The 534,331-nt window shown below is 41.5% G+C and overlaps 25 protein-coding genes, 1 long non-coding RNA gene and 2 other non-coding genes across 63 annotated transcripts; 14 read left to right on the plus strand and 14 right to left on the minus strand.

The window, feature by feature from the left end:
- The first annotated feature begins 2,698 nt into the window (after nucleotides 1–2,698).
- abr (ABR activator of RhoGEF and GTPase) lies at nucleotides 2,699–131,421 on the plus strand. 4 transcript variants are annotated; one of them, XM_071460687.1, is made up of 23 exons: nucleotides 2,699–3,767; nucleotides 51,833–52,014; nucleotides 61,115–61,213; nucleotides 65,109–65,294; nucleotides 70,828–70,935; nucleotides 72,221–72,281; nucleotides 76,974–77,026; nucleotides 78,028–78,168; nucleotides 79,154–79,275; nucleotides 81,521–81,689; nucleotides 84,078–84,197; nucleotides 84,502–84,577; nucleotides 84,735–84,839; nucleotides 87,929–88,003; nucleotides 93,517–93,614; nucleotides 93,725–93,856; nucleotides 125,536–125,595; nucleotides 126,059–126,168; nucleotides 126,400–126,539; nucleotides 127,839–127,973; nucleotides 128,121–128,226; nucleotides 128,400–128,553; nucleotides 129,807–131,421. In XM_071460687.1, the coding sequence occupies exons 1-23, from the start codon at nucleotides 2,960–2,962 to the stop codon at nucleotides 129,894–129,896; spliced, it is 3,330 nt and encodes a 1,109-aa protein (XP_071316788.1). In that variant the 5' UTR covers nucleotides 2,699–2,959; the 3' UTR covers nucleotides 129,897–131,421. The 4 variants fall into 4 exon arrangements, with proteins under 4 accessions (XP_071316788.1, XP_071316789.1, XP_071316790.1 ...); XM_071460688.1 differs by lacking the exon at nucleotides 2,699–3,767 and adding an exon at nucleotides 24,806–25,178; XM_071460689.1 differs by lacking the exons at nucleotides 2,699–3,767; nucleotides 51,833–52,014 and adding an exon at nucleotides 56,169–56,426.
- On the plus strand, nucleotides 121,430–121,502 carry trnav-aac (transfer RNA valine (anticodon AAC)). Its single transcript has one exon. It is a non-coding gene; the product is annotated as a tRNA-Val (tRNA).
- trnav-aac (transfer RNA valine (anticodon AAC)) lies at nucleotides 124,620–124,692 on the plus strand. Its single transcript has one exon. It is a non-coding gene; the product is annotated as a tRNA-Val (tRNA).
- Nucleotides 131,422–132,716: 1,295 nt separating the features above from the next.
- timm22 (translocase of inner mitochondrial membrane 22 homolog (yeast)) lies at nucleotides 132,717–136,935 on the minus strand. Its single transcript, XM_071460704.1, has 5 exons — nucleotides 136,796–136,935; nucleotides 135,892–136,223; nucleotides 135,181–135,377; nucleotides 133,936–134,008; nucleotides 132,717–133,855 (listed from the first exon to the last, which is right to left on the minus strand). Exons 2-5 carry the CDS (start codon nucleotides 136,148–136,150, stop codon nucleotides 133,779–133,781), a joined length of 606 nt encoding a protein of 201 aa, XP_071316805.1. The 5' UTR covers nucleotides 136,151–136,223; nucleotides 136,796–136,935; the 3' UTR covers nucleotides 132,717–133,778.
- Nucleotides 136,936–136,989: 54 nt separating this feature from the next.
- Nucleotides 136,990–210,681, plus strand: specc1 (sperm antigen with calponin homology and coiled-coil domains 1). 7 transcript variants are annotated; one of them, XM_071460691.1, is made up of 15 exons: nucleotides 136,990–137,129; nucleotides 152,136–152,320; nucleotides 152,460–152,595; nucleotides 174,856–176,417; nucleotides 178,944–179,151; nucleotides 179,510–179,583; nucleotides 181,040–181,215; nucleotides 185,313–185,476; nucleotides 186,908–187,008; nucleotides 187,117–187,192; nucleotides 187,951–188,095; nucleotides 190,233–190,335; nucleotides 203,699–203,815; nucleotides 206,468–206,527; nucleotides 209,232–210,681. In XM_071460691.1, the coding sequence occupies exons 2-15, from the start codon at nucleotides 152,159–152,161 to the stop codon at nucleotides 209,319–209,321; spliced, it is 3,174 nt and encodes a 1,057-aa protein (XP_071316792.1). In that variant the 5' UTR covers nucleotides 136,990–137,129; nucleotides 152,136–152,158; the 3' UTR covers nucleotides 209,322–210,681. The 7 variants fall into 7 exon arrangements, with proteins under 7 accessions (XP_071316792.1, XP_071316795.1, XP_071316797.1 ...); XM_071460694.1 differs by having other exon boundaries at nucleotides 186,917–187,008; XM_071460693.1 differs by lacking the exon at nucleotides 136,990–137,129 and adding an exon at nucleotides 147,492–147,816.
- Nucleotides 210,682–210,817: 136 nt separating this feature from the next.
- Nucleotides 210,818–223,914, plus strand: adora2b (adenosine A2b receptor). The gene is made up of 3 exons (XM_071460699.1): nucleotides 210,818–211,320; nucleotides 211,425–211,930; nucleotides 220,784–223,914. Exons 2-3 carry the CDS (start codon nucleotides 211,611–211,613, stop codon nucleotides 221,511–221,513), a joined length of 1,050 nt encoding a protein of 349 aa, XP_071316800.1. The 5' UTR covers nucleotides 210,818–211,320; nucleotides 211,425–211,610; the 3' UTR covers nucleotides 221,514–223,914.
- Nucleotides 223,901–237,454, minus strand: zswim7 (zinc finger, SWIM-type containing 7). Its single transcript, XM_071460705.1, has 5 exons — nucleotides 237,297–237,454; nucleotides 235,380–235,401; nucleotides 234,143–234,245; nucleotides 226,712–226,816; nucleotides 223,901–224,424 (listed from the first exon to the last, which is right to left on the minus strand). Exons 1-5 carry the CDS (start codon nucleotides 237,370–237,372, stop codon nucleotides 224,314–224,316), a joined length of 417 nt encoding a protein of 138 aa, XP_071316806.1. The 5' UTR covers nucleotides 237,373–237,454; the 3' UTR covers nucleotides 223,901–224,313.
- A 1,242-nt stretch (nucleotides 237,455–238,696) lies between these two features.
- Nucleotides 238,697–292,289, minus strand: ncor1 (nuclear receptor corepressor 1). Of its 8 annotated transcripts, none has more exons than XM_071460680.1 (46): nucleotides 292,137–292,289; nucleotides 288,829–289,018; nucleotides 283,586–283,680; nucleotides 283,183–283,351; nucleotides 282,612–282,794; nucleotides 281,093–281,206; nucleotides 279,170–279,226; nucleotides 278,978–279,030; nucleotides 278,178–278,244; nucleotides 275,152–275,324; nucleotides 273,594–273,684; nucleotides 273,164–273,342; nucleotides 272,946–273,000; nucleotides 272,377–272,478; nucleotides 264,118–264,248; nucleotides 263,122–263,411; nucleotides 260,724–260,789; nucleotides 258,095–258,231; nucleotides 257,900–257,993; nucleotides 255,676–256,123; nucleotides 255,437–255,560; nucleotides 254,900–255,077; nucleotides 254,059–254,226; nucleotides 251,404–251,570; nucleotides 250,564–250,678; nucleotides 249,197–249,282; nucleotides 248,881–249,049; nucleotides 248,658–248,783; nucleotides 248,485–248,568; nucleotides 248,139–248,389; nucleotides 247,594–247,900; nucleotides 247,097–247,324; nucleotides 246,667–246,867; nucleotides 246,102–246,251; nucleotides 245,207–245,416; nucleotides 244,742–244,877; nucleotides 244,042–244,523; nucleotides 243,719–243,829; nucleotides 243,205–243,341; nucleotides 242,862–243,079; nucleotides 242,631–242,774; nucleotides 242,075–242,220; nucleotides 241,795–241,848; nucleotides 241,503–241,706; nucleotides 241,228–241,404; nucleotides 238,697–241,119 (listed from the first exon to the last, which is right to left on the minus strand). In XM_071460680.1, the coding sequence occupies exons 2-46, from the start codon at nucleotides 288,937–288,939 to the stop codon at nucleotides 240,896–240,898; spliced, it is 7,212 nt and encodes a 2,403-aa protein (XP_071316781.1). In that variant the 5' UTR covers nucleotides 288,940–289,018; nucleotides 292,137–292,289; the 3' UTR covers nucleotides 238,697–240,895. The 8 variants fall into 8 exon arrangements, with proteins under 8 accessions (XP_071316781.1, XP_071316782.1, XP_071316786.1 ...); XM_071460681.1 differs by having other exon boundaries at nucleotides 246,102–246,191; nucleotides 283,144–283,351; XM_071460685.1 differs by having other exon boundaries at nucleotides 244,258–244,523; nucleotides 283,144–283,351.
- Nucleotides 292,041–305,122, plus strand: pigl (phosphatidylinositol glycan anchor biosynthesis, class L). Of its 3 annotated transcripts, none has more exons than XM_071460703.1 (7): nucleotides 292,041–292,171; nucleotides 294,202–294,301; nucleotides 300,471–300,561; nucleotides 301,700–301,767; nucleotides 302,808–302,839; nucleotides 304,205–304,338; nucleotides 304,618–305,122. In XM_071460703.1, exons 1-7 carry the CDS (start codon nucleotides 292,159–292,161, stop codon nucleotides 304,744–304,746), a joined length of 567 nt encoding a protein of 188 aa, XP_071316804.1. In that variant the 5' UTR covers nucleotides 292,041–292,158; the 3' UTR covers nucleotides 304,747–305,122. The 3 variants fall into 3 exon arrangements, with proteins under 3 accessions (XP_071316804.1, XP_071316802.1, XP_071316801.1); XM_071460700.1 differs by lacking the exon at nucleotides 292,041–292,171 and adding an exon at nucleotides 292,669–293,158; XM_071460701.1 differs by lacking the exons at nucleotides 292,041–292,171; nucleotides 300,471–300,561; nucleotides 301,700–301,767 and adding an exon at nucleotides 292,663–293,158.
- cenpv (centromere protein V) lies at nucleotides 304,944–308,207 on the minus strand. The gene is made up of 5 exons (XM_071461611.1): nucleotides 307,621–308,207; nucleotides 306,142–306,234; nucleotides 305,836–305,905; nucleotides 305,619–305,750; nucleotides 304,944–305,417 (listed from the first exon to the last, which is right to left on the minus strand). The coding sequence occupies exons 1-5, from the start codon at nucleotides 307,665–307,667 to the stop codon at nucleotides 305,118–305,120; spliced, it is 642 nt and encodes a 213-aa protein (XP_071317712.1). The 5' UTR covers nucleotides 307,668–308,207; the 3' UTR covers nucleotides 304,944–305,117.
- A 595-nt stretch (nucleotides 308,208–308,802) lies between these two features.
- On the plus strand, nucleotides 308,803–316,303 carry ubb (ubiquitin B). The gene is made up of 4 exons (XM_071461612.1): nucleotides 308,803–308,955; nucleotides 309,620–311,455; nucleotides 314,705–314,797; nucleotides 315,540–316,303. Exons 2-4 carry the CDS (start codon nucleotides 309,628–309,630, stop codon nucleotides 316,235–316,237), a joined length of 2,619 nt encoding a protein of 872 aa, XP_071317713.1. The 5' UTR covers nucleotides 308,803–308,955; nucleotides 309,620–309,627; the 3' UTR covers nucleotides 316,238–316,303.
- A 3,720-nt stretch (nucleotides 316,304–320,023) lies between these two features.
- p2rx5 (purinergic receptor P2X, ligand-gated ion channel, 5) lies at nucleotides 320,024–327,546 on the plus strand. Of its 4 annotated transcripts, XM_071460617.1 has the most exons (13): nucleotides 320,035–320,484; nucleotides 321,340–321,490; nucleotides 321,770–321,841; nucleotides 321,987–322,062; nucleotides 322,302–322,386; nucleotides 322,566–322,646; nucleotides 323,524–323,665; nucleotides 326,023–326,159; nucleotides 326,265–326,358; nucleotides 326,445–326,510; nucleotides 326,704–326,792; nucleotides 326,904–327,130; nucleotides 327,228–327,546. In XM_071460617.1, the coding sequence occupies exons 1-13, from the start codon at nucleotides 320,354–320,356 to the stop codon at nucleotides 327,299–327,301; spliced, it is 1,425 nt and encodes a 474-aa protein (XP_071316718.1). In that variant the 5' UTR covers nucleotides 320,035–320,353; the 3' UTR covers nucleotides 327,302–327,546. The 4 variants fall into 4 exon arrangements, with proteins under 4 accessions (XP_071316716.1, XP_071316715.1, XP_071316717.1 ...); XM_071460615.1 differs by having other exon boundaries at nucleotides 320,024–320,472; nucleotides 326,023–326,358; XM_071460614.1 differs by having other exon boundaries at nucleotides 320,027–320,484; nucleotides 326,023–326,358.
- Nucleotides 327,547–329,140: 1,594 nt separating this feature from the next.
- Nucleotides 329,141–331,915, minus strand: emc6 (ER membrane protein complex subunit 6). Of its 3 annotated transcripts, none has more exons than XM_071460621.1 (2): nucleotides 331,779–331,915; nucleotides 329,141–329,894 (listed from the first exon to the last, which is right to left on the minus strand). In XM_071460621.1, the coding sequence occupies exon 2, from the start codon at nucleotides 329,858–329,860 to the stop codon at nucleotides 329,528–329,530; it is 333 nt and encodes a 110-aa protein (XP_071316722.1). In that variant the 5' UTR covers nucleotides 329,861–329,894; nucleotides 331,779–331,915; the 3' UTR covers nucleotides 329,141–329,527. The 3 variants fall into 3 exon arrangements, with proteins under 3 accessions (XP_071316722.1, XP_071316721.1, XP_071316720.1); XM_071460620.1 differs by lacking the exon at nucleotides 331,779–331,915 and adding an exon at nucleotides 330,800–331,010 and having other exon boundaries at nucleotides 329,141–329,891; XM_071460619.1 differs by lacking the exon at nucleotides 331,779–331,915 and adding an exon at nucleotides 330,800–331,008.
- On the plus strand, nucleotides 331,505–339,184 carry shpk (sedoheptulokinase). The gene is made up of 7 exons (XM_071460618.1): nucleotides 331,505–331,694; nucleotides 331,786–331,927; nucleotides 333,328–333,502; nucleotides 333,606–333,758; nucleotides 333,941–334,116; nucleotides 334,344–334,544; nucleotides 336,264–339,184. Exons 1-7 carry the CDS (start codon nucleotides 331,557–331,559, stop codon nucleotides 336,656–336,658), a joined length of 1,380 nt encoding a protein of 459 aa, XP_071316719.1. The 5' UTR covers nucleotides 331,505–331,556; the 3' UTR covers nucleotides 336,659–339,184.
- Nucleotides 339,185–339,510: 326 nt separating this feature from the next.
- Nucleotides 339,511–351,387, plus strand: trpv1 (transient receptor potential cation channel, subfamily V, member 1). 2 transcript variants are annotated; one of them, XM_071460282.1, is made up of 17 exons: nucleotides 339,511–339,680; nucleotides 340,051–340,192; nucleotides 341,974–342,183; nucleotides 342,337–342,494; nucleotides 342,589–342,741; nucleotides 342,931–343,068; nucleotides 344,337–344,635; nucleotides 344,974–345,150; nucleotides 345,227–345,382; nucleotides 345,465–345,560; nucleotides 345,669–345,739; nucleotides 347,047–347,212; nucleotides 347,303–347,369; nucleotides 347,634–347,962; nucleotides 348,047–348,168; nucleotides 349,757–349,878; nucleotides 349,994–351,387. In XM_071460282.1, the coding sequence occupies exons 3-17, from the start codon at nucleotides 341,996–341,998 to the stop codon at nucleotides 350,086–350,088; spliced, it is 2,337 nt and encodes a 778-aa protein (XP_071316383.1). In that variant the 5' UTR covers nucleotides 339,511–339,680; nucleotides 340,051–340,192; nucleotides 341,974–341,995; the 3' UTR covers nucleotides 350,089–351,387. The 2 variants fall into 2 exon arrangements, with proteins under 2 accessions (XP_071316383.1, XP_071316384.1); XM_071460283.1 differs by lacking the exon at nucleotides 340,051–340,192.
- On the minus strand, nucleotides 350,997–384,711 carry fam222ba (family with sequence similarity 222 member Ba). 6 transcript variants are annotated; one of them, XM_071460290.1, is made up of 5 exons: nucleotides 384,541–384,711; nucleotides 383,822–383,878; nucleotides 360,446–360,573; nucleotides 353,226–354,927; nucleotides 350,997–352,704 (listed from the first exon to the last, which is right to left on the minus strand). In XM_071460290.1, the coding sequence occupies exons 3-5, from the start codon at nucleotides 360,525–360,527 to the stop codon at nucleotides 352,668–352,670; spliced, it is 1,821 nt and encodes a 606-aa protein (XP_071316391.1). In that variant the 5' UTR covers nucleotides 360,528–360,573; nucleotides 383,822–383,878; nucleotides 384,541–384,711; the 3' UTR covers nucleotides 350,997–352,667. The 6 variants fall into 6 exon arrangements, with proteins under 6 accessions (XP_071316391.1, XP_071316388.1, XP_071316389.1 ...); XM_071460287.1 differs by lacking the exons at nucleotides 383,822–383,878; nucleotides 384,541–384,711 and adding exons at nucleotides 378,325–378,436; nucleotides 379,581–379,752; XM_071460288.1 differs by lacking the exons at nucleotides 383,822–383,878; nucleotides 384,541–384,711 and adding exons at nucleotides 378,325–378,436; nucleotides 379,592–379,751.
- On the plus strand, nucleotides 384,444–393,862 carry eral1 (Era-like 12S mitochondrial rRNA chaperone 1). Of its 2 annotated transcripts, none has more exons than XM_071460291.1 (11): nucleotides 384,444–384,690; nucleotides 386,545–386,703; nucleotides 386,878–387,005; nucleotides 387,112–387,189; nucleotides 387,282–387,328; nucleotides 387,428–387,489; nucleotides 387,599–387,711; nucleotides 388,326–388,631; nucleotides 389,024–389,173; nucleotides 389,686–389,766; nucleotides 391,745–393,862. In XM_071460291.1, the coding sequence occupies exons 1-11, from the start codon at nucleotides 384,603–384,605 to the stop codon at nucleotides 391,865–391,867; spliced, it is 1,335 nt and encodes a 444-aa protein (XP_071316392.1). In that variant the 5' UTR covers nucleotides 384,444–384,602; the 3' UTR covers nucleotides 391,868–393,862. The 2 variants fall into 2 exon arrangements, with proteins under 2 accessions (XP_071316392.1, XP_071316393.1); XM_071460292.1 differs by having other exon boundaries at nucleotides 384,462–385,009.
- On the minus strand, nucleotides 393,336–394,013 carry LOC139607443 (uncharacterized). Its single transcript, XR_011684858.1, has 2 exons — nucleotides 393,891–394,013; nucleotides 393,336–393,713 (listed from the first exon to the last, which is right to left on the minus strand). It is a non-coding gene; the product is annotated as an uncharacterized lncRNA (long non-coding RNA).
- A 4,229-nt stretch (nucleotides 394,014–398,242) lies between these two features.
- On the minus strand, nucleotides 398,243–417,674 carry LOC139607464 (flotillin-2a). 2 transcript variants are annotated; one of them, XM_071460340.1, is made up of 11 exons: nucleotides 417,482–417,674; nucleotides 414,133–414,214; nucleotides 410,266–410,356; nucleotides 406,494–406,617; nucleotides 405,456–405,574; nucleotides 405,212–405,325; nucleotides 404,943–405,062; nucleotides 404,651–404,865; nucleotides 403,743–403,926; nucleotides 402,810–402,959; nucleotides 398,243–401,643 (listed from the first exon to the last, which is right to left on the minus strand). In XM_071460340.1, exons 1-11 carry the CDS (start codon nucleotides 417,528–417,530, stop codon nucleotides 401,593–401,595), a joined length of 1,299 nt encoding a protein of 432 aa, XP_071316441.1. In that variant the 5' UTR covers nucleotides 417,531–417,674; the 3' UTR covers nucleotides 398,243–401,592. The 2 variants fall into 2 exon arrangements, with proteins under 2 accessions (XP_071316441.1, XP_071316442.1); XM_071460341.1 differs by lacking the exon at nucleotides 410,266–410,356 and adding an exon at nucleotides 410,869–410,959 and having other exon boundaries at nucleotides 417,482–417,667.
- Nucleotides 416,192–427,950, plus strand: LOC139607462 (sodium- and chloride-dependent GABA transporter ine). The gene is made up of 14 exons (XM_071460335.1): nucleotides 416,192–416,321; nucleotides 420,071–420,256; nucleotides 420,656–420,790; nucleotides 420,878–421,082; nucleotides 423,648–423,780; nucleotides 423,862–423,996; nucleotides 424,146–424,249; nucleotides 424,394–424,518; nucleotides 425,378–425,490; nucleotides 425,586–425,726; nucleotides 425,837–425,936; nucleotides 426,553–426,653; nucleotides 426,740–426,907; nucleotides 427,016–427,950. Exons 2-14 carry the CDS (start codon nucleotides 420,082–420,084, stop codon nucleotides 427,166–427,168), a joined length of 1,788 nt encoding a protein of 595 aa, XP_071316436.1. The 5' UTR covers nucleotides 416,192–416,321; nucleotides 420,071–420,081; the 3' UTR covers nucleotides 427,169–427,950.
- A 72-nt stretch (nucleotides 427,951–428,022) lies between these two features.
- Nucleotides 428,023–446,085, minus strand: dhrs11a (dehydrogenase/reductase 11a). 2 transcript variants are annotated; one of them, XM_071460343.1, is made up of 7 exons: nucleotides 445,732–446,085; nucleotides 430,836–431,045; nucleotides 429,939–430,033; nucleotides 429,463–429,592; nucleotides 429,208–429,300; nucleotides 429,058–429,123; nucleotides 428,023–428,969 (listed from the first exon to the last, which is right to left on the minus strand). In XM_071460343.1, exons 1-7 carry the CDS (start codon nucleotides 445,861–445,863, stop codon nucleotides 428,928–428,930), a joined length of 768 nt encoding a protein of 255 aa, XP_071316444.1. In that variant the 5' UTR covers nucleotides 445,864–446,085; the 3' UTR covers nucleotides 428,023–428,927. The 2 variants fall into 2 exon arrangements, with proteins under 2 accessions (XP_071316444.1, XP_071316443.1); XM_071460342.1 differs by lacking the exon at nucleotides 445,732–446,085 and adding an exon at nucleotides 432,758–432,904 and having other exon boundaries at nucleotides 428,784–428,969.
- A 920-nt stretch (nucleotides 446,086–447,005) lies between these two features.
- Nucleotides 447,006–453,973, minus strand: ggnbp2 (gametogenetin binding protein 2). 2 transcript variants are annotated; one of them, XM_071460332.1, is made up of 14 exons: nucleotides 453,857–453,973; nucleotides 452,908–453,026; nucleotides 452,297–452,377; nucleotides 451,960–452,213; nucleotides 451,399–451,497; nucleotides 449,837–449,950; nucleotides 449,551–449,760; nucleotides 449,241–449,415; nucleotides 448,945–449,133; nucleotides 448,702–448,834; nucleotides 448,450–448,575; nucleotides 448,187–448,335; nucleotides 447,892–448,104; nucleotides 447,006–447,775 (listed from the first exon to the last, which is right to left on the minus strand). In XM_071460332.1, exons 2-14 carry the CDS (start codon nucleotides 452,998–453,000, stop codon nucleotides 447,572–447,574), a joined length of 2,040 nt encoding a protein of 679 aa, XP_071316433.1. In that variant the 5' UTR covers nucleotides 453,001–453,026; nucleotides 453,857–453,973; the 3' UTR covers nucleotides 447,006–447,571. The 2 variants fall into 2 exon arrangements, with proteins under 2 accessions (XP_071316433.1, XP_071316434.1); XM_071460333.1 differs by having other exon boundaries at nucleotides 447,482–447,775; nucleotides 451,444–451,497.
- A 598-nt stretch (nucleotides 453,974–454,571) lies between these two features.
- On the minus strand, nucleotides 454,572–457,660 carry pigw (phosphatidylinositol glycan anchor biosynthesis, class W). 3 transcript variants are annotated; one of them, XM_071460339.1, is made up of 2 exons: nucleotides 457,308–457,660; nucleotides 454,572–456,222 (listed from the first exon to the last, which is right to left on the minus strand). In XM_071460339.1, the coding sequence occupies exons 1-2, from the start codon at nucleotides 457,386–457,388 to the stop codon at nucleotides 454,726–454,728; spliced, it is 1,578 nt and encodes a 525-aa protein (XP_071316440.1). In that variant the 5' UTR covers nucleotides 457,389–457,660; the 3' UTR covers nucleotides 454,572–454,725. The 3 variants fall into 3 exon arrangements, with proteins under 3 accessions (XP_071316440.1, XP_071316437.1, XP_071316439.1); XM_071460336.1 differs by lacking the exon at nucleotides 457,308–457,660 and adding an exon at nucleotides 456,459–456,598; XM_071460338.1 differs by lacking the exon at nucleotides 457,308–457,660 and adding an exon at nucleotides 456,371–456,429.
- On the plus strand, nucleotides 456,981–468,788 carry LOC139607458 (unconventional myosin-XIX). The gene is made up of 24 exons (XM_071460331.1): nucleotides 456,981–457,209; nucleotides 458,874–459,021; nucleotides 459,939–460,087; nucleotides 460,510–460,623; nucleotides 461,770–461,902; nucleotides 461,987–462,056; nucleotides 462,183–462,285; nucleotides 462,385–462,481; nucleotides 462,594–462,670; nucleotides 462,774–462,864; nucleotides 463,130–463,295; nucleotides 463,489–463,562; nucleotides 463,657–463,778; nucleotides 463,972–464,085; nucleotides 464,383–464,559; nucleotides 464,643–464,780; nucleotides 464,860–464,967; nucleotides 465,082–465,152; nucleotides 465,231–465,310; nucleotides 465,929–466,089; nucleotides 466,235–466,364; nucleotides 466,694–466,779; nucleotides 466,876–467,199; nucleotides 467,301–468,788. Exons 1-24 carry the CDS (start codon nucleotides 457,162–457,164, stop codon nucleotides 467,412–467,414), a joined length of 2,895 nt encoding a protein of 964 aa, XP_071316432.1. The 5' UTR covers nucleotides 456,981–457,161; the 3' UTR covers nucleotides 467,415–468,788.
- Nucleotides 468,789–468,878: 90 nt separating this feature from the next.
- On the minus strand, nucleotides 468,879–472,547 carry znhit3 (zinc finger, HIT-type containing 3). Its single transcript, XM_071460345.1, has 5 exons — nucleotides 472,369–472,547; nucleotides 471,648–471,679; nucleotides 471,476–471,541; nucleotides 471,095–471,172; nucleotides 468,879–470,906 (listed from the first exon to the last, which is right to left on the minus strand). Exons 1-5 carry the CDS (start codon nucleotides 472,434–472,436, stop codon nucleotides 470,704–470,706), a joined length of 447 nt encoding a protein of 148 aa, XP_071316446.1. The 5' UTR covers nucleotides 472,437–472,547; the 3' UTR covers nucleotides 468,879–470,703.
- Nucleotides 472,548–475,235: 2,688 nt separating this feature from the next.
- Nucleotides 475,236–481,867, plus strand: vkorc1l1 (vitamin K epoxide reductase complex, subunit 1-like 1). Its single transcript, XM_071460344.1, has 3 exons — nucleotides 475,236–475,497; nucleotides 478,418–478,527; nucleotides 480,891–481,867. The coding sequence occupies exons 1-3, from the start codon at nucleotides 475,274–475,276 to the stop codon at nucleotides 481,115–481,117; spliced, it is 561 nt and encodes a 186-aa protein (XP_071316445.1). The 5' UTR covers nucleotides 475,236–475,273; the 3' UTR covers nucleotides 481,118–481,867.
- A 4,656-nt stretch (nucleotides 481,868–486,523) lies between these two features.
- Nucleotides 486,524–498,084, minus strand: gusb (glucuronidase, beta). The gene is made up of 12 exons (XM_071460334.1): nucleotides 497,802–498,084; nucleotides 496,821–497,006; nucleotides 496,434–496,615; nucleotides 495,071–495,213; nucleotides 494,729–494,916; nucleotides 493,166–493,318; nucleotides 492,824–493,002; nucleotides 490,885–491,031; nucleotides 490,246–490,330; nucleotides 489,180–489,356; nucleotides 488,938–489,073; nucleotides 486,524–487,806 (listed from the first exon to the last, which is right to left on the minus strand). The coding sequence occupies exons 1-12, from the start codon at nucleotides 498,015–498,017 to the stop codon at nucleotides 487,655–487,657; spliced, it is 1,944 nt and encodes a 647-aa protein (XP_071316435.1). The 5' UTR covers nucleotides 498,018–498,084; the 3' UTR covers nucleotides 486,524–487,654.
- Nucleotides 498,085–524,397: 26,313 nt separating this feature from the next.
- Nucleotides 524,398–532,905, minus strand: ca4a (carbonic anhydrase IV a). Its single transcript, XM_071461346.1, has 8 exons — nucleotides 532,768–532,905; nucleotides 528,925–528,969; nucleotides 527,786–527,950; nucleotides 527,550–527,695; nucleotides 526,718–526,810; nucleotides 526,550–526,616; nucleotides 526,292–526,455; nucleotides 524,398–526,177 (listed from the first exon to the last, which is right to left on the minus strand). Exons 1-8 carry the CDS (start codon nucleotides 532,829–532,831, stop codon nucleotides 525,998–526,000), a joined length of 924 nt encoding a protein of 307 aa, XP_071317447.1. The 5' UTR covers nucleotides 532,832–532,905; the 3' UTR covers nucleotides 524,398–525,997.
- Nucleotides 532,906–534,331: the final 1,426 nt, after the last annotated feature.

The raw sequence follows: 534,331 nt of genomic DNA on the forward strand, positions 1-534,331 counted from the left end.
GGCTGAGAGATGTGGCAGAACGTTTAAGAATATGTTCAAGTGTGGTGTATGAGATTTCACAAAACACAACAGCATACACATTCAACAGAACACTGTATGTCATTGTATTTGTGCATTTGTTTGCCTTATTGTGCACCTTTGAATAATGAAATATACACATTTGGATCAAAACAGTGGTGTATCTGATCCCTGATGAATGAAAGCACTTTGGCAATGAGCTGTAAAGAATTCTGTGTGTTATCTGTGCACAGTAAAAATTTCCCCAGTTATGTCATCAGCACTGAACTAAAAGTCATCAAAACCTGATATGAAACAATCTTATCAGTGAAGTATGAGAGGTGTGACTGTCTTAGCTGGGCTCAGCTGAGACCTCTGCATTCCACAAGCTGACTGTATTGAACACTTGTAATCCATATATTTCCCGCTATTTCATGCCCAGCTCGTGAGTAGTAATTTAGTTTCATGACTACCGGCTGGTCATAGCCCCATCTCGTCTATTCATTACAGTAACCCAATCAGGGCTCTCAGACCTACAGCGAGTGCTGATCAATGATCCCCTCTGGCCACTGGAAGCTTTTAGGAGAATGATCTTTCAGTTCTGGGCAGGGATCCAAACAGGCACTCGAAAATACCAAGCATCCATCTCTGCTTCCACCCTCCCATCTCTCTCTGTAGTGTCTCTTGTAGCATCTCTTTTGCTGTGTAGCATTACAACTCTGTTTTACTGGAAGACTACTGCTTGACTGCTTACCAAGTTCTTACCTGGACACAGCTGCATGGATCCTGCTGAGATTAAGGTGATCAGGTTTCAGGTTTACTCCTTTGTGTGAGACGGACATGCCAGAGAGGATGTTCTTTAATATGAAAATCAAAAGTTTTAAAATGTAGAGTGGCAAGAAAAGGTAGAGTAGAGAAACCACTGGAATTACCTGGTTTTCTGCACTGATTGGTCATAAACACACCCATTAAACATTCATTTCTGGTGGAAAAAGTAAGTGGACTCTTGGATTTAATAACTGGTCAAACCTTCTTTGGCACCACTTACCTCAAACAAGCTTTTCCAGTAGCTGCTGATTAGACCTGAACAATGTTCAAGAGGGATTTCGAACCATTCTTCCTTGTAGAGCTCCTTCAGCTCAGGCACATTCTTAGGATATCTGGTGTGAACGTTTCTCTTCAGATCATTCCATAGCATATCTACTGGGTTAAGGACCCAAATCTTTTTCTGCAGTGATAAACAAGGAAGAGAATGAGGATATGTTTTTTATTGTAAGTTGTGACATGTGCCTGTATACAAGATGCATGCACAGGATGACTGTACATGCACTTGCGTGGTGCCAGAAAAGTGTTTCCTCTGAGGCCTGATCATGTGGCCTGATACACACACACACATTCAGAACCCTTATGTCAAACCACTGAAACCAGTATCTAGAAGGAAGGAGACACGGCCTGTGCTCTCCTCTTACGGTAATGAAGATTGGCAATCCAAGCTGGTATCTTTGAGAAATGCCTGAACATAGTTTTAAAATGATGTTATAACATAATAAAAGAGACCTGAGACACATGGATCTGTGTAAACAAGAGACAGTCAAAACAAGAGACTCCAGAGCTCAGTTTTTCATTGTCTTTCTGTAGCACTCAGAGCAAGTCTTTTCCCCTTCACTGGATATCATGATATGCATCAAATATGTCCTGCTGAGACTAAAAATGTTCTGTGCCATTGTGCAATGGGCCACAATGAAAACCTCGAGCAATATGTTACAAAAATAAAACTGACTCTGTTTTTAATGGTCAGGATCAACTGTCTTTGTTCAGGACATCAAATGATGTTTCTTTGATTTATGGCTCTACCCTAAATAAGCAGATAGTTTGTTGAGACAGATGCCTTCCAATAAGAGTGTACTTTATCAAGGCACTCAAGAACACAAGACACAAAAGCAAATGCAGTTTGCTGCAGAGTTAACAGTGAACATAACACTAAGTTATGACTGTTAAATACACATTTTACAATCCGTCTGAACTTTTCAGCCTCTTGGTATTAGAATAATTTAAAATAAAATACTCATCTATTTTGAGCCAAAAATACAAATTTCTACTGTGAAAAGACAAATGTTTGTATTTTAGATAACAACTCACAATTTCACACGACATTTACACGAATAAGACATTTTTTAAGAATGTGAATCACAGTGACTTTTTACGAAGCTGATGCTTTTGATAATGAACAAAACGACCCGATGAACCGTCTTATCAACCGTGTCCATCTCACTAGTAGTTGATGCATTCAGGGGCTGTCGGAGTTTTCTAAATTAAGCATTGTAGCGAGTACATTTGCATTTAATCAGACGCTTTTAATTTTTACTTACTAGTGAGGGGATACTCTGTGGTACTCGTCATATGTTACATATTTTATCACCAGATAGAGGTAGTATGGAGAATTAATGGTTAAAAAACAAATTGGTCATACAAGGTTACTATCATATAGTCTAAAATAATTTTTGGCGGTGTTTTTTTTTCTTACATGTGTATTTTAATAAAACTTACACAACACATTTTACACCCTGATAATGTGCTTAATTTGTAAATGTTAAAGCTGGAGCAATATGATTTTTTTTTTTTTTCAGCCGACGCCAAACGCACCTGCTTTAAAATGTGGTACTGAGGTGTGCCGCATTTGTCCGGGCAGCACCTGAACGCATCACGCCTCGGTACAGGAAGTCTCGAAACTTTTCAGCGTACTGGTAAAGTTGGGGTCTGCATCACGCCTGACATTTGTATGTGTGGGCGGCTGAAGATGGTCAGAAAGTGGTCTCGCTAATATCAGCAGCCTGTTGGTATATTTTTTCTCAGTCGGGAAACTAGCTGTCGGTGAAGACCCAGAGCAGTTGGCTCCCACCTTCCCCTCTGACTGTTGCATTGCGAGGCTGCGGCTGGCAGAAAGCCCGGTGTGAACATCGAAATGTGGGAACAGGAGGAATTTGCAAAACACTGGAGGAATGAATTTCCCGACGGAGAGGTGCCTCAGATGGACCTGAACTCTGTAGAGGACATCGAGTCGGAGCTGGAGACGTGTAAATCCAACCTGAAGAGGCTTCAGAAGGCTCTGGCGGAGGAGAAATTCAAGGTGATCTACCTGCAGACCACCATGTCTCGCCAGAAACGGAACGACCCGGATAGGTTTGAGGGAAAGGATGAAAACTTTAACGCTGACACATTTGGCCTTTCTAACACGGGGAATATTAGAAAGCCTCCGCGGCGGGACGATGGGGGCGACAGGGACAGGAACAGGGGGTCTGACGCTGCAGGCGTCAGGCTCCATGCGGCAGGTAACACACCGGGGGTTATGAGCTCTTTCGGCCGGGAACGGAGCAGATTCAGCGGCAGGACAGGTAAGCCCGTCCCCATCCCTGTCCCGCCTCAGAAGCCCAGCTTCCAGAGAGGGAACACGGCCTCGACCGCCGTCTCTCAGCCGAATGACAACGAGGAGAGCAGCGACCGAGAATACGAGGATGCGGAGCTGAATGAAAATTTCGTCAGGAATAACTTGTTGGCACCAAAGACCAGCGACAGGGACAGCCAGAGGACCTACCGGGACGCCCGGCGGCCTTTCCGTCACAGCAGGGATTTTGACTCCGGTGATGACGGCAGGCTGTCCCCGTCCTTCCCGCAAATCCCCCGCAGAGGCTCACGCACCTCCGGATGCAGCACCCCTGACAGGAGGAGTGATGGGTACCTGAGCTCCGACCATGATGACTCCTCTTCTGCAGGTAATGCCACCGTCACTGTCACTGCTGATGGAATGAGAAATATAAATACGAAGACACAACATTATTACTCACATAAAATGAGATGTCACGGGAGAACACGACACCACAGTGAAATAAAAGACAGTCCTGATTCCTGACAGTGGAGAGGTCAGAAAGGCCTTGGGCGAGGGTCTGAGGTGAAGCCAGTGCGTTTTAAATGTGGCATCAGAGCACTTGTCATGTTTTCATTGATTGTTCTGTATCAGCCAGTGCAAGCATTGCATGTGGCTTTGATCACCTCAGTTTGCACTGGTTGCCCACTGGTCAATATTTTAGCACAGCCTCAATCACTGTCCTGCAGTCCTTGGTCACTTGCAGCTGGTCAACAGTGTTTTGAGATGTATTTATTTCTGGCTCCTGTTTCCTCCTTGCCTGACTGACCAGATCCTCCATTTGTAGCGGACATCGCGAAACAAAAGAGACCCTGACTACGTTTGTCTCCAAACCAAAGCAGACCCAAAGTAAACTAACTGCTCCATGTGGTGTTGTAGATAGGAGATGTGACTTATGGGAACTAAAACACCTATAACCCCAAAGTATGCTGTAACATCAGAGTGTTCAGGTAGAGGCCAAACAGGAAAAGTAAGCAACTGCAGAACAGATAAAGAAGTCATTTCCTGTGTAAACCCCTGCTACAGTGTCAGATTGGGTTATTTGAGTAGATGGATTTGTGGTTTTCCTCAGACTGGGCGTAGTTTTGGTGCAGTATGAAAACAGAGAACCAATTGCATCAGTGTGTATTTTCCTTGTGCAAAGTAGTCACGTTTACATTTAGTTGTCTACCTAGTAGCTAAGCCTATAGGGACTGCAGTCTGAACTATGGAAATAGATGTCAGCAGTGTAGATTGAGGACAAAAATGAAGAGGACTGTAGTGGTGTTAGACAAAGGAACTGCAAAGCACTTGAGGGTCAGACGTAATGGAAGTGAAACAGCATCCACGCAAAGTGAAAATCCAGTGTTTTGATACACACTGTCTGACCTGCATTAGCCACTTTGCAGTGTGGCTCAACTTGCATCTTTGTCAAACATGTTTTAAATTATAAGATGAAGTCTTTTATCCCCCTCTTACCTGACATCGAGTAGGTCCCATGCTTCGAGTTCTTAGATGATACCACTCCCATGTCTGCACAGTCAATATGAAGCTGGCACTATTAGTAAGTTAGCTTAACTTGGCACGAAGAGTGGAAGCATGTAGAAACGGTTAGCTTGACTCTGGCTGACAGCAGAAGACAGTATAGTTTGTTGTGGTTTTCAGGGCGTTACGTGTCAGACTGTTTCTTGTCAAATTGTCTAGTCGAGACTCAGAGGTCGTCATGTAAGCAGTCAGACTCCCGGGAGTTACTGCTCCTGGCTGAGCTAAGATAAGCTAACCTCCTCCTGCCTCTAGCTTCATATTTACCATACACGTATGAAAGTGGTGTCAATCCTCTGATCTAACTCCTGGCAGGAAGGAGAGTTAACATATTCCCCCCAATTATGAACTATTCCGTTAAAGTGTCAGTTCATTAGGAATCCTCACATCAACAGTGAGTAAAACTCAACAGTGATTTGTTAGTAGCAGTTGTTCTGTAAGATAAAGGGTTGGTTCCCTGGTTTACTAAAAAGCCCTGGAGAGAAGAGGTCTTTGGGTTAAAGTAATAACATGGAGGCTAGTGCAGGAAGCAGGAGTCACATTCACTTCCTCAAGAAAGTGTGGTAATATTAACAGAGACCGTCTGCATGTCATGAGTCAGGAGTGAATGACTAACTTGAACATGAGAATAGATTGAGGAAGGCTTTCTGAGCAGACAGAACGTTTCTGTGCCACATCCTCGTGCCCATGTCTGCTCTGTCCTTTAATACAGCATGTGAGGATTATGGGAAGCTTAGTGCTCATTGTTAGCTCATAGTTTCATTTTTTAAATGCTTTTTAAAAAGTGATTTGCTGGATGTTGACTGGTTTGAAATATATGAAAGTAACAAAGCAGTATGAGCAGCGACCTGGCATCAGGACAATGAAGACTGACACTAAGGCTTTTTCTTCATGTAAAGATGACTGAGGAAGGCACTTAAATTTACGCACACACCTTTTTTTAAATGCAGTCATTTATCACAGAGACATGAACATGTGGGAAATGGCTCTCGAGGAAAGTCATTGCACATGCCTTAATGTTAGAGGATTTTATGTCTCAAGAGCTCATATTATATCTTAAATACAAAACTGGATGAACCCAGAAAAGAAAGAAAACCCCTCTTGTGTTTTCTAATCATGGCACGTTGCTTGCTCTTCCATTGTAATGGTTTAGGGGACGTACTGTATGTTCCCATAATTCTGTGGATCAGTAAGGATAAACACTTACTGTAAATCCCACAGTCTGTTCCAGCTATAATAACCAACAGGATATTGATGTTTTGCTGTGACAGCGGGGATAATCAGTGGAAAGACTTGATTATAGTTAAACACAATGGAGGGTGTGTGGAGCTGGACCTAGGGACCTAGAGGCATATTTGGGGCCTCTGTCCGTGCACATAGACACCAGCAGTGGGCTCATGCCAGGGGTCTTGCTCATGTTGATGCCTTTGTGTTTCGTGGGGATCGGGTCATGTGAGTCTGAAGCCATGGGTTGTGCCTCTCTGTATGGTTCCTGATTCACCTCTGATTCACAGCAGTGCTGGGTTAAACCTGGACTGTTATTACAAGATGACTGCAACAAGCTTTGTGTTGTCTTTTAATGATTTTGTTGATTCAAAAATCCCACTGAGCAAGTGTGAAAATTAAATAGTTTTCCTTGGTGTTTGTTTTGCATTTGTGCAGTGCTGTCATGCAGGCATGCAGCAGATAACTACCAGGTGTGACAGACAGACCAGCTTCAGCTGAGCTGAGCTATTTAAAGCATTTCAGCTGAGAAATATCAGTTTTTTTTTGTGTTTATGTTTGTTTTTAGCTCATCAGAAGCTTTATTCTTCATAGAAAACCCTGTTTTCCTATAGAAAACCCTGTTTTCCTATGAAGGACAACAATAATAATAATGTGAGCTGTTTTATAACTGCAGCTCACATTAAAGATGATTGACTCTTTCTTGAACAGGTGATAAAGTTTCAGCTGACAACATAACTGCGATAATTTACTTGAGGTTCTCAGGGGAAATAAATTAAGAGCTGTGCACTCGTAAGTTGTTTTGCTAACAGGATAGCGCAGCTGAGAGTGCTGATTAATGTACCTCTGACCTGCAACACACTTCTTTGTTATGCATCTGGTAGCTCACCAAGTAGACACATGAGAAGAAAACTTCCTGCACAAAAGTGAACACAGTTCACCTACATTCAGATCAGAATCAGAATCAGAATCAGAATCAGTTTTATTGCCAAGTATGTTTTCACATACAAGGAATTTTTTCTGGTGATTGGTGCAATTGATCAGCAACAGTGGGGCTCTCTAGCCTTGTTGATGAGGCTAATAGCAGATGGGAAGAAGCTATTTTTGTGGCGAGAGGTTTTGGTCCTGAAGGACCGCAGCCTCCTGCCAGAGGGGAGTGTCTCAAAGAGTTTGTGTCCAGGGTGGGAGGAGTCAGCTACAATCTTCCCTGCACGCCTCAGAGTCCTTGAGGTGTACAGGTCCTGGAGGGACGGAAGATTGCAGCCAATCACCTTCTCAGCAGAGTGGATGATACGCTGCAGTCTGTTATTGTCCCTCTCCGTGGCAGCAGCGTACCAGATGGTGATGGAGGAGGTGAGGATGGACTCAATGATGGAGGTGTAGAAGTTCACCATCATAGTCCTTGGCAGGTTGAACTTCTTCAATTGCCTCAGGAAATACATCCTCTGCTGAGCTTTTTTGATGAGGGAGCTGATGTTTAGCTCCCATTTGAGATCCTGTGTGATGGTGGTTCCCAAGAAGCGAAAATGCTCCACGGTAGCCACGGGGGAGTCACACAGGGTGATGGGGGTGGGTGGGGCTGGGCTCTTCCTGAAGTCCACTGTCATTTCCACTGTCTTCAGAGCGTTTAGCTCTAGGTTGTTCTGCCTGCACCAGGTCACCAGACGCTCAGTCTCCCACCTGTAGGCAGACTCATCGCCATCAGAGATGAGTCCAATGAGAGTGGTGTCGTCTGCAAACTTCAGGAGCTTGACAGACTGATGGCTGGAGGTGCAGGTGTTGGTGTACAGGGAGAAGAGCAGAGGAGAAAGAACGCAGCCTTGCGGGGATCCAGTGCTGATGGTCTGGGAGTCAGACACGTGCTTTCCTAGCTTCACGTGCTGCCTCCTGTCAGACAGGAAGTCGGTGATCCACCTGCAGGTGGAGTCAGGCACGCTCAGCTGGGAGAGCTTGTCCTGCAGCAGAGCCGGGATGATGGTGTTGAAGGCAGAGCTGAAGTCCACAAACAGGATCCTGGCATAGGTCCCTGAGGAGTCCAGGTGCTGGAGGATGAAGTGGAGAGCCATGTTGACGGCGTCGTCTACGGACCTGTTGGCTCTGTAGGCGAACTGCAGGGGGTCCAGGAGTGGGTCAGTGATGGATTTGAGGTGGGACAGGACAAGACGCTCAAATGATTTCATGACCACAGAGGTCAGGGCAATGGGTCTGTAGTCATTTAGTCCTGTGGGCCTTGGTTTTTTGGGGACAGGGATGATGGTGGAGGATTTGAAGCAGGCTGGCACGTGGCAGGTCTCCAGTGAGGTGTTGAAGATGTCTGTGAACACTGGAGACAGCTGATCAGCACAGTGCTTCAGGGATGATGGAGAGACAGAGTCAGGACCGGCTGCTTTGCGGGGGTTCTGCTTCTTAAAAAGCCTGTTGACATCTCTCTCCAGGATAGAGAGAGACGTTCCTTTGGTAGAGGAGGAGGAGGGGGGTTCTGATGTGGCTCTGATGTGGAGGTTAGTGTCAGGCTTGTCCCACTGTCTTTCAAAGCGGCAGTAGAACTCATTCAGATCGTTGGCCAGACGGAAGTCGTTAATGGAGTGGGGGGGTTTAGGTTTGTAGTTAGTGATCTGTCTGAGCCCTTTCCAGACAGAAGCAGAGTCATTGGCTGAGAACTGGAGCTGAAGTTTCTCAGAGTACAGTCGTTTAGCTTCTCTCACCGCTTTGCTAAACCTGTACTTGGACTCTTTAAACTTGTCCCTGTCCCCACTCCTGAAAGTGGTGATGTAAGATGATGAAAGTGAAAGTGATGTGTAGCCATTTAATCACAATTTGAGTACTTAAATCTGAATACTGTATAACTGACACAAGTGAAGCCAGGTATGTTGATTATTTTTAAAAAACCTTGTAGGCAACATCTTAAGATGAGTCACCACATAAATAATAACACAAATAAGAGATATTTTGTGGTCAGAAGTATTTTGGTTCAGGGCTGTGGAGGTGTCATTTTGGAATTAAAGTCTTTGGAGTGAAGCTCCTGTCAAAACATACAATTAGGGAGCAACATGTTCAACGTTAACGCAGCAGTGCATGGGTTGTATTTGAATAGGCTCATTAAACCCAAAGGGAACACGCACAGATTGTTGTGATGATGAAATACAACATGGCACTGACTGTCAAGAAGAAGAGAAAAATTTGTGTTCTCATGACTTTTAACTTGCTTCAAAATGAGATCACCACTCTCCACCTCCTTTTCACAGAAATGATCTTGTAAGACGAGGAGAACTTTTCTGACAGATTTCCACAGATGAACTGCTGATGTAATGTAATGAATAAAACTGTGTCAGCAGACAGGATTGGCAACATATGCAGTATCATCCTGCTAATGGGCTCAGTTTGTATGTCTCAGTATACTGTAGACATAATGAAAAAAAGAACATGCTGGTTATTTTTAATGAGGATTATAAGGAGGCTGGTGTGGATAACCAGTCATGTGAAAGAAGCAGTTTTGTTAACACGCGCCCGGAGAGAAAAGCTGGTGAAGGAACCAGTTTCTGTCACTCTACGAGAGGGTGATTGTTGATTATGACACACATATTTTTCTTTTCCCCTGGGTTGTCTCTTCCCCCAGATAAGCAGGGCTTGTCCAGGCCCGTGCCGAATAGCATGTGCAGCAAGGGAACTATGTGCCTGTCATATTGTTTCCATTTTAACACTCAGCAGTGTAAACGGCAGCTTAGACTCTTTGTTTTGTTTGTGCTTTTCTCAAAAAACCAGTGAATTATAGTGTTGTGGCTCCAAGGCCTCAGTATATATGCTGTACTCCTCTTTTGTATGTATTTTTACTGGACAGTTCACAGCTCAGTTACCACACCGCCTCACTGTGAAAAGAAGGCTTGACTCTGCGGCAGACAGTCCTCTGAGAATGTGCAAAAATCCCCAGAAATTAGGGTAAATCTTCTGTTATTTCCAAGGCAACACTGCTCCTGTGGTCTGTCAGCTCGTTTGCCTCCTGATGGTAGCACAAAAAGATAAAGGAGAGGTAAAAAGGTTAAATGATTAATCAATTAGTTGACATACAGGCAATTAATCAGCAACTATTTTGATAATTGATCAGTTGTTTCAGTCACTTTTCAAGCAAAATGCCAAATATTTGATCATCCCAGCTTGTCAAAGGTGATGATATTTTTGTAATGTATAATAGTGACTTGAATATCATTAGAGTATTTGACTGGAGGTTGTAAAAAAAAATCTGTGTCTGAAGATTGTGATGGGCAATTTTTCAATATGTTTTGCTTACCTATTTGTAGGTTTTAACCAATGTTAGCATTTACAGCTGTTGACTTACCAGTCTTGCTGAAAGCTTCAGCCAAGAGTTTATAATAGGCTGTCTGAGCAGCACTACTTCTTCAGGGCAGCCTGGGAGCTACAGTGACTCGGTATCGGAAAGTGACGAGACCTGTTGACCGGGCTGGGACTAACTGGTTAGCATGCTAACTTCAATAGAAGAAGTAATTGAAATAGAGTCAAAACAGGAGCGTTATTTGATACTGAGCGTTTCTTCTAGACTGGTAAGTAAACAGATGTTAATGCTAACACTGGCTGTGTAGCAGTAGCAAAACTCAATAGTTCATTTAATTGATAATGAAAAAAATTATTGGTTGCAGACCTAGTATTGTTTTTCTCTAGCTTTCTATGTGTCTATGTTCTACTTTATTGCCACTTTGGAAAGCTTCGATTTTATACTGTGATTATGCACCCGCCTATCGATTCTACTTCATGTTCTCCACAAATGGAATTCTGTTCCTTTTATGTCCTAGTAACTAGAAAATAATGTTTGAATTTTTAAAATCGCTTCCTAACTAGTGTGGAGCAGTTGTGAGATCAATGGGACAACTTTTTTACATTCTTCAAATCTTAAATCTCTTCAAAGTCAAGGCTATCAAAGGCAGTGAAAACTAAAATAGTACTAATGGTCTGATTTGTCCCTGTGTTACCTTGGTGATGAGAAGTGTCGCTGTGGTTGCTCAGGGAGGCAGGCAGGATGTCTGTGATGAGGAGGTGTGGGTTTAGCAGCATCGCTTGTTTATAAGATGAATGCAGGCGTTTATATTTGTATATGTGCAGAGGCCTTGACCTTGGTTCTAATTCAGAGGTGCTAAGTGCAGGATCAGGCCTTGCAGTGCAAATACATATGCATCTAGCAGTATGTGCACAGGCACGAAAAACAGAAATCAAGGTCAAGTGCTGCTTCTCAGAGTTTGCTACATGTTGCTTATACAGTGCATTCAGAAAGTATTTGCATCACTTCAGTTTTTTTCACATGTTGTTTTGTTACAGTCTTCTGCTAAAATTAAAAATATATATATATTATTATTATTTTCCTCATCAGTCTACACTCAGTAGCCCATCATGATAAAGTGAAAACAGTTTTTTACATGTTTTGCAAATTTATTGAAAAGGAGGAACTGAAATATCACATGTCATACATTATCAGACACTTTCCTATGATGCGTGAAATTTAGCTCAGGTGCCTCCTATTTCTCTTGATCATCTTTGAGATGTTTCTGCAACTTGACTGGAATCTATCTGTGGTAAATTCAATTGATTGGAAATGATTTGGAAAGGCAGACACCTGTCTATACACAAGGTCTCACAGCTGACAATGCATATCAGAGCAAAAACCAAGCCATGAGGTCAAAAGAAGCACCTGCAGAGCTCTCTCAGAGCCCTCCATGACTCTCAAATTGAAGAAGTTTGGAACAACCAGGACTCTTCCTAATGCTGGCTGCCCAAACAAACTGACCAATCAGGGAGAAGGGCCTTGGTAAGAGAGGTGACCAAGAACCTAATGGTCATACAGGCTGAGCTCCAAAGGTCCTGTATGGAGATGGGAGAAACTTCCAGAAGAAGTGTTTAGTGTAAGACTGCAACATAACAAAATGGAGTCCTCTTTCTCTGAATCACTTGTGACTATTTGTCATAGAAATCTACAGTAATAAACCTGATTTGACCTGGTGACTTTAACAGAAGTGTGTTTCTTGTAACTGACTTTTTTTTCATCATAGCACATAACAGGTTTTCCCTCAGGACAATCCTAGGTTTATATGACACACAGTGTAGTTACTCTTACCTCACAGAAACTGTGATGCACTGTCCTCCTGTAGTCTGCTGACGTCAACAGCCACAATCATGCACTTCTGAAACTGATGAGTAAGTGTTTGAGGTGGCGTTTGTCAAATAATACAAAGATTAAAATGTGACTTAAAGGAAGTATTTGGTTTTAGTCAGGTGGAACTCAGGACATTTCTTAATAAAATAGTTTTTAAAAAGCTGGCTTCATTACAGTACAGTTAGTCTGATCCTGACAACAATATGAACTCAACATTATAAAAGCCACGCTTTGTTAACTGTACCTCATTTCCCACCATCTTACTGTCTGTGGGACATTGGCACACTGCCCTTTGTACGTGTGTGTTTATCCATTCCTAGAATCAACAAAGGCGTGGACGTCCCAGGGGTTCATGATTAGGGACATAGCTATGCTGGGAAGGTTCTCACATCAAGAGGAGCTGGGAAAGGCACCAGGTGACTAGAAGTGATGGTCATCTAAACAAAGCTGTACATGCCATCCACTAACAACAGCCCCTGCTACTGTTCCTCTCCTCCTTGAGACAGGGCCAAGCTGGATTACTCCTCACTCACCCTCTGTTGCCCAGAGTCAGCCCATTGTATAAAGAAAAGCTAGACAAACAAACTGAGAGAGCCGTCTCACTTACTGGGTTTCCTTACAGATTTTGGCTTGGAGCTAGGATCTTAGACAGGGGAGCACGGAAACACAGGAAATGCAAACTCCTTCCTTCATGTGAAAGTCTCTTTCAGTTCAAATCAAGTTGAGATAAGCTGCTGCGAGGTATAGGGGCTTCTGAGAGTGGTGGTTTTCCTGTCAGTTAACTGATTCAAACAGCCTCGCTAAATGAACAAACCTCCCTACAAGTGTTTCAGTCAATAAATTCACTCATTGTTGCCGATTGTAGCTTCACAGAAATGAAGGAAAATCACAGTAACTACCAGGGTAGTGTGGAAAGAATATGGAAAATACAGGTAACATTTAGCAAAAATAACTCCTCCAAACTGAGAGTATAGAGGAAGAGACTCGCTTCATCCTCCTCCCTCTGTATGGTTTCCAGTATTTCCCCTCAGGGCGCTATGATTCTGAGCAGAGCTCTCAGGATTTTGGTTGCTAAGAGTCTGGCTGATATTTATTGGTTATATAATGTAATATTTGTTGGTATTTCACAGCCCCACTTATTGTAAGTCTCTCTGAAACGCAGTCTGAGCTACACGTTTATTATGAAAACTATTTGAGCTGAGCTGAATTCAAAGCAAGGCCAAGTCATTTATGTTTTTCTATAAGCCATTTATTAATGATGTAGCCATAGGTGCAGCTTGTGTGCAGACATACACATACAACTCAACTCCTCATTATTGACAGTTAGAAAAACTTCCTCTCAGTCTGAAATCACAGAAAACACCAAGCCACTTCTGATTGGCTGACTGCTATGGCTGCCATGGAGATGACCACTGTGGGGTGTGTGGTAAGGGGATGGGGTTTGTGTGTGTGTGTGTATATGCATTGTATATGGGCACACCGTCAGTGGGTATGCATGGCCATGTATCTACTCACTGAGGTTGTTGGTTTCAACTTTTAAAGATTGTCACAAGTTATTAAAACTCATGTCATTATTATGACAGGTTATTAATCATTCATTTAAATTCAGTATCATTTTTATTCCAAACATTTTTATTTGAAAATGCCCTTTTAAAAAGTCAGTTTTCATTTCATATTAACTATAAGTTTGTTTGTGTCAAGTTTTGTTTTATGTCACTTTACCCTTTGACACATTTTATTTCATGTCACTTCACATGACAGTGGTGTTGTCATCGCCCTCTCAGCTTTCAGCCAATCACGTTTCCTACCTGTTAAGCCGGCTAGCTCAACAACTGCTACCAGATTTATCCTGTTAGCTAAAGTAACAGTTAAAAGCTGCGTCTAAACAACTTTGTAGTTTCAGCATTAGCTTAACAAGGCTGCTTATGCTACCTACCTAGCTGGCTAACCTGCTAGAATAGAATACAATAGAATACAATAATAGAATAACTTTATTGTCATTGCACAAAAGGTACAACAACGAGCTTTGCCTGCTCTGTAGCGCCTCCCAGACGGTAACAGAGAGAGCAGGTGATGACGGGTGGGTCACCCTAGGCAGGGTTGGGAGCTGGGTTTGTTGCTCTTTTTGCTCTTCACAAAAGTAAATTAGCTAAATATGTTTACTTCCAAAGTAACTCTGAATTAACCAGCAAAAGTTAGCTCCTGCCAGTAACACTGTCTTTTCACTGTATTGCTGAGTCATAAACCAAGCTCACAGCCCCACCTAGCTAGTTCACTGATTAGGTAGGTAGCATTTGCTAAATAAATTAAAGGACATATGAGTTTGCGTCTCAAGTATTTACAACAGTAGCTAGATAGTTTATTCAGAATTACTTACATTTTTGAGCTAACAGGCTAATTTTGGTTGTACTTGTAGGCAGGGTCATGTTTGACCACCAACACCACTGTCATTAAAAAAAAACAACAAAAAGTGACGCTATGAAATAAGGAGTGACGTAAACATGTTACTGGCAAAATCCCAGTATGAAATAAAAACAGATTTATGAAATAAAAATAAGAAAGGGCTTTTGAAGTAACACCTTATTGACTGTTGCTCTGTGACCTGGTAAAGTAAAAAGTCAAATATATTAGACTTTCTGAAATGCAAATTAAGACACTGCTGTTATCAAATTATTTTACCAATGTTCAGTCATGCCGTAACTCATTCAATTTCTGTTCTAGTATGAGCCCAAAACCTAATTCAGCTCATTAACATGGCGTGAGAGCTGTGTCATGAAATGGTAATGAATGCAATCAGGGACAGTACTGTGGTAAACTTAGCATAGCTTGTTGTTTTACCCTGCAGAGAGGAGCAAATTTAAATGGCTATCAGGTGTTATCAAGAACATTTTGCACATGGCCAGTTTCCTGCTTGATATGCAATTTAAGTTTTAGTCAAGTTTAGTTGGTAATATGTACCTTTTTTATTTATTTATTTTTTTACTGGTGATCACATGTTGCAGCAGGAAGCTGAATGCAGTAGTTGGCCAGTGAGAGGCAGATTACAATGGTCAACAGCTGCTGACTCAGACTGGTTAAGAGGGAGATTGTAATCTGGACATATGTTGTTTTTCTGTTTAATACATCTTCTTTGTTGAGCTGTTTCATAAGATTTCATGAGTGTAAGGAGGATGAAGTTGACATTTGACATCCACAAGTTCCTAATATGTAGAGAGCTTATTGCTCGCTTCCAAAAAGGAAGCAGCGTCAACCAAACTTTGATGTTTATTTGTTTATGTATTTACCAGTTGTATAAGTAGCTCAGAGCATAAAGCACAAGCAGGTCCATTACACACCACCAAAAATCTCAAACCACGTAGGATGACAAGTTGTGATCACACTCTTGGTCCCGTTTTGTCCCTGAATGTCGGCTTTGCCTTCTCCCTGCTGGTGTGTGAGGTTCTCATGGCGACAGTGTTGCCCTGTCAGATGGCAGCCATGTTAAGACCAAGGGAAAAACATTTTCATGGACTGTCTTGGACCATCACCTCTACCTCAGACTTTTAGCTTTCATATCTGTCATGGCAGGAGATGCTCTCATGACCTGACTTCCTCTTCCCCCCAACACACACGTGTTCTTTCTCTGCACTACAGGACATCATTTCTTGCCAGTCTTTGTCACGCCCTCCCTTCTGTGCCGTTCTTGAGATAGCTATTTCTGTTGGCGGCTCCACACTGGGGAATTAATGAAAAATAGGCCTTCACTGAAGCACAACGGTTGTATCTCCGTACAACCTTATGTTGAGATGAAAACACCTGTACTAATAACATGAAAGCATTTTCAGTTCTCTGTCATGGTGTGGCCTGGTTTTTATCCTCAGGATATCCTTTCCTACACTCATCACTTTCACTTCCTCTTATTGCTAGGTGGAAATAGAAGCAGATGGACAAATAAACAGATAGGTGAATGGGAAGTTTTACATATATATTTACAACATATGGGAAGTTGTTTTCAGGAGCTCTAGTTATGCCTCAACATAGAAATATTGTAATGGTTCACTCTTTACTAGACAGTCAGGAAGGCTTAAGTCAGTGTGGGAGAGAAAGGAAAGAAGTGTTTCTGATCACAGGAGCTCCTGATGTGGGTGTTGAGTGTCATTCTGTCTGATACAAGCATCAGCTGCACTAAGCCTTCAGGTCTGCGGTTAAATGTATAGGCATAGTATTATACTTAGAATGAGATCAGTTGTGTCTGTCTTGCACAGAGTTCAAGCTGCTCAGTATTTAATGATTCCTCATAGGATCAGACACTGTTTAGTTCATTGGTAATAACATAATCGTTTTCTAGCCCTAAGTTATTGGCAAGTGAAATGAGAGTACAGCAAACTCGCTGGATTTGGTTTGAAGCCACACCAAGTGTGCAACTTTCACTATGATTTCAATATATTAGAAGAGAGTAGTAGTGATGTAGTTCTGGTGGCTTTTACGTTTGTTTTCCTCCTTGTTTCACATCAGACTCATATGAGTCACCTGTTGGTTTGTACTACTACTTAGTTGCGGTGGGGAAGGTGGTATCATGTGAAAAAGTTGACCTCAGTGCATATCCTCTGTAGGGACCAGGAACCAAAGCATGAAATGTTCAAATGAGAATTTATGACGTCAATGCTAAAAACCATAATTTCAAGGTGTATTTTAGTATGCACCCACAAACTGTGAAGAACATGTTTGACAAGTGACTGTGAGGTGGACTTTAACAGGGCTCTCAGTTTCAGAGTCAGTCCATACATTTATTAACAAGCTGAAAACAGACTGATCTGGGTGAATGGAGAGATCTTCTGCTCACGGCTCTACAGTGCAGCTTTCCCTCTCTGTTTTTCAGTGAGTGTCCGTCTCATGTGTCGGTGAGTGTGTGTGCGGCGTTCTTTCCCGATGAAACAGTTAACCTGACACGGGAGGTGTGGTAACTGGCCAACCAATCCCTCTGCTGCTCCAGCATCAAGCAACATTTAATCAGCAGCTGAGCCTTTTGTTTCCACCATTAATCAGAATAGGAATTCAGTTGAAACTTTGATGTCTTGAATTTCCTTTTTGACTTTGATGATGTGAGCATCGCTTTGACAGGAGATGAGGAATTGATCAGATCTATTGATGACTCTTCGGACCTCCAGAGAGTGCTGCTGGTTTGTCTTTCCTTTTCTTTACCGCTGAGTCACATATTGAAGATCCAGAGTTTCCCAAAGGTAAACAGGTGAATGGTCCTGCATGCTGCATGTGATGTAATGCTAGTGAGAGCTCACTGTAACTGGAGGGGATTGTGGGATACTGAGGAGACTGACACAGCACCCTCATGTGGACATCTGTAACAATGGCAGATTTGTGTTAAGCCTTGAGTATTTATTTGTGTTTTTAGGATTTGGAAATGATTTAAGTTTTGGCAATAATATAAATCTGTAAGGTGCAGTTGAACTTTCATTACATTTGTGTGTCGTATTAAAGAGGCACTCCACCAATTTTCCACATGAAGTTTATTCATCATGAGGAGTGCTGCTCACTCAGCCTGGGACAGATGTTGTGTAATGTCCCCTGTGGCTCTGGAAGAGCTTTTTTTAATAACCCTGATGATGGTGTAGAATCAGAATCGGTTTATTATTCACTACCATAAAACACAATTCAGCATACATGGAAGCGAAATACTGTTCTCCACCGTTCAGAGTTCAGGTCTCATTTAAAAGAACATTAACAAGAACATTAGCAAGAGCAAAAACATTACGAGAGAGCAGCGTTAAAAAACTTTTAGAGTAAAAAGTTTGACCCATACACATATCTCAGTCTCTGTTTTTAACGCTCTTCTCTTACTCACTTGTTTTGAGATTAATGTAAATTTGTGGGTTTGTGTTGACAACCGAACTAGTTGAGGATGCTTCCTACCAGTGACAACAGCTCAACCATTAATGGGCTGTTCATAGACTAACGGGTAGGTTTGTTGAAGGAAGTAGCTGAGTTAGTGTCAGTCACTTCTCATGCAGAAAAATTCTTGCATTTTCTTTCAGATATTAATTATAGAGTTTGAGATGTTGGCTTGATGGTAAACTAAAGTCATCATGATCCATGGTTTTGTTGTTTCTCTAGAGGTAAGTTAAGGATATCTCAGCGTGTGTTGGCAGAGATGAAACACTAGAGTGCAGTGGTTCTTTATTTAGACATCATCAGGCCCTTCACTGTACTGCCCATCCACTTTGTTAATGGTTTGTGTGTGTATATGTCATTGTAACACTTAGCCTGATGCTGGCTTTGCAATTTATAAGGTAGGCACTTGATGAAATCAGTCAGACACTGTGGATGCATTTAGCAACACACACACATGTGTGCAGACAGGAGCAGTCTCATCTCCGCTCTGGGTATGTTTCAAAATGCCAGACAAGCTCCCAGTGTGTGTATCATAGGGAAAAATAAAGCTTTTCTGTGCAAGAAACAAACACCAATGATGAGCAAACAGCACAAATAACACATGAGATGTTTTGTGTGTGTGTGTGTGTGTGTGTGTGTGTGTGTGTGTGTGTGTGTGTGTGTGTGTGTGTGTGTGTGTGTGTGTGTGTGTGTGTGTGTGTGTGTGTGCAAGTCAAGAGGGAGGACAGTTTTCCTTATCTGGTGTCTGTCCAATAACAACATGATTCAGATGATTTCCACATTGACCTCAATAGATCAAAGTGAATTCAGCTGGCATGGGATGAATACTCGCTCTGTCTATGGCTCCCTCGTTCTCTCTCTCTCTCTCTCTCTCTCTCTCGCTCTCTCTCTCGCTCTCTCTCTCGCTCTCTCTCTCTCTCTCTCTCTCTCTCTCTCTCTCTCTCTCTCTCTCTCTCTCTCACACGCTTTCCTCGATCTCTTTGTCCCCCTTCTTCTGTCTTTCTCCTTGACACAAACAGGGTAGGGATTACATTTAAGGGAGTTCCATCTTATCATAAATCAGAAGCTGGTTTAATATAGAAGCAGCCGACACACACACAGATATGTCACAGTGGTTGGCTACACAGCTAGACTGGGTCGATCCACATAATTGGATGGTGAAGGAGTTTGGGGGTGGGGGTGGGGGTCCAGGGCAAATGAGGTGAGAGGGGATCTTCCCTGCCAGAGCACATGCTGTGATGCACAGACACAGACAGGTATGAATCACATCAAAAAGCGTGATGAGAGGTTAATGGTCAAGGGAAGTGTTAGAAGAACAATGAAGGTCATATCAAGAGTTGTCTTGTTATAATAACGCTCACATGCACATATAACTAGAGGGGAAGGACTGGGAAACAGTGGGGATAACTGTTGGATGAATGACTCTCTTAATGTATCACACACTTTTTCACACATAAAATGTGGAGAAAAAAATACAATGCTTCTGACAAACACAGATGAGAGGTTGTTGAGATGAAAAAAAAAACAACAAAACCCAAGGGGCTTTTCACACCATTTCACTTAAAAAAGCAGAAAATAACAAACAATAAAAAAAGAAAATTTAAAAAACGCCCCAGATTTTTTTGAGGCATTCCCATTTAACAAGCAGACATTCATCACTGGTGCACTCAGGGCTTTTTAATAATGCATAGTCATTGCTTGTCCCTGCTGCCATCTGCACCAACCCCCAAAACAAAGCAACGTGTTGGAAAAACACACAGCGAGAGAATCCTGTCATCCATCTCCGAGGAGTGTGTTCGCACTGTGACGAGCTCCTCACACAGGTGACAGCTCTGATGCCACAGTCATGATGCAGAGGTAGACAGTGTTTGTTTTTCCACTGACACTAGGTATCACCTCATTGACACCGAGATCAATATATGGGAGTTTAAAAAGAATAGTGACAGCCATTTATCGGCTGATGTTTTTTTGTTTTCTTTTATTACATATAGACGCAACATAAACAAACAGCATTTATATCTGGTAGATTTGTGTGTTATAGGTGGATACCAATCGACCCAGCAGTGTAAAACTCAGCTGGTCAATTGTGCTGCAGTTTCTATTTATTTATAAACATATACAACGATATCATATATCTGCAACAGTCTAGTATTGGCACTTATATCGGCCTGGCTGATTTATCAGTCTAACTCCAACATTAGGAAATAAATGGTGATGTTGGAATCGATCCTCTACACCAGCTATAGACTGAACTATTGCTGTGTAGAACTGTGTTTTCATTTTAATATCCATCTTTAATAATAAGACAATACTGGCAATATTGAAATAGTTTAGTGGGGTTAAAAAATAAACTACCAATGCCGTGCTGCTTAATTACACCAAGTGTACGATAAGAGATTTTCATATTCACTGGTTATTTTCCATTTTCTGGAAGTCAGATTTTATATGTGACTCTGTTATTTCTAACTTCAAAACTGAAGGTGAAAAGGATCCACTTTACGTTACTTTACTTTATTTATTACTCTATTCCAGACACATAGGTCCATATCACTTAAATTCAGGGTTTTCACTGTCACAACAGCAGCAGATGTTTAATTTTTCTGTCTGTTTATGACCACCTCTGTCCACTCTCTTTGCCAGGAGTGATTTCAGTTCGCCTAAATAATTTGTACATTTGTGGATTCTGTTTTCGCTCCAGTGCTTCATTGGGCTTTTTTGAAGCCACTCATATGGAAACACAGCTGTCTACTTCCTGTGTGGGCAGCCCCGCTCACTCTCTACGTACAAACAGACACTCAAACCAGTAGCACTGGAAAACATTTTGAAGTGTGGGTGTGGGCTGTCATGCAGGTGTGGGCTGTTAGAGGGGGCAAATCAGGCTTTTAACATTTCCAGTTTACTTCATTCTCATCTACCAGTTAGTGTCCCACTGCTCAGCTGAGGCGGGGAGCGGGGCAGAGGGGGGCAGGGTGGCACTGCGCACACACACACACACATCAAGTTGGGTGGTGACTGGAAAATTAGTACTATCATCAGACCACCCCCACTCATCCACCAGGCCTCTGTGGATGGGGTCAGAGTGTTGGGGAGGTTGGTGGGGTAAGGTGGGGCAGGGGTATCTGGGTAGAACAGGGAGGATGGAGGGGGAGGAGAGTGGTGGGTGGCAGTTTGATTGGCTGGTGGGATTGTATTCTGCCTAATTACACACACACACACACACACACACACACACACACACACACACACACACACACACACACATATACACACACTGGTCTGCCTGACCGCCCACTCTCCCTCTGGAGTATATGACAGGAAAGCTTTAACTTCTATCTGTTGCTAAAACAGAAACTGGGACAAGATCCATAACGTTTTTACCCACTTTTAGTTTTAATCTGAAGCTGAGGTATTTTTTAATGTAGAGAGTGAAGCCTCTTTACGCCCTCAGAGCATGGCTTATTACAGTTTTTCAATAGACACACTGGTGTGAATAATCCCATTTCCTGTGCGAGTAGGTGGTGCAGAAGACCTCTAACTCAGATTTGACTTTGTGAAGCCTGAACATGCCTTTGAGCATCATGCAGTACAGTGATCGGCTGCTGTCCTTTGTTCACATGGTGTGAGCTCAGTGGCATGACATGCATGATCAAAGGCAAGAATTGATTTTCCAGCTTTTTTGTGTTGTAGTCCATATTTATTGCTTTGCTGACAAACGACATGTTGCCTTTCTGTCTTTCATATTAGTTACACACACACACACACACAAGTCTTTGCAAATGTCCACGACAGCAGAGACTATATGAGTAGCTTTTCAACTTGACCTGCTCCGAAGGTGATCCGACACAGCGCACCTTCTTACCTGGGGAAAACCAATTCCACATATGGAGACATTTAAAATCATGTTTGCCTGAAGTCCAGATCTTAACCAGTCACACAATCCACCTGCTCGGCCTTTATGACAACACACACACACACACACACACATTCATATACACGGCTGTTGCTGAATGTTGACCTTTATGGAGAATGAACCATTAATGGTGTGTTGTTGAGCTTTGTTGTTGTACAACAAAGAGCCAGACTGCTTCCCTCAACATCTGCAACCAGACTGATACTTCAACTGCTCTTATAGTACCAACTGTGCTAGCTGTGTGTCTGTGTGTGTCTGTCTGTGTGTGTGTGTGTGTGTGTGTGTGTGTGTGTGTGTGTCAGTGTCAGAATGTTGTAGAAACAGTTAGTAATGGCCCCTTTTACTACACAGCTTGACTATTAATATTTGATAAATGTAGGTTTGTGATGCTCCAGGTTTATATATATATATATATATAAAATATAGTGTGTGTGTCCGTGTATTTGAGCATGGCACACGTGTGTTTTCTTTGTTAGGTTCTGCCCCTTGAATGATGAGGCCTTGAGGAGGAGGGGGTTGGCAGGTTTGCTCTCAAAACCATAAAGAAACATACATGCACACACAGAATTGCACACATTAGTGGAATTGTGTGTGTGTGTGTGTGTGAGTGTGTGAGTGAGAGAGAGAGAGAGAGAGGGAGAGAGAGAGAGAGAGAGAGAGAGAACCAACCTATTGTCCCAGATTTAAAACAAAGGATGTGTAAGGCTGTACAGTACATAAATCTATTTTTGATGAATTGCCACTCACCAGCCCTGTGTTCCTCTCCCCCTGCTTGGCTTTCCCTTTACATGAACCTGTATGTGTGTGTGTGTGTGTGTGTGTGTGAGTTAGTTTGTGTGATTGTCATACCAATGTGATTTTCCTCTTTCATAATGACACATTTATATTCATTAATAACCCTGATAAAGATTATCTTATGAGGGCTTACATTAAATGCCTTGACACACACACACACACACACACACACACACACACAGATATGACCTCTGGCTAGACGAGCTCTCTCAGTGCCCTGACGTTTCCTCCAGCTGGCACATAAGGGCTCCGCAGCCAGACAAAGAGCGGTGCTCGGGGCCTGGTGCTCTGCCTGGGGAGGGGGGAGCGGTGGTGGGGTTCCCCCTGTCAGCCTTTGTGTCCTAATTGAAGTTTTTCTGCCTCTCAACCCTCCCATCTTTCCTCCCCCATGCTGGTTAGAGGAGGATGAAGGGGGGGGGGGGGGGGGGGGGGGGGGAGTGGACCTGACAGGGGTGCAAGGGGAGGGTTTCATATCAGGCTTTGTTGCCGCTGGCGTGATGCTCGCCTCTGATTGTGCTCCTGTGCAGCACATGCGTTGGTAAACACAGAAGTAGCTGGGTCTGATGAAGGGGACGGGCGCTGTGCTGTGCCGTCAGCTCTGTTTCTGGGAACAGGACGCAACAGGAGAGCTAATGTGCCCATTAAAACCTGCCCATTAAACAGGGCGATAATTTGAAAATCAATAAAGCAGACTGGGAAATTCTTAACTGCATGATGGTAAAATGTTGATGTTTGCTTTCTGACTTGAAGTTTTACAGCAATCCAGTTTCTGTATTAATGCAAGTAGGTGAGAAGATATGCAGAGAAAGAGAACGACCGTGTGTTGATGATGTGATAAAAATATCTCATCTCACTTTTACAGCTTTACAGTTTTTGTAGCAAACATAATCACAAGCTGCAAAGAAAAATCAACTCACTTTTACCAGTACATCATTTACAGTTTCATCCTGGGCCTGCCTGCTTTCCAGAGTTGCTTCATATACACTCATGCTCATGTTTGTGTGTCGTGTTGTTCATAAATGTGTGTCTGTGTAGATGAGGGGCGCAGAGCAAGTTGCCACGGGAACAGAAAACTGGAGTAGCTTAAAACGTGACATCTGAACCAGTCTGTCTTTGTCACTGAAAGACTGACTCTGTTCACACAAAGCAGCTCGGTGTCGTGTGTGGCAGTGATCTGGAGCTGATGATGTGCATCAGAGTTCCTCCAAAAAAAAATCCAAGACTCCAATCAGAAGACGGAAAAAAATCTTTAAGTACGCTTCCCTTTCCACTTGGACCCAAAGGTGCATTCAAGTCAGTTTAAAAGAATCTGTAAAATTGTGCTCCTAGTTGCCTTTTATTGATTGTTCTGTCTTTATTTGAATAGTTTTAAAAACTCAGATACCTGTACATGTATCTTAACCGGAGATCGTTTATGGTTTTTTTGTAGCATGTGACAGTTGTCTCTGTCTCACAGGAGACAGTTTATTTGCATTTATTGCTGCAGTACAGCAAAGTTTTTATGTTGCTGTCTTGGTCTGTTTCTCTTGAATAGAATATTTTAATGTCAGTGAGGTTTTCACCAGGTTGAATAACTGTAAAATGAAAGAAAAGAAAGGCAGTGAGTCAAGATAAAGATGGAGAATATCAGTCAGGTCTTTTAAAGTGTGTGCACGCTGTAAAATGAAACAGAATCTGCCAGTTAATTCACATTTGACACGAGCCCCACACAGTCATTATACACTGCCTCAGAGAGGGAGGGAGAGAGAGAGAGAGAGAGAGAGAGAGAGAGAGAGGCTGATGAGCTATTTGCGCAGAATCGAGAGAGAGAGAGAGAGAGAGAGGGGTGGTAGATGTGAGTGAGCGAGCAAGCCAAAGAGAGAGAGGGAGTGTTTCTCCCTTCCCCTAGCAACGGTCGGCGGTGGTCGTCTCTAGCCTGTTGTTTTCTCTCTCCCTGTCATACACACACACGCACAGACACACACACACACACAGCACTCAGTCACATACTCCTTCCTCGGCTCTTTTGCTCGCTCGTCTGCCTGTTGGACCCCCGGGGTGTCTTTTGACATTTTTTCCAAATGATTCTTTTCGCTTGTTCCTGAGAGATGAATGCTGTTGTTCGAGGATAAGGAAAAGGAAAGAAGCAACGTGAGCAGCAGCAACAGAAAGGGACTGAAGTAATAAGAAAGAAGCAGAGTGAGTGAAACAGGGAGAGAAAAGGAGGATGGAGCCCCTCAGTGCTCGTGGCCTGCCCCGGCTCTCCTGGATCGACACCCTCTACAGCAGTACGTATCCTTCCATCCCTTCATCCCATCTATTTACTCCTCTCCTCGAATCGCTTCCCATTTATCGTCACGCTCGTCTTTTACCTCTAGCCATTTTTACCCAGCACCCCCCTCCCTCTCCATCTCATGGGCTGCCTGTTCGCGTTACAACCAGGGCGCCATGCACACAGAGAGCACTTTCAATTTTCTCAGGACTTCCAATTACAGTGCATCACTGTGGCTGTCCATAACAAGATGGTTAACCCCCCCCCCCTTTCCTTGTCTTGCCTCTGTTCCCTGGTAGTGGTAAGAACTCGTGTCTGGCTTTTTGCTGACTACTGAGCACTGAAGCCCGGGGAAAGCCTGGAGATATATGGTGTGGGAGAGAGTGAGTCATGCTCACAACCTAGAGGAAGAACTTTATGTTCCATCCCATCAAGGACACAAGCTGTCTGATGTTGAATTTTGAATTGTCTCTACATTGTGGACTTCATGCTGCGATGTAGATCTGTTTTCAGATCAGCTGTTAGCAGCAGGTTAGACACTGCTTTTCCTTCTAAATGAGCTAAACCTTGATGTCTTTTCTTTTTAACTGTATGCAAGTGCAACTTTTTCTATAAAAGTCATATTTTAATGAGGATGATTTGCACACACACAACGAACAGTGGGTTTTATGTTGTATTTCTGAGCAGTGAGAGTGAACCAATTTGCAGTGAATGCACACATCCATGAGGCGCAGCTGCGATTCCCTGTTTGTGTGCTGCTGAGGTGCTGTGTGTGTGTGTGTGTGTGTGTGTGTGTGTGTTGTGAGTTTTGGGCACATGAGACAGCCTTTTGGGATTTGCTCTGCTGTGTCACCATTGTTACCATGCTTTAATCTGCAGAGAGGGGGTGAATAGAGGAGGAAGAGGGAGACGGGGTGGTGGTGTGTTTGAGATTTTCGCAATAAAGAAACACACAGTACAAACATGTTGTCGAGTGCATTTGGAGGGCAGCTGTTTATTTGGTTAATTACAAAAAATGATGCAGAGTATATGATTTTGTAAACTGTTTAACGTTGTTATGTACCATTCATCATTTTGCTGAATGAAGAATGAGAATAGTAATTACAAGGTAAACGTACAGTTCGTGTGGTTTTGCTGTGACAATATTCAGGATACGCTTTCTACACTTGAACTACATATATTTTTCATGGTGGTGATCAGCTGTCTAGTTTCTTGAAAGCTTTTAAAAGCCTGATTTGACGATACCTGAAATACACCTACCGATACCACTCTCATGCCTTCATGGTATATGAAGCCAGAACCAGCAGAGAATTAGCTTAGCTTAGCATAAAGATTGGAAGCAGGAGAAACAGCTTGTCTGCCTCTGTCCAAAGATCAAAAAAGACGAAATGCCTCCCACAACATCTCAAGTTGCTAGTTAACATGACTTTCCACTCACTTGAATGGGACAGTGGTCTCAGACTTTTGGACCCCACTGAATCTGATTTGTTTCAGCTGCATGTAAACCAAAGCATAAACACACACATTATGACTCTTTTTCAGCTCAGCACAGTTACTTCCTGGCTAGCTGTGTCGTCCTGCTTCTACTCGCAAGACTCAAAGGACAAAGATAACCTGCAACAAAGGGGGTAAAGAAGCAAAATGTTAGTGACACTCTTCAGAGCTGAGGGAGAAACACAGGACATAGCTCCAAACTTGTCACCTTTCAGCTAAACGGTCTGTGCTCCAAGACAGGATCCTGCTTGACCTCATGTTTGTAAGGAAAGTGTTTTAACAGTTGCTGTAACTTGAAATGTGGCTGTTTAAGTCAACTTCGGTAACGTAACCTTGTCCAAAGCCAGCTTTGTTTGGCAGCACCTTTAATTCTTTTACCTCCATCTAGTTTTGACAAATTGTGATTTAACAATTAAAATTTTCCAACATAAAAACTTGTAGCAAGCTAACTGACATCCAAAATATGTATATCCATATATGTATATAATCTGAATTCAGAAAATCAGATTTCAGAAACTGCAGTTAAGGATCTGTTGAAAATAAGCTAGCTCTCATTTTCTGTATTATTATTACAGAATTTCTTCTCTAAATGTTGAATTTGTCTCTTTCCCAACCACAATGTCACAACACCAAAGACGATGTCTGACAATGAAGAGGGGACACCTCAATGCCATTATAATTGTTAGACAACAAACATAATTTTCACTGATATGTTCCTGCTGAAATGTGTCCATTGTACAATATCTTTGGATAAATATTCAAACCCACAGTCAGCCGGCTGTTAGATAACATTAAAATAGCCAACAGTGGTCAGCACACAGTAGATCAGCATGTTAGCATTAGTGCTAGCTTTGCTACCCCTTAGTCATATGACCTTCACCCTGCAGTTTCGTAGCAGTCCACCAAGTCTCCCCGTCCGGACGTTATGCTAGGTGAAGCTAAGCTAACTGGCTCTATCTTCATATTGAATACACAAATATTAGAGCAAGGCTGATCTGATCTCTCAGCCACAAAATGAATTAGGTTATCACCTTAGATGTTGAACTGTTTACAGAGTTATAGTTTGTCTTCTTTGTGTGAGCAATGTTATATACATTATAGTGGCCTTTAATCAAAATCCATCATTTACTAGGAACTGTGAACGCATCACAGCACTGGATTATGTCAGTACTGAATTCTCAGTGCATGCATTAGTCCACTTTTAAAAAATGGATCAGGTCAATGTAACTGTATAATAATGAAGTTTTATCATCAGGGGCTCTATACTTAGTCTGTGTACTATTTTAATGTGGCTATTTTGGTTCTGGCATTGCTGTGAACAGAAACTGAATATATCATAACTTAGCACCTAATCTGCTTTAACACATTTGAAATTCTGCGAGAGGCTGGATGTGTTCAATAGCAGACGGACGATTAACATTACAACAGAATGAATTCAGACTTTACTGTGAGCTCTGTGAGAGAAAAGGGCACAATTCTTTTATGCGCCTGTCATTTCATCATCCCTTTGCTTTGCCACTATCCTTTATCTTTATCCTACTCCTACACTTTTGTGTGCCTGTGCATGTATTGTATAAGTAAATCTGTACATCTAGCTCTGCTGAAATCTCCCCCTTTGCCACTCAGGGGAATATAAATGTACCACCACTTTTGTGAGCTTTTCGAGGGCTTGCGTTAAGTACGCCTCTATAGCACCACTACACTGACCCTGAAACAGCCGGTTCATTGGTTCACAGGCCGACAGACGGACTTCAGGACACAACAGACCTAACTGTGGAAGATGACTCATACCTTGTTGTTAATGGTGTGTGACGCCCCAGTCCCACCCTTCCATCAGCAGTACATCTTCATTGGTTAAGTAGTGGATTACCAAACATGAGGCTCTAATTGCATTCTGTCTCTTCAGCCACTGAAACTGTCTTAATGGCTCAATGTTAAGCAGTGACCACACATCCTTAACTTGCTGAGTGAAGTGGGAGTGGGAGTGGATGCTTAAGGCCACAGGCACATTGTTCCCCCAAGAGTCTTTCTGTTTGGCTTCAGTGTTTGGTCTTCTGCATTCCTGTTCAACTGCATCTGCTCATAGCTCTGCAGTTGTTGTACAGGCCACAAAATTCACATTTAGGCAAGTGCATGCGCACTGCAAAAATGATTCAACAAATAAAATAAAAGCTGCATGTGCAGGTGCACAGCTGTACACACTCCCATCATTGTAAGTACACAAAAACACTCTCAAACAAAATCACCGTCCCAGCCCTCTCATCAGTCATCCTCGGCCCCATTTGTCTGGTCAGCAGCATAAGTGGTAGACTCCCTGACGGCTATTATTGTATGAGTGTGTGTGCCAGTTAGAAATACATTTACCTCAACCAAACCCTCTTATTTTCCCTCTCATCTTTGCTCTTCCATCTCTTTTTTGGCTTAATCTCAGTGGTTCATTGTCTCGAGTGTGTTTTTCTCTCTCTCACACACACAGAGTTAATCAGTTTTGTCATAATCTGCAGCAGGATAAAAGGTTTTTTGTTCGCCCATGATCTGATTTTAGAAGCATTTTGGTGGTGCCACTGTTTCCATTTATTGTCTTTAATTAGTTCATCGGTTAGCTCTGTGTTGTGTTACTGTATCGGTTGTTTTATTTCTTTGTTGCTTCAGTGCCTTGTGTACTTTGAAAATTGTTGCTTTATACATTTGTGTCTTTTACTGATGAAAGTTTTTATTTGTTTTTTCTAGTTTGCCCCAAATTTAGGCCGATATGTTATATAGATAGGTAAAAAGAAGAAATATAATGTTAGGCTATACTCACATCAGCTGGGTAAAAAACAGTGCATTTGGATACATGCTATTAGCAGCCTTAATTAATATTGATTTGGTCTCACTCAAATTGTCCATTTGAGTAGCACATTTATTCCACTATTCTGCATCACAGGGCACTTTAAACTTGCAATAGTTATTTTCTCATTATGTTTTTATTTGAATCTATATACAACAGACAGCAGAATCTGCACTGGTCCATAAAGAAAAAAACACATGAAGCTTAGTGCACTTCTACCCTGGTTTGCACAGGGCAAAAATCACTGAATCACGAACAGGGACATTTTAGTTCCTCTTATTTTAAATTTCACAGGAAATTTAAGAGTCGGAGTGGACGTTTTCCTTCAATCCCATAATTGCTGCACTGCGCTGTTATTGCCACGGCCACAGTCTGATTGGGAAACTGACACTAACTTCAGACCCTGGCAGCCTGTGCTGTAACCTTCAGAGAATTAGCCAGAGTCCTCTATGGCTTGCTTCAGTGCCACGTGATCCTAAAGCAACATCAAAGGAAAGCTAGATTATGTAAGAGCCAGAAAATGAGAATTTTGGCATGGCAGAGCAGAGGTGTCACATGCACATGCAGAGACTTGTGCATGCACGTATGTCAAAATGATTTTTCCTAATCCGAGTCACAGTGAGGATGACTCAAATTTATGTGCATCTCTGAGGGAACGTTAAACAAAATCTATCCCCCTCATTCTGTATATCCTGTCAGTGAGGAACAGAAAGAGTTGAGGGCACTGGAGTCCAGACAGGCAAGCTAAAATACCACAGTGTGAGTCAGGCCGGGCTGTTTCCAAGTCTGTAAATGGTTAATATGTGCTGAATAATCCTTTCCCTCCACTGCCAGCATCTGCAGATAGTCATATGGAATAACATGTTTCTGCTGAGAATTAATCTGCTGTCCGTCCTGTTGCCATCCAGCCAGTACATTTTGATCCTAAACTGTAGAGAAATATGAATGTAGTGATGATGACATCACTCAGGTTTCTAAAAGGACATTTTGAAGCCGGTTCCCTTGAAGATTGGACACAAGTTAGCAAGTCTGAGGTAAGGTACCTGTGAGTCAGGGCCTCCAAACAAACAGCACAGATCTCCTAAATCACCACTGACACTATTAAAAGTCAGTTTGAGGTGTGTATTAACTGGCTTTAGCACTCATCCATGGCTGATACTGTTAAAGTAGAGATTTTGGAGAGATATTTAAGTGTGACAGCTAAGATTTTAGACTCCATAATACAGTAATATGATTATGTAGCACTTGTATTCAGAGCAAAATGCAATTATCTAAGCAGAGTTGGTGTGACCTCGGTATGATGAACACACTGGCTGATGTGTCAGTGAACCTGCGACCTTCTGGGTATTAGATGAGCTCTGTTAACCTTTTAAGCTCCTCTAATGCTTCACTACAAAGCTATGGAAACAGATACTAACAGTTTGCGGGTTCTGCTTCCACATTTCACCACAGAGTGGTGGGTTTCCCAGGCTGTCAACCCCTTGGTCTGGTTCCCCTCTGCAGCACATAAACTGTAATGGATGAAGCACACTTCGCTGCTGGCCGGCTGCTCCTGGCTGACTTCGACCCAGTCCCAGTTCTGTCTTCAAGTGTTTAATGTTAGTAGTTAGTTGGCTGTCACACGGCCTGCTTCAGCAAACAGGGGCACAGCAAAGTGGTTCTGGATAGCTTCCCAGCAGAGTGTCGTAGGGGAGTTTAATACAACTCAGTATGTCTCATTTATCACACCTCACAAAATCTATTTTGACCAAACCACCTACCCCCCTCCATCTTCCTCTGTCTTTCTCTGTCTCACTGTGAATAAGCAATGACTCTATCTCTCAGTGCCAACAGAAACAAAAGTGTGATCTAATAGTGTTTCCAAACACGCTGATTGTGGCTTGACCACAGACAGGAACACAACATTAAACAGGGTCCAGCAAAAAGGTCCAGTAAAAAAACCCTGGTTGATTGTAAAAAGGTAATTCTTTGTAATCCTGTTTTGCTTTACTTTAGGAGATCAGGGTCATTGAGCAAATATTTTTGAAGTATAGTAAGTGGTAGGAGTCACTAGTGCAGGTACAAGGACAACAACCTTTGCTTGCAGACAGTCATTTGTGTTGCGGAACCGGAGGTACCATTACCGGCAATCAAATCCTGGATCTCTACGGACGGGAGATTATAAATGCCTGATTTATAACTCATAATTAACCAGTTAATTGGTGTTAGCACTACTGCTGGTGCCTCATCACAGCACAGTCACTATGAAATAGCCACTAAATGTGGCCAGCGTGGACAAGGTTTTGCTTTTTAGGAATACAATAGTGTGTTGTGTAATCTGTGCTGCATGTCAAGTCTTGAATCATTGTCTTCCCACTGTACAAGCTCCTCCATTATCCTGATCAATAGATGAAGCTGTTTCCTCCCTCCCCTGTGCCGTAGCTATAGAAACAGACGTTTAAATCTGTCCTCACTCACATACTGAGAGGGAGAAAGAATCTGAGTCAGCCTAAAGCACTGTTGTTATGTAATGCCGTCATCTTCCATGCCATGCTTCTCCGCTTTGTGTTCAAGCATCTTCCTCCCATTGGGCCTGTTAAGGGGTTCATGCTTATGTAATGGGCTTCATGTTCATTTCTCCAAAACAGTCAGGAAACACTTGCATGATGCTGCTGAACCAAATTCGTCATTGTCTGACATAAAAACTGGAAGAAATGATGGGAAAGTAAACAGTAGCCAGCCTGAACCTGGACCCCCTCTTTATTAACAGAAACTACTGCACCATAGATATTATTTAAGGAGCATCTCAGGATCCACTTGAGATAGTAGTAAACTGGAGGTAAAGACACACCTGTTGCATCGTGTGGCTACAGGAGAGAAGAGCATTAGCCTGTAGTTGTCCAGGTGAACGTCTGGTGTCTGTCGAGGTCAGTTCTCCACCTAAAGCAAGTGAAAACTTCCCCACGATGTGCACATTACAACAGATGTGGCTCTAACTGAACTGAATTGTTCTGCTATTTCTCATGTGTCACTGGTGCAATTGTATTCACTGTGGAAACTGTCATTCAGAGTTACAGTATCAGTGCAGCTGTAGTGAAGAGGCAGCCACGTTCAAATGTGGACATGTTTAATCTCTCTTCGTTCCAAGTGAGTGAGTCCATCTGAAGGGAGCGAAGGAGAGATTTGGCAGAAAGTCATAACACTAACTTAGCCGCTCACTCGTCAACATCCCTGCTGGGGTTCCTCTGAACCGAGGCTGCTTGGGTTCATTCAATGACAACCTTGTGAATAATAGATGAAGCGTTTGGCTCAGCTGAGTGTGTTGTTGTGGTTCTGTCACACACAGCAAACAAGCTAGATCTCGTATGTTACTCACATTGATTGATTTAGCGAGAATATCCAAATAATGATTTTCTTACCAATGTAGTAATTGCATTTTATAATACATTTATTTTCATTTTATCATCACCTGACAAAATGCTAGTAAACGATCTAGGACAACATAAAAAGCTCCCTCAATAATATGTATCTGTCAACCTATAAATGATCCCGCTGACAGCTCTGCCCTTTAGCTGCTTGAGCTAATGTTAGCTTCTAAACGTAGCTTAAAGCCAGAGCTATATTATCAGTCATAAATCTCATAAGAATTTAATTACCACAATAATGTTTATTATAGGACATTGTGGTGACACTAGGCTTAGAAAAGCTGTGCTCAGCTTAAACATCCTTATATTTCTGAAGGAAAAACAACCTAGCAAGCTTAAACCCCTCTTATAGATTGTTGATAATCGAGCTTCTGCAGTGTGAACATTTTAAATAGCAATTTTAATATAAAAACAAATAGTAGTCAAATCCCAGGGAACCTTTCACCATGGTAATGGGTTTAAATAATGCTTTTTAAACAGTTGGAAATAACACCTCATATAGCATCATCAGCTAGATTCAGATCTGCTGCCATCTTCACGTGGGTGAACCTCTGAAAATCCTTTGTTGTGCTTGATGTTAGAGGGTGTGTCATGTGTCTGAGTGTGTTTGTGTTCTGAGTCTGAGTCTGTGGGGACCTTCGCCATGTCCTGAGGGGCTGGAGCTGTGTGTGTGTGTGTGTGTGTGTGTGTGTGTGTGTGTGTGTGTGTGTGTGTGTGTGTGTGTGTGTGTGTGTGTGTGTGTGTGTGTGTGTGTGTGTGTGTGTGTGTATGTTACTATGGACAGCAGTCATCCTGTAGGGCTATGGTAACCACCAACCTCTTCTTCTTCTGCCACCCATGCCCCCCTTCCGCTCAGCCAATCAGCACAGAGTAACACCACCATCCCGACCAATGCTGCGGCTGGCGTGTTTACATGCTCCCGGAAGGCAGGGCCCATGATTAAGCATTCAGGTTAGTCGAGCGGAAGAAGAGAGAGAGAGGAGGGGAAAAAAGAGGGGAGGAGAGGGGGAGACAGGAAAAGGAGATGAGGCCATTATGAGTTGAGAGGGCTGATGGATGCACTCGAGCAACGACCAGTCACCCAGACACACTCAGGTGAACAAACACACATGGGTCATATATCACCTCAGCTTTCCTTAAATGGGCTCACAACACATTCCTGACTCATGGATATAAATCTGATCTTGTAAATGTGTGGTTCATATTTACAGCCTGTGTTAGAAACTATCAAACCCACTATCAGTTAGCCTGCAGATTGCCATCTCCCACTCCTTTTGTGTGTGTGTGTGTGTGTGTGTGTTTGTGTGTGTGTGTTTGTTTGTTTAGGTCTGTTTGTGTGTGCATCATTAAAGATTAAGGCCCCCAGTAAGGGCTGCCCTTCTGTTCTCAGTAGGTCGTCTTTCTGCTGGGGTCAAAATGGGACGTTCAGCCTGGTTGTTCCTTCAGCATTATAGACCCTCAGTGGGAGAAATAAACAGGTGAAATGGAAACATCCAGGCAGGTGGACGGGTTAATAAATCTTTTGAGTTGTGTGTCATGGGAGCTGTTGGGATTACAATGTGTAGAGAGGAGAATTTTTGGATATTAAGGAAAACAGAGTATATTTTCGGGGGATGCTTAAATGAGCTTTTAGCCCTTCAGAATAATGGATTAGTGGAAAACACAGTGATAACAGAGATGCATGTTTTTTCTTTCTTCCTCTGTAAAAGCAAGGGAGGTTTGAATCACATTTGGGAAGTTTATTAATTCATGTTTGTCCCTCATCTGACTGTTTTTTTTTTTTTATACTCTCTGTAATATGAATATGATGTTGGTACCATTGCAGCCTGTGATTACTGTGGCACAGCCATTCTTTAAAATCACTGTCTACTTTTTACTCACCACTCACTGTGACCTTTTGTAGATGGACCAAACTCAAAATCAGTGGAGGTCTCTTTCTACTCTTTGTGTGTGTGTGTGTGTCTGTCTGTCTGTTTGTGTGTGTGTGTCTGTCTGTTTGTGTGTGTGCAGTGCTAACACACTCATGCCAGATGGCCTTGTGGCTGTGAGTGCTCCCTGTGTGTGTCAGGCATCATCCTGCATCCCCTCTTTCTCTCTTATCTCCCCTGTCAGTCTTCCCAGTGTCTCGTTCAATACAAATCTCTTAAAATAAACTTGAGGAACAAACGCTGTGGGCAGCCTCATTGTCTGTGAAATCTGCACATAATTTTTGCATCCTTGCACTTCTCTGCATAAACAGAATAACAGGATGGTTGGTGACACGTGAGACACCTTGTGGTTTTTACAACTTGGCAGATAACAGCGGGAACAGTTGGCTAGTGCTTGGTGAGTATGAGAAGAGAACAGCAAAGCATCACTGCACAACGCGGGGAGAGTCAAATCTGCAGAAAAGCCTGCTCCCTAATAGATTCACAATTTTTCCCGAGAAGTCCCGTTTAGTTGTAGTTCCCTCATGCAGGTGTTTCTCTTTAAACCTGCATCACTTCTCCAGGGGCAGGAGAGCTGACTCAGTGTGGGAGTGTTTCCAGCTCCTTTTTTTCTCACTGGTAAATGTTTTTGAATCCCACTGTCAGAATTCAGCATTGATTGGTTGTGTGTGCAGTTATTCTGTTATTGTATTCAAAGGGGTTTCATTTGACAAGCTGGCACTAACACAACTAAAGTGTTGTGTTTAAACCAGCTGTCTCTGGTGTTAAAAGTAGCAACTGGCTGCAGGGGCTTGTTGTGGTGCAAACGTGAAATAGTTTTCACACCAGTGAGATAGATGTGATAGATAAATAGATTCAACAGAGTGCTGACTTATTTCCAGAATAGCTTTTTTAGCAGCTCTTTGACAAAAGACACTAACAGCACAGTGTCCAGAACAGTTTGGGACTTATGTTCTTCATGAAGAAATGAAACTATCCACCTACTCTGCTCAAAGAAATGATCAAATGCGCTTGTAAGTAGTTACATCCAGCAGAAAGCTGTATGTATTCTCACTTGGTGTTCACACCCACACACTGCCAGTTAGTTCTCCATCTCTGTTTCTGGCCCAGTTAGTTTCCGGATTTCAGATTTCTTCTTTGTCACTAACTTGCTCATTGATTTTTGTCCTGTAGGAGAGAGTCTGTCCTTTTGATATCAGCCTCTCATTTGAAGTTACATTAATGATGTTACTGTGATGTGAAACATTTATATGACCTGACTAAGCTGCTCAACACTGCTCAGGGCATCTTCCTCTATCACACACCTAGAGTGTATCAAACTCATTGCCTCTACCCTGCATCATATTCTCCTAATTGGGCTGTGGAGTGTAATAGATAGACACCACAACCACTGCCAGGGTTGCCCCGAGGGCAATCGTCAGCCGCTTGCATTTTAATAGCTTCACTCAATGTGGCTCTTTTGTTTCACTGCATGGTTTGATACACTTTGTATTAGCACATGCCCACAAACAAGTGATGAGGGTGCTGCTGCACACTGAGGCATAGATGCCCACACAGTAGAGCTGCTGTACGGTGTGTTGTTGTGCTGAACGTGGGTGTGTGTTGGCAGCGAGTGGCCCTACAGTACATGTGGAGGATTGATACCCTCGTACCTGCTTACAAACACAGGGAGGGAGGGCAAGGTGGGAAGTGGGAGTGGGCTGTAAAATACAGTGGATTAGTAAGGGTTGTGTGGATGTTTGTATCTCTTTGTGTGCGTGCATTAGCGTGTCTGCGCTTGAATCTAACCTCTAGTGTTTGTGTGTGTGTGTGCAGACAGACACGGCTTCGGGCCCCATGTATGACAGTGGTCGTCCTAATCTATGGAAGCAGTGGGTTGCATCCAACCAGTCTGAGCCTTGGGGATTTAAGCCAGCTAATTACAATGTATAGTGCCTGGCTGCCATGGTAACGTTGGTTGGTTGGTTTTGGGGGCTACAGGGATGGGGGTAACAGCAATTCATGTACGTGGGTTTGCAGCTGAGGGGGTCCTTATCTGTCGCTGCCTACAAGCATATGGCAGGTGAAGATATGCAGCTGTGGTGAAATTGTCATTCATCTGAGGTGGAAGGGGACAATATTGCCTCTTATTGGACTCTTGTGTGGCAGGGAAGTGCTCTGCATGTGTGTGCACAGGTTGTGGAGTGGATAATGGGCGCACATCTTCATTAGCATCATCTCAGTACATTTGTAGGGGAATGCAGACGCAGCGTAAAACAGTAAAAGTCTCATCCGTCTGCCTTTGTCAGATACTTCCCTCTGCTTTGATTCTGGATTGGCAGCTCTCCTGTCATCTTCCACTGAAGCTCTAGAGCCATCTCTCCTTTCTTTCTTTGTCTCTCTCTCTTTCTCTCTCCAGTAGCTAATGTGTGGGAGTCCTGCAGCTTGCTGACCTTTAAAAGTGTGCCGTTTCCAGAGCACAGTGGTTAGCATTATCTGTGGACCCAACCCATTATCATCTTGAACAGGCTGGATGAGGGGAGGGGGGAACAAAGACCCTGGCTTAAGTGGATGACTCGCAGGCTTTCAGACCGCAGCTACTCCCAGCTTTTGACTAAGTTAGCATCATTTAGCATTAGTGTGACATCACGGCAGAAGAAAGCAGTGGAGGTTATTTCCTATTTGTTTTAAACAGAAGGTGCATTCACTGAAATGTAACTGCAATTTAGGGTCTGAATCATCATAAATGCTGCTCCTCTGACTTTTTTACAGGTTGACACATCATCTATGGATCATATCTGTATAACAGAATGGGATTAATCTCAGTAAAAGGAATATTTCATATTTAAACAGTGAATTAATACCTTTGGAAGTAAATGAATATTAGTGAGAGGTAAAAATGTCCTGTCTCTCCAGTAAAATTGGATTACACTTTGCTCCGAGATGTGATCTGATTTCTTTAAATAAAATTATAGGGTGAACCCACACGAGGCATTGCGATCACCCAGATGGTTTATTAGTTGTCAGGGTGTATTAAACCTGACCATGAATCATTCACACCTCTCCAAGCAACAGCCTCATCTCGTAGACTCAGTGAGCTGTTTATTGCTCTTGCTACCTGCCACATCCTGCATTCATGTGAAATTCATGTTGTTATTTTTAGAGCATTAAGCTCTGAAAGCTTTCAGCTTGTACACAGCAGTGCTTACATGGTCTTTGCTGTATGTACCGTGTAGATAGTTTGATCAAGCAGCTTGTAGTTGATGGCCGGCTGCAGCTGGAGAGGTCCAGGGCTGGTGTTTTGTTTAGACGGGTTTGTGGGACCATGAGGTTTCTGGGAGAGTTTCCTCCAGTGTGTGCTGCTGTTATTCTTTTTCTCTTCATGTAGCAGAACCTCTCATTATATGCCCCTTTACAGCTATTTCATTCTCTCAAAAAGAAAGAAACAAAACAGCAAGGCTTGTTTGCAATGGCGATGTTTTATGAAATAAAATCTACGTGGGAATTCAGTTTATTTTCCTTTTGATAACCCTTTATATAGCTGCAACAAACAGTACATGAATCACTTAATAGTCAGATTTAGTCATTTTTTTTAAGCAAAGGTGCAAAAAATATGGTGTTTCCAGCTTCTCAAATCTGGTGCTTTTCCTTCTCATACACGATAGTAAAGTGAATGTCAAGAACAAGAAGACACTGAAGAGGTAGTCTATTCAAAATGTGAGATTTTCTGACTGCAGTCTCCTGTATTTCCTCCACTGTGCTGCAGTGAGCCCGACAAGCTACTTTAAAAGCTGATATTTTATTAAAATAGACTCGGCTTATACACATGTTCTTGAATACAACCCTCGACTCTTCCTTGTGTAAGACGACAACTGTGCAGCAAACATCTGTTAACACAATGCTTCACCATCCCTGAAGCTTCCCTGTCAAACACAATCCTCCCAGTTTACTGCTGAGAAAACAGGTGAGATTGGAATCTGTCATTGTGCAGGGAGACTTCACTCTCCGAACATCTGCTGAGCGTGTTTTACTTGTTTCGAGTATAATTGTGTGTGTGCATATGGAAGATGGTGGGCGCGTCTCTATATCGATCTCCACCAAAGCTGGATTGATCACAGCTGAGACTGCGAAGCAGCACGCAGCAGAGCACACAGTCTGTCGCTCCACATCTGGCTCTGTGGCCAGCAGCTGTCTGCTGTCAGCCAACAGGTTTGTCTTTGGGTTTGTGGACAACAGTAACTGTGTGAAGACAAAGACCTGCGAGCACCTGAATGTTCTTGGTCCACAGAAAAAAAGGAGCCCATTAAAAGCTAATGAAGCAGCAAATCAGGTGCAGTAATTTCAGAGGTGTCTTTTCTATCTTTGTAGCTTAAGAGCAGCTTAAAACTGTTGCAGTTTTCACATTTAACATTTTAAAACCTCATATATGTTTATATGTTCACTAAAGCTCGTGTGTTCATTTTACTGCTTTTTTATTTGAAGCATTTGCATAATGTGGAATGAAATTGGTTTCCAGTGATGCTATACTGCTGCTGGTTCTGTCCTCAGAGTCTCATGTCATGTTGCTGCTGTTGAAAAACGTTATGTTGATGAAGGGAACGCAGGCCCAGGCTGTAAAGATGGACCTTCATAAAGGCTTTTAATTTCCCCAGTGTCACCACCTCCTGATTGACGACAGCACAGCACAAGAGGGTGTAAAAGCTTACATGTACACCGTCAATACACACACACACACAATGACCACACATCTGTCAAGCTGCTGATGTACTGTCACGCCGTCATGGCTCCACAGGGGCGGGAAGACTGGTAGCAGAGCAGGAGGGTACAGGAGGCAGTATTCCGTCTTTTCGTTTTGCCTCCTCTCTGTCTTTTATCTGGTCTTCAGAGATTTGGATCTGTTATGGTTGAACTCCCTCACATCTTCTGAGAGTGGCACCGAAGACGCAGAGGAATATCTTTGAAACCACCTAGCACACACACACACAAACACACACGAACACACACGAACACACACAAACACAGTGTATATATACAGTAAAGATGGTACAGACAACATGCATTTTCTCCTGTTGTGTATGTGTGGGTGTGGGTGTGGGTGTGGGTGCGCTCAGTCTCTGCAGCCATGCTCCTTATACAGAGGCAGTTTGCAGGGCTGCTTCTCTGTGCCCACACAGTGCTTGCTGGCTGCAGGGCATGATGTAATCTCTCTCCTAAGAAAAATTGCTGAGCAAGGCAGCACAGCTCCATGATTGAATTCTCACACTGCAGAGGCAACTTCCTCTGACTTCATTAGATGCAACTTTACGCAGCCGGTCCAACCTCCTAGAGACGGACAAGAGAGAGAGAGGTGGAGGATGACCGTGTAGATCTGATGCTGTCTGTGCATCTTCTTTCATTTTTGCTTCTTGCTCACAGACACTTTCTCTTGTATGTACTGGTGCAGATAAAGCATCAAGTGTGGCCTGTGTTACAGCAAAGATCAGCATGGAAACAGTTTATAACAATCTGGTTTCAAGTCAGCTTATCTAATCACCAGATTACTGATTGTTAACACCACTGTGTTTCTTGAACTCTTTCACTGCTCGATGTGTGTCTCTCCTTAAGCATATGACTATATATTTAGCGTCCGTGTATTGAAAATGTTCTGGGGTTTTTTGTTTTGTTTTGTTTTTTTGAGGGAAATCTTGTCACAAAATCACCAAGTTTATTAAAAGTAAGAAATCTGATGTTTTTGGGACATTCAGCTCACATTTGTGATTTTTTCACACTGGACAAATGTAATAGACATATTTGTAATTTTATAGAGCAAGCGATTAGTGAAAGAAATAACTGGCAGATTCATTGATAATGAAACAATGTGATTAGCTGCTGCCCTAAACATTTCTACTATTACAACAGTGGAAAGAATAATAATAATAATAAAAAAAAACATTAACAGAGGATGTAAATGTTTGTGTTAGTGCTGACTCACCTGTCAAGAAGTCAATACATTGTGTTGTAGCATCACATCCACACACTGCTGCAGCTTTGCGCACACCCACAAAGAAGACGCTGCTGTCGCTGCCTCTACATTATGTATTCCAGTTGATTCAGAGGTGAAATGAGTTATCTCAGCGTGCAGGTACAGTAGCTGTGCAGCTGCATTTGCATACAAACATACCCTCAGTGTTTCATTTTCCAAATAGCGGAAAGGTTAGCAGTTGATGTAAATAAATTATCTTCTTTTTTTCTCACAGATGCTTTTGTGTATGTGTGTAATTTTTTTTTTTTTTGTCAGCTGTGTGTCCCTGCTGCTCTATTTGTGTGTTTGTGTGATGGATGCCGCTGTCGTTCCCGAGCAGCCCAGCGGACATGTTGGCTGTGTGATGTATGCCTTAGCAGGTTTCTGTAGTCCCACTCACCCCACACATCACTGCCCACGCCGCTTACCTCCCCTCGGACACAGGCGCACACAGCTGCAGCCCACTCTCAAAAAGAAAGATTAAAAAAAGGGTTGCAGAAGCAGCCATTTTCGTGGATTTTTGTGAACCTTCAGCTGAAGGCTCGGTGTGGTTAAACAGCTGGACACTGGCCCGCCCACTGTAGCGGCTCTGAGCAGGGGTCTGTCCGTGTCACTCACTCACTCACTTTTTTAGTTCTGTTTTTTTTTTTTTTTTTTTTATTCTTGCTGTACAGCTGTCTTCCTGGTGAGTGACCAAAAGGTTCTGTGTCATAAATAGGTAAACACTCTCTAAACGTCATCTTCCCGGCCTTGTGCCGTAACGATTTTACCATTTAACACACGTACTAGAGAAACCTCCTTAGTTAACTGCATTAGAGGCAGACAAGTGATGAAGACTGTAAAACACTGGCTGAGGGTGTTTGCCTCTAATAAAAGATGAGCAGCTGTGGTCACATGACAGAGGAAAAAAATAAAGAGCTGAGCTGAACATGAGCCATAATACAGATCTGGTCTGTTGACGATGATGGATTCCTTCATTTGTGCCAGGTTCACAGTCAGTGTCTGCGTAGCTAGAAGAGAGGCTGGGTAGCAGGTTGCGTCACCTCCCTGTGCAGCCCTGAGCTTCTTTATGATTCAGGCTCTTCACTTTTAAAAGTTTCTCTTGTCCTCAGTCCTGCCAGGAACACCAGCTGCCGCCACACAACCAAAAAGCTTATTGGCAAGCAGGATGCTTTTGCATCATCATGGCCAGTTGTCATGGCAGCCTTTGTCCTTACCATGGAAACGAGGTTAACAGAGAGAGTGATGTGAGCTGACGCTGGGCTGGCTGGGTGACGGTGCGGTGGGGTACCAGGGACAGCAGAACTATCTGCTCACACCACACACACACACCACAGCAGTGGTTCTCTGCAGAACCTCTGGACCAGCTGTCAGTGGTGGAAATCACATCAGAGGGTGCTTGTGTACTGATGAAACGCACTGCATTATGGGTTACTTAGTTGAATTATGGTGTCTAAACACCAGGCTGCCATTCAGCCCCTCACCTCTGACTCCCTTAATGGGTCACATAGGAGGTTTTGCATGTTTCATCCCTTTAACGACACATTATGTGACATTTTAGATTTGCTGTGTCCCAGGAAGACACTTGAGTTTGTGCCAGTACATAAAATCAAACTGCAGATACTTGAACACTGAACTTGGCACTAGATGAAAAATGAAGGCATGACCAGTTATTCCATAACCTCTGAGGGGAGCACGAACACCTGAACCAAATTTCATGGCAAACCATCCAGCAGTATTTGATTCTGAACCAAAGCAGGAGACAGACTGATAGAGCCACATCACTGCAAATCAAACCTGGACAACAAACAGATATAAGCAAACAGTGAAAAGCACAGGTGTCCCAGTGAGACATGACAGTGTGACAGTGAGCCAGCATGCATGTGTCATATGGACATAAATGGCATCAGAGATTCAGGACCAATCTTTTATTTCAAAAGCAGTAAAGAGTGAAAAGTAAAGCTCAGCCACTTGTGTTATTGCTCTGTGCTCTGATGAGAACATTGGCAGGGTTTTGGCATCTTTACTACTTTTCTGATTAGTTTCACTGCATTTACTTGGATCCCATCTTAATAAATTTCCTTCCACCCTGTGTGGAACTGGCTGCTCCGAAACTGCTGGGTCAGTTTTCTTCGCTCAGGGCAGATTTAAACACTTTTGCAAACACAGTCACACAGACTTGCACCGTCGCTCAAGTGAGCATTTCTACAGTTGCAGATATGAGTGCTGTATGTGTGTGTGTGTGTGTGTGTGTGTGTGTGTGTGTGTGTGTGTGTGTGTGTTTGTGTGTGTGTGTGTGTGTGTGTGTGTGTGTGTGTGTGTATTTACTTCGTTTGAATTCGTTTTCTGGTGCAAGCCGTTCCTCATTAACTGGAGCCTCATTGAGCTAACCCCATCAACACACACTGGAGCTTGTGAGTAATTGTGTGGAGCATGTATCTGTGGTGTAAGTGACACGGGGAGAGTGTCTCTGTTCTCTCATGGGCTGCACTAATTTCCCTAAGCACCATGTGGAGCGCAGAGGAGGTCCGGAGAGAGACAAGGGGGAGAGACAAGGGGGGAGAGAGAGAGAGAGAGAGTGCAACATAAAGCACATGAAATACACAGACTGGTGCGTTTGATGTTCAGAGTAGTTGTAGGAAAATTCAACCCTCAAACACTTATAATCTTGGTGATGTCAGTTTTGTTGTTTGTTGGTGTATTTTTTTTATCCTGTGAGTAACTGTCCATATGGAGATGATGTAATGACACAAATTTCATAACGTGGCCTTTTCAGTATTTCAGTCTTAAGACACTGAAGCAGAAATGTCAGGTTTTGAGTCAGTCCCTCAGAATTGAAAAGCAGCTCTTCTGTATTCACAGTGACAATGTTACACACATGTTTTTAATACAGATGGAAACCCCCTGCACTGCCTGTTCTCCACTGCCAGGAGCCTCACTGGACCAATATGCAATGCAGTCAGTAAGACGTGTTTTGACTAAAGAGTGGACTGACAATCAGACGTACCACAGATGCACCAAAAAGGCATATTTTTTTTAATCTGTAAAACAAGGTTGGATGGTATTTTTTCAGTCGCACAAAACAAACCTATTTTGCGCAAAGCATTTATGTAGAAATTTGACTTCAAATATGATCACGTCTTCATCCAAGTTACAGTAATGAACAAAAACATGTATTTTAACTAATGACACACAGCTCGTTGTATTGTTCTTATCTATATCGAAAATATCGTTCAAACTGCTCATGTGAACCTTGCCTTGCAAAAAGAGATGGGAGAAGACTTACGGTCAAGAGAAGCTACTATTCTTAGAAGTGGGCCTTCAGCTAAGACGACTTCAAAGGCACAGCGCAGCCGCTCAGTGAGGTAAAGAAGAAGCCCGGGGTAAAAGTTAAAGGCTTAAAGGAATCAGTGGAGCTGGTTAACATCTCTGTTCATGAATTTGCCTCATGCAAATCATGGTGCAGGACGCCGTGTTCTTTACCCCTACTCTGCAAATAAACAAACATCCCTGCTCACCTGAAGTTCGCCAAACAGCACCATGACGCCCAACAACACTACTGAGAAAATGTTTTGTTGACTTTGTGTGGTAGGAACATGCAGCTCCATGTTTGGTAGAAAAAGGGCCACGGCATACCAACATGACAGCATCATCCCCACGGTGAAGCACATCTGTGGGAAGAATGGTCCAAATTCCTCCTGAACATTGTGCAGCTCGTTTGAGGTTATGGCTGCCAAAGGAGGTTCGACCAGTTATTAAATCCAGCGTCTTACTTACTTATTCATTGGCACTGTGCCTGTTTAATGGGTACACACAGGCAGTACCTCCAATAACTACAATCCACACCCTCCACATTACATCTCCATTTTAATCAAAGCTTTTACTCCTTTAAAGCTCTACGCAGGCCATCGCTGCCTCTGTCAGCATGAACGGTGTAGATGTGGTTTTATCTTCCTCATAGTCTGTTGTCTCCACTGGTGGTGTGTTTTTACACTCTCTCGGTTCAGCTAATGGTACACTAATGACCATCAGCTCTTTTTAGTTACCCTAGGAGAATGTGTTTTCATGGGAGGCTCTTAGCTATTCCTGAATCCGAGCAGTGACTCATGTTTTGGTACAAAACAGGTCGACTCTGTGTTCATTTGTCAGACGCTGAACCATGACGATGACCTTTGAGTGCAAACTTATAAAATAATAATTTTCTCTATGAGTTCCGTTGACCTCTGTGGCTGCTACAGAGATGATAGAGTCACATTTTCACATTAGAGATTGAAACTGATATTGTGAAGTTGGCGACTGCAGACGTGTAGCGTCAGAGCTGCTTACGTAGAGATAGAATAGGTAGATGGGTAGGTAGATAGACATATTCAAATAGGCACTTTTAATAGTTTATCCCAGTTAAACTAGCAGCTTACTGTGTTAGTTTGTAACCTCAACATGATTTGAATATTTAATATATATCCAAATATAATATACTACACTAATCCACAGCTGGCGTCACTGCAGCAACCAGTGGGTTTCAGCAGTTGACTTTCCTTTATGTTGTTCGATAAGGAGAATCTTTTTTGCCAAGTGTGTCTTTATATACACCGACGCAGTACACACACACACACAGACAGACACACACACACACACACACACACACACACATCCAGAGCTATTTCCCATTGGTCCAGGGAATTGAACAGGCAACCCTGGGGTCTCAAGCCGCTGCTCTAACCTCTGGGACATGGCTGTGCCCAAAGCAGCAGAGGTTGGTTCCTCATATTACAAAACACAGTGATCCTAAAACCGTGCACACACATCCACATGAGCGACTTTAATGGCTGCATTACCCTAAACCCATAACAGGACAGTCTTTATTGGGTGGCTGGGAAGTGACAGAAAAACATATTGATGCCTCACTACATTTTATAGCTTCCATACAGTAATTGCTCTTTGTGTGTGTGTGTGTGTGTGTGTGTGTGTGTGTGTGTGTGTGTGTGTGTTTGTAGCTTCCTCTTAGGCAGTGGGTGTTCTTGAATACAACATTGTTGCCTTCATTTGAATGAGTCCTATCTGACAGTGGAAGTATTCAACGCTGAACAGCTCCAAACTGGCTCTCTTATTTTCATATCAGTTCGTGTTGTTGGATCTGAGTCGAAGAAATGAGACCACTGGGACTTTAGTTGTGTCATTATGTTTGCCCGACGGCTTCAGTGGCATGCGTGATTGCCAGTGAAGGTGTTTTGGTCACACAACACTTACGCACAGCAACACACTCATGGCTTTTTTCTTTGAGGCTGCGTGTGTCATCCGCTCTCTCCTCTCCAGTAATGGTAAGTCAGGCCACCCTGCGTTTGACTGTGTAGGTTATCTGGTCTGTGGGGGTGTGTGTGTGTGAGCACCTTGACAACCTTATATAGGTTTCCTTGACTGTGATTTGCCAGACCTAGACTCTATTGATTTATCAATAGGCTCTTCCTCCTCTACATGTCAATCCTTCCACTTGACGCTGTCTCCTGTTTAATCGTGATGTCATGTTGAGCTTGTCTCCATTTGAACCCTGTGAAATATATGTGTGTGTGTGTGTGTATGTTTGCAGACTGCTCTATTGAGCAGTAATAACAGGATAGGGCTAATGAATCCTCTCCACTAAAATAAACAAAAAAAAACAACCTCCCTCTCGGTGGTCCGACAGTGCAGCATTGATTTCCCTGCTTGTCAGGCACAGGGACTGTCAGGGTGCATTAGCTGACCGAGGCAGCCTGCACTTCAGCCTGTCAGTGTTGAGAGAAACATGTGCACGTGCAGACTTCTGTGTCAGTGGCTCATGTGCATGTGAGCATTGTGACAACGCAGCTGTGTGATGTTTGATATTTGTGATGTCAGAGTTTCTGCTTCATAGTTTTAATGGGCCTGTCTTACTGAACCAGAAATCTGAGAATATTTTCATTTCTGGTGAGCTTCAACTATTCAACTTCTTTCTAGATTATTGGTCGCTGTGTGTAAAAACAAGTGTAGAACAAGACCCTATTCAGGCGATCAGGTTTTCTCTACATCTGTGACTCACTAAAGGGTGATGGAATAAATCTTAGGGCTCATTTTACCTTTTCAGGTCTCTAAAACTTATTCAAATAAACCAATCTTAGAGGGAGCAGTCTGTTTCTGGCTGAACTGGTCACAGCCCTCATACATATGCAACATGTGTGGAGGAGTCCCATGGTAGAAATAGCTTTGTTCTAAGGGGCCAGGAGCTCAAAAACCTGGCAGCTGCTGCTCCAGTGCAACTCAATAAAACATTCAAAACATGCTCTCAACCACACTCCTGTCAGCTTCAACAGCTGGTCTGACTTCTTTTACACTTTGGTCACAAGTCTGGACACATGTGCCACTAACACTCACACAGTTTTGTCACGCTTTGTCTCAGCTGGTGGTTACAAAGCTGAGTGACTGACATATAGAAACTCTGCAGACTGAGTTTCTAAATGCAGAACTGAAATCTCCTTTGATCTCAACAGTAAAAACATTTGTGATCGTAATGCAATTCTTCTGAGTCTTATTACAGCAGTAACTCAGTGGAGGGGTGTAAGGTAGAGCTGGACCCACCTTTGACTCAGTGGACCTGCACAAGTCGTCAGTGTTAAGTAAAGACACCATGAAGGAACAACTGAAAGACAAAATTTCATGTACAGTGCCTGCTGTAGTGAAGATAACAGATGTGCAGTAAAATGACTGTGTTTCTTTTAATTATGGAGATAATACTACTACATACACTGCAGACAGTGTGGTGTTTGTATTGGTGCCATAATTAGGTTCATATTTGTAGTTTCAAGTTGATATCTTGAGAACTATTGGATGGATTTTCCCTGAAACTGACTTTGATGATCTGTAAACTTTTCATTTATCACCATGGTCCAGTTAAAAATTTCTGTTTGTTCAAATACTTTGGTTTATACTCACAAAAATGTTGTTCCCATCAGCCTCAGCTGTACTGAGTTGAGTGCTAATTGGCAGATGTTAGCTTGCTAACATGCTTGAATAGGATTGTGAACATGCTTAGCATTGTACTGTACATGCAGAATATCAACTTGCTAGCATTTATATTGTGTGAGCCTGTTAGGAATGTGTTGGGAACCACTGTACTTGGCAGCAGACTCTTAGTGTTGTTGAGTGAATCACAAATATCATGTTGTCTTTGTTCCTTTTGAAATGATCCACGTCTTTTGTGTCATTAAATTTGACAAAAGTAATTTTGTCAAGTGCTTTGTATTTAAAAAAAAAAAAAAAAAAATTGATTCTCTCTTCAGTTGATTCTCACAATCATCCTCTGTTTAGCCTCACAGCCTTACTTTTGATAGATAGCTGCCTTTTCATTTCACACTGTGGATCTTCTTCTTCTTCTTCTTCTTCTTCTTCTTCTTCTTCTTCTTCTTCTTCTTCTTCTTCTTCTTCTTCTTCTGGGATTTAAACAATAAGCTTGGTGACATGAATTATTTAATTTCCTCCTTTTCAGTATACCCCCATCCTCTTTTATATCTGACGGTTTCTACAGTAAATGCATGTGTTTGATTTCTACAGTAGTGCTCTGCTGTGTGCCTCCATACTGTGAACACGCTGTGAGTGCTACCACACCGACTTCCTGGTCTGAGAATCTGATTGGTGTTCGAGTACAAACTGTACATACCCCATGCAAGACCCTGTGCTGCCCTTATCCACATTTACAGAAGTTCCCTATGCAGAGGGCATATTGTACAATTACACATTCATCAGTGAATAAATCAATGAACGCGCTGAGCCCGGTTGTTATTGATGCTCCTCATGTGCACTTAATAAAATGGATGCTACCATGAATGACTGTGAACTCTGTCCTTTATAGCTCAGGGGCAGTCAGAGAAAAGTGACCTAATGTAAATTCCCCTCTGTGACAACATCTATCAATACAGAAGTGAGTCTCAGCCACATTTGTAGGTGGATGAAAGCTGAACTGTAGTCATGACTGCAAACATGTAACTTTGGTCTTTTAGTTTAAAACTGAACTTCTAAAAGGTGAATTAGCATAAATGTTTTATTCTTTCAAAGTAGATGTCATTGTTTACTTCAAAGTAATCAATGTAAATCTCTGTTTTCACCAGATACTGTCAATGTTGGTGAAATTCAGTCCAGGTAGTAGATGTAATTTTGATTGAGTGGGGTATTTATGTGTAGTTTGATTGAACTATAATGAGCATGTGCGTCAGTTGTTAAACATATACAATATTTCTGTCTCCTTGATCTCCTCTGCTCTGTGACTGTGTTGGGTTGTGGTCTGCTCTCGTGGCCTCGCAGCAGCAGCAGCAGCAGCAGCAGCAGCCAACCAGACGAAAGAGACATTTCCACATTCACCCTTTCTTTTGTATCCGCTTCTCTCCCTGTATCCTCTGTCTTGCATTAATATGGTTAATCAGACGTAATGAGGATAAATGATGCCCACTCACTCTCTAAACTGCACTCACGGAGATTCATTCAAACACAGAATGGCTGTAATGACACACATTAACAGTTTAACACACACAAATACACAGTCGACATTAAACCAGCAAATGCACGAGCGCTCATGCATCTGTAAGTAAGCAAAGAAGCACAAAGAGCCAAAGAGCTTTGTCTTCACTGCTCTTACTCTGTTCTCCATGATGGACTGGCTCTCCACTCAGCAAAGTGGAGACTGTATTTCTGAATGGTTTCTGCTGCCTATTGATGTTTCTGCGAATAGAGATGAATCATGGCCGACATCTTTGTAACAGGGGGAAAAGACCTTGGTGCTTGTCTAGACATGAGCATTTTGTTGAGTGCAACGTACTAAGGCTTTCTCTGCAGTCCAACTGGTTTTTATACCTAGTTATCCCATTCAGGGTCATGGAGGGCTGGCACCTCTCCCAGCATGCATTGGGTGAGAACCAGTCTATCACAGGGCTCTCTCTCTCTCTCATGCTTACACAACTCATATGTAACTGTAGCAGACTGGGACAGATGAGCCTGTGAGGAGGCCAGAAGGTGGAAGAGTCAGACTGGGAACAGAGGAGAGAGAGAGAGGTGAAGGGAAAGAGAACAAACAAAGACACACACACACACACACACACACACACACACACACACACACACACACACACACACACACACACACACACACACACACACACACACTTTTACACTAATAGAGCAGATCTTCTCTATGGCATGATCACAGCACAGCCTTACCTCACCCCCTCTTCACCTTAATGTCTCCACGCACGTCATCTCGCAGCGCTCCAGCTCACGCTCAGTGTTTTTTCGTGCATGCTTCACTAAGTCAGCTGAGGCCCAAATGCACCATTTGTCAGCTATTTGCCCATCAGCTACAAATAAACCATATGGTAGCTCTGACTCTCCATGGTCCACATACTCACATGCAACAAACAGATGGTGGATTTTTTTTTTTTTTTTTTTGATTGACAGGTGGGTGGTGCAGTGACTGTGGGTTATGGAGCATGTTGGTAGGTGACAGACGGTGTGTGTGTGTGTATGTGTGTGTGTGTGTGTGTGTGTGTGTGGGCCACTCCAGGCACCCATCAACATTAGCTTGATGGTGTGTGTCATCCCAGTGGGGATTGACCTCAGCTTTTATTTTCTGCTTTATTTCTCCGTTGAGGCTTGTTAGATTTGTCCGGTACTCTTGCACACGTGCACGCTCTCGAGCACGTGCTTGCACACAGTTGTTGCGTAAAGTGGTGTTGTGTGCTCAGTGCAGGTTATGTGCAGGCAGATAATCACACCAACGCACCTCCCACATGATTCTCTTGTCAAACATTTGGTTCTGCTTTTACACCAGCCCACTGCTATATGACTTTGTAATAGTTAACAGATAATTACACAAGGTTTTGTGTGTGCACTTCTCCTATTCCAAATTCATAAAATGAATACAGTACAGCACAGTGTCAGATACATAAACAGGATTTGTTTCCCATCAGGGTCAAAACATAACATCCAAGAAATTCAGTTTCCTTTATTTAACCAGGTGAGGTCCCACTGAGATTGCAAATTTAATTTTCAGTTAAGACCTGGCCAAGTGTAAGAAAACATCTTTGTTTTCAGTGTTTGCACTTTTTACTTCCTTAAATAAAATCCTCCCTTTCCATTCTTTTATGTGTTATCTCCAGCCCTGACTGTCCATCGAATACACACCTCTCTAATAAGACAACAGATAAAAAAGATCTCAACGTCATATTTATTTATGTCTTACACTGGGCTCTATGCATTTGTGTTGTTCCACTGTTTTCTTCACCAGTGTCCTTTTGAAGTTGAGTGGTTTCAGAGTCAGCGTTGTTCCTTTTCCACTGGAGCTGTCATTGCTGCTCAGAGCCGAGCGCCAATGTTGTTACACAACACGAATTTCAACCTCAATACCGACACTAAGCCTAATTTATAAAAGTTCAACACTGTGATAACACAAAAACAAAATTAAACTTAAATGAAGCAAGTTCCATGAGGAGTTTGCTGCTGCGTAGCATCCTCAGCACAGAGGGTGACGGGGTGTCTTTAGCCCTGAGGTCAGTTCAGCCAGACTGCTTCATGCTGTTCATGGTTTCAGCTTGGTGGTGCCATTGAGCTTAACGGCAGCATCTAAAGTCCGCAGTTCAGTGGCAGTCTGGGATTTTGTGTAGTCCCATCTTTAGTTGTCTTTTAAGTGTTCAAACCCCCACATGCCCTCTGCTTGAATAAATTGTCCACAGAAATTTCAGCTTTCATTTCCTGTTTTTGTCACAGATGTGGCACCTTAAATCATCAGAACATTTAAAATGCATACAACATGCTTGTTACCTTCTTGATTCAATTGGAATAATTTTAGTCTCTGCACAGCTCACACAATAAGTGGTGGGTAACAGGAGAATTCAGTGCTGGAAAGTGGCATTGAGGAAATAGTGGCTTCTTCTCACTGAGTGGTGGTTGTGAGTCACTGCAGCCCAGCGTTGTTCTGTGGTGAAATGCTAACCAGCATCTATCACTCACTCTCTCTCTCTCTCTCTCTCTGTCCTCCAGATTTTAACTACAATACAGATGGCTATGAGGGGGACGGAGCGGAGGACGGCAAGTCTCAGGATGGCTCGGAGACACTGCCCTATATTGACGAATCTCCCACCATGTCGCCCCAGCTGTGTGCACCCCAAGGGCCCGATGGGGAAACGGTCTCCCCCACACCACCAGAGGGCCTGCTGCCTGGGGTAAGAACACACACACACACAGGCACACACATGTGTGTAGGTACAAATCAGTGGCAGTCCTCGACGTATCAACTTCTACACACCACTTCATATTATCTGACAATGGAATAATGTGGCAGATGTGAGAGAGAGGGGACGTGAGACATAAATCATAGGCTGGATGTTCCCGTTTGGGCTTACACGCTACATGACTGATCAGTGCTCACAGGTGCTGCACGCCTCCAGGCTTGTTTCTTCAAGAGTATGTAAAGATCCCGAAAAGTCTGAAGGAATATCCTGGTACATCAACCAGGACCTTTTTTCACCATTCCTTCAGTTGTTAGATCGATTCCCCACATCACAGGGAACTATTGATTTAAGTTCATTATATTACTGTAGTAAAATCAACTTGAAATTATTCAACCCACCTCTTTGACTATTTGGTCATCTAATTCATTGGTTTATGTTCTGGACAATGAAACATTATCTTTGCGTGGTGATGCAGTTGTGAGCCACGACTTTTGAAGACTCTTCCTGATGATGCATTCAAATGTAGCCAGAAAGTCATGTATTCGGGAGATGATAAAATACCTTTTATCTGGACCTTTTTTCTAAAGTCTAACATTTCACATTATGAACGCCCTGACATCCTGTTAGGAGTATGGTACAGTTCAATCTGATCTATCGTCAGTTAGTGTTTCTCCTTGTTAATAGCAGCAGGAGCTTCACTCCAGGCTCCGTCTTCCTGATGACCCTGTGATGACAGTCTCTTAGTTTTTCTGGGCTGCTGATTGTTTCTTCCTGAAGTTAGCCGCCGGATCTTGACCCGGTGTAATTGTTAACGATTAGCCACAACAGCTGGACTGCCTGCAGTGCACTGCAGGTGTTGCATTCATTGCAGCAGGAAATGACCACTGACCCACATGGGGTTTGACGCCACCAGCACCAATCTGCCAGCCTGTGTGTGAATGGAGGATATGATTGAGAACTGTGTTTATGCACAGGGTTGTAATTTTTTTCAACTTTGCCTCCGTCTTTGGTGCTGAGTGGTCAGTGGTGGTCGGTGTTAACTGCTCCGCTGCATTCTGGCTGTATTTTCAGTTTACAGTTTACCTACAGTTACATAGCTGAAATACTGTGAAGAGGAAGTGCAGAACAATTTGCTCCTGTGTTTAGTCAAAATAATCAGCTGCTGCTGGAAATATAAAAGACGCACTGTTTTCTGTGTATTTTACCAGGAAATATTTACAGGCATTTAGAACAGCTGATGCGAAAGTTGTCATGACATGGATTTATGTTGTCAGTCTGTTCATTTCTGATGGAGATCACCAACGTTTACTCCTGGTATAAAAAATGTTTTCATCTGCGTATTTCAGCATCTGTGGTCCTGTCATGTACTCACCCCGTCCTTCGTATCAGTGGGTCAGAGGTCAGCAGCGCTCTTTTCATGCCTCGCAGCTGTGTGTGTATGTGTTTGTATGACTGTGAATGTGTATCCGGTGTGACTACTTGTGTGTCTGATGTTGTGAGTGGGTGCTTCAGCATCCTGGGGACACTCAGCGGGAGTCATGTTGACCCTGACCTGAACCGACCCTCGCCCACACACACTCACACACACACACACACACACACACACACACACACACACAAAGAGACACACACAAAGAGACACACACAAAGAGACACACAGAGAAAAAGTGGCTGGCACTTGCACTTGGCACATCACAGCAGCTTCGATGTGCAGCATAAGAAAGTGTGAATGAAAACTGCAGCAGTCCTGAGTGGGTGGCTCAGAGTTTTGTTATGGGATTTACATCTTCATATAGAGAATTTTTCTAGAAATTCTCACTTTTGTAGGAGTGACTCACATCACCCTCTTCATCCTGAAATTCACACTCTTATGTTGTCACCCTCCAGTTTCATCCCCTGTGCCTGTTGTCTCTGCCATTGGCTCCTTTTTTATCTCTTTTCCAAGCCATCCCACTGTCATTGTATGATGTATCACTGTGTTGTAAGTACAGTGTGACCTTGGCCATTGACCTAATTGCAATAGTGGTAATTTATGAATTATTAAGCTTATTGTTCTGCTTCAGTCATTGTGAGTCTGCCTGTGCAGGATCAGCTCATGTAAATGAAAATGTGTCTCCATCTAGTGGCGCGTTTAGGGAAGAACAGACCAGAGAGGAGATTTTCACATGTTGAAAACTATTTGAAAGGATTAGTTGAAGACCTGTTGCCTGGCTGCATCTTTTTTCTCACCACCACAAGGAAATGCAGTGAGAGCACTCAATCACTTTCAAGTGCAGTAAATCTGGGATCCTTCGGTTGCTCTTAAACTACCAATTAAAGACATCATTCACAACTACAACAAAAACTAAATTAAAGTATATTGACTATCCTCAATCAGCTGAAAATATTAATGGTTAAAATGCCAACTGGTTTTGACCTCAGAGGGTTTTCATTCACGTCCTAAACATTTTAACCTTTCCACCTTCACCTTCAAGGCCATGGTTGCATGCATGATGTGAAGCATAATGTACCACTAGATTGTCTAGATTTATAGTTGTGATGCTGCATTCTGTATAAATCCAACCACTCTGTTCTTTACATGTCTCCTGACCACGACACTTAAGAAGCAAATTGAGTCAGACGCGTTCGTAGTGCCCACTGTTTTGATGCTGGAAGAGACTGTTTGTGGAGAATTAATGTCAAACGCTGCTGCCTCATGGACTCTAAAGGTCTTTCCACTGAAGTTGCCCTCTCCTCGCCGCTTGTTAAGTCGCCCTTTCTTTCCGCTGAGTTTACACAGACCCTTCATTTACTGGCACGAGAGTGCCAACGCTGACACCTCCACGCCAAGATACATGTATTCAGCATGAGTGCACATGTAAAAGCTTGTATCCCTCCCTTGTTGTTCTACTTAAGCTTTCTTTTCCCTTTTCCCCTCCTTTAAGAGGTTTTCCTTATTTGAATTGAGGACGTTGTTTGAGGCAAATTCTTGATTTTTGGGTATATAAATAAAAGTGGCTTGACTTGACTTTTGTTTACTTTCTACTCTTTATTGTCTTTTTTCCTTTTTCCATTCTGTCTTTGTTTAGGTCTGACTTTTCCTTTGTCCTCTACTTATTTGATCTTTTCTCTACCCACATTAATGACTAATACTGGTAGTGACCCAGAAATACATAAAGCCACAAGCAAAATTTATTTTCCCAGACACTCTTCCAAGTCCGTGGCCTGTAAAATAAGTTTGACCTACATAATGTAGCCAAGATGGTTAGTAACCTGAAGGAGTAGCCTTGACTTAGCAGGATTCGTCTCCCAAACCTCAAAAAGGAGGTTTGGGAGACGAAGAACAGAAGAAGAACAGAAGAACTAAAGTCTTCAACCAGAGTGTCAAAGAGAGAGATTTGTTTGAGGGCTTGTAGAGCAGTTCTGGGTGTCACTTCCTGTGATTTGATATTTGTCAGGGGCAGGGTGAAAGGTTGTGGTGAGTGAATTGGATTCATTCATAAACACAGGCTGCTAAGTCTCATACATTAAATCATCACATCGTGACTCGGACTTATCGTTCACATTTTCTGTTTCATTTCATTTCATTTCAAGCATCCAGAGTCACTGACTTTCCCAACAGCTGCTATTGATGCACACAAACGCTGCTTTATATTTTAACCCCATGTTCTGCCTGCGTGAAACTGCTGTAGCCCAGTGAACTATGTGACCTGTAATTAGAATCAGCCGCAGCAGCAGCAGCACATTAGCTGGTCTCAGCTCAACATCCAAGGCTCTCAGCAGATCAATAAAGAGACAATGGCCAGAGAGGAGGAGAGAGAGATGAACTGTGTAACAGTCAGAGATGTGAAAAAGAGAGAAACTGTGTGTTGTTGCGATGAGGAAGTGGCTTTTGCTTGAAGAAAAAGGGAAGAAAGAAATAAAGAGAATCTAGCAGACCGACTCTTCCAGTGAAGCTCGGAAAGCAACAGCCAATGAAGCCATTAAGGAAGTGGCTGGATAGCGTTTGTTGTGAGGGGAGGGGCGACTGTAGAGGGAGGGCAGACCTCGGTGGAACAGTGGCACATATACACACATGCATACACACACACACACAGACACTCACCAGGAAGCCCAGCAGAGGAAGGGGGTGGGGTTATGTAGGCGGGGTCCTCTCTCTTTCTCTCTCTCGGTGTCCAGACGACTTGCTCTGAAGGGAAAACACTGATGTGTCCAGGCAGGCCCTGAAGAAGGGAATCACGGGCAGAAAGAGGAGAGGAGGAGGCGAAAGAAGGAAAGAAAAAGAAAGAAAGGGGAGAATCATGGAGGAGGAAGAGGAGGAGGTGCTGTGCTACTTGGACAGGGTGCTGGAGGAGGAGGAGGAGGTGTTTGATTATGGAGATGGGGAGCTGGAGCCCATCACTCCGATACATAGGCAGTTCAAGGTGAGACAGCGGCTGGACAGCTGGATGCAGGGAAAATACACACACACACACACACACACACACACACACACACAGATATACACGTGTACGCTTTAACTATTCTAACACAGTGACCCGGATTGTAAGCTTGAGTAAATACAACAAAGTGGAAAGTGTTATTGGTATGATGTGGCATCATGTGCTGCTACGTGTGCCTAGGAGCCATCTGTGCTGCAAGTGTGTGTGTGTGTGTGTGTGTGTGTGTGTGTGTGTGTACAAGTGTGTGTAACAGCCATTGGGTGTCTGAGCGTGGCCTGATGAGGCGGCTACTCTGGAGCACATGTCTCCTCACTCTGCTACCTTTTAAAGACGACCACTACTTTCCGTTTCTCCTGGCGACATCTGCATATTAAGAAGCTTCTGTGTGTTTGCGTTTGTGTGTGTTTGTGTTTGTGTGTATGTGTGTGTGTGTGTGTGTGTGCGTGTGTGTGTGTGCGTGCACTCTCCTCCCAGTAGATGATTTGACAGAGAGCAGGGCTGCCTGCGCCATTCCTGGTCACTCTTGATATCAGCTCCGTTATCACTCAGAATAAGAGCAGAGGGCACAAAAGAAGAGCGCGCAGTGTGTTTCTGTATGAAAAGCGTAACTTAGGAGCAGGTTGGAAAAACCCTTTCACCGATGGTGTGTTTCTTGTCCTGCTCTCTCACCACACAGTAGCTCTTTGTACACCAAAGGAAAAATACTCCTGCTGCTGGAAAAAATAGTTTTTCCCTTCCTGTCCTGTCTTTTTTTTTTTTTTTCATCCTGCTGTTACATATTTGTCACTGAAGGAGAAAGCTTAACACGTCACCAACAAACACACAGACGCTTTTAGCTGGCATCTTATCTTGGACCATAAATGCCTAAGAAGCCTTGAACGAAGTTCATCTGGCATGCCAGTTCATTAAAAACACAGTGACAAAAAAAAAAAGTCTGAAGATGTGGCCATGCATCTGGTTTGTGTTGCTTAAAATAAGTGGTGAACACTGCAGCAGTACTTGCATATCAAAGAGTTTCGAGTAAATGACTCATTTCTAGTTGCTAGTGCTGTTCAAAATGATCTTTCATTTTCTTTAAGGAATGCCAGCTTTTCAACAGGTTGAGACAGGTTCCATATATTTTGGAGCTGCCCAGCCCCAGCGGTCATACTGGCAGGAGGTGATATGGGTGTTACATAACATCTTTGGTGATGGAGTTCACTGCTTTTTCACTTCAGTTTATTCGGGCAGTATAGGAGCTAATTTCTCGTGGCCTGTCAAATATTTATTTAGGATATTGAAAGCTGTAGCACGAAAATGGTGACAGACTGAACCTCCAGCAAAGACGGACTGGATAGTGTTGTGACAAATGACCATTTCACTAAATCTACCCGTTGATAAATTTTTGCAATACTGGGAAAAATGTTTGTGACCTCAGGAGATGATTACTAATCTGTTACTGTATGAACCGACTTGTATTTCCATCAGTAGAACGTGTGTATGGATGCACAGATGAGCAACCATTTGTTCCACTAAAAAAAACCTACTCAAAAAAAGAATAGATAAATGACATGAGTTACAGAAATAAATCCTGGTTCTCCTTCTGCTTTGCTATAAAATGTCACTGTTACTTGACGGGGATCACAGGATTTTAATATGTAGCTGATTTTATACTGAATAGGATATTTGCATTCATAAAAATAGATGTGGGAAAAACTATAATAGTTTCTGCTAAATCTCTTATAACTTACTCCCATTAGTCCTGAAATTTCAAGTCTATATATTGTGCAGATACCTTGCTGGGTTCTACAGTATGCTTCCAGTCTTGAGGGATAACAACAGTATCAGAAGTTGGATGTTAGTCATGACTGGGTTAAAACAATGAGGTCATGGCTCCTTCCGTGTCTTATCAGGCGTAGCTGGAGTGCTGCTATCATTGTGAGGATCTGGCTGTGTTAATAATTAATCTTCCTTTCTGCTCCTATGGTTGTTCTTTAGCCTCCCTTAAAGTGCATATGTTACACTTCAGTGTTACTTGGACTGCAGCTCTCAGGTTTGCTGTTTGGCTGTGAATGTGTGTCTCTTCAGTAGCAGGCAAAGAGTGAAAGTCTGCCTTGGTCTGGTTTGATCAACACATTGGTCAACACATTTTTTTAATGGGTCTTGTTTGGATTACAGTATGTTTACATTACTGTAGCTTTTCGCCATTTCCAGTGCGGCGTCACTCATGATGTTTAATATATTGTTGTTTTCTATACACTCGCTGAGCACTTCATTAGGAACGCCACACTAATACTGGGCAGAGCCTCCCTTCGCTCTCAAAACAGCCTCAGTTCTTCATGGCTGCAGTCAACAAGATATTGGAAACATTTTTTTGAGATTCTGCTCCACGTTGTCACGACTCCATCACATCACTCCATCATCTGCACATTCACGCTGCCAATCTCTGTCTCCACCACATCCCAAAGGTGATCTACTGGATTCAGATCTGGTGACTGGGGGAGGCCACTCAAGTTCACTGAACTCACGGTCATGTTGATGAAACCAGTTTAAGACGACTTTTAACATGGTTAACATTATCCTGGAAGTAGCCATTAGAAGATGCTGAACTGTGGCCATAAAGGGATGCACATGTTCAGCAGCAGTGTCAGATAGGCTGGAGGTCTCAAACCATGATTGGTTGGTATTAAGGGTCAAGATTGAGTCGTGAAAACATCCCTCACACCATTACACCACCTCCAGAACTGTTGGTACAAGGCAGGTTTGGTCCATAGATTCATGATGTTGGCAACATATTCTGACCCTACCATCTGCTGCCTCAAGTCTGAGTCCACTGCAGCCTCAGGTCTGTGACCTCGGCAGACAGCAGTGGAACCTGATGTGGTCTTCTGCTTTGTATCTCGTCTGCCTGAAGTGTTGTTCATTCTGAGAAGCTTTTCTGCTCACCACAGTTGTAATGAGTGGTTATCTGAGTTACCATAGCCTGTCTGTCAACATGTGCCTCTGACCTCTCTCATCAACAGTGTTTCAGTTTGCGGAGCTGTTGCTCACTGGATGTTTTTTTTGGCACCATTCTGAGTCAACTCAAGAGATTGTTCCGTGTGAAAAGCCCAGGAGATCAGCAGTTTCAGAAACACTCAAACCAGCCTGTCTGGCACCAACAATTATGCCACAGTCAAACTCACTGAGATCACATTTTCTCTCTGATGTTTGATGTGAACATTAACTGAAGCTCCTGACTTACAGCTGTTCCTAATAAAGTGCTTGTGAGTGTATATAAGCAGCATTATCATCCTTACACCTTCACACAATCTATCTTATTCAAGGTTTTCTGTCTAGACGAGATGACAAAGATGACACCAAACATCTGGGTCATTTCTGAGTGTGTGCGCTGGTCTGTCAGCACAGTTCATGTTCATACATAAACAAACAACAAACATTAACAACATTTGAAGACACGAGTATGAAACGTAAACAACTGAAGTTCATAACATCCAATGATTTGCTCTCTATTCATTTTCTTAACTGAATAACAGTTGAACCACATGTTGAAATTATTTACCAGCGAATCCCAAAGTTTGACTCCACTCACTAACACACACATCTGCTTTAATGTAGTACGTCTAAACTGTGGTTTAGTATGAAACTGGCTTCTCTGATCATTGTCAGCAGATCTTAACACAAACAACTTGTGTAAATTATCCAGCAGTAATCTGTCTCTGGCTTCAAACACATCGAACAAAGTTTTGAATTCAACCAAATCCTTCACTCTTATTGGCCTTGACTTGATAAAGTCTGTTGGTATGCTCTCTTGAATCAGCTCATTTATAATTTGTGTCGCTCTTCTCTGTAGTGAATATACTTGATTTATATTGGCTGTATTTGTGAGAGCCCAACGTTTGAAGTGCTTTATAACACTGTTGTCTTTATCAAAGGTACATGAGGTTTATAGTCCATGATTACACAGACAGGAGGTGAATGTGTGACATGTAGATGAGGATAAAATTCCCAAAGGTGTGAATGAAAGTCAGTCTAGCTTGTCTGTCTCATGTGTTTGACTGCTTCCTTCCCAGTGCATGCTGGGATAATCTTCAACCTGCTTCATTAGAGATAAGCCGGAAGATTGAATATCATATCATATCAATAATGTAGAATATCAATAGCACGACTGTTAAACATTTCACCGCAGTTTACCTTCTCCAGCTCACTATTTACAGTCTTTCTCACCTTTATTCTTACAAAGTTTCTTTTTACTCAGACTAATGTTTTCCTCAGTACAGGCATCAAAGTACTTGTTTTACACCCGCTTGTTTCTCAAACATGATTAGGGTGGTGGTTTTCCTGATATTGAAGTCAGAATAAAAATAAATAACTGCCTGAGAGCATTTGGTGTAAGACTTGCCACAGAGGAAACAAGCCATTTAGATGTCTTTAGATGAGCGAAGACTCCCAACGCACACAGCTGCTGCTTATTCCTACACACTCTGGATGTGTGTCTATTAATATCATGTTTACCTGATGTGGTAACTGCAGTGGGATCATGCAGGAAGTGAGCTTGAGTCATGGTACTGTCGTGTGGCGTTGGTTAGAAATATAATCAGGGCACAAATACGTCAGAAAAGCATCAGAAGGTGTGTGAGATGTATAACTGTGTATGTAGTGATTACATTCAAGTCTGTTTTATCTTGCAGGGAGACATCGAGAAAGGTCTGGAAATGAAGAAACTGGTGCTGTCTGGTTTCTTGGCCAGCGAGGAGATCTACATTAACCAGCTGGAGGCCCTGCTACTGGTGAGAAACATGAACGCATGAACACACACGCACTGCAAAAAAAAATTTCTTCTGCACTAGATGGTGTGTGTAAAAAGAAGACATTTCACTTTCTCTTAAATGTTTTGACATTGTTGGACTAATTTACTTGCTTTTTGGAACAACATGTCAGGGCTCATCTTGCAGTATACATGTTGCATTGCTGCTGCTGCTGTGTGAGTTGGTGCAAGCCCATTTGAACTGCTAGGACACTATTTGTGGTTAATGGTCATGCTGAAAGCAGGACCACAGTCACTGTAGTTTCCTGAAACTCTAACTGAACATGCTTCCCCATGCTCAGCCCCTATGTCATATCCTGCCACTGTCAGCCACATGCTGCACTTTGACCAACATGTAGTCAGTGTGATATCAAATGCATCATTAAACAACACTGAAAATTTGTTTAGCCACACTACAGCAACACAAAAAGTAGTTGTTAGTAGCCAGACAAAGGAGAAAATAAACAAAAGACTGCAACAATACTTACAGAAATCTGGTCTGTCTTTCAGTTCCCTCTCTTTTAGTCCAAGCTGACGACATTTTACAATTTAACCAATAAAGACTTTGTTCCTGTCCCTCCCCACTTCCTCAGTCATTGAGAGAATGTCTAAAACACATGGTGTGATCTCACTTAGTGTTTTTAATTTGTCACACATAAACTAAATATATGTGTAGAATATAGAATAAACTAACTACAGAATAACCTAAAACCTGGCATATATATACAGTACATCCAGAAAGTATTCACAGTGCTTCACTTTTTCCACATTTTGATATGTCACAGCCTTATTCCAAAATGGATTTAATTCATATTTTACACACAATACCCCATAATGACAAAGTGAAAAAGGTTTGCTTGAAACCTTCGCAAATTTATTAAAAATAAAAAACAAAAATATAACATGTACATAAGTATTCAGAGCCTTTGATCAATACTTACAAGCTTGGCACACCTATTTTTGGGCAGTTTCTCTGCATTCCTCTCAAGCTCCATCAGGTTGGATGGGGAGCGTCGGTGCGCAGCCATTTTCAGATCTCTCCAGAGATGTTCAATGGGGTTCAAGTCTGGGCTCTGGCTGGGCCGCTCAAGGACATTCACAGAGTTCTCCCAAAGCCACTCCTTTGTTATCTTGGCTATGTGCTTAGGGTCGTTGTCCTGTTTGAAGATGAACCTTCGCCCCAGTCCGAGGTCCAGAGCGCTCTGGAGCAGGTTATAGTCAAGGATGTTTCTGTACATTGCTGCATTCATCTTTCCCTCGACCCTGACTAGTCTCGCAGTTCCTGCTGCCGAAAAACATCCCCACAGCATGATGCTGCCACCACCATGCTTCACTGTAGGGATGGTATTGGCCAGGTGATGAGCGGTGTCTGGTTTCCCCCAGACATGACGCTTGGCATTCAGGCCAAAGAGTTCAATCTTTGTTTCATCAGACCAGAGAATTTTGTTTCTCATGGTCTGAGAGTCCTTCAGGTGCCTTTTGGCGAACTCCAGGTGGGCTGTCATGTGCCTTTTACTGAGGAGTGGCTTCCGTCCGGCCACTCTACCATACAGGCCTGATTGGAGGAGTGCTGCAGACATGGTTGTCCTCCTGGAAGGTTCTCCTCTCTCCACAGAGCAACGCTGGAGCACTGTCAGAGTGACCATTGGGTTCTTGGTCACCTCCATAACTAAGGCCCTTCCGCCCCGATCGCTCAGATTGGCCGGGCGGCCAGCTCTAGGAAGAGTCCTGGTGGCTCCAAACTTCTTCCATTTATGGATGATGGAGGCCACTGTGCTCATTGGGACCTTCAATGCTGCAGTAATCTTTTTGTACCCTTCCCCCAGATCTGTGCCTCGATACAATCCTGATACAATTTGTCTTTCTGTTTTTTTATTTTTAATATATTTGCAAAAATTTCAAGCAAACTTTTTTCACTTTGTCATTATGGGGTATTGTGTGTAGAATATTGAGGTAAAAAATGAATTTTGTCCATTTTGGAATAAGGCTGTGAGTGAAGCGCTGTGAATACTTTTCGGATTCTACCAAATTGAAGGCAACTGCAGGATTAGCAAACAAGAGTCACAAGTAGCTTGTGTGTGTTTTGGTAACCCTAAATATCATCTCTCATTGTCTCAAAGTTTATTGTGGTGAATTTGACAAACTCTAGACAGACTGATAATATCCAACAATCTGAAGCTGTTTAATCTGGGATCTGTTGGTATAACAGCAAACTGCAGTCTAATATTGGCTAAATACAGTCTAATATTAGCTACACACAGTCTAATATTAACTACACACAGTCTGATATTAGCTAAATACAGTCTGATATTAGCTAGGTACAGTCTGATATTAGCTAAATACAGTCTAATATTAACTACACACAGTCTAATATTAGCTAAATACAGTCTAATATTAACTACACACAGTCTGATATTAGCTAAATACAGTCTGATATTAGCTAGGTACAGTCTGAATTATCTACACATAGTGATATTAGCACAGTCTGATACAGTCTGATATTATCTAAATACAGTCTGAAAAACAACAGGCAAGTCTGTTGTATGTAGCTTGTTGGCTAGACACTCCTAACTAACCACTTGACTGTGCTTCAGAGAGACACAGTTTGTAACTCTGCGGTTACAAACCTTAAATTGAACCCTGCTCACCTGCTAAAGGACTAATACAACTGGTTTAGCCCTTTCCTTTCCTTTCCTTTCCTTTCCTTTCCTTTCCTTTCCTTTCCTTTCCTTTCCTTTCCTTTCCTTTCCTTTCCTTTCCTTTCCTTCCCTTCCCTTCGCTTCCATTTCCTTTCCTGCGTTGAGCTGAGAAAGAGCCATGTCCTTAACATGCAGAAGTATGGCATAGAAAGATTAATGTAGATGGAAATTTATGAGGGTTACCAGTCTGCAAATCCATTCATCTGTTTAACACATTTGTCAACCCTGATGAGGGCTTTTCAGCTGGCTGCTCTGCCATCACATACAGACCATGGTGGGCGCGTCATCTGTGTCTCTGCAGTCAGTGTTGGTGCTTTTAAATGAGCCAGCCTGTCTGATTAGCCGTCATACAACCCCCTGCAATCAGTGGGAGACTGACTCATCATCATCCCTCGAGATCTTTTGTGCCCATGACGTGAAAGCCTTTATGTTTTCACTGTAATTCAGCCCCCCCCACCACCACCACCACCACCACCACCACCACGCCCACTCCATGCATATCTATGATTAACTGATCTGGCAGAGGTGGCTTTCAATCTGACTGGTCAGACACAGTATAGCAGAGAAGAGGGTCACCCAGTTGCAGAGCAGAGAGGCAAACACTGCACGCTTATCACTGTGTGACACATCGCCAGTTCATAAACTTTTATTAGTCAGGCACTGACCCAATTAGGCCACTGACTGGCCAGTTAACTTCCCCAGATTGTACTCACAGCCTGTTCATGAGATTAGTGTTTAAAATAACATGACATAGTAAAATGCTATATGAACGTTTATTATTGAGAAACAGTGGTTGTGTTGTGTGAAGAAACATTAACTTGGTTTAGGTGTAAGGGGTGGTGTTTAGCTCAGTTGGTAGAGCACCCGCCCCATGTGTTGAGGCTATAGTCCTCACTGCAGGCGGCCCCGGCTCGAATCCCGTGCCGGGTGGCCCTCTCCTGTATGTCATTCCCCCTCTCTCTGCCTCCCATTTCCTGTCTCTCTCAACTGCCCTATCCAATAAAGGCATGAAAATGCCAAAAAAAAAAAACCAAAAAAAAACAACAACTTTCCAGTTCTTGATACGTTCATTTAACCTTTGAAAAAGAGATCTGAGGTTGGTCCTTGGCTGTCCCCTCATTAGCTGAGTTGTTTTCATGACTCTGTCCATTCTCTCTCTATCTATCTCCAATTTCCCAGCCCATGCGTCCTCTGAAAGCCACAGCCACAACCTCTCAGCCTGTGCTGACCATCCAGCAGATAGAGACCATCTTCTACAAAATCCAGGACATCTTTGAGATCCACAAGGAGTTCTACGACGCTCTCTTACCCAACATCCAGCAGTGGGACGAGAAGGTCACAGTGGGACATTTGTTCCAGAAGCTGGTAAGTCTGATGTAGGCCCAGAAATCACAGCGTGTTTGTCTTTTTTCACCTCTCCATCATTTACAGGGGGTACATAGACTATTAAATACGGAATTGTCCTCTTGCTATTTGTACTCACTGAGTCATTGTTCTAAATTAGACTGTGTGTGAGCAAGTGAGCGACTGTGTGTGTGTGTGTGTGTGTGTGTGTGTGTGTGTTCCTGGAAAAAGCTGATTTTTGGGTCACTTGCCAAGGTCAGGATTAGGGCTTGGGTTCGGCAGGTCATTGTTAGAGTTAGGTTTAGTCTCCAGGAAATGAATGCAAGTCTGTGTAATTTCCCCAGAAGTTATCTATGACAACATCTGAGTGTGTGAGTGTTTGTGCCACTGTCTGTGTGCATTAGCAGAAATGTTGCACTGTCACATTTGCACTGAATTTTTTGTACCTTAAATAGACTGTCAGTGTACAATGTAACAGAATCATTGTTATGTGAGTGCTGTGTCTGTGTGTAGACGTCTTAACGTTACTCCTCCCTCTATGTTAGATCATTACATCAGTTCTGCAGAGGATAAAGTAATCTGAGCAGGGCTTCTTAGCACGCAATATCCTCTAATAGCATGTGCATAAACTGTACGTATGTTTGTTTCACATACTGTAGACAAGCTGATGCAACATGCTGTAACAGAGACTTTTAATTGAGATGTAGGAATCTGGACCCCTGGTAGGAAAAATAAATCCAAATAGAAATTTAATTTACAAGGTTATTTAGTGTGTAAAAAAAATTAGTTATTTTCAGTGCCAATTTGAATTTCACCTGGTTTTGCGAGCAGCAGTGTGGCTGGTGTGATTGAGGTAAATAAACCCTGGCACACTGTGTTCTGTTAGTTCGCCCTGAGTACGTCCCACTGTGGGCAAGCACTTACAGAATATTCTGGTTCATAATTTCCCTGGACTGGAAACTAGACAGAAAAGCAAACACTCTCTATTTAGTGAACTGCTCCAGCTCCACCTGACAGTAACAACACTTTGCTCTATAAGTTGGGAGCCTCAGAATACCACAGATGGTACACAGAGAACAAAACCATCATTATTTATTATGCTGAGCAGTACTCTGTGTAGGCTGTTGACAAGGCTGTACATTTTCATAGTGTATTCAAATTCTCTCTTCTTTCAAGTGACTACTACTTTGACTTTTATTGCTTCATTTTTATGAAGATTTTTAAAAGATAGTGGTCACTTAACTAACATCATTCTGCAGCAGTGTGTATACTGTAGCTCAAAGACACTGTACAGCTGTAGTGTTAAATAATAGTATTATCAAAAGACCCATAGAAAGAATAGCCATGAATAATGGAGGACGTGTTGTGGAAAAAAATTATAACACGATAGTGATGTGTGCATTTAAAAAAATCTGCCGTTAAACTCTGTCAGCAACCAGATAATGTGAACAACTGAATTAGTGAATTAGTATTTCCCACATTTAGTTCACACCGTGTTTTTGGATCTGAGGAGACGTGATTTATTCTTGTGAATGAGCCATTAATGAATCAGATGTCCCATTATGAGACATCCTGTGACATTCTGCCAAACCGTGAGCTCTCTGTTGTTTTTACTGGAGGACAAGAGTAAGTGTCACACTAGCTCAGACAAATAAACACCTCGACTTTGGCATCTAGTTAGAGAGTAGTTATTGTCTGAAGTTGTAAAACATCTCTGGCTCTGTTAGCCAGGGATTCAGTGTTTGTGTCTGTGGGCTGGCAGGCTTTATTTAGAACCAGAAATGTGTTGACAATGTGACTGATTTTAGATAAAGATGTTTGAACATCACAACTCTACTAGTATAACTGAGGGAGACTCAGGCCATCATTATGAGGAACCGGGTGAGAATGTCGAGCTTATTCTGATGAAACTGAGTTTGTTGACATCTTTCACTTTTGGTTTTCAACATCTCAGACTCAGACTCGGTTTCAGTTGTTTTTCTGACTTATAAAAATATGTCAGCCAGGATTGTTATTAGCAGTAACCTGCTCTTACACAGAGAGTGCAACTTCTAGTTTATTCAGTGGGCATTTACTAGGACCTCAAAATATCTATTTAAATTTTGGCACAATAACCACTGCATGTACAGGCCACTGTGCATGAAGACAGGTACACTGAGAATGAAGATGGTCGACAGTGACAAACATTGGGTGAGCATTATTTTGTAAGGCCAGCATTCATGTTAAGAGGCCCACAGTGGGTATCAGGATTTAATAAAACATTTTCATAACAAAAGACCCTTCTAAACATTCAGAGGGAAATGTGTCAGCAACTCAGGGAGACTGATTAGCAGTATGCTCATGAGCTTATGTTTAGTAGCAGAGAAAATGAGCAGAGCCTTCATGTAGAAATATGACTCTTCTAGTAGTTTAAGTACTTCCTCTCGGGCCCCTCCTCCTCTGTGGGGACCCCAGGAGTTACACCACCAAATGACACCTATTAGTGTAGTCATCCACTCCCATCTGTGCTGCATATAAGTGCGTACATGAGCATGTCATGTAGCAGCTAAACATTTAGTCAGTGACAGTGTGAGAGTACAGATGGCAGTGTAATTAGCCGCTCTGCTCCCTACTGCTCCTCGTCAGCGGCATGGAGGCCGCTGGAGCAGCACAGTGGGACAGAGCTACAAAAGCGGGCAGACACAGGATGAAAGCCAAGCACAGTTCCAACTTTTCTCACCTTTTTCAGTCAAGAGAAGGGCTCAGCTGCAGCCTGTGACTGCCAGCACTGCACCAAATTATCCAAGTCCCTGGAGGCATAAAGTGGGAGGGGCATAATCTTCATGGAGGATTCGGGATAAATAAAAGCAATTTTCAAACATGCCTCCATCTTTTCACGCTCATTGTAACTGTAATTGATGTATTATTTTATTGTGGGCAAGTGGATCTTGTATCTTTTTATTCATGCTAGTGATGTGGCTCTGTGATGGCAGGGTCGGTCAGTTGGTCCACCGGTCTGGTCCAGACTCAAGAACTGCTGGTTGGATTGGATGGTCCCAAGAGGAAAAGCTGACTGACGGTGGTGATCCCCTGACCGTTTCTCTAGCAAGATGAAGCTGACATGTTTGGCTTTTAGTGAAATATCTCAACAACGTGTGGATGGATCAGCCTGAAATATGATAAGATGTTCATGTTCCCCTCAGGGTGAACTGTAATAACTGGTGATTTCATCTAACGCTGTTAATTTGGATTTGTCTCATACACTGGTTTATGACCAAATACCTGCAAAACTGATGACATACCCATCAGCCTCAGTTTTAAGCATTTGGCATTTTTTAGCATTTGCTGCAGTTGCTGTGCCTAAATGCAGCCTCACAGAAATGTCTGTCGACTCTTAGAGTTGTTCGTTCTTGTCCTCATGACTCAGAGAACTGCTGTTTAGGTTTGTTTCTAGATTATTGTATTTTATTCACGGTGATATCATGAAGAAGATATATCACAATGATGGCAATTAAATTCAGCCCATTTTGCTTGAAGATTATCTCACTTTGAGATTTATATTTAAATGATGCTGTTGTGTGCTGAGACACTAGTCATGTGCATGGCTGAGTTTGAGTGTTAAAGTGAGGTGAAGTAGTTTTTTTTTTTTTTTTTTTCAGTCATCACACATAATACAACAATATAGACAGTAAAAACACAAAGTCAACACTACATGTATGAAAGTGATAGTTATTTGACGTGGGGTTGTGAGGTAGGCTGCCAGTTAGGAGAGGCAGCAAAGAGCACCAGCACACTAGCGGAGCCATGTGTTTTAAAAGACGCCCACCAAAACAATCCACTATCCATTTAAATGCCGGCTTCACTTAGAATAATTTCCCGTCAAAACAAAGTGACCTTTAGCTCTTTCTGATTCACTCAGCTGACCTGCAGCTGCAGCATAATACAGCGCGCTCCGTAGGTGTACTTGTGTGTAGGAATACGATAATTCAGCAGTCGAGAAAAATGTAGTACCAAAGGAAAGGGCTGTTTTGACATTTGATATTCTAATATTCAAAGGGGAAACGGTGTATTTCAGCAAGAAGAGGAAAGCTGGAGACAACAGAGGAAGATACGAATGTCGATGTATTGTTTTGATTGAATGCTGGGTTTTTTCCCTGCAAGCTGGCAGTCAAACATGTAACATATAGATATTACTACTCGCTAAATATTCATTTTACTGATGTTAAACTACTTATGCATTAGAGTCTGAATGTTTCATTGCTATGTTTGTCTTTTTTTCTTCGGCTGAATTAACCATAAAAACAGCTTGATAAGAGCAGATCATCTGTTCTCTAAAATATCAAGTGTCGTATGTTACACTCAGAGCTGTATGCAAATGAGACTGTGACTACAGCCTTCTGCTGTTCGACATGTCAGACAGGTATAGAAAGCTAGCTAGAAAGTGTCTGTTTCTAGTCTTACGCTCCAGTGCAGAGCCCGCTCTCTCTTTCTGTTTGTTGTTTTCCCACCCACCACTTTGACCTGAGATCTTGTTGTTTGAAGTGTAGGCACTATGTTCGTAGGCAAGTCCTGCGTCTCCGTGACGCTGGATGGAGCTTGAGAGGTTTCATGCCGGTCACAGTTTGTCCAAGCAACATGACGGACTGATGAAATACCACAATCACGTCATTCTGCTTGGTTTGTACTTTCCAACAAAGCTGCCAAGTCAACAACGTTTATCTTTGGAAATTCAGTGATTACACGTAGTGGTTTCTCTCTTCCATCCAAGGTTTTGGTTTGAAATAATGAAATCAGCAGTTACGATGAGGTCATGTAAAGATGCTTGACGCTTGTTTGTCTGGCTTCTTGTCCAATTAAGGACATTTTGTGGCCAAACGTTTGTGTCAGAGTTGTGCAAAGATGACTATATAGTAAGGTAACTGTTGGTTATTTGTTTTATTTTCTGTCGGCTGTTCTTAGTAAAAACATATTGATCTATGACATCCTTTAAATGTCATGTGAGGCTGGATGATTCCCTCACAGCTCCTCTCTTGAGGCCGGCTCAGAGAGGAACTGGATGGAGAGGAAATGAAAATACTGTTGGAGGAGGGGGATTTAAGAACAAAAGTAACAAGTCTTACTCATTCACTCTATTCAGCTGATTCTAATTTCTTTGCTTTAATAGGATGCATTCAGCTCTTCAGCCCAGCCATTCAGGCATAGCTGTAGCAGGATGCATATTCATGCACTGCTGGTCTGCAGCTTGTGTTACAATGCACATACAGTGCTGCAGAGAGGGGCTGTTAATGAAAGGGAAGAGAAAAGAGAAAGTGACTCTGTTTCAATCAGGGGGACTGCACAGAGCCACCAGTGCAGTGGCATCATGGGAACGAGATTAGCTTTTGCTCACTTACAATGCTGTGCTGCCTGTGTAACTGTGTAACCGTGGGGGGGTTACACAGCTGAATACATGTTGTACTCACTCGATCCATCAAACAGTTCAGATCAAATATAAAAGAAGTAACCATAGTCCCTCATCTGCTTGTTTCTTCTGCATATTAATGTCTCTTATTCTGTCTCTTTTCCTGTGACCCAGGCCAGCCAGTTGGGTGTGTACAAGGCCTTTGTGGACAACTACAAGGTGGCGCTAGAGACGGCAGAGAAATGCAGCCAAGCCAACAGCCAGTTCCAGAAGATATCTGAGGTAAGTTCATCCTCCAAAGGTGATATGAGGTTTAGTGATGCTTTTTGTAATATGAGGATTTGGTGTCATTTTGAAATCAGGTTTTAGTCACTAGCATAATCACCACAAACAAACGCATCAGTTACTGAAGAGTTCGGTCGTGTGTCATTTCTGCGCTGTTTGTTTTAAATAGTTTTCCATTGGGTTACATTTTGTTGCTCTCTGTCACAAATGTTTGCTGAGGAAGGCAAACGAGAAAAACAATCAGTTACTATATCTCAGTTTACTCCCCTAGTTCCCCTACATAATAGTGAATTCATTAGACAGTCCCTCGACTGGTCTCAAGTGTCACGTTAATCCTTTTCACTAAAGAGGAGAAGAAAACAAATGCACATGGAACGGCAGTAAATAGATCCTCTTTTCGACAGGAAGGTACTGGTTATGGGAAATGTCTGACATTTTGAGGAACGCTACTTTAAAACACAATTAACAGATCAATTTTATCAATGATAAAACATGCCGAGCACATTTAAATTATTAGAAGAGCAGTGGAATTCACATGAGAAGATTTGGATTATTATGACTCTACTAACAACACAGAGTTACAGCATGGTGGATATATTTAGTATTAGGAGCTGGTGTAGAGGAGGGCTGCTCTGGGGTTTTAAAATCCTCCTTTAGCTTTGAAGGTGTTTGTAGATTTCATTAACAAAAGAAACATGCAGAAGCAAAAGATTTATTGTAGTGATAAAAATCACAATTAGTTTGTAAATATGACCTTCATTTCCTGTTACATTTTTACCCACTGTGTTCTGCCCCCAGCACCGTAGACCTGTCACAAACCACTAGCATGAAAAATTACATTAATATAAACTTGTAATATATTTGTCAATAGATTACGCTTTTGTCTTTTCTGTCATTGTGGTCATTTTTAAAAAGAACATCGGGTCCTAACACTGGTTCCAGTACAGTGTACAGCAGAGTTAGTGCTAAAACCTTAAGTGGTTTTTATCGAAACCTAAACCTTAACTTTAATAACTGATGTAATGTCACTGTCAGGCTGTGAAAGTGTGTTGGTGGTTTAAAACCTAATTTTCTGAAGTTTGCATTGTCTAACCTCCTTCAGCTGTCTCAGTCTGCTGCAGTTACCCAATGCTTTAATGCTTTTTCATTAGTTCTGCCAGCTTCGGCCAGGCAAGTACAGAGCTGTGTGTGTGTGTGTGTGTGTGTGTGTGTGTGTGTGAGGAGGAGCGAGAGCGTGGTTGTGTGTGTTAATGAATCAAATATCATACCACTCTTCTTTCAGAACCTGAAAGTAAAAGGACCTAAAGACTCCAAAGATTGTACCACAACTATTTCAATGGAGGGTAAGTTTGTGTTTATATGTGTCTATGTGTGCACATGCTTACGTGTGTGTGTGTGTGTGTGTGTGTGTGTGTGTGTGTGTGTGTGTGTGTGTGTGTGTGTGTGTGTGTGTGTGTGTGTGTGTGTGTGTGTGTGTGTGTGTGTGTGTGTGTGTGTGTACATGTTCATCTGTCGAGGCTGTCTTGGTGCTTTAAGACTCCAGTCCTGCCCCTTCTACTTGTGTATGCAGTGGTGGGCTTTGGGAGGCAAACCAGCGCATACACACACACACACACACTTTTGCTCTCTCTCTCTCTCTCTCTCTCTCTCTCTCTCTTTCTCTCTCTCTCTGTCCGTCTCTCTGCCTGAGAAAGGAGGCAGTGAGCGGGAGAACAGAGAGAGGAGAGGAGAAGAGGGATATGGAGGTGCTTCTGGTCCTCAGACTGTGTTGTAACTGCACATACGGTAACGACTGCATGATAAAAGCCGCTGACGTTTGCTTGGGCCACTTGATTGTTGTTGGTTTAATGCGTTTGCTGTGAAGTTCGGACAATTATTAATAAGCTGTCAGATATTGATTTGGGGTCCTGGCATATATAACTGATATTTGGAGCTTTATCCACTGGTGCTGTCTGCTTGCTGCTGATTTCTGAGCTTAAATAGAATTGCCTGTTTGCCTTTACATTGTACATTGTGCTGTCCATAACCCACGTAATCGCAGTGATAAAATTAGTTTCTTTTGAAGCGTCAGAGCTTATGTGTGGTTACTGAGTGATGATCCTCTGGAATATGTTGCTCACCAGGACTCACAGACTCCAGCAGTTTGTATCTTTTATTGTGCAGAATATACAGCAGGACAGCATCTTCTGTCTGTGTGCGTTTGTTCAAAAACAAACCACGTTCAGTCTCCACAGGGGCTGCTAGCCCCAGGCTGCTCCTCATAGAGAATACTTATCACCTGAGGATCGGAGCAAGTCTGATCAGTGTGTGATTGTATTAGGGAGCTTGTACATGCCGGCACTCTGCTGGCATCTTACTCAACTAAACCAGAGGGTAGCCCTAGTGCTGCATGGGACAGAAGGAAATTGTGGGCTGTCCAAATTGTGCAATGATAAGCAAACATGATGAGCAAATGGTGCGGCTTTGTCAGGCTGAGAGAGCCTGTGTGAGCGTTCAAGTGTGTGTCAATTTTCAGCAGCATGTACCTGTGAAGTGTCTGTTAATTTATGCATCGTAAATGAGGAAGACAACACATCGTGGTTTTTTTTTTTTGAGCTCATTCTTCTCCCATTCTTTACTCCTGAGACTACACCATATCATCCCAGAAGGCTATATGATTTGTTTGCTTCACCATGGTAGTTAAGTAGCATGAAGTTAGTTTCATAATCCCTCAACTACCAGCACCCAGGGCAGTTTCTTTGATTACTGTTTGCATTGCAGTGCCTTAATTACCTGACGAGGCAGTCGAGGGATTTCTCTACCTCAGCTCTGAAACTACCTCTTCCTCTTTCTATTTGCCCCATATTTCTTTTATCATGCTTTCTACTTTTCTTTAAACCTGCCTTTCTTCCCTGTGCTCATCCCTCCATCCTTCTTGCCTTCCACCGGATTTAACTGGATCACAGCCAAATGAGCTGATGTGTGCTTGTGTATTTTTTTTTATTTAAATAAATCAATTTGTCAGGGTTGTTTACATATAATAAAGCCTGCCTGTTTCATCTGCCTGACACCTTGTAATGAACGGATTCAAATAGCAACACAAGTACTAAATCAAACAAGCATCTGACATCCTGTTTTACATGTAAATTGGGACTTGCTCCACACCGCAGCCATTTGCTCTCTTTTCCTTAATCCTTATATGCCCTGTCCCTATCTGTCACTCTGCCTTCTTTATTATCCGTCTCCTATCGGTCTCGGTCTGCCCTCCTCGTCCTCCTTCACGGCTCCTGCCTGGCATCGGGAGCTGACTGCCTTGCCAGATAGTGAGCATGGAAAGCTGGCAGTCCCTGTGTCCTAGCTGTAGACGCGAAGCAGTCTGTGTGTTGTGCTCGTTCAAAGACTTTGCCCACATGGGCTATCCCCTCATTAGCAAAGATGAACTATCTGTCCGTCAGCCAAGACATTGAGGCGACCTTGAGAACTGGACCAATCAAAGGCACCTCGCTGTGACTGGTTATCGACTTCCAATAATCCTCCTCTGTCTTCTCAGTCTCCCTTCTTCTGACTTTGACTGAACTTTGCTCCCTGTTGTTGATATTGTCTTTGTTTGTAAAATGTCATAAATAACGTGTAGCTGGAAAATCACCATCCATTCATCCTGCATTGGTACAGCACACACATTTTCATGCACATTAATCAGGATATGATGTTTCCCTGGAACATTAAGTATTCCGATTATTCATATCTCTGCATAGATAATTATAATGCGATGTATAAAAGAAAAATGGGGAGAGAAAAAGAAAAAAGTGAAGTTTCTGATGCCTGAGCTGAAAACAGTGAAGAATGAATTGTGTTAGCTTATTCAGGTGTAAAAAGATGTTTGTAATCCAATGATAAGGTGGATTGCCATGAAATTTTGTACAGACATTCACCGCCCTCAGAGGATGAAGACTATGAATGTTCATGAATGAATTTTAGCTGCTAGCATGGCTAAAAAAAGTATTTCAGACATACATCACAATATAAGGCATAAATAATCAATACAGCTGATGTACTGCCTTCTGCGAACTGCTAACATACTCACAGCTGAAGTACTTAGATATACTTTGCTGACATCTTATACTTGTTTTGTACCCAAAGTCGCCTAAACTTTGCTAAAGTACCTGTACCTGAGGTGAATACAAAGATGCACACACATAATGAGATGGTGTGCACTGCCCCTGCAGGTCCTGTAGTAAATCCTCCAGGAGGTAGCGGTATTAGTTCACTGAGCCAGGACCATTGATGGAGGCCGCATTATTAATGACCAGAGGGTGGAGAAACTTCAAAGTGCATGAGCAAGGCCTTCTCCAAGATTCTCTTTGGTCTCACAGTCGCTGAGCATGTATGTATATGTATGTATGAGCATATGAGGGTTCGTATAGAGTGTGTATGGTTTGATATGACAAGCTCTATTAGTGCATCTGAACATGCTCCGTGTAGGTTTTGCTCTTGCTCTTTTATTTCTTAGACTTGCTGGAGAAGAAAGGAGAATTAACACTTAAAAGTTAGGGAACAGAGGGAGAGAAGAAGAGAGAGATAATACAACACTACTGACTCACAACTGAGGGGAGCAGCGTTTAATGGTTTAAACAGACAAGTGTAACATTCAAGGGGAAGTGTGGTTGTGTTTCCACCTCACTGTGTCTGGGACGACCTGTGCTGCATACAGAAGGCACATCACTTGTCTCTGTTTCAGCTGGCAAGCCTCTCCGCCCTTCTGTTTGAAACTCAGTTGCTTTAAGGCTGCAATTTTAACTATAATAAATGGAGATTGGCTTGATCACCGCGTGGAACATCGTCAGCTGGTTTCTAAATCTGTATGTCCTTGTGAGTCAGGTTTGGGTTTATCACATACTCTTACTTTATTTCTTTTTGAGTATATGTGCAGGGTGACATTATTATAGTTGTTTTTTTGTTTTTGTTTTTTTTACAGTGCTTTGCGACAATAGTAGCATTATTATTTTGAGACCTTGAGGCGTTTTTGGCATTTCATTACACAACTGCTGCTTTCAACGAAGGAAATCCTGAATAAAAGTCCTCTCCTTCAACCCCCCATCTTGTCTTTACCTCTGTATGTGTTCGCTTCTTATTTGTTTCTCCCTGGGGGTTCTGTCGTCCTGCCTGACGTCTCTCTTCCCTCTGTCATTTTTTTTTCCTACTTTCCTCCCATCTTTCCCTCTGTCCTATCTGTGGGAGTTTCTCACCTAGAGCTGCCATGTATGTCAGACCTGCTGCTGTTCACACTACCTCAGCAGCAAAGGCGTCTCAGGGGAAGTGTGGTGGTGCAGATTTAAACTGTGACTTAGAGACAGGAATTGTTGGTGTGTGGCCATGTGTCTGTCTTATTGCACTTTTTATAAATACATGCATAAATTTGTGCTGTGTATGTTGGTATTGACGTATGACTCCCTTAAAGTGTAGTGTCCAGGCAGGCTGTAGTTTACCTAGTAGCAGCCTAAAGATGCAGTGAAAGCAAACTGTTTAGGAACCAATAGGAGGCTGAAGCATCAACCCTGGAGATGGAGATGGGACTGCATGTTAAGCAGCCTGCCTACAGACCTGTGTGTGTGTGTGTGTGTGTGTGTGTGTGTGTGTGTGTGTGTGTGTGTGTCTGTCTCCATCCCTTCACTGTGCAGCAACAAACTGCTGCATTCTCCCACCTCCAGTCTAAAGAACATTACACAAACAGTCAGATTTTTTAAAATAACAGTAACGTGATCCTCTGTTGATCCCCACATGGAAACTTGCACACTTGCACAGGGAGGTCAAAGGTCGGGGTCAGCTATATGTCTTGCTAAAGAACAGTTCAGCAGTGTAGATACATGCCAACCTAAGAATCATCATCAGTCTGACTATCAGTGCTGTGTTTAACTCAGTGCGAGCTGAGTGGGAGTTTTTGTCCTTGTCTGAGCAGTGAAGCTGTGACCTCCTCTGTGTGAATGTGTGTGTCTGTGTGTGTATTGACGTGTGTGTGGGCAATGCTGACTCAGAGCCCTCCTCTTCTCTCCCCGCAGCTCTCCTTTACAAGCCGATTGACCGTGTCACCAGAAGCACCCTGGTCCTTCATGTGAGTACACAACTTGCTCTTACGCAGCTTTAAAGGATCAGTTCACCCAAATAACCAAAAACCATCTCAGTGAGAAAATATGGATTCTTTTGGTAGTTTGGTGAACCAACTCTTTAAATGCCTCTAACACACACACAGTCTAATGAGAATAAACAGACTGCACAAAATAGATATAGCCATTTTGAAAGACACTGCATTGTTCTCATCCACTCTTGAGTGTAAAATTTAAACTCTCATGCATCTCCAATCTTGGTTAGCACTTCCGCACAGCAACCAAGTGCTGAAAATTCAAAGCCTGCTTTTTGTTATTTCTTGCAGTGTCTTCCAGTTTAAATAAGCCTACCTCTTTGCATGACTAATAATAACGTGGAAACTGCCAATCAAGCGAGCAGGGATGCCTAGGTTAGGTTACAGCAGTGAATTGCATGAATAAAGCTGTCAGAACAACAACTTGTTCAGTGCATCCAAGGCTAGTGTGTGTGCTTCTACAAAGGTCATGTTCCTGTCACTCATGTAAACTAAGAGGCGCCAAAAAATAAATAAAAAATGGTGATGTTCAATTTGAAAGGAAGACAGAAGCTCAAGCCTCTCTAGTCGGCTGTCCTATTCATCACCCTGCTTCACTGACGAAAGCAGCTTCTACAAAAGCAAGGAAATGAGATTCTCAGAGATTACTGCAGTGCTCAAGGAAGCTGTGTACGTAGAGTGCAGTTATGTTTTGATTACGAACATGAAATGAAATCAGAATTTCTGCTTATTTTTTGGAGTGCCTGCAATTAGGAATGTAAGAATGTCTTTCTGATGAGATGCAATATAAGGTCAAAATTACCTTAATGCACAATCAAAAGCACAATTTACTAGTTGTTAAAGGCCTTTTTACATCATTGCACCAACAATTATTTATGTGCTTTTACAGGGCAATAAAGTTTATGTATCGTAACACAGACCATAACTGTGTGTCTATTCTGTATAACCTCACATTTTTTGTGCACATGTTTCAGGACTTGCTGAAACATACTCCCAAGGACCACCCGGACTTCCCCCTCCTGCAAGACGCCCTGCGGATATCTCAGAACTTCCTCTCCTCCATCAACGAGGAGATTGACCCTCGCAGGACTGCTGTCACTACGCCCAAGGGAGAGGTGTGTGGGATTATTTGTGTGTGATTACAGTGATCAGTGTTGAATCACATCTTCTCCAAGTATGAATGAGGTTATGGCTCATAAATGACCTTTTCATTGCCCAGGATACTTATTGAGGGCCCACACACTGTAATGACTATAAGAGCAGTAATTTGTATTGTTGTCCTTTCCCAGTACTCTCCAGTTTTTCCTTTTAAGCTGACACAGTAAAAACCACAGCCTAATGAATGCATAATTCACTTTGAAGTCAGGGGCTGTGTCGCTGGGTGCAAGCAGAGTTTGACCCTGAATGGAGGAAAAAAACTCCAACAAGGAAAAGGCAGCCAGTGTTAATACTCTGTGTCCTCCTTTTGACCAAGGTCTGTTCAAATCAGTCCGACTGTCATTTCTTTCTTTACTGCTCCAGAAATACAACATATTGTCTTGTGTTTCAAGTAACTTTTACGATTCTGCATAAAACCCTTTCAGAATTAAGAGAAAACAAATCATGCAAGTTAAATATGTGTAAATATGAGTTAAAGCACAAGGTTTTGCTTGTTGAAATCATTCCTCCTCTTCATACCGCCGCCTCTTTGGGTCCAGTTATCTACTCACATGGCTTCATTTCACTGCTACGCGGACAACACCCAACTATACCTGTCGTACCCACCGGATGACCCCACAGTCTCCGTGTAGATCTCTGCTTGTCTCTTAGACAACATGCCCAGATGGATGAAAGAATGCCACCTACAACGAAACCTCTCTTAGTAATCAATCCCTCTGTCACAATCTCCCGGTCGTGCTGCTTTGCACTATACAACATAAGAAAAATCAGACCTTGCTTGCCTCATAATGAACCCAGCTCTTGATTTAAAAATGCATTGATCTCCCTGAAAAAAGGCAGTTTCTCTCACTCTTTTTTTTTCAATTGTTGCCACTTTTTCAAGTTTATCAGCATTGTGTTTGTTGGTGCCACAGCAAGACTTGACATCAGATGTTCTCTTAGGCTCGTCAGCTGGTGAAGGATGGCTTCCTGGTGGAGGTGTCGGAAAGCTCCAGGAAGCTACGGCACGTCTTCCTCTTCACTGATCTTCTGCTCTGTGCCAAGATGAAGAAGACGTCTGTGGGGTGAGTCCACTGTACTGTTTCCTCTCCATCCAGAGTATCAAAACAATGTATTTACCACAGAGGCAACGAACACATCCCTTTAAATATCCACTCTTTTAGGATTATCCTCTCCATCTTTTTATCCGTATGTCGTTCATTTTCCATATCGACCCCTGACAGTGAAACAGAAAAAAATGACACTGGCACAAAAGATCTAGTCTCTCTTTCTGTTCCTGCCTGTGCTCTCTGAAGCCTCTGTAACAAAGTTAAAGAAAAGCAGTCATTCTGCCTCTGGTATTTTATAGAGTGGAAGAGAGTCGCAGATATTCATGGTGAAAAGGGGGAGGGTGACTGTGTTCTTCAGAAAGATGTGTAAGTACAGGCAGAGGGTGTGTCTCAGGAAACGGTCTCTTTGAAATAGAGAGGAAGTACAAAGAGATGACACAAAAAGAGGGTGACTGTGTTTTTGTGTTTGTGTGTGATGTCACTTTTAAAAGCTTGACACATATCCATAGATTAGCTGTCACATTTAAAGGATTGCGTGTCGCTGGACTGCACAGCACCGGCTGTTGGCCTCATTGGATCTTATTTTGGTTGACATTCAACATTTGTGTGTGTCATTTGCAGCTGCCCCTGACTTGGCGCAGCACATAGTGTTGCCTGTAGTGTTATCTCAGCGAGCCGCTTACCGGCTACACACACACACACACACACATACATACACAGACACACAGTTAAAGCAAACCAAACATCCAGAACCTCTATCACCCTGAGTTAAATCATTGAGGATCCCATAATGGCCCCATTGAATACCATGATTATCTCTGTTCTGTCATTTTGGGATTTGCCAGATGTTCATCATCCTCAATATTTTCTGATTATCTTAACATATATTCCACCCTTGCTATTGGTGCTAAAGGGCTATAAGATTGGATATGATGATGAGTTCCTTTTCAGCTCATTCAAGGCTCCAACTTAGCTTCAGCCTTTTGTTTGTGTATCTGCTGTTCCTAAAAGTGTGTGACTGGAATGTAAATAAATGGGTTGTCTGTAAAACAAAGAGATTTCAAAAGAGGCCAGAGAGCTGTAAGACACAAAGGGTTTGATAATCAGATGCCCATAACCAGCAGAGGGAGACGTGGAAGGAGCCTTTGAGGAGAGTCAAAGGAATGCACCTGTCTATTAGTCTCACCCTTGATAAAAGACAATGTAGTTTAATTAAAACATGTTTTCCCACACAGCAGAAGACAAGACAGTTCACTTACAGTTAAATCCAGAGTACTTTTGTTGTGTCATTTTGCATCTATGTTCCGCTAATTGGTTGGAAAATGTTCCCTTTTCTGTCTAAAACCATGTATGAACATCAGAAATGTGCAATAATCTATTTTAAATTGTTGATAGTAAAAGTAGCAATACCACAATATAAAAATACTCACTTATAAGTACAAGTAAATGTACTTAAGTAAAAGTAAAAGTATAAAACTAAAAGTATCAAAAGTACTCAATCAGCGGAAAGGGCCCTGTCAGTGTTTCAGCATTATATATCATGTCACTGGATTATTATTTCAGATGCGTTAATGTGTAAGCAGCATAATATATATATATATATATATATATATATATATATATATATATATATATATATATATATATATATATATAAATAAAACAATTCATCATATTTTATTGACTGTTGCCATGTTTTGTTTGTAAAATCCCAACCTGCAAAGTAACTAGCTGCAGCTCAAAATTGTACTCAAGTACTGTACTTGAGTAAATGTACTTAGTTACATGAGATCACTGGTGGTAGTAAGACGTGCTTCCTGTATGGATCCATCTCATTTGAAGCTCCTCAGAGTGGCGGTATGATAAGGGTATAACATTGTTAATGAGATGACTCTGTAGCACGCAGGAACACAAATGAAAGCCTCATTAGTGACAATGAAAATCAATCAGTCCTGGTGGAAGTAGCGCTCCGCTGAGCGTGCACCAGTTTGATTTCATTGAGTTATAGCTCCGTGATTACATGAACAGGCTGAAAATGAATTATTAATTAAACATGTTTCACATCAAATTAGATCTGAGGTCAAACAAGCTCACTTTTGAATAGAAAAGAAATACATGTATGAGTTTGACCCTCAATAGAGCAATTAGTGTAAATTTTAAGGTTGTCTGGGTGTTGTGTGTAAAATTTATTGTATAATTCTTTCACTAATTTAGTTACTTCCTTTATCCTTCCATCCTTCTCCTTTTTCCCCATCTGCAGTCGTCACCAGCAATATGAGTGCAAGTGGTACATCCCTCTGGCGGACTTGACTTTCCAGACCCTGGAGGACTGCGACTCTTGCCCCAGCATCCAAGTCCTGCCTGAGCATGAGCTTGAGGAGATGAAAATCAAGATCTCGGTCTTAAAGAGTGAGATACAGAAAGAGAAGGTAATCTTTTGATTCCTAAATCTTACTACTGGCATGTAGAGTAAAATCCTATGTATTTCCATGGCTTAAAGTGGTTTACTCAGAAAGTGTGGGTTTAACACTGTGACAGGACTGAAACCACTTTTAATCTGTATTAATGCAGAAAAAGAGCCAGTGTAGGACTTAGGGGCCATTCAGGAGGACTCACTGGTCTTGGTAGAGAATATATGGTTAGAAAAATTATGCCAAAAAAAGTATCAGATTGTGGTTAAGGACTGATTGTCGTACAGACTTTCATGGAAAACTCCCCCACGTCAGTGATTCCTTACTGGAACCACTGCACCTTCCTTTTAACTCAGCTGTTGACGTCCACACCTTTGTTTGTCTTGACAGAGTCAAAGTAAGCTCTAATGAGCCCTGCAGGGGAGCACATAAAAACATAAAAACACAGACAAAACTCAATCCAGACATGTTTAATATAGATTCTCAGGTTGGGGAAAAACATGAAACCTTACCTTTGATTAAATAAGAGTAACAAAATGTTTCCCTCCTTATCTCAAATAGTTAAAGTCACTGTGATTTGCACCAGTGGTCAAAGTGCTGATGCTTACTCCTAAAAATGTTTCCCATCACGTCAGCCTCTCTCATCTGTTTCTGTCAGTGCTGAAACACTTGGTTGTTGACATGGGTTGGAAAAAAAAATACCCAAAAAAGCAATGTTTTAAGTCTCCAGCAGTTACAAATATATACCACAGTTCACCCCCGCACCTCTGGCTGAGACACACCGTACCCTTCAGGAGAAGAGAGTTCCTGTTATTCCCCTCTGGCAGCGTTAAGCTCGCCCACTCGAAGCACAGTGAGTGACCATGGCTGGTATTTAGAGTCAGAGGCGGCCAGAGCAGTGAGAGATTCAGCTGATTGTATCCAGGCTCTGACTCATGGCTTCCTGGTGAGGGCTGGGAGGATGTGTGTATTTGTTTTCTTTCAATACTCGCACAGAACTAAGATCCTTGAATTATATATAGAGCCTTGCTGCACACCACACGGTTTCAGGGCCTTATCCTCAGTCTTTCCTGGAAAATAAGCTGATTAGATGCTGATAAGAACTTGACAACAGCAGTAATGATTGATGATTTAGTTGTAATTTTAGCTGAAAGTCATTGAGTTCAAATTTTGATTGGTCATTGTAAAATAACGAGCTAAGTTTTATCTCAGAATATACTTACTATATGTTTAATATTTGTAATGTCTGTCTTAATAAAAACTGTTTCTGTTGGAGAACAGCTTCAAGTTTGATTTCTTTTAACTGAAGCTTTTGTCGAACAGAAAGCACAAATATGGATCCACAAACATTTAATTCACGGTGCAGTCACACCTCAGTCTCCTTTTGATGTTGAGATTATTAAGAGTGGAGAGAAAGTAACATGCACACAGATATCAATTAAAATAAAACCAAGAGTTGCACAAAAGCAATTGTGTTGTTAAGTATTCTAATGTAAAGGCTATGAATTCTAATAATAACTCTAAATTCACATTTCTATGATATTTTGCTGTAAGAAAAGCTTTCATGAATTATAATACAAATGTTATTAAAAGGCTGAAATTACCTGCACATATTATAATTTCATAATTTAATATTCATTGTTAACTAGAGTTACCAGAGACCAAAGTGAAGTTTTTTTTTTTTGTCTTTTTTTTTTTTTACCAATGGTCAAATAACTGTCATTTAATCTGCAATGATATGTAAAAGAGTAAAATGGGTGGAAAAATGCATATTTTATGTTGATGGGACAACATTGGTGCAATATGAAACCATTCTAAAAGATTTTGTCACTTATTAATCTTTGTTTTACTTCTGTCGGTGAGATAACCATGCTCTAACTTTTGAACTACAGTTTCTATTGGGGGATGTAAATAGAAAATGTAACGTTGCCATGGAGTCAGTGAGTTAGCTGTGGCCACAACTTAACCGCTGTTCTTTTTTTTAAAAACTTTCATTTGTTTAAATTGTGGGAAATAATCACCATTAAAATTATGCTAAATTTGCTATCAGCAGTTCCTCTTTCTGTTTGGAAAGTACCCGTGGATAGACAGACAAGTATCAGTGGTTTACTTTGACACTGAAGAAAACTTGATGATGATGATTTTATAGCAGATCTATGAATGTGTATTTGGGTTAATGATGACAATGTAAGTCACATTGAATCTGTGAAATCTGAAATGATCATGTTTTAACTGATCCACCACATGCAGCATCTGCCTCACGTCTCTTGCTCTGTGCCTCCCTTTCAACTCTCCCTCACAGTTTGAAAACTGCTTCTCTCCATCACTCTTGTGATTGATTTAATATTATTTTCAGCACTTAATAATATTTTATGTGTCTGTTTTCTTGTCTCTGTGCATGTGTAGAAAGCACCGAAGGGTCAGAGCCGCGTGGAGCGTCTGAGGAAGAAGATGAATGAACAGGAGTCGTGGCTGCTCACGCACTCCCCCACCATCCCCTTCCGCATCCACAACAAACATGGAAAGGTAAATGTCCGTCCCATTCTGTCGCAGTGTTCATGCAGCTGAAGCACTCAAGTCTTACCACTAGAGGGGGGCATGTCCCTTTCAAAAGACTCCATTGTGATAGAAGTAACATGTATATTAGATTTGGCTTCCCAAAATGAAAGTCTCATGACAGTGTGAGATAATTTCACACCACAGATCTTCTAGTGGTTTTTAGATACATTTACACTTTGTAACTTCTGTACTTTCTTTTCTTCTTTTAGTGCAGAGGAGACATCATGTCCTTGATATGTTTGTTAACAGTGTTTTTTTCCTGTGTATCTAGAGCTACCTGTTTCTCCTCTCCTCTGACTACGAGAGGTCAGAGTGGAGGGAAAGCATCCAGAAACTCCAGAAGAAAGGTAACACCAGCCTCTGATAGAATTGTCCCACTGACTGTTTCTGTCTTGAGCAAACATTGTGTACTTCACCATGAAGTGGTTTAAAACCACTTTTTATCCACTGCACCACAGGAGTGAAAGTGTGTCCATGGCTGTGTGGTTGCTGTGTGTTTTTCAGATCTCCAGGCATGTGTATTAAGTTCTGTCGAGCTCCAGGTCCTGACCAGCTCCTGTTTCAAACTGCGGACCGTCCACAACATTCCTGTCACCAGTAACAAAGACGGTAAGACACACAATATATTTTTCACTCTCTTATGTTTGGATCTGTCTATTTGTCTCACTTTCTCCTTTTTTTTTTCCCTGAATCATAAACGCACACAGTCTCCCTTTGCTCCGTCCTCTCCTCTCTGCTTTGAGTTTAAATTCACACACAAGCATCTATTACATTGTCAGCACAAAAAAAAGCCACATAATGAGAGAGGGGGGCCGTGCAGGAATGAATCTAGGTTACAATATGTTTCTCATCTAGCTCGTAGCAGTCAATGCCAGGCAGTGTGTTGGTGGTGGCCTGCGCTGGGCTCTCGGCTCCTATATGTTTGTTTTTGCTCCAAATCTCCACATTGGCTCTCAGAGGCTGGTGGTGACATTAAAGCCATCTGGTCGACCCACTCTGATCTCCTCGAATGGCACAAGGGTCTCTGCTTTCACATGCCCACACAATACACACTCAAGACCACAGAGAGGTGTCAAGACAGTATATTATACAGAAAAAAGATCCATGTTTTCTTCATGTACAGTGGTATCTCTATGAAGATGATGTATTATTTTGACATCTGATACCTTTAAAGTGGTGATCATAGGGATTCCTGGTTTTTATTTTAACTTTCTGGTGAACTCTGGGGGAAACATGAGGAAACTGCTGCAGTGTTTTCACACTGAACTTCCTAGAAGTCAGTTCAGTCTAGTTGAACAGTGAAGCCAGTATCATGATTTATTTTTGAAGTCAGAGGGAGAGATTTTTTTTCTTTTTTTCAATTGTTAAAAGAAAAAGAAATTAGACTATAAACAAAATATCTACATGATATCTAAGAACATTCATGCCCCAGAGTGCAAACTTGTCTATGAGAGGAACCCAGGAGGCCTCTCCTCTTAGCAGCACATCGCCCATGTCTCCTCTTCTCCTAAAGATTTCAACCTTCTTAGCCCATTAATCTTCTTCTCAGACCAAATAAATATAAAAAACAATGTCAGAGGATTTGCCTTTACTTAATTATTCTATTTTTGAGGTCACATTTTTCCAATGAAGATGACAGGTGATCGTACAGATGATAAAAATAGATGTCCCTCTTTTTGGTATAAACATGAAGGAGATAGAAGAGATAGATTTTCACTTGTTGGGATCAAATGCATTTTTAAGCTCTAATCCAAATAACTAATTTGCCAGTGACTGAAATGTTTATTTTCTGCTCAGATCATTTTGAATGTTTAATTTAGTAAACAACAACAGATTTGTTTTTATCCAACTAAGACCTGATCTGAATTTCCTTGACATTTTTTTTTACAGAAAAATCTATGTGATTCAGTTTATATCCTCTCACCATAAATCACCATGTCCATCACTCAGAAATGTATGAGCTCCCTCTTAAAGTAGTGTGGTTTATAATGTTGTATTGCTTTGGCAGACTCCAGGAGGTTTTTACATCCAAGTTAACGTGATTGAACTTTCACCTCTCTACTCTGTAACAGGTTTGTGGATATTTTCCTTAGTTTTTTAGTTCCAGGGAGGTGATATCCCTGTGTGTTAACACAGAGCTCAGAGTCCCACGTCTTGTCTTAGACTTTTTACACACTCCTCATTATAAATCAAACATAAACATGTACGCATACACACACACACCTCAGTGACATGAGGAACAGGGAGCACAATAAGGGTTGAAATGGAGACCAGCTGGCAAAGGAATGTTTCTCATAACGAAGAGGATGGATGATAAGCAGAAACCCTGGAATATTCACAGTTTCATATGAATCCTTTCGTTGAATCTTTATGAATCGTCACAGATGAGTCAATGGTTTCCTCTGAGTTTCCTCAGTTTATTGTTCAAGTTAGATTAAAATTGAAAGAACAGATTTCAGTTTCGCTCTAAAAACAGCACATAGGCCACCTTGACGCTGAGCCTTTGAACCGTCCCCCAGTGAAACTCCCCTATCGCTTACGTACAACACACACACACACACACACAGGGTTTACCCCAGGCACTGCGACCCCTCCTCTCGGCCTCCGACAGTGGAGCTCTAAACAGTCCTGGAGCCCTCCATCGTAGTTTATTTACCTGGAAACAGTTGGGCTTCACAGGCCTTAAGCAAAGCAAGAGTGTTTCCCCCTCATGTGTCCGTCGGCAGGACAGGGGGGTACATCAGGCCACCCAAAAACCATCCACCCACGAACCTCCTCTCTGCAGCCAGCTCAGTTGTTATGGCAGAGGCCTGTGCTTGTTGATGGGAGGTCTGATACTGATCTGACGAAAAGGTTGTAATAACAGTTGATTTTCACTCACATCCTCAAATAAGACCTTTTCTCCAGCCGTGTTTCATGTGCCCTGTATTCAAGTCTATTTGCTGACCTCACTTGAATTTTAACACATCTTTTCTTAAGCTTAAAGCAGTAACTGGGTGTTGGAGGGTGAGAGCAGTTATTGTAGTGGAGGTTGACAATGATAAGTTTACCCACAGTTTGGACCACCCAAACACAGAGGAGTGAAACGCACACATACTTCCCACTGAGCAATTTTATGTTGATTAGCCTTTTTAAAGACTTCCAAATGGTTCTTGACCTTGACCTTGATTAGACCACAGGGTTTGAAAGTGAAAGTTAAGGCAGCGTCTCGACAATCGGCCTCATGCAAGAACATTTTTGTAATCTTATTCGAAATCAGTTTGTTTTTTCTGAAGCTTTTTCTTGTTCTTGTCCTACAGTAAACTGCTCAGTTCAGCCATGTGAATCCCACCTGTTCTTTTGTGAATACATTTTCTAAGTAAATCATTAGAAAATTAGTGATTGCAAATTCTCTTAGGTCACTGGTTCATGCAACTTAAAAACAAATCTGTTTATTTTAGCAGTTCAGGGGTCCGATGTCTTAAAGGAGTGATTGACATTTCTTCCTGCTTCTGTCTGTGAATCTCTGAACTGCACAATGTTGATGTGGAGATTCAGACAGGATACAGCAGGGTCTAATATGTCATAAGTTTCCATGCTTGTTTCTCTCTGCACTGTTTTATGTACACAAACTCCACTTCTGAATGACTGATAAATACAGCACGTCACCATATTTACACCAGTAATTCCACTAACTGCTCTGTGGGCTTGTTTTCCAGATGAGGAGACTCCTGGCCTGTACGGCTTTCTGCATGTGATCGTCCACTCTGCCAAAGGCTTCAAGGAGTCCGCCAGTAAGTCGGCCAGAAACAGCATTTTGTGCACACACCCTGGCTCAGCATCCCATCACACATAGCTGCTCTGCATATACATGTCTGCCAGCAAAACACATGATCCAGTCAATCACTGCAGCCTGCACATACAGTTTCCATCGTGCCTCGGCCAATAGAGCGATGGCCAGATGGATGGATGGATGGAGGAATAGAGCAAGATGGAGGATAGGAGAGGGGGAGAAAGAGGCAGTCTCAGAGAAGTCGTTGGAGCCACAGTGGGATTCCTGTGGTTGTTTTCTTCTGCAAACATCACAAATGATACAAAAACACTCGGGCCACAAAAAAAGGACAGAGAAAGAACATCACAGCAGCCTCTGAAACAACTGCTGTCCATAATGTCTCTAATAATACCCATCCTACACACAGGTTCTTCTGTATAACAATGTGTGTGTTCATTATCAGCCGAGTGTGATGTTGGCAGGACCGCGCAGAGGCTGTTTCAGGCATGTCAATAGTGGACAGCTGGTTCTCCGGTACACTTTGTGCCCTGTTACACAAGCACCAGTTCAAATATCAAATGTCTGGAAAAGATACAGCGAGGGAGAAATATGATTTCCACAGTTACCATGACAGCCTTCTAAAATTTCCTGGGTAATGGATTGGAAAGCTCTCTCCTCTGAAAGCCTGTTTGATCCTCGATGGAGCGCAGAGAGCTGAGGGGTTTAAAAATGAAGAAAGTGCATGTTTTTGTGTGTGTGTGTAGAGGGAAGTTGGGTAGTTTCACTGATACAGTTTGATGCCAGTTTATCCAGTACAGAGCCAAGGTGGGGCATGCAAGTGACGTATCAGAGGGAGCGTGGGCTAGATGACGTGTAGCTGTTGTTAGTGATCACAGTTGTGGTAGTAGTGGTGGTGATGATGATGATGGCGATTGCAGAATCAAATGAACACAATGCATTAATCAGGGTTGTAGTGCAGAGTGAAACCATGGGAAAGACAAAGATAAAAAACAAACATTTTTCAGTCAGTTTCTTTATTCAGGAGTCGGGTATTGATGTGGGAGCATATTCACTGAATGTCTGTACCCAATTTACCATTATTGTTGTTAATCGCCAATTAAACATCTAATGTAGGTGAGATGAAGTGGTTCAGGTGTGACAGCCGTCGCCACGGTGTGATCAGACACAGAGGAGACAGAACTTCCTCTACCAGTTCAGGAGTGGCTCAGTTTGTGTGTTTTTTCTCAGTCTACACACACACACACACACACACACACACACACACACACACACACAGGTAATCCAGAGGAATGAACTGCTTATTTAAACTGGTAACTCAGCCCACCTCTAGTCTCCCATGTTTTTCACCTCGCAGGTTTTCTCCACTTGTTTTCTGCAGCACTGACCAGGTCATATACACGTGCACATCACGAGATCACACAAGCCCACTCTCACCTCAGCCGTCTCTTAGATATCTGATGTTTAGTGTGAAAAGTTTACTGACACTATAATATTATTGGCCTTGATGCACATGTCAGATCCTCAGTGTCCTACAAATTTTATTTGTAAGTGCTCTGAAGGTTAAAGGTATGTCACGTCTTAATATCCCCTTAAAGCTTCTGAAACTAGACCAGCACTCATTTTTCTCACATGCAGATGTTTAGAAAACAGCTCAGAGATCATAGAGATGATGAGAGACATTGTGTTCAAATCTGAAATCACACTTTTTATGTAGTTGTGTTGTGATGTTGTTGTGTCATTCAGCCTCTGTGTGTTAGAGGTTCGATGTGGTTTCACTTGCAGCGTCGACGTCCCCTTCACTGTCTCTGCTCAAGACATTTCTCATTGTGCTGATTTCCCCTGCAAGCCACCCGTTCTGTACAAGGATGCTGAAGCAATTTGCTGCAGTTTTGCATAATTGCGTGTATGTGTGCGTGCGTGTGCGTGCTTTCTGTTGTTGCATATGGTAATTATTATCATATCAAAATGGAAATGTGTAATGACTAGAAATAGCCGTCTTTATTCAGTGGTTCAGATTGTTCAGCAGATATATAATTATCAACAATAGACTCTTTTTTGTTCCTTCTTTGATTGAAAAATCACATAAGCATGTACGAGAGGATCTTATTGGAGCTGTGTTATTTATGTCCCAACGATTTCCCCCCAGTGGGAAAGGGCTTTAAATTCAGCCCAGGGCATAAGTAGTCAAACTGGGTCATAGAGGAAGAAGCCTGGAGAGGAGCATCTCTCCAGAACTCTGTTAAAAACATCAGTGGAAAACATGACCTAGTAGAGAGGTGCGAAACTTGCCACTTTATTTGTGGTCTATATATCTATATCTCTATATCTATCTATCTATCTATCTATCTATCTATCTATCTATCTATCTATCTATCTATCTATCTATCTATCTATCTATCTATCTATCTATCTATCTATCTATCTATCTATCTATCTATCTATCTATCTATCTATATGTGTGTGTGTGTGTGTGTGAGTGACTCACCCTCTGTATGTATTCAACAACTGCTGCAACTCGATGCTGTAAAAGTGCAGTTGCTACATATGAACAGTGAGTACAGATCCAAACTGAACTGTGACAGTTGTTCAGACTGGGAGAAATCACACAGGCATGTTAAGTGAGACCAGCTGCAGTCGTCTGTGTCAGTGACATGAGCGCGTCCAACAACACCTAAAGACATTTAGACTCAATCATATTTGCTGTATATAAAACTAATAATGCAGTCACAGTGCAGTTACTAGAGGACAAAAGAAAGTTATGTAATAGCTTTTCTCTTGTAACTCAAACCAACTGTGCTTTTTATTCTTGATTGAGAACAAGTGTTTTTTTTCCCACTCACCACTGTTCCTATAAGAATGAAAAATAAAACACTACTGGAAGTGTTTTCTCCTTTCCCTGGATTCTATGAATCCAACAATTCAGTGATGCCTTTTCAATCCTTATTTTGTTCCCTTAGGGGAATATTTTTATTTCCTCATAAGGCCTTAAAGCAAAACACAAACACACACACACACACAACACACACACACACACACATATACACACACACACAGGGACTTGTGGCTGTAGACACTGATTAGTTTAACTAATTATCACTTGTCTCTTAATTCTGTGAACCCCCAGTTTGACCCGGCATTCAACACAGCCCCGAGCAAAGATTAGCCTCCTGTATAAGACATACACACACATTACAAGGCCTGCAGTCCTCAGCTAACTGAGATGGAAAAGGATGGTATCCATTAACCCATGGATTTAGGGGTCAGAGACCCCATGCTGACCAATTTATCCCCCTCATACTCTGAGCCTGATGGTGACCTGCCAGGAAAATGAAAACCCATGGAGTTCAGCCTCTTTTAGTCTGTCCTACTTACCGAAGCCCTCCTGGATCCACTGCGAGGACACAAAAAGACCTCTCTAAATATGCTCTCTGGCCTTGTTTGAGTTTTAGGTCTGGGCACATAAACCCATTTCATGGAGAGGAAATCAACTTCCAGAGAAATCTAGAAGCTGCCCAGGACTGTGAATACACACTCTTCTACTCATGGCGAGATGAAATTAAAAGAGGTTTAAACTTAACTAAACTAAACTAAACAATAGTGTTTAAAACAAATACCCTCTCTACTTTTTTAAAGAAATTAACACAACCCACAGCTGAATTGCAACTGTGTGCTTCAGAATAAACCAGTTGGATCAGTTTTCCTCTCACTCTGACAGGTAGTTTGTGTATTTTTTAGGATGTCAGATGTCAAACCAGAGGTGCCTACAATGAGCTGCCATGCTTCCGTATGTAGCGGAAGCATACTATAACTGCTTCATTTAATAAATATCCCCCAGATGGTCACACTGAATTCCCCTGCACTGAACTTCCCTCATACCACCGCTGCTAATCTCTTCCTCATTGGGAGTAATTATGCCAGAGCCGTTCAGGATGCTGAGAAAACAAACAAAGAAGGAATGAAACCAGATGGAATGAGATTCCATTATACTGTACAGTCCTGTTAGTGATAGTTGCTCCGGTCAGTCATTTCTCACCCAGGTTGTATGGTTGGTATCTTTCCATAACGTTAACCAGGCTCAGGTCAGGCTGTCTTCTCCGAGTGTGTTTTTATATGTGTATGAGATTGAACCAACTCCCCTGGTTCCCTCACCCAATCACTGTGACTCTCCTGGTGGAAGGTCGAGCCATGCATCCATCCATCATGCTGTCAGATGGAGGTGCACCCGAGGGACCAGGCCCAGGCTGCAGGACGTACTATAGACACTTTACAGACAGCCAGTAGCGTGGTCTGCAGGAACAGCTACAGCAGCATTTAAAGAAACACATTAACAGACTTAATTGCTCCGTGTATAAGCTGATCCCGGGGGAGGGACGGCGTTGGTATGAGGATGTAAAGAGTGGAGGGGGGCACAGACAGGAGATGGATGTCAGCTCACAAACGACAACCTATTGACATTTTAAGGAGGTATTTCACTTTGATGGAGCATAACCTTTTTCTGTCTACGACCACACATTTATTACAAATCTGACATCAGAATTAGTCACTTAGTCACTCACAGTCTGTGTGAAAACTGTTTAAAAAACACGTCCAGGTGTGGATGGTGCTTTTAAATAAGGAATCTGTTTAGCTTCGTGTCTTATTTCAGTTATGTTGACTGCAGCTGAACTTTGATGGAGATATGCAAATGTATAAAAAGTGACCTCAGTGAAATATTGCATTTAATACTGTAAGTATTGATCCAGTTTCTTCAGATGCTGCAGTACCTTCATCCAATGAGATGCGCCCTTCTCTGGATCGTGGATTTATAAGAGCTGAAATGACTGATTGATTAATCAATTAGTCAATAGACAGAAAATTTTGATAATTGATTAATTGTGAAGTAAAGGAAGTAAAAAGTAACTGAGATTCACTGGTTTCAGCTAAGATGTGAATATTTTCTGGTTAAACAGAATATGTTTGGTTCATGGGTTAGTTGGACATTTCTTGGTATTTGTTGACTTTTTATAGACAAATGATCAATTGATTAACTGAGAAAATAATCAGTAGATTATTAAATAATGAAAATAACTGTTAATTGCAGCCCTGTGTGTGTATTATATTGTAAAACATGACTTCAGTGTAGAGAGCCCCACTGATAAATAATATTGGCCGGTAATTAGACTGACCTTTAATGAAAAGACATTATCTCCAGTTAGTGATGTTATTACCCACTAAAAGTCTGTTTCAATGGCTCCGTTAAACCATTAAACTATGAGCTATTTCATGGCTGTACTTCCACAACAAGGTGATAAAGATGTGATCAACAGAGACTTGTAATTTGACTCCCTGGTGATTATAGTGTCTCATAAAGCCACACAGATGTGTTGTGGAACAGTGACAAAGCAGCCAATAAACCTGGATGCTAATTCAATGATTTCCAGTCGTCTTTAGCCTTCGGTTTTCACTCTGCAGCTCATTAAGGTTATTTTATGACCATATCTGATGGATGTGTCTACCTCCTGTGTTTCCTTTCAGATCTATACTGCACCCTTGAAGTGGACTCATTTGGATACTTTGTCAGCAAGGCCAAGACCCGAGTCTTCAGGGACACCACAGAGCCACAGTGGAACGAAGTCAGTCACCAAAACAAAAACAAACAAAACCCCTTTTTCTGTACATCGCTGCGTTTTTGTGGCTCTGCTAAAGCAAACATTTTCTTCTCCTTTTCTGTGTCCTTTAACAGGAGTTTGAAATTGAGCTGGAGGGCTCCCAGCACCTGCGCATCCTGTGCTACGAGAAGTGTTACGACAAAAGCATGCTTAACAAGGACGACAACGAGATTGTGGACAAGATCATGGGCAAAGGGCAAGTCCAGGTAGGAGGACAGCTGCTGACAGGCCTCGGCAAAAATGAACCATACACAAAGAGAGACGTCTTTGTCCTCTTGGGGAGATTTCCCGACATGTGACTCATTTTAATTTGCTGTCTAGCCTCTGCACACAGTAGATTGGTTTTGTTATGGTGGCCTCTAATGACGTTGGTTGGATTAATAGTCTGAAACGGTTTATTAAAAGGGGGTTTCCCCTGTTTGTTGTGAGAAATGTCCCTATAAAAATCCCTCTCAGAGCCTTGTTAACTAGAAGCTGCCTACACAGTGGAATCTGTGGTTTCAATGCTGCATTGCTGTACAGAGCAGCCTACAGAGGAGTCATATTTCCAATTTTCCAGAACTCCTTAGGTTTGGTCAAGTGAAGCTTGACTCCTGTCATTTTCCTGCAATTCAGTCAAATTGCTGCTGCCGCACTAAACATTTCCTCTCCTGCTGCCCTGTAATCAATTGAGCTTCACTTTATGCATTCGAGTCCGCTCTGAGGGTTTTAGTTGTTCTCATCGTCAATTAAAGTCCTTGTGTTTCTCTCAAGTGACGTTTGTGTCGGTGCCAGAGGCGAGCTTGTAGCAGGTTATTTTTTAACCTACTTCTAAGACTTTTTAGCTGAAATAAATCAGATAAAACGTTTCACAATGTGTTTGTTGCTTGCTGCACATAGCTGGTAAAAGCAGCATCAGTGACAAGTTGCAGTGGGAATACAAATCTCCTAACAGAGAGAGAAAGTGGGGCAAACATGAATCACTCACATACCGTTGCATTTTAAAGGACAGGATGCATCTTAGAAATCTTGTGATCTGGAGTGGATATGTTGTTCCTCCTCAGACCTAAGTTCCTCTTGTGTGTCTTTCACACAGTCTTTGAATGGGAAAAAAAAACACCCTCAACATGTCTGTTGTAGCATTTCCTGTTTGTCACCACCACTTTCCACGCTTTTCTTATTCAGTTTGGTGATTTGTGTCCTTGAATGTTTCCCTCTGAGGAGCACATGGGAATGCATCTTAATGTGGCAGTGGTTTGTCTCTTGTCAGGAGCTTGGATGTTTGCCTTTTATTTATGCAGGTGGTGCTCAGTTGGCCCAGAGAACAGATTTTATAACTAGTTTTACCTCTGATTTTTCAGATGAATAATTTAATTAAATTCCCTTTTTGTTAACGCAGAAGGTTCAGTAGTTAATCAGTGGTTCAACACTGTATCTTATATGACAGTGAAACCCACCCTCTGGTATGACTGCCAGTCAAAGAGACAAATGCTGCTGTGGCTGCTGCTGCGGCTGCTGCTGCTGGGAACATCCATTCCCAGCCAACAACAGCCAAAAAAACAAATAAATACGCCACATGTTCGCTGGCTCGCCGTGAGAGGGGGGAAAATAGAGAGGGGGTTTGAAATGGAGAGGGAGAGAGAGAGAGAGAGAGAGAGAGAGAGAGAGAGAATGGCATGTTCTGTCCCAAACTCTGAGAGGGTGGGAATGTTGTGTGAGTGTGCGTTATATACAGGGATGTCGGGATTAAGAAGTGGATGATTTTGATAGTGAAACTTTCTCTCACCACAGAAGTTAAAGGCTCACTCCTGTGATCGTAGAGTTGGTTTATTGTCACTAAGACATGATGAAATCCTGAGTGAGACTTCATCACATTAACAGATATCTCATGTCATGTGGTCATGGCTGCCTGGCTGTCAGAGGGGCATCAGTCTACTCTACCCTCCAGAATACATATGTACAGAGACTTTCACTTGGACTCAAGCTGTTTGCTTTGCTGAGTTTAGAAGGAGCCCTCAGTGTTTTGCTTTCCCCTCTGGAGACCCTCTCATTTATTTAACAAGCTTGTGGAATACTGACTGACCATACATGGGCATATTGAGCCTAGAGGTTTCTTTTTTTTGCCCACTGCTGTTACTTCACTTTGTGACTGATGAGAAAGATGATCGCCTCTGTCATCGGAAGATGTTGTGATTCAGACCAGAGATTCTACTGTGACAGTGACAGAGGATTTTTGATACATTCTTTTCTGTAAATGGTTCACGTTTGTGGGCAGGAGGTATATTGTTAGTGATGTCCACCAGTGTGCACGTGCATGCACACCCACAAATACAGCGAAGGAAAAGCATGAGGGAAGGGCAACAGTAACACTCATGTTAGCTTGACTGAGTTGCTTGTCCACGGGGGAAATACAGCCATTTATTTCTAGCACTTCACCCCGCTCACACCCCCTGAGCAGATAACCTCTGATCTCTGAGGTCACTTTGCTAATCCTCCGATAAAGGACAGCATTGTCGGGGTTACACTCCCCCTGTCCCTCAAACTGGCAACACAAATGGATTCTTAAGTGTCTCTAAGCAGGCGTTTTGGAAAATTGATCAGTATCAGCTGAGGCTGCCTTTAGTGTTAAATTCTTTGGCATGTTGTCACTGATATTTTTGTCCTTCACCCACTCATTGTCCTCTGGCTAAACAAACCTTTGTTCAGATGTTGTGACCCCAATTACTGTCAGAGGCTCAGAGATTATTTTTGCTTTCAGTCCTCATAACTAAGTTTTAAAAGCTCCAGTTAGATGTTGTTCAATCACAAACTCTTCAGGATCAGACCGTCATAATGCCGCAGAGATTTTTCACTGCCAACAAGATTGTGTTCAGTCCTGTTACAAAGAGACAGTCCAGACGTCTTGAACTGGTTACTAGAGGAGAGTGCAAACAATCTCCAGCCTCATGCATTGTGCAAGTTTCCCCAAGTGACCCTTATGTGTTGGCCATAGCTTGCGATACTTGTCTTCAGAGGAGTGATTATGTAACTGTTTAGATTAACAGCCCCAGTGCTTTGTGTAGCAGAAACGCATCATATCACCCAACGTCAGCAATGCTTTCATGTGGTAACCCAGCCCTCATGCACCCCATCCCAGCCTCCCCTGGGCTCACCTCTCAGAGCTTTTATTTCTTGTCCTATCAGGGGAAGAGTCTTTTATACACCCACCAGCAGTTGAGTCCGTCTCTGTCGGCTGTTGCACTGTGGAGGACTGGTTTAAAAGAGGAAGTGGGATCCCTTTGTGGATAACATTAATCTCAAAGCTCTACACTGACAGGTTTTCAAAGTGTAACGTGACAGCAGCAGGTGCATGTTGGTGTTTTAAAAGCAGATGGAAGTTAGTCATTGTATTTTGTCCTGTGTATTAATACAGTCAACAGTTGGAGCAGCAGCAGCTGTGGCGCACGGCTCATGGAGCCATAAAGGTACTTTCAAACCCTTTGTGCTGCAATGAGCCTTATCAAAGAGTCACACCTCAGTCAGATCTGAACACACAGACATGATACACATGTACCATTTACATCCACATGTTCCCAACAGGACTCGCCTGACTTCACATTTTTCTTCACAGTTTTCTTGTGTACCAAACTGACCCAGTGACAGCTGTCTGTACACTCACTGGTACTTTGCAAACAGGGACTGCTAAAAGATAATTGAGCTTTGTTTTAATGGTCCCAATTTGCCAAAATGTAAGCAGGCACAGGCTAAATAAATGGGCTCAATTTGTAGCCCACAGACACTAAAAAAACACTATACTACACATTGACATCCACCAAACCCCCCAAATTATTGGAACCAGACCAGCACAATGCTGGCGTCCACGTTGTTGAGTCTGTCACTTAAGACATCGTGGCCAACCCCATGTGGTGCTGTACTGAATGTACTGCTAGACAGCGTTGCGTATCTCAAGTCTGTGAGTCTACATGTTGTGTGCAGTGTCCTGTCCTGTACGTAGCTCACTGCTGCAGCCGCGTGTGATGCTCCTGTTATTCATTCAGTCACGTAGCATCAGCTGCCCCTTTACCCCCCATCATCCCTGAGACTCTCTCACCTCCCTCTGCATGATGCTGAGGGTTGTTTTTATTGGTGTGTAATCTGGGGTGAGCACATGTCAAACCCCCCCCCCCCAATTCTGACAGTGTTATCATGCCTTAATAAGCAGTAACCTGATAGTTTTGAACGGTTTCATGGAGATAATGGGAGCCAGAGAAGTCGAGCACAAGGAACAAAAGGAAAAAGGGCCGATGAAGCTGTTTGTTCCTGGCAGCTCTTAGCTCCTTCTCCGAAGCCAAGGAGCTGAACAGGGGTGCACGCATTAGCCTGCGTTAAAACTACTGGTGCAGAGGGGTTGTAAAGTCTGAAGCGAGTATCTTATGTGCACTCTCGTTCCCACTTAAAAGCCAAAGCTGTTCCCTCTACATGAAGCATTAGATGCAAAGTTTGACATTTACATGCTATGTGAAGGGTTTATGGTCAAAGTGCCGTTGTTTGCGCTGAGAGCAGACCGGCCATCTGCAGAATTAGCAGTGAAGTTTGTGGACCAGTGGCTCCCAGCCAGTGCAAAAAAGGGTCTGATCTAATCTTTGAGCGGTGGATAAAATAGCATGCCAACATCAGGCTGTCATGAGAGTGAAATAAAGCCTGGTGAGTGTGTTTAGAAATATGCACACAATGTACAAATAGTGAAGAAAATGTTACCAGAAAACCATTGAAAGTAGCAGGCAGGGACAATAACACAGGAAATAGGCACAAAATTAAAATTCTTTATTTATTTTAGTCATCATAAGAAAACAATTTCTAGACTGTGCTGCAGTGTAGCGTATAATTTACACTGAGCGGAACAAAATCAGTTTTTTCTCTGGTTTGTTTTCAATGGGAACTGCCTGAGACTCCTAACATTTTTTTCCAGGATGTAATTTCTGTTAAAAATCCTGCCTGTGGGTCCTGCAGCGTGGTGGTATGTCATGTAGTATTTGTTTAGAACATGGTGCTGAGTGGTTTTAATAAGGGTGTGTGTGTGTGTGTGTGTGTGTCCACGCTTGTGAAGGAGGAAGTGAAAGTATTAATGTAAATTAGTGTCGAATAGATGGCATCATCTATTTTCTTTCTGTCTGCTGTCATTTAGGGCTGTGATCTGTCATGTTTCCATCGTAAACACCCCCTGCAGCCATACACACACACACACACACACACACACACACACACACACACACACAGCTGTCAGCAACACTAACAGATGGGACTCTGCTGTGTGTGTTCAGGCCCAGGGAGACAAACTACAGAATCACCCATACACACACAGTGGGTGATGTCCTAATGCATTGTAAATGATATCAATAACTTCAGCCTGCTACATTACCTGGTGTTTATTAAGGCTGTGCTTCCTTTGTCTGGCTAGGTGTGTGTGTTGGGGTGGGGGTTGCAGAAGGACAGAGAGTGTGTATATTCATTCAGGAACATTCACTGCTCTTTTACTCCTAAACCTGCTTATTTTATACTTCATGTTCCCTCTACAGATTTTTCAGCACTGGTTTTTAATGAGGCTCATCCCTCATAGTCTGTCTGTGTTTGAGCATACGGCGCTTTTTTTATTGATGAGTCCCAATTAAGCCGACTTCCTCATCAAACGATCCTTGATCAGTGGAGCTGATAGCAGCATTTTGATGGATTTTTACACTTTCCTTGTCATCTTCCCTAAAAGAAACCCCTCCGTCACAACTCCCTCTTAGACAGCCTTTGTTCCCACTCAGAATATCCACTCCACTCCCTGCCACTTGGGACATGCATGCCCTAAATAACTACACGCGATCCTGTAAGCATTCTTAGATCATGGAAACAAGCAGGTACCCTCTTTCTCTTTGTGAGTAGAATAGGAAAAATCCCTGACACATTTGATCAACATTTGTCATCCAGCTTAATGTTTTTGTTTTTGTTTTGTTTTTTCTTGGATTCAGATGGTTGTGGTTCAAAGCTCGAGGAAGTATAATGTATAGTTTTGATGCCATCTTCTCACAGAAAAGATGTTAATCATGTAGAGAAAGTAGACTTAACTACATTTGTTTTGTGAGCCACAGTTTGTTGTACTTGTTCTGCTTTTAGTCTGTATAGTCTGCTCCATCATTACTAAAATCACTGAGTTATAATGACAGATTCACTCCAGTCTAATCCAGTCTTTTGTATGTGTCTGTGAAACTAGAAAAATACAAATTTTATGAGAATCTTTTAAATAAAAATTGTAAGTCTCATGTTACCTCAAGTTGGAGGAAATTACATCCACAGATTGTGAAAGTGGTGGATTGACCGACAGACCAACATTGCCACCCCTAGAGCCACATTGGCTCAAAACACAATAAGTTTCACTTTGGAAAATGTTGAGCAAAATCTGACTAAACTCTGAATCTAATCAGTTACAGTACGAGTGAAGGGACGCCAGAAATTGTTAAAATATCAGCGGCTGGACTCTGTGCAAGCCGGAGGCGTTGGGCAGACTTTTGATTCAAGTTTAAAGAGTGAACTGTGAACTGTGTAGGAAGAGCAAAGCAGCAAAGCTGTGCTGTAGCTGTTGAATGAGTGAGGACCCTGTGAAAGAGTAAAATGAGACTATAAAAAGGCTGTTAAAGGCCAGAGGATCTCTGTGTGACCTCCTTCACATCGCTCTGTCTCCATGGCGTTTATTCCCTCTCTGTCTTTTCTGCAGCAGAAAATGCAAACACACTGCTCTACTATGAACCTCCAAGATGCTGAGAGCAAGCCGCTTGGTAATTGCTCCTCATTATAACATTACATAATCTTTCAGGGAAGTGTAAGGGATCGACAACAGATGTATGATTTCCTACCATGAACTTGCACATGTAGCACATGTGGAGAGGGCGGTTAGAGAGACACAGAAGAGAAAGAGATAGAGAAAGAGAGGAGGAGTGAGAGCCCCAGATGGTGGCCAATTATGTGATGCTGAGAGTTAAAGTGAGAACAAAGGAGCTCATCACAGCCTGACAAATGAAATGCTCTCCAGAGAGACGCAGCGAAATCTCTCCACGCATTTATTAACGCCCTTTTCGTCTTGTGGAAGAGTCAGGGTTCAGAGATAATTGGAAACAGTCTTGGGGGGGGGGGGGGGGGGGGGGTGTCAGCTAATACAAAGAGTGTCATATTTGAACAGAGAGGCCGTCAATTGTGTTGAGATAAAACTGTGAGAGGGATGAAAACGTCTTTGTCCAGCCAAAAGAGCGCCAGTTGTGCACTCAGTCCAATCAGGATCAGTTGTTTTTTAAATTTCACTCTGCCTCTTATTTTTAAGCTGCTTAGCAGCGTTGGAGTGTGAGAGTCGAGGAGAATAATACAGAGGCTGTGCAGTTAGAGACAAGAACACAGAGAGAAGTTAGAGGTGGTCATTAATGGTGGCAAGTAGACTTTTTGTTAACACCCCAACATCTCGCCGTCTTTGTCACACTTCTGTGTTTAAAACAATCATCTCTCACCCAGTGCTCATGGTAGGAGACGCTGTAAGCAGCATTTTTGTCATTTAAAAAAGAAATCACACTTTTATTTGTGTTTCGTCTTTTGTGGATTCTGTAACAACAGTTTCTTTGAATTCAGGGACGTTTCAAGTTTAATTCAGGCTTCTTTCCTTGGTCCAGGGAATTCTTCTTCTCCTTCTAATTTACATACAAACCTCACATACACACATTCCTTGGCTCCTCTCAAGCTGTGGATTTATAGACAACAGATGACATTGGGGGAAGAGATTCACCTTATCCCTCTCATCACGGTCCCAGTCTGACTCCCTCAGGGATAAAGCTCATTTCATGCTTGGCTCTGCCCGCCAAGCTCACAACAGGCTCAGCCCAAGGACTGTCCAGGTCTCACCTCAGCTGTAGGTCTGAGAAATCCCTGTGTGGTCAATGGATGGATCAATGTCCTGTGTGTTAAAGTCAAAGGAGATAAAATGCTTTGGTTCTGTCCTCTTTGAGCCATTCCCAGGTTTCACCTGTTGTTTTAGACTATTCTTATCTGAAATTGTGTTTTTTAGAACATGTAAGTTTTGTTTTGCCATAAGAACTTTGGGCAGAAATTAGCTGCTTTGTCAGTGTCTGGATTGGTGATAATTACATCCTTTGCTTCGGAGTTAGAAACAGAAACAGAATAAGTTGAATAGTTTTGTTATCTTGGAAAATGCCTTTCTTTTGCTTCTTTCTGAGAGTTAGATGAGAAGAGTGATATCACTCTCATATCTGTCCGTTACATATGAAGCTACAGCAGCATGTTAGCTCAGCTTAGCATACAGACTGGAAACAGCAGGAAACTGCCAGGCTGACTCTCTCTGAGGAAAACTCATCTGTTTAGCAGTACTTCTAAAACTCACACCAGGACCTAACACCAGTAGTAAATTTATAAACTCACTTTATATCTTGGTTGTTTAATTCAAACAAAAATAGTGACATTTTGGTTTTATTGGTTGTTGTGTTGCCTTCATGTTGTCCTGCAGTCTTTATGCTAAGGTAAGGCCCTCAGCTGCAGGCTGTCACCTTTAATTTAACAGACGAACGTGAGAGCAGAATCAGTCTTCTCATATAACTCTCTGCTACTAAGCTAATACATATATTTTCCAAAAATGTTTAACTGTTCCTTTTAAGAAGCCCCCCCTCTCTCGCCCACACTTTCCTCCCTCATTCTTGGTTAAGACACCCCTCACTGTCTCTCTGCCTTCTTTCTTAAGCAGATTTCACATCACTGCCAGAACCATGTCTGTGACCACCAGATGCAACTCTGTCTTTTTTATCCCCAGAATACTTTCTCCCCTCTCCGCCTCCCTCTCCCTTCTCCTCTTGCTGTTGTTGGCAGCCTTCCGGCCAATATTAAAGTAAATGGGCCCAAGCAACACACTGTGTCCCAGCGTGGAGAGCCCGCTCTGGCTTTCAAGTGGCCAGTCGGGGGACCAGAGCTGTTTCTACAACAGTGAGATGTGATGGATATCCATCTGTAGCTGACGTTTGCTCTGGGCTACGCTTGTTTTCAACCCCCACACAGTACACCGGGGAAGCTGGTGATCAGGTTGGACAGTTCTGAAGTTGTAGCATTTACTCAGATGCAGCTTTACAATGCTCCTCTCAGCTGTTTGTTTAGATGTGATGATTGTGCAGGAACTACAATGCTTTCCACATGGCCAGAGCTGGGGTCTGTGATTGAGCAAGTATTTGCCTACTGTGGTTCTGCACCTCATTATGCAGGATGGTTGATGTGCAGCGGGGCCTGTATGAGGTCTGGTTTGGAGATATGGTGTCTGCACCAGGAGTAAATGGAATTATAATGACTAGCACAATGTTTTCTTGTCAATGCTGAATTGTAGAGGTATTAATCCAAAGCACATGCAGGAATTGCCAAACTTTGTAACTTGTTTTACATCTTTTTTTGGAGAAGTTCTCATAGCTTAAGCCTTCTGCAGGATTCAGTGCCCTGGTCAAGCACACTTGAGAAGGCTCGATGGGTGCTTGTGTTGCAGGGTGACCTCCCACTTCACCACACTTCCCACTACATCCTGCTACTGTGTAGCATTTCACTCTAAACGTTTCACCAGAAGTGTCCACAAGAATCTGTCAGGTAGTATAGCGTGTCAGAGGGATCACTGACATCCTGGTTTTCCAGTCTGCCACCTCAGGAGAAGCTTTGTGAAACATCATGATCTGATGACAGTGTTCTGTATCAGCAGAAGTCGTTCAGGTCTAATGATGCTCAGATAATTAGGTAGATGAGAGAAACAGCTGAGAAACAGCAAATGGTTTGACCAACATGGTCATATGAGATGTTTTCCAGTCACATTTCCAGTTTATTGTTCATTCACATCCCTGCTGGAAATTCCAACAATGTTTGAAAGATGAGCCTCACCACGCTGTCTGCCAAGAGCCATGTGTGTGTATGTGTACTCATTGCTAGGGTGCTCCTTGTCCTTGAGCCCCACAGTCTTTGTCTAAGTAACTATATACTGTATCTGTGTGTATGCCTCAGTAAGCTGTCAGATCTGTCTTTATACGCTCTGCTGGGCCCCTAAAGCCCCAAAAGCTTTCACGCTGCCACTGTCCGTGAGTGAAAGCACCATCAGCACTCTGCTCTTGAAGGTTTACTATGATTATGCTGGTTTGTAAAGGGAGAGTGTTCGTAATTTCTAATTTCCAAGCTCGTCAGTTTCAAAAATCTCTGGTTGATACCTTGTGCTTGGCTTGTGATCCTTCTTACACCACATGAGGCTGAAACAGTAGCTGACTCTTAATCAGTAGCTTGAGGTACTGCAGCTGTTATTTTTGGGTTGCTGCGTGCACTTTTTTGCATGCAAAGTGTTGCAGAGGCATCTGCTCGACTGCTGTAGAGATTTAAGTGCGTTCATGGGTGAGTCAAGAGAGAAAGCCCCCAGCCACAAACACACATACTGGGAAAAATGAGTGGACTCTGAAAACTGCTGGCTGAGGAAAATACAGTTATTAATAGCGTTTGTCTCAGGCTTGAAGGGAGATTTAATGCGAGTTCAAGGTCCCTAAAATAGTGCTTTTAGCCTGTAGCCTTATCTAGACTGTGACCTTAACCCTAATGTAAGCATGGGCTGATGTACAGTGGCGGAGATGTAGTTTATGAGATCCAGATTTAGACCTTACCATAACATTACAGTGGGTCAAAAGCAAATAAACAGCGGCATCCAGTGACTTCAAGACAGCTGATTATATTGTACGTTTTGGTCTTTGTTAGCTCGATGTTATTTCTGGCAAAAAAAACTATCCATTTTTAACAGTAGCTGTCTAAATATTACACAGAAATAATTTAAAAGTACTTCACATATAAGTGCTGTATGAATTTTGTAAGGCTTGGGTATCAGGCTCAGCAGTTTCAGGTCCTGGCTCAAACCTTGGTGCTTTCGTGTTTGTTTTCCCTCTCTTCACATTTCGGCGAGTCCTGATGACCTTTCCATACTCCTTCAACTCCACCTGTCTGAGCGGGACATTATCTCTGAAAATGTACAAGAACCTGACGGATCATAAACGTACAGAATCTACACTCTGAAAACCCCCAGCTACCTTCAGAGGATCAACCTTTCATTACTTTGGTTATTGCAAAGATTTGGAGTTGTTGTTGCATCTATGACTTCCCATGACATTATGCTATTCATATGGCAGGACCGTGAACGGTGCCAGGCGTTTGATCCTGCTTTATGACTTCCTGTCCCAGGGCGAGGGAGGGAGACTGCCCTTTTCCTGTTCGGACTGTACAGACTGCATGAACCCTGAGCGCTGCTGGTGTACTAATCACACAAGCTCTTATCTCATTTGTTTGTTTTTTGTTCATTTTTTAAAAATCAGTCAATATCAAAAACCCCTTCCATTCTCCCTCCAGTCTGAAACTCCAGCCTTATTAAATCGGGTTCTGTGCTCTTAATGTCTTTAAAGTCACAGTCGTAGCTGATAAACAGCCACATTCCAGTTCTGCTTTACAGATGTGCAGCCAGGCTCACAGCTGGCCACCCTGACAGGTGTTTATCTTCGCTAACAACACAAAGCATTCCTCACTTGGCAGATATACAGACCATGTAATGAGTTAAAAATTATGTAAACATGTAAACAGTAATGATTATGAGGTGCTTCTACATTTTGTGTATCTTCTTCCAGCACCTTAATAACAAGTCTCTTTTTATTGGCCTCTTCTCCTTCTGTCCTGGGACCTCAGTATCGGGCTGCTCTTTGCCACCACAACTTAGGCTAATGATGATGTAATTGTTTTCATGTGGAGGCCATGTCTCTAAAGTCCCTGCAGACTCCCCACGAGGATGTTTTGAACTTGTCAGCTGGGTAAAAGATGAGATCATTGCCAGTGCAGTTAACTAGTGTTTATGGCCTCACCAGACCCAGGGCCAGTGCTGCGGAGCAGGCTGACACCCACATGTAACATGTCAGGAATCAAAGCTTTTCAACTTGACCTTCAGCCTTCTTCACACATTAAAGGATGTTAAACCTCTATTATACTCTCTATGGAGAAGAACAGTGTTTCTGGTAATGGCTGCAATTCAGGCACTTCCTTAAAAATGTTCTGAAGTTATTTTACAAAACCTGAATATGGTAGAGTTTGAAAGTAGCCACTGTAAAATACTCCTCTATGAAATTAGCCACTAAAATGCACCAGGTTAAATAACCCTGCACAATAACACTGCTCCCTCTCTGTGTATTGCTTTGCTTGAAGCAACCTGTTGCATAACCAGCGTGTCGTGCTGAATTCATATGAGCAATCTTTTAAAAAAAAAAAACAAAACAAAACAAAAAAAACATCCCTGGCAGGAGCATTAAATGTGTCGATCTGGCGGGGGCGCCAGCTCGAGTGTTTACCTGCTCCCTGTGCTGGTCCTGCTTTCAAAGAGCTGAGTGGGTGTTTATGAAGGAGGGCGCCTCAAAAGTCTATTTCACAGAGTCACAAATTTGAATTATGTAATGTAATGTGTGTTGTATAATAGCCGGGAGAGGGACGTGTGCTGTATGTGTGTTCCAGGAGCAGCGGAGGAGTTGTTTGGGTTGCTTGCATCTCTGCCCACTTTCGTCTTCTCCTCTCCTTCCAGTTTGACCTGATGATGATTCACACAGCCAGCATGAAGACGGCAGGTCAGAGCTGGTTAGGTAGAAGCCACCGTGATCCGGCCACACTCATCCTGCCACTGGCTGCGTGGTATCGATCATAAGTAGAAAACGCTCTTGTTTAGTTCGTAATCTGTCTCCTTTATCTGTGAATTGGAAGGAGAAAGCGAGGAAAGGTCGAGGATCAAAGCGGAGTGAAGGAGGAAGAAGAGACAGAGTGGTGTGGCACATCAGAGACGGAGCGGTTAGCTGCAGCTCCTTCTCATGAAGCCTGAGGTGGTGTGTCTGTGCTGCCCCGCTAACACTGTTACACAAAGACTGGTCATCATAACAACCCAGTCACCAGGGTGCTTGTTAGGAGCTTCATTGATTGAGTCATAGATTTTTCCATCTACAGCTGACTTGTCCTCTGCTGATATTTTATTTCATAATCTTTTTTACACGTTGTCTGTGATGGAAGGAGGAGAGAGTGGGAGGGTGTGGATGCTGCTGTGAATTAGTTAACAGAATAACTGACCCAGTTGTGCTGGTGAAAGAAAATGTCAGAGTTTATGAAGCAGATTTTTTTTTTTGATGATGGGGGTTTTATATCCTTCATTAAGAAGTGCTCTCAGTTGTCTGCCCACTGTGGAGAAAGTGCACAACGTCAGTCACATTTTGTGCTGATAATAATTTGTAGAAATTACAGGTCGTGCAATCCAGTCTTTGTTTCCCTTGCTGCTGTATTTGAAGGAAGAGTTCAACATTTTAGGGAAACTGGATGAGATCATGAACACCACTGTCATGTTTGTATGTTAAAGCCACAGTGACTTAGCTTAGCACAATAACTGGAAATGGGGAAACAGAAAAAACTCAGAAGTGAACAGATTATATCTTGTTTGTTTCATCTAAATTGTAGTTTTACAGGATGTTACTTGTTAGACTGTTTCTTGACCCAGAGTAGTGACCTCCTGGTTACCTGGCAACTTTATGGTGATGTTAAATGCTAGTTTAAGTTTGGAGTATTAGCATCAATCCCAGCCTCCCTTCATAATAGTGGTATGTCATAGAAAAAGTGTCATTAACACACTTTCAAAAACTTTCCAAGAATGATAAAAAGCACTGAGTTGGTTTTGACACAGAATACCGCGGCTGTGTACTTGTATAAGACATGGTCTTATCCGAGCCATGCTCAAATTTGTTGTCTGGCAGCACATTTTACTGTGACCTCCCGTTGCGTAATACTTTCTCATCTCATTTGATGTCATTCAACATCATCCTGTCACCTCCTCCTCACTGATAGTCCCATCTCCCTCCTCCCTGCCCATGTAATCTTCCAGGTGGCTGCGTCCAGTCAGCCGCGGGTTTACACTTCAGAGTGAATTATTCAAGCAGGTCGTCCTGTGAGGCTGTGCTCTCCTCATCACTGCAACTGGGTCACACAGCTCAGATGTAACACAGCCTTGTCCCAGTCAAGCAGAGATCACAACTTCACTGTGGTGGCTTCACAACCACATCGCACTAAGGGACAGGGTGGCATGTATGAAGAAATCACACCCAACTCCCGTCTGCATCAGAAAAGGCTGCTAAAACACAGAAGAATGTGTCGTGTGTCCCCCCACACCCCCCAAATCTTACTTCTTGGGTTTGTCCTATTTTCACAGATTAAACTGTGTCTGTGTCCTCACATGACCAAATCTGGAGCAAAATACTGCGAGTCAGTGCTCTGTCCAGAAATACCTCGACACAACAGTGATGGCTGAACCTGCCATGGAAAGATTTCTTATCATAACGTCCTCCCCTACTGGCTGCGAAGGAAAAATAGACCCAGATACTGAGGATTATGTAGTTTCATGATGCTGTGGTGCTTTATCAGTAATTTATTATTATTAAAACGTTATTTTATTTCACCACTTTCGCTTTCAAAAATGCTAATTTGGCTTGTGCAGCTTAAACTCTATTTTTTATTTTGTGTTTTTATTTAAAGCAAACCCGAGTTTCATCTTTGCTGAATTTGTGTGCTGCAGTGTTTGCCAGAAATGGGTGGATCAGTCGTAATTAAAGAAAGTTCACTGTGTTGTTTAGCTGTAATTATCTTCACAGAGTGAACAAATACACTTTGAGCCAAGGAACGACACATTTGAATTCTGCTGTTGATTCTGCGTCTGATGTTGTGTCTTTTTCAGATGTGACTCTGCCACAAAGAGAGATCCACTTGATTGCTAGATTTCCACTGTTGGGCTGACTTGTTCAGTGTTGCCCATGATTTACATTATCAGTGCCTCCTGAGTTCTGACTTTAAATTAATACAAAGCAACATCTGTTTCCTTCCTCTGTGCAGACATCAGAGTAAATCAGACAGAATAAATCAAAAGTGAAGCGACAATCAGCAAATTAAGTGGAAGTATAAATCTCTACAGATGTGAAGAACATCATGTATAGAGTGTGACCTCAGTGTTTGGATGGAGGTTTGTCATCCAGAACCTGCAGCGTTACTGCTTCACCATTTGCTCTTGCATCACTCTGCTTCTCAACCTCTTGCTGTGCTTTGTTTGCTCTCGCTCAGTTTCTCTCTCTCTCTCTCTCTCTCTCTCTCTCTCTCTCTCTCTCTCTCTCTCTCTCTCTCTCTCTCTCTCTCTCTCTCTCTCTCTCTCTCTCTCTCTCTCTCTCTCTCTCTCTCTGTGTCCTTGCCTGCATCCAAATGTACTCATCAGACTCTAAAATATTCTGAAGTGAAAAAAACACACCAGTTATAAAAGGCTTTTCTGCTGAGTTGTGGGCAGATTAACCTGTAAGTAAATTTCAAGGCTTTAAATATCTGCGTGTATTCATAGCTTTTCATATCCTGGATGCTTTGTTTTTCCGCCCACTCTCCGTCTCTGACAGGATACATGCACGCGCTCCTCTTCTCATCCCAACCACACCCAACAACACACAACAGACTCGGGCTACATGCTAATGAAACCTCCTCCTTGCTCTTCCTTTTTTCTTCCCTCCACACTCTCCGTCATCACTTTTGTTCCAAAGTGCTTAATAAGTGATGGAGCAGTTAATCGGACAAAGATGCCCCCCCATCAGCTCAGATGAAAGAGAGGCAGGAATAATCTGTAGAGCACCCTAAGGCTGTGATTTCCCACCCTGCCAAACCCCCCTCCCACCTCTGCACTCCCATCTTAGCGCTCCCACTGTACCCTGAAGGACCCTCCCTCAAATGCCCTCCTCACACACACACACACACACACACACACACACACACACACACACACACACACACACACACACACACTTCCTTTTTCGCTCCATTCCCCCTCCTCTCGCAGCAGGAAAGATCAAAGAGGTGGAGTGGGTCATCCCATAAACATACTTATAGAGACCCTTCAAATTAAATCTGATTGAATTATCCGCTCACAACATGGCTTGTGGCCATCAGTGTCACCCAGCCCATCAGTCAGCCAGTCACAGGCCTCAGAGAGCAGAGTGTACATGATGAAAACACAGCACTTGTTATTTTTGATGAGTAAGTTAAATAAGAGCTGTTCCCTTTTTTTTATTTTTTATTTTTTTTTATTTTATCGTTGTGTCCCAAATGTTAACCTCTGTTCTCACAGGGATTTACAGTGGGAGTGGTACAGAGCTGAGGTCTGGAATATAAATGCACTCACACAGTTTCGGTGTTAGATTGTGTAGCACGGCTGCAGTTTAAAACCTGTGAGAAACCAGTAACATCTGCATTTTGGTGGAGATCAGAATTACTCTTTCAATTGTCAATATCTGACAATATATATCCATAACTAATCTTATGATATGGTATCTTATAGTGATTATCTACTAATTTGCTGAAAGTTACATAGATGAGATGATCAAAACCACTCTCACATCTGTACGTTAACTGTGGAGCTATAGCAAGGAGTCAGTTAGCTTAGCTTAGCATAGAGACTGGAAACAGGGGGAAACAGCTAGCCTGGTTCTGTCCAAAAATATGGTGTAGTCCAGAGCTGCTCCGGAGTTCCTGGAGTCTTAGTTATAATTATTGAGCTTTAGAGGTGCTGGTTGGACATTTTTGAGCCTAACTTTGAAGTGAGTCGGGATGTATTTTTCCTCACACTTCCAATCTTTATGTAGCTTTGTAGTTAACACTCAGATATGAAAATGGTATCAATCTCCTCTTCTAACTATTGAGGGAAAAAAAAAAGCAAATAAGCCTATTCCCAAATTATCAATAATCAAAATATTCCTTCAGCAACGGAAACACCAGCCATCCAAACAAAAGACAGGACAAGACAGAACATTCAACCTGCACAGTGAGAGGATCTGAGCCTTAGACCTTCTTACTGCGAGGAGAGACACAGTGGAGCTAACTATTCAAAAATCTGTAGTTGTTTCACAGTTAATGTCAAATGTTCCAGCTCTGACTTCACATGTAATTTATGGCTAACTCTCATCACACATGGTTTGTTTCACACAGTGAAGGTCAACGCCAACATATTTACAGGCAGATGTGTAACAAGCAAGTACAGTCACAGCAGCTTGTTACATGGCAAACACCTGTCTGAAGACTGACTTCATTAGAGTGCCAGGACCATCTCATATTCATTAACCAGGCATGGATTCAGAGCTGCTCCATATTCATGTCAGAGCAGCGTGGTCGTTAAATTGATCATTAATTTATCTCCGGGTCTCTGTGGTCTCCGTGATTGGCAGAGCAGTGCTGAACCCTGCAGGAGTGGAGGCCGGAGAATCGCCGAATCAACAGAATCACAGTGTTTTTCAGGGAGCGGCTGCACTCCGCAGATGGGGTTTGGAGTGGAAACCAGGACCTCGTTCAACACTCCCTTCCCCCCCTCTTGTCTGGTCATATGGAGCAGCTTTACGAGGGGCTGTGCCACCCAGGCCATCTATAATTAAGAGCCAGGACTGGTCCTGATGTCAGAGCGTAGGCACTCAATCCTGAACCATCTGTTCTCTCACCTTCTCATGTTTTATCTACATATTTGAAATTAAATACTAATACACTTTTTAATAGAATGTCTTTAAAAAAGCCCTTTAGAATAACAGGGTGTTAAGCAGGTTGTTCCTTGGACCCTGGAGCTCTTTGTTAAAATGGAAGAAAAGCAGAAGAAAAATGGAGTAGCTGGTCTCATCCAAAAGAAGACAAAAGTATCACCCAGAGCAAACTCATAATAGTAATAAATCACCAGAAAAAGAAAAGGGAGCCAGCAGCCACAGTATCAGGTGATCTCTGAAACACCAATGAGCACTTAGCACCAAACCTGGACCCAAAAATCATCTTGAGGATTACCACTTTTACTAATTACTCTCTTTTCTTTCATGTAGTCTCCTATTCCCACAAGAACTCTTAATCTTATCTCCCTGTTGAACTCCCTCCTCCTCTTCTTCTTCTTGCGTCTTTCCTCTTTTTATCATTCCCATGTCTCCCAAGCTCAAGGCCCCACGCAGTTCATCTCACAGTTAATTTATCTCCACAGTACATTTTTATCTATGCGAGGCCCTTTTTTGGAAAATAAGGGGCCATTATTTCGCTCTTCTTATGCACAGCAAAACCCATCCAACCAACAAAACCAGGGAGCTGAAATAGTTTGCTTCCAACAAGTTACAGACAAATATTATTGTGGCACATCGCTATCCTGTTATTATTTTTGCATTTAAATGTCACGTATGGAGTAAATGTGGGTTTGGGTGAGCTGTGTCAGTCTGTGTGCAGTCTGTGTAGATCTGCCAGGACTGTTTTAATGTATGTGGTGTTGTGTGAACCCACAGTATTCTGGGTTAACATGTCTGCATGTACAGTGCGTAGGCATGGTTTTGGTGCTATAAATAAGTCATGAGCTAACACTCCACAGAGAGTGGAGCAGTGGATATATGAATGTACAGTATGTGTTTGCTGGAGGAGTGCATACGTGCACACATGTGTTCGCTCTATGATTTTGTTGATGTGATGTGTTGTGACGTGTTGGACTCTGGTTGACCCGATCGTATAGACGCCTGAAAGCGGCTGCTACTCTACAGTGTAACTGTGGGTGTTTGTAAATGGAGCATTCTACGTGGCTGACCCAAAATGAGCAATCTCATGATTGTGACTATAGATATTCAGTCAAAAAAAAGTCATAGAAGAGTGTGCACAAGGAAACACTGGTGATAATGAAGATGATAACATGATTTATATCTTTCTTTTGTTTGGGGGCTGCACTGCTGTCAGTATCTTTGGACTTTCAGGCTTCCCTGATAGTTGAAAGTGAAACAAGCAGCCAAGACCATTTGAATACATGAGCAGAGCAATGTTAAAGTCAGGGATATACATATATATACTATACACTGTATATAGAGATGATATAACGTTTATATAACAGCAACTGCTGTGGCCAGTGAAGTGAAAATAACAAGATAACAGTTATTGCTAAACCATTGAGTAAGAGTACCACAAAACCAGAAGATTCATCAAGTCAGTGAGCGTGCTCAGTCGTGTCATTTTGCTGCAGCACTGACCCACATTTTGCTAATTAGCTAAGATCAGCCACCATCAGCTACATGTTTTTACAAGACCAGGGAAGGTTGCACCAACAAATTGTTGTTCGTATTGAACTGAAGAAGTGTGAATTTTACTGTTTATCATTTCTACTTTTCAGTTGTAAGAGAATGAATGTTATTTCTTCTGTCAAAAGTTACACAGTCTCACTTTAAAGTCTGTAGCTTCATAAACCGTGGCTCTTGGAAGTGTTGAAACCATTAGCCAATCAACAATAAATTGATAATCAAATAATAGTTAATGAGTGACAGTTTTGATTGTCAAAACATTGATCACATTAAAATCCCCAAAAAGTGGCAGGTCACAGCTTCTCACATGTGACAAGTTGCTTGTTTTGTGAACTGAATACTTAATTTTTTAGCTCTCGATGAGACAAAATAAGAAATTAGATGACATCTTCTTCAGCTTTTAAATCTTGACATTAATTTGTCGTTACTGTTCAGTCAACTAAACAGAGCTGCACCAGTCTGATGTGCTGGATCCATATCAGCGCTCATGCTGACCTCATTAAACGGTTGCGTATCCGCCACGACACGACTGATCCACATTAAATTCAGATCTTCATCTTCATGTCTTTTTAAAATTCGGTGTTTCTGCCGTTCTTAGTGCCACAGCTGTCCACGCAGTGAGGTGTACAGGAACAGGGATCAGATTGTTCCTCTGTGTTGAGGTATTGGAGAGAGAAAGTTGGATCAGAGCATCCATGTAAAGGATAAACTGACTCATTCGGGGCTGAAATGAAAAGAATATTTGAAATCATTCAGGTAATGATGAAGATTTATGTTTTTAATTTTCTGCTGATGTTGTCTCCTCAGTTGTTGCTGTGGTAGCAGACCTCCTCAGTGTCTGAAACATATGTAGCAGTGAACGTAAACACAGTTAAAACATACTCGTCTATTTCTGTCTCTCCCTTTCTCTCTCATCTTGCCCAAAAATATCCCCCGTCTCCCCACGGGGTTTTTTCTCTTCCCCCCCATTTGCAAAACATGGTTTTCCCAGACATTCCTTCCAAGATGTGACGCATGGAGTCTGTATATCTCATAGCTGAAAACACTGGGAGTTAAAAATACTCTGTGCCAAGGGTTGACTGAGGTCTCTTCTATATCACCCCCCCCCCCCCCATCATCCTCCTTGGCTGTCGGTCACTAAGTCAGACATACAGGCTGACTGTCCACTGTTTCGTCTTCACCACAGAATCACACACTAAGCCATAACACAGTGGTTTCAGACTGTCTGCTGCTATCTGAGACGGCTCATGATGACTGTGTTTACGGTGTGTTCAGAGCTCACATGGACTTCAAATTAAGTGGTGAAAATATTTCTCTGCTGTAGAAGAGGGAATTTCTGATCAATCATCACCTAGACCATCAATAATCAGACTTTAATGATCTCTTGGTACCATTGTACAGGAGGTATTGACAAATGTTTCCTCAGTGATTAAATCTGATTCTTCTCCATAGGAGAGAGAGAGAATTTACAGAGGAGCTGTTTATTGTAGAGCACATGTTTATGCATCTCACTTGCCATCCTAGTAAACACAGCTGTATCCCACCGTTTCTCTAGATCAAGGAAATTGTGTAACATGCTCCTCTCTTCTTATCTGAACCCGTTTATGAATCACTGTACAATCAGCAGGCGTCACACACCCTGCCAGTGCACACCAGCTCTGAATCATGACCATCGCTCAGCCCAGGAGACTCTGTCTGTGTCTGACTGGTCTGGAGGTTTTAAAATGCAGCCTCGTGCCTGTAACCTTTTCCCCAGCAGAATCTCCTCCCCACCCCTCGCTAATTCAAATGGGATGGGATGCGCTGGATGGAGATGGAGTTTGACAGGCATACACCGACTCCCCTGCCCCGATCGATCCTTTATACAGAGGAATACGCCTTTTAAGAGCAGCCAGCTCCAGCTGTCCTGTTGAATACAGATGGTGATTGGCTCTGCGTGTCTCCCAGGATGGTGCGAGCCTGCATTCATGTCCAGGTCTTTGAGTGACTTTACAATGTCAACACACACTTAGAGAAAAAAGGGTTAAGCGTTGTCGTGGAAAAATGCACACACACACATTCACAGTGAGTGGAGGGGAAATGGTGGAACTGCAAGAGTGTGGTGAGGAAGAAGAGGGTGGAAAGAAGGAAAATTGTGTCATGTTATCACATTTTGAGAAAATATGGAGGCTTTTAAGATTTACTAGATTATTACTGAGATGATGTTTTTGGATTATTTATCAATTAATTAATACCTTATCACCTTCTCTACCTCTTCCTCCCCATCACATTCCTCTCTCTCCGGTCACTTCCTGAGTGTGCTGACCAGCTCTGGGAAAGGTTGACAAGGGGTCAAAGCGCTGAGCAAAACACAGCGCAGCGTTTAGCAGTCCGTCGCTCCCTCCTTCTTTTCTTCTTTCCCTCTCCCTCTCTCTGCTCTCTGCCTCTTTTCTCATTGACTGTTTATTACTCCCTCCACCCCTCCCTCCTCTCTTTGGAGGTGTGTCCATCAACATCTGGAGAAGCAGGGCCACTCAGTGACAACGGGAGCTCATTCACTCCCCTCCTCGTCCTCTCTCTCTCTCTCTCCCTCTCTCTCTCTCTTTCTCTCTCTCTCTCTGCCTCGCTCTAGCGCTCTGTAGCTGTGTTTGCCGTTGTGGAAGTCAGATTGCACAGTGAGGAGATGTTGGCAGCTGACTGTGGAATGAGCTCAGAGACAGAGGCACCAACGTGGAATTATTATCAGGCTTATCAAGGAAGCCATGGCAGCAACTTGTTCTCCTATCTTTCATCACTCCTCTCTTTTTTGAAGTAAATATCAGCTGCGGGAGACTTTCTTCTTCTTTTTTTCTTGGTGAATACCCGGAGCCGCTCTCCAGCACTTAGTCTGAAAGAGGTTACGTGGGGATCCATCCTCCCTCCCTCCTCGTTTTAAGCGTCGCACTTCGTCCACCTGTGTTTTGGTGGGAGGGGGAATCAGAGGCTTTGGGATGACGGAGATCCTGGTGTCGGATGTAAACTTGAACTCGGTGTGTGAGCGCCTGGAGCAGCACTGCTGCGTGGACCAGAACCAGCACAATCTGTCCAGCCAGCCACAGACCCCTGTGCTCAAGAGGCACACCAACACCGGGGCCAAGCTATGGGGCCGCGTCCGCAGCAAGCTGCTCAGACAAAAGGTCTCTGGCTGACATATGCACACACACACACACACACACACACACACACACACACACACACACATCACATACATACACAAGCTGTGTTTCCTCTCTTTTATCTTCTCCTCTTTGCATTTGTTCTCTGCTGTTTATCACTCTGTCACTTCCATCTGTTTGCCCTGTCTCTTTTATTTCCAGTGAATCCCCCTCCATGTGCGTGCGCTCTCCCCCCCGTGTCTTTCTCTCAGCGCAGAGTTGACTATTGTTCTTATCTGATGGGTCTATTGACTGCAGTAGAGGCAATCATCCAGTGCTAAATAAAGAGGTGTGACCTGCAGCAACACCCACTAAAATCATATTTTTAACAATAACTTTTATTCATCCTTTTTTTCCCCTCCTTAAATAATTTTATCCTCAAATCACTGTAATAAATACTGTAAATATTTGTTACTAATCTTATGATTTCAGCTTCATTAATGTTTTGATAAATAACACTAAGAAGACATATTGATTCCCTGGATACTAAACTATACAATTTTACAATCAAGAGGTGAAAATCCCCACTGTGTATGTGTGTTTATGGAATAATCACTTCCGATAATATTCCTCCTCCCTGTTGTCATTCCGGTCACTCCCTGCATCCACCAGCCTTTGTTGGTCTTCATTTAAAGGTACTAGTGATGAGTACATGGTGTTTCCTAATAAAACTGTGTTGGTTGAGGTTGTGTTTCAGAATCAGAGCGGCTCCCTCTGCTGTTCGTGTCACGTACGGTCGTCTTCTGGCTGAACTGACCTAACGCTCCTTTGGCATTTCAAACACAGATATTTATTTTCCCTCCTCTGATTAACTGTCACATTCCTGAAACATGTGTCTGGCGTGTTTGTCATCATTGCAAAGGTGAAGCTTGGGTTAAACACTTTTCCAGTATTTAGCCAGTCATCTGCAGTTTTCCCCACAGTGTTTTGTTACACATAAACTATTGGTGCTTTTATTGTGTTTGCAAGAATTTTTTTTCTAATTCACTTGAGTTTTAGACCAAAATTAGATGGAAAACATAGCAATCACTGTGTTGTGCTATTACAGGATTGTGTTTTATTCAGGAGGGACAATTATTATCATGTGGTGAAAGCATTCAGGTTGGACTGAATGACCTGTGTGTTGAGGGATCTGTTACCCAAAGATGAGTGCACACGCAGGTTTGGTTTAAATGCAGGTTCTGGATGGTGACTCATGTGTGGGAGCAGGAAAGTGGTACCTTTTTTTTTCTCTTTTCCTCCAGATGCTTTTTGAATGTGGAAGACAGAGAGGAAGCACGTGAGCCTGTGCTGGTTCTCTGCATAGCTCTGCACACGCAGCTAAAACTATGACTAATGTCTGCAGATATGAGCCCTAGGTGTATTCCTCTTTTTTTTTTTATTTATTTAATTTCTCTGTATGTTTGCACGGTTATTCAGCAGTCCTCCTCCTCTTCATCAGAAGTGCATCGCCAGCATTTTGAGCTGTAATGAACCGGTTCAGAACAAAGTTGAGTGTCGGCTTGACCTTTGCTTCGCTGGTTTCCATTATTCAACAGGCCTGAGGACAGCTGACCACTGGTCATACTGAGCAGGATAAAATGGGAATTACATACTAACCCCAGGCTTTACTGCACTGACCCACAGCTCCTGTATTGATTCATTTTTCTCCTCTGTGTACACAAAGACGAATGTGACTGAGGAGCTTTCTGTGTTTCGTTTCTGTCCAAATTTGGCAGCATTTCAGTTAGTTACATGTGATCCTGCCTCCCAGCTCCCACCCTGCGCAGAAATCCCCGGTCACCCAACTTCTCTGTAAAGTCCCATTCATCCATTCATCCATTCATTCATTCTGAATGCGCCCTTGAATGCCAGGTTTTATGAGCAAACTTGTGTTGCAGTTTTTCTGTGCTCAGTTGTCTTTAGATCCTATCAGCTCTTCTACTATGTCCCCCACCCCCATCGCTGCACTTCTGCCTCTACATGAGGGTGAACGCTGTTTGATGATGGAGAGGCAATAATGTTAAATCATCTGAAATGGGAACATGTCAGGGGGCCTGCATGTGCAAAAAGTATTTAGAAACAACCAAAACTGAAGTCTGAAAAATCTTTAAAAATGTTCCTTCCTTTAAGACAGGACAGGGTTAATACAGTGTTTTTCTATACATATATCTTTAAAAAAACATTTGAACATAATTTCCTTTTTATTATTTTATTATAGATCTGCAATTTCATCATTTTATAGCTTCAATCAGCCGTGTTAGAGTGGAAATGGCTTGTTTTTTCTAGCTTTATTTAGCTTTTTAAATTGATCAAATTTATCTAGAAATTTCTCGTAAATTCAATTTAGTTCCCTAAAAGGCGCAGATAACAATTATGAGGAAGGACGACTTTGAATGTTATTTTCAAAGACTTATTGACGGCGGCAGGGAAAGCAGACTTCAGGGCATTACTGCTTATCTGCATCTGTGGCATCTTTGTGTTATTCACAGGATGTTTAGAGGAATGTGGATGTTAAGGGGTGCATGGTGGTGTGGAGGCACACCGGGGAATTATCCTCACTCCTTCAGCCTAAAGCAGCAGGTAATTAAGACACAGTGTGATGAGATAGGAGGCTGGCTGGGAACAGTAATTGGCCTAGAACCAGACATAATGTATCAAATGTGTCCCAGCAAAAGAACAAACGATGATTAAGCTGTTACCGGGTTGTTGCCGGTTTGGCTGTGTGCTTAATATCACGTTTGGATTTATTTTGGCACATGACCTGTTTGCTGTGCAGGTTTGGTTTTATTTTCTTTGTGGACTTTCAGACAGCTTAGCAGGGAGAACAATGGAACTGTCGTGCTGGCTTAACCGTGGAAGAGAATCACATCCAACCATTATCATCCGCCCTCTGCCTCGCTCATCCCACCTCTCGCCCCCGCCGCATTTTTAGCCCACATACGAAATTATGCTCTTCCATTTGAGTATGTTGATTAGTGCAGATGATATTAGGGTTTCATCCCTTCCTCCTGTGTGCCTAAAATGCCAGGCAGTCCCCCTAATGGCCTTTTATATAGGCCACATAAATCTCCGTCTGTCCCCACCGGAGGGCATAGCCTTTTATTGGCCCCAGTCCATCCCCAGTGAGCAGGATCTGCGATTGGTTAATGAGCTCCAGGAGAATCAATCCGACAGGGAAGTTGTGTTAGTACAAACAGTTCTGCATAAAGAGGGTGACTCAGAGCGAGATTAGAAAGCTTTGTCTGGAGTAGTCAAGGACACTCAGTTTATGACTTCTTTTACTGGTTTATTTCAAACTCAAGCTCCATAGCAAAACATCAACCTAGTAACCAAAACTTACTGAATGTTACATCAGAGCTGGAGCGGGACCCCTCTGATCATCGTGCTGGCACCTGATTCAAAACTGACACATCATATTTTCTTTTTGCAGTGACACTTACTTTGTCGACTCGACTGAGCAAACATTCATAGAGATGATCTAATGGCTTACAAATGGTACATGCTGTTAGAGGTAAAGATCACAAATGACCTGAATAGTGAGGTAATGAGTGAGCCCACGGCTACGCAATGTCCCCACAAGGCCGACGAGTGAAAAACATCACTGCAGATCTGTCCAACACAAACATGAGGGTTCATCACATGACAAAACATGTGGCTTAGATCCTTGGATCCATCTTTTGATGCATATGTGAGTTTTGTCACTGCTGCTCTACATTAAATCAGAAATGTTATGAGTCTGTGAAACAATGGAGCAAAGCGGTGTTTGCGTTTGTGTGGGTTTTATATTATAGCAGAGGGCCTTTAATGGGAGTTGAGTGGTAACATCCAGAGAAGCAGTGATGAGTGTTCCAGAGATCATGTTTCACGCTTTCTTTATTTGCAGAAAAACATTAATCATCCATTTTTAGGCCGACGTCAATCTTTACTGAATAAATTCACACTGAACATTGTCCAAAACAGTAACAATATGATGAGGGAATCGTGAGAATGGAGTGTTTTAAAGGAAAAAAACATGAAAGCAGTATTGAATGAAGGAAGTGCACGTGTTTAACTCAAGGTCAGAGCGTTAAAGGACCAGTTCCCTCTTTTTCTGTTCTTAAGTGTAGAATAACTCAAATTCTTTCTGCATCAGCGCTCTTGCTCACCCAGGCTGCAGGCTGGGTTGTGTTGCATAAGTGTGGTACAGATCTGTGTGTTGGTGTTTACAGGCCCGAGAAGAGAATCACGCACTGCCTGCAGAGATGAAAGACTACTCTGCAAATCACAGCCCTCTGCCGCCTGAAAACTCCCGCCGATTGGCTCAAACTAGGAAGTTAGGGGACGAGGCAACATGGCAACTGAGTCAAAGACCTCACACTGCCGTGATGACATCAGCAGCTGTTGAGAAAAGACGCTCTCACTGGTGCACATATAAACATTATGCTTATGTGGTTCGTGAGTCTAAAAATAGTTGTGCGTTTGCATTGTATGAGGCAAACTACTGCAGGGTGATGTGTTAGCCAGGAATGAAAAAAGGCTCAATCACTGTTCAAACAATTCCTGTAATCCTGCTAAAACCAAGGAGCCATGCAGTTTGAGCTACGTTCTAATTAAAGCTCCAATAAAAAGCTTCCTGCAGCTGAATGAATATTTAATCAGCCAGAGAGCAGCAATGGAAAACTGCGATGAAACACAAAGGACAAATTAAACAGAAATTCATTAATTTAGCATATCAGAGGGAGTTGGTGTTTTGAATATTGTCGCCAGCATGCATTAACTCTCCTGCACAGCAAAAATGGGCTAATTAAGTGTATAGGGATTTTATTATTAAAGGCTTTACACATCATTTCAGTTACTGTTTGGCACAATGTCTACAGCTGTTTCAAATCACCCTCACCTAGATTGTTATTGTCTTAGATCTACATCACCCAGCACTCGTTTTCAAAGGAAAGTATATTCATATCATGCAGAATAAACCATGTTTAATTTAAACCCAATGCAATTAAATCTGAGTGACAACTCATGTTAAATGTAAGTATGTTCAGTCCAAACAGTTTTTGCTTTTATTTGAAATTTATATTTTACCAAACTGTCCCAGTCATTTAAGTAAAAACCTGTAAAAACACTTTTTTAGACATGTCGACATGTTGCAGGTGAGAACTTTTACTTGCTTGTCAGTGAAGAATGCATTGATGTGGTATTATATGGGAGGATTGGTTTTTGCATGGTCGACCGTGTGCTCCTGTTCTAACAAATCAAGAACCTGAGAGTGTGGCTCTGCTGCTGCAGTGTTGCATGTCCTGAAGCTCGTCTCCTGTGTGTTGTGGAGGGACTGTAAACAGCTCCAGAGGGCTGCAGACCTCTGACTGTCCTGCTGCGTCAGTCTGTTGCTGCTGTCAGTCTTGTAACGGCTGCAGTAGCGTGACTTCTGTCACTGGCTGGTGAGGGAGAGCAGGATTATGTTTGGAGGGTGGGAGATAAGAGCTGACAGCCAGTTCCCGTAGTGTAGTGGTTATCACGTTCGCCTAACACGCGAAAGGTCCTCGGTTCGAAACCGGGCGGGAACAGCACCTTTTCAATCTCTGATAAAGACAGATTTATTGAACAAAAGTTGAAGTTGAACACTGATGGTTGTGCATGAACATTGTCAAGAATTTGTTGTATATAGTAATGTTATGATTAATGAAAATGTTACACTGGTCACTACACTGGTCACTGATGACTTTACAGTGACCCATTTATTAATCTTATTAGAATAGGCAGTGCATTAAGCCTGTTTTCACTCATTTCAATGTTTTCAACCTGTCTTTGCCTCATTAGTACAAGGACACTACTTGTTTTATCCAAAGAGAGCAGAACAAGAAATCAGTCAAATCTCATTTTCAGAGAAGATAAACCTAACCTAATCTAAAAGGCTGTATCACTTCATTATGCTTTATCATTCATTATAAAGACACATGAAAATATAAGTACACTAACTTCAGGTGAGTTTACCTCTCAACCAAGTCCCTCTTGCTCTATTTCTAGCAAAATATATAAAAAATTGTCTGTATTGCCTGTATGAAAGGAAGACAGTGTGGCAGCACAACACCACAGTTTATCTTATCTGCTTTGTTCTGTCCCTGTAGATCAGTCGGGGCTGTATGTGCATCCTGGCTCACAGCTGTCAGCTTCCTCTTTTGAAGTCAAGACTCTCGGTCATGATATTTGTGCCTGTGTTGAGCTTGACTGACAGTCTCTCCAACCAGAGGCAGCAAAAGATACTGAAATCAATCATCCATTTCTGTAGGGCCTACAAGTGGCAGCCACATGCCTCCTGTTGCACTTATTTCAAATGCTCAAACACCCAGAAGAACGAGGACATGAGTGTACAGTATATGTGGGTGTGTGAGGGCATAAAGGGGTCAGATTAGTACGCCATACACAGGGTTGAGAGAAAGTAAATGGGCAGCACGGTGACCAGCTGAGCCCCAAACCTGGTGCACACACACACACTTACAAAACAATGAGCTCCCATATAAGAGTGATATGTTGGTTGAATTGCCCTGTCCTCCAAACACATACATATTTATAGTATTCTATATAAGGAAAAGACTTTGAGTGTGTGCAGCAACTGGAATGTGTACAAATCAGTGTACTCAACGGTCCGCTACATCTGAAGTATTCTTGTGCTTTGCTTCAGGCTGCAGTCTGCTCTGGCCTCTCCTCAATCATAGATCCTTGATACTTTTCACGGTCCTACAAAGAGAGCTTTGACACCGCAGTGATGCGATCCTAACCAGAACCATATCAGCCTGAGGATGTCTCTTTAAAAAAAAAAAAAAAAAAAAAAAAAAACACAAGACAGTTTCTGACTTTTTTTCTGACTTTTATCTTTTCCTGGACATGTGCATGAATGCGCACCCATACCGTCGATGCTCATGTGTTTGAAATCTTCTTCATGCATTCCTATGAATGGAATTTGGTCATTGAACTTTTCATCCTTCTGGAGATGAAAGTTGACTAAAGTGATGCTGGGCTGTGGGTCCTAATTAGGACTGAAAGTCTAAATATACTGTAAATGAACTGTAAGTAATTTTTTGCAATACATTATTTCATTCATTCGTCATTTCCTACTATGTCCACATGTCGACCTTCAGACTGTGACCATGTCCACCAGCATCAGATTTAGATAATAACAATCTTTATTACTTTAACTTGGTTTCTTGGCTGCATTAAAAATGACTCTATCCTATAACTACCTTTGACTCTCTAGCCCGCCCTTATGTTACTTGCTGCCCTCTGCCTGCTGCCTCCCTGCCTGAGACATCACTCAGGATAAAACCTGTAATCCTCCTTCAGCTTTGTTTAAACCAGCCAGCTCGACATGTCACAGCTCATCTCCAAGAAAGCTGTCTCTTGTCATGCAGCCCTTCTCCTGACGTTCTGTTCATAATATTTTGTATAAAATAAGTTGGCCTGAGTTTGTGTTGTGCAGGCTTCTTTAGCCAAGCTGTTATCCCTTTAAACCAACTCATTTCCCAGGAAAGAAACAGGGAGGAAATGGGCCAAGTTCCTCTCTAAGTATTTTTTAATAAAAAAGAGCCCAGTTGAGGATACAGTTTCGGGACGGGTCAGGGAGTGTAACAATTGCCTGTAAAGGATCCCTTTTTGTTTTTACAACCCTATTGGAGTACATTCATTTTTAATCAGGTTTTTTAGAAATTAACAGAGGGTAATAGAGAGGAAATAGGTGGGAGGAACACTTTCTGTTTTTTTTAGTGAGTCTACTTTGAGGGGTTACAGGAGGCGCCGTGAGCCAGTCCTGGATTTCTGCCCACTTCTCTTCTTGGCAGTAGCTGTGTAAAGACCCAATTGTAGTGATTACCTGTCCCTCATCTCAAACCCAAACCCTGCTGGGAAAACAAGCTTTAACGATAATAGGAATGCGTGAAACCGATGCCAAATGGCCTTTTTACGAGGTAATGAAGTACACTCACTGAGAACTTTTAATGGTTGCAGCCTAATGCTGACAATAGGAGAAGTGTGCTGCCCGTGTGCTCATCCAACAATCATTATTTTCCTCTAAGGTGAGCACATGGCCACGTGGGGTTGTAATGACATAACTGTGTGGAGCAGATGCTCAAACAGCCTATAAAAAAGGCATTAGCTGCTGTGGCCTCACACAGCAGGCACGGACTCTAGGAGACGTCAAGAAACAACCAGCTGCCATCCATCACGTCTCACAGGGCATCATGGGACATGAGATCCAGACTTTGAGAATGCATGTGGTGAAGGAGGCCAAGCATCTGAGCCAATTTGGAGCCCTTGTTGGACCCCAAAGAGACTACAGGGGGCATATGTGGGAAACATAAGTGGCATCACTCTTTCCCAAAGTAGACTCAGTGACTGGGTTGTTGTGCAGCAGCAGCAGCAGCAGCAGCAGCAGCAGCAGCAGCACCCAGGCACAGGCCCTGACGACAGCTTGACTGTGATCTGGGTTAGAAAAATGGAGCGGCTTAAAGGTGAACTCTGGACTTAGTGAATATTAATCACAAGTGCGTCCAGTCACCTTTAAACTTCATCAGTTGCAGCTTTGCCTTTCATGTTCCACTATCTGTACGGTCACCTGTGGTCATGCATGCCTTAAGATTAGCTTTAAAGAGAGATTGGGGGAGGGGAGGGGGGGCCGCAGTTGACAGCCAGTTCCCGTAGTGTAGTGGTTATCACGTTCGCCTAACACGCGAAAGGTCCTCGGTTCGAAACCGGGCGGGAACAGTACCTTTTTAATGTCCTCTAACACAAGGAGGGCAGTTTCTTTGAAAAGCAGAAAGTGTTGATGTTTCTGTTCATTCACTTCAAGCCTGGATGAAAAGTGCTAAACTTCAGAGACACTTAGGACATGTACAAATGCAGTGTAAATTGTACTGGATAAAAGTGAGTTATGTCCAGGGTTAGAGGGGCATTAAGCCAGTGCGTGAAGTGACACATGATAGGTCAGAGCTGACTCCATTTTTGGAGTAACTTCTCCACACGTTTGTTATCGTAGCTTATAAAATGATTTGAGGATTTTCCCTGTGGCTGCAGTCATCCTTTAAAACAGCAGTCCTACATTCAGTGGGATTCTTGTTAAATGAAGGGTGAGGGGCTGAATTTGAGCCATCATCATCTCTCACACACCTCTGATACTCCCTCTTCACAAGGATTTGCTCCATGTTTCACTTAACCCCTTGTTGCCTTATTTTTGAATTATTAGTTATTTTTAAAATTCCCCAGTACTACTTTTTTATTTGATTAAGATATCAACAAGCCTGGCAGAGAATACACACTGAGAGGGTAAAAGCTAGCTTCCTTTTTCGTGGTAAAAATATTCCCCATGATTCATGTGGGAACAGAGTTTTGTTTTGGTTTCTGCTGTCTTTGTGGTGAATGTACACAGGTAGTGACTCTCCACAGTTGATTCCCATAATGCTATCATGCAGAAATGTGAGAAATGCTACCTGATGATTAGATTAAGCAGTGTCCTCGTCTGGGAAAATCTCTGTATGATTAAAATCATGTGCCTTTATTTGATAAAAGACCAATCATCCAATGTCTTTGTGTCTCTGTTGTGTCTTTCAGCTGGATCCTCAGACAGTGCAGTCAAAGAACTGGCACATGGACGTCATAGAGATGAACGGGGTGAGACTCAAGCAATTTTAACTCTAGATTAGATTAGTTTAGATTATGAAACACTTACTATAAATATTGTAATGAGATGTGTTGTGTTTGGCGAGGACGATGTAAGGTTGGCCAGTTTTTCTGATAGCACAGTGTTTTTATTCAGCAGTCAGTATTTCCTTACATTCCTGCAAGAAAGTCAAAGTAAGAGTGAGGTTAAGTGTTTAGTCCTTAAGAGTGCAGGAAGGAATTCAGGCTCTTTCCAGTAAAAAGAACATCAATTTGAATGTAATTTTTACAATAAAATCCAAATGTTAAATGACTAGTTTGAAGATGTTGTGTGTTAGTGACATTTCACTGTCAAATCCTCCATATTACTACACAATCAAACACAAAGAAGGGGATCGTGAGGGTCCGAAAGTTTAATTGTTGCTTCTTTGTAGCGTAATGCCATTTATTTCAGCTGTGTTTTGTTCATCATCAGATCAAAGTTGAATTCTCCATGAAGTTCACGAGTCGGGACCTCAGCTTGAAGAGAACGCCGTCCAAAAAACAGAGTGGGGTGTTTGGAGTCAAAATCAACGTGGTGACAAAGTATGTTCCTGTTATTGCGATCAATATAGACTATCACCTTAAAGCTCGGCTTCATACACATCCATTGATTTATATTTGAGCTAATAAACAAACTTTGCAAACAAGGATCATGGACAGAGATATGGACGATAAACAAAAAGAACCAGATGTGTTTTCAGGTCAACATCTGTTTAATTTCACCCACATCATCAGGAAAGTAACACCTGTGTAAACTGCTGTTTGTGTCCACAGGCGTGAACGCTCCAAGGTGCCTTACATAGTCCGTCAGTGCATTGAGGAAGTGGAGAAGAGGGGGATTGACGAAGTAGGAATCTACAGGATCTCAGGGGTGGCCACTGATATCCAGGCCCTCAAAGCAGCGTTTGACACCAGTAAGACTCCACCCACTGGTTTCTGTGTGATACCGTCTTCCTTCTATCATCTTGACTGGAGATCAAACTGCCATTTAATATAGTTTTGTCACTACTATGCAGTGGTGATTTGCAATACATCTCTATGACATCTACGATACATCACAATATAAAATGCAACTGAAGAAGAAGAGCTGGGAAATGGTCGGATCATGTACATTCTCTATTAACAGTATTTTAGTTTCACAGAATAGAAACAATGTGGCTTTGGTCCTATTTAACAAACACAACTCCCAACCCAACCAGAAACAATGATGCATATTCACCAGAAAGAGCTCCTGAGTAAAATGTTTGTAGTGAGGATGAATCCATCTCTGACTTAAAGGTTGTAGCATGTCACATGTGCAAAGAAAATTCAACAAAAAAACAACGACAATAGCAACTTACAAGCAAAAATAAAGAAAACTGAAATTAAAATGATTTTGATGCAAAAACAAAGAAGGCCTTAATAAAAATTTTCGTAAACCAAAAAAAACTTACATTTATATTGTATAAACTTAGACAGGACCTATTTTGTGGAAAACCTATGCACATTTTAGAATTTAACATGACCAACTTATTTTATGGAAACATGGAAACATGGAAACATTTCTGTGCTTTTTTTTTTTTTTTTTTTTTACAAAACAGTAACTGGCCAACATGCTCAGTGGGGAGTTCACTCATCAGTGCAGTGATTATGTCCCATAGTGCAATAGCAGTAGATTACTGTAAATAAACCCTGAAATTTATATAAAAGGAAAATCCCATCAGTGACTCATCAAATAATTAATCCTTTCAAATTACTATATTTATATTCGTCAGTCATCAAGCGTAATTTCCCAGATATTTAGTGTGTGTATAAAAGCTGTGTGCGTTTCAGATGAGTATAGTGTTCGAAGTAGAGACTTCACTGCAGCTCAGGGTTGTAGTAATTGAGGCCTTTACTCTAACACTGTGTAGAATGGATTTGTGGGAACTGGCTGTCAGGAAGTCCAGGACCGATGAGGAGCAGCAGCTGTCAAGTGTTCAAGTTTCATGTTACATAAGAGTCTCTCAGGGTTGGTCACGGCTGCTTTTACGTCACCAAGATCGGACTGAGCGGAGCCCGGTATCACCTTTCATTTTTGTGTGTAACATTAAGTCTCTGTCTCCATCTGGATGTGAGGTTGTTGAGAAGTTACATCATTCCTGGAGACGGAGAGAGCAGCTGTGTTACTGTGTGTCTGAAATAATGCAGTGTGCTCACTCTCTAATTGGTCTTTGTTTGTGTCTGACCTGTAGATACCAAAGATATCCTGGTGATGCTGAGCGACATGGACATTAACGCCATCGCAGGGACGCTGAAGCTGTACTTCAGGGAGCTGCCGGAGCCTCTGCTCACCGACCGCCTCTACCCCGCCTTCATGGAGGGCATAGGTGTGACCTTAAGTGCAGGAACTGTGTGTTTGTCATCAGCAGGAGTTACTAGGGAGTTATCGTTGCCCAGCTGAAAGAGATGAGGGCTAAAGTTAAAAAGCTGTCTCACCATGATTGGATCTGACATCTTGTTCCTCCCTCTCACAGCGCTCTCAGACCCAGCAGCCAAGGAGAACTGCATGATGCACCTCCTACGCTCACTGCCGGACCCCAACCTCATGACCTTCCTCACTCTGCTGGAGCACCTCAAACGGTACACACACACAAGCAGAAATCCACTGAGCGCCTGGCTTGACAGCTTCACATTCTCACCCACAGTTGGCGACCGCATTTGTATTGACTGCCTTTGACTAAAATGCAACACCTTTCCTGGGTGTTGAGCCCGTCCTCCACTGACTGACGGCCTGTCTGTGTCTGTTGCTGCAGGGTGGCTGAGAAGGAGCCCATCAACAAGATGTCCCTCCATAACCTGGCCACCGTGTTTGGCCCCACTCTGCTCAGGCCCTCAGAGTCAGAGAGCACAAAGGGACAGCACATCACCTCCGCCTCAGACATCTGGTCACATGACGTCATGGCACAGGTACCCACGCACAGTCGCAGCTGAATTTTGGGTTTGGTTCTACAAGTTTTATTTTCTTCTCACATAGGAAAGTAAAAGTATTATTTTATTTATTTATTTTACTTATTTTGAAACAACTCTCTTTACTCAACGGTCATCGTCATAGTTTGAAACTGAGTAGGCATCCCTCTGCCAGAGTATGTTATAAATGGTAGATGGGTGCGTACATGCGTTTTTCCTCGGTCGCTGCACGGGTTTTCCAGATGAATTTTACTCCCATGTCACCAAGTGACCCGTGTCACTGCTATTCTCCCAGCTGTATTTAGGCTGCAGGCCATCAATTCATCTCTTCTGAGAAATGAGCTTCCTGTGCACAAATGTCTTTTCTTGGTAGAATAAACAACATCCAGAGTAAATCATCATAAATGGGGCGGCGTGCACATGTGGGAGACCCTGTCCATCCATTACAGCGGGGCTGAGTGTTTGTATTGTGGCTTATTTAAATTCTAAATGTTTATTGCACAAGTATACAAAAAGTCAAACGCCAAAGAAAGATGCTTCCGCCAGCATATCCTGCATATCATCTCAGAGTGATGTATTTGCCCTTATTCTAATAAAAAATGCATCTTGCAGTTAAGGATCGGGTCCACTGACTCTCAAATTGCACCTTTCATGACCAGTAAAATGCATATTGTAAATTAAATTATGCACCTGAAACGGATTTTCCTGGTAAGCTGTAAGCACCTTCAAACAAACAGTAAATCAAATTAAACTTTCCAGACATATGCCTATCTGATGAAACTGATTAAAGGGGAGATTAAGGGAAATTTGTGGAGCGTAGCAAAAGGGGGGTGGGGGGCATTAGACTGATTCACCGGGTTTCATTAAGTGGATTGTCTAGACACACAATAACACTTTGAGATGTTCAGAAGTGATTTTCTGCCTAGAATTTACTGCCCTACCTGCCCTGTTTCTATTTCACCAGATAAGTCACGGTGATGTCGTATTCTTCACGTTCTTAGAGTTGGTGTCACTTACACTTTCCCAGAATATCAATTTAGAAGACATCCAGTGCAGATAAACATCCGTCAATCTGCTCAGAAAAAATGTTCTCCTTATAACTGCAGAACTTGCCTGACAATCACTGGGTTACTGTGATACAGAAGTAAACCTAAAAATCTGAAGGAGGAATACCAGACAGAGACAGAATGGCATGGAGTCATTTTTAATGTATTAAATGGAATTTGTAATGAGACAAACTTCTCTGCTCTCAGGTCCAGGTGCTGCTCTACTACCTGCAGCATCCTCCCATCACCTTTGCCGAACTGAAGCGCAACACGCTCTACTTCTCCACTGACGTTTAGTCCCCACCGGCCTCCCTCAGGGCAGCACCTGGAGACGAGAGAGTGGGAGACTCCATACAAACCTTGGTCCCTGCCACTCGGTCCTCCTGCCTCACCTCTCCTCCCAGCAGGCAGCTCATCTCATCTGTACAGCCCCCCCCCCCACCCCCCACCCCCCATCCCCTCACACACACCCACATATCTCCTCTTTACACCCCCAAACCACTCAAACCTGCCCCCCCCGCCCTGAAAAGAGATGGAGCCGAACATGACGGGAGGTGGTGAAGGAGATTTCCTGGTCGTCTACATAGTCATGCATCATGTCCTGTTTGTAATGTGAGGAGAGCAGAGCCTCCGCCTCCCACCGACAAGACGACAAGGCATTCTGGGAGCACAGTGCGAAAGGTTGAGGGGTCCGGAGGCCAAAGCCTGGCGCGGTGGCACAGGATCATGCCCATGTGTGTGTGGTGGTGTCATCTCGTGAGCCCTTTCCAGACACTGGTTTAATGATCTCAGAAACCTCCAGCTTTTTTTTTTTTCTCCTGATCAGAGGCATTCCAAGAAAAATGGCATTTACATGTTTTATAATTCTGTTCGACAGCTGTTTTTGTTTCCTTCTTCTGTCTTTCTGGCTTTGTGCATGTGGTGGAGGAGGCTGGGGTGTATGAGTGACAATGTGGATGTACTTGAGTGAGCGTGTGAGTGTATGTGTGTGTTTAAGGGACTAAGAGAACTTGTGAGGTTTAGAAGTGGCTGGGAAGCCGTCCTAACATATGGCTGGCGATGTGTCTCTCTGTACTGACAAACATGAGAGAACTGCCTCCCCAGTGAGTCTTGGCCAAATTAGCCCTATTTATTTTAAATATATATAATATGTGTGCCTGTACAGTTCTGTGCAACTAGAGAAATGCTCTAAGGAGTCTGTTTTTTGAAGTTTATTCAGGTAGTGATGTTATTTTTAGTCTGATTTTCTCATTCACCATGTCCATGGTTGGTAAGCTGTAACTGAAAAGATCACCAGAAAAGTCTGCCAATTAATTTCAGATCACTTTGTAGAGGAGGAAGGCCACTCTGTGACATGAGGGTTGTTGAGGAAAAAAAACACAATGAATGGAACATTTAGCTTTTTTTCTTGTTGTTGCATTGCAAGCCTGTTCCAAGTGTCTTACTGCACCGGTATAATCTATAGGATGATTTGTGTAGTTGCCCTCATTGCATGTTCAGCTTGTCAATCAAACCAGGCCAGGTAACACAAAGGTGGGTTGTCTCTCCAAGACCCTGGCTAAGACTGGCAAACGCCCATCTCTGCTCTGTACAAAGCCAACAACCTTTCTGCTATCAAGCCTGCGACATATCTTAAAATACTGTAAGCACTGCTAGATGAGTACTATTTGATATTTTTAATATAAGATTAAAATAAAATAAAAAATGTTGTATTTTACTTCTTTTGAGAAGAATTTCAATATACTGTAATATTGAGGCTAAATGTCAATGTGAACTTTTTCCCCCCTTTTTTAGTAAAATAAAAGTTACCAAAACACTCTGACTTTGTCTCTGTCTGCGCTTTCTTGGATCACTAACATTATAATAATTGTCATAAAAATGCTGCATCATCATATTTTCTATCATCATTTTATAGGATGTCTGAGCTGATTATACTGTATGGGTTATGTGACATTAATTTACAACCTACCCTGACTGTCCATTCCCCAGAGTTAGGAAAAATACAGCGTTGAACAGTTTTCTGCATTTACATCACACAATTCTTGGAGAAGCCATTTTGCAGGTATACATTTCATAATTGTGATTGCCTTCAATTTATTTTTTTGATACACTTCACTAAATCTTCAAAAACTTAAGTAGGTAGAGTAGTTTTTTCCAGTCCTGACACACTTAACTGCATATTTCAAGTTTCAGCTCTTTTCATTTTCATTTATATAATATATTTATTAGATATATATTTATAAAGTTGGATACAAGGCATGATGGGTAGTCCTCTGAAACTGTGATGATTGATGTGATGTAGCCATGACACATCTCCTCTGGAGACCTGATGTTGGTGGATTCAGTGCTGTGGAGGGCACTGGATTATTGTTCTTATTTGACACAGCACTGCATTAAATCCTGAATAATGACACTTAAACACAGCTTATAGTGACTTTGAGCTTCTTTATGCAAAACTCCTAGTTTTCCTTTTTGCAAAAACCTTTTTTGACTCATAAGCCAGAGTTTAAGGCCATTATTAGTAGAGGGAGTGGGGTCCGGATCATGTCTGAAGCCCCTGAGCCTACGGGACCGGGAGGGGATCAAGCCACGAGCTTGAAGCTGCGTGGAAAGTGAGGATGTGCTATGATACATCCATGGAGGAAAACTGTGGTGGTCAGAAGGACCGACAGCTGTGTGGCAATAAAAGTGGCTCATGAGTGTAAAACTCACCCTTTCCAAGTGCTCCCTCAGAGAAGAGGACAACACAGATCAGGTGAACACTAAGAGGCCGTGGGTGAATTATGAGGAAAATCCTATATGGCAAATATTTGAAGTTACTGTAAATGAACAATTCTGTTATACTGTATGTTGAAACACAGATAAATCTACGGTTTAACCTTGGAAAGGTACATCTGTAATCATTCAACACAACAGCCCAGCTATAAGTTTTAACTTTACAAAGACACTAATGTTCAGTTTTGACCGATACTGGTGGAGAGGCTTTAATTTTACTATGTGTCTATTACTGAAGTCGCCATTCTTTTTTATTTAGGCTTCAAAACCCATAACTTCAGTTTTTATCACTTTAGTGTGGAAGTGGGAGGACCTCTAGTGGTAAGACATAGTGCTCACACATTTCTTTTTTATGACTTCATGAGCTGCAACCAACCTCACCTCACCCAACCCCTTCAGTCACCAGTAAACTTCACTGACATTTTACCAACATGAATCTTTTAAACAGTACAATCTGGGTCCCTCAATTTATAGATCAATCAATTCATTTCTTTTTTCAGTAATTCTGAAATCAATATTTGTGTTGTTTGCTCTGTCTACATCAATTTTTACAACTTTTATCAATTATAACAACTGTACTTTAAAATTTAAAATGGCCAGTGACTTGGAGCTACATGTGATTTTGTTTCACATATAATTCATGACAACATCCACAGATTCATATATGGCTCTGTCAAAGCTCTGTTGTTCCTCCTGAGCTAAGACCTAAGACAGCAGTGTTGGCTTCCTCTGATAGTTAAGACCCAGAAGACTTTTACTCCGTAAACTGTGTGAATCGTGAGAAAAATCATCTGACTAGAATAAAGAAATATTTACACAGATGACTTAGATTCAAACTAGAATCAATACTGCAATTAAAAAGCAAATCAACAATGTTATGGTCATGGACACTTGTTAACTTCATTGAGAAAAAAGTGTTGAATCTCCAAGTTAACAAAAAAAAAAAAAAAAAAGCTTTAATATAAATAATCCTGATGTGGATTTGTTACTGACACATCACAGCAATGTTCTACAACCAGAACAGTGTTTATCTGAGTCTGGTCTGAGGTGGTCCTGACTCAGAGTCAAAGTGATTTTCATCTCATTATTATACCTCTGACACAGCAGCGGGCCCACTCTGCTGAGTTTCTTGATTCCCCACATGAAGTTGGTTTGCTTTGCTTAAATTGTCCACAACATAAAAGTAACGAGACAATGGAGAAAAATACAGACAGGCCTGTTTCAGTTCACTGTACACAAACAGGAACCTGTCACTTCCACCAAATACATCCGTTCTGCTCTTGCAGCAATCCTCCACTTGCAGACAAATATTCACAAAGTTGGATCTCTCACAGTGTGAGTCTTCCAGGCTCATCCAGATGTGCATCGATTACGTTTTTGTCCACAGAGCCACTCTTCATCGGTTCACCGCAAATAATATTCAATGGCAGCAGAGAATGCAGCAAAGCCTCCACATCCCAGGACCCCTGCTTTCAGACCAGCTGCCGAGCAGAAAAAGAACCCATCAGAAATAAAGTACTCTTAATTTAAAACATCAGAGTAAACGTGCCAGGCTCCATACCACGAAATCCAATCGCTCCTCCAGTTACACAACCGCTGTACACTGCATTCTTCCAGTCAGATACGCCTCGGTGCTGCAAATGAAAAACAGACAGACAATTGTTGTGCATTTGTGTGTGAGACAAGTGGAGACCAAAATAGACCAAATAGAACAGAAGGAATGAAAAAAACAAAACAAAACAGGAAACAGTGATGTTCCTATTACAATTACCAATTAGCATGCTGCTATACAGTATATGAACTAATAATAATAATAATAATAATAATAATAATAATTTATTAATTTATTAATAAAATTATCATTAATAATAATAATAATTATTATTATTATTGTTATTATTATTATTATTATAATTATACATGTTGTTTTTCTTTTTTGTTTGTTTTAGAAGCTGGGTAGATTTGTGTAATCTCACTTGGAAAATCTAAGAGCAAACAGCAGAGGGAGCTATCAGACCATTTTGAGGAGGTTAAAAAAAGCAGAACAGAAGTACCATGAGGTTCCTAAAACATCTGTCAGTCAACATGGGATACTGAATGTAATTACAGTAACAATATGGGGATTTGTATTTACTTTAACAGTCAACAATTACGTAACAATTATTTTAACGATTCATGAAAGACGAGTGAGTAAAGACAATTACGACCACCACCGCTGGTCCATGTGAGTTTCAGCCTTGTTTCAGCTTGAATACTGTTTAATCTGTACATGTGTTTGCCAGTTGTTATGTTTTCCATATTGCTCCCATTGACATATTAAATATTCCAGCTGTTATGTTGTGTTTGTTTATTTTTTGTTATACTAATGCTCCTGTAATTTGTCCACAAATGTCATGGCTCTCATGTTCCTTTAAAAACTCCCCTCACACCTAATGTGAGCCCTTCTTGTAGCAGGGCCTGTACAGTCACTGTAATTATGATGTGATAAGTTACATTATTTTGTATATCTGCTGTTTTGCTACAGAGAACAGGGGACATTATGAAATGCTCTTTACACATTTACTCATTTTCTCATCTTTGTTTTGACCTCCTACCAGATATTTTGGTCAATTTTTTTTTTTTTTTTACCTGTGACACAACTCAAAATAATTTATTTATATTTCATGACCTAAATCTCATTACACAGTTGACTGATGTGTAGTATCATACTTACACTTGTTTTTAATCAGATTCTAGTGAAAATCATTTGTTTCAGCTATTTTTATGTAAGTGTGTGGTTGTGTCCAGCACCAGCGGTGTGACCTACTGATTCTATGATGCACTCTGTACAGGAGAACATGGCGCCCACGATGGCAAAGTTCTTGGCGTAGGACATCCCCCTCTGGCCCATGTCTTTCAGGACCTCTCGTGCTGTTGGAGTTCTCAGGGGGTCTTTGGGGTCGAAGCCAACATTGGTATCGATGCCAGCTGTGAAGACACCAAAAGCTCCTCCGAGAACAAAGCCTGTGCAGAAGAGGAACGCAAACATCAGTGTCTAAACAACAAAACACCAAAATATCCACAGACTTGAGGAATAAAAGATGTGTGCTGCCTTTGTGGTGACTGGTCGTGTTTGTGTAGTTGTACAAGCAGCATTATGGTAGAGCTGCAGCCTTCTGTATTGATTAATCATTTGATCTATAAGATGTAAAAACCAATATGGTCATTACTTGTTACACACACTGAAGATAACCGGTTTACTGTCACAAAAGACAAAGTCAAGCAGCACATCCACATAATGCGAAGCCGGGGCTGGAGAATGTTTGGCTTTTTTACTTGAATAATGACTTTAATCGATCATCAAAATATATTTTTGTCAATTGACTAACTATTTCAGCTCTGCATTATGGAAACATCATTCCACTGTCCTATTCAAATCCCCTTTCATATGCAGCCTACAGTTGAGCAGAAAACTGCACAGTAAAACCTCATGTTTATATTATATATGTGTATATATAATATTAGTGTAGTTTGTTACCTCCCACACAGGCCAGAACAGACTTGAAGGCGCAGCTCTCCATTCCCCTCTCGATCATCTTCTGCTCCTCGCTTTTAGGAGGCGTCGGCAGCCCCCCCATCACGGCGGGGTTCAGGTCCTTTACGGGCCTCTTGTCCCCGATCAGATGGTCCAGGATCATACTGTACTGAAGCGATGGGTTGTCCGCACTCGGACCAGCCGAAGCTGGACCTTGTGAGTCGGAGGCGGCGATGTTCGCAGCACCCGTGGAGGCGGCCATGTTTCTCAATGACAGTCGTTCCGGTAAATGTAGTCAATGTTAAACTGTAGCAGATTCGTCACGTTTCTAATCTCTGTGAGCGGAGATAATGGGAACACAAATGAAGAAAATATATTTATATAATGACACGAATAAGCATCAACAGGTGAACGCATTTATTTTCCAACCTTGCTTTAAATGATGTTATCTTCTCCTCATAAGGTTTATTTAACTTCTTGTCAGCACATTCGTTACAAAGTCAACCGGACTTCAGCAGCAGCCCTGCAGCAATCGTGTCTTGCTGCAGGTTACGTTTTTGCTAAAACTTAAACTTAACATGAAACTATGGTCATTTTGAGGCTTTATCTAATTGTAAGGCATTATGATAATGTTAATGACTGTTAATTTATAACATTTTTCCACCTCACTTACAGCCACGAATAATAATCATTAGGAGTCCACTATGTATCAGGGATAACATTATGGCTCTGATATAATATTTAAAGCTTATATTATGAATCCTACATGTGAGCAGCTGCCTAACTCTCTCAGAAACTGCCAACGAAACCTCTTTTTGTCCATCTTTCCGTCTCTGAACAGAAAGACTACATTTCCCAGAAATCTCCTCGCACACTGCGCCAAAGTCGCTTCACGCGCTCCACCTACCGGCCGCAGCGCGAGCCGGCGGCGGCGCTGTGAGGAGTCGCGTGCGGCGGCGGCGGGTCGGGAGCAGCAGCAGCAGCAGCGGCGGGAACAGGTGAGCTGAAGCCAGCGGCCGGTGCTGCTTTACCCCCACAGCCTCCAGCGCTTCTTCCGCTGCTCACCGGCTCCTCGGGCTGAACCTGCGTGAACTTCACCGTTGGTGCGTCTCCGCTGTCGGCGGGAGTCAGAGGAGGTGTCAGAGAGGAGTCGCTGGGGATCCGCCGAGCGGGCTCCGTGACAGCCCGCCGGTTCACGGCATCGAGTCGCAGCCGACGGCTCCGCTCCTCCACTTCACAGAGTAAGTCAGTCTGAAGCGGGGAGATTTTCCTGGTGCGGTAGCGTCTGTCGTGTATGCAGCTGGAGGAGATGTTGTCAGGCTGACTGACTGACTGACTGACTGACTGACTGTTACACTGTGTGACTGTAACATCGACGTAGAGCTACAAGATGTTATTTCCCAGTTTACATGGCTTCAGATAGTAATCCTCAGTTTTTCAGTGCTGGTTCAACAGGATCCCTCCTCGATCAATACTCTCCATCTGCTTCATAAGCATCCATGTCATTGGCTCAGCTTCTGTCCCTCCACAGTTACAACACAGGGACAGTGGAGACCAGATTTTACCTGGCAACCCTATGAATTTTGTCCAGTGTGGGGGGACATGTCAGATTATCTTTGCAGGTCTGGTAAATTTACTGCAGCTCAAACTCAGTCAAAGCTGTGGCCAGTATTTTAGAAATACTTAAATGCAGCGCCCGCCACCTTAAAAATATTAAACTAGACGCCAGAGGAAAGTTTAATAGTTTTTAAAAAAAATGTATCAGATCTTAAATGTTTTGTTTCTGACAACATGAAGGTTTAAATACAGCTTCTAAACCTTCTCTGCACTGTTAGTGATAAATATCTGGAGAAGTGCTGTGGCCTGTAATTGTTCATTATTTTGTTGGCCTAGAACCTGGCCTAAACAACATATTGGAATCAGCTTATACAATATCCACCATATGTGAGTTATTAACTGTAAAATGTAAAGTCCCCCAGCTTGCTAAAAAAAAAAAGACAGTGTTCCCAAGAAAATACCCCAGAGGATCTGACGATCCTCAGTGGAGGCTACAACCCTGTGATCAACTTCTTTCAAAAATACATATAGCCTATTTGGTTTTATCATTTCATTGCGAGGATTTTAGTCAAAAAAAGATAAACGTGTCCTTTCTGGTCTGTATGTACAGTTGCTAAGCGCTGTTCAACAGCTGCCTCTGGCATGAGATTCACATTTTACATTTTTGCTGCCATTGGCAACAAAATGTAAAATGTGGAACTTTTCAGTGTTTTTTCTGGGAACCACCTCAGTGCACTGCAAGCAGTTTTCTTCACATGATCAGCCAGCCATTTGTTCCTCATTAGGTCAATGCCATGTGAAGCAGTCAAACAAGGCGTTATTGTGTTTAGTAAGGTTATCTGTGAAAGTTTGTTCTTAAGTCTTAAATGGGTCCTTAAACGCTTCATTATGGCAAACTAGCCTGACTAAGCTACTGTGTGTATTTGTCACGTAACATTTCCTTGTAAACCACATCACCTCAGTGTTTCAGAAACATTTGCTTGAATAATTAACCACTGCTATTTTGGTCATGGCTTGCTGTGTGGCATAATTGGACATTTCAATAATGACAACAGGGGAATTAAAGTTGTAAAATGTCCTGATTGCAGAGCTTTCGTTGTAGTCTTGTGTTTATAGAGGAGACCAGCCTCGCAGTGGTACGTGCATTGGTCCTTTGGGAGAAACCAAATGGGCAACAAATGACAGCTTTCAGTTTCTTCTGTTCCTTTTGATTATGTCAGGAGGAAATAGAGTTCACCAGTCATTTATGATGCAGTCAATGTGGATGTTGTAGGTAATTACAGCCTTGTTTATTTTTTCATGGTTAACCATTCAAGAAGGGAAATAGTTGGGAATCTGTCTTTGGCCTCTTAGCTGTAGGACAGGACAGGCCATGCTAGATGGCACCAAGGGAGGCTGGTCTCGTCTCAATATGAGGATTGTCAGTCAGACTATGGCACTGAGTAAAGCGGATACATCCACTTCAACATTTACTGCTGGATGGTGGTGTGAAGAGGTGTCTATGATGTCTAATGCAAGAGTGTTTGCAGGCAGGACAATTACATGAAAACATCTGTCGGCAGCTAATAGGACTTTGTGTTTGAGTTTGTAATTGATTACATGGCCTTTGTGTTTGTCACCGATGGAGGCAAACACACATTCTTACCTGGACTCATCTAGGTATGTCCTTGCAGAGCCTGGAGCACTGAATCTCCCTTGTTTTTTTAATGTAGCTGCTTTCATCCTCTGTTCAACTCATTATCCGGGCAGTTCCTGTCATTGGCCTGCTATTTATAGCAAGGGGGTTATGTGGGGAGCACCCATGTGTAGTTGTACAGTGGTGATCTCCTTGACCGCTGTGCTCAGTGAGAAGAATTTAAATGTATGTGAATCTATGACATTCAAAGCAGAATCCAGGCTCCTCTCGGTGTTGTCCTGCACACACTCAGGAGTATGACCCAGCAGTGATGGTGTCCTGGATTCACTTTTGTTAACGACACACTGGGGAATGCTGAGTAGAAAATTAGCGCTAGCACTGGAGTCCTTCATCCGCATGCTGTAACTGACATATGAAATGAGTCAGGGTGGGGGAGGGGTAATAATATTTGTAGTGACCTTGTCCGGCTCTGGAAGAAGGATGAAAGGCAGATACTGCAGTGATGTAGTGCTCTACTTCAGATGCTGAATTCACTACTTACTTACGCTCTATGGAAGGAGAAGCCACTATAATAATAACCTGTAGACTCAATGTAACTCTAAGGCCCTTGCATGCAGACAACTCCAGACACCACAGACACATAGTTGTTATTTCTTTCTAGTCCACTTGGAGTTCACTTGGTAGAGGGCATGTGCAGTTGGTTCTCAGCTGTGTGGACACAACAAATTAGTTTGTCTGCACAGAGCCTTGGACACACCCTCTGATGATGAAATTTATACTGCATGGACCCTAGCGGACAATGCCCAGTCATTTTCATGTCTAAATGTGTGGACACACCTCTCTCTAATTTATCAGGCCAAAAAAATGAGTGTTTGTAAGAAACCTCAGAGATGCTCTATTGGGTTCAAGTCCAGACTCTGACTGGGCCACTCATGATAATGACAGGGGTCAGAGGGTTGTTGGTGAGGATTATAGATTGAGAAAGAGACTGAAGATGTAGCTGAAATCACCAAGTTGAGATCACATGAAACTTTGGCTTCATCATATAGGTGGGATGCCCGTCGTTACCAGAACAACACCCCACTGCCCACAAAAATGAGCTAGAGAATCAAAGAGGTCACCGAGCCGTACCAGCTTGAACCTCTTGGCCGTCCTCCTGAACCCGATGGTGCAGCTGAACCTGGAGGTTCTGAGTTCATGAAGTCCATGAGTTGCTGTGAAGTGTTAGCCTGTCGGTCAACGTGGAGTGACAATGCTGTGTTTTTAATTTTCATAGAGGGGCAATAAAATTATGCAGAGGTTGTAAATATGCTGCAGGTGTCTTCACAATGCAAATGGCCTCATATATAAAATGTTTTATGATCAAATTTCAGCTTGGATAATGATAAGCAGCAGATTTTGTTGCTACAAAATGTAGTTTAATGTGGAAATGACTGTATCTCTAAACAAATTCAAGACCAGATAGAGAATTTCCTGTTGGCTGTGTCAGAGTAGAGCTGTTTTGGAAGATTGTGCAGGTCAACAAGTGCACAAAGTGCAAAGACTGTGTGCAGGTTTGTAATGGGATTAAACTAGCAACAATTCCCCCAGCATACATTATCAGGTAAAGCCATGAGGAATTTACAGTTTGATGCAATATATTGGTTAAGATGTAAGCTGTCTTCTTGAAATGAACTACAGAATTTAATTCAATCATGTGTATTGATTAAAAATGAGTGGTGAATAGTGACATGTAAATATACCTTTAGCCTGATTGGTGGTAGATGTTTTACCAGAGAGGGGGACTGACTGTATGCTTCATGAATCCTGAGCTGCAGGTCTGTCTCAGCACAGCAGAGTGACATGATGATCAAAACAGCCAGTGCACTTCATGCATATATGAAACATTACGTTAAGTTTTGTGGTCTGAGGTCTGTTTTCCAGAGTGCTCTTGTTTGTCTCTACGTGACCGTTTATTTGGTCTTTATTGCTGTCAATGTCAACCTCCTTGCTTGTATCAAGAACAGCTCACACACTTTACAGCTTCAGCATCTGAGGAAAATACTAATAATATCAGAAATACATTTCTCTGCCTGTTGTGGCTGTTCAGCTCTCGTTCCCGCTCTCACACACACACATTCGGGGAAAGTACTCAGTATGATTTTAGAAGAAAGAGTTGTTATCTATCCTCAAGAGGCAAGGTCTGGTCTGCATGCAGTTGGAGTGGCACGTCCTTTACTGCAGCAGAGGAGGCTTTAATTGAGGAGACAAGGGGAGATGAACTGATTGGAGCAGGAATGAGAACTCGTGTGGCATTCGGTCAGATGAATAAATAGAAGCGGCCTTATTTCTGACAGAACGTGAGGTTCCTCGGTGTGCTGTGAGCGGGCTGCAGCGAATTTTGTGTGATATTTTAACTCAATAATTTTGCTTTGCAAAGGCACCGATGGCTCCCAGCCTCCACAGCTTTGCCAGGTTACCCTCTCTATTTTATTTCGTTATATTTGTGTCATATATGAAAAGGCCAGTGGAGAAAAATGAATTGTACTGGCAGAGCAATGGGTTTGTGTCTGAGAGGTGTGTACGTTCGCTCCACGCATCTTTCTCCCTGCAGCTCTGTTTTTAATTCAGCAACGTCCAGGAAACAGACCGCATACTTGACAAGCATCACAGTCTAACTCACTGGCTTCAAGGAATGCTGCTCCTTCTTTAAATGGGTCATCTGGGCCACTTCTGAAGTAAAAGTAGAGATATGGTCTTTAATCATGAATGTCACACTTCTTTTTGCCTCCACTGTAGCACAAGGACCAGAAGAGCATCTTGTAGACGTGTGATGTGCAAGTCAAGGATAAGACAGATGATGTGATATTATTGTGTCCGGGTAAACAGGACGAGCGGGTTTACAACTGTGACGTTTACGTGTGCGTGGGGAGTGTCCTTAAAATGTTTGCTGGATAGCTGAAAGATGTCTAACCCATTGTAATCTCTTTTGGTCTTTCTCCATACAAGTTACATTGAACACACCCACAGTGCACATCAAATAGCTCTCATGCCACAAGCCTGTGTAGCGTTTTAAACTCAAAAGACACAGGGCAGGGAACTCCTTTAGGGTTGGACAGTGATTCTACTTAATGGCACTTCACACTATGATGTTCCATTGTGGAAAAACAATGAGCTCTGTTCAGTGCTTGTCTTTTTATTCCCTTACAGTTCACATGGATGCTATGCTAGTGTTTCTATGCAATCCACCCACTCACTGTACATGCAGCAAGCCAGGCAGGAAAGCAGCTGAAGTTTCTGCAACGTGGCCCTGACTGACTGTTTATTAGACAAGAACTTTGACACCATCAGAGCAGGAAGTTTGGCCCTCGAGGGAGCCTGGCTCTGAGAAAGATGAAACAGAGGATGAAGTAGATGAAATATGCATGAAGACTGTATCTATCTCAGCTCCTACTACTGTATGCAGGAGCAGCACTGTAGCAGTTTTTTGGGAGATAATGGATGGCTGTGACTGCAGTGAGGGGGCACAGTTCAATATATCAGTAATTCCTTGTTTGGATGAGGCCAGATAGATCAGGATGTGGATGCATACATCCTTTTTGGAGGGATTAAATTTATTTGTGGCCATTAAATTAATAAATTCCACATGTAGGATTCATCATCGACAGCAGAACAGTTAACAGGAGCATTCCTCTTAAGAGAGGGTTACTAATGTGACAGGTACAGACAATTTATTTCTCATAACTGTAATTTTATGGTTTTAGAAACCAGAGTTTAGTTGTTCAGAGGTATAAAAGTTAGTAATCTGGGAGTATATAGTCTTAAAGGTTAAACTGAAGTACACAACATGATGAAAATAATTGTGGGTAGTCTCAAAGTATCAATATTTTTAAGACATAAAACTGGGGAATTGAAATTCCTAGCCCCTCCTCTCGCTCATGATGCATCACTATTAATGAGCCAGGAGTTCATAGCAAACGAACATAAACATAATGATGTACAGCCAATGAACAAAGCGTAACAAGTACAACAAGCATCCTATCCATGAAACCTTTTTTTGTAAAAAGGAAGAAAAACTAAAATGGTAAGAAAAACAACCCTGTGGATCAGTTTGTATGGAGCTGTTAGATGGCCAAGGATGATGGATTGGATGTGGGTTGCGACAGATAATAGAGAAAAACAGTGTCACAATAGGCCTTTCATTGCTTCAGCTACTGAGAGCCACGTATTCACATTCACATCTTAAGCTCCGTTCATACGAGCCTCTGAAAACTCTGTATTAATACTGTCAAGAAAAGTTAGATCCCACTGTCTTACAATCAGAGTGTGTGGGCACTAAACACATTTAATTTTTTTAAGTTTGGGACCCCCTGCTGTAGGGGCCCAAAGGCCAGAGATACTACTCATTGATCTATGTCCAGATCAAAGGAATCAACTCAGCACTTTCCTCACTGGTTCTGCTTTCTTCTCATCTCATCTTGAACTAAAAGATGCTGATTTAAGCAGCAGCTCTCATCTTTAGGTTATTTCATATTCAGATGCTGAGAAGTAGTTTTTCTGTGTTTTGGTTGAAAAATTATAATATCATACCAGAGGGCTTGTTAGGGTTCTTGTTTTACTCTTTCTAGCAATGTTTCTAATCAGTGTCTCTGCGTTAGCATGGTAGCCAATAGCCTCAAACACAATATATAGAAGCATAAACAGTACATGCACTTTTGAGCTGTTGAATGTTAGCTGGAAGTTCAGGTTCTCCATTCGCAGAGTGCAGTTTGAATCATTTAAAGTCTGCTAATATTTGTATAGCTGTAGGCATTCTGGTGTGTTTGGTATCTTGGCTTTGCTCACAACTCTCACAAACTGCTACTGACGGCAGACAATCTCTCACGTTTGCAGCATTGTTTTGTGTGAAACTGGGCTGCTGCTTTCCTGATGCAGCTTTTGGGAAGGAGGTTTGCGTTTTGTTGTGCACTGGTTTCAGATCCGTCCAGACTAAAGGGGGAACCCAGAGGGAGAACAGAGACCGTCTCACAGCAGGAGGTCACAGACTAATCCCACGCTCTTCCTGTTTCACTTTAGCCGAGATAATGAGTTTGCACACAGCGCTTTCCTTAGATCCAGGTGCTGTACAGATGCTTCAGAGCTGCCAACGTGGAGCACAATTAAGCCATTTATGTATGCATGTAAGTTCACATATTTGCCTTTTTCTACTTTCTACGTTTCTACTGCAACATTACTGTCTAAAATAATAGACAAACATCAAGGTGAAATGGATCTACAGCATCTCATGTTTATTTAGCAACAGCAATCTGTTCTGGGCCCAGTAGCTCTTGTGGAGATGTTACATGTTCAGCTGTTATTACAGTAATGTGATCAGTAGTACGAACACAACAATGTCACAACAGCAGAAGCAACAGGCACACACTATAATCTCTGCTTTTATTTCCATTGCTCTTGATACACTATGATCAGCATCCAGCCAGTGTCTCATGTTACATGTCATCATGGTTATATAAGCTCATAGCTTAAATTGGACTAAAATAAAAGCTAATTAAATTGTGTTTCTCGTATCCATCCATCTTTAAATACTAGACACAGTTTCGGCAGCAGTGTTATTTCGCTTGGCTTGTACCTTGGCCAGTTTATCTTCGTTTTGTATATTTTAAAATGTGAAAAATCAGGTTACAGTTAATTCCCAATTTAAGTTATATAAAGCGTTGACTCTTTGCTGCTGTAGTATCACATGCTCAGTGAAGTCACAGCTTTGTCCTCATAGAGGTTGTTTCCAAAAGAATTGACAACACTGACAGTTAATTTATGACTGTTAATTTTTGTGAGGATGTATATAAACAAAAAACATTTTATGGAATCTTTTCTTATTTTGTCAAATAGTTGTGAAATCTTGAAACTGAAGACCCATTCACAGCCAGAAGACTTTGTTTCAGTGACTTTTAATGGATGTTCATACAGTACTTATTTAATCTGTATTTGATTGTATGTTTATTTTTATGCAGACTGCATGTTTCACAGTCAATATCACATTATCTAAATTTCTTTGTGCACTGGAAAGCAACTTAACATTGAATTTGTAAAGTATCTGCAGTATCTTAACAATGTGCTCTAATTCTGTGAGCAGTTGTCTCAACATTTGTATTTATAATGAGCGTAGGCTCTGATTACAGAGACCATGGAAAAAGCAGTATATTTAGCCTCACACTCGGGTGAATCATCATCACTGCACATGTTACATTTGCTTTCATATCCCGTGTTGTGTCTATGTGGAGAGTCTGACTCAGTGCTTTTTCCTGTGGACGGAGGGAGGAAAAAGGAAGAGAACAAGAAGCAGGCAGCTCTCAGGATCTGCAGCGTTGTCTGAGAAGCCTCTTGTATCACACAATGACAGGAATCCCCTGAGAGCCCCCTCACCTAGTGAGCATCCAGCCACATGGCTTTATGTTCCATCATTATTTATTAATGATTGGTGTGTTTCATACTCCAGGTGTCTGTTGTTTCCTATTTACTAATTCACCCTTTCTGTAAGTGTTTACTTTTAATTTATGCAAAAGGTCGTGGTAGTATTGAAGCTTATTTCAGTTTGAAACTTAGAAATGTCCTCATGCTTAAGTTGGCTATTTTTATGGCTTAGAAAGGGTCAGCATACTGGCAATTACTGGTCTCTCATTGTGGTTCTTGTGAGTAAATGAGGTGGACATGAAGTGAAGTCGTTCTTTGCTTCTCCTCCAAGTACATGTTCTATATTGGGACTCCATGTGTCCCAGTATATCTGTGTTATTGTTCCTCGTCCTCCTGGTGAAACTCCTCGGTAGTAGAAGCAGCTGGTGACATCATGTGTATGAAAGGAAACTAAAGGCTGTCTACACCTCTCCCAGGAAGCAATTTTTTTTTTCTCAGCAGGGTAACTCATTTTTAACAATGCTAGCAGTGTGGCCTTCTCTTCTGGAGTCACAACGAGATCTACATTTTTGTTTTTTAGGGAAATATCTGGATATCAGTCAAATATTGACTGATATCCAGACCGTCCAGAGAATGACTTATAATAAATTTGGTGATCATATGACTTTCTGTCTGGTGTCACCAGCAGGACGGTGTTTTCGCATACCTACCTTTGATCTCCTGCTGTTTCATCAAGCTTCAACCTCATAGCGATGAAAAGTCCAGCGACGTTTCTGGTGAAATTCCTCAAAAGCCATGCATGTTGAAATTTGGCCTCATTTGTTGGGCTCACCACACCCTTTATGATAATATAAAGGTTTTAACTTGTGCGATTTGCAGTAAAGACAAATATGGTGTGCTTGTTCAACACTGCAGCCTCCATACCAGGTAGACTGGAACAGAAAACAAAGTCACCTCTGTCTATTCCGTCTGCAGGTGGCCTCCATAGCTGTCCAAGGTAAAAACAAAATAAAACAATAGGGCGCCGGCTGCAGCCATAACAGTTAGACTGTTAACCAGAACGGTGATAAATGATTTCAGTAGGCATCGTCTAAACCACAGTTACCTCACAGATGCAACATGTGTGACCAGCGGCAGTGAACAGTCACAGGAGTGGTGCAGTGTTTGGTCTCCGGTAACAACATCACAGAATCGCTGTAGACAAAAACATGCAGTGTATGTGAAATCACACTTAAAATCTGTATCTGCAGCAGGGTGTGAATCAGTATGCAGTATCTAAAAAAAGCTTTCTGAACTGTTTCTCAACCCTTTGCAGTGCTGACTTTTAAAAGGCAGTTTTTGTGGTGGTGTAGGGGTGTGGTCGAACCAAGTTCCTCAGTCTACCACTTGCCACAAAGTGAAGCCCATTTCATCGCAGCCCAGAGTGCAGTACGCTCTCTACCCACATGCTGTATGGCCTTGGCATGCCACTCGTTGTTGGACTCAAATTAGAGCAGTATGGGAGAGCATACAATGAAAAGCCCTCCACAAATGATCCACCCTCACATTAAGAAGTGTGTCTGAGACAAAGACTGGCTCTGTCAGCATTGGTAGCTGCTGTTTATGTCCACACAGCCTTCAAGTCATGTGGAAATAAATAACTCATAACTATCAATTTTTACTTTCATTTTTCAGAATTTACTTCAGTGAGTCAGACAAGGCTCAGATGTAGTCTGCAGAAATTTCATTGAAACAGTACAAGAACTTGCTTTATACAGCTGTGGTTTTTAATTTAAGAATACAATGGAGTGGTTGTGTCTCATCTACAAACCACACACATGGTCCCAGGTAATATCAAATTGCAAGCCACTGTCCTGTGAACAAAGTGCAGGAACCTGCAATAACAAGAGTTTAGTCTGTGTGATCACTCATAATAAAATCCATTAGCCTCATTCAGACCGTGCATGGCCCAGCAGTCTCAATGCCACATGTTGAAGATCTATTCCTCCTCCTCCTCCTCCTCTTCCTGGTTCATTCTCCCTTTCTTGCTCTCTTTTCTTCACAAGTCTGGAAAAACTGTGAGAGGAGAAAAACATACCCATGGCTAAGGTTCTGTCGCTCCCTTCCTCTTGGTATGAGAGAGAGTGAAAGAGGCACCGGCACACACAGCACAGCGGTTGGCAGCCTGCAGTACTTCCTCATCCTGACTGCCGTACTGAGGCAGAGAGCCGTTGCTCCTGACCCTTCGTTTTTTCGCTCTCAGACTGTGTCCGTGGAGCTCAGCAAGGGTGAATATTTTTGGTCACTTGTACTTCAGGGTACTCAGGCAGAGGGCAGGCTCTAGGACAGCATCCAGTACCATACACGTGAGTGAACTGCACCACTGTCTTAGCATTGTTTGTTTGTATGACACCAGTCTGCCTTCACCCGCTGTCTCTCAGATGATACTGGAACAAGTTGTTTTATCTTTAATCATTGTTTAATAGGGACCATGGAGTTTACTTTGGGTTGAAGATGTGATTGATGACTTTTGGATTGGAAAAGTTTGAAGCAGGAAAAACTGAAGTCATTTTTATAATAGGTTATGAAGAAAGTGACTGAGAACATCTGCTGATGATATTTCTGCCAGGTTTCTCACATTTCTGTCAACCACTGAAAGTACATTTGTGAAAGGTGACCTGGGCTAAACTTTGTGAAGCTCTATGTAGAATTAGTATTAATGCAAGATTTTACAACATTGTCTAACCAGAGGTGGCTGCATTTAATCTTTATGTTATGTTAAGGTTCCTGTTAGCCTTTGAAAGTTAACCTGCCAACCAACCACTGGGCAAGACCGGAAAGCATCATGAAAGGATGTGATGACACACTTGACACATTTAACCCAGTATCTAATATTTTGTGTTGCTGCTTTTGGTTGCTGTCATGAAGTCATGAATCTGAAATAGAAATAGTGTCATGTAAAATATATTTGTTGTAAAGGTTGACTATGTTTAATATTCTCTGTGGATAGAGTAAAAATAATTGATTGTAGTGAGACAGTGCAGTTAACACTGAATGCACTTTCACTAATTAGGTGCTACCACAGGAAGGCAGCAGGTTTTGCAGCAGGTCTGCAGTTTCCTATCTGATTGCTGATCTTTTTTTTTTTTTTAAGGTTTGTATAAATGGCAGTGAGATAAATGGCTAGTGAAAGCAGGCTGCTCCATATTCTACATGAACACATAAACTCAACATTTGAAGTTGTGCTCATTGGTCCGTCCTGCACTGTACCAGAACAACCTGCATTTAAGGTCAGAGAATGGTCAGGACTGGTCAGCTTGGGTTTCCCTTCATAATCTGAGGCAGGTTGAGGTTGCGGCAAGCTGAACTGGCCAAGTTACATATTCATCTAATGAATGTGTACATACAAGGTATTTTCCCCTTTAACTGTTATGTAGCAGGGTAAGTAGAGTAATAACAGGTTTTGTCTCAACTTCTGTCCTATTTTTGCAGAGCAGTAGTTCTGCTGTAGGTTGCACCAAACAAAGATTATACATGTGGATCTTTTTTTAGTAAAAATATAAATACCACTTTTTCATAGAAGTAAATTATAGTAATTGTTGCTGTAACGCTGTTCATTGTGTTTGTAATGGATCAGTTAAAGCTAAATTAATGGGCAGAATAAGGGAGGCGTGTCGTAATGTCAATATTTGTTCACGTACATCGTGACTTGAGCTATTTCCAGTGTGTATCATCGTTGATCTTGGTTGTGTGATGAAAGCACATCGTCCTCTCCCTTAGGGTTGTATCAGATCAGGTGACTGTTTCTGTTTCAACCAGACCAAAACTGATAACTGTTGTCAGTTGTATTGAATCCTCGTGCTTTCCCTTTATCTCATCGCAGCAGTCCAGTCCAGCAGCAACCGTCAGAGAAAATCTCTGAGAAACTCCTCAGCTCCTCTGTCTCATGTTCAGCCTTAACATTCATGGTCCTGTTTTCAGAGGCAGTGTAATTAAGGCAGATGACAACCCACTACTTATGGCTGTGGTGACTTCAAATTACATTTGCTTTTCTAATTTAGTATTTTTCAGAGCAAATTCCATACTTAGCTTTTTTAACAGACTTGTCGTCATCCTACATGTTTGTTTTCTCAGACTGTGCAAGCTGCGGTGTAGAAGAAGTCAGTAAATGCTTGTCATTTTTGTGAGGTGAGTTGCTTTTAAAGAGAGATACGCAGGTCACACTCTCTGTCTTAATTCTAGTTCAAGTTTAAAATACAACCCTGTTGCGTGTCTCTCGAAGACATTTTGGTTTCATAACTAGGTCGCTGTAAAGTAAATGGGACACAGTTCTGGCTCCTGAGAGTCTTATCTCTGCAGAGGAAAATGGAGAGGTCATATTTGCATATTAGAGTCCTGCAGAGGCCCAAAGAAGGTGGATTAGACTTTGATGTACAGGCTTTTGCGTTAGGTTTAAAGTTTCATACATAAGATTTCACAATTGCCTGAATTAATTTGTTCCACAAAAGTGTTTCTTTGTTGCTCAGTTCCCTTCTCTTTCAAAAATGAAAATGATATAACCTCAAGGGGGACATCCTCAATTTGGCCTCACTTCCTCATTTAGCCCACACCACGATCAGAGCAGGTTGAGAAGCAGATCAAACGTGTTTGGCAGTGAGAGGTGACGTAGCCATGAAAGCTGATCTAAAGGGAGGTGAGCCATCGCAGCTGAGGTGTTAGACTACCAGGCCGGGCAGTTAGTCACAGGATCTCGCCTTGGGAGGTCTAAGTATCATATGATGGAAGCAGCAGGGAGACACATGCTCTCATACAGGGGAAAAAAAAACAAAGTGAATACAGTGTGATCTTAATAAGATATGTCCTCAAGCAACCACAAGCATTCTCAAACAAAATAGCTTGGTAAAATGTCCCAACCTGGGCGTCCTCTGTTGGGACAATTTTACTGATGAATATCCCGTTTATGTTCTTGGAGTTGGCTCATGCCCACACTGCTCCTTCTACCCATCTTGTCATTATTTTTAGGACTGCCGACAAGTGGTTACTGCAGATCTTTATTGCTGCTCCACATGCAACATTTCAGTCAAACTAAATAAGTATAAATAGTTAGGAGCAGGGGGATAAAAACTGTGCTCCCTGACAGCCTTGTCCTGAGTTAACTTGTGTACACGCTCGCAGAGACTAGAGGGTTTCCCTGTATCTGTCGGAGGCAGAGGATCTGGTTACCTCAGCTCTGATCAATGAATCAGCCAGTCCACTGGGAGCTACAGAGCTTTTTACCAGTGCACTCTCTCTTTGGTTGAGTGCACTCCACCATCCCTCCATTTCCTACAGCTACTCTTTGTCCAGATGAGTCTGGACAGCACATGAACACCTTTAACAGTCTTTGTGACCACATCCTGTTAGGATTGGAAAACTGAAGCCATTATTGTGCTATGTTTTAACTATACTCCTACAGAGGAATGACAGTGTGACGGCAGCTGGCTGCATACCTCCTACTAGATGTGTGGAGATTGTGCTGTGTGCTGGTCAGTGCTGCAGCTTTGAACAAATCAGATAAGAGATTTTGTTCTCTCTCCTCCCTCTAACAGGAAGTAGTTCAATGGTGTTGCTTCTGAATTAACCTCAGCTGCCCTCAGAAGCAGCTCTGAGCTTGTATATTTTGGATTGGACACAAATGCCACCAGACAGTGTTAGCATACTGTTCTTATTCACACAAATCAACGGTACAACCTGTTGTTCTGTGCTTCCACAGTAGTTTTATGGTGCTGTGGTATTTGAGGGAACAATTATTGACCCACATACATGGATAAATGTTTTATTCATAATATGGTTATTGTAAAATATTTGAGTTACTTTGTTATGTTTTTACTTTTATACGTCCCTTTGTCAGTGGTGGCAATATCCTGGGAATATTTAGGACTACACTGCCCCACAAAGGAAAGAGACAGGAACTTCAGCTTTGTTTGAAATTGATTATTTGTATCCATTTTAATTCATGGCTTGATTGTTGATAACTTTACTATTTTTAGCCTCATACACATGTAACTTGCTGACTAGAAGGTGTATTTATTGCAATTTACTTCCAATTTTGCAAGTCAGAGGTAATTTTTCCCACTGTGTAAGTTGTCTTGTGTTCACTTCAATGGAAGTTCATGTGTTCATATTTCAGCAGTACTTCTTGGTGCCTTTGGGACATAGACAGTGGGTTGTGGTAAAAGTGATTGACCTTCAACTATACAGAACTTAACATCTGTTTTGGAGGACCCTGCCTACCAGCTCCAGAGGAGCTGTTCTGCTGTACTGCTGAGAATAACAACAGCTTAATGACATGCAAAAAATAAATAAATAATAATAATATTGCTATCATTTTGGCAGGTATTGTGATTGCAATATGATTCAGAATTGCATTTCACTTTCACAAATTAAAAAAAAAAAAAAAAGATAATGGAGTGATTTTTGTTGTGTCCTCTACCAAACAAATATGTTTATTTATGTCTGGAGAGTATGATTTGTAGGCTGTGTACCACCACAATGCTCCATTTATGTTATGTTGTGACAGCACCTGTGATTTGGATATTGCACTTGGCCATGTTGCAATTTCAGTAATATTTCGATTCACTGCTCAGCCCTTAGGAAAACCATTCAGAAGTTTGAAATTTTCCTCTCTTCTCTGGACTTCTCTCAGGTGTAGTTAGCTGACACGCAGCCATGCTGAAAACGGGCGCCACCAAGGTGGGGCTGCCCAAGCCGGGACTCCAGGAGCGAGCCAGGCAAGCCTCCTTGGCCCCCTCCTCTTCCTCCACCACCTCCACAGCCATGAAGACCACTAGATCCTCCAGCCTGCTTGCCTCAGACCAGCGCCTCAGCAGGGTGAGTCACAAGCACACTGCAATCTACCAATAACCAACATGGAGATAAATTTACATGAGTGATGTCAGTTGAATGAAATGTCATTATTGTAACATTATTAGAGCCATGATGGTGGTATTAACAGCAGATGTGTTTCTAGCTGAAAAGAGCCAGCAGTGATGATGCCTTGACGAAGCCCACACTGGGAGCCGCTGCGTCTGGCTCCCGGATGAAGAAGACTGTGACCACAGGAGCCATCTCGGATCTTGCTGAGGCCCGTCCTCGCAGCACGTCTGGTAAGGGACAACAGCTCTTGTCAGATATTTTCAAATAACTAATTTCAGAGACTTTGTTTGATCTAAGGAAAAAGGATATGATACTGAAAAGCAAGGGAATATAGTGATATGTGTCAGGGTTTGGAGATCATCGTAGTAACCATTTTGAGGAGTGTGCAACTAACCACCTGTGGCCACTAGAGGGCCACAGTACATCACCAAAGCTGCTGGCAGGAACTAGCAGCTTGAGAGACGCTTCTCTTTGCACTTCTCTCTTGTTTCTTGTGTCTCTTTCTTGTTTGGTTGGCACTGGTGTGGTGCAGGTGGCTGAGGACTAAGGTTCTCTGGGTTTTGGTCCAGAACTGAGAGACTGGATGCATTCATGCATAGTCTGCTTCTTAGTCAACATCTGCTCATCCCTGAAAACAGCAGGATGTGTTTTGGATGACAAATTAGGAAAAATGAATGTTTTTTTTGTTTTTGTTTTTTTGTTTTTTTAATCCAAGTGCAAGAGAGCGAGAATGTTGTTGGGGGGGGTTATTGGCTGGTCTTTTGATAATTTTTTGCTCTACTGTGTGATGTGTGTGTGCTTGTGTATGTATGTACAGTCAATGTTTGTATGTTTTGGTTTAGTTTACAATAGTGTATTGTGCTGGTTTGTGTGTTCAATCATGAGTTATCACTTGGAGAGAAACACCCCAAAGCTCTGATTGAAAGGAGAGCTTCTGTGACTGTAAGCTCTGTTTTCACATACATACAAACACGGTGTAAGCACAAATTACTTTAGATAAACGCTTTGATTCCACCAAAGCCGCTAAAGTGAGCATTTAATTCTAAAAACTATTGGAAATGCACCTTAAATACAAAATCTACTAAACTGAACAAGGTGTGTATTCGGAGGACCACTTATCACAGTTATACAGTTGAATAGTATTTAGCATAAAGTTGAGGCGAGTGAAAATATAGATGTTATTTTGGGTATAAACATTTTGTTCATCATAACAATGATGAAAACTTAGTGTGTTTCACGGTAAACATGGTGTAATATTTACATTTGGGGAAACATGAAAGGAGCATTCATGGGAAGAGTCTTATGTACTGAACCACCTGACACACTTTTAATCACTCATTATTTAACCAAGTCCCATGCAGCTGTCTCATACTGCACTAATTTAACTATATTCAGTACTTCACTACACTATTCCTCATTTTTCTTAGAAAGGCCATTTTTCTTCAAATGTGAAAAGTACCATTAAATCTTGTTATTGTCTGAAAATACACAACTTCTGCAACTTTTATCCTCCACCGCCCATTTCCTATTAGCCACACAAAAAAATTGACCAATAACTTTTAAGCACGCCTGTCTAATCTTTTAGTTCACATCCAGCTGTCATGTCATACACCTGAAAAAGTTAGGTGTTGAGATGGCGATGCACAATGCACTCTGATGATAAATGTTTAGGCTGTGTCCGAAATCACTCACTACTGCCATACTGCCATTTTGTAGTGCTGTCCGAATGTATAGTGAGAATTATTATATCCAATATAGTGGATTCATTGTATCCCACAATGCATCATGAAAAGTAGTGAGCAACCGATGGTCACAAACCAAGCAATATATACCATCATGCATTGTGCTCACAGTAAGAGACTGAAAAACGATGCAGAGAAAATTACCCAAGTAATTTCACTGATGAGCTCACTGTATAGTCCTCTACACAGAACTCCGTGGATAGTGAGGAGGGAGGAATGAATGAGTGAGTGATTTTGGTCACAACCTTAGTCATTACTTCCACCTGTGTTTGCTCTAGTTGCTGTCTTTCCAGTGCACAGTGAACGCTGTGAAGGTCCCTGCTGTGAGATGCTTTTGTAATTGCCCCATTTATGTGAACTGCTGTTACCAGATTGTCGACCTGTATGAGGAAGTCTGTAAAGTTGTGGGGTGAGAATTAAAAGAATCATGAAGCAATAATTCAAATGACTTTAGGGAGGCATGTAGATCCTTTATGGCTCTGGTGTTGCGTGTGAAAGCCAGAATGAAGGTAGAGATACCTGACAGACTGGAGCCACGTGATAATGTACCTCAGATGATGATGGTTAGACACATATGGAACAAGTTACGTTGCCTCTTGTATGTGAACGACACATTTTATTTCCTGTGGTTGAATCATACACTTTATTTTATCAGCTTTCCTTGTCACTGAAAACACTGGATATCATCAGCAGGATGTCATTGTCATGACAAACATTTCTAATGTATGAAACAGATAAACAGACACATGGAGCAACTCCAAGTCATCCTGATGGCAAAACTCATATTACATGTAGGACATATAAGGCAGTTGATGATGACAGGGATTTGGTTGCAGTAATTAATGTTGTTCACAGCACACCCTTGGAAAATGTGAGGGATAACCGTGTTTGTTTATGGAGGCGCATCTCCACAGTGTGCGGATCCTGTGCTCTCGTGAAATTCTTCTTCAAAGGGCTGCTGTGTTGTGCTGAAGAAAAGATAATTGAATTCTACTTGACAAAAGACTCCAGAGGAGCTGAGAAACCTGGGCCAAGCGAGGCTCTGGGCTCTTTCAAACACAATTAGACCATGATCAGCTTTCACTGGATTGGGCTCTAATTAACCAAAGTTTGGTTTTTCAAAGTGTTTTCACACCCAAGGACAAGAGCTTGTCCCCACTTTGTGCTGTTCATTGTAAATTCATTACTCTAAACGTACTGTGTCCAGCCTGGATTTGCTTGCCAATTTCCGGTAGACAACCAAAGCTAATTAAAAATAAGAATAAAAGAGTTTTGATGCTGTTATGGAGCTGCGTTGTGTTTCAGGCAGAGTGATATCCTTTGTGAAATAAACTGACCATCTATGTTGAGCTTGTTTTGCATCCTTTTGCTGATATTAACAGGATGTTTACCATCACTGCAGAAACAAAATCATCAGTTAGATGGACTATTTGTTTCTCCCAAAAGAAAATGTTATTCTCTGTGTTTTCCCTTCAAACTATATTAAACAACTTTATTTACTTTTATATTGTCAGTTAAAAAATATTAACAAGTAATTTCACAGAATTTACAGGCACTTACTTCATATTTCATAACACACACTTTCTTAATGAAATAACCTTTAAACATGAACTAACCGGTGTGTCCTGTCCTTGTCTATAACTCAAAATCTCATGACAAGAGTAGAGCCTTTGCTCAATGTGATGTTCCCATCAGACCGTCCACCTGAGCTGGGGCCCTATGAAAGTGCATGTCAACACGTATAAAGACAGATAATGAGTGAATATGTCAAACAGGTCATGAAAATCAAGGTAATCAGCAAGTGGAAAATCAAATCAGACACCTGAAAGAGCAGTGATGGTTAACCATGCATGCACTGACAGTCATCATTCAGCCTGCTGCCCTCAGCTCCAAGTTACTGTGCCTGACCTGAGAGCTCTGCTGAAATATCCACACAGGGGAAATGTCATGATTTGAATATAGATTGGGGTGGTGATCTGTGGAATTTGAACTCTTTGAAAAGTCGAGCTCAGAAATATCTTGAGTTGTTTGCTTTTATTGACGCAGAAGGGAAGAAGAACATCACTCTGAAGAATATTTAGGTTTTGGGTGAAGAGAATAAAAAAAATTTGCATCATGACATTTTTCGATAAACATATTCACAGGAATGCTGAGATGTGTCTTGAGGCTTGTCTTAGAGATACTGTCACCCAACAGGTTGGTCTTAAACAGATGCACCTCTCCCTACTTGATATATGACTTTGCACGGTGACAAGAAGCAATCAGAACTTACTGTACTCTAAGGCACAGTGCAGCAGAACTGTCATCGTACCTGACAGGCAGTAATTGAGTCTTTTTTCAGAGGCCATCAAAGTACATTTTGTAACTAGACTGTGGATGTATGACAGGATCTTTGCTGAGCAGTGCAAACATGTTTCACTGAAATTGTATGAAGAAAAATTAAGCAACGCACCATCATTAAAAACAATGCAGTCCATTCCTGTGCAGCAGCAATGAAATGAAATGAGTGTCACCTTGTTATGAACTGTAATTGTACCCACATCCCATTGAGCAAATCAGTGCTAATTAAATGTAGCAATGAGGGCTGCAGTGGTGAAATGCAGCATTTGTTTAATCAGAACTGGGTCAGATGTGTGTGAGATACTGTGGATGCATAGAAAATCAAAGAAACAAATAATATAGATGATGCTTATCATTTTGATGTGACTGTTTAGTGTTGCAGTATTTAGTGCAGTGGTCAGCCTCCAGTCATGAAACTGACCGGTGCTACATTTTCAAACAACCACATTTTTCCAGGCATAAATGGCTATTTTTATCATGATGTTTAAAAATATTTTGCTGCACCTTCTCACTTCACAACTCAATACTCAAACTTAATATCATTTATGAGCTTTGTAATGCAAATGATAGATCTCACTGTAGTCATTATTTTTGTTTGATAAAAAGCTTTTGTCCTCCTTTTGTCCTACAGTTTTAAACATGTTCAAAGAGTTGTAGGGCTGAGCAATATGCAAAAATCCCCCCATCATATTGTGATTATTTTGACACATATCGCGACTGCCACGTGAGTCATGATTATTGTGGGAATAGTCATTTTTGGGTTTCACTTCCACTGAAAAAAAATATAAAAATGCTGATTTGATTTTTGCTGGGATCTGGGGCAAGCAAGCATTTTCCTTTACAGCTGGAGAATATGATTTGTAGGCTGAGGCATCTCTGTAACATGACAACACTTCATTGATGATGAAATGGACACATTTTACCTTTTATCAAAAAATTGCAGCTTGTGCAATTTGGATATTAGACTTGACTATATTGCAATTTCAATAATATTTTTTTAATTGCTCAGCCATAAATAGTATCTGTAAAAAACAATATTTAAGCAGAGTAACTGTACTTGCTTTAGGCACCAAAGAACACAGTCACACCTTGTTTTAAGGCTGGAAGATGACAACACACACACACACACACACACACACACACACACACACACACACACACACACACACACTCTCTCTCCTGACTGACTGACCCCACCCTTAACTCCCCTCACAGCATGCCGTACTAATGAGTCAAAACTGTTATTTTTGCTAATGGAGTTTTGCCCCTATCCCAGTTGGCACTTTACCAACTCTACCGTGCTGTCAGACAACGGGTTAAAACCCAGCCTCATCCTGATGACTTATTTAAAAGACCTCATCAATAATTCAGTAAAGCTTTCACTTGGAGAGGAGTCCCTGTGGAGAGTGCAAGGAGAAGAGACAGAAGGAGATAAGACTGTCCTGCTCTATAAATAACAAGCCCAGTAGGGGTGACTGCAGGGCATAACTTTATAAAGAGACACTTCATTGACAGCCACTTTCCTTCACCTTTGTTATGTCAACCCTTTCACACTGATCACTAATAGGAGTGTTAAGCTTAACGGAAAAGTCCTTCAGGGAGTCTTTTCTGTGTTGGATTCACTTAAATGACTGAAGCCTATTTTCACGATCACGTGAGTCACAGCTCATATTCAGATTGCACTGCTCTACCTCTGCAGATACTTCACCCTCTGTAGAACAAGAGTAAACAAGTTTCTCACACCACATTCAGCTGGGACCTAAAAGAAGAGTTACTGAGTTACTGGTTTGTAGCTTTCGCCCTGTTTATAGTATATTCCATGATCCATCTGAGAACATTTGGCAGCATCTAGTATCACTTCTTGCCTCAAGGTAAAAGTTGAGCACAAACATGTTGAGTCTTTGACATGAGTTTGCACATTTGAAAAGGCATGCATCTGTCAGTGACAGTGTGCTGCTGCTACACGGTGTCATTCTGCTGAGCGACACGTGTCAGCGTAATACTGTCACTTCATGAATCTCACTCGGCAACAAGACGAAAGTGAATGATCAGGGTTAGCTTAGCTTTACCAAGAAGCACTCTCATGCCACAGCATTCACTTGTCTGTCCTTCTCACCTGTGAGGGACCCTCTACTGGTGGAAAACATACAATAACGACACGTTAGCTTGTGTCTCGTATCTAAAGAGATGATGTTTTGCCAGTCCCCTCTGTTAATGGTGTTGTTGTCATGATAACTGCTATTCCAGCAGAGATGTTTCATGCTGTTTACTACATGCTGATTCAAATGCTTTTTGCAGGGGATCAGAATTATTTTTGCTGTGTCATTCCCTAAATAGCCTCTGAACCAGCCTCTGCTGCATGAGAGGTCTGTTGTCAGTGACTGATGGACTCGAGATTCCTCTCAGATTGTTTGCCATATGTGAAGGTTTGCTAGCAACACCAGACGACTTTCCGCTTCCTATTAATCAGCTCATAGCTCGTATCATTTCCTCATAGAGCCAATTCCCTGTCGGAAGAGAAGGAAGACGGATATATGATGCAAGTGTCAGCTGACCTTAACAGTCTCAGTCAAGGATAGGCAGAGCAGAGACACAAACGCAAGCTGGGAATATTATGGACCCAGCGTGTGTGTGAGGTTTACTATGCACAACTCAGACTCCAGACAGAGGTAATGTGGTCCCAGCAGGGCCCTGTCTGTGTGTGTCAGTGCTTGGGAGGCAGGAGGAGGGAGAAGTATGGACCTTGAGCTCCTCTATCTGTCAGATGAATTAATCAAACATGCCTCAGTCCGCTGGGACGACTCAACCTGCTTAAGCACTCAGCCATGACAGACGCACACTAGCACAAACAGTAAGAGGACATACGTGCTTACACATACAGATAGACATGCAAAAATATGCATGCAAAATTACACATAATCTCCTGTCCTGTATACATTACAGTACAGTGGGATAGTGCACTCCTCTGCTTATTATGCATGCACTGTAAAAAGGATTATGGCAGGCAGGAATAGCTTCACTCCTACTCAATACACCGCATCTAAAGGGTTTTGCTTCCAGAATTAATACTGTATCTACAGCCCTTGCATCAACTCAGACATAAACACACCTGGTCCCTTTTAGGTTTGTTGACCAGAGCCTTGGCATCAAGTCTGAAATTCCTCTCTTGAGAGGCTTGTGACCCCAGCAAGTCTCCTTAAGATGCAAGACAGAGAGAAATGGTCCTGCCAGATCTTGAAAGAGGCCTGTTGGGCTCACAGAGATGGGCGTCCTGTGGTGAGGAGAACATTCTTAGCTGGATTACAGGCATGTTTGTTTACTAAGGTGGATGTGCTGCTCCGAGAGGAAGAGAGAGGAGAATATTAGGAGAGGAAGAGGAAAGTCTCCCAACAGTTTGTGCAACATTCATATGAAAGGCTTGGAAGTGGCCATGTACAGTATTATATCAAAGCGTTGAATATTCAACCTGATGTGGGCAGAATCATGCAAACTAGTCCTTCTTTACAGCTACTGGAGAATTTTCAAAAGGCTTTTCTGGCTGGAGCTGAAAGTATTTTATGCATCAAATGCACACTGAGCCAAAATGCAGCAACAACTACAAATTCATTTCTTTGTCTATGTTTCTTCTCAGCAGTGAGCACAAAAGAAAGAAGCTGGTAGTTCTGAGCTTATGCAACGTAGATGCTCATACACTAAAAATATCAGTGCCTATCTGTGTCAAGTATGGCTTTAAAAAATGTATGATACAGTTCAGATGAATTTTAATTTCTGATAAATAGCACGTCATACTGATTTATTAATTTGGCTAAGAGAGTTTCTGTTTTTGACTATCATGGTATCATACTGTGATGGGACAGTACAGTATGATACTATACTGTATCATAGGTGAAATAGTGCAGTATCATTGTATTGCTGTAATAAAATCACTGTAAGGTTGGATGAAACACTGTTGCTCTCATGTCAGAGGGATACAAGTAAAAATCAATAGTTTGATTTTGAGTCACTGCTGTTTTATTCTATAAAATAATGTATTTATAATCCCTTTGGTTTTGTGTATAATTATGCTATAAAGGTATTTTGGCCCTTAGATTAATTGTAATGATCTTTATAACAATTGGCATCAATCAAGCATCAAAAAAATAGTAGTTTAGAAAGCTGTTTACACGTGCACTAACCAAAACACAACAGTAAACATTGGAGAGACTGAAAATGATAAGTCATTCTCCCTTCCAACTTGGTTTCTCTCTCTAGCTCCTGCCATCATAAATATTTAACCTGTGCATACATTGTGGATGAGAAAGGACAGAAAATAACAAGCCTTCTACATACTGGCTTTAGCCAACCCCACCTAAACTAGCACACCACCCCCCCCACCCATCTTTATATACTTGTACACACATTCACATGCTATTGTCCCCTGCTGCGTGTGCTGCAGGGAAAATGGTACAGAAAGCCTGGGGTGGCCTCTGGTCCCCAGCCCAGCTCCTCTTCCTGTTAATAAAGACATTTGTTGGGAGGTGGCAGTTGTGATTCTGTGTGGGGGAGTAGGCATGGGAGATTTTGTGAGAGGTCCCAAGCTGCAAGTTCACTCGAAGGAGAAAAAAAAAAAAAAAAAAAAGACAAGAGCGGCACTGTCACCCTCTGCCAAAAATACAAATAGTGCCTTTCCTTTCCTTGTGCTCCTCTTTCCTTCCTTTCTGCCTCCACCCTCCTTTCTCTCATTCTTGTCCTTTCAGTACCAGTGAGAGGAACGGTTCATCTCACCATTGTTTAACTGGTATTGGTGAGAGTAAACGGGCTGGCAGCAGTGGGAGGAGGTGTGTTAATATGTGTGTGTGAGTATGTGTGTGTGTGTGTGTGGCCTGGGAAGCCACTCCTCCTCTGAGCTGATTCCAGTCATCACAGCGATAATGAAGTGAGCACGACGCCGCCTGCCCGCCCGCCTGCCTGCCAGTGTGACATACTGTCACTGTTCTGGAGGACACGCACACTCGCACACATTCACACACACTCGCAGTCATTCACTGACAGGACACGCAGCCTGCCTCCTCACACATGCTCACACACACTCACACAGTCCTGGGAAGGAGTGGAGAAAAGAAAAGACCAGAAGGAGGGAAGAATAAGAAGAATTTTATGTCTCATGGTTTTCTCTCTGTGTGACTGACTGCCATTGGTTGTGGGTGCTGAACAGAGACAACGACCCTGACACTTGCACGCGCGCGCACACACACACACACACACACATACACCTCTCTCCCCCGCAGCCACGGATTCTTGGATTAGTCCGCCCCGGTGCGGAGTGTGGGAGTCGCGGAGTGGACCAACATGGGGAACCAGGCGGGGAGACAGGAGGAAACAGAGTCAGGTCTGCTTCTGTTGTATTGTGGTTTTCCTCAGCATCACTTATCCCTCTTTGTGTCTGTCTTTCTCTGTTGACGTAAAAGGCAAAGACATGCATTTGCTAAATACAATAGATATGAGCTTAACCTCCTGTCATGTCATGTTTGAGAGACAAGTCCTGACTAATGAGTGCTGACTAAGATGAGCACCAGCAGAGCTCTGACTGCTGAGCACTGATTAATATGCCCTGGAGTTATAGAAGCTGTTTAAACAGGTTAGAAGTTAGTTATTCTGCTCTGTTCTTCTGCCATTATTTATGTGAGCATGTACACACGTTCATGTGGATCTAGTGTGTTGTGTTTCTGTTTTCAGTCAGCAGAGGTCTGTTTGTGTTTTTGCAGCTTTGTGTGGATATTCGGTGTCAGGCAGGGTAAAGTGCTGAGTGTGTGCCTGACAGTAAGAATGAGGGAACCTGCTGGAGGAGATGATATCATCAGTCTTGGGCTCACATCCCTCCACTGCCCCGAGCTCACTGCGCCTCCGTAAGATTTCCATTTCAAAGTCACTCTGATCTGCACTCGGCAGCAACTTCTTACTCATCCAAAGACAACCCAGCTCTTCCACATCTTTGTAACCTCTCTGAATTTCTTAAACAAAACAGTCATTTGCATCTTAGTATGTGTTCGTGTGTATGTGCGCGAAGCCTCCTCATATTTGGACATGTGTATTTTTACACACAGAGCTTCATCACATCTTTCTGCTGTTATGTGATTATATATGCGTGTTTTTATCCCGACAAAAATAGACACTGAATAGACCAGAGCCAGGTGGCTTGCTAGGACGACAGGCATGGATACACACGTACAAACACAAAAATACAGTGGAGTATTTTATCAGTGGTGGGTGTTTAAGCTGCATCATTTCATAGCAGTGGCATGTGTTGCTTGAAGATAGAGCACAGTGAGCTCAGATTGGAAGGCATTGGTAGCAAGCTGCTGCATGCTTGAAAAGATTAGCTCCCAGTTTCATCTCCATGCACACACACACACACACACACACACACACACACACACACACACACAGAGCATACAGTGCACAGTTACTACATTACACACAAAACAAACGATTGTTGATTGCTGAGTCAAAAAGTGGGAACAAAGGAGGCTAATAATACCTTCTTTGATGTCACTAATTATTCTGTGGTAACTATGCAAAATTTGGCAGCCTGTTGTTAAAGAACCCTTCTGATGAAAATCAAGTTTTTAACCCTAGCATGTCCATATGGTATTTTTTATGGTGTATTTTATATACTACAAGACATATCATTAGCGAAATAAGCAGTCATGCCTGAGAATTTCCACATTAGAACTGAAGTGAACCAATGACAGTCTCATAAAAACAGATTCAGACACCCAGGGATTCATATATCATATAGCCTCAGGAACCAATCCTGTCAACTTGCGGGGAAAGGGGGGCGGGGCAAAATAAACCTTAAACCTTGTCAGTACAGAGCAAGAGTTTGCATTAGTACAACACTGTGTCAGCCACTGCCAGTTACAAGCTAACAAACAACATAAACAAATAACTATGCCTACCATTCTGCTACATCTTCTAGTAGCCAGTTGTGGTGTACAACAAACTCCTGAGTCTGGGTCTGACTGAGGCTCAAACATGAGTCTCTCCCATGTTTCCTCCACTAACCATCTTGATGGAGACCTGTCAACCTAGCGCAAGTAGCAGTGATGGGCGTAGATTTGCTTCCAGCCCGTTTAAAAAAATTTTTTTTTCACTTTTTATGTGGGAAAACCATGTTAAACAAATCTCTAAAAAAGGTCACAAAACCAGATTTATCTCGAGAGGAACTTTAAATATTACTCTTGGTACAAAATAATTATGAGATTGGTGCACTTGTGGAAGTATGTGGGGTTAAAAATGAAATAAGCTAGAGCAGAATGTTTTCCCTATAATCAATCATGTCCTGCAGGCAATGAAAAATATTTAAACTCTGCGTGGTACAGTACTCAATGATCCTTGGTCTAAGCTCCCACATGAACCTCCATTATGAAATGAAGCAGTCAGCTAAACTGTTAATTGATTGACTCTTATTCTTATAAATCCACTCTCCATTTTCTCAAATGAGCCTCTATAGTAAATGAGAATTGATCAATAAATGGCTTGATTTTTCATTATGCTCGCTCGTGACATAAAGCTATAAATCTTAGAGTGCTGAGGCCAAGGACACAGAAGCCCTTGAATCTATTTTACACGAGGTAGAGGTGTAATAATGAGCATACAGACTGTTAAACCTCCAATTAAATCAGGGGTTCATTATCTGCTTCGCTCTGATGAACAGCAATGTGGTGATGGACAAGAACAGAGAAGTTTTTACCGTCCACATTAGCCTCCATTCGACCCAGAGCCAGCTGAGGTTTGTCAGACTTTGGGCTTGCAAAGTAGAATAACAGTTCTGGTGCTGGAAGCAGGGAAAGAAATGTGGGAACAGGAGGAACTTGTTCAGATTTGATTGACGGCGTTATCTCTGAAGTGACAGGCTAAGGAGTTAGCTGTCTGCTGCAGTGATAAGACGGTTGTTATCAGCACTGAACTACACTGACGGCTACTACGCAGAACCTTCCTGTCTCCTCACTGGCTCACCAGGAGAGCGGCCAAGACCAGAGCCTGTGGTCAGCATGTTGTCGGCTGTTGATGAATCGTCAGTAAAATATAGTCCCATAACAGTGGGTCTATTTTCAGGGCTCCAACTCAGTCAGTCGTACCCACAAAAACATGTTGGTGTATGTAAAATAAATTGTTCTGACTCTCATATGGTCAAAAATGGGAAGTTTCACACACTTGTGGTTTCTCCAGCAGTTTGATTGGGATGCTTGAAGGTAGCTGTAATGTTTGAGGACGCTGCCAAAAACACGACGAAGCATAGTGTTTTTTGAAAGGAGGGAATGCTATCAACGTAGCAGTGTTGGAATAACATTGTTCTTTCTGCTCACTGTTCCTGGCAGCACAGCAGCACTGAATTATTATTTTTAATGTGTATTGGTATGGGTAGAGAAACCAAGCTCAGTTAGTGCTTTTATAAAGACATCCAAGTTATGTCTGAAATTGTTCGTTTCGAGGAACGTTTCTTCCTCACCTTTTTAGGACTGTTTTACGTATTTATTGTGATATCTTATAATTCATGTCAGCTATTTCAGGGTACTTCACTTCTGAATACATTTGTGCTCTACCTCTGTTTTTAAAGCCCCTACACAGTCAAGCCCCTCAGACACTGGTGTTTTCACTTCATCTGCTTCATTAGAGTGTTTCTCAGGAGTGTGTGGGTGTGTCCAGGCTGAATTTGATTGACATCTCACAGAATCTCCTGTTAGCTTTCTCCGATCTGTTGAGCTGGGACAACTAACGCCTCTGTCATTTTAGTTGGTACATGGAGTCTGGGCCTCACGAAATTCCCATCATAGTTTCGTCCAGCATCAGCTAAGTAGAGGTCTGATCATCCAGAATAATGGTGTGTGTCTGTGTGTGAAGGACTTTAAAAGGTAGCCTTTTTTATTGATATCTGCTTGCTTGCCCAGATAAATACCACTTCAGTGATCACTAGGCAACAGTGCCATGGCCAGTTTAGACAGAAAACCATATCCTCAGTAGGATTAAGTTCTGCATGGCTTCTGCTCACTGTACTCCTGTGTTGAGGCAGTTTTCATTCTCAAGTTTCAAACTTAAACTACACTCAGCATTTAAACCTTAAACCTCCTCTTAGAAATACAACAACATCTGTAATCCTCTATCCCCCAAACATTGGGGGAAATATTGGCTCCAGCCCCCCCACGACCCTATAATGACAAGCGATGTGGATAATGAATGAAAATATAATCCCAAAACCACCCCTGAGTGGAACACATGCCCCTCATTTGATGTTCAAGTACAGCCAGGACTTGTCAATCAAGACACTTCTACCACTGACCCTGAAAGCATATGTGTCTGCTATAATGTCTGGTGAAGCACTGATTCATTATGCCTCATGGGTACAGCTCCCATTCAAAACTGATTACACCAGAGTGAGCAACAAGCCAAAGAATGTGGAAGTTCGTAGATTAATGTGCCATCTCAACACCATATCAGAGCAAATTGACGTAGAGCAGGGATTCAACATGAGGAAACAAGTTTGTCCAACTTCTGATAGCTGGGACACTGTGAGGAAGTTACCTCAGTCATATTTTCCATGGTAGATGGTACAGTAAACACACCGGCCCTTCCACAGCGCTTTGTGTTTGCAGAGGGAGGCGGGTGCTGTTTCAATGTCCTGTTTGTGTAACTGGAGACTACAGCCTGGACATCAAAGTTGGCTCATTACCACCTTTAGGCCTGAGGTCACAATAATCACTCATTTATGGTAGAGCGAATAACAATGTGCATATGAAACTGAGACACTAAAAAAACACTGGATTGCTGGACCTGATATGTAAGACACTAGGCATGTGATTGAGTTCAGTGCATACTAAATCAAACTTGTCCTGATATGGTTTGTAAATCTGTCAGCAGCTGGCTGTGGTTCATCCTCATTATGAGAGCAGTAATCTTGGGCTTCTATGAGTGTTGGTTCTGCTGTCTGCTAGTCAGCACTGTTTTTGTACTGAGAACAGTCCAATGAAAGATCACACCTCCATCATAACACTATAAATTGGGTTAACTGGGTGTTAAAGAACTAAACCATGACACAAATGTCCATGATCTTGTGTTGTGATACCAGAGGGCCACCCACCAACACCACCAACTTGTATGTTTCCTTGTGCAGTGTGGACATTCATTAACACGTCCCTGTGAAAAAGCGGTGCTGGAAGCATGATGAGGTCAAGACTTTTTGTGGGTTGTGTTATACAGCTAATGTGATGGCTTCCTTTTGGGGCTCTTTGATCTTCTCTGAGGTCAGGACTCTCTTTGTCATGTCAAATTTCACCATATTGAACTGTAGTTAATGCAATGCAGGACTTTGCATTGTCCAGAGTTTGGTTTTTACAAATGCTGGTGTGTCTCAGCCTTTATTCTGAATCAGTTGCCTCTCTGTTGATCATGTCTTTAACAGTGGTTCAAGAAAAGTGAGCCACAGTACCTAAATGCTGGTTGAGATTAGGGGCAGATGTTGTCTTTTCTGACCTTTTTGTAAATCCCTCTCCCCTGCAGCATGAGGCCAATCCAGGAAAGTAAATCACAAACATTTAATCCATCCCATGTAATATTTATTCTGAAGGATAGGAATCATTAATGGATTAAAGCTAAGTTTAGCAATACTCATTACAACCTGTTACCCATCGCACACACTAATCCTATAAACCTGCAATCATGTAAAATGGCATATCATTATTCCTACAGTGAGTGCTGTGTTAAACTGTTTTCCATTTGGAGCATAAAGAAAGTTGGCCAGCTCACAGGCCGTGCTATTGGATGTCTCTGTAGGGTATTGGCTCCATAAGTAGTGTAAAGCAGAGCATAAGGACACTGTGTTAAAAGTCTTAGCATGCAGGCCAGTTAAAATGATTCAATCAAAACGAGTAAAGGAGCCAAAGAACCCAGGCCAAGTGGCCCTCTGTGGCTTGCCAGCCCTCATGCAGCACTTTCATGCTGTGCTGCAGAGGAAGCAAGGAGCTGTTCACTTTTCAGGCAGAAATAAGCAGCTCAGCTTAAATACACAAAGAAGTCTTGCATACTGTACATCTTTTCTGAAAGGCAGGGTGGAAGGTTTGCCGGTCAGTTGTCGGCACGTTTGATTAACATGCCTCCTGCTGATTACAGTGTCACAGCAGCGATGTCAGACTGACAGTGTTTTAACTAAGAGTGTTTTACTGCACTTGTGCTTCAGAGAAAGTTAGGATTACTTAATGCTTTTCTAGTCTAAAATTACATTAAAATGCTGCAATCAGAGTCAGTTAATGCTCAACTGTTTCTTCAAAGCCATTCCTCCTTCATATTTATGATTTACAGCCTCTTTTAGTCTAACCACAACCAAAATATTTACTTTTCTTTGTGAGGCTTCCTTGTTTTCTACTGATTGTCGAGTAATCCCAAGAAAAGAAATATCACTACACCTTCCATCAATATAGAAAGAACTCTGTGTGTGATATAGACATTTTAATACATAGTGCCCAGTAACTGGAGACTTGGAAACAAAATGTTTCTGGGGCAGCTGTCTGTTGTTTCAATGTTAGTTCTTGCACACAAAAAAATCTCAGATGTGGCACAGCATTGAGAATTGCCATTTAGTCTGAGGAAAAATTGTCTGTCAACATGAGGAGTAAAGCTGTGACCATGTAAGTGAAGAACATAATAAGGAGGCTAAAAAACAAAGCAAAAATCTATCAGGAGCCAAGCTGCAGTCCACCAGCTGAAGACTACAAAGGATTATCCATAAAATATTAAATATGATCATTTCGTTTGACTTTATGTTTATCTGTCCAATTACGTTTGAGCTCTTTACTTAATTTAGTATTCATTATTTTTATTTCAAGATGAAAGTGCTGAAGCTCAGAGGCTAAAGGACAAAAAAATGTGTAACTGTCCAAATACTGAACATCCTGCATATGAGCCACTGAAACAGCAAACCTCCTGACTCTCAGTACTGAATAACCTTAACATAAATACTTTAATATTTTGTTCATAGAAACAATGCTACAATTTTACAATGTCTTGCCTCACTTTCATCTTTTATTCACAGAACATAAACTGAACAGCTATGGTTTTGTAGTGATGTGTTTGCATATAGAAGAGTCTGAGTAGACCTGTGGACTGTGTTATCTGATGAACAGTAGCTGACAGCGTGGTGTGATGTTAGCAGATAAAAATGGAAAAAAAAAAAGGTTTTGACTTTGTGGATTCTGTGATGAACTTATCCCAAGTTCAAACAGCCATTCAGATCCTCAGTGTAGTCAGTCCCTGAAGTCATTTTTAAAGACAGGTATAAGACGGTCATCAGCCTCTCTGGAGCTCGATGATACTGCACACTATGTCTGGTTTACACTGCTGACTATTGTAAACACAGACACTGCTTTCCTCATTTAAATCCGATTGTCCTTGTTTGACATGTGTCACAGGAGCTTCTGTTGTTGTGTATTATCTGCTTGCTTATTCATTTATCACCTTGCTTATGATGTCATGTCCTTGGCTGAGGAGAGATTTCAGCTGCTTTTCAGGGACTGTAGTGTAACATGTTTCCATGCTGTACTCACAAAACAAGTTTTCCTTATCAGAAAATCATTTATTAATCTAACTCCTGTTTTGATTTTGGAGTTGTGAGCAGTATCTTATTACAATGGAAGAGCAATTTTATCCTCAACAAGTGGTGCTTTAATACTTTCAGTGGCACATTGGACTGTTGTGACTCACTTTACAGTACCATCCAGGCTAATCTCTGCTTAGCCACTGTGGCCGTCATGGAGCCTCTGCTCTGTCTGTCTTCCACTCCAGTAAGAGGAAAGGAATGCCTGTGAGTCCCGGCGACTGACTGATGGGCGCCTGTTGACCTATTTCATGCCCTGTCAGTTGGACAACAGGAAGGCCAGAATCACAGGCTGGGTTTTCTGTCTCTCCTCTCCACTTCCACCTGACTGAAAAAAAACTGCACACCACATTTCCTGGAACCCAGAGGGGAAGACGGGAGGAGTGGCAGCGAGAGATTCCCATCCAGGGCTTGTTTGGTAGTGACGAAGCCAGTGCGTCATTTCAGGTGCCAGCTCTCTGACACTTGACCACCTGCAGTCATTAATTCATCATGACTCCTCACCCACGACCTTCCTGTCCTGTAAATTAAAGACTCTGTGCACTTTGCTCACAGTGCACTCTGTCACCTCTCGGCAGGCTGGCAGGCTGGCTGCAGTTAACAGGCTGGTGCTGGACTGTGTCCAGCCACATGGCTCCTGCTGTGATTTGAAAGCTTATCTTCATTAGAAAGAAAGAAGCCAGCATAGTGCATTACTGTGATCAGGGAGCTGACTTCCCATGAAATAACTGAATGCCTTTGGATTACTGGAAGTCCATCTGTGTAATTCAATTAGATGATGAGTTAATGTAAACAACACAATCACACAACACAATTTCACATGCTCAGTCTCCTCAATCGGGTTTATTAAAGTTGGCAGCAAGTCTGTTTTTGTCACTACTGCCTTAACAGTCAATGTAACGTTATATAAAAAGATATATTTGTATTGTGTTAAAAAGTTTTCTTTAATCAATATATCAATGACTATTCTTTAGTACTTGAGAAGATGGAGAGGAAAACAGTAAATAGAAAAATAACTTTCTCTTTCATTGATTCTCTTCTTTCTCCAAAGCTGGTGTTTCACAGTATTTGCTCTTTGCCATCAATGAGAGCTTGTGCTCTCACACAGCATGAGGATTTATTCCTAGCTAGAGGAGGAAAGCTCCTCAGTGAGCCATTTAACTGCCCATTCCACTCCTTTTCACAGATTTAGTGCTTCTCAGGGGTAGCTATAAATGTCCTGGACCTGAGCCGGCCTACATCGAAGAGGGCACTAAATTAAGACTGAACTAACTCTTGGACATTTTTTTGCTTTGTAAAGGAAAGATTTGCACCTGCACAGCGACAGGAGAAATAATTTTCTGTGAAGATAATTAAGAAATTCAGCTCTTGTGCCCTAAAAAGAACAAACTGAGTGCACAAAATTCAATTTGTTATAACTGAAGCAATCTCAAAATGTTTGCGTCCTTATTATTATGGCACAGTTCATTATGTTTTCTCTCACTTTACAAAATTTCCACACTCACTAGTATTGTTTTGGCTGAATCGTTGGACTATAACTTAATGTGTGAATTTTGTGATAAGGCAAACATTTCATTAGTAACTTGTTTTTTTCCTGCTGTGTATTTGGCTTGGTTTGCATCCATCATTAATCTTATCCACATTCTCTCCTGGGAGTCTTTTACAGGAGGCTGCTGAGCAGCTCTGTTAGAGCACTTGGAGATTTAAGTGTCTTTTTCAGGGGCATCCCAACCATAGTGCTTGGGAAAATCATCTCTCAGTCTCTCTTTCTCCCCTCTTTAATCCACCATCATTGTTCATTTGAGATTGTTCAAAATGGTTATCAAACAGATTAAAGAGACTTTTTTCAGTATCTAGTTATCTAGCACCAAAAGTTGGCAACTTCAGGCATCAGGAGTCTATTTGATGTCTCCTCCTGCTCTATTAGTGACAAATTAAATAGCATCTAATCTCAGCTCTCTCTCTCCTGGCACAACTGTGCCTTTCGCTGGCACTGTGTCTGGCAAAGTATTGGGAATTTGATGGTGTGAAAATTTAAGTAATAAATATTCTGCAGCTGCTGTGTTGGTCTTATAAACAGGTGGTGTTGGTATTTTTTTAAGACACATTGATACACTTGTCAATGGTGGCAAATATCAGCTCTATAAAATAATATGGTGTTTGGTCTAATATTGTTTTGCAGCCAACATTATTTATGATTTAATTTAACCTGAGGATAAACCCCCGAGACACATCATCTCATTTTCAACAGGGTCCAATTTGGCCAATTGTACAAATGGCATTTTATAATCTTTCTTTCTAGGAGTCACTTAAAGTTATAATATGTAACTTTTCAACACTAATATGTCTAAAAATTGCTATCCCTATGTTATATATTTTGTTGAGTTGTGTACTTACATTATCCCAAATGTTTACGGTAATTTTCAAACCTAGAGAAATCTGCAATTTTAATCAAGGTATCAGTCCGTTTCAATGCTGTCATGGCGTCAGTAGGGTAGTGGTGTCATATTCCATATTGCACATGTATCAGTGTTGTGGTTATCGGCCAGAAGGGGTCAAAATTGGCCTTTTTAGCCAGTTTTAAGTCACATTTTAAGGATACTGTTTTTAGATCATGGTTGTTTTTAACTATTTATTTTAACTGGATGAAGGATTTTAGAAGGACGACTGGATCTTATGTTATCAGGGAAACAAGCTAAACGTTCGTGGCAGCTCGGCTCTCAGCCCCTCCAAAACATCCTGTGTCCTGTTAACAGTGCTGGAGAAACACAGATTTTTAATGAGAAACTGCTTTATTCAGCGTTATTTACCAGTTTGAATCCTCCGGTCCTCTGGATAATTTGACTTGTGGTAGAAACCTCCTGAATGATTGGCACTGTTTGAATCCTAACCAGGAGTAGTTGACTGTAATGATGGCATGAATGAAGGGGTGAAGATGCCAACTGCCATGATCGTTTTTTGTTATTGTTTTTGATTGACAGACCTGTAGCAGCATAAAATTAAATATTGTGTGTTTAACACATTAATCAATAGAATCCTAGTGTTTAAAAAAACACTTAATGGCCTTTAGAAAGTTTAACCTTTTCTGCACCTGGATTTGAGGTATTTGTATTGGCTGGTACAGATTGAAAACTTCAGTGGTTTTGGACTAAAATATACAGTAGTGCACACTCTTCAATGACAGCTAGAGTTTTAGAAACAAGAAGCCAACACAAATCCAACTCTGCTGTGAGGCCTTGGTGTCCAGTTCAGAGCTTCTCTAACTATCTGACAGTCTATTCTAGTGGCTCTTGAGGATCCTGCTGTCCTGCATGTGCTGGCTTTTGGCATCTAGTCTGGTGTCATTTCTCTGTGCACATAAAGCAGCTGTGGTGATGTCATGGTTTAAGAGGTGGGTGATCTAAAGATGAGTGAGTTCATGTTCTCCATCTGGGTTTTATTCAGTAAGAGCAAGAGGAAAACAGAATATGAAGTAACAGCAAATGAAAACGCTGTCCCACAGTCTCAGTCCTGGCATCACTCTTCCTCATGGGAAGGGACTGATCTTAATCACACTGGACTCCTCTCTCTTTCTAACAAGGACCTATTGTCCCTTTCTTTACTGCCACCTTTGATGAGAATATGACAAGTGGCCGTGTAATAGGCACGAGCTGTTACGTTGTTCTTTTTCTGCACTGTCTGGATGATGCTTCCTATAATACATGCTAAATAATCCTGTACAGCACACAGTGCTGGTGTGGTGTTAACATCTTCTATGTGACAGTACATAATTTAGGAGGGCATGCTGTCCTCATTCTGTCAATCATGGATTCATCCTCTGTGAAGTGCAGAGAAAAAGTGACTCCTTGGCTTGATTTTTAATGGCTCTTTGTGAGGTGCAGGCTTGTCCAGTGACAAATTCATCTGATTGGGATGAAGTGCTCCCTTTTGTCAACGTGAATTTAAGGGGCAGCGTCCCTTCAATCCAAGCAGGCTGGACTTCCTTTTAAAGAGCGGCTTTTAACTGAGAGTCTAATCTCAGTGACACTCAGAGCTGAGGGAGCCGAGCGCCTGATTCTTCATTTTTATAGCCCCAAATTTTCTTTTAAATCTGACCCTCTGTATTTTGCTTATTATTATAATGTTGAACTGAGTTTTGTTTTAAATCTATACATTCAAGATGTTACATTTACACCAGCGATGAGTCTTTACCTCTCTACTTAAAGCACCTTACTTTCTCAACCACAGATGCACGCTCTGGGAATGTTAAACGACTTTGTTCCCCAGAAATTGTGCCAGTGTTGGCAGCTTCTGCCACAGTCACCAGTTTATTCAATGAGGGGATCGTCTGTGCAAAGTGCCGATCAATGGCAGAGTACTTAAAGAACCCACAGGGGTATAGGATTTCCATTCCAAACTAGGCCATTTGTTTGTGGATTTTGTGTGTGTGTGTGTGTGTGTGTGTGTGTGTGTGTGTGTGTGTGTGTGTGTGTGTGTGTGTGTGTGTGTGTGTGTGCGCGCGCACATGTTGCTTAGGGTGAAGAGTGTCTATCTCCTCACACAGGCTGTCTGTCTAGCCTGTGCTCTGTGGGTTTGATTATGATGTATGCAAGTGAGAGACACAGTGCCGTCTTTGTCTGTGCACTGCTTAAGCTGCTTTGTGTATGAATGCGCCACATGCACAGGGACCTTTGTCATCGTTTGAAACAAGCAACCCCCTTGTGTCGGCATCCCTGTTTGCTGATGATCTGAAAACAAACAATAAACCGTTTTCAGGCGGCACCCAGCTCATGCCGGGCATCAGTCAATACTCTTCAAATTTGAGAGGGGTCTGGAAAAGGCTCGCGGCAGCGGCCCACGCTGATGCCTTTTGAAATGCCACAGTTAAGCTCCGCTGTGACAATGAATGACCACAGACAGCAACAGACAGACAGTGCCAGGCACATGCTCTGTTGTCCAAACAGAGAATATGTGAATAGGGTACAGTGACCAGCAACATGAAACTGCTGAATAATACAAGTGTCTGAATGTGACACACTGTCTATTCAATTAGTGTCATTACACAGTGTTAACAAATACATGGTCCCAGCACATCTGTATGCTGATTCCATTAACTCTCCTGTCAGTGTCGAGCCTGCTATAAAGTAATTCCACTGAAGAACGGTTTTATCATCGAAAATTGAGTTTCTACATTCAAGAATTTGACTGTAAACTGGAATCTGTGTTTTATTATTACATTTATTCATTTATATATTATTACTACTGGTAACCAGATACAGTCCAAGTGGCTCTTTATGTTAATTCATCTAAACACGTTTCACTCTAGAATTAAATGTGTATCTGATGGGATCATTTACATTGGTTTAAACACAATTAGCATATTATAAATACAAATGTATTGTTACTGTAAAGTTAATATTTGCTTTTAATCTGACTGCAGATTAATAATGTAGATTTTCACTATCACTCAGTTGTGAATGCAGGATACAGTTATTATTTATACTTACTAACAAGGTTTTAGCAAGGATAACAAGGATTTACAAGGATTTTAACCTTAAATAGTAAATTTGTTAGTTGGCATATAAGAAGCCTTTGTGACTCATGAACTCAAACTCATTTAAGCTGCACAGCGCTTGTCAGTGGCTCAGTTGCTGATACAGTTATATGGATGAAAAAGCTTTTTCATATTATATTTATAGTTTACCATTAACCAGATGACTCCATGAGCTGCTTTGTGTAAATTTGATTATTTAAGTACTTGAACATTGTCTCAATATATACTTCCGTTTTGGTTTGTGTTGCAGCTGCTCAAGCAGCCAAGAAGTCCGGTATCCCAGCCCCGAGAGAAATCCCCTCTACCATAACAAGAGACCGCATCTCTCTGAGGGACCAGCTGAGGAGCTCTTCCACCAAGAGGATGGTTTCCAGTGCCAGCACTTCCAGTCTCTCCACCCTGGCAAAGCAGACACGTAGTACAACCAAGGCCCGTGGAGATTTAGAGGGGCAAGAAAAGGGCCTTCTGGAGTGCCAGGTGAAAGAGCTGCTGGCTGAGGCCAAGGCCAAAGACTTAGAGATCAGCAATCTCAGGATGGAGTTGCAGCGCTGCAAAGGTAAGGCCTCCACTGCTTCCTCTTCACCTTCAACCAACTCTATCTCGCGCCAAGAGTCTGCTGCAGATCGAGAGCAGGGGCAGGTGACGGAGGCCCTTGTTCTGGTTGGGGAGCTGAGGGAGAAGAACGGGAAGTTTCAGAGAGAGCTGGCAGCCCTCAGGGAGGAGAACCAGGCGCTGAAGGAAAAGCTGCTTTGCTTGGAAGCTTCTCCGCTCTCTAGAACAAGCTCCCCCTCCAAGCCTTTGGTGAATGGCCTGCCCTCAGACTCCAACTCTTCAGCTCCACAACAAGACAGTCTCCCTTCTACTACCAGCCCACTCAAAACCTCCATCTCCTCCAGCTCTGACATCACCAAGGACTCGCCATCACCTGACTCGTCCGAGTTTGAGAAGATCCCATCGTGCTCAGAATCGGTGAGCAGTGGTGTCAGTGGTGAAGTCGTTGCAGCAGGGGCAGTAACCAATGCACAGGGGCAGGATGTGTCCGTGCAGAGCCTAACAGAGCAGATTCACAAGATGGAGGAGAGCCACCACAGCACAGCAGAGGAGCTGCAGGCAACTCTGCAGGAGCTAGCTGATCAGCAGCAAGTGGTGCAGGAGCTGACGGCTGAGAACGAGCGTCTGGCTGAGGAGAAGCGCCTCCTGCAGACCTCACTTCAACAGCAGAGAGAACGTTTGGAGGTGCTGGCCCAGAAGAATGAGGCGCTGGCTGTCCGACTTCAGGAACAAGCCCAAATTCAGGCCCAGAAGGAGGAGGAGCTGGGTAGCCAAGGGCCTCGGCTGGCCGAGCTGGAGCAGAGGTACGCTGAGTTGGTGGAGAGCTCACGCTTTGAACGGGAGAAGCTGGTGGACATCCAGCAGCAGCTGACAGGAAGCCTGCGGGCTCTGGAGGAGGAGCATCAGGAGGCCCAGGGTCAGGTGCACTGCCTCAGAGAGGAGATGAACAGGCTTCAGGCCCAGCTGGACAAGGAGCTGGAAGCCAGAAGTCAGGCAGCACAAGCTGCAGAGGAGCAGAAGGCAACAGCGGACTGTCTGAGACTAGAAAACAGTCGACTGAAGGCACAGGTGGACATTGAAAGACAAAAGGTGGGTGAACTGAAGGCCATGCAAAGTGCCAGTGACAGCACTGAGCTGCAGAGCCTGCTGAAGACAGCCCACACCGAGAGAGACAGGCTGGAAGTGGAGCTTACAGAGCTGAGGCAGGAGTTGCTACAGGCCCAGGCCGAGACTGAGCATGTGCGAGCCACGATGTCCAAGGTAAGAGGGATGCAGGGTTACAACTCTGTGTCCATGTTTTGCTGTTTGAGAAATACTTACAGATGGGAATTCAGTTAGAATAGCACAGAGAGGATGAATATTATCATTGAATATAACATGTTATGTGTTCAGAGACAAATGTTGTCAGCAAGTATTTATATGAGTTTGTTTAAAACTGGACAGTTCTCTGGTTAGATAATGTCTCTGTACGGTCAAAACATTTTCCACTTGGTTGCTTCCATTGTGATGTACTAAGTGGTGTGTGTACAAGTTCAAAAAACCTTTTGTTATCTCAGTGAGCTCATTAGTTGTGTTGTGTTTGACAAAGCTTTCAGGAATTCCCTCAAGAACAATCTCCCCATCCACGTTTACTGTCAATTATGAAAAAGCAAAGAAAGGTCGCTCTTATAGACACAGTTTATTGGTTATTGTTCAGATGTTCTGCTTGTAATGCAGTCATTTTATGAAGAGCACTGAAAGAAACCAAAATCTTAGTTATTTGTCTGGTAATGGTTTATCACTGGTTAAAAAATGTGAGTCAAATGGGCGATAATGATATTTTTTTTATAACTCTTGGCTCAATCACTGCCTATTGAATGTGACTATGAGGACACACATCTTCCACAATGGTTGGAACATGACCATTAAACAGGGTTCACAGCTGGTATTGGGTACTTTTCCTCACCACCACAGCACACAAATTCGTTTCCACTGTGATCATATGTTTCTCAGTAATCACTTTGGTTTTCCCCACAAATACCACAGTTGTAGGTTTGGGGTCATTTTGGATCATGTTGCCCCAAAGTGAGGCGTGTCACCATCAGCTTAGTAATGTCGTCATTGTTGGACTATGACAGTGGTGGCAACTGTAGGGTGGTTCACCAGTGGGTGACCCTCTGAGTCATGCTCCTGTCCTCTGCTATGTGGGTGTGAGGGTGAGGCCTCTCCATAACTTCACTCACAAACTTCTTAATCTATTAGATCCACATGGTGTCAGCTGGAGAGTGTCCTCATAACTACATCATTTACTTATTTAGGAATATTATGCTCAGAGAGATCTGCTTTACTGTGTCATCCCTCAGGATGACAGCAGTCATTATGGAGCACTGACTTCAGCTTCAACACTTGGAGCAAATAACACAGTGACACATAGTATTGAACTCTTATTTCCATGAGTCCTTGCATGACATCTGTTTACACTATGGCCAAACAGTAATTGTCAGACATAGCTGTGTGGACAGTGTGCACTGTGTGGTTTCCAGCATAACTGCTTTTAATAAGTTATCACTTGTATTTACTCTTTCTATATGACTTTTGTCGTAGTTGTAAACCAGAATTTTAAAAACTTAAGTGACAGATGTGGAAGCTAGGGTGAAAAAGAAATTACTGTTTGAGCACCAACAATACAATGTTTACAGTGTGACCAATGTGCATGCTCAGACTCATGTAGTTTAGAGGTGGAGAGTGTAACACAGGTTATTAGTACAATTTACAAATGTTCCCTAAACGCCTCACATGCAGACTCTTGCTAGACAGTACAATTTACCAATGTTCCCTAAAAAAGAAACCCACATGCAGGCTATCAGTAGACACTAGCTAAGCAGCTGCACACAGAGAGGCCTTTAATCCCCACTCAGTTACTGCAGGGCACACAACTCAACTTAGACAGGTGTGTGGCCCAGAATTAGTTTGTTTGTAAAGAGTAAAATAAGGCTTTCTAATGTAAGACTTACCTAAATTGAAACCAAATGGGTTTTATCTACCTGGGCGGGTTTTAATCTACCTGGGCAGGCCACCCAAGTGGAGCCTATATATGGGAAATGCTGATGTACTATTGTGCATTAGTGTTTCTCACATTGCAAAACATGCAGTGTATTAAGGTTAATTAGACTGACTAAGGTTACTTTTTTTATCGCTTGTCTATAAATAAAAAGTAACAGTTAGTTTTCATCAGACTAAACAGTCTAACATATCAGGTAAATACTGTGACATAATTTAGCTAGCTTGAATTACATTTTGGTCAGTGGTTTCCTCACACACACTCACAAATGTTTTTTTTCATTATCCAGCCCTCAGTGACTCAAGAATCTCGTTTTCATTAAACATTTTTGTGGACAGCATCTTTTTTTTTTTAAGTTATTTTTTTGGCTTTATTGGATAGGTCAGTGAGAGAGTGACAGGAAAGTCAGGGAGAAGGAGGGGATGACATGCAGCAAAGGGCCGTGGGTCGGATTCGGACCCAGGGCCGCTGCCTTAATGGTACGCGCTCTACCAGGTGAGCCACCGAGGTGCCCCATGGACAGCATCTTTACCTAATCTTTGGAAATATAGTGATCACCATCAAGATCAAACTGAAACACTGCACCACAAACATGTCTGGAAGATAGAAATGATCTTTTCTTCAACCAAAGGTGCCTCCATTTAATCAGAACAGTGATAGACAGCCACATGAAACACTGCCTCATTGTTTTAACCCATGTCTGCTCTAAACCTGCTGCATTCTCACAAATATGTGCATGTACATAGGTGGAGGCCAAATGCCAGCAGGTTCAGGAGTGGGCTGATAGGAGGGAAGAGGAGCTCAGCAGCCAGGTCAGTTCCCTGGAGGACGCTGGGATCCAGGCTGAGAACCAGGTGAAGGAGCTGAAGGAGACCATCTTTGAACTGGAGGACCAGGTGGAGCAGCAGAGGGCCGTCAACTGTCACACCAACCAAGCCGTCCTGGACATGGAGAGTATGTTCATTTCACTGGCTCTCCGGTTCTCTGTGGCTCTGTGGAGCCACAATGCAATTAAATATAATCAGTCAGTGATTTCTATATTCTTAATATTTAGTATTCTCTCATTTATGGGTTGGACAGAATATTATGAAAACCTTCATTACCGAACATTATAACCTTCATGAGCAGTTGGCAAGATGTTGTGTAGCTGGATACACTTTACTGTATTTCCACAAACTGTTGATGAACAGGGCAGATTGGTCCATTATTATGATTGTGATGAGAAACATGAGAGATCTAAAACTGTCCAGAGGTAACTGTTACTGCAGAGGTTGAGTTGAGGTTCTCAAAAACCTTGAATTTGTCTTTGCAGATTTTGCCAAAAAGCTGGAGGAGCAGAAAGCTGAAGCTGAGCGACAACTGAAAGTCCTCAACAGACAGATGAAGGTAAGAGAGCTTCAACAGTCAGACCTGTATAGCTCCTTTATAACACCTGTGGTGACATGAGTATGAGTATGAAGTGTGAGGAGGTGTTGGCTGCATGAGCACAAAATTACAAATGTGCTGAGAGAGAGAGAGAGAGAGAGAGAGAGAGAGAGAGAGAGAGAGAGAGAGATATTACAGGGTGGAAGCAGCACCCAGGTGCTTCCAACTAGCAGGATCTACACAGGATCTATATGGATATATATATATATATATATATATATATAGATGGATGTGGAAGTTTTGATGCCTTTTTCAGCCATAACTAATTTGAATCAACTGACTGAATGCAAGTGACCATCCGTTTTACAGCTATCCATCATCCCTACACGGATAAATTAGAAATACAAACAATACATTTTAGGTGGAGCATCACTTTAAGGTCAGGATGATGTTCCAGCGCTCAGTTTTTCCCTGTCGATTTGCCAAAATATTCGACCTTGGAGGAATCTTTCCACCGAGTATTGTTCCAGTAGCATTGTGGAACATGCAGGTAGGCTGTTCAGTGTGTGTGTTTTGGCAGGCACCAATTTTCTCCATGGTATTCTTCTATGAACATCAATTTTGTGTGGTTGTTTTTCTTCTTATTATTTTAATATCAGAGATTATCAAGTGCACCACAGACCATCTTCCCAGATTTCACTGTCCTTGATATTAATTTTCTGTAGTGGTTGCCCAGTGATGTTTGGAAACTCCTTTTATTTCCTCATGTGTTCTCCGGCTGTTGATTGATGGACAGCCAAGTCTTACTAGATGCAGAAAATGTAAAAATCTAATTGTTAATTTCAGGTTTAAAAGACATGAACTCCCAAGAGAAGTCGAGATGCCCCAGTAGAAAAGAGTAGCCAATACAAGCCTTTAATGTGGTGGCTACATAACCACAAAACTGTGATCTGATCTTTGCTTTTACGACACTGAATATCGACTTACATATTTTTACCTCAGTACCAAGAGATATCTTCAGTTCTTTTTCAGTGTCTGTTGTGGTTCAGAGATGGTTTTTCTAGCCTGAAGAGTTTTTCAGTTCTTTTAAAAATTTTCTGAAATTTGGTTTGGGATCATGTTTTACTTCCACAGATCTCTATTTCAAAAAGTTGATACTGTTGCAAACAGAATTTGGATTGTGATGGAGCAAAACAGTCACAGTCACAACAAAATTTCCTGCCTAAATTCTTTGTGAATGCTTTAACAGTGTCTTTAGTAAATACACAAGACAGAACGATGGTTTGTGCATCATTTGTTCATCTGATTTCATTTATTTATTGTTAGACTTCATTTAAGGACTATTTAATGCTGACATTTAACTAAATCCAAAGGGTTCACATTCATTTCCTGTGTCAGCTGATGATTACTGACTGTATGAATTTGCCTGTATGTGGGTCTACATGCACAATATACATCCATACATTTGTGTCTTCAGGATGAAAAAGAGGAGTGGCGCCGCTTCCAGGCGGACCTCCAGACGGCAGTGGTGGTGGCCAATGACATCAAGGTGGAGGCTCAGCAGGAGCTACGTTCACTCAGGAGGCAGCTGCAGGAGGAGCAGGATCGCAACACAAAGCTTTCTGCCGACCTAGAGACCCTGCAGGGAGTCAGGTACCATTTCCACCATACTACACCATTTCCCCCCTCAAACCCCACCCCCCCCCGGGCTCCCCTCGTTTAGCATCGGGCTGCAGTTCCTTCCTCTCTCAACACAATGTGGAGATGAGATACCTGCCAGAGTCTTGCCATATCCTCATTCAGTGCCATGTTTTACACATGTACTACAAACCACAATATATTATCATTTTGATTCCCAAGAATCTCTTACTTAAGAGGTTTCTAAAGTTCCTGTCTGGTATCAATGCAGGATAGCATCATTTCCTTCATATGTATTGTATTTCACAAGATGAAATCTTTGGTATTTCAGAGTTTAGCTTCCTGGGTTTTGGCAGACTCTGTTGGTAAATGAGCAGTCTCCTGTGGTATTTCCCTCTGTGTATTCTACTCCTTTAAGCTGCTGCCCTCTCTGTCTCCCTCTTCCACACTGACCATTCCCCTGTAGTAACATTCAAACCTCATACTTCACGATAAACTACAGTATATTTATCAGAGGAGATTGTCATTATATAAGAGGGCAGATCTGCTCAACACACAGATACTGCTTTGATTGACGTATGTCACAGTGCAACACTGAAGCCAGTGTAACACTGTCCTCTCTGCACTTTTCAGTGAAAATGTTCCACACCAATGTAACATGCTATTTGAGGTTTCATGTAGTGTCGTTGCACTGTGGCCATGCAGTAATGTGACTGATGTATTTATAAAGCGCGTGGCATTGGTTTGTGTGTGAGTATACTGTATATAAGTGTTTGAGCGTGCAAATGCCATGGTGTTTTTGACAGTGTTGTCTCTCATTATCATGCCGGGTCAATATACTTGTACCTGTGGCAAAGTCTAGATCTGCTACTGTACAGCACCCTGTTTATCTGTGTGGCCAGTCATGGTGTAATTCTGTAAGCAAGCAAATGATCTCCATATAATTTCTACTTGAAACATTGTTATTGATACAATATCACCTCACAAATCTAATGAGAGCAGTTTTAGTTTGTAAAAGATCATAATATTTGGTTTAAAACCAAATATGTCTTGTTCAGATTTCATGCAGTTCTGGTGAATATAGTTCATTAAAAATATATCACTGGTTTTAGACCATGGCTAAATCAGCAAACTTTCCCCAAGATTAGCTGTTACGCTACGTCCGCTCCCCACCTCCAGCAGCTCCCTGTGATGACTCTATCAAAGATGTCCCTCTGACAAGCCTCCCTATGTAAAGTCCAGGTGAGTTCCCTGCCCTGTCAGCCCTCTCTCAGCCCTGTGTGCTGCTGCTGCTCACTGACCTCCCTATCTGTGTTTGGCTTTGTGTTGTTGCTTCAGCCTGTCTGACTCTGTCTGTCTTTCCATATGCTGGCTGACTGCACCTTCAGGACTGTCTTACTTTTTTGATTTGCTTTGCCTGGTCCTTTAAACCTGCCATTCCAGTAGATGTATCTGGTGCCACCTGCTGTTCTTTGAATGAATAACCCTCCAACTTTTTTGGTTAAATAGCAGGATGGTCTGCACGGCATGACTGGATTAAACTCATGCTATGCATCATCTGCTTCAGATACATTGGCATAGTGTCTTCATCACCGGGTGATTTAGTCCCACTTGACATTATGAGTGACCTTATTAATCCAATGAGGTATGCATGGAGCAGTTTTAATGGTCCAACAGTGCCCAGAGGTCTGCATTTCATAACAACAATGTTAAGAACAAATGTAAGGTCCATAGTTATGCGGCACACATACAATGCACATGTAAATATTTTATATTTAGTCTTTACACAGTTATTTTATACAGTAGTTCATCTTCCTTCTTTTTTTCTTTTCAGAATAAGCACCGGAGCCACTTTTGACACCAAGACGGCAGTAGAGGGGCACTAGAGAAGTGCCGTCCACCTCAGCACCAGTGAAGACAGTGTTATTGTTGCACTTATTGGCTTTCTGTGTCGTTCAAAATGTAACGTGGTAAACCAGTCTCTTTCTAAGCCACAGTGAGCAGTGAAGATGCAGCACACAAACAGAGTCTCATGACACAGAGTCTGGTTTCCATTTTTCTCTTTACATTTTGGAACCTTTTGAGGATTAATACTGTGTTTTTATTTCTCAATGAATGTACTCTTTTATGTTTGTAATTTTCTCGACTTCTGTTGAAGAAATGCCATATGTTTGAGAGACTCCTTTTTATACTGTGTAATGCTGCTTTGTGCCTTTTTAGAGAGTTGAGAGGATAGAAACTGTGTAAGACCTGTTCCAAAAAAAAAACAGAGTGAAGGATGTAAAACCAGTGACAAATCTGAAACAGTTCAGATCCCCATCATTCTGCAAACAAAGACATGAAATCCATGTTATAAGGCAAGAGCAACACAGCAGAATTAATATGACTCAAAAACTAGGTGTCTCTTTTCTTACTATTTCTGTATCAGTCAAATTAGTTTCACTTTGTCCTCTGTTTGTTTAGTTTAAAACATTAAATTTATAATCTGTAAAAACAAAGACAACTTTATTTTAAAACTAATGTTTGCTCTTAGTTGTGTAGTTGAATAAAGAGTGACTGTAGTGTCACATTTAGCCATTAGATGGCACTACAGAACACACAATTACCACAAACGGGTAACCTCCACGTGGATATGCTGGTGTCCTCTGCTCTGTTTGTCTTAGATGTACACAGTAATGTGTATAGTTATTTCTTTGTGCCAGATAAAATAACCAGAGAAATGTTGAGGTTAGTAATGCTGGCAGAGCACTGCCAACATCAGATTTTAGTACTGCCACAAACACTGACAGCTGTACCTCAGTCATTTCTCACTCCTTAAACCAACCGAAAGGCTGACGGTCCATTTTAACTCAAAGACCAAGAAGACTGTGTGAGCTACAGGTTCCTTATTATTTTAATTCTTAAAACAAATGTCAAATCGTGAGTTGAACTAATTTATATCATTCGACCTTTCAGCAACATTACTGGCAAATTACAAGTGGTCTCAGACTTTTGGACCTCACTGTATAGACTGAAAAGTCTATGTGTGGTTGATTATAGAGTTAACCATATATCACTTATCTGAATTTCAGAGGTCACTCAAGGCTCTGATACTTCCTCCTTATCAATCAATCTAGATCCACTATGCTAAATATATGTAGAGACTTTTTAATGTATCAGATACTCAAACTCTGTGATGTCACTCATTTTGATATGATATGTCACTTATCACATGGTTATTTTATCACGTTTGAGCCCAACCCTGACAGAATATTCTGTGTTGGTGTAATATGATGGTATTTGGTTTCGGGATCTCAGGTTCTACTTAAAGTCCAACTTTTATCACAGATATTCAATTTGTGCATTTTTTTTATTAAAAGCCATATTATTCTACCAGATGATAAGGTACTGGTGTAAACATTTGGATATGTTCAAAAACAACATGGAGAAAAAGATTAGATGGTAACAGTGTGATGGGTCACTTTCTGTCTGTAGTGAAGCCATTTAACGATCAATACAGTGAATGTGCTGTTAATTTATTCTTCAAAGAAAGACTCAGAAAGAACTTGTGACTGGTTTCCAAAAAAAAGTGTATTGTACGTCTGTTTGACTGATGTTCATTAGGACAATGAATAAATAAAATTGCACCAGTCCAACTGTGGTTGTGTATCTTTCTCTCTCTGTCTACATTCTCTGGAGGTGAGTTTAGTTTAAGACAGAAATTCCTCACTTGTTATTCATTCCTCATCCATCACTGATAAAGACTTTCCACATCCTTTACTCTGTAGCCCATAGTCCAACGTTCACCAGGGCCAATGGGTAGAAAAAGTCCTGATAATTGGATCGCTCAGATTTTTGTGTTCCAAATTTAGATTTGTCTATCTGCAACAGTTCATCAGTTATTTACAGCTCTTCAGATCAAACTATGATCACACAATCTTTTGATCTTTTCAATATATGTACAAATATATGCTATTTTAAAAACATTAATTCTAATCAGCAGGTAATCTTGTGAGAAAAGTAGTAAAGGGAAGGTTTTGAAAGTCCAATCCGTGGTTCACAGGTTCACAAGCTGTCTCTTGTATGTATTGTGTATGTCTCTACACAGCAACCATGTTCATTTTGTCTGTCAGGTCCCAAGGTGACGAGGTGAGAGTGTCCGACTCCGATAACAGCCGTCACTGGTGTGGCATCTCTATGATCCCGACCTCGCCCGCCGACGCCAGCGGAGATGCCGAATCAGAGCCCGGAGCTACTGTCAAATCCCTCATTAAGTCCTTTGATACTGTTGGACAGAGTGAGCACCGAGCACCTCGACACACGCGCATACACACATACAAACTCTTACAGGAAGTCGCAGTACAGCAGTGTAACCATAGAGGACAACAGCTGGTGGATATCAGTCATTTTCTCTGGAGCAAAGTCCTGCACAGTTGTGCTGGACTGTGTGGCCTGAAGTGACCTCAGGCAGGTTGGAGGATGATTGTCAGTAGAATCAGTTGATGTGTGTGTGTTGGATAAATCTGCAGCTGATTAAGAAGCATTTTCATTTAATTCCATTGAGAAAGTTTGGTATGTATTGTATAATAAAGCATATTCTAATTATTAATATTTATAATCACTTTTAAACATCACCAGTGACCTGACAGTGTAGCTCACTTTGTCATGTTAACACGTTTTTTTTTAGTTTACCTATGCATTAGTGTTTATACAGACATCAGTATCAGAACATTAAACAAGTAAAAGCCACTGTAAGTGTCATTTGGGATTGGCTCCAGCCCACTACAACTCTCTAGGATTAGCAGGCAGAGCTAATGAATTGATGGATAGATGTCTTCAAAAAATATATATATACTCAGTGGCCACTTTATCTAAATACACCTGCACAATCTACTGCAACTGCTCTGCCATAACATTTATCTATGCAAAGCTCGTGGCGCTCGTTTTTTTGTGACGTCAACAATGTGTAAAATTGATTTTCTGTTTATGATTGAGGTCATAGTTAAAGGTCACGTACATTATATTGACAGGTGTTTCTAATTGTTTTGTCCTTCCCATTAACACAGGATGATAAAATGCAGTCCAGTACAGCACCAACACCAATCATGACTTACTGCTGAAACGTTTAACACCTCCGTGACTGTGCCAATAAAAACTGAGCATTGTAGGCATCATAAACATCGACTTCATGGCAGAACAGTTGTATTGGATTGCTTTCAACTGTACAAGTACATATAAAGTGGACACTGAGTGTATGATCAGAGAAAAAAAGAAACAACTATGAATCTCATTAAAAGACAACTTCACATTGATAGTGAATCTACAAAACTTTCAGTATTCAAAAAGTATTAAAGGCTTGATAACCTACATCTCTCTCTGCACTGTAGGCCTTGTTGTTACTACAGTTTCTTCATTGTCTCTTTTTACCCTTTGTATTATCTTGGGCTACAGTGAAGACATGATATAGTCATTTTCTAAGCGCATTTCATTGCTTCCACTGCCAACCACTGCTAAGAACAGCTTTAAATTTTTTTTTTTTTTTTTTTTTGTATCGGAGGAACAGTACCCATCTGTAATTTAAACAAAGAGACGCTGCCATACACGGCCTATCTTCTTTGTAGCATTGTTAAGTCTCAGAATGAATGTGTTAATTATTTACTAGAAAATGATACTAGAGGGTCTTTTGATAGAGTAATCAATGAGCACTGTGTGTTATTTGGTCTCTCAGATGGACCAGGTCACACAGTTCAAATGCATTCCTCACCGAGGAGCCCGCTGAGTGGGATTCCTGTACGTACCGCACCTGCTGCTGCTGTCTCCCCCATCCAGGTACACACCGAGACATTCTCCTTTCAAAATAAAAGAAACTTCCTTCATGTGAAATTGTTTTTTGACTCTGATATGATGAGATCCCCGTTCTGTTTTATGTCCCTGCAGAGACACTCATACATAAAGCCGCTATCAAAGATGCTGGAAAAAAGAATCAATCAGGGAGAATTCTCTCATCCTCACGGTACGTAACACAGAGATGGTTTTAGGTCATGGTCTTTAATTTATCTGTATATCCATATTTCATTTCGCAGTCGCACAGGAACAACTGTAGGGCCTCGCACACTGCTTTTACATCAGTGGACAGATAGCCAAAGTAGTGCTATGAGTCAGTGCTTTTAGAAATTAGGCTGATACGTCGAATAACATTAGTCTACGCAGAAAGTTGATTGAACAGGAACTGCTCTATGCAAACATCCATCTACAGTTGATTTTATGGCTCTTAAAATGTCTGAATCTACTGTCAGCAGGTGTTAGAGCTCCCTCCTTTAGGAACTGACTGAGACATCAAAGTTCTGTTTTTTTCTAACAAACAGATTCTTATTTCAGTGCCTGCCTTTTCTGATCATTACTTTTCAAATATCTTTGCACAGATAGATGTTTCAGTGTAGACTTGTTCAGGCAAGACAGGGGCCTCAGGTAGGGTCAGTTTGAGCGTTTTAAAGACTTCACAGTCAGGACCCCTGGACTATAAAGTGACATTTCTTACACATTTACACATATGAATTTGCTTTCCATTTCCATTTGTTCTGTTTCTTTTCATATTCTGTTCTTGAATGTTTATAGCTTACCTGTACTCTCACAGTCTGACTGAACTCATATGTGAAGCATCATACAGTGTCGTTTGTCAACGTGCTTTAAAAAATATGGTCCCTCTGTTTCTGACTCACTCTTCACATTCTCCATTGCCTCACTCCCATGTTGCATACTTCAATCCCCCAGATAAGTTGTCGGGCTGCGGGGAAGACCTAAAACCAAATAGCCTTATGAGGAAGAGTCCTTCCCTGGAGTCTGTAATTAAAACTCCCGTCTCCCTCAGCAGCCGCACAGCATCCTTCAGCTACAACCGAGGCAACAGCAAGCTCAGGTGGGATTACCCAGTAATTATTTCTGACAAGTCACTGTGAGATTATTCAACTTGTTTAACAATTTACTTTTCCTTGGAACTGGTGAAAAATCGTTTCCCCCTCCCTTACTTTGAAAACAGCAAAACATTTGTTCTGAAAATCTTATACTGTTTTAAAATAATAATTTAGAAAAATAAAAACTGTTTCAGTTCTGTATTTTTGTGAAATAGATGTTTGCCCTTGAGATGATTGAGAGAAGGTTTTGATGTTAATGTGACTGTTACTTATTATACTTGTGAGTCTTTTAACATGTTGGACTTTGGAGTTGCTCAGCCTTTATTGCCAAAAGTGTGGATGTGACACAGGTGGCTTCAACACAGTAAATGGGCTGATTGCTTATCAGAATGGGAAGAGAGTCACAGGTTAAACAAATATGCTTTCCTCTTCTGACTTCTGGCATTATTGACTCAGACAGAGAGGAGCGGTGTGTGCAGGAAAACGGACTGAGTTAGTTAGACTCACACACAACTACACCTCCGACTGTAACAGGTTACATTTGAGGAAGATGACTCAGTGTTCAGGTTTCTGTCAGATTTCACAGTCGCATAGCAAAGTTGGCTCAAGCAAATAGTTCGCCATCACGCTGGGCAACACCCTGAGCTTCAACCACCGCACTGTTGACATTAATAATAAGTACCACTCATACTCTTATCTGGAAACTCAAAAACCTGTCTGTCCAGCCTCAACTCTAGTATCATGTCATTATTCAGCCCTCTCCTCTCCACCATCTCTAGTTACAGTATTACAGGTACCACCAACAGAAATAAATTGTAAAAGGTCACACAGCCAAAGATATTTTTCCAGCATCTGTTTTCTTAGGTCCTCTTGCATATTAATGTAAATGTATGTGACTGTTTGGCAGACCTGCTCTTCTCTGCAGCAGTGCGTTGCCATGTTTGGTATGGTTTTAGTGTTATGATATAGCTGCTGTATCATTGCAATAATTGTTTGGACAAGGTTCTAGCTGCCTCTGGCCTCAAGGTGCATGAAACAGAGGACTAATGAATTTAACAGCACAGCCGTGGTGACGTGTGAAATGTTTACCATGCTCAGAGCAATGACCGTGTCTCGTGCTCTTCCCATGGCCTCAGCTCCGGCACAAACCCCAGGGAGCAGACCCTCTGAACAATACAGTAGATAGGCATTTAATTCCTATTTTCTCCTCCTTTAATCGTACATTAGTGCAGTCGGTCTACCGTATGTAAACATCTGAGCGCATGAAGTGAGCTAAAGCATCCTACACTTAAGATCACTCTGAGTTATATACAGTGAGCTTCACTCCTGAGCAACCTCGGATTAATCTCAACTCTGAACTCTAACACAAATATGCTGAACTGCAAAGAAGCTTTGATCTTGTAATGAATTCTGGGATTTGGTGAATTAGATAAACAAATAAAGAAGTTTCAAAGAATTGTTTAAAAAGAAAAAATCATCACTTACTACAAGAATGTATTTTCATTTTCTTCATCATGGTACATGCTGTGTAGGCTGTTAAAAAGTATCATCCTGTAGTTTTGCCATTATGTCTCTAAATCTATAGTACAGAGTTAATATTAATGCTACATACTGTGTATGTTATTTCAAGACAAGTATGTTTCAGCTGTGTTGTGTGAAATGTTTGAGCATTAATTGGTTTACTTAATGGTCTCATTATCATCTGTTTATGGTGTTGTTTACGTTTTAGCTATTTTCCCTCTGGAGCGTAAACAGGACTGGTTACCCTTTTAACTCTCACAAGCTAAAAAACTGTATTTACAAAAGAGAAGGGATTTACATTTTTAGATTAGTGAAGCAGCCCTATGAGAAACTGAGAATGTGCTTTTACACCAGGACCACTTCTGAACTGGTTTTGGACATGATGAAATTATTTCCCACAAAGAATTTTTATATGGAAAAATCTCAACTAACAGGACACGGTCTTAAACTGTGAGACTAACAGAAGCTTCACTTATGCCCATGTGCTTTGCAGCTTGTATGTGCAGATAACAGTTTTACAGGTTAATCAAGCACTACGCTTCTCATACTGATGATGATGACACGCTCTAACTGTCCCTCTCTCTCTCTCTGTGTCTGCGGTTTGTGCTTCCCTGGTGACAGTGTGGAAAGAAAGGACCCCTTGGCTGCACTGGCGCGGGAGTATGGAGGATCTAAGAGAAACGCTCTACTGAAGTGGTGCCAGAAGAAAACAGAAGGCTATCCGGTAGGGATCAGAGGCCAGAGACCTCTTTCAAATACAAGGCAGGCTCCATTAACTTTCACACCCTGTTTTTCTCTGCATCTTTGTCTGACAGTTTTATTTTAGTCTCACACTCATTTTCTCATTTAAAAGTGAGATGGAAGCGCCCACTCCCTTTCATGATATTGCACAGATGCAGTATTGGTCTGTCTATGCCCTCAGGTTCAGCAGTCATCTTGGTTTTTTCAGCCATCACTGAGGTGTTAGACTGTAGTGGCACATTACTGTGTTTGCAGACACACCATTCACCCAGCTGTCATCTCACTGTCAAGTCACTGTCATAGAGGGCATGGAAACAATGAAGCAAAGCACTCATTGGATTCATACATGTGTGTATTTATATAGCCCGCCTTGTTTTTATGCATGTGCATTTGTTTATGCATTGTTTGGTGCTGTGTTCCCATCTGTGTCCCCTGTGTCCATGGAGCCACATGCTGACAATCACCTGGCTTAGCTGCCCCCCTAATATCCAGTTTAAGGAGCCCATTAAGCCCAGTGGGATTAGAGATTTGCCCGTGTAATCATCATGTTTGTGTGCCAGCATGCCAGATAGCTAATGCTAAAACTCTTACCAGCAGGTGGACTGGTCCCAGCCTTCAAACTCTAGTCTAGGGGGATGAAGCGTCATTTCAGCCCGCTCAGCATTTCGATAGAAGATTAATTACATTATAAACATTGCTCACTCTGTTGCTGTCCTGGTTAGGCTCAGTCTAACAGCTTGTGGCTGTGGCCTGACCTCATATGAAAAGCCACATTTGATGACAACTGCTAAAAATAGGTCCAGCTTTCCCAGTGAGAAATGGTCTGAGTAACTGGATGAGTAGTCAGATCAATAGTTCTTATTTCTCAGGCGCAGCGCTGCTCAGTGAACTTTGAGTCAACCCCCCCCCTTTTCATCTGAGGTCGGGTGTTTGATGGTCACACGGCACAGGTGTTGGTAAAACACACACAGCAGATCCTCTGTGATGGAAACATGTGACCAGATGAGATAAAACTGCTGCTGACCAACAGACAGTCTGATAATGTGTCTGATAGACAAAGACGGTCACACCTCAGATTGTTTGGACTGTTTAAACATGGGCAGCAGGAGCGTCTCTACAGGCTTGCAATGTATTGTCTTCTGATTTAGCACCTGCATCTACCTACATGCACCACCAGCTAGATAACAAAACAGAACTTGAGACAGTGGCTAATGATGAAACTTAATTAGATTAGATAGATACAAGAAGAAGGCACTGATAAAACTCAAATGAACTGTAAAGTAATAACACAAACTGGTGCAGCACAGATGTTTCCCTTCACCCCCAAGAGAAAACCTACAGCCCTCCCTGCTGTGTAAGTTGCCCTGGGTATGAGCAGCTCAGTCATGGGCAAAAATAACACCACTTTGTAAAAATACTCAGTTTAATACTCTGGCTACTCTGAAGTTTAAGTAAAACTGAAGAAATACTATTTGAAAAATGAATTAGTGTATCAAATGTAAAAGTATTCACTCCCCACCTAAGTGTTATGTCATTATATATTTTAGTGCTATGCTTGACTGTGTAATGAGCATTTTAATGTTCCAGCTGGATCTTATTTTAGTTACTTTATGTCCTGTTCTATGTAGTGGCGATCTACAAACAACTATCATATTTTATTTGTCCAACATATATTTTATATTTTATATCTTACTAGTAAAAAGTGCAGTATTTCCCTCTGAAATGCAATGGAGGAGAAACATAAAGTACCATAAACTGAAAATACTCAAGTAAAGTTTAAGTTGCTCAAAATTGTACCTGAGTATAGCCCTGTGCATAAATGTATTTAGTTACTTTTCACCACTGCTTAAACCTAAAACCTGAATGGATTTGCAAATCCCAGTTCAGTTCAGGACAGTGGAGTCCAGCAACACAAAACCCTTAATGGAGCCTTTTTCCAGTTGGTCTGGATTTAACTATGGAACCTGTGATCCCCTCTCACAAAGGGCTTAGTACCATAGTGTGATTATTTGCAAGAATCAGGAATGCAGTAAGAAGATTTGGCTACTAGGAGTGTTTCAGTCTGTGGCATAATCAGTCCCCTCCTGGAGTAACTGTTCTCGGTCCGAGCTGTGAGCCTTTATGTTAGTGTGTTTCCTCCATGTGCGCCGTGTGCCTGACCTGTAGCTGGATTCATTCACAGACAATTGGGCAGTTAACCTCAAAAGAGCCTCTCTGTAGTACAGCTGACTGCTGTAATACAGAGAGGTATATGCGTTTGCAAATCCGATGAATATCTGTTTTCAGAATCACTTAATTGTTTATCTTAAGAGAATAGAGAACTTGTCGACATTATATAAATCGCTGAATGTACTCTGCAAAATATGAGGTACACTATATGATTATAAATGCCCAAAAATGAAGTAAATGGGTTAAAAATTCACACTGAGACATCTGAGATAAAGATTAAGTAAAAGGTCCTATGACTACTGTTTCCAAATATTATACATATCTGCTGTTTAACTGTCTCAGCAGAAATTTATGATAGCGATTGTTGTTTTTTTTTCCTCTTGAGCTTTCTTCTTCTTCTGGTGAATTCCACCACCATCCTTAGGGATTTCTGTTTTTGAGAATGCATGGCCATTTACTGTACATGTACGTGTGTGTGATGTATAGTTTGCGCATCAGTGACACTGAGTTCAGTTTCCTGCACCAGAAAACATGTACCCACAGGCCCCTCTCGAGTCTTGTGGCAAAATAAGGGAAAAGGTTACTGTCAGAGGACGTGTTCAGCTCCATATATCTGGGGAAAGGTTGAGGATGTTACAGTGTTACGAGGGCTCCGTCCACATGGAAGCCACTGAGTGCTCGCCGAAGGCCCAGAGACTGATCTGTCAGACAGTGTGTAGCTCCACGACGGCGAGGCACAGACATGTCTGAAACACACCCACATTCTGGTTGCCCACTTTTTCTTTCCTTCTCTCTGTCATGCTCGTGTTCTGCTCTGATAAAGGTTAGTGAGTTTTATCAATACAACCACATTCACTTTGTGGTCCCCCTCTTCTCTGCTGCGGACTAAGGTCAAAGAGGTAATAACTCAACACTAATTGGCTCTTTAGTATGGAGTCACCCAGATGTAATTTATGTTGGCCTCTTCAGTCTATATAATTAATGGTCAGTTTGAAGAGGCCGCTTCGACCATCTCTGTTCACTTTCCATCCTCTCTCTCATTTCCAAACGGCGGAGTCAGGAAACAAGCTCATATATCTCGCTCATCTGCCAGCGCGGAGCCAGAAAAGCCGCCGTGTGAGATGAGAACAAAGCCGATGGGAGGGTTCAGCCCCGTGCCAGTTGTTATTACAGTGCTATTGTTGTCGGACCTTTTGGTCAAACAGCAGCCTAATTAAAGCGAAACAGAAACGGGAGCTATTGTAAGCACGTCAGGAGATTATTTAATGTTTAGGTGCAAATAGCTGCCGAGGGCACAGTAAATCTGTGTGATTATAGTTGGCCTCAAAACCCAATGTCACGCTCAGCCTGTTCGCTGTGATCAATGAAGGAGTGAGAGAGAGAGAAGTGCTCGTTATCATCACAAGGAGAGGGTGAAAGTAGATGTACGATGTGCTGAAGAATGTGCTTTATCTCATGGTAAATATTGTTTTATATGAGGAAACGTACATGCATACAGGTGAGACTGAAAGGAATCGCCATGGCCTACGTGCGTTAAATCATGCATCCAGCCGAGCCATGTGTGTGTGTGTATGGGCATGTGTGTATGTGTTGGTGTGGCTATGTCTGCTATGTGGATCCTGTCTCTGACTGACAGCTAATGCAGGTAGAAAAAGAAAAGGGAAGAATATGATAATGAGAATCTCTCTCACACACACACACACACACACACCATAGGAGGGCAATGCTATCACCATGGAGAAGAGCTGTTTAACCCCTGAGGGGATATGTGATGTGTGAAGGGGTGTGTTTACCCACCACGTGCAGGTCCTTGGAGCAGCTGAATACTTGACCTGTGTTAAACTCTCAGCGGAGGATGAGACGTGAGCCCAGACACACTCCATCACACCTCAAATGTCAGGTTCTGGGAAACACAGATCGATCAGTGAAGACCTTAAGCTGGCTGTAATTGACTCTGCCCTGTGGGAGAGACTGAAGGGGCCTCTCACCGGAAATTAGTATTCACATGGGATCCTGTGCACGTCAGCGCTGGACCGGACGCACGCTTGAAACACAAGACCACTTTCATACAACTTCTGTTCCACTGGATTTCAAGGCAGCTTCTAAGATCTGACTCTAAAGAGCACATTGCTGAACGGGCCACAGTCGGTCTGATGCTGGCTGTTCTGTGTTTTCTGTCTGTAACTTTTTTTTTTAAATCTTATTATCATTGTTTGATGCACACTTTGCATCTTTCTACATTAACTGCAAAATTTCAACACAACTGTTGTCCTGTTTTCAGAAGCAAAATGTCGACTTGTTCTTCCAGTTTTCCAAAAGTGGCCAGTTCTGTCCATGCTCCGTGAGCAAAGGCTTTCTTGAATGTCTGGTGTGGTGGAAAACACTCTAACCTCCCACTGTATAGGCTCTTTGATGTCTTAATTTAGAACAGTTTGGGACACGTTTTAAACTTTTTTTTTCCTCAATTAACCAAAGAGGCCAAACAAAAATAAATGCAGTGTTTGTTCAAGATGGGAACAATGAGCAAAGGGTCTGAACATTAGGCTCAGCTGGGCCTGACAGAGCAAAGCTCATCCGGCCTCGTCTGGGAAACACACACACACACACACACACACACACACACACAAAGCCATTGAAGAAACAGGAATGGACCCCCAGGCGAGTGTGGAGTGGAGGTCAGACATCGAGGAGGGAAAGAGAGTTGGAGTTCAAAGAGTAGCCATTACTGTGTGTTCTAATAATGTTGTATTAACAGTAATATCTCTGAGATCATCAGTGTGAAAATAACATACTACAATTAATCACAGCAGAGGGCTCACAGCAGCTGAACCTAGCTGGAATATCTAAAACACTCTACTGTTTTTTTATCCTAAAATCATCAATAATCATGATTTGTTAATGCTGATCATCAGAAGTGGGTAGAAATGTGAGAGTAAAAAGCCTTGAGGCTGACGAGGCTTATGTGCAAAAAACAATATATATTGAACAACCCTTGAACCCTGGTAATTGGTTGTGCTAAGGGGTTATTACATTCACTGGGCTTGGCTGCAAGGCAAAGCTAAATATTCTCAGTAGTAACAATGGGAGGAAATTCTGCACTGTCTAATTAAAGGAACACTGACATTTAAAGAAATATGCTTATTGGCAATCTTTCCTTAAATCAGATGAAACGATTGATATCAGTTTACAGAGAAAAGTTCAGGGTGTGTTATACCAGCCCAGCAAAAAAATAAATCAATTAAAAAAAATAGCTTAGCTACACAATTGGGGTATTTACAGAAACTCCACTTTTAAACACATTACACAGGTGATCAAAGTCGTAAAAGTAGAGGGATATATACAGTATACGTACATGTACATATACATATATATATATATGTATATGTATATATATATATATATATATATATGTGTGTATATATATATATATATATATATATATATATATGTGTGTATATATATATATATATATATATATATATATATATATATATATATATATATATATATATATATATATATATATATATATATATATATATATACACATACACACACACACAGTGGGTACGGAAAGTATTCAGACCCCTTTAAATTTTTCACTCTTTGTTTCATTGCAGCCATTTGCTAAAATCAAAAAAGTTCATTTTATTTCTCATTAATGTACACTCAGCACCCCATCTTGACAGAAAAAAAACAGAAATGTAGAAATTTTTGCAAATTTATTAAAAAAGAAAAACTGAAATATCACATGGTCATAGGTATTCAGACCCTTTGCTCAGTATTGAGTAGAAGCACCCTTTTGAGCTAGTACAGCCATGAGTCTTCTTGGGAATGATGCAACAAGTTTTTCACACCTGGATTTGGGGATCCTCTGCCAATTCTTCCTTGCAGATCCTCTCCAGTTCCATCAGGTTGGATGGTGAATGTTGGTGGACAGCCATTTTCAGGTCTCTCCAGAGATGCTCAATTGGGTTTAGGTCAGGGCTCTGGCTGGGCCAGTCAAGAATGGTCACAGAGTTGTTCCGAAGCCACTCCTTTGTTATTTTAGCTGTGCGCTTAGGGTCATTGTCTTGTTGGAAGGTGAACCTTCGGCCCAGTCTGAGGTTCTGAGCACTCTGGAAGAGGTTTTCTTCCAGGATATCTCTGTACTTGGCCGCATTCATCTTTCCTTCAATTGCAACCAGTCGTCCTGTCCCTGCAGCTGAAAAACACCCCCATAGCATGATGCTGCCACCACCATGTTTCACTGTTGGGATTGTATTGGGCAGGTGATGAGCAGTGCCTGGTTTTCTCCACACATACCGCTTAGAATTAATGCCAAAAAGTTCAATCTTCGTCTCATCAGACCAGAGAATCCTATTTCTCATAGTCTGGGAGTCCTTCATGTGTTTTTTGGCAAACTCTATGCGGGCTTTCATATGTCTTGCACTGAGGAGAGGCTTCCGTCGGGCCACTCTGCCATAAAGCCCTGACTGGTGGAGGGCTGCAGTGATAGTTGACTTTGTGGAACTTTCTCCCATCTGCCCACTGCATCTCTGGAGCTCAGCCACAGTGATCTTTGGGTTCTTCTTTACCTCTCTCACCAAGGCTCTTCTCCCACGATTGCTCAGTTTGGCTGGACGGCCAGGTCTAGGAAGAGTTCTGGTCGTCCCAAACTTCTTCCATTTAAGGATTATGGAGGCCACTGTGCTCTTAGGAACCTTGAGTGCTGCAGAAATTCTTTTGTAACCTTGGCCAGATCTGTGCCTTGCCACAATTCTGTCTCTGAGCTCCTTGGGCAGTTCCTTCGACCTCATGATTCTCATTTGCTCTGACATGCACTGTGAGCTGTAAGGTCTTATAGACAGGTGTGTGCCCTTCCTAATCACGTCCAATCAGTTTAATTAAACACAGCTGGACTCCAATGAAGGAGTAGAACCATCTCAAGGAGGATCAGAAGAAATGGACAGCATGTGAGTTAAATATGAGTGTCACAGCAAAGGGTCTGAATACCTATGACCATGTGATATTTCAGTTTTTCTTTTTTAATAAATTTGCAAAAATTTCTACATTTCTGTTTTTTTCTGTCAAGATGGGGTGCTGAGTGTACATTAATGAGAAATAAAATGAACTTTTTTGATTTTAGCAAATGGCTGCAATGAAACAAAGAGTGAAAAATTTAAAGGGGTCTGAATACTTTCCGTACCCACTGTGTATATATATATAGTATATATATATATATATATATATATATATATATATATGACTATTTCAAATGATCAGTGACAGTGTTTTGCATTTTAGACATGGGCAGTTTAGCAGAATAGCTGACACCTTACATTACATTCATTTGGCAGAAGCTTTTTCTAAAAAGTGACTTACAAAAAGTTAATTGAAACCACGAAGGAGCAAGAACTAGATATCATCCAAAAAACAAACAACTAAAGCTGTGTTCAGTACTATAGTTCAAGTGCTTTAAGATGTGTTTTTTTGTGGGATTTTTTTTTTTTTGGTGGGGGGTAGTTTTCCACCACAACTTTGAAGTGGACTATAGTTGATGTGAATACTCTGAAAGAAGTAGGACCAAATGCAGTACATCTTATTTAATCTTACAGTGAAACGAGGACACACAATTCTATAATAACCTAAATCTCTGTGATATAATCAGAATCTCAATATTCATGCAGGCTGTCTCTCAGAGAGGTGAACATTTCAATCAAAGGCAGATCTGTCATATCTGTGCCCTCTTTGACTAATGTCATCCTCCGCACCCTTTATCTCGTCCTGTGTGTACAGTGAGTTCATTAAATTGTATGTAGACTATGGAGAGCAGCACTGTGACCTTTCCTGTTGCCCTGTCTTTATCTCCATGGTCCCGCCTGGGTTTCAGCCTCTCGTTGCTCATGACTATGACTCATTGCAAGGTCCATCAGGGCGTCCTCCCCCTCTCTGCCCTCTCCTCTTGTGTTTTTTTTTAACATTGCTTTCTCATTTTTGTTGTCTCCTCCTCTGTTCCCCCTTCTTTCATTCATTTTTGTTTTAGTTGATTTGTCACAGGTGATTCCTGGTTGTTTGTCTTCTTGTTGCCATATTCATTCACTTGAGGTGAGGTAAGAGAGACTCTGTGACAGGACATAAACTGAGACGAGTTCATCAGTCACATGACTCTCTCAGGCTTGATGTCGCCTGCCCTCACTCATCAGACTGATGTCTTTTTAACAAACTGTGTGTGCGCGTGTGCATGTGCGTGTGTGTGTGTGTCACAGTTATCCTCCATCCTCAGCTGCTCGCTGTATGCTGCATTGTTGTTTGCAGTTTTTACAGTCTTGATCTATGAGTGAGAGCTCAATATTGCAATAATGGTGCATTGATATGTGGGTGTCAAGTGTCATGAAAGCATCACAGCAGAGATGCTTTAATCCCTGCTACTGACTTGACACCAGTCCAGCAGCTTTTATATGTGGCAGCAGAGAACACACACACACACACACACACACACACACACACACACACCTTGTATTGAAGCACACAGTGTTAGGCTGCCGTGTGTGAGGTGTTCACTGTCTGGCTCGTGTCCAGCTCGTCTGTGAATTCCATTTCTGAAGGGTTTACAACAGAGGATATGTTGTCCAGGCCGGATACGACATGTCCTTGGCTTTAATGTCCTCTGCAGCGGCAGTCACATGTACGACTTAAATAATGAGTCAATAAATCATTTAGTTGATCTACAGAAAAACCTTTTGATTTTGATTTGAAGCAACTTAATGTTGAAGTCAGTTTAGTTTTTTTTTTTTCTTTTCAATTAAAATTGTTTAATTGTAGCTGTTTTCAGCTTCTCCACTTTGGAGATTTTCTATGTTTCTCTGTTTTATGTCTTGTGAATTTGGACTTTTGGTCAGACAAAACGAAATATTTGAAGTCAACAACTTGAAGTCGGGGAAATTCACTCTTTTCTCCCTCCATAGTAAGAAATAATCATTAGTTGCAGCCCTTGTCATGTTTTCTTTGGTGAACTATGTAAAAAATGAAAATATCACATCAGAGCTATGAACATACCCCATTTTCCACCACCCTGTCCTCTGAGAGCAGCTTCTACAGGAGCTGTAAACATGTTTCTACCTGCTCTTCTGTGACATTGACAAGATGTTTTAAATAAGCTGCTTCTTTTTTTTAAAGTCTGCACCATTAAAAGGTCCAGGTTCAATTTGACCACTGATGCTGTCATAGATCTTTTCACTTGGAGTCAGAACAAAGCAACGGCACACAGATCAACTTTTCCCTTTTTTTTTTCTCTGCTCAGTCGTCTCTCTCTACAATCCCCTGCTTCTCTCTCATACTCTCTTTCTCTGAGCCCTAAAAAGCGACGGCTCTGCCTTTTGTGCCGAGCGAGACGCTTCCTGTCGCTTGATGCTGTGTTTGCTTTTCTGAGCCGGCTCCCAGAGAGCTGTTGTTGTCCGCTGCTGTTTTAGCATTCATGCTTCTCCCTCTCTTTCTGCCCTGAGCGAACTCCACCACCCAACCCCCTTCCTCTCCCACTCCCACCCTGGACTCCAACACAGCTACCATCCCTGGCCTGGATCAGGACATGTGTTCTCCCCAGACCACCCCAACACCGTACTCTGTCACACACACATACACAAACTGGCCTCCAGAACCTCTCTTATCAGCTTATTTGTCAATGCCTATCTTGGTCTCGGACTCTCTGGGGTCTGACTAACCCACTATCACTCTCTCTGTGTATGTGTGTGTCAGTGTGCACATACATCACAGACACACTGTGCTACCAGCGGTGCTGCTGAGCCAGCTAAGAGAGAGAGGGGGAGTTATGAGAGGAATGTGGGCTGACATGACTGCACAGGTCTCCCCTTCAGACAGAATAGACAGGCAGTGACTGATGGAGGAGAATCGTGCTCAAAAACTCACTTTCAGCCTCTGTCCTACCATCAAAGACTGTGGGTGAAAATTAGATTGCCTTAGTGTTATTTGTAGATGAGAAGTCACTCTTTACTGTTAATTAACAGTGAGAAATATCAAAGTGCTAATTCAAGTATATAATGATAGTACGTCTGCACAATCAGTTGAAATATAATTTTACAATTATTTCAACTGAAATTGTGACTCATATCACAACTGACAAAACAATTGCAATATGAATTTTTTTTTTTTTTTGGTATAACAAGTTTTTTGAAAATATGCTTGATTGGTGATAAGTTAGTGTGACTGTTTCGGTGATCCTTGATCACAAAGCCTGATCCTCGGATGATGTATCATGTTTGGCTTCATTCAGATGAGACACATGCTCTTTAAGAACCCACTGTGGCCAGAAAAACTCTGTGGCTTTTTCCTGATGCCCCAGGTTGGACAGTAATAATTGAATTTTTTAATGCATATATTATTCAGCATCAATTTACAGGTACATAGATATTCACTTGCATGCTGTAAGGGATATTCAGACCTGTCAATTTCAGATTTAGGGAGATGATGTAACAGTAACATAATGAAATATTTGCTACACATTAACAAAGTTTGATGGAAAACCCTTAAATTTGTCTTCACTCTAGACCAACAGGGTGGACTGACTCACACTCTTAGAGCTACGCCACTACATGGCTGAGATAAAAATAACTGAGAGATCACATATAGCTAAGGCCACACTTTCATACCACTCACCAGTAATGACTACAGCAACCACCAGGTTACGTCAGTGTGAGTCTGACATAACTTGGCAGTGATTACAAACCAACATGCCACTTTTTGTTTTCGAGACAGGTGCTGTCTCTCTGAGGTTGATCTGCCTCTCACCTTCAAACCACATCTAATTATATGATCAGATAACTGGCTTCTATATAACGCCAAAGCAAATGAGTGAAGGCAATAACAAATTTGTCCACAGCTCCGGGGATTCATTACTGCAGTGACTTAAAGCTGTGATTTTTAATTCTTGTCCTCAGGACCCACAGTTGGGCTGTTTTTCTGTCCTATCAGGTAGTTAATTACATTCACCTGGCGTCACATGTATGGATCAGACACTGATTAGATTTATAGAATGAAAACCAGCAGGGCTGTGGTCCTCAGGGTGAGGATTGAAGAACAACAGTAAACAAACACGTGGCCCGCATGTCCAATCTCCAGCATCTGACTGGAGCTAATGCTGTGTGTACAGACACGCTGATGTACCCAAAGATACTTAATGCACCGCTTTAACCCAAATTATTTTTAAAAAAATGATGTTTCTGTTCCCTTTTTAACAAGTCCTAACTTTGTTTAGTTTTTTTATATCTATATCTGCTTTTTGCAGTACAGTAACAGCACAGCAGGACTTCTTGTCTCAACTGGACAGACATAACTCTGGTCCCAGCTGGGGTCGTACCACACACATCCAGGAAATGCTGTCTGCCCCTAAATATCCGGAACATTCACCACAAAATCATGTTAAGCAAACAGGGAATTTCACCATGTGCACACTGCGTCACAATCAGACAATAGTGTAATAATGTGTGATATGTCATATTTAGCCATGCTAGGGGCTAGAGAGATGACTATATCCACTACTTTGGTCCAAACTAAAATATCTTAACAACCACTAAATGGACTGTAATTGAAATTTTGAACAGACATTCGTGGTGTCCAGAGGATAAACTCTACCGACTTTGTTCATCCGTTTAAAATGCCAGTGTGCTCCTTCAGAAGCTCTGTCTGGATGGTTAAATGAATGAACTCACACCTGTACACGGTGACTGACCTGCACTGTGAAGGTGAGACAGGAGCCACGGTTTGCACATCTCATTTTAAAGTTATTATTTTTTGGGCTTTTTATGCCTTTATTATAGTTCAGTGGAGACTGACAGGAAAGGGGGTAGAGAGGGGAATGACATGCAGGAAAGAGTCGGACCGATCGGGAGTTGAACCGGTGCCCGCCTGCTAAGAGCGTCTTTGCGCCCAAATGGTATGCGCCCTAACCACTCGACTACTGGGCCGCCCCCTGCACATCTCATTTTAGTTCTCTTTTTTCATTCTTGACACTATTTCTGTCACTGTGCAACACCATAAATATGGTCCAGGAGAGACGGTCTGAAAATGTGCACCATGATCCCCGACTTTAAACAACATCACACCTGCCTCCTCTCTGTGAGTGCCGGCTTTTCTCTCTGCCTTCAACTGTGGCCATTTGGATCAGGTATAAACACCTTTGATCTCCAACACTGAGCTACTTCTGTTTGAGCATAAGCCAATCCCAGCTTTTCCTCAACAATGACATGACATTGATGATCCCCAGAGGAGGAATTGTAATCAATTTGGTGACTTTGACCTTCAACATAGCACCATCGTCAGGTCAAATTATTATTATATGACACTACTTTTGTTCATTACAAAATACCTGCACACAAATGACATGTATGCACTTGTCTTTATATTTGTAATGTGTGGTGTTAAAGTTACATATTGTAGCTTTAATTTTGTTCCCTGTTCTGACATTTTACCCTGAGTATCTCCACCTGTACTTGATGAACCTGGATCAAAATACTGTAACTTTCCCAGGTTCATTGTGTGAATGGGTCTAAGTGTGGGAGGTGTATAGGGCTCCATAAGCCTCACATACCCATACCCATGACTCAGGAGAGTCTCCTCGGCTGTGAACCGCATTCCCAAAGCTCATGAGAGGGACAAAGAGGAAGACACCGGAAATAACTTATCTATCCAATGGGGAGCCTGCAACGCCAAACAATGGCCTGGAGGAAGTTTTTCCTCTGAGCTTTCTACTCTTATCGGACCTTGAATATGTTGTATACAGTGTATGAGGTGACGATGCTCTGTGAAACACACACACACACAAAAGCACAACAGACTGGACGTGCTGCTATGCACGTTCGTTACCCAGAGGAGAGATCAGAGAGAACGTGCAGGCTTAAAGGGGATCTAACAAGATCCTTCCAACGTTGGCCGTAGGAAACACAACCAGGCGTTAATGCACTCTGAAAGACCCAGAACAGCAGATGATGAGATTACATTTTCATTTCCATTTTGTTTCCTGTGGTTCTGTGACTGTAATTGCTTCTGTGACTTAATGGCTTTTCTCATGCCACCCAAATTATGGTTCACTTTCAGCTCATTATCTTTGTGTGATATTGACTTTGGTTTGTTTGTAACTTCTAGGATTTATTTTCTTTGCTCTTTGCCTCCTCTTCTGTCTACAGAATATAGATGTGACCAACTTCAGCAGCAGTTGGAGCGATGGCCTGGCTTTCTGTGCCCTGTTGCACACATATCTTCCTGCCCACATCCCTTACCAGGAACTCATCAGTCAAGATAAGGTAGAAAACTACAGGAAGACTGCATGCATGCACACACACACACACACACACACACACACTTACAGAAGTACTATACTCTCCTCAGCATCTGGTCTCAACAGGTAGGCAAGTGCCTCACCAACAAATCAATTTAAGCACGCTAAACTGATTGTAAATCAGTGTATTTATAGAAAGTACACACACACACACACACACACACATATACACAGCATATCTTAAGCACAGAAGCACTCAGACTCTAAATTTATTCTTTCCATATTACCTCTGACTCCCTCATCTACATGCCGGCATACTTTCATACTTGGATTCAGTCATCAGTGGGTCATGACCCACACAAGTTCATGCATATATCCATATAAGAGGAAATCCGAGGTTTGGTGTCAGTGTGTACCAGTGCAGATGGGCTAATACACAGTGTAGATGACACAGAGTCCCAAAAAGGGTAAAACAACACTTTCTGACTGAATCCTTTCTTGTGTATGAGGTTGAGGTTGGATTTGGAAATGTATCTCTCAGACCTGGAGCAAGAATTGAGAGGAGGCAGTAGCATTTGTTTAGTGAGATGGATTGTTCACAGCAGCTTTGTGTAGCTCAATTTGCTTCCTTTCTTTATTTCCCTAGTTTTGCTTTAATATAACTTTACAATACAAGTATGATATGAATGTCATCTCTGATTCAGGAGTAGAGCAAACAAACTGCACACTCAGCCTCCTGTTGTCCTCTCCCAATCATAGACTTGCAGAACTTGGTCTCCAGAAAATACCACACATTAATCCATAATAGGTTGTTTGTAGAATATGTGAACCTGTAAACTGTGAAAATGACCTGCTTATACAGTGTAGGTCTGAAAGATGCATGTTTTCCAAGAATCAAATAAAACCCCCTGTAAATGCTTTGAAACCATTCTGCCAGGCGTCATTTTTTCCACCATTAAGCTTCACATTACAGACTTCCTTTATGAGGTTGTATACATTTTATAGGTCTGCCATATTGTCCATATGGCATTGAAATACTGTAATACTGTAAGAGATCCTGAGCCCAGGGCAGCAGCTATAGCTCGGCGTTGACAGCTCTGTTGTGGACTTGCAGCTGGTATACAGCAGCGACTTTGCAAACAATATGGTTCCTCTCTGGGGACCTGCGGGGCTTTCATCCTGCTGCAGCATTAACGCACCACACAAACACCTCTGACCAGGCCCGACACATCCTACGTGACAAATTAGTCATGTAGGCGTGTGCGCACGGTCCTGTCGGTGTGAATGTGTAACATTAAGCTGATGACAGAGACACTGCGTGGCCCCATCTCTGAATAATTCAATAGATGTGTGTTGGCTGTACTAACTCTTGCTGAGTGACTTTCCCCGAGGCCCAAACACACAGCGTCTCCCCGGTATGATCCGTCCCGTCGGTGATCCCATCACTGCCCTGCTTCGCCCCCGATCAAAGCTTTCTAAGAAAACACTGTCGTCGGTGGGTTTATATATTTTAGGTGACACAGGGGAAGTTTGTTCTTTTACACAGCGGCCAACAGCTACAGAGCTAAGTATCATGTTTTATTAATTCATTATTCTAACTGTGCAGATGTCCGGGGGCAGTTAATATGACGGAGTGGTTGTGATTGTTTGATTAACCTGCACTCACCATTCAATGAGCAGAAAAACTGGACTCCAGGTCACCTGCTACAGCACGCACGGGTCTGCGTGAGGGTCTCACCTGCGGCCAAGGTGTGACCTGCACTAGATTCAGATCAGTGCGCGGTCCGACAAGAGAAGCAGCAGGAGCAGGAAACAAAAACCTGTCTTAGCCACTTAATACATACCCACAGAAAAAAAAACAAATATTAGCTTGAGTGTAAGCTTTATTTTGAATATTTAATATTTAATAATTTATCTTGCCGTCATCAGCCCTTTCCTTTGGAACTACATTTTTCAACCGTTGAACTACTATATTTTGTAGTTGCGCTTGTGCGTAGGAATACGGTAGTTCACCGGCTCACAACATGTACCGCAGTTTCAAAAGTGCTGTGCGTGACACAACCCCACGTCAAATAGTCCCTGAGGCAGAGTCCTTAACATCAGCGGCCTGCAGGTCCGAGTCCGCCCCTCCCTCTCTTCTTATTGACTTTCCCATCTATATCTGTAGTCGCTATAAACTAAAGCAGAAGAACTAAAAACAGATCTTTAAAACAAATTGAACTTCAGCAGGAGAGGGACTGTGTGGGTGAGCTCAGAGCTCACTTACCAGGACAGTTTGTATTTCACTTCACTCTAAAGTTGCGGCTCATCACTTCTTTTCTGTGTAAATTGCACCAAGCTCCACAGTTTCATGAGCAGAATGAGGGTAAATCTGCAGGGAGTTCATTCATGGGGATGTTGATGAGACTCACAGGCAGGTCTGTTTTTACAGAGACTTTGTCCGGTATAGCTTTACACATCTCAAATAAACATCAGAGATATTATAATACACAGAAATGCTCACACAAACAAGCAAAGGCTTACAGACATTTCAGCCTGTCTCTTGGGTGTTTGAGAGGGTTTACAAATGTGTTTGTGGGCCTCTTGTTGCTGTTTGAAGCTCCATGTGTGGTGTTGTGTTGTGACACTGTGCAGGGATTTTCAGCGTCTCAGCACCCGATGGTTTGTTTTTCTTCAGGTCCGGAATCTGACCTTGGCTTTCCAGGCCGCCGAGAGCATTGGCATCAAACCCTCCCTGGTGAGTTGAGCTGCCACAGATGTCTCACACACACACACACACACACACACACACACACACACCTAGATAACACAGGGCCCATTTGATTAGACAAATTGGAAACAGTACATTTTGATTTGCTAAACTTTCAGGATGTGACGCTTGAGAACAGAGATGCCCCACAACCATTTGATTGGACCGTTTTTTCTCCTGACAGTCTTGAGTTTAACTCTGTCATATCAGTGACTGAGCCCTGGATTCCTGCTCTGCCTCGAGCCTGTGTCTGCACTGTGCAGGGGAAATCTACAACACTTTAAGAGAAAAAGTTGGTTTGTAAAAACAGTAACAGTAACACTGAAGTGTTTAGACTTTGTGAGAATTTCCTTATCTATCCAAAATCACTTACATATCTGTTTCCTGTGAAGGAGTGCAATACGCTTATCATAGCACATCTAGAGTATGGGGTCACTGGAGTGTCATAATTAGGGCAGGACTGTGTGAGGTTCTTATCTTTCTCAACTTTCAGCCTTCTTTCAAGAATGAGGGTGGAATTTCCCTTTAAAGCCCACTGACCTGGTTTCAAATGCATTAAGTCTCTATAACATTAAATATTAATTACTGAGTAAGAAACAGTCAAACAGAAACAGTTAATTAAGTTTATTAAAAGCTTAAAGAACTCAGCTAATCTTCCACAGGACGGTGTCGGTGTGGGTTGATTAGACTTTAGTGACGGCGTCTCGGTGGAGCAAAAAACAAAACAAAACTGTACCTGTTACACATTATGTGTAAAATGCTTCCAATGCTGATTTGTGCAGGAAAGCACAGACTAAATGGAAAATCTTTTCACGTGAAAAAGAAACACCCAAAACTCTTCAAACTTTGTTGAGCAAGAGTGTGGATCCCCTCGCTCACTCGCTTTTCTGATTCAGAAAATAAGCTTTCAGAGCCTTTAAGGTCATTTTCTGAATCAGATGCAGTTGTCAACATGACTCCGGTGATGTCATAAAACTGACCCTGCTCATTTGTGTCATTTAAAACAGTCACCTCACTGCCTTCAGGTCATAGATGTCCAAAACTGTTGTTCATAAAAACACATCTGCATCACACCAATGCGCACAGCCCTTTATGTCTTTATCCTTCCCTGCTTTTTTTCAGCTTATTGCCATTCTTATATAAATACCCATATCACTGCCAGTAAGAGTGTGGACACTAAACAGTTTCATGCTGACCAGGTAAAGTGAAGAACAGATAGAAAGGGCCTGGATTTAGAGGATTAATCTGCTGCAGCCAGTTGGCATGAAGTCTTTCTCCTCAGATCTTTTTTTGGTGCCGTACATACTCGTGGCACTTTGATCATTCTAACACACGACCTCTCGTCACCGTTCAACATCTGTGCTGGACAGACCTTGTCACTGTCTTCCCTTCTGATAATGGCTTCGTGATTTGAGCAACATCATAAAACAGAAGAATGTAGTTGGATTTTTGTTCCGTCTAGAAGTCCAGCAAAAATAAACTGCTCTGAGATAACTCTGAAAAAACACGAATCAGTCGAACAACTCATTTCTTCTCAATCTGGAAGAACCAGCTGGACCCCAGCAGGGAAGTTAACGAGGCTCAAATGTTTAAGTGAGACCAAAGTTCACATTTCTTTGTCTTATTAATTCTCCATTACGTGCTTGTGGTTACAAGATTGGATGAGGCAACTTGTTCCCATGTCAGTGACGCTGTAAACAAATAAATGAGTGACTTTAACTGGCTCTCTCTGGTCTCCACTGACAAATGTCCATGCATTGTTTTCGGCTCTCTGTCTGCTGCATAAACAAAACCCACAGAGCAGCTGATCATCCTCCCGTTAGGAGGTTGAGAAAGATGGAGGTGACTGTGCTGAAGCTTCTGTGTATATCTGAGCTAACAGAAGATTGCGTGACGCCAGAGTCATGTGAAAGTTCACTGTCTGACTCATCTCTGTCGGAGAGGATTTGTCTCTGAGAGGCTGACTGCAGCTTTGCACAGCTGATCAGGGGTCTTTCCATTTTTCTCAGTACCTTAAGCACATTTTCTGAATCACTGTTGCAGTTCTCAAAACACTGAGAGCAATCACCGCATCATTTTATACTGAGCAGCACAACATTTGTTCTGCACAAGCCTCAAGACATGAACTTGTGTCCAAAACCACAATTACATGCTTAAATCGAGACAGATGTTGGAGGAACTGTGAGAGAAGCCGTGTGATTTCTCACTGAGCTCCTGAATGAATAAACCCTCTAACAGTAACGCAGAACAGGAAATAAAAGGTGGAAAAAGGGTGGGAGTTTACTCATTTACCATCCATCCCTTACAATACACACAAGGCTTATTGACAGTTGTGCCACAGCAGCTGGGAGAAGCTGAGCACTAATGTGCTTCAGTTAGTAATGAGTGTTGAGTGTTGCGGAGGTCGTATATTTGTTCTGCGTCCCAGTGTTTAAAAATGGGGCTGATAGGGAAGCTGTAACTTCTCTAACAAAAATCTTTAACACATAACACATGAACATGTATATTCATGGCATCAAGAGTGACTTCATGATCACACACTGAAAAATACATTCACTATTTATGTAAAAACTGAGCATCAGACGCTGTTGGAGCAGTCTTGGATCGGCCTGGTGGGGGTGCTGTTTGTAGAGCTCAAACTCTTTACAGACCCCAGGAAGCTGTAACTCGCCCCTCTCTCTGCTCCAAACAGGACATCGAGGAGCTGATGAAGACCGACAGGCCGGACTGGCAGAGCGTCATGCAGTACGTCTCTCAGATCTACAAGTACTTTGAGACCTGACCGGCGAGGAGGAGGAGGAGGAGGAGGAGCTGGAGAGCGAGGAAGACTGGAGGCACTGCGGCACTTTTCTGGCCCGTCTGTCAGCACCACGTCCACCTTCCAGACGGACCCAACGCTGCCACTTTAACCCTCCTCCTGCTCACTGTTCGACCCCAGAGACACGACAGAGGGCCGCTCTGTTCCCGAGACATTCAGCTATCATGAACTTGCTGTTTTCTGTCTTATTTCTTGATAACAGTGCCGTGAGGACACACACACACACACACACAACCCTGTTCATTTGTGCAAGTTTAAAGTGTCAGTTGAGCATTTGATTCAAATCTAAGCAAACTGATTATGTTGCAAAATGCTGTTCCAGCCTCGGAGCAGTTGACAGCACAACCGGTTCAGTTGTTTTCACCCCTTCATATTGATTTAGAAAGACTTTCTTTGTTTAAGTAACATGATAAAAATGCTTAAAATCCCTCGTCACAAACTGGCTGTCAGTAGAAAAATGAAAAATACAATTTTTCAGTTGTTTTTGAGCTCGGTCTCACGTTGCCTGTGAATCAAATGCTCTGGAAAGGATCTGACCTCTGTGCCAAATCTTCTGCCAAAACACAACTAAAGCCTGTCTATGCATGGTTAAAGTGTGGTGTTGTGTCTCGGTGTGCAGTGTGACGTCCCCTTTCACTGACCAGTGTGCAGTCATGAGTGTGAACCAGTGTGAACCCAGCTGTGGGTACATTTTGCTGAAATGTTGCTGGAAAGAATCGATAGCGAGTGCTTACTGTAAACTAGCTGGAGAGTCATTTGAGCTGACAGGTTTGAGTTCAGAGCCTTTATATCTCCCACCTTCAGAGTGAATCCTGGTTTGTCCTTAGAAAAGACAAACAAACGCTTGCTGCCATCTGTGATGCGACACTAAAATGATCTAACGCTACGAGAGTTGCTAAATAGTTTTGTAGAAATATTTTTATGAAAACAGACCGATGTGTGTGTTTGTGTTGTTTACAGCATCAAGGATCAGTCAAACCTCCTGCGTTGCTCCCTCGTGTTTTCCATCAAGACTCTCTCAACAACTATGGTACTGCAGCTGCTTTGCAAAATATACATATATCTGTATTTCGCATGTTTAATTATGGAGGAGAGGGAAACTTTTACATGTAAGAGTCGAGGTACAACATATTCTCTGTGGTACTGATAAGCCTCCATTGCAGACGCCCTTATGTTCTGGAAGATAAACGTGTTATTTATTTATTTACAAGACTTGCATCCTGAGAGGAGAAAATGTGGACAGAAGTACAGTTTTCTATTTACACGTGTCAGAGTTGAAGGATTATTGGATGAATATTGCTCAATAAAGGAAAGTCAAGTTTTATTTTCAATCATTAACTTTTTTGAAATTATTCCTCAGCTAATGTTTCAGTTGAACGGTCTCCTCCTTCAGTGTGAGCAGCTTCTCGCTGTTTTCAGCTCACTCCTGCGCCGCGCCGCGCCGCGCCGCGCCAGGCTGCAAACACCAGTGGAAACTTCGCAGCGCACCTTTGGTGCTTGAACACATTCAGAGGCAGCGGGCGCCCGTGAAGTAACGCGATAACTGAACTATCTATAAATGACACGCGCCCTAACAGAATTAAAAGTAAATTAAAAGTAAATTCTCTTAGGACGAGTGCGCGTGCGCGTGCGCCGGAGACACGGTCCACATCGGCCGCAGGAGCGCGTGGCGTTTAACCGGCGCGTGATCACGCTCGCGCGGGACCCCAACCGCAAGGTTATCGCGTGCGAGTGGGCGCGCGCGTGTGAGAGAGCGAAAAAGAGAGAGAGAGCTTGTCCGCGTGCTCGGGGCGTGGCCTCGCTGTGAATTTCTGTTTCCTTTTTTTTTCTCTGCCTCTCTTCTTGCTCCTGCTGCTGCTCCTGCGCCCGCGGGTCCGGCTCAGACCCTCGGATGCCGCTGGACCGCTCCGCAGCTCGGCCGGCGCAGAGAGAGAAGTCGCAGACGATGTTCAGGCTCATTGAGGTGAGCGGAGACAATGTTCAGTGACTCCTTACGCGCAAACTTGTGCTTTGTTACGCATCTACTCGCAGCCTGTGTCAACTTTGCAAATTGCTGCTTTTCCTCAGGATGAACGTAAAGTCGGGCTCTGTCTGTCCCGCAGATGGCTGAGTCTGCAGCTCACACCTGTGGAATATTCCTGGATTATCGCAGAAAGACTTCTCCACTCCTCTGGGACTAGAAACAGCGTCGTGGGTCGCCGTCTTCTCTGTGAATAGCCTGCAGGTTTTAGTCCTTGAACACACTTTGCTGAGATGAATCCGTTATACATCGGGATTGAAGTGGTAATTGCTGTTCTCTCCATATCCGGCAACATACTGGTTTGCTGGGCTGTCGCCATCAACACCACTTTGAAGAACGCCACCAACTACTTTCTGGTGTCTCTGGCTGTGGCTGATATCCTGGTCGGTTGCCTCGCCATCCCCTTTGCCATAACCATCAGCATCGGCATACATCTGGACTTCTACGGATGCCTCTTCCTGGCCTGTTTTGTCTTGGTACTGACACAGAGCTCCATCTTCAGTCTTCTTGCCATCGCAATTGACAGATATCTGGCTGTTAAAATTCCTCTAAGGTGAGTCCTCGCTTTTATCCCTGCTGATGAAGACAGAGGAGAAATTAGTGAAGCATAGACTACTTCACTTTCATTTTCTCGTTTTCTTCTAATATAACAAAGTGAATCAAAGTCAGTCAAACCCAGTTTTGGAAACAGCCACTCGTGTGTCTACAAGGCTGTAACTTGAAATGAAAGTGCCCTGCTTGTTTATTCACATGTTTATACCCAGCGCGCTAAATAAGCAGAAACAAAACCAACTTCCTTTCATCACATCTTCATGAAAAAAAAAGCTCAGCATAATTCTGTGCAGATGTTGTCTTGTGTTCCCATTGAGAAATAATCAAGTCAAATAATCAAATTCATGAGCTGGGAGATCAGTATCAGCTGTGATCTCATGAATGAGTTTTCTGTGGAGATTAGTGCCTGGTGTAAAAATAGCAGGGTTAACATCTAAACCTGGAATGATAATCACTTCATGCGTCTCTGAACATTACTTAAGTCTGGTGTTAGAGACAGACTTAGAAAACACCTTGAAGTGTCTGTTTTACAACCTTGATTCCCTAATCTGCAGGGTTCAGGTCATGTCAGCTCCACGTAGGTGGCGGCGGCAGAAATCTGTGACTGATTACCTGAATCATTTCAGCTCATTTTCCTCCGCTGATTAGAAGCTGGCGCTCAGCGAGTTGTGTGCTTTTCATCTGACGTCTGCTGCAGCTGAAGATGAGGCGCAGGATCGATACCTGGCCACAGTGTGTCGCCTCCATTGACCCTGGTGGCAAAGGCCGTCAGGATCGATGGAGGCTCCTCTGTGCGGCTGCGGAGCGTGTCCGCCTGAGGAAACAGGCGCGCTGCTGCTCGATGTTTCCTTGAACGGAAGAAAACAAGCTTCACCATCAGACGGGAGTCGTCTGTCTTCAGGTGGGGGTGTTTTGGGCTTTTCACTGTGTCAGAGTTGACTGTTTTTCGCAGGCGATATTCAGCGCTGTGAGTGTTGCGCGCACTGGACGCGTGATTCAGGGCTGTTCGTGCTGAGGGGCTGTTTTGCTGTGATGTGCTGTCATTTCCATTACACTCAAACACTGGCAAGAAAGGACAGCTTGACACCAGCCGGGGATGAGGGTTTTCTCCCACCAAAAGCTCCATTTGTGCTTGTATTTTTGATGAAAAAGCAAATCTTAACGCACCTCATTCTACCTCCTCGCACAGAAAACATTGACTTCTGCCTCCAAACACTCACTGTAAAAAGTTCTCAACATGAAATTTTATAGTTTCCTCTGAAAACCCAGCTCCCGCCCTCAAAACACACACGCACACATGTGATAATAAGATCAGTGTGTATATGTTCAGCTCAAATTACATGCAGCAGTGTGTGTGTGTGTGTGTGTGTGTGTGTGTGTGTGTGTGTGTGTGTGTGTGTGTGTGTGTGAGAGAGAGAGAGTGAGAGTTCAGTCTGCAGCCCCTTGGGATTGCAAATCTCTCTCAGATAAAAGTGTTTTCACAGATGGTTTAAGAAGTGAAAGGCCAGAGCCAGATGTTTTAAACCCCGTGAGAAGCCGCACACCCACTCAACGCTCCCCTCAAGCCCCCGTCCTCCCTGTTAGCGTTTCTCAGAAAAAGACCCTCTGGCTATTTTGTCCCTCCGTCCTGTTGCAGCTTTCAAATAACCTTTAGCACAGTGTGGACCACAGAAGGATTGCCCCCACCCACACCAGCAGCGCTGCCTCGGTGTGGTCAGGGAAGTGGGCATCATCTCGCCTCTGGCTGCTGATTCAGCACATTTCAGCCTCATCATTTTAACGGACAGTTTAAGAGTCTTCCTGTCTTTGTTTCGGCACATGTGGGGGTGTCATGGGCGCGGTGGTGGGTTCAAACAACTGATCCATATTCTCTTGATGTGCCTTGAAATGACATGGACAACGATGGAAACAGGGTCCAGGTGGAGATGCCGCTCAGGATGCAGACACACAGAGAGGGGCGCATCATCCTCAGACTTGTCGAGTCCTGAAATGACCTGGGATCAGCTGTGGAGACCAGTGGACAGTGCAGTGTGATGGAGAGTTAACAAGGTTAACATTGGTTAGCAATGTGTGCAGGTTCCCATTTGCAGAAGAGCAAAGGTTTCAGGACTTGATGTCAGTGTTGTGAGGATTGACACCACCCTTATATCTGCACATTAGATATGGAGCTACAGGTGGGAGACCATTAGCTTAGCTCATCATAAAGACAGGAGTCATATATGAAAATACCCTGGTCCGACCCCTCCACCACTCACTTATTATCATGTTCTGCTGTTTGTGTAATCTGTTCAAAAATCAAAGTGTAATTTCCACAAGTTGTGGTTTTACAGTGGGTTATGTGGTGGAGTCATTTCTCCGTGGGTGTAGAAGCCGAGCCAAGTTACTACACACTGTTGTTCTTACATTTCAGTTTATGTACAGGCCGAGACAGAAGAGTGAAGGTGTAATGGTGTGTGATATATTGTGGTAATCACAGAGCCATGCTTGGTGTCCCCTCCCTGCTTCCAGCCTTTATGCTAAGCTAAGCTAGTCGACTCCTGGGTTGTGATTGGTCTCACTTAAGAGTATTACGAGGTTACAGTTTCACATGGTTAGTGTGGGGGGGCACTTTCTGTTACCTCCAGTGCTCCTCGTCATAGATTCTTCATGCCTCAAACTCTCGTCCAAAAGCTATTCCTTCATTTGTGAGGTCGTGATCGTTCGTATTATCGCAGTGACACCAGGCTGACCATTTCCTGGGAGCAAGAAGTCTATCAAGCCGTAAGGGGCTTTGAAAGGACTATTTCATACTGTTCTCTTTGCTTTGTTAGGTTTTATTACCTCCAACAATGAGGTTATGTTTTCACCCATGTCTGTTTATGTTGGCAGAATCTACTGAGCCGATTGGCACTGAACTTGGTGGAGGGATGAATCATGGGCCAGGGAGGAAACCATAAAATTATGGGGCAGGTCTGGGTCATTTAGTATGAATTTGTTTTTTTTTCTCTGAAGTCTGGTGTATGGTTGTTGGACATTGGTTCAGCAGGGTTACACAAAAACTACAGAACCAATTTTCACCAAACTTGATAAATGGATGAATCATGGGACAGGGAACATTAGAATTTGGTGCAGATGTGGATCTGACAGATGTCCTCCTTCACCATGAACATGCGTATCTATATTTTCCTAACCCACTTCTGTCAAAATAACTCTCACACAACTTGGAGCGTGACAGCTTTACATATTCAAATCTGCGTTATTGTGGTTTTATTCTCAACTTGCCTGTGTGATGTTATGTAGTTTGTTTTTGCAGCTCGGTTTGCATACACACCCACAGGCTGGTTGAAGTATAAAATCCCCTTGTGTTGTCAGTTTGATCGGGCACATGTTTGATTGTGTTTGTAGCTGAGCTGCAGACACTGCCAGATATTTAAGTGGAGGTTGTGAACGTTGAGTGTGTGTGTGTGTGTGTGTGTGTGTGTGCCTGGCAGAGGTCTGTAGCCCCGGGCGGAAGCACAGTGACACTGAGAAGAGAAGGGATGTATGGAGAATGGAGCAGGAGAAGAAAGCAAAACAAAGATAGATGCCAGCGTGCTGTCGTCATGCCAGAGCTAATCCATTCAGCCTCTCGCCCGTTCCCTGCCTCCAAAGACAGACAGAGAGAGAGAGAGGGAGAGGGAGAGAGAGGGAGAGAGAGTGGGAGGCGACGTGCAGGAGATGGGCCCTGTGCAGCCTGCTGTACTTGTGACTGACGGACAGAGGGAGGAGAAGATGGAGAGAATCAGATGGGTGGCGTGCAGGTTCTGGTGAGCTCTGAAGCTTCCCCTCCTCCCTCTGTGGGCAGAGTGCTGTATTATTCATGACCCACGGGTCAACCTGCTCTCCTCCCTGGGGCAGGGTCGCAGGGCTGAGGCTGGGTTTGCACACCATTATTCATTACACTCATGAATAATTGACTGTTGGGATTGTTGTAATTATTAAACCACAGGGCTGTTTTCAGTCTGAACACACCCTCAGAGGACTGGGCTGATCACGATGAAGTGATATGTGTCGCTAACATGATTTTCATTGTACTGGCAAAGTCTCTGCATGTGAAACCAGAACTTTGATGGCATTAATTTCCTGCCTGTGCTCTTTGAGTCAGATGTTTGCTGCAGTTTGAAGCCACTTCCTCACAGCCTGGCTTCACTCTTATCTCCTTTTAAAGCTTTTATATAAGCTGTTTCCATGGTTTCCTTTATAAACCACTATGATCAGACCAAAACCAACAATTAATGATTTTATCATGTGCAGCCACAGCCTGACGTTGCTTATCATCACAAACACAGAAAATAGCCATACTGATGCACAAGGTGACTCAACACAGCATCATCTACACCTGCCTAAATCTACAGCGGCTGCCTGTGTTAGGACGCGGTGTGAACTAGATTTACAACAGCAACTGGTTCAAAAAAGGGGATTTCATGTTTATGTATCTGAACAATTAGAGCTGTAATCCTGAAAAATCATTTGCCAACAGAAAAGAAAAAAACTGCAACGGTTAAGTGCAGAATTTTATCAATAAATAAGACGCATTTGCAAATGTGGTACTAAAAGATAACATTTACTGCTGAAGAAACTCTATCCAGGTAATGTTGGTTACTTCTTACTAATCACCATCATTTTCTTTCTTCATTGTCTGCATGAGGTCGATGTTTCTTCTTGAAGAGGCACGACCAGTTCCTCAATTTATCTTAGTCACAGGCTATTTGTGGCCGACCGAGTCTGCAATTGTGTCTGCGTCTGCTGAGACCTGCGTTCTCCCTCCACTGCTCACTGTACGTGTGACAGTTCTGAGCACCAGCCTTTTGTTAAAGGATGTGAGAGCCTCACAGAACGCAGTGATACAGTGAAGTGAAACAGACAATGAGGCAGAGTCAGTCAGGTAGATGCTGGTCAGCTCGGGACTCTGCAGGTAGTTAGTGCTGCGTTGTGGTAACTGTGTTCAGGAGGCGTGTGACTCCGGACGTCAATGCTTCAACCATGTTTTTATGACTTTAATATGTTTTAACAAAGTTCACAAATGGCTTATGAAGGATCACAGAAGACACACCACTTTTTACATATTCTTAAAACTTAGGTTCACATTTTTCAACAAAACTCACTGATCATATATCGGCCTGTGTTCAAACGAGCTGTGAAGTGCTCGCTCCTCGCTCAGACTGCTGAAGCATCATATTCAGTGAGTTTAACTTTATAATGGATTAAAGCACAAAACAAGAGCTGTGGGTTTTGTCCTCCATCTTTCACACTGGATCCTTTAACCGCCACTGTGGACAGGGAGATTTATTACAGTCACCAAAAACTCTTTCCTTACACATATGGGCATGTGAGTATTATTTAGAAAAAATGTGCGAATCTGTCCTTTAAAATGTTTGCAGCCGTTTTACTGTCTGTTAACAAGTCAGATCAAACGATGTGTACAAATATTAATCATAATGACAGATAATTAATAACCTACAAAATTTGATTTATCAACAACTTTGCAAATGGCTTGTTAATAACACAACAGATTAATGTATGAAAAGGTTTTTATTTATCATTCACTAATGATTATTCCATCATTAACTTGTGGCTTATTGATGACTGATCATTATTACAAAGTGTTACTGAAAGTCACTTTTTAACTTCTGGTATCATGTGATCATGTAATAAGAAGCAGTAGAAGTCAGATGGATTATTTGTGGCACCTCCAGCTCAGACTGGTCCCTTGTGTGTGTGTGTGTGTGTGTGTGTGTGTGTGTGTGTGTGTGCGAGCGCTTGTCAGCATCTGTATGACTCATTACCATGTGGTCGCTCGCCTGAAACATTTTGAGGACACAGCTCATTTTGCCTTGAGCGCCTTTCATATGATGGGGACAGTCAGGACGACACTCGCGTGAATCAGCCCTACATCTTGATACGCAGCCGCTGTGCGCTGCTGTTGAGAATTTCCTATCATGTTTCAGTCAGGCGATGGCTCACAAGAAATCAGTGCAAAATCTAAACAGAAAAAAAAAGTCAAAACTAAAAAAAGTTTCTGTCTGTTCGTGTTTCACTTACCTCTTTTTTATTTTCTAGTGTTCACACTCTATCGCTCTATTACCTCACACCTCCAGCGAGGTGTGTGTAACTTCAGCACTATGTTTGTCGCATGAATCGAAGCGGAGCAGGATGTGCAGTGCTGCCAGAGACAGCAGCAGACTTAATACTTTCATTTTGTAGCTGATAATGAGTTCACAAGTAAAACAGGCTGTTCTGTTAGCGCTGTAGTTAAATCATGATTACATGGAAAGTCAAAATGACTTGGAAAGTAATATGGGGTGTAACTGCCTGTAGCTATGTATGTTTATCTTTTATTGTTGTATTTATGAGCTGTGTACTTTTTTAAATTGAATTGAGGGCGTAGTTTCCACTGGCCACCGAACATGTACATCCTCCTCCCTCTAACTCCACATCAGGGCGAGAGTATGCACTGAGGTTACAGACAAATTCATCTGAGGTTCATTCATCTGGATTTTAGCCGCTCAAACCAATCAGAGCAAACGCGAGCTGTTCCGTCTGTGTGGTGAATTCATACACCAGTGAAAAACAATTGAGCCTGGTCACAAACTGTCTTCTCTCAACACACACACACACACACACACACACACACACACACACACACACACACACACACACAGTGAGCTACAGAGCAAGGTGCTAGCCTGACCACTGGGAGCAGTTTGTGCCTCAGGACATTTGACAGGAGGAGTCTGGGGATCAACTGCTCTACGTTTAGAGTGAAAAGTATCTGAACCCTTTGGTATTACATCATGGTTTTCTGCATTAAATCATCATAAAACATGATCTGATCTTCACCTTAGTCACAAGTATTGACACAAGCTTCTAGGAAGAGTAGCCACAGAGCTAAATGATCTCCATTTACAGACAGTTTGTCAGACTGTGGACTGATGAATCTTTCAGAAGTCAGTGTAGCTCTAAGACACACCTCCAGTCCTCTTTCACGTTTTGACTCCAAGTTCAATAACTCCTGGCTCATTTATCTTTGTTGACGTCATTAGCCGAGGGGTTCACACACTTTTTCCAGCCGACACTGTGAGTGCTTCAATGTTTTCAATATGGAAAAAAACAAAGCAATGATTTGTGTGTTAATGTTTAAAATAGATTGTGTTTGTTCATAATTTAATTCAGATGAAGATCTGACCATACGTGATTTATTTAAATTTATAAATAAACACAGGTAACTCTTCAGGGTTCACTTACTTCTTTCTTGCCACTGTACAGACAGACTGGATGAACAATCATCTACTGCAGGGCTTCATTTAAATTACTAGCTGGACATTTTGGGTATTGTATTAGAGTTAGATGAGAAGATCAATCCCACTCTCACATCTGTACGCTAAATATGAAGCTACAGCCAGCATCTAGTTAGCTTAGCATAGCATAAAAACTGGAAACAGGTGGAAACAGTTAGCCTGACTTGGTGTCAACAATAAAATAAAAAAAACCCAACCGGCACATAAAAAGATCACAACTTAACAGCTTTGTTTAATCTGCATGGAAAACCCAATATCTGTCTAGATGAAGATCTCACCATATTTTAAGATAAATGTATACAAACTCCAAAGGGTTCACTTACTTTCTCTCGCCACTGTATTTGACAGCTGTAGTTATTTACTGTGAAGATCAACATTTTACAGACAGAACAGGAGCAACTTATAAAGTATGATGCGCTGTGATAGATTTAAATACACAACAGTATGTAGAATAGTTAAAATAGCTTTGCCTCAAACTGCTGCTTACATATTAATGCATCAGCAATAATAATCCAGATTTTAAAAATAATATAAAACCATGATAAGGGGCACTAAGCTACCTAATAAGTGCTTTATGTTTGATCACTTAATTGTATTTTGCTGCCAATACTTTTGTACTTTTACTTAAGAGTTTGAATGCAGGACATTGTTTGTAATGAATCTTTGCAGTGAGGTATTGATACTTTTACTCGGGTAAAAGATCTAAATACTTCTTCTCCATTGCCCCAAACAAGCAAACGTCATTGTCAAAATCAATTTTGCAGCTTTATCTGATCTCATGTCATATTATTGTTGTTCTGATGCACTTTTATCACACCTCATTTTGTTGGTTGTGTATGTTGTGTAAGCTGCTGTTCCTGTGTGTGTGTGTTGTTGCCTCTTTGTTGTTTGGTTTAAAAAACAAAAAAAGACTAAGTTATATAAATAAATACAAAGGTGATATTTCCTACAATACTTGAATGCAACAAACCACAGCCATGCACTCTCACACTTGATCATCCTGAGTCTGCCTGACTCCTCATCGTTAGTCCAATGTGCATCTTGGTGCACTGTACATGAATAATGTGATGTGTCCATTAGGCCACACCAACAAGCTGCACGTCACAAGCCAGCAGCAGTTCACCTTCTATGAGCCAAACAAAAGATAATCATTCTTGAGGAGGTCATTTATTTTAGAGATATGTAGGGTGAATACTTTTCAGCACTGTCAAACCACTTACTGAGCAGTAACGTTTAAGTCACAAAATACTGCCGGGACCTATCTGCTAACTTTGAGTTTGGCTGGGATTTTGAGACTTAAAGAAAATGAAGTGAGGAACAAGTAGGTAAAAATCATGAGTGGGCAAATATTTACATTAAAAAAATGTTAAAATAATGTAATAGATCAAAGAAAAAGCACCCACAAAAACAGCTGATGATGATAGTTTCTTTCATGTTCACACAGTTTTACCATGTTGTTGTATTTGTAGCTCAACATATTCTGACATATGTCCGAACTTCCCCATTGGAGACATTAATCACTGCTGTGTTTTCTCTAGGTACAATGAGTTAATGACAGGAAAGACCGCCAGAGAAATCATCGCTATTTTATGGATCCTCTCCTTTGTTATTGGCCTCATCCCTTTCTTTGGCTGGAACCTGAAGTCCGGGTGCAGGACCAACAGTTCTGGGGTGGACAACACTACAAACACTGGACTCGTGCAGGAGCTAAGTGGCAAAGGAGACTTGCTACACAGCTGCAAGCTCCAGTGCTACTTTGAGAGTGTGGTGGACATGCACTACATGGTCTATTTTAATTTCTTCGTCTGTGTGCTGCTGCCACTGCTCATCATGCTGGGCATCTATCTGAAGATCTTCACCGTGGCCAGGAAGCAGCTGAGACAGATCGAGCTCAAGTGCGTAGGCAACGGCGACAGCCATCACCATGGGCTGCTTCAGAAGGAGATCCGGGCCGCCAAATCCCTCTCCATTATCGTGGGACTGTTTGCTGTCTGCTGGCTGCCCGTCCACATCCTCAACTGCCTCACGCTGTTTTACGAGGAGCTGAAGAAGCCGGAGATTGTCATGTACGTGGCCATCATTCTGTCTCACGCCAACTCTGCGGTCAACCCCATCATCTACGCTTACCGCATTCAGGACTTCAGGAACACCTTCCGCAAGATCCTGGCCCGACACTTCCTGTGCCGCAGGGAGGAGCTGTACCTCAGCTCCAACGGCAGCAGACGCAACAGAGACCAAATCCACATGACCATCGACCCTCTGCTATAGAGAGTCGTACTGAGGAGGAGTATTATCTGTGTCAGCTCTGTTGTTTCAGTCTTGAATTTTATTTCCACTGAGGTTTATAATGTTTACAGAACAAGGGTATGATACGTGAGGATGAACCGATGCTAAACGCGCCTTGAATGTGGACATTTATTTATGAACTGTGTCAGGGGTTAAGCAGTGAAATGTCGAATGGTGAGTCTTATGTAACTTTTGTATTGTGAAGGATTTCTGCTTTTAAAAAACATGATGAAGCTAACTGGATTTGTGGGACTGTGAACAGGATCCAAACTTAAAATGCTATTTATCATTCTGAATCCACCCTGTTACAACTCCAAACACTCCTTTTTTTGCCCTCCTATTTTATACTGTCAGCATTCAGTGCCAGTGTTTAATTATTTATTTATTACAAGACCTTATCTTTGAGAATGTAAAGATCAAAAAACGTTGTGTGGGTAGATTTGTGGACCTAGAAAGGTACAACAGTAGTAGTCTACATCCCACATTCATACTCATGACCATCACAGGCTCTACATATCTTTTATTTGATTATAAGAGGAGGTATTTATCAGATCAATATCCAAAGTAAGAGACATAAGGTTTAAACATAATACCTTTGTAAAGCAGAAATGTTCTCGAGCTGCTGCTTCAATCTCTGCAGGTGCTCCTGCCGCTGCACTAGCAATTCCTCCACAAAAAAAATGCATGAACAGGCGGTCAACAGAGGGATCGCCTGCTTCATGAAAATCGCCAATGACTAAACAAGAAGAAAAGGAAAATGCAAGCATTAAGAAAAAAAGAAATGCTTTTCCTGTCCCATGAATCATCTCTAAGAGCTATAGGGGTGACAAAATAATCTTGTGACCTCTGTGGCTATAATCCAGAAGGAGACGTTTTCGTGGCTCAGAGACAAACGGCATGATTTGATTCAGTCACGCAGACTCAGAAATAAGTAGTTGTTTAGCAAAACACACCTGCACTGGTGCTCCATGTCATTTCCATGTTTCTTAGGACAAAAGCTCAGGAAGTGCTGATTCGCCACAGAACATTTTCAGATGCTTTGTTTTGAACCAACTGATGTTATACTGTCAGTAGACTCGCCATTTTGAATTTGCGTGCAATTTACACTATTCTTTCTCATCCAGGCCTCTGGTACACATGTATTTTGTAGCTTACATAACACAAAGCATCAGTGCTTTGTTTCAGATAGCTGTACATGAATGTCACTTGCCTTAGGAGTTCAGCTGACCCCCCCCCCCCCCCCCCCCCCCCCCCCCCCCCCCCCCCCCCCGACAGTCTCAGCTGGGATCCCGAGGCCTTCATCTGTTCTGTTCGTGCAGTAGTTCCTCTTGAAGCTGCTGAAGTCACTGACTGAACTGAATTTGAGAAAACAATACATTTTAAGGGTGAGTCCTCAGAACCATACAGCACTGAGGACTCATTTTAATCATACTGCTAATCATTTAACCCTCTTTCCTCCTCTGCGCTAGCAAAAATATACGACTAAGTCCAGAGTTCAAATCCCTTGCACTACGTGGTGCTCACAGTGCGACATCATAGTTTGAGGGAGCAGAGCTGCAGCGACTCCAATCATGAAGCACCTGATGCTTTGTGTCTCTTCTTCTGGGGTGTGGTGGATTGTTGTGAATGTTCCTGTTGAGCTTTTGAAACTAAAGACAGGGCCGAGAGCTGATCACTGAAAAAGGTCTAGTAAATTAAATAGTAAATTTTATCACAGACAGGAGTTTCATAATTAATGTGAGAAAAAAATAAGGGTGTTTACTACACAAACAAAAACACATTGCACTGACATTTTAAAATTATTTCCCGTTTGGTGTGCCTCGCTGGTGATGGCGAACCATGTTGTGTTGGTGTTCGATAAGTGTTCTTCATTGTCTCCCCTCATTCGCTGTTGTGTCTAGTGTACCACCTCTGACCTAACTTCAAGGGCTAAAATACAGGAGTGTGCCAACGTTTTAGTACATTCCAATGGACACATCTATACTGTAACTGCACTGTAATGTCGTATTATTATTGTCTTTGTTGACTGATGTGTAAAAATAAGTACTGTAGGTGTCCGGCTTTCTACAAGCTATTGATTGATTGATGTCAAAGTATTGCCTTCTTTTGCGATTTTAAAGGTTAAGACTGACAATAACATGTTGATCTAGTTCAACATTCCTGCCTTTCATTCCGAAGTACCGATCTGTCAGTGTGCTATAGTGTCGCTACTAATCAGGAAAAACATCCACTGTGGTCGAGCTGATGTGCAAACTTTACAGAGGCCATTCTTTCTTTCACTCAACAAAACTACAACTGCAAACTGATACTGCTATTTAACATGATGCAAACTGTATGTATGGTGAATTATTTTGTTAATAAAGGTAATGTTTATATTGTTACAGATCGGTCTTTATTCATGTTTACAAAAGCTACACAGGAAAAAAATATGTTCATGTTTTTGAAGTATGTCTCTAAAGTAACTTCACCATGCACACACATAAAACTGACTAATGTGACATCAGATAAAAATGACCTAAAAATAAAGCAGCACACTCAGTAAATAGAAGTTGTTCCCATGGAAACAGATTAAGAAGTCCTCCAAAAGAAAAAATAAATAAAGCAACATCTGGCGTCTTTCAGAGAGACATGTGAAAGAGCAAGAACCATGGTCGTGTGCCCAGCTTCGGTCCTCTCTGCAGTGACCCAAAATATCCGTTTGAAACATGGGCTTTCATTCAGGAGGGGCCATCATTTCCCTTTGGGTCCAGCTGCTGTACCTGGTAGTGAAGGTACCTGGGTGTCAGGTTGCTTCTGTCCCACTGAGCAGCATGGACATCTGCTGATCAGACACACTCTCCTGCTGAATCACACCCATGGCCTGACAAAGGTAGGCAGCCAGGATGTGTTTACACTGGGAGAAAAGAGCACAGACACTGATTCATTAGATGACCACAGGCACCGATGTGATTGATGACACGGATATGAAGCCCTAATGACAGTAATTTAAATTCAAAGATCTCATGTAAACACCAGACTAAAGAGGGACCATTTGGTTCTGACCTGCTGGAAATTTTCCACTGAGTAATCTTCAGGATGAGAATATCAGTCACAAGGCACATGCCAGAACAATTTCCAATATTTATATCAGAATATAAACAAGAAATTACAAATATGAAATGTACATATGACTAAGAGGGTTATGAGTGTGTGTTTTTTCCAAATGGAGTGTTTGTGTGAATAAGAAGCGAGCGTGTGCTGAATGACAAGTAGCCCTGCAGTCATTTATTTGTGTGCACATTCCTCTCATTATTATCAATATTAACATGTTAATCACTGACTTGTTTTCACCCTCAGCCTGTTCCATGCATTATAAATGAGTTTTCCTCCACACCATCACCTGTGGATCAGTGTTTTACATAAACAGTAAGACACAGGACGCTGGAATCTGCAGGGCCCCTGGATGAGCACATTGGCTCCAGCAGGGAAGAGCTGCAGACTGCACGGTCAAACTCAGAGTCTCTTGAGTGACATATGGTTTTGACTTTGGAACCGGAGAGTGATATTAATATCTGACTGCAAGTCTTGTTTTGCGACATCATCTTGCAACAACATTTGACTCCAGCATCCTCTGACTATTTCAGTTGCTGGAGAGTTTGATGAGGCAGTGAATAGTTTTTCTTCAGTGTGTTTTCATGGGGAATGAAATCAGTGTTGTGAACCGCTCATGCAGAGTCTCCTTGCTCTACTGCAGCTCTTGTTTCTCACACTGATTTTAGCAGCATCCTCCAGGGAAAACAAGTCCCACTGACAGTCGGAGCATGAGCTGAGGTCGTTCGCTTGCAGATATGTAGCAAATGCGGCCAGTCAGGGAGGAGACGCCCCTCAGTGACCAGACAAAAATATGACTAGACCACAATACATCTGTTACACACATTTCTACGCGTGCTTTGTCTCACTTTTGACTGGGCAAAGGTTTTCTCCAGGATACACGCCAGACTAACAAGACACAATGGCTGTGAAGCAGATTTCATCTATCTGTGTGTAAATATGTTGTTGTACACACCAGGGGTCACCAACCTTTCTCACTTTGAGAGCTTCTTTGACAAAATAAGAGGGGCTGTGAGCTCCTCATGTTTTATATTACTTTTATTCACATATCGTATCAAAACACTCAAACTAATCTCCAAACCAAATCAGATAAGATGATTTAACAAATATCAATATCCAAAACTTACTTTTTGTTATTTTTTTATTTTACCAAAGACATCTTAAAGTCACATCAGCGTCAATTTTTGTTTCAAAAATCAGAGTCACAATTCAGTCAAACCTGAACACACAGACATGATATCACCATTGCAAATAAACGTCCACAAATCTGTTAATAAATGAATCAGAGAAAACAGGATCTCCTTAGTAAGCAATAGTTGTCAGTACATCCTCTGGTACAGGAACAGGAAGGTAGCTAATTATTAATAGTAATCTGCTAAAAGGAAAGAAAAGGTTTCTGTTCTGTTACCTAGAAGAGTTGCTATCACTGCATGTCGCTTAAGGCAGATTGGATGTAAACAAACTTGACAGTGTAACTTATTTGACTGACAAATGACAAATAACTCTCAGGTGCTGATGAGGGGTATGTCTGTGTATTTGGACTAGATTTAAGGAGTGAATTTGTGTTGCTTAAAGTTTGTACTATGCATTCATGGATTGTACTATATGTACTCTAAACTTTGGGTGAGCATCTCTAAAACAGCGTGAGCTACTGACAGTTTGTGAGCCACCTGTTGGAAACCCCTGGTAAACACTGTGTACCTATATATATATATATATATATATATATATATGTATATGTGTGTGTGTGTGTGTGTGTGTGTGTGTTCCTGAGTTAGTGTTTGTACAAATTTCAAACCGAGCAGGACACCATACGTACATTTGTGTTTGTCTTACTGTGTGAAGGGTCTTTTATTACTATTGCAGATATGATTCCTGACTTTAGGACAGGATGATAGTTTTTTGATACTTACTTTGAGCAATACATTTATTTTTTCTTCATTTAAAAACAGAAACAAACCTACAGTCTTCAACTGGCAGAACTGTCTGATCAAAGTATAAGTAAAGATTAATTTAAATCTGACTAAACATCTAATGTTCAGGTTCCAGTTTCAGCCCAAACTGAGTGTCGCAGTTTGAGTGACACTCACCAGCAGGCCTTCATTTCTGCGGAGCACGGTGTAGGCGAAGGCTGGGCACGGGCAGTAGTGACAGGACACAAAGCAGGTGTACAAACGTCCGGAGCCTCCCATTACCTGCAACAGATTAATGCAAAGCACATTCAAATATGTGGCTGTGTATACACACAACAACTTGCGTGTCATAAACAGGGACAAGTGTCAGCTGTTTCTTCATGAGGGAGGAGGTTCTCCAGTCAAACATGATCACCAGGCTGTTTGTATTGGCTGCAGCCGCTGCAGCTGAGGAGCAGTGGAGGCAGTAAAAGCGTGGAAAGGCATGAAGGGAAAACTTTTTACTGCATCGCAAATGTCCAACAAGTCCAGACACGACAGGCTGAGGAGCAGAGCAGCAAACATTTTTCTCTTTTTTTCAAGACACCATCTCTCACCACAAATCAAAAAATGATTGACATCGACTTTATGAAGTATTCACCCACCCTGGATTTTTTCATGTTTTTTTTATGACTTTGAATCACATTGAATATATTCATGCTATTTAGACATCCACCAACAGTGAAAAAAACTCATAAATGTGAAAACAAATCATCTTTTTCATATAAGTTCATTTATTCTATGTTTTATGAATTTAAGCCAGTTTGTCCTTAAGTTACACCACAGAGAGACAAGGCTAGTGATGATGTCATCTAGAAACAAGCCCTGCAGCTGCTTCATGTGTGAAATCACACCGTTCACACATTATGACAGCAGTCACGGTATTTTACTGCGATATAAGCACATCCTCTCATTCACAGTCAAAGGACTTCCATTCATATACACTAATTTGGCTGGAATATGTCAAGTCCCACAGTCTGTCACTGTTTCAGTGTCACTACACCAACTAATGTCACCAGAAGTCCTGAAGATTTCAGGTCATGATGCTGTGATTTCCAGCTTCAAACGTGTGTCCTTCAGACACTGACTTAACCGTCCAAAATTACTCCATGTGAACTCTGTTTTTTGGACTCAGCTTTTCAATGTTGGAGTTGAAGGTGAGGTTGCATCAACCTCATCATTTCAAATTAGTTATTTGGAGGAGACGAGATAGAAACGATGCATTTTTAAACAACCTGTATGTGGAGTTTAATGGCCTTGGCTGACAGCACCTCCTGCCCACAGGGCTGACGCTCACTCCAGCTATAGACAGTGATTTAGGTCTCGTCCTCATGCACATGACACATGAGGACATTAAGTCAGTGGATTAGCTTGACACTTCCCAATAACTAATGGTCCCCAAGATGGCAGAACAGGCTCCATTACTCTCCAGAACTTCGATAAATTACCTTTCTCTGTGACCTACTAAAGTAAAAACACCTCATTTGTTCAATGTGACACTTCATTATAAATAAGCCACAAGAGACAATTACATGGACTTAAAACACCTTGGTTAAGATGAATAAAGCATCATACACAGCAGTATGGGGATAAAAGCAGGGAAACTGTGAAGACCAAGCCAAGGACCGCTACAGTTTCTAAAGTGCCAAGTTTATTGAAAACCAGCTCACTCTTGGGTCCTTTTTGTTGTGTGCTGGCATCATAGATTATGTGGCTCTGCTGCAGCTCACACTGCGAAGCTGGCAGCTAATATCTTCAACAGACACACAAACTGTAGGCTGCCACTGCCTGGCAGGGATCCAGGTGTCCTCAACCAACACTATACATCAAGATTTGCCATTCAGTCGCTGCAGATGGAACAGTGAGAGTTAAAGCCTCAGCAAAGCTCTGGCTCCGTCACTGCCTGAAATACAGGCTCTCTGGGGAATGCTTCTCGGGAAGCCATTATGAGCCAGAGGGCCATTAGTTTGGACAGCCCTCTCTCCACTGGCTTCGCACCACAAACAGGGCTAGGGGAAATTTAAAGTTCTGGGAATACGTTGAGATTCACAGCCACTGTATCTGTACTGATTGGATGCATTTAGTTTGACTTGTGAGTCTTTGGCTGTTTATTCCATTCAAGAAACGCCTGTCTCTTATATGTGAGTCCTTCAAGTGCTAAAAAACCTTCTTTCATTCCACACAGAGTTTGTTTTCCATTTCAGTTTGGAGAATGGTTTGGTAACATACACCGTGGATAAAATAAATGTGAGGACCTCTTTAGCTGCCACTCTTCATAATCAGGAACTCACATCGGCACATCATCATCTCAACTGCTTCTTTTGCCACCTCACACCTTACAGACTGCGTACAGTGTCTGATCAGAGAGGTCAAAAAGATCTGAGAGACAGAAAGAAAAAAAAAAAATCATACTACTAGCTAATATTTTTTCCCCAACTCTATCCTTCAACTGTGCTGTACATGGATTGTGTAGAATGTATTTAAGTGTATATAATGTGAAAAGATTTATTCAAATCGCTTGTTTTGTTAAACCAACAATCAAAACTCAAAGGCATTCAATTAACAATGATACAGAACAGAAAAAAACTACAAACTCAAGACGAGGCACTGGAGTGGGAGCCACCACAGTGTCTTATTTATCTCATTATTTTCACCCTTTTGTGTTTAATGATTCGCTTGTCGAAGTTGTAGAGAAGTTCAAATATTTAGGAAACTTTTTTGATTGAACTTTAAGTTTTACAGCCAACATGGAATACATTTTTTAAAAAGCAATGCAGCGCTTGTATCTAATCACCAGTGACCAGGATTACAAACACAGCCTGTAAAATTATTGGGATAGAGCAGAAACAACTGGAATCTATATACAGACAGCAGGCGAAACAGAAAGCTCGACAAATTATATCAGATCCTGTTCATCCCCTTTTTTAGAGAATTCACCAAACTGCCCTCAGGACGCTGTAGAGCTGCTAAAGCAACCAAGAAGATTTACAAAGTTTTTTATACCAAATTCAATAACTCTGTTGAACTCATAAGCATAATTCATACAGAAATTATGTCCCTTCTTGTTTGTACTGTGCAAGTTGTACTAATTCTTTTAACTGTATTTGTTGTTTGTGAGGACTCACCAGCCTGTGAGGCCAAAGGCAAATTTTCACATCTGTGGACAATAAAGATTATTATTATCCTCACATCTGATGAAGCTGGAGCCAGCAAATATTTGGCATCTTCGCCCAAATTAAACAATTGATCAATTAATGTCAGTAAACTACTTAATCAGCTCATTGTTTCTGCACTACTGTCCTCATCAGCAACCCTTGATGTTTCGTTGAGTAAAAGACTCAATGCTGCCACCCGCAGTGTTCATGTTCATACAGCTGAGTTTCATTACCGCTGAGAATACACTTACTACCTCAATTTCCCAGCAGACTTTGGTACACCACTTCGCATGTAAAGGTCAGAGTATTAGAATTGAGATAAGGTGAAAAGCAGTGAAATGCCAAGCTCTCATGAGTTATTCATTCCTTTCAACAAAAGAGGAGAAGAAGCAATCACTGCAACATGGGAAAGTCAGTTGTGTCCCACGGAAACAGTATATTGACAGGAAATGAGAAAAATGGCGGAATTTGTTAATTTATCAACTTCTCTCTGACACAGAGCCCAGTTAGCAGCCAAGTCGGTGTGCAACTTCCAGTAAACTCACTACTCCATATGGAGTAAGAATATAATTCATTTCCAGATATGGGTCTTATCATTTTCCTGAAAGCATTTATGAAAACTAGCTTTTTAAGCTTATTTGTTTGAGAACTGCTATCGCATCTTCTTCCTGCCTTACTGGAGATTTGTGAAGACTTTTGAGAGGCTGATGACTATTTAGATTACTGCTCCTCAAACTGTTGTCACTGACATCTGCCTCTTCCAGAGGTTTAATGACGCTCTTCTAACTCTCAGTACTGTCACGCTGCCCACGTAAAGTCTGCAGTGAGAAGATACAGACCTCCAACCTGAAACGTCACGGCGGGCATGACTCAATCTTTGATCCTCACAGAGACGCCTTCATCTCCTTTCCTCTGACTTTTATTTCTTAAAAGTCAGAGATCCCATGCCATGTCAACTTTGCTCTGGTCTCAAGTATTTAAATAGAAAGAGTTTGGTGTGTTTTTACCAGCTAAGCTGATAGAGGCAAAGACCAGTGCAAGCTAAATATTTGTGCTATGCCTTTCAGACAGTCTTTGAACAGACGCTGTATAAACTGAAGTCTCACTTAATGTATAACCAACTGTCAAAACATAAAACAGAAGCTGATCACGGGAGAAAAGCTTGTATGACAAAGAGAAAGAAGAACACTATGTGATTATTAATGAGCTGTTCATGGGTTAAAACCTCTCTGAGAAGGCATGTGATTTACTGCACAATGTAATGCCAATTATTCCAAGAGAAGCCTGTGCCTGCAGACTGATGGAAAATAGCAGGAATACTCACTTGGACAAATGTGAGTAGCTGAAGAGGTAAAAAAAAAAAAAAAACAAGAACACTGCTATTGCTCACAGCTATTGGTTATGTTGGTCTGACACATTAAAGTTTGAAAACCTATTATTTCTAAGGGCCAATGGCCTGTAACATAACTAGTACTGTACATCTGATAGACTGGATGATCAACCATCTACTGCAGGGCTTCATTCAAACAGTTGGACATTTTGGGTAATGTGCTTATTCATTTTCTTTGTGAGAGTTAGATGAGAAAATTTATCCCACTTTCATGTCGGTACACTAAATATCTAGTTTATCTAGAATAAAGACTGTAAACGGGGTGAAACAGCTAACTTGACGGTCAAGATCCAACGAGCAGATCAAATTATTTAACACCTGATATCTTGTTTGTTTAATCTGTACAAAAAACTCAATACTTGTATGGAACAACAATTTGCTGGGACCAATTGCCAGGTAAACAGGAACTGCTGTTCGGCAGTTGTATGTCTCTACAAACCAGCCAAGTTGCAGGAAATATGGTCATAATTTCCCCTTCCTGCGTTAGAACTTGGAATAATGGGTATTAATAAGTATTTTTGCAGAACATTAAGATGTCACAGTGAAGTTGACCTTTGATCATTTGGTTATAAAATGATCAAATCATCACTTCATTATTTTATCCTATTACATATTTGCGTTAAATTGTGTCATAATTAATGTAAGTAAGTCTTGAGTTATGGCCAAAAATGTGGGTCAGTGACCTTGACCTTTGACTTTTGAGCACCAAAATCTAATAAGTTCATCCTTGAGTCCAAGTGGACATTTGTGCCAAATTTGAAGGGATGCCCTAGAGGGGTTCCCGAGATATTGTGTTCACAAGAACGGGACAGATGGACGTACCCACGGCCAGGTGGTCGGGGTGCATAGTATATGGGCATACTGACCCTGAGCAGTAGGTCCGCAGTTCGACTCCTGGCCAGTTTCCCTATCAAATAAAGGCATAAACAAATGCCCAAAAAATAGCTAGAAAATAGAATTAAGGTCTCACAGTTGTACGCCTCAACAACTCAGACTAGTTTCAGATAACATCCCTATCTGTCCAGTCATATAAAAAAATAACCGTTTGTGTGAAATTTTGTCATAATTACTGTGTGAACTCTTGAGTAATGACTAAGAAATGTTTTCTGAAGTCACATTGACCTTGACCTTTGACCACCAAAATCTAATCAATTTGTCCTAGAGTCCAGGTTAACGTTTTTTTTACCAAATTTGAAGAAATTCCCTCAAGGTGTTATGGAGATATTCCCTCGGTGAAAACTGCAATTTGTGAGGTCACTGTGACCTTCACCTTTGACCTTTAACCACCAAATCTAATCAATTCACCCTTGAGTCCAAGTGAAAACATGCAAATTTGAAGAAGTTCTGTCAAGGCATTACTGAAATATCAAGTCCATGAGAATGAGACAGACAATCAGAAAAAAATATGCCTCCAGCCCTGGCTGTTGATGGTGCGGAGGCATAAAAAGTAGAAAATGAAAAAAAATCTACTGAGAAGTTTATTCTATAACAAAAATAGAAACACTTCATGAATCTCTTATTTCGTACTATATTTGTTCTCAAGAAAACATGAAATAAAAAATAAAAAAAGCATTTCCCAGGAAAGAAGGTAATAAAAACAGACTAATATATTATTCATTTCCAGTACATTCTGCTGGACCACAAATGTCAAACAGCCTTACACCAAATGAGATGAAACAATTAAGACACCAACAACTGACCTGAAAGTGTCCAGAGTCTTTACTTAGCTTCATTGTATTTTACAGTTCCTCTCATAAAAGTGTTTTTGCAGGGCCCTGAAAGAGTTTACAGGAAATTTAGGTCACAATGACCACAACCTCAGTGGACCGCCTTGTTCTCCCACCACAAGTAATTCTGCATCCTATTCAGGTTAACATTTAAGCTTGAGAACAGCATGACTCAGATCAGTTTTAGAGTATAGAATAATGGCATTTATTTTAAGTCATTTGGTAATTATGTATAATATTCTGTATTTGTTAAGTGCTTCTGAAACTATGTTTTAACTCAATCAAGGAACCCACTTCATTAAGTTTCTAATAGAAATTATAATAATGTACCAGGTACATTAATAGAAAGTCAAACAAAGAACTGTTTTTTTTATTATCTCAGAGAGTCACTTCAAGTATCCCTCACTTAGTGTCACTATTATACAGTTATAAAATGTCACGCACCAGGATTAGCTGGGTATTCAATTGGCAAACATTTGTGTGTGTGTCTATGTGTGAGCCATGCTGGGACTTGATCCTGGATGAACGACAAGATGAAAAGGATCCAAAGATGTATTAGAAATGTATTAGAAAATAAAGATCTACAGTCGGGTCCAAAAATCTGAGACCACTTTTCCAAAACAGACATGATGTTTTTTCACTTTTAAACACTCAGAATCAAACACTGCAAAATACAAATACTGTATAAAAATCAACTCATGTCCCTTTGTTGGGAAGGACTTCTAACATACTGACAGTGAATAGTGATCTAAAATGTTTTGATTTGTGAAAAAATCTGGTTATTGAGGTGATTTTGACAGAAAAGGGTCTTTAAAGTTGGATTGCTACTGAAAATTCAAGGTATCAAAATGAGATCATTTATTAGAGTTTGCATTAGTTCAGAGATACAACCCTATAGACTGGAAAAATGTGACATGAAGAGATCTGGATTAACAGAAGTCGGAGAACAGCGTCAACATGTCACAGCAAAACTAGACTGGACTAAAACAAGGTGCAAGGGAGTGATCCACTGAACACATCTTTGCTCTTGCACTTTCTCCTTGTTTAAACAAAAACACTTCAATCGGTTGTGCATATGATCTTTTTGATCTAAATGGAAACTTTATATTTATAAACTGTTGTTAAACTGATTATGTGCTGTTTTGATGAGAAGAACACAGCTGAACGGGCATCATTTCTCCTGTCTCCATTTTGTGAGAGGTAATAATGTGTTGTTGAAAGGCAAACCATTAATTTGCGGGACGTAAACTGTGCAAGTAGGACTATTGATTGTAATACTGACAGATACATGACAGACCTGGAAAGCCTTACGTCCACTGGGAGATGACAGACAGGTGACTGACCGTTGATCAACCAGGTCCAGAGCCTGTAACGCACAAGGCCCGAAGACGAACTTCAGACTGAGAGAAATGAGGAAGAAATGGAAGAGGTGAGGGAAAGACATAAAGATATCTACAACATGTTCTGTACTTATGTACTTAAGTCATTAAATAAAGCATGTCCTGTGGAGCTGCCTTTGTTGATAGAAGAACCACCTCCGCTTTCTTTACAGTCACTTTTTCCCTGTATGACTGTTGAGTCCTCACACAGTTGTGAATCTAGAGATTGGCTCTTGTTCTTTAGTTTTAGGAGACTAACACAACAACATGATATTTAAAACTGATGTTTCAGATAGCAAAAAAATATTATTATTCTAGTGTAGTTTTGCTTAAATCATCTAAATTTACCATTTTAAACCAAACGAGGACTGAGTGACATATTGAAACCAAAATATATGTTACTATGATTATTCTACTACAAATAATAAATTGGGGTCTAAAAGTCTGAGACAACTTTCCCCTCTCACTTAAATAGGAAAATAGTCTCAGACTTTTGGCCCCCACTTTCTATCACCATAAGACAAAAGGATGTAAAGTACCATGAAAGATAATTATATTGATGTTCAATGCAATAAACTGTGATCTTCTGTTATGCATTATATCAGACAAAACTCTGCTAATGTAAAACAAAAACAAATCTATCCGTTTGTTAGTTTAATCACATTTTGTTTGAAATCATGATGATGTGTTTTCTTTTCCATGACGCAATGATGAGAGAAACTGGGAGATAAAGATAAAAATGGAATGATGCTTGTGAATTACCAGAAAGTGTCTTCCTGACAAGCAGCCAGGATGTGGCCAAACTGACCCAGACAGGGAACACCACTTCACTCCCAGTGACTCTGACCATTATGCCAGGAAATGTTGCACTAAAGACACAGAGCAGCATCATAGCACTGTGTCATTTGGCAAATCCAGACTGTAAAAATACTTCCCTTGTTTTCCTCAGCGTGGTTTCTCCACTTCACACTCACTCAACCATGTGTAAACCTTTTTACTCACGTTGTAACTCAGACAGATGATAGATTTGTAGATAGTATTAAAGTCAAAAACTTTTAAGAGTAACAGCAAAATAATGTAATTGGTGGCAGATGTACTGATAAATATCTGCGATTTAAGTTAATAGGAAATGGGAATCAGAAAATTGATACTTACGCGATAAGTAGATCATCAGGAACTGCAAAAGAAAAGATTTCTTAAAATGTGCGTTCCACAGATTTATCAGTGAAAAAATTTTAATTATCAATTCTCTGCAGACAAATTAGGGTGAGAAACCATGCTTTACTTAATTTAATCTCTTAAGAGTTTACAATTAGACAATATGATTTGTTAATTGAACATCTGTTTAAACATCCTGCTTTTGTGTTGATGCTGAGGCAAACATATTATTTTCACATACACAGACAAAGGCTTTATTTAAATTGGCCTGACTGCTTCTTAGCACTGTTTATGAGCCGCTGGAAAACTCTGCTCAAACATGAGTGTCTGGTGAGTGTTTTCACCCTGTGACACATTTAACTGCTATTACACAGTATTTTAATAGAAAGCAATGAAAGCACCACATTTTACTTCATTCTATACCTATAATGATTAGTCAATAAATCCATCAATAGAAAATTGATCGGCAGATATTTTGATAATCAAGAGATCACTTAGGTCAATTTTCAAACCACAGTACCAAATAATTCATTTATTCAGCTTCTCAATTGTGAGATTTTGTTGCTTTTTCTTCATCTCAAATTGACAAAGCAATACACCTTAAGTTCTGGGAAATACTGATTTTTCACTATTCTCTGTTGTTTTATAAACTAATTATGTCAGATTTATTCACAATGAAAATAATCACTGGGTGCACCCTACTTTGATTTTAATGACATATTCTAAATTGTATAGTATTGCTAAATAGTATTGCTAGGTTTTGATGAAACATCAAGACTAGATTTTTGTCTCCTACTAGTGGCTGGAGAGGAAACTGAAGACCCAGCAATGTGGGTTCACGTCAAAGAACTTTTACAGGTAAAAACAAACAAAAAAAAACCTGTTGAGACAGCCTTGAGTGCCTTTGAGTGGCTCTGTGTCAACATTTCAAACCTGCAGTATTGTTTAGTCCCTCGACATGACTTCAGTATACACATTAAAGCAGCTCTCCCCTCCCTGGAGCCACAGCCAAAAATAGAAATGTATTTTTTGGTTACTGAGCATAAACATAACCACTGACTAATAGCAATAAAAGTCCACTTAGGCACATCATGAAAATTTTAAATTTAGGGCTTTCCAGTGGGCAATGCTTGGTGGACAATATACACTATATCTTTGTTGTAGGTTTCTGGTGCCACAATATTCCCATTTTAAGTCCTGTCAGAAAAAAACTGACCAGGGAAAACTGTATTGTCAATAACTGTAATGTCATCTGTTCATTTGAAAGCCCGGTGATGAAGATCGGTTTCATAATGTTGAACATGTTCACAACAATGGGCCTTTATTTCACAGCAGCTAGTATGGCTCGGTTCCTTTTAAATGTCCCAGTAAGCCCCAGTGAGCCAGCATGCACAATGGGCCTTTTTTACAACCCAGGTGTAAGTAATAAAACCTATGAAGGCTGAAATCCATATAGCTGCTTCTGTTTTGGGGTCATTGCTCACTGGGGCACTAGAGCTTTTCCAAGTATGATATGTCAAAATGTCTGCTGTGAAAAGAGCTAACTTTTATAGGTGTCAAATGTTAATCTAATAACATGAGTGCGCTGTGTACAGGGGGAAAGAAACACTGGTCTCTTGGTATGTGTGTTGCAACAGCGCCCCCTGCCGCGTAATCATCAACCACCCTTGTAAAATGATGGAGTAAATGCTACATTAGCGTTACTTTGGACCACAGTAGCAACTGCTGCGTTTAATTAATAGACAGGAGAAGTTAGCGATTCAGTCCTGACGGAAAATTTAAGTTACTGTCAAGTTTTCTCATAAAGAGAAGCGAGTTTGTCCCACTTCGCTGTAACCACCTGTTAGCTGCTGATGCTAACTGCTAAAGCTGTCCAGGGGTCACATTTATCTCCCTTTACCACTCCCGCCTTACTTTGAGACGTTTCCTGGTATGTTTTCTGGATGTCACGGAAGAGTTGTTCAGCCACAGCAGGTAAAAGTGAGCTCATTTCTTACTCTGGACACCATCGACTCCTCTGCAGGGTCCGACCAAAATATTACAACTTCCGGCTCTATGTTTTGTTTTCCCTCCAAAATAAAAGACCTACTGGAAATCTAATTGTATTTGCTGCAAGGCCTTGAGGATTTCAGTCCTGCAAAGTGATGAGGTGGCACTTTTTTTTTTTCTTTAAATAGAAAACATTTGCCAAGGCAAGTATTGCATACTTTCAAACACTTTGTTTGAGATGAAGCAAGTAAAAGCACTGAGAATGTAGCCTGTTCTTGTCCATAAAATAGTCTCATTTGGTATGTGTATGTGGAAAAACAAGCAGGTCTCACAGAATGTATATGTATTGGCTATGAATGTATATTCATGGCCAATACATTCATAGCTACTTAGCAAAATCTCATCACTGCTCCACCAGACTGACAGGTTAATACCAAACTAAACTTGCTGTGAGTCATATTATTTCAATTTATTTATGTTGCCCTATAAGGCACCAGTTGCTTAATTCATCTTATCTTAAAAAATAAGACCAACTCCGATAACTCCTGGTATAGACTCTTCTCAGAAGTGCAGTGTACTGGGATCTCCGGGAATGACTTTAAAACTGAGGGAATGTGAGCACACTGCAGGTGTTATGAGACATGGGATCAGCAGCAACAGGCCTTTCACATGGGAACATTTGGTTTGGTTCAGGAGTAATAACTAGCTAACAAGCTAGCAGGCACAACAGGGCATTTAAAATACAGACATTTTGACATGTTATAGCAGCAAAAAAAGAAGTATTACTAATTGCTTCATTCCAGGGTTCTGGTACTGGGCATTATGGGTCACTGGCATGCCTTTCAGTGAAGACGAGATGCAACAGAGCCATAATTAACGTTATTAGTAACACCTGTGCTTTTGCAGCTGTGAGAAATCCAAATATCTGGTGTGAAACAGCCCTCAACCAGAACCCTGACAATGGCACACCTATATGGATGTGTTATTTTTTTACACCTCAGTTTGACACAGGGTGTCAACCAGTACAACAGCAGTCACTGACTTGTGACTGAATTATTACCGTTAAAAAGGCTCAGAACAGGATGATATTATGAACACGCCATCTATTTCACTCCAGTACGCTTCTTCAAAACATCATTAACAGTCAGTTTAAAAAAAGATTTGTCACCTTCATTTACCAAGTACAAATAAAGTAAAGCCATGATGTCCCTCAACAACTAATTTTTCTAACTGCTTATGCTTGGCTTGGAAGGCGAAGCTGGCAGCAGTAGAAATGGAGGATGCAGTACAACATCATAGTGGGCAACAAAAAGATGAAACACCTATTAAGACCATCCACATTTTTCAGTGGTGGACAACTGATCCACTTTATTTGATTGGTCTGAACTCTTGTAATAGCCTACTAAGAGACATTGTGCGATACAAACATTGCATTTCAACATCATAGGATACACGGGTTTCAAGTCTCAATTTCAAAAAGACAAAAAAGTCACCACTGTGTGTTTGATAGAGAGCTGAAAAGGTGCTCTAATTCTTTTTCGGCTTCATGTCGGATTTCTTTAAGATTCAAGTTTGTAAACTTTTTTTGTCATTGCCTTTGTAAACACATAACATCCCATCTAAATAGGATGAATAACAAAGATGTTGAAAATGACAGAAAAATAAAAATCTGAACATGTGCTATGACAAATGATTCAAAATCAAAGAAAGAAACAAAATATCAAGTTTAGAGCAGAATGGATTAGTTGACTGAGCAAAGTGATAGTGGAAAAAGCCAAAATATGGTATTTTTTTTCACATATCTCAAAAAGATTTGCAAAGGAACGTTACTGCCGTTTATGATGTTGACCAAGTATATTCTAAGCCTTATGCCTGTTGATTGACACAATGAAAGCAGAGATTAAGTGGTCATGGTTTTGAATCACCATGACAGCAAACTCCTAAACATTTAACGGTACCATACAATTAAAACTGTAACTGTGATGCAAGTGTCACACTAAAAACTCATGTACCAGCTACAAGAAAAGACAGGAAGCCATAACATCCAGATTTCTGTGAGTGGTGGGAAAAAGTTAAAGCACATATGAGTATACTCCTGTGCTGGAGGTTGAATAAGTTACACAGCAGGTAGTATGCTTTTTGTTGTCAAAAGCTAGAAAGCAAAAAAAGTGCAACAATGGTGCAGACCATTCTTTATGTTTGGTTAGTTTTGTCTTTTTGTGTAATGGAAAGACAATTTACAGAGTTCAGATTTTTGTCAGGACAGTATCAAAAAAAAGGGACTACAGAAACAAATACAAACATCAAACACCAACGTATATCTCTGAGAAAATTACTTAAAGCTGCCTTCTTTCTCAAGTCACGCGGCATGGCAAAACTGTCCGAGAAAAAAAAAAAAAGGTTCCTGACATACTTTTTTTTTTTTTTTTAAACCATGACAACATTGCAGAGCAGATCATTCTGGACAGGCTGGAAACTGCAACAGACAGCAACATGTGTCACACCATGGTCAGCTCTACTTAAAAAAACAAAAACAAAAAAAAAAAAAAAACATATTGGCTCACTTTATTATTCAGACTGGGTCCAGGAGTAGTCATAAGGATATCTTTTCTGGCAAAATTAAGCTTATATCAGACTTTTCACCTTTCTGCTATGACACCAGTGTTCTTAACTTTTGAAGACATTTCTCTGTCTAGAACCGGGTGAGAAGTTACATCTACCATCTGATAATTACAATCCATACATCATCTCCACGGTGCGGTGAAGACAGGCATCAGATATCAAAGCTCTTTGAAATGTTAGTCTGTGTTTTCTTTTGTCCTCGAATGTCCACGATGTTCAGGCTCTGGTGGTGCTTGATGGATGGCGCGCAGGGAAGCACAGTCTCTGTGCTCCACTCATGGTCAAGTACAAACCACAGGTCTGGTCTCTCTTAGCGTCGCTATAGTAAAAATATTAAAATGGGGGTCAGGTGACATGGGGTGGAGATGGACTGGGAGAGACCAACTGTGATATTAAAGATTATACCCCTACTCTTCCCATTTAAAGTGGATCAATTTAAAAGCAACATTAAAATAAGAAATAATCAAGGTAGGAAAAACACTGCAAAAGGTTACTCTATTTACATACAATGATTTTCTTAAAGACAAAGTATATCTTTACAGAAATCAAACAAAATTCAGAAATAATCTCTTATGTTGTTTCTTTTTACATATTAAGTTCTTCATCTTTACTATAGCTCGTCATCCCCTCAGCCGAGTTTTGTTTTTTTTCCCGACAGGCTGGGTGAGTGCGTCCGGACCAAAAGCAAGTCTTGCTCTGGAGAGCCCTGCCTGTCACAGGCTGCTGCTTGTACTGTTAGCCAACAGCCAGGGGGCGCCATAGCACCAAAATTAAAAAATTACACCACCCCATCTTCTTGTCACCCTTGCCAGTAAGCAAGGTTAGTTCCGGGAGAGGGGGGTGAACAGACAAGCCTCAATGCAGGCGTCTCTTGTGGTTAATGGAGCTGTAGCAAGCAGGGCTCAGTCATCGCTGTCAGACAGGGTCTCATATTGCTCTGACAGCAGAGACTGCCACACGCGCTGTTGGGCCACTGGGGCTCCAGCCGGAGGCGGCTGCTGCTGCTGCTGCTGCTGCTGCTGCTGCTGCTGCTGCTGGCTCTGTATGGTGGGGGAGGCTATGGAAGTTGGTGGCGTGTTGCTTAGTATGCGCATGGTCAGCGGGTTGTAAGGGAACTGCATGGATCCTGGGGAAAGAGGAAGTGTAGAAAATTTAAAAATGAGAAGAAGATTAACCACACCCACGGTTTCTGTTACTTTTTGCAGACACTGACAGCAGAGGCCTGACAGCTCACCTGTGGATGAGGGTCGGTCGTCCCAACTCCATTGTGGCTGGGCTTGGGCTTGTCTGTGATAATCTCCCTCAGAGTGGACGGAGGACACTGAAGAGGGGCGTTCTGCTCCAGCGTAGCCCTGACCCAGGTTAGGTGACTTGGATTTCCGGCTGTTGGCTTTGCCTTGCTTCTGCTTCCCTGTAGATTCAAAGAGGCAGAATGTGTAAATCAGCAACATGTTAAACACTAGATCTCTTCTGAGCTTGTGTAATGTTGGGAACGTGATTTGTGCATACCCATACTGGGTGATGGATTGGCCTCCTGGCGGCCATCACCGCCTGCGCCAGGTGTGTTGTTGATGGCAGACTGAGCCCCTACTCCTCCCTGGTGCTCCTCCTGTCTCTCCTCCAAGTTGCCCATCAAAGCCTTGCGAATGATGTCCTCCAGGCCCAGGTTACTGGCTGGATCACTAAAGGAGTGATTCCTGGGGTTGATGCTGCCTACAATCCAAAACAACAAAACAATGAGGAAGGAGAAATCAACTACAGTGACGCGGCAAGTGTCTGAGCAAGTGTCACTGCTACTTACCGGAGCTGGTAACAGCAGGCAAGTTAAAAATCTCTGTGCCTGGTTGTGCGTTTCCTGCAAGACAAGTATTAGCTGTTGAAAAAAATCTAAAATTACATGTAATGTGAGCTCAAAATGATACAGTAAGGCAAACGGTTCCAGTATCACATGCTTAATGAGCTTGAAAAATTAGAAGGACTGAATTTCTTAAAGACTAAAGTCTTGCATGCACACATTGACAGAGTTTGTTTCAACATCTGCTGCAGGCATGTTAGCTTGAAGGAAGAGAAGACCCACTTACCAACATCAGTATCACCGACACCAGAGGTGGAGTTCAACTTACGGAAGATCTCCTGCTTCTTGGATTTCACCATTGGCGAGGTGTTCTCCAGTTTGGTGAAGAAGGAAGGCAGATAGCTGACACTCCCTGGGGACCTTGAGTCACTCCTTGAACCAGACAAAAGGTAAAGAGTCAAACAGCAACAGCAGTAAATGCAGTCAACAAGCCCTCAGCAGGACAAGAGACCTTTAACCCCACTGGGATGTCGAACAGCTGCTGGCAATGGGGAAGCATTCCTTGCAACAAATTGATTTACAGTTGATTACAAGTATGCATCAAATCTCAGGGTGCAAATGCAAAACTAAATAAGGCAATGAGTGGATCAAGTGTGGATATACCAGTGATTTCATACTGACAACATATATTCTCCCCTCTCTTGTCTACATTTCATTGTAATCCAACTACTATTGTAATTAACCTTTAGAGAGTGTCAGCTCAAGATGTATTAAGAAATGCACTGGCTTGTTGGGCTGACAGCTTCAAACTATCACGTGTCTGAATTGTGTAGAACCAGTACCTGATCTCAGAGTTGTCAGCCTCTCTCCTCTGGGGTGGAGGCCTGCCAGCGTCCTGTTTGTCCATGCCCTGATAGCTCTGTGGTGGAGAGATGGGTTCATAGTTCTCCATCATCCTGCCTCCTCGCTCTGGAGACTTACCAGGCCTGGACAGGAAGGACAGAGACTAATGTTGGACACATGATGCGTAATAGATCAGACTCACTCTGATTATTTTCAGGGTTAACATGTACCTGGCTCTGGGCTTGTCAGGGGCATTCTCTGGTGAAACTCTACTGGAGGGTCTCTGGTGGTGTAGGGCCTGGACCTGGTTCTCAGGACTGTAACGGCTGGGCATCTTGGCTCGACCCGAAGAGGACACGGATGGCACCACGCTCTGGAATGTGGCAGAAGCTGAGGAGGAGGCCGGCGGAGGGTCTTGATTCCGGGCGAAGTCCTGGGTTATGATATGCTACATGACAGGAACCACAAAACCAAGTGAGTTAGGCGGGATGATGGGATAGATGATGGGATGATGGACATTGTAAATTTGAAATGTGCTTCATTTTTTTTTTTATATTCTCCAGCACATCTTACTGAAATGTGGTCTGCCAAGGTCATGACCCGGTGTGTCTTGGGGACCTGAGAGTAGCTGTCTGCCTGGGAGGAGGGCGGCTGCTGTGGTGGCTCCCCTGATGGTCTGTAACGACTCACGTCGTAGGCCCGCATGCCAGCTGGTGAAGTTTGACCAGGGACAGAGTGTTTTTATTTTGGAGAGACAGTCCGGTTGAGGTAAGAGGTGATGAGATGGGGAGGAGCTAATACACTGTATGCCAACAGTAACTGATCTACATCTGCTTGCAGGGGACAAAAATAACTTCATGTGGAGTCTGGTGACTAGACTGGTGCAGAGGAATGATGTCTGACAGTCTCAAATTAAAAGGTCAGTCAGGGTTAAGTCATTCAAAGCATGTTTACTCCACTAGCAGCTAAATTTAGCCTCCATAGCCAAATTTGTTCAACCGTTGATACATGTCACCTTTGACATGAAGTACAAAATCTATGAATTAATTCCACTGAAACATTCAGTACTCAGAGTTTGTCTTCATACCTGCTGCCTGTTGTTGTCCATCCTCCTGTTTGTCCTGTTGGACTGGGGAACTAGGAGGACTGATTACCTCGATGGCCCCCCCACCGGTGTTGTCGTATCGACTGGATGACACTGCAGCACAAGTATGAACAAAGAGTTATTTCTATTAGGTAAAGGACATAATATTCCGGTTGAATCATCAAAGTTGTACTTTAAGAAAAAGATTTGATTTAAGATTGAACTCAGTCCACTCAGGTAAATGACAATGTCAGTTTCATGGTGCACTTGTGTAGTTCTAATAAGGTTCAGCTATCTCCTAAGCCATGTGTATCCAACACACTTACAGCTGCTAGAGGAGTCAGAGCTCTGAGAGCCTCGCTCTCGTGAGTCTTTGTCAGAGGCTATTTGCCGTGTGATGATGACATCAATGAAGCTAGCGGCTGTGATAGTCGTCTTTCCATGAGTCCGAAGTTCCTCTTCGATGCGGGCCTTTGAGGTTTGAGGCCCCTTATCCTTAACCCCGACGCCAGGCCCCTCAGAGTAAGCTGGATGGGGCTTACCTCCTGGCAGAGACATAGCACCATATGGTGACTGCATGGATCGTCTTTCTGCCTCCTGTTGCTGCTGTTCGGAGAGACAGGCCGCTCGCCGAGCTGCAGCCGATGAAGACATGTCATCATCCCGTTCATGTTTGCTCTCCTTCACCTTGGCCACATCCATCTGTGGGGCCGAGGCTGCGGCATCCACCAGCGCAGCCAGAGCGTCAGCAGCAGTACCGTAGCGGGAGCTGCTTTGTGTCGCTGGTGTTGCCGCTGCTGAATGGGGACTGATGGGGAAATAAAGAAATGAAGAAAAGAAATTTCCTGAAGGATGGATCAGTTGTAAGACAGGTGGTTTGTCAGTGTAATGATGTGGTGTCAACTGACCAGACTTGTAACATAAGCTAGGGATATGTAGACAAACCCCTATGCATGCAGTAAGAAGCAAACACACCCAGAGTGTAAGTGAGCTGATGTAAACAGAGTTGGAGTAGGCTCAACTTACATTAGTGAGGTGATGACACTCTTGCCCTGGAAAATGCTTGGCCGCTGCTGAACCACTACGTCCTGCGTCCTGAGCGAAGGAGAAGGGGAGTGAAGATAACCTCGACTCCCTGGCCGACCTGGCTGCTCTGGTCCACCTGATACACACACACATACATCAAACATGGTAACAGGGCTTCAATGACTTCCTAGATTTTTACATTTCCTTCTGTGTTATACAGCAGCAAAACAACTCACTCAATCAAAAATCTCAGGAAAGACTGCCATGCACATATTGTATATTTAAAGAATTGGGACAATTTATTGTTATACTGCACAGAACAGCCTACATTGCGCTGTATATTTGTATTGTACATAGTATTTCTATTCAAATCTTATTTTATTCCTTATTAAATTTTCCCCTTGCACTGATGTGTCAATTTGAATTTGCTCTACAGCGGATCAATAAAGGTAAATCTTATCTCACCTCCACGGATGTATTCATTGGTTCTCTCCCGGTGCTGCTCTCGTTCTCGCATTTCCCTCTCCCGCTCCCGTTCCCGTTCCCTCTCTCTTTCCCGCTGCTCCCTTTCCCTCTCCTTTTCCCTCTCTTTCTCCTGCTGCTCGCGGTCACGCTCCCTCTCCCGTTCCCTCTCTGCACTGGCAGCAGCGGCAGCGGCAAGATGGGCTGGGTGACCTGAAGAGAACAAAGACAAACACCACAGACACAGGATTTATACACACACCAGTCACATGTTCTCAGCAGGATGGATCAGGGCTTTGCTGGCAAGTTCTGAATCTATCACAGCACAGTCATGGTAATATTCTGTCCCAGGAATATTGCCATATCAACAGTTTGAGACGAAACCTTTTGTTCAACAGATCTTAACTGGGGTGAAACATAAAAACAGTTTTACAACTCAAAAGTGGAAACAAAAAAAAAAGATCTTTTATGCCTCCAAGTTTTTAAGGTTTATTTAGTGACCTTGAGTCTACATATAAAAGAGTATTGAGTTTAGATAATATGACTAAGAATTCCAGGTGTAGACATAAAAAAGTTAAACTTGACACTTTGATTCATTTTACATTTCAATCCTACATTTATTGCCCCTAAAAATGATCTGGAGCACAACTTTTCTTCTTTCTGTTGAAGTAATAAAACATTTTACTGCCATACAACAGTCAGCTTGGTGGGAAAGCCTTCCCAGTATGACTGCAGTACGATTCAGCTTGATCTGTGACCTGGACAGGCAGAACTGACCTTTGACACCTCGGGCCAGTGCAGGGCTGCACTCTTACAGAGGTGCGAGGGAACATGGAGATCTTGGCAAGGAAGATAAGGGAACACGGGGTGTAGGGATAGGGAGGGGTGGGGTCCTCACCTGGCGATATGGAGGTTGGGTTGAAAGCCCTAGGAGGGAAAGGGGGCTGAGCTCCAGGGAGGTAGGCGATGCGTTCCAAAGTGGGAGTACCTGTTCCCCCAGGGTGAGGCAACAGGATAGTTGGAGGCATCTGGGCTAGATCAATAATCCCTTTTACAGACAGAAGCAAAGGGCCAGCGGTGAACAACAAGAACCGATCCATCAATTTCTGAATGTACGAACACCGTATACACTTAGCTGTAACCCATCACCTTCCTCTGTTAGTGCTCCCAAATACAGATTGATCAGTAACCAAAAGGGCTGCAAAGAGAGTGGAATAGTGGTCAACTTGTAAGAGGCAACCACTCAGCAAAGGGAGATTTGGATGACCATACCCACTTGGTAAATTAGCCGAATCAGTTGCAGCCCCAATGTAAAGAGCAAATCAGCAAAATTTGTCTAGGTCATTTGCTTCTGGGCGTCTGGAAAAGGTAGCCACTACTTCACAAACACACAATCGGCACACTACAGTCCCTCCTGCTCAAGGCGGGCAGGTGAGAGAGGGTCAGCTGATAGAGGCCCGTACCTCGTGTTCCAGCTGAGTAAGGGATAGCGACGGGCTGTTCCCGTGGTGACAACCCCCGGGCCATGTCAGGCCGAGGAATGACTTGCATCTGCTGGGAAGTGATATAATCGTTGAGGATGGTCTGCCGCGTGTTCTCCATGGTGTACAGCTGGTAGGTGTTGTGGAAGTTTGTTGGGGACGGCTGCCTGGAGAACATGAAGGCTGCAGCAGAGGACAGGAGAAAAACAAAACAAAACATATGAACAGAAGGCTCACAGATACTGATCGCAACTGCTGACGTCAATGGCTGAAAAAGATCCTGGACATGTAATGCCTATGAATTAGAGGGCCTGAGCTGCTTTCGTCAATTTGCTCAGAATCAAGGCTATTATTATTCTGTTTGGATTTATGGTGGAAAGGGTGGAAAGTGCAGAGGGTTTAAACACGGTACCAGGATCCAGCACTCTGTGGAAAGCCAGGGTGGGGTCGAGATGTGGAGGCAGGTGGGGTCTGTACACTTCCCCAGGACCAACGGGCCTGTGGTGGGGGTCGAAGGGGCTGTGAGAGGCTACAGGGTCACCACCTGACACTGGGGACTTGGCTGGGACACTGTCCCTCTGTGTCGGGGTCATGGCACTCTTTCTTTCATGTGCAGCAGATTTCGCAGAGCTCATACCACCTTTGTAAGAGAGAGGAACCGTTCAATTAGTCAAACAATGTAACATCATCTCATGAGAGTACATCTGTGACCAGAAACCAACATCAGGAATAAAATTTCTTCCAATGACCTCAGTAGAGTGTCCACATTATAAACTACTCCTAATATACTTATTCTGTCATTTAAGATGACCTGGTTTAGAAAGATAACTCTTTTTGTCTGTTAAATAGGTAATGAATGGCTGAGAACCCGAATCCACAGTTTGTAAATAAAATGTCTATAGAATTTACCCTCTGGAGCACGTCCCAGCATAGGTGATCCTCTGGAAACGGAATTGGTGCTGTAGTTGACAGGGGTTCTGCGAGCATTGGCGTCCTCATACATGCCCGGGCTAAGCTGGGATTTGCCAGCCTCCTGGTGCGTGGAGCGCAGGACAGAGGTCGAGTTGACCACAGAAGTGTGGCGTACTGCCTTGCTTTCCTCGTATTTGGCTCGTTCCATGGCCTCAAGCTGGGGCATGCTGTGAGGAAGCTTAGGGGGACTGGTGATTAGGGACTTGACATTGTGCTTGATGGTCGGCTGGTTGAGAGGGTGAATCTGGTAAATGGAGGGAAAAACAGGTCAGTCATCAATTCATCATAATCGTTGTCTACATTCACTAGTTACATTTGCTGAAGTTGCATATTTAATAGTGAAATGTTTAAAGTAAAACAAACCCAAATATAAAAGCCGGTAAATTGCTAATTTGCTCACTGACAGATCTAAAGAAGGACAGCAGTAAATGGTGTGCACTGAAAAAATCTTGACCAGCCCATCAACACTCAAACTGTCTAACCTGAGATATGGCGCCCTCCATAACCCTCCGGTCTGACATGTCAGGGGTCTTGCAGATGTCCTGGCCAGACTGTTCTTGCCGGGGGATTTCGTGAATGGAGCGTCCCATCTCTTTGATGGTATTCACTCCCTCATAGGGCTTGCCTTTGCCAATACCACCTTCGAAGGATCGGATTGGTGGGCTCTCTCGCTTTATCTGTTTTCCATATTTCATGGCATCTTCATAAGTCTCTGCAGCGGTTCTGGGTGTTCCTGGAAACATTTGAAAAGTATTCGAGTTTTTCTCTTTATTTGATGCTTCAAGCAACAGTGAGCGGCTTAAGGAAATGTTATTTACAATTTGTTACCTTGCATGATGGATCCAGCGATCAATGACCTTTCCTTAGAATCTCCATGGATACCTTCCCTAGGCAAGGCTCTGCTAATTAACCCTGAGAAACAAATGAGCAGAATCATGCTACTGATACAGAACAAACAAACCAGGACACATACTGTACACTCAGTTACACACAATCGGTACCCTCAAATGGAGCTCCTTCCCTGCCGGGGTGCGGCCTGCCCATGGATCCCTCCATCATGTCGTAAGTGCGTTTCATATCATGGCCTGTTCTGGGGCTGCGGGTGTTTTCTCTGGGGTTCTTGATAGCTTTTGGACATAAAAATTCATGCTCATGTTTGTGCGCTTAGTGAAGAAATACACAACTTCACAGTATATTTGATACATCAACAATCAAAGCACTTACCATCAAAGGAGAGGATGTGACCACTCTTGCCTTCATAGATGACATGACCTTTAGCCAGCTGTTCTCCTCTGGCCTTGTCTGGCATGCTCAGGTCCTCTGTGGCCAGCTTTGTGATTGTGCCCTTCAGGAGGTCAGCAGCAATGCTGGACTGGGGCAGGGCCGGTGTGCCCTGTTTTTGAAAAGAGTCAAGATATAACACAAACAGTAAAATCACATACACATAATTAAATGAAGTCTATTCTCCTATCTTATTTATCCAGTCACAGCTTCTATCATATCACTGGCCTAAAAATAAAACACTTCATCTAGTCATTACCTGAGTGATTGATCCTCTGAAAGCCAGACCCTCGCCCACCTTTGCTGGGTTGCCTCTGCTATCCTGTATGGATTGGACTGCAGCTCCTGGAGGGTTAAAAGAGAAGGAACACAGAGTTAAGTTCTGTGTGGTTGGTGTCATCTCATGGAGTTGAACCGAAAAGCTAAATTTTCATAATAATGGTAAATGAACTGCACTTTTCTGCCGTAGAGGACAGCTCTTTACAGTTTCACCCATTCACCCTCTGCTATACCTTGTTCTTTTTTGAAGCGGTGGCATTTGTAGTAATGAGTTTTGTGCAGCAGCAACATAATGAAATATATTAAGTGATCTACAGAAGAGGGTCTGGAAAACTACCAGTGCTGAAGTCATGTATCCCAGTTCCTGATTTACAGGACCACTACAGTACAGGTCAGTAGTTTCTATTGGTGGGGACAGATGGTGTGTAGGAAGTTCAGAGGTCAACAAAGAGGAAATTTCTTAAGCATGCTGGTCTGGAGTGGTTCCTCACAGTCTGTCAGCTGTGCTGCACAGGTCCAAAAGATGCTTTAATCATCAACCTTTCTTTCAGGGTCAGCATGTCCTTAAACACCCTGAACAATCTCATTTGACATCGTAACATTATGCAGTTTGGCTCATTGAACAATTGGTGGCAATGCAGCTACGTTTTCAGCAGCAGTGAGAACTGGACTGGACACCAGTGTGGACAACAGGAGTCTTACCCACACAGGCCTGTGTAGAGATATTAATACTGAGACTGTCAGTATTTGAGACTAAACATAACATGTTTATCAAGGTTATGGGAATTCATTCATTCATCTGTAATGAGCTTCCTTTATAATAAATTTACTTCTCCTCTGTGAGCTACATGTGCAAACAGATTCTGTTGTGACTGAGGGTAAATGTAAAGTGTCATGGTGCAAAATAGGTATGAGCATGAAGGATTGGGAATAGATGCTGTTTTATTACTACAACGGTCACAGTTTCCAGACTGGAGCAATACCTGCAGCAGTCCAAGTTCAATGACAGTGAAGACAACACTTCACAAACAGTGGATACAACTTGGGTTGACAATATTTATGTGTTCTGAGATTAAAGGGAATTTCTAAGTGCCATGTTCTGTCTTTCTTTATGGTTGGATGAACATCTTCACATCTTTAATTTATAAAATCTTGCTTTAGCAAAATGTTTTGATATAGCAAGATGAAGCCTTATGGTCCTCAGGGGTGTCATTAACGTCTGTCTAAAGCTGCATACACACCTACTCTTGTTTTTATGTCATGTTTGGTTTTATTTGAATGGTGTCCTATCTGTCTGAACTGCACAGTAACAGAATAGTATAGTAATGTGCCCGTCTGCTGTCCTACCAGGTTTGCTGGGATCCTGCTGCCGAGGCAGACCCAGAGAGATGGAGCCCACAGTGCTCTTAGTCCCCTCTGGCCCATAGACAGCATGGGGCGGGAGGTATGTGCCAGGAGTTCCCTGGAAAAGCAAGAACAAAGAACAAAATTCAAGATCAGTTTACTGTTTATGAAAACAACAAAGCTGTGTCAGGTGTTCTTGATGATCTTTTATGTGTTACAGTTCTATACTGTCAATAAAAAAATATCATAAACTCTCTCAGCTTCCTGACTAATACACCTTTTACAACAGTCTGGCGACACAGGATATACCTGTGTTGTGGTCACACTGTAAACAATATGACATACAGAACTCCTGTTGCATTTCTGCGCAGCTGAGCTATCAAGAAAAAATAAAAAAAACTAGATCAGGGAAAACATTTTGTCAATAATAATAAAACATCTCAAAGCTTCTGAGACACTCAGTATTCAGAATATCAACTGAGTTGTTTGTTGAGCTAACAAAGTCTGACTGAATCAACTCAACAAAATGTTCCTATTAAGGTTTAGGGTGGAGGTCTGAGGTACACTCTGCTTCACTAAAACCCCTTCAGTCAATTGTTTGGAAGAGACTAACTGCATTTATTAGGATGGTAGATAATAATTTCACACATATTGTACATTGCAAAAATTCTCCCTTGAAAAAAAGGTTTCACAATGTCATGGTGTCTGTTGTGGAGAACACTTCATTATCAAAAGCAGATGCCTTCACTTTAAGTGAGAGTTCAGATGGAGTAGATGATTATGGAATTACATTTGTCGACACTGGTTTGTCTCAACTTTGCTGTGAATGCCATCGTTTCTTACCTGGGAGATGGAGCCTCCTTGGATGAAGGAGGGCTTGTCCGTGGGCTTGGTGGTTGGAATGAGTGGAGGAGGAGAGGGAATGTTGGGAGGTCGACTGGGTCGGCTGAACGTCACCCGGACTCCATCTGGCATACTCCCGACCAGCTGGTTGGAGGCAGGGTGGAGGACTGATGGGAACATAAAAAAGGACATAAAAAGTCAGACACAACTGATTACCAGCCAACATTTGGGCATTAAACACCTACATAAACAAAGAAATTGTAAAATAGCTATCAGCTCTCACAGTAATTTAAACCTGTCCACTACATGTCTTCTGACTGCCAGACAGCACAGCTCCAATCCACCCAACATGTGCGTTCCATTAAGCTTCATTTCCCATCAAAGACTGCATGATCAAATATTCAGCTTCATTCAGACAGACTGCAGTGAGTGGTGAAGTAAGAATTGAGGACCTCAGTTAATAGTCTGTTCCTCAGCCTGAGGTAACCTTGGCCCATGACTGCTGTCTGCTTTACCATCTCCTGGGAAAGCTGAGTAGGCAAAACGGATGATTATACACAAACACATACACACACAGACTGGGAGTAACCTCCCTGCAGGGAGTGCACCTCATGCTCTGCACTCTACAAAATCAAAAATGCAAATGTCTGCATTAAAGTTCAACCAGCAAGCATGGACGTCATCATCCTGATGGCTCGTACAGGGACAGATAAGAAAACAAGCCAATCTATGACGAATTTATAAATCCCTGTTGCAGGGAGACTGTGTCAAACATTAACATTCATGCTACAGTTCACCATCACGGACATCGGCCTAATTTGTCAAGACATGAGAAATATGTTTTCCCCAAATGGCAAACAAGAGAAACTATTGCAGTCCAGCTTCAGTAAATGTCCAAATGCCACTTCCACGTCAACAACAGCAGTAGACATTTTAACAGGGAATGTTTTCCTTTTACAGTAATTTGGTGTGCAAGGACAACATTTTGTCTTCTGCCTTCTTTAAGCAGAAGCAAACTTTTACTGCTGTCCAAAAATCAGGAATCTGTAAACATGCATTGCATATACATATCCTGCCCACAGATACTTTACTTAACTCTGGTATCACTCTAAGATATCTGAAAGTCGTCCAATTTATGTAGCTTTCAATAAGTGTCAACAGCCATAAAAGAGGTTTTATTATGGAATTCAACTCATTCAAAATACTATTCAAAACTCTAGTAAAAACATAGTGAATGAAATAGTGAAGCAGGTGATAAAATCTACAGTGTACAGTACATTTACAGTGGATATCTGAACTTGAAATGTAACACACCAATGTTCCCCTGCAACAATGTCAAACACATGTAAATAAAAATGCATTTGTTCTGATGATAAAGGTCTCATTACAGTTCATGGTGCAACAGTGTGAGTAATGTTCATACACCAACAATAAAAAGCACATTTGTTTAAAACAGGCATTTTTAGTCATGTGCGCTCCTTTATGAGCTGTAGTGAGCCATAACATTACAGATGCTATTTTTGTCAGATGTTGCATATGGTCAGGACTTTTGCTTTATATGAATTATGTCCTTGTGATCTAAATAGATGGGTTGTGAACGTCACTGGAAGTAAAGTCACTTTTCAAATAAGGTAATGTGTTGTTCTAAGCAAAAAAGTAAAAATAAATCTGATGCTGATGGTAACTATTGACTGGTGATTCATGAACCACCTCAGTTTCTTGAATGTAATACAAGGGCCAAGATTAAAGGTCAAAGAGGTGTGCTTTTCTCTGTGCACTGGTGAACAGACCAAAAATATCTGATTCATGCACTGACGTACTTGCTGCAGTTATAAAATCACCAACCCACTGTAGTATGTGAACCAGAAAGAGCTGGCTCATGCTTGTTTGACCTCTTCTGTACTGATACACATGCACAAGCACAAAGTACATTTGCCACGTTCAGGGATCCAGGTTCTGCGTGGCCTAAGCATATGTATCCATAACACGACCTATTGTATAAAGTGTTATACATCAACAAACAAACAAAAAAAAAGAGGCAACACATACAAAGAGATCAGCTCCACACAAGTGCCTAAACATCTCCCTTAACTTTAAATAAGACAACGACACAGAAAACAACACATTCTCAGAATAAAATTACTAGAAAACCCTTCCTTGAGAGAAACTCTGGCAGAGATTTCAAATGTATTTCTTATGTCAGCTTAACACTGAGTAAATACATCCTGTACACGGTACAACCCCAATGTGGTTACATATACCTTTGGACAAGAGAACATTCCACCTGACTTATCTAATGCACAAGAGCTCTGAAACACTGCCAAAGCCTGACTTACAACAGGATTCAAATCTCCACAACAGTCCTCCTCTGCTATAATTAAAGATAATTAAACAATTGGATATGAAGATATAAAAACGGACTATTACAATGGCCTGATAGAGAGTAAAACACAGATATCAAGTCATGTCAGACTGAAACGTAAGAGTGGCAAGGACTATATAATATTCTGCTGCCAACAGTCAACAAAATGCCTCCATGGTCAAACACAAAAGACTCAAATGAGAGTCAGGCGAGGCTAGTTTATATCAGCAGAGAAAGGGAGGAGGCAAGAAGGGAGGGGAGGGGGAGGAGGAGGTGAAGATGTGTGCTTTTACCTGGTGGCACACTGTAGCGGGAGGCACTGGGGGCGTTGGGGTCAGGCTGGGGTGAGGCCTTGCTCAGCTCCCTGGGAGAGAGTCTGTAGGGAGAGCCTGGCCGACCAGAGTGGGCCTCCTGGTCCAGAGCCAGCTTCATGTCATAAGGCATGTAGGATAAGAGCTTACCTGCAGTACACAGGCATAGGGACAAAGGGAAGACAACCACTATTAAAACAAGGACCCAATGCCAGTGAGCATTGAGGTGACCTAAAATGGACGGGGCCTCTACAACTAACACCGCCAGCTGGACACACACCCGCTGAAACCTATGTAATAAATATCTTGGTGCCAAAGCTCAACAGCTAACTGACAGCTGCTCTACTCCTCACAGCACTCCGGCTAAAAGGTGCTAAAAGCTTTACCAAAAAAAAAAAACAAATCAAGCTGTAAAGCAGCTGGCCTAGTGACATTACTGCTCTCCCTTCTGAAGCTAAGTGTCTGACTGCTGAATGCACAGAAGCAGCAAATGTCCCATGCTGACATGCTCAAGTCGTTCAACTTCAAAAAGCACCACAGTCCCCTTCTTCCAAAGGCAATTCAGGAGGAACACCTTTGCACACTTCGACTTTGAGTTTGCATCAAATGTAAAACGGGGTCAGCTAACTTTTTTGTCTTGGTTTGGGTCACGCTACGACAGTCCAGATCACCTTCAAACGTTCCACAAAAAAGAATGGGGCCTAAAAAATGCATTAGCTATAAATAGTCCACTGCTAGCAGCAACAGGGAACGAGGCTGAAGGAGCGATGAGCAGGGAGGAGGACAGATGAGGACAGAATGAGGATAGATTTTGTTCTCTTACCATCTCTGTCGAGCACGGTGGGGCTGCGGGTGTTGAAAGGGGGTCTGCGCTCCAGATCTCCCTGATCCTGCCTCTGCTTCTCTTCCTGGTGCGCAGACTCATGCACTGCTTTGATCTGGTGTTGCAACATGGCAAAACCACTGATGGGCACACCACCAGGGCCGAAGGGACCAGACACCTAGACGAGTCAAGGAGGGAAAAGGCACAGATGAGCTGAAATGCCAGATATGAAAGAGATGAGATAAGGCCAATTTGTCTCAGCACTGAAAAATTAATTCTCTGCATATGTTGGACCTTTAGCTTAATGGATATAAAAACACACTTGAGTAACATAAAAATACGACTACATACATCTTACACTTTGAAAAAGACCTTGGTAATTGATCCAGATTTACAGACCACAAAACATTGGCAGCACAGCACCTATAGTTTCTGATTTTACCACATTGCTCATAATGACTAATGAGTGGGTATGTTTTCAGTCTGCTGCCTGCCTCCATACCAGCCTAAATGGACCAACATGAAACTGTGACTAACCATGGATGGGATGGCAGCTGCCCTCTGTTGGAGCTGCTGGATGTTGAGCTGGGTTTGTTTGGGTGACGACACCAGCACCGAGCCAGGAGGGTTGAGCAATGAAGGCTTTTCCATGGGGAATATTCTGCAGAGGCACAAGGCAAAACGTATCAGTAACACTCATGTCCTGTTCCTGTAAAATGCAAATATGTTCACAGAACATGACAGCATGAAGACAGTGTTTATGAAAACACACACACCTCTGTCTGTCAGACTCTGCTTCCACATCCTCGTCAGCACTGCAGGTGGCGCTGGAGTCATTATCTGAATGGAGATCCCTCTGCATCTCCCCATGATCTCCCTTCTCTCCTTTCTCCTTGATCTCAGGCTCCATCTTAACCTGAACCTCTCCAGTCTTCATGTCCATATCCTGAGGTTCAGTTTTGGGATGTACGCAGCCGGGATAGGGAGCCACCCTGGCCTTTTCCTCCTGAGACCCACTCTCGCTCTCTGGGCTTTTCTCTTCCTTGACACAGAGTTCCCCATATGAGGGCTCTGGGGCCTTGCCATTGCTGGCTTGACCTTTGTCCTGGTCAGAGCACTGAGCATCTCCTGCAGCGCTGTCTGCCCTCTTGGAGTCACCAGACTTTGAGGAGTCAGCCTGAGAGGGGGAAGGGGCACTCTCTGTATCAGAGCTGTTGTCACCACCTGAGGAAGCATGAAGGGATGAGTTAGTCATTTAAAATAAACGATAACACAAACAAAATGAAAATAAATGTAGACCTGTCACAACATAAATCGACATACTGGGGTGATTTATCACATAGGGAACCCTTACTTGGAATGTGGAACAAGTGAATTAATCAGTGAGTAACTCAAAATACCACTAAAACTGGAAACATGGCCACCATGACACAAGCTTCATGTAATAAATTGCATACCGTTACATAAACATCAGCTGCAGGTGGTAGAGAGTCTACAGCAGCAATCTGAGACCAACCAATACCTGCTTATTTGATCTAAGATACAAGTGAGAGATGACACAGACCTTAAGTCTAAGTTATATTCACTTCACGCCTCGCACATTTTTTCCCCTCCCACCTGGAATTTATCACTTTGTGCTTTAGGTCACACATTATTACCTTTTCCTACTGCATCTAATCTATGTACACATTTTGTTTATTTTATGATCTTTTCTATACCGTGTATGTTCGTGCTATGATCAAAGATACATTCAAAGATACAAAAAACAGCATATCTCAAATGCCAACTTGTAGACACACGGTATGTCAAACAAAATACTGAACAAACTGTATTTTTGAAATGATACAAAACATGAATATCTCAAATAACTTACATCTTTAAGATAGAAAGTGTGTATAAAATCTGCCTGTCTCTGTTGGTTTGCATCTTGTCTGCCACTGCAGTTGTTGCTGTGATGATCCAGATACTATATCTATGCAAATACAATCTGCAGATGCATTAAATGTATCAAAACTAAATCAGAGAAGCAGCATTACTAAACATCCAAAGGACAACCATCACAATGTTTGTAAGTACACTTTACTAGAGTTGTACTAATGCCTCTTGTGGCTTTATGTATAATAACGTGAGATCTGCACACTGCAGATCACCAAGGCCTCTACAGAGCAGTTTGGGTTTGCGTGAGACAAGGAGAAAGTCAAATAAACATGACAGAAAACCTTGTGACCTCCTGTTGTCACCACTGCTATCATGTGAACTGGAGGTTTGCTAAGGATCACCACTTTCCAACAAAAGGGCACCTACTAAATAAGCAATTGTTGATTTTACAAACCAGTAATATTCTGTGTTAATCTATATTTCTACACATAGGACAGTGCCTTTTTCAAAGCAGGCTGCCCTCACCATGTAATTCCAGCAAAGATAAGGGCTTGTGGAGAGGAGGGAGGCGGGTAGACAGGTAGGCTTTCTGGATCAAACAAGAGAACCAGCACTTTGTGTTCAAAGAGCAGGCCTTCTTGAATTTTCAAAGCCAAGAACTATTATGCAACAGGTGCCCATGTAGTCAGAATTAGTTCATATCTTTTATCTCTTCCTCTCCCCCCCTTTGCTTTTTTTCATTTGATCCTTTTCCCCCCTCATTAAAACTACAGTCAGTACAGAGCGAGCGCATTGCTATCAACTCAAATGAAATGGTTAAATAACAATTCTGAGGGCATTTTGGATCAGGTTTTCCTGCCTCGCACTGTACGCACCACTACATTCTTTCTCTACTTATTCTCTTTACTTAGTACCTGGTGATATCGGGCACAAAGCCTCATGACTGATAGGCACGGACCAAAGTTGTATACAGAAACAGCCTGCTGTGTGTCCTTCATGCAGGTTACCCTGGGACTTGTACCTCAGATAAACAGTCCAAAACAAAATGTGTTTGAGTGTGAGTGTGTGTGTGTGTGTGTGAGTAACGATGAGCTCATGCTTTCTATCATCCATCTCTCTGACCTTCACTGTCATCTGCGTTGTCCTCATCATCATCAGGTGATGCTGTGGCTAGACCTTCGCCTTGAGACCTATCAGCACGAGCCCGACGTGTATCCTGGGAAACACACACAAAGTAGCATCTTGCATTCATACATCACAGTTAAAGAAGTTCAATGACAGGCCATGACAGAAAGCAGAGGATAATAAATAGCTCACCTGCTTATGCTGCTGGAGCAGGTTGTCCAGGTTGTGACGTCTCTTGTAATTGAAATAGAAGTTCTTGCACTGAGCCTCACTTTTGGTGCCCACCATTTTGGCAATGGCTGTCCAGTTTCGCCCGTGCTCAACTAGTCCTGAGGCAGGACAGAGAGAGACAATTCAGCATTTAAGATCTTCTGCCTTTTAATACACAAATTAGTGAGGCTAAAATCACTTGTCATTTATGATAAGCTAATGCTACATTAAGACTAATTAATATCTTCTTATGCACTGCATTCAACTGTAGCTATCTAAGAGGCACAGCAGAGTGGTATAACCAATACATCAAATCCTGATTTGACTCTGACATTAAATAATTCCAACATTTCCAATTACTGCTAAATGCTGCATCAGATTCAAGAGGACGATCTCAAGAAATTCCTAATAGTCTCTTTACAATCAAAAACTGCTGTAGGTATTGGTATTCATGACAAACCATGTCATTGCTGTAAAATGACACTATACTCCTGGGGTCCCTGTTGCTGCGGCTTGTTGTTGGTCTTTCCCGTCCTGATTAACACTGAGCTGAGCATGCAATCAACTTTGATGGTCTCACTAAACTCTGAAACTACTCTGCCAAGCTGCAGTAAACTGGAAGACCGCCATTTACCTTTGACATTTGGGCATCCCTTCTCTAAATGCTGTAACCCCTGTGACCTCCCCTCCCTCCCAGCCCTGTGGAGATTGAGGGAAACTGGCAGACAAATGACAAATCACCACAGAGCTACACACAAGGCCCCATTACCCCTCTACTTAAATGAGGGAATGAGGGCATTGGGACTGTTCAGAGTGACTTGTGCCTTATTTAGAGTTATAAACATCCAGTCTTGTGTATTTTGTAACATACAGTAGAAACCTTGAGACAGCCTATACTCAAAACACCAACACAAGTAGCCTCATTTGTTTTGACCACTATGGTAACTTCATCTCGCAGTCATAAAAACATACATAATTTATTTAAATGTTTTAAGATTAATTTACACTTGGTTGCAAGACAACGTTCTTGACTGTTGTCAAATGACAGTAACTAAAATGCCAGAGAAATAATCAATTATTACCAGTATCACCATGGCAACAATATACTCACTCATATTGTGCAAAAGTCCGTGACTAAAGTTTTTGACAGAGCTAAGAAGATGTTAACATCTTAATTTTAAATTCTTCATTTAGTCGATAACCAATATATTATAATTATTATAAATGTTATAAGGAATATCTCTTCTCTTATAATAAAAGATAATGGAGCAGCTCTACAATAAAAGGCTGTCTTTATGGCCATCTAGCTTATAATGTAAAATCTGCATTGATTCATTTTTTTGGAGGTTACTATTTGTGCTGCTGTTGTATCATATATTTTACACTTTTAGCTGCCCTATATTGTCCATATGTACTTGCAGCAAACCAGTGAAATAACAATGAGCAGCAAGTTTAAAAAAAACAGGATTAGGCTTTAATATGTGAGCTTGATATGACAGGACCCTGTTTGATCACACCTATTGCTTGAAATTACATTTCAGACTTGTTTAAAGTATGGTTGTTAATGACCAATGATAAACTACTTGTTCATAAAAGTTCAATTAGACTGCAGGTGTCAACTTATACCATCAATAATCTGTTTGTTTCTACTTCTCTTCACAGGGTCGCATTCTTTTCCCCTTCTGGTAAAACCTTGATTCGACTTCCAGGCCTTGGCTGTGTTAGAATGCATTAACACAGAGGCTCACACAGACCAACAGGTTCCAACTATGACTTAGAGAGCAACTGTGATCAATGTGCATGCATGATCACCCATGAGTGGCAGCATAGCATAAAAGTGATTTGTGAACCTGCTCTGCCATGTGACTAGAAGAGGTCGAGCAGGCCTCTTTTGCGTACACTAATCCAGACATATCTAGCATACAGGTCCAAATGCCTGAGGAGATCACAGCAGTAATGTAGTTCTGTAAAGGGGGAGACAAATCTCCAGTACCCACACAACAGAGTCTTAATTAATCCATGTTAAATCCCCAGTCTATGGTTCTTGGCTCTCAGGGAAACCTACATAAGAGCTGATACCAACAAAGCCAACAAAAAGGGGGGAGAGGGGGCACACTCAAGTGGCATATGACCTGACTAATGACTGCAGTGGTGCAGTGTGAGACCAGGCACAGAGTGCAACATTTTAAAGAATTTACAAGACCAAAGCGACTTTAAAATTTTCAGAGGATCCGACAAAGTGTTTGAATGTGAATAATAGATAGTGATCTTGGAGGAAAAAAAAATCACGCTACGTTGCTTAATGGATGGCCTTAATAGATCACTTCTAAGAAACCGGCAGAGCAGTGGAGTTAAAAGAAAAAGGTTTCCCTGAAACCCTTCATGAGTCTCTGACAGCTTCCAGTACAAGCAGCAGCACAAGTTTGTGTTCGTGCAAATGCATGTGCACATTTGTTCTTTTGTGCACGTAAGAAACAGGCAGGGCGAGGCAACATCAGATAATCAGAAGAGGAAAAGCCAAGGGAGGGGGGAAGACAAGAAAAGATCACAGCGACACAGAAACAGGAAGGATGGAGAGATAAAGTGAGAGAGAAATGAACTGAAACACTACCTTTTTTGGCGACCTCCATCTCCTCCTCGGTCCAGCGAGAAGTTTCTCCGGTTTCACCAGCACCAGCTAAATCACAAAGGAAAGAAAAACAGCTCCATGAGCACTGACAGAGAGAAAGAGAGATAGAAGGTAACAGAGAGGGAGGGAGGGAGACAGACAGAGAGAGAGTGACAGTCCTCTCTTCAGCCGCCTTCTTCTCATGGCCACTAATCTAATAATCTGTTTACATTCAGGGGCTGCCGAGACCTGCTCCCTCACTTACACTCTTGCTCTAGCTCACTCTCCTCTGACACTCTCATTCTCTCTCTCTCTCTCTCTCCTCCCATCTATGCGTCTCTCCCCTTACCCACAGCCCAGTACAAGCCCTCCTCCTCCTCTCTAATCCACAAGGGGAGGGCCGTGGTCAGCTGATCTCGCACCAGACAGTGGAGGAGTTGAGAGCCGTGCCTCCCTCTTTGGGAAAAGGCCTTGGATGGAGGCAAATAACCCTCCCACCCCTTCTACTGTGACACTGCGCATCTCATACCCACTCCTCCTCCTTGCCTTGGCTTGACTACGCAGTTGCTCCCCCCCTCATACAAAATTCACAGAAGTGCACGGTTAGCGTGGAGGGGGCCGAGTGAACTCTAGCACACTCTCCTCCATGGCACCCACTGAGACTGTGTAAACACTTGGACCAATATAGCAGCAGATGTACCCTTGACATTAACAGGAGGCTTGCCCCCCCCCCTTCCCCTCCCCCTCCCCCACCTACCCACCTCTGAGATGTGGAGATCAATTCTCACTGTTTAGACGGCTCCTACCAAAGGTCCCCCAGTCACAGTCAGTTACACTGACTTAAACAAATGTCTACTGGACAAGGCTTCCCTCCCCCGTGGCAAAACTCACATGTTCCCCCCGTGACGGGTAAGACCCCTCTAGGGTGGTCATTAATCTCTGGGATATGGAATCAGGCTGGGTGTCTGTCTATACTGCAGCATCTTACCTAATGACACTCACAGACAGACACACATATACCATCACCCACAGCTTCAAGCAAGATCAAACCCCCACCTCTGGCCTCCACTGAATCAGCAGCTTCCTAAACTAGATAGCTACCCTTTAGCACCTAGCCAACTTATTTCTAAGAAGCAGGGGGGTTACAACAGGGCAAGCAAACAAACACACAAAATCCACCATGTAGTCCCTCAGAGAGATTACAGTTGACACAGTCCTACGTAAACCTTGATATGGCACCAACAGGGCCAGAAAGGTCAGGGGGGTTGACAGGATGGAAGAACACAGAGTAGAAGGTTAATTAATCACATTACAGGGCAAACCTTGCATAACTGGGAGAGCTGGACAGACAGCCGCGGGAGCAGGTGGCAGAGGAGCACAGCACACTTACAAAACAGTGAATTAATGATTCAGATTAAGACCACAACGAGCTTAACACACAGGGACTTTGATACCTGAAAACCTGAGCTGCCACCGTCAGACAGACAGACTTCAAGGATGGAAGAGAACAAGTGCGTGACTAAGTACCATGACAACAGCTAAACCAGAGCTGTGGATTGCCATGGTGATGGGCGGACTACACAGAGCTCCCTGAGTGCAGGTAAGAGTCTGTCTGACATTGGCATTGAGTGACTGAACTTAGTGAACCAACTGTCCACTTTCAAGCTAAAGCAGCTTATGTACCTACACATTTTAAAAGGGACAGAACTCGCAGAGCTACAGTCTGACATGTTTCTAAACCTCGTTTAAGATGTATATTTGACATGTGCCATTTTATTCTCCCAGCTCATAACACAAGGAGTGAACGGTCTGAACACTGTCCATTACACCAGGCCAGTCAATGGTGACACTTGATTATTCAGGTGAGAGAGAAATTAAAATATCTTTTATCCTCCAGTGACACTTATAAAGAAAAGGGATACCAGAGAGTGGACTCTCACATGACAGTAACTGCTTTAGTTAGGTCGTTGTGTGCTTTGTGATATGTTATAGTTCCTCAGTAAAATGTCAATGTTAAAATAAAAAATTAGGGTCACCTAATCCAAAAAAAACAGAAAAAAAAGCCAACAGAATTTTAAATGTTTTTAATGTAAAATCTTTGTGTAAAATATATATAAACTGAATCTGTGTTTGATTGACCCCATCAAGATGTGACTTTCAAATAAAATCAAAAAGTGACACATCCACTCAGACTGTATGCAATATTCAGAACATAGCAAAATACTGTAATACCAGCAGTGAATGAGCTCTGGATACGCTCATGCTGTTGAATCATCAGTCTGATTACACTGTATGGTTTTATATTTTGTGAACTCCCTTTGTGTTAATTTTCTGTCACCAAGTGTGCCCCTGTGTTGCAAAAAAAATATTTTCAACAACTTCCAGAGCCAAGGAGATTCACCTTTATTAGCATCCATGGAGGCCACTAGAGTTTTTGCAGGCTCCTTCATGGATTTCTGTGCTGAATCAGGTTTAGGGAGCTGCGGAGGATCTGGCAAGACTGGCTCAGGGGCAGGGGGAGGTGCTTCCTCGGCCGCCACAGTTGCAGCCTCATTGGCCATGGAGCGTGTGGTGATCCTTCCCTTACGGCGGCCCTGGCTATTGGCAGTCTTCCTGCCACGCGGCGTGTTTTGCTCCTTTCCGTCCTCGTCCTCCCCACCGTCACACTTGTCTTTGTCCTTGCCAATGTCCCTGTGGTTTTGGAGAGGGAATGCAAAGCTTCAGACACCATTGGTACAGCAAATATCTGTTCCCTTTTGACTCAGCAATAACAGGCCCTTTGTGTAATCTGTTGTTTTCCTTCATGACTGAACACAGCACAAATATTTTTTTAGCGTTTGTCCGCACTGAAGCTGGATCGACTTGCCAACAAGTTAGCAAGTTGTCTTGTTTGTTAGCAAAGCACCAAAACAGACACGGCTCTATCACCTCCAAGTCTTCTCTAGACTACGAACATGAATCACTCCACAAGAGCCTGGGGATGTGAACTCTTCTCATTACGGCACCAATACTGATATTCATTAATTATTTTATGAGACAATATAAAAGAACACAATCCAGCATGATAAAAGTCACTTGTGAAGCCAACTTTGTGAATCTTTTTCTCCTGTGCTCAACAGGTTACGTCCAGGAGGAATTTCTTCATTCATAGCAGAAGCTACAGTCATATCTCTTGTTTATAGGCATATTGTTGATACACACAGCTGTAACTGTACAGGATCACTGGACTGTGAAAAGGTGAACTGTTTACAAAGTGGATTTGAAATACGAGCATTGCTTTTAAATGAGGGCATTTAAAGAAATCAAGTTGCTTCTAATGACAGCTATAATTAACTGAAAGCGCTGAAATTTAACATGCAAAGAGTGACACCAGGACAAACAACTATTCATAACTCACCTAGAATCCTCCTTTTCATCTTTCTCTTCCTCGTCCTTCTTTTCCTCGTCCTCTTTTTTCTCTGATTTTTCAGATTTGTCCTCTTCGTTTTTGTCGTCTGACTTGTCTTCTTGTGAGGGACGTGTTATTTGCTGGAGACAAAACACAAAGGGAAAATATTGAGTTGTTTCTCCTTGAAACATGAAGAAAAAGGTCAATGTGTTGATTAGTAAAAGTGCTAAAAGTACCCACAAACCAAGCAGTGCATACTACTCAGTCCTTAGTGATGTCAGTGTTTTAATTCAGATGTAAAAACCTGTCCTGTAACGCATTTTAAAAGGTCAACAACAACAAACAACCACAAGTATTTTTTAAAGGGCCATATGCTAATTAATCTTAGATCAGTCTGATATGATACAGAATATACCACATACACTGATGTCAAAGCTTTAACCCGCCACACACCTTACACACCTACAACCCTCCTGACATTCACACACTTCCTGCTCCAGCTTTATTACATTTTATTAAGCAACTGCCATCTTCTAATGGTATAGCACTGCTTGCACTGGCCCTGTGAGCCCAGAGGACCGTCTACATCTCTACAACAGACTATGGGCCTAAACAGTCTGCTTACATAGTGAGTTTGATAGCACACAGACCAGAAGAAAAAAAAAAAAAAAGATTTTTTGTATTAGTAGTATTAGTATGATTTTGGTAGATAGTGCGACTGTGATATGAGATATGTGATATGATATCATTTTTGTATTTCATACATTTTTATAAAATATAAAAATGATGATTTTGTTGGTGTTGTATCAAACAATAATGTTAATTACGTCTGGAGAATAAGATTGGTAGGCAGGGGCACCTCTGTAGCACTTGTGTAGCACTTAGTATTTATGGGATGTTATGACACATTTGACTTTTATCAAAAAAATAAATAAATAAAAAATTTGCAGCTCTTGCACTCTTGAATATTGCAATTTCGATAATATTTCAATTAATTGTGCAAACCTATATGCTGCCATCTGGCTCATTAGAAATTCTACTTTCAAATTGCTTTTCAGTTTTCACAATACCAAAGAAACAACCAATATAAAGACCAGACAGAAGATGAAGAGATGAGTTGCATACTCTGTGCAGATAGGGTTAAGGCTATGCCATATTTGGATGATCTTCACACAGTCCAGTATCTGCAGAAACATGTGAAACACAAACAAACCACACTGCAGATACTGATCTCTGGTCTGTCCGCCTTAACTATAAAATTATGAAATTTGGAGTGTGGCCAGTCTCATGCCTTATTCGTCTCAATAAATGAAAAAGAGAAAAGAGCTTGACCATAAGCCTCATTATGAATTTTACACCACACTGCAACAGATAAAAAGGTAGCAAGCCTTAAGCTGAAGAGAAGATGATGTTAGTATTTCAAAATAAAAAAAAAGGTTGGAGGTTGAGTTCAGATCGATATCACTGACTACATAAGCAGAGTGGAAACATCATTCAAAACTGAATTTAAAAAAAAAAAAAAAAAAAGAGGGCCGACAGAGAGATGGAGGGCAGAGAAACATTCTTTATCATCACTGCTGGCGCGGTACACCACAGAATGCTTCCTCCTGCCTGTTCCATGAAAGCGCTGTGCTGGAACAAGTCTGGCTATGCCAAGCCAAACATCCCATGCTGGTACCAGATGGGGCCAAGGAATGTGCTTCACTCAATGGTAAAGGCAGAAGATATGGACTGAGGCAAAGAGAAGGAAGACAGGGGTACAACATTAAAAAAAAACAAAAGCAGGGATTTGGCTGTCTGTCTATTTTACAACAACATTGCTCTGCACATGAGGAGTCTGGCCACCATATCAAAATAATAAAGCCTGATACTGAAAAGCTTGACAAGTCTCTAGAAACAGACAGTGAGCAGCTGTCCCAGTAGATTATTAGTCAGCCTTAGCTGCTCAGATAGTAGCTGTTTTCATGTCTGTGTCTCCTGACTTGCAGAATTAGTGGCTGCTGTAGCCAGCTCTAACCAGAGACAGTCAATAATTAGAGGATTTTGCCTTCTAGGAGTGGAGTGACATGACTCGCAAAATCAAATCAACAATATACAAAAGAAAACTGCATGTGATGCTATATTAAGTTTACCCCATTTACTTCATATTAGGCTGTTCAGTTCACAGCCTTCCCTTCATACCACTTAAATCAATTGTAGACAAAACTGGAAAATTTGATTTGTAGTTGATGTCTTCACTGTTTATTTGTCAAGACTGTTGCTTTGAAGCTACTTCTGCATTTACTTTTTGATGGAGCTCAGAGGTCTCACCAGAATAAATCTGATGGTGCCGTCCATTTCAAAAGTGTTAACCCATATTTAGGATATTGCTCGTTAAAATGGCTTGAGAATAGTTATGTAACAATATTTTGGAAGTGGTATGATGGTTATACAGCGCAGAGTGATGATGCAGCTGCATTGTTCAATTCTGTAAGGAAAGCCCTGCAGAGTCAGAGCTGAGATTGTAGGTTGATGTATACAGACAGGATCGCGTCAAACTTGGATTGGGAATTAAATTCCTGACTCGTTTCCTGCCTGCAGCAGTCTGCAAGGAATGTTTTTGGCACTCAGCAATTCAGAGACCTTTTTGCAGAGGAGGCCAGTCTGTTTTAGGGGCAGAGTTATTCTCCCCCTACATGTCCTTCACTGAGATGCTGTTCTGGTTGGGTCTGGGAGCGCTCGTGTTTGCTTTGGAGGTGGTCAGAGAGCCGTGGCATTCCTGCCTCTTCTCCCACACTGTGTAAAGAGCCTCTACACAGATGTTCTCCAAAAGTCAATGAGGCCCTGTGGTTCTGTGGTTCTTCAGTGTTTTTAAATGAAGCTCTTTCCTGACCTGGCTTGAATATTTTGAGAGTTTTAATTTCTCCCCTCTTTTGCTGATTCACAAGTCCTGTTTGATTTAGGAAATGACAGAGCCACAAGTCAATCTTCCCTTTCCTACCACAGAACTTCGGCCACCAGAGGAATCTCTCACTCTTGCTTCAAGCAGTTTCACTGAAGGAACAGGGAATTAAAAAAATGACTAATTATTACACTAATTATTACTGTGCATCACCTCAGTCCTTAAAACTCATTACAGTAACTGCCATCATTCAATGACACAGTTAGCATTAGCAGAAACATTCATGTAAATGAATGTTTGAAAGGAGGGAAAAAAAGAAAAGAATAGGGAATGAGTTTAAAATATTATACTTAACAGCAGCTTTTTAATTTGTGGTGTATAGCTTGCTTTCATTTTGGATGAAAATGTGCAATCCAGCTGACAGTGTTCATGATGGAACAATTAACTGTCAAAAATAAGGTAAAAAACATTACCCACAGTTACCCTGGTTACAGGGAGCTCTGCAGGGAAAGAATAGCTCATCACTGGTGCTACAAACCAATGATATCTACTTCACTGCTTGATAAACTTTACTGCCAGGCAATTAAGAGAGGGGCTCTCAAGATGGGGGGTGCATTTTGCCTTTATGAACCCCAATAACAAAGAACAAACGTGTGAAAAGAGTTGTATATTGTTGCTCACCCTATACATACTGATCACATATACCAATATAAAACCTTTAGGATAATTTCATAACTGTTTTTAACAAGTGTTTCCAGTATGATGCACAACCTCAAAAGTCAAAACAGTTCAAAGTGGAAAAAGGTGGCTCAAAATCAAGGCAAATAAATAAATAAATAAATAAATAAATAAATAAATAAAATATCATATTTTATTACAATATCATGGCTGATGCTTTTCAGCTACAGGCTCTCATCAGCACAAAATGGGTGTGTGATGATAATAAAGGGCAAAAGACAATAAAGGTGTGCAGCAGGCTACTCCCAGCTAAAGTACACTCAAAAAAAATCAAACAAAATTTTCAAAATATCTTTGAAAATAGAGCTTTATGTCATATTCATCTTTTAATGTTTAAAATGTTGCACTAACATTTGAATAGTGTGTTTGTATCCCATTCTGGCATTTTACCACAAACACATGCTCTGGATGTTTGTCAGTGTTCTGCTCTTCTGACGAATGTGTTGTGTTAGCAAAAATATGGCCTGTAGCGTAGGTGTTTTAGTACATTAGATGAGATCAAACTTAAGAGATGGCTGTGGTAGAACTGGATTTTTGCAGGACTGCAATGCAAGTTGTCATATCTGCCTTGCTCTCTTTTCACGATACAGTTTTTGTTTCACATTTTGTCTTCAAGTAAAAATGGCTGACGAACAGAAAAGCAGATTCTTTTTTTTCCCATAGACAAAAACAGGATCCATAAAAATGTCAGAGATGATCACAACAATATCCTTATATTGGTCTAGATATATGATGTCTGTTTTACAGCTAATTTGTTTCAGAAATCAAATTGCAAATATTGACAATTCTGTAAACTGATAATAACCACATCTCTAAAATATGACTAAAGGGTGTCCTGGTGAACCAGCACTCCAGTACAACTACCAAATTACTGCAACTTTATGCAACAACTGTACGATCTGCCCAACAAAACTAAAACGGCAAAGCCAAAATAATCTAACTTCTAACTGGAATAAGTAAATACTTTTTCTCCTCAATAGTGGAGCCCTAGAAGGTCACTGGAATAAATATGAAAGTTACAGCTTCAAGTTATAACATAATCACTGAGGGGCCGCCTCTCCCTTGGCTATAATGTAGATAAATATTACACAGTGACATTCATTATGAAGACCATAAAAAAGAAGATCATAAAAGGCCACACTGTATTGCAGCTGGTCCTAATTGGATCTCCATATAAACAGTCTAGTTCAAACATTGCCAAACCTGCACAAAAAATGACTAATAAGTTGAAAATGTTCCTTTACTGCAAAAAGTCTGTTGTTGAGACTTTTGTTTGAAAATGTGGAGCAAGTAGCAGAGATACAGAGATGCTGTGTTCCTGTCAGAACAGACCAGCATGAGCAAGAAGACAAGGAGCAAGTTCTACAAGGAAATGGCTGCAGACACAGTGGGGAATGTGGCCTATGAAGGCTTCCACGTGAGTGTGTATTATGTGCACTGAACTGATGTTTACTGTTTTTTTGGGGTGTGTGTGTGTGTGTGTGTGTGTGTGTGTGTGTGTGTGTGTGTGTGTGTGTGTGTGTGTGTGTGAGAACAAGCACATCAAGTCAAGAAATATAGAGCCAGTGTGTCTAATGCCTCAAACTGCAATCTAAAAATATGAAATAAAAAATTAATTCCAACATTTTGTCATCTCAAAAATTCATATGCCATATCATGGAGACATATGTACATGCATGACCACACTGCATTGGCTCGACTGTTAAACTAAAAACCATGTCTGCACATGTCCTAGAAAAACTGCCCTAAAATAGCTGAGTCTGACTGCTTACAAGGCTCAAGTAAATATGTAGGCTAAGAAACGAGTGGCCCGAGCAAAAGAGCAACAGATACTATGACACAAACAACAAAAGAAGAAACAGGACAACGGAAACAAACTGACTGACTGTGGTATCAAGTAGAAAGAAAAACAAATCTGTGGTTTCAAAGCAAGTGACATACCTGCAAGCTCATTTGCTGGTCATAAAAAACCCTTGCTCTGCTGTGAGCCACAGCTTACTGGTGTTGCAAATGTGAGTTTACCCTCCAGTAGTTCCATAGCGGTGGTAACGATAGCAGTAGAGGGGCAGGACAGCACCATAGCAGAGCTCCTTAGAAGGGCTGCCGGGCCACGGCACGGCCGCACATATTCCAGGAAAGCGTGTCATCAGGCCGCTTAAGCCGCCCAAAGAATTGTCCATCTCACATGCACGCACTAATCTATGCAGGGTCACTCAAGGTAATCCCTGCCGTGCACTCCTCTTTGATTGGCACTCACAGCAGCACAGTGAGTTTTTTGGGCCTGTCAGATGGCTGGGCTGTACCAATTCAGCCGTTTCATAGAGGGGTGACTCTCTCTCTCTCTCTCTCTCTCTCTCTCTCTCGCTCTCTCTCTCTCTCAGAGGAATAGAAGAAAGAGGAAATGGAAAATGAAAAAAAACAACAAGCACACACTCAACCAGATAAGCTGCAAGCACCGACTCTGCCTCGCTGAGGGTTTTTTTTCACTCAGTTTCACTCACCCTACATTCCTTTGCTCTTGCTTTTGCTAACTCTGTCCTCCTTCTCTCTTTAATGACTCACTCAAACTGCAGTTGTCAAGTCACACCAGTAGCTTGGAAATCCTGATGTGCATTAGTACAAATGGCAACGAAGAAAAGCAATATTAACATCCTCAACAACGACAAGACAGTTTGGAAAAACTGGAGCCAGTGAAGCAACTGACCTAAATCTTAAGACAATGATAGAGACCATCCTATACCCACTTACATACATTTAGTTCCAATCGCACAAAACGTATGTAAGTGTAAAAGGAACCACCTTTAGCAGTTATGAAACATGACATAAGCACTGCACAACAGCTGCTGAACTGAATCTTGCATGAACACTGACAGCCTGTTTGTGTGTCCCCCGTCTCTTACACAAAACTCACATTGTTACTCAAACTTAAAAAAAGCAATCTGCAACTGATCCACCATACCAAATGACCATGAACTCCAAAAACACACAGAGAGAGTCTTCCATAAGCTCACAAGCTGCTGATATAGAAAGACCACCGTCCACACTTGCTTGGCACTACGTGTCACAGAAATGGACAAGTCCTCTCTCAACTGCTGGCAGGTCCAAACTAACGGCAGGTCAATGATCCATGTCACTTGGTAAAATAAGCAGAACCATCTTTGTGTTTAAGAAGCAATAATGAATCCTCCTATGTAAAGAAACAGTCTACAACCAGCCCATTGTGTCACACAGTAACAGAGACAGAATGTCCTCTTCAAGGATTGTGGCATCAGTGAGGTGAAGGAGACAACATCAACCAGAATGAGTGATATTAATGTCCCTCAACACAGGCTTGGGAGGTGGTGCATCTATTTGTCCTGATTTTTGGTGTAAAGACAATAATTGCATAATGCCCTGAAGAGCACAACAACATATCTTCATAGCTGTAACTTTGTCATTTTCACACAATTTTCCGGTTTGTTTCTGATCTTGATACTGTCACAAATGCTTCTTTGTAGAGACCAATGCAGCAGACACAGCAAGAGGATCAAACAGACTCCTCCCATCAGCTCCTTTTGCATTCGTTGATAAATATATAATTATTTCACTTCCTTTGCATTAGTTGTTACTGATTTTGATGAACCTGTCCAGTTCAGTAATGCTGCTACAACTCTTGTTTTTGCTTCTTCTGCTTTTGTATTATTATTATTATTATTATTATTATTATTATTATTATTTAAAAAATTATAATAACATGTTTCTAACCATGAGTGTGTCCCAAGTTTCCCTATGTTCTGAACGTCACCTTTGACCTGGCCTGGCCTTTTATCTCCAATGTGTGTGTGTGTGTGTGTGTGTGTGTGTGTGTGTGTGTGTGTGTGTGTGTGTGTTCGTGTTCTGCTGAGTTTGCCCACAGGAGCAGAACATGGTACATCATAATTCTGGGTGTGTGTTTTTTATTGGATTTGAAGAAGGCCAACTAACAATTAATTTCATGATTGATTAAATTGCTGATTCTTGATTAATCAAGTGACTCTTTCATTTATAAAATGTCCAAAAAAAACAAAAAAACAATGAAACAATTTCCTAAAGCCCAAAGTGACTTCTTTAAATATTTGTCAGCTTTTCTTTTGGCCAGTTTAACAGTTTTAAAATATTAGGTTTAATATAAGATAAAAACAAAATAAAGCCGCTAATCCCCATGATTGAGATGTTGGAGGGAATGAATGCTGCTTACTAATAATTCAAGAAAAGGTGGGGAGAGCCCACTCTGCTTCTTGTTTCACTCACACTGACCCATGAATAGTGCCAGCAATGTGGATGCCAAATTCTTACCACTTAACACTATAGATAGGTGTGGCGCATGTGGTGTAAATGTAGTAGACACACAGAGTATCTGTCACAAACAAAATGTGAGCAAACACGAAACAGGTGTGGCAAAAAGAGTCAGATAAACCAGATTCTGCAAACTGAGCGTGTGAATCAATGACATCTCACAGCCGCATGACAGAGCTGACAGAGTTGACTCACTACTTTGTCATCTTCAATACTTGAATGCCCTTTTATTCATTAGGAGAAGCCATCTTTGTATCATTTCAAGGAGCCTTCATTTGAGAGAGAGACACTAGGGACAAACAGTTAACAGATATTTCAAAAAGTCTGAGGTTTACCTGGTTCCTTCCTCTCCGTCTCCCATAATTTCGTCTCACCAACGTCTTGTAGTTGTGGTTCTTCTTGGTTAAGTAGTAGTACAGAACACAGTCAGCAACACACTGAAACAAGAAATTGCAACATATTCAGCAGCCGTTGGTTTCTTTTCATATGGTTACATATGAAATGTCCACATGTATTACTCCCACTGTGCAGTACAATATCACAATCAATATGTTAATGATAACTTTCAGAGGCATAAACCACACACTGAATAGGTTTATAATTATCAAGATGGATATTAAGAGTTGGTATGTATAGAGAAATACCCTGTAATTAATAAATCAAAATAAGCTGTTCTTAAAGGGTTTTATGATAAATGCTCAAATAATTAAAGCCAAATACTTTATTCCATCATGTTGGACTCAACTACAACAATGATAAAAATTTCATATTTTACTATAAAAAAATGATCATGATTTTGAGTCCATAGGTCTTTAATATTACCAGCGAAAAGATCAACAACACTAAATCTTGCTATATATTCTAAAAAAAAGTGGCACATGTGAAAATACGAGCAGCAGTTTACCTTTCTCTCTAGATAAGAGGCAATCAGGCCAAAGTTCTTGGGGTGTTGGACGAACCTGCGAAGAGACGCCAGCTGTTAATCATGTGCTATGGCCAAAAATACATCAGTGCAAGTGCAAGCTGGCATTAAGGTCTATAAACCATCTCTGCACTCAGGATTTACGGGGGCAAACTGTGACTCAGGCATGTTCTGCCACCCACTAAACTAAAACAACTTACTTCTCCTTAAAGATCTCCTTCTCGTGTTCGGTCCAAACATTCATGAACTGTCGGGCTTTGTACACCTTCATTGGGTCATCCATCAGACCGTTCATGTTGATAAACTTCACTCGCCTCTGCTCTGAGTCGTACATCATGGGAGGGATGACAGACAGCTGTCTCATCTGTTTCTCATTGTTCTGTGGAACATGGACAGAGAAAGCAGCCATAGTTACTCCAACAGAGAACAATCTCCCTTGTTCCATAAATCATCTCTCTACTTTAAAATCTGCTCCAAGCCTTATGCAGATTATATATAGTCAAGATGATGAAGTAAGACAAATGCTACAGGGATCTCTACCTCTTCAAAAACACAAACTAGTCTCGTCTGTGTTTGGGGTATCATTTCTTCACTGTAGCATATTTCAAAGGCTTTACAGTCAGTACCCACCTCCTGCTCAGAAAGACCGTCGATGATTTCAGAAATCTCATGCTCACTTCTTGCAATTGTTGCAGAGAGGCCTGTTCCTCTTTGACCAACTCTGTAGAAAACGGAACATATTGTGTTACAAATGTTAAAACCTTACAAATGTAATAAAATGTTGTATTACATTTGTATGCCATGCAAAGACGGTATTTAAAATTTCCAAGCTTTCAATGACTTATTCACAGTTGTTTCCTTTCCAATCAAAACCAAACTGTTAACAAACAGAATCACTGTACCCATTATTAATGAATGAAAGTCTCTCTGGCTAGTTATTACTTGCTTCCTCCTTCATGGTCGAGCAGTCTGCATAAACTGTGCTGACTTGCAAACTCTCACTCGGAGGTTTCAGTGAAGGCACAAAGCATCAGCGCCAGCAACAACCAGACGCTGGACCCTGACCCTGTCTACCAGCCTTTTCCAGAGCCACCCAGACAGCCGGTGTCTCTGCCCAAAGTAGGCCACCACACACCACCTAGTGCCCTCCATTTAAGTGATAACAGATATCCTAAAAATGGAGGAGACTATTTTAATGTCTGGGTGTGGCTGCAGTTGTTGTCAACATTTTTAATCCATCAAAAGATTTCCAGAATATGATTTCACTCTAGTCCCTCCATCTTTGAGCACCTTCACATATACAGAAGATCCTTCAGTGTTTTAAACACTGAAAAATTGTGTTTCAGTTTCAGTCCTGTGCTGTGATGGCACAATGTACTGCTAACAAAATGGACACTTCTGCATGAGACACAAGGAAGAGATTGTACTCCGCTCAAGGCCTCCATCAAAAAATCTGCTCCTGTAGAGCAACAGGTTCCAGCTCAGTTACCTGTAGTAAACAGAGATAGTGCTGGGCTATAAAACCACAATAACAGACATGTCAATATTTGTTCTAAAATAAATATAACTATAAATTAATGTATAATTTCTCAGAGAAATAGACAGAGATGCTGCTATCTTCAAGTATAGGTCATGCAGCACCACATAAAGCAAATCAGAGTACAAATTATTTCCTTCCACCAGCCAAGTATGTGTCTGTATGAGATATGTAACAATTAGTCAATCAACAGAAAATTCAGGAAACAGTTGTGATAATTAATTAATTGTTCAAGTAATATATTGAGGAAAAATTTTCAGAAAAAGTCACTGATTCCAATGCGAATATTTGCTGTTTTTCTGAGATTTCTGTGATAAACTGAACATCTGTGGGTTTTGGAGTGTCGGCCGATAAAAGTGGGCAGTTTAAAGATGTAAAAATGGGCACATGGAAATTGTGATGAGGCATTCTTCGCAACTTTTTTGACACAGACCAATCAATTATTCTGAGAAAATAATTTGCAGTTCAATCAATACTGAAAATTGTGGTTTGTGGCAGCCCTGGTCTGTATGGAAACAAAGTCGCCCCCTTTCCAGTGTAAACCAATACACATCACTGAGATGAGGAGGAAGATCTTAGAACAAATGTATGAATTGTATCAGTGTGATTCTGAACAAAGAACCAATCACAGCCACAGGTAAATACTGTTACCTCTGGAAGCGCTCCTGCTGCTCCCTCTGCTTGCGGATCTCAGGGAATTGCCTTTCATAGTACTCCCGTGTTCTGCTCTCCTTGGCTTTGCGTCTGGGATTGTTCTCCATCCGCTCTACCTTCTTCTCCCACGCTTCCATCAGCTGGTCATAGCGCTGGCAGATCTTCTGTTCCTGTGTACACACCATGAAAAACACATGACTGTGACACAGATTAAACGGGCATCTTCTGATGCTTTAATGTCACACTGGTGTAGATTACTTAAAATAAGTGCTATTTTGATTTTTTTTTTTTTTTTTTTAAAAACATTGTCCTAAAGAAGTACAACTGAACCCAAATGAGCACTATTTATATACAACAGTTTGCTGGAGGTACAGTTGGTGGTCACTGAAGAGAAGAGGCAAAATAGATGCAAATAATGGAAACTATTAAAATCTTACTATCAGGTTAATTATCAACAATGACCGTGACATTTGTATTTTCTATAGGCTCTGTAGGTTAACATGAATTTATCAGTGCATGTATTATTTTCACACGTGTTACAGTTTATCTTTAAAAGTGAACATAAAAACTAAAGTAACCAACTACAAAAAGGCTGCAGAAGCTTGAAGTGAGGGCAGAAGAGGTGAGGGTGTGATTGCTGCTCAGGAACTGACTGTTTGTTGTGGGTTTGTGTTTGTCTTTCAAATTGCCTAATTCAGTGTCCTGACCCCAGCACAATTTGTTCTGATGCAACTATCCTGTTTACAAATAGCTTTCACAAGCTCATTGCCATTTTGTTACAGACACTTACTTTTCAGCAAACACATGCAAACACTTAATGTAGCAAAAACTCAAACTCATTTCCAGAGGCACAAGAGTTAAAATGTTAAGTGAAAATATGGAAAGACTCCTGTATTGGGAGGACAATACACCCTCATTTCCACTCTCTGCAGCAAGGGACAAACAATTCACCTTCCTCTTGGCACGAGGTCATGTGCACTCTGCCATTGTTCAGAGTCCAAGAGGTCTGTCTGACCCTGACAGGGAACAGCCAGACAAAGGTGGGACCCACTGAGCCATTGCATTACAAAAAAAGATCCAAGTTTTTCAACATGGGGTGATTCAGAGGTATTTAAATCACTGGTTGCAGATAAGAAAGACAGAAAGACAGTCGCTTGACCTATGCACTGCTCAAATCTGTTCTTTGATGTGACTATATTTATTATTCTGTTCCATATAAAAGCACTTATTGGCTCACACAATACTTTTTAACAAACAGGGGAAAACTAGGCGTTTCCCATTTGGTAGGATGCTCACCATACTTGATGCATCGCAACGTTAGCCAGTTGGTCCAACAGTTTAGTTGAGACTGAAATACCACAACAACTATTGGGTGGATTACAAAGAAATTTTGTGGGCATTCATGCTTCCCAGCTCACATGATTTTTCTTACTTTGACTGTAGTGCCACCATGAAACATTTGAGGTTTTAAGTCAAATGTCTCAACAACTTAACTTTCATCATCAGGCCTAAATTAAATTGGACCATTTCCCGGGTTTATCACCAAATATCTATAAGACTAATGACATTCCCATCGACCTCTACTGTACCTTGTTTTTAATGCTAATTAGCGAATATTAATGGCTGCTAATTAGCCAAAGCAAATTGCTAATTACCGTATTTTCCGGACTATAAGGCGCACTTAAAAGCCTTTAATTTTCTCAAAAAACGACAGTGCGCCTTATAATCTGGAGCGCCTTATATATGGATTAATTCTGGTTGTGTTTACTGACCTCGAAGCGATTTTGTGTGGTACATGGTGCTCACGGCGCTCTGTCAAAATGTTTTAGTACGACTTTGGTAAACTACAAAGCCGCACCGCTTGCAGCATTACGGCTATCGTAGTCAGGAGCGTCGCAGAGTAATACATGCTGTGCTTCACCATAATATTACAGTGTGTGTGTATAAGGACCTATAAGGAGTTATTGTGAATACGCTAACGTTTGATTTAGCGGTATCACTGTGTTTTTTTTACGTGTTACAACTGAACAAGGTTGGGAGTTACTGTGAATACGCTCATTAACGTTTGAACAATGTTGAGAGTTATTGTGAACGCATTTAATAAAGTTTGACTTACTTATCTGAATGTTTTGTTTCGCTTAATGCGCCTTATAGTCCGGTGCGCTTTATATATGAAAAAAGTTAGAAAATAGACCATTCATTGACAGTGCGCCTTATAATCCAGTGCGCCCTATAGTGCGGAAAATACGGTATACCAAACAAAGATGGTAAACAAGGTAATAATTATACCCGCTAAACATCAGCATTTAAGTAATGTCATTGTGAGCATTGTGAGCATGTTAGCACGCTGATGTGAGTATTTAGCACATAGCACACCTGTGCCTAAATACAGCCTCACAGAGCCACTAGCATGGCATCAGACTCTTGGTCTGGTTAAGGAATTAGTTTCACTGCAGCCCGCAATTTCTAGATTCACATTACATGCACACAGACCTACAATTAACAAAAGCTTCTTATTTTAAGAATTATATAAAACCAGCATTAAATGTTCACTGAGCTCCAATATTTAGCTTTCTGTCCAACAACATGAACGAAAACAAGTTCTGAGCAAACAAATGCAGTTAGAGTGCTTACGCATTAAATTATGACTACATTCTCTTTGTGTCCGACTAAGCTATACACTGTCTTGTGCCTGCCTTCTTCTACTTATATAAAAACCCATAATTAGTTGAATTTGTGCAAAGTACCCAGACTTTGCACAAATTTAACTCAGTACAGAGTTTCTGGTGTGTCTGGTGTGTTAATATTCTGTAGCTTCCAGTTAAATAAAGAAGATACCGTCGAAACATTTTAAATTATCCCAGTAATATTTCCCCTTATCAGTTGAAGTCATCTGAGTGCAGACGGCAAGGTGTGATATGACTGTTACAGTGGCCGTGGGAATGGGTGGCGCCACTAATGTTGTGTCCAGACCATAAACAGAAATACCTGGAACTTGGTCTCTGAACAGCAGGGACACTTACCCTTTGTTTCCGAGCATGATTCCTCCTCTTGAAGAACAAAATCAGCTTCTTTCTCATGACCTGGTTGCTGAAATACAACAACAACACAAATTATTAAAGCACTTACAAGAAGTCATGCAAAACTGCACGGCACATAAAAAAGTCATGCACTTGTAGAAATCGCTTATTTCAGAGAAGATCAATCAGTGCAAAGCTAGTACAAAAGTGCCTTTGTAAATTAGAATATTCTGTTTTCCAACACCCCCACCAAAAAATATCATCAACATATCACTATTTATTTGCAATGAGGCAGACACAAAATACTGGGAAAACTTCTGTTTACTCATGATGGTGGCTGTGGGGAGATAACAGTGAGAGAGCTGACCCTGAGAGTGTGGCCTGTACGGCACATTCACACAGAGGTGGTGTCTGTCTTGATAAAAGACTGAGCCAGATGGTCCGCTCTCATCGTGCACACTGATAAGGGTTTTGTCCTAGACGGCATGACCTCCAACCCACATCACACACCTACTTTAAACACACCTAACGCAGACATGCGTACATTCTTTCGCTTCCATTCCCGATCACTCTCCATGGTGTCAGTAGGGCAACTCAATCAGGTGACTCAGCAATCAGATTAGACAGAGTTATCAGCTGGGTTTATCTTGCTGAGCTCAGCATTACCTCCAACACTTTGCTCAGCTGAGAGGGTTCCTACACTCTAACTGTGGCATGCATCATGCCTGCTGCAATGCTCTTGCCCTTTACAGCACCGACAGACACTCATAAAATGAATTTGTGGAACAAATATAGATACTCACGTCTTGATGTTGTCGTGGTACACCTTTGTGTCTGACGGCTGATTGTACAGGGGCTAAAAAAAGAAAAAGCAGAGGATTAATCCTTAGCTATTAGGCAAGCAGTCATTTCTAACTTGCCACTGAGTTCAGCATTACTTCTTCCTTAAAGCTCATGCAAGGACAGGAAAAAAAAAAAAAAAAGAAAACACATACCAGCTCGACCTTGGGACCAAGACCTTCCAGTATTTTATGGGCTTCTTCGGCTTTTTTCTAGAAAAACGGACAAGAGTTGACAACTTAAATACAAAACCTACTGAGAGTAAAGAGAAACTGCAATATGAACACTTTCAAAGACAAAACATTTTCACCTAAAAACATCACATCTCAAGTATAGTATCAGTAGTTGGCTAGAAAAGAAAGGAAAGCTTTAATTAAGAAAGTACCTAAATGTGGGGATGTATTGGTCAAAACATTTAACCCCTTTTACTGGAATTTAAATCATCCAATTAAGTTACTGATCATGGTATGATCTGTTATATAAAAAAGGGCAAAGATTTAAAAAATCAAAAAACCCTAAAATTAATCTTGATAGTATCTTAAATCTTGTATAAAATAAAAAATGGAAACATTTAATTTGCTCTTGAAGTATGAGCCTCTGCATTTTAGAAAAACAGTGAGCAGCTGCACCTGCCTGAAAGGAGCAAAACATGATACAGGAAAATAAATAAATAAAAAAACAGAAAGAAGAACGTTCCCACTGCAGCACAATTAAAATGGTTGGCAAAGACAGTTTTCCAGGATCAGTGCAGACTGTCAGCTTATTCAAGGCCATCACGACCATTTTCACATTTCATAAGCCTCTATCTACAGACTGAGACAAACAACCCCGCCTGCCAGAATAAATGCTGTGCACAGAGCTGGAGCAGCTACAGAGCCTAAAGGGTTAATAGCTGACTGAGAAGGAAGGCGTGTCTCAGCTGTCTCCTACCACAACACTGTCTGACAGACATGAACTGTAGTGACCTCCTTCAACACACACTCACTCACTCCCTTACTGTTCCGAGCAAAATATAGATAATGACTTGACTTTTATCTTCATTAGAGATTAATCTGCTGATTAATTATTTTCTTGATTAACTGATTATTCACTATATCTATAAAACATCAGAGAATACAAAAAAATGCCCATCACAATACTGTACAACTAGAGGTGATGAAATATCTCATTTTGTCTCATCAACCATCCAAAATAACCTATTTACTCCATCATCATATAAAACGGAAAATTAATGGATTATAATAATTCGAATTTTTCTTTTGATTGACTTATCAACTAATCATTGCAGCTCTAATGTATAAGAAATTGACCAAAAATTAAATGATTAAATTCAAACAAAAATATGCAGCAATAAATACGTCATTTCTTTCACTACTGCCTTCAAAACATCAATAATGCAAAAACCAGAAGGCATTACAACATATCCCAACAGGAGACTCACTTGAATATTCTTTCTGAAAACTGAAACATCACTATGCCAAATGCTGTTTTTTGACAGGAGCAGGATAGGCATACAGTGCTGAGCGGATATAGCTGCTCCACAGCTCCCACTGGTTCACTAGTGGAAAGCTTTAATGTGAAGAAGCAGTGGCAGGATATGGTGTCTTTGCATCGCAGTAACTTGACACAGCTCAGGTACGACTGAAAGTGATCAGTAAACTGTAAAATAAGGCTGATATTTGAAAGTAATAACATGCATGTTGGAGTGAAATTAAACTCCAAACGACAGAGATTCAGTTAGAAGCTAAAAAAGCTATTGAGAGACAGACTTAAAGACTCATGTTCAGCCATCAGTTTGGAGCAAGATGACTGTCACTGGTCGGCCATGGTCACCATGGTTACCCCCCGCTGTGAGGACACAACGTGTTCTCAGCTTGGTGCTTCACTGCACAGTTTAAAGGTTCAATCAGGCCGATGGAAACACAAAAGTAACTTTTTCCAGCTTTGAGGCTGCATAGAGATGATTGCTAAAAGAATGGCTGCAACTGTTTAGAGCATAAACAATGTGAACAAAAGGAACAGAGGAGAACTAATGACTGTGTTGGTGTGTCTCTGTGTGTTTGCAGCAGATCACTGACCCTGTTCTCGTCGTAGATGATCTGGACTATGCTGCGGTGCTTGTGCTCCACTGGGGGAGGGGTCACTGGCTTTTCTGGCTCCACTGGCTTTGCTGCTTCCTCCTCCAGTTGTTGCTAAGAGACAACACACAACATGTTGACCAATAGAACACAATAAAAAGACAAACAAAATGCACACAGGGAAAATGTGGGGAACCTTTTCTTTTATACACGACCAAATTAAATATTTTGCATGTTTTTTATCTGTATTTATTTTCATACACAATAAATGGTAGAAAACAAAGATGCATCTACACAGCGTTGATCTGATCTTAGCTCCTGGTGTCTGAGGCCCATGCAGGCATTATCAGATTATTCTCTACAGGCTTGTTCAAGTACAGTTTTTACACAGAGGTTTCTGCCTTTGAGGCCATGCTGATACTGACAGACAAGCTGAAAGATCGTCTGGTTGGTCAATGTTTACAAGTTAAAGGTTATGTAAACTACCAGGTTACAGGGACAAGATTAGGAGTTCCTGAAATACCTCATATAAACAAATAAATAACGTATTCTCTCCTAGAAAAGCTTGGCTTACATTGCCATCTAATGAGACAGAATTGAAAAAAAGATAGAAGGAGAAAGACAGCTACAAACTAGATTAAAAACAAACAAATCCAGGCAGGGAGAGCAGTCAAAACATAAGCCTGTGGCTTCCAGTAGTATGTTTTTGAGAGCTCCTTAATGGAAAAAATATACAGCAGATGACAGGCACAGGCTTGTTAAACCATATATATGTAAAAGCATCTTATAGCAAAGGTGAACTGCTTTTAAACACTGTTAATGCAGACAAAGTCAACCTAGGAGTTTGTGTGCTGATTAAAACTCCTCACTGAGAAGACAAGCTGGCCTGCAGGGCTTAGCAGGAGCCTCCTCACAAACACTGAGTGGAGCCTCTTAACATTAACACCATGATTCTGAAGGTAGGAGGTCCAAACACCGCTGGGAAAATGATTATTTTAATTGCAAGCTCCACTTCAGCATGATGTTTCTTTGTTTACACATACCTGTTAAGACCCTACTGCAGCTTTATTTATTTATGCCAATGTTAATGCTAATTTTTCCATTAACAATATTTCTAATGAAATTGTAGCTGGATTGAACTGACATGTAAACGATTAATATAACGACAGATACCTGAACTCATTCATCTATGCTCTGAAGATCTGATGGTAATGTGAGACATATCTCACCTTTCAGGTACAGCCACTGTCAAACCAGCTCGTTCAAAATGTATTGTAACACTGACCATAAATCAACAACAAGACCTTTACAACATCTATTATGGTGGTTTATAATTACACATTGTTTTAGAAAAAGCAATAAACCATCTATGTTTTTCCTCATTGCTGTTCTAAAAATCACCTCAGTGTGTCATGGGTTATTGCTTCATTTAAAAGCTGTTACTTGTGCCAAGTTTTCTTACACAACACCCATTGTATTTGAAGCATGTTGAGAGACTTAAGGTCTCTGGGTAACCAACCTGCTTTTTCTTCAGCTTGAAAATCTGCTGCTCCACTTTAGCAATCTCTCTGTCCACACGGTCCATGCTCTGGATAAGCTCCTCTTTGGATAGTTTGGAAGGAGAAGTGTCCTGCTCCTCTGCCATGTGTAGTGTAGGTCCTCCTGGGGATGGGGACTCCACTTTGACAGTGAACTGAGACTCCTGGCAAAAACAAAAAGGGCCAATGAGCTTGCAAAAAACTACAGCACAAAATCTGTACAAAACTAAATGATTCCATTCAATATCTGCAGTCATATTCAACAAACTTCAAAGAGCAGCCACTGAGGCAGTGTCAGAAAAGGTCCTATCTTTTGGTGGGGACAGTATGTACCAATTCATGGTGATACTACAAATCTTAAAAATAAGTTAGTAAGTGCTGTAAAACACGGTTTAGTTCAATGGTTTAGTTCAATAGTGAACAACTACAGAAAAGTGCAGTTTACTGACTCTTACGAATTCAGATTGTCTCTGTAAAGACAAAAATAAAACCTGGGACCAACTGTGCCCCCACCTTTTTAACCTCCACAGTGGCTCTTAAGCTGTCCTGTACCGTATGGGGCATGGGTAGGACAATGCCCCCAGCAGTGGGAGGAGTGCGGGTGATGTGGGACTCAGAAACAGTCTCCATGCGAGGGCGTTTAGCCTCCAAGGCCTCATGCTCAGACTGGGATGTGACTGAGTGAAACTGCTGTTCATAACCATGACGTCTCTCTGGAGGCCTGAAGAAGAGAATGAACAACAAATGTACAGATGTATCAGAAGCTAAATCTGTCTGTTGAGATGTATGATCCATGGAGTGTATGAGGAAAAACTACAATACAATGCAGTTCTGCAATACAAACCCAAAGAATGAAGAATAAAAAATAACTAATCTAGATGGCATGTATAAGCATACACCTATCATCTGTCCCATATTTAGACAACTAGCTTACTATATGAAGAGAAGCCCTTACCTTTCAGTTCCAGGGTGGAATTCAGACAGTAAAGATGGTCTTCTCCGACCCTGTGGATCCTGCATGTGAGTCCGATAGTCTGGGACGGTGAAATCCTGAAGGTGAGAGATACACAACACAAACAACGTTATAAAAAAAATCTGAACAGAGTCACAATAATATGCAAGAGAGAGAGCAATGTGGTCCGCTGATCATAGGAAAAAGAAAAATACAACATCATGAGTTCCTGCAGAGCTACAGCTATAACAAAGCCCTTCTCAGATGAAGCAACCAATTCATAATAACAGAGAGTCAAAGTACTGTCTACAGTGGGCGAGTCTGAACCGTGTTTTTCATTGTCTGTCTCAATCTATGCGATGAAACACAGACACACGAGTCCTAATCGAAACATCTGTCTACACTGGCTGCTTTATTCACGCTTTATACATATCAGTGACCCAAAGCATCTCTTCAGCATCAAAATCTTTTTTCTCCCATCATATACAACTGCAGAGATTTTGTGATGAGCTTTGAGCCCCATTAAACGCCGTCTGTGCAATGTCCTGGCGGCCTAGGAGTTTAAGGCACGCACTATGTATTTACAATGTCCCCAGTTTGGGTTTGGGCAGAGACCTTTGTTGTGTGTCACATCCCCCCACCCACCTCATTTCCTGTAAGCTCTCTGCTGTACTCAATCTAGTAAGAGGGGGTGGAAGATGGACCAATCAGGACGGTTAACATCATAAAGACTGACATTGCAACGACAAATGATCAGAGGATCCCCAAGGGGACGCCAAAATGTGGCAACCAGATGCAAGCTTGCAATGCAGCAGCAGGACAGACAAGGAAGAATCATTGCCAGGTTGAGCACCACAGTGCTACTGATCCCACCACTGCAGCTGGTGAGAGAGAGGGGAAGACCAGTCTTCTCAGCAGGATTTGTATCAACAGCAGCACAGCCCAATGCATGAGCAGCACAAGGAAACACCATGCAGGGAACCCACAAGAGAAGACAACCCAGAGCATTACCACCTTCATCCAACAGGAGAACGACCCCCACAACACAATCAGAGGCATAATCCTGCTAAACCTGGAAGGGGAGAGGGGTGGTGGCAAAGTGCATGGCCAGCTACCTTCTACCAAACAAATCCATCGACACCAGTTGTCAGAGGTCAGGCATTCCAGGGTTTTTTGGCTACGAGGAAAACTCAGCTATGATCTCGGAAAAAATTCCAGACAACCATGTGCAGCAAATCATATCTCCACGTAATTTGGTTGGATCTTGCAAATGCCTACAGGTCTGCTCCCCACCAGCTCATCACTGTCTGAGACTCACCTGACCTGTCTGTCCAAAACACAACACAAACAGGACACAAGTGCAATGCGATGCAGACATCAACGGACTGAAATAGCAGGAAATCGTTGCATTGCTGCAGCCAGGTAGGACCAGTTTTGGATGGAGAACAAAACCACCAAGAACGAATGGAAAGACCTTGTGACCTGAAGTTGTCTAGATGGGAGAGCTACAAATGAATGAGAATGAATGCTGTGAACCAAAAGCACAAAGGGAGCTGGACAGCCTCGGAGGCTGTGATCAACAGGACGGTTACTCTTTCCAGTCCCCAGAACCTGCACCTCTGATACAGCTCAGAGGAAACCTGCCAACTCTGCAACTCCCAGAACTCAGGCTTGCAGCACTTCCTTTTTGGCTGCAAGGCAGCATTGACACATGGCCAGTACGGATGGTGCCATGAGCGGGTCATCCGTAAGCTAGCCAAAATGGAAGCAAACAGGGCCAGCCAAGTAACTTCACAGCAGCTGATTCAGATTTTCAAGCAAGGTGGTGAGGCTCATTGCAGCAGCACAATGGAGTGGCACATCCTGTCACACGCAGGTGAGTGGAACATGAAGTTCCCACAACAGATCACCACAACCTCGGTACGGCCAGATATTGTGCTCTGGTTCCATTGGAAGAGGGAATGGAGGCTGTCTTCAAGAGAAAGAGGAAAAAGTTGTTTGTGTGCTCACAAGAAGGGTGGAGGGTGTTACTACATTGTTACCGTATTTTCCGCACTATAGGGCGCACTGGATTATAAGGCGCAATGTCAATGAATGGTCTATTTTCTAACTTTTTTCATATATAAAGCACATCGGACTATAAGGCTCATTAAGCGAAACAAAACATTCAGATAAGTAAGTCAAACTTTATTAAATGCGTTCACAATAACTCTCAACATTGTTCAAACGTTAATGAGCGTATTCACAATAACTCCCAACCTTGTTTAGTTGTAACACGTAAAAAAAAAAAAACACAGTCTGATACCGCTAAATCAAACGTTAGCGTATTCACAATAACTCCTTATAGGTCCTTATACACACACACTGTAATATTATGGTGAAGCACAATATGTATTACTCTGCGACGCTCCTGACTACGATAGCCGTAATGCTGCAAGCGGTGCGGCTTTGTAGTTTACCAAAGTCGTACTAAAACATTTTGACAGAGCACCGTGAGCGCCGTGTACCACACAAAATCGCTTCGAAGTCAGTAAGCACAACCAGAATTAATCCATATATAAGGCGCTCCAGATTATAAGGCGCACTGTCGTTTTTTCAGAAAATTAAAGGCTTTTAAGTGCGCCTTATAGTCCGGAAAATACGGTACTACATTGTAGTGTCCACCAAAAAGTTTCTGAAGTCTCTTGGGATCACAGGCACCAGAGCTGAGGACGGTTCTCAAAGACCTGGCAGAGGAGGCAGAACAAGAAAGCCTCTGACACTGGCTCCAAGGAAAGGACAAGGCGTGGTGAAAGCTAGGACCCTACGGCTGGCTGCAGGCGGCAGTAGGGATACATTTCTATTGCTTCTCAACCAGTCCGAGATGTTCCAGGATTAAAGGAGCAAACCATCTGTGAAGGGCTGCTCCCAGCTAACGATCCCGCAGCCACCACAATGGCACTGTTAGAAGTGCATCAGCCAAAAACAAGCCATCAGCAGCAGTGCTCAACTTTATGAAGGCCAAATTCCTGAATGAATTCATTGGGCATTTTTACAACTGCAGCTCTGGGCATAAGACATAGACACCATGTCAGCATTTGGTGGTCTAACTGCTAAAGATCGAAAACCAATTCAAGGTTCACACAAGTGCCCATGTAGCTTAGAATAAGAGCAGAATACCACAAGAACATGTTTATGCTGAACAGAAAGATGAGTGAAAAAAAACACATATCTAAAATAGTTTGCTGTGGAAGTGGAAGTGGACCAAGACCACCAACCCGCCCTTCCCAGTCAAACATCTGATCAGTCAGTGCACAATGATATTTATGTAACCAATAGCATTGCTTTGAAAATATCTGGCAAACTAAAATGGATTTTGTTGATGTCAAGAAAATTGATGAAAACCTTTAAAGTTTTTATCATTAAGCTATTGGTTAAATCTCACATAAATGTTATCAGCACACTGTGACCTCCAAACAAACCTGAACAAGCAAAATCAGTTTCAGGAAATATTTCCAAACTCCAGTTTTGTCCCAGATTTAAGCAAACAATCCAAATGCTCAGAAATGTACCCTCAACGGTTTTCTGTGAAAGACTGATTCTAGGAATTATGTCAACCAAATCACCTAACAAGCGTTATCCAATATTCACATTAATCAAATGAACATGCAACTGGACAGCGTGCTGGAATTAAATACTCTACAAACCTTATAGAGCTCCATAATCACTGAAACTAAACTAAATATCACAAATATCTGTTTAGTGATGAGACCATGGTAGTCAAAGTTATTCATCTTTTTATTTTCATTTCATTTCATAATTCATAATTCAATTCATAAACCGTTTAACATACCTCAACTACACAAGTATTAAAATCTAACTATGTATTTCTTCACAGGAAGTAAGGGTCTGTTTAGATTAATAAAAGCAGAATCAATCAAAAATATTTACACTGCAAGTGACGTCACCACAACAAGCAAGTAAATCATGAAAAAAAAAAAAAAATCTGTCACATTTCACTTGCATGTTGCCTATGTAGTGAAAATGCTGTTGCTGCTGGAGCTTGGTTTGGGCTACCGAATGCCCCTAGACTGAGGCCCCACTGAAAATGGCGAGCTAGGATGAGTCATGACTTCTGATTTATTTTTTGTGTGAGGCTGCAAATCCATTGCAAAAACCTCAACAGACACACATTACCTACTCAGATTAAATGTCAGTGCAGGTGCAGCCGCAAAGCAGAGGTTTCTGGCACAACTTCACCTATTTCCCAGGTGCTTGGAGATAGGAAAAAGTCTACAGACGTCAAAACTCCAGCAACACTTGCATTATACAGAAGCCACAACGTGCTCAGAGATTTAAAACACACATTCTCTTGTTAGTCCAATAGTTTCAAATTTTACTTGCTACTTTGTTATTGTTCTTCCCTGCAACAGACTGTGCACCCAAGCAATCATCAGTACTGCTCCGCACAAGCCTGAATTTTAAGTCTGTATTCAACCTGCCAAGCTCATAGCCAAGTCTGGATTTTAATTATTTTTTTGTCCATCCAAAAAAGGCCCAAAACACAATTAAGGGGAACAAAGGATTGAACGTTATTATTTCAAATGTTAGCCTGTCTCTTGCTTACTACATATGGAATAGCTGAGTGATTTCCCTGACCATGAACGAAGTGAAAGCAAAAGTATTACAACTGACAGTAACAGTAAGTAAAAACCTTCACAGCAATAAGTTACTGTCAAAAATAAAATCATTAAGATTAATCGCAAGACATAATCGTAAATTCTGAGTCCAATCCATGCCCATTGTTTTGGGTTTTTTATGAATCTGGCTCAGCATGGGTCATGCACTACAATCAAGATATACTACCTTGAATGAAACTGTCAGTGGTGATGGTTAACAAACTGCTGTAAAAATTAAGCTCCAAGTACACAAACTATAACCATTTCATTGTTTTAAGTAACAGTATTTCTTGGATAGGACCACAAAAGTTTTAACTAACCCCAACTAAGCTGAAAAAAAGAAAACAAATAAATAATCTTGTTTCCTAATATCCTCATATCAAATCCTGGACTGGATATTTTACCTGTAACATTCTTATACGGATAAAGTTTTATCATTATTTATAAATGTAACTATTACTCATAAATATGCATTTACTTCTAATACCTCTGAGTAAGGTTAAATATACTGTACAAGCCAACAGCATCAAGAGCACTGGCCAAACATGACTGATACTCAAATACAACAGAGCAGGAGGACAGATTTACCTGTTGGTGGCGCGAGCCGGTGAAGGAGTACTGGACAGAATGTGGTGGGTATCGGCTCTGCTCGCTGCTGAAGCTCCCCTGGCTGGGGGGGTAGCCCGAGCTACTGGACATCCTGACTCAGTGCTACCGGGCTGCTGCGGCTTCACGGATCAGAGATTTTAGCTACACCATGTTTGGAGACACAAACCACCTGCCCAAAGACAGAGACATAGATTCAATTTAAAGTCAGATTTTAGAAATTACTATGAATATATAAAAGCCTCTTAAATGTCTTCCAGCAGTAGAGATAAAAGAAGCTCTGCAGCTGCAGAGTAAAACTGTGTAGAACTGGAGATGAGCTATCAGTGAGTTCTGTTGAACAGTGTGCAGTAGGTTTGTATGTCCTACATAACACGAGACACAGGTCACGCCACAAATCTCCCATATGATAGTATACTGGTTAACATATGGATCTTAATTGATGAAGAGTCAGTGCAGCCCATCAACCTTTCTTATATATTTAACTTTCCTGAAATATTTCTCTGTTTTCATGCAGGTGAGTGCAGGCCCAATGCACTGACCTGCTCATATCACCTCCTGCTGCCAGTGCAGGAAATATGTTGTATGAATATGAATCAACTTCAAAATACACCACTCTAAGCTCTTCATTTACTTGGACGGGGTGTTAATCTAATTCAAGGCCTTTAAACCAAAACTGCAATAACAATCTTCAAACTAGTGGTGCATTAAAAAACACTGGGCCATACTGTGCAGCTGCAGCTTGAGAATACACCAAAATAGTCTTTCTATGAGCAAAAAAAAACAAAAAACAGCTTGCCTTTAGAACACAGATAACTGAGCTAATATGATTTGACTGCTGATGGCTTGTTAATAGTCTGGATCTGGATTGTTTGTTACATTAATCTGCATCTGAGTTGGTTGCAGTACCAGAGCCAAAACCTTTTTAATTCCCTCCATCCAATAAACATTCAGATTTTCCCCAAAATGAGTTGTTTTAGTTGCCTTAATCTAGTCACGCCTTAAACATGTTAAAATCACCACAAGTGGGTATTGTTGGAGAGAGTAAAAAAACTTGTTTAGTATTTACACATCAGCACAAGAAGGCGTCACTAGTATTTTGCAGATGATATAATCATTTTATGTTACTAGGCAGCATTATGTGCAAACTCATTCAAAACATTTGCATATAAATGTAATTCATAGGAAATGTGATTATGCTTTTCAAAGGGAAAATGTATTTGATAATCACAGGTTTATTTAGATAACTAACATAATTTATATTCACACAAAAGAGTAAAATGCTAATATATGATTGGGAAAGAAAATGTGATTGAATAAATGAGTTGGATGAGAATTAGCGAGTTTACACATCAAATATCCCAATACGTTGCATCTAAACAAACACACAATACTTTGTATTTAGTCTGAATATTTACTGCTGCCAAACACACACATGAAAGGTTTCTGTGTGTTGGTTTAGAGTAAAAAACATCATTGGCATTTCTTATTTTTTTTATTTCTTCAGAGGGATATATTGTGTGAATTAGTGTTCTTCCAGCTCTGTCATTTTTATTCTAGGTCTGCAAGATTTACAGCATGACCACCATGCCAAGGCATTATGATGCTAACTTCAGGGTTGGAAAATCTCCAACCACTGCCACCATAACCAGAGTTGGAAGCTATTATTTTTTCAATCCGCAGGCCACAGCATTTGGTGGGTCCCAGAATTTAATCCACTTTAACAATTTCAGAAATACTAAAAATATCAACAGTGTCTTGACGAAGTCACTTGTTACTAACCAGCTACAGTCAATGCTGCTGGTTTTTTTTTTTTTTTTTTTTTTTTTTTTTGACCATTTTTCCTTTACTGTGATCTAACTTTGTAAACTATGAAAGCAGTAACAGAGGATGTCATTTCCAATGTCCTCTACACAGAGCCAACACGTGACAGGTAATTAATCTGGTTCTAAAAATGTGTACAAGTCTCATTTTCAGCAATACCTTTTGACTTTGAGGCAAACAAATCAGCTCAATGCAAATTGTCACAAACAACTGAAGAAAACGAGCACCCAGCAGCTCTACTGCTGCCTCAAAACGTTATAACTACCTTTTATTATTTACTTTTACTGTTCTGTTTACAATTGATTTAATTTGCTCCTACATCCTCTCCAGTCTGAGTTGAGTTCAGTTGATCAGGAACCTGAACTGTAGTGTGAGGTTCTGATCAAATATTTACCAGTATGGCTGACAATCACTGAAAAGGAAACAAAAAATGTTGCCCATACTGCTATGAGGGATTTTGTCATCTTTCAAATGAGGTCTTGCTGCACTGCAATTTTTTACAATTTTGCTCCAAGTATCAAAACACATATTACCTGTTCCTATCTTGCTGCCAATTAAAAGAAAAAAGAGACCTCCTGGGTTCAAGCCTGTATCACAGCATCGTCCATGTTTAGCAAGACATTAGGTCCCTGCTTCTTGATTATTCAAAGTATTTAAGTATGCAGGATAACTTACTCTCTGAATCAGCTGTTGCAGTCCTTGTTAGTGACCTAATTATCCACAACATGTTTCTGTTTTCATCCCCGTTTTAGTAATAACTTGCATAGAAATCAATGATGGCAATCAATTATTGGACATATTCAAAATACAGTTTGAGCTGTATCCCTCTCTCACCCCTTTTACCATAGATTATGGAAGTAGATTTAAAAAAAAATGTGAGTGCAGTACATTCGTTCCTGGGTGTTACCTACCTCGATCTTTTCCAGAGTACAAGCATGCAGTGACCATTGCATTCGTGAGCTTTTGTTATTTCACGATGATGCTCTTAGTAAAGTTAATTTCACAAAACATTTACAATCGTCTCTCAGATGATTTACAGGCGAACCCTGCAGCTATTGTGAACTCCAGAGCCCCACACACAACACAGCCGTGAGAAATACTGCTGCTGTGCGTTGTTATTGTTATCTTTTAACACCATACTGTCATATAAACGCAATTGGATTTGTAGCTTATCTTGGGGGATGGGTCTATTTCCACAACAGAGAGCTATTCCGGAAATGCACCAAAAACATGCGAAATAATAATCATAAATTTCAAAGTACATGCTAATTCACTGCTTCATTGTTGAAACGTGACGTTTAAGATGTTGTTGTTGTTGCTAGCTAGCTACCTTAGCCTGTAATTCACCTTTGAATTCTCAACCACGTCGCCATCTTGCAAGGCAGATTTTCAGCGTAGACCGGGGCGCTTAAATAGCGTGCTAATTACACATATTTCTTTGCTTCACATCAGCGATTTGCACTCACCTCATATTTAGAAAATATACCGATGGGAGAGAAAGGTACCCCTGGACAGAAATATGTGTCAATTGTTGATTGTAAATCCGCGGGTTATGGGCTGTGGACGACTGGGCAGACTGAAGGCTGCGCCGCATTTGTCGGTCGATATCCTGACAGGGTAAAAAATAATTGTTGGTACTCGGTTGAATTTTACGGGATACTGACATTCTTCGACAAAAGTGTATAAACAAAGAAAATTTTTGTCTTTGCACTTACAAAGTAAGCTGACTTTTATTCAGTCTATTAATAAATGCTTTGAATTTTCAATTTGGATTTTTATATATCTTCAAGGATAATGCAGTGTGACAGCTAAATCTTCCCCTCAAACATGGTAACGTTTCTGTTGTTTGTAATTTTCACTTTAAAAAAATACAAATTTCGCCTGATTTACGTGTCTTTCTTCTGTATTTTCTAAGTCCTTGTTATTCAAATACTCCACAAATAATTTTCTTTAACATATTCGGCTATTCGTTCTCATAATAATTTGATTTAAACTCAAATGAACTGAGAAAACGTCGGTGACTCCATTTGAGTAAAACACACCATTGTGAGGCTGAAATTGGGCAACTATTGCTTTGTTAGATTTAGTTTTTATATTTATTGTATCCTGTAAAGAAGGGGTCCTGTTAGATATATCAGACAGACTGCATGCCTGTTTTTGGTACGTGGAACCATTTGTGTGCTAGACTTTTGTCCTTACACGGATTGTTTACGGTAACGGTCAAAAATAATGAGTATTTACCTGATTTTCTTCATAGTTTTATCCTATTTGTTTTCGATAAAATGCCTTTACTATCGACATCGGCGAACATTGGTGAAGTCGTTGAAACGTGTAATGAACGTTTCGTCGAGCAGAGAGTCAGACGGCGCAGAAACCAGAGCTCTGGTTGTGACTGCGCATCCGGATGATGAATGTATGTTCTTCGCGCCAACAATTATACGACTCGTTGAGTTAAATGCCAGCGTTCATTTGCTGTGTTTATCAGAAGGTACGGTGACAGCACAGTATTGTTTGCATGAATAACGTGAAGTCAATGTAAGCTAAAGTAAGTGGTGCTACTCGTGTGGTTTGTTGCTAACTAGCCTTAGCTAGGCTTGGTTACATGTGTGACTCGTGAATAAGAGAAAATAGTAAAAAATAAAAGCGAAACTGAAATAACAGCTCCCCCAAAACAGTAAAAAAAAAATTTGCCAAGCATGACGTATAATTATAGTGTATGTCCATTATCAGTCCCTGGTTTGAGAATTACTGTAGCTCACTATTGACGAAGTGCTGAAGACAGTTTTACTCTGGATTCATCTCCTGGTGCCCTCCTGCTGCGAGCGGGTTTTTGTCGCTCTTACATTCAACAGAGCTGAAAACCATTTCTATCTAAAACCATACTGTGATGTGTCAGGAAGGAGATTGTTTGCTGGTGTTTTTTTGTGATTTCTGCGTGGTTGCAATAATCACTCTTAACTATAGATCAGATAGCAAGCCTTGCACCTCTTAGTTTTTCCACTGAAGTTGGGAAAGATTTCTTAAGGTTAATAGTTGTTGAATTTTAGGTGAAATATGAAAAGCAAAGAAAGAGGGATAAATCTGCAAATTCAAAATACGGAAAAAATACACAATTTTATGTTACAGGATTTTCAACAGTAATCAGCTTTTCTAGAGAATGCTTTGACAGTGTTGGTGTTCATCACCTAAGATACTCTCACTGAAAGATAAATGAAGCTACATAAAAACACTGAAGTAGAAATGTATTGAAGTACCTCGGTCATTCAACCTACTCAATTTCCAAAAGGTGACATTGCTTGCAAAATAGTAAAAACTATTAAAACATGATGTAATTAACCACTTTAAACTTATGTGTGTACTTAATTTAGATACAACTTGACTGTCTGCTAAAAAAAATATGATATTTCAAATTGAGTTGGATGTTTCAAAATTGTACCTAGACAGAATCTACTGACAGAATTTAGACTTGTATTTAGATTTTCCTTTCATTATGCTACAACCACAGTAATTTGTACTTCAAATATTATACAGGAAACTACTACAATCAAGGAGCTCAGCGTAAACAAGAACTTCTCAACAGCTGTGCCGTGTTGGGGATACCAGCCTCCAGAGTCACCATAGTAGACCATAAGTAAGCAGCCTTCATGATTACATGATTGTACTGAACGTGTCCATTGTTCACTCATAATATTGTTTAAAACGTGTTTACGACTTATTTTACAAGTTACTTGGAATGTGATTTGGCTTTTAAAGTTTGCACTGCTGAGCTGTTTGTACACATTTTTTTGTGAAATTCAAATCAAGAAAATACCTGCACATTCCAGGTTTGCTTTAGGAACTTGACAGTTTAAAGAAAAATTCAGGCTTTTGTTTGCTAGCTCATTCATCTCTATAGAAACTATTGAAAAATACTTGATACACTTTCTTCACAGCAAATTAAAATGTAACACTTAACTGAATAAAATGTTTGTATTTTATGAAATACCATAAATCATGTATAGGAGGAGATTTAGTTTTCTCTGTGTGGCTGTAAATGCCTCCAAGTTAAAACAGACTTCACTCATAACCATTGTCATTTCACAGTCAGGCAGAATTTGGAGACTGAACTTTGAACTGTATTGTTGTCCTAATTCTTGTGGAACTTGCTTTTCTTCTATTGTCTTCTATATTTTGTTTTGTTGTTGATACAGCTGTAAGACTCTCAGTCCCTTGGCTCTGGCTATTGGCAAGGTCAAGTTACAGAGAAAATAGCTGTTAAAGGTGATGATGAAAAGGGGGATTTTTTTTTTTCCTGTGGATCAACCCTGCAGCTTCCTTTGAAAATGCTGTGAGTTTCTAAGAACCTCAGCACTGCCTCCATGTGAGTGTCTACATGTTGGCTCACCAGGAGAGCTGTATGAACTCTGGCACTAACCTGGGACTCACAGTCATAAGCTGGCAGTCTGCCCAGGTTGTCTGCCCTAGCGAACATTGTTGGTGAAGTGTGTGTGTGTGTGTGTGTGTGTGTGTGTGTGTGTGTGTGTATGTATCTGTATCTGTCTGTCTGTCTGTCTGTCTGTCTGTCTGTCTGTCTGTCTACACAGTTTTATCATCTTGTGCACACAGAATACAGAATATAGCTGAACTTTGATCTTAGTGCTGTCTGCACTTCTGTTGAACTGGAGTGTAGCCCATTTTCCCTTTCTGTGTATTCTAATGTTTACCCAAAACACACACCTAATCAGCACTTTGAGAGCCCCAGCCCCACTCACTCCCAACCAAGCTCTCTTTCTCTCTCTCTGTCTCTCTCTTTCTCTCTCTCTCTCTCTCTGTCTCTCTCTCTCTCTCTCTCTCTTTCTCACTACTCTCTCCCCCTGATCCACCCCTCCTCCTCTTGTCCATGTCTGCTGGAGCCAACTGCCAAGGACTGTGGGATACATTTTGGCAGCACTCTGAGCACTGCTAATGTAGGTCATTTCAAACTGTTTTTCCAAACTGTGTGTCTTTACATAGCTAGCCACGCTTTGGCTTTGCTCTTAACCTTCTCTGCCCAAGTATGTGCAGATGTACATCCTTGACTTGACCTCTCCCTGTTTTTCTTATTGGTCATTTTATTATGCAAACGCTGGTGGTCAGTCTATTATACACAACACAAAAGAATTATAGAATTACAGTTCTAAAAAATATAATACCTATCTGTCTGTGTGGGGTGTTTTGCATCTTTTCATTTTGATTTGAGCATTTCCACACAGTTGGATACACCTGGCTAAAGCAAATCCAGTCTAATACGACAACCCTGCAATAAATCCTATCTGCATGAAGCTGTTGAAAATGTTTTACAGAGGTGATGGTTCAATTGTATGGAGGGGCTGTTCTTTGTGGTCCTGTAGAATTGTACTAAGAGGTGTTTCTAATATTTTCATTTCATTTATACATACTGGAAGGATAAAATAAAATAAAAACTAGAATTACTGCCTCGCAGTTGTTTGCCTCTGCCATTCAGACTAGTCCAGACTAGATTGCATCCCTGTTTATCCAGAGTCATAACATGACAAAAATTCCATTTGTGTGAATTTTTGTCATAATTGCTTTTTGAAGTCTTGGGTAATGGCTAAAAAGTGTTTTGTGAGGTCACACTGACCTTGACCTTTGACCACCAAAGTCTAATCAGTTGGTCCTTGAGTCCAAGTGAATGTTTTTACCAATTTTGAAGAAGTTCCCTTGAGGAGTCAAGATATTGCATTCACAAGGCCAAAACCATGTTTTGTGAGGTCACCGGGACCTTGACATTTGACCTTTGACCAGCAAAATGTAATCAGTTCATCCTTGAGTACAAGTGAAAGTAAGTAAGTCACAGGGTGAGGTATTTCATATACTGCAGCGCCATATCAGTCTTCTCTAGACTATTTTTCTAATAGGTCTTTACCACCTGCCCGTGCCATATACTGTGACACTAACTTTGCATTACTGCTGTGTAAAAAGCAGACAAATTATTCAAGGTCCATTGAATTTAAAATAGTTTGAATATCACACAGCACAAGTGTTTTGTTGGCAAATGATTACAAAGTTAAATTTCATACCTCATTATTTCATATATTTTCTCACTGACAACTGATTTGGTTCTATGAACCTACTGAGCTGTTGTTAATGAAGAAACTGTAGAAAATATAACACAAAAGAGTTGGATCCATAAGCGATCGTTCAGCCACGTAATGTTTGTGCTGCTTTCGCAGCTGTGAAACAATGGCCCTGTAAGCCTCAGTAGTAGTAGGAAACAACTGTTCTATAGAACTAGAGAGACTCAATCACTGTTTGTTTGGTTTTCCTACAAACCAACTCAGGGTTTTGATGGATACTGGTTTACACAATAAGGACTGGAGGTGAGTGTAGCCCATATGCAGTAGTTGCAGTACTGTACTGATCCACAGACAAAGCTCAAGTGTTAAGCAGGTTTAAAGTCATCAAAGATAATGTCAACTCTAAAACCAGCAGTATAGCTAGGAAAATTAGTGCCTTGGCTTGAGAGCTTAGATTTTTAGGTGAAACCATCAAAGGACATAACCCAACACAGATCTTAGTTCTGCGTGGGCGTAAAATATTTGCCTAGAGTTTGGCGGCCAGCAGGGTGTAATATTTTTGCAATGTGAACACTAACTAGGACATGTGATGTACATTGGAAAGTCAGTCTAGTTTGCTTTGTTGTTCTACATTTTTTTTTTTTTTTTAAAGTCCATCTTGAAGAGTCAATAGGTCTTGTGTTGTCACTTCACTTCAAATCCCATCTTGGCAGTGGGGTTACATAAGACCAGGTGGGATGCAAATCATCTTATAGCAAGAAATGACTGTCATTGTCTTTACAGAAGTGGACGGGCATCAATAGATTGTCAGAACTGGTAAAACTCTACTAGGAATGAGCAAAATAATATAGTAGCTGGTACCAGACTAGTTGAATGTTAAGATGTATTTTTTGCCATAAGGGCTGGGTCTATGCACTGTCACATTTATCAGGGTACTGTGATGCACTGGCTCGACTGGACTTTTGTCTGCAAGCGGAGGTCTGGACTTCACAACAAAAGTCCAGCATGCACTGTGGATTATGTGTCATGATGACAGATCTGGGTGAAACTTTCTCACTCACAACTTTAGCCTAGTTCTCCAAGATGACAGGAACAACACATGGATTCTGTTTTAAAATAGGATTTTCCCTTTAACGCTCACTGAATAGGACAGCTGTGTAGACAGTATCTGGGGCCCCAGTGCATGTTGGGGCCTTTGTGATCAAGCTCGATCTGACCACGCTCTGCTGCCTCTCCACTTGCACTGGCTTGACCTCTGTCTGCTCCCTGGACTCTATTATAGCTGCTCACTGCACAAATCCAGCCATTGCACTTCTTCATTACATTACTCTTCAGACTGTACTGAAGCCTCTATCTAACTCAGCCACACACAAACTCCATTCATGATAACATACTTTACATTTACTTCAATCTTATCTTATGTCAGAGGTAAATCACAAACTGGAAGCTTCTGTTTTGGATCAGTGTAATGCTCTGTATGGATATAAACACAGAGCTTTTTCTGGAAAGGAAAGCTGTATTCACTGCAGTAACACTACCCCCACACAAGGTTTAAATATACATTGATCAAAAAAAACATAACCTGCTGATTTATAGCACATGGCAGGGTGCAGTAAATTGTGGAGAGATGTTTCAGCCCTGCCACTGACCTCTGGCTGTGCTTTTATCCTAGATACATTTGTCACCACCACACACACACTGGCCCCTTGTGTAGTAAAAGAGTTGCGTCTCTTATTTACTGAATCCTACAGGCAGCAGCAAACTGTAATTTTGTCACATTACATTGCTCTTTTTCTGCACAACTTACTTTCAAAACAACGCTAACGGCATTATTTCCATGGTTACTTTCATGACAGTTTATTACTTCAACATGGGTGAATATTGGCAAAACCTGCAGCCACAGATGTCTGGAAGTCATTGTGAAACAACATGTGTCTATTGCTGTTGTTACTATAGTTGTAACTGCCTTATTACACTGGGATATTGTGGGTGTACTGTAGGCATTTAGTGGCAACTCAACGGTTCCCAGCAGGACATATAATCTGACTGTGTGGACAGAAGTCTGGCAGTTTCAGGCCTGTGGTCCATGTGACCAGACTAAACAAGCTCTCTCCCTCACTCTCTCTCACTCACACACACACACACACACAGAATCCCCTTACTGGGCCAAAGTTCAACAACTGCATACAGATGCCTGCAAGCAATTAGACATCCACATGCAAAGCTACAAAAGGGAGCTGGGGAGGTTACTTTAGGACATTTTGTACTGTTGCCATGGCGAAGCTGACACTCAGCCTGCATCCTGCTTGAGAAAGGTCAGGTGTCTCATATCTTTTGTTCATTTTTCTTTTTTTCTCCCTCCTCCTTGCAGGCTTGTGCTTAGCCACGGTTGTCAAGCTGTAAGGCGTAATAATAAATAATAAATGAATAAATGCAGCAGTGCAAAAAAGAAAATGGATGGTTAAAACACAGATAGGGCCACAGTGAAGCCAAGTTGTGAACTTAGTATGATATAAGGATTCTTAACATTCACGCACTTAGGCCAAATTCCCATAAAACCTTACTTGTTTTATTAGCTGTCAGTCTAAAGATGACAGAAATCAGGACAGTAGCCTCGTATTTTTATGAACTGAGGCAACATTCAACATTTCTTTACATAAGATGGTTCACGGTGTCATCCAGCTTTAATAAAACACGCCTGCTCAAGCCCTTTTGATATGTAGGTCACTGTTATCAAAGTGTCACAGCAGCGCATTCACATGATGACAGACAGTTTTAGACTATCTCTGAACCCCTGACCCTCCGACCCTCCTCCATGTGACAAAGTTGCCCCTCCACCCCCTCCCCTCCCCTACCCCCACCCTGACCCTCACATCACTGGCAGCCAATAGATTTGTAGCCTAATCCATCACTTCCCTCGACTGGCTCAACTGTCCTGGCACATTGTTAGCGACGAAGGGGAGGGGAGCAACTGTTGACACACACCCCCCACCCACACACAACGACCCCAACTTTAAACCCTTACATATACGTACACATGCATGCACGCACTGTCACTCACACACCCATGTGCTACGCCAAGTGTACAACAACACGTCACATCATCGATCCTTCTCCTTATCTTTTCAAACCGCCACCTCCACAGTTTAGTACAACATAAACCAGAGAAGTTGCATCTCCACTTAAAATGCAACCTTCAGGTCTTTGTTTTTTATGTGAACTGTGTTGGCCCATCTCATATCTGAATATTTTTTTCAGCACTTCTCCCTTTATTTTTTTGTAGCTGGTTTCTCTTTAAAGGAAATGGTGAAAAATCGTAAAAAGAAACTTAAATTTTCTAAACTAAGAAAACAATCCACTCTTATTTCTGCCACAAGGGGAGACTGTGTATGTTCAGTTAGCTGGGAGCTCACTTAGTGTGATGTTTGATGTATCATCCATGTTGTCTCCAGGCTGTAGTTTCAGATGAACAGTATGCTGAGGGGTCTTCTGACCCCTAACCTCCAGATTTCCCAGCGCTCCCTCGTGTTTGTATTCCACAGCAGCCTATTTTCAAACGAGGGTTAAATCTGCTCTGTGTAGAAATCTGGTGATTGAGACAGGAAGTGGAGTTTTCAGCCTCAGACACATTCAGTGCTTTTGTTGTGCAGAATTCAACACAGACACAAAACTCCTGTATCTCAGTAAAACACTGTGGTAATATTAAGTTGGTAGATAACCAGATTCCCTTTCTTTGCTCTCCAGAAAACTTCCAGATGACCCCAAAGCAGAGTGGAGTGTCTCTTTGGTCTCGTCTGTAATTGCGAGGCACATCAGAGCCCACTCCGTCAACATGGTACGCTCAGCTCTGTGTCACATTTTTGCCTTTCAAAGCAGTGGCTTCTCTGTCATTTCCTGTTTGATGTTAACACACAATTTCCCTTCCATTGTTTTGTTTTTACCATATGTTTTGGCAACACAGCTTCCGAGCTCATTATCCCAGTTCCACTGTGGTCTGTGAAATAATCCTGTCAGCCGCCATCTCTTTTTGTCCAATGCAGACTGTATTCAAGCCTCCCCAGAAAACAAGGGGAAATTGCCTCTGCTGCAGTAGAAAGTTTGGATTCAATTTCTGTGTTTACACGGAGATTCTTATCAGGCCAAGTGCAGTTCTGCGCTATTAGCTAATGGGAATGTGGCAAATTTAGAATCAAAGTGTTTTCAACCAGTCTGTCTCAACAAGGGCAAAAATAGTCGAACACTGCAACAAACAGAAAGTATGGAAAAAAACACAGTTCATTAGGGAATTTGATGAAGAAGTACAGCTGGGTTCTTCTATCCTTTCGTTGCTGATCTCTTTTTGTTATCAAAGACGACAAACAAACACACCATCTCCTCCCATCCTGTCAAGCTCACCAGCTAAAAATGCTTTTAGACAAAAAAGTAGCTTAGAGAATCAGTCAGTCACACGAAGACATCGTCTCTAATGAATATAGGCAGGAAAATTAGGCACAGAGATAACAAACAACTAGATATGAAAAGTAGTTCACTTTTCCTCCTACTGCATCAGTAGTCTATGTCATTCTCTTGCTTTTCCATCACAATACAGCAGGATTGAAATGATTCAAAGTTTACAAGTCACTTGTATAATGTGGACGTTGGAATCTTAAACTTATGCTAGATTGCAGACATGGTCATGGTAGAATGTGCCTGAGCATAGCAAATGCCAAGTCTTTAGTCAAGCATTTTTTCTTTCCCTTTGACCTGATTTTTTTTTTCACTTGCTTCCTCTGGTGTGCAAGCATGCACACAGAAAAAGTCTTTTTAAATATCAGTTGTCAGCTGCCAAGCAGCTTCACAGTGAGACACAGAAACCCTTCCACTAACCCAAAAAAAATCTCTCTCCCTGCTTTTGCCTTAGTTTATTTAAATTCACTTTTAGATACCCAGACTCTGGCTTTTCACCCACACAATGAGAGATTTTGTTGTTTTAGGTGCTGACCTTCGATGGAAGAGGAGTGAGCGGCCATGCCAATCACACGGCCATCTATAAAGCTGTCAGGTACATTCTGAAAAACAGCTATATTTTTTAAATCCCTCAACTTAAAGATGCCATTCACAGGAATATTATGTGGCTTACACATGCACACAGAAACCAGCCCACTCCACAATCATAAAACACTGTCCAGGAAAATGCAGAACATTTAGAGTCACATCAACATCTATCTCTCCAAGCGTTTCCCCAGAAAGAGACACACACACACACACACACACACACCATGTTTTTCAGAATTGGTCTTGTTACATAGCTGAGAGGTCATCCAAACAGAGTCCTCAGAGGCTCTCGGCTCTGCTCCCAGAGAGCAGCACTAAATCCTGTCCCTGAAGTGGTGAGGTGGGAGGGCAGCTCTGGTTTGGAGCGGCCAACCAAGCAAGTTGCATCAGACTGTTGGTTTAAAAAAAAATGTATTTTGCACTGTGAAGTGCACATTGACGTCCCCAAATTGCGCAGATTTGCCAAACTGAGCCTGTGTAGCTGTCTGTCAATCTGTGGTCTCATCTGTTGATTAGATGTGATCTCATCTCATGATTCCCATTAGGCTGGAACCCAGAGGGACTTTGTTCTAGTTTCCACTGCTCTAAATCTCAACAGTTTGTTTTTGTCAACATTTTAAAAACTATTGCATGGAGAAGTAAGTGAGCAAGTGTATATTGAATCTATAGTATAGTATAGTATTATAATACAAAAAGGAGAATGCTGCTGTTGCTTCACTGAAATGAGCCCTTTAGCACTCAATATAACATGACCCAAAAACACACATCATGGTAGATATGTTGCAGTAGCTTGGCTGCAGCACTGCGTGGCCTTTCTGTGAGCTTACAGTCATTGACTTTTTACCCATTTGTGTTATAATCACTGTAACCAAGACTCTAATCTCAGTTACGTACTGGCAAGTAGAAACATGGCACTGTGGCTATTTTATGCTCCAGCTGCCAACACAAACCTTGTCAGTAAGATGTTTTATCATCTCTTTATCAACAACATTTGCATCCTTGACATTTTCAGTGTGTAACATTTTTTTTGTTTCTCTCTATCTACAGCCATCTTGCCTCCACTGGACAAGTGCCCAATGGTAGGTTTGACACAAAGAAAAAAATTTTTAGAGGTTTATTTTTCACAGGTTGGATTTACTGGTCACTCTTGAAAAAAATTATGTAAAAGTATAATTTCTTCAGCAAGTTATGTGAAGTACAATGACAATGACAACATATGCCCAAATGTTGTATTAATTTTCATGCTTTAAGTAGCACTTTAAATTAAAGACACAAACAGCTTCAGAATCAGACAAGACAGGAATGACTTCCTCACATGAGAAGCACCACCTCCCTAGTCTGCATTTTTCACATTGAGAACCCTGGAAAGTACTGTAAACACTGAGTCACGCTGGGTATTTTGTGAATGCACAGCGCCCTCTTCTGTTCACAACAGTTGCATGAGTCTTGTGTCTTCTGTGCATTTTGGTCTGCTGGTGGCAGCACAAGGCCAGTTGGATATTACAGCAGAAACACTGGTTGCTATTCAAATCTTTTTTTTTTTCAGGTGCGTGCCCTGAAACTAAATGTGATGTTGTCATTCAAGCAGCTGCTGAACTTACACTTTCCGTTGCCTCTGAAAGGTCTTATGACGATGCCCGTGGGGGTTTTCTTAAATAGAATGTGAAAGGAAAAGTAGGACAGTGAGGGGAACACGTTACAACACGCTGACTGCTTTTCTACTTTGGTAAACTTTCAGGCCCACACAGAGCACACCCACATTAAAGTCTGAGTAGACAGTGTGATAAGGAACGAGCGTCAAAGGCCAATGTAGTTAATCATATATGAGATCTAAATTGTTGCAATGGGCTGAGTGGCACTATCATCCGAGTCCTGAGGCCACAGCAAACACACTTTATTCAGGACAAAATGACTTCCCTCCACCTTGACCGTTTTTATCCTGCAGTGAGCAATCTTAAAAACACGCACACTGGTTATTTATTACCAGGCGTTTGCACCTCAACTGTTGGACTGGTCTTACTGTAGCCTGGAGGAGAGGCGGGAGAGAATTAGGCCCAACGTGACTGTAATAAGCCTCTTCACCTGGCTGTACAGCGAGACTCCCTGCTCATGACCAACAGCTTTAAGCTTCTTGTGCTCAACAAACTCCTGCTGTATGACAAATCTTGTACCATATGGACAATCTTTGTTCAGTAATATAATGTCATATTTTTGTGCTGGGTTGTCCAGTTTTCCTATGATTTCTTAAAAACACTAATGTTTATATAAGCACTAAACTCCCATCTAATTGTACCCACAACCTACAGCTACAACACAACTGCTGCACACAGAGAAAAGCTTGTGTGTGTGTGTGCTAACTTGAGAGTGGCCTAATGAAACGTCTGCTGCTGTAGTGAAGGTTTAACAATGTTAACAGCTAACTGGGTCTCTGTGTGTTCTTCCAGACTGCTCTTTGCTCTCCCTGGTGACTGTTGGGCTCCTCAGGAAGTACATCGCCTTCCTTGAGCTTCCCCTCAGCTGGCTGCTGTCCTCGTGTCTCTGCTGCATTATAGGCTCACAGGGCTACAGGCAAGCCAAAGTAAGCCTTAAAATAGGCAGTTTGTTGGCAACCGTGCCATTGTCTAGTCTTATAGGGCACATGTTTTTAGCACATTGTAACAAGGGCACACAGCATTTGTGCTGAAGAAGCTAGAGTGGAGATAAACTTCTTTACTAATTTTATCTTATATAGATGCTATAGTAAAGAGAGGTGGATTTAAATTATGTCTCATTAATCTCATACTACATATTTAAATTTACACTGAGAGTCAAATTTGACCACCTATTATGGGTTCTTTAATCTCTCTTTTCTTGTCAGGCTGCCATGCAGTGTCACCGCACTCAACTCCTGTGGTTTCGTTATCTATACATCACCTTCTCTCGGTACATGTTCGTAAACACATTCCAAATGATCCCACAAGGACCAAAGAACCTGAAGATCTATTAAAAGCTGGTCCCTTCCTGATGCACTGATGGTTACACTGTAAAGTGTCACATGACCCAACTACTTAAATACAGTGGTGGGAGTGAATTTACTGGCTGTTTACAGATCTGATGAGATGTTTTGCTCACAGTGACAATAATAAGCTTTCCAAAAGCAAAGCTGACAGCAATATTGAAAGGGCAATAGAAATGTCTAATTCCTTTTTTGCTATACAAATGTACACTTTATTCTTTTGAGTCATAACACTGTAAAAAACAACACTTGGGTTTAAATCGATTGTGAAGCTGCTTATTTTTATCTTATAATTTCACTCATTGTTGAAAATGCTGTACAATATTGCTGGTGTACAACTGATTAAAAGTTTGATTCTTATATCACAGAGATGTTGTTTTGTTGCTCTCAGCTGTGTCTGCTGCAGGCCGAGACATGTCTCTGATGCTCCTGTGAGCTTGCATGCTTTCTTCCCACTTCTCCCCACAGAAGTTCTCCACTGTGACACTGCGCACAGTACCTGGATCCAGACAGTGTGGGGAAACACCTGTAGGGAAAACAATAGCAACAAAGGACTCTTCGTTGGTTTGCATATTAACAAGATACTCCATTGTCTCCAGCACACTGGCTTTACCGGTTGAGGTCATGCAAAGCATTGGTTTCAAGTCTGGTTTGTTATTTTCCTGATGTCACAGTTAGATCCTTTAACTCGCATTGTGAGAAGAACATTTCTACCTTTTACAAATACTATAAAAAGTAGGACATTAAAGAGCAGACAGGATAGTCTGTGGTTTGAGTAAACACGACACAATTGGTTTGGAGTAAACAGCAGGGTGATGAAATAGGTTTGCAACACTTGAGAGTGGTGTGACTGTCTTGTGTCAGCAGTTGGAGGTCATACCATATCCATCAGGATTGGAGCGTGGAGTGTAGAAACTTTGAACTCCACAGGTTTTACAGAAGGTGTGTTTAGCAACGTGAGTGTTAAATGTGTATGTGGTCAGATTATCCGGCCCCTGGGTAGAGGAAAAAAAATTAATCATTATTCACTTATAATGCTCTCATGATTTTAAAGTTACACCGAGAAGCATAGTTTCCTACCTGTAAGAGTGTGAAGTGACTTTTTGGAACAATGAAATGATGGTTTTGTTTCTTTGTGCAAATGCTACAGCTGGAGAAACAAACATACATCAGTTTATAGTGATTGTGTTGGGTACAAGTAAGAAACATGAGGAGAGTTTTTGGATGAATAGATTTTTTCTACCTACAGGTAAAAATGTGACTTCTGGGGCAGAATCTGCATTTTAGCAGAACACTACCAATTCATTTTAGATTTAAAATAAAAACATGCCTCGATTCCTTCTTCATACAATTATGAAAAAATATCACTGAATTAATTATCCATACTTGCAATGAAAAACATGAAGGTCTGGGGAGCTCAGGACTTGAAATCTAACAGCTCCACAGTGGCAGCCGCCTGTGTGTTTCACAAGATCCATTCTGTTGGTATAAAGAAAATAACAAACCATTATGTTACATTCATATGCTCATATTTTGAGTATTCGGGGGTGTCACGCCTTACTTGAGTCACTTTGCTGTCAACAAGTAAAAGACCAGGAATACATTTACCCAGCTCTTTTGTAAAGGTCTGGTTAAACTGGTGTGACGTGTTTGCTGTGAAACTTGCTGACGTGGAACTGGCCGTCCTAAATCAAAACAGCCACCCTGCTGAAGAAAACACCATGACACTGATCAAGGTCCATCACTGATAAGAGTACATTTACATTGAAAGCCTCTCACCCCGTTACGACTTTGACCCATTCACTGCTATTGATGTGGTCACTGAATATGAATCACACTCAAAAGGTCAAGGTTGTTGTCCTGAGCCATGGACACTTTCATTTAATGTGCTAATAGTGTCAGCTTTTACAGCACTGGGCTGGGTCTATTTCCTTAAAGACTGTTTTTCCTGGAACACTCTGAGATGGTCCATAACAATTCGATGGAAGGGGCAGGGCAACCTACAGTAGATTTGCACAAACACATTCCTCAGAGATTGAACTAGTTCAGCCAGACACCCGGCTCTGTGATGGAAAGCCCTGGTGCGGTGCATCACGAGTTGGGTGTCATATGACAGAGTGCTGGAGGGGTGGGGTAAGGGAATGCTGTGACCCAAATACATAAATTAGGACTCTCTTAGCTGTATCATATCTATGACCTAAAATAGAAACCCAGTGGGCTACAGACCCCCATCTTTGATTTAATTTAGTTTACTGTACCACAGATGCCTTTAATGATGGTGAGAGCTAAACATAGAGAATCACTGGTCAGTACTTGTTGGTTTCCACAGCCCACTTGAAAGACCGCTGACCTGAATTTCATATACCCAGTATGTTTAATCGCTTGGGCCACTTCTCTCCAGGCGTATATCACAAAAACACTACATCACTAACACGAAAGCCTTGTCTTACTGAAGATAAGCTCTACAGCCATACAATCTTAAATTAGTGTTGAACATGTGGGAATTTTCCAGTATCACCTGGGCATTGACGTCATGCCAGGCTTAGTTATACTTATGCTGATGGAAGCAGGATCAAGCATTTTCCTGTAACTTCGACAATAAAATATAATAGCTCTCTGTTCTACCTTGGCATAAATAAGTGAAGGGATTAACAAGGAAGGTAGAAAAATATCTTAAACTAACTATTACATTTGTAGCGGAACTATCTGAGTCATTCAGTTCAAGCCATAAAGATAACAAAATGCCTATGAAAGTAATACTCATACCATGTCCAGTAAGGAAGTGTGTGTGTGTGTGTGTGTGTGTGTGTGTGTGTGAGTCAGTGAGTGAGTGAAAGAGAACTGCGTTCAGCAGGAGCTACTCACACGGCTGGTGACCTGAGGATTTGCTCTCTGTACAGTATGTGCATCATGATGAGCAGAATTAAGATAATTTCTTGCGGTTCAACCCACAGCCTTCACTCTGCAGTAACCTCACGACCATTTGTCCTTATTTTCAGTAAAGGCACCTGAATTCAAACAACTCCAAAGTGACAGATAGATTAAGTAATCAAATCTATTTAGTGACCCTATAACTAATAAGGAAGGTCACTTGAGGTTGTCTAAGAAAGCACAGTATGAAACTATAAATATGGTATCACTAGATCTCAAACATCACGTGTTTCAGTATTAAGGTCATGGCCATTCATTTTACGGTCATGACGATTATTGTGTATGTGTGCAAGGCACTTGGCATCAGCAAATTTCCCTTAAAATTTACATTGCAGTAGATTTTCTGCATCGATGTTCAGGCTGGCTATAAATACATTTATTCTTTATTTAGATGACGTGTGTAATAAGAAACCTGATGCGAATATGGATTGCAAGTAAATGAAATGAGGTGGATAAAGGAGGGAAGTCAGCAGTATGATCTTCCTCTTTGCCTAAATTACTTTCAGTCACAACAGCTGGGAGCACATGTTTACCAAGCACGTTTCCATCTGTTCACAGGCACGTTTCACAGATATCGACGGGATCCGTGTCTGCTCACGACAGCTGCATAAATGCACAGACTCGGTGAGTTCTCATGATAACAAGGGCTACGATGTTTTGTAATCTAGGCGGAGGAAGAAAGACTGGACAAAGTTCGTGTGTGTGTGATACGCAGGTCACGTTTTCATAACCTAGTATTATGTCTATTTAGGTGTCCTATAGTTCTCGAAGGAGTCAGTGTTATGATCCCATAATTCAGTCATCAAACATTACTTACTGTAACACGGCAACCAATCGCTGGTCAAACAAACAATTGTGCCATCCAATCAGAAGCTCGGGCAAAGTTCCTGTTGCTGTGGTGGTTCTAGCAAATTCTAGAGTCAGAGCCGGAGTGCAGTGAGATATTATTCCGCCACGGATGATATATCAAAACAGAACAACCGTTCTCAATCATACAATTTTGAGTAAATATTTAAGTCTTGAGTTAATGTGTGATTATTGAACAATTTGTATTGTTTTAGTGTGATTCTGTAAATTGAAATTGTACGCTTCGGAGTCGTGGGAACTACTTTTAAATGCGGAGGAATATTGACGTGATGACGTATGCCGAGTTCAGTATATAATACAGTGTTTGCGTGTATTGCAGCAGATCCTTAGCGGAAGACGAAGGGGAACTTTCCTGCTCCAAGGATACTATATATCAATAATAATATATCGTGATTTCACGCAGTAAGTATATAAATTGTTTTGTTTCAATTTATGTAATTATTGTACTTTCAACAACGTATGCAATGGAAGTTCTTGGTTGCCTGTTTGGTGTTAGTGTCACGGTCTTTTCGCTGAAAAAACGTTAACGGTGGTATTTGTCTCAAAATTGACGTTAAATCTTATAGTAAAATGAAGTAGTTTAGCTATGTTATTATTTAAGTTTATACAGACTGCCAACAAGTTTCACCGCCAATCTGTACGTCGACGACTTCGACAAAGCGAAAACACAGCTGTGGTTAGCTACAGCAGTGACTCAACATTTCCAGTATCGTCCATTAGCGGGTAACGTTAGCTGAACAAAAGGAGGGTCATTATGATCTCAAAATGGCGCTCGGACTGGAATGGCGGCTGAGCTGCCGACAATAAAAAGCTATGCATTATACACTTCTATTATAACATTTTTAATAAATTGTCTGTAGCTTTAGCGACAGGACCCATCTTTGAATTTCAACCTAATGTTAATTATTCAACATTATATGCAATGTTATAAGGTACACGTTATATTTACATGGAGGTGCTTAAGGTATTCATTGATAGTAACAACTGTAACTCTGATGTGAATGTAGGTATTTTATATAGAGTAAGATGGTTAATCAATACTAAGTTTTACCTCAATTTATCATAGGTGAAAACATGCAGATCTTTGTCAAGACCCTTACTGGCAAGACCATCACCCTGGAGGTTGAGCCCAGTGACACCATTGAGAATGTCAAGGCCAAGATCCAGGACAAGGAAGGCATTCCCCCAGACCAGCAGAGGCTGATCTTTGCCGGAAAGCAGCTGGAAGATGGCCGCACCCTCTCTGACTACAACATCCAGAAGGAGTCCACCCTCCATCTTGTTCTGCGTCTGAGGGGTGGTATGCAGATCTTCGTCAAGACCCTCACCGGCAAGACCATCACCCTGGAGGTTGAGCCCAGTGACACCATTGAGAACGTGAAGGCCAAGATCCAGGACAAGGAAGGCATTCCCCCAGACCAGCAGAGGCTGATCTTCGCTGGCAAGCAGCTGGAAGATGGCCGCACCCTCTCTGACTACAACATCCAGAAGGAGTCCACCCTCCATCTTGTTCTGCGTCTGAGGGGTGGTATGCAGATCTTCGTCAAGACCCTCACAGGCAAGACCATCACCCTGGAGGTTGAGCCCAGTGACACCATTGAGAACGTGAAGGCCAAGATCCAGGATAAGGAAGGCATTCCCCCAGACCAGCAGAGGCTGATCTTCGCTGGCAAGCAGCTGGAAGATGGCCGCACCCTCTCTGACTACAATATCCAGAAGGAGTCCACCCTCCATCTTGTCCTGCGTCTGAGGGGTGGTATGCAGATCTTTGTCAAGACCCTCACCGGCAAGACCATCACCCTGGAGGTTGAGCCCAGTGACACCATTGAGAACGTGAAGGCCAAGATCCAGGATAAGGAAGGCATTCCCCCAGACCAGCAGAGGCTGATCTTCGCTGGCAAGCAGCTGGAAGATGGCCGCACCCTCTCTGACTACAACATCCAGAAGGAGTCCACCCTCCATCTTGTCCTGCGTCTGAGGGGTGGTATGCAGATCTTTGTCAAGACCCTCACCGGCAAGACCATCACCCTGGAGGTTGAGCCCAGCGACACCATTGAGAACGTGAAGGCCAAGATCCAGGACAAAGAAGGCATTCCCCCAGATCAGCAGAGGCTGATCTTCGCTGGCAAGCAGCTGGAAGATGGCCGCACCCTCTCTGACTACAACATCCAGAAGGAGTCCACCCTCCATCTTGTCCTGCGTCTGAGGGGCGGTATGCAGATCTTTGTCAAGACCCTCACCGGCAAGACCATCACCCTGGAGGTTGAGCCCAGCGACACCATTGAGAACGTGAAGGCCAAGATCCAGGACAAAGAAGGCATTCCCCCAGACCAGCAGAGGCTGATCTTCGCTGGCAAGCAGCTGGAAGATGGCCGCACCCTCTCTGACTACAACATCCAGAAGGAGTCCACCCTCCATCTTGTCCTGCGTCTGAGGGGCGGTATGCAGATCTTTGTCAAGACCCTCACCGGCAAGACCATCACCCTGGAGGTTGAGCCCAGCGACACCATTGAGAACGTGAAGGCCAAGATCCAGGACAAAGAAGGCATTCCCCCAGACCAGCAGAGGCTGATCTTCGCTGGCAAGCAGCTGGAAGATGGCCGCACCCTCTCTGACTACAATATCCAGAAGGAGTCCACCCTCCATCTTGTCCTGCGTCTGAGGGGTGGTATGCAGATCTTTGTCAAGACCCTCACCGGCAAGACCATCACCCTGGAGGTTGAGCCCAGCGACACCATTGAGAACGTGAAGGCCAAGATCCAGGACAAAGAAGGCATTCCCCCAGATCAGCAGAGGCTGATCTTCGCTGGCAAGCAGCTGGAAGATGGCCGCACCCTCTCTGACTACAACATCCAGAAGGAGTCCACCCTCCATCTTGTCCTGCGTCTGAGGGGCGGGCAGTAAACTGGTTCAGTTATTATGATTCCATGTTAACTGTATTTTTCCTCAAGTGCAACGTATATGTCGTCCATGCTATATTAAAAAGTTGTTCAACAGATTTTAACCTTTTGCGTGACCAAAAATGTTGCACATCAGTTAATAAAAAGTGAAAGTGAACTTCTTGATGTTATTCATTCTTTGTGCAAATCCACTGTGCACACACTATATTATGGAGAAATAGTTATTTAGAAGTATTTGACAGCATGGTACTGTCTGTGGCATGAATATAACAGGTATAACTTGGTCTTGAGTTTTCTTTTGAATTCTTGCTAACAGTGCAGTAAAATATCTAATATGGGCTATAATTCTAACACATTTGATGAATTTTAACATGCATGTGTAATGTATATGTATGGTAGTGGGCTAAACTGCCAGATGATATAAATTGGGAAACATGCATGTTAGAATGCAACCGACTCAGTTTATTCTTTAAGAAAGGTGAAAATTAGACCTTACACTTTTGGAGTCAAGAATTAACGTTATTTTCATGTAAATTTTAAAGCAAGGCTATTTCCACTTTTTATTCATGTTTCTTCTATCCTCAGTGTTCATAAACTGAATATTGTAGCTATTCAGTAGCCTCTGTCAGTTTCATAGCAAGACAAACTGCCACAGGAGAAACTCAACTTGTGATCTAAGGTGTCCCTGCCCATACCTTTCACTACCTACAGCTATATATTTGTGTATGTCATGTCTATTATCAAAAACATGACTTTAGCTATATGCTGTGTAATGAGAAAGATAAATCCAACTGGCATTTTTATATATCAGTGCTCATATTACTTGAGGAGTTTACATGTCAAACAGTATCTTCAAGTAGATAATGATTGCTCATTGATGTATTACAATGCCATCACATTGTGATATGGGGTATAAACATATACATGTCTATATGTATGCTTAGATCTGGAGATTAATAATGGGTATGTTACAAATACATTCAGGTGCCTTATCAGTGAATGAAATGGTAAAATGAAACTATTAGTTTACATGGTTGTAGTGGACCCCTTGTCTTCAAAATGCTGAGTCATTCAAGAGACAGTCTGCAGGCCTCTATACTCAGCAATACTGCTGTAGGTCCACTGATTGCTTCCAACAGCATGGTTAACTGGATCATTTACAGAGGGTTTTAAAGCTGGAGGCCAGCTTCAGAGTCTACAGAATACCTGAGGTGGTTGAAGATGTTTTTATTCATGAGGATGTGGCGCCATCTGTTGACAAAACAGAATAAGGGATCGAAGGTAGGACACAGGGACCAGCAGAGAAGGATGAAATATACTAAAACCAAGTGAAGGTGAAAGGGTGTGCTGTATATTTGTACATAAGCTTTGGCATAATGGGGAAATATATTTAAAAAAAAAAAAAAGTTTTCAATTGAGAGGAGGCAGACACAGTACTATGTGGTAACAATATCAAAGGTTTGGTGTTGGCACATGTAAACTATGCAACAAAGACACTCTTTCAGTAAGACGGAAATGTTTTCAGCCTAAGGAAACAGGAAAATGTCAGATATCAGATTTCTGTACACACACATGGTAGATTGACTTATGTCCTGGCGGCAGGCAGAAAGGAACCCTGTGTCTCTGACCATGCTGAGCCTGGGTATTTCATACAAGACATAAAAAAAACATAGTATTCGTTAAAGGTCAGGATGGCATCAAGAATGTGCCTAATTATTAGCCTAATTATTGAGATGAAATACAATCTGTGATCTTCTTTGTGCATATAGTGACAACTTTGATAAACATGTGGCCCTCAAGCATTGAGAATGTTGCCTACATTTGAATTAGTGATGGAAAGTAAATAACCACATTTACTTAAGTGCTGTACTTTCATTTAAAAGAGTATTTCTGTTTTATTCTACCTTGTACTTCCATTCCACTACACTTCAGAGGGAAATATTATACTTTTTTCTCCACTACATTTATTTAACAGCTACAGTATAATTACTTTATAGAGTAACATTTTACATAAAAACCATAGACTGTATATGATAAAAAAAAAAAACACATAATAAGCTCATGAATGTACAAAACATTGTTGAAAATTAAACCAGTACTTCCCAAAAACATTAAAAAATAAAATAAATAAGTTAAGTATGGGGGCCCCTTGTTATGTTTCAGATGTCTAAGAATTGTTAACAGCTCAACCAAAAAGACCTTTCCCCTTCAAACCTATAAAAGGGTTTCATTTAAATAACTGAGGCCCCAAAACTTAAAATGACCCAATATTTCACAAAAAAAGGTTAGAAAAAAGAATTTTGTATAGCAGAACTTTGTTTTTTCTTTTTTATTACTTGAAAGTACTTACTCAGTACTTCTTCCATCGCCTGTCTGGAGCCACAAGAAAGGCTAAGGTTAGGACTGACACTATAGGAATGTAGTGTGGATTATGGAGAGCACAAGGATTATTCGGTGGCATTTGCCATCTAATCCAAAACTAAACTGGCTCAACACTGTTGTGGATAATCTGGTGTCATCTGTTTATCCTGCCGAAGGCATTTATCTCATAGCACTGCTGTCTTGACAATCTGCTTTTGGTTTGTGCATCAAGATCAGGAGTATGACAAAGAATTCAGGTAGCACACTATTTATTCAGTTAGGAAAACAACCTGTTTCATATATTTTTCACAGAGCAGAAAACCAGAATAAATAATTGGCACTTGACCTGTTTTGCCAGTTACTCAACATGGCTTTTTAACAGTGTCATAAATCAGTTTAAGATAGTCTAACCAGTTTGCTGTCAAACAAACAGATGGCATACTATTCAGACATGCCTAGTGATAGATACTCCAGGTATGATAGTATCTACAAGTTTCCTGGTTGATACAGCTGGAGGAAGAAGAATGTACTCTTGATGTCACAGCTGGCAGCACATAATAACACTTCTGAAAAAGCACTTCTACACTTGGTAGCAGACACATTTCTTAAGCTTCCTTCATGTCTTGTTCACACGTGACTCATGTGTTAGGATTGACTACATGTCAGTCATCTGACTGCATGTCAGTCATGTGTCATGCAGTGAAGACAATAGTTTCTATAAGCACTTTATTACATGAATCCACAATTGTTGTTCATCTGGTAGGCAAACTGCATTGTTATTCTTGTTGTTTCGTGTGTACAGCACAGATAAATAACTAAACTTACTGTTTACACTATGTATGCTATGACTGGGGACTACTTTCAGTCGCGGATGAGTACCGGTCGATGACGTCTGTCCAGTATAAATCATCCTGTCCCCCTGGCAACCGCAGTCAGAAGAGGGTGTCGATACCGGAAAGCAGGACCAAATACCGAAAGTGTTTGTAAGTACAGTCGTCCGTTTTTATAAATGTTAGGAGTAATATTTTAGTTTATCTGCTGTGGTTCTTCCATCAGTTTATAGCTTAAATGGATTCTATCTGTCGTTGCTTGTTTTCACTTTTTAGCGGCGAACCGCTTCGTAAACAATGACGGTTAGCTTGAAAAATAACGTATATCAAACGGATGAGATAATTAACCTACGTTATCAATGGCGTGCTAGTGGTTACTCAATTTATTCATCGTAAAACTTGAACAATAACGAGAAAGAAATTTTCCAACGTTAATAAATAACAATGGTACAACATTTCTAGCTGTATCCTCCATTAGCGGGTAATGTTAGCTGAACAAAACGAAGGCAAACAACAATAGCTTATTTTAAAATGGCGCTGGTGCTCGAATCACCGGCTTCCTACTCGTATGTTCATGAGATACAGTACGACGCGTTTCACTTTTATCGCTTGTGGTAAAGCAAAATTGTCAATAGTGACCGAGTAATGGCTGGTTGTAAATAAAAATGTGAGTAATGCGATTTAACAATAGGTGTATATCTCTGACAGGAAGACGCCATTAACTAAAGGGCCATCTATTAAACTGTAGCTGTAAATTAGCAAGGCACGATTTCATAGTAGGCTGGTCACATTTAAAACTTACATGGTTTGGTCATCCATACAAGATAATTTGTACTGTTGTCCTTGTTACATTAAGGAGTACCTATTAGTAATGTTGAATCCTCACTTTTCACAGGTGCAGACATGCAGATCTTTGTCAAGACCCTCACTGGCAAGACCATCACCCTTGAGGTTGAGCCCAGTGATACCATTGAGAACGTGAAGGCCAAGATCCAGGACAAGGAAGGCATTCCCCCAGACCAGCAGAGGCTGATCTTTGCCGGAAAGCAGCTGGAAGATGGCCGCACTCTCTCTGACTACAACATCCAGAAGGAGTCCACCCTCCATCTTGTCCTGCGTCTGAGGGGTGGTATGCAGATCTTCGTCAAGACCCTCACTGGCAAGACCATCACCCTGGAGGTTGAGCCCAGTGACACCATTGAGAACGTGAAGGCCAAGATCCAGGACAAGGAAGGCATTCCCCCAGACCAGCAGAGGCTGATCTTTGCCGGAAAGCAGCTGGAAGATGGCCGCACCCTCTCTGACTACAACATCCAGAAGGAGTCCACCCTCCATCTTGTTCTGCGTCTGAGGGGTGGTATGCAGATCTTCGTCAAGACCCTCACCGGCAAGACCATCACCCTGGAGGTTGAGCCCAGCGACACCATTGAGAACGTGAAGGCCAAGATCCAGGACAAGGAAGGCATTCCCCCAGACCAGCAGAGGCTGATCTTCGCTGGCAAGCAGCTGGAAGATGGCCGCACCCTCTCTGACTACAACATCCAGAAGGAGTCTACTCTCCATCTTGTCCTGCGTCTGAGAGGTGGTCAATAAATCATTCCATGCTTTTACTTGATTTACATGACAACATAACTCAATAAAAGATGAGAGATTCAATAATAGTGTTTTTCCTTTTTTGCAAATTTGTGAGTCCTGCAAGAACTGAAGGGTTGCCCCAGGTAAAATCCAGTTACCATTATATGTTCAGATAAAATATGTTTAAAAGATTTTGATTGGAATCATACAATTTAGACTTGAATAAACTAGAATAACAAATGAATTTATGTTTAGGTTTTAAATCATTCCATATTGGCTGCTTTAATGTTCTTTCTTTTACAATTAAGAAGTTCAAGATTCTGCAATGCACAAAATACTATCAGTTGGTATTCATGAAAAGTGAACAGATGTGACTGGAAGCATATGGTTTCTTCAATGCTTTGAGGAGAATTAGGAAAGGGTTGAGGTTAGGTGTGCTTCCTGTAAGTAAGGTAATTGATTTTATCTGGATAATTTGGCCAAGTAAAACTGGGACAGGTGGATGGACAGTTGTCCTGTAACTGCGTTTTGGTCACTATTCTTAGGCTATTTAATGATAAATGAAATGGCACATGGAACCACTAGAGGTCACCCTCTGTGAAGTTGCAGTTATCCACTGTGACAATAGCAGGCCCAATTGACAGTTTTTTTTATCTGGCAGTGGATATATGTTGTGGTCCTAAGCAGATACTTTGCAGATATACAGAGTTCAGTTGGTGATAATTTTACATGTAAAATGAGCTAGTGAAAGGTTGTGATATACAGTTCTGTGGAGGCATTTTAGGCACTAAGAGTAATGTGAAAATATGTTAAAAAATAATGTCATAAACACTTTTAATTTATTAATAAACTTCATACAAAAAAAACTAAATCAAATAGATGTTCACTGATGGTTCTTCTTGACTCAGGCTGTATGTTTGGGGTCAATGCTGCAGAATAAATTTGGAATTGATCAGGCGCCTTCATGATGGTCTAGTGTGATGGATAGGAATCTAAGCATCTAAAATGCCTAAAACCTTTGCACAGTACTTTACCTCAAATGAAAAGTGACATTTTTATTACTAATTGAACTGAAGAACTGAAGGTTAAAGTTGAACTTAAGTCCTCTTATTCAACTCTACTGCTGTGACTTTGGTAAAAGTCACTGATGACAGTATTGATTAAGGATGAAGTACCAGCCGGGCAAAGCAGGCAACTGCTCCAGACTCCATGACCCACAAAGATTTCAAAGCACCAGGTTCACGCCACATGAGTTGCAACACCTAAGTACAGTTGTGCTCATAAGTTTACATACCCTGGCAGAATTTCTGATTTCTTGGCCATTTTTCAGAGAATATGAATGATAACACAAAAACTTTTCTTTCACCTGGACCTGGAATTGTTGATTTGCATAAAGCTGGTTTACAAAGTCATCCCAAGGAGTTTAGATATCCATCGGTCCATGGTCAGACAAACTGTCTATAAATGTAGACAATTTCATTCTCTCTCCTTAGAGGTGGGCATTCAACTCAGATGACTCCAAAAGCACAACACAGCCGCTCAGTACCGTAACAATAAACCTCAGAGTAACAACTAAAGACTTAAAGGAATAATTTGAGCAGGTTAACATGTCTGTTCATGAGTCTACCATACACATATCATGGCACATTGTTGCATGGAGCATAATGTCCATGGCAGGACATTATGAAGGAAGCCACAAAACATCACATACATACCTGAAGTTTGTATCTTTGACCTTGACACTCCACAAAGATACTGGGAAAATATTTTATGGACTGACGGAACTAAGGGTGAATTGTTTGGGGAAAACATGCAGCACTATGTATGGTGTAATTATTTTTTATTTTTTTTTAATAATTATTTTTATGGCTTTTCTGTCTCTGGGCCTGGACAGCTCAACAACCTCGAGGAGAAAATCAAGGTATCTTAGAGGATAATATCAGGGTGGCTGTCCACCTGCTGAAGCTCAGAAGAAGCTGGGTGATAAAGTGCATTTACCACAGACTGACTTCAAACAAAGAAAAGCCTCCTTTTGGAGTGGCCCAGTCAGAGCCCAGATCTTAACCCAACAGAGACTGACCTGAAGAGAAATGTTCACTCTAGGCATCCTAAGAATGGTTGGGTTGGTTGAGTTGAAGCAGTTCTGACAGTTCTGACAATTCTTCCTGAACACCGTGGAGCACATTGTGTTTGTCTACACTTGTGACTTAGATGAAGATTAGATCACATTTTATGACCAATTACTTAAGAAATCCCAAAGAGTTCATATACTTTTTTCTTGCCAATGTACAATGTAACTGAGTTAACTGCAGTGATAACCATGTACCATGGAAATCAAAGAAAATGAAAGACGATTGTGATATAATTAAGGAGACCGGGGAAGGACAGATGAAATAATCCTATTACATATATATTGAGCTGCTTAAAGTTTGATCAATTTAGCATTTGTTGGGTTTGAAGTGGGATGTGGAGTCAAATAGATACAATGATATCTCTGGTTCTGCTGTGTCAATTATTATCCCTTAAAGGAACTATTTGTATGTTTTGCTATTGCTACATAGCGAACGTTAGCATTAACAGGTGTTTACTTATCAGTCTTGCCAAGACGTTCAGCCAGTGTTGTGTTTACAAGGAGAGAGGCTGGACTCTTATCTTTGTCTGGAGTTGCCCACGGCGTGATGTGCTCTGTATGTATGGGGATACTCACAAGCGATACTCATGTTTAACATTAGGTTGGCCTCAAGGAAGTTCTGGTGAACCATCAGATGACTCAGGGAGAGAAAGCAGGGCTTGGCCCAGGCTGTGTTGAGCAAAGGAGAAGAACTGCTGGCTCTGACTGGGGATATCCTCGGGCAGTGGAAAGGAGGCACTGACCAATTGTTGAATCTCAGATCCAACCTGGATGTGGAGCAGTGGACTAACTCTTTACCCTTGCAAGTTTACTGGAGGGGCCATGAGACTTTGTTCATCCAGTGTGCATGTGTTTTGTGGACATGGTCTCATGGCAGGCACCGCAGGAAGATGGGGTACTGTGGCTGTTTCTATAAGTCACTCAATCCTTATATAACCAGAGTGAGAGATGTGTCCATTTTCTCAGCAGGAAGTCAAGTACATTTCCAGTTGGTGTTGCCATGGTTGTCCCCTGTAACTGATCCTGTTTGTGATTTTAATGGATGGGAAAGGAGGGTGTCTTGTTTGGGGACCTCAGAATCACCCTTTCTACTTTTTGCAGATGATGTGTTTTTTTACGGCTCCACCCGACTGTGATCTGCCTCAAATAAAGGAGATTAAATATCTCAGGTCTTATTCATGAATGAGAGTGCAGCATCAGCAGAAATATAAACTGGACCCTTGTGCTGAAGAGGAAGCTGAGCTGGTTCAGGAATCTGATCAGGTTGCCTCCAATAGAGCTTTGCCAGGCATATCCAACTAGTGGGAGAGGCCTGGGAACACCTGAGGGGTCCCCGGGAAGTATATGCAATACATTGCTTAACTGACCTAGCTCCAGATAAGCATCAGAAAACAGATGGATGGATACTTGGCCATCAGTTGGTGGACAAGTCGTTTAAAAGGCTTACAAGTACCAAAAAAATAAAAGTACTAACTGTCACTCGAGGTATTATTAGATGGGACAATATTACATAACTGCCTGGTGTCATTAACACCAACATGATCACAACACAAGCACAATCCACTGCAAAACTGATGAGCATGCCCCCCTCCACCACCCACCCCGTTTGAGTGGCACTGGTTGTAGCCGACAAAACATTCACTGTTTCCCCAGTGAAAAAATAATTACAGAAACCTTATTTTTAGAGTGGTACAGTAATGTTTGCCAAAAATATTCAGAGTCACCTAACTCATTGTGGATATACAGATAAGTGATTTGCCATTAAACCCACGGCTTTACAAAAGTTTTGTGAGGCTCCCAAACTGATGCCTGTGAAATTGAATCTGACATCTAAACTGACATTAATGTGACATTTCCTCCAGACGCCTTTTAAAGCAGACTGTGTAGGTCTTTCGCAGCCCCTCTCTCAGTGGGTTTGCCCGTGACATGACAAGTGAACCAGCTGCATATATCTGCCGGGAGCCTGGCGCCGCCGCCTCACTCGGGCTCGCCGTGCGGGAGGGATGGCAGGCTGGGGGGGCTTCTTCGTCTCTCTCCTCAACTACAAGACGGAGAAATATGTCATCGCCGAAAACAGGAGAATCGGAATATTATTTAGACTTTATCAGCTGGCCGTGCTGGGGTACATAATAGGGTGAGGTGCACTGCATGTCAACTTTTACGAATATGGTATAAAGTAACCTTTTAGAAAGTGATTCACAAGTTAAAAATAGTTGAGCTTGTCGGTTTTTATTGTGTTAGCGTTGTTAAAGTGGCAGTGTCATTGGTTTTTTTTTTTTTCAGTTTTGGAAAAGTATTTTCTCTCAAAGAGGGTTTGTGTAGTAGAGTTCATTAATGTCTCAAACTACTGGAGACCGCAGGTAATCTTACCCCACCCGTCACCGCGGGATGTCACACTGATGTCAGCGTGGTGAGGGTGAGACCAGTGACCGGTTTGACCTGTTCATGGAAGTTAAGACGAACAGACACATTTAGTGGCTGTGCTGCAGGGTGCTTGTAAAATCATATCTGGACCTATGGCCTGTAATGTAGCTGAGGAAGGACTGCTCATGTTCATGTGCTCTGGTTTTACTTCCATGTCACTCTGAAGACCTTTGGTATTTTTCGTTTTGCTCATTGGATGCTGCTCTCACACCCTGTGTATGTGCTTAATAGTTCCAAAATAGTTCAGTATAGTTCCAGTGGAGATGCACAAAATATTCTGTGATGTGGCCTAGGATACATTTACACATTAACATTACTCCTTTCATCTGCCACATGCTGTTGAACACACTTAATGACAGTTATAATGTGAGTGCTGTCAACCCAGACCACACGGTCGCAAACAAGCTGCTCAACAAGATCACACAGATATCAAACTATTGCACTGCTCCTATTTTGATGTAAAATAAATCAAAAAAAAAAAAAAATCTGTAACATAATAATATTGAGATACTTTTATTCAGCCTTTGAAACACGATGAGTTTTGAAATTTGGATGAATGTCTCAGGTGGGTGTTTGTGGTGAAGAAAGGGTACCAGGAGAAAGAAGAGGCCATCCAGACCTCAGTCATCACCAAGCTTAAAGGTGTTACACTGACCAACAGCTCTGAGACAGGGCTTCACCTCTGGAGTGCCGAGGACTACACCATACCCCCAAATGTGAGTCTTATCTATCAGTCTATCGATCCATCTTCCAATTAAATGTAAAAAAAAAAAGCCAATCTCAGTTCATAGAGTAATAATATTGATGTCAGAGCACTCCCCAATTATGCTGCTGTCAAGACAGATTATGTAGCTATTGAGTGTCTGCCTTTGTGGATATCATTAGCCCCAGCATCTGTCTAAACAGATTTAACAATATTGAACTTTGTGGGGAGTGTAATTTGTTTAACCTTTTCCTTTTCGATCTTATTGTCTGGACCTAATTTTATTTTGTAGGGCGAGCAGGTGTTCTTCATAGTAACAAATTACATAGAGACCCCCAATCAGAGACTGGGGTTCTGTGCTGAGGTGAGTATACAGAAAAAGAGGAATCTCATTAGCATTTCTTATTGTGTTATTTCAATCCTAATATCTGAATTACTGTAGGTTACAGTGTTACAGATTACCGTGTTCACAGAATTGCATTTTCATATCCTTTCATTCTGCCTCACAGAGTTTCAAGGTGCCGAATGGACGATGTCTAAGTGATGATGACTGTGGTGAGGGGGAGACTGTAATAGCTGGACATGGTGAGGACTGTAGTTTTCATGTTTATCCCACAGGTTTGCATATTCATCTGCAGGGCCAGATAATTCTACAGACTTTTCATCACTCATTTATAATTTTTGTTTTAACAACATGCTCTTACATATAATACTTGCGCATGTCTAGTAACGCATGGTACACACCATACTGAAAGTACTCCAATATGTCTTATTTTGGAGTAAAGTTTCTTCACCCAGCCAAGAATCTTTGCTCTCTCTGTCAGGAATCAAGACCGGCGTGTGTTTAAACAGCACTGGGACCTGTGAGATTCACGCCTGGTGTCCTGTTGAATACAGCAAGCGACCCACGTGAGAATCCCTCCCCTTTGCAGAACTTTGGAAATTAGCCATTTTGTGCTATTACATTCACACTCACTCTGATCCCTCACAGGGACCAAGATATTTCACAGGTTCTATTTATTACTAACACAGCCTGTCAGCTCCACTGTCAGCTTTTACACACAGCTGCCTGTCTCTTTCATTTCCAGAGAGCCCTTACTGAGCGAAGCAGAAAACTTCACTATCTACATCAAGAATTTCATCAGGTTTCCAAAGTTTGAATTCTCCAAGTAAGTGGTGCTGATTGCTGCTGTGCACATGGATTCAAGACATCGTGACATAGATCACTGAGAGAGCTGAGGGATATACGTGTTCCAATGGCTGCTTTAAATAGCTCTAGGGTGAAGAGAGCCTTCTATTTATACCAGCCTGTGCATTGCACTCAGTGAGACAGTGAAACAGTCATCTGAGACGTCCTTGACAGCAGGCCTTGCTCTGGACAGGTGTCAGATCAGATGGGGTTAGCCTGGGGAACTGCGACTGCCCTCTCTGCTGTTTTCTGTTCAAGTCCTGCTAGACAGCAGAGAGATGCCACAAGCCTTTCCTAATTCATCAGTCAGGATCTTATTCATATTTCACGGTTATCTCTCTTATGTTTCCTCACTAATCTTGAAATGGTTATGCTTAATGGGAATTGGCAGGTATTTGAAATCCCTGTTAATGAATTGAAGCTGCTGGCAACACTACACATCTTACAGTATGACATGCATTTGCACTCCTTCCTCATAGCCAGAGGGTGTAAAGGTTTGGTTTGAATTCTGCATATGCTTACAGTTCAGTCAGAGTGTGGGTTGAGTCACGGTGTGAAAGCTAGAGATCCCACGCACAGGTTGGCCTGAAATGGTGTCTTAAGATTGAAAAGTCGAAGTCAAATAAGAAGTTGAGAGAATTCTGTGGCTCTTACTTGGCAGGGTCATCTGTCTCTGTCACTCTAACTTTGGTGATTTTTTTGCCTTCTAACTTCAGTTAATGGTTTTTATGTGTGTCTCTGCATTAGGAAAATGGCCCTTTCAATTGTTAAACTCAAAAATACACGATGTTCAATGTGAAAATAAAACAACAAACATCTGACATTTAGTGCATGTTTGTCATGTCTTAACCTTTCAGGTCTAACGTCCTTGAAACCTCTGATGACAACTACCTGAAAAGATGCTCCTATGACAGAGAGAACCATCCTTACTGCCCTATCTTCCGCCTCGGAGATCTGGTCAGCTGGACTGGACATCACTTCCAGGACATGGCTGTCAAGGTACGAAGTTTGGTAATGTGCCATTTAAGGCTGTGGGTGGGAGTGACTTCATTTCCTGGATTCCTCGCAGTTATTTAATAATAAGCCATAATAAAAAATGAGGAATTATGGAAATTCGTTTTAGCTGCTCGTGATTGCAATAATAACTGTAGAACAACGCACTTGTGCTACAGCTGATTGGCTTTATAAAGGGGTGGGGCGCTGCTTCCACTGCAAAGTTAATTTGTTTCTGTGGTTTGGGGCCAAATCTGTAATTAATCCAAACTAAACAGCGTTGAGCACAACATAGGTACGTCTCTGTGCATCAAGGTAAAATACAATTCAATTCTGCATTAAAAAAAAGACCACAGTCTCTGGACAGCTAGTCTACAGCAGAGGAGTGCCATATTATATTAAACAGGATACAAAAGCACGAGCAGCAAGGCTTGCATTACTTCTTTAATCAGTAGAGTGTCTGTGCTTTAATGGGATCTAAACTAAATAAAGAATATTTCATAGAGGCAAAAACTGAGCAGATGAGATACCGACACAGCTGTTCCTGGTCTCTCTCTCTCTCTCTCTTCTCTCCCCTCTCCTCCCCCTCCCCCTCTTTCTATCTTCTCCTAAACCCAACCGGTCGAGGCAGACGGCCGCCCACCCCGAGCCCGGTTCTGTTGGAGGTTTCTTCCTGTTAAAAGGGAGTTTTTCCTCCCCCCTGTCGCCAAACGCTTGCTCTTTGTGGGAACTGTTGGGTTTATTCTGTAACAAAGTAAGGTCTTGACCTGACCCTGTAAAGTGCCTTGAGATAATGTATATTATGATTTGGCGCTATACAAATAAAATTGAATTGAATTGAATTGAATTGAATTGAATTGAATGAGATACAGCACAACTTAGATGCTGTATTTTATGAATATATAGTCACTTTTAGGTGAATAATGGATTTCTGTTTTATTGGAAAAAGTAGTATTTTTCAGAAATACTAAATTAATTTGAATCTTTCAGACAAATCAACTGTTATCACAAGCTCCACTTAATTGTTTTTCCCAGAGCTTCCTACATCTCTTGGCCATCATCAGTAGATGCAACTTACTCAGCTGTCATGGAGATGGTTAGTTTTTAGATGGTTAGTTCTCATCATGTGACCTAAGTATGGAATATTGATTGTGTTATTTCAAGTGGTTGTGTAAATAAAAAATAAAGTGAAAAAGTAAATTCCACTAAAGCCTCTCCATAAAAACTGAGAAAACCATAACTGTGCTTTATTTCTACAAGATATGGCTGAAAGCTCTGGAAAAACCAATCAAGTGTGATAAGAACTTTATTTTCAAACTGCCATTATATCCCTCCAAGGCAGAGACTCAACCTTCAAGCTCAACATTTATCTTAATGCATTTTTTAGAAAACACCAGCTAAAGCCACCACCTCCCCGACTCGAGGTCTAATCAGCCACAGTTACCTGTGTGGGTTTTTAAAGGATGAAGGGCAACAAGACTTAATGGAAACTAAGATGAAATGTGTCATTATAGCCGAGAGCTGCAGTAATGTGTGGGACTGCACAAATTATGTTTTTATGCAGATGATACTCAGTTAAATGTTCCGGTAAGACCTGACAACCCTACTCATTTCCCCACCTTAAAAGAGAGTGTAACTGACATTAAAAACTGGATGTCTGGGGCACCTAGGTGGCTCACGTGGTAGAGTGTGTACCATTAAGGCTTAGTCCTGACTGCAGCGGCACGGGGTTCGAATCTGACCCGCAGCCCTTTGCTGCATGTCATCTCCCCTCTCTCCCCAACCTTCCTGTCTCTCTCTCACTGTACCTACAAAGGCATAAAAAGCCAGAAAAAAATTGGATGTCGGCAAACTTTCTGCAATTAAATTCTTATAAAACTGAAATGAGTACAGAAATACAGGTCTCTCTGTCTCCTTCAATACTAAACATTCTGTTTAAACCCTCAGTGTACTGTTTGATACCTGTCTCAACTCCAACTGCATATCAATAAGGCTGTCCGAGAGATGATGCTGAGATTTCATGGCCTGGACCCAGACTATATGTCTGAATTACTTACCCCTTACCAACCTGCACATAATCTGAAGTCCTCAGGCAAAAACCTGTTGGCTGTTCTTATATCAAGGTGCAAGACTTTTGCTGTTAGGGGACCTTAACTGTGGAGTAACCTGCCTTATAAATTAAAAAAATCAAAATCTGTTTCCTTTTCAAAGTTGTTTTTGAAAACCTATATTTGTAATCTCTGGTTTTGTTATATGGCACAAGTGCTATATAAATAAACATGATCATTAGTATTAGTAGTTGTAGTAGTAGTAGTAATGACTGGTAGTAGTAGTATTGACAAAGTTCTGTTTTTGTCGATCAGGGTGGGTCTATTGGTGTTCATATTGAGTGGAACTGTGACCTGGATAAAGACTCATCACTTTGTAATCCCCAGTACAGCTTCACCCGTTTAGACATGAACTCATACAACAACTCAGTCACATCAGGATACAACTTCAGGTACGTCCTCTCAGGCATTAACAGGAAAGAAATCTGTCAGTCACTGCTTGTTGAACCCACTGTCATCTTTTACACTTTAAGTCAACTGATTTTTTCCCCCTACAGATATGCCAGGTATTACAAGGATCAAAATGCTGAAACCTATCGCACTTTGTATAAAGTGTATGGAATTCGCTTTGATATAATGATCAATGGCCAGGTACAGAAGTGATATGAGCACTCTTTCTAGGGAAATACATGATTTCGATAATAGACTTGCAGTGAATGTCTGTGATTGTTTTGCAGGCGGGGAAATTCAATATTGTTCCCACAATAATTGCCATTGGTTCGGGCGTTGCTCTGCTGGGTATAGTGAGTAATTTACTGAAATATTATGTTGATGTATAATTGGATGATTGGTGTGTAATTATTGAGTTGACTTAATAATTACACAAAATGTCATATTATGTTGCCATTAGAGGATAATGGATCATGGACCATCAGTGACAAAAATAATGACTCAGCAGCTGCTGTAAATCCAGTTGATATATTTTTCTTCTTTCAGGGAGCCTTTGCATGTGACATGATACTATTGTACATGATGAACACAAGCTCCTTCTACCGGGAGAGGAAGTTTGAAATTATCAACTTCAAGTATGTCTAACTGTATTTACACATTTAATGGTGGGGATTTTTAAATCAATCATTTCCCCAAACTGGATCATTACATTTGTTGGCACATTTCTCTCATACTGTACGAATCAGGAGAGACCGCAGCAAACATAAGGACGGAAAGGCAGGACACCGGGAAAAGAGATCCAGGAAAACAGCTGCAGAGAAAGGAGCCAGCAACTCCATCAAAAAGTTAGAGGAAACTGAACCCACTGAGGAGTCTTCTCCCACCGCAGAGAGCGAGCCACCTGTGGAGAGACGGGGTCCCACCATTCCACGCAACACAGGACAGCGATACTCGGCCATTATCTCTACTCAAGGTGCAGAGCCAAGGCATCATATCACTTTCTCTATACACAGTTAAGTTTGCAGAAAGAGCAAGACAAATCACGCGCAGTGGTCTCGGTTATGTTGCAGGTGGTGGAACCAAAAGTCGGACTGATGTCCACTTCTCACCTACTGGCACGACTGCTGGCATTCCACTAGCCTGAGTGATGCTCGCCTTGACTGAAAATGTGTTGGTCCAGGGAAATGTCAATGTTGTTGCACTGTGGGCCAGGACACTGATGTAGAGATACACAGGAGGGAGGTTTTGAGTGACTGGATCAGGAACCAAAGCTGGAATGTGGGAGATTACAACAGGTCCATAAATAATGATATACAAAAGTACTGTGATCATGCTGATGCCATTAGCAGAGTGACATAAAATCATTAAAGATTTTTAGTGAATTGCCAATATGTGCCAATTACTGCTTTACAAAAGCAAAGACTTTATTTTATCTGTTTCATGTCATACAGTGCATTCAGAAAGTGTTCAGACTCCTTCATTTTTTCACATTGTTATCTGTCAGCCTTATGCTTAAATCACTGAAATACATTTTTTCTTAATCTACCACTCAATACTCCATAATGACAAAGTGACAAGTCTCTCTGGAGCTCAGCCAGAGTGACCATCAGGTTCTTGGTCACCTCTCTTATCAAGGCCCTTCTACCTGACTGCTCAGTTTGCCCGGGTGGCCAGCTCTGGGAAGAGTCCTGGTTGTTACAAATTTCTTCCATTTAAGAATAATGGAGGCCACTGTGCTCTTGGAAACCTTCGATACGGCAGAAATGCTTTTGTAGCCTTCCTCAGATCAGTGCCTCAACACAATCCTTTCTCTGAGCTCTGCAGGCAGTTCCTTCCTCATCATGGCTTGGTTTTTGTTCTGATATCCATAGTCATCTTTGAGACCTTGTCCAGACAGGTGTGTGCCTTTACAAATTACGTCCAATCAATATAATTTACCATATATGGACTCCAACCAAGGCATAGGAACCTCTTGAAGATGATCAAGAGAAATGGGAGACACCTGAGTTAAATTTCAAGTGTCATAACAAAGGGTCTGAATATTTATGTCAGTGTGATATTATTTCCTCCTTTTTAATAAATTTGCAAAATTTTCTGAAATTCTTGTTTCATTTTTCATTATGGGATATTGAGTTCAAATTAATGAGGGGGAAATTATTTTTAAACTAATTTTAGCATAAGGCTGTAGCATAACAAAATGTGTAAAAATTAAAGTGACTGAAGACGTTCTGAATGCTCTATAAATCCAATACTTTCAGCTTTTTATTGGCTGTTGATCAGACTAATTAAGCATCATTTCCAGCTTGGGTAACATAGGATGGGCCTTAGTTTTAATTTTACACCATTTTATGGACTAAGTAATAAAACTTAAAAACAGACAACTAGAGATGATAGATTCATTGAAAAATAAAACATGAAGTGAATTCTTCTCAATCAGTCTGCAAAATACCTTCCAAATTAATGTTGGGTCATGAGAGAAATGATAATGTATAATAATAGATTCAAAGAAAAAACATTTTTTTAAATGCACTTAAAAGCAATATTTAAGAAAATGTGAATGGTCTTATTTCTTTGTATTTCAGCTGGGTGCATTGTGTACCTGCGTTATGACAGACATTTGAACATACTGTTAAACACTGCTGATGTGTTTCCTGCCATGTGTCGAGTTAACTGTGCTGATTGTGAATTTGGTATCTGCCATGCAATGGCTACAACCCAATCATATCCATAATATTATTCACTGATGAAGCTGTGGAATGCAGTTTGTCACATGCCATCAGTCTCCTGTGAGTGGACAAGTTCACTAGTGATGAACGGACTGATTGTTAATGGACAGTGAAGTGCGAGGACTCCCTTTCCTGTTTGTTGTTCCTCTGTCTATTTATTGAATGTTCTTTATTGTTGGAAACAAATGTATCTGCCATATTGTTTTCATGTAAACAAGTGACACTGCCTGACAATGAAGTGATTAATGTATACAAACAACTTGTAAAGAGGTATTTATTGAAATCAGTAATCACATTTGTTATAATCTGACCATGGTATTGTACATGAAATGTAATGCCACACCTTGTTAAAATGTGATCTGTTACACTACAACCTATATTATAACTGTGGCTCATATTCTGGTATGGATGACACCACACAGAGCTGGAGTTAAAGGTTAAATAAATTCTTAGTCACAGGTAAATGGGAACAGGTCATTCTGCATATGCTAATAGGTGTCACATCCTCCAATATATCAACAGTTCATGATGGAAAAATCACAAGTCTTCACTAATGGCTTATCTACAGACAGCAGGGCAGACAATTTTAATGGTTTACTTATTATTAGACAGAAATAATTCAGGGGGATTTGTGGTTGATCATTTTAGTACACATGCACCATTCCGTAGAGGAAAGTCCAGAACAGGACGTAGGTAAAAAGACCTCCGACAAGGCCTCCAGTGAAGAGCAGCCGTCGTGATTTAAAGCATTTGTTCCACCGCCGTCCGGCCTTGAGAATGAGCAGCAGAGAGAGGAGAAATGAGGCGAGGAAATAAAAAATGAAGCCATACAGTCCCGTCAGGCCCAGGATTCCAGCTGTTGCTCCAGACAGAGCGGATACAGAGGTGCGGCAATAGTCCAGCACGGCGGCATTGCCCCTCACAGCCACTTCACTGATGAACTGTGGTCCCTCACGCTTGGCTACAACTCCTGCCATCTTGGCTCTGGCTGGGTATCACAGGAAGCTGCTGCTGTAACAGGAGAGATTTACACATGTTTACAATACAAGTTTGAAATACTGAGACTTTAGAAGTATTTAATTTTATGCTGTTCTACTTCACTACACTTTAGATGCAAATAGTTTTAGTTGTACCACTACATTGATTTCACAGCTGTAGAGAACAGTTACTTGAGATTTTAGGAAAAACACCTATGAAATAACAGAAATGCGACTGTTACAAACTAAACTACATAATAGTAGATAATGGCATTAAAGTCAACCAGCTACATGAAAAAACGCTAATTACGTATTTGCTGTATCAGCAATAATAATAATAATAGTAGGAATAATAATAATAATACAATGACGGGGACAGTTTTCTTATTTCAGCAAGCTTTTGAATGCAGGGATATTACTTACAGTATTTGTGTATTGTGATATTGATAATTGCTTGTTTACAGGATCTTAATGCTTACTCCACTAGTGGCAAACAAGGGTATTTGTCCCCTAGAGACGCTGATTTGCACCGTTACATGTCTTACAGATAACTGTAGGTCTAAAGTCAAAGGGACTGAGGCCTCGATACAATAAAGTCCCGTAATGTGAGTGACAAAGACAAAGCAAAGCTGTGAGTCTGCACCGGTCGATGATGGCTTAGCTACTGACCACAATGAAGCAACCTGACAAAATAAATTTAAAGCCTTGTAGCGGCGATTAAAGTGTGCACATATAACGTCACTGAGAGACAACAAAGAGACACAGCTCTAGTCAGCAGAACCTCATTATCAAACTAAACCCAATACTGTCCGGCCCTGGGTAATTTCATTGTACATTAACCTGACTTTTCTGAACACTCTTGTCAGTGCTGATGCTAATGTGCTAGCACCGTTAGCTCTGCAGGTAGCCCGCTGACGGTTACTGATGACAGCTTCTCACCGGAAATAAACGCAGGGACTCGTCGGCTCCTCACGACGCGATTACAAGAACATAATCTGTAAGAGTCACTTAACAGACAGGAGGGCAGATTGTTTTTTAAAGAACATCAGCCGGCGTGGCACCGAAACAGCACATTCAGTCTAGTCTGAGCGACACTCCTAGATCACAGTCAGCCATGCTACGCCGCAGTGCATTGTGGGAGAAGGGCAGTCCTCAAAAAAAGGAAGCGACAATCTGATGCTTTCCTGGCACATCAAAAAGTAGGAAATATCAACTTCATAATAGGGAAATGGTTTTTCAAGCTCAATCGCTGTTCTTGGTTAACACGTGTCATCCTCTTGAGGCATTATATTAAAAATATTCTAGCTTGAAAAACAAACCCAATAAGAAAACCATTTTAATTGCTGTTATTCTTGCAATTAGTTGGTTTTAATGAATCAAAATACACATAGGGCTAATTTCAGTGTTTATATACATAAATTATATACACTTATATACACATCCCGTTAAGTAGATTATAATTTTTTTAGTCATTGGCACAAGCAGAAACAAATATGATATTTATTTATTTTTTTCTTTATCCCCCCCCCCCCCCCCAAATATAATTTAGCAGTAATCGTTTGGGAAGATTTACCACCAACAAAAAGAGACATTTCGAATTTCCTGCTTTGAAGTGAAGGCAACAGTGTTGACTTTGCTCTCTCATGATGCCATACATTTGAGAGAGCCGTGGAGATACACAGTGCCATCAGCAGTCATGTCGACCTATATCCTGGGTCTGGATGTGGGCACCACCTCGGTAAAAGCAGTTTTATTAGAAACTGACTCCAGAGCGGTGGCTGCGAGTCACGCCTTGCCTACTACGTCTGATATAATCGACAATAGCGGGATAAAGGTGAGTGCATTCACTTCACCCTGCAGCTCGGGAATATTACTGTGTGTGTGTGTGTCCTGTGTGTAACCTGGCTACGTTTCTTACCACACAGGCTAAAGAGCAGGATACAGGTCGCATCATAGACTCTCTGAATAGGTGCATCGGCCTGCTGCCCAGAGACAGACTGCAGCGTGTCAGCGGCATCGGGCTGTCCGGACAGATGCACGGAGTTTTATTTTGGAAAGGAAAGAGCGGTGAGACAACTACCTGCATGTACACCCGAGCTGGCATTTCACAAGCTGTGAGGCTGTAAATTGCGTAACACCGGCTCTATGACACAAGAGGAGCAGAGACACCGATACCGTCATTAGTCTGACGGGAAAAAGCAGGGGATGGTTGTTGATAGGTGAATTATCTTCAGAGCAAGAGGATCTGTTGGTACTGGGGCCCAAGGTAAAAATGAAATGTACAAAATATAAGTAATTACAATGATAGGATGTGCACATTCAGGTGAATCAAAATTTAAAAACGGCCTTGTAACAAAAAGTTCAGAAGCATTCAGAGAGCTTTTCACATGAGGGTCTACGGTGTCTGGTCTCCTATTGTTGTGACCCCTTAATTTGAACTCTCACCTATTCTTGCTTCGGAGGCTCTCTAATCTAATGATCACTGGAAAAGGCCCATGATAAGAGCCTCACATCACATTCTCATGTACGAGGGTCAGTGTAGTTTGAGGGGGAGAAATTAACTAAAACAATTTCAGCATAAGACTGCAACATAAAAAAAAGTGAAAAAAGTGAGGGGGTCTGAATACTTTCTGAATGCACTGTATGTTCAGTAGATATTATAAACTGTACACACACTGTTAGTAAGTATCACCACCTGTCAGTCTGATCATAAGGCAGAGGGTGGGGACTGCAGACCTCCAGCATGTTTACATGTTGTTGCACAAGTCTCAATGTGAAAACACATCATTGTGATTACATTCGTAGGGTATATATCAAAGTATTAAATGCAACAGATTTTATTCAAAAGGTTTACCTTTAAGCAAAATGTTTCCCCGAGTTGTTTGTTATGATTATCACAGATCATTGAATGTAACACACGTGATTCTTCTATGTAAAAGTAAACAAAAATCAGATCAGTCCTGTGTGTTCCCAGACCAGAGACTCTAAAGATAATTCACTGGATGAGACAACAGTTTACATAATGTTTAACCAGACTGTTCACTTTAGGAAAACATTCACTAGTAATGTCCTTGGGGATTTGGACAAAGCCCTCCAGAAAGAGAGCTGGTGAATCTGAAAAAGAAAATCTGTCGATTTCCCAGTCTGTAATACTGATGACTTTTAACATGCTTTTTAAAAATGAATTGAGGAACTGGGCTGGTGGAGGCACTGAAATCAGAAGACTTTCCTCTAGTAATTTCTCTTTTAAACAACACTTTCATTACTATGTTGCCCTCTGCTGGCTGCACCCAAAACCTGATTATCTAAAAGATTTATAACCAGAGAAAATCTAAGGCTATTAGGATGTTTTGTCTCAAAACAAAACAAAAATCAAAACCATTAAGTCAGTCATTACTTATTTTATGTGGGTAAAAAGGCTGAAGCTAAGGTCTTCTGTCTTTTCCTTTATGCCTCTTTCTTCACAGGTTGTGATTGGTCCAGCAGAGACTTCTTCACAGCCAGAGACACCAGTCAGCTGATCACCTGGCAGGATGGCCGCTGCGGCAGTGACTTTCTGTCCTCTCTTCCAAAACCAGACTCACATCTCAGTGTAGCCACAGGGTTTGGCTGCGCAACAATCTTCTGGTACATGAAACACAGGTCTGCACATGCTTTAACACACACAACACACACATCATATAGAAGAGCCTATCACACCCCTTGATGTGAAAGTAAAATCTGAAGATGTGTGGTGTCACTGCAGGCCTGAGTTCCTTGAGGACTTCACAGTTGCAGGTACCATCCAGGACTATGTGGTGTCCATGCTGTGTGGTTTGGACGTGTGTGTGATGACGCCTCAGAATGCAGCCAGCTGGGGTTTCTTCAACACTTCCTCCAACCAGTGGAATATAGACATGTATGTAGAGTGCTTAACTTCCTGTTTTAATCATGCTTCAGTTCTATGTTAAAGCTGGCAGAGCACTTTCTTACTAAGATACATCAGTCAAGTGCTAAATGAATGAAAAATGTACATCAAGCTTACAGTGTCAGACATGTTACGTGTAACCTCCGTAACAAGCCACTCTGTGCTCGCTCTAGTCTGAAGGGTGCCGGCTTCCCTGTGACCCTGCTTCCTCAGTGTGTGTCATCTGGTGGATTGGCGGGAAAGACGTGCTCTGACTGGCATGGTATTCCTGCTGGTACACCAGTGGGAGCCGCCCTGGGGGACTTCCAGTGCTCGGTCTACTCCTGCATGAGTGTACGGACAGATGCAGGTGAAGCAGGAAGTCCAGTCATCTCTCTCAGGCCTGGGATTGCACTTAATGCACTGAATGCATTATGCTGTCATATTTTATTCAGTTTAAATGAAAGCAGAAAGACTAGTTAATGCTATAAAGTTTTTGTAATGAAAACATTTAAACTATCAGAATCGTGAGGGAAATATGAGAATGCTGCACTTTACTGTCATACATCATAATGTGTCTTTCTCTTAAATTCCCAGTTCTCAACATAAGCACCTCAGCCCAGCTGACCTTTGCCATGCCAGCTGGCTTCAAACCTCAGGATTCTCCTCATCCTGCCTCCTCTATCTCCTACTCCCCCTACTTTGACTCCTTGTACCTGGCAGTGGCAGCGTCGCTCAACGGCGGGAACGTACTGGCTACTTTTGTGGAGATGCTCGCTGCCTGGATGAAAGAGCTTGGTAAGTATTTTTAATTACTATTTTATCTACACATAAAACTCAATGCTATTGGTATTTCACAAGATAAAAAAGTACCTCACAACACTTTGGTCCAGACTGATATACGGAAGCTTCAGAAAGTATTCAGACCCCTTCAGTGTTTGCATGTTTTATTGTGTTAATTTTAAATTAATAAAAAACATCAATCTACACTCAACAGCCCATAATAACAAAGTGAAAACATGTTTTTACAGATATAGAAATTTGTGCAAATTCATAAAAAAAACAAAAGCTAGAATATCTAAGTCTAATCTAATATATATAAGTATTGACTTTGCACACCTGGATTTAGGTAGTTTATCCCATTCATCCTGACTTCTTCAGACTGGATATTAAGTGTAGGGCAAAAATGGCAATTTTATCCTTTTAAAATGAAATCTACAATGCAATAGAATGCAAAAGTCGAAGGGGTCTGAATACCTGCTGAAGCCACTGAATCTCAATATGATATTGGACAGATTGTTGCAAAATGTTTTACTTACGTTCATGGTTCCCAGATGATGAACTCTAATGGCTGCATCCAAACTCACTGTTTATTATATAGTGCACTACATTTCCTTTACTACATTTCATTTGAGTGTCTGGATTCTGAGTGTGTGAATGTACCCACCATAATCTGCCCTCAAATATTCCACAGCGGAACAAAAAAGCAGCGTCCATGGCATGTACAATACTTTCTGCTAACAATCCCACAGTGCAACATGCTGCATTTTATAGAGGCAAATATTACTGTTGTGCAGTTCAACAGTTGTTAGTGATGATGCAACATGTTGATGATTAGTGAGAGTGTTTCTCTCAATCTCAATTTACTGAATAAGCTGTTGAATGAATGAGTGAACAGAAGGGTGACTTCAACTATTGAATGGATTTGGTGATCGCTTAACTTTTCATCTAGTGCTTTTGTGTTATTTAGCAAATGGCAGAATGCTAACTTGCTAAAAATAAGATATTCATCATAGTAAACATTTGTACTTGCTAAACATGAACATATTAACATTGTCATTGTGAGCATGTCAGAATGCTGACATTAGCATTTAGCTCAAAGTACAGCTTCACAGAGCTGCTAGCATGGCTGTAAACTCTTATTTTATCTACACATGCAGTTTATTGTTGGTGTTTCAGCAGATAATATGTACTTCGCTGGTGAGGTTGCTCTTCATGTGCTGAATCAGCCCAGTCAGATGCAAACTGCCCGATCAGTGCACAGTTAGATGATAAATAGCACCACTAAACACTCTTGAATTTTGTCAAAACTACGAATACTGCAACTGTATGACCCATTTCACACGCCAGCTGTATTTAGAAACTAAGCCTGATGAATAGTTTTGAGGTAAATCATCAAACTTTTCGAGTCTAAAATTGAACGTAAAGAGCAGTGACAGCTCAGAGAGGTCAGCCTTCATCTGAGGACAGGATGAACTCTCAGTTATCCTCTGCACTGCCATTTCAGAGCACATTGGAAATGAGTTGATCCATTGAGACCAAATCTAGACCACAATGAGCAAAGTGAAAATGGATAGCTTATTTTTAATGTTCTTACCACCAACAGGTAGTTTGAGTGTAAATGGATATTTTTCATGAAGTGATGCCAAAAAGACACAAACCACTAAAGGTTATTTAATTCAAATGTGTTTGTTCCAGATGTTTAACTGCCCCCCTCCCCCTCCCTCCATCCTACAGATGCTGAGCTGAGTGATTCAGACTTATATGAGAAGCTGATTGGTTGCGCCCTGAAGCAGGAAACCAGTGATCTGAGGGTGAGCCCGACCATCCTCGGAGAGAGACACAACCCTCTCGGCCTCGGCCAGGTGACCAACATCTCCGCCTCCAATCTCTCTCTGGGTCATGTGGCCAGGGCGCTGTGTCACGGAGTGCTGGACAACATCACCTCCATGATGCCTGTCGAGCGTCTGCAGCAGGCGGGGGTCACCAGGATAGTGGGCAGCGGCAGCGCACTCACTCGCAATGAGGTGCTAAGACAGGAAGTGGAGAAGGTGTTCCCTCAGCCGGTGGTGTACAGACAGAACGCAGACTCTGCTGTCGGCGTGGCCATGGTCCTCTGTGACCGAACTTAAGTGAGACTTGTAATCCACAGGAGAATCCTTTTCTGTTTACACGAACTAATTTTGCACACTTCTGAATACCACAATGAATGGGTTGTGGATTTTTTTGGACCAAAAGACTGAATCCACCAAGTGATTGACATAGTGGCTCAAACTAGCTGCTGAGTGCAGCCACGGTGCTGCCTTCAAACCTTAAAATTCACTGTGACTGAGCAGCTATCAGCAATGTACTGGGCATTTCTCAGTCTACTTTGTTGTTGTTTACTAATGTTTTTTTTCATAGCAACAAATACTTGATTTGATTTGGAAAGATGCTCATCATCATTCGTCAGAAAATAATCTGCTGAAGACCTGATTTCTCCACTGACAGCAGCCTTACCAGGGCAGCACACAGTGCAACAACAAAATGTGCTGTAAGAGACTGAAAAACCCCACATTCCTCCGTCACGTAGCTTTCCAGCCATTGGTTTCCCACCCAGATGTCGTGAGAGTGAAATAGCACAAGTTTATGCTGATTCCCTGCTTGTCGGCATTATATACAATCCATGAAGCATGTTAGCATCCAAGCAGAAAATAGGCTATCAAGGAAAAGCGTTTTCCTCAGGTATTATTATGTCATTCTTTTTTTCCTTCCCTCTGTCTCATGGTTTCTATGTAGGGGAGTTTGTTGGTGTATCTCTCTTAGCATCACTCGTACAGCCTGGAGTTGCTCAAGGGGTTGAATCTGTAGATTGCTCAGAGTTTGTTGTGTGTGTGAGCCTTTGTGTCTGATGGGTTTTTTATTGTGTTGCACATGTACAGGGGTCTGTATCAGAAGGCTCACTGGGGGCTGACTTACATCAGCGATCCTCGGTAACTGGTATCATGCAGCTGCTTGTCAACTGGCTCATTACTGTAACTCTGAGCTGAAGATCATAATTACAGGCCAATCACTAGCAGCATCATCAAAACCAAGACTGAAGTATTATATGAGCTGTGACATGACATTAGGTTTTTATATTATATTGTAGGCAGTATAATCACACAGCTGCAATAGAATAAGAAGCCGTGGAAACCTTTGTAATTTACCAGACTAATTAACAGCTAAAAGGCCACAGATAAAAAGCTAATTATCACCTCATGGACTTCAAAAAGATTTAATGCTCAAAAGTTGTCTTATGTTATTCTGAGCTGTATTAAAAGACTACATCATTACACCAGCAGAGATCTGTGGGGAATTAACATGAGTATGTTCCAGTTTAAAATTATCATGTGATTCTACTGATTTATAAAAAAGTCTCTATTGCTCTTGTCATTTTAATGTCAAGTCACAGTCAGGATCCAGTGAGGATGACTGAATCACTACAGTGATCTGATTGGTCAGTAGTCCTGATCCTCTGATGCAGCATTGGTTACCAAGGTGATCTGCCTCAGTTAAAAGTGAGTCAGTGTCATGACACCAGAAAACCTGAGGTAGGCAGAGACGGCCACTGATGCTGGTGATACAGCTGTAGGGAAGGGTTACGTCTAGCACCTGTGCTTCTTCAGCAACACCTACTTTTCATTCATACACTGTGTTTTCCGTTCACTACCTTCATTTTAGGATGGTTACGGTGCTTTCTTAGCCTTCTCTTGATTTAAGTCTTAATTCATGCTTCAGTTAAAATTTCTGCCTCTGATAGGGTGAATGAAAGTTCAGTCAGTTTTTGTCAGTTTTCATGTTACTGCTGCTTTTAGTCCTTGTCATCTGTATTTTCAAGGGTGTGGTGATAATTTTATCAGCCACTGTAGAATTTGTTTTGCCTTAGCTCTTGATTTTTATCATAACTAGCTGCTTGTTTCATGATTCAGTCTAGTAAGAATCAGAGAGATCAAATGGGTGATTAGAGAGAAGACATGTTGAACTGTCAGGGTTGGCAGCTTAATTCAGTTTCATATATTGCATCAGATGAAGGCTTATGCCAGGAGTGGAGCCGCAATTTCAAAAGTGTGGGGGCTCTAAAGGTGCGACATGAGCACCACAATGCCCTCATCTCTGGCCCAGCTCCAGTGTCAACCACAAAACAAATCAAAATGAATGTCACACATTTCTATTTTTTTGTTTACCACCATATGCAAATAATGTTGAGTTTGAAATGTAAACTTTACCAAACATCACACCCTTCACTTCTCCAAGATACTGTATTCACCAGTATTCACAGTACATTTACCTTCACCCTCGCTCTTTGAGGCCGATGGCTGATGTTATTTCCTGTCCTAAACAAACAGAACACAGCAGTGATAGAGACGAGATGATGTTTAAAGCGTGTCACACCCGTGGGTGGGACGCGCCTGGCTGAATCAGATTATGGCAAACCATAATTTCACGTTGAATAGTTCCAGCTGCAATACTGTTGGTGGCTTCATTTTTTTTTCTTTGTAATGAATGAATTTCTACAAGTACATACAGTTGTTGGAAAACACATGACATCAGTGTTATTACCATTCATTCATTTTACTACTCATGCCGCAGTTTGTTGAAATGTGTGATGTAAAAAATAAAGCAGTGTTAATAATTTATTTTTGTCTCAAATGTTAAATATTTTTAATGTTACTGAATTTGAAGTTTAATGTTATTTGACTTCTCCAGGTTAGTTTAGAGTGTCCAGGATTATATTCTTGTACGTGGAGTCAAGTTTTAAGAAGAAAGTACTAAAACTTAACTTAAAAAAAAACCATAAACACATTGAACCTTTTAGGGTGATATTTGAATTACTTACAGCATCCTGTGCCAACCCTCACCATCTCACTGTGTGAAGCCTGATTGCCCTGTTATATTGTGAAAAAGGAAGTAGTCTTAAGAAAGGAAACTGCACTTGTAGGCAGAAGCTCTGCAACCACACACCCAGTCACAGGACCACAGCTGCACAAAACATACACATCCATTAAAATGAAACACGCAAGAGACACACAGGAAGCACTACAGCAGCATTAGCGACCGAAAAAAGGAGACTTAAGAAATATTACACATGCGCGACAGAAAAACCACAGTAAGAAAAGCAGCATTGTGATAAGGGTGAGTGTCTCTTTTAGACTCTTTTATTTTCAGAAACACATGAGAATATTTTATTTTTTGCTTCCCTTTCTTTGATGGGAAGTGATTCGGTAGAATTCTTAATTAATACTTTTTTTTCCTCTAAATTCTAGATGATAAAGTTGCAAAAGCTGTTTTCAAAGTGTTAAACTGCTGTGTAGCTCCTCTCTGATGAACACATCATGAGGGACACTTGTGTTCATGTCACATGATATACTGCTGTCTTGGTATGACCTGGGATGTCAATACAGCATCCTTTTAAGCCCTTAGGGCTCCAGTAATGTGCTCTGATGTTCTCTAGGGCGGGTCACTTTATCTCCCTCTGGCTCACTCTCATCTCTGTTACATGTAGTGAGCATCTTAGGATGCAGAACAATAGGATTCACACGCCCAGTTTTCTGCAGCACACTCTGCTACGTCCTGCTGTTTTGTTTTTGACTTGAAGATCCGATTTTTAATCAAGAAAAAATCTGGAAGAGGAAGTGTTATTTCTGGTGAGTGAAATTATGTATTACAACATTGTTTAGATTAATTCGGGTCCTGAATAACATGTTCAGCATCATCAGTATGATATTCTGATGACGGGTTGCCGTTAACATGTTTGTGCATTTAGACTTACAGCCATGCAGACATTTAAACTGATACTTTGCACATATTGGTTTGTGGTTATGAGCTTTAATGGGTATACAGAATGGATAATGGTACAAGCAGAGGGAACAGATTTCTGTTTACAGTTTACATTTAATAATCAGAACCAGGAACTGAGCTAAATAATCATGAGGATTTTTCTGAAAACAATGCTTGCAGTACTGTAGGCCATGAAACAGTGGATTAATAATGAATACAGCAGGATATAAACACATGGTGTGGAAGTAGAATTTTTTTCAAATTCTTCTTTGAAAATTTAGTTGCAACTAAATAATTGTAAAGACAATGTTTGTGTTTCATTAGAAAATTGACTTTACTTCTCTTTTTTCCCATCCGTTGTTTCTTTCTGTGCTATATATATCTATATATTCCTCTTGTGATGACCATGGAGTCTTACAGTGAGTCATTAATTCCCCATTTTCTTAATGAAAAGGGGAACAAGAAGCCACCAAAGATTTAGGTTCCCACTGTCCTTAACATGTCTTCCTTCAAGTCAAAGTACCTATCACTCCACTGTGATCAGCTGAACTCAGCAGGAATAATTTCCCATCATTTACTCAGCGATTCTTTTTCTACATAAGCGACTTAACTGTAAATGATTTGATTATTCTGCAGAGAAGAGGCTTTCAGATCAAGTGCTGTGTGTGTGTGTTGCTGTTATGGAAATCGTCTTCTAAATAAACTCTTTGTTAGTCACTGAGGGTGAGACATCACATGTCTGAAAATATGTCTGCGCGTATAAAGGCTAGTGAGGTGATCCCCTGTGGTAAACATGTCTCAGACGCAGCTGAAACAAACCCACAGTAACTAATGTTGAAGCACTAATACTAAACATGTTGTTGCACTGTTAAAAGATGCAGATCTGAACTTCTTTAGGTTTGTGACCCATTAAAACAGAGCAGAGTGTGTGTGTGTGTGTGTGTGTGTGTGTGTGTGTTTCTGCTTTGACTTGAATAATCTTAGAGCCAGTGAGCATTAGAGCATCACTTGTATATTCCTTGGGTGGCTCCTAACTGGTCTATGCTACATTTGACTCTTATTTTACTTCTTCACATGCACAATAAAAAAAAATACACAATGAATAACAAAGATAAATAATATGCAGTGCAGAGAGAGGCAGAAAACTCAAATAGGCTTATTAGCTTAGCCTCCATCTAATTAATATTAAAATTCAACAACATTAGAGAACACAAGAATTGACAACAGCAGATAATATGACTACCTAAAAGTGATAGCAAAGTAATAGAGGCAAATGTATATAGTAAAAATAACAATAACAACAATAACATCACAATTAGAACAAGAAAATATGAATAAGTGGGAAAGTGAATGTGTTTGAGTGTGTGTGTCTGTATGTGTGTGCTTGGCTTATAAGATAATTGGTTTATACACCTGTGTTGACTCACAGTAATAATACATGTCAGTATAGGTGAGATAAATAAAACATGGATACTTGGAAAACAAATACACAGAGAGAAACAGCAACAGCAAATCATATGTGACTGAGGCGTTTTAAATGGAAATCTGTCACTTACTCACCACATGTGTAACTGTAGCTGAAGAATTATCTTCACTGGGCCTGTTTGTTGTCCTGATTCATGTACATTTGTGCCATATTTCCACACAGTCCACTGCAGACAGAGGTAAAGATGAAGAAGTCAGAGATGTTTGGGTTTTCCCTGGAGGCAGACGACAGGACAGAGGAGGAGAAAAGGCGGCAAAAAGCAGCGGAGAAGGATGGTGGGCATGAGGCCCCCAAGGCTCCCATGGACACTGATTACCAGGAGGAAATGGAGCAGACCAAGCCTCAAATCAGATTCAACCTCAACTTTGACAAGTGAGCCACTCCATGCAATGATAATATGGTTGCTGCCCTTTTTTTAATACTCATTATATCACAGGTGCTGTTTATAATCAAGCCCCAGTGTTAATGAATGTGGAGTGTGATGCTGCTTAACCCAGTTGTGTGTAAAATACTTTCTGTTTGTAGAGGGATTCGTGGTGAAGTGCAGAACAATAGCAAGAGAGACAGCAAGACATTTAACATCGACAGGCTGTTTGAAGCAGTGGCCAGCAGGGATGTCAGACAGCTGGACGGCCTGCACCACTACCTGCACCAAAACATGAAGAAACTCTCCGACTCCTTATGTGAGTGTGACAGGACCCACAATGCAGCAGCTGCACCAAACTGCGAGCTGTTGACCTGTGTGTTAACTCCCTGAATGTTTGCTTACACCTGCAGATCAGTCCTATGGTAAAACCGCCCTAATGAAGGCTCTGCTGCACCTCAAAGACAACAAGAACGAGACTGTGGAGTTATTAATTGACATTTCAGAGAGGCTGGGCGACGTTAAAGAGTTTGTTAATGCATCCTACACTGACAGCTATTACAAAGGTAAAGATTTTTGTGACTCCAGGAGCCTTTATTTGACCCCATTCCCTCTATCTGTGAGAAATGCTGTGAGAATAAACTCTAAATTAAATTTTTCCATCACTCTAGCCATTAAAACGATCTAACTGGATTAAGAGGATACAAAGAATTGGGATTTATCTTCTCATATGTATTGATGTATGGCTCCAACAGGCCAGACAGCTCTCCACATAGCCATTGAGAGGAGGAGTATTTCCTACGTGAAACTACTGGTCAGTAAAGGAGCCGATGTCCATGCCAAAGCCTGTGGAAAATTCTTCCAGCCACATGACGGACCATGCTTTTACTTTGGTGAGTTCACGCTGCTAGAGAGGAGAGGCTCTTCCTCCGAAGCCTCACACAAAGATCATCTACTGGGCAGTATCACTCAGTATGTACAAGTTATGGGATCATTGCTTGGTTGTTTCTCCGCTGTACTTCACTTAGATACACAAGCTTTGGGTCTCTGTTTTTTCAGTTTTCAGCTTTACTTCAACCATTAATTTCTCATTTTATCTAATTTCTTTATTTTCCAAAATTGTGTTTCATTATTTTCCTCTCAAGTTATTGTTAATTATTTTTACAGTGTTAGTTAATGCTAATTAAAGACAAACAAACAAAAGTCAGTACTGCACCACATGTATCGCGGTGTATAATGAGGCACAAAAGGACACATTAGCTGTATTAATCAATATTGTGCTGACTTAAAGGCTCCAGTGATTTAGTATTGCCCTGCAAAAAGTTGGGGGATTCACAAGGTACAGATTAAAAGAAGAATGGTCACAATCGATCCAGCAGAAGCAGAGATATCGTATTATTTACTCTCTAGTATGGTTTAAGCTCCAAAAACACTGTAACCTACATTTCCCACAATGCAATTCAATACCATCTTTCATTAGACCCTACCTGCATTAAACTCCCACACTCCAAGTTTGTAACACAGACTTTAAGATATTTCAAACTGAGATAACCATGATGCATTATCTCAGTTTGTTCAGTGACAGTTTTCTCAGGCTGAGTCAGGACAAATAAACTGAAGCCTGTGTAAACTGGTGGAAGTGTCCTTTTAAAGTTTGCATGTCTGTTTATTTATTTGTCCTCTTTTACTGCAGCATTGCTCTCCTTGTAATACGTAACAACACCAACTGTTGAGAGGTAATGATGCATGTATGCAGGTTTGTCCTTGTACAGTGTCCTGTTCCAAGATGGGAAGAGCAGAGGTTTTACTGACCTCTAAAGGGCCTTGTTGATCTAATTCAGTCCATTTAAAGGTAACTGGCAAACCCAGTTCTTGGAAAAGGCCCTTGGTAGGTCACATGACAGTCTACGAAACAATACAGCTTATGTAGGTTTAATTTTTGGGTAAATATTGTCTAACAGTTTTTTTTTTTTTTAAGTCAGTAGTGATAATATTACATCTTTCATTTAAATGTTTATCTAAGGATAGAAAGACTTTGTCTAAGACCTGCTGTCAAAGCTCATGCTTGTGCTAAATGAACTGAATGTCAACACATTTAAACGTTTTAATCAGTATGATTAAGATCCTCCACTGACAGGGGCCCTCTCTGTGCTGCCCCCAGGTGAGCTGCCTCTGTCTCTGGCTGCCTGCACCAACCAGGCTGATGTGGTGGACTTCCTGATGGACAATGAGTACCAGAGAGCAAACGCGACGCTGGTGGACACTCAGGGCAACACAGTGCTGCACGCTCTGGTGGTGGTGGCCGACAACTCTGAGGAGAACACAGACTTCATCACCAGCATGTACGACCGCATCCTCAAGACCACCGCCCGGCTGCATCCAAAGCTGAAGCTGGAGGACATCGAGAACAACAAGGGGCTGACGCCTCTCAAAATGGCTGCCAAGATGGGCAAGATAGCGGTTAGTACAGACATGGCTGGATTCAAATGCGAGGTGGCCCACAGGCAAAAATGTAATTGGGGCCTCCAAGTTCCACTGAGCTGAGGTCTATTAATTTCAATTTATTGTGCCTGGGTATATGTTATAATGGAAATTAGAAAGAACTTTTGATATTAGAAATTTTGGCTTTTAGGGCCTAAAACGGTCTGGGCCCCCAGTGCAACTGCGTCATTGACATATTGGTAATTCAGGCACATAAATGATTTATTTTGTTGAGGTAAAATGAACAATGCACTTGATGTTGAACTGCCTGCATGAATGACAGTGAACCTTCTGGCTTTCCTGTAATTTGTCTGCAGCTTTTCTCACACATCCTGAAACGGGAATTCCAAGACATCCACACCAAACATTTGTCCCGAAAATTCACTGAATGGGTTTACGGCCCTGTCCACTGCTCTCTGTACGACCTGGCCTCTCTGGATTCGTGTGAGGACAACTCTGTCGTGGGGATACTGATCTACGACAGTGACATTCCTGTGAGTACTGGCATCATGGGCCCTGTCACAGCAGCTGCTGTTGTTGTTCATTCCTCAAACATCTGTTACCTCGCAGAACCGTCACGAGATGCTCCAGACGGAGCCTCTGAGCCAACTGCTGGAGGAGAAGTGGAAGAAGTTTGCAGGTCGAATGTTTTTCCTCAACTTCCTGGTCTACCTTGTGTACCTGCTCATCTTCACTCTTGTGGCCTACAATAAGAAGTATGGAAAGGTGAGCTGGCTGTGACTGATCTCTGTAGCCATCCCAGACACACCTGTGGCGATGTTGCTGATGTTTGTTCTCTGCCCCACAGCCGCCGTTTCCCCTCGAACACACCACCAATGGTTACCTGTATGTGTCAGGCCAGCTGCTGACAGCACTGGCAAACTGCTATTTCTTTTTCATAGGGGTATGTGGTTGCACTTGTGTTTACATTAAAATCCAACAGCTCTTATCATCATTGTGGAAACTGTATTCCACTCAAGTGACTGATCAAAGAGCTCATCTAAATCCCTAGATAATTGACATGAAGAGGAAGCGCCCGAAGCTGCAGACATTGCTGATCGATGGATATTATGAGATTCTTTTGTAAGTAGTAAAACTTTTTTTCTTGAGATGTAAAGGTGCCCTGTGAAGTTTTCTTGTAGACAAACAAGTTATGTTTACATTCAGCATTTGTCACCAAAATGCATTGTGGGTGGTCTAACAAATGTGTGGAATGAAACATTTGGAAAGCTGTTTTGTAAAAAAAAAAAAAAAAAAGAAAAAAAGAAAAAATTGAAATCCCTCATTGTTTACATTCATGTTTGCTAGCTAGCAGTTTCGTCTTCACTGCCTCTGCTGGCTGTTTGCAATGCTTCTTTGTGCTTTACTGCCACCAGCTGTCAATGAGTGTAACAGTGTCAAACAAGAGGCAGAAATATATATTGTGTCTTTGTGTGTGTCCACAAAATCTTTTTTAAAAGGGGTACCTTTAAAATGCTTTAGAAACTGGAGTCAAGTGTGTGTAGATGAAAAAGTAACTCAGCAATAGTCAAAGCTGTAGTTTCACTGCTCTCTCTGGTGGAAACTGTCTATGGGTTGTGGTCAGAAATGTGCTCTGCTGTATCTTGACCTCACCCAGCGATGATGTTTCGACACACTTGTACATCACTGCTGCCAGTTGAGAAATGAATCTGCTAGGGGTCAGCAAAGACAAGATTTTCAAAGGATGATAAGTGGCTCTTTGAAAATATCCACTTATGATTATATGTTCCTCACTCACTAGGAAGTGAACAGTGCAAACATGAACACAATACTGACAAATAAGAAGATACAACAAAGATAAGATATAATAAAATGAGATGGGAGATTGAGGTCACCTGTCTTCCTACTTTGCCACTCATAAAAACATGTAAGTCGATAAGACTTAAATATCAGACTTAATTAAGTCAACAGCTGTTGCCTCATCATTAAAGGCATTCATAGATGGAGGAATTGATGTGTCTATAACTAAAACATTAAATATATTATCTATCAGAACTTTGCTTTATAGACATGGTGTGTGAACCCCTTAAACATGTGATAGTAAATTAGTCACTTGAGGTCAAAAATAACAAACCATTGACTTTGTTGTCATAGTGTACACCGATCAGCCACAACATTAAAACCAGTCAGCAGGTTTAATGCTGTGGCTGGTCTGTGTAGGTATTGCCACAGTACAGATGTTCCAGATGCAGGTGTATTTACACTACATTCAGTCCCTATAATCACTAACAGTTCACCACCTTCACTACATACCGGTGACCTCACTTTAACTAATGACGTGAACTCTCAAACCAATAGGTCTTTTTCACAGCAGACTGACGACATGTGAACAGCTTCTGGTGACCTCCTGACGGCTCTGCTGTTTGTAGTTTCGTGCAGGGCTTCCTCTTCCTGGTCTCGGCCGGGCTGTACCTGTGCGGGCAGAAGGAGTACCTCGGCTTCCTGGTGCTGTGTCTTGCTCTGAGCTGGGTGAACCTGCTCTACTTCTCCCGCGGTGACAGACACATGGGCATCTACAGTGTCATGATACAGAAGGTAGTCCACACAGGCTGCGCTGCACCACAGTGAACGTCACAGTGAACACTCTCATCCCTGAAGCCTTTTGGTGTCTTTTCTTTTTTGTAGATGATCCTCAGTGACATCCTGCGCTTTATTTCTGTCTATGTCGTCTTCCTGTTTGGATTTTCAGCAGGTATTTTAATTTTTCCTCTGTAAATGGAAAAATCATGCCAAAAACATTCAGTACCCTCCCCTGAACTCACAAAGTAATATCACCAAGGTTTTACTCAGCTTTTATTGATTTGAAAAGTAGCACTATCCTATGTTTTTAAAACCTGTTAGCTCCAAATACAAATAAAGGCCACTTTGAGATAAAAAACTTATAGTAACACTGTGGCCAACACGCCATGAACGGAGGATGTAATCTATACAACCTTCTTCCTGTCTCCTGTCACAGCGGTGGTCAGCCTGCTCATTACGCCTCCTGTGAATAACACAAGTCAAGGTCCTCAGACACGTCTCTATGGTCCCAGTGGTATTGACGAGGAGTGCATAAAACCAACCTTCAGAAACATCTCCTACACCACGCTGCAGCTCTTCAAGTTCACCATCGGCATGGGTGACATGGAGTTCACCCAGGACTACGAGTACATTGAGGTCTTCTACGTGCTCCTCATCGGCTACATCATACTCACCTACATCCTGCTGCTCAACATGCTCATCGCCCTCATGAACCGCACTGTGGAGAAGATCACCATGGAGAGCACCAGCATCTGGAAGCTGCAGGTAAGGCTTCCAGAGATTGTATGAGTCATATGAGTGTCTAATCCAGGCAGCTGTGGTTTGATGAAGTGCTGTGACTGTTTTCAGAGGGCCGTCACTATCCTGGACATGGAGAAACGTCTGCCTACCTGTCTGAGGAAGAGGTTTCGTTGTGGGGTGGAGAAAAAACTGGGCACTGCTCTTGGAGATGATCGTCGCTGGTGTTTCAGGTTTGCCTCTTTCCGTTTTGCTGATCACATTAACAATGACTGACATGTTTTTAAGTTCTTAGTTTTAATAACATTTCACTCATAGATGTACAGCATATTTCCATAATAAATGCCTCCCTCCCCACCACAGACAGAACCCTGAAAGCCCAGCTGCTCTGTGGAAATGAGTATAATTTATTCATTGGCAAAGACTCTTGGTAATGTGCATTAAAACACATATAAACTGCACTTTGGCTACGTTGAGGGCGTGATGGCACCGTTGGTCTCTCTCAACAGCTGATGGAGGGTTTCCCATGAACCCTTTTGACTTTCCTTCAGCACCAACATGATGTTGACCTTCGTGGTTTTAATATGTCAGCTACAGTTACACAGATTTCCATGACATATAGTGCAGGCAACTTTTCATCTAGCACCGTCATCCGCTCAAAATGTATATTTACTATAATACTTTGGTTTGTGACCAAATACCTGCAAATCCAGAAACATTCCCATCAGCCTCAGCTGCACTTCCTTTGGTTGGTGCTAATTGCAAATGTGGGCATACTAACATGCTAAATTAAGGTGGTGAACACTGTAAAGACTACACTTACACTTGCTAAACATCCACACTTAGCATTGTAATTGTAGGCATTTTAGCATGAGGATATAAGCATTTAGCTGAAAGCACCACTGTGCCTCAGTAAAGTCTTCCAGAGCTGCTAGCATGGCTGTGGACACTTAGTCTTGTTACCTAATATTGAGGTTCTGTCTGGGAGGGACTTTGTGTCACAGTCTATCTTTGATATCTTCATGATTTCATTTGATATAGAGCTCTAATAGTGCTTCCTGATGCATAGCAAAGCAGGGGAAGAGAAGTATTCTAGCAGATGGTTTCTGGAGCTGTGGGCAAAATAAAGTGCAGCTACCATATGTAATCTGAAGTGTGCACTGTAGCTGTGAGGTACTAAAAGGCAACAGGCCACAGAGTCAGAAGACAAGGGACAGATCAATCCTCTCCAGGAAACCAGGGAAAGGAACATGATTGCTGCGCTTATGCTGGTTGGATACGTTCCCATTACTGAGAGTTATTATTAATGACAAGCACAGGCTTGTTTAGTGATGGCCTGCACTCGTCATATGTCTACTGCTCAGCGGTGGTCCTGTATCGTCTCCAGCTGTGCTGCATGTGTGTCTATAAATGGGTTAGTGTGTCTTAGTGGGTTTGTGTTTCCTGGTGATAAAAAGGTTGTTGTGAGAGGTAAAGTACTGCAGTTATCATGTGACTGGTTTGTATATTCAGGTTTTGGATTTCAGTGTGAGACATATTCTGCTATGTAACAAAGTCTAATCTCTTCAGTCTCAGATTTTTAATGTTGAGCAAAAATCCCTTGCACCAAACTGTCCAACACTACAGCAAAGAAGCAAACTTCAGCAAGCAATACCAATGCAGCAGAAACTAAAGTTTAGTTTAGCAAAAGATGCAGCTGTGTGAACGGGATCGATTGAAGTGCAGTGTACTGTTCTTCACTAATTTGCCTTCGCTGACAGCTGATTGATGTGTCACACAGCAGACAGTAATTGGAGCATGTGTCTCTTCTTGTCGTCTCAGAGTGGAGGAAGTCAACTGGAACAAATGGAACAGCAACCTGGGCAAAATCAATGAGGATCCTGGCTGCTGGGATCGTGCACAACAGCCTACCTCAGACATCCTGTCGAACAGACTGAACAGAGGTGCACAAACGTGGATGCAGACTCAAAAGTTTCTAGTTTAGAAAAGGCCTTTTAGGAATTTCTCTGTGACAGGATAGTAAGCCTCCTATGGTAACATTTCCTTCTCTTTCCACAGGGAGGAGCTGGAGAGGCTTATTCACGGAGAGCAGTCGGCGGAGGCAGACACATCAGTCCACAGAGATGAGTCCTCTGACCACCTCACACGTCTAAAGACACAAAGGAGAGCTTCACTCTGGCTGCTCAACCTGACTGACCTGAGCAACGGGGCATTCAAACCTCAAGACATTATTCAGTTTCAGTTCTCCAAGAAATTTTACTGCCAAATGGCCGAACTGCCTTTCTGGCTGACTGATACTCTGGTGTCAGCTTGATTTTAAATGTAATCTTTGAGGGGTGATATTTCACTGACATGAGCAGTGATGAGGAAGATGTAGTAGGCATTTATCTGACTGACATAATGGTGTTAAAAAGTAGAATTTATCAGTGCTGAAAGCTGCGACATTTGCTGCTTAAATACCAATGAAGCCATGCGTTTGAAATACATTAACCATTTAATCCAAAGGTTCCTGTGCATGCTGTTTCTGCCACCACCTGAACAGGATGCACATCCTCTCTGCAAAAAGGCCATAACCTGCCAGCACCTATGGCAGCGCTCAAAATCCTCCATGGGGTAATACTGATCACGAAGGTGCTGATCCTGCCCTCCCGCTGCGTGCCCTTTATACGAGTCCCATTTTCATCACAGCCAGACAAGCTAAATCTACTGCAGCCAGGTAGTCCTGCGGATTTCACAGCTTGCTTTGTCTACTCTTCTCCCTGTTGCTATTTGGCAGAAGTAGGCTTGGATAAATGGCATGACAGCACAGCGATTGGTGCAATCACCATCTTCAGCACTAGCTGTCGCAGTTACAAATTGTGTGTGGTTTAGACAGGCCCTTTGGACTGTTCAGCCACGGGTTAGGCTGATTATGTAAGAAATAAGTGTGTAAATAGGAACCTTCCTGCATGCAGCTCATGAATGAAGGGAATAGTAGAAAACTGCAACTTAAGTCACCTGTTGTTGGTTGAGACATGTAAAAAATAATATTGCAGATCATCCAAACTATGGTTAAGAGTCATTTCAAAGCATAAATTAGAACTTTATTTTATTATTACAATATTACAAAAAGAGTAGCACAACTCTCACGCTCTTGCCTCTTATCTGTCGTACAGAATGACACAAAAGAAAGGCTTATGGACCTTCTTCCATTTCACAGCAATAGTACAAGAAACAAAGGAGAAAATAAAATTTAAATAACAAGCAAATCAAGTATTATAAATAGTCACAACTGCAAACTGAAGCTTTGAAACTTGGAAAAAAAAGTTACAGCTCTGTAACTACACATTGCTAAAATATATAATTACAAAATATTACTCCTTTTCTTGCTTTCCATAATAATAAAGAATCTCTAAGGAATTGCCTGTCTATTCAACAAAACTTCATAAAATTAAAAAGACCAGAAAAGAAAATGCTGTTTCTGTGTATCCTTACCATCTTCTTTCTCCTTATTGTTTGGGGTTTTCACTAAAACCATGCTCATTTGCAAAGGAAAGTCCAAGGACCAAACACTTAAGGCTTTTTAAGGGCTGTTAGGGAGTTAGGTGAACAAAACATGGGCGTCATTTGTTCTCTCTCTCTCTCTCTCTCTCTCTCTCTCTCTCTCTCTCTCTCTCTCTCTCTCTCTCTCTCTCTCTCTCTCTCTCTCTCTCTCTCTCTCTCTCTCTCTCTCTCTCTCTCTCTCTCTCTCTCTCTCTCTCTCTCTCTCTCTCTCTCTCTCTCTCTCTCTCTCTCTCTCTCTCTCTCTCTCTCTCTCTCTCTCACACACTCTCACACACTCTCACACACTCTCACACACACACACACACACACAAACAAACACACACACACACACTGAACTCTACCCACATCAGCAGGCAACATTCACACACAATCATTTAATTTTAAAGTTACAGTAGTCTAGTAGGTAAGCCAGTGTACAATAAAATAAACAATGCATTTGCTGTTTCACTTTAAACTTAAAAGTCAGTTTTGTTTACCTCTGGTCTTGCAAGTGATCAATTTGGTCTTTTCAGCCAGACTTCACATCAGAATCAGTAGATACGACACATAACTTAATTCACTTAAGTTCCTGCTGTCAGGATCAAAACTCTGGTTAGACTCTACAGGACATTAGTAACACTATTATTTCTTCTACTCCAGAGTTTTGTCCTCATAACTAACCTAACTCCTTCAATACCTGCGAAACAAATAATCTCAACATTCAAGTAATACATTTGTCATGGTTACAAAAAACGATCTGAGAAGGAAACTAAAACAAAGTGGCACATCTTCATAACCGTGTGTCCTTGTTAACCTGACTTTGGCCATTTTAAGGTAACGAGAGTTAAGCTTTGATGACTTCTTCTGCACTTAATCTTGTTGCCAATCCATCCTGGCACTGACAAAAGTCTTTTTTAAACACCTGAATTCGTTGCAGCATTGTAAGCAGAACAGAGCGTCACTTTTTAAAATTTTTTTTTATCATATTTGCTCCATCTTTACTATCTTTACTATGTACAAACATCTTGATTACATGCTTCCTCAACTGACAGAGGAATCAATCTTGAATAATCCTGTTACAGAAACAAATAATTACATTTAAAAAGAATAGAACCTCAGTGTACATGTGCATATCACAAGCTGTACTTTGTAGTCTCCAGTGTCTGAACGTTTGCATTTGAAACAAGATCATTACTCTCTGTTAAGTCCTCTAATGATTGTGTTTGGTCTTGAAGTTACTGTGAGATCTGAGGATTAACACAAAAATGGAAATTAGTCATTTGTCTAATTAAAAAAAAAAAAAAAAATATCATGACAAGACCTAACAAAAAAAACCAAAAACATCCATCTGTGATTATTTAGCAGGGATCTGTCATTCTTACATGCATAAGAAAACTGTCTGAAGTTGAAATAACACAGGATCTGTTAAGATCCAGGCACAGATAGACAAGTATGATAGAAGAAGAAGCAGGAAATGACACACACAGTGCAGACATGTATAACATACGCACATGAAAAAGTTCCCTAAAGTGCCAGGTAAGAGCACTCATTAACAAAAAATAAAGTAGCAATTGATCACTTGCAAGATTTATTTCAAAAAAAGAACAAAAAATACTGTTCTTCATTAAATATATTAATTTACCCTCTTTAACATTAGCGGTCATTTGTTTAAGTTATCAATTTAGTTTTATTCATGTGTTTCCTTTCTTAAGACTAAACAAAGGGGTTTGATAACTGTTGTGTAGACAAGGCCATAGCTTATCTGTACCCTGGGTGCTGGATGAGAGCGGTTCTGCCATCCCCAACCTCTGGCCCTACCCTGCTCAGAGTAGGCCTTTGCATCTTGCCCATCAACCCTAGATTCTGATCGCGGAAGTAGGGCGTCTGGAAGTCCCCACCCAAGTAATCTGCCGTTTGCATCAGAGTAGTCTGGGTGGAGGAAGAGGTGGAGGAGGAGCTTGCTCCTAGCCTGTAATGGGGAGCCCCAGGGGGCCCACAGTCTAGCGTGGTGCAGCCCCCTGGGCCCGCACCGTGGAATGGCATGGTCATGTCCTGAGACCCGGAGCTGTCACTGTTGGGTGTGGGTAGGATGCTGCTGTTCCAAATGTGGGACTGGAAGTAGTGACCATTGGTGTAGTGAGCCATGGGGCCGGGCATGCCGTTGTTGACGGGGGGAGAGGGAGTGGGCCTCTCTATGGGAGGTTTCAGTGTGTAAGGCTGACCCACACACACCTCTGCAGGGTAGCCCATGCCCTTAAAATGGAAGGTGGGGTCCCTGGAAGGCTGCTTGCAGAGGTGAGTCCCACCATTCTGAATGTGGGGTACATGGGCCAACTGGTGCTGATTCCAAGAGCGCATCTTCTGATGCTGTGTGTTATGGTGCATCTGTTGCTGCTGCTGATTCTGTTGTTGGTGCAGATGCTGCTGCAAGTGGTGCTGCTGCTTGAGATCAGTGTGGCTGGAAGGCAAGTGGTTCATAGCAGCCAGGCTGGGTGGAGGGTGAGCTCCCACCGGGGCCGTGGCTTTTTCTTGAGGGCCAATGATGCAGTTGGGTGGGGGAAAGCCAGGGGTGGCAGGGTTGCTGTGCATGGAGACCCTGGAGCAGGCGCTGATAAGCAGATTGCGACTGATGGGGCTGGGGTTGGCGATCTGGCCCTCGCACATGGAGGTGGCTCCTGCACCTTGGGCTCGAGCTTGGCAGAACTGGTTGATCTGATGCACTATGGCGCTCAAGTCGGCCTGGTGGCCCTGGTGCAGCCCAGCGGCCATTGAGAGTGGAATGGTTGAGGTAGAAACGGTAACATTAGGTGGTGCGTCGTCATCTGGCAGCTTTCTGCCCCCCTGCAGGCCAGGTGGTGGCTGCTGCTGAAGGTGCTGCTGCTGAAGCATGACAGTAGGGGGCCCTTGCGGTTGGCCAAGGGCTGGGTGCTGAGACAGAGTCTGAAGTCTGGGTGGGCCCTGAGGGTGCTGGGCCATGGGGGGAGGGTGTCTGAGGCTCTGGGTGTGACCCTGGTGCTGAGGAAGGGGCATCTGTAGAGTCTGAGGTGGGTCCTGCGGTTGGAGGGGTAAGGTTTGCTGTGACCGGGGAAGGTTCGGCAGACTTGGGTGGTGGTTTAAAGTGCTGGTCGAAGCCACTTGGTAGGGTCCAGTGGGAGGGTTCATGATGACTTCAGGGTGCAAGCGAGCCCGGCTGCCGTCAAAATCTTTTAGGATGCCTTTGACTGTGGGCACCTTAACGATAGCAAGGAGGCCGGTCTTGGCGCTGGCCTGAGATGATGGGTATGGGCTGTAGCGCTGGCCTGACGTATCCAGCCCGTTGACCGTGCGGCGTACGTGGTTTCGCTGGGGGACCTTGACGCTGTTGGGGAAGATCTTAATGGTGAGGGGGTTGTTGGCAACCTTCTTAGCATATGCATCCAATTCTGCAGGGGTTGGAAATGGAGCGGATCTCATCCTTTGTGTGGTGTCCCCTGGGGTGGAGGACAGGACAGGTCAGAGGTAAGTCAGAGACAGAAAGAAAGAGGAGCCAGAATTGGTGAAATGAAGAGAATGGGGAAAGAGGCACAATGACAGAGATAACAATCCAGGTAGAAGTGTATATACCACAAAAGAGCACATCAGTTGTAATCTGAGCAGCTGAGAGGAACCTGATTTGGACAGCGTGCTCATATTCCATACCTCACTGTTTTTCTCCTAAAACCCTCACAGCTCCCATCTCAGGAGAGATTTCATTCGATCTCATTCTCAGCTGAACTACTTGAGCCAACACATCCCCAGTCTAAAATCCAATTTTGTGGTAACGTCTGTGACTTTGGGGTCAGGAGCTTTTAGTGGCCTTAATTGACGTAGCATCCGGGCAAACAATAAGTATGCAGCTGAGGGGGGGCTGCGCCGCTTGCTACTGACTCACAAAATAAACAAAGAGTGAGTGAGGCTGTGATGGTCCCCTGTGGCTGCTTTGGGGAGAAGGAAAGAAAGAGATAGACGCAGAGAGCAGAGCTCCATGACAGCAGACAAGTAATCAGACACAGCAGCAGCGTCTCTGATCTGCGGGAACACCTCCCAGGCCTCAGCTCGCAGACATTTGTTATACCTGCTAAGCACCGTGGTTAAATTTAACAATGTCAAAGTGACAATGTGAACATGATTACGTGTTTGTGCATGTGCGAAGGTGAGGGTGTGTTTCATTCATGAGCCTGTTTAAAATGCAGGTGTTGGCAGATGTGTTAGTATCTTGTACATATTGTACTGGTTTCAGTCTGGCGTGGATGTGATTTTCTGTTTCACTTTAACGGAAGAGAGCTCGCTTCCACTTACTTGACTTGCACAATAAAAGTCAGTGATAATGGGTTCAGAGAATGACTGGCTCGTCTCCCTGCTTTATTCCATCTCACTGTCCTGATCACCTCGGCTCTGCCAGTCTGACCCACTTACACGACAACTTTCAGACTGATGGACATGAGCAGTGATCACTGGTTCCTGAGCTACATTTAACTTACTTTTTCAGTAGCTGTGAGGAGGAGTATTTTCAGTGCAGGTATAATAGATGTCATCATTACAGCTACTCCTCTCTGTTGTTGAGTGAATGACTGAATTGCTGGCAGAGGTCTGTGGTTTCATGCGGCTGTAGCCGTTATGCTCGGTCTCACAGAAGGCGGACTGGGCTTGAGGGATGAGGGATGGAGCTGAACTGTGAGCGCTGACACTGCGGCACCAAGAGTTGTGCCAACTGGCTAATTAATTCCTGCTTTATTTGTGAACAGGAAACAATGGGCAGCGATGTGCAGGGCTGGTATGGGGCGGCACACAGGGGGCTGCTGTGACTAAGTGTTCAGCCTGCTGATGGCAGCCTCATTAATGCAGGGGTCTGGGCCAAGGAGCTGGAGCTCGACACCCGACATCACTGAGGCCTAATGTCTGTCGCTGAATAAATGCCAGGGTAAGCAAACACAGATAAATGAACACTAGCACACAAGCACACAGACGTGCTGAGGATGGACTTCACCTGTCAAGCACAGGTGATGATTAATGACCTTGTTGGAAATGATGCGCCGTATACTGACATAGATTAAATAAACAAAGACAGTTTGATTTTAACAACTATCCCACCTAGTTCACAGAGTACCAGTGGGTTATGTTTACTATAGAGTACATACCATTTTAAGCAATAAAACTCTATAAAACTACACTTTGATAAATGCAACTTGTTTGCTGTCAGCATTCAAGATATATTTAGAGCTTGTAGATTCTGGCACAGCCTCTGCAACTGTTGTCAAAACCTTATGTCAGTGCAGCTCTAGAAAGGGTTCTGAGTAGGTGGGAAGAGAGAACCATCAGCTGGTGCGATGAATAAAACATCTTTTATCATTTCATCAGAATGAGATCTACCGGATGAGACCAGGATTGTGGACGGCATGAATGAATGTTAAAGATAGACACAGAAAGATCATCTGTCAAGGTTTGCTCTTTGTCAGATGAGCTGGTGGCTGGATGTCAGGGTATGTATCGAGCCAACATGGAAGGGGTACCTTGGGGTAATTAATGCAAGCATGCAAAACTGACTGATCATCTCTGTGTGGTTGAAAAGACCCAAATGAAGATTTGTTTTCTAATAAAATGAACCAGGTTTTGTTTGGCAGACCTGTGGACATGATGAAATGATAACAAGATGTATTGCATTTAATATGATATACACAAAATCAATGATAAATAAATATGTCTTTTTAGTATTAAACAATGCACTATTTTAAAGACAGAGAGAAAAATAGCTTTCACTTAAATAAAGCAAGAAAAACAGCAGTGAGCATGTGACTGGGAACAGTTATTTCTTTGCCACTGGCACTTGTATAATGAGTTTTATACTTAAGTTGTAAGACTCAGGCAAATAGCAAAGAAAGCAATGTCTATGTCTGGAAACTGACCAATCCATTAAATTGGAAAAGGGATTATACATTGTTAACAAAGCTTAGGCAGGCATTTTAGAGGGAAAAAGCAAATCAGAAAAAAAGAGTTTAACAGAACTGCTGTAAAATGTGTAATGAAGTTGGTAAATCATGGTTTAGAATTGTTTCCCATAACCATGGATATAATCGACCTCTTGCTGTTTACATCTGTTTAAGGGTCCTGGCAGCTGTTGATTTTGTGTTCTTGTAAGCAAGTGTAGCTTATTAGCATCTCAACCTTAACCTGAAACCTGGATTAGTTGAAGAGCTTAAAGCATCAAGGGAGGGTTAATGAGGATATGAGTGAAATTTGTAGGCGGCTGCTGGTGGCTACGAGCATATCATCTCTCAGATCTCCAGCTAAGCACGTTCCCAGGGAGGGAAATGGGGGAGAGAGGCCAGTCTGGCCATGCGTTAATTACCCCGCTGCTAGCTAGCTAGCAAGAACACAAGTGCACAGTCAGCAGGCACTAATTAGGGTTTCTTTTATTCAAACTACTGTTTTCATTGAACAAGGTTTAAGCAGCAGGGGGCAGGGGCTCATGCTGCTGTAAACTGCAATTTTCACACAAGAGCAGGAAATTAGGTCTGAAGCTCCAGCGTCAAATTAGACATGTGAATTTGGTTTCGCACATGAAGAAACCTCCTTAACATTTTCGGAGACTTTAAAACAGAGCATCCCATGCTGATACATCAACATCGCAAGACCTTTGAAAAATGAAAAATATTATGAGGGAGAGGAAGAAGGGATGGTTGCTTTTGATCTCAGTGGGGACCGAGATGTGAAAATCAGCCAAGTGGTCCAGCTGTACTCACTGTTTGTTCTGCCTGTAAGAGCTGAGGCCACTTCCTGGTACTCGAATCATCCTGCCTGGAGGATGAGCCGCTTTCTTCGTGACCCACTGTGTCTTAGCGTACCTGATCTACTCCTCTGCCAGCCTTTACATTTCACAGCCGTCGACCGTTCACACTCACTCCCTGATGATAAATAGAGCAGCTGCTCTGGCCTTGCCTCTGACAGCAACCTGCAAGCTCGTAACTTTAAATGACTCTGCTATGCACAGATTCACCCGCAGGAGAGAAGGCGATCCAGAGCTCTTAGAAAATAGAGGGAGGGGAAAGTGTCAAAAGACAAGATTCTGTAATGCAAGACTTAGCATTAAAGTGCACTGAGTAGCTGAAGGGATAGAGGTCAAGGATAAGTGACTGGGAACACTAAGCTAATTATGTAAACTCTCCATCTCGCCAACATTTTTTTTTTGTGGGAACTAGAGAGTGCAGAGTATTGAACATTTCAAGTGACAACTAGCCAACTAGCCTAGCACATTTCACCTAACAGCAGTCAAGCACATCTCTTCTGGAGTCAAATTATCTTCTGTTCTGGGTAAATGACGGGGCTCTGGAGAGACAATAAGTCCTGCGGAGAGCCAGGAGCAAGACGGCAGCGTTACTTCAGGGCTCAGGCCTGGTTCTGGCTGTGTGGCAGCGCACAGGGAACTAATGCTTCAAAATATGACAGCTGCACAACCTGCAGACATGCAGACAGTGATCTACTGGGATGGAGTATGTACAGGTTTTTTTTTTTTTTTTTGTTTGCTTTTTCCTGGGGTACTTTGATAAAAAATGATTTAGTCTAAATGAAATACAGCTCTGTGGCTTTTGATGTAACACCATGTCTGTTAATAGTACTTTGAAGAGCAGATGAAAAGGAAAAGCATTATGAAAGAACGACAAGGGAAGAAAAAAAACAGATTGAAATTACACTTCTAGGAACTGCCGTGCAGTGGGAAGCATGCTCCATCACCAAAATGGATTACAGTGTTGGGCAGAAAAGCAAATTGAACTCCAGTTGCGCCGTGTGCTCTGATGTGTCTTAGTGTGTCACATAAAGGAAGAGCAGAGAAACAGTCTAGCTGATGGCTGCACCATGTCACAAGCCTGCCTGAGTGAGGCAACAGACGCTGGCACTTAACAGACTCCCTCACGCTCACTGATCTCCTGGGGGTTGGCTGATTACTGTGATTCTGAAATTACAGTCTTGATGAGCTGGAGCATTTTACAAAAAAAAAAAAAAATGCTGCAGAAATGGGTCAGGCTGGGGCTGAGCTTCTACTCAGAGAGAAACCGGCAGGAGGAAAAGGAGATGTTGAGTTTTCATGATCGAACAAACAAAGCCGACCAACTGGATGGGCCATAATCAATGTCTGGGAAGTGACTGATTTTTTTTGGGTACATCTAAAAAGCTCGTTAATACAATGTGCACATATTAGAGCCATATATACCTCTATATTACCAAATGTAGGAATGAATTTACATGAATGTATTTAAAAAGTAATAAATTATCATTCCCATTCACCAGCTTGTCATGCACTAATATCCTCCAGAGCCAACTAGTCTCAGCTCTCCCTACTGCCTTCAACTCTCCATTTGTGCTGCTGCCCCTCACACCCTCACAGAGTCCAAGTTGGTAAAATTTAGACACATTGAATTAACTGGGCCAGCTCTGACTAGTCTACTGTTAAACCGGGGCAGCAGATTGCGTCTTAAATTCACTCACATTACAGGATCACCAGGGCACAAGCACTCAGCCGCAATCTGTCTGCGAGTCTGACAGTAACTGACTCGTCCTGATGGTGAAAAGTAACTGAGATGATCAGATGTAACACATGAATGTGGCGATGGTGTTGTAGTAAGCACACAGGACCAGACAGATCTTTAGGGGCGATAAAGGGAGGGAGGGAGCTAGTTCACTGTTCATCAGCAAATTAATGGCGCAGTTCAGCCTAATTTCCCTTGAAGACAGATCTGTGGTCCTGGAGCACAAAAATATTCTCTCTCTTTTTCTGGTTTTGACACAGAGATGGAGAAGAGAACCAGGCCAGGGCTGGCATGGGGATCTGACGTGGGGTGGGCAGCAGGATTGTAACAGCTTGGTTTATTGTGTGGGATGGTGGTGGTAGTTAATAGTGTGTGTGTGTGTGTGTGTGTGTGTGTGTGTGTGTGTGTGTGTGTGTGTGTGTGTGTGTGTGTCGAGAGCAGTACTTACATTTCTGAAGTCCAGTGTTCATCTGCGTGTGGGGGAGAAGCTGGAGGGGGAGGTCACCTGGCCCCGGCAGACAGGCCAGCATTTCACACAGACACTAATGTAACATGGGACACACACTTCTCCTCACACTGCAGAGAGAGAGAGAGAGAGAGAGAGAGAGAGAGGTGGGGGCGTTGGTCAGCAGTCAGACATAACTGCAAGGCAGCACATGGTGCGTGGCGATACAGAGGCTGGGTCTGGACTAATAGAACTCTGTGGCCGATCCCCAGAGGCACGGGGCTGAGGGAGACGTAGTTACCTTTCAATTAGAAACTGATTCACACCTGGAGCATCAAGTAAGGTGACATTTGATGCCAATAACAACTTCAATTAAACATCAAACAGCTGAAGTAAAACGGGCAGACTGGGCCCGAGGGGCTCGCAGCTTTAAATCGACTCAGTCCCTCCTCCTCCTCGCCCTGCATGTTAGTCAGCTAGTTGGACCCTGCTACCTGTGCTTTACCTCCCCGTCTCCACCAGACCGTGGCGGGGGAAATTAATGACTCCTGTACACTCGAAAAGAACACACTCAAGATGCCTGGAGCTGACAAGTTAGTGAGTCTCTGATCGATACTGCAGTCCTCCAGACAGAGGCCTTTATTTTGGGGACATTAAACAATGGAGCGAGCTCAGGATGTGGTGCAAAGAAATGAATGAACAGGGCCACAGCTCCAATAAATGCCTGCCACTTTGTGCAATAACCTGATGTAATAGAGAGGGAGAAAATGTTAGCCATGCTCCACTTGGCTTACTGCTGTATTCAAAACACCACAGATGCTTGCTTAATCAGCACTGAAGAACAGTCAGGGAGCAAATTAAGTCTATAGAGTCCGTGCCCTCCCCGTTTGCTGTGTGGCATCAGAAGAGGGCGGCAAGTGTGCACAGACAAACAGCGTCTATGAGAGAGGCAATTACCCACAAAACAACCTTGGCATGCCTGTCTGCCGCAGGGTGATGGCTTAAAAGTGTCTTCCCCCCTGCAGGGAGAAGAGACAAGTGCAGGAAAGAGTGACAAAGCGAGAGAGAAAGGTGGAAAGAGGAAAAGACGAGTGGCAGGTTTGGGGTGGTGGGGTGCCTCAACTTGCTTTAAAAAGCAGGAGCTCAAAAAGGTCAGGATGACAGCTCATTTAAATCCTCCCAGTGAGGGGAGAAAAAACAAGCCTTAATGAAGCTGCCAGTTCTACACAGATACCTGAGAGCGTTGCACCTTGGGGTGCTGCAGGGGCAGGGCGGCAGGGGGGGAGGAAGGGAGAAAAGGGTAGAGAGAGCGGGAGACTGGTGGGTGGAGGAGCAGCAGTCTTGAGACAGATCTGAGGGTTTTGGGGATGTTTTGTGCCGTTGATGCTGCGTCACCCTTTCTGTTGCCCAGCCTCCCACTCCTCTCATCCTCCTCTCTTTCCCCTGCTTTCTGATTTACAGCCTGGACCGCCATATGGCAGCAATCCCTGCCCTCGATTCAGCGTGTCACCATGCATTAACTTTAATTGGCCTGATATGTTATTCTTTTCCCTCGGCCTTGGAAGGATTTTAGGTACATAGCGCCTTGATGTCAGCAGGCAAGATTTCCAGCCCTCTCTCATTTATCAGGGTGCCAAGATTTCACACAAAGATAACAGCAATCTCTTTGACAACAGGCAGGTTTGGGGTGGAGGAAAAGTAAATATCAAATACAACAGTGTCTTTGCAAGGGGCTTCAAAAGCAAAACAGTGGCAGGAGAATGAAATGATGTGAAGAAAAAGCCCCTCGAAAAACACCAGCAAAAAACTGTCAGTTCATTTGTTATACGAACACACGCATCAACACACTACAGGCAAAAAAACAGCCACCAGCCCATGAGCCCAGCCCCTTCCTGCCTCCCCCACAGCGCCCCTGAATGTCAGAAAACTGTGCAGTGGGGAGTGTAGCGGCAAAGGTCAGCCTATGGTAATGCCCCAGCTGACACTCTGCTTTACAGCAGAGAGCAGGAGGAGATGAAGCCCGACAGACAGAAGCCTGACATCTACTGACTCGCTTATCGGCACCACTGCCACAGCGACTTCAAATATACATCACACACCAAACACTGTCGCTTTCTACAAAGGCAAACACCCCCACACAGGCTTTTATTTCCCAGCACATTACACTGTTTGCATCAGGAGCAGGATGACTACACCTGACAGAGTGTAAGTCCAGACAGGGACAGAGCTCACTGACGCTGGAGGTGCCTAGTTCAGCTGCTGCAGTTCTAATTACCCTTTGACCACCAGGCAGGGGGTTTAGTCTGGTCTGGACATGGGTTCGAACCTCCATCCATCCATCCATCCATCCATCCATCCATCCACCCATCTATGCAAGTAGGTACCTCAGTGGCTTAGCAGCCTTTGTAATACAGAGACACAGCCCCTCCTGTCCTGAGTGGAAACAAAGTTGTGTCTGTGAAGGCCGAGCCAGCTGGGCAGGCTTGTGAAGCAGGGATTGGCTTGGTGGAGTTTAGCCAGGCGTCTCACACTATCAGCCCCATGCAGACAGACACCACGGGGAGTATTAGGGGGCCCCCGTGACTCGGCAAGTCTCCACCAGCTACTTATAGAACCGTAATAAAAGTGTGCGAATAACTGTGTGGCTTTCATTATAGACAAATAAAGGCAAGCAGACAAAACAGGACTTGAGCAAGTGATGCGCATGGCTTGTGTCATGTGTCAAATTGCTCCCATAAAAGCTGACCTATATTTTCTTTTCATTCCTCAGTGGGAGAGGAGAAAAAGAAAACTGTCTGCAAGTAAAAACTGCAAAGAAGAAAAGAAGAACAGGATAGATGGAAGCCATTAAGGAAATTAGACCAGCTGACTGAACACTTTGATCAATAGCCACTCCATCAGCTATGATCTGCATTTGTTAGAAATTTGGGAATAGCATCAGGCTAACTGCATAGGAAGTCATCTATTAAAATATCCACCAGCAGTAATGCACAAGGAAATGCGAGGACTGTGCACTAAAAATAAGCTCATTAGACGGAGTCGTGTACAACAATATTAGTGAAGAAAAACTATAAAAGAAAAAAAAAAAAAAGGTGAGAAAGTATGTTTGCATGTTGGTTGAATATTAGAAGCTTTTCTATACCAATTAAAAGAAAAACCAATTAGGAGAACCAAGTCACCATGTTGTACATGGCTTGTGCTAACGGCTGAAGGAGAGGAGAGTGGAGGAGAAAGCAGGCTGCTGTTATTTTAATTGCATGTTTACCCCCAGGTTATGGGTCTGAAATAGAGCCAAGAAAAAAAAATGTTGCAGTGGAAATTCAATGCAACTTCACTGTGTTGATTCTCTCAGGGACAGAGAGAGTGAAATTACTTTTCTTTGCAAGCAGAGTCTCTGAATAGGAGGTAAAGAAAGAAAAGGAGCAGGAAGAAGAGAACAGCTCTTTACCCTTGAATACCAAGCCAGAGCATTCTGTCAAAAGAAAGGGGAAAAGGCCTTGGCTCTTGAGCATGTTACAAAGAAATAACACTTTGGTATGGCCTTCATTAGCCCATCAGGCTTTACCAACAACACAGGCAGGAAAGGATTTCTGCTGCTAGCAGAGGGACACAAGCATGTTAGGCCACAACAGGCTGGTTCACACAATGGATCCTGATGATTCCAGCACATCCCGAGGCACAGGAACCGGCCATTTGCTTTTTCAGTCAGCAGAGACCCCATCGTCAACCCAGAGTGTTATCTCACACCAAAAGAGAAAGGGCGAGAGAGGGGGAGATGGCCACGACAGCAAGGAGGGGTGAAAACGAAGAGAAGACAACCAACCCAAACCCAACTCTCACACAAACTGAGAGTCTGTAAAATAGTGGTCTCCAAGTTGCAAGACACAGTGTGTCAGGCATAAAACTGTCAAACAAGGAAACTGCTGCAGTAGTGTGGGAGAGGGGAAGACAGCTACTTGAAACTACTCTTCTTTAGAGGGAGGGAGCGGCCTGCAAAGGAACCATGAGGCTGTATGAACACTCAGTAACTAACTGATGAAAAAGTGACAGTTCCCTAAGGTGAGATGGTGGATATGGAGTGAAGAGAGACAGCAAGCCCCTAGAATAATACATGGTCCACAGCTGGATCGGATAAATCTTTGCAAACGTGTCAGACACAGAGCGCTGGCTTCACAATGAGAACACAGGCTCTTAGAGGAGCTGTGTACCATGAAACTAAGAAAAGGAGGCAGACTTTAAAAGAATGAGGCCTTATCTTATCAGAGTGACCTCATTCCCCCTCTCCTGTCTTTACATCAGTGGTTTGGAGCCTGTGTCCCAGGCTCTTGGACGATGTCCACGGCTGCTCAGACTAGAGAAGATGACAGTAATGGTGGTGAGATGAGAGGATGAGAAGATATCAGGCAGTGAGTGTCCTAGCCTGGCTATCTCTGCCAGAGCTATGTCATGGTCATTACCCCTCCACTACGTCAGCACTGCGAGGACAGCCGGCCAAGGTCCATTCTTCAACTTGGGGTCAGTTTCACTAACAGCCACTTAAGCCCACTTGGCTTCCCAAAGAGCCCTACAAATGTGGAAGGTAGAGCTAAGTGTGCTCAGTCATGTCAAGCCTGGCCAAGGTCAGGCGGGCAGACAGAAAGTGCTGGCAGCGGCGCATGCATGGCGTCATGAATGCCAAAATGCCTAGGTCCCTGGCTGTGCCGTTTGACAGACATGTTTACACCTGATAGAAAATGCAGTGTGGATGGCCTGCCAAAACAGAGGGGATCCAAAGTGAGGGGTGCCAGCCTAGTTATTTATTTATCTGCTGAAAATCCATCCAGAGTGCAGCCAGACGCTGGGCATGCCTCAGTGAGGAGAAAGCCAGCCTACTCTCAGACATGACACTCCTAAACCACTTGAGGGAGGAAAAAAGCAAAGATCTGACATGTAGTGAAAGAAAAAAAGCAAAGAACTCATGAAGCAGCTCGAGAGGTTGGATTTGATTTACTCGCATTCATAGTGCGTCTCACACTAATTAATGATTAACACATGAAATGAGTCAAATTAATCAGAGGCTGCTCTGAAATCATCCGTGACGATGTTCAGAGGCTGGGCCTGTTCCCACTCAAGACAGTTTGACTCAGTGGAAAACGTGGAAGCAAATGTTAACAGGAGTTGCTAGTGAAGCTATAGCTGAACTACATGCTAACGTCAACAAGCTAACATGCTCACATTAACAATGCTAACATACAAGTGTTTAGCAGGTTTCTCAATCTTAGTTTAGAGCATTAGCATCCTAACATTTGCTTATGATCATTTAACACCATGTACAGCTGAGGCTGATGGGAATTTCATTAGTTTTGCAACAATCTCCACAGGGATCACCAGAATTATTACAGCTCATCCTGAGGGGAGCATTTTTTTTCTTTTACCAAACAGTTCTGAGATTTCAACAAATATGAATCTGATGCTGGACGAAACATCAGGATCATTAGGATCCATCATATGGGAGCTTTCAATATCTGAACTAAAGTTTGTGACAATCTGTCCGGTAGATCTTGAAATACTTCACTGAGTAACTAAAGAAAATGCTAATATTTAGCTGATGCTAAATATCATTAGGATCATTGAATATCATAGAATGTCTGTAAAAAATGTAATGCCAGTCGTTGTTGAGATATTTCAGTCTGTACCGAAGTGCTGCCCGTTCATTGGTCCAGTACTTTGGATCAAAGGACTGACATTGCCATCTGTCCAGCCACACTACACTAGCCTGGTGTTTTTGATGTAACGGTAGAGACAGGAATGCAGGTAAGCACCACAGAGAAGACTCTTTATCTCCTGAAGAAACATCTTCAGAGATGACGCACACATGTGAGATCAACACTGCTCTTTTCATCTCCGCGCTGGTGCTGCCACATCTGTTTTATCTTCACATGTCCCCATATCACACCAGACAACAATGTGCTGAGTCACATGCTGCCACGGTAAATACCAGACTCTGTGGTTTGGTGCAGGACTAGGATGGCATGTTTGGAACAACAGAGATGTACAGATACTTAACTACGGTAAATCTTCTATCTGTGTGTGTCAGGGTATGTGCAGTGTAACAGACTTAAGGCAGCTGGTTTTTTCAGCTTGCTTGTCTGTGTGAATGCTCAGCTATGAATCTCATAGTTGTGGTACCTGGACAAACAGATGAGCCTATGTTGAACTGATCTACTGCAAAGATATTCAGTGTACAAATAAATATGGACTCAAAATTACTTCTGAACTACAAAAATGACGAGAGCCTTGTAATCCTGACAACAAATCTGTCTCCGTCTTCACATTCCCCAACTCCTCCAAAATAATTCCTCTGAAAATACAAATAGCCAACTACTGTACATTTAATTCCCTTCAGGTCTGAAACTGGGCCCAGTTGCCGATCACAGGTTTAAAAGTAGACTTCTGAGCCTTTTCTAATTATTTGACTGTAAGTCAGCCAGGCCTTCTGCCTGGTTAGTGGGAAATAACTCAATGTGCTGAGAGCTAAAGCGTGGCAGTATTGTTCCAGCTGGCGGAAAAAGGGGAAATGAAGATGGAGTGGTTTGATTTCATTTGTTAGCAGGTGCATCCATTTTGTGTTCTTCCCCACACCCACCTCGCCTCTCTCAGTCAAAGCGCTTATCAGAAATTGGACACCCCAGTGACAAATTGAGCCTGCGATTAAAGGGAGAAAGAGGAAAGCTTTGTTAAGTGCTGCTGATTGGGATCCCAGGCTACCCTCACACACCAGAGGTTTGTGTGTGTGTGTGTATGCATACATGTATGTATGCTTGGTACAGAGCCAATAGCAGAGCTGACACCACCACCTCCTCTCCCATTTTCCTCTCTCTCCAGGTGTTCCCATGGCTTACATTTCTGCTGTGAGCACTCAGCAAACAAAACCAAATCAATGCAGCTGTTCCCCCATCTCTCTCTCACAGGCACACGTATACATATCTATATATATCTATATATATATTTATCTATATCTATATATCTATATATATATATATATATATATATATATATATATACACACACACACACACACACACAGAGTACATGCTTAGGAAACGACACAACAACTGTACATATACATCAGTTTCCCCTGCAGGAATAATGACTTCCTTTTGTATTTCCAGGGCCCTCCTATTGACATATACGCTGTATTTAACAAAAACAAAAGTTAAGACCCATCCAGACCCATATCAGTGACCCAGCATTAACCAGGCCTGGCCTGTTTTGCAAGCGCTGCTGGGCTGATTTAAGGCAGGGGGCTGGGGTCAGAGCAGCTCTGCTAGGCAGAACTGTGCAAGCGCTGACTCTCACAAATCATCCTAAAAGGGCTTAACGCACAAAACCAGCTTCCAGTGTTGCACAGGCCTGCTGTGAGAGATTTATCCTCTGTGCCATTATACTAACTGCCCTTTCTCCCATATGAGCTGTATATAAACCAATACACACACACATAAAGAACAAACCTTAATTAGACTTATGTCTGGTCCATCTCTGCAGGAAAACTTACTCAAACAATTCAATATTTTACGCTTCTGCATTAAAAACCCTATTTTATTTACCATCAGTCTTCTTATTTAACGTTGCCATGCTGCTCACATGTCACCCACTGTTGGCGTTAACACCTTAATATCCTAACTGTGACTTGTGAAATATTGAAAGTGTGAGCGGTGTCTATCTGTAAGAACACCATTAATTTTAAGAATTTAGATGCTGTAATAACTCAGGGCCACTCAATTATTTATGAACACTTTGCCCCAGAAGAATTTTAGTGAACCAGGGCTTCATCTTTAATTCTGTTATTTTATATACAGTTTAATTTCTTATTGTTAGTTTATGAAAGTCCTGTGACAGGCTTTTAATTCAGGCTGAAGAAAAAGCTCTCACTGAGATTCCACTGGAGTAAACTGGTTCAGTTAGAGTGGATTATTGAGATGCATGTCTGAGGGATGTGATGTACAAAACTAGTGAATATATTTTGCTGCATTGAGAAGTACAGCCTTACAAGTCAAAAACAAATCCCTACATGCCGATTCCAAACCCTGCTGTGTATGTGTTCAATAAAAGCTGATCTGTCTCCATCCTGTGTGTATGGAAGGTTGGTAAGGTCAGCCGCCTCCATGGCAGCTCTGACATTCAGCCTGGCCTCCAGCGAGACCAAACGAGTCCCCTTCGCACCTACAGACCAGCCGAGGAATAAAAGAGATCTTTCTCCACTGGACAGGGCTGTGTGAGATTTGTTTCTTTTGCCCCTGGCGACACACAAGACGTTTGTGGTCTCCTCTTCATCTCCTGTGTATATGTGAGCACCCCCTCCACCCCAGCTCTTTCCCCAGCAGACACCGGCTCGGGGCAACGGGCAGCCAGCCTGTGACTCAGTGGAGAGCCAGGCAAACACAGGCCTGGCGTGGCAAACATCTCACGTCCGTGTCTGCATGGGAACATCTGGCCCTCCCAGGCTCGCAGGGCCCTCCGTCTGTCTGCCTGTCTGACTGTGAGCCTACACACACTGTTGGTGTGTACTGTTGTTGTCATGGCACCAAAGTTTTACTCCTACACAGGTACTGGTTTAATACACAAAAGCAATCACTACGACACCAAAGCAAACAAGCCAAATGTCACATAACAACCACAGCACCGTCCCCCGATTATTACAGTACTGATTTAATAGTTTTGTTTGCATCCTTAGCACAGGGCTCTGATATTTTGTCAAACTGCATTAACACAAATCCACAAGCTAAATAATTTCGCCCCTGTTTTGTCAACCAGTTTAGGTGGATTAAGATTCAGATACTGAACTGAACCTCATTACTTTTGGTACTGAGCACTGTCAAGTACTGAAAACTAGCAGCAAATCAGATTTGTTATATATTGATTTTATTTATATATTATACTATGCTACATTTTGAAAAGTTCAGTGTTATAATATATGAATTGAGCACATGTATCATATTGACACTGGTACATACAAAACATTTTATATCTATTTATTTATATATCTTTTATTATATCTATGATATTGAGCCAGGACTGTGGTTTAGGTTGGATTGAATTCTGTCCTGGCTACCGCAGATCTAAACTGATAAAAGAATCAATACTAAAACTAATCTTTAACAAATAAATATTTTACTCATAGTAACCACCAAGTCACCAGCGTGTGTGTGGATAGTCCTGAATACAGAAAGCTTAAATCAAAATATTCAATCTCTTCCTCTAGTCTGCACCAGTCAGATAGAGTCATATGAGTCATAGAGTTAGCCCAGCTGATAAAAACTCCTTTTCCTATCGCTCACTCTCTCTCACTTTCTTGCATCTTGCCCGCTAGTACAGATCTCCTGCGGCCGTCCAATGATTCAAGACTGATGAGGCATGCTCAAAGGTCTATGCCATTGAACACTGCATTAATGCACCCAGCAGCAAATTTTTGCCATCGACCCCCGTTCCCTTCAATAAGGACAGAGCTATCAATCAGGCCTAGATAGCCGACACCAGACATGGGCTGATGAAGTAGGGGACTTTGGAGCTAATGACAAATGGATCTCTCAGATATGGTCACAATATACTATGACAGTCCTCTGAGATCACTTGACCTTTAAACAAAATCCTAGGCCACTTTTCCCTTATACTGTGCCATGCAAAACTGGAGAAAATGCAAACTGCTGTTGCTGTTAAGAATGTGTGGTTATTGTGTGAGAACTCCTGGGTCCAGCTGAGAGCCTCAGCCCTGTCAGTCTCAGAGCTGCCTCTGACCGGCCCAGCCCTCCTCTTTTTTCACACCAAAGCTCAGGGAGTGACCTTCAGCGGGCCTGCTAGTCCTGCTAATTGGGGTCTCTACAGAGCACAGCAATCCACATCCCCCCCTCCACACCCCTCCACACGGCGCTGTAGGAGGGACTCTGGGGCAGAGGGAGCGAGACATAGCAGGGGCCTGTGTTAACTGCTTAGCAGGGAGACCTGGGCTTAAAAACTGAACTTTGAAATACACAATTAAACTTGGGCTGCACTGAAAAGAAAACAGTAAGATAAATGAGTCCTTTATAACATGAATGCTGAATAGATAAGTTTAGTCATCTAACACCAACCAACCAACCCTCTGATGAGTTCATTTATGGCATTTTAAGAAATTATTGAAACAAATTCTTTGTTTAATCGACTAATTACTTCATCCACTAATTCTTTCGGCTCTACTTAGAACATAAGAGTAGTTTGTGTGGCAGAGATTTCTCTGAAATATACACCTCAAATGAGGCTTTGTTGCCCTGATCGAGTGTTACAACTACAGGTTAAAACAGTAGTGGAACATAATGTAAATCATATAAAATAAATAAATGAAAACTTTGATATAAACATCAAACATCTAATAAATTAAATCTGTGAAAAAACACGACAGAATTCAAAAGGGAAGATGGGTCAGACACATCAATTTTATCTGTGGGCCAACAGGGTCAGTGCTCTGCTCTCGGGAACACGGAGGGGACAATGACACAGGTAATTTAGAGCAGGCTCAGGCTGGTTGCAGCTGTGAGCCGAGCTTGCCAACATCACACATCATCATATCAGGGCCACTTCCTATCGGTCTGATCAGCACTCAGTAATAAAAGTGGAAGAAAATGTGCAGGAAGTCATCCTGTAAAAACAAGATACTGAGAGCTTTTATCTTGGGAAAGAGTCACTGAGCTGGTTTTCAGAGTGTGTTTAAAGGTAAAAGACACGTTTTTCTGAGGAATTAAAGGACATACAGTGAACCTAGTCACCATGTTAAAGTAAGGTTGTGATAGATCTAGTGAATGAGACTTTGAGCTGCGGTGACCATGAATAGAAGGGTCTACATTTAATTTGCTAATCCATCATTCCAATTGTGCTCAGTAACAAAGGGAGAGGAGAGTGGTGGGGAATTCAGAGGCAATGGAGCATGCTGAGGGGTGCGTGTGTGGTTCTCCATGGAGCCAGAGAGGCCATGGCCCTTGGCCCTAAAAGCCCGGCCAGCACTGGGGAGAATGGGCTCTGATGAGCTCAATATAGGCAAGACTAATCCCTTCATGTCCAAAGAATTGTTTAACTATGTTTGACTGATTAACCCAAACCCCTCGATTCCACTTACGATCTATTTGTTCAATTAAGTCTCCTGCACTCATCGTGTTGCAGTGTGTGGGTGGTGATGGTGAGAGAGAAAGAATGAGAGAGGGAAACAAAGGGGGCTACAAAACAATTCATTTGGAGGAAGCATAGAGAAGTCAAAAGGACAGCTTTTTTGTCCTACTTGCAATTCTCTAAATGCACATAGCACATGAGTTCCTGCGAACCAGCTGTTGCTAACATTCAAAGGTCACAGAACGCTTGCCTTGAGAGATTTCGAGTTGAAAGTCTGCAGTAGCGTGTCAGCGCACTGCTTTGGCGTAGTGGTTTTTACCAGTTCATGGGAAATGGAAATTTAAAGGCACTCTCCCCTGCGTGGAAAAGAGGTTGCCAGGAAGATTAACCCAGCTTCCTTTTATAGCCTCTGACAAGAGGTTAAATCACACATTACACCGCCTGAAATGTCTCCTAGTAATTAGATCAAGAATATTACTCTCTCTTCTTCTCCTTGCAGACTGCAGCTGATCAAAGCCTAATGATGGTGTCAGTGCCACAGGCAGTGCTGGCTGGGTAAATCTCCCCATCGGGATGGCAATCTGTCAGGGCCGCAAGCACTGCTAAACAGCACAGGACATGAGTACAATGGTGCTTGACACAAAGTAGACTAAATGAACCACATCTTTTACCAACATGCTATCCATCAGCAGTGGACCATTAAAATTCACAGTAATGATTAAACATCGCTTTGTTTTGGGTCTACGTCCGTGTGTTTATGTGTACACAGTCAGCTCAGACATATAAGGTAAGAGAGAGAGAGAGATGTTGGTGACATCTGTGTGTTTTACCCCAATAACAGTGAAACCCACCACCGGCGAATCTGCCGTGTTTCCGTGCCAGGGCAGATCTAAGCAGCACCTGGTCCCTCGATGGGGTGAGGGGGCTACTAGCTATTAATTACAGAAAGCCGACACGCAGCGCAGGCAAACCCTCGCAATGAGACCCTGGGACGTCAGATACACGGCAAGACGAATGCCTCTCTGTCACACAGCAACATGACCTGCCTCAGGACTCTTTACACACGAGTACTTTCAAGTATGCCTTTCAAATTGTGGCCCACCCTTCTTCCTCTGCCCCCACCCCGTCTCCCTCTCTATCTCAATCACATTCTGCGGATGTTACACTACTTCAGGGGATATTTTCTGACTAATGCAAAATGGTTGTGCAGTAGCATGATAAAAGTTGACATTTTCCTTTTCTAATTCAATGCTTCCTTTGTAAACAACCTCGCCTTTTTATGTATGCACGCACGCACACACACATACACACACGCGCACAGGCTGCAAACACATCACACATAATGGTCAATTTCACTATTTGCTCTCGAGCTCAATGGCCGCAAACAAAAGGGGGAAATGGCAGGAGATATGCCAATCATTTATCGTTGAAAGATGTCTGACAATAGAGGCCTTAAAAACCGGACAGCTTTTCTTTTCCCCAGCACAAGCAGCTCCTGAAAAAGGGGCCCCCAAACAACGGGCTCCAGCAAGAGGCCTGACCCCAATTTTAACCCCATACAGGTGGCACAGCGCTAACACAGGAAGCAGGAGTGCTATTCACAGGAAACAGGGAGAAAACGCTCTCACCCTAAGACCCGCTCTCAGAGATCATTTAAACAGGCACAAAGACAGCTCAATGCCAGTTAAGTGTATTCTAATGTGCTGAAAAGCAAATCCCCTTGAACACATTAATGGTAAAGACTTGTTCTCAGCGTGGACTAAAAGCATCTGGTGAAGGGAGTTTTGAGAGTCACAGTGTAGAGCAACTGTGTAACAACACTGCATTATGCTGCAGAGGCTGTTGTCAGAAATTTAAAAGTTGTGGTTCAAAGTTTAAGATGCGAGTTTCAAACATTTTTATGTCCCAAGGAAAAAAGAACATGCCTCTATTGTGCAACCAACAATTCTCATGATAAAAACCCTGCACAGATTATCTCAATTCACAAAAATGGTTATGTCAAGTGTGCTCATCTAGTTCAGGGGAATAATACAACCCCTGTCTGATTGTTGCTCAGTTGAGTCCAACTACAGAGTTGAACTATGAACTGTGATTACAGCCAACATCCCCCCGCAGCGCGACAACTGCATCTCTGCACATTCCAGGAAACGCAGCCAGCTGAAGACAGCAAATACACCAGAGAGGAGGAGACATAAACAACGTAAGCTAGTTTGAGAGCTGCCCCGATGTTTACTGTCTCACTAAGTGCATTTCATCCCCTCTGCTTTCACAGCAGTGGCGTTATTTCAGCATGCAGTACAGAGGGGCTGCTGATGCCACAGGTCTGTGTACAGAGGGCTCAATCACCAGCTGGAGAGACTGTTTGGACAATGTAGGTGTCAGACACGCTGCCTGTCTGGAATAACGATTCAGTTCAGCTTCTACATGACACCCTCTAGTTCCTTTATAGTGGAGGTTCAATAAAAAAAAACTAACTTGACTGTTTCTGGAGTGTAACTGTTAAAAATCTAAGAAAAATGTTTGCCTTGTTTGACTTGGTACATCGCTATCAGAGAGAAAGGTCTGCATTTGCTTCAAACAGGCAGTGAATGACATGCCAGAGATTAGCCTGTGAAGGTCGCAGTCTTAGCCCATCCTTTCAGCCGCTTTTCACAATATAACCCTGGGCTCTTTTGAACAACAGGAAGAATGTCATCTGGTTACTTTTCAAGGCACGGAGATACCATTCACTGTGGCCAACAATGGCTGCAAACAGGACCAGAGGGTTAGGAGGTTATAAAGGGCCCCATTCTATGTGGCACTTGCTCTCCAGTGCACTGGACGTACACAGGAAAAAAAACAAAAAACAAAAAAACACACACCCACACACTGAGGCCTGGAGAAGTGGTGCAACCGATGATAAACTGAGGAGGGTCATGGCAAAGTGCCTTGCCCTGACTGCTCACCTCAGCAGCTCTCAGCCTTCGTCCCTCCCCGGCACAGCTCTTACCACCCAGGCCGTCAGACACATTCACTGCTCTGTCGCTTGGGAAATGATGTTTGTGTTATACCTTAAACTCCATCCTGCAGGTTACTGTGTCCGGTTAAAGATTACATGGAGCAAAAAACAGAGCTTTTACCACCAATTTCACACAACTTCTCTCTTTACAAGAAAATATTAAAATGGGATTTTAAATACCTCAAATACATCCATGATAACTGGGGTCATTAACATGAATTAGGAAACACAACCATGTAACTTAACTGAAATTCTGGAGAACAAAAGTAGCCTTTTAATTTAAAAAAACAAAAAAAAACAAACAAACATTGTGTCCTGTGTTCAGTGACAAGACTTCAACAATATTGATCTGTTTTTATTCAACTTGTAAGGCTTGTCCCAAAAAGTCCCTCAGACTCCAGCCAGAGCTGAAATCCTTTACCAATTTAGTCTCTAATGAACCCTCTGAAATATTAAAAATAAAGCCCAATTAGCCGACAGCATTTTACATCCCCTCCCTCTATAATCCTCTGCTAGCTTAGCCTTATCTAATGTCTGCGCCAACTATGACACTTTGAGTTCACTCTCCCTCTATCCCCTCCACTTGATATCCCCCACAGCTTTACTGGCGCTTTGTTGTGGCATTCTTTCTGACCCCGCAGACTGGGTCAGACTCTGAGCCTCTCTGGTGGTGGCTAATGATGCCCTGATATGTACAGTTGGCATGGACGTTGGAAAACTGCAGCAATAACTGCAGACATGCTAATGGCATCTATTAGGATTACTTAAGAGTGATATGGGACTCGCCCGGCAACCTCTTATTACAAAGGGCTTGGGATTGGGGGTGGAGTTTGTCTGTAAAGGGTCAGTGATCCGATTGAGACGGCCTTATCTTGTGTCATAAACAGATAACAGTATCTGCCTTGCTCTTCTGCTGTTCCTGTGAGATGGAGGTGGATAAGCAGCCCTGTCGTCTCCAGTGCCTTTGACAAACCTGATGAGACAGATGCAGTCCTAAACCGAGCCCTGTTCCTCCTGCTGCTATGACTGCTGTTTTTGCCCTGGATGTCACCAGGAGGCTCAGATTCTCCCCAGATTGCCCTCAAGCTGAAGACACAACAATTTCAGAAAGCCCTTTGGTCTTGGTGTCTGTAACATGAGGTTATGGCACTCCCTGGCTTAGGGCCTTGGGTCTGCTGATTACGCAAACTATCCAGCAAGAGTAAGGCTTTTTGCCCTAATTGGACCTGCTGGCTAACATGCAAATGCATGCATGCATGCATGCAAAAAAGCCATGACGAGCACAAAAATGTAGCAAACAAAGACACAAAGTGTATCATCAAATCGGGCTATCGCCTGCAGTTATTTGGCACAAGATAAAACAACCCATGTGAACCAAAGTAAATACCGTGTAACAGCTGACCCACAGCCTGAGCCCTGCAGGTCAGTCCCTTGTTCTCAGAGGTATCCAGACATTGCCCATGATGTCCTAAACACCTGATCTGGACGTATCATGTGGCCACGGTTCTTTACTCCAAGCCTGACCTGCATCTGACCCTCAAACTGTGTCTCCTGACTTTGCCCACTCATACAAAGGCTACCAAACATCTGCTCCCCGTCCGTAACCAGACTCATACAGCTGAGAAGGCATCGGATGGCCTCACAGACAGTCTCCCCAAATGGTGGGTGGCTGAGTGGGTGAGTGTGGGCTGACAGCTGCACTGGTGACTAGAGGACTAAAAGGTGGAGCCGGTTGGCAGATCATTGGTACCTGGGAAATCTCTGCCCTGCTGTCCGGGACATGGGGGAGGGGGGCAGCCTCGTTTAGCAAATGGATGATATTCAACAAATGCTGCTCATCCGAAACGACTGGGGCGAGGAGAATAAAAATCTGCTATGCACATAAACTTCACAGACAACACCTGCAAGAGATTTAACATACACAGGCCCCTGCTGGAAAATGATAGGAACAAATGTATTGCACTGGGGAAAGTGCACGGTTACACATTTCCAATTCAAGTACCATCTCTAAAACGCTACATCAAATGACTGGCTTTGAATAAACCAAAATGAGCATCAGCCAAGTGGCTCATTCCAGCACAGAAAATCATTGCATCAAAAATATGCTGGTTAGTTGAGCCATTTCACAGTCAACAATCACAGAATCAGGACTGTTACTAATCAATGTATTTTAATGAGCTCCCTGTGAATCCCAACAACAGCTGAAACATAAAAGCTGCTCAAGTTCTCTGGTTCACTCTTTGTACCTTGTGATCTGTTATTCATAGTCTTGCTCTGAAGTCTCTAAGAAATAAAGCAGAGCTTTGATGTTATCCTCTTATTACTGCTGTCTGAAACAAGCCCAATGTTGGGAATCAGACCGTTTGGCTGTCATGTGCAGAACCTCCTGAAACAAAAAAAACATCTGGGCCTCAGTGGAAAGTGCACACAATGATTGATTTTGCTCTGTGAAACCAATAATCACTCACTAATAGATGCTTTGCCATTTGCTTTCAAGAGGAAAGTTTGACAGAGTAAGATTAGTATCTAGAAAACCATGTGGGTGTGCATATTACATTCACGCTGTACTCTACTCGGCAGCACTCTACTTTAAAGCTTCCACTCAAGTTAGCTTAAACACGTAGGTGTGTATGTTCTCTACAATACGTATTTTTTTTCTGCAATAGGTTAACCTCGTCGACAGGCAGCTGTAGACCAAGAGGCTAAGGCAGCAAAGGCGCTACACAAGTAATTTAGAGGAAATTACCCTCTTCTGCCCACAACGTAAATCAGTATGTTCTAATATATTTGTCAGTGGTTGTCGGAAAAAACCAAAGCAAACTTGGTTTCCTGTCAGTTTGCCCTCACCAAAGACTCTGGGTTTGTGGTGACAGGTCAAAGAGTCTGCACGACTCATGGGCAGAGGAGGAGAGGCACTTTGAAAAGCCGTGCACAGATCTAATTAACACATGCAATAACACATTGGTGAAACACTGTAATTTTCTACAGTGCTGACCGGCGTGACATGAACAAATCAACCGTGCTCCTGCCATTTGGGCTCATCTGCTGCTGCCTTTGTATGTGAGAGCAAACACACACAACCTCCCTTTTCAGACTTAAACAGAAGTAAGCACACACAGAAATTCATTAAATAATGCACTAATGTCAAACTTTTACTTTAAACACTAAGCAAAATCCATATATATATATATATATATATATATATATACAGTGTGCACTGTGAGAAGTTATTAGCCCATGCAACACAATTTCCCACAGTATCTCTGAGGCATTTTGCTTTCATTTTTCTAGGTATCTGTCAGACCGCTGTCATTAGGCAAACTGCATTTTACAGATGGGGAGAGGCCTTACAGTCATTTGTTTCTAAGACCTAATTAATCTTCATTGTGCTGGGAAACGTAGCACCCCAATGCAAAAAGAGTTCCTTCTACACGATAATTGCAGAGAGTCTAGGGGCCTGAGTTTCCCAGACAACATGGTCTGAAATTTAATTATCTGCTCTCTGGAAAATGTAGGGGAAGAAAGCTACATTGCAAAACTGTACTTTTGGGCAAATAATGTCAGGCCCCTGTTTGAGTAAGCACAAGATATCATTGAGCAGCACATCCTACCTGCTGACTAAAACTAAACAGTCTCACCTTTGCTATGGTGAAGAAAGTTTATTGAATTTGCACATTTAGATTATAATTGCCATGCAGGTGTAGACAAGCGAATGTAGTTTTTAATCTCCAATAATTCTCCATAACATGTGACAGTGTCATCATCTTACCATGTGCAGAGTAAACCCGATCACTTCCATAGTCCGGTCAGTCACAGGAGTGTTGCTTTACTGCGGTACGTTTTTAATCATATCCGTCAAGCTCCATGTCACTGTAGACCGACTACAACAATAAAGCCAGAGTCAGAGCAGCCAGAGACAACGCGGACAGGCTGTGGCAACATTAACATTCCGCCGTGTAAAGATCAGGCTCGGAGGGGGAGAAACATCGATAGGATCCCATTAGTTAAGTGCGCCCTCAGGATACCCGAAATTTGATCAGAGATAGACCTTCTCCTTCCAGACACGAACCATTAGACGTTATGGCAAAAAAAAAAAAAAAAAAAAAAGAAAGCTGCTCTCCTCCTCTGAAACTACTCCTGCTGCACTCCTCCTCCACCTCCTCAGTGGTCGAGGTTGTGCGGCAGGATCAGGATGAGCCCGGTGACGTCAACCTTTTGTTATCACCTTTAACACTTGCCTTTGCAGGTGGGAACACTTTGCTGTGTCGTTATATTAAGAGGCGCTATTTGCAGACACGCCGCTGGTGAGCAAGGAGCACACACAGCATCTGGATCACGGGTGAAGACCAGTGACACTAAATTTGGATATATGCATGCGTGTCCCGATGAGTATATCGGATACTGGCAGTGGGAGACAACTTAGTGACACATATACCATACTTTGAAAGCCAGGAATAGCATAAGATAACCGCACTTCCAACTTCATCCACAGCCCGGCTCCGTCCAGGAGAGGATCTCACAATTTCTCTTGAGACATCAGCATCACGTTAACGAAAATTACCGTGATGAAGGTGTAATCATGATGATGACTTGGCAGGCAAAGGGAGCTCCACATAATCCTCACTGGTTGTTGTCAAAAAAAAACAAAAAAAAAACAAAACTACGAGCGAACCAGATCAGCAACACAAGCCCTGTTTCAATCAGTTATCACCAGTTTTCAACAAGAGTGAGCGGCTTCTTTAGCGCGTAAATAACATATTTTTAGCTCATAAGAGGCAGTTAAGCCGTAAAGACTTACATCGGGTACACAGACAGCACAGGGGAGCAGCATAGTAGCTATAAACCTGTGTTGCCAGTGTGCCAGCTGACTGCCCAGGCTCCTGGCTAGCTAACCTAGCCAGCCAGTCTGAAACATACACAGTCCCATTGTTGCCTTCTCAACCTTTCCTGACATTTATGCCACAATTTGAGAGGATGTCACACAGTATCGCGCAGCAGGCGTGTTATTAAGATACAACTACTTACTCTCCGTTTACCTCTGGGAAAGGCATCGTTTAGTACGTCGCCATGGTTTAAAACGGACAGATTTTCTCCCGTTGCCCTGCGCTGCCGAATCACTGCTGCTGCTGTCTGCGGCAGCAACTTTCGGCGCATGCGCAGTACCTGGGACAGTTCCAGACTGCGCTGTGCGCTGCGCAGGACGGACGAGGGGTTTAAAGGGACAGCCGGTGAGGGATTTAATTGGAGGAGTGAATATTAACACGGGAGTGGGAGGTGAAATTAGTGAAATAACTCAAGGTAGATGTCGATGGTTTAATCATAGTGCCCGCTGTAGAATATCAAACTACATGTAAAACTCTTGTTTAGCTGTCCTCTATTGTCTATCATCAGGGTTGGCTGACAGACTCTGTATGAAAAGATACTAAAATGTAAACAATTTTATATTTGAAATAACTCGAATGGATTCGCATGTAATGTCTGCAGTGGTAAAAACTACCTCTAAGGACCTAAACTAACCCTCAGTCAAATACTCTGTTTATTTTCTTGATGTACTTAAATTGAATACGTTATTAAATGCAACTTTAGACTTATGCTTCACTTTATTTCAGAGGGAAATTCTGTGCTTTTTTCAACTACATTTATTTGACAGCAGTATTTTGGAAATTAAGATTTCACTTACAATAACATTTAATCAGTTTATAAAATATAAATAAATATGAATACATTATTATTTGATTGATTGAACTAGCCAGAAATCTCTCTCTCTCTTTATATTTATATTATATATTTGAATTGAATACTTCATCTATAACTGCATGTACCGAAAGTATCTTACAAAGGTACTAGGCTCCAGCTTCAGTGCTCCTCCAGGATGACTGATGATGTGTGATTTCAGTTTTGATGATGATGGTAGGGAGTGCTGCCTAACACTCCCGACCATCTAAAATATCCCACTGGTGTTCAGATGGAGTGAGATCAAGTGACTGTGAAGGCCACAGCGTATGATTCACATCATTTTCACCCTCATTAAATCATTCAGTGAGCCATTGTGCTCAGAATGGGAGCATCTACATATGTGATGTTTATACGCTAATCTATTCAGTTTATTCCTTTGAATTTTTTTTTTCTTGTTGCCCAAAAAGTAAAGATGAGCGATCCATCTCTATATTACTTCTTGGCCAATGACCCTAATGCTGTTTGTAGACCAGAACATAAAGCCTAATTCACTTAAATCACTATGCCACAGCTGTATGCACTGTTGTCAGGAGGGTGGGATGGCGATACCACAAACAAAATGTCCTTCTACTTCATTGCTTTGCGGTGCTGGCCACTGCTTTTGGCTCATTAGCAATTAAAATTGACACTGTAGGTTTGGCTATATAACATCAGGGCTACGTATTTGTGCTACTGGTGACCAGGTTGAATCAGAAAAAAGGCTTTAAGATGAGCAGCCACTTATCTTGTGGCGAGGTAACACAGATCTCTAACACATTCAGTTTGTCATTTCATGATGATAATCATTGTTTCACGCATCAACATCTTCAGTTTACCTTTCAAAAACATAGGCTTGTTTCTGCATTTTACTGGCTCATATGTAATACTCATTTAGTACACTGGCAAGGCAAGATTTACCTTGAATTGTGTAACTCTTTTTTGTGTCATTGAGCTCTTCACTACAGTACTATGCATCTTGCTGGGAAGATTAAACCCAGTGAGAAGACTCCACGGTCAATAGTGTCACATGCTTTGTGATTTGATGAAAGGTTCTATTTGTGCAGCCTGATGTGTATAGCTCCCTAATCAAAGACTTATATTTCTGTGACAACTAAAATAAATTACTCCATTACAATCGCCCACCTGCCCTCTCCACAGTATTGATACCGTTTTATTACCAGAGAGAGACAGATGGACAAAACTGAAGACTGGGGCGAGTTATGGGAATGTGCTCATGGCCATGTAATGTCATGTCAGGTTAGAGCCTGCACAAAAACAATCTTAAAAAAAAAGAGATGATTAGAGAGAAAATTACGCATGTTCAACTCCACAAACATTTCTGAAATACAGCACTGCGAAGGATAACGCCATGGTCTGGGTTCCAGTATGGACTGGACCTATTACAATACTCTAGCTAATTTAGGCCTGCAAGCCTCACTTCCCCCATCAGCAAGTGAAAGAGGGGAGAATTTGGCCTGAAAGCCCAATCACACACAGCGCTCTGAGTTCAGCAGGTGGGGAAGTAGCAGCAGCAGGCTCCATCAGGCAATAATACAAAGTTAATGATGCAGAATGGTGTCTTTCTCCATACCAAAGAAGACGTCAATACAGGATGTTTAAGAACGCTGTTCCTAATTACGCTTTTTAAATTCACCACTGACGTGACTGATGATTTCAAAGGGAGGCATTATTGATCCACTTCGCAGACAAGTCCCATCGATTGCAAGTCTAGAATGAATAAAAGTTTTTTTTTCCCCTTTATCTCCCCCACCGAGAGAGAGATTGTACAATCAGAACATCAGTGTGACCTATATGGGTAGTTTGGGAGCTAAATCACCTCTTTTAAAAAAGCAGCCTGAACAAGAACATATAGAGAAGTGATTGCTGAATCGAGGGACCTTGGGGGACCTTCAGGGCATCGCATAACAGTTAAATCTGGCTGCTTTCTCATTTATCAGATGTGGAAATTCATCCATCCATTCATTAATCTGCGGGATCTTTTGCAAATAACCTATCTGCGTTGGGAGTTCTCAGCGTGAAAAAGTTCAGGAGCAGCTGTTTTATAGACAGTCAGCCAGCTGTGCAGAATTACGCCTCTCACTGCAGTCAGCGGTGATGGAGTGATGGATGCTCTGACGCACTGACAGATTGTTATTTCCCACCTCTGCTCCCTGTTGACATGCCCCATGGCTCGAGCTTCTTATTCCATGAACTTTGTTATTCCTCATGAGTAGCAAGGTCTTCTTATTAGTGGGAAGCTGCCAGCTCCCAGACAGTGTTATTAACAAATCAACATGAGAGGTTTCCAGAGCAAAAACTTTGACGTCATCCTTGTTCAGCTGCAGAAAAATTCTGCATGTTCAGGGAGATTTGACCTATTCCCTATCAATACTGTGTGGTCTGTTTCAATTATAGAAAACAAGATTGATTAGGAACGAGCAGCACACTGAATTGCCGGACAAGGAGAGAGGTTTTCCATAACACTATGCTGAATCTCACTGGCAAGTGCACTTCAAATGGCAAAGTGGGCTACAGCTTATGATTAAATGGTCTGCAGGCAAAGCCTTTTTGTCTTTTTTTTAGAGAGAGAGCTCTTTCTGAAGGCCAAAGTTAATGCAGTCATAGAAAGAACTCTGATACACTCCCACGTGAAATGGCCATGTGAGGAAAGCCCGCAGGGAGAAAAGGCCTTGAATGAATTTGAGAGAGAGAGAGAGAGAGAGAGGGAGAGAGAGAGAGGGAGAGAGAGTGGGAGGGAGGCAGATAGGGAGAAAGTTCAAACATTACTGATCCTTAAATATCCTTTTGGTTTCTGGTTCAATTGGAATTCGGCAGTAAGTGTCTGCTAAAAGCTCCATTTTTGTTGCCCTTCCATTGCTGCTGAGCTTTTAGAGTTAGATGATGACAGATTGTGAGCTACCTGATATCCTTCATCATCCTCCCCAGTGGAGGTGTTTGTTCCGCCCCGAGCAAGTCCTCGAGGACTAACAAACAGCCGGCGTGTTTGATGGACTATAGGGAGACATCTGGTCTGCCTGGCTTTGCCGTACAGAGTGAGAACAACGTGTAACAGTAATCAATCAATATGCAAACCTGTCCTTTTAGTCTGATGATTAACCTTATAGACTTCATCGTTATCAAGTCATTACATAAGCGTGTGATTCTGAATTAGTACTGAAGAGTTATAGGGTGTGACTCTGAGAGAACGCTGTTTTCCTCAGGTTGACATGTTGCTTTAAGCATGAATGCTCAATATATCCTCAACAGCATTGTCACAACTGTGCTTCAAGCACCCTTGGGGATAAGCTCTGTTGTGTGTGCTCAAGAGACAAGAGGGAAAGGAAAAGTCTGTGCTGTGCAATCTGATTTGTGGTTATAGGCGTACCATCCCTCACAGAGTAATCTGGAGAATATCACCAGAGCCAAAAGATCCTTTGAGCGCTGTCATCCATTTTAAACTGCGAGCTGCTCATGTCGGCAGATGTGTTTGTGCATTGTGATGAGCTGATTTGGAACTGCCGTTGGCTGATTTTAGCCTCTGAATATCCTACCTGCTGTAGACAGGTGGTTCCCAAACTGGGGCCCCAGGAGTCTTGAGGGAAGGTTTGCTGCAAAATGATGCATGGCTGTTATTTTACTTAGTTATTTTGCAAATTAATGTACATGTAATGTAAATTAAACATGTCGTTATTTTACAAATAACGACATGTTGCTGTCATTATCTCACAACCTGTTGTGCAGCTTTTTCTACCTGAATGATTTCCTCTCCCTGCTCACTTCACTTCCTCTAAATTGAATTATCCTCCCTCTCATCCTTTAGCTCTTATTTTATTTCTTTCCTTGGTGCTTAATCGATCATTTTGTGGTCATCTGTCACTTTTGATATTAGACATGAAGCTCATTCTCCCTGTGCAGTCTTTGTGTATCACTCTGAATAGGAGCATTACCTAAATACAAACAGTGTAAACATAAACAGTCATGTCACAGAAGAGACATCTCAAACTGGGTTCCTTTCAGCAAAACTTCAGGGGCCGAATGGGGATCTTTGTGAAGGTCTTTTAAACTGTGAGCACCTTCACTTCAGACTGGTGTGAGTCTAACACCACCATGTAGGAGGAGATCAGTTGTTTGCAGTTTTGGGCGCTGGGAGGCGGTGCAGCCTCCACCGACCCTCAGCCAGGACTCTCTTCTGAGCGGAAGCTGCTTGTCTTTGGTCGAAGCAACATGGTGTCGCCCTGTTGACAATGTGAATGTAAACAGACTCACTCACCTCTGAATAGGTGAATACTGTAATACCGTGTGTAATACAGCGGTGACCGGGATCACAGCTCCATGGCTCTCAGGCTGTGGGCCCGGCTCCTCTCCGGACGGGTCGCCGCATCTGCTCGACGGGAAAGTGCGTCATGGTTTCTCACAGCGGGTCAGTGCCAGGCCGAGTATCTGCTGCTACTTCACTCCTGTTTTTGTTTAACAAGGAAACATGTTGGTCGGTGGTAAAGCATGGCGTGAATACACAATGGGGAGAGAAACAGCGCGCAGTGACGTTTGAAGGGGACAGGACCAGATAAATCAGAGCACACGCGGTGTTAACACGTGTAACCCAGAGAGTCCACCGAGACAGCAAAGCTACTGGTGATGACAACATGTCAGTGGAAAAAGATGCTATTATGTATTTGAGAAGGTCACATTCACATCAGTGTGAAAACTACTGCTTCAGCCTGACAGCAGCATGCCCACAAGTAACTTTACTTTATATCATCATTTTCTTTTCCTTTAAAAATATTCAGATGTAATTAAACATTCTGTGTTGGTGGATTTTTAAAGTCCTCCCTCCTCTCAAAAATGTGTTTTACTTATTGTTCCTTGGATGTTTGCTGGATGGATGTTTGTATGGAAAGAAAATTGTCCAATGATCTCCTGGAGCCTCCAGGTCACTCACACTCACACACTGGGTCAAACAGGAGATGCATTGTACCCATTATTTTTTTTTTTTTTTGATGAAGGTGAAGGAGTAGATGTAATTTAGAAAAAAGTTTACTGACTCACAAGCTGGGCAACCTGGGTTCAACGCTAGACTACATCCCTGCATTTGTTTGAATTAGGGTTACCTGAGGATTACCATTTCAGATTAATTTGTGAGGTATTTCTCACCTAATCAAATAATAGTTTTGCTATAAAGTATTTAAAGATAGTAATCACAACTGAGCAGAACTGAGAACAGCACAAAATTACTTGTGTTGTTCAAGCAGCAGGCCAAACCTCAATCATATTTAATTGTTATGTCATTAACCATAATATGAAAATAAGCAAATCCTCAAATTTGAAAAGCTGCAACCAGCAAATGTTTGACTCCTTGATAAATGACAGGTAACCAACTATTGAAATCATTGGTAGTTTCTGACATCTGACTAAATTTTGTTTACCTTCAGTGTTTCCCATCAAAATGTGTCACCTTGAGATACGACAAACAGGTTGAATCAATTTCTTTCCTCATAAATGTTTGTAAAACAATTAACAATACTAACAAAATAGGGACCCATTTGTAAAAACATTGCTCTCTAGCACAACAGAGGTTAAAAGTCCTGTATTGTATAAAGTAAGATTTTCTTGTCTTTTTTGATTATAAAGCAGGTCTAGGTGCTATTCAGAAACTGAGCCTTAAAACGAGCTGTCAGGACTTCTGTAACATTGTGATGTCACAACAAAGCAGTCACTGCTCTCAGCCATGCCCCATGCTCCGCCCACCTGGACCCACCACCCAACCTTGGTTGGATTCTCTTGGTTTCTCTTTGGTTTCTCTTGAGTGTTTACCTGAAATCTGCTATATTTTTATTTGACCACTCAGTGAGCCAATCAGAAGAGAGGCTTGGTTCACCGACCTGTTGTTAAACTACACTGAGTTGGTTTTGTTTCTTAAAAATACAAATATATCTTCTTATGGATGTCAACACTTAAAATAAAACACTGGAAAAGTGTAAAATGTGGGACCTTTAAAAACTCCACAGGGCACCTTTAAGGCGTGTCACTTGTGCGTTGTGTAAAATATTTCTAGCAAATTGTGTGTGATTCCCAAAGGACTGCTCAGTCTATACAAGTACTCCAACACTTAAGATGTTTCAGTGATACATTTTATGACATGATATACATTTTTGACAAGGACCATCTAAATACATAATAATACTGAGTTACATTAACATCCAAGTAAACATAATCAGTCAGTTACCTTGCAGCCCTGCTGGCAGTGAAGTGATGGATTTGTTGAATGTCTTTACAGGAAACGTTGCCTGCCGCAGAGAAGGGAGAAATGGATTTATCTTCACTCCTGCTTGTTTTATTACATCAGAGACGTTTCTCAACAGTCTGATGAAAGGGAATGCAGCAGAGGCAGACGGCAGCTTTTATCGCCTCCCAGCCTCCGTTCCTGCGGACAGCGGTAACCAGACCACTGCCTCAGAGATTTACATCCCTAAACTCATCTGATCATTCTGGCCCTGCCTTTTTTCAAATAGTGCAGACGTCATCCTTCTACCAATCTCATGTTATAGTTCCTGTTTTTACTGCTTGCATATTCACTTTTATTGTCTGTCTATTTTATGTTTTTTTTCAGGGGAACAGCTATCTTTGTTACTGAGACATCCAGATCAGCCTGACAACTCAAAAGTTTTGAAAGTGGCTATAATAGGTTCCCCAAATGCTGGGAAGTCCACATTGTCCAATCAGCTCCTCGGCAGAAAGGTCTCAGTCTTAACTGTGTCTCTTTTAATCCTCCACACTGTGATGTGTCTGTCTCACTGAGGCAGAGTGCTGCTCACTTTGTTAAGTCAGTGCTTGTTTCTTAAAGGTGTTTGCTGTATCCAAGAAAGTACACACTACACGGTCACGTGGCATGGGCGTTGTTACAGAGGATGATACACAGATAGTAAGAGCTTTTCCACGTCTTGTCTGATGCCCTTTAATATCACTCAAAAGCCAGATGCTTAAGTCAATACATATGTGTGTATTTTTTTATAGATTTTACTGGACACTCCTGGCCTCACCACTCCATCTAAGGTTAAAAGGTGGCTTTCTTTTTATATTCTTTGTATTATTCAAAGTCTGTAGCCTCCGTGCAGATTATCATACAGTGTGATGTATGAATGAACTCCCTGTTTCCACAGACACCAGCTGGAGAAGTCTTTGCTTGTGGATCCCTGGAACACAGTCAAAGAAGCTGACCTAAGTATTATACATACTCACTCTGAGCCATTTGTTTGTTGAGTTGCTCTTTTTGGTGCTTTGGTGTCATAGACTGAATATTAAGAGTGGACTATAATTGGAACTGTTTCCAGTGGTCGTGGTGGTGGACGTGGCGGACAGATGGAGGAGCAGCAGGCTTGACTTTGAGGTGCTCAAGTGCCTCGCCCAGCACCCGGACATCCCGGCAGTCCTGGTCCTCAATAAGGTATTCTTTCACAGATCCTTACCTGATCAAAATGTTGTACTAAAACTGAAGTTAATGGGTAAGGCTATCAATATTTTTGTGATTCTCCCATCCCATGAAAAGACCCAAACACACAATGTATTATTCTCGATAGTGTCTGATTACCCCGTCCTGTCTGTGGCTCTCATCTCAAGCCCATTTGATGCTGCTGAAGTTGTAAATCTCTATAAACAGGTCATACATGTATAGATGTTTTTTAAAAGGCTAAGTCATTTCTGAGAACAGCTGGGCGGTGTAGCTTTCAGTTGACCTGACTGAAGGAAACAGTGCATTTATTTGGGACTATTTTCAGTCACAGATTAATATAGTGTACATTTGGTGCTTTAGTGAGTATTTACAGCAGCAGGATGGTGTCTGTGGGATTGATTGTGTGTTTTAACAGGACAAATTTAGACAACAGAGGAACATTTTGGTACTGAGGATTAAAAAATACAGAATGAGGCTTTGACCACTCTGGCAGTACTTCATTGGTTTCAGTCTTTTGCAGGTTTTAGAAAAATATAGAGTATCACCAGACTTTGTTTGAATGTGTCCCACTTGAAAGAATTGTTCACTAACGCTCTCCTGTCTTTAAGGTGGACCTGGTGAAGGCTAAGGACAAGCTGCTGAACATCACAGCAGACTTGACATGTGGAGTGGTGAATGGGCGCAGGATGCAGGTCAGGCCAGTGATCAAGCCTCCATGGGCCAAAAAGAGGTCAGAGATGGATTCAGAGTTATCGGTTGATGAGGACATCGCAGAGCCCGAGGGCAGCGCTGATCCAAACTGTGTGCTGAACAAAGAGCAGCTGAAGGCACTGAGGAGCCAGGGGGGCTGGCCTCACTTCAAAGACGTCTTTATGCTCTCCTCAGTGAACGGCGAGGACGTGGAGACGCTGAAGGTAAACATTAGATTATGGTCATAGCAAGAAAACCTGTTGTTGTATCATAAATACCCTTTACTAACATGTGCAATTATGTTCACAGCCTCTGTCATTATAACTTCAAATGACCCCTCACTGAAAACTAATAAAACTAGAACAGAAACTGAACTCAACTAAACAGTAAAACCAAATCAACACTAACCTGAAATGAAAATTGCAAACAAGCAGCTTTTTGACCCCTTCACACAGTTAAGACAATATCTTTGTGCATGTCAGCTATATTTTTAAGTATTTGTTAGTTTTACAAGCAGACACAATAATTTTAGTTCAGTACGAGGTTATTCTAATCTAACCTATCAGTTAGTTTTGTTTTATATGCTAATGACCATGCTTTTATCTCACTCATGTAGAGCTACTTCAAGGCTGCCGCTAAGCCAGGATCGTGGCAGTACCACAGTGAGGTCCTGACCGATCAGAGTCCAGAGGAAGTCTGCACCAGTATCGTCAGAGAGAAGCTTCTGGAGTATCTGCCCCAGGAGGTGCCTTATTCAATGACACAGGTGACCAATGAACCGATTCTGCAGCAATGCTCTACATCACACGTGATGATGAGCTGACAGCTGACTGACAACACCTGTTACATCTCACTGCACTGATTGTGTGGCTTATTAAAAGCCCCTCATAATCACTTTCACTCTACATGCTGACATGGGCTTTGTTGCAGCTATTGGACCCAACCTCCACCTGTTTCACTTCTTCTTTTCTTGTGCACCTTAGAGGCCATTTTGTCTCTGTCATCTCCCATTGTAGCATAATTTTCATTGTCATCGTTACTTATCATGTTGGTGTGTATTTATTGTGTATTCCTGCGCCCACAGGTATAGAACAAACTAAATGCACATGAATTCCAAAGCAAATATTTGACAAAAAGTATTTAACAAGCGAAGCATTCTGGGATATGCAGCAATGACCACTGCTGTAAACCAGCAGCTGGCATTTCCTGTTCTGTTCTGTTCTTCACTGTATTAGCTTTTTCTCTATATTGTTAAAAATTAAATGTCTTTGTTTTCAGTCTATTGAACTGTGGCAGTATGGAGAAAATGGTGTGGTCGATATTTCAGTGAAACTTTATGCCCAGAAAGAAACTCACATGGTAAGTGCTCTCTCCGTATGTTTATGTTTTTGCCACCTGTGTCTTGAGCCTGTGTATTATTTATATATATATATATATATATATATATATATATACATTGTCCAGCTGGTTATTTAAAGTAGGTTAGTTTAGTATACACTTTATATTATTTTTCCTTTTTTTAATTGTATTTTGTTCACACCTACAGTTCCTCATATGTTTTTGTGTTTTATGTGACTTGACTGCTTAAACACTTTAACTCTGTGATTAATGAAGTACTCGCTCCATCTGCCTGATACAGAAAGTTCCTCTCCAGACATGTTTTAAACTATGTGATAATTATCTGCTATGATTGCTTCTTTGTTTAGCGTGGTTTTCCCAAATAAAAATGGAATAAATAAATAAATTAATTAAAAAAACAGGGGCTGGAAGCACATGTACCCTTCCTCATTGAGAAGTCTGGATCAGGTCTTATGCCCCGCCCACCACCGCTGCTTGTACTACGTTGACAGGTGAAACAGCAGCAGGTATCAATAGGATTAGGAAACATCAGAGAGACTCAGCCACATGTTTGAGCCTCAGTCAGATCCAGACTCAGGAGTTTCTGAGGAGTTGGTTGTGACCAAAATTGGTGATTAGAAAACGTATCAGAGAGATATGTTTGATACGTTTGTTCATGTTATTTGTTGGCTTGTAACTGGCAGTGGCTGACACAGTGTTAGTGGCTGTTCTAATGCACAGGCTCACTCTGTACTGACAAGGTTTTGGGTTTATTTTTTGTTTATTTTCCTGAATCTGTTTTTATGACACTGTCATTGGTTCACTGCAGTTCCCAGGTGGAAATACTCAGTCATGGGGTTTATTGTTTATTTCACTTATGATATATCTTGTATTGCTTAAAAAACATCATATGGACATGTTAACAAGGTCAAAAACTTTATGTTTATCAGAGGGGGTCTTTAATATGGGTTAATTTAGTATTAATATCACATTTTTAGAAGTGTCAGAATGTGATAAGATGTCAGTGTGTTAACTTGAAAGTGCTTGTGTGCTCACATCTGAAACTATTTTATTTTCTAAAGTAGACAAATTCAGATTTTTATTACCTGATGGTGTCAAATGACAAACATCCCATCCTGAAAAAAAATCCCACATAGTCCCATGAGAAATGGCACCATTTGAAATATCAGTGTTAAACTAATTCAGGAGGCTGAGTCAGTGGCAGGCAGACGACTGGAGGAAGTGAAGTGACATCTTAAGCTTCTCTGATGGCTCCTGATATTTATTTGTTGTTCCCTCGTACCTTGAGCTTCCTTTTTTCCTTGTGTTTTCAACTTGTAAATATTTGAGCAGCTCTTCTGAACCATACATATTTAATGAAAAAGAATATTTGAAGCTACATCTGTGCTGCTGAAATGTTTCAAGGCCAGTGACCTCCAAGAAGAGTGACTCAGACCAACACCATTCTTCAGCTTTTACATCCAACAAAGGAAAAACTACAGTCAAAAATGCCTTTTTTTGTGAGGGTAACAACTCTGTGCCATTTTTTAGATGGAAAAGGAGCCTCACACAAAACCCCAACAAGAGGTAGAAATACACTGGCTGAATATAGAGTTTAAAGGTTCAAATGAATCATCAGTATAAGAAAATACATAATGGACTAAATATCCTCTATTAAAAATGTTTGAATCTTTGAATACAGTTTGGATGAATACAGTTAAGAAATATTTCACAGTCAGAAGTATTTTACTGCATAGTGATAGGATGATACTGGACATCATCCTTTAATAGGAATGTATTTCGTCATCTTAAACTTGACTAAACCTTCAAATATACTGTATTTCAATGCTTATCTACTAATATCATAGACTGTTTTCCACAGGTACCTTTTAAATCTAAATTAATCTAAACCTTTCTCAGAGGAGACTGTTCTTCTTGTAGCAAAACAGCATTTTCTATTCACTGGTGCCTGATGTTGCTGTTTTTCTTGTGTCTGTAGAAGATGGTGATTGGCACAGCCGGCCAGATGGTAGCACGCATCGCCCGAGAGGCAGGCGAGGACCTGAGTCGCATCTACCTGAAGGAAGTAAAGCTGAAGCTCTCAGTCAAGCTGAGGAAGTGAAGAGGATGGAAGGACTTCAGTGGTGAAATCCTAGAGAGATGAAGAGGTGGAGGCGGATCCCGCTGGATTTATCTGCAAAGGACAGAACTGAAGGATAAAATCTCATCATGAGTCTGACGCTGGGCTGTGAGGTGGCATAGACAGTGCTGTATCCACAGTCCCAGAGCTCCCACTGAGCTTGTACCTCTTTAAGGAGAAGAAATTGTACTCAAAGGTTTGATGTTTGCGTCAGCAGCAGTCTCTCACGCAGTCCCATTAGACGTCAAAGATTTTCATGTGAAGATGGTATCTACAAGATGCAGTCATTATAGTCGTTTTTATTGTCAAATAAAATTCAGTAAAATGCATTTTTTAGATTTCTTGGGGGCATTTCATGTCTATATGTTAGCTGACTGTAGAGAGATGACAGGAAATGAGGGGAAGAGAGATGAGGGTGATGCAACAAAGGTCCCCAACCAGACGTCAACCAGAGAGACTGCAAGTCATTGTCAGGAAATAACCTCCAGGGTAGCCCAAATCCAGTCAGATGGAGGAAACATGTCGATTAAAAGCAGCTCACACAGGCTGCAGAATAAAGTGTAGTGAATTACAGGCATTTATTCAGCACTGATATATTTTCGGTAACAAACATGACACAGACTCACATCAAATGGATGTTTTGACACAAGTATGACAGTGTGTTTATGGCAGCGCAGGTTTGGCGAGCTGTGAAAAGGCCGATGGTTTATCTTTGGCTCTCAGAGCTTTTTACTTGGCGGGCGCCTCGTGCAAACACGGACTGTAGATAAACTGAAGTGGGACCTGCACAGTCATGTTCACTCAGATGTCCCTGATGTACCATCCACCCCTTGTTCCCTGCACTCCCACATCACTTTAGCCTTCTCCGCTGCCTTTGAAGTGTGGCCATCCATCCCTCTGACTATCACTTTTTATTCCGCGGCTTCTTCCCTTTTTCTCTCTCCTCCTCCACCCTGCCTCCCTCTTCCTCCCTCTGCTTTTTTGGCTCTTATAAAGCCCAGCTCTGCCCCTGAGGGCTGAATTGTCTCCCTAATGGATGGCAAAATGGAGCACTAACCTGATGCTAAAATGGGTCAGATAATGGTGATTAGATTCATTCCTGCTGCCTGCGAGTTAACTCGACAGTTACTCTATCCGGGGCATCTTGATGAATAACCAGCCAGTGGCCTGAAGCAAGGGCGATGGGAGGAAGGGAGACAGGGAGAGGCCTTGAATGTCTCACAGAAGCTGTGTCAACCCCTCAAGCTCTTTCTGCAATGGCTGCTTCCCAGTGATTAGACAAGCCGGTTGCGCAGCAGAGATCACTACTTAGACAAGGCAACTGCTGCTTGAAAATATCATAACTGATGTACGTCAGGCGGCGCATTAACGCAATCCTTCAAACACAAAGATATTTAGCGTGCTCACACCCTGCTTCAGTTGTGTTTTTACCAAAATAATGAGGCACACATTTGCTTGGGAGCCATAAGCTTTATTTTACATACATCCACAAGTACATCTTAAAAATGGGGTTTAAAAGATGAGCTCATGAATAAGACATCAATCCTTTTGTCCATCCTGCAGGTCCAGATGCCAGTGAGCAAGGGCCATATAACCCTTACCATTACTAAAACTCAGTAATGGTAACGGTTTGACGGCCCTCCTCTGTCTGCAGCGTGTGTGGCCTGCAGTCACTCTGGCCTGAGTGTTTGCTGATGGCGTCAGAGCGGGAATGAAACCCTGGATAGTACATCATCTATACTGTAGTGTCTCTATAATAAACTTACAGTATAAGATGATATCCTGTCCAGGGCACAAGACATAACCGTTTCCAGCGTGTTGTTGTAATCTGCAAGATGACGACTTGTTAGTGATGCAAACAGACATGGAAATAATATCTTAATAATTTGGTAAAGATGCTATTAAGTTACCTGTATGTGCATGTATGTGAATACTGAAGAAGATTCCCTTTTCAATAAAGTGTACTATAAAACAAGAGCCTCCTCAGCCTGTGGTACATACTCACCTTTTTGCATGCAGTGTTGCATCTTTTATGGCTCGCTGACACTTCCCTCCACGACATGTTCATATTTTAAGGCTCGGCTACGTGTCCTCATCAGGTTCACAGTCTCCTAACCGCTCCGCCGGCTGGGCTCCGGCACTTAAAGGCCCCTGGCTCATTAGCATAATATGATGACATCTGGGGTGGACCTGACAGCACGGGTTGAACTTTTTTCTTATCTGGCGCTAACCTGCCTGCTTCTGTCCAATGATGGGCCACACCCGCATTTTATTTTTACAGCATTTACTGTTATTTAAAAAGAAAAACAGTGGAGAGAAGCAAGAACCGATGCAGACACAACTTTTTAATGATAGCATAAGTAAAAGTTCACTAATTTGCCGTTTTCAGTTTTTAGCCATTTTGTCCCAAAGCTGATTTTTAGCAGCAGCTATATTTTTCTAGAAAAACTCAATCTTCTCTTATTTCCTCCAAATCTATTTGTGAGTTTTGACCTTCCTTGGTCATACACTAATTAACAGACCTCAGCAGTAAGATAAGATGTGAGTTCTTTATTGTCTATTAAAAAAGCTCTGAGCTTTATCTCACAATGTTGTAATAAATCGAATGTTCACCATCTGTTAAATCTCATAGCCCCCTGAATTTATGCGCGATGGTCTCATGGATTGGGATTTAATACTGCGATATGTCAGCTGATGATATGTTATCTGACTTATTAAATTCTGTGGATTTCTGTTTCATATGCCTAGATAGATTCCAGGATATGGGGAGGTGATATCTATTTTTTATTAGATATGTCACACATACACACACACACACATACACACATACATACACACCGCACATCAAATTATGCCTGCGACAGAGCAGCTGTAGTTTGTCTTTAATCCCTGACGGTTTGACTGCATCCCTTAATAACAGGCTGTTTTTGAAGAGAGGAGGCATCTTCCTGGGGAGTTTGTACAAAAAAACACTCTGTATTCATTGAATTTAAATCCAAAAATTGCAGCAAAAGCTTGTTAAGTGGCAGCTGAAAAAGGTCAGAGTAATGTACTGCAGGATATAAACAAGAATACATAGGTATAGTGACTTCTCGAGCAGCACTGATGAATGCACATGCTCCAGCACCAAGTGATTAACAGAGGAATATTGACAGTATACGCATCCTCAGTTACCACTGCACTGTTTTAAGCTCAAGTTCATTAATCACAGTTTCACATGTGTAAAGGCAGGACTTCAATTCTTGATTATTTAACAACAACCCAATAATTCTACACTGGGCATATGTCTTGTTTGTTTGTTTATGCATGCAAACTGTGTATGTGAATTGTGACATGTTCTTCAGGAAGGTCAGGGTAAGGTGGGACATGGCGGTTGCCATGGGAACACACTCCCTGGTTAGGGCGTGGGAGCTGGTTCAGGGTGTGAGAGGTCCTCCTGGCGGCGCAGATAAAGGTGGAGGTAGGACTATCTGGGTGGTTTGGTTTCCCTCCAACTCTTTATCTGCTGCAGAAATGCCTCTGCTCCTTCTACACATTTTCCATTTGCGTTCAAAGATAAGTTTTTTTATTCTTTGGTGCACGTAGAGACAAAAAGGGAGGGCGCTCTCATCGTGCAACAAGCCAGTTTTATCAAACGTGATCAGGGGAACTTGTTGGGGTTTGATTAAACAGTTTGCAGTTAGGAGACTCTCAATACCATGACATCATGTGGTGGCCCACATGCTTCAAGCTTTTTCCAGTCTCATCCCACCCTCCCTCCTCCTCATCCTCACCCCCAGCCCTGCTCACCCAAACCCCACTGGCTCAGAGCAAATACAACATTGTGGAAATAGATTTTATATAAGCAGACTAATTAAGAGTCTGTGTGATCGTCCTCTGAGGCGATGTAAGGTTTAAAAGAAATGAGCAAGAATTTCATTTTTTCTCCCCTGTTTGAACTTTTCTTTTCATCCATCTGTCATTAACTGAGGGTAGCTCACACCATCATTTCACAAGTATGAAACATCTGGTCGGGAGTAATTTGAGCCACATCATTTATTTTTATTAGGAGGAAGATTGTGTCCTCTGGGAGCGCCACAAACACGACTGCACATGAGTTTGGTTTAACTGGCACAACAGCTACTGGGTTGTGTACGAATTTTTCCAGGATGTTAATGAGTCGTGGACATGAGCAGTGTGGCAGCTGAATGCTTTGCATTAATTTCACACTTATTTCTTATTTATTGGGGGAAAAAAATCATTAAATTATATCAAACACAACACGTGCTAAAGGTAGATGAGCAGTGGTGGAATATCACTAACAACATTTACTTAAGTCCTTTACTTACGTGCATTTTTTAGGTACTTGTACTTTACACTTTATCTTCTTTACACTTTTACCACACTAGATTTCAGTGGGAAATGTTTCCACCAACCACAGGGATCTGACAGCTGTAATTACCAGCTACTTTTCAGGCTAAGAAATGCATTGTTACAGATAAAACCAGTGGTTTCCAACAAGATGACAGAAAAAGTCACAAACAATGAATATAAATTTGTGTTGTAGAACTTGGTTGTTTCTTCTTTCCTCTCCCGTTAATCGTCTCACAACCCTTCAGATTTAACTTGTGACCCTCAAATTCAAACACAAACTGGAGGATCAGGCCTCCTGTTGGATGCATTAACGCATTTTGAGCTTCATCAACCAATAAAACCAATACACCAATAATATTTTTGTTATAATATTACTAGCCTTGTCATCTGATGTTTTCAAACAGTGAAGATGACAATTCCCTAAGGAAAAGGCACGGGATAGTGACAGAGGCCAAAAACTCCTGTTGAAGAAAGTCATCTGAGGAAATGCAAAGTTCAAATTTTGTGTATTTGGTTGTGACTTAGTAATGAATGAATGAATGAATGAATTTGAAATGATGCAACAAGTCAGAGATTCCAGACATCTGCTGGTTTCATTTGAAGAGACAAGGAACCCCATCACAGCAAACATCATATCAACTTATTGTTATGTGGCAGTACAACACAACATATAACTCTGACACCATCAAAGATGATAAATAATGTTCCTAATGTTTAATGTTTCAGCTTCCTGGGTAGTTTAAGTTTGATTTTCCTTCAGTAAAATGACCAGAAATAAACAGCAACCTGGAAGTTAAATGGTCGTCAGTGTTATACAGTCGTATCACTGGTAGTTTTTTAATGGTTATTATACATTAACAACAGTTGTATTGAATTTTGCTTCTGCTGTAGTGTTTTTTCAGTCAGTGTTTGTGAACCGTGGGTCTGTCTGCCCTCTTCAGGCTGAATATGAACTGTCTCTGTGTCAGGCTGCACAGTCGTGTCCTCCATCAGCACATATACACAGCACAGTGAGACTCTGTGGCAATAAAGTGAGTGTTCTCAAGATACTGCACAAGTGATGATGAAGAACAGTGAGAATCCAGTGTTGTTGAAATAATATCATGATAACATTTACTATTTAGTAAGTGTATCAAAGAAATATGAAGCAGCAGAGCACAAATGAGCATTAGTATAAATAACCACACATGGCAGACATTAGTGACTGTGGAGCATTAGACACATTTAAAGTATAATGTTACCAACAAATAACAGCAATTTCATTAAAATGTTACACAGAAATAGTTAGAAACTTAGTCAAATAGTAACATCACACACTGAACATGTAAACTGGGAGGCATAGAGATACAATTATAAACAATTGAGATACAAGTAAGAAATGATCACTGCTTTCAGGTTTAGTTTTGTTACTGTAGTTGTTAGACCCAATGTATCACTTTGGCTCCCAGTTAATTCACAGAGAAACTATTATAGTTTGTTGGAAGTTAACTGTGATTGTAAAGATATGGATAACATTTTTTTTTCTCTGCTTTGCTGTGAGCACCAGCTTGCAAACCTCCGACCTCTGACCTCTGAGAATGAGCATGCGCAGCCTGGTGGAGGTCATCGGACACAGAGGACACATCTGGTGATCTGGTGATCCACAGCTTTTTATCTCTGCCTACATGTGCTGGGAGTCTGCAGCCCTGTCGTGTTGCCAAGAGGAAGAGCTGCACACAAAAACACACAGCACAGTCCCCTAATGACGATGATGATGATGGTGCTTATCCTCATGTGATGATAAATCTCCTAAATATTTAGACAGCTACACTATGTTTGCTGTTGTTGTGTTTACTTGCTGCATGGAAACCATTTACTATAAAGTAAACTTTGCATAGTATTTACTGATGTGATTCTTCCCTCCTCATGTGCAGGCAGTGAAATCTTTTTAATCCATCGGTGTGAGCTGCCAAGTCAAGCTTTCCTAATTTAATATTGTGTAACAGACAGACGCTGAGGCCAACAGGAGGTGCTACAGCATTTATTATAAGGTGGCACACAACACAGAATAACATGAACACATGCTTAAAATACCATGCTGGATCAGTTTTACCAAGGCCAGTGTTACATGAGAAGCCACAGGATAAATCCACAGTATGATTTTAATGGCGATTACAGATCACTTCCATGATAGACAACAGTTAAACAGAAGCAGACAAGAGGACAAGAGTAGGTAGGTCTGTAATATTTGGTCTTTAACTACATTCGCCTCTCATATGCTACTTGGAGTAACAGGGAGTTGCCACTACTCTGATTAGCCACCAATTTAAGATGCATTTTTGGCACACAATATAACGGCCAAAATAATGAATGAAACTTCATTATTCAAGAGATTCAGACTCTACATGAAAAGCTGTTAAATGGTATTAATGCTACATTGCTGTTTATTATTTAAGTAGATATATCTGTGTTCCCTAATACAGCTGTAGTACTGAATGTCATAAAGTACATGAGAGAAAAAGCAGAAAGCACCAACATACAGTTGAATACTATATAAAGTTAATATATTCTACAAGTTAATCTTTGTCCTACAGTAAATTCATGATAGAATATCCCGTTAGTATTTCCATGATTGATATAGTTAACAAACCACACATAAAAGTATCAATGACCTCCACATTATCTAACAAAGGCACTGTGTATAGAAACAAAATCTGCTTTTCTCAATAAAAGGAGCTTTGCAAAAGATAATATCAAGTTTTTCCATGAGCCACCATGTTTTTATAGTTTACACATGGACCGCTAAGAACCGGTGAGCCATTCAATCAGGTGTGTGAAGGTTTCATGTTGATGTCTGAGTGAGGAAGAGATCCGTCAATCATCCCAACTCCAAGTGATGTTTGTCTCAATCCCACTCTCCCACAGCTTCACCACACCACAGTGAGGCGAGACACTGGAGGGCTCGGCCAGGCTGCAGTCAAGTATCACAGTGTGAAAAATGGGGCAGTGTGTCCATTATCAGGTGAGCTTTGTCAGGTTTGAAAGACTAGTGACTGATATTAGTTTCTATTAACGACTTGTTAAAAAATACTGGCCATTTCAAATTATGGTAAAGAAACTGGTTATTAATGTTATCGTATTAGCAGAAAGCCAGGCAGTGTTGTCATCGACATACAGTAAATAGAGTAGTTGCAGAAACATTAAAATTTGGAGGGAGTTGACATTCGTGTCAAAAACAAAAACAAGATGAAATTTGCTCAGACCAAACCAGCCACAAGCCTTATATTTATTTCACAGAAAATAAGAAAAATGGCATGATTATGTAGCTTCACTGACAAATCAAAACAAAGTATTTAACGTCACAGACTTTGAAAAGTGGTTAATGAACATTCACGACGATTTACCAGGCACAAAATAAAAAAAAAAGTAAAAAGGCGGCCAAACAGAAATGTGTGCATAGTAAGCAGGTTGGACAGTGTGGCAAAACAACAGAGGCTGATGTGGAAACAAACAGTTTAGATTTGTAACAGGCAGCAACAAATGGCTCATTCAGTTAAAGGAGTAACTTAGTTTGGGTTCAATCCTGTGGAGACCCCGCCATCTAGAGGGTGAAAGTTGTTGCACACTGTGGTCCCTCACCACAGTGATGATGTAACTGTTGCATTGATCACTTGTTTTAATTTTGCTTTCAATGTCTGTAATGGTTATAACAAACTGGATGTGGTAATTAGACTGATCTGATCAGCAGGAAAAAAAGAGCATACATACATAATGTTCACATTACACTTAACCCAACTGAAGACCACCCCAGCACAAACACCATGTTCACCACCTGATCACATGCTCATTTTCCATCTTCTGACTGAATGTAACCATTAAATTCCTGCTTTGTCTGACAGACTGGATGTGGTTGGAGCTGAAACACAGTGGCAACTTTCAACCCACAGAGGTCAGAGGTCACTTTTCTGCCATAAAAAAAATTTAGTGCGGGGTTATTCTTGAAAGTTACAAAATATATACACAACCTGCAAAAGTGAGTATTTCAAATAGCATCTGAGAAACATACCACCAACATCTGAGAGCAAGGAGGACTAACTCCCCATCTCAGGAAGAGGAAAGCGAGAGAGAGGAGTAACAAAGTGAATTAAAGCTCAGACCCTGAATATCTACCATATGTTACTTGAGGTAATACGGAAATGTTCAGTAAGCCTGGCAGGCGTCCAGGGTCTCTGTTAAGGCTAATCTTTTCTAGGTATGGCTTGTGTTATGTGTTTGCTTAGCATTTCTATCTGCCTTTGTGTCCAAATGTGACAAAAGTGAAAAGTAAACACCACTGTTAGTGTAAGTAGATGTGATGAGAACAGGGAGCAATATTTAAACATCATCCATCCATAACACAGTGATACACTGACATAAATCCAACTAAAGCCAAACCACTGTCCTGAGGTTTGGGCACTTGAGTGGTGAACAGGCACTGCACATCAGAACGAGAAGACATGTGACATGACAATATACCACGAGGTAAGGATTATCATACAAATGATTCAAAAGTCAGATATTGTAATCAATTTTACAATCACAGTGGGTGAAGATCTGGTGAGCCTTAAGTGTAACAGCGGTTTGGTAATCAATCAGGTTACCTCTGAGTTAGAGATAAGGCTAAATAATCTATAAGAAACCATTTTAAATGCTAAGAGGAAATAAAAGTTACCCATTTCATACTATGCTCAGTCTGCTGCAAGCTACTTCAACAGCTGAGCTACAAGCGTTAGGTGAATCATCGTTTAATGAAGAGGCAGGAGCTGGCACGCTTCGCTCTGCTCCCAAAGGTGGATAAATGTCAGAACAGCTGACAGGGACGCAGAGCACTCCAGCAGAGAGTTAGCCCTGGAGAGGAGCAAAATATTCAGATTTGACATCAATATTTTGGACTCTTTCCAGCATGTACATCTGAAGACTGTGGTGTTTTTCCTTCTATAGCTGATGTTTAACACCACCACATTAAAAATGAACCTATGCTGACTTCTGTCTCTCAACAATGCCCGACTCTGCTGTGGATGGCTTGTTGGTCTGAACAGGACTGCAGCATCTAATCCTGGCTAACTAGTGCAGTGAGATAAAAATCAGTGTGTCAAAAACAAGAACTAAAAACAACAGAAGATACACACAGTCTGGTCCTTTAGAAGTTAAGGCCCAGCTTTTTTTCCTTTACAAAATAAAAAACCTCTTAAAAATACAAAAACCCTCTTGGTTGGTGTTGAGGGCTTTTGGTCAAAGGCAGTTGCATAAGGGATCAGAGGCTGAAAATAATGTTTTCATGCTTGAGGCAGATATATGTCGAAGGAGTCAGAGTACCGCATCTCTGGCCTGATTCATCAGTTGGCTGTTTGGCACTGTGGGTTGGTCATCTTCTGGAGCAGAGGGATCTGTGGGATCAGAGTCAGATGGATGAGCTGGTTTTAACAGAGAGTAATGAACATAAGGGCCCAGTGCACAGTGCAATCAGAAACTACAGCTCTTTATCATTTTATTATTTATTACCACCCTGTCACAGCATTTATCCAGTCTGGGATGAAATCTGAAACATTTTCTGAAGAAAATACATTTGATTGCTGCCAAGTGAAAAAGTATAGAAGTTTTTTTAACAAATTAATCTCCTGAATTCTGTTACACATCTACAGGTAAATGGCAAAGGGTTTTTAAAGAGTAACTTCAGCGCCCTCTAATGGCCCAAGAGGCAGACACTGAAAAACTTCCACAGTTACTTCCCTGAGTCAGTATGTGCATGTGTGGCCTAAATTGGGCTGCAATTGCAAATATTTAGATTTATATTAACTCATTTTGTAGATGCTTTTATCCAAAGCAACTTGCGAGTGAGCATTTAACTGTTAAAACTATTGATTATAGCCTCCCTGGTGTAGAGTAACTTTACCAGATTTTGTACGTAACATATTTGGCTAGGCTTAAAGATTAAATAAAATCTGTAGAAATGATGAAAAGACAAATATCTATATGGTGAAAAATCAAGGTAACCATGACCCTGCTTAGCCAGTAGCTGAATAAGATGAAAATACAACATTAACATATAATCATCTTGTAAAGTTGTCATGGCGACCCGTGTTAGCAAACTGCTGACACCCTACACAATAAGATTTTCACTTTTTAGGCATAATTATTGACTTTGTTCAAACGTGGGTAGCGAAATTCTCCATGTAACTTCCCAGGCTGCTCCTACACTGCTCTGTATTCTTGTGCTGTTTTGTTGGAAAGTCCCTGAAGACGTGAACGATAAAGCAACAGCAAGGAGGCTGCAACCGGGCAAGATGGAGAACTGTTGAGCATTGGTGGGTGTTTGTGTTCTATCAAGTGCCCTGTGGTCAGTTGTTGTAATATTGTTTTTAATATCTAGAAAATAATATGCATCAACAGCATTATTATGAGGCTGCTTTGTATCTTTTGTTCAAGAAGTTCAAACACTTGTTCCAGCACTCATAAGCAAGTAAACAGCTGACCTTGAATATAACAGTCAATATATGGATTAAGTTTCAGAAGAGGAGTCTGTTGACAAATGTTAAGTCTGTGCCACTCTCACCTTAGTCAGATCCACCCCCGTGAGGGCGTTGACGGAGACGGGGAGTTCAGCTAGTAAACGGGTCACCTCTCCAGTCACACGGCTGCCTTCTCCACTCAGGATGACAATCTCGTTGGTCTTAGACAGGGGCGCCGCCACTTTACCGGCAATCTGAGAAAACACAGTGAGCATCTGTTTGTTATTTCACTGACAAAACACTCCTCCACTCCACACCATCTATCATATATATGTGAGGACTGACAAGAATTGACATGAATATATTCTGTACCATTCATTCTGTTCCTTAACTCAGAAAAAAAAACGTGTCTTTTCTCCTTTTGTTCTCTTTACCAACACGTGAATAACAACCAAAGTCAGTTGTCTCTGATAAACTGTAGCTCTCACCAGTGTGCATGCTAATGCTTTAACAAACACTTGTGAAGACGCTGTAGGGGATTAGCATTACCCTAAAAGTGACTAACCTAGCAGCGTAGGAGGGTTAGTTCATTTTAATGATACACACAGCAGCCTAGACGTGTGAGGGAAACATGAGAAAATGCACTTGTTGTAAGTATTGACAATGGCAGATCGTTTCTCTTCCCCTGGGACTTCTTGTTTACATAGCACATGACAAGAGAGGCAGCTGCAGTCTCTGCTGATCATAATTGACTTGTGATCACTAAGTGATGAGTAGTCTGTTGATGTTGGAGTGCAAAAGTCAATACTTCAGAAAAGTAAACAATATTTCTTAATTTAACTACATCAACATCATTATTTATTGTTTACTTTTTAGCATTCAGATGGAAAAAGTTGTTTAAAGAAGACACAGAGATGACTTTGGTCCCACCAACCCTCTGGTGGTGAGGACAGTGGGTAATTAACCCAATAAACTAAATTTCCCAAATGTAGGAGAATTCCTTTAAAACCAGTGCTGTATAAATGTACATCACAGACCTTGGGCAGAGCCTCCAGGACCAGAGCTGTCTTAGCAGCCTCTCCATACTGCTGGTAGGCTTCAGCTTTCAGCCTCATCTTCTCAGCCTCTGCTTTTCCGACCGCTTCAATAGAGGCGGCCTCTGCCTCACCGATACAACGGATCTTCTCAGCCTCTGCCTGCGCTGTCAGCACCTTCTTTATCCTGGGGAAGTGTTAGAGAAGCATGAAATATTATTATTTTTTACTTACATTAGCAGGCAGTCATGTACAGCTCTGTAATGTAGGAAATGTCCTAATTCAAACTAATTAGTCTAGTATACACTTTTACCATGAAAATCACAGGTCTGGTCATATAGCCCAGTTTTACTGTTGTGTTTATGGTGCTGTCTGCATTAGAAAGACTGGTTCATCAACTGCTGTATCTGAATCATGTGTTTAAAATGTTGAAAATGGAGGTCCTTTTGTTTATATTTGCAATAAGGGCATGTTTTTCCAAAAGCAAAGGACAAGAGACAGCAGTGTGCCTTTCTATCTATTATCTCTTTGATTTTAACAGATTTTATTGGTGCTGATTGGGAGCTGAGGTTAAGGTCAAGCTGGCTGCCTTTTTGATGAGGCTGTAGCTTTATGTGTCTTATTTGCATAATGGTCATTTAATCTGAACAGGGACTAAACACAGCTTGGTCTATGGCACAAGGGATGTACCAACATCTACTGTTATTTATTGGTTGATGCATTATGGATTCTTCTGTTTAAGGAATAGTGGCAACAGTTTAATTTAAAACTGCTGTACCGTTGTCAGGTTAATGACACTTGATTCATGAAAATTATTAAAACATTTGCGACTGAAGCAAGTCATTAACATTTCCCCCAAATAACAGAGACATTAAAAGTGAAATAACAGGTAAACTGTGGGATCTACTCACTTCTGTCCCTCGGCCAGCTGTTGCATCTTGTAGGCTTCAGCCTCAGCAGGTCTCTTCACAATGGCGATCAGCTCCTTGTCAGTGCGGTCGATCTCCTTCTCTTCAATAGTGATCTGCTTCTTCCTCTGCACCACCTCGATTTCTATCTCCTCCAGACGGATCTTCTGCGTCTCTTTGGCTGCCTGCAGCTCATACGCCAGCTGAGCTTCTGCTTTCTGGAGGCAGGAACTTTAATTAATACTCCACTCTCATGTTTGATTGTTGAAGATATATTCAGACCAATATATTATACCTTTGTGTTCACTTCCTGGTTGAAGGAAGCTTTCTGCATTTCCAGCTCTCGTTTGGAGTCGGCCATTTTTGTGTCAGCTAAGAATTTAACATCCATCATTTCTTTCTTACACTCAGCTTCCTGTAAAAGACGGTGTGCAAATGGTAATGACAGGGAGATGGATTATGAGCAGTTTGTTGGTTTCCTAATGTGATAGCTATTAGCTTTTGGCAATCAGAGAAGAGATGCTTTTTAATTTGCTCATGTTTGTAGTTTTAATTTTGTCTTACCCTGATGCCAGCGTCTCTCTCTGCCTCTGCCACTCCAATGTCTGCATCCCTCTGTACTGCAGCTGTCTGAGTTTTGCCCAGAGAGCTCAGGTACTCCACTTTATCATAGACATCCTGTCAGGAAGATAAATAAATGCGGATGATATGGTGAGTTATTCAAATATTATCATTTAAATTTACAATTAGAAACAGATCTTTCAGTGATGAATGCAAATTGAAAGCTTAATGTTTCTATTTCTCGTACCTTGATGGTGAAGCTGAGGATCTCGATGCCCATGCGACCAACATCAGGCGCTGCCACCTCTCGCACCAGAGTGGCAAATTTGTCCCTGTCTTGGTAAATCTGCTCAACAGTTAGGGTGCCTAAAAGACAGAAACAACACTGGATTGTACCTTTTCATCATACACATTGACTAAGATGGCCAATATGTCGAGAGAGCAAAATGGCCAAAATATCATTGACAATGTCACATATATAAATCCTCATTGTTATTCTCTACCAATGACTGATGTAACACAGTAATGAGTCAAGCTACAGTCCACAGCAGCTTTTATATTCATAATTTCAAACATCAGCTGCTACAGCAGAAGCTTATTTGAATAAACACAAAGAGCACATGCCATCATTTTTCAATATAATGTTTGTCTTCAGTTTTGTCTCCCCTGTGCTTACTTGCCATTGATCATCTGACCTCTCTACGTTCTTGTTTGCTATTTGAGTGAACCTCATCATTTTGAGCTTGCAACAGATGGTGTGGCTCCCACAGAGCCCTGATCTCAACATCATGGAGTCAGTCTGGGATCACATGAAGAGACAGACGACACTGAGACTGCTTAAATCCACAGAAGAACCGTGGCAAGTTCTCCAAGATGGCTGGAACAATCTACCTGCCAATTACATAGAAAAGCTGTGCAAGTGTACTTAGGAAAAGTGGTGCTCTTTTAAAGGCAAAGCTTGGCCACAGCAAAATATTAATTTAATTTTGTTTACTTCTGGTTCCTGAAACTTGCCCAGTACTGCACATATAGTCATAGACCAAAAAGATCTGGTAAAGCCGCCTTGTCTGTGTCTCCCTTAATCTGCCTCTCTCACTACTTTCCAACACTCTAAGCAGATTTGAAAACTAAGTGGACTGCCAATACACAGTAGGGTCCAAAAGTCTGAGGCTACTTTCCCAGAATGGGAATGTGGTCTCAGACTTTTGAAACACGCTGTATGATGGAAAAAACAAAACAAACAAGGAAGCAAGGAGTGACCACGCATACTGGGGAAAGTACGCACCAAGGATGGCACGCAGGTGACCCTCGAGTGTCTGCAGGATGACACTTTTGATCTCCATGACTGACTTTCCCAGGAACTGTTCGCAGGCGTAACCCAGCAGCTCGTTCTCTGTCATCACCTTCACCTGGTGCCAACATGGACAAAGATCGTCAGCTGAGCACACATACACACACACACAGGCACAACACAAGCACAAACAAAGGTGTGGCACGCATCAAAACAGGACATATACTAGCTTTTGTGGTATCATCCAACAATCATCTATTCAGTTATCACACATCATTAACAGTAATGTATAGAAAAACAGTGAACGTATTGGGAAATCAACACACAAATAGAATTTCAGGAAATCTTCTATAATATATTAGTGGTATACAGCACACACATAAATCCTGAGGGCTGCAGGGATGATCACTGCGATTGTTATCTTGAATTAACAGGGGTTTAGAAAATATTGGTCAATGTTGACATGGAGCACAGTCAAAATATCAATTCATAAAAAACCTGTTGAGTCTACATTGAATTTAGTTTTAGGATTATTTTAAGGTAGAGAATTTTTCATTGTAATCTCATAAATCATTATTGTATAGTGTCTGTAGTCACAATAAGTGGATTATGATCAATAATCAGCTTTTACTTTGCTGATCAGTATCAGCAGCCGCAGACATAAATTTGACTTGAAATGTTCCTTATGATAACAATCAAAGCATGTGCTGTACATATATAATTGTAATTATTAATAAAAATAAAAATACCTCTACATTAAAACTTCTTGATGCACAGAATGTAGAATTTAGTTCTACATTCAAGTAACAATGCAGTGCTGATAACAATACAGACATCTACTGAATGTTCCTGCAGGTCAAAAAACAATGAACAGGATCATTTATTCAAAGGAACTAAAAGAGGAAGAAAAAAATCTGAGGAATCATTTGCAATAAAATAAGAGAAAAAGAAAATTCATGACCTGAGGTTTACAAGATATACAGAAGGGCAGTCAGTAACAGTACAAGAGCTCACTCAGACAGTTTAGAAATTAAATGTGTGTAAGATCGAAGGTTTTGGGTCATGTACTCCACTGGAGCTGTAAGGAGAGAGAGTGAGCTGGGTCCTTAGGCGAGAGGTCTGTACATGGTTTTGTTTTACAACATGCACTCATACCAGGAATGAGGGCAACACAATGTCAGGGAAGAAGGACATCATTCCAAGGAAACACGTCTGAAAACAGAAAAGGCTGCAACCCAGCCATACATCCACACACAGGCCAGCTCAAACAGACAGCAGGGGGAGCCGTACCGTGGCTGAGACTGCAATAAGGACTTGTGTGCAATGGTAATTTCTTGCCCTTCACTCCTGACCTGCTATCCCAGCCCCGCCCTTCCATCCCATGACACCACCCTTCCTCCTGCCTGCTTCAAACTCAAATGTACAAAACTGAAAAGCAAAGGAAATGTGACAAAAAAAGAAGAGCAAAAAGATTTCATGACAACTATTTCTTCAACTCATGTTGTTACTCAAAGGCCAGAAAATATTTTTTAAAGGTGATGGATCTGACAGGTCCTTCAATTGATATAGTTTTACTGAAACTGACCAGTAGACAGGTCACATGGCAAAATATGATGCAAGAACTTGATCTATTTATTGGCAACATGAAGTTAGGACAATATCCTGCCCTGGTTTCCCTTAAAGTGATCCTGCTGAATGCCTCCCTCTGAGTCTAAACATTTGTGTCGCTTTAATTTAAGGACACACAACGCCTGTTACCATGGAGCACACACTACATTGGCTGTGGCTTAGGTTGGACCAATCAAATGGTGGAATGATGAGCCTCTCTGTGAAGTGAACTGTGTGAGAGTGAGGGGCTGTTCAGCTCAAACAGTAGGCTCATTGTCAGCATGCATGTAGGAAAACACAGAGGAGAGGGACATTGGCATGTCTGTGACCAAAATACAGAACTGATAATGAAGTATCATGTTTTAAACACAAAAGGAAATACTGGCATGCAGACAGAAGGGGAAATGGATAACAACAGGATCTCTTTTAAAATGGGAATGCAAGAGATAGTGGAATATTATTTTAAGTTATTGAAGAGAAAATCCACCAATACCCAAGACAAAGCAAGACTAGTCATCCATGACTGTTGAACAGATCTGTGGTCAGTCATCTGCATAGAAGGTCCCGGGACAGAGACAGCCACCAAGAGGCAGTTTGTTGCTCAATGACACTTAAAATTGCTTAATTACATTCCCCATTGTAACGTGTTAACTTTCTTTCATTTACTTTGTTATAGAGAATGATGATGGAGAGGTTTGCTTTGCCTCATTAATAAATAAGGAGACTGTTCCTAATCACTATGCTTACTGTCTTTCACTCAATGCCCCACTCAGAGCAGAAGCAGTGGAGAAAAGCTGATTACTGAGCATTTCGTTAACTTCATGACTCGTGTTTTTTCACTTCACATGTGAAAATGTCAACCAGCATCAGAAACTTGAAGGATAAAACACAAGCAGCTCAAACTGACCAATCACAGTTGTTGCAGCCTCTATGACCACTTGGTATCTCTGTAGCCACTGTCAAGCCGACATATAGTTCCATTTGGCAGAGCCTAATGCACAACTATGATTCCTGCTTAAGGCAAGCAAAATCTGTTTTTTTTTTCACCCAGTTCTTGCAAGTACATGCTCTTATCTCATCTATACTTGACTGCTATAATGTGCATTATTATGGTCTTAAATAACAGAAGAAATATAAAATGAGTTGCAGCATTCTGCAGAAGCATAATGCTGCTGACAAAAAAAAGACAAATTACTACAATCCTGCAAATACCTGACTGACTGTTGATCTTGAGATTACCAAGCGTTTACTGCTGGTCTTTAAGCTTTGCATGATCATGCTCCTGTTTCCAACACTCTCAGATCTGACCCCCGAATATTTGAAATAGTTTATTTTTTACTATTGAATTTAAGTTTTCTTGAAATAAATCTGCTACTGCTATCTTTGTTTTTATACTGTAAAGAACTTATGAATTGCATACTATGTATTTAGTGTCCATGTCTGCTGCTAGTTACTCACATAGACTGTGGTAGTGGGTTTTATTTTAAGGTGGATTTTCTCTGCAACATTTCAACTTGTAGCTTAAAAAAGACATTTTGGCACTGATCAGGCGTGAACAACCAAATAGCAGATGCAAAAAAAAAAAAAGAAAGAAAAACAACAAACAAGCAAAAGGAAACAACTAAACAAAACAAAAACACAGTGGTTGACACTAAGATGCGCATCAGGCCCCACAAAGAACCCTTCTCCTGTTACACTAGGACCAAGTTCACTGAAAGACTGAAAATAACACTGTGCAAGAGGTTACATTGGTGTGGGTATGTTGCAACAGGTAGCATTGAAACAATGAAACACAAACCAGGAAATGCAAACTGAACTGTTCCAATTTTGTGGTCTCCTTGAAACAAATAACAAGTCTGTTTTTTTTGGATACAGCACTACTGTCAGTCTGAGTGCAGCTTGGTCAGATAAGTCTAACTGGGTGTTTTCTGCACGGATACAGGGATAAATCATGCAAACAACAATTTGACCCAACATCTGTGTGTACATCTACATGTCTCTTGACCAAAAATACAGGTTTACATCTTAACTTGAGCCCTCTGTATGAAATACCACATCTGCTGTGATTATGGGGTGGTGCCAGAGAAAAGAAGGGTGGAGGGGATGTGTGGGTTAGTGGAGTCTGAACTGGCATTCCCAGAAAAGTGTGGTGATTTACCTGAGCCACCCCAGTGACAGTAATAGCTACACCCTCCGCTGTCTCTACATCCTCACACTTGGGCTGCAGGGTCATAATCTCAAGCGTTATCCTGTGAAGAATGTGGAAAAATATAAAATAAAAATTGACATGTTCGGAGGGAAAGCAAATGAAGGGAAGGACCAGAACACAAGGAAAGAAACAGGACAAAGTGAAACCATTCACCCAAGGACTCCAGATCACTAACAACGGAGCAAAATGAGATGCTTTGCACAATGCAAATCTTGTAGGATTTAGGTTTTTGTCTCAAATGTAGCTTCATTTGAATGATGCAGTCTGCATTTTTCATTTGGTTCCTCACATCTTTTTTTTGCCATTTCTATAGCATTCATTTAGTGCCCCCGTTGCCAAAGGTGACTTAGAGTTGAGCTCTATGGCGAAGCCCAAGTTAGTGACAGCTGATTGTCTCCTTGTGACTGCAGAAGAAAAAAGCAATGAAGATGGGAAAAACAAACACAGATAAAGTTAGCATATTAGTTGAACCATTTTCCTGGGTCGTCCTTTGGTCCCGAGCACCAGCCACTGCTTTGTTTTTTTTTTTTAGGGTCTTTTGAAATGTATTACCTGAGCCACCCCTGTCACATCCAGGGGAACACCCTCCGAGGTTTCGATATTCTCACAGCGACAGAGGATGGTCATAACCTCCAGAGACATTCTACGCAGGCAGGCAGCGGGAGTAGCAGAGGCAAAACAGTAAGTTGGACAACAGCTGTTAGGAATGTCAGTAACCAAGGTCAAGGGGAAGAAGGAGGAGAGAGGGGATACAAGACACAATCTGACCTCCTGTTTTGCTGGTTATAGCCCCGAAGGCTGTTTCATATAGCAAAGTGCTGATGGTAACACTGCCTACAAAACCAAAACTGTCACAGCTACAACAGAGCTACTCTTCCCTCTGATAATAAAACTGGGACAAAGAGCAAGACAAGTCAGTGCTGACAGGATTCTTGATCCCACTGACTCTCCAAGATTACTTTTGTAAGGAGATTACACAGGAATGCCCTTTACAAACAATCCTATCCTCAATACTAGTCTGGCTGGATTGTTTATGTGAGATGATGTTTCAGAGCTGACAAAACAGCCAGAATTGTTCCTGAAAAAATCCTGACTTGTTGTTGGAGTAGGCTTCAGAGTCAAAGACATGGGAGACTGACTGCAGCAACACTTGAGAGAAGACTCTCTGGTTGAAAGCTCCACCTCCCCTTTCTTTCCAGAAAAAAATTGGATCAATGAGTCACAGGCCTGGACATTAAGATGATTACTGCAGCACAAGCGGGAAGCCACACTCCCTCCCTCTGTTTTCATAATGCTGTCCAGCTACTGGTTTATGCACACAGGGCTTTTAGCTCAAGTGGTCGCTTCTCTGAAGAGGAGCAAGAGCATCTCTCTAGTTCTCATCATCCAAGAAAGCATCTGAAATGTTGACCAAACTGCACATGACCAAGATGTAGCATTAAAATAGACGAGAGGTTCGTCGGACAGCTTGTCTCTGAACGGGGATTTATTAATCCAGACATGCATCAACTTCATTTTATTTGTTGAGGTCTACCATTACGTTTCCTAGCAACTAAAGACAAAGAGCAGCACTTAATGGGAAATGGGTAACCTGAAGGAGACACTAGGGCTGAGACAGGGTGAGATGGACACCAGACAGAGCGAAGCAGGTTAGCAAAGAAGAAACAAAGAGGCAGGAAAACACTAAATAACGTTACATAAAACCAGGAGCCCCAGAAAAAAAAATATAATCAAGGATCAGTTTATTTTAAGATTAAGATTACTGTACACTATCTTTAAATTTATTTGTTATTGCAACAGCTACATGTTTTGGGGAAAAAAAACAACTCATGAAATCGAGCCCTGTATGTGAAAAATAAATACACTTACAAAACCTAGTTTCTAGATAATTTTTAAAGAATTTTGGGAGCAGTTGAGTTTAGATTTGTGATCACTCTGACATGAAAAAGTCTCATCGAAAGCTGGTCACAAGACAGCCCAGAGTCTGTAAACAATTTCATGAAAGAAAAAAGCTGCTTCACTGACATTAAAGCAGCAACTTGTGCCACATCTCTGACATTTCACAGGGATGTATGGGCACATTTTAGAGTAGGTAACTTAATGCTTCTCTGTGGGTTACAGCTCAAACAAACATTGTGTCTACAAAGTGTTTCAGCTGCAGGTTTTGATTCGTTTTAGGACTGGACTTAGATCAGACTACAGATTTTGTTTTCTGGTTTCAAGCTCTGGCAGAGACACTGTTATATAAAATTACAAATTCCATTTGTTTGTTTTTTGTCTAATGGATAATATGCAACTTATTTTCAATTTCTTTCTCCCTGTTTTTTTCATTGTCGGTGGTTCAAAATGATTAACACGCTACAACTACTGTTTTGTGTAGTTTAGTTAATATTTCGTTTGTAACATTCCCTGACCTTGCTGTCGTGTACCATCTGTTTGTTTTTCCAGTGGTATCTCGGAAGCTGGGTTGTTGGATCTGCATTTAAAATCAGCGGACAGTGATGAGTCGCTGTGTTTACACATCTGTCAAACATTAGTTTTTAATACTGATGTTGTTTGCCTCAATTCACCATAGTTTATTCTTCAATGGACTGTATAAGGTTTGGAAAGAGAGAACAACCATGCCTCTTTTCTTAATGAACCTTTTCAGGGTATCTGCAAAACCAAACATCAACATATTAATCATATGTAGACATTCAAAGTAAAATATTTTCAAAATGAAAAGTGAAAATGAAACAAACAAACAAACTTTTGATTCTCTATTGTTTAAGTATACACTCAGCAATACTGCTTATTTTTCCTAATATTAACAAACTCCATGGAAATACTCAAATCAACAATAAACTGGTTTTGTCCTTAAATAGAGCATTTGTTAGGAACTATTTTGGCTGTGGACTAATACACATTTTCTGAGGAAACTACAGCGCCTATGTTCATCAAAATAAGGGAACATATCATCCAGTGCGATAGTGTGACTTATTGATGTAATAGTTTTTGGACAACAAAGGAGCTGTGTGGAATAAATAAAATTTGGTTATAAAGACAATACTTCAGCGATCAATTCATTGTTGGCTTCTTCTTTTCACTAGTTTTGTTGACAATTGGGAGAAACAGAATATCACCAGCCTTCTCCTTTAATTACATATGCTTTATAAACGATGAGATATGGTATCTTGTGGTTGACAGATGGGCTGAGGCTGGTGTTTAAGTGCTGGTTTATGACCAAACCATATCCAAAATGGAAAGACATCAACTGCTGAGGAGCATGAATGCACTCAACAAATGCAATAACAGAGTGCTCAATAAATTTTGATACATCTTGTTCCACACATAGATGGAAAGATAAGGAAACTGCCATTTGGGGTCTTAAACATTTACATGAAAATTCAAGCCAATCAGATCATTAGTTATCCAGATTTATCTCCCTGTACTTGTAACTAAAAAACAGACAAAAGCAGGCCAATAAGGGAAAAAACATTCCAATAAGGTCCATGGAGAGTTTAGTGTAAGACATAAAATATTTTGCATATTGTGGTAATGACACATCTTTGTGTATATTATGCAGAAGTCTCTGTTCACTTTTCCCTGTGCTTAAGACACCTGCAGGGTAAAATAATCTGTTACTAAGTGGTGGAAAGTAGGACTTTGGAACTGAATAAAGAGCCTTTTTTTTCACCCCATGGTAAGTCTGCTGCAGGGTCCTGCAGATACCCTGTTCTGAAACTGGGTTTGTGAGCACTGTGCCATCCAAGACTGCATTGCCAAGGGACATTTAAGCTTTTTCTCTGGTTTGGAGCCAGAGCAGACATGACGTACCTCTGGATGTCAGAGATGAGCCACCAGGCCCAGGCCCAGCCTCCCACGACATATGTTTTCTGATCTGAGCCACAGCAACCACCTTTGGAACAACACAGATGAAATGGATGTTACATGACTACAATCAAAGCAAAAAAAACTAAAGTAGCCTCAGTAAATAATCGTCAGAACAAAAGCAAGGCCAAATACAAATGACTACATGTAATAGGTTAGCCCATCTCAGCAGCAATTTGATTTGGATTGTACAAAAACATATAGCGGCAGCTTTTTATGTTAAGCTCGAGGTAGTGAAGAAGCATCGAGAACGCTCTACCAGACAGTGACCCAGTTTTCACGTTCTGCAAGCAGTTTCTAAGGAAGATGATCATGCGCTGTTTAATGTCATACAAAGAACCACCACTCACATCTTTCAACCACAGTCTTTTCAGTGTTTGCTCCTGTGGTGTTACACTAGGAGCAAGAAGTTTATGTCTGCTTTCCGGTGCCACTTTTAATCTGTTGATTAGATGTTACCTCTCTCCCACTCACACACTGGCAGGATGTTGTGATCTACTGTACCACAACAGCAAAACAGTAATTTTTTTTTCTAAAAACCAATCACATCAAATGCTGCGACACCTGTGTGTTCTCAATGTAAATAGACTTAATCTTTTTTGACCCACTCTGATTTAGATGTTCTCTTTGATCTGGAACTTTATCAGCCTTGTGGTGCAACATGTGGTTTATCTGAATATGGTAATTCATGTGATTTAATGCAAACCATTTGTCCAACACATACTGTACATCATATTAAACTTTACAGATAAAGTTCATAAAAGCAACAAAAAAAACCCCAAACAATTCTTTCTACACAAATCACACCCTTCCTGTAAGGACATGCAGAACACAATGGAAACACTAAATTTAATAAACTGCATGGATACAATGTACAAATTTTAGTTACAGCAGTTTTAAATTGAATGTCAGATCTTTCTGGATGAGATGAACGTTAAGTTAGGCAACACATATCATTCCCATTCAGTGGCATCAGTCTGATATCTTAATCTGAAGTGTTAAGTGTGAAATTCCCAGCTGTCACATGTTAGCTGACAGACAGAGGAAGGGGAGGAGCTGGGCTATCTTTACCAACACCCCAACAACCACACATTACAGCAGGCCACATTGACCCACATAGCTGATGTTTCAATAACAAATAAGCATGTTATGGTAATATGGTGAAATTTCAAGTCTACAGCAGAAATCTCACTTTCTGATACACTTTTCACATTACACAAATAATGTACTTTCTGGGTGTGACTAAACACAAATATCCCACAGGAAACAGCAGCATTACAATGTGCAAACCAGGAAAGGGACATGGAGTACTGGAAAACTGAGCAATACTCTGAAATTTAATTCATAATGATGACCTGTTAGCTAGTATTGAGCTACTTTTTTACTTTCATTTTTGCCTTTTGCCCCTTTAATCCTGAAACTTTGACCAGAGACTGACCATGAGGAGATGTATATCATGAAAAGATGTTTTTGGATATGCTATCTTGCGATATAATCTACTTTAAGCATTTTAGCAGGGGGGTTTCCATACAGGAATGTGGGTAGAACAGGCTTTTACTGTTGCACTCCACCTGACTCCTGCCAAATGCCATTGCCAACCAAAGCGGCAGGCTGAGAGCCCGCGGACCTATAGAAACGACTTGGCGCTACAGACCATTTTATTACTCACAGTTGCTCTAGTCTACCACTGGCATTACTGAGATTCCTGACTGCATTCACTCCACAGTGGAGGGGGGGAGGGGTTACCATGCAAATGAATGAGTATTTACACAAGCTAAAAAAAATTCCTCTCATCAACTTTAGTTTTGTGGATGCAGGGCTTTGCTCTTGAAAAGGAATGCAAGCCTTTTCTCACAACACGTAGATAAGGTGATGTTATTTCACTTATTTCACAACAGGTCAATGAGGGAAATTCTGCTTTGGCACCCACCCTCCTCCTCAAAATACAGAAAGTCATTTCTTTTCACACTGTGGAATGAATCAATCTTGGGATCAGGATGTGCAACTCACGCCCACTCAACTCTGCTCTCAATTTACGTTCCTCTCTGTGGTGACCGACTACTCTTAAAGATTTGCTAACAAGGGAAAATACCAAAGCTGTTTCTGTTTTTTTCCTCATCACAAGTGGTTAGTAAGTACGTTAAGTTTATTTAATATAGCACCTTTCACAGAGCAATGTCACAAAGTGCTTCACAAAAGTAAAATTATTAAAGATAACATCATAAAAGCCGTAAAGAAGTAAGAATTGAATTTGGTTAGACAGGAACTTGCCCAAACAGATTCAGTTACAGAGGTGTATTGGAAATCTTTTGTGCACTATGCTGCTAAACTAGATTTGGAAACTGAGCCAGATTTTTTTAACAGACGTAAAGGTCAAGGATTCCTAATAGTGGTTGATCATGGATCCATATCAGATCAATGGAGAATGCAGCAACATGACAGTAATTTTGATTGATGATATAGAATGAGTGTTGTAAGTCACCTGAGATCTGACTCTCAGATGTTAATTTCCTACAACATTAAAGATCATTTTGATTTAAACTAAATCCAATGCCAGCCTGTGGGACCAAAACTTCAACACAAAAGTGGGAGGCTGGCCTCTGAGTTTTTATATGAGGGGCCCCTGAGATTAAGAAAAGTCCTGGGTGTCCTGTGTCCTGAGTATTAGAGACATAAGCTGATGCTGAATGCCAACCGGACTGAGAAGAGAAATTACCAGTGTTTCTCTTGTAATTAAATTAATTTAGCTGTAACTACTCCCTCTGCAGCAGAGAGCTGCCATAGCCTACCAGCACTCTCCTGATTTAGAAATATAAAATAAACCCAGTCCCAAATCCCAGTTTCTCTAATTAGTTCGATGATGGCTGCTTTATCATAATAAAGTGGACATGTGAACGCAGCTTCATGAGCAAATGTTACACTTAAAAAAGACAGTATTAACAGATGTGACGCCAAAACCCGTTGGGAGGACACTTTAACACGCATTGGAGCGATAATATAATACAGTTTAAACAGAAAAAAACAGGTGGATTTATACTGAAAAACAAACAAACATTGCATTAATATTTCTGAGATTTCTGAGGACGAGATCTGTCAAATGCTAAGGTACATAAAATGGTTGGGTGATTTGCTATAACACTACATGTAATGACAGCTTCTCTTTTAACAAATGTATGAGTTACTTTTCGATTAAAGGTTAGAAGGATGTTGTAATTATTTCTGGGCTGTGAGCCCTTCATCGAGCCTGACGAGCCAGAGGAGCCACAGCACTTCGTCCAAACAGCGTAAACGTTACCTGAAACCACAAGGGCCTCGTTTGGTCCCACGGTGTGGCAGTTTCCCATTTTACCGACAGAAATAACTGGTATCCACACCTACTCGAAGAATACAAATCTTATTCGGCGTACAGGCACAAATTTCCCTTATTTTTCACCCAAATCTCAATGATTTTCCTCACAACATTCGCACAGTTGCTCCACGCCCCTATCGATCTTTTTCTTTTTTTTCAAAATGGAGAGTCACGGCCGAGTAACGGGCGCGTCATGTCACCCGCACTGAGAACCGGAACTTCCGCTTTGGACTTTCAATATAAAAGTCATGTTGCCGAACACCTCACATCTAACATCTAAGTAATCGTTCCGGTTTTATTTTGAACACTAAATTGCCAGTCTTTTGTCCTTGTTTTTTTTTTTTTTATCACTTGACTCATTAGATCAGATACCCCTCCTCTCTTTTCCGCCCCTCCTCCACAGAAGAGGATACCGTTTCATAATAATAAAATAGGCGTGGTTGTTAGTGTCCTCTCACGCTAGCAGCCTAAGCAGCTGCTATTGTAATTTCCCCGAAAGAGCCTTTTGTTTAAAGACCAGGTCACGTAGTATTTATCTCCTTTGATATCTGTAGCATAGTCATGGATTGCTGTAATATAGTCATAATGTGTTTGAAATGTATCAGGGTGCTGCTGTTCTAAAGCCTGAGAGGATGCCACTAACTGCAGCTCAGCAGTTGCCCCTGTGTGCATGGTGAAGTTACTGATACACTCTGGGGGGGTGGTCTGTCCATATGGCCCGCAGCTCCCAGCCTTGGCAGAGGCTGGGCATTGGATTAGCTTTGCTCAGTCAAATGATGCTTGATGATTGGGTGATTTGTGGATTTTGTCAACTTGGCAAATATCTTTTTCCACTAAAACCCAAACAACCTGTTGAACTCTTCGGCACTGCTTGTGCACTCTTGCGGCTTTGATCTCTGAAGCTGCAAAGGCAAGAATTTCAGGGCAAGGTCCCGATGAAGCTGGTGGTGAGGGTCCTTTAAAATTAGGGACACCTGCTCATGAGGCGTAAGCCAAAGACAATATCCAAACTCCTCAATATCTTCTTGGAGTGTGGGGCTAAGATTTTTTTTTGAGTTTTCAGCTTTCTTCTTATTTTACAGATGCTAACATCAATTTTGCTTCTTTAAACTCAGTGTTGAAGAAACAGACTGTACAACTCTATGTGGCTCAAAAATGATAAAAGCAGCGATTTTGACTTTTAGGTCGTGGGTTACAACATTTCCACCCTTCACAGTTCTTCCCAGTCAAGGCTCCTGTCCGATGACATCCTCATCCCACAGCAGCCTCCTCTTCTCTTGGCTGCGTTTCCTCTTTAACCCAGCTCCCTTGGGGATGCTTCAAACTGGTTTCGTATGATGCTGTAGATCTCACCCTGTAAACCCTCTGTTTATGTGCCATGTATGTTGATACTGTTGTCAACAGAGTATAAATCTAATATCTAGTCACTTGACTTATCTTTGATAAATGACTGCTCGAAACCACTTGTGTTGTGAGTTGTTTGTATACTGTAAGATGTTTATTTTGAGGGCGTTCACCCACTAATTTTTATTTTCCCATTTGCCAAATAGAGTAAATGTTTTCTCTAAAATGTCAACATGATAAATATGTTGATCTCTCGTGAGTGATGTGGGACAATGCAGGAAATCAATAAATATCCAACTGGGACATCAGCCTAATTGCAAAGACAAGTGAAAACAAAGAAAGCTAATAGATGAGTGCTCTGTTGAAATCTGCTGTGTGGGTTTGTTTGTAGTTTTTCTTTATGGTTATACATTTAAAGAGCCACTATCTATATCTCTGCTCATGATAAAGGTCATTGTGATTGGAATGTGTTTTTTTTTGGTCATGATGGCTCCACCTGAAATTTGTGTTACAGCACGTGTCACAAGGACAAATTACGCAATTTTTCCAGACACTCGTGTGGCATACTGCACATGTGTAACAGGCTGGTCATAAAAGTGTTTTTAAAAATTAGCTCTGTCTCCCTTTGCCTTCACCTTCGGGGAGCTTTAGATTTCTTGTTGATGGAAAAATCTATAGAGAGTTTATAATAAGTCAAAATAATAATTTATTATGAATATAATTAAAATGATAAATCTTGTCGCTTTTCTTTCCCTGAGCTTGTTAACTCCATAATTGTTGACCCTTTCAACTTTGTCAATAATATTTAAAAAAACAAAGTTGTATTTTCTGTCTATTCACACAAAATGTTTTTGAATAATGTAGAAAAGAATCCAGACAGAAAAGTTGTATTTACCTTTCCTGTTTAAAATTATTTATTTTGGCTTTTAACAGAGTAAATAATGTTGTTTATATTATGAATAATTGTGTTTAGAAAATTGCTTTTATTAATAAAAAATCAGCAAATTTCTTCCACAACCGTGTATTTTATATGTTATTCATTTCATTTAACAACAAATCTGATGAGCTTTGTGACACCTTTTCCCTCTTTGTGAGCCTCGAAGCCGCTGCATGCTGGAGTGTTTCTGCTAAGCTAATCATTAAGGATAATAAAAAGGAAGGTTATATCACCCAGAGTCACTTAAATTCCAGTCAACTTTTCCATGGAGCTTGGGCCCAGACGAGCAACAGTGGTGACACGAGGAGCAGACATGGACCAGCACCTCAGCAGACCAACATGGAGCAGGCAGATAGAGTTCACTCTGGCTGGTATCGGCTGTGCCGTAGGTCTGGGCAACGTATGGAGGTTCCCCTATCTCTGCTACAGGAGTGGAGGAGGTGAGACAACCAGACAATTAATCCTCATTATCTGTACATATATACTGTACATGTGTATATATATTGGCTTCAAAACTGGGTCCGAAGGTTAAGATAATGTGTAGTTAGTATGCCTTACTGGGAACACTTTGTCACTGATTGTGTTGAAAAATGTTCAGACTGTATTATTTTGATCACGAAGTTCTGATATGATCTCAGCATGTACAAATAGTAGGAACATTAGTTTACAATAATAAAACTGTAAAATTACAGATGACCCAAGATATGAGGAGGGAAATGATGAGGCATGACGACTTTCACAGGAGTTAAAGATTAGAGGACACCATAAAAGTACACAGCCATGAACTTCTTTGCTGGCAAAATGAGTGTGACAGTTATCTTGCCATCGCTTCTTGGCAGGTGCCTTTCTGGTGCCATACCTGCTCATGCTGGTGGTGTTGGGGATCCCTCTGCTCTACATGGAGCTGACTGTGGGTCAGTTCATGAGGAGAGGCCCTGTCCATGCTCTGGCTAATGTCTGCCCACTGTTAAAAGGTACTATGTGACCATGAATCAGTGTTTCCAAACTGAAACAAGGACATTTGCCTGACTGTGAAAAACATTATTTTTGTCTCTCCTCAGGAGTGGGTATAGCATCAGTGGCAATCTCCTTCATCATGTGCACCTACTACAACGTTGTCATCACCTGGGCCCTTTATTATCTCTTCAGCTCCTTCCAGGCACCGCTACCCTGGCAGAACTGCAACAACACCTGGAACACACCTAACTGCACCAATCACGCCACCAACAGCAGCTACTCCTCCACAGCCAGCCAGGAGTTCTTCAAGTATGTTTCACTGTGTGGGAGAATCCAGCGCTGCCTCTCAGAATTACAAAGGCAGACTAGATAATGATTACATTATAGCAGGGTCACTGAATCACTGCAGTTTGACAAGAGGCTGAGGTACTTATACAAAACAAACTCTGCTGATTGTCTCAAGGGTGTAAAAAGGTTAGTGATAAGACTGGCAAGCAGATAGTGGGAAATGTTAAGTCACTTAACTTCATCAACAGTCTAATGTAAAAAGTGAAGAAAAAACAGGAAAGAGCAGGTTTCATAAAAAACCTGCATTTTTCAATGTGAATAGTTTGTTCTTTAAATGGTGGAGTGAACGCTCACGTTTTCAAATTGGTTTACTGATTAACTTGTTTAACTGAGGTTAGAGGATAAATGTAGGTATGGAGTGTAAGTTCACATGAAGTGTGTTAGCCAAGCAACTGGTTGTTAAATATCCATAAATTATATGGTGGTGAACAGCACGACAGGGAGGCCTGCTTGCTTGGTCGGCCGTTACAGAGCGACTCTTGGTAGACAAAAACATTCAGGTTTCTGCTCACACCTGATTTAGAGTCTAGAAACTCTCAGGCCTTTGCACTATGGAAGGAAATCCATGTGAACATGCAAAACCATTTTTGCTGTAAAGCATCAGCAGAAACCACCGATCCGCCGCTGCAGTCACAGGAAACTGACAGCTGTCTCAGTCTGCACCCACACTAGTGGCTCTGTTGGGCTGTAAATCAGTTGGTTCATGTCTGAATTGTACCAAACTATATATGGCAAATTATGTTGTGGACATGAACATTTTAAGGGATGAGTGTGTAAGTATTACATAGATTATTTGTTTGAAGATAATCAGAGAGGTCAACATGTTAGGCCACTTGCATTGTTGGCTTAGCAGAGGTGTGGAAAATGAACTAGAGATGTATAATATGTATGTTACTGGCTGTCACAATGAAAACGCGAGTGTTTCAATCTAAAGTATAGTTCAGGCTGGTGGACATGCTATTAATTCTGAAGGTATTTTACCTATTGGTGGCACAAGATGAAAAGTCAGGGATCACAAAAGACAAAAATCACTAAAAACTGCACCATGTTGCATGATAATCTATCCAATGGCTGTCAAGACATTTCACTCTGATCCACCAATGTGAACCTGCCGGTAGCACCATGGGAAAAGTCAGGGGATGACCACTTAAGTCTGAAGGCTTCATTCTTCGGGGACCATGACTGTCTGCCTTAAAATCTAAATCATAACGTCCATCTTGTAGATGTTGACTGGACGTGTGAAAACTTGGACTTGCTGGTGGTACTAGTTGAAAAGTCAGGGGATCCCCAAAATCATTAAAGAAATAACACTGAACAACAGCTCACCTCTGTGTGACAGGTGAACAAACTCCTGCACTACACTCTGTACTGGTCTGTCAAACCTTAACTACATTTATTATACACTGCCATTGTGCACAGTTCTTACTGAACTCCAACCTTTCTTAAACTGCACGTGTACTGTTTCTGATGTACATGTTGTACATTTTAATTTAATGCTGTTTTAGATGTATATGCTGTATATTTTTATTTATTATCTGGCTCTGCAGGTATTGTTATCCCCAGTCCGCTGTGACTTGACAATTCTCTCATGGGATCAATAAAGTATATCTATCTTTCTATTAGGATTCATCTTCTGGTGGCAATCCATCCTTGTACAGATGTTTCACTAAAAGCCCAAGATGTTAACATTATGGTGGCATTAGAAGAAAAGTCTGGGGATCACCAAAATCATTAGCATTCACTACCTGTACAGAATTTTATAGCAATAAATCTAAATGTTAAGATATTTCAGTTCCCAGATGCAAGATACATCTGGACTATACTTGGGCCACATGCTTGTGTTTCTTCTGGGCCAGTTTATGCTCTGGTACCATGTCCCAGGTCTGGCCCATGTACAGCATCAGAGTCAGATGTTACTTCCACATATAGACCAATTCCGGTGCATACATAGAAACTCTTCTGGCTGTCAACCTACACCGGAGGATAACAGCCAGAATCTACCCAGATGTGGAAGATCTGTTACCTCACAGAGAGAAAGTTCTCAGTCCAAATCCAGGGCCTGGGTCCATGTGAGCTCTGTGATAGACTGCCGACCCATGCAGGGTGTGCCCCACCTCAACCCAGTGTTGGCTGGGATTGGTTCCAGCCCCCTCGTGACCCTATAAAGATAAGATATAGCTAATTGATGGATGGATATTCTGGCATATTAACACTTACAAAGGATAAAGATAGTATTTGTTTAATAAAAACAAGTCAGTCAGTGTACAAGGGTGGTCAGATCATGACAACATAGAAACCAGAATGAATTGAAAAAATTTAAAAAAGCCCTAAATGGTAACCTGTGGTCCACTACGTGATAATACTTCCCTGTCTAATGTCCACATGATTTCAATGACTAATTTAACTTTTTGCCTATAGTGTGTCCAGTTTTGTGCCATAATGCCAGGATTAATGTAGATGTTCTTCTACTAACTTCTACCTCTTCTTTGTCTCTTTTATTTATTTATTTTTTTTGCTTGTTTGTAGATATAAGATGCTGGAGCAGACTAGTGGAGTGGAGGAGACAGGAACAATGCGGTGGGAACTTTTCCTTACCCTCCTACTGGCTTGGATCCTCATTTACTTCTGCATCTTCAAGGGGGTGAAATCAACGGGCAAGGTGAGGGAATAGAGAGTGAGAAACTGAGATAAAGAGAAAGACTGACAGTGAATAACGTATCTTGTTTGTGTCTTTGTGTAGGTGGTGTATTTTACAGCTCTGTTCCCATATGTTATCCTGATTGCCTTGCTTATCAATAATGTGCGGCTTCCTGGAGCATTAGATGGAATAACCTTCTTCATTGTGCCAGAGTGGGACAAGCTTCTCTCAGTGGAGGTAAGAGAGAGGAGGGAGCACTCCAGGAACTGGAGATAAATACCGGTTCTGTCTGACCTGATTGGCACAGGAGAGCAGTTAGCTAAAGACTCTTATTGTTTGTATTGGCACGGGTATCAGCTCTGGATGAGAATCCCTCTGTGTTGCAGGTGTGGGTGAATGCTGCAGCTCAGATCTTTAACTCCATTGGGATTGGTTTTGGCTCCCTCTTGGCCATGTCCAGCTACAACTCCTTCAACAACAATGTTCTAAAGTAATAACCCAGACGTCCTCATCCAATCATCCCCCCCCCCCCCCCCCCCCCCCCCCCCCCCCCCCCCCCCCCCTCCTCTGCAGTGGCCAAAATGATCTCTGGGCAGTAAGACAGTGATATAAAGAACATATTCTCTCCCTGCAGGGACACCCTGACTATAGCCATCATCAACTCCCTCACCAGTATCCTGGCAGGTTTTGTCATTTTCTCTGCCTTTGGATATATGTCTCATCTGCAGGGCATTCCTGTCAGCAATCTGGCTGTGGACGGTAAGAAAACAAAACTAGTGCTAAAAAAAGATAAACTAGTATCTTAATCTCCAGGGTGATTGTGTTTACTAAAGAGTATATAGATTTGATTTTATTTTGGGGAGAGTCATGCTTCTCCTATAATATCTGCTAGTAGGATAATTGTTCTGTTTTGGCTGATTTATATGAATTTAGCAGCTATGGAAATAAGATATTTTACCCGTGAAGGGGATTTTAAATCAGTATCATTGTAAGACAATGCTCCTGTTCCTGGTACATTTGTTACAGGTCTTTTTTATGAATGTATTTAATAATGACTGTAGAGGGTTAGTAATCAAAGTAATCAAGCTACAATCCAATGAAATGTGAGTCATAATGGAAAGATAAAACCATAAAATAATAATGAAATATTATTTTGGCTGTTAGCTGTTGGCTATTATTTGGTTGGCTTTTGCCAACCCCGTAATTCTTACGGGGTTGGCAAAAGCTAATCAAATTTTACTGCTGTTATAGAAACATTTTCTGTCCAACTGAAGATGTACCTGACCTTTGCATCTAGAGAAAAGTGCTTCTGCTGGCATGAATTACATAACATTAATCATGTACTTCATTGCATACTTCTATACCATCATGGAATAAAGGTGTATGAACAATATGAAACGGTCAGAGTAAGGCTAAGGTTAACTCAGTGGAAGTTCACAGACACTATGCTTCTCTCTTTAATGATAGTATCTTCATCTTGTCTTCACAGTGAACGGAACAATGGTGTTGCTGTAGATGAATTCTCCTCTATTGCTCTTTCCACTCACACTTTTCATGATTTCATGTCACAGTTCATCCTTTAGAAGAGTCATGACACATTGACATCTTGTGTATCCAGGTCCAGGACTGGTTTATGTTGTTTACCCACAAGCCTTTGCCAACATGCCAGTGGCTCAGCTCTGGGCTGTGATGTTCTTCTTCATGCTGCTTTGCCTTGGACTGGACAGTGAGGTAGTAACTCTGGTGATAATCTATAGAAAAATAACTCTTATTATTTGCACTCATCCTAAAGAGCTGGAGTATTTTTTTCTCTTTTCTCTTGCCAGTTTGCAATGGTTGAAGTGATGGTGACCAGTCTCATGGATGAATTCTATGGACAGCTGATTACATTTTTCAAGCGGAAGGAGCTGTTTGTTCTTGCTGTTTGTGGTGCAGCCTGCCTTTTAGGAATTCCTTGTGTTTTGCAGGTACAGACTCTGACCTTAATTTAATCGATGTTTTTTAACCAAATTATAAAAACTGTAGAAACGTCTGTCTCATACATGTCGTCCTAAAGAGCATTTCTCTCTCTGTCCAGGTGGGAATCTATATTTTCCAGCTCATGGACCACTACACTGCCATAGTGTCCATCATGTTCCTTGCATTCTTTGAGGTCATAGCCATCTGTTGGTGTTATGGTAAGAAAAACATGTTATGTTCAGATATCAGTGTTGTAGTCGAGTCACTAAACCTCGAGTCCAAGTTGAGTCTAAATTCCCCAGTGTTCGAATCCAAGTCCACAACAAAGAAGAGTCCAAGTCGAGTCCTAGTCAAGTTCCCATTACCTGATTCTGAGTCCAGTCAAAGAGCTGACATACAAATTATGAACGTCTACATTAAACATAGATGGCACAGCTGTCACCATTTTAAAGGGAGTTTATTTACTGTGTGACACAATAGCCAAAATAGCCACAAAAAAAAAAAAAAGTCAGAGTCTTCATCTCCAATTTCCAGGTTCAAATGCAGTCAATGCTTGAGTCCAAGTCCAAGTCAGTAGTGCTTAAGTCCAAGTCGAGTCACAAGTCCTGAAAATCAGAACTCAAGTACTCCAACAGTGTTTAGAGGGCAGTTACTGTGAAAGTACAAAGTACCTCCTAGTAAAAGTAAAAAGTAAACCCATCTCACCAATTTTAAATGTTGTATGTAACTTTAATTTTTAAAACAGTACTGTAAAAATCAGTCAGCATGCAAAACAATAGGCATAGCTGTTTGCTGACAGGTGAAGTGCTGTCTAAAGAAACTTTCTACCTGCAGGTGTGAATCGACTTTCAGACAACCTAGAGGAGATGACTGGGAAAAAAGCAAATATCTTCTTCAGACTGTGTTGGCTGATAGTTGCTCCTGTGCTGATCACAGTAAGTCTGGAGGATTTTTTCTGTTTCAACAGCCTGATTTAGATTTAAAAGTGTCACAACTATAATTTAAATGTTTCTTCCTGCAGGTTATCCTCATTTTCTCCATCATCCAGTTCAAGCCGGCCCGTTATGGGGACTATGTCTTTCCTCCCTGGGCTCAGGGGGTCGGGTGGGTCATTGCCATGGCCTCCATCATCTGGATTCCTTTGGGTGCAATTCACACATTGTGGGTGCTGCCTGGCTCATTCATGCAGGTGACCAACATTTACCATTTGCTTGTTCTCCATTCAAGTCACTGCATGTAATACGTATGTCATGTTCATATAAACTGTGTTGATATTATTGGTACATTTCTCCAACAGAAACTGAAGCGGTCTATCACACCATACGGCCTGGATGGGATGACAAAAATGCCGTATTATGAGAGGGGAGGAAGAGACACATATCCAGCCATAGCTGTCATCAGCTCCAACATCAGCCTACCTGAAAAACCTCCCATTCAGACAAACCTCTGATAGCCTACCTCTGTGCTTTGCACAACCATAATATTCATCTTGCACAATTAGTGGCAGATTTTTGGCAAGCTCAAGTTAATCAGAAATTGTTTGCCGTTAGTCTTTAATCTTGAATTAACTTCTGGTAAAGTTAAACAGAAGTATACAATAAAAATTATTTACATGATTGTGAAAACATGTTGCTGCATGTCTGCCATGCAGATAATTTAAAATGGCCATTTTTGTAAGCCTGTGAATTTAATTTGTGAGACTTTGTTGAACTTACTGTTCTGACTGTTTTGTTCATTTTTAATGTCTAAAGATTTTGTTATTGTTGTGTGCCTCTTCAACATCTGGCCAGCATTTCCTCTGCTGTCAGCTCCAAAGGACAGGGGAGTGGCACCCCTGACTGAACAGCTTCCCTGCGCTTACTTGTGGAGTTTACTTTGTGAAGGGTGCCATCTTTTGGCCATGTATGTTGATGCGGTTGTGAGTGTGACAAATCTGTGATCAGATACTGTACTTCAATTTAACACTTATTTTTTAGCTCATTAAATGACAAAAGACCACTATTTGATATTCACAGTTCATGCAGCTGGATTTTGTACTGAACCACTTCCCTTAAAACAGAGGGCACTTTGACCCAATTCAACGTGGTTGACTCATTTATTAGGTCAAATGCGACAGAGCACTACTGATAAAAAAAAAAAGATATATGCTGATGGTTAACAGATGAGTACATGGGTCATGCAACTCTAATGTCATGTCATGTAAGGTGTAATAAAAACATGTCACAAAGTCCACAGCTCGTCTCTCATTTCTGCAATGCCAAGTTGATGTTTACAGTATGTCTGGTGAACACAACACAAAACAACTTACTTTGGGGCAATGTCTTTTATTTATTAATTTAATGAGAAATCTCCACTGAAAGGTACACATTTCTAGGGTATACATGTGCACTGAGTTAGTTTCCTCCCCTACATGAGTTGCCAATGTTTCCCTCTTATAACTCCCCAGAAATGAATCAAAAGTGCAGAAGAACTGAAACTACACAGGCAAAAAGGTGGATTATAGAAACCCATGTGCTTATCAGACAATGGCATCTCTCTTTCATACTTTTCCTGATTCCTTATATGGGGCTGAAAACTGGATTGATCCAAACAAGGGTAACCGGATGTGTTTGTGAAAACATGTGGTGAGTGCAGGTGGCAGGATGGACAAACTGTTGATGGTTAGTTACAGCGAGTATGAGACAGTACTGTCTATGGTTAGTGAGTATGAGACCACATCTATCTATGATCAGAAGTTAAAATATTTATATAAAAAAAATATAAACAGCAATTACTCTTTCCATTTAATTTCAAAAAGATATGTCATATGACCTACAAAAACAAAACAGAAAAACATGTGCAATCAATGGCATACTCTTCCCTCTGAAGTGACGGTTGTGCAGATGACCACATAGCACAGCAGCAACTCTCCTTTGTTATTTGTTCCTACTGTAGTCTGGAGTCAGCCCCGTTCAGGACTGGCCTCAATAATTCACAAATACCAGGTTGCTTCATTCAGTAGTATTTTCAAAGTGGTTTCCTAAGTCCACACCCTTCATTTCCTCACACAGCCTCCTTAAGGCTCCAGCCCTCCTTGACCACATCCCTGCAAATCCAAAACAGCTGTAGTTGATTTGTTTTATCCCCCTCCCCCCTCCCTTGCCCAGCAGAGGTCGCTAAGGAGTCACCACGGCTGCTGTCTGCTCCTCCTGCAGCTTCCTGTTCAACTGCTATGACACCTGCTCTACTGGCCTCATCTGCACGTCTCCGATCTGACAAGGGAGATGAGAACAAGGGAGATCAATACAGAAACCTAACCACACACTTAACACTATAAATGAGAGAGTAAGAAAGAGATACCTGGACATGAGGAGGGGCACTGAGGACAAATGTGACTGCACTGGCTATGTCTTCTGCTTTCAAACACTGGAAAATGGAGACAATAGGTTTTATTGATGCAACAGTAATCGGGTTGTTTTCTCTTTGTATAATATATCTGTTTACTCTTACTTTCATACTCTCATACACTGCAGCTGCTTTCTCTGGATCACTGTTGTGGTGCCGGAAGGCAAACTCAGTCTCCACTATTCCAGGAGATATACACTGCAGAGGAGGGAAATGCATGAGGAATATACTGTACAAAATCACAGCCTCACATGTTAAAGTAAAGGCCTACTGTATAAATTAATGTGTGTGATCCAGTGTGTTACCAATAGCACAGGCCAAAGACGGACCTGTGCATTGTGGTGGTGGCACTTAACTTACTGTGGCTCTGATGTGGGTATTTGCTTCTCGAAGCTCTTGTCGTATCCCCTCAGTCAGAGCAGTCACAGCGTATTTAGTGGCACAGTAGAAATGCTCATCAGCACTTGGCACCATTCTGTGCCCTCCCATACTGTAGAAAAAGAAAGAAGAAGAGATAGAGATGATACATTCCTAATCCTTACAGTGTCTGATTTACTTGTCACTTACACAGGATGATTTTTCACAAGTCAAGTTTATTTGTATGGTTGAAATCCACAAAATTCAACAACAGATTTATAATAAATCCAACATTACTATAATGCCACTGAAAGAAGTCACCATCAGTTTGTTCAATGTCCACCAGGCGCCAGGTGGGGCTAACAATTGGCTTTACTTAATGCCTGCTGGATTAAAATCACTTGAGCAAACTGGCCGAGGTATTTTCAGATTAATCTATACGTTTGCTCTGAGATTTGGAGATTGACTGCATAGCTTACCTGTTAATATTGATGATGTGGCCATCGTCCACATTCCTTTCCTTCATCGATTTGTATGCTTCACGGGTGCAGATAGACAAGGCTAAGACATTCACCTGCAGGGGAGGTGAAGACAGCCAACGTCATTCAACCATTTATGTATCAGTCAATGTTCATTTGCAGAACTTCATTGTGCTTTATTGTTAAATCACATTTAAGAATGCCCTGAGATAACACTATCAGATTAGCTGACTGATGTTCACTGGGTCAGTGTGTTAGACCATCTGAACCTCCTGTTCCTGTCCAGGTTGCGGCCTCTAATCTGCTCCTGCAGTGATACTCATAGACGGCAGGTTAAAGCCAACATGGTGGCATGATAGGGAGATGACCAAACAAGGTCAGCGTACAGATTAAACACAGGCTAAAAATACACTGCTGTACACATTCATGTGGGCTGCCATGACAACAGATGGACGAGCATTGTGAATGCATGACTGTGGAGACAGAGACTTTGGAGCAGGGGGTCTGCAGTGGTCAAGAGCTAAATGAATCAGAATGTAAAGTCCCAACAAGAGAAATAGTGCTGGCTTTCATTAATGGGCCTCTGCTGTGCCAGGGCCTCTCCTCAGAGCCATTGAGGCTGCTTCTATGAGGGGAGTGGCTCAGGATCTGTGTGTGTATGTGAGTGTGTATGTGTGTGTGTGGGCCTATGTATTCAAACATTTCTAATTTAACTCTTACTCCACAAACTCAAGACACCAGACAACCCTTTTAGCTCCTCCCTCTGCTTCTGTTTGAGCAGAGCAACCACAGAATCAATACAACATACACGTAATGGGATAATTCTACCCACCCCTGTTACAAAGTCTAAGTTCCCGCATTAACACATTAACGTTAGTGTGTCTGTGATCTACCCACGTCGATCATGTTCCTCCAGCCCTCTGTCTTTCCACTGAGCAAGGGCTCATTGTGGGCCAGTCCAGCATTGTTGATGCATACGTCCACGCCCTTGTGCAGCGTCTTGATAGCTGAAAACATGGACAGGATCTCCTCCTCATTGGACAGGTCACACTTGTAAGGGATCAGCGTGCCACTGTAGCCTGCGCTCTGACATTCTGCTGCCAGCTTCTGAAAAACACAAATCAGACCCAATTCGTTAACTTTTAAAGGTGAAAATCAAAATTTAAAAAACACTATAAGTTGCCATATACGTGGCCATAAATTATTATCAGGACTGAGACACAAACTGCGGTCACATGCACATGTTGTCATTCTGCAGAGAGTTTTGTGTTTAAAACTCTGCAGGTGACCAGTTCAGCTTGGAAGCCTCCATTTTTTGGGAGAAACGTACTTCCCCATGCATTTACGTCAAGACGGAGGACATACACACAAAGAACGCAGCCAGGGTTAAATGGTTTACATAGTACAAGTTTTCTTTGGAAAGTTTAACCTACCCCTCTGCAACACATTGAAATTTATTTGAAATTACTTGCTTTGTGCCTGTTTATTCTATTTGAGATGTTTGTATGAATTTTTGCTCTGTTTGGGCTTTTAAAGCTGTTATAATTGAAATATTAGTCTTCATGTAAACGTACCAACTGTTAGGTAGGAGCTAGAAATGATTAACCTGCAGCACCATAATTAAGAGTAAGAGTCCCACCCTACACCCTACCGACTCAGACAATGAGAAAGCAGTGAGAACGTGCAGCCATAAAATCAACACCACATCAGTAGAGGGCCAGAGTCTGCACAGTGCAGCCACAATCACTCTAGTTTGATCATGTATTTAATACAAAAGCATTTGAAATTCCACCATCAACAAAAATCCAAATCAGGACTCCAGATGAAAAGAAGCAATCTTTGCACTGATGGGATGCCTCTTTCTTTGGGATACAGCTGGGCTGAGCCTGCAGCAGGAGAAGCGGGCTACACTCCAACCAGGTCAGCTGGCTGCCCACCACTGTGAGGTTTGATGCAAACTGACACAGATCCCCCCTGCTAAGCACAGCGGCACCAATCACCTGATGACTCATTCTGGGTGCCACTCAGACAGGGGGGGCATGGGTGATAAAGGGTGGGGCTGGTGGCAGACAGAGATGATGCACATCACTGTGTCACACTCTGCCTTTGTTGAGCGACTGTGCAGCCAAGAGGATTAAATGTTTACTAAGTCCGAAGGAAAAACGGACTCTCTAAACCTGGAAAAAGCTACTGTGCCCTGCAATAATGTCTACATTTGTGTTGGTGTGTTGGTCTTATCTGATACATGAACATGAAGTTGCATTCAGATATTTTCAGCGGAGGTAAAATATAGCCTGATGCTGATGTTTTTTTTCTGTGATCTACATCTGTGGTTCCCAACTTTTTTGCCTGACATACCTTCAGAGCCTCCTAACATGATATTGAGTAGCCCTTCATTGACACCACCTGTCATGCTCCAAATATGTCCATATGAATGTATTACAAACTGGTCATTGAACACTGTGAGTTACATAAAAGTGGTGATGGTTATCATCATTTTCCATACAACTTTTACAACTGATTTTAAATGTTTAGCTTTGCTTTGTTTAAGTTTGCATCCATAGTACTACCACTTGGAGAGGCAGGAGCTGTATGTTTCAAACATTTATCCATTATTTTTAGCTAACTGATTTAACCATTTATCCAATATTCTTAGCTAGCTACGAATAAAAAGGTCAGGATTTATTTGTACCTATGCCCATCTGTGGATTTAAGCAACAAGTTCACACCCAAAAAAAACATGTGAGTAATGTGGCAAAACACAAACTGAAGTCAGTTAGACATGGCATGCAATTCACATCACAATTCATGATATCTACCTGGGCAAGAGTATCTGAGAGGGTTGGACTGGTCCTTCCAGTCCTGTTCGTGCAGTTAACAGATTTGCAGAAACACCACAACTTGTCAATCATTTCTTTAAGGTCCACCACACAACTGGCCCATAAAGACATAATCACACTTCTGTTCTTGCAAAATTCTAAAGACAGGAAATACATATTCACAGCTCACAATGAGAAGCACTTTCTGGGATAAAACTAACGCCTGAGAGGAGGCAGCATCATGTGATATGTAGAATTTCATCACAGCTTACATCCATTTTTATCCATTTTTAAAAAAGCAGCAGCAGAAAGTTGTCATAGTGTGAATAAATGTAACTATGCAGTGGGATTATCTGTTAAATGTCTGACACCTGGACATAGGTACTGCATCTACTGATAGCAGCAGCCACTGCAGCCGCTCCTTATGGAAACATGGAAAGTATACTTGTGAAGCCTGCTTTTCATAATCAGGATGAAATTGGATAGTGGGATCACTTTGGCTTTTTTCTAACAAAACGTAACAGAGTGAATGCACCCTATCTCACACTTAGTGTGCAGATTTCCCTGTTCTTCCTCTAAGCTGTTTAACTCGGATTATCCAGAGAGAAGGCATTACCAGAATAAAGCTGTCGAAATGCTCAAACACTAGAAACACTTGTGTCATCTGTAAAGACTAAAACTATCTCTTTCGACCATGTTGTAGAAAGGTGAAGAAAGGCTCTTTCTTTTTGTCCGTCCCCTTACGGTGGAGGTGTGATCACAGTCCTGTTCAGCTGCAGTAACGCTTTAAAGTTAAGTATCTGAGCTGCTTTTAGACCATGGCTCTTAAATTCACACTTGCCTGAATCCCTGGAGGGAGAGGCTTTCAGGGAGGAAGTAGAAGACAGACGGACTAATGGAGAGGCTCTTCTTTATTCACAAAGGATGTTAACGTAAAGGGGAAACCAGGCCTGTCTTTTGTTACAGGGAGAGAGTGAGTTGTGTTACTAAGACTAAAGTGGGAGCAGCAGAGTAAGCAGGCTGTGATCTTGGTCCAACTACAGGAAGTGTCAGGCTGTGAATGTTTGTGTGTCTGTGTGTGTGAGGGTTCTGGCACCAGCTGTACTGCTGTGGTCAGTACCAGACCTCATACTGGCCATGCCTACAGAAATGGCACTACAGCACGCTGTCCCGCAGATATGCAAGTCTGAAAGTGCAGCAGCAGCATGTTGGGAAATGCACTTAACACAAAATTCATTCTTCACAAGTCAAACTGAAACCAGATATCTTAAAGGATTTGGCACCTGTAAAGGGCTACAAAATGATAGTGAGACAACCACAAACTATTTCTATATGACAGACTCACAGCAGTGCTGCTACATGAGCCTAGGAGGAGAGTAAAATAAAACTGAAGCTAGGTCTGTCTGCGGGCCAGGTGTACTGGAGGTGCACAGGACACACCCAAATCAATCAAACACACCACCAGAATCCAATCAACCAAAATGGACACAACTAATGAGGTTGTGTAACTATTCTTCTCTTAATGCAGCATTTATGTTCTGAACTACTTGGTGTACACATTTTTATTTCTCAATGATGTTTTTCTTTGGACAATAAATTCAAAACATCTTACACAAACCTATTTTCATATCACTTGATTTCGCACTTACATATGCTTTGGTCTTGTGTGGTTATGAAAGACTGCACAGACACACAGACCTCTGTAACTCAAATAAAAATCACTGTTTGCAATTACCCAAACAGTCTTGATAAGACCAATGCTGAAAGATAAAAACTCTTACAATTCAAAAGACAAATAATGTTACAACAGATCATAAAGCCTTTACATGTAATGGCTGTACATACACCCACGTAGCACTCTAAGACATATGTGTACATGCCCACATAGTTACATTTATGGCCTGTAACCCCTGCAGGGGGCTGTTATATAAGGTCTACAATGCAACGGACATCACTGTCCCACACCATGTTCAATCATTCACCCACTCACGTGGAACTGGTGCAAATGGAGCAGCAAAACAACTCACTGGAGAAGGGGAAAGAGATAAAAATAAAAATGCCAAAGCACTGAAGGCAGACACGCTTTAAGAGGTGAGCCAGATCAATAGGACAAGGCGACAGCCATGAGCAGAGACAGCCGAGAAATTATATTTGTCTCAGGTTGACTCAGGAGTTCTCCCAGACAAAAGAGAGTTTGTGTTTTAGGGCACTGTGCCTCCTCTTATTCTCTGAAAGAAAAAAAGAAGGCATAATTCAGCTGGTAGCCCCTCCCCTCTTCATCCTTCCTGTCCTGTCTCTTAAGTACCTGTGACACACAAAACAATTTTGCCTGTCATAATGCATTTTCATCCTCATTACAGAGGCTGTTGTCCAGTGATCACAGAAAGTGTGCAGAAGGAGGGAGGAAGAGGGGGAGGGATGGTTGGCAGCCAGAAAGTGAAACAGAAGGAGAGAGAGAGATAGAGAGAGAGAAAACAAAACCTGAAGCATACTGCATTAAAATTGACCATAATGCATTCAGATTTCAGTATGATTTACTCTGTGAAATCTGAAAACACAGGCACAGGACGGCCGCTAGAGTACAGCTTCATGGAAAAATCCACCCAATTGTTGAACTCACATATGACAACTGTAGTCATGTGTAATCACTGAAATGCAAGAAATCCTTCCTCCCAAAGCCATGAACCAGAGAGCCAAGATGGTGTTTGAAGCCACGCCCCAAGAAATGAGTAAAATTCATCCTTCATTCAGTGTTCGTCTCTGAAGAACAGATCCTGATGTGATTCTTGACTCTGAAGTCCTGTCACTCATTATCCAGCTAAACCGCTGTTGTGTGACATAAAAATAAACTGTAAAATTTGAGTTTCGAGTGAGCACAATCATACCGAGCGTGGGGTCAAAGGTGACAGCAGGCTGTATAATAGAATTGCAGCAGGGTGGAAGGGATGGTTGTGCCATTATCTCTGCTTCACACACTGAAAGACTGCCACTAAAAGGTCTAAAGGTTGAACAGGGCGGTTTTACAGCACTTCCCTCAGGACAGTCTAATCAAGACATGGAGATAAGAAGAATAATTACACTGCTTGTTAGTAACTACACTTATTGACAGACTCTGGCTTTTCTGGGGAGATCCAGGCACTGAATAACCATGGGGCAATTTGGAACGGACAGCTGCAATCTGAAATAATGACACAAGTAACAGCCCCAGGCATAAATAACTGTAAATCTAAATGCAGTGCTGGATGATGAGTCAACTTAAAAACACTGTGTATGATTACAAGTAGATGACATCTGATGTTTGGCATGAGTATTTGGCTTAAATGAAAAGGCTTTTATAATCCTGACAGACTAGAGACAGAGCAGGCAGCCAGGTGTTGTGTAACAGACTGGTGTAACCGGTGCAGTCTGATGTTATTTTCCCAAACAGAATGATAAAAAACCAGGAAGAGGCAGAAGCAGATATTCTTTCTAAATAAGAAAGTTAACAGTGGAAGGGTGACATTTCTGCAATACTTCAATAGAAGAACTACAGAGAGCAGTCTTTATTCATGAATTCACATGAGCGTCAGATGATAAAATTTCTCCATTTCTGTTGTTTGTAGCAGAAACTTGCTGAGGGGTGAAGCTTCCTTCTCGTGAACCAGCATGAATCACGTGCCTCCTCTGTCTCATGTCATGTGTTTTTTCTGCACCTGATGCTGGCCGTCGGTACAACAACTCTGCTCTCCCTGCGGGCCTGAGGGTGGCCCTGATGCCAGCTATGAGCCGCATCATAATGTAAGCTAAGTTTATGATAACTTGATCCCTGAGCAGACAACAAAAATAGACATAGGAGAGTCTCATGGAGACAGTGTTGATCTGACACAGTCCAAAATGAAAACTTTTCAGAGTGGGCCAGCCTGAACTGGGTCTATTCAGCATGTGAGGTTAGAGTAGCTATAAAATGTTTCCAATATCAAACACCCAGCAACAAATCCAATTTGGCTGCTGTCGAAGCCAAAACAATCTAATTTGCATTTTTTCTTGTCAGCCCCCAACCCCAAATGGAAATACTGAACTTGCTGAACTCAGGTTGTCTTTGTGTATGTGTTGTAGATTCATAAAAACCTTTCACCACAAAGTGCTTTCATTCTCACACTGCTCTCTCTGCTACAAATACACACCCACTGAGCACTTTCTACGGAGCACCATTATAATTAATTAAAGGCTGAGGCAACAGAAGCTCTTGTTCTAGCAATGGAAAAAGAAAATCACAATTTTAGCCACAGTGTAGATTGTATAGCTACATTGTGTAGGGATTATGGATGTATATGTGTATGTGTATATGGGCCAATGTGAATATGTACATTAGGGCTGAACAATTAATTGAAAATATTATCAAATTTGAAATATGGCCAATGTGTCACAACATACTATCAATGAAGTGTTGTGATAACTAGGCCTACAAATAATATTCTCCAGCAGGAAAATGCTTGGTCGCTATATGCTGCAGCAAAAACCACATCATTATCATTTTTATATTCTTATTTTTTTCTGTGAAAATGAAAGGCCAAAAATACCATTCCAACTGAAATCGTGACTCATCACAATATCTGCTAAAATAATCGCAATATGATTTTTTGTTTTACATATCGTTCAGCCCTAATGCACATGTGTATGTATTTTATCTATTTAGTTGGTTTTCTGGATTTCAATGAAACACTACGACTTCTACAAGTGACACAAGCTATGCCATGGTTATATTCTTATATTCATATATTCACATAGACTAATACGATGTACGATTTATGTATTACTCTGCATGTGACCCATCAATTCGGCCTACAGTAGCTCACTTGTCCATACATAGTAACCAAAGACATGTTCATTTCTTTATCTCCTGTATTGATATCTAAAGGGAGAAAAAGAATACAAAAAAATTATATTAAAATTCAATCATGATTAAATAGATTAAAATAACTAAGAGCTCAGATCGTTGGAGAGGGTCAAACAGACAAAGGGGAGGGTGGGGGTAAAGACAGAGTGGGTGAAGTTATAATTAGGATCCTAAGAAGTTTAAATGGAGGGTTCAAAATTATTTACAAGTTTCGACTAAGACATAACACACCAATGTGCTTATCCTGTGTTCTCCTGGGTTTACTTTGTACGATCCACACTATTTATTTATGCATTTCATTCCATGCCACTATGAGGATGTACATTTGTATACATTTATAATGTATATGTGATTACCTCAGTGAACAGATGTAGATGTGTTATACAATGTCAACATAATATTTCAGTTACTTATTTTCATGTGTAAGGTCTTGTAAATGTAAAAAGCGAAAAAGGTAAACCAGTAAAAGTTCGTATTTGGTAGGGCAGCTTCAATAATGACGGAAAAATTCCTCATTCTGACATTTGATGTGAACATACACTGAAGATCCTGACCTGTATCAACATGATTTTATGTATTGCACTGCTGCCGCATGATTGGCTGATTGGATAATTGCATGAGTGAGCGGGTGTACAGGCGTTCCTAAAAAAGTTCTCAGTGGGTGTATATCCAATAACAAGAGCTGGCCTGCTGCTACAGTCGCACTTAGCAGTTAGATGACATCCTCCTCCCTTGCACAACAGGCCTCCTCATTCAAATACACACACACACATACACACACATACACACACACACACACACACACACACACACACACACACACACACACACACAATCTCACACAATCTCACACAGACTACTATACACACAGAGAGGAGCTCCCCAGCAAGTCTTCAACAGGACAGGACAGGAAGCACCCCACCTATCATAGCAGGAGGCCCAGGAGGGAATGTCAACGCCAGTAAACCTTACACCTTGAAAGATAAGCACAGAGAGGACAGCACAGTGGTAGTGCAGGGGGACAGGCTCATAGGGGTCACTGAGCTGTCTAGACAAATCTGTTAACTGTAAGATCCAGGTTCCAGGATCCAAGGTGATCCAGCATAATAAGTAATTAAAAACACTCCTGACCGAAGAGTTTTAAGTAATTTATAGAGAGCGCTGAGAAATGTAACTGATGTAAGTACTTTTTGTTTGATTTATATGCAGAAGTACTGGTTGTATTATAGTACTGCTGAAATACTGGTGTGAGAAAACCTCTTTGCTGATGAGTTGCAGAGAAAAGAGTGGGTATATCACCAGAGTCTGAGTAGAGACTACAAATAGAATTAATGAATAAAAATGAAATCTTAATATCTGATTAGGACTGACCTTCTCTTCTTAGGGACATCAAGTCATTAGTCTCCTACCAACTGTACCTACACAGATGCACAGATTGCAAAAAAAAAAAAAACAAAAAAAAAACACAAAAACAACCAATATGGAACAGATGAAGATCAATTTTAAAACTGCAAATGTGCTGTTGAGATTAGTAGTGTTTGTACACCTGGGATCATTACAGGTAAAATAAACCGGTTTCTTATCACCTACATTCATTTCATAAATCTCTCTCTACACAAGGCTGAGCAATATGGCCAAAAATGTTATGTTAATATTTATTTTATATTGAATGATCAATATAAAATCAACATATACATTTCATACCATTAATAAGGACAGAAATGCATTCAACATATTTCTTAGACCTCAAGGATACACACAGTGTTTTGGTGAGTAACACTGAATGTACGTATGATTTTTGTTTGTTTGCAAGAAAACTCAACAAATAAATCAAATAAAGTTTTGTTATGGTTCTAAATTTATGACCCAAGATAATTTATTTTTGAATCAATAACTTGATGCTCACTCCATTAAAATATACTTTATCATATGGGGTAGCAGTTTGAAACTTTGGCTCTCAGTATACTTGGCGGGAGGTACCGTTCCTGATGGTGGAAAAGGTTTGTCAGCACAGGTCGCCTGCACATCGCATTGCAACAGACATCGCTCTGCTGTTTATCCAGCTTTAGTAATCGGATGCTGACACTGTGTGACCTCTCTTCAGCACATTTCATCATCTTAGGCAGACGTTTGACTCTCCTCACAAATATTCATTTTTACGTTTCCATCAGCGTGTGTTGATGTTTTGGCCCTACACGTGTCAGCCATGTCAGCCTATTGTCATTGCCTAATAACCTGGTTGCGTCAACCCTCACCTGCACAAATGCAGAACAGATACATTTATTGAAATGAATTACTCATCAGTTTATTGTAGATAATGTGGAATTTTTTATTTGATAATTATCAAGATTGTATCTCCCTACCCCCCCTGTATGTGTGTCTGCATACCTGTATGTCACTGCTATCCCTTCAACAATCTGGACTGCTGCTTTAGAAGGATTCATACATGCTGTTATTTGTTGTGCTGGTGTGAATGTTGGCCCTCCTGGGGGCAGAATCCATGGACACATGACAGATTATTAGTTAGGTATAAGTCTTTGTCAGCTCACAGCTCTAGTGGAAAACATGCAGTCAGTGGAAAACTTTTCTGCATGGTTAGGACAAAAGCTTGAGAGCTGAAGACAGCAGTGCTGTGATTTCTCATACAGGCAGTGACACCAAAAAGCAACATCTTAAACCAAAGTGACTGGACTATTCATAGATACTATATTCAATGCACATAGGCTAAATGGGGTTTTGCAATACTTAGGTGGTTTTGGGAAATGTTTCAACAGACATAAATTATATTTTCACAACACAAGAACAAGGCAGAAAAAGAATATTTAAAGAAGAATCTGGACACAAACTAAAACAGCGATAGAAACATAAAGTGAGGCAGAGGGTGTGAGACAAAGAGAGTAAAGCTGTCTGACCTGACCCACTTCAAATCCTTTCTGGAGTGAAATCTATTCACTGTGAATAGACGGGCTGTCCAGACACAACCTACAGGAGCTGGCTGAGCTGCAGATTCAGATTTGCAGACCGAGAGACACTGCCTGAGTTTTGTGTCACCTCAGCTTCTGAGGCATGACTGAGCACCTTTTAGCTCCTTCAGAATGGGCACCGAATCAAAGCTGGTCAGCCAAGGTCTTAAATTAACCTTAAGGCTCACCTGCCAAGGGCTTGGAGTTTTATTTTAGGATTTACTCACTCAAACAAAAGATGCTTAGACTACATAAAAAAGTGTAGAGGCTGCTACTTTGTGCAGAACTGCGTTAAAAGGCAGCCAATCAGGAGCCTGTTAGATACAAGCCATTTGGAATAGTGTGTTGGTAAGCAGTGACAAAGTCTTAAAACAGGCAGAAACTCAATATGACCACTGAGTTCAAATGTCATTAACTAAAAGAAGTTGCCAGTTAGAGCGACGAGTGAGCCATATTGATTGAGCATTCAGTGAATACAATTATATCTGTGCTGAATCTGATCCAATGGCCAGTCAGTACTGTCAGTACTGAAAATCCATCCCCCAAAAAATCATCTGTCTGTAACTTATACTCCTTGTACTCTTACCCAGACTGCTTTTCTTTGATGCTGAGCATAATAATTTGACACAGATTATCCTCTCTGGGCATCTTTTATGCAGACTCTCTTCTCAATCTCTTGCTCTCTCTACACAAGCTCTCTGTACGTCAATCTGTTTAGCACTAAATTATGTTTGCTAAATTTATCTGATCTAAAATTGAAACAACCAAAGCTTTGCATTTTGAGAGATGTCTCTATTGTGTGTAGCCTCAGAGCACCCAGGAAATGTCAGTTTCACTTTATCAGATTTGAATGGACTTACAATACAAACAGATTTATTATCTCGACGGCTATGTTCTGTTTGCAATTAGCCTGGGTTAAAAACAAATGTGACTACCTGCTGTTTAAAAAACTTACATTACAATAATAATTCTTAACCAGCATAGGGACACCAACTGAGATTGTGGCCTTCCCTTCTGACACTAAAAAAAGCTGTTTGTTCATTTGTGATTAATGTTTTTAGACGCGCATGAAGAATTTGGTTTCGATGCTTCTGCATACACAACGACGCAAACTATACGTTCTAGATGCATAGGCAACCACTGAATTTGATTGATTATGTGACAGACCCCACACCATCCCAACCTCTGCCTCTCCTGCCCCAGAGCAAAAGCAGCACTGCCACTAATGTCCTCTAAACCAGCCCTGACCTGCAGATAATGCAAAAACATAAAAATCTTACATTTACAAGCTATAGGGGTCTACTGAAGAAAAATCTCATATTAGCAACCTGATTATGGGAGCTTCAGACAGCAAATACATTTCATTACAACAGGCCAGAAAAATCACTTTTATCAAGCTTAATGGTAGACGTTAATGTAATGTTTTAGATGTTAAATCAGCAATAATTTGCATTGTGATGATCAGCAGCAGATGTTCATCTTCCCATAACGGTGTATTTACTACTGCATCATGTTGTGCTCGGTAAGCAGATACCTCAAACTCACAGATATGGACTATGTGGGCCAGAGCGCCTTCGAGGTCTGGGGAAAAAAAGCCTTATTCAGTGAGTAAAGTTGTCCTCTTCGTCCTCTGAATCTGATGTGAGCTCGGACTAAAAATCCTTCTAATATAGCAGCAGTCTAACAACATACATACAGATTCTTCTAGATGCTCCTTTTGTTTGATGGTGTCCCACCGCTCCACTCAACTCAGATGCTGCAGCGCTTGGTTGTACTGAATATGTGCATACATATGGTTCTCATTGGCACACTTTATGGACTGCACTGTATAAGTTCAGGGGCCAATTTTACACTTTTTCTAATCCCAAAGAATTAATACATTGTGTGCACCGTGAAGAGATTTTTCTTCCAGCTAAATAAAAGCCTCTTTCCCCTGGTTTCACAAGAGTTAATGAGAAGCTGTGTTGCTGCTACTTGGATGGGGCCTTGCCATCTCCATTCCTGCACAGAGCCCATGGTGACCACACGTCTCCCTCCAGCTCGCTGCTGCCCCACTGCCTACTACATAGTCTCACAGACAACAAAACAATACTGCTGCCACAACTCTCCACTCCCCTCTCTCCATGTTTTGTTTACAGAGAAAAAAAAAAGCTATAATATTTTAATACATTTTCATTGCAGTTTTATCTGGTCCACTATGAGGTGAGAATATTGCTATTGGAAAAACTGACCATAAAAGCTGTATTTTTCCCAAGTAAAAAAATAAACACCAAAAGGGAAGTCAAGAACAATTACTTAGTGATGGACACTTGCATCCCCCACTAGCAGCATGCCAGGTTTGGCACAACTACAGCAAGAACCCAGTTGACATAGCAGAGAGAGTACAATACTGGCTTTGTCCCTCAACTCACACAGATATTTCTCTAAGGTCTTGTACAATTGATGAAATCTGTCATAGAATAGAAGAGATAGAAAATTGTCACTCTATACAAACTGTGTAGATGTGTAGTCTTAGTTAGCTGAATCTAAGCTTTGGTTTCATGTATTGTAAACCATAATAAAGAAAAGGTAAGATTGCTCTGGCTGTGATGTAGTCAGCTCTTTAATGCTGACTGATGTTTGTATATAAAAGCACTATTAAGAATTTAAATGTTGTGACCTTGTTTCAGTCTTGCACAAGTCACAGACAAGGGCTGAAACAAGCTGCAGCAGTTAACTATTGACAGGGAGGATCATGTGACCACAGTATGAATGGAGAGAGGCTATCTATTGTGCAATTCACACCCACTGTGTGCATGTACGTGCATGTGTGTGTGTGTGTGTGTGTGTGTGTGTGTGTCAAGGTGGGGAAAATGCTTGCATGTGAAACTGAAATAAGGAAAAAAACATTTTTTAAATCACTAGAAATAACCCCAACAGCTTTAAAGTAACATACATGCCTGTGTATGTTTTCATGCTTTCATAATAACATCATCAGCTGAATTCCTGAAACAGATGTTGCTCACATACTTACATACACATACAAGTTTCGCCTTGTTATTGCTATTCCAACTATGTAAACAGCAGCAGTAGAAATGGGTAAAACAGCCATAGTACTTTATAGAGTTGAAACAATTAAGCGTTTAATCAACTAGTTGACTGCCATAAAAATAATCAGTAACTACATCAGCAACCGACTAATTGTTTCAGTCCTTTTTCAAGCAAAAGGAGCCAAAAAATGCTAAATATTTTCTAGTTTCAGCTTCTCCAGTGTGAGGACTTGCTGCTGTTCCTTTACAGTGATAATTGTAAACTGAATACATTTTAGTTTTTGGCTGTTTTTTTTTTTTTTGACAAAACAAGACAAAACAAAAGGTTGAGATGAAGAACTAATTAACTAAACCCCATTCCTTGCTTGTGTCTTTTGTTAACAGCTTGACACAGGAATTTGACAGCTTGACATAACGTGGCATCGCATTGATGACACCTATTATGAAATGCAGACTGAACCAGAAGGCAGCTGCCTTTGCCACAGCTTTTAACATCAACTGTGAGCCATGGTAAGATGTGCTGTACCTTATTCATCTCTTCAGCCAACCTTACTCCCAACTTTACTTTACTAACAATTAGCTGTAACCAATAACAGTTCACTTCATGCTGATTTAAAAAAAAAAAAACTTTATAAAAGCATAATGGCTAAGTAAACTTAATGTTTGAAAAAATAAATCATTCATGTTACTGCTACCATAAAATATTACCATGTTGTATTATTCACAGTAGTGAATATTGTACACACATGAACATACTAAGGTGACACTCCACAGTTCAACAACTAAATATTTAAATATGACAGTGTTAACAACCTGAGGCATGCCAAGCTCCACTGATGTGCTTTATGAAAAACACATCAGTTGCATGAAAGGGGGCTAAACATAGCTGTAGTAGACATTTTGCAGACCAGTGCTAGAAGCCAGGACAACTGTGGAGTGAGGAGAGTAAGGCTTAATTATTGGCTGACAAGATAAGCAAGGTGCAGTGTCTTATGGCTTATGGTTAGACAAAAGCTAATGGGGTAGGGCCACTGGCACCTGTCCTGGAGGAGGCGTTTGCCTTTAAGTCATACTCCACCAAAGTATTTGTGCAAGGATGTGTGTGTAACAGAAGTTGAATTGCAACAACTTCACTCATTCAATATGTGGCTGAAAAAATTGCATGTGTTTCAACCATAATCACCACTGACACCATAGAGAATAGGGCTTAAATAATGCTTGTACTTGTCCTCTCTTCACATAGTGGCCACACACCCTGGCTCTCCTGAATGACCCATGGGCGTCCACTGACACCTCCTCTTTGGAAAGTGTGGTGACTTGACTCTACCTGAACATGTTTATTACTAACACTGGCAGTGGGTGAATTAGGGGTTGACAGGGTGACCTACTATTGACTGGCCCACACAACGGCCAGTTGATAGCAGGTATCTTCCTTGCTCAAGTGTCATTTAGCACACACTGAATAACTCAGAGCTCTGTAAATGCAGATAAATGCTGCTGCCGCCCCTGAACTCTGACCTCCCTGGAGTAGGTCAACCAAAAGAAAATGTTTTTTTTTTTTTCTTTTCAGCAAGGATTAATAATAGAGATTATTGCAGATTAGGGTTGTGTGGGATATGCAGTGATAGGAGCTGGTGTAGGAGCATCATTACCGCCTCATTTAGTGGGAGGTACTATGTGTCATCACATACCTTTTCGTGTTGAATTTAAATCCGAGGAACAATAACGCCCCTTTAATATTCATATGGTAAGTTGGCAACACTGTCTCGTCGCGATTTGGTAAAAATATTAGTAATAAATGTCATCCTTAAGAGATTATTAGGAATAATGAGGCACTTCTTCTCTAATGAAATTGGTTACCTCATGTAACATCATGCCTGACTTGTTAATTTCAACAAACAGAGACACAACGGCTGCGTTAGCAACATTTCATGAATAACGTCCAACGTCGGGGCTAAAGGTTTCTAGCTGAAGTTGTAAAGCTAATGTTAGCTAGCGGTTAACGTTAGTTAGCTAGTTTGTTGTTGCTCTATTAGAGCTAGCTTTTCCTGTGTGTCGGACCGACTCAACTCACAGCTGTTAATGACATTCAATTCAATTTCTAACCTCTATTTTGTCGACATTCCTGGCACAGCCGACAACCCTCATGCCTTGCTGGACCAGTGCCCGGGCTGTAGCCGCTCCAATCCCCACCGAGGCTCCGGTCACCAGGGCCACTCTGCCTTTCCACCGCTCCATCTCCTCCGTACTGTCTACACCGGCACTGTACTCGAAACAACAGCTCCTGTGCCGTGCGTCTGTCTGCTTAGTTCAAACTGTCACTGCTACAGCGGTCAGTAATTTGTGCGATATATTCAAATGAAAGGATGCTGCAGCTACAACCTCCTGTCTCAATCTGTGCAGCATCCAGGACAGCGGCGGCCAGTGTGCGTAAGCTCGGATCCATGCGCTCCTCTGGATGAAATATGAAGAGCCCCGGAGTGTGTAAATGTTTGGTTCACTTCACCTCCCACTCTCTTTTTCAGCCCTCGGGGTTGTAGAGGTTATCTGCCTCCACCTACTGGAAAAAATATAATAACACAACACAGGTCGCCTTCACGTGTCCCCCTTAATCAAAGCTTTCAGTCGGGAAATGTTACCCCAAAAAAAAAAAAAAGTAACGCTAGTTTTGACAGCTGTTGTGTTATTGCTGGACGCCAGTCATTACTGATATATTTTATTCTAAATTGACGCTGCAACAGAAGTGACCTTTAAAAGGATTTCTTCAAGGAATATATGCAGCAACTAAAACAAAGTATTAAAATATACAGCACTGATAGTAACATATCGTCATTAGTTATGCCACTGTCAGAGAATATATGAATATCGAGGTTAACGCCTTTCTGGCTGGAGTTTAACTAAGAACAATGACATTTCCGATGGAGATTTAAGACAGTAATGTGTCCATACACTTGCTGAACCTAATTCCAGGCACTGTGACGAGTAATTTAGATTTACAGTAAATTGGATTAATAAAAAATTGTGCTCTGATGTACAGCAGGTAGCTGCTGAAACGTGGCAATAAATGATCAAGGGTAAATATAAGACATAGTTCCTCATAAACTTGATAGTAAAGTCTTAGGTTTGACTATGAAGAGACGAAAAAGCTACAATCTCTTAAATTTGCTTTATATTGGTTTACATTTACTGAAATTTTCACTGGAAATTTTTCCAGACCTCCAACTTTCTCTGCAAGGACTAAAATTAGTTGCAGACTAATTGCAGACTTTGATAAAAACTATCCTGTGTCCTTACAGAGTAAGAACTCTAGCGTTTATCAATCCTCTACAATCAAAATATAAATGAAGTTCATAAGGTAAAGAGAAAAAAAAGAACAAATGTATAATGCATACTAATAAATATTCTTTATTTAGTAAATTTTGCACATTGCGCTCTTAACATCACACCCAAATCCTTATTACAAATGGATGTTTATTCTCTGTAAAATCTTTATATTTAGAATTTCTGTACACATTTAATGGTACAACCTTTACCACTACACTGAAGTGTCACCAAAGACAAACAAAATAGAAAAAAAACCGAAACAAAAAACATAAAATAAGACTCCTAAAATTTATCCCTAATGTCACAGCTTGCAACGCTTGATTACTGATTCCACTGTGCTCTTACCCAACAACCCTACATAAGACCAACAAATAGCTAGGCTTGGTCAAAGAGAATTACAGATGAGAAAGTGGCCAAGAAATGAGATGAAAAGGTGTGTTGGTGTACAAGTGCAAAAGAGAGAGAGATGACCGACAGAAAGTAAGAATTACATTTACTATAAAGGAGAAATGACTCAACAAGACACCAAATGTCAGCCAGAATTTCATCTTTTCTAAACATGTTGCAGCAGTGGTCATGAGTGTTTTTTTTTTTTTCCCAGGGGAAGATTTCATTAGTGCAGTTAGTTGACACTGGTGGTGGCAAACCACTTTCCACACACTGGCTTACTCCGCTCAGTGGCGCGGCAGTAGTTGGTGAATTTCTCTTTCAGGAGCTGTCGGTACTGGTGGCGGTTGTTGTAGAAGGATTGGTTTCTTTCTTGAAATGCCCGGATTTCATCTGGTGTCAGACAGTTCTCTTCATCTGAACTCACCTCTGAATCATCCTGTATTAGAAACACAACAGGAGTATGGAAAGTTACGTAAGTGCCAGAATTAAACAGCGACTGCCTGCCATGAAAAGGTCTATTTCTTTTCATTTTAAATGAGATTTCTCACTAACCAGAAGTTCCACGAGACTTATGTTTGTGTCTGGAGGCCCAGCGTGATGGCTGAGGTTCTTCTGATGTACTGTCCATGGTAACCGTAGTGCAATGCTGGCAAATGTATCACCACACAAGGAGGAAAAGATTTCTTTGGTTCGGCAAGTGTGCGATGATGGTGGACTGTGGCCTGTTGTGTTCCCAGCTGACATACAACCTTCACCTTTTTGTCCCTGTAGAAACGTGTATTTTAATTGGTGCACAGCTTGGTGTATACCGCATATAGCACGTGAAATCTTAAGCTTGTTCTCTCACCTGATCGTTGCATAAACCTTTGCCCTTCCTTTTCTTTTTTTTACTCTTGCATTGAGTGTTTTCCCCAGAGTGTTGCCAGCAGTCCAGACAACTGTCTATTCGATCCTCCTCCTTGTCTTCAGCACAGTGATGGGCATTTGGGTCATCTCCTTCAGAAGGTAAACAATAACAAACTGTGACTAATCTACACTACATTGCATGTTGTTGTATGTAAAAGACCCCGAAATGGTTTCCTAAGCATCTTAGAGCTACTTGAGTCTGACCTGCTTCGTCATGGTTGCAGATTCCCTCAGAGCAGGCAACGTCGGAGCCTTCTCGCGATCCAGTCTCACTGCCCTCCATGCTTGAAGAGTAGCCGCAGTCACTACCATTGCTGTGGGGGGACAAATCTGGAAACACATGGACAAACACATTTTCTTTTTCAGGGTCATTTTTACAATAGCCTTGCTACTGCTGTAACCCCCATGGATATACAGGTTTAATGGCTTGTAGTGATGTCTGTGTGAATCCTTTACCTTGTTTGGTGTTGTCTGGGCAACTACAGGAAGTGCCTCCATTGGCAGCAATGCCCTCCTCACAGCCAGCCTCCTCCTCCTCATCGTGGCTACCACAGGCCTTGCAACTGCCATCCACAGACTCAAGAGAACCCTGCAACACACCAAATGGGTCAGACTGAAATACAGGCAAACAGACATGTAGCTGCAGAAGAACACTGACATCTTATTGTGCAAGGGAGCGTTGTGTTAGTGGAGGATTACCTCATCCAGATTTTTGTCCTTGTCCTCTGCCTCCTGTTCAGTTATGTCAAAGCCACACTTGTTTTTGCGTCTGTTTTTTCGCTTTTGCCTCTTTTTCTCCTGCTTCAGCTCTTTGGCCCTCTCCTCCTCAGACAGCTCTTCAACAAACTGCTCTAGCCGACTGATCCCCTGCATCTTCTCAACTGCCATCTAGGGGTATAATAATAGATACAATATCACACAGCCATAATGCGTTCATTATCTGAGAAATCATTTTGACATGCCATTATACACACTCTGGCTTAGAAGTTGTGTACCTCAAAACTTTTGCGTAGTGCATCAATTCCCAAATGGAACAATATCTGCCAGGTTTGCTCCTCTGCTCGTAGTTTCTGCCAGATCCTGTGCAGCCGCTCATAGAGGTGAATACCCAGACAAGTCAGGACCTCCTCTTGTGCAATGTCAATGGTCTTGGCATGTCTCTCTCTGCGTCTATTAAAAAACATCAATGAATGTATATATACACTAAAAAGGATTAAGGTGTGACAGAAACTGTCTTAAATTACACAGATTTCTTCAGTGGTGAATGTGAACTGAGCAGCAGTCATTGTATAAACCTTCACTTACTCATAGCCTCCTGCAAACTCAGGCTCTGCCCGGCCAAGAAGGTGAGCGATGAAGTCCGTTTCACAGCACACATGGATGTGGCGCTCATGGGGGCAACAGCATAGTCCCTCATACAAGGAAGCACAGTACCCCTTCTCTTTACTGCAGTCCAACTCCCCCACCAGGATGTTGTATGCCCTCAGCACTTTATTCTTACAGTCGGTGCAAAACCTGTGGGCAAATAATACGCAATTAAGCCTGTTCTTTTTAAATGTCTAACAAATGTTGAAGAGAGGTCACACGTTACCTGTGTTTACGCAAGTACGTCTCCAGGGTCTCTAGGAGACAGGCACTATCAATGAGGACCACTTCATCCCTACACTCCTGAGACATCAGCTCCCATACATCCATCCAGCTTCCCCTGTAAGCAAAAATACATTTATAATAGATATGGCATCACAATTACTGACTGATTTTTTACAAATGAGCTGTGTACAAGCTGATATAGTGAAATTGTTGTTGTCTTACACATTTAGCAGACACAGAGCAACATTAGCGTTCATTAGGAGTCGTGTTTCTGGCCAGCTGGCAAATGTAAGTCAATTATTCACTCTCCCTTTAGCTCTGTTTTGGTCTCTACCAACTCCTGAGGGAAATATCTGGCTCTTTAGTTGCTAAATGCCCCACTATGTTTACTACACTTGAACAACACCGGCATGTCTGACTAAGGCTGCCTATTTCCAATGTCCTGGCTTAAATGCATGGAACCGATGCTGTACGTCCCCAAGCACTGCATTAGAATTGCAATCATAAAGACAAGTGATGAATTTGTGGTAACGCCTTTGATTAAATTAAACTATAATTACCTGTTTTAGAAGGATTAACATGACTATGCTTAGATTGGTAGTTTCAGAAACAAAACAATCATCAACTTAAATGTCTTCAGTATTTCCATAAACCAACACAAGATAAGAATGATACAAAAGACTGATGTAAGTGGGGATTTTACTTGTTTTTATAGAAAAAACTCATAGTAGAACATGTAGATAAAGAAGATAAATCTACTAACTGCAGGACTGCCTTCTGATTAAAAAAAAAAAAAAGACAATGGCCAAATACTAGAAAATGTGTTCTCATTCATAATGATGATCTAAGCACATATTTCTATAGCGTAGTAGTATATAGTGTAGGTATTCAACCAGACTATATACTAATTTTTTTTATTTTTTATTTTTTAAATCATCCTACACCAGAGGTATCAAAATTTCTATATCTTAGAGCTATAAACTGTTACATTAACCACTTCCCATAATTCTTGGTAAAAACCACTTCCCCAGTTGAAAGCTGTACACATTAATGAGCTTTAATTACCATAGTGAGACAACTTCCTAAAAAATCTCAACACCATATATTGGTTTCTGTCTGTCATTTGTCAGCAAAAAAGCCAACACATTTTATGTTTGTGTTTATTATCAACTGTCCAGGGAAAAAAGAAACAAAACAAATGGTACAAAGTCATGACTGTCATAAAACACAGACATTCTGAAGCCTCTAGAAAGAGCTAAACTACAGTCTACTACAGCTAGACTACAGTCTTTTCCAACTTGTGCCAACTTCCAGGGGGACACAAGCTGTTCAAAGGAAAATAAATGCTACATCTGCTGTCTTTCAGTGCAACTGGTAAAACCTACTACTCTCCCTCTGCACCCTACAAAAGTTTGAGAGAAGACAAGTTAAACGCACTGGTCCTGCCAGCTGGGAAGAGTTACTATTCCACTTGTCAAATGCAGACACTAAACAATACTTTCTTAACATTGTGGAAAAACAACCGATACAACATTTGATGTGGAAAACAGGTGTATTACTCACCCCAAAGGTTTAGGTTTGTGTGTGTCTAAAGAGTGTAACTGGCACCTCTTGTTCTTTTTACTTTTTGGAATGGCATCAATCATGTCATTCAACTTTGACCTGTAGAAAAAAAAGAGGCATTTTTTAAAAACTAGAAATTCAATATTGTTTTCAAGAATTGATATAACTACAATTACTGATACACTATAATTATCTTTGTATTTCACGATGACCGGGTTCATGTATTTAACCCTTCTTTTCACATCCATGTCTCAAAGAAATGAACATTTAAAAAAAAAAAAAATCAGTAAATCTGACGTCAACTTAAGATTTGAGCAGTGGGTACAATTCAGTGTTTCAACTTGCTATAGCATTATTCTTATATAGTATGTAAATGAGCCTAGAGAGCATTTCTTGTTGATATCTTGTTGAAGTCTACAGCATATATTGATATTTCTTGGTTCTCTGGTTGCTAACTAACAAAGGCACTTCAGCCAAAACAGTTAGTTTTGCTGATCTCTTTTGATACGTTGTTTTATCCATTTCGCAGTGAAAATGAAAGAAACATTTCCTATATCTTACCCATGGACATAGAAGAGGGTGTAAAGCTTCTTTACATCAGCTAAACAGGCCTTGGTGACAGAGAGCATGCCCGTGGGTTTCACTGTGAGGGGCTCCAGGGCCGGGTTCCCTGATTCCACCAAATGTGAGAAGAGGCGCTCAACACTTCGTCTGCAGCCAACGCATGGCACCAGCTGAGATAATGCACTGTACACCTCTCTGGATGTCACCATCAAGGCGATATTCAAGTCCTGTTGCTTCAACTTGGAGTGGTACTAGAGGCCAAGGAATAATACATCTGTCACCACTTTGACTAGATTTTAGGAATGGTCACTATATGTAAAATAAAACTACTCACCTCAGAAAATTGTTTCCAATGAGAAGTGTTTATTTCATGGCTGTCAACATCCATGACACTGTCAGAAAATTCCATCACCATCTGACGTGATATAATAGACAATAATTAAAGTGTCACATGTCAATAGTCAAGTCAGAAAATCATCATTAAAAATTCTTACACTTATTGACTGGGAGGTGGCTGGTATTTTTATTTTTTTTTCTTGAGACATGGGGCAATAACTGTACAACACCCTTCAAGTTTCATTAAATAAAACACGGCTTTACTTTGTCATTATCAATATTGCATCTGCACCACCCCAACACTTGCCCAAGGCAGTCAAGCTGGTTGAATACCTTCTGACAAATCGTATTAAGTGTCATTGCTCATCCCTGCGTGATCACAGAAATGCATTTATTTGATTATACCTAAAGTTTTCTTTATTTGGTTGTCTAGCTGATTGTGCATAAAAATAATCAAAACTGAATGTTTGTCCCTCAAACAGGCTTGGACCTCAGGAAACTGATATGGACTGCCAGACTCTGACCCAAAAAGGGTCACGGTTGCGTTAGCCACTTCTTATCTGTGATCTCATTCTCCTAGTGATCATAAATATGGAAAAGCTTGCTTACCGTGAGAGTATCATCGATATACAGGGGAATCTGTCTGGCGAGGAATGGGTAGTCATCTTCCCCTTCTCTGCAAACTGCTACCAGACGTGCCATGACTTCTTCCAGTTGGTGCAGCTCGCCTGCAGGTGACACACAAGGGACCGACTGACCAGATCTGACATCAGCATAGGCTACACCAAGCTAATGCTAATCGATTGCAGGTCATTGCGGTTCTAGCTACAACATCACCTTCCCACCATAGTAAAGTCAATATTTCAGACTACCTGTCACAAAAACACGTAATTAACTGTTAACCATGTGTTGAAGTTGGCAACATCTGATTTAACGTCTCTAACGTTGCTGCAATAAATACAGATTTGACTTGACCCAGATTTAACTAGCTGAATTAGCAGAACCTGGGAAACGAAAGCTCGTAGGGGTGAAGGGGTATAAAATTTTATCATGTAAAACCTGTGTTTTGTCTAAAAGTATTTAAGTTATGAAGACAGGTTAATTCACACCGAGGTCTATCTGCTGGTTAGAATAAAACAGTAACCGGCAGCTAGCCAGTTCACGTTAGCCTGCTAGCTAATTCCACTTGCCACTACGGTTTCAGAAATTGAGGAAGCCGGTTGGTGTATTCTGTGCAGAATATTCTCAAGCGATCATTGTACACTGACGTTTCTAATACCTTAACAAATAATAAATATGTTAGAGTGAAAATGTAGTTTGTCTTCGCCATGTCGATGCCAGCAAACTTGGCTAACTTACTACTTAGCATAGCTATGCTACAAAGCTAACGCTAGCAAGCTTGCAGACGGCTAATATAAAGTTAAAGTAGGTGACTGGCCACTTAGCGACCGTCACTTCCATCAGCCTCTCTATCTACCGCTTACACGCTTGACCATAAGCTGTTACCTCGACAATACAGACGGAAAGCTGACTAAGAGCAATTATAGTTCGTACTTACCCGCTTCTAAAAGTTCCCCTTAAAAAAAAATAAACAAGTGCGACAGTGAGTGAGGCTGCTACGGTGGCGGAATCTTCATGACTGATTTGACCTTTGCCCTCAGACGTAATAGCTCACGTTATATTGCGTGCGGCCTCTAGGGGGAGCGTTATAGCTGTATTTTGAGATCGAGAAAACATTAATAAAAGCAGTTATAAATCGAGTTTGTTTGAAATGACTGACTCAGCCTTAAGGTTTCCCACTTCATTTATCTGTAGGTGTATTATAGATTATCTTACTTCATTAGATTTCAACCCCAGCTCTTCTTTTTAGCCGAGGGTTTGGTGCAAAGGGTGAAATAATGAATTGTCTGTTGCTATTTTACATTGTAGTCACTGAGATTTACGTAGAATGAATGTGAGAAACTTAACTCTCCCAAAAAACAGCCCTGCTCAGAGTAATATATTAAGCAGTGAAGTAACAAACAAGAAATAAAACAGACAGCAGGTGTGCACATATATCTGCTCTGTAGCTCAAACATTACAGGCTCTATTTGAATTCCTTCAACATTTTAAACTACTTTTTCTTTCATGAAGTTCAGTCATGCTGCTTACCCAGTCCTAGAATACTTATCAGCAGATCCAAGGGAAGCAGAATGCATTATTTAGCGGTACAATACAAACAGATTTTTCTTTAAAACATAAACAAATGTAAATAATTTTAGAACTTATCAGTGTTTGGTTTCAAGTCATCATTTATTCAGATTTGATCAAAACGTGAATTTATTTACATAAATAAACATATCATGCACAATAGTATCTTCAGCATTACAGATCACATCTTCTTGTGACATTAAAATTTACAAACCATATAGTTTTAAAAATGTAATTTCACCAGAATTTCACTGTAATGCCACAGAAATGTAAAACATATATTACAAAGCAATTCATGAACATGTACAACAGCAAAATACACACCGAAAATGAGGTGCTACAGCTAAGTGTGTCCACTACTGAGTTGGTCAGTCCTGTCATGACATTTGCAAGTAAGAAAAATAACAACTGATTCCTGCTGACAGCTTGAACCAGGCAGAATCTTTCCATTTCACCATTATTTTTGTCAGAGACTGAGTCTGACTGTTTCTTATGCAAAGTCCATGATGAGGGTACACAGTAAACGCCTGATGTTCTTTTTGAAAACAGTAAAAGCATATCAGCTATACAAAGGCAGGAAATAAAAAACAAAGACTGAGCAACACTCCAGAGGCAGAAAGGTAAATTAGATAAGCGGCGAGACACTGGCTCCACCAGTGACTGACATGCGAACAAAGCAACGTACAGCACAAAACTACCGAACAAGAGGTTTGAAAGTGCTTTGAGCCACTCTTTAACCTGGGATCTTGGCTGCATCACATAAAGTCCAACTTGAACCCCAGCCATGTAGATGGCTACATAGCCCACTACAGAAAATATGCCCTCCTTATTTGCATGCAGAAAGTCCTTTTCCCTGTCATTGTTGTGGATAAGGAACGCCTTCAGCTCTGTTGTCTCCAGAGTGAACTGGTAAAGCCCGCTGATTAGGAGAGAAAAGAGCCATGACTGACTGGCTGGTAATACAGCCAAAATCAAAGACGCTACAACTCTGACAATGGCCAGTGTGAAGAAGAAATTCCAGTGGACGCCATATTCTGTCATATGCTCCTGGTAGTCGGTCATTTTGACGCTCACTAGCCTTCCCATACCAAGAACAACCAGGGGCCAGACAGAGAGGAGCTGCTTTGTGATATGATTCATCTTGGATCCTGAGATGTTCTTCCTCCGTGCCTCCGGACAGACGAGGGCATTTGCAAAGACATAAGCTCCAACACCAAAGTCCATAACCCCTGTCCCATAGGTTTCTGTTTTGGCATATCGCCTTGGAAAGACACTGAAGTCTACAGCAAGAATGCTGATAGCTGTTTTCACATTTACAAACACTCTAAAGATCGTCACAAAGGGAACCTGGTTGAACTGCACATGACTCTGAAGGAAGGTGCTGATGGTGGTCTTTGGGTGCCGAGAAGAAGGGTGACTGTTGGTGTGATAGACATAGCAAAACACACAAGCAGACACAAAGGTTAAGCTCATGATGACCTGGTGAAGACTGCTGCTCAGGACGGTGCATGAGACGACGAGGGGCAGAATAAGCACAAAGAAGTCCAGAAGCAGGTGAGAAATCAGTGGTAGTGGCAGTGGAAGAGACCCTTTGGCCAGATGGTAGAGGATCAAAATCAGTCCCCTGTTGATGAGGCATATTGGCGAGAGTAATGAGCCCAGTGCCACCTCCTGCAGACTGGTCCCATTGAGATTACTGACAAACGCCTCCTTCAAACCCCTCTGTGACATGGCCTGCAAACAATACAATTCATTATTTATCATATGAGAGACTGGATTTGGAGACAATCTATACAGGCTGTTTAGGACAGCACTCATGTAACATATACAAGGATATTGCTAAACTTTCTCATTCAGGGCTATAAAAAGAGCTTTGCCTTACGACTCCACGTCAGTTGAGTCCTATAATCAACAATACGACGTTTCATGAGAAAATGTGTGGCTAGTTGTGTAGCTTAGCAGTGTCTTACCACGGATTTGTCGCTTAGGTGTAGGAAATGCAGGTTCACAGAAATACCTGTTTTACCGCATAGCTATACAATCTCTTGTTTCTCAAGCATGATGCCTACATTTGAGTTCAATCGTTTGTTTCCGTGTTGAGTCCCATGACGCATTCAGGGCAGCTCGGAAATCTGGCAACATCCGACCGAACCGCGACGTGAGTTTTTAGTATGTTAAAAATATTCTACAAAAGTAACATTACAACTAACACTAGTTAAGGTATATAACGAAGAGCTTTGGTTTAGTATCTATTTCAGCAATTTGATAAATGCAGGGTGACTATTAGGTTGTGAGTCGCCACTTTTAAATACACAAAAGACACAACAGACGTAAAATGATAAATAAGGTAATTTCAGGTTTAGTTTTGTGTAAATAAAAGATGAGTCCTAATGCAGCAACGGTATGAAGTAACAGTGATACAAATCCGGGCAGTGGTGGTGGACAGCTGGGCCCACGGAGCCTCAGGAGGAGGGCGGGAATAAGAGTGAGTCAGTCGGACGGGCAGGAGGCAGTCGGGAGGTTGTTGTCCTTGAGGGATTTGTGGCAGTAATGGAAAATGCTGACGTTCAGGACTGCAGAGTAGAATAACCACAACTCGTCTTAGAGTTAAAACACAGTTCTTATCAAAGTTATCGTCTCGGTGTGAAGACAGAGAGAGTCACGGTTAAATCAATGAGTTCAGCGGACGTCAGGGCAGGACTCAGGCTCGGAGGGGGGACGGTAAGTTGGGACACGGGTGGTAGTTTAGAGGTTTTATATATATATATATTTTTTTTTGGTTTGTAAAATGTAAAAGTGAATGGCAAGTTTAACTTTACCTGTAGTGGCTTAATCACTGTGTACCAGTTCTCCGTTTTGATTGGTCGGTTTGTTTTCAAACGCTTTGGAAAATGTCTCATAGACTCATACCTGTGACCGAATAACAATAACCTAATCCAACGATTATTGCGCCAGAGAAAAATAGTCCCAACAATGTCTGGAGTCAATGAGCCAAACTTAATTGGCAATGTTTTCCACCTTTTTCTAACACACACACACACACACACACACACACTGAGGGACTGAAGACTGTCAAATTGCTGTGGGCCTCTTTTACTCCTTTTCTCGCAACAGCAGCAATGAATGTAAATTTCAGGCTGTAGACATGGCTTACACACGCTGGCCCATCGCCTTGTGTCTACCTGTGGCTCAGAATATTAGGTAATGCCCTATATTGGGTTAGTTGTCAGTTTGCCAATGTGCATGACAACATCCACTAAATGCTAGATTTTTGACAGCAGTTTGGTGGGAGAGCAGCAGTAGAGGAGGGCTACAGGTGTCACCAAACTGAAGAAATTGCTTTGTTAATTCTTATTCCTTATCTACCTTTATATGATTATTGTACTTGCAATATTTGTTATTAAGCCACTTATTTTCTAAAGGCATAATATAACATACTGCTATAATATGACTCTTTGTAGTGTCAGTTTTATATGCCTTGATGTATTATGTATTCAGGATAGTTCTGGTGTAGCGTTAGATATTAAGTCATTAAGACTATTTAAATTGGTTTAAAATAGCCTTACAGAATGATGGGATGAAGGCTACCTTGACTGGCTATTGGATTAAATCTGTCTGCACAAGTTTAGTACCTCAGACTGTTGACAGTCCTCAGGCAGGCTGCAGGGCCACGCCATGTGGTCCTGGCAGGAGAGGGTAGACTTCATTTGCCAGTCTGAAGTGACCGTGGCTGAATGAATTAGACATGTCACATTGATCAGTAAGTTACTCTGCCAAATACATAGATCTTTTACCTTTGTGAGACAGTGGGTGGTTTTAGTTTCTACAATAAACCATTGTGCAAATGAAAATGTGATGTGGGAAATGTGAAGTGAGGAATTATACTTGATTTACATTTATAATCTGTATTATGGTGTTTGGCTGATATAAAAGCCAAGAATAAAAACTTTAATATTTATTTGCATTGAGCTGAAATGTTTTAGAAGCTTTTTGACCCAGAAAAATGTTATCAGATTCTTTGAATCCACAAAATGTTTAAGTCTTATTTTACTGTACTGCTGTGACTCTGGGGAGAAGAATGTATCCTTATTTTGAAAATACTGCCTTTCCCAAGCACCTCAACCTGTTGCAGACTGACAGGTTCAGACTTGATGTCAGGAGGACATCAGAGGTGAACAAGGTGTTTGATTCAGATAGTTGCAAGAATAACAAATAATATATAGAGCACAGTTCATCCTCCTCCTGGCCTTTGTTTAATCATGTTGATCTTTTAAAAAATGATCTGGAAATAATTTTTTGGTTGGTTTTTGTTTTTGTGTTTATTTGTATTTTAAGCACAATATCCTTTGTTTGTGTGTTTCCCCCACATTTGGCCTCATACACAGGTTAAAGGATTTATCCACAAAGACCACTCTCCTCACCCGTCCTTAGATGATTCACTTGAAGGAGAAATTCAGGCTTTCCTTACTGATGAAGACCAACTGCACACTTATGACGACCTCACTAAAGTCAACCCTGTGACCCCGACAACAGGTAACTAGTGAACATGGAGGGCATGTTAAATCTCATCTAGAGTCTCTTGTATTTTGATGTCATGGGGCTTGGAGGTGGTAATGCTAAATAATTTCACCTGCTATAAATCATTGGGTAGTTTTTATCAACATCATGCCACTTCCACTTAATATGATGATCTTGAGATCTCTACCAGTGTATGTCAGTGTGTGTTTAGTATTTGATATGATGCATTAACGTTGTCTTTATTTACAAATACACAGCCAGCATGTGTTTTCCAGCTCATTTCACCTTGGACTTCAACATTTACTGTGTATTATTTACCCACCTCAAGATAAAATGGGCAGGGATGATAAAACAAATTAATGCATGAATGATTGCTGTGCAGCTGAAATGCTGCAATATACACAATGACAGGTTTTATTCAAGTAACAGAACCAAGGGCCTGATTTACTTCGCTTGCAGACACATGCCTCTCCAAAAAAAAAACCTCTTGTATTCCTTACACATTTGTAATATGAAAGGGTCGTAGTTAAATACAAAGCAAAATATCTTAAAGTGCAACATTTTTTTTTTATCATTTGTCATTTTTATTCTCCATTGTCTTGACATAAAAATGCAGTGTCATTGTAATATGTAAGTGAATATCACCATTTGTCGCTGATACTCTGCAAAGATTTTACTTTATATGTCAAGGTGCTGTTCATTTCAGTCCAAGAGAGAAAACACAGCAGTGCAGCTTATTAACAGCAGAGGTCAGGGTAACTGCATGGGATTGCTATAGGCTATTTTCTTATAAAGCTCTTGTACTAATTATGCTGCCCCTGTTACGTAGATCGTGTTATTTTATATAGTCAAAGAATTTCATTTTAGGTAAACATATCTTATTGGCTTTGTACTATTAATATCTAATGATATCTGATGTTTTTCCCTGGCAGTGCTGAAATGTCTGCAGGCCAGGTACAGTGTGAAGGTGTTTTACACCCATGCTGGCTGCACGTTGGTGGCTCTCAACCCCTTCCAGCCAATCCCAGACCTCTACTCTCTGGATGTGATGAAGCAGTATCACTGTGCTCCTCAGCCTCAGGTATTTACCACATCACACCTGTCTCTTACTGTAATTCAGTTAACTTGTGTATATTTCATTATAGGGCTTTTAATTATGTAGGGGACAGATGTATGGTGGTGCATGCAGGAGTATGAATGAGGAAGGTGGGGTGGGTGCATTGTAAGAGTCTGGCTTTTTTGTACCACAAGTGTGTCAACAAGTCAAACAAAATCACTATTTCACCAGTATGTGCAGAAAACACCAACCTTCCTGTTTTATGGTCACTCAAACCACGACTTCAAACACAAACTCTGCAGTTCCTCGTGTGCCTCCTTTAATCAAGAACAGTGTCAAAATCAAACTCATTAGACTCTGGAAACTCTGCAAAGTGCTGACAGCTCTCCTTGAGGTCGTGAATGACCAGCATCTTAATAAGTCTGTATACGTACTCTTGTCAACAGGAGTTCAAACCACACATCTTCATTGTGGCAGAGGAGGCCTACAGGAATGTTCGGGGTCAGCTGCAGCCAGTGAACCAGTCCTTGGTGGTCAGCGGTGAGAGCGGTGCAGGAAAGGTAAACCAGCACTCACTGTGTATAAATATGACCTAGTACATTAGTCAGAGGTTAAGAGCTGGACATTGGCCAATTTACAGCATATCGACTAAGCCGATTAGAGTTTTGTTAGCTGGCCTGTTTCAAGAATTTTAAGCCTTTGTGCGATTCATGGCCTGAAAATTGTTAATGCATATCTGTCAGCAAAATGCTGTTCATTATTCTTATCTGTTGTTTTAGCCCAGTTCAAGATCTTACAGGCATTTTTGATGTTTGCATGTGTTGGCACTTCACTGATAAATGTGAAAGCAATGCATCATATTTGACATGGTGTAGATACCCTGAACCCACAGGAAGTGAGTGATGTGGTTTTTTTTTAAACAGCAGGAGTGGTTTGTTTTGAATAAACAGAACCTTTCAGCTTCTGACATATGAGAATGTTTAGTTTCTCTCTCGCATCATTGTTTTTCTGATAACTGAACTGTGTTGAGGACACTTTCGGCCACAGGAATATCTGATTTGTGATTAGATTTTTCACTTTTTACAGACTTATTATTATTAGTTGGTTAATAGAAATATTATATTTTATTTATTTATATATATATATATATATATATATATATATATATATATATATATATATATATATATATATATATATATATATATATTGATAAAGTATCAAAAGAAACATGCTGGAGCATTCCTTCTGTCTTCTGTAAAGAAAAGATTGTGCCAAATAAAATAAAAAAAGAATAACATGGGTAGAGTTGATAGGTTGATCAACAGAAAATTAATTGTCAACAGTTTTGATAATCGATTTATCATATGAGTTGTTGCAAATGTTTCCTCATAATGTGAGGATTTGATGCTCAGGGTTTGGTATATTTAATAACTGAGTCTCTGGCTGTTGGTAAGACATGGAAAACGATTTGAAGACGTACCCTTGGGCTCAGAAAAATTATGATGGAAATCTTTCAGTATTTTCTGCAATTTTTACACAATTTCACACATAAGATTAGGCATAAAATAAATTAGCTGCAGCCCTAAACATGCATGATCTCTGTTACTTAGTGGCAAGATTAGTAGAAAGAATCTTTAGTTGACTGATGATTTGTGTTGTCAGGCTGAGGTCTAGCTCTTGGTGAATGACTTGTTTCTTTACAGACATGGACGTCTCGCTGCCTGATGAAATACTACGCCACGGTGGCAGCCTCCTCCTCAGTGGTGAAGAGTCAGGACACGGTGGACAGGATAGAGAGGAGGGTGCTGGACTCCAACCCCATCATGGAAGCTTTTGGTGAGAAAACAGATCAGTGGTGTGTTGTTAATGTGAAAATTACTACTGTCGACAATCACTCATCAACAGTTCACTCCTCATTAGGCAATGCCTGCACGCTGCGGAACAACAACAGCAGCCGCTTTGGAAAGTACATCCAGCTTCAACTGGACAGGTACCTGCTGTACTCCCTTAATCATCACGAGAGAGAACATCAGCCACATGGCATCAGCTCACTGTCTCAAAGTCAACTGTAGGATACGTTATTTAATCTGTTCAACACGTGGTTTTGCTCATGAAGGTGTCAGCTGTTAGTGGGGGCATCTGTGCAGACATATTTGCTGGAGAAGACCAGGGTGGCCTGCCAACCGGCCAACGAGAGGAACTTCCACATCTTTTACCAGGTGATTTAACAGACTGAAGCTCATCTGCTAATATATTAGTTTAGTCTAATATTTACACATTCATACAGGTGTAAACGCTGTGAGTGTGGTGTTTTTCAGATGATGAAAGGTGCCACAGACGAGCAGAGAAAGGAGTGGAAGATGCCACGTGGCCAACGCTTTGTGTGGCTGCCAAAGGCTGAAAAAACAGTGGAGGGTTCGTCTTAGATTTTCATTTGCACTTAGGTTTTTAAAAATGTTTTACAAATTGTATTAATCTTTTTACAGTGATTTTTATAAGTAACTGCCATTCATTTAATGTTTTATAGAGGATTGTTTTCATGAGACTGTCGAGGCAATGGTTCATCTGGGCATTAACGCAGAAAGACAGAGGCAAATATTCAGGGTAAGATATTGATCCTCAATGTTCAGTATAGTTTTGGTGCATTTTTTGATTATCTCTATTTCTCATAGGCATTAATTCCTCTGTTTATTGTAATGCTTTACAGATATTAGCAGGGATTCTGCAGCTGGGGAATGTGAATTTCTCCTCTTCAACAGATGAATATCAACCTTGTAACCTAGAAGAACAGTCTAAAGGTACTGACTATGATTTTGTATTTGATTTATGTAATCAATTCTTATCAATAACTTCCTTAAAATCTCTTATTATTTTAGACATTTAAGGCTGACATAAACACAAACAGTATGATGTTAGAAGATATTTATTTTAAAAGATCTAATACAGATTGTAATATTTCATGCTCCTGATTGAAGAATAAATTCCACGACATTGTCCTTCTCCCTGACATGAACCATCAACAAACACATAGCTAACGGCCCTCCTCTCCTGCCTGTGCTGTAGACTTCTTGCAGAAGGCTGCTGAGCTGCTGTGTGTCCCTGCTGATGAGCTTCAGACGTGCTTGAGAGTGAGGACTCTGAAGGCGGGAAAGCAGAGCGTGCTCAAGCCCTGTGCCCAGGCAGAGTGCAGCATGAGGAGAGACTGCCTGGCTAAGGTCATCTACGCCCAGTAAGAATGTGGATCCTCTTGCTCCGGCAGGAGTTTGTTTTTGACCTGTGTCGTCAAACACTCCTTTCCACTAGACACTCAAATGTGAAACCATCATGCCTTTTTGTTTACACTAAACAGTGAGGAAGATGTCTGATAAATGATATTCACTTTTTATTATTGTAGAAATAAGTGTGTTACTTTGTTCCAACAGATTATTTGAATGGCTGGTTACATTTATCAACAACAGCATATGTGCAGACAAATCCATGTGGTGCAACTTCATAGGTAAGAGCGTTATTATTATTTTGACAACACTGAACACAAACCTCCAGTTTCTTTTCATGTGCTCACGCAGTCGTCCTGTCTCTGTGATCTCCAGGAGTCCTAGATGTGTACGGGTTCGAGTGTTTCCACATCAATAACCTGGAGCAGCTGTGCATCAACTACGCCAACGAGAAACTGCAGCAGCACTTTGTGGCCCATTATCTCAGAGCTCAGCAGGTTGTGGTGCTTTTCTGTTTCCATGCAGAGAGATCTCAGCAGAGACTCAGATTCGACGATGCTAATCTGCTCACTGTGTTGATGTCCAGGCCTCAGACATTGGCCTCTTATCGAAAACAACAACCTGTGAAATAATGTGTAATGTGAAAAATGGGTTTTATACTTCAACGTATGTTTATATCTGTTCTCCCAGGAGGAATATGTGTCAGAAGGGTTGCAGTGGTCCTTTGTCAAATACCAAGACAACCAGAGCTGTTTGGATCTTATAGAGGGGAGTCCAGTCAGTGTGTTTTCTCTCCTTAACGAGGTATCCTGGACATTTAATTATTTGATTATTTTTTTATTTGATCTTTTTATTGTTAAAAAATATATGAAAGAAAATCTACACCTAGTTTTTCAAAATAAATGATACAAGTATGGATTTATTTGTTTACATTGAAGCCGGTTGTAATGTCTTACAAAGGGCACAAAATTGACATAATTTTTCGCCCATGCGGAAGAGATTGCAATTGTTTTCATGGTTAATGCATGCACAGTGGTTATTAAATGTAGAGCTTGTATCTATACTAAGTGCATGTTATACATCTTTTTGCCTGTTCTATAGGAGAGTCGTCTTAATCGAGCTTCAGACTCCAAGATGTTCAGGGTTCGTTTGGAGAAGGAGCTCTGTGATAACGTCAACATCAGCTGGGACAAGTTCAGCAAGGTGCCGCACTTCACTGTGGCCCATTACGCTGGCAAAGTCAACTACCAGATACAAGGCATGGTGGAGAAAAACAAGGTGAGAAAAGCTTTTAAACAGCTTTCAGAGAAGCTGAACACACGGATCCATCCTCTCATCATCTACTGGATGTTTTGTTTTAGGATCCAGTGCCACCAGAGCTCAACAGCCTGCTTCAGAAGTCTGATAACGCCCTGCTTCACCAAATATTCACTGACAAGGAAACTGAGAACCTGACTTCCAAGGGGCTCAGTAAAGTCACTGTGGTCTCCAAGTTCAAGGTGGGAGACAGCTAAAGCCTTTATCACTGGGGTTATGTTAACTTGTCGTGACACTGATGATGTTGTTGTCTGATTGTAGAACTCTCTGGAGAGCCTGATGAGGATCCTCCACACCACAACTCCTCATTACACTCGCTGCATCAAACCGAACCCAGACTGCAAGCCGCTGACCTTCAGAAAGGAGGAGGTAGATGTTCTGCTCACATTGATACTGTTCTATTTTTCAGCAGTTACAACAATGACAATACTTTCTATATTCACCAAAGAATATATTTCATGGACATTTCCTGTCTGCTGTCAGGTTATCATGCAGCTGGAGGCCTGTGGGATTGTGGAGACGATACACATCAGTGCAGCTGGCTTTCCAATCAGGTGAAATATTTTTCCTTTGTTCAGCCTGTTGTTTTGTTTCTCCTGGATTTTGGTTGACTTGTCATTTCTGTTGTGCAGAATTCCTTTCAGAGGCTTCCTGCAACGTTACGGACTGATTGGAAAATATTCAAAGTTCAAGTCAGAGAGTCCTTGTGTTGGTAAGTGCAGCTTGTTGCTTTGTCCATTTATGGTAAATTTTTTGCATGCTGACTGTGGACAAAGATTGATTTTCTTTCCTCTCTTTAGGTCTGCAGGTTTATTCTCCTTTTCCTTCACTAGTCCTCTTTGTAAAATTGACCCTCAGTTCTCTACTCTACTTGGGACTTTTCAATTTGGTCTATAAAAACAGGACTTTCTAACAAAATTTACAACTCCTTATGAACTTTGAAGGTAAATGCATGAACCTCTGAGTATCAGATCTTGCTTTGTGTCTTGTTTAATGTCTTTTATTTCTTTAATCATTTTTATCATCTTATTTTTCTTTAACCCACTGTTCAGCTGCTTTTTGTGTTGATGTTCAAAGGACCTGCTCACTAAATCTGAGTGCTGCCAAATATTAAGTTGTCTCTTTACATCTCTCCTCTCTGTCTTCATATGCACTTGCATGTTGTCAGGTTTTGAAAAATATACTGAATCCACAGTAATCAAATCGGAGTCTGTGGAAGCTGTGCTGCTGTGCTCTGTATCCACCAAACAATATTTACCTCACTGACTGACACACTGTCAAACAGATGCTGTGTGTGAAAACTGAATCTCTAGCTCCTTCTCTGTCTCAGATTTGGAGGCTGACAATGACATTCTTCAGAAAGAGGTGGAGAAGCTCCTCAGGGTGGTGCTACAGAACCAGGCTGGAGACGCCTCACACTGCCTCAACAGTGAAAAACACAGCTCATGGGTGCACTGTGGAAGGACTAAGGTTTTTCTCACCCAGTCAATGGTCAGTCATTTATACACACAGGCACTCTAGTCATGTAGCTCTTAGTGGGTGTTTTAAATGTTGAACTACTGATCAGGGCTGGAAAGCAAGTCAGGCTTCTGGTCTTATTTTGGGAGGACTGACCTCCCTGGCCTTTGTCTCACAGCTAGACTTGCTGGAGGATCAGAGGAAGAAGATCCTGTCTCGGTGCGCCTTCTCCATTCAGTGCTGCTGGCTGCGGTACCAGCGGCGCAGACGCCACGCCCGTCGGACATCTGCCACTGTGATCCAAGCAGGTAAACTCTTAATACCCCTGGCCACGTACAGCTTGGTGGAATCAGCAGCGCTCTGTGACCCTACTCCTGCTGTGTGACTGACTGGCCAACAGGAACCAGCTGGCGGCGTCTGTACACGCTGTTTGCAGGCTGACACTGTTTATCCCAACAGAAGCTGCCACACATAAAAGCTCATCTGATTAACGTTAACGGCAGATGTTCTTTTGATGCTTCCATCTGAATGGGAGCACACAAGCGTTTCTTTCTACATGAGAAACAAACTGTGCACGGATTGAATTTGCAGAATGAATGGCTCTCAGATGTTTAAATGTGTTTTACTCTGCTTGCAGCGGTGCGGTCCTGGCTGGTCAGGAGGCAGGTCCAGAGATGGAACAGAGCAGCTACAGTCATCCAGGACACCTGGAGGAGGTGGAGGGTGAGCTTATGAAAGAACATATAACATCATATTTGATCTTTTCTTGCTCATTCTCATGTGAATAACGTGTAAATTACCGTTTGCTTCTTGTGGCAGGCTCTTTTGAAATCTTTGGCTGAGGCAGAACTCGATGATGTAAAGGACCTTGTGGAGGAGGACGTGCCGGCAGTCAACCCTGTTATCAGGGAACGGGGCTCAGTGCAGCTCTCCACCATCCAGGAGCCTGTCACGGTGCGAGGGTGGCCCATGGGCCTGGCTCTGGCCTCGGCCCCGTCCATCACCGTGTCCCTGACAGCCACGGGTTTCCAGAAGATGATGTCTGTGATGGCCTCACTCAACCTGCCCTCCAGGAGAGGGGAGTACAAGGTGGAGACCAACCAGTACACAAAGGGGCTCGCCTCCATACGGGCTCAACCCAAGGTGAGAGCACATACACACAAGTTCTGTTAAGTCTTATGTTTTTGTCAGCTGGGTGATTTTTGTTATTGTTCTTTTGAGGTTAATTTGACTTTTCTTCACAGGGATCTGTAAAGCTGCACTATCAGCGCTCTCCACTGCTCTATGCTGACAGGCAGCCAGACCTGAAGAGTGACGTGACAGGGTTCAACGAGATCCTGCTCGAGAAAACTTTGTAAGAGTAACACTAAAGACTGATTTCATGGATCCAGATAAAAGATAATCTGGCACAGAGGGAACAAACCAGGTATTTTATGCTGCCATTTCGCTTGTTTTTGCATCTAACTTAGAATAGTACGTTTTTTTTAAGGTTGCCAAAGTTTATCTTACTCAGTGTTATACAAGAGTGCAAAATTTGCAAAACCTTCACTGTTGCATAATAATTATTTTTAATCTAACAGGAAGTCAGTGTGCTGCAAACTTGACATTATCTACAATCATTTGTCGTGGCTTTTAGATTCAAAATCTCAGTCCGTGAACTGCCCTCTGCTATATCAGATAAGACAGGTGAGGTTTTTCAACCTCTTTTAATATACTAATGAAAACAGTGAATGGGGTTTAAGTTTTGATTATGATGATGATGATGTCATTGCAGGAGAAGAAGAACACTATATTTTTTAATGAGTCTTTGTCCTTCTCTAAAGAACAGAAATTACACAGCACGATCATCGCACCTTTGAAAAAAGACGACTGCAGATTTTAGTCTCATGATTGCGTCTCTAGAAAATCTGACTGTTGGTCAAAGTATTGGGCCTTTGACAAGTGCCTTCTTTTTCTATACTCAAATGGCAAATGAGCTGTTAGTATATGTATTTATTTAAAGGTGATTATTTATGTGTGATTTCATAGTATGTATTTTTGGCTGTAAAAACACAGTGGTGATTCAGCTGCACATGTGATTGCAGATGTCAAGATCATGCATTTATTTTAACTGTGGTTGGTGCTGGGGAAAAAATGGTAATTAAGCAAGTATTGCACATGTAAAGCACATATTGCACATTAAAACCACACACCTGCTTAAGCACTGCAACAGACACAAAATCATTAACAAGCAAACACATCACTGATGTGAAACAGAGAAAGGATGAAACCAGGTTTATTCATATTGCTGCTTTATAATATGCACATCAGCCAAATGTTTGACTGAACAACTTTCTATGTTGATTTCATCAGCTGCAGTCCAAAGCTATGCAGGTACTGTATAACACACCAAAGTCTTTGTACACTACAGTGTTTTGTGAGGGAGAAAACCTTGATTGTTTAACTAACATGCTATTATTTTCATTCACAATTTTAAGATTTAAAACTTTTTTTTTTTGCCATAAAATGTAAAACTGATGTTTATTGTTATGATTCCTAGCGTGTCATCATTAATTCCCTGAATTATGTCATTTCTCTTTTTTTTATTCTGTTGTAGAGTCATGCAAATGTGTCAGTATCAATGTTTTGTGTAATCAGTTTTTTTGTCAGGGCTACCGAGGGATCCATGTACAAGAACTTGAATTTTGTTAATATTTAAATGACTTTTGCTGAATTAAATGTGTTATAAAATATTTAATGTGCAAAAGTTTCCTTACAACTCAAACTGTGCATGTGCTCAGGCATTCATTTCACAGTAAATCCTTTAGTGTTGACTCAAGAACTGATGTTTTCAAAAGCTTGAACATTTATTTAAACACTATATACTGTACATACCGTAACATGACAAGGTACAAAAAATTGAGCAGCCACAACATACAGTTATGTTCATAATAATAGCAGTGTGTTTAAAAAGGTGAGTAAACCTCAAAATTCTTCAAATAAATTGTATTTTAATGAACACAAATGCATTGGGGACACTGCACATTCTATTCAAAGCAAGACAATTGGAAAAAGTAATTGAATTTGATAATATTTTACAGAAAGTCAAGAAATATAATGTTCAAAAAAATAGCAGTGTTGACATCTTTCTTTACAAACTCAAAAATGTACTGTATAAACTAAGAAATGCTTGAAGATTCAACTTTCCTGAGAATCAAACTAATATTTAGTTGCATAACCACAGTTTCTGATAACTGTTTCACATCCGTGGTACATGGAGTCGACCAACCTCTGGCACCGGTCAACAGGTATTGCAGCCCAGGACAATTGTACTACATTCCACAATTCCTCTGCATTTCTTGGTTTTGCCTCATGAACAACATTTTTTATGTCAGCCCACAAGTTTTCTATTGGATTAAGGCCCGGGGATTGTGCTGGCCACTCCATTACTTGAATTCTGTTTGTCTGGAACCATGATTTTGCTCGCTTGCTGGTGTGTTTGGGGCCATTGTCTTGTTGAAACACCCATTTCAAGGGCATTTCCTCTTCAGCATACGGCAACATGACTTCTTCCAGTATTCTGATGTACTCAAACTGATCCCTGGTATGTGATAAATAGGACCAACACCATAGTACGAGAAACATCCCCATATCATGATGCTTGCACCACCATGCTTCACCATCTTCACTGTGTACTGTGGCTTGGATTCAGTGTTTGCAGGATGTCTGACAAACTGTCTGTGGCCCTTAGACCCAAAAAGAACAATCTTATTCTCATCAGTCCACAAAATATTACGCCATTTCTTTTTAGGCCATACAATGTGTTCTTTGGCAAATTGTAACCGCTTCAGCACATGTATTTTTTTTTTTTTTTTAACAACAATGGGACTTTGCGGGGGCTTCTTGCTGGTAGCTTGGCTTCACATAGACGTCGTCTGATTGTTACAGTACTCACAGGCCATCTTAGATCTTCTTTGATCCTCCTGGAGCTGGTCATTGGCTGAGCCTTTGCCATTTTGGTTATTCTCCGATCCATTCGAATAGTCGTTTTTCTTTTTCTTCCTCACCTTTCTGGTTTTGGCTGCCATTTTAAAGCGTCTGATATCATTTTAGCTGAACAGCTTATCATTTTCTGCACTTCTTTATAGGTTTTCCCCTCTTTTATTAATTTCTTAATCAAAGAACACTCTTCTTCTGAACAGTGTCTTGAACGACCCATTTTACTCTCTTTTTCAAGGACAAATGCACAGCCAGCATATGCAGCGTCAGTTGCCTTGATCCTTAAATAAGGGCCACCTGTTTAACACCTATTTTTTTCACATAATCAATGACCTCACTAATTGAACTCGGCACTGCTATTTTTTTTAACACACCCCTTTCAGTAAATGATTCAGTTTCACAGAATCAGCAGCATTCACGTCATGCCTCTATACCTTTACTAAACCTTCTAGAAACGCACTTGCAGTGTAGAAGTTGAAATTCTAACAAAAACAGTGATTTGTCTTGCTAGTGATGTGGGACTGCTATTATTTTTAACACAATTGTACACGGCACAGTGTGGCCCATTCCAAGACATTTTATATAAAAAAGGAATTTCCCCTGAAAATATATCAAAAAGTGATCCTAAAAAAAAAAAAAAAAAAAAAAAAAAACAATCCATGCACAGTTTCACAAATATTCAGCTTCAGTAGATGTTAATGATTTTGCTTCATTTTCTACAATTTTCAAACATTGATCTGAAAACTCAACAAACAGAGGCTCCTGCATCGCGGCCTTCATTGCATCGTCTTTGTGGTCTGCACTGTCGACAGAGCGCAGTAACTGTCTCAGATGGGGGTTGCAAAGAAGATCTCTTAGCTCTTTTGACTGACCTGTAGAGAAAAAGAGGAAACATGAATTAAGAAGCACATCTGACATTTTTGAAAACTTGAAGAAAAAAAAAAATGTATGAGGACACACATGTCAGCTGAACAGACATTTGACATGTGATGCTGTTGCCAATAGTGTCAAGAAAAATTGAAGGGTTAAGAGCAGATGAAAGGTAATGTTTGATTAATACCTAACAGCTGGAGCCTCTGCAGAGGCACTTTGTCAATGATGTCATCTTCATACAGAAGATCCTCCACAGTCCACGGCTCTGCACAGACAGAAAAGCAAAAGGCGCTTTTCACACACAAGGTTGAACTGTTGATATTTCAATAACTTTATTTTTTCTTTACTTTTTAAACAGCATTAGATGATAAACATTCAGGAATGCATATTTCAATATTTAGGCTTTAGATTTACTTTAACAGTAAACCCACTTGATTCTGTCAACATTCGGCTCAAGTTTGTCCACGCCCATCCATAGTTAATTTGATCATTTGTTCTCATGCTGGCTGATATGGACAACACATAATGAAAAAGATTTACAGGGATGATGAGAGAAATAGCACCATACCAGTACTGACAGCGTCCTTCACTTCAGGAACAGAGGGTGTAGGCTGTTCAACAGGGAGGCAGGTGTCTATGGAGAGAGGAATCACATGAATGATGAGAAGATCAATATTTCCTTTAAGAATGCCCACAGCCAAAAATCACAACAATAAAAGACTAACATCAAACTAAGTTACCTTTATGCCGCTTGTAACAGCCAAGTGAACAACTGCAGGGGAAAAAAAAACACCTGGATTAAGTTTTCAAAATAATATAAATGTTTACGTGTTTAGATATTTTAAGTACGGGGTTTCATGTGTAAGTAATCGAACAGATGTACCCCAAATTAAACGTTGATTAAAAATGAATAATAAATCAATCAAACTTGAGGCGATTATATTTCATGGTGTGATGTTACTTCGTTCATTCAACAGGGGGATAAATGACCCAACAACAAATCGCAAAACATTTTGACCCGCACGAGTTGCCGTCACATGTGGTGGTTATGTTGAAAAAATTGTTTTCCCGTGCAACTATAATTGGGGACATTACTTGAAGACAGTGGTGTTGTCTATAAATATGCTCATATTTATCTTAAAATTTAGTTACAGACTTAGCGGTGTTTTCACTTTCTGTAAATCAGTGCCATGTTTAGAAACGTAGCTTAGTTTACCATGACGTGCTTGTATTTTGGTGATAGATATGCTGCTACATTTACTATAAGCTAAGTAAGTGCTGCAAACCTACTCATCTACTTATCAGAACAACGGAAAATCGTACTCCATAATGTTAGCTTCTGGTCTCAAGTGATCGAGTTTTTAACTTTTATCTAGCAGCGTGAAAAACCGAGCCAAACACATCGGAAGCTAACAGAGGACTCGTTAGCTAGCTTATAGCCAGACAGCTGGAGCTACTTACTATCTTATTTTGCAGACAGGACATCTGTATTTTGGTGTCTGATCGCTGCACACGCTGCATATTTGCATCCTGGTGGGTGTAAAAAAAATATAAATGCCGAACCAATTTTCCAATTTGCTACTGTTAGCTGAGAGCCAACGTGTGTGACGACCAGGAAATACGTAATATCGATTCCGGTTGGGTAGCCCCTCCTTCAAAATAAAAGCTGTGAAATTAACCTGGGGTACAGTGAGACAGCGGGCTGATAAAGTCCAAACACTGTTGAGCCTCTGGTTCAGCTGAAGTACATTAAACCTTTTCAGTCTTCATTTATTTATGTAGCTTCCTAATTGCTACAGTTAATTTTTCATTACCTCCAGCTGCATACATTTTGAAGTGTCAGGTGTTTAATGATCAGATAAATTCAATTTCTATAATTAAGCCAAGTGAAAACCTAAATATCTCATGGGTAAAATTGATCATACAATTTACAAATAACAGTAATACAACAAGGCTTCAGGCCATTTCCTTGAGAATTTTTGAAAGAAATATCCGTTGGCCTGGTCTATCCGTCTGCTCCTCTGGGATACAAAAAGTGATCCCCCCCTCATTCCCCCAGAGAAAGAAGTGACACAGACAGCAAGAAGAAATAGAGTGCAGGAGGAGAGTTGCCTCTGTTGATCAAGTAAAGCAATATGAGAGGGATCGAGGGTTATATTCTGCTTTAACAAACTATAAAAACACAAAACAGTGACCTAGAATTCAGCCCTAAATCAGTTATATTAAATCAACTAGAAATTGTTTTCTTTCAGCTGTAAGCGACAGAATTAAAACAACACAAGGTGGTTTAGTTAACACCACTTTTATTGAATTAAAATACAGTATAATATCTTCTGTACCCACTGAACAGAATTTACTATATCCATCCATATATATATATATATATATGTTTATCAAGCACACACCACTGACCTATATAGTTCAACATAAACTATTCTTGCACAGCTGTAACTTGAGAGTAGCAGGTCTTGTTACAGGGTAGAGCGTGGAATGAGGAGCTGTCTCGTGACAGATCGTTGGGCATGTTCCTGCTGTCGGGGCGCTCCATTCACCGGGATAGGACAGGAAAGGCAGAAATCCAACTTGTATCCAGATCTGTGTGGAAATCAGAATTAAATGGTCATCACAAAGCACATTGTGCAGCTAAAGGTTATTTGCATCATCAATAAATATGCAGATTATTTCTCAAGTAATCAGTTGCTCTATAAAATGTTAGAAAGTAGTGAAATATGTCCATCACTATTTGCTAAAACCCATGTTGGTATATTCCACCTGCTTGTTTTGTGTGAACAACTGTCCAATAGCCAGTGATATACGAATTACAATACACAGCTGGGAAAAACAGGTGATGCTCACATTTGAGAAGGTGGGGCAGGTGGATGTTTGGCATGTCCGCTTAAAAAAATGACTTAAACAATGAATAGCAAATCTAAATTGTCACTGATTAATTTTTTGTTGTTCATAGACTACCTACTGACTGATCATCTTCATTTTTTTCTATATTATGCTGGCATGAGTTACATTGACACTTGATCCAATTTTAATGTTTCAAAAATATCACCAGTTACTCAGGCTGTGCAAAAAAAAAAAAAAAAAAAATGGAGCATGTTGTGATTCGTTCACGATTCAAACAATAGGTGGAATAAAAACATGTCAAGAGGGAAATGCTGGATACATGGCTCTACCTATCAGAGTGACCTACTTGATAGAGCAAAGCATAGCTCACAATGGTCCTCACAAAAGCAGGCAGTGTTCACCTCATATTTATGGGAGTTAACTACTGGACTAATCTACCGGATCTCGTTTATGTAAATATCAGAGCAGCAGGTAGTTTGTTTCTGTCGCAATGGCCAAGGGTTGAAAAAACACAAGGTTTTCAGCTATGACTAAATACAAATTTCAGACCGCAAAGGGACACTATTACCTGTAAACGTCGAGGAAAGCCATCAAGACGACGAGCTCTTGGTTCTCCTGCGTTTCATTTCGCTGTTGTGATATTTTTCCGCAATCTTCCTCTCATGTCCAGCGGGGCAATGGCGGTTTGTGTTCAGCTCGATTTCTTTCTTGGATCTCCCTTTGCCACCAGCGTGGCAGGAGTATTCAAGCAGATTATAATAGTCGTATTGATCGTAATACGCCTCCTCGAAAGAGACAAATCTTTCCATGTCTGTTGCCATTTGGAAACGGAGTGCAGCTGTTTTTACCAGACGAGTCTCGGTGAGAGTAAACAGATGATGTCACCCTGTGTTTATATACATGTGGTCATGTGACCACGGCTGTGGCTCAGATTCAGGAAGAGGGAAATGTGGAGCTGTGCTTTAATAAATATATTGTGTTTATTATTAGAGAAATATTGTCATTCACAATTTTTTTTTTTTACATGTAATTTAACTTTTGATTTACATTTGCTCTCTTTTGCCCAAGTGTTATGTGTTACTCCGTTTATGAACAATTAATATCAAACCAATGTTGGAAAATAAATATGTTTTAATAACAATGTTGCTAACGTGTCATTATTTTGTAATTATAGTTAGTTTAAGGGCATTCAGTGACTGAAGTGAAAATATAAATATCCAATGGTAATGGTTTAGATTGCACATAGTGAGGCTGCTCTCAGTGGCATGTTGTATGCAAACTCCATGTATCGATCACACCCAACATATGAGTTTAAAGGATATTATAACACGGTGCATTGTTAGAAAGCTGTGTATGACCCGAAATATGTGCATTTGCTTGCCTGTTAGATGGTGGAGGTGTTTCCGCAGAGAGCCCTGCTGCTGTCCCTCCGCGGCCCGCCCCTCACGGTGTGGCACGTCCTGACGCTTTTCCACGTCGCTGCTCGGTCTCACAGGCGAACTCGCTGCGTATGTATGCGTGTCTCCAGCTAGGCCAGAGAGTGATGGCGGCGCCCGTCCTGAGAGTGTCCACCCCTCGGTGGGAGAGAATAGCTAGGCTTCTTGTTTGCCTGCTGGGCATACTGCTGTCTCTATATGCTTTTCACGTCGAGAGGGAAAAGGCTCGGGATCCGAGTTACACGGCTATGTGCGACGTCAGTAGCTCCATCAGCTGTTCAAAAGTGTTCAGCTCAAGGTAATTTGAATTCAGCAAAGAGCGCCTACAGTGGCGCTCAGTGAAGCTGGCTGCTATTGTGGCAGTCTGGGAAGGGCTGTGCGGTTCAAACTGTCAAATGCCCTGAGCTAACATCTGCCTGCTGCCCGCCGCAGTTAGAGCTAACCACAAACATCACTGCCGGCATACTGCGAGCTGAATGTTTGTTGAAATAGCCTGTTTGAATCAAGTTAACTGTTAGCTTATCATTTAATAATCACATCATTTGCTACCTAGTTAGCTCGCTGAAGCTAACTTTGCTAACCGTTAGCTAACGAAACCCATTTTACAGTTCTCAGCAGTTAGCTACCGGCAGAGAGCCGGCAGCAGCGTTGCATTATAAATCGATGAAATGGCTGATTGCCATTGTTAACTGGTCGTAGGGCTGCCCTTTGTGTATGTAAGGATAAAACATCTGTAAGACCAAACTAAGGACAAAAGTTGACGATAGCCTGTTCATACTAACGATACTGTGTGAGAGTGTCTGGGTACTGGAGGAAGCCATTCATTCCGCCGACAGAAACTAGGATTATTAGAGGTTAGCTGGCTCAGTGTTGATAGTTTGGGGTAACTTTTTAACCTGCTAGCTGACGCTCACAGGAGCTGTCACGCTGCTGTCATTTGCTGTCGTGCTAATGTCACCCGGCAGCCTGTCCAAGGGGTTAAATCCTACACCCTGGCTACCTAAAGGGACAGTGTTCATACTGTAGCTGCTCCAGAGGTCAGTGGGAACTGTAACACTGTTGGCTACCTGAAAGTTTCAGTGCTGCTCTCCATCTCACATTGTTACCAATTAGATAAGCAGTCGCGGTTCCACAGATAAAGCTGCTGCTAGAGTTTTTACTTCCCATGGACAAATAGCTAGAGTTGCTTTACTCGCAAAGATAGGTTTGCGAGGAATTAGTCATTTAAAACAACAATATGACTGTATATCTTTGTGGTCATGACAGCTTTAGTGTGGGCATGCCAGTATTGATGAATCGCATTCATCTCACTGAGAGAGAGTCTTTGCAGGCCTTGAACAGATACTGATAATGTAACTGGAATGTAACCTGTCTGGGACTTATTACATACTTGTTAAATGAGTGAGTGTAAGGGACAGTGGTGCCATTGTCACCTAAAATATGCTTTAAACCATCTGCCTGTCATAATTTTCCTCCTCAAATTGAAGAATCATATCAGTGGAGTTTAGTATAAGCTGTCTTGATTCTTGCATTCTACTCTCTGTTACTATCAAGCTCTGTAGATAAACTGAATATCCTATTTTAGTAATGCAGCTTTATTGTATTTGTTCTGTACATTAATCTGTTGGCTTTGTGCGTGTCTCCTCAAATGCTTATCTGTTTTAGATAAAGCCTTGAAACACTAGTCAGAAAGCTTGATATCATAATTTATTATATACAATAGAATAAGATAGCACATAGTGATAAATGAAATGCAATTGCTAAACGTATCACACGCTAAGAGATACTGTCACATGCTATATTTTTGAAATGGTATTACACTTGCATGGAGGCTTTTAAAAACGTGTATATTACCTGACATCTACTACATTATCAAATGCCATTTAGAAGCCGATTGTGGTTCTTAAGACAATTACTCTGAGGCACAGTTGGACATGTTGTTGTGGTAAATGAGAGGAAATAAAACAAAGGTTTGAGTTATTGAACCAACCTCCATGCTCTTGCTGCACAGCCTTCAATGAGACATGAAAAACTTTACATACTTGTACTGAATTAATTCCAATGTTGACTAAAACATAATAACAATATAATAAGCAATAATTGGTGTATAAATGGTTATACACCTGTATAACAGTATATAAACAAGCATGTCACTAGATCAGTTTATATTCAGGTATTTTCAAATAGTTTTATATGATGTAACTCTGGAATGTGCTCATTGATTAATTGGATGTCCATTTTTTCATATGGTAGGAGTACTCAAGTAAGTAGAGTCATACACTATTTTAGGCATGTTATACAGGAAATTAAACGTTCACTCCAAACTTGTGTAGACCATGGAGCAGAAAGTCAGCTTGTGACTATGTGAGCGTTAAAGAGTAATATGTTTTATGAGCGAGTTCCATATGTTTGCATTCCCAGTGACAGAGTGAACCTCTATTTCTGGTTAAGCAAAATAAATGCAAATCTGTTTTATCTTGTGGTGTGCTGGTTGTTATGGTTTTCTTTGAAAGAAATCTATCAGCAAAAATGTTGAAATTTGCTATAAATAGAATCTCATCCAACTTAAGACGAACAGCTTCACAGCTGGACAGAGGATTCAGTTTTACCCCAGGCACAAACTGGAATATGAGAGCGTATGTATTACAGAGGTTTGGAGCTATTTGTAAACAGGGGAATGGTATTAACAGGAGGGGAAGACACTTAACCTAGTGTCAACCAGTGGTTGTACCACTCAAACACAGACAAATTAAATATCTCCCTACTTAGTTTTAAATAAGAGATTGGGGCTGTTGTTTGGACAAGACATGTTTTGTGACAGACAAAACAGTTATTTGAGAAACAATAATTCCTTTGCAGCTCTGGATAAACAGTTGAACACCAAAATATTTGTCTGTAAATAATTATTTGTCTATCCAGGCAAACCTCACCAAGCTGGTATTTCAGGTTCCTGCAAATCAAAAATTGGGAAGTATTTTATTACTTGACCTGGATCTGTTTGCCATGTTTCTTTTCTTTCATTCTTTCTTTCTTTCTTTTATTATATTATTTCCTTTTGAGTCCTGTAGTCAGACTAATTGGGTGTTGATAATACTCAGCTATGATCCAGCCTTAGTTTGCTCCAGTCTTTTTAGTTCTTCTGCATTCCTGAAATAAAGCTGTAACTGCTTTCCTCTTTCCTGTTTTGTTTTTTTTTTTGTTTTTTTTGTGTCGTTTAGGTGGGGTCGAGGATTTGGACTCTTGGGCTCAATTTTTGGAAATGACAGTGCACTGAACCAACCCAACAGTGTCTATGGGATTGTCTTTTATGCCTTTCAGCTCCTACTAGGTAAGATGTCGTTTTGCCCTGAGTAATCTGTTAGTATTGCAAATTCAGGTGACAAATCTCCCAAGCTATTGCACTGGTATCTAGCGCTGACTCAATACTTTGCCTTCCACTGTCATGGCTGTATTTGACTAAACCTGACTCACATGACATTGGCATCACATTAAGCCATGTATAAATATAATTATATAGTTAGGTGAGAGACTGATTCTTTCACTGCGCTGAACTTCAATCAATATATTGTGTTTTTTGGACTGAATTCTAATTATTTTCTACAGAGACTTCTTTCACAATAACATATTAGTGAAGGAGCAGTAAGAATAAGTAATGTGGTATTTAGGCCTTGTTTGCAGAAGCCTCATTCTTTTAAGTTTGACTCCTGATAGCACTGTATTTGTCTCAGTCTACTTTTGGCACCGACAGCGAAGAGTCATGATTAATATTCCTCCTTACGTGTGATAAGATGTAACTTGAAGGTTTCTGGCCCTTTGGTTACATTCATGGTCACCCCTCCCCTCATTACAGTGGTGGTGGTGTCGCTGACTCAGTCATGCTAGTTTGACATGTTTCCCTGCTGAGTGGTCTGTAGGCTTGCCTGGCCACCTGGTGCTGGCACAGAACAAGAGGTTCTTTTAGCCACAGTAGTTACCACTCATTTGACTGACACAATAGCAGCCCAGTTAAGCCAAACGGCTACAGCGGGTCAAGATTTCCATATTAAAGTCAACAGTACTCAGTTTCAGAGCTTGGATTATTCTCACAGCCGTGGACCGTCCAATATTTGTGAGTAGGCGTGAGTCCAAAAATCTGCATAACCAAGGCTCTAAATTCTGATCAGTGCCATTTTACAGCTTAGGACTATTGTTGAAAGGATTTTACTGTTGACCCAAATTTCACTTCCACATAACATTAACGTTAGAGCTGAGCCTTTCCCAAGACACTCTGTGCTGTTCCCGTACAGTATAACCCGACAATAATGTTTGTTGTTAGATAATCCAGCAAATTAAATACCTGTCAAATCAAAGTACTTCATTACATTGATGGAGATAACATAGAAATGAAAAGTACAATGTGTCCAAAAAGTCCTGCTCATTGATTTGCATCATTGCCCACAATGGCCGAATGCACTCAGAGATATTAATAGTTACAGGAAATATCTGTTTCAATGGACAAATTTATCACCTTTATCACCTTATACAGTATATTGTCATATTACTCCCCCTACAAGAGAACACATGGTCAGAATGTGTTGTGGGTATTTCCCAGGATAAAAGGCTCTACTGTGCTACCACAACTTTATAAATGTCTTGTTGTACACAGTGGAGGAAGAAGTACTCAGATCTTTTAAAAGTCACAATACCACAGAATAGAAATACTGGTAAAGGTACTGTATTGTTATTGACACATTAACGCATGTTATCATTAAATGTTACAGCTGGTAAAGGTGGGGTTGTCTACTGCTTCATATCCTGCTGGGTAGTTTAATGTGTAATAATACATCATGATTTACTTGTGAATTATATTGCGTTTTAATTTGAATTTGCAAAGTTAAATGTAGTAGAGTAAAAAGTACAATATTTGCTTCTAAAATGTAGAAGTATAAAGTAGCATAACATGGAATCACTCAAGTAAAGTACAAGCACTTTGAAATTGTACTTAATTACAGTACCTGAGTCAATGTACTTACTGTAGTTACTGTCCGTCACTGCAGCCCACTGGGTTGTATGTATGTTAGGAGTTAATTTTCTATCAATCAAAAATCAATTTACAATGTGTTAAACATTGATTCCAATTGAACACAGTTAGCACTGTGTCACCACTCTTAGATATGATGTTTATTCATGCCTTTAGAGTCACTAGTCTCTGAGGCTCATCCATGTGGAGGAATACCAGAAATGCTTCAGCTGGGTATTTAAGGTAAATGGACAAATTAGTGCATCCAAGGTTCATACTATATAAAAAGGGAGGACAAGGTGCATGAAGTAACTTTGGCAGCAAAAGAAAATCCTCATCTGTTAATTAGATAATAATAATAATAATAATAATAATAATAATAATAATAATAATGATAATAATTAGATTGTTGGAAGCCTGTTGAAATATCAGAAGCACAGGCAGTGAGGAAACTCAGCCTTACAACTATGACTGCACCTCATGTGACAACAGAATAGTCTGACCAGTCTATTCAGTGTCTGAACTGAATGTCATCACGAGGAGGCTGATCATATAAATAGAGAACTGTCTGAGGCCGAAAGCTCTGTGACAAGAGCAGACTCATCAGGTTGCTTGTGTGTTGCAAGGTTGTGTCTTTTTTTTTTTTTTAAACAGTCACTTGCCTAAGCCTTAGTCTGTGTCTCTCGCTGTAGGAATGACTGTCAGTGCAATGGCCGCCCTTATTCTCATGACGACATCCATCTTGTCGGTGGTGGGCTCTCTCTACCTGGGCTACATCCTCTACTTTGTCCTAAAGGACTTCTGCATCATCTGCATCACCACATATGCGCTGAACTTCATTCTCTTTATTCTCAACTACAAGCGACTGGTTTACTTGAATGAGGCCTGGAAGCAGCAGCTCCAGGCTAAGCAGGACTAAGCTGTCGAGAACGGCAAGAAAAGTGCGACAAACAAACAACACACAAAAAAAAAGAAAAGAAATGTGACCTCTGAACATTTGACTTGCCACCAGGAGACCTTGCTTCCAAACAATGTTTATTCTGCTGTGTGTTCAAAAAAAATGAAGAAATTTAACTTAAATGTTGGGCCTGACATCTCAATGTTGATTGCAAACATGGAAGGATTTGTAAGTGAAAGATGATTTTTCTTTTAATTTCTTTTACCTTGTTTAACATTGTACTCACTTGAGGAGGGGGCTGGCTGTGTGTGTGTGCGCGCGTGCGCGCGTGTGTGTGTGTGCGTGCGTGTGTGTGTGTGCCTGTGTGTGCGTGTGTGTGACAGAGTGTGAGGGGAAACACAACGACCCAAGCAAGCAGAGAGAGAGAGCCACGATACAGACCGATGGAGGACAGCTCTCTTTGGAACAAAGGATCGCAGAATGGAAGAAAAAAGCGGGACATTTAAAGGGGTTTACTTGAAATGGTTAGAAAGGTCCTGTTACTGCACAGCAGATCTGCACTAAAACATGGAACCGAATAATGGGTCCCAAAATTAGAAAAACACTCATTAAGGTTATCATACAGTTTGCAGATATGGTTCTATGGCAGGGTGGGGAGACAAAACGATAACATTTATACAGAATAGTTTTTTTGTTTTTTTTTCATGTTTACACTTTGTAGTAGCTTTGTTTTTGAAGAGGACCACTAAAAATAAACATGGGACAATGTGAGATATTGTGTGTAGATCAGTCAGGTTGTTTTGTTTTGCAATTCTGTAAATAGCTGCTGAGCAATATTCCAGGCTAGATTGTGAGTTAGTGTTGACACAAACCTTTTAAGGTAAAAAAAAAAAAAGAAGAAAAAAATTAAGCGACAAAACAGGAGAAAACATGAGTTAAATCTGGAATAAAAAGTGATCAAGGTCACAGTGAGGTGGATGAGCCTGAAGATGTGCTTGGGACATTTTCTGTCCGGTAATCCTGGTCAGGCATGCAGTTCAGAGTCATGTGGATTTCTTTGTTGTAAGTGGTAAACGTTTCATCTGAAGCCACCGACACAAGTCTTTTAAACAGAACTATAGGTTCTTTTCACCACGTTTGCAGAAAGGTACCCTCACCCTTTTTTTTTTTTTTTGGTTCAGTTATTGTGTGAAAAGCATTCCTGACCACCACACAAGTGGGATCCATAAAGACTTATGTGCCTAAAGGAGTGTTAAGGTAAACTACCTTTTTTTTTTTTCATTTTGTTTGGAGGTGGGTGGGTGGGTGGGGTAATGTCATGTTAACACCAGTTTATCTCATTTTATTGTCACAGGTCCAAGGCTTTATTTTTCTGATCACAGTTTTGTAAATTACGATACCAGTGAAGTGTTTCTCCCTCCCTAACAGAGTCTCATGAGGTAGCAAAGGCTGCTACACTGTGATTGTCTGCTCAAGAGTAGAGTGGCCCGGTGGCAGAAGCATCTCTAATCTTTCTGTATCACTTGCTTTAATGTTCATCTGGCCTTTGTTCACTGTCCAGGCCTGTATACATTTGGTGTCAATTGAACAGTAACGGTGATCTTGCCAAGCTGAGTTACAGTTCATTTGCAGGAAGTGAACAAAACTTGGAAAATGTAAAACCTGGTTGGCACAAACAGCAGAAGAGTAACAAGGTGTAAGAAAACAAAACAGTATGTTAAGCCATATGTGGAGTTTGGGGGATGTTTGCTCCAGGAGATGTCACATCCCGGCTGCTGATGGTTTTACTGTCACACTGAAGCTTTTCATTGAGCGGTTCATCTAACATAGCAAGGTTTGTACAGAGATGGGTCACAGCCTGGGGAAAAGCAAGCACAGCTCGTAGTGGCTTTGCTAGAAATCCACAATATTGTCACCTCAGTGACAGAGTAGGACCATCGTCTCTCTTCCATCCAGAATCCACTGATTAAAGTATCCTACCTGTCAGATGCATGGTACACTATCTCCTGGCTTTAAGTATATGTTGGCCATTGGACAATCTTACACACACCGTCAAAGATCTGTAACGGTCATAGTAATATCTGTAATAATGTGATTTATCTGTGATGTTAAACCAGCTTGTTAATAGTTTCCATCACTGCTAGTCTCCATGCCCCTTCATGTTTGAATAGAATACAAGTTCTTCTGGATGGCTGTTTCATAGGGTGAAGGTTGTAAACGTACTGATGACAGTCAGGAAAGTCAGTTCAGTGACATGCTTTCTGAGAAACATGAAGTCATCAGGTGGAGGTGATACTTTTTTTCTGGGATATTGTCAAAGTAAAATCGTGTATCTGTTCTTGCATGTTGTGATCCATTTACTACTTTTCATATACAGGCTGTTTGACATCACTGTTGACTTTTTTCCAAAGCAGAGTGTGTTTTATTTGTGAGATAGATTTTCCTACATCTCAGGCAGACAGCGGTCTCCATTCATTTCACCGTGGGATGACGTAAACTTTATGAGACTGGACATTTCCATCCCTTAGTCCTTGACAGTGAAGATCATTAATACTGCTTGTGAGGTCAATACTTGTAAAACAGCAATTCTGTGATACAAATTGAAAGCTAATTACAAATGGCATGAAAATCTGAACTCCATCTGCATCTCCTCCTGGAGCAAAAGACTCTATCCAACTTTTGTTTTTTTTTTTTTGTTGTTGTTTTTTTTAAGATATACGCAATTGTATTACCCAAGATTTGCAAATAGACTTAATGTGTAAAATCTGTGCAGTTCCCCTTTAAGCAAATTTCAGGTCTTGGCAACTTGGATATTCATGACGTACAGAAAATAATGGGAACCAGTGGCTGCCTGGAAGAGAAACTAATTTGAACACAATGATTTGCTTTGGAAATTTGTTATGTAAAGTTCACATGATTGGTAGTAAAGCGGCAAGAACATGCAAAAACTGGTTCAGTCCTTTAACAAACCGTTTGTCCTCCATGTAACATTTAAAATGTTTCCATCACGTCTTGGCAAGTCATCTTTAAGATCTTCCTTACACAGTATTGCCTGGTCAGGTTTACATCAGGTTGTTTTTCATCTAAACTCAGAATGAGATTCCACAACCACAACACTGTTTTGTCTTTGTCCTTTTTCTGGGAAAGCCTGTGCACTCTCACATAAGACAAGTCTCCTATGGATTCACTTGCACAAGTCAAAGTTTTTTATGTAGAGAAGTCAAACTGACATTACTTGATAGTTTTTTGGCCACAACTCTGGGTCCTGTGAGTATTGACCATAGAACTGACAAGGGTACATTAGGTAGCCTATCATTATGTTAATGGATCCAGTCATATGCAGGCCTATTACACTAGTTGTGTACAGTTACTTTAAAGTAAAGGGGTAAGGAATAACTTGGATGTTAAATGTTTGGAATCTTTTGCTGGTAAAAGGATCACCATGTTGTGTGATGATTTAATGTCAAAAGGATCGATACTGCATTCTCATGAAAATTCATTTAGGCCCTGAGGTATAACTGCCATGTTAGTTGCATCACCAATGCCAACAAAAGTGCCTTCTGTTTGATCACTAGGCCTTGAGCCAAAGACGAGCAACGGTAATAGCCTTGTAAAATGAAGAATGGTAACTGTAATGGGCACTTCTGCTTGCCTTCCTTAAAATGTAAAATGATGATGATAAATTGGTTTATTCCCAAAGATTTAATATCCAATGTCAGTGCAAAAATCCATTCAGAAATTGCCAGACAAAATGCCCTGTCAAATCAATGGCCGTTCCTTTTTTCCTTCCTCAAGTCCACTATATAATTTAGATCTTTATTTCGTCTAGCTAGGACATGTTTGTTAGCTAAAATTACACCCTGTTAAACTACATGATTGTAATGTTCTTTTTTTCATCATTAATTATGCCCTTTAGCTGTATAGACTGTTAACATTCTGGGTTATTTTAGTTATAAAAAAATAAAAAGTCGAGGGGTTGGAGGGCTAGGAATCCATGTGTCAGCATAAAATGTTTATTAAATTTCTTTGTGGAGGAAAACTTACTGGGTTTGCTTCTGTATTGCCAAATATGTTTTAAAATGCTGTATTTTCTTACATGGAAAAGTGTTACAGGAATGGTAGGAGGGTGCGAAAAGTAATCTGTTTAAATCCATCTTAAGGGAAAACTGTGGAAAAGGTTGACATGAGAACATTTTTAATTGTGTCATTGTCATGTGGAAATTATCTACCATTAAAACATTCCCTCTGAAACCACCTGTCATTTTAAGTTTTTTGAATGAAATTAAATAATGTTATCAGTGAGAGTGGCTGAACTGAAGAGGGAACACTGTTGAATTCAGTTTACCAGGACATTAAAGGATGAGTTCACACATTTTCAAGTCTGTCTTAACACAGTAGTCAGTCATGACTACATGAACACTGAAACAGGTTTAGTTTACTGTAATGGCCTCTTTCCGTACAAGAAAGCAGCCGCAGGTTATCTAAAATGAAAATGAGGCTTCAGCAGTGGAAGTTATACATCTATTGTTATCTTTTTAATTCTAAATTCCCTCATTGTGTTACTGTCCCTCACTAAACAAACTATCTGGTGAAACACAAACAGGGAAATTTACACTCAAAACATAAACTTTGACAATAACCACTTGGTTTGACCAACTCACTCTGCAGAAGATTCATTTTATCTTCAGATAAACTTTGGACTTTGTGAATAGAAGTGTAGATTTTGTCCACAAGTCTCCCACTGAATATTATGACGGGATCACTAATTGGACATTATGAACATTAGAAAAACCTGTTTCCATGTTCATATGGGCACCAGACTGTTGTTCTAAGACAGACTTGACAATTGTCAACCTGTCCTTTTAACATTGAGGTCCAATAGGAGTTTTAGTTTTTGATCTGGTTCCAAGTTCCCATAGTGATGCCATTGGGGTTATTTATTTATTTACTATTTATATTTTTATTTATTTATTTATTTTTTACTGAAAACTCCAAAGAAATCATTACTTTACGATGATGAGTAAACTGAACTTTACATTAAAAATTGGTTGAACTCATTCTAACTGGTTTATTATCAAGTATTTTATCTTGTTTTTTATTAGCAAAGAACAATTTACAAAGCGATAAGGTAGTAAGGGATTAAAGTAATTGGCATGATTTAGATTCAATAACTAAAATAAATACTGGATGCAGATGCAATAACATGTTATTGAACACCAACCTTATATGAGCTGAGATATTAAAGCTTACAGTATCTCTCCAGTAACCAAGAGAACCACGTATTAGTTTTAATGTTTCAAGGGAGTAGTTGAAAGGATGGTGTGTTTAATGACACATGAACACAGTTGTGCAACACAATTATTGTGTAAACAGCAATAACATCTGGAACAAATCCAAACAAAGCATTGCAAACTAGGAAAAAAAAAGTGCATGAAAGGCTGTTTTATTGATTTTCACATTATGTTATGACAAATGAAAGACTTTCATGAAATGTCTTGAATGTAAGTTAACTCCCAGCTAAGGTTTTTTTTTTTAATAGAAAATGAAAGTGGAATCTGAATACTGAGTATTTGTCCAGCTGTAAAACAAAGGTCAATCACGTAATGGTGCCACAAGCAGAGTCACTGATAGTGAAGTCTGATTGGAGTCACGCCACCATCACCAATCAATGCCTCACTCTGGGTTATACAGTGGTGTCCTAAAGTCTGAGACCACAGACTTTTGATCTCCTGAAAACATTCACTTGTAGAAACGGCACCAATACTGTAAAGTACACATCAGTATGCTTTAAGTACTGCTTTGTGAGTAATGTTGAAAATGTTAAAATCTCTCAAACCCTCACTACAGTCTGTCTAAACTCCACTGTAGATCACGTTTTGTCTTTAATGCCTTGATTAATTTCAAAATAGATTTTTGTTCAGTTGATTTTCTTATATAAAAATAAAGCACTTTCTGATTAGATTCAGGATTGAAATCTACACAAGCATTACATATATAAAGTATTTTGGGAAAAAAAACTAAACAAAAAACAAAACAAATAAAAACAGTCAGATTGTTGGGACAAAGCCTAGAGTACTATAATCTGAGTGGAGAAAAGGTCAGATCTTATCGCTGATGCAGGAGGATTCTGATTCTGGTTTTTGACCTGACCTTTTTATGACAGCAACTGAATCACACCACCTCACTTATCTGTGCCAGGATATCCTTTAACATTTCCCTAGTCTTAACTCTTTAGTAAGGAAACCATATCACAATTATTATTATTAATTGTGAATTCCACTATTGATGAAGCACCAGGGGGTAATTTTTATCCGCATCTGCATCAGGAAAAACTGGAATATAGTGGTGGTGGTGGTACTTGATAAATGCAGGACCATAGCGGAGCTAAGTTGTGTTTCGTGGTGGTTTGACCTGAGGTGAACTCACTGAAATGGTTTCACAGGAAGTGTTCAATACGAGATATGAAAGTGACTGAATTTTACCAGCATTTCTCCACCAGGATAGTGCTTACATGGGAATGAGCCTGTCCTGAACTGGGTACCCCAACAGTGGAAGGTGTTAGAGTGAGCAGGGGTACTTGGTCCAAGGGGATAGTCTGCCTGTTTCGTTGGCCAGTCTCCAGTACCTCTCCCTCAGGAGGAAGGCTGCTGCTTTGGGCTGCCTTTGCCTGGTGAAAACACCCTTCTTGTTCCCCACCACACGTGTGATCCCTGCAGACACAAGATGGAGCAACAAGAACCTTGTCACGCTCAGGACGCAAAAACAAAGGAGCCTTCTGTCAGGTCGATAAGCAGCTCGATTAATGTGAGAAGAGATTCTTTTTTGAGTGAACTGTGCCTCCCCGAATGCCAAAAGCAGGGGAGGTAAATCTATAGCTATAAGTAAATAGATGTGGGCTAAAACAGCGCTGTCACCAGGGTGTTCTGATGTGTCAGTCCAAGGAACAAGCATAGAAAGTTGGCAAGAAATCAGCACCGGTGCTCACACACTTAGAAAAATGCCTCAGTAACATCTCATGCCAGGGACTGATATTACATAAATAATATTTTAATATTTTATTATTTTAAATATAACTTTATTCAACTTCACTCAATTTCGGATCCACATTATGCTGTTAGCATCATGGGATAATTGTACAATAGATCCTGTTATGTCTGTTCTGTGTTTTCCATCCGGTTTGGGAAATGATATGATACAGTAAAGAAACCAGGTCATTATGATTCTAACATCAGGCTTGTGTTCATCTGTGCAGGAGTGTCTTCTGACTCCTCCACAGCCCACACAGTCTCATTTGGGTGCTGAGCTGCAGGTATTATCAGTGTGAGGCTTTCACTTACAAATGTTCTGACCAGGCTTTATCATCCAATATTTATTTGAACTCTATTTTTCAATCACCTTTTCCTTCATCAAACAACTTACAGTTCACATTCCAGCCTGCATTAAAATAAGTACTTTGATAGGTATATTTACAGGTAAATAACTCTGCATTAGGAATATATAACCTGCTGATTTTCTATAATATTCTGCATAGTTTATTTTGTCATCGTCTACAATATCTTTCTTAATGTCAAAGTCTTCCTGGTGGAGGTGTGGATCATATTATGATGTTCGCATTGATCATGGATTCACAGGCTACATGATTCCTACACTGCAATACTCACACAATAAGCCACAGCCAGCAGGTGAATGACATGACAGCAAGTACCTGCCGCCCCCATCAGTCTAACTCTCAGGATCAGGGGTTTAGTGCAGGGTGTGAAGTGTTGTGCTCATGTGTATAAACTGGGAGAACTGACAGCAGCTTTGGCTCTACAGGTTGTTGTGATCTGTGGCTCTAGTACCTTGTACAGTCATGAAATCAGCAAAGTTCCAGATGAGTTCACCGACAACGTACTGCTTCCTCTTCTGGTCAAACACGTTGTGGTAGCTCTGCAGGACGACCTTCTGGTACTCCTCAGTAAACATCAAGGGTGGATCCTGGAAAGTGAAAAGAGAATTGTCTTAGGAGCCTGCAAAAAAATAAATATAAATACTGTACAAATGCTGGTCAGGTAATTGAATGTGTATGTTTGTGAATCCTCACACTGTGAAGTCCCGACACGGCATCTGCTCCATATTCACTCTGAATGATTGGTTTCTGGTACTTTCCATACCAGTTCTCAAACTGAGTGTTGAGCTGGATGGGGATGACCTCTGTGTGGCCTGGATCATGGTACCAGGAGAAGTAACTGTTTACACAGACTACATCCACATAGGGCGCCTAGGGACAAGATATAAGACGATACGTGACCTGTAGAGATACTCGACAAAACATCCATGACTTTCATGTTGTTAAACATAGTTTGATCAGTTTTATAAACAGAAATTACAAATAAAGGCTGAGTGACAATAAGCTCAACTTCTTATAGGTTTATTTATTCATTCATATGCACACAATCAATTTTCTAATAGTAGCAATTATCTGTTATGAGGCAAAATATGTAGCATTACTCGCATGACCTTTTACACCATTGCAAATATTAGATGCTATGTGGTGTTGGTCTTCACTCAGAGTGTAGCAGCAGGAATGGACAGTGTTTGAGCAGTGTATTCAGAGGTACTATATTCAGTCAAGTGTTATGATCTGACCTGCAGCACTGAGAGCCACAGAAGTATATTTTACCTTCATTTTCCTGCAAATGTTTTCCACATGACTGGTCTCTCTCATGAGTAGTGTATAGACCTTTTATAATATTTTAGTACAATGTATCTCAGTGTCATCAGTACCTGCCCTTACAGGCCCGAACAACATTCTTTTCATCCATTCATTGCATCATCTCCAACATGAGTGTGGTCCTACATGAACACGCCATCTTCTTAGTTATTTTACATGACAGATGTCTGTCTGTGTTGTTTTCTCTGTGCTCTTCTCACTGGTTTGAAGTGGGTGGGACTAACAGTCACATCACTTACTTCTAGGCACCAATCAGGATTTAGTATTTGAATCAGAATCTGATGACAGAACACAGTCAGTCAAATCTGATCAAACCACACCCACACAGGCCTGATCAAGCAGATTATTTCAGTTAAACTATGTGATGATGACAAGGTCTGTTTTCTCCAGAGTGAGGCCTTGATAGTTAGTTGTCGTGAGTACTGTAAAAACTCACCCCTTTGTCCCTGGCATAGTTGCTGTCTGTGATGTAGGTGACGGGCCGGGTAGGGTCCAGAGCTTTGGTGTGTTTTATCAAGGTCCTGTCAGAAAAACAAAGGTGATTTAATTGGAAAAGGTGGTGTGTGGGGAGTTCATCCAGGAATCAGGTGCATTACAATAACATGATAATCAATAATCACAACAATGTCACAAAACACAGTAGAGTCAAACTGTCCTGTTATACTTGTGTAATCCAAAGAAACTGAGCTCTGTTCTCCGCACAGATACCATACTGCTTTACTGAATGAGTACAGCAGTTTGGTTGGTCCAGTGTTTGTTTGCCCTGTTTGTCTCCCGGAGGCCTCAGGCTATTGCTGAGCTCCAGCTGTTAGTTCAGGGCGGCTTCCTTACTACTCTTACTGCATTCCAGGCATCAGAGGACAGGGATCGGCTGCGACTGACAAACAAAGCAGTACATCTCCTACTGACAGTTAAATGCTTTAAATTTTTGGAAGGTTTGGGCCTTTCAGGGGCGTCCTGGTGTATCTCTACACTGTCAGCTATCAAATAAAGACAAAAATGCTAAAAACCAAACCCCTGTGTGTGAACAATTATTTAATGGGTGGATCTATTCAGTGCAGTGCTCAGTACTCACTTGAAATAAAATTCAGCAGGGGGCATCTCTGCAGCAGGCTCATTAGCTACTGACCACATGACCACAGAGGGATGGTTCTTGTCCCGACTTACGAGCTCATCCATAACATTCAGGTGATGAGTGAGGGAGGCGTTTCCAAAACTACGACTACAACAGAAAAACACAAACAAAACACAGAGTTAACTCTGAGCTGGCAGACAAACAAACCATCACTCCATACCATGATTCATTTCAGGTTACACACTGGTAACACTCCTCAACATCTGTCAGTAAAGTGAAGATGCACCTCACAACTCTTCTGCTGGTCAGTGACAGATTAAAACAACCACATGACTTATGCTTCAGTGTGATGATTTTTTGTATGTATTCATATCATATCCTGATACTGAGCATAAAAGGATATTTTCACATTTTATTTTTTCAAGTCTGTCTTCCCACGCCCATACGCATTTTGAGAGACTTAGTGGTAGCTGTAATAATTCCTCATGTCCATGCTCTCTTCCTAACACAAATCCAATGAGGATAAACTCTTGCTGTTCCATGCAGAAATGCATCATAAAGCTGTGCTGGGGATAATATGAGGCTTCAGCAGCCTGAGTTAGTCAAACCAAGTGGGTATCCAGTATACTGTACTGACATAGGCTGAGAGATGTGAAATATTTAGCTCTACATGTTCTCATATCTCAACAAGTAAATACCAAGAATATGAGTCTGCCATCATGCTGGCAGCTCTGTGAGGCTGTGCTTAGGTACAGTAGTACTTTGAGCTAAATGCTAACATGAGCATGCTAACGTGCACAATAACAATGCTAACATGTTGATGTTAAGCAATTTCATGTGGTAACATGCTAACAGTTTTTAACAGGGTTCCCACCCAATTCAATGACTTTTCAAGGACTTACCAGGGCCAATTCACTCAAATTCAAGGAGCCAACATGGCATAGTTTGAGACATGGATCAAGGTTAACTACTGAACAACACTAAGAATTTGTAAACTGAGAACTAGCAGCAGACAACATTCATAAAGAGAAAGAGGCGTGAATGTGAGAACACTTCTCAGTTGTGCTGTGTTACAGCGACGGCAGAACAGATGTGCTCTCTTGCCGTCTCTAACATATCACAGCAGAACAATATATTGTGCAAGTTGAGCAACAGAAACTTATTTGCAAGTAAAAGAGATGACAAGAGACACACATGCAGACAATGGCACACAACCTACTTAATAACGTTAACTTTGAAATAATTGTCACATGAACTTTTATTTCTGTTTTGCACAAAATATATTATTTCAATGACTTTTAATGCCCAATGTGACCTGATGCCCAAATTCATGTCTATTTTCTTTTTTTTCTCCCTCAAATTTACAAACTTTAAAGGATTTCAAGGACCTGTGGGGACCTTGTTTCTGATTAGCACTCATCACAAACTACATCTGAGACTGATGAGAGTGTCATCAGTTTTGCAGGTATTTGGTCACAAACCAAAGAAAATTTGAGTGAAGTGAAGGGACCATTATGAAGGGGACACGAATGTGTGCACAAAACTCCACGGTAGCCTATAGAGTAGATGTTAAGATACTGTGGGATAAATTTAAGGATGTGAATGTCTGAGCAGAATTTCATGGCACATCATCTGATAGTTGTTAAGTGGTGGACCTACAGAACATTTCACTGACACACTGACATTCCTGATCTGCATTTGAACTACATTTAATTAATTTAACTGGATGAATGAAAATTAGATGGAAAATGTCTTGTATGTGGGTGCGTCCAGTCTGCAACTTAGCAACAGGATCTGTCAACGTGACTCAACAGTGTTAGACTGTCCTCACTTAGACAGGGTGACAGCTCTTGCATTAATATTTTATTGCTCTAATTTGACAGCAGATGTTTGCAACACTGAACTGTCAAACCCACCCAAAGGTCACAGAGACACTTACATGTCTTTGATGCCCACTCCAGGGCACTCATCTATCACTACGATGCCATGCCGATCACACATCTGTAGGATCTCCTCAGCATAGGGGTAGTGGCTGGTGCGGAATGAGTTGGCTCCCAACCACTTCAGTAAGTTAAAGTCCTTGACAATCAGGGGCCAGTCCAAGCCTTTACCTCGAATCTGACACACAAAGTAAACAGAAGAATGGAGGATTAGATCACTGAACCACTTATTCCAGCACATTTTGTCATGTAAATGTCATGTATATGTAAGAAATAGTCTGAAGGTGCTAATGAGACTGAGTCTTTGGGCAAAGCTTTTGCTTCCCTCTAGTGGTACTCACATCAGAGTCCTCATGTTTATTGACCCCGTGGAAATAGAAGGGCTTGTTGTTGATGAGGAACTGGGTGCTGGTAACGTTAACTGTGCGGATGCCGACTGGCAGAGTATACACATCTTCATATGTTGATCGCTCATCGGCTGCCATTAATCGAACCTGGATGTTGAAGTGAACAAGTGCTAATTTCAGACGTGTTTACTCTTCTGAAGCATCTGTTCCCACAGAAGCTTGGGATAATTACCCAACAACTACAGCTAGTTAGGACGCTCATTCACAAATTACACCTCAAAGTGGTGCAGAAATTGCAACAGGAGACAAGAGCTGAAGCAGAACAACCAACAAGTGACACATCAAGCATGTACAGTACATGTACATAAACAAGATAATGTTATAAGACTGGTAGGTGTACAAGACACCTTTGGTACTGTTGGTTTAAATATCTGTTTCTAGGTTATTTCACTGTGAGAGACTTAAGGGCAACTTGAGGTGCCATTAAAGTGAATTTCTCTTCAACTGTTGCACAAAGTATGAAGATTAGTCACACATCAAAGGTAGAGCTATGGTAACACTTTGTAGTAGGGGTACAAAACAATGCATAGTAATACATAACTACTGCATACATTACTGCAGGATGTATCATGCATTCCTGCTGCTCATCATTTCGAGAAATCACAGTGAGTTTATGTGACTGATGCAGCTGTTCTGACAAGACTGGTGTCAGATGTAAACATGTAGATGCTGCTGACACAAATATATTTGTCACATTTTCAATCTTTTGTTTTACCATCTAATTTTATTCAGTTTCTTTGTTGAAAGATGTGAAGTGCAGCACAGAAGAGATTTGATTCACCAAAACTCACAACATCTATCAGGTTCCAGCTGACAAATCAGCGGAGGAAAGTTTAAGCTTATGTCAACAGTTTACACTGTAGTGAAGCGAGAAAGACGAAACTATGTCAGGAGTACGTCAACGACAGGGTCATGCAGCTACATGTAGATGTTTGCATCTGATTACAAGTCAAAACCAGCTTTATGTTTCCATGGGAACGGTCCTGTTCTGCTTTCAGACAGATGGATCAGATAGTTTCTATGTAACTGGATAGCAGCCAATTTAGTGACATATAAATGAATGTATGACGTAAGTTAATGAACATTTATTCATTTATGATTAATTATGTGTGAACCAACCATATAAACCCAGAGTGACTTAATCAGAAATTCACGATATATACTAAATTAATTCATGCAATAAATCATCATAGTTATGAATTACTGAAACATGTCTTTTGTATCTTTGTTACAAAATGTTGCTGATGCTTTACTGTCATTATAACCGTGGTGGTAACTGTATAATTATATACACTGTGGTATTATATACATTAACTTCTCCTTAGTCTGAACACAAAGTGGAGGATGTAGTGTTGGGATCTTCCTGATGATAAATGGTCTGAGTGCATGAAACACTGTTTACCCACTCTCACAAATCCAGTGGCAGTGCTCACGTGAGGGGAATCTGAAGCTTAAGGTAAAAAGTCACCTAGACTTGTATGTAAAATTCTGTCTTACCTCCAAAGAGTAAAGATAACCTGGATTGTCATGCATCAGGTACGGCCACCACAGTTTGACATCTACCACTTTGAGAACTCCTGTTTGCTCGCTGGAGGAGGCTACACACTGTCTGTCTTTGTCGATCAAAGTGACCTTCAGGTTGACTGTGGAAGCACCTTGGACTGATACTTTGTATCTCACCAGACCTAAAACACAGGGGGAAACAGACGAAAACTGTAAGACCACTGATGCAGGCGATTTTCACTCACCCTGTGATTTTATTAGTAAACTACTACACACTTTACTAATTTGAAATTGTATAAATAAGTTGTTTCATTGTATTTAGATGCATCCACTTACCAATGTTATCCATAAAGTCAGTCACCACAGTGATGTCATTCACATACGCCTGAGGAGTAGTGTACAGCAACACAGGACGATGTATCCCAGCATAGTTGAAGAAATCAAAGTAGATGTTTTGCACAAAAAAACCGTCAGGATACCTGTCGAGCGATTACATTTTCCTCATTATGGGAACACTCACTGACAGGAAACTATGCACATTTTAATCTCACCCAAATTCAAAACACAAAATAGAAAAGGCAAAATTCTCTGAATAAAGAATAAATCAGTTAACAACAATGTAAATACTAATATAGAGCAGTATAGAGCTTTCTGAATGTTTTACAACGGCAGTACCAGGTAAAACACTGATGAAAGATGAAATGTCATTTGAAGTTGTCAGGAGTGGAAGTGTCACCTGTATTGTAAACACTACAAACATGTGAAGTGTAAGCATGGCTGCAGCTGAACTGTCAGTCACAATATATGCTCTGAGAGCAGCTGAATCTTCTCAGTCTTTAAACGAGTGTACGGTAAAGCTAAAGTCACAGTCAAAGTACTGTAATAATGGTGAAAGCAGTTGAAGAGTCACTTGATGCGTAAGGTGTGAAAACAGTTGAAATGTCTGTTTATGTATGAGTGAAGAAAGCAGTTGAAGGGTCACTGGTCAATTAGTCAATTAGACAATGGACAGAAACTAATTGGCAACTATTTTGATTATCAATTATTTGTTTCAGTCATTTTTCGAGCAAAAATGTTTTGGCATTTTTAACAAAATGCCCTGAAATGTGAGGACCTGATGTTTATGTAAGCTGAATATCTTTGAGTTGTGACCTGTTTATTGGATAAAACAAACAATTACAACAAGTTGTTCTGGGGTCTGAGGAATTATTGTGGTCACTTTTCGCCAGTTTCTGAAATTTCATAGACAAAGCAATGAGTCAATTAATCATGAATATAGTTTTCTGATTAATTGACAACAGAAATAACTGTTCATTGCAGTCCTACATCACTAAAATGACCACCTGAAAAAAAACATTAAAATGCAATTTCATAAACTGTAAAAGATATTTAAAAAAAACTGAAAAGTTGTTTTAAAGTGAAAGGGTCATGGGCTGTTTCAAGTTTGTATTCAGGTCAAAACTGAAAAAAGTTGCCACCAAACCCATAAAAGATTTGAAATTAAGCATGCATCACCTAAACGCTAAAGAGATCATCGACGCATGCACAGTAATAACTAAAGCACTTTAGTTATCAAGTCAGTGAAGCTTTAGTGATGTCCCTCACTTGTAAGCCGCTTTAAATAAAAGCGTCTGCAAAATGAGTAAAGTGTGTGTAAATCTAAATGTGTTTTAATTGAAACAAATGAGAGTGAGTTTACTTGGTGTGGTCGTCCATGTACGTGATCATTCCTGGAGGAAGAGTCTGTAGAGTCAGAGTGTTGTTGACAGCGATGGTGATCCTGCACGGCGTAGTTGGGTCCTTGCGGATCAAACTCCCTATCTCAGCCTCAAAAGGAAGATGGCCACCTTCATGCTCGGTCACTTTCACCCCATTCACCCACTGGAAAGGGGAAGAACGACATTGAAGAAGGCCAAAAAACAATTGAATGCATATTGCAACAAGGACAGTTTAGGGATATACTGTATATTAGTGATACACAGTAAGTCTTTAAACCATCACATATCAAAACTGCAGCACCTGATGCAGACGACGTTATTTTCCAGCTCTGACTGGAGTCCTTAGGGAAGATACACACAATACTTACCACCACTGAATAATAGTGAGCACTTCCCACTCTGAGAACCACTCTTGTTCCTTCATCTGTAACCCAGCGAGCAGGGACCACTACCTCCCGCTCATACCACACCCAGCCAGTGAAACCTCTTAGTGTGCTGTCCTGGGTGATGTCATTGTAGCTGGCAGGAACTGGCATGTCAATCACTGGGCCAGTCTAGGGAAAATAAAAAAATCAATTTCAGTGAAAAGACACTATTTTACTTCTAATGGCAGAACTGCAGCACTCAGTAGTTAGACTATAGTTACCAGGATCATAATAATCAACTCTAATAGCAACACCATGATAATGATGATAATAATAATAATAATAATAATAATAATAATAATAGGGAGTTTTTAATGACTGTATTTACAATATTAATATGTTTTCAATATTAATCTGAGAGGGCACAAGATGATCGGAGGTTTAAGAAAGAAAAATATATTTCTGTGACACACAATTATGCATAATTTTCAGACTCCATGCTGTTTTGGGAAACACTGGAGATTTTTATGTGATTTTTTTTACGTGAACTGATATCATGTTGGACATCAGCTGAAATGTTTTGTCAGTTTTCATCTTCCGTGGTGTGACAGTAAGGGGGTGATAGTATCACTATAATATTCCTACAGTAAAGGGGGTTGCAGCGTGTTAGTGTGATACTGTGCAGCAAGTTTCTGCAAACTTTAAAACAGTTTATTTACTGTTATATAGTTAACTGTATAACTGCCCCCCTACCCTTCCCTATTGGTCAGATCGGCTGTGTCAGTGGGCCCACCGTCTTCTGGAGTAGCAATAAACTCACACCACTACAGCAAACTTTGGAAACTAAGGACTTGAGTGAATTTTCTCCAGCAAGCGTCAGTCTATGTAAATGTACCTCACTGCAGATGACTGTCAGTGAATCTAGAGACCACTTTTCAACTTTTTAAACTGTCTACCAAACAAAGCGAGCTGTGTCGGACTAACCTCTGCCAGGCGACTTTTGTACCATGCCCTCTCGAAGCCCTGGTTCCTGTTTGGGGATTTGTCCGCCCTGAAGCTCCACAGCCCGCTCAGCTCCTTCACCTCTCTGGAGGAGGACTCCCGGGGGAAGAGCATGCCGCTGCTCAGCGGACACACGGCGTCAAACACGGAGCACAGACACAGGGCCCCGAAGACCCCGAGCCCTCCAGGAGGAGACATCCTGGACGACTGGACAGCAGCTCACAAACACACTGCGCGGTTTTCGTCGCTGATTCAGTCACGTGATCTATCCTGTAGTCACATGAGCCGCTTCTCTCGCGTTGCCTTCAGTTACCGTCGGAAATCCTCTGTTGAGAGCATCGATTAAGGCCTTCCCCCTGGGATATATAATGATACATTTATTAATATATATATTATATCCAGTAGAAGATGTAATGTGAAGTTACCTATGGAGCATGTATGTTATCATTTCATATTTTTGTATGTTAATGTTTTTGGAAGTTGTAGTTCACATGAAGCACCTGAAGCGTCATGAATTATTTCCCCACCACATTAAAAGCCTTTGCCTGGCAAAAGAAAAGGCACAAAGAGAATAAACAATTCAGGAAAACACCAGGAAACTTTTTCCAAAATCACGTCTCGCCACTGGTTTAAGTCTTCCCTCAGTGCTGCACCAGTGAATAAATGACACTAGATGGCGCCAGGCATGCGTGCATCAGGGGAAATGCCAGCGCACAGCGGTATCAGGTCCATGGTTTTGTGTCTAATAGCGCCTCCACAGCCCCAAATGTCCTTCCAGCCCATGAAGCCATGCACTGAATAAGATGCCGGGCGGCCCAGGGCAAACATTTGCTCTTTGACCCCCCTCGTTTGTGGTCAGTTTTTGATAATAGCACGCCTTTCGTCAAGGAAAGTAGAAAAGACAGGTAATGATGAGGTATCCTTTTATCATTTGAGCGAATAATGTGCCTTGTTGGTGTATATTCCCAAACAAATAAACAATTAATCAAATTGCCACAAGCCAAATGACACACAGAGAATACAGATCTCTTGAGGACCTGGGTTTGGCCTGGTTGGTAAAAGCCCTGAATGTGGATTCAGAGTTTCAAAAGTGAGCTGTCAGGATATTTTGAAAGTTTGGCTGTGGCAAGATCAGTGAGTATCACCAGTGGACTAATAATAACAATGTGTCATAATTCATAGTTTATATTCAGCAATTCATGAAGCATTGTTTGATGGTTTGTTTCCAGATCAGGCCCAGGTTTGAATCATTTGCAGGCTGTGTTGTAAAATCATAAGGGTCCAGAGTGCTCCGGTGGCCCATTGATTAGAGGCACCGATCATGAACTGCAGCATCTGTGGTTCAGGGCCTCTGACTGGGAACCCTTGTCACTTGTCATTCCCCATCTGTCTCTCCCCTCATGTTCTGCCATCTATCTACCATTCAATTGCAAATAAAGGTATAAAATGACAGCATTGTTACCTCTGCCAAGGAGGCCATGCTTTCACCTGTGTCTGTTTGTTGGTTTGTTTGTTTGTTTGTCAGCAGAACTTCACAAAAAGTACTGAGCCGATATGCACTGAACTTGGAGGCATGGCGCATGTGCCCTAGAAGAACCCATTAAATGTTGGGGCAGGTCCAGATCATTTATTATGAATTTGAATTTTTTTCTCTGAAGACTGGTGTATGTTGTTTAACATTGGCCTTGGCAGAGGTTTTCAGTGCCCTTCTAGTTTGTCAGTTTTTTGGTGGCCCAGTATGACTGAATCATGAGGGACACTGGGACTATACATTGCAATTGGTTTGATATATTCTTAATGGGAGTTAGATTAGCCCACTTGCATCAGTTTCAGAACTTCATTCATTCATTAGCTATATATTTCTATAGCCATATCCCAGCTGACATTGGGAGTTGCATGTCTTTGGATCATGGGAGGACACCAGAGTACCAGAAGAAACCCCTGCAGGCACAGAAAAGTTCGAACCCGGGACCTAGCGACAGTGCTAACCACTGCCCCACCATGCTGCCCAAGGTTCTTTTTGGAAAAGGAAAGACTGTAAATGAATCAACATTGTCCATAGTCCAAGGGAGTATTTGTTCCAAACTTTCCTTTTAGTTTTGTAGGTTGCATTTCTCATAGCACACATCAAATTCAGTTGACCTGTACTGAACCGAATAAAGTGGAGCAATATGGATTTGTCCAAAATGTTACATATAGTATGTCTTCAATAATTAGTTTTTGACAATCGTGACCTGGATATGTGGAGTTAATGTTTAACACTTTAGACTCACTGAATGGACCCATACATGCCTCAATCCAGTTTGGTTTGCAGTGCGTGGAACATTGGCTTATTCTCTATCCAGGTAGGGTTCCCATCCCTGAGACGCACTGATGCATGCTTTCTTTTCCCACATAATTTCTGAATTCCAGGGGGAGAGACTCCTCAGACTGTTGCAGACCGGAAGGCCCTCTACTTTCTCTCTATTAGTGTTTGTTTCTTGCTTCTGATTCATGTCTGTCATTTTTTAACCACATGAAAAAAGGTTTGTTCTGAGTTACGGTCTCACATTGAATAAAAATATTTCACATTGACCAAGTGACACTATACTGTAGTAGGAAAAATACTCCCAAGACACAAAGGTAATCAAGTCGACAGAATTTAATGGTGGAATTTTTTTGTTAATGTTATGCTGTCTGGAACATGAAGAGTGCAATTTACAGTGGATCTAATGTACAAACAAGACAGACTTGTAATAAAGTGCTTCAGAAAGTGACTCCAAACTATCCACAGAATTGCCATCTGCCTGAATTTAATGTAAGGTTAATGGTGAGTTCAGTAATAATTTCCTGTCTCAAGTCATTTTCCCACCAATTTATTTGAGATGTTTCAAAATAAAAGTACTTTTAATCTATTTTTGGAGCTACTCTGGTTCCCACCCGATGTCATTGATGTCTTGTTCAACATAACTATTGTTGGAGGACATAATTTGGTGGCAAAATCAAATGCAATCAAGCCAGGAGGGTTTAAAAAGCGTGCAAGTTTAAATCCCCACAGTCTGGTGTTAAAGGTGAAAAATCCTTTATGACACACTCTTGACCATCTTGACTTGTAATAATCTTCCGTCCAGTCCTGCATGTTTTCTACTTTTCCATCCCTGTTCAGTTGATTTAGATGAGACGAAACCAAGTGCATTTTTGAGACATCCATGTAGAAATTTGGGAAGCTTTAATAACACAGGTTTTTCCTAACATGCTGACAGAGCAACAAATGACCCGACTCTCAGTATCCATCCACAAGCTGTTCAGATCCATCTTGTTGTTCCACTGGGCTGCACAGGAAGCAGTTTCCTTACACCTGCAGGCTCCTGCTCTTACTTTGCAGGTACTGCTCATTTTCTATTTTTCCACATTGCTTTGACTCCTTCTCAAAAGTTCACAGATCTAGCTCAGTCACGACTTCAGATTTTTGTGAAAACACTTCTCTACATCTCTACCTCAAACCAAACTTACAGCCCTTTAAGTAAAAGGAAAAAAAAAAAACAAGAGCTGAACATTTCAGCGTTGTGTCTTGGCTTTTGATTCAAACAAGCTGTTTTTGTTTGTTTTTCCATGTACCTGACAGAGCCATACACACACAATGCTTGGAGGAAGTCATAACTTTGACTTTGACTCAAGCTGGCAGAGGCCATGGCCTCATCATGGCAGCGATGGAGCTACAAGAGCTTCACTTTGCCAGACATGTAAATCTATTAATGCGATTTGTTGTCTAAAAGTCCTCTCTGTCCTTTTCAGTCTGTTGCATTTCTGTCATCGTCGTGTGCATTTGCATTTTACTAGGCTGTTTGTGATTGTGGGTTTAATAATAACGGATAAGGATGTATACTTTTGGTTGCTTTTATTGATTGTGATTACAAGTAAAGTAAATTAAAGTGGATTTACCACAGGATCATAAAAAAGCAGCATAGGTGTTTCTACCTTATTTAGACTGTGGTTCACTGATGGTAAATTAAATATCAGATCAGAGAAATTAAGGGAAAATGGAGCTCTCTAGTTGTCATCTTCATGATATTCAGAGCACAAGTTATTTTAAGTTCTGCTCCACAAATGGCACATCAAGGTCATTTCAGTCATCCCATCTCAGTCTGTCCATCCCTGTCATTTTATGCTGTAGTTATTTTCACAGTTGACCTGCTTTTAAACTTGTTCTTACTTTTTTTTCAGGTTTTTTTCTGAATAAATTTGTTACTAAGCAGAAAATAAAAAGCAGTTTGCAGTAAAAACAGTTTTGAAAGGGTGTTCATTCATGCATTATTGATAAGTAAGCAAAGGGGAGTGAGAGAGCGAGAAAGAGAGAATAAAGGGGGACACAATTCCCCAAAGCCCAAGATTTTGCTGATATGCTTTTCACAGTCCTGCTGTGCCCAGATGAAACACTGACATGTTCAGCTGTGAGGAGCACTAACAGCCTCAACTCTGACTTCTCACACTGGTAAGTAAATGAATCATCTTCCACCGAAAGCACATGTGACTTACAAACTATAACACAGAGATATCGGAAAAAGAACAGAGACGAAACAAGTTCAAGTTAAAAGTACAGAGCACTGCAGTCGGCCCACAGTACAAAATACAACCAGTACTGTACCAGTGATATTAAGATACTAGTTAATAATCAAACATTTTATATCCTCGAAGAACATCCATCAGCTGATTAGATATCAGCTCAGTTTCCTCAGTGGTGGCTTGGATTTACTTTTGTGAATGAACTGAAGCAGAACATGATTATATAGAAAAGCCATTTATCTGGTGGAAGATCTGTTATAGGCCGACACAAAGTTTAGCATTTGATTGACTGAGTTAATTATTTATTTATGGGAAATCAGATACAGACAAAAAAAAAAAAAAATCCAAGGGATGACATGTAAAGTAAAAAACACTTATTTCAAACATAGACCCAACACAGCATGGTTGTCACTCCTCTGATAAAACTTCAACACAATATAGTGTCATCATATACTGTGAACAGTCACATGGTGTAAGTTGGTTATTGTCCATTTATTTGAAACCTGTCTAATAATAGTAACCCAGTTATGAACAGAAACAGACTGCAGCTAATCAACTGGTTCCAGTGTTCTGCGGATGTACTCGTGTGTTTCCTATAGCGCTTTCCGCATCCTGTCTCTTTTCATTGTCGACTGTGTCTACTCTGCTTGGATAAGCATCTACTGCTTGATGGCACATCTGATAAGGACCCTGAATCAAGTGGCTTCGCCCCTGAATCCTTCCATCCAGCGTGCTTCACACCAGCTGGTCAGCTCACTTAATCCACTAAAAGACAGGGTGATCTTTAAATTCACGTGTCAGGCTTCAGGAAATAAAATGTAAATGGGAAAGGAAAGAAGAGACTTTTCTGCACTGTGCCTTAATGTCTTGCTCACCAATGCCAGTCCAAGCAGAAGGAAGGAGAGTTTCTTTGGCTCTCTGCTTGTACTACAAGTTGTGCCCAGTGAACATGTGTTACAAGGTGAAACCGGTCACTGAGGCTTCTCGCTGCGTGCACGCTCTCCCCCACTCCACATCCTCTGTGGAGGCAGCACCATCCTTCGTTCAACACAGACATGTTGTGTTGAAACACCTGAAATATTTTCAGCAGCTCCTTATTCCTTTAACAAACAACTGCAATAAAAAGCATGATACAACCTAATGAGAGAATACACCTCTCATCATGTAGTAAAATACTGAGCACATAATAATGCCATAAAGCTTTGGCAGACAATTAAATGAGGCATTACATTTCATATTAGTCACAAATAGATAGATATGAAGTGATTAAACATTATAAATTGTGCTGCCGAAAGAGGTTAAGATGCAGGTAACAGTTGGTGTTAAATCAGCTGTGATTCTTTTATCTGACCTTCCAGCAGTTCCACAAAGATTTTACTGGCAAGAATTTTACAGAAATCCAAAGAAGAGATTAAATTAGTGTTTTAAGATAGTACACATTTTAGTTGTCTAATTATTTGCTGAAATGCCACAGCTTATTATATTATTTTCTTAGTCTATTTCTTTTTGCATAATATTGAATTGCTATGTGCTGCCTTGGCACATTATTGGTCTTTTCTTTTGTAAATTTCACCATGCACGCCTGTTTCCCTGCATAGATATGAATGTGAGGTAGGGAGAAGCCCAAATAAGGGTGTAGCTGCACTGAGGGTCGAGAGAGGCTCAGTCAGATAGCACTAGCGGCAGATTGGCTGAGTGGGCGCACGCATGACAGAGTAGGAAGTCGTCTCTTAAGTCCTGCTGTGCCTCCCTCTGTGCCAAAGTTTCACACTGCCAAAGCCCAGGCTGTGATCAGGAGCCTGCAGAACCTGCAGCACCACCACCACCACCACCACCACCTCAGCAGAGATCTGCTCTTTCCTCCACACTTTATTGATGGCCACTTTCCTGCATCAATGTTGAGATTCAGGATGTGGTTATTTCTGTTGTAGATGTACAACTCTCAGACCACAAGGAGCTGAACATGTTTTCAGCTTGCCATCTGTCAGTATGTGTGATCTAGTAGTTTTATTGGAACCCAGGATTTATGAGGTGTAATTCTGCTGTGAATGAATAAAACTGGAAAAAAAAAAATTCTTGCAGATGACATAACAGCAGACTGGTGCAGTCTGCTCCCAGTGGACACAGTAACACAGATGCTTCTGACACCATAATGTGTGAGATGACAGTGCCTCAGCTGCACAGGCACACAGACCCACTCGATCGATTTTAATTCCAGTTTGCAATCCTCTCCCTGTCCAAAGTGGGTGAAGAAGAAATACTGCAAGATGTCTGTTATTGCATCTGACCCTGAGAAACAGGGTCATATTTTTTTTTTTTTTTTTTTACAGAGAGCAGCTATGGATTACCGTGGTTTCAACATCTCAGCAAAGTTCAAAGCAAACTGCTTCAGTATCCTGCTCATTCACAATCTTGTTGTCAGTGCTACCTGTGAGGGTAAAGATTAACTGTTTCCCTGCAACCTGTTAATGGCCATCACAGGTCATGTGGCTGGAGCTGTGGAGGGAAACATAATAGCTTTCACGGGAGCAGGGCAGAGCAGAGGTCAGCGACCTTTTCGGTAGATTTGGATGCCTCATCATTTTTTGTGACAGGAAGCAGGTGTACTACTATTTGCTGCTCACATTTTTGTGCCACTCTTGGTCGATTAATAATGAATCACACGACTGCTTGAGGAATTGTTTGCATTAGAAACAAAGCACTGCAGATCTTTTAGAGAGTCATATCAGATGCATCGTGACTGCTGTTGTTTCCATGAGTGTAACTGCTTTATTGTAAAATAAAAAGTAATGTTCTGCCATGGAATTTATTCAGTTGTTCTCTCATGAGCAGGTTTGTTTTGAGGCAGTAATTATAGATTTTGGCAGCCTCAGTTTCACCTTGAGGGTAGAACATACACAGTGATCGGAGGCGGCTGAATTCTCTCCATCTTTGTCCCTGCTGTGGTAGAGTGACCATGGTGCATGAGAGAGGGAGGCTGAGCTGGAGGGAACAAGGAGAGGAGGATGAGGAGGACAGAGAGGAAGAGCATGGACAGAGAACAAGCTTTTCCTCGTGTCTTTGCTCATTGTTCTCATGTGGAAATCCGAGCATTGAATAATTCATAGCCTGTGGGAGGTGAATAATGAATATGTGCAAGTGATTAAAGGATACGTGCTGATGAGCTGGAACAAGAGAAAGAGAGAGAGAGACAGAGAGAGAGAAAGAGAGAGAGAGGGGGAGAGAGAGATAAAGACAGAGAGAGAGAGTGAGAGAGAGAGAGAGACAGACAGAGAGAGAGAGAGGGCTTCCCCCGCTGAGTGATATCTCACCTGCTTCACCAGCAGAAAAAATAAAAAGGCTGCTCCAGTAGAGGAGCTAAAATAGCACACATACACATACATTGAGCACAGTGTTCAACCTGCACCGTGAGCTGGATTTTGCTGCTTGCAAACACAACATAACACATATCCCCGTGCTCTCTGAATTCCATGGAATTGTGTAAATGGAGTGAAAAGGAGAATCCATGTTTAAAGGTGGTGAATAATAAATCGCTGCAGCATCACGCAGAGCTGTGTCTGCATGCTGGGGTTTCCTGTACCGGAAGGGTTGGGAGGAGAGCTGGTGCATCTGGGGTTTAGCTCTCTCTCCCTAACACACCCTCTGTTTCAGTGTGTGTGTGTGTGTGTGTGTGTGTGTGTGTGTGTGAGTGTGTGTGTGTGCGAGCATGCAAACAAGTCCCTGTGAAGCTGTGCGTGTGTCTGCGCTGACACATCTGAGCCCATGCATGTGTAGTTGTTTTTGCAAAACATGGGTCATTGGTTCCAGTGTTAAAAGTAACTCCTCACATCCACCCACGCAACACCCACCATTATGCACAACTATTCTAAATATACACCTCACATGTATGTGAAGAAGAAACACACCCGCAGGCAAGACAAAAGCGCCTGCTGCACTCTTACATACGAACGCCATGTAGGAGGGCTGTACATGTGTGATGGAGGTTATAACCTAACAGTTTCATTGAAGCCACGACAAAACACCAGGGAGCAGTTCAGCATGCGAAGAGCAGAGACTGTTGTGCTGTTAAGTCAGTATTTTCTTGTATGCGAACGTGTTCAACAGCATGTATTATGACAAAACGAGAGGTGTGTGTGGCTACGCCTTGCGCAGTGGAGTGAATTGATCTGTGCTTATTTAAGGCAGTTCTGAGGATTTCCCCTTTTAATGACGCCAACCAGCTGGGTGCCTATTCAGCAGGGGCTACAGGAATAAATCACCCTGGCAACACACACACATAATGAAGAAATATGCAGGAATAAAGGCTTTCAGACGTGCAATAAATGTCAGATAGTTGTGCGGTTAAATCTACTATGGCTCAGGATGAAAATAGCTGTCATGCTGATGATATGAAAATAGCTGCAGTTAATGTAAGTTCTCACCGTCTGCTTCAAATGCTGACTGGAAAAATGTTCAAAAGGGGATTAGAGGGTTCAAAACTTTAAAATATAAAATGTCAAACAAAATGAAAAAAAAACCCAATCATTTCAAAGTATTTATAAGGAAGTAAATAAACCCACTGTGAGAATATAGAAAGAAAATTAAAAGATATTTATAATAAGAAATAAATGAAATGAAATGATCTGCAAATTTCAAAGGCAAGTAAATACTTGAATACACAATGCATTGTGTTTTTAAAAGTTAATTATGAGCTTTTGTCTACACTGAATTTTGAGCACTAAGTAATTATTTATGTTGTGCTGGAGGGGATAGACTCATGTCTGCCAACTACAGCTTTAGCTGCAGCCCATGGAAATGTTAGCAGCAGGACCTTTTAAATCTTCTGTTTTTGTTTTATCTGTTTTTTGGTCACTTAGGGGCAGAAATCCACAACAAGCTGAACGCCACACACACATTTGGCCTTCTAAAGATGTAATGGCTGATGTGTTAGCAAAAAAATGATCTATTTACTCATCCAGTAGATGCAGAGAAACATTAGCATTTGTTTGGTGTTTTGGTTCTGGCCACATGATGAAGGTAAGTTCCATAGTCAGTCTCCTTTCATCTCTGTTTTGGTTTCCAACAAGTCCTGAAAAAATATCTCGGCCTTTAGCCTCCCAGTAGTGGCTAATGTTGTCTGTCTGACGTTTGGTGCTATGCAGATGGGGTAAAGTGACAGTAAAGAGCTGCCTGCTGCTGGATAGACACTCTTTAGAGCTGAGGGTAACTCCCTACGAGTGACTCCTTCAACATTACAAATAGTTGTTCAACTGCATGAAAATATTAGTAATGCAGCATTTTAGCCACAACTTAAAACTGCAGTACAAGTTGTTTTCTAATGTGTGTGTGGCCTGTTCTGATTGGTTCAGCTTTGACAGAGCAGAGGTTCATGCTCCTGGGGTGGGTCAGCGTTCTCCAGAGTGGACCAGCGTCCTGGGGTCTTCAGCTGAGAAAATAAATCAGTGGTCCCTCTTTCTTTGTTTTTAATTGTTAAAGCTGAGGCCAGCACAGCTCCCCAGTCACATTCCTTCACATGACCTGCAGGAAAAATACAAGTGACAAATTTGAATGGAGAGAAGTGTGATGTAACAGAAGGAAGGATAACAGATGAATGTAGGTGAATAAGCACAGTCACGGACAAAGCTCTGTGTCATGAGCATATTTTCACATAGGCTACTGCTGAACATAGCTGAGCTATTTGTCATACATTTTTACACTAATGACACAATTTGTTATTGGAGAAGTGGTAATCCAGAGAAATTCTGATCAATGTTTGGCTCCTACACACAATCGCACACTCAACTTCCTCTTCCTGCTTCTGAGAAATGAGAGGCAGGCGCTGCAGGAGAGGCCTTACCGAGAGACAGAGACAGAGAATGTCTGGAGAGCCATTTCTCATGAAACAGACTTGAGGTCTCAGTATTTGAGAGCTTGCATGGCAGCAGGCGTTGACTTGGAGCTGCATCCATCAGCTAAGTGAGCGAGCTCTGTGTTAGATGAGAGGACACATCAGCACATTCAGATGCTGAGAATGTCCAACTGATGGAAATCTTTACAAATATGGCTTCTTTCAGGTGAGGCTGTGCCCCCTTGTTTCCCTCTCGACTCCAGTCTTTATGCTACATTAAGCTAATCACCACGTGGCTCTAGCACAGAGATATAGAAGTTGTATCAATCAACCTAATCTAAATCAAATTTTCAGAAAAATACAAAATTCCCAAAATGTTGGTGAAGATGGTTTGAGGCTAATGAGACAAAAACTATTATATTGCCCATATTTTGGACTTTAAGTAAAATAGTTGAGCAATTTTTCCTTTCTTTTGTAAAAATCAGTACATTTGCTTTTGGAATGAAAACTTTTCTTGGTGTCATATGTGTCACTTTTCAATAAAAATACACTTGTGACACAGTCATAATCTCACATACACCTCAACAGAGGTTGGCTTCCTGTATCGCTGCCCATGCATTTATTGTTCCTGGCATCAATGCAGCAAACTATTTCCCAGCTCTTTCCTTGTGCTCGCGACAAAACTTAATCAGTGTTTATGATCATATCAACACAGAGGGGTTGCTCCTCAGAAGTTTGTGCCAGCACACTGCAGGGTCCGCTCCAGCATGTAGCCGGCTGAAGAGGGGTAAAAGTCATGTAGAACAACATGGCACAGGCGAACTCACTGTCTGGCTTGACTCAGCAGCTTTATTTTCCCTCCCTGTTGTGTCCTGGTGCACTAAGAATGGTTCTGTGCCATGACGTGAAAGGGTTTGGGTTCCCATTGTCCCAGGGTGGACAAGGTGTCTCTACTTTTTCCCTGTGGGGACCTTTTGAGGTTGTATCATACAAACTGTACCTCTGCATTTTCCTGTGCTTTTTAGGCTGGCACCTCACAGTCCTCACATCAGGTTTGCTGATGCAATATACAACACGTAGCCATGGATCTAGATCTGGATTTAGTTGCCTAAAAAACTCTGGGAAAGTAACAAGGAGACATTCTCATTATGCTCAGATTTACTGAAGTGACCCCACCACCACAGGAATGTGTGGCGATGCATTCCCTGTCCACATTTCCAACTCAGTGACCCACCCTGACAGATTAAAAGAGACGTTTAAGTGATGTTTTCAGAAAATTCCCCTGTGCCAAGTCAGCACCTCAAAAGAAGTCTGCTCCATTAAAAATGTCGGGCTAAGTTTGCAGAAGTTATACAAGTCTATAGAGAAACACTGGAAAGAAACAAAAGCAAACTGTGACACAGTGACAAAACATAAAAGAAAACCAGTTAATGATATCATGCTCTTCACAGTGGTACTGCAGTGGTATAAGTTCCAGTCAAACCATGTCATATTTATTTAAAAAAAAACAATGCATATTCAATTAAAAGATTTTTTTTAGCTTAATTTAAAGAGAAATCACAGTTTCAAAGTGATTATCCCTCAGTAACAACATGCAGGTCATATGTCATATCACCAGTGTACAGGAGCAGTATGGCAATAACAAATCAACACTACAAAACATGTAAAAATCTTTGACACAGATTTATAACCAAAACATTTTAACTCTGTTCCTGTACAGGCCTGTGTGTGTTTGTCAAACCTGAACTACTTCTTCTACCGATAACCTTAAATCAACAATGACTTTATCTGACAAGACGGCATGCTGGTCATCATGTTTGATGTTAGCAACGATCAAGGTCACTCTGTGGAGCAAACTCAATCCTGATCCCTCCTCATCAGCTGGATGTATAGACAGTGTATTTGTATGATTTGGTCAGGCCAACATGGGGGTTGAGGCTGGGGGTCTAGGGAACGTTAAGGTTGAATATGCAGTGGCAGCGAAGGGGAGACGACAACAACCATGAGAGAGTTGTGGCCTTGTGCACAGACCACCACCACAGTAAACAAACTATGGTGAAACATCTGGAAATGCATAGAACATCAACAAGGTTTTAGGCTACAAGTACAACAGTCCTGTAAGATATCAGATTAGTTCTTTAATAAACTGCTCTTGTAAAAAAAAACAACAAAAAAAAAAAACAGCCTATACCACTCATCTGCCTGTCAGTTGTCACTTTCCCATACATGCGATGACCTAAGTGAAGAATATGAAATCAGCAGATGATGTATTGTTTTCCTTATCTCCAATTCTCTAACTCATTCACTTCCCCCTCAACTGAAAACAAACAAGCTTCTGGGTGTCTATCTCACATCCTCCCTCTGGAGTGGGTGCGTGTGATGTCACTGTCCCTCACCCTGCGCCCCATAGAGGCTCATCACCTATGTCATCCTGTGTCGGCTCAGGTCATGACCCGGCCCCGCTCACACAGTGCGGCTGAGACCTGTGGGTCGGGGTCAGCAGTTCAGGTCTGCCCCATACATCTGCAACAAAACAAACCTGATGAGAATTAGACAATGTTTGGGTGGGCGAGAAAATGGAAAATCTCACTCTGGTGTCAATCTCCACAGCCGTTACAAGCCTGTGGTGTTTGGTGAGATATGGGCAGGTCATACATAGTCCGAGGCCCACGCTGATGGAAGATTTTCTTAATCACTTCATCAGATTTTTCTGTAAAACATACCGTTATCACTACCTGATATGACATATATAATAAGGTTTGTAAATTGTAAATAATAGCTCAGTTCTTGATTAACATAAATATTAATGCTTGGAAAACGTTTGGGTCTTGAGCTTGTGAAAAATCTGTTTTTATCTATTTATTTAGTTTAGCTCATTAATTAATCAGGAGGACCCTTCAACGAACCAACTGAGCACATACAAAACCCATTCTTCATCACAGCTGCAGTTTTGATGATGCATTATGATGATGGATTAGGAAGTGAGAAACCCATAACTCCTCATCGATGGGTAGCTAACATTTATAACTACAGACTTGATAACTTATTAGAAAGCCATTAGGTCATTCATAAAAGGTCATTTCCCACTTGATATGCCGGTCCTGGAGTTCTACAGTAAATTATAGCTGACTGCATCATTATGAAAAAGGTTCCTCCACAACAGTGATCCATCATATCTGAGGTTTGAACGTTAAAAGGTCTTTAATAAATACATTTAATAAATAGACATGATGCCATGTTCATTGCCGGGGGCCTCTGTATAATTAACCAAAGAACTACATAAGCTACTCAAATGTTAATATTTTAGGAGTAGTAAAGAGAGAGAGTAGACCAGGCCAACATCTCTGTAGCCACAGCAGCACTTTGAGCAAAGTGCTAATGCCAGAACACCAATGACCTGATGATGGCACTAGATGAAAAGTTAAGGAATCACCAGTTATTAGTTATTACAAAGATATTAAATTCATCCAGAGGAGAACATGAATATCTGAACCACATTTCACAGCAATCCAACCAAATGTTGTCAACACATTACTCAAAAACTACAAATGTCAACCTGCTGGTGGTGCTGAAGGAAAAGTCAGGGGATCACCAGAGTCAGTAGGATCATCTGATCCTGTGCACCACTGAAGTTTTATATATTCTGTTTAATATGCATGTGCACATCTTTTGCACAATCCAAAGCTTCCCCTTCCTGCGCAGCCCTGTACACAATCTTCTCATTTACTTTTATTCTTTATTCTGCTGCTACTTACACACCCTTTCTTGTTGATGCCTTTGCTAAGGGATCCCTCATTTTATTTTACTGTATTGCTCTTCTTGTTATACATTACATATGTTACATATATTTTTCTTAAGTTTACAGTGATGCTACTTTTCTCATCAAAGCCCCAGAAAACACAATTCCATGTCGTCAAATGCAGCAGTATAATGTACTAATGACAATAAAGCTTCTTGAATCCTTGTATTCTTGTAATAGATCCACAGCTCATATGTGCCTTTAACATATACCTGATTAGACAGTGGTAGAGAGCTGCTTTTTTAATGTTTCACAAGCTGATGCCAGTACACACAAGCGCTCTCAGTCATTGCTCATCACAGCACATGCATGTGTCTTTGTGGAAGTGCATTTCTCCGTGAAGTGCACAAAACTGAAAAAAATATCATGATTAAATTCTAAAAAGCCGGTGGCTGTTGTAATTGGGCTCGTAAGGAAATGAAGTGGGGAAGCAGAAGCTGCCGAGCAGGTTGGCAGACTTCCAGCTGCTGGAAAAGATCTAGACAAGCATAGTGGGTAAACACAAATGTTCCCTGTCTCACAGGCAATTAAGCTCATCTAATTAAGAATTCCATCTATAGTGAAAGTGAAATTTAATGAGCTGCTTAAGATGCCTCAGATCTGTGTGTGACCTGCTGTAAATCGCTGTCGGCAAAGTTATTTCCTAAGTGATAGTAACAGAGGAAAATCGTTGCACGATTCGATGCCCCACCAACTGACAAAGAGCCTATTTGCATACCATACGCCTGATGACATCATCTGAGTCAAAGGTCATGGCCAGGGTGATCTCGGCAGGCCCCCATCAGTGGCGCCCCTGTTTTTATAAATAAACAACAACTCATTTTTTCAGCTAGTGACAAAATCTCATCCCATTCTGGAGAATAATTCACGGCAGGATGTATGAATGATAAATATTAATAATCCAGGGGCCCGATGTTTTGAGAGCCGCTCATCTGGGAGAGAATTCAGGATCAGAAAAACCCAAACATGCTTCACCAAGAGCCGACAGGGCTGTGGGAAAAGATTTAGATATGACAGATTCAGGAAAAATGATAACTTTTGTATGGGTAAACACCAAATGGTTTCAGTTGTTTACAACTTATTCTGGTTTCTAAATAATCACTTTTAATATCTGCAGTTGATTGTTGAAATAAATATGTATCTGTATTTATAAAATGTGTGAGCATAGAATAACAGTCAACAGTAAAGATCTACCAGCTTTTTCCTTCCTAAAACTACAATAAATTATTAAGGTGTTTTATTATAAATGATTAATTATATTCAGTCGGTTATTAGATGCTTCAGAATAATCCTGTGTGTTTTTCAATAGTGTCTTTTGTATGTGTGAAGTTCAAAGTTCATTCTTGGCTTTGGAAACCACAGTTGGTCAAATAATCTCACAACAAAGTCCATTTAGTATGTGTTCAGGAGCTTTTTGATCATATGAAGTATCAATTTCAACATCGTCATTTCCACGACAACTGGACAACTCCATCTGCTCAGGAAGACTGTGCGATATGATTGACAGCTCCAAATATCGTCTCCAAGGTGTTTAGGTGAGCGGTAGCTGCTGGATTAAAGCAGGAAACGTGAGGCAGAGATGAGGAGGAGACCAACCAGGTGTTTATTCATGAACATTTAGGAAAATATGGCAAACAAACAAACACTGTGGACCACCGGGGGCACTAGGCCCTGACAACAGCAGCATCTATAGTCTGCCACTGACTCAACCCCCTCTATTCAGCAGGGACCCTGAGCCTCAGCTGACCAGATTAAACAGACAGAATTACATTAACACATTTCACTATAATTAATGACATTATCTAAAACTAATTCACACATCATATTGAAGTCTGTTATCTTGAGTTTACATTTGAATAAATTTTTCACCCCCCTCCCTAATCAAACACTTGCTGCCTCTCTGGAGCTGTAAATGGTGATCAGACCCCCCAGGGACTCTCCTGGCCCCAACACCTTGGAGAGGAGACACAACAGCAGAGGTGCTGTAAGTGACTTATCAGCATCAACAGTCCAAAATATAAATATACATCTTTTAATATTCTTTTTTTTTTTCCTGTAGGCAAAATTAAACCAAAGTAATGTGTGTTTCTGTCACAGGACAATCAATAAAATATATTCAACCTCTGTGTTTGTGTTTCTTACCAATTGCAATGTTCATAAATTTCCAAAGTGCAAATCTATGTGATGTTTTCCATTAGTCATGTGAGTGGGAGTAATGAAGAGGATCATTATTACACCAGGTTAAGATAAAAAGTGTGAACCTCAGTTTTTACGCCAACATGGATGAATGAAGTCATCAGAAAAAATTTCAAAACTACTCATCTACTGAGGAAGACCATGTGATGTGATCGACAGCTCCAGAACAACTGTAACGAATCGGTTTTAATTATATTTTAATGTAACTAAACTTGTGTTGTTTATATACATATTTCATATAAGCACATATACACATATATAGTCCTTTACCTGACTAAAAGTTGAGTGACAGTCATTTATGAATTTTACATGCAGGTTTGCCTCTGTTTGTCCTGGTGTGGCCCTGTGTATACACGTGCATCCATGCATGGTTGTAGGTTTACTGGAGAAAGTGCAAAGAAGCGAGCTCCACTTCTGGATGGATGCAGCAGGATGAAATGCTCGTCATCTGAATAAGTCATAATAAAACACATACACTGTATTTCCTTTTATAGCCTTTTATAGACTTTTTAAAAGTCTTTTTGTTGCGTAAACTATGTGAGAAAAAAAGATGGAAACTGCAAAGTGATCCTGGTGCGTCAGGATGGGACAGAGTAGAGTGGGGCTCCTTCCAGCAGGAACGTTTCCTTCTTCCTCCTCTGCAGATGTATATTATATAGTGAGTGTTTTACAGCAGTAACTTATGCTCAAGGCTTCTGTGTCTTATTGGGTTTATGTGATCTGAGAAATTCCCCCTGATCAACAGCCACGCAGCTATCTGATGCTGACAAAAGTTGTCATCTGCACACCATCATACAGGGCAGAATGAGGACACCCACTTGCAGCTGATCACACAGGCAAACAAACAAATGCGGCTTGGGGTATATGTGTGGAGGGGGCGGGGGTAGATAAAATGAGACTTCACCCTGTGGGGTTCCCGCAGAATCCTTTGAAAAGTTCTCTCCACTTCTCATTCCAAATCAGCACAAAGTCAGCAGAAGCAAGGGAAAGTGAAGCCCCCTTGTCCCCTTCAGGGCAGCAGGAAAAAGGCTGAATGAACTTAAAGTGGACATCTGAGAGGCTCAGAGTGTCCCAAACTGCACGGCAGAAGAACAAACTGCCAAGAGCCTGCTGGACAGACAAGAGGGCTGAGTGTGTGTGTTTGGTACGTGGCGATAAAGCCATTTGATATGTTATAATAATAGCATCATATGTGCCTGGTTAATAACATAATGAGTGACAGCGTCATATTTCGGCCCTGCAGTATGCAATCCACCACAACACTTGCAGTTCATTTACAACTGTGTTGCATGTTTGTTTGTTTGTTGTATAGATACACACACTGCACTGTGTGTGTGTGTGTGTGTGTCTGATTGACTTGGCCACAGGAACAATCAGTAATGCTACCCTCCAAATCCTGCCGATGCGTTCCCTTTGAAACCAGAGTGCTTGTCTAATTCAGCGTAAAATTGAAGAAGTTGAATATGATCTGCAGCTCCGGGCTGCAGCACACTGAAGCCCCTGGACCTAATTTGACTGATGAGGAAGCTCTCTATTGTTTAATGGCTTAATGCCACAGCACTAATGATGACCTGCTGAAAGTCCATGAACAGGAAGAAAAAGAGAGGGAAGTCTTTGATATTTCCTCTTTCCTCCCTGAGCTGTAAAGGCTTCAGAGGTGAGGGCTTACGCAGTCTGCCCAGTGTGCAGTTTTGGCAGCCACTCAGCCACGAAGCACCGCTATGGCTCCTTTGGGAAAGGAGGTGAGGTGGTGTAACAATATATGGAAGATATTTCACCAGCTTCTGGAAAGGTCGGAGCACTTTGCCACAGGGAGGAGAGGTGACACAACTGTCCCGATAACCTGCAGCAGGCCTTTTGTTGCAGCCTGCTGATCTGAGGTCAGTAAGGAAGAAAAAGACAGACATGAAACAAATGTGTACACTCTACATCTCCTCTACAGTTTTTAGGATTCTGAGTGCTGCAAACCTAAAGATCAAAAGGAAGCTGTAATCCTTATGATTTTTATGAAATCAAAGCTTGGTTCTTATGATTGGCATCTTCTCAACATCATTTTCTCATCATTTAATATATTTACATTTATTAATTACCCCTCAGTAGTTTTCAGGATTCAAATTACCTACCTACAGGGATTCACAGGAAATAATGTAACATGTCTCTGGTCAGTCACCATATCACAGCTCTATTAAGTTTCTGCTAATGTTAACCTAACACTCCCTACTGCTGCTTGTTCACATTAAAAGTGTCTGAGAAGCAAAACACAAAGTGGCTTTTATTGTGAAGCCGTCACAGAGGTTAGTGCTGATAGTGAACGTTCGTCAAAAATGTGTCTACAGAATCACGTTGTTAATTGTCATCAAGCTAATTTTGGCTCTTTGAATGCAGTTTGAGGAGTGAGCCATTGATCCTGTCATGATGTTGTCCTGAAAAGAGGTGCACTCTTATTTTGAAATATAATCTCTCAAAAAGCAGCATATATTGCATTAACAATTTTCAGCCAATTCAGTTCTGGATATAATCATTTAAAAAGTTTTAGTGCTCAAATGATGAATTCCCAGTTTAATGTCAGATTAAATGACATGGTCTTTTAAGTACATGTGGTTTTTAATTCTAATTTTTATTGTATATTTTATCATTATATATAACTGTGTAAATAAACTGTGATAATTACACTGAGAGATCATAGTGATTTCACAATAATCTAATCTGAAATAATTGTATTAAAAGTCAAGCAGGTTGTCTTTGAAAATGAACTTATGTATGATGTTCACTGTAAAATATCTTGTTCAAATCCAACATTGGGCCAAATTCAGATAACTGTGAATAAGCTGCAGTTCAGCAGGATTGAGTTTAAGGACTCAAATCATCATAAACTTTCAAATTGAATTAATAATTTAATTTGAAAAACATTTTTTTCCCCCTCGGGACTGTTCAAAAAATTAGATCGTTTTTAGATATAGGGCCTATAGATAAAATTTATTACCCACTTGCTTCTGGCTTGTAAGGGTAGTCACTTTGTTGAATATATTCACATTTACGCTCTTAAAATATTTATATGCACAGACTGACAAAGTTAGGTGCCGTCCGGCTGCCCTTAATTGTTGTCTCACTTCTTCTTTTTATAGTCTTATTTCCAGGTGGAGCCAGTGACAAGGAAAATCCTTTGTTCTGCTTGCTTACATCACAGTTACTCAGAAGCTGCTCACGAAGAAAACAATGCAAAAAAGGCAACAAAAACTGGAAACTAAGAGTTCCTCCTTGATAAATTGAGCTTGATTAATGAATTTCTTAGCAAACCTCTAGAGGACCAGTGTATCTTGAGATGACTCACACCTCATTTAGCAGCAAACATCCCTGTGACGCAGGTCTGCTGAATGTGTTTGATCCATTTTAGGTGATGTCCACAGTTAATCTGTGGCTGTAGACTCCATTCTCTGGTTTCAGACACTTCACCACCAAATAATTCAACTATGTACCAAATAAAATTAATGTAGCAAAAGAAGCTCCTCTGTTCAGAAAAGTTTCACCAAACCCTGCGGCTCAACTGAGCTATTTAGCTCTTTTTAGCTCATTACCTTTATTGTATTGTTTTGTCTCACTGCCAACAGACACCAGATGGGGCATAAAGTTAGCAGCTAATGTTAGCTTGGAAGAAAAAGACATTTATCTTAGCAGCTGGAGCCAGACGTCATTTTCAGGAGATACCAGAGACCAAAGCAGGTAAAAAGAGAATTAGTATTAGATGTTAATTGTTTAGATGTGCGTGTAAATAGGCAATTGTTTGCTAACATTTCAGCCACAATATAAAGTGATACTTCATCATCTTGTTATGGAGTTGTTCTGCCTCTAAAAATGATGTTTTAACATAATTCAATAGTCTGATAATGTTTAATCTGCATTACTGCATCAATCTGACTGGGACATTTCCAAAACTCAATTATCAGTGGCAATTTCTCTCATTCATGTCACTTATATTTGAGTTTTAGATTGAGGAATCTATTCATATGTCTGGATGTGCAGATGTGCCAGCTGTCAGCGTTATCAGATCAGACTTAGGAGCGACAGCCGCAAAAGCGACAGAAATTAGTTTACAAAACGAATTAGCTGATCTACAGCCACATAAACAGAGATCTATTCCAGTCAAGAGCGTGAACAGATTTATTGTACATGTGTAGAGTAGCATACAGTGTGGGGACAGAGAAAACAAGCACAGAGCAGTTTACTGAGACGGTGTAGGCTGAAGTACCATTTATTTATTTCACATCATTTCCACATACTGGTACCTTACTGCTGGTTCTATGTTATGTTATGGTTATTCATCCATGTATCAGTGGATCAGTGCTTTGTAAAAGTTGTTAAGGAATAATACACCTCCATCTGATAAGTCACCCATTAAAGGATTTACTGAATACCCAAAGTTATGTATATTCACATCAGTTTGAAGAGAGCACAACTGAACAGAGCTCTGCACAGCGAAGTCCAAGGACATTTCCGTCTCCTGTCTCCTTTTCCTCTCATCCTGCAGTCGTCCGTCTGCCTGCATGTGGTGGCTTCGCTGTGTCTCCTTCCTTCAAAAATATAAATATTGCTTCTTGAAAAGAACAAACTGTTTTTTTTTTTTGGGGGGGTTGCTGCTGCATCAAACATGTGTTTGATGATGGACCAAAACTTGTCCCTTTTTAGCCTTTTTCTTCCCACTGTGGCTTTATTTGCATTCAAAAAGCAGCCGAACTCTGTGTTTGGGGGAGGGAGGGTGGTGGGTATGAGGCAGAGTGCCAGGAGTGGATGGTGGGTGGGAGATGGGTGGCAGGTGGGAGGGGGTAGGGTGTCATGATGTACCAGCAGGCAGCAGCCCTGCACTGTCATTTTGACTGGTCAGAATGACTCATGAAATTAAATTTCACAAATGCAAAAATGAAAACGACCCTCACTTCCTCACAGCGTTCGGTGAACAGGGTGTTCCACCAGACGGACAGAAATTATGGGACCGGTAGAAGGGTGGGCTCATTGCATTTACAGTCATAGGTGTGTAATAAAACACCCTCATGTGTGGATTTGGGAATTCGGTTGGCGGCTATTGTTTGGTCTCCAATCAAATATCCTGTCCAGAGCCTGTGCTTTGGACAGGATATGTGAACATGCAGTCCCTCTGACCCACCTCTGACACACTTTTTCTTTTCATTAGAATAGCTCTTCATAAATTCACAAAGGAATGTTGAAGACAACATAAAAGTGGTCAAATGTGAAAATACATGAACACTGGTGATCAATATATGATCACAATTCTGATTTGCCAGCAGTTCTTCAGGAAAACCTGCCATAAATCTAGTTCAGCAGGGAATGTAGGGTCAACTTAAAGCTTCACATCAGTTCAGTTTTTACAAGACCCCTCACCCCGTGCACTGGTCTGTGCCCCTGGAACAATGCAGTCAAATTGCATTGTTGTCAGAAATAGAACGACTTCACCATGTTTTCCCCTGGCTTTCTGCGAGCACTGGTACTTAAGGTACCTTTGTTTCTGTTAGAGGGGGACTGTCTGTCACCCCAGCCTGAGCCTTCTTCCTGTTGATTGACGCCACCTCAGTCCAAGTCTGCACTCAGGTCACGATGCAGCGTCACTTTCACAACAAAAGCGCCATGATATCAGCTTTCTCACAGCTCGCTTTGCGCATATATTTTGATTTCTTTCCATGCAATCTCCCAGAGGACAGATATTCAACAGTTTGTCCTGCTGGGAGTACATTTACTTAGATAAGGTTTGCTTCAGGTCAACTTTTCATATCTGTGCTGTGGCTCTCAGACAATGCCAGCACTTATCTCATCTTATCTCCCACTTATCCGTGGGCATCTGGCAACCTTAAGTGCCTTACTGTGTAAAAAGTTCAAAACTCGCTCCTTTTCAGAGCTGCACAGCCTCAGACTTTTAGGCACCCAGGATGTCACATACACACACACACGCACACACTCACACACATGCACTCACACAGACAAACAGCAGTAGCATCTTATCAATACGTACATACAGTATAAACAGCCATCCTTTAACAAGAGACCGCAAGAGATCTGAGGGTCACACTGCCACGCCACTATCACTGCTGTAAGATATGAAATGTGTCAGCAGTGAATAGAACAAGGTATTTTTTTCATGGACAGAATTCAAGTATTTCCTCTGACTAAAACACTGTTACTTCTGTTTCATTTCCTCTGCAGCAGATCCAGATTCACGAATTTGTGAAAACCATTTCCATCCAGGTTTAGGTCAAATTAAAGGATAGACTCATGTCCTTTTGGAGCCTGCCCCCACAGGACCATATGTAGCTTGAAGGAGTTTTTGGTCGCTGTAATTCTTCCTCCTGGTCATACTGGTTGTGATTCCATTGTAAGAGATGGAGGACAAAATCCACAGTCAACAGTAAAAGTTAAGCAAAAGCTAAACTGAGACTCAGGCCTGTTGCATGCTGCTCGTGGCACAAGTCACAAACTTGTGTGTGCACCTACAAACCTTTGCAATTGTGTAACTGCAGCCAAAACACTCTGATAATCAGACAACCACCACATTAATAAATAAAGATGAAGAACTTCATCCCTTACACTGGAATCACGTTGAGAAGGGATCTCTTCTTTCTTTCAAAGTATATATGGACATGTGAATGATGTTTTATCATAGTCTAACACAGATTTGTAAGAGGGGGAGTAATTATGTTCACAATTACTGAATCAAATCCTCCTGACAATTAGCCTACCAGTGATTTCTTTCTGACTGTAGAGGTTAAGAAAAAATGTCAGAAAAAATCATCAGTGGCTAATTGCCCTTGACTCCTCCTTGACTCATAACCCCCTCACTGCCCTCACTGCAGGTGATTTTATACAAATTAGCCTTATCTGTGCATCCATCTGAAGTCCAAGACTGTGGTATTACTTGTTTTTAAATCAACCTCTCAGGGGTGTTTGAGAAATTGTAAAAACAGCTACTGACTCAAATCCTCCTGACAGTTTCTTCCACATCTGTGGGCGTTCACCTCTCTCGTGTCTCCACGACCCACTGTCTACAGTAAGTCAGACTAATCCAGATCACTTCTTCAGAGCTGCTACTTCTAAGGTTTACTGTGGTTTCAGCGGACTCTGTCAGAGCAGCGTCAGAGTCTGTCTGCCTGCTGTACTGACTCCACCTCATGGGTCAGACACTGGGAGCACTTGGCCAGATTGGCAGCATTGTCATTGTCATTGTCTCCTAACCAGACGCCATGGTGCTGCTCACACACCTCAGACAGTCTCCTAGAAATCACTTTTCTATACAAGTAAACTGCTATTTATATGTTTTGCAAGTTGCAGTATGTTGATACTGAGCATATTAGTAAAATGCATTTGTTTTCCTGCACTCAGAGCAGTTGGTTCAGGTTAGGCAAAGATTGTGGTCTGGCCTATATATTATATTTATTCACAAAATCTTTCCCTTTGCTTAACAAGTGCATGTGTCACCTAATGGGCAGGACTGTAGATCTGAACCGTGGTCTCTGGCGTGGCAGCCGTGTGTCCTTTGTCATGTGATTATGTTCCCTACAATACTTCTTTGCTGTTGCAGTTTGTACAGCAAACAAGTATTGTATGGTGCAGTGGACCATAATGCAGATCAGGATGCAAACAAGGCTGCCAGATAAAGAGATCCCAGCTCTCAGTTCATTTTGACCACAGCCACCTCTGACCTCCCCTGCAACTGAAGCTCAGGTGTTATTGAAAGGGACACTGAGGTTTTTGAACAAGGCTATCTAAACACAGTGATATACTCATTGCCCTACTCTGTGAGATCAAAAGACTTTTAGTCACTCTGCATTCTTTCTCATCATTTATCACAGAGCTGGATGTAAACTGTGTAGAAATGACAGCATATTATCCACACTGATAGCAGTGACTGTACCAGTGTCTGTGCTGTGATTAATAGGCTCCTACAAAGAGATTAGTTAGCAGTTAATCTAGCTAGCTAATGGCTAACCATTTATGTGATTGTCCTTAAATAAAAACTATTGTGTGCTAAACCTTAAAGTACAAATGAACTCTTCTGAGTTTAATTTAAGGGGATATGAATCGTCCAGATCTTTATCTCTATAAAAACAAGAGCAGTGAGGGTTGTGTTGCTGGCTAGCTGCTGCTATATCACCTGGCAAGAGAGGGGTTATTTTCCACCGCTGGCAATCATGACCACCATAACTGGCAGACATATCACTGACAGCACGATAACTAGGTTAGCAGGTGTATGAATTAGTTTAGAGGAAAGTCAGAAATATCACTTGATGACAGCTTGGTGTGATGCAGACGTCGCAGCATCCATCAACAGGCTGCGTGGGATTTATTTCAAGCTTGAGATATACAGGAAGTGAGGACATCGCATAGAGATGCAGTAAAGGTGACTGTTTGTTTTTCTCTTGCCCACATGGACAAAGACCGGCCCAGTGACCTTTAACTCCAGCTTGCTATCTGATGGGCTGCTGTGTGTGTTTCAGGGAGGGTCACATTCAATATGAGGATGCCTCTGGTTTCTCCGAGGGAGAATGGTGCCCTTTGTCCCAGAGACCCCTGGGACAGAGGGCATTTGAGGGGAGAGTTAGGAGTTAGTGATGTTGTATGGGTGCTGTCTGTTGACTAGAAGACCAAGGTATCACTGCCAGTTATTAAGCATCCAGCCCTTGATCCCCAGTCCCTCCTGATGCTCAACTGAAGAGGCAATAGAAGCTGGAGCAGGGGGATGAACGGGAGGCTTTCATTCACGCTTTTGTGTATTCAATCTGTGAGAGGCTGCTGTCTTCCTAAGCCTGTCCATCACAATAAGCCTTTTGATTTCTTAATGACAGAGGGGCCCTAAAGAAGGGAGGAGGGGGATGTAAAATAACTTGAAAGGGAAAGAAGTTTGAAAAAGTACCTGCAAACTGTCTCAGAGGCAGGTGGTCTCGTACATTTTAGTGTGTGTGTGTTACTCCTCTGGTAGCTTTGATAGTGAGCTGTGTATGATACAAAATTCTCCTGTTCAGTTGTGTGTGTGTGTGTGTGTGTGTGTGTGTGTGTGTGCCAAAAACAGTCTCTATAACATCAAGAACAAGTCAATTAGAAAAGGATTAAAGGATTCAGGCCCTGAGTGTTCTCAGGCTCTCAGGACAGACTGAAGGGGAATCGGACAAGAAAGTGAGATGCTCGTCTGTGTGTCTGAGCTAGCAGACAAACAACAGAGCCAACAGAGTGCGTTTTCTAATATCAGTTTTCACAGTGCAGAGATGCAGGGTCAGGACTGACACTGAGGCTAAACACTGTTTTGATCACTGGTTCATATTGGTTCTTCTGCTTCCTGAGGAAGCAGAAGAGACTCCCATTCTATGAAAATGTTTACATTTTTTTACCTTGTCATCATGCCCATATGGTGTTTTTCATATAATAAAAGACATTTAATGAGTGAAATAAACAGTCAACGCCATGACTGTGTATTTCCATCTGGGAACTACAGTGAACCAATGACAGAGACTCAGACAACTGTATAACCTCAGGAGCCAATCCTGTCAACTTGCGGGTATGCTGGGCAGGCAAAATAAACCTGAAACCTTGTCAGTACACAGAGCCAGTTTGCACAGAGTTTGCACTGGCACAAACCTTAACACTGTGTCAGCCACTGCCAGTTACAAGCTAACAAGCAGCATAAACATATAAAAGATGCTAACTATGCTAACTGTTCTAATATGTCCGCTAGTTGCCGGTTTTGGTTCACAACAGACTCCTCATCTGAGTCTGGGTCTGACTGAGGCTCAAACATGTACCTGAGTCTCTCCAATGTTCTAGTCTCTCCACGAACTATCTGGATATGCTCTGTTCTTTCACCACTAACTGAAACTTCGTCAGCACAGAGAGTGAGAGTTTACATTAGTACAGGCACTAACACCTTGTCAGCCACTGCCAGTTACAAGCTAACAAACAACACAACCAATTAACTACACTTACTGTTCTGATAACATCTTCTAGTCACCACTTTTGGTCACAATAATCTCCTGGTGCTGCGGTGGCGGGTGGGTCACAAGGCCTGATGCAGATTTTTTAATGAGGAAGTGAGCATAGACATGCTTCCAGCCCTAGTTTTTGATATTATTTTTATACTTATTTGTGGGAAAACCACATTAAACAAGATATTAATCATGGAGGAGTATTTTACATAGTTTAAAACATGTCTGGAGATGAAGTTTAAAAAGGCATGTAGGTAGTTTATTGTTCAGTTGGAAAACATTCTCCATATTATTTATGACATTTTCAAGCATTACAACCTGACAATCTCATACACTTGAACATCATAAGTAAACTCGATTGGTCATGAACAACTCGATGCTTCATATATGCATTCAGTACTATATAAACTTTGCAATACATAAATAACAATAACTGTGCGTCTCATATCAATATACACATTCAATACATAAATACATGTGTACAATGACACAGCATAGAAATATAACTTGATGCCTTATGAAATGGAAAATACACAGATTCCTTGCTTGATCATCACAATAAATCTTCCTGCAGAATTGCACAGATCTCTCACTAGAATACATGACGAGTCCTTCTGAATAAATGAGTGAGAACTCAGTCGGGTGTAATTCACAGTTGATAACATTCAGCGCATCCAATACCCTGTAATACAAGCCATGAACACAGTCACATGTTCTCAAGATAAGCTCACTGAACTTCACAGGTCAACAATGGGAGATGGAGTGACATCGGTGTGGGTGTGTGAGTTTGGCAAGCCATGTACATGTAGCTCATAACAAACATCTGGAACATCAAGACATGCGGATGCATGCAAGTGTTTGAGATTCTTGAAAATAATGATGTTGGTTTGAAAAGAGAAGTGACACTTTATATGCTGGTTGATTTTCAAAAGTGTTTCTGTCTCCTCACGCTGCGGATGCTCCTTCTTCCCTGAGCTGTCACTCACTTTGTGATCCACTATTAGCATTAGCATCTCTGCAGCTTCATCTTTGTCTCAGGTGTCAGTAGCCTCTGACTCCAGGAGGAGAGAGACTGCAGCTCTGCTTTCAGAACAGCATGCACACCTCCCTCCCCTGGCTGCCCCCCCCCTTTCTGAACCAACTGCTGACGGAGTGGCTGCGAGGGGTTCACCTGAAGGCCGCGCTGTGTGGTCCTGGACTTTGAAAGAAAAGCCAAACTGCTGACTCCTTTGACCGCTGGCTTTGAAATGGAGCTTGTTTTTATGACTCAGTTCTGCTATTAATAGCTCCACGCTGTTCACATGCCCCATTGAGAACAACACATCACGTGCCGGGTCATGGGGCTGGCAGCGGTGCTCAGAGCGCAAACCATCGGCAACTCACTCTGACTTTAGCAGAGGCTAAATTTACCTGACATTGGACAAGGTGGATGAGGTTTAAAGTAATGTGTGATGTGTGTGTGTGCTGGTGTTTATTGGATAATACTGTGAAAAATTAGGGAATGATAAAGGGTCAAGTGTTGAACTCAGCTGTCACTTTGAGTGCTTGGTTCCTGCTTTATGGCACATTCATAATGTTGAATTAAGACCTACTTCTTCACTACGCATGCACGAATGCTCATCAAACCCTTATGGCACCTTTCGTAAGGCATTTTTTGAAAGCCTTTGTCATATGTGTCGTCAGGGAAGAACACCAGGTGAGTCATGCCTGCACTACGATGTCGTTGATCATCTTAGCAACCATGCAATGACGAAGCTACAAACCGGGATACAGCTGAAGAGTGATACAGAACTTATTGTGTTCATGGACATTGCAGTGCAGCACAGGGTGCTTTGCTCTAGTTTGGTTGAGACAGTCCCAAAGCTATGGCCATGGCAGCAGCAAGGAGGGCAGAGCTGGCCAGGATCACCGCACTTCCCGACCGGAACACCTGCCTGCCATTCAAGGGCTGGACCGGCCTAAAAGTGCCCACCATTGGCTTTCCATCATGGAACTTGAGCTCGGAGAACGCCCGCAGCTGGAGGAACAAAATGTAAACACAAATTTTAGGCTCCAGTTCCTGGAACCCAAGATATTGAAAAAAACACAATTCACTTGAAATCCTTAAAACTTTCTGATCTTTTATCCTAACCTGATCCATGTTCAGAGGAATAGGATTCTCAAACAAAGTCCAAATCACAGCCTCAGTACACCCTGGGGTGGTCAGAGAGCCCTTGTAGCGATAGTAGGATGTCAGATTCTGCTCAGATGGGATCAGCTGAGTCAGGGAGACACCAGACAGAGATGTGTTGGCATCTGAGAACAGAAAAGCCACAGATGACGAATTAAGCAACAACATTATGCAGCCATGTTTTTAGTAAGTTATATTGAACTTCAATAATCTACCTACTTGTAGCTTTGATGTTTCGGAGAGCATTGACAATTGGGTCATACTTTCGGTTTCCGCTATTGGATTTCTGAAAATGGAAAGAAAAACATTTCAGCACTTTCATTTCAACTTTTTTTAAATAATTGTACTGTTAAATAATTTCAGCTAAACTGTATTAAAAATGGTTACCTCATAGAAAAACCCAAGGACTGCAACTCCTTCTGGGTCTGACAGTGCTGTTGTCAGATCAGTGTAATGATGCTTCATGTGAACAATGTGCAGCTGTGGATAAAATATCACTAAAGTTACAATTAAATACAGTTTTTTTACAAAATGTGTGCAGAACATATGCAGTCTAAATTAAGCAGCTGTTTATCAAAAACACTTAAAGTCTTTAAAAAAAGACGTTACTGATAACAATGATCAATCAATAAATTGCACAAAAAAGACCTAAAACATCAATAACTTGATCACACGAACACCAACTATTGTCTGTGTATCCAAAATCTGATAAAGCTTGTTTGTCTGTCTATAGAGCGCCATTGTTGTCCAGAAAACACATCAGGGAGCCACTGTTGCACTGGTCAATATGTTTCTTCATTATGATGAACATGTGCTCTGTAGTTTATTTTGAGTCCACTCTTAATAAGCCATCCTTTTGCATGAATACTCACTAATGTGTCCAATCCGCTGCTGAAAATAGTGCCCATCAGATACACCATTTACTGCTGTTTGAGCAACATGAGGGTTCGGCTGTTTTAAGAGGACGTTGAGCCTTTTTGAAAATGAAAACATATATGTTTCTGATTTGTTTTTAAAGATTTACGTCTTCAGTGGTAACAAATGGGCTTGGAGCTGAAAGCCACTGACTAAAGTATATTAAAAAGTTTATTTTATAGAGAAAGTCAGCCATTTAAATAGTTGATAACTCTAATTATTGGTTTGCTTTTGTGTGATCCAGATCAGTGTATCAGTGAACAGAGACAGGCTGTGTGTGTTTTGTAGGGTCAGTTTAAGATACCTCCATGGGATACTGCTCCCCATCGATGGTATGTTCGGAGCCAGGCCCTCCATTAGTGCCCCAGTGGAGGTGGAACTGTACAGCCTTGTAGATGGTCGGCAGGCCTCCACCTGAGATGGTGCTGAGATGAGGAACTCCGACCTGAACTGGTGGACACACACACCAGACATAAAGAGTTCAGACAGCAGCTTCAAAGCACCAGTGGCTTTTAGATGTTTAATGGAAAATATATTCACCTGAGTGGCCGTTGTTCTTGATTGTGCCTTTGAAGATCTGCTGGTAGTTGGTGAACTGGAAAGGAGTCAGACGCTCATCTTTCAAAGTCTTCCTGGTGACGATGTTGATGGGCGACTGGTATTTTCCTGCACAGTCGTTGTGGGCGTGGTTCCACTTCTCTGGTGCTAAAACAAGAAAACGCCAGTTGGGTGGACTGCTTACTGTTTTATGGCCTCTGATAAATTTCATCCTGGTTTCACATTGAAGTTTATGGTGCTTTTAGATCTTAGACAGCCACTTGATTTAAGTGGAATGAATTGTTGATACACAATTCACACATGGAGCACCACAGGGATCAGTCCTCAGTCCTTTACAATTCTTCATGTACATGTTGCACCTCAAATATTTCAAAAGCATCGTATCAGGATTCATTTTCATGAAGATGATTCTCAGATTTACATGTTCTTTGATTCTAGTAATATGATGCAACTCAGTAAACTACAGGGCTCTTGCACAGAGGTTAAAAACTGGTTTTCTTCCACCTTCCATACATCAAAGGTTATTACCATCAAACTTAGGGTCCTTGTCTTCAAACATAAAACCTCATTTCAGAAATCTCTGTGTTTCATTTCAAAACAGGCTGAATTTTGATAACTAAGATAATTGTCTGTCAATCCTGCCAATCTTAAATCTTTGTTTTTTAATTTTTTTTAATTAAAAAAAAAAAGTACTTATTTTTTTTGTAGTCTAGGCTTTTATCACATTCTGATTTGATTTCTGTAAACCTATATATTCCTGCCTGAATGGGTGCAACCTATCCAGACATCAGCTGGTTCAGGTGCTGGTTGCATCAGCAAAACTACACACAACATCCAACAGAAGAATGTATATAAACCAGAGGAGACTGGGACTGCCTGAGGAGAGCATGCAGGATATCTCTTTTCATATAAATCTCTCCCTTAAATTGTTTTATCCTGTGATTGTCATTGTTTAAATTGCTTCTTATTTGAATCTTAATTATATGTATGTTAGTTCACTTTCAATCTGTTGGTTTTATGTCTTTTGTGAAAAATGTTGTTATTTGCCCTCAGAAAGGGTCATAAAGTTGTTATTTTCGTTTAAATAAAATGTTAGACCATGTGTAATTAAATAAGCTTACCGTTGCACTCATGATCACAGGTGAACTGGGACTGATAGCACCAATCTGAAACACAGAGAATGAAATATATTATTTTAAGAAAAGGTTTTCATTGACAACGTACTCGCAGTCGCACACCTCTGTCAACAGCAAATAAACACACACACGTGTTTGTGTGGCTGGCAACCATCCAGCTAGATTTTATGTGTATTTACAAATGTGCCATTTTATCAATAGTTTATTATTATTTTTCATTAATGCAAACAGTGAATTGTTCTCCCAGTGGTTTAAGTCAACTGTTATTCCTGACCATACAAACCCTCTAATACACAGGAACTGTCTTCCTATTCACAAAAACGCTGGTGTTTGTGCTTTATCTTTCCGTGCTATCAGAATAAACAGAGAGCCAATCTTTTGCATCAGCGAGGTCCTGTTCTCACATGTTTGTCTGAGGGTTTATTAATATTTCACAATTGGTTTGCATGTTTCCACCCCGTTCTCAGAGACAAATATCTGCAGCTATCTCTCAAATCAAATATTTATGAAAAACACACATACCATTGAAAAAATATGGGGTGGGCCTCCTGCTCTGTTATTAGAATTGTATGAGGACCCCTCCTGGTGTTTGTTAAGGAAGTCAGTGCTTGGTTTCTTTGCCATGTTGGTAAGCCTTTTCCTCCTGCTCTGGCATGATAATGGGTACTGAAAATAAACGAAGCAGGGGGGCAAGCATTTGCAGTGGGGGTTGGGATGGGGGTGTTCAGATTGTTATTCACTAGTACCATCATATTGGTCCGAGTAAATAAAGTGACAATTTTTTGTTTGTATTTATTTATTAATAAAGCTTTTGCTAAAGCTGTGAGTGGAGCGTGAACCAGCAGAAGGAAAAAACAAATGACTCACTGCAGTCTGATACCGAGGGTACGGAAAGATTAGGATACATTTCAAACCTTGACTCACTTTGATTTGCAAAGTCACTTTTCAGAGATCTGCACTGAGGCCACAGCTAAAATCAGCCTTATCATAGGACGACGTTTGAGTTCTCCAGATATAAGATTTATCAGTTACATCTGTTTTCTGTGCTAATGACATGATAATATCAGCCATTAGTCATGACCTTGATGGGAGATACTTGAAAAAATTGCTCATGTTAAAGGTTGAATTCTGCCAGATTATGTTTTCTCATGTTTTACATACAGTTACTCATGTACTTTACTGTAAGTACAAATTTAAAGTACTTGTAGGCTACTTTACTATAGTGTTTCCATTTAATGCCACTTTGTACTTCAACTCCAGGGAAAATATAAATTTTTTTACTCCTCCGCATTTATTCGTCAGCTATAGTTACTTGTTACTCAACCAAGATTTTTCATACAGAACATTCGATGAGTTCATGAAGTATTACAGTATGTAGAGTTTTAGATTCAACAAACTGACAGGATTATAAAGTAGTTAAAAGTTGGTTTCACCTCCACCAACTACAACAGTATGACCTGATATATAAGTACAACAATAACGGGAGCCATTCCTCTGCACTTTTAAACGAGTATTTTTACAGTGTGGTAATTGTAGTTTTACTCATGTAGAGAATCTGAAAACTTCCTCCATCACTGTCTGTGAGGAGAAATACTTTTTTTTATGGCTCAGTCGCTTGCTTCCATCCCAGCCAATCAGATCTCTGTCCGCGCAGTTCTTGACCAATCGACGCTTGGCTTTGATCTTTTGTGCGGCGCAGAGCGAATGAGCAATATGAATGAGTTTTGATTGATCTGCGAGCTCTGCCGGGACAGCAAAGTGAGGAAACCGTCAAGAAGAAAACAAAAGGCAGCCAGAGGAAAGCAAGTAGGCCACGCCTGCCTGCACGTCGGCGGGAGCTGAAAACGTAAAGTGAGTGCACGCTGACGCGGAGACGGAGCTTTTCATGCCATTGTGTTGTGAGCACCGTGTCGAGCCAGACATGAACTGTGCGCTGCAGAGGCTGCACCTCACACACAGACACGGATCAAAGAAAAAGGGCAGATGGTGCCCGTGTGCCTCCCCATGTGCCAAAACAGCTCTCCGGTTTTGAGATGAGGTGAAAACATCTCAGGAACAAGAACTCAGGAACAGTTTCGTTATTCTGGGGCCAGTGGCCTCACAAGACAGAAAAAAAAGAGAATTTAAGCGTCCTGATCAGGTTTCCCTCCCTCACCGCAGACACACGCACGTTTTCTCTCTCACTCCTGTGCGTCCAGCTGCGGGTCCAACCCGCTGCGGCTGCAGGGCGCACAGAGCGCTGAGCGGAGCATCCAGCTCTCTGAAAAGAGCCACTGAGAGTTTGGAGCCTCTGGATTGGTGCTTTATCTTAAAGTCTTAATAAGTAAACAGACACTAAAAATCCCAGTTAGAGCCAGACACAGGAAACATAAATACGTGGGCTAAGTGAGGCAGCTGTTATTAATATGTCTTAGAGCTTTTAACGAGGCTACATTAGAAGCGTCCCTGTGGCAAACACATGGCCTGCGACCAAAACAACACCAGTTATTCTGCTCTGTTCATCACTGATGAGGGGCTTAATTGGATTAGGTTAATGGGATTCTAGGTGGTATGAAACATTTATTATTAACGGCGAATACGATCCCATTTTAGAGACAGATTGAAGAGATGTAGCTTATTTGTAGTTGGTAAGAAAAACGAAAGAGGGGAGCGTTGGTGAAATTTCCCTTGTGAACCTATGACCAATATCTGAGCAGCACTGACCAAAATAGCCTCGTCATTTATCAAGCAATCATGTTTGCCGCTAATTTGCTCCATCGCAGCATCGGTGCCAAACCGCGGGGCTTTTACTGTGAAATTAACGCCTCGGAATCAGCCGCTGAGGATTTGGAGACATTGGCGCTGCGCAGCTTGACGCGTCCCTCTGCGGCAGCAAGGACGCAAACGTCTGTCATTGGCTCAGCGTGGATCTGAGCAGGTGTGCGGGAGAGAGAGAGAGAGGGGGAGAGAGGGAGAGAGAGGGAGAGAGAGAGAGAGGGAGGGAGAGAGGGAGAGAGAGGGAGAGAGAGAGAGAGGGAGGGAGAGAGGGAGAGGGAGAGAGCCCGAAACACAGAGGCTCAGGGAGAATTTCAGCTCGGTGTGATCCGCCTGCTTCAGTTGATACAGGATCTCTGCATCCTGTCATGCCCCTGCACAGGGGGCTCTGTGGTGTGGGCGCAAGGTGCAGATGAGTGGGACACACGGAGCGGAGCCCGGGGCCTCATCAGTGTGAGGGACAGTGACGCGGGGGGAGCCTCGCTTCCACCTGGGGAGCTGTGGCTCTTCACTGACTCCGTCTTTTTTTTTTTTTTTTTTATCTCTCTCTGCCTTTTTAAAATCTATTTTTGGATTTCTGTCTCTTTAGATTCTTGGGATTCCGCAATGTATGAACTTTCTGACGGAATAAAGTGACCGGCACAGTTGGAGAAAACTGGTAAAAAGCAACTTGACCTTGATGATCTCACCGAGAAGCTTTCTGATGTTCTCATTTATTCCGTATTGTTTAGTGTTTAATGCATCAAACATCCTCCCTTAATCCAGTAACCAATCAGTTCTATGCTTACATGTGAAATAACCCCAGAGATTTCGATCAAAAATTAGATAACATGAGAAACAGATATTAAAAGACAGATTAGATCTTTTTAAAGAAAAAAAGCAAACATTACCAGATATTATTGATAATATTAGAAAATAAAAATCTCCTTATTCAGTTAATTGTCCCCGTTTTTTCACAATATCCACTGCCTATATTTGACACCTGTACAAAGGCTAAAGAGATTAAGATAAAGCTATCTGTTTTTTTAATGTGAGCATCACATATTTCCCAGTAATGAATGAAAACACACTGACCTCCTGCTCCTGTGCAGGCGCTCCAGAGGGATGCCAGGAGAACGGGCAGGATCAGCTGCTGCATCTTGGAGCGTCTCTGTCTCGACCGAGTGAAGGCAGCAGCGCAGGGACTTGTTTTTTACCAATGTGATCGCATTCTTGCAGGGGGTCTTATACTTATCTATCAGCATACCCCCGACAGCAAAGAAAGAGTGGCCCCTCCCCCTTCGGGCATCGCCTCCAATAAAGCTCCACTGATAAGAGCTCCAACGGGGGGGGGGGGGGGGGGGGCAATCAATGGGCTCCTGCTGTGCAAGAGCCAAATCTAATGCGATCATTACCATCATGGTGTCGATAGCCGAACACTTCCTGATGATTTGAGAGGGAACTGTGGCGATAGGGGGAAATCAGATGGGGGGTAATGATCAATGTGGGAAGCTGATTGCTCCACAGGTAATTCCAAGGTGGCCCCTTAAAGAGAGCGGCGTGAGAGGAATATGATGATTGGGATTGAACCTGAGACCATCATCTCTTATTAAATCACTGAATTTCACAGTGTAGCCTCCATCACACAGTCTGTACCTGCTTGTTCCAGCTCTTCACTCTGATGTTTTCATTAAATGAAATATTCAAACCCAAGGATCCGCGTTTTTTTTGGTGTGTTTTTGTTTTGTTGTTTATTGAAGATGTCAGGTGCGTCATTTATCAGGTCAGTGGTGAAAGAAGCATTCAAATAATTTACTTAAGAAAAAGTAGCATGGATCTAAACAACAAAATGTGCCTAAAATATCACGTTAAGTACAACTGATACTAATATCAAGTATACTGAATGGGTCCTGTCAGTGTTATATTATTATTTTATTGGATTTATTATTGATTTATTGATTTATTCATATATTAATATGTAAGAGGGACTTAAATGTTGAATTTGGAGCTGATTGTGACTAATTAATCTACAGCTGTGTAGTTTGATCAATAATAATGCATCATATTATTATGAACTCATATTTTACTCTGAAAAGTAACCACAGCGGTTTAAAGAATGTAGTAAAGAGTGAAGTAGAAGAACAAAGTAGCATAAAGAAGAACCACTCAACTGCAAGTATGTCAAAATGATACTGAAGTGCTTGAGCAAATTTACTCAAAATGTGGTCAGACATATCTGGTATCTTGTAGGAAAAGGTGGGATCGACACACGTCAGCATAAAGACAAAGTTTTGTAGGTTTGAACAGCATGAGACTCACACCACACACACTCACACACACCTTCACCCCAGAGCCTCGTTCCTAAAAGGACATATCTGGTGAAATTTTTTCTGTCCAGTCAGTGCAGAGGTTTGCAAAAAAAAAAAAAAAAAAAAAGAATCTCAAAATCTCACCTCAACTTTTCCTCAGAAAAGTTGGAGCAGTGTATTTGGAGCAGGTGGAGGCCTAGAATACCCTCAGTGTGAATTATTGATCATGCTGAGTGAGGGTACAGTGAGGGACACTGGCAGGGGTTTTTCATAAAAACATGAATTAGTTTGCGCGGCTCTTCTTGAAGACTCTTGCCAGCAGTGGGAAAGTCTGAAAAACTGCAGCTGGG

The sequence above is a fragment of the Trachinotus anak genome, unplaced genomic scaffold (assembly GCF_046630095.1).
Source record: "Trachinotus anak isolate AG129_WGS33_773 ecotype Australia unplaced genomic scaffold, CSIRO_AGI_Tana_v1 ptg000024l, whole genome shotgun sequence".
Classification (NCBI taxonomy): Eukaryota; Metazoa; Chordata; class Actinopteri; order Carangiformes; family Carangidae; genus Trachinotus; species Trachinotus anak.

Bases quoted from the DNA above. Each gene is read 5' to 3' on its own strand.
- abr (XM_071460687.1), top strand. From the start codon at position 2,960: ATGTGGGAACAGGAGGAATTTGCAAAACACTGGAGGAATGAATTTCCC. The intron at 79,276-81,520 runs GTGAGTCCACTG...CCCCATCTGCAG, and splicing joins ATGAAGAAGACGTCTGTGGG to TCGTCACCAGCAATATGAGT. The intron at 126,540-127,838 runs GTAAGACTCCAC...TCTGACCTGTAG, and splicing joins CAAAGCAGCGTTTGACACCA to ATACCAAAGATATCCTGGTG.
- timm22 (XM_071460704.1), bottom strand. From the start codon at position 136,150: ATGGCCGCCTCCACGGGTGCTGCGAACATCGCCGCCTCCGACTCACAA. The intron at 134,009-135,180 runs GTAGGTCACACC...TTTCATTTGCAG, and splicing joins CAGAGTGCATCATAGAATCA to CACCGAGGCGTATCTGACTG. The intron at 133,856-133,935 runs GTATGGAGCCTG...TCTGCTCGGCAG, and splicing joins AGGAGCGATTGGATTTCGTG to CTGGTCTGAAAGCAGGGGTC.
- specc1 (XM_071460691.1), top strand. From the start codon at position 152,159: ATGCTGAAAACGGGCGCCACCAAGGTGGGGCTGCCCAAGCCGGGACTC. The intron at 179,584-181,039 runs GTAAGAGAGCTT...TTGTGTCTTCAG, and splicing joins TCCTCAACAGACAGATGAAG to GATGAAAAAGAGGAGTGGCG. The intron at 188,096-190,232 runs GTGGGATTACCC...CCCTGGTGACAG, and splicing joins CGAGGCAACAGCAAGCTCAG to TGTGGAAAGAAAGGACCCCT.
- adora2b (XM_071460699.1), top strand. From the start codon at position 211,611: ATGAATCCGTTATACATCGGGATTGAAGTGGTAATTGCTGTTCTCTCC. The intron at 211,931-220,783 runs GTGAGTCCTCGC...TGTTTTCTCTAG, and splicing joins GCTGTTAAAATTCCTCTAAG to GTACAATGAGTTAATGACAG.
- zswim7 (XM_071460705.1), bottom strand. From the start codon at position 237,372: ATGAGCTCACTTTTACCTGCTGTGGCTGAACAACTCTTCCGTGACATC. The intron at 234,246-235,379 runs GTAAGTATCAAT...CATTTCTCTCAG, and splicing joins CCTGATGATCTACTTATCGC to TCTGAAGTTCGTCTTCGGGC. The intron at 226,817-234,142 runs GTCTGTCATGTA...AATCTGTTGCAG, and splicing joins GTGGACGTAAGGCTTTCCAG to GTAATGGGAGGCTCCGGACG.
- ncor1 (XM_071460678.1), bottom strand. From the start codon at position 288,939: ATGTCCAGTAGCTCGGGCTACCCCCCCAGCCAGGGGAGCTTCAGCAGC. The intron at 248,784-248,880 runs GTAAGTGCTTTG...TATGTCCAAAAG, and splicing joins TCACATCCTCTCCTTTGATG to CTATCAAGAACCCCAGAGAA. The intron at 246,252-246,666 runs GTACGGGCCTCT...TGTCTGTAAAAG, and splicing joins TTACTCAGCTGGAACACGAG to GGATTATTGATCTAGCCCAG.
- pigl (XM_071460700.1), top strand. From the start codon at position 292,900: ATGAGTATTTACCTGATTTTCTTCATAGTTTTATCCTATTTGTTTTCG. The intron at 293,159-294,201 runs GTACGGTGACAG...AATATTATACAG, and splicing joins TTTGCTGTGTTTATCAGAAG to GAAACTACTACAATCAAGGA. The intron at 301,768-302,807 runs GTACATTCTGAA...CTCTATCTACAG, and splicing joins GCCATCTATAAAGCTGTCAG to CCATCTTGCCTCCACTGGAC.
- cenpv (XM_071461611.1), bottom strand. From the start codon at position 307,667: ATGATGCACATACTGTACAGAGAGCAAATCCTCAGGTCACCAGCCGT. The intron at 305,906-306,141 runs GTATGGATAATT...TTGTTTCTCCAG, and splicing joins CTTCATGTTTTTCATTGCAA to CTGTAGCATTTGCACAAAGA. The intron at 305,751-305,835 runs GTAGGAAACTAT...TCCTCTACCCAG, and splicing joins GTCACTTCACACTCTTACAG to GGGCCGGATAATCTGACCAC.
- ubb (XM_071461612.1), top strand. From the start codon at position 309,628: ATGCAGATCTTTGTCAAGACCCTTACTGGCAAGACCATCACCCTGGAG. The intron at 311,456-314,704 runs AAACTGGTTCAG...CCGGTCGATGAC, and splicing joins GCGTCTGAGGGGCGGGCAGT to GTCTGTCCAGTATAAATCAT. The intron at 314,798-315,539 runs GTAAGTACAGTC...CACTTTTCACAG, and splicing joins ACCAAATACCGAAAGTGTTT to GTGCAGACATGCAGATCTTT.
- p2rx5 (XM_071460614.1), top strand. From the start codon at position 320,354: ATGGCAGGCTGGGGGGGCTTCTTCGTCTCTCTCCTCAACTACAAGACG. The intron at 321,842-321,986 runs GTGAGTATACAG...TCTGCCTCACAG, and splicing joins GACTGGGGTTCTGTGCTGAG to AGTTTCAAGGTGCCGAATGG. The intron at 326,359-326,444 runs GTACAGAAGTGA...ATTGTTTTGCAG, and splicing joins ATATAATGATCAATGGCCAG to GCGGGGAAATTCAATATTGT.
- emc6 (XM_071460621.1), bottom strand. From the start codon at position 329,860: ATGGCAGGAGTTGTAGCCAAGCGTGAGGGACCACAGTTCATCAGTGAA.
- shpk (XM_071460618.1), top strand. From the start codon at position 331,557: ATGTCGACCTATATCCTGGGTCTGGATGTGGGCACCACCTCGGTAAAA. The intron at 331,695-331,785 runs GTGAGTGCATTC...CTTACCACACAG, and splicing joins TCGACAATAGCGGGATAAAG to GCTAAAGAGCAGGATACAGG. The intron at 334,545-336,263 runs GTAAGTATTTTT...TCCATCCTACAG, and splicing joins TGCCTGGATGAAAGAGCTTG to ATGCTGAGCTGAGTGATTCA.
- trpv1 (XM_071460282.1), top strand. From the start codon at position 341,996: ATGAAGAAGTCAGAGATGTTTGGGTTTTCCCTGGAGGCAGACGACAGG. The intron at 342,742-342,930 runs GTAAAGATTTTT...TGGCTCCAACAG, and splicing joins CACTGACAGCTATTACAAAG to GCCAGACAGCTCTCCACATA. The intron at 345,383-345,464 runs GTGAGCTGGCTG...TCTGCCCCACAG, and splicing joins ACAATAAGAAGTATGGAAAG to CCGCCGTTTCCCCTCGAACA.
- fam222ba (XM_071460290.1), bottom strand. From the start codon at position 360,527: ATGCTGGCCTGTCTGCCGGGGCCAGGTGACCTCCCCCTCCAGCTTCTC. The intron at 354,928-360,445 runs GTAAGTACTGCT...CCTCCACCCCAG, and splicing joins GAACACTGGACTTCAGAAAT to GGGACACCACACAAAGGATG. The intron at 352,705-353,225 runs GTACAGATAAGC...GTTAATCCTCAG, and splicing joins GCTCTCATCCAGCACCCAGG to ATCTCACAGTAACTTCAAGA.
- eral1 (XM_071460291.1), top strand. From the start codon at position 384,603: ATGGCTCTCAGGCTGTGGGCCCGGCTCCTCTCCGGACGGGTCGCCGCA. The intron at 387,006-387,111 runs GTCTCAGTCTTA...TGTTTCTTAAAG, and splicing joins ATCAGCTCCTCGGCAGAAAG to GTGTTTGCTGTATCCAAGAA. The intron at 387,490-387,598 runs GTATTATACATA...AACTGTTTCCAG, and splicing joins AGTCAAAGAAGCTGACCTAA to TGGTCGTGGTGGTGGACGTG.
- LOC139607464 (XM_071460340.1), bottom strand. From the start codon at position 417,530: ATGGGAAACTGCCACACCGTGGGACCAAACGAGGCCCTTGTGGTTTCA. The intron at 414,215-417,481 runs GTAACGTTTACG...GTTGTTCCAAAG, and splicing joins CGAGGCCCTTGTGGTTTCAG to GTGGTTGCTGTGGCTCAGAT. The intron at 410,357-414,132 runs GTACGTCATGTC...CATTCTTCACAG, and splicing joins CTCATCTCTGACATCCAGAG to GATAACGCTTGAGATTATGA.
- LOC139607462 (XM_071460335.1), top strand. From the start codon at position 420,082: ATGGAGCTTGGGCCCAGACGAGCAACAGTGGTGACACGAGGAGCAGAC. The intron at 423,781-423,861 runs GTGAGGGAATAG...GTCTTTGTGTAG, and splicing joins GGGTGAAATCAACGGGCAAG to GTGGTGTATTTTACAGCTCT. The intron at 426,654-426,739 runs GTAAGTCTGGAG...TTCTTCCTGCAG, and splicing joins TTGCTCCTGTGCTGATCACA to GTTATCCTCATTTTCTCCAT.
- dhrs11a (XM_071460343.1), bottom strand. From the start codon at position 445,863: ATGGAGCGGTGGAAAGGCAGAGTGGCCCTGGTGACCGGAGCCTCGGTG. The intron at 429,124-429,207 runs GTAAGAGTAAAC...TCCATTTTCCAG, and splicing joins CAGTGTATGAGAGTATGAAA to TGTTTGAAAGCAGAAGACAT. The intron at 428,970-429,057 runs GTATCTCTTTCT...CTCCCTTGTCAG, and splicing joins GTGCCCCTCCTCATGTCCAG to ATCGGAGACGTGCAGATGAG.
- ggnbp2 (XM_071460332.1), bottom strand. From the start codon at position 453,000: ATGGCACGTCTGGTAGCAGTTTGCAGAGAAGGGGAAGATGACTACCCA. The intron at 451,498-451,959 runs GTAAGATATAGG...TTTTTTCTACAG, and splicing joins ACCCTCTTCTATGTCCATGG to GTCAAAGTTGAATGACATGA. The intron at 448,835-448,944 runs GTAATCCTCCAC...GGTGTGTTGCAG, and splicing joins AGGACAAAAATCTGGATGAG to GGTTCTCTTGAGTCTGTGGA.
- LOC139607458 (XM_071460331.1), top strand. From the start codon at position 457,162: ATGAGTTCAGCGGACGTCAGGGCAGGACTCAGGCTCGGAGGGGGGACG. The intron at 460,088-460,509 runs GTATTTACCACA...TCTTGTCAACAG, and splicing joins ACTGTGCTCCTCAGCCTCAG to GAGTTCAAACCACACATCTT. The intron at 464,968-465,081 runs GTAGATGTTCTG...GTCTGCTGTCAG, and splicing joins TGACCTTCAGAAAGGAGGAG to GTTATCATGCAGCTGGAGGC.
- pigw (XM_071460339.1), bottom strand. From the start codon at position 457,388: ATGAGACATTTTCCAAAGCGTTTGAAAACAAACCGACCAATCAAAACG. The intron at 456,223-457,307 runs GTAAAGTTAAAC...TATTGTTTGCAG, and splicing joins CAGTGATTAAGCCACTACAG to GCCATGTCACAGAGGGGTTT.
- znhit3 (XM_071460345.1), bottom strand. From the start codon at position 472,436: ATGCAAATATGCAGCGTGTGCAGCGATCAGACACCAAAATACAGATGT. The intron at 471,173-471,475 runs GTATGGTGCTAT...CTGTCTGTGCAG, and splicing joins GAAGGACGCTGTCAGTACTG to AGCCGTGGACTGTGGAGGAT. The intron at 470,907-471,094 runs GTATTAATCAAA...TTTTCTCTACAG, and splicing joins GCAGAGGCTCCAGCTGTTAG to GTCAGTCAAAAGAGCTAAGA.
- vkorc1l1 (XM_071460344.1), top strand. From the start codon at position 475,274: ATGTATGCGTGTCTCCAGCTAGGCCAGAGAGTGATGGCGGCGCCCGTC. The intron at 475,498-478,417 runs GTAATTTGAATT...TGTGTCGTTTAG, and splicing joins TCAAAAGTGTTCAGCTCAAG to GTGGGGTCGAGGATTTGGAC. The intron at 478,528-480,890 runs GTAAGATGTCGT...CTCTCGCTGTAG, and splicing joins TGCCTTTCAGCTCCTACTAG to GAATGACTGTCAGTGCAATG.
- gusb (XM_071460334.1), bottom strand. From the start codon at position 498,017: ATGTCTCCTCCTGGAGGGCTCGGGGTCTTCGGGGCCCTGTGTCTGTGC. The intron at 496,616-496,820 runs GTAAGTATTGTG...TCCCCTTTCCAG, and splicing joins CTCACTATTATTCAGTGGTG to TGGGTGAATGGGGTGAAAGT. The intron at 491,032-492,823 runs GTAAGTGTCTCT...TTTCTGTTGTAG, and splicing joins GGAGTGGGCATCAAAGACAT to TCGTAGTTTTGGAAACGCCT.
- ca4a (XM_071461346.1), bottom strand. From the start codon at position 532,831: ATGCAGCAGCTGATCCTGCCCGTTCTCCTGGCATCCCTCTGGAGCGCC. The intron at 526,456-526,549 runs GTAGGTAGATTA...TTCTGTTCTCAG, and splicing joins CCGAAACATCAAAGCTACAA to ATGCCAACACATCTCTGTCT. The intron at 526,178-526,291 runs GTTAGGATAAAA...TTGTTCCTCCAG, and splicing joins TTCCTCTGAACATGGATCAG to CTGCGGGCGTTCTCCGAGCT.